A 576,716-nucleotide genomic window follows, 5' to 3' on the forward strand; every position below is an offset into this window, starting at 1 on the left:
TGGCAGACAGTGACCAGACTTAGTGTGGCGATCATTTTGCAGTACACACAAATACAGATTCACTGTGCTTATACTTGAAACTGATATAATATTATATGTCAATTATACCTCCATAAAGAACATTTTTAATTAGAACAAATAAAAATTAAAGCTAGACCACAAAAAAAAGAACTGAAGAAAAGTGATGCCCCTCAGAAAATGGTGTGAGACTGTCTACAAACTACATCAAAAAGACCATTTGTAAGAAGCTAATTTGAGAACTGTTTTATTAAGAAATATGTAGTGTCAATTACAAAGTAATATGTACATTTTAAAAAGTGCTTACAAATAAGTTAAAAATATATTCCATAAATTTAAAAATATATATATTTTAGCTTTAACAAAGGCACTTCTTCAGGATCTACTTGCATATCACTCTTGTCAGATAATTTTTAGAACTTGATTTACAATATGCCCACAATATTTTGCTTGGAAATTCTTACAAATTGCTTCATTATAACATACAACTTTTTTGTGCACCCCTTTTGCTTTTATTTTCTTCTTTTGTATACTTTTGGAATGAGAACACGAGAAGCATCAGTACATGTAGAAGCAGCACCTGCCTTTATAAACAGAGGTCTACAAGCTTTTCCTTCCTTGACCTTCTCCTTTCCCCTCCTACTACACATTTAGGTTCTTCCCTTGAAGTAAAGGCTTTTGCAGTTGCAGCCGAAAATTACTACACACAGTGCCCCAGGCATCACCCCTATAAGAGTCTCCCCCTCCATTTGAGGGATAGTATTTCCCCTGCCTTATATGTGTACATCAAACAATAAAAGCTTACAAAAATAAGTTAAGAAACCCTACCGCAATGAAAAAATAAACATCGGTGGTCTTTTAGGTGTCACAGTTAGAGTTAACATTACATCTACCTAATAAAAGATGATTTATTCTGTTGCTGTGAAATATAGCCTTAAGGAAGGTGTATTTTGTTTCTATGAAATGCGACTGAAACGACGCCACAGCCCTATTAAGTGTGCGACTTGTTCCCGGCATTTATTTGTTGTGACTCCTCTTTTTTTTCTTTTCTTCTTTGCCTGGGTATTATTTATCTGTGGAATAGGAGAATCAATCATCAGGACTGTAACTACCTTTAACAAGCCCTTGAATGGCAGGGTCTTCTTTATGCAAATCAATCTCTCAGCATGTCCCCTGAACACCTGCTCCCCCGCTGCTCCAGTGTGCTTTCTCCAGAGGAAGCCCTGCCATCTCTCCACCCATCTACCTCATTTCAGGGCCAAGTTCCACCTCTGTTACAAGGCCTCTGCTAATTGCTCAGAATTTTCTTTTGGAAACTCTTCTGGTGCTTCAGAGTGTGTTTCACTTAACGGGGCTCTCACTTACGTGCTGTTTTTAACTATTGCATCATGGATATTCCCTGTTAGTGCTGAGCATGTCTTTTACATGGGAAGCATTGAATATTTACTGATTGGCTAAATAAATGACTCAGTTAATGGTTTCATGATCTCCCTGACAAGATCGTAAGTTCTTGCCGAACAGGGTGTATACACCTCTTCATGGATATAATTCAGTAGACTATAATTTGGATCCCAAGTGCTCCTGCTTTCTGTCCCTCCCATCGCCTACCACCCACATGTGCCCAAGACTAAGGTGGAGTCTAAACTTAAAAAAAAGAGAAAAGATTGTGATAATCTTCCTACCTATTCCTTCAGCTGAATTACTCTTGGGTAGCAACAGAGTAGGCCTTCTAGAAACACAGTGTTCAGAGCAATCAAATTCATCAGGTTACTAAACAAAAATCTTATACTCTAAAATGTGCCGAGTCCTAAGTATTATTGGTCTTAGGCTCTCCCTTTGCGCTCAGGAGAGGGCTGAAATAAATTACTGAGACTTTCTCTTTATCACATGCTGTCCAGAACCTGATCTAGACTGTCTTCTATACTCTTCTTTCATAGACTAATGCTACTATGGCCATTTGTAGATTTGTCAGGATCTCTGATAGAAGGCATTGATCCAAACAGGCTTTTTTATATGGCTGTCGGGTATTGAGTGCTTAACTCAAGCCCTATCCAGATGGGCCATATGGCTCAATCTTCAATCCCTAAAATAGTGACTGAGAAAAGTCACCCGTTAATAGGCAGTAATCATGCATATCCTCACGTCTCTCTTTTGTCTTTTTAAAATTTGTCATCAGAGAGATAAATGACCTATTTTACTTGCCTATGGAAATATTTACCGAATACTTGTTATGTTGCCAGGCACTACCTTAGGTACTTTTACGTCTATTGACTCATTGAATCCACATAAACACTATATGGGACTTGCTAATATGACCCTAGTAAAATGGGGTTAATGGACTTAAACTGCCATCTGTTTCCCCACCTTGTACTTTGGAAATTAATGAGTACCAACCAGCCTTCACTAGACCCAGAGGAGTTTCTCTTGTGGCATTTAGGGCCTCCTGCTCGGTCTTGCAGATGAAATTGAACATGTCAATGTTCAATTGACATTGAATTGAACATCTTCTAAATTGAAGATGTCAAGTTAGAAGTTTGGGGGCCAGGGATGCCTGGGTGTGGCTCAGCGGTTGAGTGTCTGCCTTTGGCTCGGAGTGGGATCCGGGATGGAGACCCTAGGGAGCCTGCTTCTCCCTCTGCCTGTGTCTCTGCCTCTCTCCGTGTCTCTCATGAATAAATCAAATCTTAAAAAAAAAAAAAAAAAGTTTTGGGGCTAGGATTCAAAGTCAGGCCAGACCTTCTGCAGACTTCCTGCTCCTAACTCCGCACTACTATTTCTAGTTAAAGCTACACATCCATTCAGAGGCAGGTAACTGCGTGTGCAAAAATCCATTGTGCAAAGAGCCAGCCGTACCAGCAAGTAAGCAGGTGTGGGTAGAGACTTGATGTATCATCTAGCATTGTAAGAAAGCAGCACGCATTATCGGTGATAAACCCAAGCAATGCCGCTCGAGGTGTGTAGCGGATAAGGATGGCATTAGGGGCCCGTGCAAGGTTGGGTCCTTGGGAGGCAGCATTTTGGACGATCAGCCTCTCCGGCTCGGGCGGCCAAGATGTAGGCGGCTCGCTGAGGACAGCCTGAGACGCTGCCCGAGGTTCAGAATTCTAATTCTGCCCAAAGACTCGGAAGCCCCGAAACAAGCGAGGGGCTGGTTGCCAGCTGTCGCCCGCTGGCCTGCTCCTGCAGGGGGCCTTTGGGCTCCTACGGCCCCGGCCCAGGCCCCAGCGTGACCCGCGGCCCGCGGCTTACCGGCGCTGCGGCGTAGCCCGGGCACTCGGCGGCGAGCGCGGCGACCGTCCCCTCGGCGAAGGCCTCCCGGGCGCCCGACGCGCAGCCGCGGATGCGGTGCAGGGTGAGCCGCTCGATCCTGGCCAGGCAGTCGGGCTGCGGGGGGCGGGGCGGGGCGGGGCGGGGCGGGGCGGGGACCGGCGGGGGCAAAGAGCGACGGTCGGCGGGAGACCAGTGGGGGGCCGCGGGGGGCACGGCCGGAGCGGCAGGGAGCCGGTCCTTGGGCGGCGCGGCGGGAGCAGGCGCGGGGCTCGCTCCGCGCCCGTTCCCGGTTCCCGGTTCCCGCTCCCCGCCGCAGCCCACCGGCGGCGCCCAGACCGCGCTCTCGCCGCAGGGGCGCCCCCTGCTCCGCGCCCGCTCCCCCGGCCCCGCCCCTGGGCGCCCCTCCCCGCTCCCTCCCTGCTCCGCGCCTGGCCCCTAGTGCCCGCCCGCTCCCCGCTCCCCTCCTGCTCCGCGCCCCTCCCCGCTCCCCCCTGCTCCTCCCGGCTCCGGGCCTGGCCCCTGGTGCCCGCCCGCTCCCCGCTCCCCTCCTGCTCCGCGCCCCTCCCCGCTCCCCCCTACTCCTCCCGGCTCCGGGCCTGGCCCCTGGTGCCCGCCCGCTCCCCGCTCCCCTCCTGCTCCGCGCCCCTCCCCGCTCCCCCCTGCTCCGCGCCCCTCCCCGCTCCCCGCCCTCGGCGCCCGCTCCGCCCGCCCTCCCCGACCGCGGCAGGTCTCGGGGCCAGGCCGGCACCGCCCCGAGGCCCGCCCGGAGGCCCGCGCCGCCCCGCCCCCCGCGGCCCGCCCCGCCGGTGCCCCCGCGGATGCCCCCGCCCCCGCCGCCGGTGCCGCCCGCCCGCTCACCGGGTCCGCGCAGTACACGGGGTGGCTGAACTCCGTGCTCCTGGTCTGCAGGAAGGAGAAGCGTGTGCGACACGCGGGTCAGGCGCCGGGTCCCTGGCGAGGCCGCCGCCCGCGCCCGCCCGCGGCTCCCGGCGTCGCGGGTGCCTCGGTGCGTGGCCGTGGGAAGGGCCCGGGACGCCCGGCCCCACAGCGCCCTCCCCAGCGCCCCGGGCACGCTGGCCGCCGTCCGACTGCAGCAGGGAGCCGGGAGGCCGCGCTCCCAGGGCCCCGCCTTCTGCCTCGTGGCCACCTGTGCATTCACACATGCGTGCCCCATCCAGAACCAGTAATCAGGGGAAATGATCGCTGCTGTCTATTAAAACTCTGAAACGCACCCCATCCCATAACGGCATTCCGAGGCTTCTGGAACACTAGAAACCCAGGGCTGCGATCCCTGGCCAGGGCTTGGCTCACAAGAATTCCCTCTCTTTTTACCCTTCCTTTTCTCTCTGGCCCTCACCCACGGTCTTCTCTCTCCTGCACCTGGGGGAGCAGCGCTGGGGCAGAGAAAACACACCTGGATATGTGTTATCTGTCACTATTGCTCCTCATCAATATCTGCACACCTCATGTGCACCGATTTCTAGGTCGTCCTTTGAGAGGCCAATATATTTAAGTGTCACTTGTAAAAAAATTTTTGACAAAATGCCGGGCCGCGATCTTTTTCCAGATTATTTTTCTTTCCTTAAAAATTAAATTGTAGTTTATATTTGTGTACACCCGTTCTTTTGATGAAAACACATTTGTTTTTTAAAAAATGTTTATTCAGGGATCCCTGGGTGGCTCAGCAGTTTAGAGCCTGCCTTTGGCCCAGGGCATGATCCTGGAGTCCCAGGATGAGTCCCGCATCAGACTCCCAGTGTGGAGCCTGCCTCTCCCTCGGCCTGTGTCTCTGCCTCTCTCTCTCTCTCTCTCTCCCTCCGTCTATCATGAATAAATATAATCTTTAAAAAATGTTTATTCACTTACCCCATCCATGTATTTCTCCAGGGCTTGGTAAATGACTTCCTGATACTTCCATCTAATCTTCTCAAAGTCACAGTCAATGAAATTGTAGGTTAGCACCAGCCCTACCAGCTGCAAGACGAAGATCTTCCTGAAAAACACTGACAGAACAGATAATAAGGCATCAGGCAATACACTCGGAAACCCAGTTCAACCCCAGTTTCACATGAAACTTTCCAACCGCCCTGCATCACCCCTAGATGTGCGAGGCCTGCCTTAGGGGTGTGTGCCCAGACACCACTCTTTGCCTCCTGAAGCCCATATTTACCCATGCTGTTGCCTTAAGTTGGAGTCTCCCTGATGCTCCAGAGCTTTCTGGCTCCACATATATAACACCTAAACGCCTACGGGCTCTTTTCTTCTAGGCCAATGATTTTCCTTGATGTCATTCCCTTTCTTTATAGAATTCTCAATTGATTACATGAAAGAAAAGATAGAACTAGCCAAATCTGTGGCATTTTCACATTGGTAAAATCATCAGGAATTTCCCTCACCTTCCTCTTTTTATCTTGGCCCTAAACCATTGATATGTACCTGGAGGTGCTTTAGGAAACAGATACCCATATCTTTCTCCTCTGGGGCCACTTCATGGCTAAGCCCCTGTCTTGTACCTGAAGCTGCTTTAGGAATCAGGCACCTATCCTTTTTCCTACAGGGCCAGTTCCATGGCTAAGCCCCTTTCTTATTACTGAAGCTACTTTAGGAAACAGGTACCTGTCCTTTCTCCTCCGGGGCCAGTTCCATGGCTAAGCCCCTCTCTTGTACCTGAAGCTGCTTTAGGAAACAGGTACCTGTCCTTTCTCCTCCGGGGCCACTTCCATGGCTAAGCCCCTGTCTTGTACCTGAAGCTGCTTTAGGAATCAGGCACCTATCCCTTTTCCTCCGGGGCCAGTTCCATGGCTAAGCCCCTCTCTTGTACCTGAAGCTGCTTTAGGAAACAGGTACCTGTCCTTTCTCCTCCGGGGCCACTTCCATGGCTAAGCCCCTTTGTCGTGGTTAGAAAACACCCCAAGGGGCCAGGTAGGGATGCTCGCGCCTGCTGTACCTCCTGAGCACTTCTCTGGGCCAAGTCCAGCTGGTTCTCTCCGCCCTTACCAATCTCGGGGCGAGGCGCGCCTGCTCTTGGGTGACTGGGGGTCCCTTGGGGGCTGCGGTATCTCCTAGCACGTGCTACAGGGGTCAAGAGACTCCTGGGCGCTCCAGGCGGGGCGCGCGGGGGAGGGTGCTGTCCAGCGCGCGGGCCGCGGGGCGGCGGGTCTACGCGGACCTAGGGAGCTGCAGCCCAGCGGAGGGAGTCGGGGGGCGCCCGGAGAAGCCCGCCAGCGGGGTCGGAACGACGGGCCTGTGCAGCGGCTCCGGGATGTCCACCCTCCCCCCTCCCCCCCCCCCGCGGAGCCCGGGTCCTGGGGAAGTTCCTAGGAATCGGCCGGCCGCCGAGGCAGGGCCCCCACGAGAGTCCCGGCAAAGGTCACGGGCCACGGGGTGCTTGGGGACAGCGGCGGGGGTGGGGGTGGGGGGACTCGGGCCAGAAGGGCGCTTTCCCCGCAGCAGGCGCCCAGCAGCTGCACCGGTGCAGCTGGCCCCAGTCGCTGGTTAGGCCCCCGGGAGAAAGCCCGGGGCTCTAACCCGGGTCCTAGTAAGCCACTCATTCACCCATGACTGACAAAGGGGCTTTTCTGGAATCTTCCAAGTCCAAGGTTGTATTTTTGGGGGGTCATGGCAGCATCTTTTGGGAAAGAAATCTGGCTGCCCCTCGCCCCCGTCAACACCCAGGGTGTTGTGGGACGATGCCAAAGCTTGATTCATCTGCTGTGACATCAGAGGTGCAAGCAAGAGGTCAGCAAGCAGGAGCTGCAGACGGATTTCTTCACTAGGCTGGGCTATGCGGATGGGAGTAGGGGCAGAAGAAAGCAGCCTTCCTGGAGGTTCCACTTGCATTCCTCCAGGGTGTGAATGAGTGGCCTCCCTGCCTTTGCTGCTTCTTTTACAACCTTGCATCCATGGGGGTCTTTGTAGAGATGATGCAGAGTGCCTCCTCCTCAGGCATCCTGGAAGTCATCTCTTTGCCTGTTACACACACTGCTAAACCCTTATGCCCAGGACCCCCAATCTCCTTGTCTGTAATTATGTGAGCTCTCAGATCACTTTGATCAGATCACTTTTCTGCTTACAAACTCTTGATAGATAGTTGCCTTGACATCTCCAATTGCTGGACTCCAAGCTGTCTTTCCAGCCTTAGCTCCTTCCTTCTCTTAGGCTTCTGCCAAATAGTATCCGACTTCAATAGGCTCCACATAAACCCTCAGCTTTCTTCTTCCCAGCCTCACACCCTCAGGTGTTGATATTCTCCTGTCATTCGACGCTGGTTTCACTGGACATCTCCAAAAGTGGTCTCCCACCTGGATGTGGTGTCACTCCCCTTTAAGACATACTTTTTTTTTTAAAGATTTTATTTATTTATTCATGGGAGACACACACACACATACAGAGGCAGAAACACAGGCAGAGGGAGAAGCAGGTTCCATGCAGGGAGCCAGTCGTGGGACTCAATCCCGGGTCTCCAGGACCATGCCCTGGGCCGAAGGCAGGCGCTAAACCACTAAGCCACCCAGGGATCCCCAACATATTTATTTTGGGCTTCTCTTTTATGATCTCCATTCATGATGTAATATTTCAATAATATTTTTGATGTAATTTTTTATTAGACTTTGAGTTCTTTAGAAGCAAGAAATGTTTTATGATAAATGATTTGTTCTCAACATCCATTTACCTTTAACAAAACCATCTGAAGTGACTTGGAGTACATGTACTGGTATCAGAAGGTAAGAAACCATCAAGATAAGGCAAAAGAAAGAAACCAAAGAACTAAAGGAAGTGTGGATTGGGTACAAGAAGCCATAGAAAAACATTATTATGAACTAGAGAATTAAAGGTGAAGGGGAGTGGGAGATACAGGAGTCCAGTTATGGATGAATAAGTCATGAGAATAAAAGGTACAACACAGGGAATATAGTCAAAGGTTCAAATAACTATGTTGCACTCCTGAAACCAACGTAACACCACGTGTCAGCTATACTCGAATTAAAACAAACAAAAAAAACTGGAGAATTAAGACAAGCTCAAAAATGGTTCCAATTTTCCAAGCAACTACTGCAAAGGAGACAATGGGAAGGAAGGGCCTACAAGTTTGTTGGGGAAGCCAATTGATCTTATGCCTGTGGTTGTCATCATAGCCACCAAAGGGGTTGGTCTTCTGCACTGCATGTAGTAGATACTCAATAAATCCTCAATTAAAGTACATTACCCTTCTGTGAAGGTCATTGTTAGGAAGCAAATTATTTCATATTAAAGAATCTCTCTAGAGAGATCTTTCTAGCATTTTGCTGTCTTCCTGCTAGTATCCATTGATGGCTTGCTAGGACTACCATTCGGATAAGGGAATCTTTGAAAATTCCTGGTGGGCTGAATAAATTTCTGTTTTTTTTTTTTCTCTTTCCATTTGTTCACATGCTGAAGGTGTGAGCAGTATCTATATGTGTAGTTAGGGAAATACTAGCTTAGGTCAAGAATGATGACTTTCTTATATTAGGAAACAGAAGCAAGTTCATTTGCAGCACTCTGATTACTCAGATTACCCAAGAACTGGGCCAGAAAATGACCAGTTACACAGCTCTTTTCTCTTACCTTCATTAGAAACATCTGTCATTCATTTCTTTTCTTAATATTTTTGTTATTGTTTTTAATAATAGTTCTCTTTCTTTTTCATTCTCTTATTCTTATTCTTTCCCTGCCTCCTTTTAAACTTACTTTCTTCCTCCTCTTCTTATAACAATCCTGAATATTTAAAGTAATCTAGTCCTCATGCAAAATTCAGTCTGTGTTTGAAGACATAGATCCAAGCTGTCAGGAAAGAGAGGTGCTTTTTTTTTTTTTAAATTAAAACTTTTTACTTTATTAATGCCTGTTGTCATTGGACTTAAAAAATGAAAAGGATGTCACATAGGTTACTGATGAAAGGGGAGAGATCTTCTGTGGAGTAAGAAAAGTGGATGACACCAACCTTTGCTTGGTAGTATTTTAGGAAGTGTGAAAATGCACTTTCTCCAGTAGTTGAGTCTGGAAGTAAAGTGATTTCAATGGATTTTCCAGGGTGCTGGTCATATAATCACTCCAACTCTTGGTTCTCACACACTTATGCAGAAAGGACCACACTTTGCAGAAGTAAACATTCTTTCTTTATATTCTCCCTTCATTGGTCACAGTCAGGTGCAGTGTTTATGTGATGTGAAGTGTATGATTTGTGATGACTCTGGCACATGTCCATTCACCCATTAATTTTGCATTAAGCATTTGTACAACAGTGTTGCTATTGGTTGGAACTGTTGATTGGTTTTAGCAAACTCCATAACTCCATACTTCCTCTAAGATCTTTTGGAGACGCTTCTAGACCAGAACGTGGAGTGAGGGAGTTTCTTATGACAAATGCAAACAGATCTACTCTATTCTATTCTATTCTATTCTATTCTATTCTATTCTATTCTATTCTATTCTATTCTATTCTATCCTATCCTATTCTATTCTAAGGCTGATGATATCTACATAATCAGCTTATGGCTAAGAAATGTTCCCAGATATTTTTGAGTTAGGGAATGAAAGAGGCCAAATAGATGCATGAAAACCTAGGGTTTGCACTCATTTCTGTGTGAAGAAACCATCTTACCCTAAGCCAATTGGAGGTAAAAGATCTTGCCTACTTTTACCCTTCTGCAATCTAACAGGCAATGAACAGGGAGAAGATTGTTCAGGGAAAAGGTAGCAGTTGAGCTTCCTTAGAATGCTTCCAAAGAGCTGTAGAAGAGGTCAGAGCTGAAGGTTAGCTCCAATTTCAATACCTTTGCAAAGATATTCACTCTACCGAATACCTTGTTTTCTTCTCCAGATATACCGTCCACCCTTCCCTACCTTGCTTTGTACTCTAGGGAACCTGGCCCACAAGGACTGCATGAATGGGCTCCCTTGACCTACAGCTTCAAGTGACGTTCAGCCAGTGGGAGATTTTGGCGGCACCCAGGGAGACCAATGAAGTTGGGATCTTAACTGACCCACTCCCTCATGTTGGCTCCTCATAGACTGATGCTTCCCTCTTCTGAGGGCCCTATCTCCTGTTGGTTGATCTGTTCATCCTGCTACCTTCCAGAGTTTGATAACCATTCCCTTTCTTTGTATTTTTAGGCCTGAGGGTGATAATGGCCCCTTACTCTTTCTAGCCTAGGGGTACACTTCTATGCTGAGTGTTGCAGTTTGGCTGAACATAATGTATGTCCTGGCATAATTTATTAATAAAGCTTTTTACCCTTAAAAGTTGCACAATTTAAACAATAAATTACATGATTATTGTTGACTTCTCTACTTACGCCCTTTGTAAATAATTCTTTTGTTAGACTCTTCTGCAATTACCCAGCTTGAGTGCACCATTGGTTTCCTGTGGGCCCCCTTACTGATACAGTTGCCTACAATGGTCACCAGTATATTACTCACTTGAAATTATCAGCTTCATCACCTTTTGTGTCTGCCTTGTGGCAGCATACTAGTTCTACAACTTTTACACAGGAAATGTGGTTCTTATATAATTAAATTCTAATTTACTACTCATTTTAAGCGTGAAAGATGAGTTATAAGAAATTCTGCAATTTTCCTTCCTTTTTTTTTTCCCCCAAATGACATCTCTTCCTAGTAATATCGTCAGCTGGGATTTGTAAGTAAGCTACACACACACCTACTTGCTCTATTGTGTAACTTGCTTCATAGTTGAGCTCTCATTGTTTATGTATAAAATGCTTTTAAGAAAAGTGATCCTTATGTGAGTCAGGTGGTAGCCACTAGCATATTTCTCATCTGGTATGTCCGAGGCCCTCCAAGTAATTCCCCTATCTTGAATCCCACTATTTTCAATGATGTATCTGGGCTAAACAATCACCCTAAGTATTTCCTCTCTAAAATGTAATAAGTCTTTAATAACCATTTTATGGCACTGCCTCATTAAAGCCCATACAGCCAGTCAGAGTTTCTGAGAAAGGGCTGCCTGGGAATTCCAGATGCAGGGTGATGGTGAAGAGAGGAAGAAATAGAAAAGAAGGAGGAGACTGTGCAAGATTGAGAAAGATAAGTGGACAGCAAAGAAATTTGGGATCTAAGAGTTTGACCTGGCGCCTGTCCTCAGGTGGGACTATCATCTAGAACAGATGCTGGGAATTTAGAGCAGGAGGTAAGCAAACTACAGCTTGTAGGCTGAATTCTGTTCACCTGCCTGTTTGGTAAATAAAGCTTTTTGGAATACAGACATGCCCTTTCTTTCTTTCTTTCTTTCTTTTTTTTTTTTTAACAGCATTGTCTCTGGCTCCCTTTGCACTACAAGGACGGAGTCGCATGTTGAGACAGAAACCATCTGGCCTGCAAAGCTTAAAATATTTGGTGTCTAGCCTTTTACAGAAAATGTTTACAGGCCTCTTTTCAAAAATGCATTTGAAAAGAGGAGATAGAATTTGAAAACAAAGACCTACGGCAAGTACTTCATACTTTGTTAGTTTATAAAATATAAAACCAGAAATGAACCTCAATAACTCTATATCTTAGAGATATAGGCTTCTCTCACCTATTTGAAAGAAGAAATTTATAAAATTAGTGTCAGCATTATTCCTATTACAAGAATGTGCCAATATGTAAGTTTATTGTAATTTAATTAAATGAAGAAAACTTGCATTCTCTCTAAACCCCCAAACTTCCCTGATACAATGAGCTGAGTTACTTTTCCCATGTATACTTGAATTTTTGCAAAGTCAGAGCTTTTCAATTGGTGACTTAATTTTTTAAAGGATTTCTTCTAGAGGACAATAGTTTTTGAATAATCTTGATAATTTTAAGCCTATGTATTTGAATTCAGATATGATGCTTATATCCATATTCTGTTTAGGGTCTAGAACATGGCCTCATTATATATTAATGTAATTCAGTTCTAGTTAATGTTTTTTAAGCAACTATTAGTTTCACAAAAGTAAATTCAAAGATTCAGATAATGTGGCATTTTATTTTGTAAATGCATGATTTTTTAAAATGTGAGAGTTAATAATTAAAATTATTATTTAATTATTAATAATTAAAATTTAAATGTGGTGAGTTAATGAATAGTCAACTAGTATAGGAGTCAGGAGATGAAGGTATACAGTTCTGTCTTTGGCCCAGGGAAGTTTGCTTACACATTGTTTTTTCTCTCTCTCCTTTTAAAAGATTTTATGTATTCATTTGAAAGAGAGAGAGCGAGCATAAGCAGGAGCAGGGGGTGGGGAAAGGGAGAGGGAGAAGCAGACTCCATGCTGAGCGGGGAGCCTGATGCAGGGCTCCATCCCAGGACCCTGGGATCATGACCTGAGCCTGAGGCAGATGCTTGACCATCTGAGCCACCCAGGCAGCCGTCTGTTTTCTCTTTATGCCTCACTGGGGTGATGTAAAGAGAAATTAATATATCAAAAGCCTTTGAGTATTTGGGGAAAGCCCCAACTGTGCATTTTATGAGTAAAAATGTAAAACACTGAGCATACAGGTCTCCTCTTGTCTTCAGATAAAACTGCCCACCACTAGGTGTCTCAGTGGGAGTGTGTAGCATCACATGCACCTGAGAAACAGTTCTGGAGCTGTTATGTAATGAACAGCCGTGGGCATTTTTATCTCCTTTTGCAAAGGTCTCGGAGTAACAGTCTTCATGAGTCATTATTTTTCAATTGCAGAGTGAGGCTAAGTGTGTTTTCCTCTGCTTGAGCTGCTACCAAAGAAAATACTGTTAACATTTGTTGCTCACAATTCTAAAGGCTGGGGAGTCAATGACTAAGATGCTGGCTGCTTTGGGTTTTGGTTAGAGCTCTCTTCCTGGCTTGCACACAACTCTATTCTTACATGGTGGAGAGAGAGGTGATCTCTCTGGTGTCTCTTTTTAGGACATTTACTGGGACACTAATTAGGATTCAACAGGCCACTAATGCCATCATGAGAGCTCCACACTCATGACCTGATGATTTCCAACATACTCCATCTCCAAATACCTTCACATTTTGGATTAGGGCTTCAACATTTGAATTTGGGGGGACACAGCCATTCATTACATACCATATATATCTATCTGACAAGTTGCAGGAACAGAACATTTCCTGCAGGGAAAATTATATGCATGCATATAATTATATTATTATTTAAAAATTTTTTGTTTCCTTTGTTTTTTTCTTTTTCTCTGCCTTCTTTTGAATTAATTCAGTATTTTTAATTCCATTTTATTGCCTTATTTGCTTAGTTCTTTTGTGTGTGGCTGCCTTCGAATTTATAGTACATATCTTTATATTATCATAGTGTACTTTCAAGTAATATAATATACCATTTCATGTGTAGTAATGTGTTATTAATGTATATTTCTGTTTCCCCCTTCCATCCAATCACTCATATTTTTTCTACATATTTTTTAAATTTCACATTAATCATGTTTAAAAAGCAATTATCTTTCAAAGAGTTTTTAAAATAAGAAAGATTTACCTTATATATTTACTCATGTAGTTATTATTTCCTGTGTCCTTCTTTATATTGTATATTCATATTTCTCTCTTTGGTAAGGGACTTTCTTTTTTATTTATTTCACAGAGAGAGAGAGAGCACCCAGGCAGTGGGAGTGGGAGAGGGAGAAGCAGGCTCCCCAATGAACAGAGAGACCAATGTGGGGCTCGATCCCAGGAACCTAGGATCATGACCTGAGCTGAAGGCAGATGCCCAACTGACTGAGCCATCCAGGAGCCCCAGTAAGGGACTCTCTTTAGCATTTATTTTTATTTTTATTATTTTTTAAAAAGATTTTTATTTAGTTCTTCATGAGAGACACAGAGAGAGAGAGAGGCAGACAGAGAAGCAGGCTCCATGCAGGGAGCCTTCAGTGGGACTAGATCCCGGGACTCCAGGATCACACCCTGGGCTGAAGGCGGCGCTAAATCGCTGAGCCACCCGGGGCTGCCCAAGCATTTTTTTTTTTTTAAGGTCAGATATGCAGGTAATTAATTATTTCAGACTTTGTATATCTGAATCTCTCTGCTTTCTTTGCCTTCAATTTTCAAAGATATTTTCCTGAAAATAGATAGTTTTCCCTTTCATTGTTTTGAAGATTTCCTCTAAGGTCTAATGGTTTGCATTATCTTTAAAAGGAAATCTGTGGTCATTCTTATGATACAAGAATGAACATAAGATGTCTTTTTCATCTGGCCGCTTTTAAGATTTTCTTTTTTTTTTAAGATTTTATTTTTATTTATTTATTTATGAGAGCCAGAGAGAGAGAGAGAGAGGCAGAGACAAGGCAGAGGGAGAGGCAGGCTCCATGCTGAGAGCCTGATGTGGGACTGGATCCGCAGTCTCCAGGATCACGCCCTGGGCCGAAGGCGGGCGCCAAACTGCTGCACCACCCAGGGACCCCAGGAGAGAGAATCTTAAGCAGAGTCCATGCCTGGCCTGGGGCCTGATGCGAAGCTCAATCCCACGACCCTGAGATCATGACCTGAACTGAAATAAAGAGTTGGAGTCTTAACAACTGAGCCATCCAGGTGCCCCAGGAAATATTGTATTTAAATGACACATTAGACCAGATGGACTTAGATATTTTCAGAATATACCATCCAACAGTAGCAGAATACACATTCTTGTCAAGTACATATGAAACATTCTTCAGGTTACATCATGAAGATCAAGAATATGAAAACCTGTCAAGGATCCTTTTTGACTATAATAGTATGAAACTAGAAATCAATTATGACAATTAAACTATAAATTCATAAATATATGCACTAAACAGCATGCCTTTGAAAAACCAGTGAATCAAAGACAAAATTAAAACAGAGAAGTTGGAGATCCCTGGGTGGCTCAGCGGTTTAATGCCTGCCTTCGGCCCAGGGCGTGATCCTGGAATCCTGGGATCAAGTCCCACATTGGGCTCCCTGCGTGGAGCCTGCTTCTCCCTCTGCCTATGTCTCTGCCTCTCTCTCTGTCTCTCATGAATAAATAAATAAAGTCTTTAAAAAAAAACAGAGAAGCTGAAAAACTCTTGAGAAAAATAAAAATCTTGAGAAGAATGAAAAAGGAAACACAACATACCAAAACTTATAGGATGCAGCGGTCCAATAGTCTAAGTAGTCTAAGAGGGAAGTTTATAGTGATAAATGCCTACATTAACATAAAAGAAAGATCTCAGGTAAAAGACCTTACTATGCACATTAAAGAATAAGAAAAAGAACAAACTAAGTGCAAAGTTAACAGGAGGAAGGATATAACAAAGATCAAAGTGGACACAATTAAGTAAATATTATCTTATCAATAGATAAGATCAATAAAAGTAAGAGCTAGTTTAATGAAAATATAAACAAAATAGATAGATCCTTAGCCAGACTGACCAAGAAAAAGGAAGACTCAAAATTCCAAATGAGACAGTAGACATTACAAATGATTCCACACAAATACAAAGGATCATAAGAGACGACCATGAATGATTATACACCAACAAATTGTACAACTGAAAAGAAGTAGATAAATTCCTAGAAATATACAGTCTACCAAGAATGAATCATGGAGAAATGAAAAATCTAAACTGACCAATTACTAGTAAGGAGATTGAGTCAGTAATTAATCTAACAAAGACCAGATGGCATCACTGGTGAATTCTACTAAACACTTAGAGAATAAATAATACCAATCCTTTTCCAAGTCTCCCAAACAAGAGAAAAGAAGGGAGCACTTCCCAAGATCATTTTATGAGGCCAGCATTACCCTGATACCAACACCAGATGAAGGCACAACAAAAAAGGAAAGTTTCAAGCCAGTATCCCTGATGAACATGGGAGTAAAAATCTTCAATAAAATATTAATAAACTGAGTTCATCAGTTACATTAAAAGGATTATACACCATGATCAAGTGGAATTTATTCCAGGGATGCAAGGATGGTTCATCATCTCAAATCAATCAATGTGTCACACCACATTAACAAAAACAAATAGTAAAAATCTTATGGTCATCTCAATATAGATGCAGAAAAAGCATTTGACAAAATGTGATATCCTTTCATGATAAAAACTCTCAACAAAATGGGTATAGAGGGAATGTAACTCAACAAATAAAGCCCATATGTGACAAGTCCATAGCTAACACACTCAGTATTGAAAGCTGAAAATTTTTCCTCAGAGATCAGGAAGGAGACGAGGATGCCCACTCTCACCACTTATATTCATCTTAGTACTGGAAGTCCTATCCAGCTCAGTTAGGCAAGGAAAAGAAATAAAAGGCATCCAAATCAGAAAGGAAGAAGTAAAATTGTCTTATTTGCAGATCACATGATATTATATATAAAAAATTAAAAAAAATCCAAAAGACTCCACAAAAAGAAACTTAAAACTAATAAATTCAGCAAAGTTGCAGGTCATAAAATTAATATGCAAAAATCAGGTACATTTCTGTACTCTAACAATGAAAGAAAAATTTTATTTTATTTTTTTAAATTTATTTTTAATTGAAAGAAAAAATTTAAAAGCAGTCTGATGTATAATGGCATCAAAAGAATAAAATCTTCATTATTGGTTGTAAGATATTTGGTTATGATGTGTCACAACACAAGTTTTTGCTTTTTGGTGGGTTTTTTGTTTGTTTGTTTTCTGGGTGCCACATCTCTTTATTTCTTTGGTTTTCTAACTTGACTCTTGGACAATGTTCCCCATCTTTTATTTTTTCAAAGAAAACGTGCAAGTCTCAATTCCTTGCTGCTTCTCCTGACCCCTGGCTGCTTTAAATCTTCACGCAAAAAGTATTCACGGTTTCAGAAGATAGGCGGAGATAACGAGAAATCTACCTGAGGAGCAAAACAAAGGCATCAGCTCTTACACCAAAGGAGTTAATGCGGTAACCAAAGGTAATTTGGGGTTTTTATTTTAGAAGAACGGACTGGCAAATGAGGAAGTGGACCAAATTTCACATAAATGATTAGAAAAAACTCTGTTTTTTTCATTCATCTTGAGGAAGGCATATTCTCCTCCAGCTCTTCATTCATTGGTGACAAGCCCCAACTGGGACTTTACTAATGAGCTTGTTAAAGAGATGCCAAAGGCCTGCTATTCTTTTCTTTCCTTTTTTTTTTTTTTTTTAAGATTTTATTTTTTTATTTGTGAGAGAGACAGAGACACAGGCAGAGGGAGAAGCAGGCTCCATGCAGGGAGCCGGTCGTCGGACTCGATCCCAGGACCCCAGGATCACGCCCTGAGCCAAAGGTAGACACTCAACTGCTGAGCCACCCAGGTGCCCCTGCTATTCTTTTCTTGAAGTGCTTTGTCTTTTTACAATTTTGTTTCCTTTAAGATTGATTTGACCGCTTTTTACGATTTCATTTCCATGTCTGCTTTCTTCTCTGTTTCTGCTCGCTCTCCTTTTCTTTTTCTTGGAGTTTTTTCTAGGGAGGGAGGGAGGGAGGGAGGGAGGAGGGCAGAGTGGGGATGCCGCTGGAGGCGTAGGCTGGATGCGGGCGGGCGTGCTGGATGAGGGAGTCCCAAAAGACCAAGTGGATCTGGAGTTAGGAGGATGGAGGGGGAGGGGTTCGGAGGTAGGGCTTCTTTCTGCTTTCTTCTTCTTCTTTCTTCTCTTTCTTTCTTTTCTTTCTTTCTCTTTCTTTCTTTCTTTTCTTTCTTGCTTTCTTTCTTTCTTCTTCACCTCCCTCCCTCCTTTCTCTTTCTTTCTATTTCTTTCTTTCTTTCTGTGTCTTTCTTTCTTTCTTTCTTTCTTCTTTCTTTCTTTCTTCTTTCTTTCTTTCTTTCTGACTTTTCCTACTTTCCTAGGAGCAAACTTTTGCTTTGTGGTCCACTTTGCACACTCATTTTACTTTCACTCTTTTCTAGTCACAAGGAATTGTACAGTATTGTTGTCAGTAAATTATTAAGCTGGTATCCATTGGAAACTTAGTAACTATTCCATCTTGTTCATACTAGACAGATTCCAGCCTCAGAAGCCTTTACTTCAAATCATTAAGTATTTATTAAGTACCTTCTAAGTTTTGCATTTTACTGAATACTACTGATATTAAGGAATCTTTAAGAAGGTTGTGGTCTTTTAGAAGTGTGCATTGGGCAGCGATATATAACGAAGCACCGGAGAGACTAGTATGAATAAATATTATAGGAGATGAGGAAAAATGAAGATCAGTGTGGGTTGGAATTTTCACTAAACGACACTTTTGGGGTGACTGGGTGGCTTAGTTGGTTAAGGTAGGACTCTTGGTTTCAGCTGGGGTCATGGTCTCAGGGTCATGAGATTGAGCCCTGCATTGGGCTCATGCTCAGTGTGGAAACTGCTTGGGGTTCTCTCTTCCATTCTCTCCCCTTCTGCCCCTCCCTGCTTGTTCATTCTCTCTCAAATAAATAAAATCTTTAAAAGAAAAGACACTTTTGATAGTGGTGGAATAGTAGGACTGCAGGTTTAGTTTTACTGGATATAAAGTGCTTATACCGGAATCTGACATAAACTAGTTCACAAAAACTTCAAAAACTTAGAAGATAGAGATCTTCACAGAGACCTGTCTTTCAGATGATTTTAAAATTCTCACTATGATTCATTAAGGTCTTGTTTTATTAAATCGTGTTTATGAATGTCGTGGAGACTTCTAGCTGTTCAAAACTTGTTCTTTTTTCCTTGGCATTAATAAAATAGTGACTGACAAGTGATTGCCCAGCGAGAGACTCTTTCCAAGCTCTCCTTGCAGCTAGGCATGTTTTACTTTGTTATATGAGAAATAAATTCTTTACTCCTTTTTTTAAAAAATTTTATTCATTTATGATAGTCACACAGAGAGAGAGAGAGAGAGAGAGGAGGAGGGAGAAGCAGGCTCCATGCCGGGAGCCCAAAGTGGGACTCGATCCCGGGACTCCAGGATCACGCCCTGGGCCAAAGGCAGGTGCTAAACCGCTGAGCCACCCAGGGATCCAATTCTTTGCTCCTTAAGTGACTGAACTCTGTTCCCATAGATGATCTGCCCCAATTAGCATAGTGGTATTTTATCAAGACAAGTTTAGAATAAATGACCTAGCTTCAAGATGAGTAAGACTTGCCATATGTTTTGATATGTTTTTGTGGGATGTGTTCTGCTTGGAGAATTGTTAAACCTAATTTTGCCTGTTTCTTTAAAGTCTTATGGACTTGAATCATGGGTGGTACCATATACAACTCAGTCAAGTCCAGATATCCAAGGGGGGCCAGGTATAATTTTCCTCCTCGGCTTTAGCTATCGCTTATCGGTTTTGTTTCTATTGCTTTTCTACGAGCCACAATGTCCATTATGAAATATGTAAGAAGGGGTAATAGTTCTTTTTTTTAAGATTTTATTTATTTTTTAGAGAGAGAGTGAGGGAGCAGGGGCAGGGGCAGAGGGAGAAACAGACTCCCTGCTGAGCAGAGAGCCCACTGTGGAGCTTGGGGCTCGATCCCAGGACCACAGGATCATGGCCTGAACCAAAGGCAGACACTTAACCAACTGAGCCACCCAGGTGCCCCAGAAGGGGTAGGAGTTCTGATTAATATCTGAAACTGTGCTTGTACTGAACAATTGAGACTCTTTCTTGTATTTTCAACGTAGGCTCCAGTCTAGGCTGTTTTGTTGTTTTGTTTTGTTTTTGGAGCCGCTGCAGACAACAACAAAGAAGTATATTTTTTAAATCTGTATGAGCCCTGAGGTCCTGAGGCAGTCCCATCTAAGAACCACTCCTGAGGCCATGAGTACAGATTGTATGGCCAACTGAAATATGAGTTTGGGAGATTTATTCCAAAGGCTACAGCTGGTAATTCTGCTATTTCCACAGAGTGATTAATAAAAGTAGAGGAAAAAGTAAGAATGAGACCAAGAAATTCTGTAGCTTGATAGTTCCTGGTAAAAGATCTGCTGGGGAGGAAATTGGTGGCAGTAGCTAAGGAGAGACAAGAAGCTTTAGGGTGACTTCATGGACAACTCCCATCCCTAAGTCAGTTAGGTACATATTTAGGGATTTCATTTTCCTATGTGATATGAATAAATGTAATAGATTGCCTCTAAGATATCTTCCAGATTTCAGATTCCGCAGCTCTAGTTTTTTTCAACACTAGTGTTCAAATAGAACAAGGGAAAGGGAAAAACATTAAACTTTTATTGGCTTGTTTTTAGTGGTTACTGACCAATTGTTTTATTCGTTAACAGTAATTGTTTTATTGGAATTAACCAACTATCAACAGGTACTGTTGAGAAGAGTAGTGAGATAGAGGTAAAGTATTATGTATGACTCTATCTATCTATCTATCTATCTATCTATCTATCTATCTTTATCTATCTCTATCTCTCTATCTCTCTATATATCTACCTATCTCTATCTATCTATCTCTATCTCTGTCTCTCTATCTCTCTCTCTTTATCTCTACCTATCTCTATGTATCTATCTTTATCTCTCTATCTCTCTACCTATCTCTATCTATCTATCTATCTATCTATCTATATCTATCTATCTATCTATCTATCTATCTATGTACGTACGTAATATTTAGGGTGTGGCAGACACTGCTGTAATCAATTTATAAATATTAGCTCATGTAGTATCACAACAATCCTAATGAAGTACATACTATTATTTCTCCATTTTACAGGTGAGAACACTGAGGCATAGGAAGGTAAAGTAAATTTCTAAAACTCATACAGCTTATACCTGGTGTATTGGTATTCAATTAATCAGGCTCCAGAGTTAGTGATTTTAAACACAATATTATATTGATAGAAAAAAAAAGGAAAGAAAAAAATCCAAGAAGACTCCAGGTGATAAAGGAGAAGGAACTAAAATATTTCTTCCCATCTTCATGCTTCAAAGTGTGCATGTGGACACTAAAGTAATACGTACTAGAATTTATTGTGCTCTTATTCTATGGTTCCTGGAACTGTGGTATGATCATCGCATATACGATCCGTTTAAATATTCACAACTGCTCTAGGAAGTGATGCCATTAGATTGAACCATGTGAAAGTATCCACATTTGGCCATTTCTGACTTAGAAAAATGATAATATCATACAATTCTACCTATTATCGTCCTCCTCAACTACTAAGAGAGCAGAGACTTAGCATGGTTAAATTCCTTTTCCAAGATTGTGAGTGGAGATGTGAATGATGACACTGGTAGCTTGAAATAAAGCTTGTCAGACTCCGGTCCCATGCTTTTAACAAAATGCTCTTCTGCGTCTGCATAAGCTGCTCCATGGAACTTTTCATGATAGGGCTAAGCATCCCCCTGTTCTAGTCCTTATGGCCACAGACACCTTTGCACATACTCAGAACGGCACTGCTCGCTGTGGCTCCTTAGCATTAAGGTGTCTCCGGGGCCTTCCTACTTGAGGTGTGTTCTCTGGGTCAGCAGCGTTGGCACCACCCAGTAGAAACGTGGAATCTCATCTCCCCTCCCGCAAGCCTACTGAATTAGAAACTGCATTTTTAACAGAATCTCCATGAATGTACAAAACAGTTTGATAAGCACTGCAAAGGAACTCTAAAAGCACGAAATGCTGGCAGCTTTCACGCGGTGAGGAAAGGCCATGTAACTTTCCTTAAATGGACAAGAAGGGGGAAGGAATGTGTCCTCTCACATATAGGTGATTCTCATGCATCCGGAGAGGTGACACTGAAAAGAGGAATTTTGCCACATGTTCAGGAAGTTCAGATGCTGGGATCTTTACTGAAAGAGAGAAGTGAGGTAAAAGGTCTTATCCAATTGGACAGACAACCTTATGAGGCTTCTTAATTTTTTTGGCCCTCGTGTTGACCTTCTGTTTGCTTTATCCCCACCTTATGAAACCTAAGCTCCATTCCTGAAAATGCTGTTAAAAGTTTCATTTTCTCTATTTTCTGTGAGGTTTAAAAAATAACATGTAAATAAATAACAAATTTAAAACAAATTCAAAATAAATGTGTAAATAAAAAGCTACCTCTAATCCAAGGGGATTTACGCAGCTCTGATTCACATCCTACTAACTTCAGGGAAAGCCTCTACCCATGCTGATAGAGAACTCACAGGAAGAAGTTTTTTGAATTAGGTAGAACATGAATCAGGCCTTGGGAAATCCCAGGAGCTAGAATTGAGAGTTTTGAGAGGATCCAGCTAGTATTTCGGTCTGAGCTAGCACGTAGCAAGGATGACAAAGATGGCCAAGGCGATGAGAAATATGTTGAGGCAATAGACCAGACCTCCGTAATGTGCTGACGTAATCAGAGCCCAGTGACAGAACTGTGATTTGCTGCTTCACAGGTAATGGGAGGGAAGAGATGGTAATGCATAGCAGTTGATCCTCTCTACTTCTAGCTGGATTAGGCAAGGGAAGTTTATGAGTTAGAAAAGATTAAATGGATGCATATATAATTGTCATCATTTCCATCACCTTTGTATATTCTTGCACATTAGTGAAAATCATAATTGTTTCAAATAGCAATTAACTACCACCTATTACTTCAAAATTCCAGTAGCACAACATGATATTCAGAGGAAGTTTCCCAGTAGATTTTCAGTGTCTCTCTCTCTCTTTTTTTAAAATATTTTATTTATTTATTCTTGAGAGACAGAGAGAGAGAGAGAGAGAGGCAGAGGGAGAAGCAGGCTCCCTTTGGGGAGCCTGACGTGGGACTCGATCCCGGGACCCCAGGGTGACGCCCTGAGCTGAAGGCAGACGCTCAACCGCTGAGCCACTCAGGCATCTTCAGTGTCTCTCTTAAGGGCCTATCAATATTTCTCTCTTTCCTTGAGAATTTTTCCCCAAAGAAATTCATTTCAAAATTTTTTATACAATTATATCTTACCAAATGCATTGTTTTCCACTATAATCTTTTTTTTTTCTAAATAGTAGTAAATTCTGTAGATTGTTTCACACCAGTGGCTCATTACTTTTAATAGCTTTGTAGTGATCTGTTATCATAATTTACTTAATCAGTCTCCTATTAATGAATGTTTAGGTGGTTTTCAGTCTTTGCTTTGACACGTCTGTGTGTGCATGGGAGGGATAGTGGTTAAGAGCAGAGACTGGAGATGAACTGCGTGGGTTCAAACCCCAACTTTGTCAGTTATTAGTAGGGACATGGTAAGCAGTACGCAAGGGTGAACTCCTTTTACTTGAGGTCATGTATCTTCAGGATAAATGTTTAGACGTGGAGGTTGCTATGTCAATGAGTTATGTGCCTGCGAAATTTTTACAGACATCGCCAAGGTGCCCTTCACAGGTGTTTACAACTTACACAGTCATTGTACCTTTTTCTCCATATTCTTTCCAACGTTGAATATGTGGAGTATGTTGGGAAACAAACTTTAAATTTTTTTTCTGTTTATCAAAGCAGTTAAAAATGTTTACCGCTAGTAAAGTTCACAGAAGATCAGAAGAGAACTCAAAGCTGAAGAATAGGATTAAAATAAACCCTTCTCCATTTTTTTCCTTGGGTACATTTTATCTTTGCAAGTATTAAATATAATTCAATTTTCATCAATTGTGAGACCCTTGTAAAGCCTCAAAATCTCTGTCTTATGAGGCAAAGATTAACTTTTTCCACTCCAGTATTTCTATTCTATTTTTCCTTGCACAGGGCTAGACTATATTCCCCAGTTGTCTTGCATTTGATAGAGACTATGTTACTAGCTTGTGGCAATATAAAGTCGGAGAAAATTGTACACCTCCTGCCACGCCTAGCCCCTAAAATACCCTGTTATTATCTTCCGCTTGCTCTTTCTTTCCACATTGGGCTGCCAGATGAAGAGGATTCTGGAAGATTCTCAAGGGTTCTGGGGAATAGTAGAGTCACCAGATGGAAGGAGACTGAGTTCCTGTATGACTGTGTGGAAGAAAGTACACTCCAGGCCCCTATTGTCAAAGAAAGTGTTTGGTAAAGCCACTGAGATTGGGGGGGGGAGGGGGAGGGGGGGTTTGTCCTAGCAGTTTAGCATACTCTTATCACTTCTCAAGGTAGACTGACTAGGCTTTTTTTCATAATTGCCCCCTTCATGAAATTTTAATACCACAGGCATACTTTTGTTCTGTTTAGGAACTATGTGCCTATCTGTGCTTAATTAAAGAGAATAAGCTATCTTTGCTCCCTACCTCCATACCAAGAACCAGTTTTTTTCTCCCCAGGGATGCTCTTGACCTCATTGGTAAATGTGTGGCCTATCCTGACTAATACACTTTGAAAAACACCTTTAAATTTTTCCTGGGGTGGTTCAAGGCAGTACTCCTGGGAAGTAAAAGAGGAAAAAGATTGGCCGAGCCTCCAGGAGTTCATTTCACTCTGAGTTTCTGTATGGCATTTGAAATCTTCATTAATGCCCTGATCTGCGTGATCCTCACTGTCAGGAATTCTAACAGAGCATATGCCTTTATTTAGTTATTTTTAAAGATTTGTGTATTTATTAGAGAGAGAGAATGGGCAGGAGAGGCTGAGGGGGAGGGAGAGAATCTCCAGCAGACTCACTTTTTATTGGGGTTAATTTGGGTTTTTCTTGTTGAGTTGTAGTTCACGATATATTTTGGATAATCACCTCTTATTAGATATATGATTTGCAAATATTTTCACAAAAGTCCTTTTGTTGCCTTTTCACTCTGTTCTTTGTGACCTTTGATACACTGCTACTTCACTTTTAAATTCCAATTTTTCTAATTGTAAGTGAGGTCTTCATGTGTATATTGGCTATTTCTCTCTATATTTTTTGTGAACTGCCTATTTATATTTTTCCCCTACTTTTTGATTTGGAAATTTGGATTTTCTTATTGAACTGAATTAGTCTTTTCTCCTACTGACAGGTTGAAAAAAATTTTTATTTGCCATGTATCTTTTTAATTTGTTAATTGAATTTATAGACGTTTTTTCTTTTTAAAACATTTTATTTATTTATTCATGAGAAACAGAGAGAGAGAGAGAGCCAGAGACATAGGCAGAGGGAGAAGCAGGCTCTCCTGCAAGGAGCCGGATGTGGGACTTGACCTGGGGAATCACGCCCTGAGCTGAAGGCAGACTCTCAACCACTGAGTCACCCAGGTGCCCCTATAGAGATTGTTTTTAAAAAAAATTTTATACTCAAATTGAGCAACCTATTATTCTATGACTTAGAAAAGCTGGAGGGCTTCCTTAGCTAAGATTGTATGTATATGCCAAACATATGTACATGCATATACACATTATTTTCTAGCACTTTAGTTTCACTTTGAAATTTTTTAGGGTTGGTATTTGCTTATTTTCCTAGTTTGCTGTGTAACTGACTTCATAGTCTCTACATAAATAATCCCACCTACTCCCACAACTTGAAATACTACCTCTGTTATACATGAATCATATTATTTTCTATATTTTCTTATGCATAACATTAAATAATTTTTTTAATTATGAAAAATTTCTGGATTCTAGTAGCTAGCTACCTCCCCATCTATCTCATTTTCATTTACTAAAATATCCTTTCAGAGAGACTCTGATACACAACGTGAAAGCATACACAACGAAGTAGTAATGGAGGTGACTCTTGCAAGCAGGACAGGAAATAGGGTTACTTTAGGAAATGGGAAAGGAAGAGTCCTACCTTCCACTCCATACTCTCATGTATATTTTGAGTCTATTACTATTTGCAGGTATAAACAGATTCAAAAATGAATAAATATGTTTAAATAGCACGTACACATCAAACACCACCTCTCCTCTCCCCTCATCACCCCTGCCTCCTCATAAATATGTTCTCTTTAGTGCCTGGCATTCCCCAGAATGTTCTTCCCTAGATCTTGGGGCCTGAAGCAATATTCAGTTCCCTGAGATGAAAACTACAGGACGACCTTGGGCCTCCACTTTCCTGTCTCTCCACATTGAGAAAATGTGGAGTTTACCCTGGGAGGTGGATGGAGCTCCCGAGAGGGGAGGGGAATGAACTTCACAGGCAGTTTCCTCTGCTTCCAGGATGTCAAATCGCAGAAATGCAGGGTTCTGGGATGGGAGAGTCCGGGAGAGCTCTTAGACTCACGATTATTGCCCTTGTCATCACCAATTGTAAAGCTCTCAACAACATTTGCTAAGTGTATTCTGTGCAATGTTAGTTTCTCAGGATAACCCTTTACTTTTTTTCCCTTGTGGTCAATGAAGTTTGCAAAACGGGTAACGTATCTACACTTTGGAGAATGATGATACGCACTAATGTTTTAAATGTATGAGTAATTTTGTAAAACAAACAACCTCTTTAATTTGTGCTTGAACTAGATTTCCTAGCTCGTTTGACCACAGAATCAGTCTTGCCCACACGTGTCTTCAACAGTGGCCGTGACTTACCTCCTGCGACAGTGTGAAGTGGGAGCTGTAGAAGTTGTAGTGACCCAAAGAAAGAGACAAATGCTGAAGCAGTAGATAGGAAACATCAATCTGATTTTGTGTAAAGCTAAATTTTTAGAAGACTATTTTGATATTTTAATAAACAGGGCAGAACTATAAATAATTTAGCAAGTGAAAATACTGCTAATAAATGGGTGCCTTTGAAACTCGAAAACAACCCTCTTCCGGAGGCTGAGCAACCCTAATGATCATGATGTGACTCTTCACCTGTTTGGCGAATCCTGTCACGGTCAAACTGGTTATGAGTTTAGACCCTTCCTGATTTAGCACAAATCTGACATAGACAAGTCTAAATCCTGCCATCTACTTAAGTGCATGGCTCTGGAATAGGGATAACAAGGTTTATTTTCTGATAAGGTCTAAAGCGGTTGAATATGATGAGCTAAAAGGTAGGCTGGGAGCTGAGAAAACCAGGGAGGAGAAAAGAAGGAATGGAGACATGGCTAGAAAATAGAAAATAAAAAGATGGGGAAATACTTGCCTGTGGCAGAGATTGCCACTGACTGTGCCTCAAGTGGCACTCAGTGGCCTCAGTGTTAAGGTCCTCAGTCCCGAGAACGTAGGCCTTTAATGTTCTCAGACCTGGCACTCTGGGATCTAGGTGCTGTAGTGAGTTTATTCAGTCTGATGAGGGTTTGTGTGTCTGCTCTGACATCAAGACCTGGTGAGAACGTTCATGATTCTCATCTTATGTCATGTCAAAGGGATACTGCATATGGTTCTCAATTCAGGCAGCACAGTGGAATCACCAGTGCCCACTCCTGCCCACCCCTCCCTCCACAAGGCCATTTAAATTGGAATCTCAAACATTAGGTTCTAGATTTGGGTATTTTTTAAAAGATTTTATTTATTCATTTGAGAGGGAGAGGGAGCACGAGCTGGGGGAGGGGCGGAGAGAGGGAGAAGCAGACCCCTCACTGAGTGGGGAGTCCAACAGGGACTCGATCCCAGGGTCATGACCTGAGCTGAAGGCAGGTGCTTAATGGACTGAGCCGCCCAGGCACCCAGGATGTGGGTGCGTTTAGAAAGCCTTCTAGATGAGCTTCCTGTACCTCCTAGTTTGAGCTACTGTGGCCCCAATACAGGAGGTGCCTGTGGAGGAGCCACCAGCTCACCAACAAGGGCACAAAGGACAATAAGCAAATTGGGTAAGTTTTATGCCTGTGACATTGAGACTGGTTCTGGCTGCTTGTGATTAGACCTTTAGTTCTGTAAGATCTCTGATTTCTGGATCACGGGATTTTAATATAAAAAACTATTTGTCAAGTGGTCAGTACTGATTCCAGATCTGGCTCTCGCGTTGGCCTGGTGGCGATACAATTACTTAGGACTCAGGAGAGGCAGTGCGACCCGCCGAGGCACGGCTGGGTCTGGCCGTCCCTGCTGCCTTCGTGGAGGGGCCCCCCAAGTTGTCCTGGGCCGTCAAGATTCGGCACCTCGGTCAGCACAGTAGCTCCAGCTGAGTGGGGTCATCGGGACTCCTGGTGGGAGGACTCCCACCTCTGTACTTAAGTCGTCCAGGCCAGCAAAGCATAGGGTTATAGCAACAGGAGGAAAACCATTATCTAGTGGGTCTCTAGGGATAATAGTGGGAGATGCCACTACTCACGTCTCCATCCCTTAGTTCCAGGACCACGAATCCTGGATATGGGAGGAACAGCATCAATACTGGATGCACCTAAGTAGCTCCATCAGTCAAGCAGGTGCCTTCGGCTCAGGTCACGATCCTAGGGTTCTGGGATCGAGCCCTGTGTGGTCAGGTCAGGCTCCATGCAGGCTCTATGCTCGGGAAGGAATCCACTCCTCCCTCTCCCTCTGCTGTTCCCCTGCGTGGGCTCTCTTGCTCTCGCTCTCTGTCAAATCATTCAATCAATCAATCTATCTTTTAAAAAAATACTGAATGTTATCCCTGATGAACATAGATGCAAACATCCTCAACAAAATGCTAGCAAACCGAATCCAACACATTAAACAAATCATTAACTATGATCAAGTGGGATTTATTCCTGGATTGCAAGGGTGGTTCAATATTTACTAATCAGTCAATATGATACACCACATTTATAGAAGAAAGAATAAGAACCATATGATCATTTCAATACATGCAGAAAAAGCACTTTACAAAGTATAAAGTCCATTCATGCTAAAAACTCTCAACACAGTAAGCTTGGGGTAAGTTTACCTCAACATAGTAAAAGTCATGTATGAAAAATTCACAGCTAATATCATCCTCAACGGGGAAAAACTGAGTGCCTTTCCTCTATGGTCAGGAACAAGACAGGGATGTCCACTCTCACCACTGCTATTTAACATAGTACTAGAAGTCCCAGCATCAGCAGTCAGACAACAGAAAGAAAGAAAAGGCAAATCACTTGCAAGTGATATATCTGATAAGGAGTTAGTACCCAAATTATTATGAAGAACTCATACAACTCAGCACTCCAAAGTCAAACAATCCAATTAAAAAATGGGCAGATGACATGAATAGCTGTTTCTTCAAAGAAGACATACAGATGCCTGATGGGCACATGGAAAGTTGCTCAGCATCACTGATTATCAGGGAAATGCAGAGCAAAGTCATAATGAGATATTGCCTCGCAGCGGTCAGAATGGCTAAACCCAAGGACACAAGAAACAAGTGTTGGCGAGGACGTGGAGAAGGGGGAGCCCTCTTGCACTGTTGGTGGGAGTACAAACTGGTGCAGCCACTGTGGAAAAGGTATGGAGGGTCCTCAAAAAATTAAACATAGAATTGCCAAATAATACAGTAATTCCACTACTGGGTAGCTACCCAAGAAATAGGAGAACGCTATTTTGGAAAGATGTACGCACCCCTATGTTCATTGCAGCATTATGTGCAGCAGCCAAGCTGTGGGAGCAGCCCAGGCGCCCCTGAATGGATAGAGAAGGCGTGGCCCACACGGACACAGTGGGCTACGACTCAGCCATAAGAAGAACGAGGCCTTGTGCGTCTTCATGAATTCTCTCCATGTGCAGTGGAAGGGTAATATGCAGGCTAATCGTGATCGGGACATTTCCTTTGATTTCTCCTTTATATTTAAATATTTTGGGAAGCTCTCATTCCCAGACCAGGACATATTCAAGGTTTGAGGCTTCTGCCTCCGTTTAGACAAAGACTAGTTTTATATTGTTCCTGGCTGTCAGGTGTCTCTGCTTTCCTCTATTTCCCTCATTAAAAAGCAGTGTATGAGCAACAGGGGCAGGTGGGGGGCCCAGCGGGTTAAGCACCTGCCTTCGGCTCGGGTCATGATCCCGGGGTCCTGGTGTCCGGCTCCCCACCCAGGAGGGAGTCTGTCCCTTTCTCTGCACCCCCAATCACGTTCTCCCTCCCTCCATCACTCTCTCAAACAAATAAATAAAATCCTAAAAAAAAAAAAAAAAAGACAACATGGTGTAATGATATCTTTTAGGTTTTTGTTTTTCTTAGTCTGTCTTTGCACTCAGGAGGGATCTAACCTTTCCTAGTCACCGTGCCATGAGCCTAATGCTGTCCCTTAGCTTACCAACTAGGTGGGCCACTTTGAGTTTTCATTTCCCATAGATGGTCAAATCAACTGTCTCCTCCTGCTGCCAGGCTAACTGCTTATTTTGTTCTGTTTCTGGACTACAGTGATAGCTTACCTTTTAAAAAAATTAGTAAGGCTATGTCTTTTTAAAAATTATACTTAAAAATTATTTTATCAATTATTGCTGCATGTTTAGAGCAGGAAGAGAGTGTGTGTCTGTGTCTGTGTCTGTAAAAAGTGCCCCACAACTTCATTTGACCTGGGAAAATCTTAATAATTTCATAGGTATTCTTATGTGAAGGATAGTAGGGCCTCTTGCTATCAATTTGCTACAAACTGAGGAAGCTCAGTTTCTCATTTTCTTTTGTATATTGTGCTTTTTATTACAAATGTTTTAAACTTTATAATTTCTTTCTTTGGTATAATACTTAGAAAATAGCAATTTATATTTTATTCTAGTGCTTTTATGGTTTCTAATATCCTGAAGTGTTGGTATGCTCAATTTTCCTAGAACGTGTTTAGATTTTAGATAGTCATAGTGTTTTTCCTAAATAATGAGTATATTGTTATAGTGGAGACCCTGATAGGCAGATCTCACTGTCTCACTCACTAGCCCTTGCGACCTCTGTGATCTTCTTTCCTCATCTGTAAAATAGGGATGATGTGTTCACTGTATGAAGATTCTAAGAAAATTTTTCATAATAGATGGAAGCATCAATTATATCTCACACCCTATGAAATAAATAATTAATAGATGATAATTACTATATACTTAAAACCAGTGATAAAATGGGGCAGTCAGAACTCCTGGTGAATATTCGTCTGGATTGATGGCTCATGCCAAAACCACCACTGCAAACAATAACTAAAACTAACTAGTAAGATCATGAGAGATTTACAGAGGATGGGGCCCATTGAGGATTTTTCCCAGCCGTGGCTAATTGTCATTTCAAAGTAATTTATTTTCCTTTAATTTTTAATTAATTTATTTTCTTAAAAAAAGGTTTTATTCATTTATTTGAAGGAGAGATTGAGAGAAAGAGAGAGAGAGAGAGAGAGCATGTGAGCAGGGGGTGGGACAATGAGAGGGAGAAGCAGACTACCTGCCTGCAGGGAGCCTGACTCCAGGACCCGGGATCATGACCTGAGCCGAAGGCAGCTGCTTAACTGACTGAGCCACCCAGGTGTTCCAGTTAATTTATTTTCTAAATGAGTTCTATAGGTCATGTGATTGCTAAGACATGTGTCATTTGGGTTGTCATCCAGGAAAAAAAAAAAGAATGACCCAATAGGGGAATTTTTAATCCTAAATCTGAGATTTTTCTGAGTCTTAATTTCTGAAACATAAAGCTAAAAGATAAAAAGCTTTAAACCAATGGGTTGGTGAAAGATATTCACATCAAACTAACAAGACAAATTGTAAGAGACATTTCATAAACTTATTTCCATAAATTTCTTCCATAGCTTGAGCTGTAATTTCTTTTCTTTAAAAGATTTATTTATTTATTTTATTTGAGAGAGAGTGAGAGAGAGAGAGAGAGAGAGAAAAGAAAGAGAGCATGTGTGTAGGGGGAGGGACACAAGGCGAGGGAGAAGGAATCTTAAGCAGACTCCCTACTGAGTGCAGAGCCAACTCCAGGCTTGACCATAGGTCTGGATCCCAAGACCCTGAGATCCTGACCTTGCTGAAATCAAGAGTTAGACCTCAACCACCTGAGACACCCAGGTGGGCCTGTAATTTCTTTTAAAAGCATGATTCCACCCTTTTTTGCTGTATTGAGAAAGTAAAGGTTTATCTCAGATCATAGAAAAGCATTAGGCACTAGGATAGGGACTTTTCTTATTTATTTACAGTAACATTATCAGAGTATTAAAATATAATCTCAAAGGTAATATATGTTAATCTCAAGAAAATTTAAAGATAAATAAAAACATCAGGAAAAACATCACTCATAAACCCAGACTATATATAACATTTTCAGCCATTTTTCTGAGGATAAGAATAAGTGAACATAGAATCATACTAGCCAAACTATTTTGTAATAATATAGCAGTGTTTTCCAGTTTTTCAGTGTTATTTTGTATTTTCTTATAACATGATTTTATTGGTTGCATAATAATCCATACATAGACTATAGATTTTTAATTTTTAAATATTCCCCTATTATAGAACATTTTGGTTGCTTCCAGTATCTCACTGTGGTGCACAATATATTAGAGTCACTTATTACACAAAACTTAGTCTCTAGTCAATATGTAAGGTAAAAATCTCAGACAAAATTGTATCTGAAATTCTCTTAAAGCAGTTTCCACTTGAAATATCGCATTGAGTGACACTGATGTTGTGTTTCTCCATTGGTCCATCTTGGCTAGTTTTTCCTCTGGAGTATCAGCATCTTCTGGTTTTAGGCAACAAAAACTGCCTCTGGCATTTTTAAGCAAGAGTTATTTATTAGAAGATTATGGAGAATTATTCTTCATTGGGAATCAATTGGTAACTAGGTTTTGCAAATGGGCAAAAATCAAGAGCTCTTTAAAAAAGGCTAGATTGCAGGGACAGTCTGGTCCATGCTTCAGTGGCTTACTACAATTAATTAGGCCTTCAAATCATTATTCCATCTCTGCACCTTTTTCTTATGATTAAAAGTTCTGACTGGTCAAGCTTAAGTTATGTGCTGTACCGAGTGTCAGACAATGAAAAAATTCTAGGTCTCTTGGATTTTGTAATGGGATGTACCATGAGAGACAGGGGTTAGAAATTGTCCTCCCCTGGGAACCTTAATCATGGGGAAATTCCACCTAAAAGGGAAATCAAGATACTAAGAAGGGGTCAGAGAGCTATTGGATACCAGGAAGTCAAGAAACAACAAATATAATATACCAGTTCAGCAGAAAAAAAATCAGTTTTTTTCCAGCTAAGTGCCAGCTAAGTGGCTAGAGTTCAGGGGCTATATTATGTGAACTAGAATGATGTTCAGCAAAACATGAATTCTATGCTGTCAGCAACATGTTGGGACCCACAGAGGGAAACGGATTCATGGCTCTCATGTAGTGCTCACTCTCTAGCTTAGGCTCAGCTGGGCCAAAGGCAGACGCTCAACCACTGAGCCACTCAGGCGTCCCTAAATTATTATTATAATAACTACTTTTGCAGAAGATTTAATGGTTGAATTTATGTAAATTAGCTATGCCACGTGCTGGAATTCCAATGCACAACTAAAATTCCTTTTGAAATAAGCAGTTTTAGAATATACATTTTGGGAGGATATCTGGTCTTACAAGTCTTACTGGATAGACAGTGTTTCTTCATTTAATTTCTAGACAGTGTTTAGGGAATCCTTGACCTCAATGAGATTGCATTCATATTTTGTGTGCATTTTTCTTGGGAGTCATTCTAACGCTTTCATCAAATGTTCATTGGGGACCACAGCCCAAATAAGATTAGGAACCATCTTTGCATCGCTCTCCTAATTCCAAAATAAGAAATGAATGATGTACTATATGTAGGCTAATTGAATTTAAATTTTAAAAAATGATTGAAACATTCAAAGAGAAACTTCAAAGAGAAGTGAAGCTGTGGGAGATAAGAGACTTAGAACATTTCTGTTACACTAGGGAATCCTAGATAAAGAGTAGTCTGTAAGAAAGATTCAGATCCCTTGGCAGCCTCCTTTCCATTAGCCAATCCTGGAGACTGTCCTTATGTCATTTCAGTGGGTCAGCTGAAAATAACATAATAGGTATCTAGGGACGTGCAAGCATTACTGTGAGAATAAAGAAAGTTCATCCTTCTAGAAGTCAAGCCTCCTTTTCCTGTGATTCACACATTATGCAGAAAACCCTGACTCCCTGGAGTTCCTATTAGATACAAAATTCCTGATATAAAATTTTATTTTCTATTCATCCTCCTCTCCTCCTGCTTGTCCTCCTCCTTCTTCAAGATTTATTTATTTTATTTTAGAGAGAGAGAGAGAGAGAATGGGAAGGAGGAGCAGAGGGAGAGAATCCTCAAGCAGACTCCCCACTGAATGCAGAACCTGTCACAGGGCTTGATCCCAGGACCCTGAGATCATGACTTGAGCTGAAGTGAGTTGGCCACTCAACCAACTGAGCCACACAGGCGCCCCCTTATTTTCCATCTTGATGATTCATAACATCAAAGAAATGTATGGGGTGTTGGACATTCTCTTTTCTTTCCTTCTACTGCAGGAATCTGCTACATGATATCTCTTATCCATTCTGAGCCCTTCCATTTCTCTCCTCATAAATTAGGCTTTTGGTTATGAACACTCAGCCTAACAGGCTATTTAAAATAAGTTTTTATCTTATGCTTTCATCTTATAGGGATAGTTTTTCTATAATTTCCCTATTGAAATTTCTTGAGATTGTAGAGTCTCAATGAGATGTACAAAGATTTGTCATAATATCTCTCCATAACCTCATCATCTTCACTTCATTTGGTCTTTCCTCCTTTCCTGATAAGGTCATGCCCAGTGGCCCTGAATTTCATCATAGAACTTATGATTTCATCATAGAACTTACTGAATTTCATCATAGAACTTACTTTCTACTTCACTGTATCATTTTCTCTCTTAGTATGCTTATCTTTCTTCTAGATTGGAGGAAGGATTCACTTTCCTAAGATGAATTGCTCTGTGTCCTTTTCACTGAGTCCTTTTGACTCCAGTGAAAATCTTTTAGGCCTAGACTCATCTCATTCTCTTCCTTGCTTCTTCCTCCTTGTGGATCCTTCTCCCCTGACTTCAAAGTGTTGTGGTATGTGTCTTCTAGGGTGCTCGGGTGGGTCAGTTGGTTAAGTGACTGATTGACCCTTGGCTTTGGCTCAGGTCATGATCTCAGGGCCCTGAGATTGAGCCCCAGATCAGGCTCCTCATTCAGTGAGGAGTCTGCTTAAAGATTCTCTCCCTCTGTCCCTTCCCCACTCATACATGCACACACTCTCTCTAAAAAAATACGTCTTAAAAAATATTTTCTGTCACTTTCATTTCATTACCAAATTATTTATTTTTTAAAAATATTTTATTTATTTATTCATGAGAAACAGAGAAAGAGAGAGGGAGAGAGAGGCAGAGACACAGGCAGAGGCAGAAGCAGGCTCCATGCAGGGAGCCCGATGTGGGACTCGACCCTGGGTCTCCAGGATCACCCCCTGGGCTGAAGGCGGTGTTAAACCGCTGAGCCCGGGGCTGCCCTACCAAGTTGTTTAATAAAAAGCTCACATCTTCCATGTTTTCACCATTTATTTTCTCTTTAAATTGTTGTGATCTCACTTTTATCTTAGAATTGTTTTCTTGATAGTCAACCATGAACTAAAACTAAATTTGGTGGCATTTGTTCTTGGTTTGAATTTCTTGGAGACTTGAGTTAGAGAGCACACTGCTCTTGAAACTTGGATTTGTATCATTTATTAATCTAGTCCAACTATGTTTTAAGTGTTTTACATATATAACTCATCATCACCACACTCTATGGGGTGGTATCATGATTATCCCTATTCTGAGGATGAGGAACTGAGGACCGGGGAAGTTCAGGATGTGCCTTAAACTCCAGTTCAAATGTCCTTTGTTCATTGTTCTCTCATTTCTACTTTTTTTTTTTTTTTTTTTTTGGCTTCTTTTTTTCTGGCTTCCCCTACTACCACCTTCCTGTGTGAATTCCATGGCTCACAACAGCTGTTTGTCCTCATTCTTTCTATTCACTTGCCTTCAAAAAAGTGGCCTGGTTTTTAATAAGGTTATCATCTTTTTGGAGATCAATTTTTACTACTCTTATGGTACACTTTGTTCATTCTGGATTCAAAGTTTTGGTTTATTTGATTGCCCCCATCTAAGCGGTCATTTCCTTTCCTTCCTGCTATTGCATGTATACCCATCTTTTAAGACCTAACCTTTTCTGATTTCATTTTTTCTTCTCTTGATTCCTACAACTCTTATTGTTTGGAACAACTAATTTGGTAATATGTGACCTATTGCATTATGCATTTGTTTCTTATATGCATGTCTTGCCTTTTCAGCTATACAGGAAATTGTTGGAGGAATGGGGCTCTGCCTTTTAATTAATTTATATTCTTTTTCTATCAGTATTTAGAATCAAAAATAGTGGTGAATACATGAGAGATAGTTTGCCCTGCTTTGGTTTCAAACAAGATAAAAACAACTATGGCTTATGTAAGTAAAAGCAAAATTGTGGCAAGAGTTTGGGAAGTTCTTGGAGCTGTTGGAAGCTAGACCACCAGTGGTCCTCTGTCAATGATCAGAATGCTGCTGCTGCTGATCAGGATGGGACTCCAACTGCTTTCAATCTCTTAGACTTGATGCTGAAGATACAAATGAGGGAAAAGAACATCTGAATGGACTACCTGAGGTCTCATGCTCCTCCACCCAGGGAGGAAAGTTTGCTAACTAAAATCTAACCAAGGTTGCATTAAATAAGAAAGAGGTCATTCCTCAAAAAATTTTACATTGTTGTTAGGAAAGGAAAAAGGATATTGGGAAACAAACTCTGAAAAAGTTGGGGAGTAAACATTTGTTGAATGAATGAATTAACCTTGTGATATTAGTCACTATGTTTAGGTTTGGTTTTTCAAGAGTAGGGTCAAAAATTCAGGGGCAGAGAGCTGTGCAGGTCAAGTACATTGTAAGGATGGATCTAGAAACTCCAAAGAAAGCAGGCCTTCATTTGGATGTTTAGATTCTCGACTGCTAAGAGAGAAGTCAGATCATTTGATCCTATGTCATTTGAACTACACCTCAGCATGCATTTAAAATTTAGGAAGAAAGGTTGAATGTTATAGACATTGGTTTCAAGGTCAGCATGGTAAATTGAAGAGTGCTAACTCTGCTCTCCTACCAATTCTCTTTGCTGTTAGGGAGGCCACTTTATCCTTTGTTTTTCTGATTCCTTATAAGTAAAAGAAGGGATTAAAATAGATGAAATTTAAAACCCCCCTCAGGGGGATCCCTGGGTGGCGCAGCAGTTTAGCGCCTGCCTTTGGCCCAGGGTGCGATCCTGGAGACCCGGGACTGAATCCCACATCGGGCTCCCGGTACATGGAGCCTGCTTCTCCCTCTGCCTGTGTCTCTGCCTTTCTCTCTCTCTGTGACTATCATTAAAAAAAAAAAAAAAAAAAAAAAAAAAAAATTTAGAGCCCCCTCAGTTAAAAACCCTACTTTTTCACAGAGAATCTCTCATTTATATTTGACATGGTTTTTTAAGGTGGTTCATGATTAATTATTACTTGCAGGAACCATGAAAGAATACTTTTATTAGTTGCTTATCTAGAAACGCCACATGACTCTTCAGTAAACTCCTCGTTCATCCAGATCAGTCCTGAGATGTTCATATGAGATTATGCCCCTGTCTGCATTTGGCCAGACTATCTTTTAGCCCCAGTCATGTTGCTCCTTTTTTGAACAGGGTTAAGTTCAATTTTTTTGGTATGTCTACTAGGGTTATCAGCAGTGACAAACTCAGAGCTGTGGCTGCCACTTTAGTTCTCTCCAGATTTGTGCTAAAGCCTTATGGCTTCATCTAGGATAGATTTTTGCCCCTTCTCTGCCCTTTTCATTTAAATGGATATTTTCTATCTCATGGGATACATATCTTTAGTCTTGGTTTTTAGGTACCTTTGTCTTAATTTAGAGAGTTATGACTGACAGTTACATGATTTTGTAAATATATATGGTGCCAGAATTACTACCTACCTGTACACTGTCTATATGAGACTTACTCTTAGGGAGTAACCTTCGGGAAGTTGGCCCTGACTAAGCAAGCATTTACATCAAGGTTTTTATTATTATTATTATTATTTTTTTTTTATTTAGTTATGATAGTCACACACACAGAGAGAGAGAGAGGTAGAGACACAGGCAGAGGGAGAAGCAGGCTCTATGCGGGGAGCCCAACGTGGGATTCGATCCCGGGTCTCCAGGATCGCGCCCTGGGCCAACGGCAGGCGCCAAACTGCTGCGCCACCCAGAGATCCCCTCAAGGGTTTTTTAAAGTTCAAAAGTTCTCCCATAGTTTGCAGCCTCACCCAGATTAGGTGATGATATATAATCAACATCATGTGCTTGTGTATGGATATGATTATTGTCCTGTGAACAAAGCAGTGAAATGTAGGCAAAATTTCATTAAGGTGCATAATGTTACAAAGAATGAACTGTTATTTTTTTTATAATAAATTTATTTTTTATTGGTGTTTAACACCCGGTGCTCATCCCATCAAGTGCCCCCCTCAGTGCCCGTCACCCATTCACCACCCCCTCTCCTCCCCTTCCACCACCCCTAGTTCGTTTCCCAGAGTCAGGAGTCTTTATGTTCTGTCTCCCTTTCTGATATTTCCCACACATTTCTTCTCCCTTCCCTTATATTCCCTTTCACTATTATTTATATTCCCCAAATGAATGAGAACATATAATGTTTGTCCTTCTCTGATTGACTTACTTCACTCAGCATAATACCCTCCAGTAGGATGAACTGTTATAATGAAGTTGATTTTAGTGTCCTTACAGTGGGTAACAAGGCTTTATGGATGTCATATTTCCTTCCATGCCCATCCCCAACCTCTTATCATTATATATAGTTATGCAAGTTTTTAGACACCCTTGGGACACCTTTCACATTGCAACCTAAGTAAATGGTATTACCTGGATTTACACAATGCACAACCTGTGCAGCTTCACATGGTGCTCCTGTTCCCCACACCTACACAAACACAAGAGTTTCCAGCCATATAAAACCCTGATTATACCAAATAGTCTTTTAGCGCCATGTCTTTTTACTTGTGGTTTCTTTTGCTTCAACTGTCCTTCTATACTTCATCTTCAGGCATGCTTTACTTCTTTCTTTAAGATACATTTTAAGTTTTATAATTTACCAAACTAAAACATGACAATTGTAATATAAATATTTGTGTTATATATCACTAGATAAATGTCACTTTAAAAATTCTGTTATTAGTGTTACACTTACTATGCTCTATTGAACTCATCTGCTTTTCCTAATGAAGATTGAGTTTCTTGGGTATTAAGGACCATGAGTTGTACATCTTGCAAGCTCAACAATGATCATGGCACCTAACACATAGTAAGCATATCATGAAAGTTTCTGAATCAATAGTTGAACAAATACACGATAAATGCTTTTTTAGGTCTCTGTTTTTATAACAGCCACCTTAGTGCAAGGTTAGAGAGGACAGTGGAGCAAGTGGTGCAGTAGTTTAGCTGTTTGCTTACATTTTGTCCTATGGTGTGATTTGCTTTGTTTTGTTTATTATCCCTTTCTTTTTAAAAAGATTTTATTTATTTATTCATGAGAGACACAGAGAAAGAGAGAGAGAGAGGCAAAGACACAGGCAGAGGGAGAGGCAGGCTCCATGCAGGGAACCCGAGGTGGGACTCGATTCTGGGTCTCCAGGATCAGGCCCTGGGCTGAAGGCAGCGCTAAACCACTGAGCCCCCTGGGCTGCCCTGTTTTATTATCCTTTTGGTGTTATATTATCCTTTTCTCCTAAAAGCATAAAGGTGACACACACACACACACACACACATATATATATACACATAAATTATAGTAGGATAAAAAACGCTGGTGAATGAGTATGAGTGAAAGTAAAAGCAGGATAAGAAATCATGATGTACCAGGGATACAGTTAATTTAAAAATTGGTACTACAAAGATGCTACATCTTTGGTAGGAAGTGAGATACAAAAGTGGTTCTGAGCTTCCTTCCAACAAAACAGAAAGAGAAACAAGCCCACTACCAATGCTCATAGTGATCACGGGAGAACCATAAGCTGAGGAGAAGGCACATCTTTATTTGATCCTTAATTAAGCTTTTGGACAATGTCATACTTGAAGGCCTTTCTACCATGAGTCATCCTCAATTAGGTGCTAAGTGATGTAGTGGGCAAACTCTTAACTAAATAATACGGTAAATAGAGAGAATTTTGTTGCTTTTCATTATTCCACAAAATAATTAGATATCATGATATGAACTTACAACACAGAAAATTATTTTTAAGAAGCCAAAGCAATGTGTTATATGTATACCTCTTTGATGCTATGGCCAGATGCAAGACAAAATCTAGTATACCTGGAAGAGGGTATAAATTGCACATTATTTTAGGCAGCTATCCAAGAATATTATGTCTCGCAACCAAGCAGATAGTAAATATTTACATTAAGGTTTTTCTTACAGATTATATGATCAAGTGGAAGAGAATGTAAAGTTGATATGCTTTTATCAAAAACCAGCGGTGTATTAACTGATTCTTTTTTTTTTTAATTTTTTTTAAATTTTTATTTATTTATGATAGTCACACAGAGAGAGAGAGAGAGAGAGAGGCGCAGAGACACAGGCAGAGGGAGAAGCAGGCTCCATGCACCGGGAGCCCGACGTGGGATTCGATCCCGGGTCTCCAGGATCGCGCCCTGGGCCAAAGGCAGGCGCCAAACCGCTGTGCCACCCAGGGATCCCATGATTCTAAGATACATATCTGAGTGGATGATCATTCCAAGGCCACATAGAGATTGGCTAATGCTTAAACTGGGTTTTTTTGGTCTACTCTAGTATGTTAGAGAGTAGCTGCCAATAGTTTCCTGATTTTTATCACAGACACAGTTAAATTTTCAAAAGAGAACTTAGAAAACACTTTCTATGGTCATTATTAATTGATAGCAAAGTAGCTAACTTTAGTTATTATAATTTCCTGGTGATTCCTTCAAGTTGATTTAGATTTAAAAGGACATGAAGCCTGAACTTACTTATTTGACTACCTAAAGGTAATCATTGCACATCCTAAAAGGCTTGGTGTAAGGTGTAATCTGGTGATTGATGCTTTCCAGTAGTCGGCAGCAGTAAAGTCATTTCTTATGAGGATTGGCTATCCTCTGTTCCAATATGTATAGCGAAAAAATATGAGAGCAGAAGACATCAATGAATAAGAAATTTCAACAAATATAAAAGGAAGTGTTTGGAGACAAATCGATGGATGAAACATAGCAAAGAGCTCCACAGCACAGAATATATCCTGGAAGTTGCATTGGGAAGATAGGAGCTGATGGTACTGGTGGTAGTCACACAACACCCATGCTGAGAATTAGTGACTATTAAGGGTGCAATGGGTGGGAGGTAGGGCAGAAGCTAAACGAATTAATTCCAAGTCTTTCTTAGAAAGACTCGGAAAGTCTTTCTTCCTTTCCTTAAGCAAAGGAAAACCACATCAGCTACACAGAATAATATCTGTATTCTTCACTAAAAATATGTTTAATTGTGATAAAATAAACATAACATAAAACTTATCATCTTAAACATTTTTAAGTGTATAGTTCAGTGGTATTAAGTACATTCACATTGGTTTGCAACCATCACCATCGTCCACCTCGGGAACTCCTCAGACTGCAAAACTGTAAAGCCCATTAAAAAGTATCTCCCCATTCTCTGCTCCTTCCCAGCCCCTGGCAACTGCCACTCTACATTCTGCTTCTATGAATTTGATCACTCTAAGTACCTCATGTAAGTGGAATCAGGCAGTATTTGTCTTTTTGTGACTGACTTATTTTACTTAGGCACAATGTCCTCAAAGTTCACCCATATTGTAGCATGTGTCATGATTTCTTTCCTCTTTAAGGCTGAAATATATTCCCTTTCATGTATATACCACATTTTGTTTATTCATCTGTCCATGGACACTTTGGTTGCTTTTACATTTTGTCTATATTGAGTAATGCTACTCTGAACACAGATATACAGATATCTGCTTGAGATCTTGCTTTCAGTTCTTTGGGTATATACTCTGAAGTGGAATTGATGAGTAATATGTATCTTTATTTTAAATTTTTTTAGGAGCCACCACCACCATACTGTTTTCCACAATAGCTGCACCATTTTATATGCACACCAACAGTTCACAAGGGTTCCAGTTTCTCCACATCCTTGCTAACAACCTGGTGTTTTCTAATTTTTTGATGGTAGCCATCTAAATGGATTTGAGGTAGTATCTCATTGTGGTTTTGATTTGTATTCTTCTTCTTTTTTTTTTTTTTTTAATTTTTTTTAAATTTTTATTTATTTATGATAGTCACACACAGAGACAGAGAGAGAGGCAGAGACACAGGCAGAGGGAGAAGCAGGCTCCATGCACCGGGAGCCTGACGTGGGATTCGATCCCGGGTCTCCGGGATCGCGCCCTGGGCCAAAGGCAGGCGCCAAACCGCTGCGCCACCCAGGGATCCCGATTTGTATTCTTCTAATGATCAGGGATGTTGAGAATCTTTTAATATGCTTATTGGCCATTTATGTATTTTCTTTAGAAAATTCAAGTCTTTTTCTCATTTTTAAATCAGCTTGTTTTTAATTATTGTTGTTGAATTATAGGAGTTATTTTCATGTTCTGGATATTAAACCTTTATCAGATTTGCAAATGTTTTCTCTTATTCTGTGGGTTTCTGTTTTACTCCCTTAATTATGTCCTTTGAAGCAAAGAAGTTTTTAATTTTGATATAGTCCAGTTTATCCATTTTTTCTTTTATTGCCTGTGCTTTTAGGAGCATATCCAACAAATCTTTTCCAAATTGTGTTCTTATTTTTTTTTTAAAGATTTTATTTATTTATTCATGAGAGACAGAGAGAGAGAGGCAGAGACACAGGCAGAGGGAGAAGCAGGCTCCATGCCGGGAGCCCGATGTGGGACTCGATCCTGGGACCCCAGGATCACGCCCTGGGCTGAAGGCAGACGCTCAACCGCTGAGCTACCCGGGTGTCCCAGTGTTCTTCATTATTAATATGAGTAAACAAAGAACAGATGATCCCAATTTCACCAATTTCATGTAAACTCTTCCAGAAAATAACAAAGAGAAACTACTTCCAAACTACTTTTATGAGGCTTAAACAGTCCTGATACCAAAATAAGATAAAGACATGGCAAAAATGTCTTTTTCACTTATTACTATATATATGAAGAAATTTAAAAAATACTTGCAAATAAAATCCAATTGCGTTTAAAACAGATATTACACTACTGCCAATTTGGTTTTATTCCAGACTATAAGGAAGTTTTAATATTAGAAAAATCCATGAATATAACTAACCCATAATAGATTAAAAAGGGAAAAATTCATATAACCGCTCAAAAACAAAAACAAAAATCCAGAAGAAACATTGGATAATATTACGCATTAGTATATAAAAGTCATTGTAGGTTAGAAGTAGAAGAGAATTTCTTTATTAATTTTAAAAGGAAAGCCCATGAACGATTAACGTAGGATTAAGGAGGAAGACACCTCAAAAAGGGGAAGGCAGAAGGAAAAAATAAAAGAAAAGGAAGATGGGAAGATGGAATGAGAAGGCTGCATGCTTGTTTGAAGGACCTACCTTTTGTCGGGGATGGTACTTCCATAGCAGCTTACTATGGAGTTAAAAGTAAGGAATCAATCAAACGTAGGGCACCAGGCTTGGAGTGATGACTACTAATCATGATGAATCATCAATTATGATTAATCTAGTTTCATGAACCTGAGGTCAAATGGAAGAAAAATATTTGACCATAATGTGGGGAAGAAAACAGTAGGGTAGTACTTGGAGGGGACATGCTGGAGAAACTTATTCTATTATTATTATTATTTTTAAGAATGGCAAGACTTAAAAAGTCTTGCAAAAAAAAAAAATGTCCAATGCTCTTGGAAAAGAGGCTGGGGACATAGTAGAGAAGAAAAATACCCAAAGGAGCAGGATGTGCTGACCAGGGGGGCTGGGACAAGAGGACTAGGAACATCAATCTTTGAAGAGCACATGCTCTTTTGTGCTTTCAAGAGAGAGAGAGGAAGGGGGGATGTGTGATGTGAAAACGTACAGTTGTGATGGCAGGAATTTGAGGGATTGCCCCTCTTGAGACTTATATGGTCTCTTTAAAGTGGGAATGAAGGTGATCCTCTGAGTGGGAAGGGTGATGGGTGCGAGTGTGGGCAGAGCTGCGAGTGCTCAGAGGGCAGTCTTTCCAGCATACGTCCCCCGGCCCAGCGTAGGTCCAGCCCATCTCCTCACATCTTTTTTGCTGAGGGACACTTCTCTGTCCCGGCTATTGTAAACAAGGCTGCAGTAAAGAAGGGGTTGCACATGTCTTTTCAAATTGGTGCTTTTGTGTTCTTCAGGTAAATGCCCAGTCGTGGAGTTCCTGGATCACAGGGTAGCTCTATTTTTAACTTTCTGAGGACCCTCCACCCTGTTCCCCACACCGGCTGCACTAGCTCGCCTTCCACCAGCCGGGTGGCAGGGCGCCTTTTTCTCTGCATCCTTGCCAACGCTTGTTATTTTTTTTTAAATTTTGTTCCTAGCCGTTCTGACAGGTGTGAGGTGATACAGAATTGTTGAATCAGGATGTTGCATACCTGAAACGACTATAACTTGTATGTTAGTTCTACTTCAGTGAAAAACACACACACAAGAAAGCCTCTGGCTCAGCTCTATTCACATTGAGAATTCCACCCTGACTCCTGGAGGGAGGGTAACTCTGGGGGTTAATGTTTATTTGCCTTTTTTTAAATTTATTTTTTATTGGTGTTCAATTTACCAACATACAGAATAACCCCCAGTGCCCGTCACCCAGTCACTCCCACCCCCCACTCTCCTCCCCTTCCACCACCCCTAGTTCGTTTCCCAGAGTTAGCAATCTTTACGTTCTGTCTCCCTTTCTGATATTTCCCACACATTTCTTCTCCCTTCCCTTATATTCCCTTTCACTATTATTTATATTCCCCAAATGAATGAGAACATATAATGTTTGTCCTTCTCCGATTGACTCATTTCACTCAGCATATAATACCCTCCAGTTCCATCCACGTTGAAGCAAATGGTGGGTATTTGTCATTTCTAATAGCTGAGGAATATTCCATTGTATACATAAACCACATCTTCTTTATCCATTCATCTTTCGATGGACACCGAGGCTCCTCCCACAGTTCGGCTATCGTGGCCATTGCTGCTATAAACATCGGGGTGCAGGTGTCCCGGCGTTTCATTGCATTTGTATCTTTGGGGTAAATCCCCAGCAGTGCAATTGCTGGGTCGTAGGGCAGGTCTATTTTTAACTCTTTGAGGAACCTCCACACAGTTTTCCAGAGTGGCTGCACCAGTTCACATTCCCACCAACAGTGTAAGAGGGTTCCCTTTTCTCCGCATCCTCTCCAACATTTGTGGTTTCCTGCCTTGTTAATTTTCCCCATTCTCACTGGTGTGAGGTGGTATCTCATTGTGGTTTTGATTTGTATTTCCCTGATGGCAAGTGATGCAGAGCATTTTCTCATGTGCGTGTTGGCCATGTCTATGTCTTCCTCTGTGAGATTTCTCTTCATGTCTTTTGCCCATTTCATGATTGGATTGTTTGTTTCTTTGGTGTTGAGTTTAATAAGTTTTTTATAGATCTTGGAAACTAGCCCTTTATCTGATAGGTCATTTGCAAATATCTTCTCCCATTCTGTAGGTTGTCTTTGAGTTTTGTTTACTGTATCCTTTGCTGTGCAAAAGCTTCTTATCTTGATGAAGTCCCAACAGTTCATTTTTGCTTTTGTTTCTTTTGCCTTCGTGGATGTATCTTGCAAGAAGTTACTGTGGCTGAGTTAAAAAAGGGTGTTGCCTGTATTCTTCTCTAGGATTTTTTTTTTTTCTTCTCTAGGATTTTGATGGAATCTTGTCTCACATTTAGATCTTTCATCCATTTTCAGATTATCTTTGTGTATGGTGAAAGAGAGTGGTCTAGTTTCATTCTTCTGCATGTGGATGTCCAATGTTCCCAGCACCATGTATTGAAGAAACTGTCTTTCTTCCAATGGATAGTCTTTCCTCCTTTATCGAATATTAGTTGACCATAAAGTTCAGGGTCCACTTCTGGATTCTCTATTCTGTTCCATTGATCTATGTGTCTGTTTTTGTGCCAGGACCACACTGTCTTGATGACCACAGCTTTGTTGTACAACCTGAAATCTGGCATTATGTTGCCTCCAGGTATGGTTTTCTTTTTTAAAATTCCCCTGGCTATTCGGGGTCTTTTCTGATTCCACACAAATCTTAAAATAATTTGTTCTAACTCTCTGAAGAAAGTCCATGGTATTTTGATAGGGATTGCATTAAATGTGTATATTGCCCTGGGTAACATTGACATTTTCACAATATTAATTCTTCCAATCCATGAGCATGGAATATTTTCCCATCTCTTTGTGTCTTCCTCAATTTCTTTCAGAAGTGTTCTATAGTTTTGAGGGTATAGATCCTTTACCTCTTTGGTTAGGTTTATTCCTAGGTATCTTATGCTTTTGGGTGCAATTGTAAATGGGATTGACTCCTTAATTTCTCTTCCTTCAGCCTCATTGTTAGTGTATAGAAATGCCACTGACTTCTGGGCATTGATTTTGTATCCTGCCACGCTACCGAATTGCTGTATGAGTTCTAGCAATCTTGGGGTGGAGACTTTTGGGTTTTCTATGTAGAGTATCATGTCATCGGCGTAGAGGGAGAGTTTAACTTCTTCTTTGCCAATTTGAATGCCTTTAATGTCTTTTTGTTGTCTGATTGCTGAGGCTAGGACTTCCAGTACTATGTTGAATAGCAGTGGTGAGAGTGGACACCCCTGTCTTGTTCCTGATCTTCAGGGAAAGGCTCCCAGTGCTTCCCCATTGAGAATGAGATTTGCTGTGGGCTTTTCGTAGATGGCTTTTTAGATGTTGAGGAATGTTCCCTCTATCCCTACACTCTGAAGAGTTTTGATCAGGAATGGATGCTGTATTTTGTCAAATGCTTTCTCTGCATCTAATGAGAGGATCATATGGTTCTTGGTTTTTCTCTTGCTGATATGATGAATCACATTGATTGTTTTACAGGTGTTGAACCAGCCTTGTGTCCCTGGGATAAATCCTACTTGGTCATGGTAAATAATTTTCTTAATGTACTGTTGGATCCTATTGGCCAGGATCTTGTTGAGAATTTTTGCATCCATGTTCATCAGGGATATTGGTCTGTAATTCTCCTTTTTGATTGGGTCTTTGTCTGGTTTTGGAATTAAGGTGATGCTGGCCTCATAGAACGAATTTGGAAGTACTCCATCTCTTTCTATCTTTCCAAACAGCTTTAGCAGAATAGGTATGGTTTCTTCTTTAAACGTTTGATAGAATTCCCCTGGGAAGCCATCTGGCCCTGGACTCTTGTGTCTTCGGAGGTTTTTGATGACTGCTTCAATTTCATCCCTGGTTATTGGCCTGTTCAGGTTTTCTATTTCTTCCTGTTCCAGTTTTGGTAGTTTGTGGCTTTCCAGGAATGCGTCCATTTCTCCTAGATTGCCTAATTTATTGGCGTATAGCTGTTCATAATATGTTTTTAAAATCGTTTGTATTTCCTTGGTGTTGGTAGTGATCTCTCCTTTCTCATTCATGATTTTATTAATTTGAGTGTTTATTTGCTTTAATTGTAATTGTGGTTCTCCTCCATTTTTCCTCCTCCTCTTTCCTTCTTACTCATCTCCTTCCCCAGTTTGTGTTAAAAGTATCTTCAGGAAGACTATATTAATATTGTTCTGTATGAATCAAGGATGGCTGGCGAGTGGGGAGTTAGGTCAGCTCAGGCCGGGCCTGGCGCCCACCCCGACCACCCGGCACACAGCGGTTGTACCTGTGCACAGGTGCAGTCTCTGGTTCGAGGGAGAATTTCTCAGATGAAGACAAGATATGATTCTGGAAAAGCAAAATAACAGAAACCCAGCACATTGTAATAATTGCTGCTGTGGAGATTCAGCGGTAAAACGAAATAGAGAATTTTTGGTCACTGTAGGGACCCGACTAAAATCAAAGAACACGAATTTCTAGTTCTGTGGTCATCTATAGTACAATTCTATGGGGTTTTTCAACAGCAATGCTCAGCAGCTCTGATGCAGAAGGACTTTTGCATTGGTCCAGATTTATTTTTTTCCCAGAGAGATGTGACAGAAAGAAAAATGGGCCAAGACAGCCAATAATATTGGCAAGATAGAGGATGAAGAGACAGGTGGGTGATTTAACTAAAGGTCTATATAAAAGGAGGTGAGGAGAGGAGTGAGGACTGGGAGAAAACAGAGAATTGAAAAATTTTTATTAGGAAAATAGATGTGACAGACCAGACACGGTCTGAGGTCATGGTCAGAGAATTGGAAGTTTCCAGAGTGGGCAATTATGTGGGATAATAATTTTTAGTACCTGGCCGTGGAAGTAGTTTACAAATGTATAATAAATAGAGTGGAAAATGAGAGGTTAAAAAAAGTTACTAAGCTTGGGATGGGTCATTCATGTAGACACTGGTGCCTGCCAGGTTACTGGAAAATCTGAGGTCAGAGGAGGACATTAAGCCAGATGCTAAATGCATCAGTGAATGAAGGGGCATTTACTTCCTTGCATTTGCTAAATAATTACAGTGATGATTAGCAACTATTTTATCCCCAGGGTCTTCTGACTGGGAATGTACTTTCTTGCCACATATTTATCTTCACATCATATCATAACACTTTGGAGATGAAGTCTGTTAAAAAGGAATTTTACCAGAGGGAAGAATAGATTAATAAATCATGAAGTATATTTAATATAAATGCTTATTGTGCAGGTAGTAGTAGGTTTTGTGAGAATTCTCAAAGTTACATTCCTGAGTGGAAAGAGCTTGTGATTTTTTGTGAAAGTTAGGTTTATATAAACAGAACAGTGAGAGAATAGGAGACTAGTAAAAGTTGAAAATAGAGTAAATGTGTAGGACAGGTGCGTGGAGAAAGGATAGGTCACTTTGATTAGGCTCTTATATGAACTTTGAAGAAGAGCGGTGGTGTAGACGACTTTAGGAGCTCCTCCATGTGTACGGCTTGGAAATACACATATGTGATTTTTTCATCTAAGATAAAAAGATGTTGTCCAAAGAGAGAATACTCTTCTATTCTTTACTCTATTGAAGTGGTGGTCATACATTGTTTATAATGACTTAAGTTTTCTGATTTAGGGAGAATTCCTAAGATCATTATTTTTATCCTTTTCTTTCTCTGAAATATATACCCTCTAGTTTGGGAATTTCAAAAAGGCATTACTCATTTTAAAAAATAACTTATAGGAAAAAAGGTTGAATTTAATGGAATTAAATTAAATTAAATTCCTTTGGTTTCTTCTCCAAATTTTCATAATTTCCACTGATACATGTATCAGATTTTCCCACAATCTGATTGGAAAGCTAGAGTCTCTATTTCGCATGAAGAAAACCAAAAGATTTTTCAAAGGAGTTAGTAAAATTTAAACTGTGTTATTCATCAAAATCATGCCCCTTTGGCTATTTGGGAGTGTCAATGGTGTGCCTTAGCCAAAATGCCTTTTCAGCCAGTCACTGTATTATTCAGGTTGCATTGCTAGGAGCCATAGCCTACCTCTAGCCCTGGCATACTCAGCAGTGCCACAGCCAATAGTAGCTTTGCCAATTAGAAAATTCCTTTCCATTCAGAAAAATAGGCAAGGGATCTTTCTTATTGCAATGAGGCCGCAGTAGTAAAAAAGGGTATTTGTCATCATAATTACCTCATTTGCAGCAAGTCTTGTAGGGGAAAGTTAAGAAAACTTGCAGGCTAATAACTTCCTTAAATCTTCCAGGAAAGAAAGCCAAAGAAAAAAGTGATAATTTTTACTATTCCTTTTATAGTTCTATCTCATTAGTGTGGCCCAAAATTCTTGCCCTAAAGTTGAGGGTGGATGGAAGATTAGGGAAAAAAAATCATAAGAAGTTACCATCTTAAGTGAAATAATAGTCTAAAAAGTTAAGTGATCTGAGAACAGATAATAGTGGCTCTGTCAATAGTTTTACCTTTCTTTTTTAAAAGATTTTATTTATTTATTCACGAGAGACAGAGAGAGGCAGAGACACAGGCAGAGGGAGAAGCAGGCTCCATGCCGGGAGCCCGATGTGGGACTCGATCCTGGAACCCCGGGGTCAAGCCCTGAGCCAAAGGCCGATGCTCAACCATTGAACCACCCAGGTGTCTCACGGCCTGTGTAATTTTATTTTATCTTTTTTTAAAGATTTATTCATTTATTTATTTATGATAGACACACAGAAAGAGAGAGAGAGAGGCAGAGACACAGGCAGAGGGAGAAGCAGGCTCCATGCAGGGAGCCCAATGCAGGGCTCGATCCCAGGACCCCAGGATTATGTCCTGAGCTTCAGCTCAGACGCTCAACCACTGAGCCATCCAGGTGCTCAAGTTTTACCTTTGAATATAAATTTTGTTTATATGCTCTTAGGAAAATCCCTGCAATTTAGAATTGTGTTTCAATGTTTTTTCCCTCTTTTCACCTTCTCATTGACTGGAAAACATTAAAAAAGCATGCTTGATCTACATTTAGCACCTCCATAGAAGAGCCAGCTGTTCAGTAGTCCTGCTTTGAGATGAAGTACGACAGTGGAGGGAATATGGGAGAGGAGAGGAAACCTCTTTCTCCCTCAAGCTGGAGAAGTGGTGGCGTGAAGGGGCATGTGCTCCCCAGATGCCGTTTCCTGTAATCACAAGAGAAGAAAGCAAAGGTTAGAGAACCTTGAAGTCGGAGGAATTCTCTGCTCCCCGTAGTCAGAAATACCCAAGTAACGGCCCTTAGCCTTGCTGGCTGTTTCGTGGGGGCACCTGGGTTGGGGATTTTGGTGAATGGAGAGGAGAGGGGTGCACTTCTTCCAGTTACACATGGGTTTTGGTGCTTCCCAGCAGTAGGTGCTCACCGAGAGCTGAGGTCAAGGGCCCGCCCCTGCTCCCAGGAGCAGAAGGAGAGGTGAAGGGGAAGGGGGTTGTAGGAATGCCCACAACAGGTGTCTCTCCTCGTATCTCTGCTTCAGAGCCCTCCCTGAACTGAGTTTGCCTCAGGCAGATGGTGTGGGTCCCTTGGCCAGAAGCCTAGGTTCAGAGCTCTGATGCAGGGATTGATGACCAGTGTTGTGGATTTACTTTCATTGAGTCACTGTGTCAACCAAGCACTCAATTTCCATGCCAACCAGTGTCCAGTGATGAGCTGTGGTCATTGGTGGAGGTTGGACTTAGATGAAATACCTAGTCTTCCCAGGGGGGCTGGTTATCTCGCACCCCACCAAACAGATAATACTAAGCTACTCCTTCAATATTTACTTAGTAAGCTGAGGGCCAACTAAGGAAAAAGGGAAAACGGAAGATTATGAGTGGCAGCCCTAGACTTTTAGAGTTCAACTGTCTCTTGCAATCTAGGCTAAAAGCTCAAACCCCATTCACTGAAACAAAGTTAACTGAAGTTAACAGGAATCATCCTTTTTTTGGAAAGCAAATTAGCAATTACCTATTATTTCTCAGTTGAAGTCCTTAATGAAGATTGTGATGGATTTTCCTGCCTACCTACAGAGGTTCACAAAGGGGTGACCAGCAAACAATTTCAGTGCAGTCCCATAAAAATTATAGGATCTGGAAACTCTTCTTTGGATCTGGAAATACCTTGACTGGTCCCAATCTGATGGGAGGCAATGTCGCTATATCATGGTTTTGGGACCAAACTGTCTGGGATGGAATACGGGCTCAGCTACTTACTAGCTGTGTGAACTTGGACAAACTAGTTAACCTCTCAGTTCCTCAGGACTGTAATAATAGTCCTATGAGGGTATAGCTTTCTGAATCTTACCTACCACATAGTAAATACTAATAGCTTTAGCTATCACACTTTTTCCTTTAATACTTTAGTAAGATTTTAGAGTGGCTGCATCAGGGGCAGGTAGTATAATGACCCTTTAAATCTTTGTGGTACAATGTAAAAAGATTCTAACCTCATATAATTCTCCCACCAGGCTGCCAGAAATCTCAGCTATAGATTTCCTCCTTAAAATCCCCACCTGCGGAGACACGAACTTTACAAATAGAAACTACTGTCCTTTGGATATTTCCATCTTTATTTTAATTTTATTTTAAAATTTATTTCTTGAAATTCAATTTGCCGACCTATAGGATGACACCCAGTGCTCATCCCATCATGTGCCCTCCTCAGTGCCCATCACCCTGTTACCCCATGCCTCCACCCTCTCTTTCTGCAACCCTTTGTTGCCCAAAGTTAGGAGTCTCATGGTTGTTTTCCTCTCTATTTTTTCTCCACTCAGTTCCCCTCCTTTCCCTTATAATCTCTTTCATTATTTCTTATGTTCCCTGTATGAGTGAGACCATATGATGATTGTCCTTCTCTGACTGACTGACTTCACTCAGCATCATACCCTCCAGGTCCAACCACGTCGATGTAAATGGTGGGTGTTCATCCTTTCTGATGGCTGAGGAATATTCCATTGTAGCTATAGACCAGATCTCCTTATCCATCATCTGTCGAAGGACATCGTGGCTTCTTTCCATCTTTAAACAACTATCCTATTCATTCTTCTCTAGGTAGAATAAGAACTCTCTATTTATTCTCCAATTTATACTTCAAATGTATTTTCATCTTGGCACCGAATTGTATGTTTATTTCTCCTACTGGACTATAAATCCCTTGGGCGTCCGTACTTTTTCCCCAGTGCTTAGCAGTGCAAGCTCAGTGTATTAGGCGAATAATAAATACGTTTTAAATAAAAACTGATTGAACTCTTCAGTTCTTAGAACCTCCAGGCCTCCTGATCCAATTTTCCTTTAAGACTTGACATCATTTCCATTTCAAGCTAAACATCTGCCAGTCATGATGAATAACTAGTTTCTCTTAAATATCCTTGTCCATTTCATTCTTCCTTGGGAATTTCAAAACTACTGAAATATAATATAAAAGATAAAAGAAATCATCCTTCCAGTCTCAGCTCAAGTATTTTCTGCATGAAACCTTTAAAATCCCTCCTAAAATGGCATAGCCATTCCGTTTTCTCATAAATCTATATTAATAATTATCTTTTAATTGTACTTTAATTACAATGTAATTATGTTTGCCTGCCAAGTTCTTTCAACTCTGTGTCTTCAATTCTAAACATGGAAAGTAGGTGGGATTTGAACACTGGTTGAATGTATGAAAATGTTAAGAGTTCAAGAATTCCCCTCATTCACCACAGATGTGAGTTTATTTTTACCTTTGGATGTCACTAAGTAAAGAAAAAGACCCTGAGGGAACTGACTCATAAAACAACTAATGCTTGCTGGAGGTGATAGGGATGAAGAATTGAGTTTGGGAAGATCCCAAACTAGGGAATTTTTCTGGGCCAACAGATTAAGAACATCCAGTGCAGAGGAAGACCCTGGGCTCTAAGGATACATGTGGTCGGTGGGCTGTGGGGTCAGACAAAGAGGGACCAAGGTGAAAAAGTACCCTCAAGGAAGCTGTGGAGGACACCTACAAGAAACGTTGCCAACTGCTCCGTTCTGCCTAGGACTGGCCTGAGGCTCACAGATTGGTTCTGAATAGGTTCATCTTCTGGAATAAATCCCAAGGAAATGGCATTCGTCCTCGGCACTGGGAAAATCACCGTGTGTTATGTTTACTGGAAGGGTATCTAATCACTTATAAGTAATGCTTTGTCCCTTCTCCACCAGAAATGTTGGTGCTCTTCAAGAAATTAAATTTGGAAGAAATAAGAGCAGAGAGTCCAGTTAATCATATAAGAATATCTAACTATTTCTCTCCTTTTAAAATTTTTATATTTAAATGATTATATTTTTAACTCTTGTTTCTTTTGTTACTTCTTTTCTCTATTTCTCTTGAAGTATATTGAAGATGTGTCACTGCTTAAAGTTTTCTGTGTTGCTTGAAGCTCTGTGCCCTGTGGGGGATATTTGTCATGCAGATCATTCATTGAGAAGAGCTGGCTTATTTTTAAGGGGTTAAAGGTTAAGCAGAAGATCCACATTAAAAATGAAGAAGAACTCTGAACCCACCTTTCAGAGACTTGCTAAGCACGTTAGTGGTTAGCGAAAGCTTTTACCTCCTTCTTCATGTACAAAACGTCTTTTTCTGAGAAAGAATGTCTCCTCAGTGCTCCACCAGAGCACAAATGATTATTTGTGTATTGCTTCTAAATCATACAGTAGTGTACGTTTGCTGAAATTACTGAAAGACTACAGAACAACTAAAATAAATGGATTTGCCACTTGACTCATTTATCCACATTAAAAGATTGCTAATACTTTGGTGCATAACCTTGAGATTATGTTTGGTTTACTTTCACATTTATATATATGTCTATAAACATATCAAGTGATTAACACATATATACGTTTTATAACGTTTGTACTCATAATATATAAAGATTTTTTTAAAAGGTCGGTAAATATACATCATGTAGATGTTTTAAAGCACATTTTTGAATTTGTCAATATTCCCATCCCATCTTATCCAGAGTTGGAGTTTACTTCTTCTTCCTTTTGAATATGACTGACCGCCTTAGTGACTTGTTGGCAGAAGGATACTATGATTATTCTGGGAATAGATTGTAAAAGATGACTACGGCTTCTACTTGGCTCTTTCTGGTTTGGAAAATATACCTCCTTTGGGAGCCCTAAAATGTTAAAAAGTCTGGCTATCCTGAAAAATTCATACTAGAGAGACCATGTGGAATAACAGAGGGGCAGGATCTGAGACAGATAGACATGAGGGGGAGAGAGACGGAGGGAGAGACGTCCCAGTGTGAGTCACCAGATACTTGATCATTCAGGCCCCAGCCTTAGAGCTGCCCCAGCTGACGTTGAGTAGCAGAGACACAAGAAGTCCTACCAAACCCTGCACAAATTACAGATTTATGAGGAAAGTAGATGTTTTGTTCTCTTGAGCCATAAAATTTGGGAATTTTTTTTTTTTCCACAGCAGCAGAAGGTAACTGGAACACATCTACTAAACCTCTCTTAATGTTATGGGTATGATTATATTTAAACATTTTTCTATTATTGGATATTAAGGCTTTTTTATAGTTTTTGATTGATATATAGTAGTCAAGCAACTTTGATCATATGTGTCTGTGCACTTGTCCAGTAACTATTTTAAGTTGAATTCTTAGGGATTCGAGACATTACACAGAAGTATGTCATGGTGGTTGTTTTGTCGTATTTCAAATTGTATGTGTTTATCCTTTATGGTCCTTGCCCGTGTAAGGCAGGAGATAGTAGTAAGCCATATACAAAATCACAATAAATTAGTTATTTAATCTTGCGAATGAAAATGATATGATGGTGATGGCAGTTATTACTATAATATTTCTAACTTTAGAGGGTTCTTTCCTCTCAGTTTGAGGGCAGAGGACATTTTAGAATACTCTGTGGCATTTTTCTCAAAGTACGAATAGTTACAATTTTCGACCTTTCTACACAGCCTTCTTCCTCTTCTAGTCACTTAGTTGAGAACCATCTCATCCGTGAGGCTCCACAATGTTTGCACAAAGTACACTGGAAGGAGTTTAGCATTGCCTATATGGAATACGGAGAAAATAATCTTTGTATTTTCCTTATTTTATGAGAAAAATAAAATATAACATAATGGGGAAGATATTAATAATTGAATTTGAATAAAGCTTCCAACCTACAAATAAATACTTTCTAAATTTCTTTTTTTTTTAATAATTTATTTATTTATTTTTTAAATTTATTTATGATAGTCACACAGAGAGAGAGAGAGAGGCAGAGACACAGGCAAAGGGAGAAGCAGGCTCCATGCACCGGGAGCCTGATGTGGGACTCGATCCCGGGTCTCCAGGATCGCGCCCTGGGCCAAAGGCAGGCGCCAAACCGCTGCACCACCCAGGGATCCCAATACTTTCTAAATTTCTAATGAGAAAGTTTTTGTTGTTCCCATGGGCATAGCTTTTGTTAAAAGTTTTTTTTTTTGTAGATATGTGTAAGGATTTATGCTTGAAATAGTTACTACACACAATTCCCTGGTGAAGGCTTGGTGATGTTCTTTTTTAATTTTTTTTGGTTTTAAAAAAAGAATAGCCATGGTTTATTAGCCACGTCTTTTTAAATTCAAATTCTAAATGCTTTAAACACTTTTAAAATCAAATCTTCAGGAATGTTTGTTATTTTCAGATCAAGAAACTGAAACAAACTTAAATAACATGTTTCAGCTTTCTCAACTAGTAAAAGGGAAGTTAGAATTTGAACTTATTTGTGATTTAAAAACTCCATGACTTTAACCATGATGTTACACTGCCTGTTCTCGAATAATTCCTTAGTTATGACAAGTAATAAGTCTAAGTGAAGTACAGTGCTCCTTTAATGTACTATGGTACTCTTCTGTTACATACCCCATCCAAATTCATATGTTGAAGTCCTAATTCTCTGAAGCTTAGAATATAACCATATTTGGAGATAAGATCTTTATTTTTTATTCATTTATTTTTATTGAAGTTCTATTTGCCAACATATAGTATAACACCCAGTGCTCATCCCGTCAAGTACCACCCTCAGTGCCCATCACCCAGTCACCCCATCCCCCTGCCTGCCTCCCCTTACACTACCCCTTGTTCGTTTCCCAGAGGTAGGAGTCTCTAATGGTTTGTCTCCCTCTCTAATTTTTTCCACTCATTTTCTCTCCTATCCTTTATAATCCCTTTCACTATTTCTTATATTCCCCTTATGAGTGAAATCATATAATGTTTGTCCTTCTCCGATTGACTTACTTCACTCAGCATCATACCCTCCAGTTCCATCCACGTCGAAGCAAATGGTGGGTGTTCGTCCTTTCTAATGGCTGAGGAATATCCCATTGAATACATAGACCACAGCTTCTTTATCCATCGTCTGTCGATGGACACCGAGGCTCCTTCCACAGTGTGGCTGTTGTGGCCATTGCTGCTGCAAACATCGGGGTGCAGGTGTCCCGGCGTTTCATTGCATCTGTATCTTTGGGGTAAATCCCCAACAGTGCAATTACTGGGTCGTAGGGCAGGTCTATTTTTAACTCTTTGAGGAACCTCCACACAGTTTCCCATAGTGGCTGCACCAGTTCACATTCCCACCAACAGTGTAAGAGGGTTCCCCTTTCTCCGCATCCTCTCCAACATTTGTGGTTTCCTGCCTTGTTAATTTTCCCCATTCTCACTGGTGTGAGGTGGTATCTCATTGTGGTTTTGATTTGTATTTCCCTGATGGCAAGTGATGCAGAGCATTTTCTCATGTGCGTGTTGGCCATGTCTATGTCTTCCTCTGTGAGATTTCTCTTCATGTCTTTTGCCCATTTCATGATTGGATTGTTTGTTTCTTTGGTGTTGAGTTTAATAAGTTTTTTATAGATCTTGGGAACTAGCCCTTTATCTGATAGGTCATTTGCAAATATCTTCTCCCATTCTGTAGGTTGTCTTTGAGTTTTGTTTACTGTATCCTTTGCTGTGCAAAAGCTTCTTATCTTGATGAAGTCCCAACAGTTCATTTTTGCTTTTGTTTCTTTTGCCTTCGTGGATGTATCTTGCAAGAAGTTTACTGTGGCCGAGTTAAAAAAGGGTGTTGCCTGTATTCTTCTCTAGGATTTTGATGGAATCTTGTCTCACATTTAGATCTTTCATCCATTTTGAGTTTATCTTTGTGTATGGTGAAAGAGAGTGGTCTAGTTTCATTCTTCTGCATGTGGATGTCCAATGTTCCCAGCACCATGTATTGAAGAAACTGTCTTTCTTCCAATGGATAGTCTTTCCTCCTTTATCGAATATTAGTTGACCATAAAGTTCAGGGTCCACTTCTGGATTCTCTATTCTGTTCCATTGATCTATGTATCTGTTTTTGTGCCAGGACCACACTGTCTTGATGACCACAGCTTTGTTGTACAACCTGAAATCTGGCATTATGATGCCTCCAGGTATGGTTTTCTTTTTTAAAATTCCCCTGGCTATTCGGGGTCTTTTCTGATTCCACACAAATCTTAAAATAATTTGTTCTAACTCTCTGAAGAAAGTCCATGGTATTTTGATAGGGATTGCATTAAATGTGTATATTGCCCTGGGTAACATTGACATTTTCACAATATTAATTCTTCCAATCCATGAGCATGGAATATTTTCCCATCTCTTTGTGTCTTCCTCAATTTCTTTCAGAAGTGTTCTATAGTTTTGAGGGTATAGATCCTTTACCTCTTTGGTTAGGTTTATTCCTAGGTATCTTATGCTTTTGGGTGCAATTGTAAATGGGATTGACTCCTTAATTTCTCTTCCTTCAGCCTCATTGTTAGTGTATAGAAATGCCACTGACTTCTGGGCATTGATTTTGTATCCTGCCACGCTACCGAATTGCTGTATGAGTTCTAGCAATCTTGGGGTGGAGACTTTTGGGTTTTCTATGTAGAGTATCATGTCATCGGCGTAGAGGGAGAGTTTAACTTCTTCTTTGCCAATTTGAATGCCTTTAATGTCTTTTTGTTGTCTGATTGCTGAGGCTAGGACTTCCAGTACTATGTTGAATAGCAGTGGTGAGAGTGGACACCCCTGTCTTGTTCCTGATCTTCAGGGAAAGGCTCCCAGTGCTTCCCCATTGAGAATGAGATTTGCTGTGGGCTTTTCGTAGATGGCTTTTTAGATGTTGAGGAATGTTCCCTCTATCCCTACACTCTGAAGAGTTTTGATCAGGCTGCACCAGTTCACATTCCCACCAACAATGCAAGAGGGTTCCCTTTTCTCCGCATCCTCTCCAACATTTGTGGTTTCCTGCCTTGTTAATTTTCCCCATTCTCACTGGTATGAAGTGGGATCTCATTGTGGTTTTGATGTGTATTTCCCTGATGGCAAGTGATGCAGAGCATTTTCTCATGTGCTTCTTGGCCACGTGTATGTCTTCCTCTGTGAGATTTCTGTTCCCGTCTTTTGCCCATTTCATGATTGGATTGTTTGTTTCTTTGCTGTTGAGATTAATAAGTTCTTTATAGATCTTGGAAACTAGCCCTTTATCTGATAGGTCATTTGCAAATATCTTCTCCCATCTGTAGATTGTCTTTTAGTTTTGTTGACTGTTTCCTGTGCTGTGCAGAAGCTTTTTATCCTGATTTGGTCCGAATAGTTCATTTTTGCTTTTGTTTCCCTTGCCTTCATAGCTGGATCTTGCAAGAAGTTGCTGTGGCCGAGTTCAAACAGGGTGTTGCCTGTGTTCTCCTCTAGGAGTTTGATGGCTTCTTGTCTCACATTTAGATCTTTCATCCATTTTGAGTTTATCTTTGTGTCTGGTATAAGAGAATGGTCCAGTTTCATTCTTCTGCATGTGGCTGTCCAATGTTCCCAGCACCATTTATTGAAGAGATTTTCCTTTCCAGTGGATGGTCTTTCCTGCTTTGTCGAATATTAGTTGACCATAGAGTTGAGGAGTCATTTCTGGGTTCTCTATTCTGTTCCATTGATCTTTGTGTCTGTTTTTGTGCCAGTACCACACTCTCTTGATGATCATAGCTTTGAAATACAGTTTGAAATCTGGCATTGTGAGGCCCCTGGCTCTGGTTTTCTTTTTCAATATTCCCCTGGCTATTCAGGGTCTTTTCTGATTCCACACAAATCTTTTTTTTTTTTAAGATTTTATTTATTTATTCAGAGAGAGAGAGAGAGAGACAGAGGCAGAGACACAGGCAGAGGGAGTAAAAGGCTCCATACAGGGAGCCCAACGTGGGACTTGATCCCGAGTCTCTGGGATCATGCCCTGGACTGAAGGCGGCGCTAAACCACTGAGCCACCTGGGCTGCCCTGATTCTATACAAATCTTAAGATAATTTGTTCCAACTCTCTGAAGAGAGGCCATGGTATTTTGATAGGGATTGCATTAAACATGTATATTGCCCTGGGTAACATAGACATTTTCACAATATTAATTCTGCCAATTCATGAGCATGGAATATTTTTCCATCTCTGTGTCTTCTTCCATTTCTTTCAGAAATGTTCTGTAGTTTTTAGGGTATAGATCCTTTACCTCTTTGGTTAGGTTTATTCCTAAGTATCTTATGCTTTTGGGTGCAATTGTAAATGGGATTGACTCCTTAATTTCTCTTTCTTCAGTCTCATTGTTAGTGTATAGAAATGCCACTGATTTCTGGGCATTGATTTTGTATCCTGCCATGCTGCCAAATTGCTGTATGAGTTCTAGCAATCTTGGGGTGGAGGCTTTTGGGTTTTCTGTGTACATTCTCATGTCATCTGCAAAGAGGGAGAGTTTGACTTCTTCTTTGCCAATTTAAATGCCTTTTATTTCTCTTTGTTGCCTGATTGCTGAGGCCAGGATCTAGTACTATGTTGAATAGCAGTGGTGGGAGTGGGCATCCCTGTCTTGTTCCTGATTTTAGGGGAAAGGCTCTCAGTGCTTCCCCATTGAGAATGATATTTGCTGTGGGCTTTTTGTAGATGGCTTTTAAGATATTGAGGGATGTTCTCTCTCTCCCTACACTCCAAAGAGTTTTGATTGGGAATGGATGCTGTATTTTGTTAAATGCTTTCTCTGATCATATGGTTCTTGTTTTTTCTCTTGTTGATATGATCAATCACATTGATTGCTTTATGAGTGTTGAACCAACCTTGCATCCCGGGGATAAATCCCACTTGGTCGTGGTGAAAAATCTTCTTAATGTATTGTTGGATCCTACTGGCTAGTATCTTGTTGAGAATTTTTGCATCTGTGTTCATCAGGAATATTGGTCTATAATTCTCCTTTTTGGTGGGGTCTTTGTCTGGTTTTGGAATCAAGGTGATGCTGGCCTCATAAAATGAGTTTGGAAGTATTCCCTCCATTTCTATCAGCTTTATTAGAATAGGTATGGTTTCTTCTTTAAATGTTTGATAGAATTCCCCTGGGAAGCCATCTGGCCCTGGACTTCTGTGTCATGGGAGGTTTTTGATGACTGCTTCAATTTCATCCCTGGTTATTGGCCTGTTCAGTTCTTCTATTTCTTCCTGTTCCAATTTTGGTAATTTGTGGTTTTCCAGAAATGCATCAATTTCTTCTAGATTGCCTAACTTGTTGGTATATAGCTGCTCATAATAAGTTTTTAAAATCATTTGTATTTCCTTGGTTATGGTTGTGATCTCTCCTCCTTCATTCATGACTTTATTAATTTGAGTATTTTCCCTTTTTATTAAGGCTGGCTAGTGGTTTATCTATCTTATTAATTCTTTCAAAGAACCAGCTTTGGTTCTGGTTTTGTTGATCTGTTCCACAATTCTTCTGGTCTCTATTTCATTGAGTTCTGCTCAAATCTTTATTATCCCCCTTCTGCCTGGTGTAGGTTTTATTTGCTATTCTTTCTCTGGTTCCTTTAGGTGTGAGGTTAGCTTGTGTATTTGAGTTTTTTCAATTTTTTGAGGGAGGCTTGTATTGTGATGTGTTTCCCTCTTAGGACCTTTTTTGCTGTATCTCTAAGATTTTGAATGGTTGTATCTTCATTTTCATTAGTTTCTGTGAATCTTTTTAATTATTCTCTAATTTCCTGGTTGACCCATTCATCTTTTATTTTATTTTTATTTTTTTAAAGATTTTATTTATTTATTCATGAGAGACACACACAGAGAGAGGCAGAGACACAGGCAGAGTGAGAAGCAGGCTTCACGCAGGGAGCCCAAGGTGGGACTCAATCCTGGGTCTCCAGGATCACACCCTGGGCTGAATGCAGCGCTAAACCGCTGAGCCACCCGGGCTGCCCCCATTCATCTTTTAGTTGGGTGCTCTTTAACCTCCATGTGTTTGAGTTTCTTCCAAATTTCTTCTAGTGATTGAGTTCTAGTTTCAAATCATTGTGGTCTGAAAATATGCAGGGGACATTCCAGTCTTTTGGTATTGGTTGAGACCTGATTTGTGACCGAGTATGTGGTCTATTCTGGAGAAAGTTCCATGTGCGCTTGAGAAGAATGTGTATTCAGTTGCGTTTAGATGTAAAATTCTGTAAATATCTGTGAAATCTATCTGGTCCAGTGTATCATTTAAAGCTCTTGTTTCTTTGGAGATGTTGTGCTTAGAAAATCTGTCATTCGCAGAAAGTGCCACGTTGAAGTCTCCTAATATTACCGTATTATTATCTAAGTATCTCTTTACTTTGGTTTTTAATTAATCGATATACTTGGCAGCTCCCACATTAGGGGCATAAATATTCATGATTATTAGGTCTTCTTGTTGGATAGATCCTTTAAGTATGATACAGTGTCCCTCTTCATCTCTTACTACAGTCTTTGGGATAAACTTTAATTTATCTGATATGAGGATTGTTACCCCTGCTTTCTTTTGAGGACCATTTGAATGGTAAATGGTTCTCCAACCTTTCATTTTCAGGCAGAGGTGTTCTTAGGTCTAAAACGAGTCTCTTGTAGACAGCAAATAGATGGGTCTTGCTTTTTATCTAGTCCAATACCCTGTGTCTTTTCATGGGATCATTTAGCTCATTCACGTTCAGAGTAACTATTGAAAGATATGAATTTAGTGTCATCATGATATCTATTCAGTCCCTGTTTTTGTGGATTCTTGGACTTTCTCTTATAGGGGGCCCCCTTAATATTTCTTGCAGAGCTGGTTTGGAGGTCACATATTCTTTCAGTTTCTGCCTATCTTGGAAGCTCTTCATCTCTCCTTCTATTCTGAATGAGAGCCTTGCTGGATAAAGTATTCTTGGTTGCATGTTCTTCTCATTTAGGACCCTGAATACATCCTGCCAGCCCTTTCTGGCCTGCCATGTCTCTGTGGAGAGGTCTGGTATTAATCTGATATTTCTCCCGGTAAGTTAAGAATCTCTTGTCTCCTGTTGCTTTAAGGATTTTCTCTTTAACTTTGGAATTTGCAAGTTTCACTATTAAATGTCGAGGTGTTGAATGGTTTTTATTGATTTTAGGGGGAGGACCTCTCTATCTCCTGGATCTGAATGCCTGTTTCACTCCCCAAATTAGCTATGATTTGTTCAAATATGCTGTCTGGTCCTCTGTCCCTCTCAGTACCCTCTGGAACCCCAATTATACATAGATTTTTCTTTCTGAGGCTGTCATTATTTCCTCATGGTATCTTAATTGTTCTTTTTCCTCAGCTTCCTTCCTTACCACCAACTTGTCTTCTATGTCACTCACTCTTTTTTCTACCTCATTAACCCTCGTCGTTAGGACATCCAGTTTGGATTGTACCTCATTTAATTGATTGTTAATTTTGTCCTGATTAGATCTCAATTCTGCAGTCATGAAGTCTCTTGAATCCTTTATGCTTTATTCCAGAGCCACCAGTAGCTTTATAATTGTGCTTCTGAATTGGCTTTCTGACATCGAATTGCAATCCATATTCTGTAACTCTGTGGCAGAGAATAGTTTCCAGTTCTTTCTTTTGTGGTGAATTCCTCCTTCTAGTCATTTTTGCTCAGTGCAGAGTGGCTGTATGAGTGGGCTGAGTCAAAAATATCAGCCATGACCTAAGTAAAATCTGCCCTAGATGATTCCAAAGAGGTCAGAGGCCAGAAAATGAAAAAGAAGATCAGAACAAAATAAAAAAAAAAGGACCACTAAAGTGAAAAAGAAATCTTAAAGCAAAGTAGTAAAAAATAAAAGCCAAAAATCCCAAAGAAGAAGAAAAACAAAAAAGAAAAAAAAATAAAGAGGAAAAAGAGAAAAAATTTTAAAAAGGCAGGAACTGGGAGATGGTGGTGGTGACCAAGTTGTAGTGGAGGGAGAATGTAGTCTACCTGAGGGGTCCTAGAGGGTGATCCTCTTGCTTCTGAGTATATTAAGTTCTGTATGTTAGAAGATGCTCAGTCCCAAATTTATATAAATGAGAAATACTTGTAGAGAGCCCCAACACTGCCCACCATAACATAAAGGAGATAAAAGAGGGGGGCAGAATGGGAATGAGGAGAGAATATAATCTCACAGAATGAACCAGCACAGTATACCACTTGGTTCTGGGTGTATGGTGGTCATATTTTAGAAGGTATTAACTTCTGCCATTTTAGGATGACTGGGTGATGGGCACTGAGGGGGGCACTTGATGGGATGAACACTGGGTGTTATGCTATATATTGGCAAATTGAACTCCAATTAAAAAATATTCAACCCCCCCATCCCCCCGAGACACCTGCGTCCCAACGTTTATGGCAGCAATGTCCACAATAGCCACCCTGTGCAAGGAGCCTCGGTGTCCATCGACAGATGATGGATAAAGAAGCTGTGGTCTATGTATACAATGGGATATTCTTCAGCCATTAGAAAGGACGAACACCCCCCCAGGGATCGGGGCTCAGCCCTCTCCGCCTGGAGCCCCTCCCAGGGATCGGGGCTCAGCCCCCTCCGCCCAGAGTCCCCCCAGGGATCGGGGCTCAGCCCTCTCCGCCAGGAGCCCTCCCCCAGGGATCAGGGCTCAGCCCTCTCCTCCTGGAGCCCTCCCAGGGATCGGGGCTCAGCCCCCTCCATCTGGTGCCCCACCCCCCGGGATCAGGGCTCAGCCCCCTCTGCCCGGTGCACCCCTCCCCCAGGGATCAGGGCTCAGCCCCCTCTGCCCGGTGCCCCCCCCAGGGATCGGGGCTCAGCCCCCTCCGCCCGGTGCCCCCCCAGGGATCAGGGCTCAGCCCCCTCCGCCCGGTGCCCCCCCAGGGATCGGGGCTCAGCCCCCTCCGCCCGGTGCCCCCCCAGGGATCAGGGCTCAGCCCCCTCCGCCCGGTGCCCCCCCAGGGATCAGGGCTCAGCCCCCTCCGCCCGGTGCCCCCCCCCAGAGATTGGGGCTCAGCCCCCTCCACCCGGTGCCCCCCCAGGGACCGGGGCTCAGCCCCCTCCACCCGGTGCCCCCCCAGGGATCGGGGCTCAGCCCCCTCCGCCCGGTGCCCCCCCAGGGATCGGGGCTCAGCCCCCTCCGCCCGGTGCCCCCCCAGGGATCAGGGCTCAGCCCCCTCCGCCCGGTGCCCCCCCAGGGATCGGGGCTCAGCCCCCTCCGCCCGGTGCCCCCCCAGAGATTGGGGCTCAGCCCCCTCCACCCGGTGCCCCCCCAGGGACCGGGGCTCAGCCCCCTCTGCCCGGTGCCCCCCCAGGGATCGGGGCTCAGCCCCCTCCACCCGGTGCCCCCCCCAGGGATCGGGGCTCCCCCCGCCCCTCCCCCCTGGTTCTTCCTTCCGTCCGCCTTCCTCCCCGGTCCCCGTTTACATCCGGCGGATCCGGGGGTGCAGGGCTGGGAAGCTGCCGGGGTGGGCTGCCCGGGGTGCCCCCTCCTCCGCCCGCCGCCTGCCTCCGGCTCTTGAATTCTTGTAAACGCTCATCGACCGAGACCCTTCGCACAGGTGGAGAATCAAACCCTAAAGCACACTTCACAGCCGCTGCACCTGTAAACATTTCGATGGTTGAAATGACATTTCAAGCCAAAAATGCATTCTCCGCCCCGCGGACAAACCAAGGGTGGCGTTTCCTGCGCTGACGCGACCGGGGTGGGGCCTGAGCGCGGATCCCGCTCGTCCGCGCCCAGTTTCCCAGGTGCCGTGAGGCGTTCACCTGCAGAGCACGCACCTGCGGGAGCGGCCCTCGAGCTCCTTAAAGCCCCGCCCAGGGGCGCACCTGGCGGGGGCGGGGCAGCTCCCCCAGGTGCACGCACCTGAGCATCAGCACTGATCCTAGTGACCGGGTCGTCAGGGAGGCAGAGGGTTGGGTACCAGGTGCACTAGCGTCGTCCTGCTGTCTCAGCGGTAGATGCGCCGGAAGATTCCATTTCTAAAGTTTTATTTGTAGATTTTTCTATAGACAAATCTATAGATTTGTGAATTTTCTATTCATAGGTAAGTTACTTTATTTTCCTTTACGTGCTGCTCATCTTTGGTCTGCCACATCAGCTCCTGATTTGGCCTCATACAGATTGAGCAGTTTTTCATCTTTTTCTGTCTTCTGGAAAATAAGTAGGGTAGGTATGATCCACCAGTATTCTGGAACTTACTTTTAAAAATACATGGATGCAGAGCTTTTGGGATAGAGATTTTTATATTGATTCAGATGAATTCTCCGTGGGGAATTTTTCCTACAGATGATTTACATTTTCTTAGAAATGGATCCTGTTCATTAAAGACTTTAGTTTTTCACTAGAGTGGCACCTAGTATCTCTCATAATTTACAATTTTTTTTTTCCTCTGGTTTGGTGTTTGTCTTCCAGATTGAGATTGCAGACTACCGACTCGCATTATCGCTTCCTTGTTTTGTGGTTTGGACAAGACTCTTAATGCTCCGTGACTCATTTACTCACCTGAAAGTTAGAATACAAATGATATTTATGTGGTAAGTTGATATCATTGATTGTGAATCATTCAATATAGTTTGTGGCACATTGTCGTAAGTTTCTACCATTATTTTATTTCTTATTCTAATCGTTAAATATTTTGTTCCTTTTTCCCTGCTTTTTTTGGATCACTCTTGCCATTTCATGTTGTTGTTGTTTTTTCAGAGACTGGTTCTTGAACTTACATATTTATCCTGTTTTAAAATTTACTATTAATTCTAAATTTAGTTCTTATTTATTTTCTTTTTGTAGGCACATATTGTTTTTATTTATCTAGTTCCTATTATTCTAAAAGTTTACTTTGTTCATTTTCTTTTTACTGTGTCTAAGAAATACTCATAATGTTCTAAATTTTCTTAGTACAGTTTTAGCATTTTCATTGTTTTTTCTTTAAGATTTTATTTATTTATTTGAGAGAGAGAAGTAGAGAGAGCATGAGTATGGGGAGCGGCAGAGGGAGAGGGAGAAGCAGGCTCCTCACTGAGAGGGGCCTGATGTGGGCTCCGCCCTAGGACCCTGGGGTCATGACCTGAGCCCATGGCAGACACATTAACCAACCACCTGAGCCATCCAGGTGCCCCATTTTCATTATTTTTAGCATCCAGATAATCTCTAAGTCAGTTTGCTGTAGGAGTTATTGAGTAGAATAACCTAGTATTTTAGTTTATTGTTTTAATTTCCTTTCATTTTTCTTCTGTATTCTTAGCACGTTCCTCATGTTCAGTGATTCAGTTGTTTGAGACTTTAATTATACTCTTAACTGCCTCTAATGTGGGTCAGTTGCTGTTTTACAGTTTAGATTTTCTGAAATCTTCTTCATCACACCCATCTTCTTCACTCATTCTGTTGTCTTTCATTTCATTATTCTATTTTTATTTTTATTTTTCTGTTATCTTCTCATTTCAGTATTTCCCCCTTTATATGTTTTCTTCCAATTTATAGAAGCAGATTTTTTACTCTTTGTAGGTTACCAGTGAAGTTCCTAAAATTTCTCCTAGATTCTTCAATAACTTGTGAAGCCCTCAGGATGTATTTCCTTTTACTTTGTACCACTCCCCTCACCCCCCGACCCAGGTCTCTTTTTAATTTTTTTTGTCTTCCTTTTTTGCATCCTTCAAAAAAGGTGAAATATAGCCAGGCTCTGATTTTACTACTCTGTCCATTGGGTTGGTTTTTTTTTTTTTAGTGGTATAATTACTAGATATTTTATTTTTTTTTATATATATATATATATATATATAGGATATAGGATCCTTGGCTTAAATCTACAACTGGAAATTGTGCTAATTGGCATAGCTCCAAATATATGGTGCCTCTTCTCTATTTTTTATTGGATGTTCTTTCCACTCCTGCATAGTAATCTAAACTGATTTTTGTGTAATGCTTAATTTTAGAATTTGCTGTTATAAGGATTTCTCTTTTCCGCTTTCCCCACATAGTGCTTAAATTGTGGGTGCCACAACCCTTAAAACTCATTGTTACACTATCAGTTTCTTATTCTTTTTTTAAAAAAGATTTTATTTATTTATTCCTGAGAGACACAGAGAGAGAGGCAGAGACACAGGCAGAGGGAGAAGCAGGCTCCATGCAGGGAGCCCGATGTGGGACTCAATCCCAGGACCCCGGGATCATGCCCTGAGCCGTAGGCAGATGCTCAACCACTGAGCCACCCAGGAGTCCCTACACTGTCAGTTTCAATTTCTCTTCCATTCCACTTATATATTCTCTGAAATCCGATGGTACCACTCTGAAACTTGGGCAAGAGGCTGTATACTGTAGAGTACCCAACTCTGAGTCATTTCCAGCCATGCCTAAGCCCACAGGGGTAGTTGTCTATGAGTCCAGTGAGAAGCGTGCACCTGTAGCCCTCTCATCCTCTTGTTACACACATAAAGGGCCTCTGAATCTCCAGACTTTTCCATCCAAATGGCCCCAAACTCACTTTTTGGACTTCCACAGTGCTCTTCTCTGGTCCATCTTGTTGAATGCTGTACTTTGCACTGGGGTGTCCATTTGTTGGCTTTAGTAGTGCCTAGAGATGCTTCTTAGAGGTGGTAAGTAGAATGACCAGTCTTAGGTATGAAGACTAGGGTGACCACCTGCTGAGCAAATGGCTCTTTGTGGGCAGGCTGGTCCAGGGTGTGGGAAAAGAAGAGGGGGTGCTATGGGCTGAGAGCCAGAAGCTGACTTCTTGGGTAGGCACATCTCAATACAGAACCCTGAGGAAATCTGGAATTCCAAAACACAACCTAAACTTATACATTATTATGGAGATATATTTTCAAATATAGGAAGATATGACATTTTATTTGGGTTTTTAAGCTTAATTTATAAATTTTAAATAGACATATGATATATAGGCTTTCATTTTTTCTTTCTTTGTGCTTCACAGTTGTTAAGAGTGAGAGTGCTTCCTGGTTGTAGGAAAGTGATGGGAGAAAAAGGGTAAAAGAAGAACAGAGAGCTCTGCTCTACAGAGCTGAAGGTCCAGAATGGTAGGAGGAAGTCAGCGCCCTAATTTTCTGGGTTGTAAGTCCTCTGTTCTCCAAGTCTGTGTAGTGATGATGAATTAGTGATACTAGTCTAAGAGTAAGTGGAATATAATATTGTACATTAGTTGTAATATTAATATTCAGAAACAGTGGTTGCCACAATGTTAGTGCAGAAGAGCTGATTTTAGGAGCCAGTCCCATCAACCTTTATAGTTGAAAGTAATATTTTTCAATGAATGATACTAGGTAAACCTTTATGCTAAAGCAGAAAATAATTTTTTTATCTTCCAATTTGGTGACTTCAAGGGAAGTAACATAGTAAAATAAATAAAATCAGAAGTATAGTTAGGGATACTAAAAGGTAGTTCTTACTGAAATCATGTAATTTCAATAGTCTTTTACTGATTTCTAAGATTTTAAAATAATGCTATTGGAGTCAGTTTGTAACAGTTGTATTTGATCTTAAGGAAAAACTAAAGTTTTTGTGTAATTTTTAATAGCATTCATTTATTCACTTAAGACATATATATGTTGCATTTCCATTGTGTGCCATGTACTCCTTTGAATTCTAGAATATAGTGGGAAATAGTAATACTGGGGGTGGGCTAGGTTTAATCTTTATGGGATAACCTTACGAATTTGGGTTAGTAATGAGTATTAAGATGAGTTTTATTTTAATGGTTTTAATCACAACCCTCTTCATTGTTCTTTGCTGAATTACAATTAACAGAAGATGTGTTCCTGCTTTGGAGACTTAAAATATGAACACTAGCTCTGGTCACACGGTTCTTTTCCAGAAATTTTCAATTTCACATTGCTGACTCAATTAATTATAAATTTCTCACTCTAGCATTGAAGATTTTCATAATATGTTACCTACTTCCTTAGCCTTATTGGTTACTCCTGTCTTGATGCATCTTCTGTTCTGGCAATCTTGGCTTACTTGCTGTTTCCCGACTGTGTCTACACTTTCTTCATTTTGAGCCTTTCCTTATGCAATTCCTTTTCACTATAATCTGTCCCTCTAAATCCTGAAATCCTCCCTCCTGTTACCTCAAGACCTCCTTAAGCATGACTTTCTCCACGAAGCATTTTCTGAATCCCCTTTACTGAGTTTTCATTCTACTGAGCCCTCGTAAAACACTGTCTCTACTTCTCTTAAGGAAAAAGAAAATTGTCTTTTATTATAGTTATTGTTTCCTGTTCTGATCTCTCCTTGATGGTGGAATCTTAGTCTCTTTTGTGTGTTTAATACCTAGCAAGTACTGACTATAGGCCAGTATGACATGAACAAAGAGGAGACATTGATTTGGGATCCTCTTTTGAAAGACCTGCACATGCCTGCCATTATGGACTGAATATTTGTGTCCTTCCTCCCCCTGCCCCCAAATTCATATGTTGAAGCTCTGACCTGCAATATAAATGTATTTGGAATAAGGAAGCAATTATGGTTAAATGAGGTCATAAGGGAAGGGCCCTGATTTGATGGGATTAGTGTCCTTATAAGAAGAGACACCACAGTACCTTCTCTTCATCTTTTTTGTTTTTGATTTTTTTTTTTCCCATCAAGTGAGGACAAAGTGAAAAGGTGACTGTCTACAAGCCAGGAGGAGAGCTCTCACCAGGAATGGAATCAGCTGGCACCTTCATCTTGGACTTCCAACCTCCAGAATTGTGAGAAAATTAATTTGTTGTTTAAGCTACCCAGACTATGGTATTTTGTTATGGCAGCCCTAGCTGACTAAAACAGGTTTTGGCAGTAGGTGTGGGGTGCTGCTGTAACAAATACCTAAAAATGTGACTGTGGCCTTGGAACTGGGTGATATATTATGGCTAGAAGAGTTTTGAGTCAAGTGTTAGAAAAATCTGAGATTGCTAAAAAGGGATTGTTTGTAGAAGTACTGGATTTTATTTTATTTATTTTTTTAAAGATTTATTCATTTATTTTAGAGAGAGAAAGAGAGCGGTGGAAAGGGCAGAGGCAGGAGAGAAAAACCCAAGCAGACTCTACCCTGAATGCAGGGCAGGACATGGGGCTGGGGCTTAAGACCCTGAAATCACTATGCTGAAATCACGACCTGAGCTGAAACCTAGGGTCAGATGCTTAACTGACTGTGCCACCCAGGCACTCCTAGAAATACTGGATTTTAAAGACCATTCTGGTGAGGTCTCACAAAGAAATGATGACCAGGTTATTGGAAACTAGAGGAAACGTGATCATTGTGAGTGGCAGATAAGTTGGCTGAATTATATTCTACTGTTTTGCAGAAGATAGACCTTGTGAGTGATGAAAGGGGTATTTGGCAGGGGAGATTTCTAAGCGAAGTCCTCCTTACTGCTTTATAGTAAAATTTGGAAGGAGAGATATGAATTGAAAAAGGAACCAGTACTTGGAGATTTGGATAATTCTCATCCTTTCCATATTATAAAAAATGAGAAAGCATGTTCTGAAGAGAACACTAACCACAGGATAAAGAGATATTGAGTACAACTCATGGACTTAATTAGACATCTCAACAGAAGCCAGGAATAGAGATGGGATTATATCAGCAGAGATACTGTCATTTTGAATGAAAAGGGGCAGAAAAAGTAGGACAAGGTAAAGGAAGGCTGTCAGACTTCTTGGGTCCATAGAGCTCTTTGGCTGTAGATGTGTACTATTCTTCAAGCAAGGGAAGAATGACCTTTAAAGCAATTCAGAGATCACAGGGCTGTCACTCCCATTACAAGTCCGGGGCAAGGCTGCTTCCCCATTGGTTTCAGAAGGCTGGCTCCTGCAGAGAACCACACGGTGGGGTCCTTCACAGAGAACCAGAGGGGTCAGCTCACAACTTCTCCCCAAGCTGAAGGATTGTGGGTACCCCCCACAGAACCAAAGGAGCAGGGCTGTCCCCTAACTACAGATCTGTGGGAGGGATGCTGCTACTCCAGTGGGCCTAGATGGTTGGATAGTAAGCTAAAAGGCATTGTTCTTGAGCAACACAACTTTGGAGGAAGATCTTACAGGCTCTTGGTCTAAAAATATAAACATGATAATTCATAGTCTTACCTTTTCATTTTAAAATTAAAGAATCAAGCTCAGAGTGGTAGAAAAAAATTGTCCATTAGATTTGAAGCACTTTTATGTACCATGTGTTATTTATCTTTGTATTCCTACCTGTATAACATAGTTCTTGGTGCATAAAAATCACTTGGGAAATAAATTTCACCAGTAAACATGATTGGTGAATGTTTGCTAAATAATAGCTTGTAGACAAAGCATAAATATTAGTTCTCTTCATTTTGAAAAACATTAAAATTAATCTAAAGAAGAAGTGCTGAGAATTATAGTAAAGGCATCAGTCAAAGAGATTGGTACTTTTCAGGAAAATGAAAAGTAGATGCTTTTATAGCAGTGGTTACCCTATAGAACAAGGAGCTGAAGTCCAGGCCTATATGAGAAATGGCTGAAGCAGAAGTAAGAACCAGATTTTTCTTCCAGAGCAAAACTACCACAAACTAACATGTACTGAGAATAGGAATGACATTTGGGAACAGATATGAAATGAGAGAATTGATTAATTCTTTGTGTGTTACTGATCCCTCAACCCAACACTGGGACAAATTGTTCACAGTGCAATTAAATCAGGCAAAGAATCTTAATGCAATTGAGTGATCTTCCTAGAAGGCCAAGGCCTTCAGAGTGGGGGTTGAGTTCCAGAGCAGGCCTCCAGATTTTGGCCCTTAACTCTTCCCTACCTGTATACCTAGTGATGCTTGCGTGTCAAAAGGTCCACCTAGGATCACAGAGCTTGTGGTTACATCACCTATTTAAAGGAAAGGTCAATGATTTAAGAGAAAACCTATATATGCTAACTAAATCAAGGAGCTTGTCTTTATAAACAATTTTAAACAATCATGCTTCTCTAGGCGTTTGGGAAAAAATAGCCGCACAAATAAGCCATATCAAGAAGAACAAACAGAACATCTAACTTAGAGGAAATAGGTAATCAAAAAACATAAAAGTACTTTATAAAGGATGCTAACACTTCCCAGTTTGCATGAAAACCTTGGTTTCTGATTTCTTAGGTTTTAATTGATAACACACCTCTTTTACTGTCAGACGTGTCAGGTAGACAATGTATGAGATGGACTTCTTAAATTTATAAGAATTGTATTTATTTTCTTCAAAAAGATTTATGAAGATAGTATATCTATTACAAAGCAAAAATAATGAACCAAACCTTTGAACCCCAAAACAAACCAAGTGTAAGCAACCCTTCTAAACTCAAGAAGATCTTGAAAATTAAAAAATATTATTAAGTAAATATTTATTTGATAGTGAGGCCCTAAGAAAAAGTTGAGAAAAATCTCAAGAAGATATAGCAAAAAGATAGAAGATAAGAGAAAATGTTGAGCTTTAGAAGATTAATCCAGAAGACATAAAGTCAAAATAATATATTTGAAATAACATGCAACTTTAGTACGCAAGGATATTAGACATTTTTTTCAGGCTGTGGACACACATCTTTTGGATACTTGAAGACAGTAAAATTCCATCAAAGTTATGACAAGGAATGATTTTGTATCCAAAATCTATAATCAGTACAATTATCAATCAAGTGTGAAAGCAGAATAGTTTTCAGACATGCGCATTCAAAATTTGTTCCCATGCTTCTTATCTCAAAAAAATCCTTGTGAAAATACTCTAGCAAAACAAAGAATCAGAAACAAATGAATATGGAATATAAAATTCAGTAGGATTGCAATGAAAAAAATCTCATATTAACAGTTCTTGCATTTAAATTGTTAAATATTAAAGCCTTCCACAAACAGCATGTATGATATTTTGGAATATCTTAGTGATTAGATGAGAAGTGTTTTTTTCAGCCGAGAAAAATGAAAGTCAAGCAAAATTCATAAAAAAAAAAATCAAGAACCAAATATAAGGGAAATGACAAGAAGGCATGGTTAATGTGGTATAACTAGAGATAATCCTTTTGACATTATTATGTGAAACATTCCTCTTCAAGGGGAACAGATTTTGTGACATAAGATATAGGCGTTCTTCTCTTAGCTCCATTTATATGGTTTGGAGTTGCAGTGAATACGCATAGTTACTATCATAATATTCTTAATGATATATTTGCTTTTGATTTCCCAAATCAACCTATGATCAAAGATTGGAAAAAGAAAAGTCATGGGTATAGCACAGAATCCAAGTATTAGAAAATCTAACAACATTAGAAAACATTATACTTGACAGAGTTTGGGAAATGTTAGGAGGAAGATGTCCGTGGAAAGAGGTATAAATATACTATGTACTTTTCTCATCTTATGTAACAGAGTGAGAAGTTACTCTTTGAAGTTAAAACAATACAAAATGAGGTTTTTATATATTATGTAAAGTCATGAAGATGATCAATAGAAAAAATAATACAATATAACAAAGACAAATGGCCAGAACAAGGATATATTATAGGAAATTTCTAATCTTTTATAAGAGTCAATAAATAAGATCGTGTTTAGGGGCATGTGTGTGTGTTTGAAAACTGAAAAAGGAGTTCATTTTCATACTCATGTCAATATTATTGGTATCAGAACAACAATGTGAGGACATGGAAGCCAAGACACCTGTAAGAAAATAAAAGCCCCAGCAAAGAAAAAAGGACCATAGTATAGTGCTGTTTAAGCTTACTTGATCCAGATTTTTAGGGTTGAGGTATAGCCAGGCCTAAAGTCATATTATGGGATCATAAGATCAGAGACACTCCATTCTAACTTCCTTTTTAGTTTTATTTGAACTAGAATTGTAGGCATTCTAAAAATGTCATAGCAAAACAAAACCAGAATATTTCATCATATTTCAGCTGTCAGGTTATCTATATTTGTCTTTACTAATAGAAGAATAGGTTCGTTGAAACTCACAGAAATAGAGAAGAGATGGGTGTTTTCCAGAGATGGGTGGTGAGGAATAGGGGAAATGAAGGGAAGTGGTCAAAAGATACAAACTTCCAGTTATAAGATAAATAAATTCTGGGGATGTAATGAACTGCCTGGTGATGATAGTTAACAACACTATGTTGTATGTTTGGAAGTTGCTGACAGTAGATTTTAGAAGTTCTCATCACAAGAAAAAAATTTGTAACTCCATGAGGTGATAGATGTTGATTAATTGTGATAATCATTTCATAATACATACATATCTCATATTATTAGGTTGTACAATTTGTCAGTTTTATCTCAGTAAAAATGAAATATAAAGAAGGAGAAGTTTCTGACAGCACAGCCAAGTGAACACCTGCTAATAATTGAAAAATTTCACCTACTTCCCACACCAGCCTTAAGACGCATGCCTGGCAAGGGCTTACTTTCTTTTCTCTTTAACAAATGAAAGTATGACTAACAAAATTCCTGCCTCCAAGCATTTACTCCATTCTTTCTTCTTACCCTGCTACTCAGAGTGTTTTGAAATACCCAACTATCGCTTTCCTGAGGTGAGAGCAATGACAACCATAGCAAAATAAATTATACCATATCTGGAAAAAAAAAATCCAAAACCAAAAGACACCACTAGCAAGAATTTTGCCTTGATTTGGCAATGGCCACTTTTTACAAACTTTCTCTGAAGCTGCCAACATCCAGTAGAATTGGGCTCTGGAGTCATTGTCCTCCTCTTAGGTTGCATCTCAAACTACTAGGACCTTCCACTTTCTAAACTCCTTGACTTTGACACTCTACTTTCTTCTTTTATGGGAAGATGGGTTAGTGCCACACATCTCACATTTCTGCAGAAGGGAGAGATTTCCCACCCCACTGCCCAAGAGGAATCAGGATTGGTGAAATGCTTCTGAACTCTCTCCCCACTTTCTTTGCTACTTCTCTCCATCAAAGGGAGCATGCAGTTTGGACAAGAACCTGATTCTCATTGGGTGGAGTTAGCATGTTGAAAGCTGCAGCCCAAACTTACAGATTTCTCTCTTTGTTCCTAGGTTCAGACAGGATAGGCTGGCTGTCTTCCTTGAATCTCAAGGAAGCACTGAATGTGCTCTGTAGTTTCATTTCATCCCACATGTAGATCCCAAGATCTATGCTTGAGAGAAGTAGTGGGAGGACCACATGTTGACTATGGATCCAAGCTCCCGCCTCCAAACTCCACTTTGCAAACAACAAAAGTGGGAATAAATTTAAACTCAGACTTGGCTCTTGTTCCACTTATTACTTGGTTCAGATTTTGTATTGGAGAAATAGGCTCCCAGTAACCTGGGTGACCTTATAGCCCTGCCTTGGCGAGCCAAGGAGATTTTCTTGGCCATCTGGCATATGATACTTCTTCCTTCAACTCTAAGCACAGAGACCTAGTAAACTATTAAGAAATAGTTGAGAAAGATGGATTCTATTTTCTCAAGATAGGGATTACTTAAGATATAACTAGATGGGATAAGTACATGCAATTATTTTTTGTCTTAACATTCTGTGCTTTATTGTGATGATTTTACATACTTGTTATCTTTGTATATCTCTGATAGGGAATAATGGATGCCTACCTCTTGATGCCTTAATGAGAAGGAAAAGTTGTCATTAGACACAATTACTGTCGATCATCTAGACTATAAATGAGATAAGCAAATCCCTTAAAGGGGATAAAAGCAGCAGGCAGGTCTATACATGTAGATTTGTTTGCTTGGTTTAAACCAGAGACTCTGTAAACCATAACTATCAAGGACTAGTTTTATGCACAGCCAGATTTCTGAAGAGTTTATTAGTAGGGTCCTAGGGAATCTCCTAAATATGGCTCTGTAAGAGTTTAATTCACAGGAGGAAATTAGTACTTTATATATACAGAGAGTAAGTAAATGGAGATGATGATGGCCCCAATTTGGGACACTTAAGGCAAGGAAATCTATAAAAGGAGCCAAGGGAGTCAGAGAAGAGGACTCTACTCTGCTATCTGGATAAGCAGAACAGATTTCCTCAGTCACCCACATAATTTGATTCTCATTGAAATGCAAAGAAATTGGCTTCTTTGCTCTTCCCAAAGATTTCCGTTATCTTCTTCATATAGCTTTTGATTGAGAAGGGCTACTCTAAAGAATGATAATGAGGAAGATTTGAAGTCATTAGCCCCTTGCTGTTTACATGTCAGTTACCTGGTCTTGAATAGAGAGAACGGGATTGAATATGGCAAATTGGTTTTATAACATCACCACTTCAAATCCTCAGCAAGCCTAGCTTTGAGTGAGTAAGATTACATCAGGATAAGGACAAAAATCTTACGGGTGAAATTCTTTCTGTACTGAAACATTAAGCAATGATATTTAAAATTTTTATTTTTAAAATATCACTATTTAACCGAGAGTATTTCCAAAGACTGTCCTCCTATTTCAAGTTGGAACTTAGTGAACTACAATGGACAAGACAAATGTTAGCCTAATGGCGGGGGGGCACTTATACTGGTGACTGTATGCAGGTACATGGACAAGATGTGGCATCTGTTTAGGGACCTGTTTTGTATGACTCCCCAACCCTGTACGTACGTTCCCTCCCTCCCTCCCTCCCTCCCTCCCTCCCTCCCTCCCTCCCTCCCTCCCTCCCTCCCTTCCTTCCTTCCTTCCTTCTTCCTGAATGTACTTTTTTTTTTTTTAACTAAGGTTGTAGAATTACAAAATTCCTTCAAACTTGGGACCTTAGGTAGGATACCCTCAAATGGACTGGTTTAGTCCTTAGGGAGTCAATGTGTGTTGCTGCTTATTTAAAGAGAGTTCCTTTGGAGCCCCAAGAGTGCCCGTGTACTCCTATGCTTTCCAGATGCCTCCTTCCTGAGCCACCAGGAGGGCAAGGCACCTGAGCAGGGACCCTCAGGTGACTTAATTTGGTTCGCCATGGCCTACTTGATCAAAGACCTGGGTTTTCCTTCTTGAAGAAACTCACAGAAAGGACATGTTTCTTACAGTTTCACATACTATTTTGTACAAAAAAATGTCCTTGGGGCAGCTTATGCCAAGTTAGTATGAAGATTGTTCTTGAGTGTTGCATGAAGGCTACGATATTTGAATGGGCAAGTCATGGGTGTGAAAGCTTTATCTACCTCATTTATTTTTTATTTTTGTAGCTAAAGTGTCTATTTTCTTATTTTATGACTGCCGAAGTGTTCTGATGCCTGTCTTAAACCTGAGTAGATGTGTGGTAGGAACAGCTGGACGTTGAAGATATCTTCATGATTCTTTTTTTTAAAGCTCCCCCCTTTTTTGTATATGTAATGATGAAACATGCTCTGATGGTTGAACAAGGAAGGAGAAAGAAAGACCTTAATTTCCGAGTGGAGAATCTCCTTTATAGAAAGGTAGATCAAGACTCTTCTCAAAAGCTGGTCTGTGTTATGGCACCTGACTTTAGGATCCAAAAAGAATTTTTTTGCCATGTTGTGGCATCCCTAAATACTTCAGTGAGTGTTTCCTATGACTAGAAATATTATCCTACATAATCACAGTACAGTTACCAACTTCGATATATTTATCGTTGTTACAGTAATTTAATTTCACTTACTTTCACATTCTAGTGTTGTCAGTTTACCCCAAACTCTCCTTTATAGCCATATTATTCACCTTTGGATTTTCCTTCTCCTAGGATTTCTAAGTTTTCAGATCCTTCCTCAATCCCTTGGGTCTTGTTTTCTGAATGATATATATCCCTTCCCAACATTTAAGAATGTTTTTAAAGAGAGAAAAATTTAATTTTATTACTTTATTATAAGACAAATAGTAGTATGAAATATAAAGCCAGAGAAACTATGTTTAAAGGAAGATCTGATAAGAATGATATTCTATACATTTTTTCTTTGTATGACGATACTCAAACCTTTAATCCTTCAACAAAATAAACTGTCTAATCCCAAATTTCTTTACACTAAACAGCCCTTTCTTTTCACAGATTAATGGTTCTTAAATTTATGTCACAGAATCTCTTGGGAAGCCTACAAAAATAATCAAATTTTTGAGTGCCTAATCGTGTGTCAGACACTGTTGTGTAAAAAAGAAAATCATTAAGTAGCTTTGGGCAAAGAAATAACATGCTCTTTATTTAAAAGGATTTCTCTGGCTGCTGTGTTGAACATACACGATATGGGGGTGGAAAGCAGGGAGACCAGTCCCAAAGTTTTTCCACACAAGCCAGGCAAGAGATGGTGGTGACTTGTGTGAAGGTGGAAATAATTGATGGGATGAGAAGTAGACAGATTCTAGATGTATTTTGGTGATAGAATCAATAAGATTTGCTGTTTTATTGGTATGAGATTAAAAAGGAGACTAGAGAGTGACTAAAAGAGTTCAGCCCGAGTAACTTTTCTTCATATTTTAGCAATTAGGATGGGCAAATATCAGGTAAATATGATGTCTTCATGATCTCACAGCAAGTTTATCATGATATGGTTAAATGCATACAAATATTTTCCACTAATATATACTTAAAAAAAAAACCTACAAATAAAAATAGCAACCTGATTAAAGAGCTTAATATGCAATGCACCAAAGAAGATGTACAAGCACACAAGCATATGGAAAGATGTTCCACATCACATGTCATCAGGAAGATACAAATTAAAACAATGAGGTACCACTATAAACTTGTTAGAATGGCCCAAAGCTGGAATACTGACAACACTCAACTGGGAAAGTTATAGTGTGACGGGAACTCTCATTTATTGCTGGTATACAAAGGAATACGAAATGGTGCAGCCACTTTGGAAGACATCTTGGCAGTTTCTTGCAAAACTAAACATACTCTTCCTGTACAGTCTAGTGGTCATGTTCCTTGGTATTTACCCAAAGGAGTAAAAAAATTTTGTCCAGGAGAAAACCTGCACGTTGATGTTTATAGCAGCTTTGTTTATAATTACTCAGACTTGGAAGCAACCAAGATGTCCTTCAGTAGGTGAATGGGTAAATAAACTGTGGTGCATCCAGACAATGGAATATTATTAATTAGCTCTAAAAGAAAATGAGCTGCCAAGCCACACAGAAAGACATGATGAGCCTTAAATGCATACAACTAAGTGATGGCAGCCAATCTGAGAAGGCTGCATACTGTGTGATTTCAACTAAATGACACTCTGGAAAAGCCAAAACTATGGAACAGTAAAAAGATCAGTGGTTGCGAAGAGTTGGGGTGGGCTGGGCAGGACCAATAGGCTGAACACCGGTGAAGATCCTGCGTATGATGCCGTGATGATAGACATGTGTTATTATACATCTGTTCAAACCCATAGAATATACAACACCCAGAGTGAACCCTAAGGTAAATTACATACTCTGGGGGAGTGAAGACGTGTCAGTGAAGAATCATCCATTATAATAAAGCACCACTCTAGTGGGCGACCTAGATAATGAGGACAGGTATGCATGTGTGGGGGTAGGGTACCTCCCTCACAATTTTGCTGTGAACCTAAAACTTCTCTTAATAATCATAGTCCTAAATAAACACAACTCTTGAAACCTGCAAACCTGAGTAGATAGCTCTGAGATTCTCAGATTTTTGGTAGCGGGATGGAGGGTGGTGTATATGTGATTTTCATAGGCTTCCATGTAGTATCAGGATCTTTGTCACCTGGTTCTTCATATCAAGGCTCTTTTTCACTCTTCCAGCAATGGATGGTTCCGTATTGGCAGGTCATCAACTCTATTTTGAATAAGTGAAGTAGTGACATTTCTGCACTCTGCTTCTGTGGCAGTAACATTCACTGCATTAAACTTGTTCGTTGTTCTGTCTCTGCAGCTATATTGTCCATGTTTTCTGCCACATAGCATTAAATATTTGAAAAGACTTATAACTCCTCTTAAGTTTCTCTAACTCCTTTAGGAAAATCCCGCCCCCCTTTTTAAATCTATGATAAAGCAAGAAATTAGATTTTATTGAATAGATATCTATTTTCATTTTTCAGTTTTCGATCTTTGGGCAATTTTCAAGTTTCATTTTCAGACTTCTGTACCAACTGACTGGACTGTAGTCAGAGTAAATATCAGCTCCAGAAACTATATCTTATAAAACTTTACTCATTTCCCGTCTACAGGTATTCCTGTATACAATCTGGATCAACAACACTTGTTTTGAGTCTTCATAAAAAAGGCATTCTATTGTTTTGCACATTTGTTTTCCTTTTGTGTCTTTTTACTTTTCTTCTTATTGAACATCTTCCTTTTCTTTTTAAAATCAATTACTTATTTTAGAGAGCACACACATGTGCATGTACATGCACCTGAGCAGGGAAGGGGTAGAGGGAGAGAGAGAATCTTTATTTTTTTTATTTTTTATTTTTTGAGAGAGAGAATCCTATACAGGCTCTACTCAGTGCAGAGTTTGTCCTGGGACTTGATCTCATGATACTGAGATCATGACTGGAGCCGAAATTAAGCACTGGACACTGAACTGACTGAGCCATCCAGGCACCCCTCTTTTCTTCTTTCTAAAATATAACAGAATTATGTAAAGCCTCAATCCTGTATTCCACAAATACATATATCTCTAGGATGAAGAACTAACTATTCCAACAGCAGTGCTTGTTGAACTTTGAGAATTTGGTTGGATGGAAGGAAACTCAATATGAATTTACAGTTTGACATAAAGGTAATGAAATCTTAAATTGCATGAACAGAGGCAGAGCGACTTGAAATGGAGAAGCAACTACATTCCTAGCTGCTGTCAGACACATCTGAAGTGTATTCAGTTTGGCTATGAGGACCATTCTGCTGGGAAGACAGTGTGGACAGGAGGCAGCTCAGCTGTGTTTGTGCCCTCTTTCATCATCACTGGTGCCAACTCATAAGTAAGAGTGAGTCAGAGGAAGTCTGGCAACCTCTGTACTTTCTCCACTTGCCAGGGAAAGCATCCTAAGAATATGGGGAGTCAGGACAATTGCTGTGGTCCCTCTGAGCTACTTGGCCCAGGCCTGTTCTCTGAGCTTGCTGTCCTATTCTTTCCTGCTCTAGTTTTGGCATCGTCTTAGTCTAGACATTGGAACCTATTGTCAGTGTATTATCTTTACATAGGGCAGAGTACATGTGTTTTTCAAAGACAAAATTTTTCAGATTTGATACACAGAAAATTTCAGATGTTATGATGGGAATCATCTAAAGACAACACCATTGCCCTTGGTAGGAATTTGGTTGAAGGTTTTGGGGGCAAAGACGGTACATGAGAACTGAGATGAGAATGGAAAAGGGAGGACAGGCCCGGGGGTGCTCTCCAGTTCAGACAGCTCTTTACCATGCTCTGCCTAGAGGAAGTTCTCATTTGGCCCTTGGGTAGTAACCCTCAACTTTGAGTCTGGTTCAAGACTGTGATTTGCTGATTTTTTTCCTAGGGCACCGATAACCAGTTTTTTGTTCATGGATAAAAGAATACCATTGGCCATGATAAAAGGACATGGACTTAGGTCGATAACTGTATTAGTCCTACAAAATGACATAGGGTCAGCAAAATAGGTGTTTATGTGTCATTGCAGTTCAGAAAACTCTGACTTGATTTGGGAAATACTGTCTGAGCAAAATAAGATAATAAAGATTGTCATATAAGTGAAAATTTTAGTTTTCCAACTTACTTCATGACATTACGCTGGACGTCTTCTCTTGGGAATATTCACCTACGCGTCCCTCCTTATCAAAATACACACTTATTTGAAATCCCATTTTGTTCGAATCTGCTTTTCTGCTGGATCTCTATGTAGTGAATTAGTTGATTATGTCTTCATTAAATGTCATTTAGTGACTTGTTTCTTTTAACATTATTACATTGTAGTTAAAAAGACCTTAAAGAGGGAATAAAGAGGGAAGGAATGCCAGCTATGCAGCAGGCTGGTGGGGGAGATTTTTAGTGCCATTGGATTTATACCATGTGTCAACTGCTTACATAATCTGAAACATTCTTTGGGGCTAGAAACTTTTCTCTCTATGTATCCCTGTCCACACCGTTCCTTCTTTTTCCCTTAAAAGGGCAGCGGTCTTCCACAGAGGAGAGAGTAATGAAAGAGAGCAAAAGTGCTGTCCTTTGCCACTGGCACAGTTTCACAGAGAATAGAATAAATCAATACCTCAAATTCTTCTCCTTTAACCCATCGTCTTTCTGTTTTGATGAGAGGTTTCTACAGACAGAGTAGAAGGGACCTATGTTCATTTAGGAAACATTTGGGGTTCCAAAGAAGTGTGATAAATAGGAAGTACCTAGCTGCTGAATTAGATAAACTGAAAATGGAACATAAAACCAAGGAGGACAGGAAAAGGGAGTCCAACAGTCAGCTCCAAGGCAAGAAATAAGAACAATTGAAAAACGACTAAAAGTTGGGCATAGATCTGGATTGAACCCTAGCTCTGTTACTAATTACATGGCATCTGGCCGACCACTTAACTCTTATCAATATCCAGCTTTCTGTTCTGTTTGGTGGGGGAAATTCTGCAAAGTTACTGAGATATAGCACTTGCCATGTGGTAATTGCTCTAATAAATGATAGCTTCTATTGCTTTTTTATTATTTTTATTTTTTTTACATTTTTTAATTTAAATTCAATTTGCCAACATATAGTATAACACCCAGTACTCATCCCATCTATTATTGTACAGCATGTCCTATAGCATATTCTTCAGGCTATCAATATAATCTCCTATCTCTTTTTTCCCAGCAATACACTTTGTACTTTTATTTTTTGGTAGCTGACATGTTCTTGTCTTGTCTCCTCTGTTGTCCTTAAGTGTTTTGAGGTTGGGACTCTGTCTTTTAAAGTAGTTCTGGAAGCTCTCAGCAAATTTATAAACTAGTAATGTCTAACTCTTAGCTCTGCATTCTGTAAAGCACATGTGTTTGCTATGCTATTAATATTTATCTTTTGGGAAATCAAAATGCCTTTGGTGATGAGGCAAGAAGCCAAGTACTGGATACAGGCCTTTGAAATGAGGAAAGAATAAAGGTCAGATGCTGAGGATGTTGATCTGGAGTTAAATCCTTTTCATAAATGGCCTCTGTAAACACGTTTTGGCCAGTGGTCATTGACCTCTTCAGGATTTGATCTTGTGAGACTATTCCCCGGTCATGAGTTCATCAGACTGTATATTCCCAGTTAGAGAAGTCATACAACAGACAATTTTATTTACCACACATCCTAAGTCTTTAAATAAGACCTAAATGTCTGTGCTCAAATTAGTCAAGGCATCTTAACATCAACCAGTTTTAGTCAGAAAGAAAGAAAAAGTTTATACTAATCAAGTAATACCTTAGGAGCTTTTTATTTACAAGACTATGATTTGATATTGTAAGTTGTATTTAGTGAGGTCTCGTTATATAACTAGGGCCAGGACTGTGCCTAAAAATTTACTTGTGCAGAATGAATTGGGGGACACACTATTTTCCTCCTGATCAAAAGTATCTGCTCCCTCCACGTCTGAACCAATCTGCTTTGCGGCCTCAAATGATTAGAGTCATTCCGTTTAGTGAAAACCAACAAGCATATTTTTAAAAAGCAGTCACAACATGCTTGGTACTTCATTGAGTGAGCATAGTGATAAGAATATAGCACATTCAGCTCATACCTTCAAGGAAGTTGCAACTATGATTTAAGGCATTTTCTTGGTAGTAGTTTACATTGTTTTGGCTGCAAGTGAATGAACCCATCCTTAACTTAGACCAAAAAAACCCTGCAACTTACTGATTAATTTACATGGGCAATGGGAAGGGCACAGTTGTCATGGGGCTCAAAAGTTTCTCTCATCTATCTTTGGTTTCTTGAGTTGAAATCACTCCTGAATAGTTCTTCCTCAGATCTGGAACTGTGGCCATCAGCCACATACAGATTTATTACCAAAAAGGACAAGACACTTTTTATTGGCTCTAATTTTTAGAAGTCATAGGACTCTGATGGACCTGGCTTAGCTCACATTGTTGGTGGGGAGGTGGGGTCAAAGCCTCTTACTGGAATGACTGAGTTGGAATATAAGAGCACTTTCTTAAAACAAAGGGAGTGATGCTATCATCTAGGAACTGAAACAATATATACCCATCAACCTTTTCTAAATCTAAATTATTGCTCTTTATCAGATGTTTAGAGAATGATAAGGCAGATGATGACTCTAAAGGAGAAAATTTGGAAAATAATATGAATTAGCCCTTAGCTCATTTTACTAGCTTTTTCGTCAAAAGCCAGTGTCTGAAAATAAAGTTGTTTTCTCTATTAAGTTCCTTTAATAATTGAATTATACATGGATGAGGTTGAGATCTTAAGATCTGTTTCAATTTTAAATATAAAACGTCCTATCTGATAACAACAATGCATACAGTATCCCAGAGTGCCTGCCTACCTACAGCCTTTGTTAAAACAGACAAAAAACATGAACCCACACCATCATTCATTTCTAATAAGGAATATTTAAGGTAGTTGGTTTGAAATGATCTGAATATTATTCTTAATAAACTCTGAAGTTTTATAATTTTAAGTAGCAATATGAAATGCCTATTGAATGTGTCCCCTTTTTAAAAATTAACTTTTTGAATCCAACTAATGTGTTGCTTGTATGCCATCTCCCCATCTGACCAAGGACACTAAGGGGGTATATGAAGAAGACCAAATAGGTAGCAAGTGTCACTTGGCCCTGCCTCCTCCTCACTGGGTGACATTTGACAAGCTTCTGACTTCTCTGTGCCTTAGTTTCCTCAGGTGTAAACCAACCATTTCTATGGGATGGTTTTAGTAAGGTCATGTTAAGGGTCTGAGGTAAAGAAGAGGCTGCTTTCTGGTTCCTTGGGAAGCTGCATATTCTTGTCTGTTTTTATTTTTTTCTAAAAAATCTTGGCACTTGCTTTTCCTACCCTCCAAAAGATCTAAGATAAAGAATAGAAGTGAGAAATTGTTCTTCCCATCAACTAGCTTAAGGCCTGGCAAAGCACTGCTTCAGACAAAGGGCAGGAGCCTGCTTGTTCTTGGGAAGGATCTGCCTGGCAAAAAGCCAGCTGTGCTCATACAGGAGTGAATCATCCAAAGGTGATTAGAACACCAATACTAGTGCCTGATTCATTTTCTTTCAGGATGCCTTGAGATGGCTCTTGCTCAAAAGAGAAGTGGATTTCTTTACTTTCTCTCTCTCTCTTTTTTAAAGATCTTATTTATTTATTCATGAGAGACACACAGAGAGAGGCAGAGACACAGGCAGAGGGAGAAGCAGGCTCCCTTCAGGGAGCCTGATGGGAGACTTGATCCCAGGACCCTGGGCTCATGACCTGAGCCAAAGGCAGATGCTCAACCACTAAGCCACCCAGGTGTCCTGTGAAGAGGGTATTTTGTGGCAATATACAAAAAAGCTTGGAGAAAGAATATCATTCTTCCTGATACACCCATTCCATAATACTTGTGGCATGAAATGCTGAGCTAGGTGCAATAGTGTATAAGATTTTGCCCTCAAGCTGACCGGCTATTTAATTGAGAAGATGAAAGATAAATTTGTAAAAACAAGTAAGAGTAAATTAAGAATACAAGAAATGTATCAAGAGTGAATATGACTGTGTAAGATTTGAGTGGTTCAGATATTTAGTAAGAGGGAGAAATCACCATGAGTTGGTCAAATAATCACTCATATTTTGACAATGAAAAAAAAGTTGGCCTTCTTCGTTTGCAAGTGAAATATGACATTGATTAGGAAATAAATAATAAATGTTGCTATTTATTGAGAATCAATTAGATGCTATGCATTTTTCATATACTAACTCTATGTGGATAATTTCATCTTTCATTGGTGGGCCAGAGGGGTGATAGCTAACATTACCTGCCAACCAAAGCCCTAAATACAATCATTATCATCATTATGAATTAATATTAATAATATCCATAAAATGAGATGTTATTACAAAGACATAGACAAGTTAGAAAGATGTTCAAAAACATAAATATGCTAAGTGTCAACAGTGTGATAAAATGTGAAAAAAATCACTGTAGTCTGCAGGAGGTATGGAAGGTGTTAAAAAGGAAGGGAGAAGTAATCTGGGCCTGGTGAGCTTTAGATAAGCAGACAGGGAAAAAGAAGCCTGCTAAGCAAATCTGTAAAAGCCGGAATGGTTACGTACATGTGGGAAACGGAGGTGGTGGCCAGTTTGGTTGGAGGACAAGATCCTTCATATTGGCCTACAAGGCTCTCTCTGATCTGGCTTCCATCACCTCTCTGACCTCATTTCCTCTGAGTCTCCATCTCATTCATTCCCATGCCAGCCACACTTGCCTTTTTGCTATTTCTTGAACTTGCCAGACATTGATCAGCTTCAGGCCTTTGCAGTTGCTCTTTCTAATGTTACAAATACCTTCCTTCTAGATATTCCTGTGACTTATGCCAGTATGCCCATTGAGTCTTTATTCAGATGTTATCTACTTCATGAGGTCTGCCTTGATCACTCTATTTATAATTAGAGACCCTCCTGACACTCATCTTTTTTTCTTTAGCACTTATTATCTTCTAATATACTATATAATTTACTTATTTTTGTGTATTTGGTTATTGTCGCTTTTTTCCAACTAACAGAAAGATGCGTGAAAGTAAGATGTTTTAAAATTTTGTGTATTGCAGACTTCCAATATCTAGAATAGTGCTTGGGACATCGTGATTAACTAATATGTGTTGTTGTTGATGTAGGTCATCAGTGGGAATTTAAACTAGAAGAGTATTTTGATGTGACATTATGAATTCCAGGGAGACCCAGGTAGAGGACACCAGTAAAATTATTTGAGAGAATGAGTGACATGCATAAAGAGATGTTTTAAGGGAATTAATCTGGTAGTGGAAAATAGTTGGCCAAAATGTAAACATCTAAGAGGAATGCTTAACTGTCCAGATATGAGGACTAGAGGGACCAGAATAAAAGTTGAAATTCATTCAATAATCAATTCAATGATCAATTATTGTTCCCTAAAGTAAGATTAAGATTTGGGTTTCATGGAAGCCTAACTGATATCTTTGAGCTAGGAATGGCAGTTTGTGTATGAAAGCAAGTATAGATTGGGAAACACAGAGGGCTCAGGACTGAACTGTTAATATCTCATTTAGGAAATGGAAGGACAAAGTAGAGATAGGCAAGAGGCCAGAGAAGGAACTGAGGGAACTGGACAAGTAGAACATGAACAGTATCGAAGATAAAGTAGAAACTCAAATATTATTAGGCAGCATGGCTATGTGCCATGAAAAGAATGCAAATAATAATATTTATTATTATACATAGATTATATAAATTGATTTATAATGTAAATTTTAAGTGTCTTTGGCAAAATCCATCACTTGGTTTATATATGAGGACAAAAAGGTTTATCTGTGAAGACAAAAAGCATGGACTTAGTGGAAAGGGGTTTAGGTAGATACATCTACTGGAGTCAGACAAAAGTAACCTGACACATTTATCTTATATAAGCATAGGAGATATATTACATATTGTAATTAATTTCTCTCTTATCAAGGCTTGAGCAGAAACTGCCAATATCTCCCTGTGACTGTCCTCTCTAATTTCCATGGTTTTAAATCTTTTAACTGCCAATCAACAATTACATATTTGACAATTTTAAGGTCTGCTAAAGAGTAAGATGGTATGCTTTTATGTTGCATATGTTATAGTTGGGGATGCATATAATAGATCACTAAGCAGAGCATAAAACAGGCTTTCATTTCATGATAAGGACAATGAAGGAACTGCAACAGGGGTATACAACTGAGAGGGAAAGTGCTAGAAGGCAGTGGTAGATGTGTTAGAAAAGGCCTCTTGGGAGGTTAACACTTGAGCTGTGTCTGAATAGTAAGCCAAGTTGTAATCTTGGGGAGGACTATTTAAGTAGATATACCTGCCCTGAGGCAGGAATGAGTTTGGAATGTTGGACAAGTAGGGAGAAGGACTGAGGGCCTGAGCAGTGTTCATGAGAAGAGTGGTGGAAGATGATATAGACAGGACAGATCATATAAGATCTTGTAGGCAACGTAAAGCAGTTTGGATTTTATTGTAAGTGCAGGGAGAAATTGCTGTAGGGATGCAAATGTGGATGGTTACTTTTTGTACTAAGGGCTGGGTTATAGGATTTAAGTATGGAACAGAAGGGAGCAGTTAGGCTATTGCAACAGTCCATGTGAATGATGGCTTTGACTTGGACTGGAATGTAATTAATGAGATGGAGAGAAACACATAGATTTAGGATATACTTCGGGGCTGAAACAGTGAGAACTTGGTGATGGATTAGATGAGTGGGATAAGAAGAAAGTACAATTCAAAAATGATTGCTAGATTCTTGGCTTGAGTGTGCAGATGTGATGGCAGTTCCTAATACAGGAAAAGCGGAAGAGGGACAAGTTTCAGGGGAGTGTTGGGGGCTCCCAAGACCAACCTCAGGTTCCATGATTCACTACAAGGACTCACAAAACTCAGAAAAGCTATTATATTCATAGCTATAATTATGCAAAAATGTATAGATTAAAAGCAGCAAAGGAAAAAGTCACCCTATGTGGGTGAAGTTTAGAAGAAACCAGGCACAAGCTTCTTCTAATTCTATCTCAGTGGAGTCATACAGGCAGTGTTTAATTCTCCCAGCAGCAATGTAGGATAACAGGCATGGAAGTATTGCCGACCAAGGAAGCTCATCTGCGACTGAGTGTCCAGGGCTTTTCCTGGGGATCATTCACATAGGCCTGGGATACCCACATGGCCGACTTCAGGTAATCAATGTCCAATCCCCAGGTCCCCAAGTTTAAACTGATAGAGCATAACTCGGTGCTCCAGGAATACAAAGGCTCTTTATTAGGCAGAATATTTTAAGGGCTCAAAGGTTATCTCCTAGAAGCCAATAAAGAGCCAGGCTAGACCTTTGGGATGTGCAGAATTTGGGCAGTTTGAGTCTGCTGAATTAACTTTTTAATTGCATAAGGGAGAAGCCAAACACAATTTGAAGTTTAAGGTGCTTCTTTGACTTCCAAATGGAAAGGTCAGGAGTTAGAGATATGATGATGGGAGTTTTCAGTGTACACAGCATATACATGGTATTTATTTATTTATTTATTTATTTATTTATTTATTTATTTATTTATTTATTTTTTAATTTATTTTTTATTGGTGTTCAATTTACTAACATACAGAATAACCCCCAGTGCCCGTCACCCAGTCACTCCCACCCCCCACTCTCCTCCCCTTCCACCACCCCTAGTTCGTTTCCCAGAGTTAGCAATCTTTACGTTCTGTCTCCCTTTCTGATATTTCCCACACATTTCTTCTCCCTTCCCTTATATTCCCTTTCACTATTATTTATATTCCCCAAATGAATGAGAACATATAATGTTTGTCCTTCTCCGATTGACTCATTTCACTCAGCATATAATACCCTCCAGTTCCATCCACGTTGAAGCAAATGGTGGGTATTTGTTTAAAATCATGAGACTGGACAAGATTACCCAGAGAATCTGTGTAAAAAAAGAAGGCAGCCTAGGACTGAGATAAAAGGCTCTCCAATACTTAGAGCTTAGAGTAGGACAATATGCCAGCACAGAAGATAGAAGGGAAACTGGGAGATTACACAGTCACCCAAGCCAAAAGAAGAAAGTATTCTAAGGCAGAGGAAGTCAGGAGCATTGAATGTTAATGAGATGCTTAAAGGCGAAAGATGGAAGATCACGGGTAATCAGGATCGAACTGTGAAGAGGCTGACAGTGATGATGCACAAGTGAAAAGAGATAATTCCTGGCATTGAGTCCTTGCAAAGGCAAGTTGTAATCTCCAGAGCACAACTCAAGATGTACAATACCTACATTGTATAAGAGAAGAAGCAGCAAACTGAGTTCAGGCCCATGTTTTTGGACATTTAATGGGGAGAAAATGAGGAATTGCTGTCAGATTGCTTGTAATCTCACAGTGTATTAGGCCCCATTTAAAATTTTCATTTTTTCTTTACCTCTGGTCAACATATTTCTCCAACTAAAGAGAAGGGTATGGAGGTTCCTCAAAAAGTTAAAAATAGAACTATGACCTATGACTCAGCAATTGTACTACTAGGTATTTACCCAAAGGATACAAAAATACCAATTCAAAGGGGCACATGCACCGTGATGTTTATAGCAGCATTATCAACAACTGCCAAATTATGGAAAGAGCCTAAAAGTCCACTGATGATGAATAGATAAAGAAGATGTGGTATATATAATGGAATATTACTCAGTCACCAAAGAGAATGAAATGTTACCATTTCCAAAGACGTGGATAGAGCTAGAGTGTATTAGGCTAAGTGAAATAAGTTAGAGAAAGACAAAAACCATATGATGTCACTCATATGTGGAATTTAAGAAACAAAACAGATGAACATAGGAGGGGGGGTTTAAAAAAAAAAGGAGATGGAGACAAACCAAAAGAGATTCTTAACTATAGAGAACAAACTGAGGGTTGCTGGATGGGAGGTGGGCAGGGATAATGTGTTTTAAGGAGAGCATTGTGATGAGCACCAGGTATTGAATGTAAGCGTTGTTTCACTAAATTCTACTCCTGAAACTAATATTGCACTATATTTTAGCTAATTAGAATTTAAATAAAAAGTTGAAACTGAAAAAAAATTAAAGAGAAGAATGGTTGCTAGACAATAATAGAGGAATTCATGGCCTGATGATCTTGATGATGGGCAAGATCTGTGGGACTGAGCATAATAAACAAAGTAAGCAGGAAGGATAGGAAGGTATGGTTTTAGAGGAGTCACATGCATTATTTTAGTGGTGAAGTAGCTGCATATAAAGACAAGGCTCAAGATGTGGCCATTGAAGTAAGTGCCTGAAATAGAGCTAAGGAGAGGTCCTTAGGAATAAGGAGGTGATGAAACCTAAGGAGCTATGATTTGGGATGGATCAGCTATGTGTCCCTGAGGGGATGACAGGATTTGGGGATGAAGGAAAGGACAAAGACGTCAATGTGTAAAGAGAAGGGGGAATGATTTTGTTATGTGGCAGTGAGATGAAAGAGTAGAAGGTAGGCTTAAAAGGAGAGGAGTAATTGTCCAGAAGTGAGTGGAGAGTAAGGAGGATCCTGGAAATCCTCTTGCAGTCTTGCACTTAAAATGCAGGAAAGTGATTGAGTAAATTCAGGGAGTCCCTCTGGAGACAATCACATTTTAGTAAATGATAAACATTGAAAAAAATATGAATGAAGAATGTGAAGATATATGGGTTTGTTAATCTTGGAATGGGAGTGCCCAAGGGAGGAGTGAAGAATGAGATCACACAGTGGGAGTTTGGACCATAGAAAATAAATCTTAAAAAGAGGAAAGTAAGGAGAATACAGGAGTTCAAGAATTTCATTGGCAGTGACAGAGAAAACAGAATGAATATCTCTGGACATTTCTGACTCTCAGGTCAGAATAAGAGCAGTTGAAGAAAAGAGCTAATGTTACCCTGGCGAACATGAAGCTCAAGCATTCAGAGTTCAGTTGCATTCAGGATGAGCCTCGAGAGGAATGTTTATCTAATGTTTTATTTGTGGTCACTGTTCAAATGACTGTATTCAGAAAAATTTTGCCAAAATGCCAATTTGGTTATAGTTATCTCTTTTGCTTAAATCTTTTCAATGCCTCTTAACCAAGCCACTTAACCTTACGCAGAGTAAGGAAGAAGAAAGGAGGAATAATTTTTGGAGAAAGATGTTAAGAAACGTGTAGGAAAAATATAGACACTTGGTGACTTTTAGGAAGATAGGGAATAGATGAGGAAAAAGAAGAAAGATTGGATAAATAGATAAACATATTTCAAAGAAGGAATTGTATGACATTTCTTTTTTTTTTTTTTTTTGTATGACATTTCTATTCCTAGAATATCAACAAGGAATCAAAGGAGCTAAACAAGTCTTGTCTTTTTTTTTTTTTTAAAGCAAATCTACCCCTTCTTATAGCTTTAAAAATCATAACACAGCTGAGTGGAAGAGAGAGACAGCTAGAGTGAAGATGACAGGCATTTGAATCAGATAGGTTAATCTGAGTTTGAATGTGGAATAATGCCATGTGTTGCCATCTTTCCCATTACTTTCCTGTATAAAAAATCAAGCTAACTAACCCTTTAATTTTACTCTTCTTGCCACTACCCCAAATATCTGGAAACAGATTGGAAGTATGGTCTTTGGGTTACTTATATGGAATAAAGGCCTCCAGGGATTCAAGTTACGAGGGAAGGTGGGTGAGAAAAATAAATGACAAGAAAAGATAGGTAAACAAAGGAGTTCAGTCATCTTCTTTGGAAAAGCAGGAGAGGTCATCCAGCATCAAGCTTGGAGCTCCAAGAAACTCACCATTAACAAACTAAGATGTTGAAACCAAGCCTTTCGGTAGTATTGGTTGTCGTATCTCCTGTTTATTCCATACGTATTACATAGGTCATAGATGAGTGAAAGTTTGTATTTTTAAAATGGGGAGTTTTGCTGCTTTGGGGGCGTGCTGTGAAGACAGACTTGGAATGCTTTCAAGAAGCCCTATGTTTGTGTTAACCATCTTCAACATGAAAAATGGGTAAGAAAGAGCCCTTGGGAAATCCCAGGGAAGGCAGGATAGGGGAAGGCAGTAGCAGATGACTGTTAACTCCTGCAAAACTGCTACTATAGTCGATCCTTCAGGATGGTAGATGGTGAAGACAACTGGGAAAGTAGAGAAATAAAAAGCAGTCAGCAATTACTACTTACAGCTTTGTGTTTTAAACCAACTATTATTTGGTTCTTTATCTTCTTTTTCTGGCAAGTTGTAATCTTTCATGCGTAAACCCTAAGGTCTCTCTTGGCTTGAGTAAGGTTTTAGTTCCACAGAGAAGTGTTGTAATCTTGGGCTTTTCTTTGGGCTCTGGCTTTCGTTGGTGCCGGTTCTACACAGTTACTGACGGTTCACATAGGGATATCCCCGGTTGGTTCTTTTCATTCCCCATTGATCAGGAGCAAATGCTCCCTTCATGCTTCCATCTCATACGGGATGGTCAAATGTTTATTCTCCTCCTAAGGGGCTAGTAGGCTTGCAGAGCTGTTGAACCGTGGCTTGTCCTTGTGGATGACATGGACTGGTGCTGACTCTTTAGGGCATTTGCTCGTTGTTGTCCATTCTATTCTGTTTGCTGCTATTGAGACAAAGATATTCCTTCTTCTTCCCTCTTCAAAGACTATGGGTTTTTCTCTCTCATCTAACTTTGCTCCAGCTTATACGTATTCTTTGCCTTTTGTCCAATGCCGCCGCCTCCAAATCCCGTAGTCTATTGAGAAAGCTGGCTCTGTAAGCACAGATCTGAGAATCCTCCTCTCAGATTTAATTTTGCTTCTGCTTTGTTGTAGGCTGGAGGAGGAGACCTAGCTCTTGAATAAGAGTGAAAGGGGGAGTGAAATGCACAGAAAGCATGCTACTAATATTTTGAGTCAACACTGTACAACAATTATGCAAATGATGAAGTCTGGAGTAAACGTCTGCCTTTTGTCAAACAGGACCAGGTGGTCTGAGACAAGGAAGCATTTTTTTTTTTTGTTATTAGTTTGGTTTACTAGTGAGATTTCTTTTGCTTATAAGTGACATAAAGCACGTTTGGATTAGCCTTCTTAGTTAGGAAATTGATTGGAGAGACACGATGATATACAGTGAAATGAAAAGAGAACAATCTAGCTGTAAGAAGGGCAGGAATTCACCTGGGCCTTAGAAGCCGCAACCCCAGGCTCTGCAATACTCTCAGGGCTCTTTCCTTTTCCTATTGACCCTTTCCCTATGTGTATAGACTGGCTTTCTACATGTGGTCGAAAACCTGACCTCTTACTAACATCTAAATGTAGCTTTCTAATTGGAAGAAAGAAACTATGTCCCCCTTTTCTCTAAGAAAAAGAAGGAGGAGAAAGAAGAAGAGATGGAGAAAGGAGGGGAAGAAGAGGTGGAGGGGAAAGATGATCTGAATAGGATATTTCTTGGCCAAAAATTTATTTTGTGCAAAATAGGGATGAAAGATAGGAATTAGCACTGATCTGCAAAATAAGAATATTAAATATTTAATTGTGAGATTTCTGGTCTTAACAGCTGGTAAGAAAAGTATTTATCTTCTGCTTTATGAATTAGTATTATGCTGTTTTATAACAATTGATATTTATACTTTGAGGTGTGTGTGTGTGTGTGTGTGTGTGTGTGTGTGTGTGTACTTGCCAGAAATAGGAAGAATAATAAGACAAGTTCTGTGACTACTACTGGTGCAGAGAATTTTAGAACCCGTGAGCAATTATTTCGGACTGAATAACTCTGACCTGTAAAAATCTGCTGCAGAGAGAAGTCAGATGCATCTTAAAGCAAAATAGACTCCTGTCATCATGGCCATACTTTCCCAAAAGGCATATGAAACATTAAAGAAAGGGACAGGGCAGAAGAGAAAGGCATGAGATCAGGGATCAGGGACATCCATGAGAAGCTAGTCTGTACATTTTTAACTTCTTGGTTCCCCCCCTTTTTTTTTAGATTATTTATTTACTTATATATTCATGATAGACACAGAAAGAGAGAGAGAGGCAGAGACACAGGCAGAGGGAGAAGCAGGCTCCATGCTGGGAGCCCAACGCGGGACTCAATCCCGGGACTCCAGGATCACACCCTGGGCCAAAGGCAGGTGCTAAACCACTGCGCCACCCAGGGATCCCCCTGGTTCCCTTTTTTTAGGGTAGTGTATACAGCAGATGATAGTCAACAAATATATCATTATAGAAAGCTACTTAGTTTCAAGAATATCTGTCTAGAAAAGAAACGAGATAATGTGGCATCATCGTGGGTACAGGGCACAGGGAAGATCCCCATGCACCCCTTGGTCCCACAGAAATTCACAGGCCAGCAGACCCATATTTCATGAGATATATGGAGTGACTTGCCCAAAGCAGATTTCCACAAGTCTGAGGAAGTACTCATCACCTTCCTTTGCCATTGTCTGTGTTCCTTGTGTGTGATTCAGAGGCACGTTAGTACTGGTGATGTCCAATTTAGCAAGACATATTTAAACACACTTAATACATTTGGCCAAAAAGAAGTCATCTGTAACATTATCAGGTTATTCATACTTTTGGATGGTCGCCTTTGTATGGTTCATGGTCTGAACATCTTCTCCACATGAAGTTACAAAACACTGTGGTAGATGTTATGCTAATTATTTAGTTTAATTTTCTCCGTTTTATGTCATAATTTCTTTTAGTTAACATAAATCTTTCTGTAAAGACTGATGCAGTTGTTCAATCTCATTTAATGATACTCCGTGGAACTGAAGAACAGACAATACAGGAAATGTATCCTACTAATATTTGTTGGTACCAGTACCAACTTTTATTGGCACAGAAAGCACTATATTATTGAGGTGACTGCATCCCAGCAGATAGGGGGTGACCAGTTGTGACGTAATGTTTTCTTACGGAGAAGCTAGAAATACAGTGGTAGAGCACAGTGAGGACCGTGACATCAAGTCTGCGTGGACAATACAGGAAGAGACATGAGAAAATCCACTTATACATAGGCTTGAGACAGTTAAACAATAAAATGGGAGGAAATCAACAATCACCTTCTAAGTCCCATTTGCAAAACCCCAGGGTAGAGTCTCACTGGCTCAGCTTGGAGGAGATGCTAAGATCCAGTCCAACTCCCAATACCCAGATAATGCAAGGGCTAAGCATTAATGTAGCTACTCCTGCAGACTGTGGATGGGGAAGACGGAGCAGTTTTAAAAAGGAGAGAGGAGTTGGATGGTCAATCCCACAGTAATGCACTGGTGACTACATCATCTACTAGTTGGTCTTCGTGACCGAAGATATTACTAGTTTTGGGAAGCTGACTTTATAATAAACTCCTGTTTGTAGAAGTCATAGATATAAAAGTCATAGACAAAATGTTATAGATTATATAAGACTTAGATTGTAAAAGTCATAATAAAAGGTAGTTAATTTATTACATGGTGTATAGTCTCTGTTTCATGCCTTTTCGTGTTTAGGTGTGAGGTCAGACTCAGAATCCTCATCTCTTTAATATGACAAATAAATAAACACTTTCTGACAATCCTAGAAAAATCAGAAAGAAGACAGAAATGGGAAATTGGCTTTATTAATTCTAAGAAAACTGAAGATTTTTATGTTATCTCATATACCTGATAGAAGAAAATTGAGAAAACAATGAAATTGAAACGGGAGTCACCAACTAAAAACTTTGTCCACTGAAAATTAATAAACAACAACATGACTTCCTTTGCCTCCAGCTTTGTTGAGGTGTAACGATAAATAAAAATTGTATATGTTTAAGACATACATGTGACAGTTTGGTACATGCACACATCATGAAAGGATGAGCACTGTCAAGCTAATTGACACATCCAGTACCTCACATGGGTACCATTTTGGAGGGTGTGGTGAGAACATTTAAGATCTACTTTCTTAGCCAATTTCAAGTACAGAATAGAGTATTAGTAACTATATTCACTGTACTGTACATTAGATTCCTAGAATTTATTCATCCTATAACTGAAACTTTGTACCCTTTGACCACTATCCCCATTTCCCCCACCCCCTAGCCCCAGGCAGCTGCTATTCTATCCTCCGGTTCTGGGTTGAAGATCTTAAATTCCACATATAAGCGAGACCACACAGTATGTATCTTACTCTGTCTGGCTTATTTCGCTTGGCATAGCTTCTTAAAGATTTATTCATGTTGTCACAAATGAAAGGATTTATTTCTCTCTCTCTCTTTTTAAATATTTACTTATTTGAGAGAGAGTGAGCACAAGTGGGAGGAGGGGCAGAGGGAGAGAGACAAGCAGGCTCCCCACTGAGTGGAGAGCCCAATGTGGGGCCCAGTCCCAGGATCTTGAGATCAAGACCTGAACCAAAGTCACCTGGGTGCCACAGGATTGCTTTTTTCTCAATGGCTTAGTAATTTCCCCGTGTTTGTGTGTATGCGTGTGTGCATGTATATATTTAAATACATTTACAAATTTATATACACATATAAATATGCCACATTTTCTTTATCCATCTTCTGATGGGCACTTGGGTCATTTCTGTATCTTGGCTATTGTGAATAATACTGCAGTGGACATGGCACTGCAGACATCTCTGAGATCCTGATTTCATTTTCTTTGGATATATATCCACTAGTGGGACAGCTGGATCATAGGGTAATTCCATTTTTAACTTTTTGAGTAAGTTCCATACTGTTTTCCATACTGGCTGTACCAATTTGTATTCTCACCAACAGTATACAGGGGCTTGCTTTTCTCCACATCCTTGCCAAAACTTATTGCTTATCTTTTTGATAATAGCTATCCTAACAGTTGTGAGGTGATATCTCATTGTTATTTTGGTTAGCATTTCCCTGATGATTAATGATAATGAGCACCTTTTCATGGACCTGTTGGCCCTTCATATGTCTTCTTTGAAAAAATGTCTATTCAGGCCCTTTGTCCATGTTTTGATCAGGTTATAGTCTTTTCCTATAAAGTTTTAAGAATTCCTTATATATTTTGAATATTAACCCCTTATCAGATATATTCTTTGTAAATATTTTCTCTTATTCCATTGGTTGCCTTTTCATTTTGTTGATCATTTACTTGGCTGTACATATTTGTTTATTTATTGCTTTATTTATTTTTAAGTAGGCTCCATGCCCAAGGTGAGGCTCAAACTCACAACTGTGAGATGAAGACCTGAGCTGAGATTAAGAGTCTGATGCTTAACTGACTGAGCCACCCAGGCACATGTGTATGAAAATACCCATGGAATTTTAATAAGGATTGCACTGAATTTTTAGATAAGTTTGGTAGTATGGACACTTTCACAATATTAATTCTTCTAATCCAAGAGTTTTTTTAAATTTATTTGTGTCTTTAGTTTTTTTCTCACTGTATTATAATTTTCACTGTACGGATTTTCACCAACTTGGTTAAGTTTATTCTTTTGTTTGTTGGTTGTTTTTTTAAAAATATTTATTTATTTATTTGAGAGAGAGAGAGAAATAGAGGGAGAGCAGTGGGGAGGGGCAGAGGGCGAGGGAGAGAAAGTCCCAGGCAGATTCAGTGCTAAGCACAGAGCCTGACACGGGGCTCCATCTTACGACCCTAAGATCACAACCTGAGCTGAAACCAAGAGTTGGTTGCTTAACTGACTGAGCCACCAGGTGCCTTTTGGTTAAACAGATTCTTAAGTTATTTAATTCTTTTCGATGCTATTATTGTTAACGTATAGAAATGCAAATGACTTCTGTACTTTGATTTTGTATCCTACAACTTCACTGAATTCATTTATTAGTTTGAACAGTTTCTTGGTGGAATCTTTAGGGCTTCCTATATATAAGGTTATGTCAGCTTGAAACAGAGAAAATTTAACTTCTTTCTTTTCCACTTTTTTTCTTTTACGTTTTATTTACATTTTTTACTTAATTGCTCTGGCCAGGACTGCCTGCACTATGTTGAATAAAAGTGTTGTGAGCAGTCACTTTTGTCTTATTCCTGACCTTAGAAGTAAAACTCACATTTTCACCATTCAGGATGATAATAGCTGTGAACTTATCATATATGGCCTTTATTATGTTGGGATACATTCCTTCTACTTATGATTTATTAGAATTTTTATCATGAATTATGTTGAATTTTGTCAAATGCATTTTCTGCATTTATTGAACTGATCATATAATTTTTTTAAAAAAAGTTTTTATTTATTCATGAGAGACACAGAGAGAGAGGCAGAGACACAAGCAGAGGGAGAATCAGGCTCCCTGTGGGGAGCCCAATGTGGGACTCGATCTCAGGACGCTGGGATCACGACGTGAGCTGAAGGCACACTCAACCACTGAGCCGCCCAGGCATCCTTGATCATGTAATTTTTATCCTTCATTTTGTTAAAGTGTTGTGTTGTATTTATTGATTTGCATATGTCAAATCATCTTTACATCCCGGGAATAAATCCCAATTAGTCATGATTTATACACCTTTCAACATGTTTTTGAATGTGTCTTATTAGTATTTTCTTGTGGATTTTGCACCAAAGATAGTGGCCTGTAATTTTTTTTCTTGTAGGACCCTTATCTGGCTTTGGTGTAAGGCCTTGGCTGGCCTTGTAAAATAAGTTTAGAAATATTCCTTCCTCTTCAATTTTTTGGAAGAGTTTGAAAGGAAGCAGGATTAATTCTTTAAATGTTTGGTAGCTTTTACTTATGAACCCATTTGGTCTGAGGCTTTTTGTTGTTGTTGGGAGGTTTTGATTACTGCTTTAATTTTTTTACTCATTATTTGTTCAGATTTTCTATTTCCTTGTGATTCAGTCTTTGTAGGCTCTATGTTTCTAGGAATTTATTCGTTGCTTCTAGATTATCCAATTTGTTGGCTTATATTTGTTCATAGTAGACTCTAATAATCTTTTGTTCGTCTTTGCCAAAATGCTAGTTATTCAAATAGACAAGTCATACATATTCAACTACTCATTTGAAAAAAAAAAAGATCACTGTGTTGTCCACAGGAGTTAACACTGGCATGCATGCAGAGTGATTTGGGTTCAAATCCCACTTCTGCTCTCTACTAGTTATAAGCCTAGATAAATTATTTTACCTCTCTGAGCCTCGTTTTATTGAGAAAAGTAGTAAGAATTCTCTTTAAAGCGTATGCAGACAAATACCAAAAAGGTAATTGTTACTTAAAAAGCCTTGGAGTTAGATCCTACATAAACTCATTATTTAATTTGGTCACTGTGGAAATTTCAAATGGAGAAAAGTGGGCAAAGGAGGAGGAATGCCATTGTTGAGAAGCAAGAATTCCTGTCTCCTTCAAGGTCCTTCCAGCTGGACTGAGAATTAAATGAACATGACACAGATTAACAGGAGAAAATTAAATTTAATGGTATTTATGTACAAGGAATCCACAAAGACTTGGAAATTTCAAAGACGGTCAGGAAAATGAAGTGTGTAAGTCATGCTGAACGAAGGGGAAGTGTGCAGCGGTCTGAGAAATTGAAGAGAAGGAATGCAATTCACAGGGCAGGAAGAAGAAGAGCAGATGTTTGGTAATTAGATTGTTGCCTCGCCAAACATGCATGATTCAGGTGAAATTAATCTCTGGTAATAATCTTTATTCTGGAAAGACCCCTAATTAGATTCTTCTGTGTGGTGACGGGAGAGGCAGAAGTTTCTCTTGACCCCTCTGGGTCTCAATTACCTTCAGCTCAACATCATCTTCAAGCCAAATGGCCCATCTTGGGGCAGCCTGCTCTTGGCCCCCACACCATCACTTCCACAGAGGCATGCCAGAGGGTGACCAGGAGACTTGTGAGAATGTTGTAGTTTTACCCTGGAGCTCTCTCTCCTCCAGGACTTTAGGGCTTTTAGGCACAGACAGTGAACTTTATAGGAGCATCCCATGAAGAACAGGCTAAAGCAGCTCACAGGAGACTGATCCTTTACAATATTTAAAAAGGATTTATACTTGGTAATGCATATTCTTTTCCAGAGTCTGGAATGCTTACATTAACTTATAAGGTATTTCTCTTAAAAGGTTCAAAGTTTTAATCTTGGCATCCATCTCTTAAAGGCAAGTACAGTGTTACATGATTCCTTCAAGGAATTTATTGAATATCTCCAGGAACTCCACGGGGAAAGCAACTCATGCAGCAGCATATGCCTGTACCTGCCTCCTCAGACCCACTTTAAACAGTTGCTCTTTCCTCTATAATTTATACATGGCTTGGGTAAACCCGCGTAGTCATGTATGACTTTGTCCAAACTGAGATAAGTCTAAATTCCTTAGAATCTTCTTTCACAGGGCCTAGAGCACTGCAGCTACTCATGGCATAGAACAGAGGTGGGTAGACTTATTAAGGGGGAGGGGGCAGTGTTCACATACCTTCGTTTATTTAGAGCAGATGAGCTCCCTCCAAGGTCAGTATAGGAGAAAACCAATTTCAGAGGCATTTGCATGGTTGCATCACTACAAAACACTTTTCAAGCAGAGTCTCTTGATTCAGTCTGAATGTAGGAACTTTTCAGTATTTGTACTTCATATATTAAGTATTCCTGAGTCGGATCCATACATTACCCAAATATCTTAACTATATGTTTCTGATGGACAAGTACTATTATGGGAAGTCTAAGCCTCGTAGATATAATAGTTTAAAATGTTTTTTCTCTTGTACGTATCATTTTATGTAAAAATGATAATGGATAGCTAATCTCTCCAAGAACAAGTCTTTTTCAGATATTTACAGACTGTTATTCAAAAGTTAAGAATTCTTAATTCAAGTGGAGTCACATACATTAATAGTCTTCATGTTTGACAACAGCATAGGTAAGGTGAGTGGTGGAGAGAGGAGAAAAGCCAAGGGAAAATCAGATCTGAGACTCTAGTTTGAGAACAGCTGCTCCTGGGAAACAGTTAGTTTCAAAAATTAAAAATTTATCTAATATGTAAATTCATCTGACGATCCAGGATAAATGAACAGACGCCCTATCTCTCTAATTTTGAGGTCCATTCAGAGCTTCCTTAAGTAGATTTTTGACTCTACTCAGCTTGAGTAGACTGACCCACAGGATCCCATATGGTAAGAAGATTAGGAAAGAAGGCAGATACTGTGTGTATTAAGGGGCTAATGATGTTAGCTCTTTTGCTCTTATTTGTCTCAGCTCATACATAGAGGGGGAAAACTGAATGCACACAATGTATGAGACCTGGAGACAATTACTAAATAAAACCACTGGGTCTTATTAATTAATTAACTGGCTCATTCCTAAATGAAGTCTTTCCTAAAGTGGCCCATTCTAAGAGATGATTTAATATGTGGCTGATGATATGAGGGTGTCTCTTGCCTTTGATCTAAAATACAAACTATTGCCAAAAGGCTTAAAAAAATGATCACAGCTACTTCAGTAGTAAACAATTACAGCAGAGCCCCAGAATTATGCAGGAGACAACATCTCTGAGTAATGTTAATTTTTTATGCCTCTTGTCAGACATATTTTTGTGATGGAGCTGACTTTATGCCTTGTTATTCTATCCCATGATCACCCAGTTCTCACTTTTCCAATTTAACAAGCAACCTAGGAAAGAAAATAAACGAATAGGCCAGCAAAAGCCTTTCAGGATTCTACCTTTTTTTTTTTTTTTTTTTGGTGTGACTGTCTAGATTCACATTCTAGTCTATCAATCATTCACTCACACCACAAATATCTACCAAAGGCTATCTAATAAATAAGCCAGGCACTTTCTAGGTCTTAAAGATGGTACCAAAGGTGAAAGACAGTATCTTTCCTTTAGGAAGCTCAAACTTCATCCAAAATAGTACTACACAAAACAATATGCTGTGAAGGGCCATGGGAACACAAAAAGCAAGGAAAAAAAGTGAATTCACTTTGAAAAGTGCTGAAAGATTCCATAGGAGGTGAAACCTAATTGGGTTTTGAAGGATAAATATTTGCAAAGAGAGAAGAATGGGGGAGAAAGCCATAGAGGAGAAGCCAGGTTGTCTGTGTGGGTGATGGGTATGAGTTTTGTGTGGTCAATTAGGTGTGTTTGTGAAGTACATGGGTTTGGCTGGAAGTGTCAGTAAGTCATATGTGTGCCATGTTAAGGAGTTTGGGGATCTTCCTGATGGCAAACTAGCATGAATTTTTAATTGAGAAAGAAATATAATCAGATTTAGATTTTTTTTCTTAAAAGATTTTACTTATTTATTCATGAGAGACACAGAGAGAGGGGCAGAGTCACAGGCAGAGGAAGAAGTAGGCTCCCTGCGGGGAGCCTGATGTGGGACTCAATCCCAGGACTCTGGGATCACACCCTGAGCCAAAGGCAGACGCTCAATCTGTGAGCCACCCGGGCGTCCCAGATTTGGATTTTAAAAAGATTAAGTTTGGAGAATACATAGATAGGTTTCCAGTTAGGAGACACTTGCCTGAGGGAAACCAGCTAGGAAATTATTTTAATAGTTTAGTTGAGAGGTAAAGAGTTGAATCAAAGGAATAAGAATAAGGAAACAAAGGAGAATTAAGGAGTTTGGATTTATGAATCACTTCCTTAGAGCTCAGTCAGACAGAATTTGTAAAGTTGATAGCAATCAAAATTGTTGTTTATGGTGATTCCCTTAGTATATACATACGAATAATGTCCTGTTTGGCGTTTGTATTCTCCACTGTGCAGATAAATAAGAACAAACCTAAAACAATCTTTTAAATTGAATCTTAGTTTATTTTCAAGCAAATTTGGCCATTATTCCTAAAAAGTGTTTTGTTTGTTTGATGTTTTTTCATTTAAATTCAACTAATTAACATGTATTATTGGTTTCAGAGGTAGAGGTTGGTGATTTATCATTTTTTTAAAGATTTTTATTTGTTTATTCATGAGAGACAGAGAGAGAGAGGCAGAGACACAGGTAGAGGGAGATGCAGGCTCCCTGTGGGGAGCCCAATGTGGGACTCGATCCCAGGCCCCTGGGATCACGTCCTGGGTGGAAGGGAGATGCTCAACCCCTGAGCCACCCAGGCATCCCTCATCAGTCTTATATAACACCCAGTGCTCATCACATCACATGCCCTCCATAATGTCCATCCCCCAGTTACCCCATCCCTCCCACCCCTCCAGTGACCCTCAGTTTGTTTCCTAGAGTTAAGAATCTCTTATAGTTTGTCTCCCTCTCTGATTTTCTCTTCATTTATTTTTTCCTCTCTTCCCTTAGGATTTTCTGTTTTGTTTCTTAATATCCACATATAAGTGAAATCATATGATAACTGCTTTTCTCTGATTGACTCATTTGGCTTAGCACGTGAAGTGTTTTTGTTTCCTTGTTTTTCTGTTTACTCTTGTAAGCATGCTTGCTACTCTAGATCTCTGTGAGGTTTAAGCTACTGGTAAAACTGTGTCCAAGAAAAAGGCTGGAGCTATTAGAATATATGTTTTTTAAATGGTTAGCTGTACACAAAAGAAAATTTTTAGTATGCTGGCACTGATCTATATGGTACTCTAAGCATTTGTCATATAGGGAAGGAAACATTTTCCCTTTTTTTTGTGTAGGTTCTTTGGCTGGTCTGATAATTAAATTGACATAAGACAGATTAACAGGAGAAAAATCATTTAATTCTGTACATATGGGAGCCCATAACAATGTGAGACTTGAAAAAGTTTAACCAACACAAACAAAGCAGGCAGCTTTTAAATCTTTTAGACAAAGAAACAACAAATTTGTGAAGAATTGATAAGACAAAGAGATTTGGGCTTGGGGTAGTAATTTAGTGAAGTATCAAGTTTTGTTTATATAGCCTTTTTGACCCTAAATATACCCTGTCTCTGGTGGTAAGGATGTCTTCAACCATCTTGGAACAGAGAGGGTACATTTCATGTGGGAGATTTATTTCCTACTTTCAGAGAACAAAGGAAGTCAGAGTATTTCTTGCATAGGCTGTTTCTTAAGAAACGTTAACTCAAAATAATCAGTATGCCTAAGTGGCATATTTTGGGGAGGTGTATTCTGTTCCCCTTTAGTACCACTTTTGAAATTTTAAGAAGTTTCACAATTTAGAAGCTGAACTGGTAGTGGTGCCTGGCTGAATCTGTGGAGCTTGTAGCTCTTGAACTCTTGAGTTCTGTGTTCGAGCTCCACATCGGGTGTAGAGATTATCTAAATAGATAAATTCATTAAAACAAACAAAACTAATTGTTTTCTTTTAAAAGAAGATGAGTTGGTAGATTGATCCATTATTTCACAGATTTAATCTCTTAGTCATGAAAATGAAGTTTGATTAAACAGCTGTATCTCATTTTTGGAGGTGGTGATGCACCTGGGATCCCAAAGTTAGATCTATATTGTATAAGAAGTCAGGTACCCTAAAAAAAAAAAAAAAAAAAAGAAGTCAGGTACCCAAAAGAAAAACAATGGTTAACGATTGAAGCAAATTACAAACCAGTTTCTGAGCCCAGGTGGAAACCAATCAAGAAGATTTCTAGATGTTAGGGTCAAAGCATCTTTTGCAGTCCGAACATCTCTAATGATGCCGCTGAGTGTTCAGGTAAACTTTCTGAGTAGCAACAGGCACAAACATCATCTAAACACAAGTTATTGTGGTGATTTCCCTAAAAGTTATATAAAGTCATTCACACTCAGTTTGCAGGGCTTCTGAGAAAAGGGCAGTTTTTGTTCTTAGTGATTTCAAGTCAAAGCGGCAGAAAATTGGAAATGTTAGTTTGGAAAGTTGTAGCGAAATATTGGAGGAAGTTACAAGAATTCAGGATCCGTTAGTTTTCAGGTAGGAAATAAAAACTCAAAGACAATTAACAGCACTAGAATCTGATAACCAAAAGAGTATGCTATAGGTTTCTATTGAAACAAAATTTCTCTCTACGTTTACCTCCATTTCTATCAGAAATAATCAAAGCAAGACTAATTTGTTTGCAAAATAACTCTAGTCTTGTTCAGCTTGGCCTGGTTATTTACATAGGTTATATTTACATATGCTATACAATGGTTATTTACATTGCACTTACAATTGCAAGAATAGCAATTGGCAATGTAGGCTCTTTTATATTTGCTTTGCTGGAATTTTTCATAACGAATCTCAGGCTGAACTTTTAAAAGACACTTGAGGCTAGGAAACCAAGCCAAGGACTTACCATCAGACTTTGCCTGCAATACTTATAGATTTGGGTAAATTGCTCTCCTCTTGAGATTCCCCAAATAGCTTGGGGGTTTTTGAGTTTGTCAGGAAGTGATCTTCCTTGCTCACCTGGTAAGGTTGTCTGGAACCCTGTAAACTAGGGGCTTTATCTGTTCCATAAAGTCAACCTTAGTTCTTCTTCTTTTTTTTTAATCTTAGTTCTTTAAAGCTGTCTATTTATATCTGATTCCTGCACATCATTCTCAAATATGACATTACAGTCAAAGCCTTAGTAATATAACTAATGTTTCAATTGTGTCCTGTTAAAAGGAGAACAGGTTCTTATTGAGTTCATGCAAATAACTACAGTGTCATGAAGATAAGAATATTCACTAAGAGTTTCTGAATTCTGAAAGGATCAGGCAAGGTCAAAAAGATAAATGTTTCTTTTTTGTTCACAAAAGTTTATTTTACCAAATTTCTGATAGCTTAAGAGAACTTGGAAAAACAAAGCATGAAAGAACCAGTTATGTTTCAAATAAAAATACCATAAAAATTACTATTATCCTAGTCAGTTCCTTTAGTACCAGGTAATTAATTTTTGTTATTTTTATTTTATGAGACGTTTTATGAAACCATCAGTTTCTCCATTAGAGTTCTGTAAATTCTTACTCAGTTAAGATCATGGTATGATCTGGAAGTTACTAGAAACTTGTGCTTGTTAGGGTCCTTTCCTTGAATCTCTCGTGATGAAATACTTTTGCAAAAGCATCAGAATAAAATAATAACTTCCATAAATTGCAAAAAGGCTTAAAACTGGTCATGGTTAAAGATCTGACTAGAGTTCATTATTAACAAAGAAATTTAGTTGTTTCTATGACACTGTAATTACAACTGATAACATTTTACCAGGATATTTCAGAATTTTTTGTAATTATTACAACATATATTAATAACATGTATCCACACAAATATAATCTAAGAAGGTTTAGTATTACTTCTTTGACAATACTTCCTTGTAATTTAACATATCAAATAAGCCAAATTAATTTACAATCTTTTTTTATAAGGAGAGAACTAATCTTTTGAGATGCTCCAGGGATGCTCTGAAAAGTCCCAAATTTCTTCCAGGTCAAAAAACTTCATTCAGAATTCGATTTTGGAAAATTTGTCAAAAATACCAAAAAGTTTGGACACTAGAATATAGAAGGATTAAAGATCATTACAAACAATCCTTAACTATCTATTTAACCAAAGTAAAAAGGGATTTTAAAAACAAATACAGAAGGTTACATAATTTTAAGCAAAGCTTTACTCATGCTGTTATGACAATTAAGTAATCAACAACCTGATGAAGACAACACAAAGCACAGGAAATTATTATAGTTAAATATAAGGTCTTTGGTTTCTAGGCAGATTACTTAAAATGTGAGGGAAAACTTTTCATAATATTTCATCAAGAGCAGATCAATAGTCCAAGAAATCTTTTTCTTTTTTAACAGATTTAGCAGAAAATTACATTATCAAACTATTAATATTAAAGCTTATTTTTTAGGACTTTATTTATTTATTTATTTGAGAGAGAGTGAATGAGAGAGAGAACACGAATGGGAGAAGGGGCAGGGGGAGAGGGAGAAGCAGACTTCCTGCCGAGCAAGGAACCTGATATGGGGCTCAATCCCAGGACCCCGGGTCATGACCTGAGCTGAAGGCAGATGCTCAACTGACTGAGCCACCCAGGGACCCCTATAGCTTATTTTTAAAAACTCTTATAACTATTCAGTGTTTAGCCAACTTGACTGCACAAGGTAAAATTCTCTGTCTTCAGCTTTCTATATACATTTAGTTTGTCCTTCATTTTCTTCCTTCCCATTCTGAAATAATTGCTTTTACTCTAGGACAAATTTATTTTCTTTTCCTTAGCAAAAGTGCATCTCCATACCTTTTCTTTTCTTTTTGAACTCAAAAACTCCCATCTTATTGCTAGTAGTTTTAAATACATGTATTAATTAGAATTTTTAAACTTCAGAAACCTTAATTTCTAGTAAAACTAAGAAGTATTTGTGAAATGTTACATTGGCAAATTTATGAATGCAGCTCATAATTTCTAGAAATATAAGCTTCCTCATAGTGCAGTCTTTCAGTATAGCACAGGACATGTTTACTGACAGACCCAAATATATTAGGTTCTTGGTAATAAGCCAAAAGCCTATGTTCAATAATTAATGTTTCAGTATTTTGTCTTATCAGGAAATGATCTAGATATTTAATAAATATCCACCATTTAACTTAACTTAGTAAAACTCTAAGGCCTCAAGTTACAAAAAATATTTGGGAAACATAATTATTGTTGAAAAGTTTATAAACTTTTATTCCACTTACTGTATTTGTATGCTTGCTTTAAATACATTTACATTATACATGAAAGCTTCATGAGACATTGGAAAATGTCAGCCACCATCCCAGGCTATTTTTGTTGCTGACAAAGAGAGAACATAAGTTTATTTGATTAGTAACCCCAGGTATTATATTTAATGAATCATATTTAATGCTGATAACTCTGAAGACATGCCTATTTTAATTAAACCAACAAACTTATTATCATTATTTTTTAAATATGTTATTTATTTATGAGAGCCAGAGAGAGAGAGAGAGAGGCAGAGACACAGGCAGAGGGAGAAGCAGGCTCCATGCAGGGAGCCCGATGTAGGACTCAATCTCGGAACCCCGGGGTCATGCCCTGGGCTGAAGGCAGATGTTAAACCTATGAGCCACCCAGGGATCCCAAACCAATAAACTTAAATCAGCTTTTATTTATCACAGATTATCCCAGATCATGTGAACTTGAAAACATCTGAGTTAGTTTGTGTATTTCTGAGTTTTAGAAATACTTCATTCATAAGCACTTACTTTTAAGCCAGTTGTATAGAGTTCTTTATTAAATTAATTTTGCCAATACCATCTGGAAAATGAAAATGAAAAATATCATATCTGTAATCTATATATATAGACATACAGAAACACACAGACACAGCCAGAATTGTATAGCTCTCGTTCTAAAATTTTAGCTCTGAAGCAGTTACAATCATATAAAACTCACTAGTTTATAAATAGCTGTTGAATTCAAATTGTATCTCTGTGAGATAGAACAAGTTAAATAAGGTTCCGCCCTCAAATGGCTAAAGATTTTTAGTAATGTTTGTGGAGTAGACTTTTAAGATTTGTATTTGTCCTTGACAAGGAATTTTGTGGAGGGTGTAGCCTTGAGTATGGGCAAGGGAAATTTATAGATGTTAGGATTTTACAGTGTCTTTCCTCTTTCTATTTTCTTCAGTCTCAGGTGACTGTGGGCTATGGTTTAGTTATCTTCTGGATGTTTACATTTTAAAGACATGGTAAGATTTTCATCCTCAAGAGACAGAGAAAGAATGTAAGTTTTCTCCTAGAAGTTTTGGAATATATTTGTCTGTTATTAGAAGTCTAGGATGATGACTATTTACATTTTTCCTTCTTTTTCTTAAGTGCAGGACAATTATACTTCCAATGTTCTGATTTTTTAAAAATAATGATATCTGCAAATGTCTGAAAGGCAAATAGGAAAGGGTCTGAGTGGACTTTGAGTTGCTTTCATTGTCATGCTTTTATTTCTCTAAAGATTCAAATTGCAAATCAAGAAATGCTGATTTTTAATGCCCTTTTCTTGCATTTCTGCAGTCTATCTTCAAAGAATTGTGTAACTGCTTCTATTATCATGCTTAGAGTTTCACTATCCAAACATGCTATTTTGAATTTGCCTTTTTATATCAGGGAGAAAATTTCCCAGCAGGGCAGAAATTAAAAGATTCCTATGTCCTAGATCTCCAGGGTTTAGGGTAATAAGCCTCTGAAAGGTCTGTAAAAGCGTTCAGTAAAGGCCTTCCGATGTTCTCCTTTCTGAGTGCACAGATCAACCTTAGACCAGTTCACCTTAGGGCGGGAAGCCAATATATAGTCTTGCTTCTATTAGCTCCGAAACATCAGCGTCCAAGCTGATTCATTTCCTGACTATTTGGAGGAGGGCCTGCAAGAAATTCTGGTCATCTGTTTCATCTGAGCCATCCAGCTTGTGTGTTAACTACGTCATAACCATTGGTGGGGAGAACATCCCTCAGCAGCCAATCAATATCCCCGTGAGTGGAGTTGTGAAGAGCCTCTAAGATTTTTAATTCCTTTCTCAGTTTGGTAGGATCTTCTGAAAGTGGAGATAAAAGAACTTCATAATTTAAAAGACCTGTTGCTGTCCAAGGGACATGAATTCTTTGCCGGCGGGAGTAGGTGAGTAGAGAAGGCAGGACACGTTCACAAAAGACATGGCACAGGAAGGCCTGACACTGGCACAGCCTGATTGTAGGGCCTGCGAAGTGAGCCTGGTCGTCCATCCTGGGCGCTTCTGCTACATTCACTTGCTGGCTTTCAGCATTTACATGAATAACTTGTACACCCTGGCCTTAGGGAGCACCCTGGAGTGCTGTCTATGAATCATGTAGGGAAAGGGAGGTTAAAATAGGCAATTGGGTGTTTAAGGCATTTTCTGAAGAAGGTGGAGGAGTTTTTGAAGTTAAAGGAATTTGTTGAGGAGATTGGGCCAGATTTTAAGGAGGGGGATTTATGTTGAACATAGACTTTATTTTTTCTAAGTCTAATTTCTTTCCTTTCATCTTGTGAAGGGAGTCCCTAGGGCTAGCCATTATACTCCTTCGTATCCACTTTTTAATTTTCTCCTTCCATGGGTAGCAATAAGATCATTATTAATTATTTAAGAAGAGAGCTCCATTTTTCCCCCTAAGTATAGAAGATTTTCTGATTCAGAGGATCCTTCTTCTGGTCATTAATAAATAGGATTTTCTGTTCATTTCAGTAGTTACTCAAACTAGTAAGCTCTTCTATGGCTTAACCAAGGATGCAAGGAGTGTCCCCAAAGAGGATGCAAAAGGTAAATCCATTACAAGATCCGGAGAGTTAGCCCAAGAAAACAAAGACCTATAAAGACCTTGAGTGTCACAGGTGGTTAGAATGAAAATGGGTTCTCTGTTTCCCATGGGACCACGAGATGCCTCCAGTCACAGGTGTCTATTTGTGACACAGGCAGGTGCTATTGGAATGGAACTTTCTCGGTACTAACAAGGCAATGAATGTTGAGACATTGAAGGCTCATTAGGGACTGGGAACCCCATGACAAATTTCCCTGAGAGCAGGACGCCTGGGTGGCTCAGCTGTTGGGCACCTGCCTTCGGCTCAGGTTGTGATCCTGGATTCCAGGGATCGAGTCCCACATCGGGCTCCCCACAGGGAGCCTGCTTCTCCCTCTGCCTCTTCTCTCTCTGCCTCTCTCTCTTAGTCTGTGTCTCTCATGAGTAAACACATAAATCTTTAAAAAAATTTTTCCCTGAGAACTGCATGGTCAAGCACTGAGAATGCTGTTTGCAGCCTCGTGTCTTAGAATGCCAGTCTATTCACCTAGACACCACACGCAAGCTGGTACTTGCATCTTCTGTCTCTGGACCGGAGAGAATATTTCCATTGGCTACAAAGCTGAGCAAGCTGAGAGGAAAACTTCATCCAGTCTTTACACAGGTGACCCACCACAAAATTTGTCTAAATAGATGCTGCTCTGTGAGAACTGTGAACTCACCAGTTTGCGAGGCTGGCTTGACTAACAGGCTTATAGGACCCATGCCTATGTTCTACCCTATGGTTTTCCTCTTTATGACAAATGACACAAGAAATAGAGACAAAGGAAAACAATGACCATCTCTGGGAAGAAAGAAATCAATAGAAAACAGGACGTAATTTTTTTTTTCTGTGCAGTACAAGCTACATTCTCTGGTCTAGAGATCATGTAAAACTTCTCCCATGGGACACTTTCATGGACTTTTCCAGAATTCACAGCTAAGCTCATTAAATTGCAGTTCCCTTGACCAGGGCAGACAAATTTCATTCTGGGTAGACACGTTCAACTCCTTCCAGATCCCCGAGCTGTTTGGTGTTCACCTCCACCTTCCTAATGCTTGGGTCCACCAGCATCTCTAGGAAGGCATTTTAAACAGGACTCAACTCTAGGCATAAACCTAACCCAAATGCTAACACTGTGCTGCAGCTTTCTTCTGGAAGGCCCCCATGTACCGTGAGAAACATTCCTTTGCTGCCATTCCATTATCTATTGCTGTGTAACAAATTATGCCAAAATTCAGGGGCTTAAAACAACAACTATTTTATTATACCTCATGATACCAGGAGTTTGAGAGAGGCTCAACTGGCCATTTCATGGGCTCCATGTGGCCTTGGTGAAAGTCACTTAGTGGTATTTAGCTAGAGGATGAACTGATCCAAGACCTAAGTGTTTGGTGCTTTCGTTGGGATTGGTTGGGAAGTTGGTGGTTGTCCAGAGTGGATACCCAGGGCTTCTCTAGCATGGTGGTCTCAGGGTATTTGAACCTATTACGTGGTACTTCAGGGATCCCAGAGAGAATTTTCTAAAAGAGAGAAAGTGGACCAGAAATTGGCATTGAGAGTCATTTCCACTGTATTTTTTTGTCAAAGAGTCACAGCTTATCAAAACTCAAGGGGGAAGGAATAGACCCCCTATAAAAAGTCTATTTAAAGAAATTATGATCCTCTTTGGCTGCCATAGCCCCTGACAAATTCTGGGAGTACAGGGCTAAACTCCAGGCTATTAGTTCCATTTTGCCACCAGAGTCCTTTTTAGTTTTCTCTTTCAAGAGTCAGGCACCTGTATGCTACATCTTCCAGCTACACAAGACATATTTCAAAACTCTCTACAGGATCCTACAGAAGCCCCCACCATAGAACTTCAGGTAGGAGTGGGGGCCCAGATAGTAGCTGGCACTAAAAAGAATCTCCTTACCAGTTTTCTTTTTCCACACTCTGGTGTCTCCTGATAGTCTTGATCTGGTCAAGGGTTACGGGAGTTGTGCAATGATTCTGATACATTTCCGTTGCACAGTTTGCATGTGGGGATCTGTCTCATACTGACTTTGAAGTATGACAGATAATGTGTCAGCACCTTGGTTGAAACTAGGCAGGTAGAGTTCCATTCTAACATTTTGTCATACCATATAAAGTTAGAGCAGACTAGGAGGAGTTCAGTGGCCAGAAGAGTTTCTGTTTTGGACAGTCACCTAGACAGAAAGGGATGTTGGCCCAGTTTGCTGCAAGAATGCCAAGAGAGAGAAGCCCTACGGTCCCCAGGACATGGAGGAGGAAGGGACTTGAACCTTCCTCTCTTGTGTCATCTGTGGCTTGAAAGTAGGGTGGAGGAGAGATCCTACAGCCCATAGGATAGGGCGGCAGTGGGAGCTTGATCACTGCCTTGACCCGAGAGGTAGATTGAGGCTGGAAAAGCAGCGGTTCTGTGAGTTGTTTGGAATGAAGGTGAGTTGCTGGGGTAGGAATGGGCAGGCTGCTAGGAAGAATGCACACGGGAGCCTCAGCCAAGTGAACTTGGACCTGTTTTAGAAGGGTGTTTGACCATCACTGGAACCACAGCATAACTGGAAAGGTGAGAAAGGATGGAGAGAAAACGGATCTATCTGAAGTCCTTATGGAGAACAGTGTTTATGGTGGAAAGTGATATTTCATACATTGTTTAGGAGTTAGACCTGCTCAAGTCACAGATGTTTGCTTAGGTGACTTCTAAGTCTTGTGGGCTTAACCTACTGCAGGGTTTTTATATTAGTGAATGAAGTATCCAAATAGGCATTAGAGCTGAATCAAGGAAAGGGTTTCTTCTCTAGCAAATGTTTATGTTCACATAGTGACTCCCTTCCAAAAGGCAAAATATGAAAAGAAGGAGAAAGAGTAATTTTACAGTGAAGAAATCTGACAAATACTATCTCAGCCAGGTGATCATTGATAATGTCACCTAGACAGCATGTATCTTTGATATAATGTGATGAGAATGGCATTTCATTCTGCCATTCTGTGGTCTTCCTTCCAAGAACCCATACTCCTGTCTAATCATGAGAAAAACATAAGAAAAATCCCCAAAGGAGGGACATTTTACAAAATAATTGGCCAAATTGTTAAGGTCATTAAAAATAAGTAGTCTGAGAAAATGTCACAGCCTAAGGAGACGTGATGACTAAATGTAATAATGGTATCCTGGACCCTAGAACAGAAAAAAGATCTTAGGTAAAAATAAGGAAATATGAATATAGTAAGGACTACAACTAATAATAATATATCAACATAGTTTATTAGTTATAACAAATGTACCTTCCTGATATTAGATATTAGTAGGAGAAACTGGGTGCAGGGTATATGGGAACCCTCTGTACTATTTTTGAAATGTTTCTATAAATTTCAAAGTGTTAAAAAAATAGTCTATTAAAAATGTGTGCGGGTGTAGCACTTGCAAATATAAATATTAAACAGATATTAAAAGAGTCCTAGATTATCAGTCTGCTTCTCACTTGCTTGCACGGATGTCCATGACAATTCTTTTTTTTTTTTCCTTCTCTCTATCCCCTCTTGCAGGCCCTGAATATTTTTCCTGAACTGCTGATCTCCCCTTCTGATTAAATTCTTTGCCTCATTTTCTTCTCCTTCCTGATCTTAAACCCAAGAGTCACTTCATAATTTAGTCTTTCTTTAGTAGTCAGTATTCTTGTTTCTATTACTGTTCTCTGTATAAATGACATTCTTCTGGGCACTTAATGACTCTCAGGATCTGGCCTGAAAGTTCTTCCGAGCACATTTCTGTCATTCCGTACATGAACCAATGTGCTAGTTCAATGATTTTCAGGCTTTAAAATACTTTTAGTGAATAATGCCTTGTTTTCTCCAAATAAAATTGTATGTAGAAACTCAAGTTACAAAAGGGATAAAGATAATGCCATGGGAGGGCTTAGGTTGAGAGATAACCTATACAGCCCACCTGTCTCAAGATGTCTTGGCGATCATCTGCTTACCCCATTTCTGGGTCAGTGGACTCTCCCTGGTCCTAGGGCACTGAGCACCCCCAGCTTCTTGACTGATTTTATGTCCTTGTTTCTGCTGGTGGCACAGCCTCAAAGGCCTTCCCCTTGTCTGATCTTCCATGGTTTGGTCCTGTTAAGATGATTCTCTTTATTCAAATACCACCTCTTCCATAATGACTTCTTGGTTTGCCCAGCCAGAAGTTCTGGCGTGTAATGCGTACTGGTCTGTGTCCGATGTACTTGACTATACTGTCTTCCTCATTAGTTTGTAAGCGCCCTGAGGGCAGGACCTGTGGTTTTCTTACCTGTGTATTCCTCACAGCAGGTGGGGAGATGCCTGTGCTTAGTAGACTTGGCTAGTGGTCACTGAGATAGATGAGTGGATAGAATGGATGCCTTTGACTTTGGCTCGGACTCATAGTTCTGCTTTTGAACTTAGCCTGTCCCCCAACTTTGATATGTGTTTGCTCGTTTTCCACTCATGCATCAGACAAGTCAATTTTCCAGCCCCTTATGACTTAGACCTATGGAGAAATGTGTATTGAGAATCTTTAGACTGTGTCCCCCCTACTCCTTGTCCCACACTCTTCAACCAAAGCCTTGTCCAGTGCCTGGGACATCATTCAACACATGCTTGTTGAATCATTGAATACCTGTGAATGATTTTAGAAAAAGAACAGTTATTTTTTAAAATCAAAGCTGACTCTATTCTTTGCCTCTTTTGCTGTAGAGACTCAGCTGCAGCGACTTCACAGCAATCTGTGGAATGAGATGTCATGGATTCCGAAAGTGATCTATGACACACCCCAGATTCAGATCTGGGGCTGCCTGCTTGGATTTACAACTCAGCATTCCTGTCTGTGCAAACCTCTGTTTACACTGTGTTATTTAGCTTGGTTTTCCCCTTGAATACTATTCTTGAAAATGATTTACAAATATTTATTCTCAATAAAAATATTGGAGAGGAGTACAGAGTGTGACTTTTCCCAGACCCTGCAATCCTCTACAGATGGCCCTAAATATAACCAAAGTGCAGATAATAGCAGGTGGCTGAGTGAGTAGTAGATTTTTTAATGGTGATGGCTTGAGGGTAAGGAAGGTTAAGGTAACATTTTTGGCTTGAGCAGCTACCTTACAATCAAATAAAGGTTACAGCCTGAATTTCCAAACTTTTTTGACCAGTTTTTCCTGTTACAACTTGAAGAACAAAACACACTATCACACACACCCACATCCCACACACAAAAACATTGGAAATACTAATTTCTTGGTTTAAAGTTATAAATACATTAACTATAAAATATTCAAATATTGAACAGTATGCAAAATATACTGAAAAAAATGAGAGCATTTGCCTTCTTTTCCCTACCTTTATTTGTGCTCTCATGCTTAATTTTTCTCTCAGGAGGTAGCCACACTTTCAAGTTTGTAGTCACTTTTCAATCAATTTCTAGTAAGTCCCTGAGCTGTTGACTGAGCTTTAGAGTATAGAAATTTGGAGACCATTATTCCAAACCATAAGGTCATTTTAATCAAGTTGAGCTGCCATAACAAAATTCCATAGACTGGGTGGTTTAAACAACAGAACTTTGTGTCCTAACAGTTCTGGAGGCTGGAAGTCTGAGATTAGGGTGCCAGCATGGTCAGGTTCTAATAGGAACTCTCTGCGGAGGGCTCTCTTTTTGGTTTGTAGATGACTTTTATTTTGAGCAGGACAATTTTCTCATAGTACTGAATGTCTTCTCCCTCATTCCACCCATTTGTCTTTTTTTTTTTTTTTTTTTTTTTTTTTACTGTCTCTAAGCCACAGTTTTATATTTGTTAAATAGGAAAAACAATATATACTTTTCAACAAAATGTAATTTAAAAGTGAAATGAGAAAATGGATATAAGGTCACTTTATTAACTGCAAAGTATTCCACATTAAGTAACTTAAAGTAACCATAATGGGGGTGCCTGGCAGGCTCAGTTGAGAGAGCACATGACCCTTGATCTCGAGGTTATGAGTTTGAGCCCCATTCTGGGTGTGGAGATTACTTGAAAAAATAAACAAAGTCTTTAAAAAAGTATACTGGAGGGGTGCCTGGGTGACTCAGTTGATTAAGTGTCTGCATTCGACTCAAGTCATGATCCTGGGGTCCTGGGATCAAGTCTAATTTTCCCTCCCCCTCTGCCTTTCACTGTCCCTATTAACCCCCCCCCCCCCCAACCACCATGTGCTCTCTGTCTCTGTCTCTCTCTCAAATAAATAAATAAGATCTTTAAAAAATACTCCAGGTGCCTGTGTGGCTCAGTTGGTTAAGCATCCGACTTTGATCTCAGCTCAGGCCTTGATCTCAGGGTCATGAGTTCAAGCTCCATGTTGGGCTCCACACAGGGCATGGAGCCTACTTCAAACAAACAAACAAAGTAACCACAATAAAGCAACTATTATAGTCTATACCTATTGGCTATAATAACAAGTATAATGCAGAAAAGCTAACCAACTATCTTATTTTGAGATCTTCCTAAGTAAACCACATTTCCTTCATTCATTGTGTGTGTTTTAAACATCTTGCCAAAGTTTAAGTAGAAAGATTTCCTGATGTTGGAGACATGTTTATCTTGGAAAGTTTGTGCCCACAGAAAAAGTGACACAATATGCCTGGCATCATTTTGCCTTCTGCACACTGTGAGCCCAACATGGGGATTAATCGCAGTAAGAAATTGTGAGTCTCACAAGAAACACGGGAAAAAAATCAATAAGGAAAGCAAAATCTGCTACACATTGTGCACATACATTGTTGATGCCAAATTCCTGCTTTTGATACTATAATTATGAACAATGGAAATAGTGGGAGAATTGGGTAAAGGTTACATTGCAAATAATTGTGGATCTATAATTATATCAAAACAAAAGGGTAAAATAAAGTACAATTACCTAAGAAAGGAAAGAGGCTAGAGGAAAAAAAAATAAGAGCTGGGAAACACATCATTGATAAGTAGCGTAAAAGTAGAGGCAAGGAGGTAATCGGCTGTTGCATTTATAAAGGACTTGCACCACCATCAGGGTAAACAGGTGGCATCAGTGAGAGGTGTGGAGAGATGAGCTGTAGTTTGCAAAGCCATTTGGCTCTCACTCACATGTGGGATTCAAGGGGACACTACCAAACAGACTCTTTTTTCTTTTAATAATAAATTTATTTTTTATTGGTGTTCAATTTGCCAACATACAGAATAACACCCAGTGCTCATTAAGGAAGATTAGGCAAATATCACCGACGGGCTAGGCGGGATCACAAGGTGAAGGTTTGGGTGGAGAACTGATGTCAATACCATTCTCCCTGGAAAGGGCAAAAAGGTTGATTCTCTTGGGTTGTGCTTTTTCTTGTTTCCATCTGACTGTTCCTCTCTGTTCCTCTAATCATGCTGAAGCCAATGAAGAAGCAAAGAGGGAGCAATTAAACTAGCTAGAGGGAAAGTCCTCTCCACAGATCATTACTATTGATTTAGGAAGGGCAAGTTCATGTTGATGAAATTCTCAACATCACAGGCTGGAGGCAGTTTTTCCTTTATATTCCCATTGTACCAACTGTCTCTCTGTTTTATGGCCTGAAGAATATTTTGTCTTCTATTCTGGTTATTTTCTATTCTCTCCCCAAGTAAAATATAAACTCTTTAAAGGACTTTTTTTTTTTCCAAGACATTTAGAATGCTTTCATCTTTCTGGTTAATACCACTTGTATTAGTAACCACAACAGTGTTATTTTTGGCATCTCACATTAAACTAGTCTGTGAAAATTCATTTCTTAAAGGATCGAAGTGAGACGAGAAGGACAGGAGACACAAGAATATTAGGTTTTAAATATGTTTTATATATAAATATATATATAAATATATATGTATATAAATATATTTAAATATATCTAAAAGCTCAAAAATCAAAACTGAACTCTCTGCCTGTTTGCAGCAAAAGTAGCACAAACTTCAATATTTTGGCTTTGATCCCATGTCTCATCAGCATACTGGGTTGGGAATTGGTGAAGAAAAAGATTTTGTATGTCCAAAGTGCTCTTGCCTTGATAATTCATTTGAGTATTAAGTGATGTGCACATGTCCTCTCATACTGTCATTGAATCCAGGACATATGTGCTAAAGGCATTTCTCCCAACTACGCAGGAGCATTCAGCTTGAGCATCAAACCGTACTCTTGCAGTGACTCAGCTGAGGGTTGCCCGATTGAGCAAAAAAAGGGAAGCTCCTCTGCCAGTGCTCCTGCGTGACCAGTACACCAGACTCACTGGACACTTTCACTAATAGTGGAAGGAATGTACCAGTTGATAACATTAGCGTTTTCAATATCCAGCTCTCTGGCAGTTACTGAAGTATTTAAGAGGACTGGACACTTTCCCAATGAAAATCCCCAAGAGGTTTCTCTTTCTCTTTCTCTTTCTCTTTCTCTCTCTCTCTATCCCAGATCATCATCAGTAGCAGAAGTTTCTATTTTTTTTCTTGAAAAAAAAAAGTTGCAATAAACTCTGCTTTCTTCTTAGCTTCAGCAAAGACAATAGTTCTTTCATCACCTATGTTTTACAGAATTTCTGCAAGTTTGCCTCTGTTTCGGTACTAGCTAAGTTGGAGAACGGTCTGCTGATCATCTCTGTGTGCTCCGCCCCAACCTGTGCAGCAGCCACGGATAATTCAACTTTCAAAACTCCCCAGCCAGACTTTGAATTTCCTCTGGAAAAAAATTTCACAGAGCATAAATAAGGGTTTGATGTTCTTTTAATGGCATTCCAAGGCAGAAGATAAACTTCTTCATTTCTGGTCCAAAATCCATAACTAGCATGCAGACAGCTTCATCTAAAATCAAATATTTCAGTTATCTGAGGCCAAGTTTTTCTTTGTCTGTGTTATCCATTAGTCTCTCAGGAGTAGCAAATAATACATCATAGCCTTGTACTATCTGAAAGAAAGGAAGAGGATATCATTCTTGTTTGGGTACTGTAAGGAAACTGATACAGCTCTTTATTTTATTTTATTTTATTTATTTGTTTATTTATTTATTTATTTATTTATTTATTTATTTATTTATTTATTTATTTATTTATTTATTATTTGAGAGAGAGAGAGAGAGAGAGGAAGAGACCCATGGAAGAAACCCATGGAAGAGACCATGGGTGGAGGAAGGAGCAGAGGGAGGGGATAAACAGACTCTCCACTGGGCAGGGAGGCCAATGTGGGGCTCGATCCCAGGACTACGAGATCATTACCTGAGCCAAAGGCAGACACTTAACCAACTGAGCCACCCAGGCGCCCTGATATAATTCTTGGTTTTATCTTTATACATTCGTAGAGATAGGGATTATTACTTTCACTTATATACAGTGAGACAGAGGCTCAGAGAGGTTAGAAAACTTATAAGTGGGAGAGGCAGGGTTCCAACTGAGCTCTGTTTGATTTAAAAGTTCACATATCTTCCGTTAACGCTGAGTCCTCTATATTCTAGAGTTATCTGGGACTTCATTAGCTTGCCACAAAAATTTCTTGACTTGATGGAGAGATGAATGAATCGATCATTAAAAGAAACCATCTGAAATTTTATGAACAATGTTAATCTGAGAAATAGAAATGCCACGGCACTGCATTTCTAAGTGGCCCCATCTCTTTGCATTTGCTCCAATCTTCCTATGAAGTGAAAAGAGAACCAGTGTGCTCTGGTATATCTACAATTAGGACAGACTTCAGCCAAAATTGGAAGGCAAGTGAAGTGAGACTTAGATGCTCTTCTTTCTCTCCACTTGGTGGCTCCTGCTTAGTACTGTCGATGTAATCACTCACAGACCTGAGTCTGGGCCAACCTCCAGAATCATCTCTCATTCACTTGGTTCTCCAGTCCTAGCTGCTGATGGAGCTAAGAGGAGTTAGCTTACTGGAGAATTCACATGAGGGAGTTTAGTTCATGGAATTTGGAACCAAATAGACTAGTTTCAAAAATAACATATGTCCTCCACTTATTAGTTCTGTCACTTTGGGTAAGCGACTTAACCAATCAGTCTAAAACTTTTTTAAAAATTGATTTTATTTATTTATTTGAGAGAGAGAGGAAAAAAAAAAAAGAGAGCATGAGCAGGGGGGAGAGGGAGAAAGCAGGATCGTGACCTGAGCCAAAGATAGACACTTAACCTCCTGAGCCACCTACACACCCCAGTCCAAAAGTTTGGAATATAGAAATTTCCTCATGAGGCTGCTATGAGGATTAATGATGTAGATAAAAGGTGAGGCTCAGATATCTATCAAGATATAGCTACTTTTCATAGTTTGTAGATGGATTTTTGGAAACTATCAGGCCTTCTCAACCACCACCTTGGAAATAAAGGGCAAGCTCCCATGAACGTGATGAAGTTTTGGAATATAGGTGAGGTCTGGAGCTGACGACCAAGAAAGAATTCTTGAGACATCTTTGGTGCAAAATGGTGGTTTTATTAAAGCACCAGGACAGGACCTGTGGGCAGGGAGAGTGGCTGCCCTGGGCCTTTATGAGGTGGCTGATTATATACCCAAGAGTTGGGGGAAGTAAGCAAAAGGGAGATTTCAAAAGGATTTTCACATGCTAAGGAGGAAGATACTGGAGGCCTTGCCATTGTCAAGTTAAAGATTGTTTTTCCCTCTAGCTTTTGACAGGATGAGCACTGGATGTCTTACTACATGTTGGCAAATCGAACTTCAATCTAAAAAAAAAAAAGGCAACTGGAGGCTTCCTGAAGAATTTCACACGCATCCCACCCTGGGTGGGGTCCTTTGTGGGATATCAGCTGTGCTTTGTCCTCAGCTAGCCCTGCTCCCTCATCAAAAGTGTTGGGACACAGTTCTCCGTGAGACTCTCATGTTTCTGCAAAATTTGCAAGTAGAACTAATTGCTCTTTCATTCCAGATTAACCTTTTACAGATATTTGTAGAGTGAGAGCCTTAGAAGATGGAATTAGCCTTTCCTTGTAGAGCCAAGTAAAGGTTTGCTTGTTTGTTGTCCAGCATAATAAAAATGTTTCCCTCTGGGGCAAACATTGGCAGGTTTGTTCCCGGCTCATGAACAGATTCAGGTTCTCTGGGCTCAGAGTTCTACTCCATGCTCTGCATGCACCCGGGCCCTCTCAGCCTCAACACCATGGGACTCGGGAAGCAAGGAAAACCAACTCGCAGTGCTTGCGGTGCTATGATTAGCGAAGTCTCTTGTCTCTAGTGCAGGATTCTCTCGTCTTCTGCCAACATGAGTATGTGACAGACTAACTTGTCAGGTGAGAGTAGATAAAAATTCACATCCTTTACAGTTCTTGACAAAAAGCATGTGAAAACATAGAAATGTGCTATTGTCAGCCTAGATGGGCTCAGAAATCTCTTCTGACTGGGGGGGTGGGGGGTAGGGGGAGGAGGCTGAAAGAAACTACCCTGGAGATGTGATACCTGATGTTAAGTCTTGAAACACGAGTACAAGCTGGATGAGTGAAGAAGGCTAAGAGACGTGACGAATTCCGGGCAAAAGAAATAGGATACAGATGTGCATGTTTGTGGGAAATTGGAATGTTAGAGCTTGGATTGCAAGGGGCTGGACTTGGCCGGAGGATCTACAAAGCAGTTTGGGAATATGCTGAGAAAAGAAGGAAGAAAAACTGATTTCTAGATTTTCTGCTCTACTAACAGTCTCATGTGAATAGTCTTATTTTACTAATACCACTACTTTCTTGGGTAGGTGTTACCAGCTCTAATAAAGAAATTAAGGCTCTGAGAATTTGAATAATTTCTATAAGATTGAAAAGCTAATAAACACGAGAACAATGGTATAAAACCAATGTTCTTTCCGTACCATCTTCAGTCACTTGGTGAGGATTTTTAAATTTTTATTCTGGAGGTAACATCAGGAACCATCAGTCTTTTTACTTTTTGTTGTTGTTGTTGTTATTTTCTTTTTCCCTTGGATAAGGATCATCTGGCAAGTATAAGAGTGGTTATGAGATCATTGTGGTGATCCACTTGAGCATTTTTAAGGGGCCTGAATTGGGTAATGAAAATCATGATGGAGAAGAGAGAATAATTCATGGAGTTTGGAAGTATAGTGTATTATAAAGGTGAAATGATTAAAGAGAAGAGCAGAAGTTTATAGCTTGGATGACTAGATGATTTCAATAAACTGGACTAGGTGATTTGGTGGAGGAACTTTGAGGGACAACATTATGAATTAAATTTATAAAATATATAATATGGCAAAGAGTAATATGGCAGTTTTTGCTTTGTGGAAGTTAAATTTTGAAATTAAAGATGTTCAGTTTTTCATGGAGTTGACGAATTATTTTTTCATTGGCAATTACAACATAATAATTAAAAAATTTAAATTCTACAGATATGAGACAGCATATTGCAGAAATAGTTTCTAGTAAGAAACATGAACACACACAAAAGAATGTTTACGGGAATGTTAATTTGCGCATTCTACTTTTTACTGTACTTCATTAAGAGTCTTTTTTTCTTTTTAGACTTCTTGTTTATTCATTTGAGGGGGCGGGGAGAGCGAGCACAAGAGCACAAGCAGTGGGAAAGGGAGAAGGAGAGGGAGGAGTAGACTCCCCAGTGAGCTGGAAGCCCTACCTGAGGCTCGATCCCAGGACCTAGAGATCACGACCTGAGCCAAAGGCAGACACTCAACCATCTGAGCCACCCGGGTGCCTGTAAAAGTCATATTAGTAATGTGGGGCACATGGAATGGTCAGTTGGTTAAGCACCTGACTCTACTTTTGCTTTCTTAAAAAAAAGTCATATTAGTAATATTATTTCAGATTTTTACTGAAATAACAGTCTCTCTTCCTGACTAAACAATTTTGGCTCAAAACAGTTGGCAGAGTCCTCCTTTTCTATACTTTCTGATCAGCTCTTTCTGAGACCCCCTCCAAAAACTGATTCCTTAAAAATATTTGAAGGGTGGTGCATGTCCAGGAAAAAAGACTAAAATTTCTCTAACTTTGGTGGTTGACTTTACTTATTCTTTTCACTAATTTGTAAGAAGAAAGCCTGAATGATTCATACCATCTATGGATTTAAATGGGTTTCTCCTATTACTCAAAAAAGATGTAGCTTTCTTTTGAAAATGAAAAAAAAAGAATATTTCCTTTGCAAAACTTTTTGTTGAGCAAAAAGATTGTGTATATGCACACAGCAAGTTTCAGATCATTGTTTAGTCAGAGCTCCAGTTAACTGGCTGATTCACCACCAGCACCAATGCCAGGATCATTTTTCTCTCTTAATGATGAGGACAACCAGCTAAATGTAAACCTGTGTTCATTCATCCAGGTATGAACCTAGTAACCGATTCATTCTTAAGTTTTTCATGCAGAAGCACACGCACGCACAGAAACCAAAGAGGAGAAGGGTAATAGTAGTGAAAAGGGAGCAGTTATAGGATGGAAATAAACACTTGAAGGGGTGATTCTTCATTATCCTGCCAGTGTAGTTTGTCTCTCAAATTCCTACACAGAAATAGTCTCAACAGCAGACAGTTTGAATGCTTGAATATGAAAGTCAGAAGTAAGGCTTCTGCAGCCCTAGCCCTGCTGCTTTCCAAAGAACATGGCTGACAAATGTATTATGGTCTGGTTCCGGTCAAACAAAATTCACTTTTCGCACCAATTGCTCATACCATGCTCTTGCATCACCCAGCTCACACCCTATTGTAAGGGCATTGCCATTGTCAACAGAGAGTTCAAAGACCTAAGCCTTGATGATTTTAAAATCACCAAATATTTGGTGCTTTTCTTCTGTCATTTGGACTTCATCTTTGTGTGTCCTAACAAAAAATTGTTGTTTTACTGACAAAGCCCAATGAATTTCATGACATGAACTGTGAAGTTGTTGCAATTTCAGTGCATCCCCTCTCCATCCATCTTGCCTAGATCAACACACCAAGGAAGAATGGTGGTTTGGGCCGCATGAACATTGTATTCTTGTCAGATTTGACTAAACAGATTTCCTGAGACTACAGTGGGCTGTTAGAAGGCCCAGGTAGTTGCTCTCAGAGGACTTTTCATCATTGACCCCAGTGGAGGCATCAAGCACTTGAGTGTCAATGATCTCTCTCTCCTGGGCCACGGTGTGGAAGAAACCCTCTGCTTGGTGAAGGTGTTCCAGTTTGTGGAAATCCACGGAGAAGTCTGCCCAGCAACCTGGATTCTCCTACAATCATGCCACATCCAACTGCTTCCACAGAATACTTTGAGGCGGTTAATCAGCAGATCATCCCATGTGCACCCACAGCTTATCGCACCATGAAAGAGTCACAGTTGGAATTCATTTTTAGTATTTTAAAGATGATTATTTACAGAAGACAAAACACCAATTATGCCTGTATTCATAAATAATATTCTAAATGTTTTCTTTTTGTCATATTGGGTAAGGCTCTTGAATGTACTCACACACACAAAGTGTCCTTTATTGGTAACTTCTTGATGGCTAGCTAGTTCATAGAGCACTAGTTGATGTATTTCTTGGATTGTGTCTTCAATGGGAAGAGGAAACATTCTTCTTTCTTGGCCTTATCTGAAATTTTATGTACACCAGAGTAGTACAACAAATACTGAAGCTTCTGATCCAGGGTCCTGAAATTTTCTTCTTGAATTTCTTTGTACTAAACTGAATTTTCTTTTAAGGTAACGAAGACCATAATCATACGTAGTTTTAAGGTAACATTAGTGGTCTATTTTAACTCTTGCAATGCATGTATATCTACTTGAAACAAATGTGAATCACGTTCTTAAAAAAACCATGGTGGCAAAATGACTTAAGTCATCATGCATGTTTCTCATCCTTGAGATTAACATAGTTATTTTACTTATTTGTTAGCTAACATAGGGTCTATCTATAATTCTAGGTATTGATTGGGGGTAATTATAAAGGATATTTATTGAATCCAGAGTTGGCATCCAAGCCTCAGTTTTCCAGTGCTTAGCACAATGCTTAAAAGGGACAGAATTAAGTTTCATTGAATGAATAAATGAATTATTAAAATAGAGTGATAGAATAAATGTGCGAATTCATTCACAAATTCAATGTGTACACATTTAGTTTCAGATACAGGACACAATTCTAGACTCTGGAGATACAAAAATTTAACCCCTGCCCTTAAAGACATTACACTCTCAAGAGACAGCAAGCAATACTTGAGATAAATAATATGTGGTATATTAAATGGAAATAGTAGGTAAGTAAGAAGGCATAGGGGATAGGGCTTGTCAGGAGCATTGGCCATTTTAGATTAGTCAGCCAAGGAAGGCTTTATATAAAGTTTACATATGAGTAAAAACCAGAAGAAAGTGGGAGCAACATGTTCAAGGTATAAGGAACAGCAAATGCAAAGGACCTTAAAGAGGTGTATTAGTATTTTAAAAGCATCGATTCCTTTTAATATTTTCTTTATATTCTCAACAAAGTACTCTTTCAAATAAGATATCATTTGCATATAATAAAATGCACCCATTTTAAACGTGGTGAATGTAGTTTATGATGTCATATGTTCCATAAGTTCTTGAATGTTTGACCCCCCCCCCCCCCAGATATAGATATTATCTTAAAATAGCCAAACAAACTATTCAGGAAAAAAGCATCATCCAAATAAATGAAAGGAGTCTCTCTTACACATATTATGCTGGGTATATAGTAAGAACATCAATTTAATACAAAAGGTCAACAACTAAGTAAAAACATTACGTGTCCAGTTCCCATTTTTTAGATCATCTAGTGTTTGTTTTTATAATTGCCATAATATGCTTAATCTTTGATTTCTTGAGGTAATCTTTCAGATAGTTGTTTTGTTATGTATACAGTAAGCAGGCACTAGCCACAGAGAGCTGGGGAGCACTTGAAATGTGGCTTGTGATGTGCTCTACGTGCAAAATTCACATTCAATTTCAGAGACTTTCAGGAAAAAAATGTGAAATAACTCATTCATAGTTTTTATAATGATCATATGGTCTGCAATGATAATATTTTGGGTATGTTGGGCTAAACAAAAAATATCACTAAAATTAATTTTGCCAGTTTCTTTTTAATGTGGCCACCAGAAAATTAAAAATTACACAAGTAGCTCACATATTTATGGTGACGTTACTACTTTAGACACAAGAGTTGACTCCTCTCCCTGACTTCTCGGTAACATACTTTTTACATTTTCATGTTTTAAAACATTCATGTTTCTTCAGTTTCTTCCTGCATTTGATTTTTGAGATCTATCAGGTCATTTAAATTTTTTTCTCTACTTTGTATTTTATGTTTAAATATTTGCACATGTATATTGGTGACCTACGTCAGCCAACAGGTTACAGGAGTCTAAGACACTAACATCCCTAGAAATCAGGCATTTTCTGAAACTGTGACACCCTGCCAGGACTGCAGGCTCCTTGGGGAGATTTACTTCGCTGTGGCTTTCAGATTTGCAGAGCTCACCCACAGAGAGAGTGTTCTCATCCATTTAGCCTTTTTCTTTTTTTTTCTTTTTAAAGATTATTTATTTATTTATTCATGAGAGACACAGAGAGGCAGAGACACAGGCAGAGGGAGAAGCAGGCTCCTTGCGGGGAGCCCAATGTGGGACTCGATCCTAGGACCCCAGGATTACACCCTGGGCCGAAGGCAGGTGCTAAACCACTGAGCCCCCCCAGGGATCCCCTTCTTTTTTTTCTTTTCGTGAAATGTACTTGTGGCAAGCATAGCATCATTTATAGAGAAGCCGAATCCCTGTCGCACACCTGAAAGTAATGGTACGTTGTGTGTCAACAACGTTGTTGTTTTGTTTCATTTTCTGTTTTGTATTAGAGAGGGAGAGAAAGAGAGAGGAGTGAGGATGGGCAGAGAGAGGGAGAGAATCTTAAGCAGGCTGACATGAGGCTTAATCTCATGAGCCTGAGGTCATGACCTGAGCTGAAATCAAAAGTTGGCTGCTTAACCAACTGAGTCCTACCCAGGCATCCCATGGCTTGCTTTTTTGTTTTATTTATGGTATTGTTTGTCATATAGAAATCTCATATTTTATTGATCTTTTTTTATGATTTGGAGATTTTTAAAAAATGGATATATAATTGACATAACTGTGTGAGTTTAAGGTGTACAATATGTTGATTTGCTACATTTACATATTACAATATGATTCCCCCCATCATGTTAGCTAACACCTCCATGACCTCACATAGTTATTATTTCTTTTTCGTGGTGAACACATTTAAAATCTAGCCTTTTAGCAACTTCAAACTATAACCACAATGCTGTACATCAGGTCTCCGAACTTATTCAGCTTCTACTACAACATTCCCGCAATTCCTCCACACTTCAGCCCCTGCTAACTACCATCATACTCTCTGTTTCTATGAATTCAGCCTTTTTTAGATTTCACACATAAATGAGATCATTCAGTATTTTTCTTTCTTTGACTTATTTCACTTAGCATAATGCCCTTAAGGTTTATCCTTGTTGTTGCAAATGGCAGGATTTCTTTTTTCCTCATGGCTGAATAACATTCTCTCTCTCTCTCTCTCTCTCCCTCCCTCTCTCTCTCTCTCTCTCTCTCTCTCTCTCTCACACACACACACACACACGTATAATAGTTTATCCATTCATCCATTGATGGGCACTTAGGTTGTTTCCATACCTCGGCTATTGTGAATAATGCTGCAGTGAATATGGGGGTGCATATATCTTTCTAATAGCCTGTTTTCACTTCCTTTGGGTATATAGCTAGAAGTGGGATTGTTGAATCATATGATCATTCTATTTTTAGTTTTTTAAGAAGCCCCCATACTGTTTTGTATAGTGGCTGTTTTCTGTAGTGGTTCAGTTTACATTCCCCAAATTCAACAGCACATACACCATGACCAAGTGGGATTTATCTCTGCAATGCAAAGATAGTTCAACATATGCAAATCAATAAATGTAATACACTACATTAATTGAAAGACAAAAATTATATGACCATCTCAATAGATGCAGAAAAGACAAAATATGACATCCTTTCATTATAAAACCTTCAAAAAATTGGGTATAAAAGAATGTGCTTCAACACAGTAAAAGCCTTATATGACAAACCCACAGCTATATCATACTAATGGTGAAAGGTTGAAAGCTTTTCCTCTGAGATCAGGACAAGACAGGGGAACCTACTATCACCCCTCATATTCGATATAGTATTGGAAGTCCTAGCTAGATCAATTGGGCAAGATAGGGAAATAAAAGGGATCCAAATCATAAAGAAAGAAGTAAAATTGTCTTTATTTGCAGATGATATGATCTTCTATGTAGGAAATCCTGAAGGTCAACCAAAAACTGTTGGGACTAATCAACGAATTCAGTAAAGTTTGAGTCTTACTTTAAAAATTCCTACTTATAGTTCCTAAAAATAATCTGATATATTTCCCTTTTTGGTTTTCTTTTTTCTTTTGTTTTTCCCAATGTGAGGCTTGAACTCATGACCCTGAGACCAAGACCTGTTCTGAGAACAAGTGTCAGACACTCAACCAACTAAGCCACCAAGGCGCTCCTTTCTTTTTGGTTTTGAATATTCTATTCTTTTAACTTAATCTATTTTTGTGAATGGTGTAAAGTGGGAATCTAATTAATTTCCATAAATTCATGTTATATCTCATTGAACTCCAGTGCTATTTCATTTACAAAATTCTTATATCTATTATAAGAATATTCTTATATACATAATATATATCTTTCTATTGGCTATTTTGATCTATTTGTCTACCTTGCATCAAAACTATTTAAATTAATATGACTTTATAATATAACTTGATATCCAATAGGATACATTATTTTCTTATACTCTTTTTACTCAGAATTGTTCTGATTATTCATGATGCTTAAACCATCCCATATCAAATTTAGAATTATTTTATGTTCTACAAAAGTAATATTTGATTAAAATGAAAGATAAATTTAGTGAAAGTTTCTATCATTATGATATTGAGTCTTCTCATTTTTTTTTAAGTCTTCTCATTTATAAACATATCTCTCATTTGTTTATTTTATTCTTTTTTTATATTCCAATACATTTTCAGATGCCATATCTACATTTAAATGATTTGCTTCAGTTATTTTCAGTTAGATTTCTCTCATAAGTGTGCTATATATGATTAAGAAGACTATATTATTTAATTGCTGGTTTAGAGGAACCTATTTTTGTACATTGACGTGGTATATAAGAATGTTACTGAGTACATCCTTTAAGTGAAATAGTTTGACTTAGATTCTTTTCTGAGCCATTTTTTAATGCTTTTAATAATCTTACTATGTCTTCACAGAGCTTCTATAGTTCTTATTTTAGCAGTTTACAGAGAGAATGTTGACTTTTTAAGGAAGTATTTGCATTTTTCACCTACTATGTGTGTATATTTTTATGATTCATACACTTCATTGTCCTTTCCTTTGACATGTGCCTTCTTCCCTTTTCCTTGCTGGTTCCTTTCTTGTTCATAGTCATGTTAAGATGTCATCCATTCTTAATAGATCAATGATCTGTTGAAGGATAGTGTGAAGGAGGTGCTAAAGGATTGAGTAAGTCAACATACTTGAATTTTTTTGAATACTTTTATGGACAGTACTATCTTATGGGTATATCTACACTCTCAAAGATCAGGTATTCTTTCTGGCTGATAGTGAATTCTTATATCTTAAGAGTTCTTTCTATGGAGTTTTGCATTTGTTTCTAAAATAATCAGCTGAAGAATGGAATGCATTTTGGTTGCATTCTCAACATTTCCACATTGAAAGTCTACTTTTTGCAAAGATGGCACACCTTTATGTATATCTTGCTTCTGCCCTTCTTTGGAGTCAAATGGGACTCAACAATGCACTTTCAGGCTTCCTACCCTCCCAAATCTTGACTTTCCAAATAAGAGATAATTAGTCCAGTCCCTCAGAATGTAAAACTTATTTTCAGAGAACTGTGTGCCTGCCCGAGGCCTACAGAGATTAAATTCTCCTTGTTGCTTTCTCTCCAATTTTTACTGCTATCAGCAGCTCTCTGCATAGTTTGATTTCACTAATTTCTCTTGTTTAAGTTAGTTTTGCTTTCTGATTTTTCGTTATAGCTGTTTTTATTAGCATTTAGTGAGGATACTGAGGTGTTAATTTCATTAATAGATAGCTTTTAACTGGAAGTCAAGAATGTTTCCTTTAAGAAATTATGAAGTCGTTATGGAGTTAATATTGTATATATGTCCTTTCTAAGTTGTTACTTTAAGAGGAATATCTTTATATTAGTACAATTAAATACTAAAATTTGCTTCATTTTTCACAAGTAATGAGCCTCTATTTTGATGGTGAAATATTTTGGGGGGTTCAGTGTAACTACGTGGTCATTTCCACTATCTATAAATGTATAATACTCTTGCCTCCACATGTATAACTTACTTTTTATAAATTTGAAATATATAAATATTAAGAAAATTGAAGGTGAGGTATAAATCTACTAATGAGAAAAAAATCCTTAGATTGCATTGTGGTAAGCATTTTTAGAAATTTCTATTTGCTCTCTTCTATTTTTTTCTAAGCAAATGGCTCTTTTTATAGATTGAATGATTTTATGTATTTATTTGATACATAGAGAGAGAGAAAGAGAGCATGAGCGGGGGGAGGGGAAGGGAGAGGGAGAAGCAGATTTCCCACTGAGCAGGGAGCCCAACATGGAGCTCGATCCTAGGACCCTGAGATGACCTGAGCCAAAGGCAGATGCTTAGGTGACTGAGCCACCCAGGTGCCCCATATACTTCCTTTTTAAAAAATTTTTCATTTCAAGCCCAGTTAATCTACGATGTAATATCAGTTTCAGGTGTACAATTTAGTGATGCAACACTTGCATACAACTCCTGTTGCTCATCACAGTAAGTGCCCTCTTAATACCCATAACCTATTTAACCTACTTACCCGCTCCACCACCACCACCACCCCCCATCCGTAACTATCAGTTTGTTCTCTATGGTTAAGAGTCTCTTTCCTTGGTTTGCCTCTATTTTCCCCCCATGATTGTTTTGTTTTGTTTTGTTTTTTGTTTTGTTTTATGTGGAAGCTCAAGTATTGTGCAGCCCTGAATGAAACTGTTGGGTTGGGGAACAGATTCAGGTGTGGTATGAGGTAGGTCTAGGTCTTCTTGTAACCCTGAGCATGTGACATTGTTAGATATTCAGGGACTTCATAACATTTGTAACCTTGGAGATCCTTGTGCTCCCTAATCTCCTTTACCGTGAATAAAATTCAGTTTTTCCTTTCATATAGGTGTATCCTTACGTGGAAGCAATCACCGCAGGAGATTATAGTGATAGCTTATAATTTTTGCGACATTTACTAGGTGCCGAGGACTCTTGCTAAGTGTTTTATGTGCATTTTCTCATTAGGGGAATACAATGAAATATATAACGTAAGTGAACATTTTATTTTCATTTTGCCAGTTAAGAAGCTAGTGCTTAAAGAGGTGAAATAATATGGATAGTAAACAATAGATTTTAAACACCTACCCATTTCAGTCAGTCTAAAAAGTACATTTAACCACTTTATTATTTTGCTTTATTTTTATTTTATTTTATATATTTTTTAATTTTGCTTTAATATGAGGGGAAAATGCTGAAGGCAACGTGAGGAAGAAAGCTCTTTTTTTCTTGGTGCTCATGAAGACATGCCTCAAGCACGTTACCAATTTTTAATGTGAAGTATCTGATATAGTAATTTAAGAAAACACATTCTTGCATCATTATTATCTGTTGAAAGTGTTTATATCATGATACACTATGTTCAGTGTGCTATCACCCGCTTACTCCTATTGTTGAAGGTAGCAGTAAATTGTTGATGATTCAAATAAGCACGTGGCAGGAAATGAGGAATGCACGACATAAACCATCACAGATACTGTAATTGTGAGTAAAATTTTAAAAACAAAACACTCATTGTAATATTTTTTCTGACTTGATTACGTTGAACAGTTATGTAAAATCTATATCACTCACTATATACTAAGATAAAATTGCTGTGTTTTCAGTTATTCTTTCCTGATCTTTTTTTTTGTTTTACTGCCCTACTCATATTAATGAGTAAAGTATTTACTCAAAGTGAACAAAGTTACTAAAAAATGAGCCATATTTCAAATTACTGCTTCCTTTTTTTCCATTTCTGATTTGTTTGGCTTTTCTTCACATACTTATGTGTATGAGTAAGCTGACACTGCTGTTTTTTAAGCTGCTGCCTCTTTGTCCTTGTCTACTTTTCAGTTAAAATTCACAGAAATATAGAGGAAAGCAATAATAACTTGGAAGATATTGTGAAACATGGAAATGTGGAGAATTATGTAGTTTATTTCACTTTGTTCCATAATAGATTTAAGAGGACTTTCGGAAATACATGAGGAATACGAACATTAGCAATCAACAACAGAATCAAGAAGACACTATGAAAAATGCTATAATGAGAGAAAAAAAAGATAGGAAATAGGAGAGGGAGAGCAAAAAACATAGAAGATAAAATATAAAGATCTCATATATATTTAATTGAAGTCCAAGAGGTATAGAAGAAAAGGTATGGGGAAGAGGCACTATTTAAAGAGATAATGATTGTTGAATTCCTAATAATGATAGAAGATATCAATATGCAAATTCAGAGGCCAAAAATACAAAGCAAAGCAAATAAAAAGAAATCACACCTAGAAATATAATGTGCAATTGCTGAAAGCAAAAAATAGAAAAATCTCATAAACAGCCAGAGAAGTAAGATGGGCTACTTCAAATGAGTAAATGTAACATTAAAGATGGGTTTCACTGTTGACTCAGGTCATCTGCTTTAGAGTGACAAAGAACATGATAAGACAAATAAGTTCCCTCAGCATGGGCTCATTGCCATATTTCAGTTGCTGAATGCTTTCTAGAGTAAATATCCATTCCAATGAGAGCAAGGTACTGTCCCCCCCTCCTTTTTTTATGATGACAATGATCTGATGTAATTAATCTACTTTGAGTTAGAGTTGGCTACCTGAGAATTTTACACAAAATTTGGAAGACAAAAGTGAAGCAGCAGCCATTACTTTCTGAGGGTCATCAGATCTGGCAGCTAGACGTGCCTGATTCCCTAAATTCTCTTGCCAGACCCAAATTATCTAATTAAGACAGTTCTTCAGGAGGGTTGACTCAGCTCCTTAATGAGCTTTCTCTGACCCACTAATAGACCTTTCTCCAATCTCTTACGATTGCCTTGGGGAATAAATAATTTATTCTATGATATTCATAGTGGTTTTGTTTTGTGGTTAAAACTTTACTAACACAGAGAAAAGGTACAAATTAGAAATATCATGGGATGCCTGGGTGGCTCAGCAGTTGAGCATCTGCCTTTGGCTCAGGGTGTGATCTCGGAATCCCAGGGTCAAGTTCTACATGGGGCTCCCTGCATGGAGCCTGCTTCTCTCTCTGCCTGTGTCTCTGCCTCTCTCTCTCTCTTTCTCTCTCTCAATCTTTCTCTCTCTCTCTCTATGTCTCTCATGAATAAATAAATAAAATCTTAAAAAAAACAAATTAGAAATATCATGAATAAATAAAGGGATATCACTGCAGAAATTTAAAAAAGGTAATAAATTATATAAACAACTTTCAGCCAAAATATTTGAAAACTAAGATGAATTGGGCATAGTTCTTGAGAAACAACTATGAAAACTGATACAATATGAAATATACAATCTAAATAGCTCTATACCTATTTTTGAAAAATTGAATTCAATGGAGAAGAAAGAAAGGAATTGAATTCAAAACCAATAATCGTACTCAGTAGTAACTTCCAGGTTCAGATAGTTTTACTGGTGAATTCTATCACATAATAACAATTTTATGTAAATATTGTAGGTAGTAGTTTATGTAACAATTTTATGTAAATATTAAGGAAAATATTAACAATTTTATGTAAATATTAACAAGCTTACACAAATATAGAGGGAGAAATAACAATTTAAACTCTCAAAAGATAAACAAGGCTTCAAGACATGTATATTTGATTTTAATATCAATTATTAATAGTTAATATTAATACATATACACACATATATGTACATGTGTGTAACTATCAATCTAACTATAGATATATGAAACAATCACAACTTTACAGAATAGAAAAGAGAAAAAAGAAGAATTTTTTCCCCTGAATTATTTCAGAGTAAGATGCAGACCCAATGCCTCATTGACACTTCAGGCTGCTGACCAAGAAAGTTGGCAATTAAAGGAGACACCATGCAAGCAGAGGCAATTGACATTGAAATATTGACCCTGAAATAGAAGTACTTTTACACAGTGAGAATGAGGAAGAATATGTTTTGTGGCTACATAATCTGCTTGAATTCCTCTTCATACTGTCTTGCCCAATTTTGATGGTAAATGGACTGGTGCCGTAGCCATAGCCTGAGAAGGGTATTAAGACCAGAAACTTTGACACCTCAATTAAGATAGATAAGATGAACAGAAACTTTTTCGGATGACTCAAAGAAAGAGCATTTGAAAGGTAAATGAGATAAAATTTGACTAATAGAAGTAAGTGCTATTTGTCTCATATAATAAGCAAATGGAATTAATTGATCCAAAAATTACTATAGATAGGAAATACCCATCAACTAAAATGTCTTGGTAAATTTAGAAACAGAAGACGTGGCTTCTTAAAAGAATCAAGGATACACCTCTTTAAAAATCGTCATTGAGAAAGACATCCTTGCCTTGGGGATTACTGTTGACCACAGATCATTTGATTTGAATGTCCATTGGATCCGAATCATACTTTAGTTTTTATATTCTTAAGCACTTACATAAAGTCAGATTAAATGTTCTAATCAGACAATTTTTACAGTAGTGATGTAATGACTTGGTGCTTAAACCTTTAATTCCAGATATATTTGTATAATCATCACTCCCTTAATGCCAGTAATTGAAGAGATTTGCCAAGTTTTTCCTTATATGGCATTCTACTCCTTGTACACTGTGAAATTTATGCCAGCTCAACCAAACAATTTATGATATCTTAATTGTGTAGACAGAATTGTTGGGGAGTTTTTCTCACATGCAGCAACAGGTTGTAGGTAGTAGTTTATGTTTTTTGCATGGCAATAATTTGTATTCTTTGGCACTACAAAGCTAAGTGCCAATAAGAAGGTCAAAGGACTTAGGTGCTACAAAGAAGTTTCGGTTACTAGTTAATGATATCATCATGCTGGCAAGATGATAGGATGCTTCCAAGAAACGTTTTTCTGAAGGAAACTTTAGAGTTCTAATGCTATATTTTGTCTGATAGTCTGACATCATTGGAACCTCTTTACGGTACAATTTCTAGCTCATCTGAAGTTTGTTATGAGACATAATTATTAAAAATCATGTCCTAATATGTATTATAGGGAAATAAACTAGAATCTAAGACTGATACTGCATGTCACCGCAACAATTCTGCTTCTAGACCCCCAACACTTGAATATCAATTAAATTTAAAAGATATCCAAATTTCTAAAACTTTATTAATATACTAAACATTTAGAACTGTAACATTTAGTGAGATTGATATCATAATCATCCTCATCCTCATCATAATTAGCTGTTATTTATTGTGTACTCATCATATTCCAGGCATTGCTTTAAGTAATTACTTTTATTACCTCCTACAATCATCTCAATAGATTTATGACTTAGGTATCATCATTATCATCATCCCCATTTTAAAGATGAGGGTGCTGAGGTCGGAGCTGTTAAGTAATTTGCCTAAGGATACACAGCTAGTAATAGCAAAGCTGGAATTCAAAATCAGACATTTTATATATTTGCAAATGACATATCTGATAAAGGGCTTGTATCCAAAATATGTAAAGAACTCATAAAACTCAACACCCCAAAGACAACCCAATTTAAAAATGGGCAGAAGACATGACCTGACGTTTCTCCAAAGAAGACATACAGATGGTCAATAGACACTTGAAAAGATGCTCATTGCCACTTATCATCAGGGAAATACAGATCAAAACTACAATGAGGGATCACCTCACACCTGTCCGAATGGCTAACATCAAAAACAACAATAGGTGCTGGCAAAGATGTGGAGAAAAAGGAACACTCCTATACTGTTGGTGGGAATACAAACTGGTGTAGCCACTATGGAAAACAGTATGGAGGGTCTTCAAAAAGATAAAAATAGGACTACCCTATGACTCAGCAATAGTACTACTGGGTATTTACCCAAGGAATACAAAGATATTAATATATGCACCCCTATGTTTATAGCAGGATTATTTACAATAGCAAGATATAGAAGCAATACAAGTGTCCATTGATTGATGAACAGATAAATAGGGTGTGTGTGTGTGTGTGTGTGTGTGTGTGTGTGTGTGTATGGAATGTTATTGGCCATAAAAGAGAATGAAACCTTTCCATTTGCAACAACATGGATGGAGCCAGAGGGTATAATGCTAAGTGAAATAAGCCCCTCAGAGAAACACAAATACCATATGATTTCACTCACATGTGGAGTTTAAGAAACAAAACAAATGAACAAAGGGGAAAAGAGAGAGAGAGACAAACCAAGAAAGAGACTTTTTTTTTTTTTTTTTTTTTAGATTTGTTTATTTGAGAGAGAAGTGGGGAGGGGCAAAGGGAGAGAGTAAGCAGACTCCCTGCCGATGCTGGCTCAATCTCAGGACCCTGAAATCTTGACCTGAGCTGAACCCAAAAGTCAGTTGCTTAACTGACTGAGCCACCCAGGAGCCCCAACAGACTCTTAACTATAGAGAAAACACTGATGGTTACCAGAAGAAGGTGGGTGGGGCTATGGGTTAGTTAGTGCTCATCACAAGTGCACCAGCTGATGTATGGAAGTGTAGAATCACTATATTGTACACCTGAAACTAATTACACTGTAGTTAACTAACTGGAATTTAAATTAAACGTAAAGAAAACAAAGTTAGAAAAACACATCAAAAATCAGACATTTTAGTATATGGATTCAGGAGCTTTAATAACTCTCAGCAACACAGTAAAATCTTCATTTTTTAAATTATATTCAGTATTCTATTCTATTATCACTATTTTTCCATTATATTCATTATTACATGTCATAGTGTTTGACTCTCAATATTAGTTTTTACCTTTGTCTTTACTGTGGAAAAGTTGGAGTCAGGCACTTGTCTTCTTACACGACAAATTGAATTGTCCAATTGCTTAAAGATATTATATTTTTGTTGGGGTATACAGCTGTAATTTATGTTTAAAATTAAGTTGTTTAAGGAAGAAGGACAGTAAGGATCATTTATAGAACTTTTATGTTATCTTAAGCAAATAAGAGTTGAAATTTCTGAGACTAGGGAGATGTGGCCTGAATTTCATAACTTAGATCAAAATTTATCTAATCAAGTTACTTCATTCCCATATTACTCTTACAGATCAATTTTAAGTCCCTTACAGCTCTTTGAAAGGGCCCAAATAACTGAAAGATCAATAATTTTAACAAATTTCAGTCAGATTTACTTGGCTGGTATTAAAAAAAAAAGTCCAAATGACTTCTTTTCCATAATCAGGTAAAAGAATGCATTTTATACTGTATCCTATTAAGCAATCATATGTTCAATTTTGGTTAAAATCTACACTCCTACTGGTTTCATGCAGAGGACAGTGAAGATCTCTGGGATGATATAGCCATAAAACTGAAGGCCCCTACCATGAATGGAGGGAAATCACCTCACATCTGAATGGTATAAGCAAAAAAATTAACTTCTAATTTACTATGCCACTGAATAAAATAATAATTAAAATATAGAAGTAGGGAAAATTAAGTGAAAAACAGTATAAATGAGCTAAAGTATTCCAACATTCCCAAGAGAAAGTCAATAGATATTGGTTCTTTTTTGAAAGATTTAATTTATTTATTTGACAGAGAGCACAAGCAGGGGGAGCAGGAGACAGAGAAGCAGATGCCCCACTGAGCAGGGAGCCTGTCTGGAGGCTTCATCCCAGGACCCTGGGATCATGACTTGAGCTGAAAGCAGATGCTTAACCAACTGAGCCAATATCTAGCACCCCTAGATATTGTTAAAAATTGAATAAATGAAGTAATGGAGGCATAACTATCTAAGGTATAAATTTGATGACAATCACCAGGAAAACAAACTAGAAACAAATGTCCCTGAGACAACAGCACTATCTATCTCCCTGTTCTGAATTTCAGTGCCTTACTCTCTAACTACCACATTCTAATTCTGTAGTTCACTTCCTTCCAGTAGCTTCACTCTAGTGATTCTTTGACAATCCCTATCTCTAATCAGATGTAAGAAAATGGAGAGTTTTGTAACTATCCAATGCACATGATGTATTCAGCCATTAGAATGAGTCATTCAGGAGTGGTGTTATTTTCTCTATGTCAAGTTTGTTTGAAATTTCTGGAAATTGCCACAGTGTTTTTTTACCTTCCTCTCTCCACATATGTCTTAGTCTAACTTAAAAAAAAAGTAGAGTTGTTAAGCTCCTGTTGGTAAAGTGTTATAAAGCAGATAAAAAAATCTATTAATAAACTTGGTTCAACCTAGGGATAAAGGTATTAAACACATACATACACAGACACACAGTTTACTGCTGGATTTTTGTTTTCATCAGGCCTTATATGGTTTCATCTATGTTCTTTCAAAATATAGATATTTCAGATATTTATCATGTTCTTATTTTATAAAAATATCTGAAGCCATATCATTCTATTCCTAAAATGATTAAAAGTAGATATGTCTTGAAAGCAGGACTAAAGACTGATAATGTGGTAGGAGTTGAAAGAGGGCTTTTTAAAAAATAAGTTTTGTGTCCAATTATACTTCTGACATTTACTACAGGTGTGATTTTAGACAAATTATTTAATATCTCTTAACTGTAGTTTATTGAAAATATAATAACTACCTCATAGCTCTCTAAAATATGTTCTAGGCACATGGGGAATAAAATAAACCCCCATTGAGTTTAGAAAAATATGTATTTCAAGCAGTCTAAGCAGAACAGTAATGTCCCATTTGATGAATCACATTTTAAAAAAGACTTTTACTTATTTAATTGAGACAGAAAGAGAGCGCAAGCGAGCAAGCAAGCAAACATGGGGGGCAGCAAAGGGAGAGGGAGAAGCAGACTCCCCACTGAGCAGGGAGCCTCAGGGACTTGAACTCAGGACCCCAGAATCATGACTTGAGTTGAAGGCAGATGCTTAACCCAATGAGCCAATATACATGTGCACAAAATCATTGGTATATATGGACAAATTTATATATAATCATAAAATATCATCTATATTCATACTCTTCTATCTACTTTTCACTACTCTTTAATAATCTTACTCTATTTCAAAACCACTTTGTCTTTAAGTAGAGGAAATCTTTTAATTACTGTTTTTTAAAAATAGAATCTTTAAAGGGGAAACTTACTACTACTTTCCTAAAGACCTGTTTTAATTATGAATAGTAGAAACAAGATTGGAATCATGATTTCCTGACTTCTAACTCAGCACTTTTTATAAAGTTTGTGCATTATTATAAGTATTAGTAATCATGATTTTAGTTTGGCTTTTGCCCAAAAGGTAAATATCACTATGGTGTTGTAATTGAAAACATGATAATGTATGGAAGTACATTTTCAGGGAGAATGTATTAAATGCACTAAAACGAAGACTTGAATCATGATCCTCAGAAAGACCAGCACTTAAAGGAAAGACAGAACAGGATTCAAATAGAGAAGAAATGGCCAAAGAGAGAGGAAGCAAACCAAGGGAGCAAATGTAATGTCATAGAGGGCAAAGGATAGGAATCTTTTTTATTTTATTTTATTTTATTTTATTTTATTTTATTTTATTTTATTTTATTTTATTTTATTTTATTTTATTTATTTTATTATTTTATTTTATTTTATTTATTTTATTTTATTTTATTTTATGTTATGTTATGTTGTTATTTATTTATTTTATTTTTTTATTTATTTTATTTTATTTTATTTTATTTTATTTTATTTTATTTTATTTTATTTTATTTTATTTTATTATTATTTTTTTGACAGACAGCAGGGGTGGGAGGGAGTGGACTATAGGGAGAGGCAGACAAGGGAATCTTAAGCAGGCTCCACACCCAGTGCAGAGCCTATCACATGGCTCAGTCTCACAACCCTGAGATCATGACTGCCAAAATTAAGAGTCAGACACTTGACTGAGCCACCCATGTGCCCCAGGAATCTTTCATCTAAACAAACAACCAAAAAAAAGAAAAACAAACAAACGAATAAATAAAGTAATCTAAAGGGTTCGATTACATTAAAAGAAAATGTGCATTGGGTTTAGGAACAAAGAAAAATCACTGGTGTTTCAGGCATGAGAAATTTCTATGGGGTGGCAGGACCAGAAGGTAAACTGTCGTGGACTGAAAAGTGATTTGAAGTGGAGGTGGAATCATTGTTGCTAAGACTTTGATTTGCAAAGAAAGGAGAATGGCGGGGAAGTAGCTGCGGAGGGTGTAGGGCCATGGGGAAATTTGTTTTTTAGCTTTTGTTTTAAGATCATAGAAACTTAAAAATATTTTTAATATCAATGAGAACAAACCATTGAAGTGGAAAAATTTGAAGATACAGGAAAAAAAATAACAGTGTAGACGAAGGAGGTCTCTAAGTGAGGGGGCGTCCAGAATGTCGTTATCAGTGCACCTTATATAGATGGATGATATTTCCCCAAGCAGGAGAGAAGGGAGAAAGGATGGTATGGATGTAAATGTGTAGATTTTGTGGGGGAGGGAGTTTGTATAAGATGGATTTTATTAATTTTGAGAAATATTTGGGAAGTTTAGAGGGATTAAAGATTTGACTCAAATGGAGACCACAGAAAATAGAAACAATAGCAGTAATAACTAATAACTGATAAACCTAGGAGAATTCTCAGATAGCATTAAGAATTGAACTATAATTGGAGAATATTAATTTATAGTGCCATTTAAAACTACATAGTTTTGTAATTTTTTACAGTAGTAATAAACAAATGAGTAGTTGGTATAGAATCAAAATCTTAAAAAAAAAAAAAGAAAAAGTACAAACTGCCTATTGACATGTGCAAACAGGTATGCAATTCAGATAAATTGGGAGGCTTTCAAAAATACCTCTATACCACCTGGTACTGAAAGTTCACTTAAGCAGCAGGTTTACTCATGTTAGACGTGCTCCAAGCTATCAGAATTTCATTTATATAACCATTCTGAACAACTGAACTGGAAACTTAAATCTGTCGTTACCAAATTGGTTCCAAAATCACATGAAAACCTGTGAAAAGAAAACCTGTCTTTTCTTCAAATAAGATACGAATTCTGTAAGTGTCCCAATAAAATTCCAATAGCACACTTTGCTTTGCAAACAGAGGTTCCTAAGGCCATGAACCACACAGATTACTGAGGTTTGCTCCTTAATGCTTTGACATATACTACAATGTTCTGAAAGTTTGGCTTAAACACAAATGCTGTTTTCAAAATTTAACACAGCATTTGACACCATTTTAGCATTTTCACGTTTTAACACAATTGATCACTTTCTTATTGCACCTTGTTCTTTCACTTGCCTTCTCAGGTGACAACCTGTCCTGGATTTCCAGTTTAGTTCTTGCCCTTTTCCCTTCCTGTTTGATTCTGCTTATCTTCCTGTCTTCTAAATTCTGAGATTCTTCTCTATATTCAATCCCTAGATGAACTCACCCAATCTTATGTCTATAAATATTGTCTATTTGATTACTCCCCAATTTATGCCATTAGCCTAGACTTCTCTTTTGAACTCCAGACTTATATACCCAGTTATCTACTTGACTCTTTGTATATAAATCTAATAGGCACCTAAAACTTCACTAAAAACTAGCTCTTGATTCCTTCATCTACCACTACCACTCAAAGTAGCTTTAACCACAGATTTCCTCATCTTAGTAAATAGGAATTTTATTCTTCCAGGTTTCTTGGGACCGAGGTCTTTGAGACTTCCAAGGCTGTGTGCTTTGTCTCCCACTCTCATCTCATCAGTCAACACATCCTGTTAACTAGGCCTGTGTCATATTCATTCACTTCTTTTTTTTAAATAATAAATTTATTTTTTATTGGTGTTCAATTTGCCAACATATAGTCTAAAACCCAGTGCTCATCCTGTCAAGTGCCCCCCTCAGTGCCCGCCACCCAGTCACCCCAACCCCCCGCCCTCCTCCCCTTCCACCACCCCTAGTTCATTTCCCAGAGTTAGGAGTCTCTCATGTTCTGTCTCCCTCTCTGATATTTCCCACTTATTTTTTTCTCCTTTCCCCTTTATTCCCTTTCACTATTATTTATATTCCCCAAACGAATGAGACCATATAATGTTTGTCCTTCTCTGATTGACTTATTTCACTCAGCATAATACCCTCCAGTTCCATCCACATTGAAGCAAATGGTGGGTATTTGTCATTTCTAATGGCTGAGGAATATTCCATTGTATACATAAACCACATCTTCTTTATCCATTCATCTTTCGATGGACACCGAGGCTCCTTCCGCAGTTTGGCTATTGTGGACATTGCTGCTGGAAACATCGGGGTGCAGGTGTCCCGGCGTGTCACTGCATCTGTATCTTTGGGGTAAATCCCCAGCAGTGCAATTGCTGGGTCGTAGGGCAGGTCTATTTTTAACTGTTTGAGGAACCTCCACACAGTTTTCCAGAGTGGCTGCACCAGATCACATTCCCACCAACAGTGTAAGAGGGTTCCCTTTTCTCAGCGTCCTCTCCAACATTTGTGATTTCCTGCCTTGTTAATTTTCCCCATTCTCACTGGGGTGAGGTGGGATCTCATTGTGGTTTTGATTTGTATTTCCCTGATGGCAAGTGATGCAGAGCATTTTCTCATGTGCTTGTTGGCCATGTGTATATCTTCCTCTGTGAGATTTCTGTTCGTGTCTTTTGCCCATTTCATGATTGGATTGTTTGTTTCTTTGCTGTTGAGTTTAATAAGTTCTTTATAGATCTTGGAAACTTGCCCTTTATCTGATAGGTCATTTGCAAATATCTTCTCCCATCTGTAGGTTGTCTTTGAGTTTTGTTGACTGTATCCTTTGCTGTGCAAAAGCTGTTTATCTTGATGAAGTCCTAGTATTCATTCACTTCTCACTACCTCCACTGATACCATTCAAGCTCAGATCTAAGAGGTTCTTTCCAATTTTTGTTGTTACGCATAAAGCTATAATCAGATATTCTTGGACAAATATCTTTGTCTATATTATGATGGTGTTTCTCTAGGGTGGATAGCTAGTAAGGCAAATACTTTATGCTTAGTCATATGGAATGGGTGTTTTATTTAATAGATGTGGTATGATTGCCCTTTAGAGGATTTGTAGCAATTTACATATTTTCCAAGGGAATGTTGAAATCACTACCTTGTCTTTTGGGATGGGTGAAAACAGAATAGGTGTTGGGAGGGATTTTTGGAGTGGAACAGAAGACCATTGTTCTTCAGCAAGTAAAAATTACTGGTTATAAAAAATAAAATTATTGTTGTCAGAAGTGGAGAAAGAATCTATTTTCAGGTTGTTTAAACCAGAGGTATTTCTAAGATCAATTTAAATTTTAGAAGTATTTGGATATACATTGTTTATTTTTTCAACCTATATCTGATATTGTGGGTTAAAAAAATACCCCAGAAATCATTGGCTCCTTCACTTATGTTTCATTATATAGGCAAGTTTTGTGGCTAAATTGAATGTGTAATTTTTTTTCTGTATATAAATTTAAAATCATTGACAGTACATTGCCAACTTATCTATCAGTAAGGGAAAAAGAGGATGTTAGAAGTTAATTTAGTGTAGGCATAATCATCAGTCATCCTCCTAACCATAAATGTATAACTTACTTATTTTAATTGTTTCCTTACAAAGGTGATATTACCAATGGTCATCTCAACCCCCAGGGAATGTATTTAGTATTATAAGGGACTTAATATTGTAGGTAATTATATGCAGGAGTATACTCTGAAAAGTTCTGGCTTAGAAGTAAGGATGTGTTTGTGAAGTGAATGTGTTTTTTCTAGTGAGGGAAAATGTTTAGTATGAACATAGAATACCTCAGTCCTCTCAGGAAAATATTATTAATCAGGGAGTAAGCCTTTCAGAAGTGGGGAAACTGAGTATCAAAGGCTTCCATCAGATTTAAATAAAGATGACTACGGGGTCAGGCCCATGTACTAAGCTGAGAGTCAACCCAGGCCATCACATCAATAACACAATATATTCTTCTCCTCCTTCAGATTCAATGAGTAGAAATTTACTGAATAGGTTGCAAAATGTGTAGAGGGGAGCAAATGAGGGATGGCTAAGAAGTGGGTGAGGGGTGTGGGTGGGAATAAAAAGAACAGTTTGGATTTTTCCAAGTTTCATACATTCCAAATATTTATTATATTGTATTATTTCATATCATACTATATTATATGCAGTGGGTGTAGATTTCCATTTGGATCAAATATGAAGACTGCAAAAAACAGACTTTAGGTTGCCCAAGGAGAAGTAACTAGACCACCTCAATTAGCTCTGCACTGGGCAGGGACTTAGCTATGATAAAACAACTTAGAGACTACTGCAAGTTTGAACCAGACTGAAACCAAATGGCAAAAAGGGAACCATGAACCCTTCTATACCACTGTCTCCAGGTACATGAGTTCCAAACCATTCATGGGGCATTTTATGAAGTGTGATGTCCCAGATAAAGCAAAGCAAAACTCACCTGAATGTAAGCAAATGTAGGTGATTCTGCAGCAGTCTTGTGGTCCTGAAGTTAGGGAGTCCTCCTTGCTTCATAAACCTCTTCTCAGAGCCAAACAGATCCCTAGCCATGATTCGTTGGATTAATCCAGGGAAATTGCAAACAGGATAGTGCCAAAGGTCTCTGAGAAGAGAAAAAGTAAATGCGTAGAATATAAAGAATGGATTGCTTCTGGTAGCAAAATGGGCACCACTTCGGAGCATCTGGAATACTACACTTAATGAAACTGCCGTTTGCCTGTTCATATCATTGCCAGTATCCTCTCATCTATCCTTTCTACAGCGCAGCTTTCACTTTAGTTTCTAGTTTTTCACTTTAGCTTCACCATGGAGACTAGTTTTCTTTCCTTTCACCAGCAGGAATCACTAAGCAGAGAACCCTGGAAGAGATATGAATCAATCTGTTGGCACTGACTTGAAAAACTAGATGGCTAAAGTAGTATTAATAGTAGGTGATTTTTCTGGACAAGTGGACTTCATTCAGAGATATCATATTCCAGACCTTTGACAGGGATGATGAATCTCACCCACCTCTGTGCGTCCACAGGAACTATTTACTGTTGGTGTGCCATTTTTTTTATAATCCACTTTATTTCCTCCTTTAATTTTTTTATCTGATTCTTTCTGTCTATAAATTATAAGCCATGTCTGATTCATCTTTGTATCCAGGATGGAACTGATAGAGTCTTCCTCAGAGATAAGTTGTGCAGCAACCACACAACTAGGCATTCAGATATCCTGGGTTTTTGTACTAATCCTTTATCTAACAAGCCAGTCAGTGTTGGGAAGATATCTCCACTTCTTCATACTATATATATTTTTTTACCTGTAAGATGAAGAGGTTGGACTACATGATTTAAAATTTTTCTTTCAATTCTGCATTCTAAGATTCAATTCCTGAAAAATAAATGTTTTTGGACCAATTGGTGCTTTACCATGCATTAGGCGACAGTAATTTGTCTGCATTCATATGTGATATTATTCTTTATTCTCCTTCAATATAATAGAAAATGCTAGTCAAAAATAGAAAGAGATATCATTCAAATAAGTATGAATCATAAAACATTTCTTTAGAAAAAAGGATCTGAGACTTTGAAGAAGACACAGAGAAAATCTCATCTAATATCTTCATGCTACAGATGTGAAAACTGAGTCAAGAGGAAGAAGGTAAAATGTCTGAGATTATGCCACTAGAGGATTGTAGAGCCCTGAGAGAACCCAGCAGAACCTACTCTCCACCCATTACTTATTTCATCATCCAATATTTGTGGCGTATTTTTGTAGGCAGCAAGGTTTCTAAAGGATTTTGGAAACAAAGACTAGCTTATCAGGAATTGCTCTTTTTTTCCCCCTGTCTTATTAAATATGACTCCTCCTGCTAAGTAAACCCTAAACTGTTCATTTCTCTTATTTTGTTTCTCACTGGTTCCCTGGCATACACTTGGCTAGAGATGTGGTTAGTTTAGCAGCAGCCTGGATGTCAATAATTTGACTGCCAGCAGAGCATTTGTAACAATCTCTTTGAAAAGAGTCTAGTTCTTTCTTCTCTGGAATCAGGAAGGAGCATGACTTCTTGGCAGGAGAATTAATTCAGGTGTGGTGCTGCAAGCTGAAGCCTGGTTTGCTCTGGGCCCATTTGGAACTGTCATGATAAGAAAAGTCTTCAACACAGCATTGGGGAGTGCTCAGGGTCAGATGCATCACCTTGCTCTCCACTCCACTCCCTACCTGCCGGAGAATGCCATGATTAGAGCATTGGCAGAATGGAAAGAACCTGGAGGAAAATAATGGAGGAGCTGCTGTGATCCCCTCTTGGCAAGACTGGATATGTAATGATGTGTGGCTCTGATCTTTGTTTCCAAGTGGATTTGGAAGGCATATTTGGATGAAGTGAACCCCAAAAGTCTTTGTGGCCCTTGGGCCTTCTGCTGAGAGCTAAGCTGTGCATGCACACAAGACTCCATAAAGTCTAGCAGAGTGGCTAATGTTTAGGCAGAGAGCTTAAAGTCATACAATGCTGATAAAGTCTGAGTATTCAATCAGTCAGAGCAGAGAGACCTCACTAAGTTCATTGAGCATTCAACTGAGACCTTATTAGTCTGCTTGGGCTGTTATAACAAAATAGTACATGCTAGAGGCTTAACCAAAATAAATTGACTTTCTTACAGTTCTAGAAGCTGGAAGTATAAGCTCAGTGTGCCTGCAGCATTGGTTTCTGGTGAAAACTCTCTTCCTAACTTGTAGATGACTGACTTTTTTTGCTGTATATTCACAAGATCTTTCTTCTGCATGGATGCAACCCTGTGTTTCTCCTTCTTCTTATAATAACACTATACCTATTAGATTAGGGCCTCACCATTATGACCTCATCTAACCTTAATTACCTCCTTAAAGTCTATCTCTCCAAGCCATATTAGGGGCTAGGGCTTTAACATGTAAATTTTGAGGAGGACATAATTCAGTCCACAACAAGATCCCAAAATAGTTGTGCTCTAAGAACTACATGCCAAAAGCTGAGATTAATAGAAACAGGATGACTTGCCAATACTTTTACCACTTGCCACATCTAAACCAACACTGTTTATGGAAGAAATCAATCCATACTTCCTATGATGTATTCTCACATTATCTGTAGTACAATAAAAATTACTGTACATGGCAAGTACCAGGAAAATGGATCCTGTAACCAAGATTAAAAGCAGGAAGTAGATGCAATTAAGATGTCTTTAATGTTGAAATTAGCACACAAAAATTTCAAAAAAGTAATAATGCTTTTAAGAATCTAATATATGAAGTTATGGAATCCTAGCAGAAAAATTATAACAATAAAAAATAAATGGAAAATTTAAAAACAAGAATTATAATATCTAAATGAAACTATCATATCACCCATCTTACTGGGTGGACTTAAAAGAAGTTTACGTATTATAGATAAGGATCAGTGAACTTTAAGATAAGTCAGTAGAAATTATCTAACCCAAATAGCAAAGAAAAAAAAATTAAGAGCCTCAAAATTGACCTTTTGAAACAATATTAAACTATTTATCTAGGTGTAATTTGAATTACATAAAAAGAAGAGATAGAAAAATAAGGCAAAAAATATTGAAGAAATAGTGGCCCCAAAGTTATCAAATATGCTCACAAACACTAACTTAACAATCCAAGAAACTCAGCAAATACCAACCAGAATAAATGCACCACACTAAAAAACTACAAAACATTATGGAGATAAATCAAAGAGGTTCCAAATAAATGGAAAGATATACCATGTTCATGGAAAGTTCAAGTTTGTGAAGAGGTCAATTCTTCAAAACTTATCAACCAATTGAACATAACAACACTAGAAATCTTATCAATCAGGTTTTTGTGGAAGTTGGCAAGCTGTTTTTAAAATGTGTATGGAAATGCATAGGAACTAGAATAGTCAAATTGATCTTGTGAAAGAATAAGAAATTTTGATGATTTACAATATCTGCAATCAAGAGTTACTATGAAGGTTCAGTAATCAAGACACTGTGATTTTGGCAAAAGAAAAGGTAAAGAGCTCAATGGAATAGAATCCAGAGTCCAGATAAATAGAGTTAATTGAATTTTGGCAGAGATGCCAATGACATTTCATATGGAAAGGAAATCTTTTCAGCACATCATGCTGGAATAACTAGATGACTCTATAAAATTTTTTTTAGAAGTTAATATTGACTTCTATTTTATAGCATATTTAAATATTTATTTTGGAAGTATCATGGACCTAAATGTAAAGCCAAAAATGTAGAACTTGTAGCAAAAATAAAGAGTATTTTCACAACTTTAGAGTGGTCAAAAGCAGGAGATATAAAAGAAAAATAGGGGTGCCTAGGTGGCTCAGTTGGTTGAGCACCTGACTCTTGGTTTCAACTCAGGTCATGATCTTGTGGATCATGGGATGGAGCCCTGTGTCAGGCTCCATTCTCAGCAGGGAGTCTACTTGAGGATTCTCTCCCCCTGCTCCTCCAACTCTCTTTCTCTCTCTCAAATAAATAAATAAATCTTTAAAAAAAGAAAAGAAAAATAGATAAAATTTGGCTTTTTCACATTAAAAAAGTATCTCTCATCAAAAGACACTCTTAAGCAAGTGAGAAGTCCTAGGAGAAAGTATTCATAATAAATATATTTGATGAGGGTCTTTTTTTTTTTTTTTTTTTTTTTTTTTTTTTTTTTTTTTTTTGATGAGGGTCTTTTATTCAAACTGCATAAGGTACTGTTACAACTTGTAAAAATAAGACAAACAGCTCAATTTAAAGAATCAGCACAATTCTTTTTTTAAAAAAAGAATTTATTTATTTGTTCATGAGAGACACAGAGGCAGAGACATATGTAGAGGGAGAAGCAGGCTCCCTGCAGGGAGCCCGATGTGAGATTCTATCCCAGGACCCCAGGATCATTCATGATCTGAGCCAAAGGCAGACACTCAACCCTGAGCCACCCAGGCGTTCCCCAAATCAGGAAAATTCTTGAACAGATACTTCATAAAATTGATATTTAAAAAACCAGTAAGTACTTTAAAAAGTTCTTAATAGTCGTCAAGGATATGAAAATTAAAGCCACAGTGAGATGCCATTGTATACCCACTAGAATGGCTATAGTTAAAAATGAAAAACAACAAAAGACTTGGCCAAAGAAAAAATTTACCAAATATTGGCAAGAATATAGATCCCTGAAATCCTTATATTATTAGAACCAAGCAATTCTTCCTAGGTATCAACTCAAAATAAATATAGGTTTTAAAATATTTGTACAAAAATATTCATAGCAACTTTATTCAAATAGTCCTCACTTGGAGAATGGATAAACTAATTGCACTATAATCATTGTAATAGAATATTCTCCAGCAATAAAAAGAATAAACTAATACATGCAACATGGAAAAATAATGAAAATGCTAATGTAATGCTATGTTCCCTTAAGGGAAGCACAGAGACACAAAAGAGGACAGAATGAGTGTTTCAATCTATATGCTTGCAAACCTATGGTGATAAAAGATTACACTGGTTGCCTCTGTAAGTTGGAGAATTTGCCTAGAAGAGGGCATGAGAAAACTGTCTGGAATGAAGGAAATGTCTTATACCTTTACTAGGATGTTGGTTACTCAGGTGTATATATTTGTTAAAATTCACTGAATTGTAAAATTATGATTATTCCACTACATGAATTTTATCTTAATGAAAATAAAATCATAGGGGGTGCTGCTCATCTCAGTTTTGAAAGTATGATATGCAGGAAAATTTCTTAGTAATATTATTTTGATATCATCAATCCTCAAGGAATAATGTCCTATGACACCTGTCTTTCCCAGTCATGTTTTTCTAGTCACTATAGCATTTATCTCACTGTTTCTGCTTTGTTGAGTCAAATCATGGGTCATGGGTGATTCCAAGTGATTCATATATTTGTATTTTTGTAACGACTAGATTTTTCATGATGTACAGCTTGATTGAGATAAGACAACTAGTTTTGATCTGTGTTTTGATCCTACAACTAGTTTTGCAATGAACATTATATTTGGTTTTATTAATTTATACTTTTGTTTCTATAAAATAGATTCCAGACTACTTGCAATATTTTACTTACTTTCCATATTCTTAATACTCATTCAAACTCCTTGAAGGTGGGGGCGCTTGGGTGGTTCGGTCAGTTAAACATCTGACTTCAGCTTAGGTCCTGATCTCAGGGTCCTGGGATAGAGGCCTGTGTTGGGCTCCCCACCAAGCAGGGAGTCTGCTTGCCTCTCCTTCTGCCCCTTCCCCTGCTTGTGCTCTATATCTTAAACAAAATCTTAAAAAGAAAACCAAAAATCTCCTCATGAAGGTTGACCCATGTCTGTTAGTAAACTGTTGAAACCATAAAGATTTGCACAATACATAGTGCAAAGTAGATTCTCATTGTTTCCTGAATGACTGAATAAATGAATAGATTATGTATTTGTGTATTTATTTGGCCGCAAGGTTTAAAGCTGATGGGCAGCCCCGGTGACTCAGTGGCTTAGCACCGCCTTCAGCCCAGGACGTGATCCTACAGACCCAGGATTGAGTCCCATGTCAGGCTCCCTGCATGGAGCCTGCTTCTCCCTCTGCCTGTCTCTCTCATGAATAAATAAATAAATAAAATCTTTAAAAAAAATAAATAAATAGCAGCTTATTAGCTAGCTAGTCCAGTCCATTTAATTTTTTTTACTCAGAAACCTGAGTAAAAGCTGTAGTTTAATCAGTTTAGAAACAGAAGCTAAGCTTTGACTGTGTGATTTAAGGGAATTACAATCACCTTAAAATCAGGATTTTGGAGCCTCAGTGTCCATTGAAAGATGAATGGATAAAGAAGATGTGGTTTATGTATACAATGGAATATTCCTCGGCCATTAGAAATGACAAATACCCACCATTTGCTTCAACGTGGATGGAACTGGAGGGTATTATGCTGAGTGAAATGAGTCAATCAGAGAAGGACAAACATTATATGTTCTCATTCTTTTGGGGGATATAAATAATAGTGAAAGGGAATATAAGGGAAGGGAAAAGAAATGGGTAGGAAATATCAGAAAGGGAGACAGAATATGAAGACTCCTAACTCTGGGAAACGAACTAGGGGTGGTGGAAGGGGAGGAGGGTGGGGGGTGGGGGTGAATGGGTGACGGGCACTGAGGGGGGCACTTGAGGGGATGAGCACTGGGTGTTATTCTGTATGTTGGCAAGTTGAACACCAATGAAAAATAAATTCATTATTAAAAAAATCAGGATTTTTTTTCAGTTTAATTCAGTTTTAAAAGGAAGCATCTGAATTCTTGAACAAGGTAGCTTGAACAAACAGGAGAGTGTTTCTTTTTTGTGTGTATAGCTCAACCAGAAATGACAAGGAAGAGATGACTCCTGAAATGTGACAAAGGCGTAACCTCAGGGAAAGTTTAATTCAAGGTACCTTTGGTAGAACTCGCAATATTCTTGTGAATGTATTTGATTTTCCCTGAAATTTTGTAATCATGAAGTGTGTGTGCATATGCACACACGTACACATGCCTTCTCCTACTCTGTCAGTAACACCAAGAAAGTAGTGCACACAATTAATATTTTGTTAAATTAAACAATAAGCTGGAGATGGGAGTAGTGGGAAAATCACAAATGCTGGCATGGAAGCTCCTGAAGAGAGAGACAGTGGAGACTCTATGCTCCTCTCTATTAAGGGAATCTTGAACAACTAAAATAAATAACCAGGGACAACCAGCCTATTGGTAAAGATTTAAGATTCAGAATCCACATCTAGGGGGCGCCTGGGTGGCTCCATTGGTTAAGCGTCTGCCTTCACCTCAGGTCATGATGCCAGGGTCCTGGGGTCAAGCCTGGTGTTGGGGAGTCTGCTTTTTCCTTTCCCTTTTCCTCTTGCCCCTTCCCCCTGCTGTGCTCTCGCTTGCTATGTCTCTCTCAAATGAATAAATACTTAAAAAAAAAAAAAAAAAGAATCCACATCTGTTGAATGCCAATCAAGGATATGAGCTTTCAAATTTTAAATGATTGAGCCTGATTAATCAAGACTGCAAGTTTGAATATTATGCTATTCCCCAACATATGTCTTTGTATTCAGTACATTTATTTATTTATTTTTAAAGATTTTATTTATTTACTCATAAGAGGCACACACAGAGAGGCAGAGACACAGGCAGAGAGAGAAGCAGGCTCCCTATGGGGAGCCTGATATGGGACTTGATCCCAGGACCCTGGAGTCACGACCTGAGCCCAAGGCAGACGCTCAACCACTGAGTCATCCCAGTGTCCCGTATTCAGTACATTTTAAGACAATAAAGGGCAACAAAGACTAATTCTATGAGTTAAGAATAGAAGGATGAATATTGATTTGCTTTTCTATTCTCTCCTCTTCCTTAGGAAAAAGAATTCATACTTGCCCTTTAGCACATGACTAATCTGCTTGAGTCATAAAATATGGGCTCAAGGCCATTTAGGTAACTTTTCCTGAGGATTTTACCTCACTAGAATGTTGCTGGCTTTCGAGTTATTTTGTTCAATGTTTTTCTTCTGAATATTGGAGATTACTTTTTTTTTTTTTTTTTGGAGATTACTTTTTAATTAAATTCGACTTCTCAACTATAATATAGCATTGGCTTTCTTCATGCCCACCCCAGTGTGTTAGTTTGCAAGGACCACCATATCAAAGTACCACAGACTGGATGATTTAAACAACAAATATATTTTCTTGCAATTCTGGTTGACTAGAAGTCTGAGATCAAGGAGAAACAGTGTTGGTTTCCTTTAAGGCCTCCCTCCTTGGCTTAGAGGCAACAGTCCTCTCCCTGTGTCTTCACATGGTCTAACCTCTATGTGTGTCTGTGTCTTAATCTCCTCGTTTCATGAGGACATTGGTCAGGCTAGAGTAGAGCCCACCTATATGACCTCTTTTTAACTTAGTTACACCTTTAAGCACACTGTCTTCAAACACAATCACATTCTGAGGTACTGGGAACTTTATTTTTTTTTTTAAAGATTTTATTTATTTATTCATGAGAGAGAGAGAGAGAGAGAGAGAGAGAGAGAGAGAGAGAGGCAGAGACATAAGCAGAGGGAGAAGCAGGCTCCATGCAGGGAGCCTGATGTGGGACTCGATCCCGGGTCTCCAGGATCACACCCTGGGCTGAAGGCGGCGCTAAACCGCTGGGCCACCGGGGCTGCCCTACTGGGAACTTTAACACAAGAATTTTGGGACAATGTGGGACACCTGGGTGGCTCAGCAGTTAAGTGTCTGCCTTTGGCTCAGGGTGTGACCCTGGGGTCTCAGGATCGAGTCCCACACCGGACTCCCTGCAAGAAGCCTGCTTCTCCCTGTGCCTGTGTCTCTGCCTCTCTCTGTCTCTCTCATGAATAAATAAATAAAATCTTAAAAAAATAAAAGAATTTTGGGACAATGCATTTCAACCCATAACAACTAGTACGTTGTACCACCACCAGCACTGATACGGTGCAGGTCTTTACTATAGTCTTGATGAAGACTGGCTCACTGTGGACCATGTTGACAGTCTTCTTAGTGTAAGTATAGAAAAACCAGCCAAATCCAGATTCAGAGTTTATATTTTTGTTCCTTTTACTGTATCTTGGGATGGCGAAGGGCAAGGAGAGGAGACGATACTAAAGCTGGAGTCAGCTAATGAGTGTTTCAGTCTATACTTTTGTGCTATGATACAACTTCTTCTTATCATTGATCTTATAATTTTTGGTGTTTTTTTTAAAAAGATGTTTGAAAACATGTTTGATGTTGGGTGTTCATTGGAATAAAATACAGATACATTTTTTTCTTTAAAAATATTCACCTAACAAACAGACCTCTTACTTGCTCCACCTTTCTGCATTTTGCCCATCTTTTATTTTTTAAAGAATTATTTATTTATTTGAGAGAGAGAGCATGAGTGGGGGCGGGCAGAGGGAAAGGGAGAGAGAGAAGCTCAAGCAGACTCTCCACTGAGCATGGAGCCCAAGCTGGGGCTTGATCCCACCACCCTGAGATCATGACCTGAGCCAAAATCAGGAGTCAGATGCCTAACTGGCTGAGCCACCCACGCACCCCTTTTAAAACTTCCTTAATGAATGAAGGAATGCAGGTGTGACTTGAGTCATTTTCTTGACCAGAGCAAGTATAAAGCCAGGTTCCGAGATAAGCTTCAAAAGATACAGTATGTCTGCTTATCATCAGGACAGAAAGAAACCTAAAATACTTATAAACTTTGTTTAATTTTGTCTCCTCTTCTTGAAACCATCAAGGGAGCAATCTAAAACATTCTTATCTAAATGGAATTCCTTCTTGTATGAAGTTACTCTCCTTAATCAGCCATCCAACTCTGCCAGACTATCCCTGAAGATAATGTTCATTCTTCATAGAAATGCAAGTGGAGTTTTTCTTAGAAGATTGCTCTGAAAGCCAAATTCTAGATCACTTCAAGAGCAATAACACGGTGCCCATAGGTGTTACAGAACATTTGGAAAGGGAGAGATTCACCCATGAATATCAATTAAGGCAAGATTTTGTAGAAGATGTTTGGCTTAAATATACTTTAAAGGATTTGGGTAAATTAATCCCAAAATTTGGAATCCCCCCAAAGTCTGGTTACAACAAAGAATGAGATATGCATGTGTTATGTCTCCTCAATTTTATTTAGTTAATGTTTGAAATTTGTGGCTTCTTATCTTTAGAGTACTCTGCCCCTTTCAGAGCATGGTCTATGGAGCCAGCTCCTAGTTTTAGTCCTCCCTCTGGCACCCTAAAGTGGAACTGACAGCAACACATGCCTGGTGTGGTTGTTATGAAAGTTAAATGAGTTAATGTGTGGTGATTAGATAGTTGCCTGGCAATATAATAATTATATTATTAATATTATTATTACTTGATAACTCACAAGAATTAGGGTTTTTTTTAGTCCTCTGTTCATCTAGTTAACCACTTCTTCCATAATCTAAATCCAATATGACAAAAAGATATGACTTGGTTACTTTCCTTCACTCTACATTTTTTTGGTTTTACTCTGGTGAGGTTACCTTGTTATGTATTTTGTTCATCTTGTCTTCAAGTCTAGTAGCTTCTAGATGACGCTTGTTCCTACTATCATATATGCCTGCATTGCAAGTGGCTGAAAGATATTTATTCTCAGGATTGGGCTGGCAAATTTAGTCTTATTTCAACTTTAGTAGAGACGATTTTAAATTTCTAATAATTTCTGTGTGCATATGTGTGTGTACATATCTGTGTGTTTGTTTCGTATCTGAACAAGACTAAACCAAAATCTGTTTATCACTAATAATTTCCTACCTGAGATTATAAAAAAGATACTCAAAAGAGTAATTGTCTCTCCTGGACCTTGTTTGAAATCATAAGCTCAGTGATTTTTTAATAATAATTTGATGTGACTAATTGATCTTCCACATAGATATTTATAGTCTCAAAACTTAATTTATGACAATAAATAGATATTATAATGCTTTTAGTAACTAAACTCTCATGTCATCATTAGCACAGTAACATCATTTCCAAAGTGTAATGAGTCACAAATGAGCTTTATGTAAAAAGAGAAATTTAAATTTTATATATCCATCTTTAACTTAAAGCACTTTGGAATGAAAGTGTTCAAGACCTCCATGCAGAAAGTTTCAAAATGTTGCTGAGAGAAGTTCAAGAACACCTAAATAACTGGAGAACTCTGTCATGATCATGAATTAGATGATTAATATTAAAATGTCAGTTTTTCTTAAAATAATCTACAAATACTGTGCAATTTCAATGAATAATCTCAGGAGCTTTTTTTCTTTGTGGAAATTGATGAACTAATTCTAAATTCATTGTGGAAATACAAAGGACCTAGAATTCAAAAATATTAAAAAAATAAGAGCAAATTTGAGGACTTAACTGGCAGATGTCAAGTTTTACTATAAATCACAGCAATTAAGACATTGATATAGGAATAAACACAATAACAAAGAAAGCAAAGGGTCTTAAAACAGATCCACACATATAACAGTGATCTGATTTATAGCAAAGATGCTACTCCTATTCAGGGGGGAAAGAGTTTTTTGTATTTATTAATTTTTTAAAATTTTATTTATTTATTTGAGAGAGAATAAGAGAGATCACAGAGGGAGAGGGAGAGGGAGAAGCTGACTATCCACTGAATGGAGCACCTAATGCAGGGCTCAGTCCCAGAACCTGAGCTGAAGGCAGATGCTTAACTGACTGAACCACCCAGGCACCCTGAAAAGACAGTTTTTAAAATAATGGTGCTGGATCAATCAGATATCATACAGAAAAAGTTTAACCTTATTTTTATTTCATACCATACATGAAAATTAATAATTGTTTTAATCAGCTTAGGCTGTCATAATGAAAAAATACAAACTGGGTGATTTAAACAACATTAATTTATTTTCTCACAGTTCTGGAGGCTGGGTAAGATCAGTGAACATGAGCCCTTTGCTGAACTTCTTTTGTAGTGAAGTGAGTTCTTGATCAGAAACAATGCTGTGTGAAATACCATGATGGTGAGTAAGACATTTTTTTTTTTAAATTTTTATTTATTTATGATAGTCACACACAGAGAGAGAGAGGCAGAGACACAGGCAGAGGGAGAAGCAGGCTCCATGCACCGGGAGCCCGACGTGGGATTCGATCCCGGGTCTCCAGGATCGCGCCCTGGGCCAAAGGCAGGCGCCAAACCGCTGCGCCACCCAGGGATCCCAGTAAGACATTTTATAAGATTATGGATAGTAGTTTTGGCAGAGGCATTGCATGTGGGGAAAGTAAATCCATGTGCGAATGGAAGTGGTCTGGAATAATAACCCTGCCACCAGGTAGCTGGCTCGTCCCCTGGAGAAATGATGTCATATCAGGAACTCAGAGTTGGTTTCTGCTGCTGGCCGATTGGGCACTCCGAGGTGGCCATAGCCAAGTCTTCCTTGGGGAATGGAAGTCCGTGCTGCTGAACCCTGCATAACCTTCCTCCCTGCCACCATGGTCACTTTATTTATCAGCCAATTGAAAGATGACAGGAGTGGTTGGGGAGAGAGGCTGTCTGGCATCTACAGAATGAGTCATTCTATCTACTTGATTATTATTAACTTCCTCTGCTGAGGCCACCTTTTGGTGAACATTCACATGGGACACAGATATCCTCACATTTTCTGTCCATTCAGAGAGGTCTGTAAACATCTATCTTCTCCAAATAGATTAGAAACCAATTTTCCAATCATGCTCCTTCCAAGTTTCTGAACATCCAGCTATGAATCAGTATTTAATTGCACATCTGGCCATTTTATGCAAGAAACCCACTTTATATATAAAGACTCAAATAGACTAAAAGTAAAGCTATGGAGAAAAGATGTAACACGCTAATGTTAATCAAAAGAAAGCTGGAGTAGCTAACTTAATTTCAGCGTTCATAGCAGACTTCAGAGCAAGGAAAATTGTCAGTGACCAACAGGTGTGTTACATGATGATATAGGATTTGCTTCTCTAGAAAACACAACAATCTTTAATGTGTATGTGTTTAACAATAGAGCATCAAAATATGTGATCCAACAGCTAATAAAACAACAGGAATGAATAGATCAATGTACTTGCGTAGTTAGAGACTTCAACATCTCTTTATTAACAGTTACAGAACCAAGGTTGCCTGGGGGGCTCAGCAGTTGAACAAGTGCCTTCAGCTCAGGTCGTGATCCCGGGGTCCTGGGATCGAGTCCCGTATCGGGCTCCTTGCAAGGAGCCTGCTTCTCCCTCTGCCTGTGTCTCTGCCTCTCTCTCTCTCTCTCTGTGTCTCTCATGAAAAAATAAAGTCTAAAAAAAATTACAGAACTAGTAGGCAGAAAATCAGTAAGGACATTGTTGAACTAAACAACACCATCAACCGGATCTAATTGATATTTATAGAATACTTCATAGAACACCAGAAAGATATACAGTTTTCTCAAGCTCAGATGGAATACTCACTGAGGTAGTTCACATTCTGTGCCATAAAACACGTTTTAACAAATTAAAAAGAGTAGCAATCATGCAAAAGGGAGCATTTATTAAACATATAAGGACGTTATTGGGAATTTCAAAATAATCTGGGAATGATCTCTGCCCTTGGAAATCTTAAAAGTTTAGCATATTTATGCATTATATGTTTGTATTAGAGATACCTGTTTAATGCCTATTATGTGTTAGGCATTCTTCTAGACCCTGATGATATAATGGTGAACAAGAAAGAAATAGTCTTTCTTGCATAGAACTTCCATACCGGTAGGAAATAAAGGCAAGTAAACGGGCAATAGAATGATACATTTTATAAGGTGAACAGTGATACAAAGGAGAGGCATTTAACTCAAACTAGGGATTCAGAGAAGGCTTCCTGAAAGCAGTGATATTTAACTTAATATCAGAAGCATGGATATGAGTTTATCTAGGTAAAAAGTAGGAAGAGATGCCAACAATAACCCTGGAAAAGACATATATCAAAGCTAAGTGGCACATGGTATGTTTGAGGAACTGAAAAAATTTTAAACAGTTGGATCATAGAATTGAAAGTTGATCAGAGATAAGAATGGAGGCAAGCTGGGATGGAACTTGGAAAGTTTTGTAAACTCTGATAAGACTAAACTTTTTCTTAAGTGCAATGAGAAGCCACTGAAGAATCTGAAGCAGGAGAGAGATATGATCATATTTGTATCCTAGGAAAGATATTCTGGGTGGAATATGAAAGATGGATTAGAGGAAAGTATAATCATGAGCAGGGAGGACATCAGTATTTATGCTTTGGCAATATCTAGTCTTAATGAGAAATGGTCATGGTCTAATCAAGGGAAGTGGGAAAGATAGAAAGCAGCGAACAGATTATGTATAGGAATCCTTGAGTATATAATTTCTGGATTAATAAGGATAATTTGGTTTCTAGCAAATGACTGAATTTCTGTTGGAAGTGTCTGGGGGAAAAAAAGAAGTCACTGGGAAAGAGTGATTTTGTATAAGATGGCAAGAATCTTATTTTTTTCCTATGTTGAGTTTTACGTGCTTATAGGAAATCCATAAATATTGAGTGGACCATTGAATGAAACCTCGTACTCTTGAATGAAGCTCAGGAAAGAAAAAAGAGGGAGATAAGCCAATTTGGAATCATTAGTCTATTTGGTAGAATAGAAATCATAGAAGTGGATGAGATTATTGAATATAAATGTATAGAAGAAGAAGAGAAGAGGGTCTAGTATAGAATCCTTAGGAACACCAACATTTTGCAGAAAGTCAGAAGACCTCACAAAAATGATTGAATACAAAATGCCAGAATGGCAGCTAGAAACCAGAAAGAGTTGTATCTTCAGAAGCAAGAGGAGGAAGTCTTCCAAAAGGGAATATGAGGTTAACAGAATCAAATGTAGCAAAGGTCAATATTGAAAAATTACTTGGATTTACTATCAATTTGCTTTATCTGTTCATAGCATTTTGGTGGCATTGCAGGGGTTGAAGCCAGACTGTTACAGGTTTATAAATGGATTCTAGGGGGAAAATAAGTACCTACAGGAAATGTAGGAAGTTTGCTTCTAAAGAGGTAAATGGATGGAGAGAGATAGGCTAGTAGCTGAAGGATGACAGGGAAGCTAGGGAAGTTTTCTGTTTAATACTTTTAAGATAAGTAACACAGAGTAAGTAGCCTGTTGATTTGGTGTTGTCGCCTCTAGACACCCCAACCTCGATGATCATGATCAGGAACAGCACCTTCCTGTTAGAAGGTGTCTGTAGAGGGAAACAGTGAATTTTAAGAGTGAGAAGTGATCCTCAAGTAGCTGGAAGAGGATGATATCTATAAAACAAATAAACAAGTTAGGTTTAAGCAAGATTAAATAATTCTTTCATTTGAAATGTTTTAAATGAGCATGAAAATATTTTTTGCAGGTTTCAAAACAGAAATTGTTATATTTTTATTTTATAAATTAAATAAGCAGGGTTGTTGGCCCAGGACCTATGAAGATGATAAAGTCAAAGATTGAGTAGGATAGAGATTTTAAATAGTAACTGTGAAGAATGAGAGGAAAAAATGAATCGTAAAAACTGAAGGATTGTCGTTTATGTTAAAGATATGGGTGGGACACCTGGGTGGCTCAGCAGTTGAGCATCTGCCTTCAGCCCAGGGCGTGATCCCAGGATCTGGGATCGAGTCCTACATCGGGCTCCAAGTGAGGAGCCTGCTTCTCTTTCTGCCTGTGTTTCTGCCTCTCATGAATAAATAAATAAAGTCTTAATTAAAAAAAGGTATGGGCAAAGTATATCACATGAATTTATAGTTTTACCTACCTGTATGGTTGTATGGTCATGTGTTATGGACTGAATATCTGAGTTTCCCCCCAAGTCCATGTGTTGGAGCCCTATGGGAGATCAGGCCACTAAAGAAGTGATTAAGGTTAAATCATGTCCTCCAAAAAGAGGAAGGGACTCAGAGATCACCCTGTTTGCCATGTGAGAGCACATGAGAAGGTGGCTATCTGCAAGCTAGAAAGAGAGCCCTCATCAGAAATTAGTCCCGCTAGACCTTGATCCAGGACATCCAGCCTCCTGAACTGTGAGAAAATTAGTGTTGTTTAAGATACCCAGTCCACAATATTTTGTTAGGTCAGCCTGAATAGACGAGTGCATCTTATGACAATTCTATAAAATTCTGTCCCTTAGATGTAGGAGTGGACAAAGGAGATTCTTACCTCGATCCTGAGCTGTGATACAGCCTGACTGCTGCAACAAAAAGATATCATAGAGGTATTTGAGATTGTTAGCAAAAAATATACATACCATCGAATGTTTAGATTCTCAGCTCTCTGTACTGGCATGAAGATTTTTTTAACCTAAACAATTATAAATGAATCTTACCTAAATTTTTTTGGCTGACAGTATATACCTCTCAAAAACACAGTTGTCATAAATGTCCTAGAGAGGAACCTAGTTATTAGTACCAGGATGAGAGACTGCATACATAAACATTTTCACAAGTGGTGATACCTTTCATTTATTCTCCCAAAGCCCAGTTGTCTTTCCTAAATGTCCCTTTTTTTGATTTCCTCTATTAAGCTGGTAAATAAACCCCTAGTTCTAGATGTTCAGAAAACCACTTCTTTTATGCTCTTCTATATGCACATGAATAAATGTTGTCTTTTCGTCTGTTAATCTGTCTCTTGTTAGTTAATTCCCAGGCACCCATCCATTACAACCTAAGGTAGTAAAGGAAAAATTTTCATCTAACAAAAATTATCCTGAAAAGGAAATGAAAGAAAAATGGAAGAAGCAGTTTGTAGATAGTGAAAAAGTCAGTATATAACATCTAACTCACAAGATTGCTTTGAAAATTAAATTAATTTATGAATTAATTTAAAAATATGTTTTAAAAACATGTAAAGTAGTGCCTGACACGTACTATGTATTCAAGAAATGTTATTAATGTATGGGTCACAGATCTCTAATTCTCTGTGAGTGAGATGCTACTTTTTCCATTCTGTATGTAGATGAGGGAATTAAGGGCCCTAAACACTAACCAGCTTTCACAAAGTTATATGTATTGTAAGTGATAGGGATGGGATTTAGACCCAGGAAATCTGGCTCTGGAGACTATGCCATTAACTACTGTGGTATGCAATCACCCACTCTATGGAGAAATAAAAAAGTAAAAAAGCTGGAGGAATAGGGATTCTCAATAAGAGGGGGATGTCTGAATTAATGATTTCAAAAATGGAGCAGTTGTCAATAAGTACAAGGGACTCGGCTAGACCTTGGGATGAGTTCAGCCTCCACCTCTTACCAGTTCTCATGCAGCCTTGGGGAACCCCTTTCCTCTCTGAGCCTCCCCTTCCTCATTTGTAAAGTGGGTACAATAACCCATCCTGTCCTCCTCACAGGGATCTTGCGAGGTTCCCATGAGGTGAAGGATGTCCAAATGCTTTGGGACCAGGTTGCGCGGGGTATGAGTTGCTGTGGGAAAGACACTGGGCCTGCGGTCTTCCAGGATGTATGGAGCTCATCCCACTGGTGACAGACAATAGCAGAGGTGAGGGGCCTGCTCAGGTGGGGTATGCCGACCTTGTCCAGGTGGCCTGTGGCCAGGCAGCCTGTGTAGGTGCCCCTTTGCAGCAAGAGCTTCTCCCCACCCCATACAGAAATCAGCATAGCGATTCCAAATGGAGAAAGAGATCATAAAGAATACAGAACATGGACAAGTTAAGGAACTTGGACAGAGAAATACTGGGGAGAAGTTCAAGGTTAATAATTGAAAAATATAAAATATTGAAAGATGGGCCAGGGAAATATTGGATTGAACAAGGGAATACTGTGGAGAACTACCAAAGATGTAGGGTGGCCCTTGTGGTCTGTACAGAACGAATATGTAACAAATTTTATTGTCTTTAGAAGAATTAAACTAACACATGCAAACAAGGAATTATATCCACAGGTAAAGTGTAGTAAGTGTCTCTAAAGGAGATTCATAGAATTTGGTAGATTAAATCAGGAAAAAGTGGGACAGCACCCCGTTTTATGTTTTTATTAGGGTATCTCGAAAAGCTGTTCGATTATATTTGACAAATCATTATTTTTCCATTTCCACGAAGTCGAAGGTAAATAAGTGCTCCTAAGTACCTGAAGTGAAGGTGCTGTTCCTGATCATGATCGTCGAGGTTGGGGTGTTTAGAGGCGACAACACCAAATGAACAGGCTACTTACGGGGTTTTATTTGACTAGAGCTTCCGTCTGTCTGGGTAAGCCATGACTTCAGAATATCCCTGAAGAACACAAATTAAAAATTTCTTCACTTGCTGGTAGGAAACCTAAATTCCTTAAACAGAAATAAAAATTTTTTATTTCGCCATCAGAAAAAAGAACCAATCAACATATAAATCCTGTCTGAAGGAACATGTTGACTCAAGTGTTTTCATATTAATATGTAACTCATCAAAGCTCATCATATGTAAATGTCTCATATCATCATCATTTCCTGTTTGTCCATAAAATGAAGGGAATTTTCAGAAAAAGGACTCTGGGCAACCGAAAAGCAAAAGGTGGTAGAAATACCATGTTGTGAAAAGCTGGAGGCTGTTCCACGTTACGTTGGCTCAGTTCCATCTTTCAGTAGCAGGATGTGACACTGGAGGTCGAAGGGCCCTGGGGGCTTAGAGTGGAGAGAATAATGCCCCCAGTATGGAGCAGGAAGGAGAAGGACAGAGGGAGAAGCTCCTGATGCAGAAGATGGACTTTGTGGACGGCCCTCTTGTACAGAGCTACACTTGAAAGGCAGAAGTAAAAGCTATTTTAGAGGAATTTTTCCCCTTATACTGTGCAAACTCCATTTCCTGTAAGCATTACCATTGATCAACACTGCTTTTTAGATGCATCCACATTTTGTAAGCATGGCTACCTTTAATAAAAGAAGTTTTATCTAAGAGCATATATTGCTTTGATTGCATTTCCATTCGGGTTATCACTTTACCAAGGTGGCATAGAAAATCCTTACATTCTCTTCCTGCCCTCATTGCTCTATTTCTGTAGGTACAATGCGAAGCTCCAACTTGTGTTGATGTCTCTCCTGTTTACACGTTTATTTTTGATTTAAAATTCTGTGCATTTAAATGAGCTCTTTCTTGATTACTAGAAAAATTGCTGACTGAAGTAATGGAAATATTTTTGAGTTCAAAGAATTAATTATTGAATAATCATTTACTGAGGGCTTACATCACTTTTGGCAACGTGGTATGTATTATAAGCAATCAGAGGCAGTCCAAGACATCATTCCACCCATATGAGATGTACAACCTGAGGCGAAGAGATTGATTTGAAAAATGAGTGAATAAGAATGTAACTCAGCTAATAAAATGCTCAGAAGCACTGTACAAAAATGAAGAGAAACCCTCGCGTACAACATGTATTTACCTTTCCCTATATGATAGGGACTCTTTGCTCCCTTAAAAATGGTTATAGTTCTCAAAACGTCATACTATGTACCTCCCTAAAGGTTTGTACAAGAGATTGTTCTTGCCTAAAGTACCTTCTCTAGTCTGTCACCTGGCTTATATTCACCCTTCAAAACCCAGCTGCGTCACTTCTTCCTGAAGCCCTCCTCAGGGTGCTGAGTTGGCTTAGGAACTGCCAACTTTCCTCTGCACATGTTATGTGTACTTTACTTTGTAGTAGTGCACATTTTCCTCTGAAATAGAGAAGATGGAAAGAAATATGAACACAGATATGAACATTCGTGGAGAGTGTGTGATAAAATAATGGAGTTAGCAATGAGAAAGCTTTGATTTTCTCTGAGTAGAAGGGAGCTAGTTCATTTATTTAAGGAAAGGGGTCATAACACTTTCTAGGTACAAGAAACTCTTCTAGAAGCTTTCGTTCCATTAATATATTTAATCAGTACAATACTTCTATGACTCATACAGTCCCTGTAATGATATTAGTAACTATCACCAACCCTATTCTTAGATGAGGGATTTTATTTTATTTTTTAATTTAATTTAATTTTTTTAGATGAGGGATTTTAGACCGAGTTTATGCAGGATACTCATGGTCAGGGTCACTGAGTTAGTAAGTTCTAGAACCCGGATGCAAATTCAGGCAATAAACCTCCAGAGACCCATACTTTATGACCTGAAAAGCATAGTGAAGACTTAGAACTGTTGTAAAAAAGAAAGAGATGAAAGCCTCAGAAGATTGTTGAATGGCTTTAATGTGTGGCTAAGGCCATAAGCAAATAGTGACAGGCTTCATGTCGTCTTCTGAAGACCTTGATTCCCTACGTGTAGTATCAAAGGATGTATATGTCTGGAGATTGGCATGTGCAGTGGAAAAAATAGAGTAAGAGAATGAAGGTGGTAAAAGTGTGGTTAGGAGGGTCGTAAGCCAAGCTAAGCAGGCCAGTGCTGAGGACTGAGGGTATCTTGGAAGTGCAAAGTGGCAGACGGAATACATTTGTTTATCTCTGCTCCCTCCCACGAACTGCTAAAAGAAATAAGAAGATATGACCCTACAGAGATTAAAAGAAGGAGATACAGCTGAAAAGGAGATGCCAAGAATTTTGGAAGATGAAAAATGAGAGTGGAACTGAGCAGAACCAGATAAAACCATACTTGAACCCTAGGATGGGGAGGAAGCCAACGAGGAGTAAACCCATTCTCACTGCTGGATTCCCTAATTGAGAAGATGGAGGAGGCACTAGTGAACTCTCACATGGTTCTAGATAATAGGATTGTCAATGATTTTTTTTTTCAAAATTTCTATAATTATCGAGCGTCCAGGCGGCTCAGTCAGTTAAGCATCTGCCTTTTGCTAAGGTCGTGATCTCAGAGTCAGGGAATCGGGCCCCACGTCAGCCTTCTTGCTCAATGGGGAGTCTGCTTCTCCCTCTACCCCTACCCCTGCTCATGCTCTCTCTCTCACTCAAATAAATAAATAAATAAATGAATAAATAAATAAATAAATAAATAACATCTTTAATAAAATCTCTATAACTATCAATATTTATTGAAGGGAAAAAATTTTCTAAAACAAGATTTCAGGTACAGGACAGTTCTAGAAGGTGGCAAAGTCCAGGTAGTACTGATGAGAGCAGAGTATGGAATAGAGACAAAGCCCCTTATTATTTGACTATATCAGGGAATTTTGACCCCAGGTTATATGATGGATTGTCAACACGCGTATTGAAATCGACCAAGATGGTGCTAGAAGTGCAAACTTGGGAGAAAGCAAGCCTGGCGGGCAGAGGAGGGAAAGGCAACTGAGATTTAGGGGAGGGCTGTGGAAAAACAAACACACGAGCCATCACTTGCATTATTTCTGTACTATCTTTACATTTTGCATAATGAAAAATTCACTATTTAACAAAAGGAGCAACCGGCATTCCTAAACCCTGTGAAGACCTAGCCTGCAAACTGACTCCTTGGCATTTTCTGCAAACACCTAGCAAATTTTTTTGAGCATTCAAAATTTTGAGTATTTTTAAGCAAAGAGCCTGAAATGCAGCATTCGACGCCCTATGTGCACCTCAGACTTTGTCTCTCGCTGGCCTTTCCAGGGCAGAAACTCTGATATGGTGGTTTCATTCCTTTGTTTTGTGATGTTTCATCTTTATCAGGAAAAGTAAAAGTGGGCGGGAAGGTGAAACAGTCAGTTTCTAAGTGTGCAAGCCAACCATACCCACTCATACATGGAGCTGCAGGACTCTTGACTGAGAATAAACATGTTTGTTTCCACTTGATCACGCATCGTTGAGCTTTCGTGGTCTCTGAGCAACTCAAGGAGAAACGCACACCTCCCAAACCTGAGATTCAAGGAACTTGCTTCACCCTGATTGCCTCAGGTTTTACACGTTTTCATCCTTCCACACTCTTACGCCTTCCACTTTCACTAGGGGCACCTCCTCGTTGGGCCCATCGTGACTTACCCCCCTCTCCACTTAGGGGCTTTTAGTGTGAGCCATCTTCTGTGTGTGTCACTGATGCTTTAAGCTATAGTTCAGCTAAAAAGAATGTATTAACAATATGCTGTTTTCAGCACCATGCTAGGCACTGAGAGGATTGTCAGAGTTTTAATAATTCAGATAATGCAAAACAAGAGGATGGAGAGGTAAAGAGAAATAGAAATATTTAGAGGTAAAAGCGAATGTCATGCTGCTCATTCTATTAGGGATTAACTGAAATGTTTGGTCTTTCTGCAAGCTACTAAATCAGTAGGGTATTAAAACAAATGATGTTAAGTCTATGCACTTAGTCAATATGTATAGCTTCCTCAACTTGATCTGTTCTCATTCATACATCTATATCTACTTTCGTCACAGAATGTAACTTTATTTACAATATGAAATATGTGTGGTTGGATTGGCTCTCATTGAATTAGGAGAGAATTTTAGCTTAAAAAAGTGGCTAAGGCAAAACTCCTCTTTTCCCTTTTTATTTTCTTAAATAAGCTAGTTTGTAATTCTGTTACCTTATCTATTGAATAGAGCCATCTGTTAATATTTTTAATTTATTTTGACAGATTGTTTTTGCCTTTTTCCTCAGGTTAGTAATGATGATTACTAATCATTATTAATGATGATTAGTAATTTTGGCATCTACTTGATCAATTGACCCTGAATATGAGGAAGCCTCAAGCCAAACTTTTAGGGTCAATGTTTAAGTTTCAGAAATACTAGTAATTCTGAATGGCAGTTTTTTGAAATGTATGAAAACCTTGTTAAGAGATGTTATGGGGATGTTTGCACAACTATATAAAGTTACTAAAATGGTTGAAGTCTTAAAAACAAATGTTTCTCTTTAAGCTAGATGGGGCAAGATTCACAGCTTAGGTCCTGTGGGTCAGTGAGCATCACGGTATTTATAAAATCGCTGAAGATTAGGGATCCCTGGGTGGCTTAGTGGTTAAGTGCCTACCTTCGGCCCAGAGCATGACCCCGGGGTCCTGGGATCGAGTCCCATGACGAGCTCCCTGCATGGAGCCTGCTTCTCCCTCTGCCTGTGTCTCTGCCTCTCTGTGTGTGTCTCTCATGAATAAATACATAAAATCTTAAAAAAAAATTGCTGAAGATTCCATGAGCTTAATCAAAGTGTGCTTTCCCAGTTATACTTTAGCTTTGTTTCATATCTTTGTCTCATTTCCCTTAGTGTGTAACTGCAAGACATCTCAAGAACTAGAATCTTATACAAAACACTTGATAAAAACTCTTTTTGCATTAATCCTGAGTGTAAAAATAAAGAATAAAGCAAAACACCTTGAAAGGAAAATAAGAAAAAAAAATAAAGAAGATGTGTATCCATTAAGAAAGCAAAGGGACAATTCCACTCAAGGAAGTATTAACGGGCAGAAGTTAATGAGCACACAGCCTGAACAGGACTGGGTTGAGAAGGGTCTGGAAGTGAAAAGCAATAATTCAACTTCGGTTGTTGGCTTTTGCAATGAAGTGACATCACTTAAGGGACACGTGAAAATCAGAATGGTCAGTTTTTCCTGGGAACTGCATTTTAGCCGACTGGGTAAGTCAGAAATGTGCACCTATATTCACAGCTGTAATCACTCAGCTGCTCTCCAACGTCACATAAAAGAAAAAACCTCACTTGTTATATCTAGGCTTGTTTTGAGGGTGGGTGATCCCTTGCCGTCTTTGGACAAGATGCCATTATTTGCCCTTTCATTCCGCATTATGAATGTCAGAAGCTCAAATACTTCATAGGAGCTTTAGGGAGACCTATCCGAGGCCCTTAGAATACTCTTGTAGGGCTAGCGGGCAAGAAGGTCATGTCCTTTTAATTTTTCCTTGAAGTTACTCTTGAGCGATTTCTAAGTTTAACAGAATCAGAAATGGAACTTAAATCCTACCTCCTGAATTAGATTCACCCCTCAGCTTATACTCTGGTTTTTTATATACTTTACATATTCTGTGGGTTCATCACATTCATCACATTCATCACATTCATCACATAGTAGAGTCTTGTGCATCCTTCCCCCAGCTTCCCCAATCCTCTTACACAAGTGTGGTACAATATCAAAACTAGGAAGGTAACATTGGTATATCTCTGCTAAATGGACAATAGACCTTACCAATTTTTATCATTTTCTATAACTCCAGTCATTGTGTGTGTTTATGATTATAGTTCTATGCAGTTTTCTTATGCCTCTCTATGCATGTAACTACAGCAATCAAGGTACAGACTGTTCCATTACCACAAAAAGACTCCCTCATGTTGTGCTCTCATCCACCTCCCACCCCTCCAAGTCCCAGTTCCTTGGCAACTACTAAAATGTTTCCCACATCTATGGTTTGCCTAAAGATATTGATCATTTTTCGTGTGCTTACTTGCCATCCATATTATCCCTTTGATGACATATTCATTCATGTATTTTGTCCACTTCATAATAGGTTATTTGTAGTTCTTTTTTTTCTGTTGAGTTTTGAGAGTATTTTACATAGTCTAGGCATATAAAAATATATTTGGGTATATAGTTTGCATATATTTCTTCCTGGATCTATCGTTTGTCTTTTCATCCTCTTAATAGTCTTCCACAGTGCAGAGGTGTGAGAAAGTGGTTTTGAGAAAATCCAACTTATTATTTTCTATTGGGGATCATGCATTTAATTCATGTCTGACAAATCTCAATCCTCAATCCCAAAGATGTTCTATGTTTTCATCTAAAAGCTTCGTAGTTTTACATTTATTTTTATTTTTTCCTAACTTTTTAAAATTTGTTCATTTGAGAGAGAGAGTGTGAAGGTAAAAGCACAAGCAAGGGGGAGGGTCAGAGGGAAAGGGAGAAGCAGACTCCCTGATGAATGGGAAGCCTGATGTGGGGCTCTGATCCCAGGATGCCAGGATCATGACCTGAGCCAAAGGCAGATGCTTAACCAACTGAGCCACCTAGGTGCCTCTTCTATTTTTTTTAAAAGGTTCTATCTATCTATCTATCTATCTATCTATCTATCTATCTATCTATCTATCATCATCATCTATCTATCATCTATCTATCTATTTATTATTTAGAGAGTAAGAGCGGGGGGAGAGGCAGAGGAAGAGAGGGAGAGAGAACCTTAAGCAGACTGTGCTGTGTGGGGAGCCCTATGCAGAGGAGTTTAATACAATTTTTCTATCCTAAGGTTTTTCAGTATCACAATATTAGTATCTAAATAGACTATGATAAGTTAATAGTGAATACTGTAATCCATACAGAAATTATCTTTAATAATTTATACAAAGATGTATAATTAACTTGTCACTAGAGAAAACAAAATGGTCTGTAAATAGCAGAAAAGTAACAAAAACCAGATAGTAACAATAGGAAAAAATAGCAATATGGTAAAGTCAAATATATCAATATATGTATTAAATGTAAATATAATTATATTTTACATTTATAAATATTAATGTATTTTATAAATAAAAAGCAGAGATTGACACCAATAAAAAGGCAGAGATTGATAGGTTACATTAAAAAATATCAACAACCAAGTGTATGTTTTCTATAATGTACGTACTTTAAATATAATGACACAGAAATGAAAAGCAAAAGTTAAAAAACCATACCACGTAAACGGTAATCATAAGTCAGCTGGTACGGCTGTGTCTATATCAGTCAAAGAAGACTTCAAAATAAAGGGAATTACTAGAGATAAAAAAAAAATTGTAGTGATAAGTGGGTCTCTTAGGAAGACATAAAAATCCTAAGTTAGTAGGAACCTAATAAAAAGCTCCAAAACTAAAAATAGAAGAAAGTTTTTTCAATATGATTGTTGATTTTTTATGAATGTTTAAAAGTAATTCAGTGGAGGAAGGATAGTCTTTTTAATAAATGGTGCTGGAACAATTGGACATCCATAGACAAAAATACCTTCACTTACATTTAATACATAAACATGAATTCCAAATGGATCATGGATTTAAATTTAAAACATAAGGGCACCTGAGTAGCTCAGGAGGTTAAATGACTGACTCTTGATTTTGGTTCAGGTCATGATCTCAGGGTGGTGAGATCCAGCCCCATCCCAATTTTCTATATTATTTAAAAGACAAATGCATAAAATAGTCATTATAGACCGATGCTAAAGGTTTTACAAACCTATGTTAATGGACACACAACGTATAAATATAATTTGTTAACAGTTGAACGGGGGTGGGAGAGGGAGCTGTCTTATTTCTTGATTCTTTCCTGAAAACTAGTCAGCTTACAGTTTATCCTGTATCTTGAGTTTCTTCCCATTACCTTTCACCACAACATCTACTGTTGGGCCTTTAGTCAGAACCTCTCTAAATTCTCTTGCAAATGAAGTTATTTCCTTTTGGAAGAGATTAGGAATTAACTATTTTATAACCTGCTTCTCCACCCAGAGAACTTTCTTGTATTTCATTTATTTATTTATTTTTTACATTTTTTAATTTGAATTCAATTTGTCAACATATAGTCTAACACTCATCCCGTCAAGTGTCCCCCTCAGTGCCCATCACCCAGTCACCCCATCCCCCTGCCTCCCCTTCCACTACCCTTTGTGTGTTTCCCAGTTAGCAGTCTCTCATGGTTTGTCTCCCTCTCTAATTTTCCCCACTCTCTTCCCCTGCTTTGCCCTATAATCCCTTTCACTATTTCTTATATTCCACGTATGTGTGAGACCACATGTCCTTCTGCAATTGACCTAAACTTCACTCAGCATCATACCTGCCAGAGAAATTTCTGAGCCAGAGATCTGGAACTGGGTGTGAGGACAATGGCAGCTTCTTTCTGAGTGACACCCTCACTCTAAGAGCTAAGTGCGTGGTGTTAGGAGAGAAAGCAGCCTCGTGTCATTTTGGTTTGCCTCTCCTGGTGTGGAACCAACACTGCATGAGCTGAAGCAAGGCTAATTGGAGCCCAATTCTCAGGATGCTGTGTCATTGGTAGAGCTTCCTTGCCGCAGGTGGAGGCAGATGGAAGAAGGGAGCTCCCACCACTCAACTGCCCTCCCCAAGGACTTAGCCTCAGCAACTGGCTGTTCTTGAAAGACAAGTTATTATTTAAATAAAATATAAGACTATATTATGGGATTTATATATGAAAAGTAAAAGAAACAAAAACAGCACATAGGGGCACCTGAGTGGCTCAGCAGTTGAGCGTCTGCCTCTGGCTCAGGGCCTGATCCTGGGGTCCTGGGATCGAATCCCACATCAGGCTCCCCGCAGGAAGCCTGCTTCTCCCTCTGCCTGTGTCTCTGCCTCTCTCTCTTAATGAATGAATAAATAAATAAAATCTTAAACAAAATAATATGGAAAATAAAAACAGGTGTTATAAACTGAAGAATATATTAGTACTGGCTTTAAATTGATCTGTGTAGTTGCCTTTATCAATGTTCTTTATGTCCTCATGTGGCTTTAAGTTATTGTCTAGTGATCTTTCATTTCAGATTGAGGGATTTTCTTTAGCATTTCTTGTAGGTCAGGTCTACAAGCAAAGAACTCTCTTAACTTTTGTTTCTGGAGATGTCTTAATTTGTCCTTCATTTTTGAAGGGTAGTTTTTCCAGATATGGAATTCTTCCTTCATGTTTTTTTTTTTTATGACTTTAAATAAATCATCTCACTGTCTTTAGCCTTCATGGTTTCTGATGAGAGGTTTGTTGGTAATCTCATTAAGAGTAACTTATACATGACCAGTCACTTCTCTCTTGATATTTTTGATATTTTCTGTTTTTCTTTCTATTTTTATTTTTATTTTTTATTTGTATTTATTTTTATTTTTATGTGTCTGAGTGTTGCTCTCCACTTGGGAGTTTGTTGAGTTTTTTTGTTTGTGTAGATTTACGTCTTTTATCAAACGTGGGAAGTTTTCAGCCATTATTTTTCCAAACATTCTTTCTTCACTTTTCTCTCTCTCTTTCCTTTCTTGGACTCCCATATAGTATATGTTGATTTACTTAATGGTTCTTGACAGCCCCTCAGGCTCTGTTTACTTTTCTTCATTCTTTTTTCTTCCTGGTCCTAAGATTGGATAATTTCACTTGTCTTATCTTCAAATTCACAGATTCTTTTTGCCTGCTCAAGCCTGCTGTTGAATCCTTCTAGGAAACTTTTAATTTCAGTTCTTGTAATTTTTATTTCCAGTGTTTCTTTTTGGTTCTTTTTGTAACATTTCTATCTCTTTATTGAGGTTCTCATTTTGCACATATATCACTTTTCATGTTTTCTCTAGTTCTTTGTCCATGGTCTTCTTTAGCATTTTGAGTATACTGAATGCAGTTGATTTAACATTTATCCAAGAAGTCTAATGTTTGGACTTCTTCAGGGCCAGTTTCTGTCAACTTACTGTTTTCCTTTGAATGGGCCATACTTCACAGTTTCTTTGTATGCCGTGTGATTTTTATTACTGTTATTTTGTTGAAAATTGGAGATGTTGAATATTATCATGCAGTAATGCAGGAAATCAAATTCTCTCTCTACTCCAGTGTTCTTTGTTAACCATTGAGGGCTTCAGTCATCCAACTGTTTGATGACTTTTCCAAACTATTTTTTGCAAAGACTGTATTCCTTATCATGCATTAACACTAAAGTCTGTCTGTTATCTCAGGTGTCAGTCAGTGACCTGACAGTGATTTCTTTAAATGGTCAGAACCAAGAAGATGAGAATAAATACCACTCTCTCAGTTTTTAAAGAATTTATTTATTTTATTTGGGAGAGAGAGACCATGAACAGGAGGAGGGGCAGAGAGCGAGGGAGAAGCAGACTCCCTGATAAGCGGGAAGCCTGATGTGGGGCTCTGACCCCAGTATCCCAGGATCACAACCTGAGCCGAAGGCAGATGCTTAACCAACTGAATAACCCAGGCACCCCACTCTCAGTTTTTTGCAGCTTGACTCTGAGCTTGATCACTCCTTTATCACTAAGGTAGCTTAAAACAGCCTTAGCTGTCATCTCCTGGTTGAACAGAATCTACATGTCTGCCAGAGATGCAAGCCTAGGGTTCTCTCCTGTCTTTTCTGATCATGTGTCTGGTTCTGGATACTACATCTACCCCAGGGAATGAGATGACCATTCTGAACCAGTATTCCTTAAGCAACTTTATTCTGAGCCTTCCCCCTTCCGCCCCCCACATTTTGGATCTGTCTGCTACTAGTCCTATGCACTGAGTTCCTATTTCTAGATAGGTCTTTAATGACCTTTCCAATCTTTTCTTTCTTTCTTTCTTTCTTTCTTTCTTTCTTTCTTTCTTTCTTTCTTTCTTTCTTTCTTTCTTCTTTCTTTCTTTCTTTCTTTCTTTCTTTCTTTCTTTCTTCTTTCTCTCTCTTTCTTTCTCTTTCTTTTTTCTTTCTTTCTTTTCTTTCTTTCTTTCTTCTTTCTTTCTTTCTTTCTTTCTTTCTTTCTTTCTTTCTTTCTTTCTTTCTCTCTCTCTCTCTCTCTCTCTTTCTTTCTTTCTTTCTTTCTTTCTTTCTTTTTTGTTTTGTTTTTGTTTTTTTCAGAGAGAGAGAGAGAGCATGTGCAGGAGGAGAGACAGAGGGAGAGAGAGAATCTTAAACAGGCTCCACACCCAGCACATAGCCCAATGTGGGGCTCAATCTCACGACCCTGAGACCATAATCTAAATTGAAATTAAGAGGTGGATGCTTAACCAACTGAGCGACCCAGGTTGCCCCTCTAGTCTTTTCTATGAAAATTGGTCTACTCATGTTTTCCACAACTAGAGTTAATTTTTTTTTATATTTTACCTGGAAAATATATATTTCTTCTTAGGTTTTCAAATTTGTTTCAGTACAGTTGCATGTAGTATTCTCTTAGAATTATTATCTTTCCTGTATCCATAGTTATATCTTCTGATCTCCAATATTGCTTATTTTTGTGCTTTTGTTTGCTCTCTACTTCTATCCTCTTTCACCTTCTTTCATTCCCCCTCTTTCCCTCTCTCTTATTTACATGAAAGTTTAGGAGAGGATTTATTTATCTCTTTTTCTCTTTTTTAAAATTTTTATATTTAATACATTTCAGCTTTGTTCTTTTCCTTTATTCCAAGTTTTTAATTATTTTTATTTTCATATGTTTCTGATTTTTACTGGTATTTCTTAATAAAAGCATTTAAAGACATGTTTTAAACTTTCTTTGGCACAATTTTCATTGTGTCCAAAGATTCTACTATGAAATTTTTTTATTGCTTTCTAGATAGTTTATGATTTTTCTTTTAAAATCCTTTAAGAGTTATCTGAGAATGTGTTTCCAAATTCAGAGGTATTGTTTTTAATATTAGTTTCTAATTTTTAGATTACAGTCAGAGAATGTGAATTTTAAGAATATGTTAAAGTTTCTTTTTGGCCTGTAAAGTACATGTGCAATTTATGTAAATATTCAATGAATTAAAAATCTATAATATCCCTTAAATCTTATGCATCTGCATATGCATGTATTGTGTATTACATGAGGTTATATAGCTCTCCTGAGACAAGGTTATTGACTGTATGTATTATGCTGTTCCCGTAGTTTGTTTTTTCTTTAAACCAGGAATAAGGGGATTTACATATTCTAATACACTACATCTATAGTTCAAAGTCTTCCTCTAAAATTTCATTTTTAACATCTCACTTTAAAAGATTTTATATATTCATATGCTATGTTTTTGAGCCATAGAAGTTATAACTGCTTATCTTTATAAATTGTATGTTATCATATGATACTCATTTGTATTTTGTTTCATTCTTTTAATATAAATTTTAAATAGTGATTTTTCACTATTGATATTTTCATTCTGGATTTTTTTTTGTTTTGCTTGGATTCAACTGGCATTTCTTTGCCTATCCCCTTAATTTCTAACCCATCCTTACCACTGTATTTTATGGGTGTGTGTGTTTTATAAAAAACATATAGCTTTTATCTTAGTAGCCAATTTGACTATCTTTTTTTCTCCTGTTTTGGGAAAATGGCCTATTTACCCTCAGTATAAGGAGTCATGCTTATTCATTCCATCTAATGGATGATATTTTGAATTTATTTCATATTAGTCTTTTCTCTGTTTTCAAGTTCCATTTTTTTGCTAGTTTGATCAAATTGTTTTTTTTTTTCATTTATTCCTCATGCTTTTGAAAGTTCTACTTCACTCCTTTGTTCTGCTAATGTCTACTTTCCTTCTCCCCACTCTCATGATCATATTCATTTCTTTAATAGCGTTTGGATATAAAATACAGGTACATTCTCCCACAACACAAACTATCCTCCTTCTTTCTTTCTCCTTTTTTTTTTTTTTTTAAGATTTTTATCTATTTATGAGAGACACAGAGAGAAAGAGGCAGAGAACATAAGCAGAGGGCAGAAGCAGGCTCCATGCAGGGAGCCCAATGTGGGACCCGATCCCTGGACTCCAGGACCAGGCCCTGAGCTGAAGGCAGATGCTCAACCACTGAGCCACTCAGCCATCCTCCCCTTATTTCTTTACAACCTAAATAGGATGAGAGATCTGTAAAATATTTTTACTCTCCACCACTCCTTTACCTTCCCATCCCCACCTCAGTCCACTGAATGTCTTTCTTCTCCCTCCACCCTCATCCTCAATTTCTACATTTTGCCAAAGTAGTTTAGAATTTTTTATTCTAGGCTGTTTGGAGCTACACCAGGATTTTCCTTACATAATTTTCCTTCCAACTCAAGATTCCAAAGCATTTATACCTAACAGTTTATTCTTGTTAGGGTCCTTTTTTGGACCAAAATACCTGTAGTCCACACTAGTCTTTTCACTTAGACTTCAAAGTAGAGGGGAAGTGAGTTTCATTTAAGCCACATATTCTCGGTACCATTATTTGTAAAATGTATTGTTTCATAGTATATATCCTTTCTATTTTTCTCAGTTCTTACCACTATTTAACATGTTTATATTGCAGTGATTTATTTTACTTATTCACCTTCTCACACTGCTGGAAGGGCTTCATATAAGACCCATTAGGGCAGAGATTTTTGCCTAAATTGTTCACTGCTGTATCCCTAATACCTGCCACCATACCTGGCACATAGTGGGAACTCAATAACTACTGTTTGAATAAATGAATGAAGTAATTGGATGTGTTTCAAAGTGTAGATATAATTTTTTTCTTTTGCTTTTACATGTTAAGTGTTTTTAAAATAAACATATATTAATCTAATTTTGAGAAATAAAAGTAAACTTTTTTCTTCGCTCATCCCCCCTCCTACAGAGAGGAAGGGGGAGGGAGGGAGGGGGAAGAAGGAGGAAGGAAGGAAGGAAGGAGAAGGAAGGAAGAAGGAACGAAGAAGGAAGAAAGACAGAAAGAAAGAAAGAAAGAAAACAGAAAAATCAACCAAGATAGTATCTTCATCATCATTCTTCCTTCCTTCCTTCCTTCCTTCCTTCCTTCCTTCCTTCCTTCCTTCCTTCCTTCCTTCCTTCTTTCCTTCTCCTTTAATGGAATATACCAGGCTTCCAACATCAGATCTAGATCTGTGGCTAGGATTTATTGTTTATTATCTGAATGGTTTTAGGGAAATCACTTAACTTCCCTAAAACTTAATTTTATCTTAAAAAGTAGGGATGATAAAAAGTGCTTTCCCGGTACTACAAGGTGGGAATGCATACCAAATACAACAATACACATAAAAGACCTTTATAATTAGACAGTGGTCATGCATGCTGCTAAATATCTCATACTGATTGGAAATTTCTTTTGTCACATGTTGGTGAGAATCATAGGGACAGTCTAAGTATATACTACTTAAGGGATAAAGAAGAGATGTTGGGTTTATGGAGTGATTGGCATTTGCTTTTCCTTCTGCCCAGATTGTTCTTTCCCGGATATTCATAAGGCTCACTCTCTTACTTCAAACTGGACCCTGTTCAAATGTCTCTTCTGAGAGGACTTTCTTGTTTCTTTGTTTGTTTTTGTTTGTTTTTAAGTAGGCTCCCCACACAGCATGGAACCCAACATGGGGTCTGAACTCACAACCCTGAGATTGAGACCTGAGCTGAGATCGAGTTAGATGCTTAACAGACAGTCACCGAGGTGCCCCCAGGAGACTCTTAACACAGACTTTCTTAACACAAAAGTATCTTCTGGTCAATTTCTATCACTTTGCCCTGCTTTCTGATAATACTTACTAAAAATATGTAACCATTTTTTATTGCCTTCTTCATTCACTTTAACATAAACTCCATGACAGCAAATATTTTACTTTTTACTCACTTGTATTCCCAATGCCTACTGCCCAACCTGTGGGGACCCCTTAATAATTACTAATCAAATGAGTAAGTTTACCAACTTTCATTTTTGAAAAAACGATCACTAGATAATTAATAAGTTTAATTTCTCTAAGTTATCCAAATAACTTATTTATTTTTGCCAAGATATGTAGGAAAAAGAGAACCAATAATTTTTAAGAAAACAGAATTCCTGGAAAATTGAACTTCCGTGTTAGGAAATTAAAAAAAAAAGTAAATGTTTACTGAATGCATATATGCTGCTTTATACATTCATGCACTTTTATTGTTTTCAATAGAATCAATTGTTCAAATGAAAATTATTTCAAATTTGCATCTTTGTAAGATAGTACATATCTGTATATATTTTGTCATACCACATGTCATGAAGATTAATTGTTTTTCTGATTTTAGCCATTCTCAGATCATGTTTATCATTTTTGGCCATAGCCACATACCTGTCACATTGTAATTTTAATTTTCATTAATCCTACTTAAACCACCTCTCTCTACTATTTTTAACTTATTCTCATCTTTTGTACTAATACTTGTGAAATTTCAAGTTTATTATAATTTTTAAACGTATAGTAAGCTAAATATATGATTATTAAAATAAAAAGCTCATCTATGTATGCCCAAATTATGCCCAGTGCAGTAGAATTGGTGACAGAGTGACAGAGCATTGGGCAATGGATTATAGCAGCAGGTGAACATCGTGCATCAGTGATACTCTCTAAGGCTTGATTTATTCATGTGAAAAGGGAGAGGATTAAATGGATGAGCTCTCAGTTCTTGGTGTTCCTCTCATAGTCTTTGTACTGACTGATGACTGGATCCAGGATGACTTCCCAGGAAAGACTGAAGCTTGTTTCCTGGCACCCCAACTCATACATGAGTAAGGAAATGACTCCATGAGCCATTTCTGAACCCTTACATCCTTTATAATGAAAAAGTAGGGGCTTTATTATGGAATTCCAACCGGATCACCCAAGTATGAGGGACATCTGGACATGTAAAATGAAACACAAATACAAAGCAATGAACTGTTATTCCTACAACATACCTCATTTTTCTAGAAATTTTCTTATACTTTTTGGGAAGGTTGAATGATCTGGTTGAGCATTTTCCTTTTTTTTCCCCTCCATATTGGAACCACCTGATTTTAATAAAGTGTTCTCAACAAGAATTTTTCTGAGGACCATATCCATATCCAGCGGCCAACAAAGGGCATTTCACATGCAACAAAAGCTGTGCTAAATGCTGTCGGGATGCAGACACTGTTTCTAAGACTTTTAAAAAAATTTTTTAAATTTATTTATGATAGTCACAGAGAGAGAGAGAGAGAGGCAGAGACACAGGCAGAGGGAGAAGCAGGCTCCATGCACTGGGAGCCCGACATGGGATTCGATCTCCAGGATGGCGCCCTGGGCCAAAGGCAGGCGCTGAACCGCTGCGCCACCCAGGGATCCCTGTCTCTAAGACTTTTGATGTACTAGGGGAGACATGGCCACCCACAAGCACCTCGCAATCATTTCAAAGACCTTGATAGGAATAATAGTATTGAAGCCACAGATTTGCATACCCTTTTTATTTGATATATTATGTAAACTGATATATTACTATTTGATATATATATCTTTCTATTTTTACAAATGCTAATTAATTTTTTGCAACAATTCTGCGTGGAAATGCAGCTATCATTGACCTCTTTTGTAATTTAAGATTTTACAAAGGAATAATGAAAGGCCCAAAGAAACTATGGAGCAATTTGGTTCTCATTGCTGCCCTTATGTCCAGTAGGCATAATTACCTTTTATTTCTACAAAAATAATAAAATATAAAATATGAAAATAGAACTATATTGATAGGGAAAATAGTAGGGAAGTATTTGAAATAAAACTGTGCTAGGAATCCTAGTTACCTGGTTGTATGGTTGCTACTCAGAGGATGGGCAAGTGGGATTTGTGCTTCCAACAGTCTCTTAGTTTCCTAATCAATTAGTTGAGCCATTTTGTTTATAAGTTTCAGAACTCTAATTCAAACTAGTTTATGCAAATAATAAGAATGAAAATAAAATAATTTATTAAGTTACATAACAGAGAAGCCCATGGGTAGAGCTGGTCAGGCAGGTTATGTCCTGGCATTCAAATATTATTTTCAGCAGTCTGTGTGTGTGTGTGTGTGTGTGTGTGTGTGTGTGTGTCTTTCTGTCTATTTATTTATCCCTCCCTCTCACACGCACACACACATTCTCATAAATGGGCCATTCCATGTACTGCCACCAGCAGCTAAAGATTACATAGTCCTTTATCTTTAACAAGGCCATCAGAGAGACAGTTAATCTTTTTTAGCACCTAGATACATATCCAGATAAAATTCCTGGAATTCCGTTACTTGGATCAACATAGAATCTGTGCAACATAGAACATAGTGTAACTCCTTGAACAAAAGAGTCGGTAGGTGTCATCTGTCTTCACCTCAGCCACGTGCACTGAAACTAGGGTGAGGGAAGTGTCTCCAAAAGAGGGCTTTCACCAGAAAAAAGGGGAGATGTGTGCTGTCAGGTAAGACCACAAAACATCCTTCTGTCAGTCACGGAGGGTTGGTAGCCTGTCCTCAAGCAGTTCCAACTCCGAAGGGAGATCCCAAACCTCAGGAAGTGCTGAGTAGACCATAGAAAATGACAGAGGCTACACAGCACCATATCCTATAACTTAGAATTCTTATCTTCCTATCTTTGAGCTTAGTTCCACTCTATGAGTGCCCAAGGGGCACGCTCTGTGCAGATCCTGCTCCAGCCACCCCTGGAAGTGGGGCAGAGAGAGCAGGAAACAGGCACCAAAGGGAACAAGGACAACAAGTGTCCTTCAAGGTAGAATAAGTTGATGCTGCCCAGAGTTTAGTGATGGAGCTCTCTGGCAGCGGGGACCCTTTCAGGGAGGAGCCCTTGCAGATGGGAGCAGCTGTTGGGAGCCGGTGCCAGGAGCCACTGCCAAGAGTGACTGCCAGAAGGGGCTGCTGGGAAGCCGCTGTGGGAGCAGAGAGGATTGGCTCTGGTCTCAGCCACTGGAAGGAACCACAGAGGTCTAGCAGGAGAGTGTCTCTTTGTCTAATGACCACGTGTGCATAGCCCTATCTGTACTGACGTGTAGGTACAGACCTCAATAGACTGCGTGTTTCTATGTGTTCCATTCCACGTAGGTCAGCTGGGTTCCTTTCATTGCTTACGTAGCTAATGCTTATGTATGTACCTTTCTGCAACAGAAGAAATAAAAAGAAAAAAAATGAACTTTGTACCTCTGTGGTGGTTGCCATCTAGTGGAGCAAAGCAGTGTGTAAATAACTGGAATACCATGGAACAGAAGTAGTTATGCAATAGTGTCTGGGGAGGCCCAGGGGGAAAAGCTGCCTGTGCCTGAAGGACTTAGGTAAGGCCCTACCGAAGAGGAGGCATCTCATCTGGGTCTGGAAACCAGACTTCCCATTTCAAGGTGTCAACTAAGGAAAGATGGTTGTGTATATCACAACTTAAATGAAGAAGTGAAGTAACTAGCTCTCAAAGGTGTATAGGTTAAGTGCCAGGTGGATATTTTGGAGCATATATTTCATGGAGTAAGAGAATATTTCTAATGTCTGACATGTACTTCATATCACACAGTTTCCTTCCAAAGTTTATGCTATTTCCTTCCAAAGAATATGATCTATTCTTAGATAATATGAATTAAAATTGATAAACATAACTGATTTAATCTTTTACTTTTCTAGACCCTATTCCTTCTCACTCATGATCATTTTTCTAGATTTCTTCTCCAGAAGCAGGAAAAACATGGTCTTATAGAAAAAGAGATCAGATTTGTGGTTACCAGTGGCAGGGGGTGGTGGGAAGGGGGAGTCAGATGAAAATGGTCAAAAAGTCCAACCTCTCAGTCATGAGATAAATAAGTACCAGGGATGTCTAGTACAGCATGATGATGATAGTTAACACCATTGTATTGCTTTTTTTTTTTATTGGAGTTCAATTTGCCAACATATAGCATAACACCCGGTGCTCATCCCATCAAGTGCCCCCCTCAGTGCCCGTCACCCAATCATCCCCCACCCCCTGCCCACCTCCCTTTTTGAAAGTTGTGAAGAGAGTAGATCCTAAGAGTTTTCATCACAAGGACAAAGTCTTTTTCTTCTTTTTCTTTTCTTTTTTTTGTATCTATATGAGATGATGGGTGTTAACTAAACTTACTATGGTATAATCATTTCACAATATATGTAAGTCATCATGATTCTGTATACTTTAACTTACAGAGTGCTGTCTGTCGATTATATCTCAATAAAACCAGAAAAAGAGAACCAGTTTTACCAAGTAGCTGATATATGAAGACCTGACAGGACGCCTGCCTATAAGGTTATGGTCTCCACATATTATGATGGTTTATCTGGTTTAATAAAGTATCTCATAAAATAATGGCACAAATGATGTAACTGCGGGTAGCTCTTATTCCAACTCCCACTCTTAAACTGGGTATTAGAGTTTAGAGTTAAAGTCTTGAATGCTTCCCAGCTTCCTTATTTAATCAACCCTCAACCAACTGTTGGATAGGAATGGTAAGCTGAGGCAGAGTAGTCTAGCAACAAGGATCGTGGGAGGAGAACTCTGGAAGGTGGAGGTCCTCTCCAGATTTGGCTGACTTGCTGTATGGTATTGCTCAGAGAGTCTCTCTGAAACTATCAGATTCCTAGATTACCCCCTGTACCCAAACGAGTGTGAGACTAAAGTAAGATGATTAAAGTAAAAAGACATTGCAGTTATAAGGTGTTCATTTTTTCTTTTTTCTGAATGACCATAAATAACTGCAATTTTCCCTTCTTTCTTGATCTGCGTAGGGTTCTCTAAAAAAGTATTGTAAAATCACTAATGGTATTAATGATCAGTTGCTGTGTAACACATCACCATAACCACAACCACCTATTATCTCACATCTTTCTCCAGTTATGTTATTAGCAATGTCCTCGGGTACTGTGTATCTTGATATAGACTAAAGCCAGAGTTATCACAAGTGACTAAGTAGGCCATTATGAACCACAGAAGCCCAAATTAAATGTATCCCCTTGTTTGCCAACCACTGATAAGATAAACAGCAAGGCAGTTAGTACACTCTATTATCGTTAATTAGGTCTATCCAAGCTCTGCTGCTTATTGGCACCACCTCCAGCCTTTTGCACTTCAGGCTGGTGCACTTGGAGTTGGGAGAGTGTTGGTAGAGAGAAGAATAAACACCTGTAAAACAAACCCACATCTACCTGAAGGATGCCCAAGAGGTGATTTGCTTTTAAGTAAATTATGTTCTTGAACTATATAGAGTTTATCAGTCCAAATCCTAAATTAGAGCTCCAATGAACTCTGACCTCCTGGTGCTCCTAAGGTTGGGTTTCAGAGAAGCCAATTGTACAGTTCTGGCTTCTGAAGCTATTTAAGGAGCTCCTTGTGTCCATACAGCCAAACAGACATATCTACTGAGACTGGATACGTGAATGCTTTGTAGGAGTCCTTTCTGGCAATTGACCTTTTGATAGTTTGGGAACTTTGTCAGCACATAATAATAAAATTTCCTTCCTTGACTAAACTGCAAATATAGGATAGAGCAGATAATGGAGATAAAAAAGATAGTGTTCCTATGTACATTTGGAAATTCGTGCTTCATTTCCTGTGTGTCAGTCTCTGATAGCAAAGTTCTGTGAGGTTTCATAGTATCTAATAAGTGGAAAATCCTCCAAGATTCTCACAATAAGTTGACTGACAGTGCTAGTTTTGCTGCTTTGAGTTTTCTTTTCCTTTTATTTTTTTCTAGAAGGTATTTCAATAGGAAATTGGGAGAGGCTGCCTTATGTCTTCTTCAATCAGCAAAGCATATTTAAAATAAGTACCCCTCGAATGACCCCTCTGACCACAGAAACAAAGGTAACTATGAAAGCCTCTGCCTGAGGAGAGAGACCAAAGAAACAAAACCAGACACTTGGAGAAACTAGCAGAGAGAAAATGGCTGTGGGGTGATTTTGCACCTACGACAAGTCCTAGCTCATGAGATAATATACCCGAATCAGATTTTACTGCAACAGTGCGATGAAGACATGGCTGTAATTGGAGAAGAAAATAAAAAAGGAAACAAGAGACAGGAAGAAGAGAAAAGTCATAATTTTTAGGACCGACAGCCACATCAGCAGGACACAAGCTGTAATGAAAACAAAAGGAAATGGACTCATTGACAGCAGAAGGAGGTCATCGAACATTTACAGGTACCCGATGGAGCAAAGAAATGGGCTAAGATGTGGAGGGGTCCAAAACCATCAAGATCTACTTTCTTCTGGCAGCTACATTTCAATGAGCACTTCCTGTGCGCCACAACCTACACACTCTTCATAAACATTTTCAGCATTTTTGTTTATTTGGTATTATTATTTTCACTTGATCAAAGAGGAAACTGAAGCTCAAAGTGTTTAATATTGTCAAGGACATAACGGTGTTAAAGGATATAGTTAGAATTCAATGAGTAGGTTTAATTCTAAAATCCATTTCGTTTCCAATATACCATGCAAATCCTCAAAGTCAGGAATCGGACAAGTTACCAATATTACAAGAGGTGATCATGGGAATAGCTGGAAGGAAAGAGGGGAAAAAACTAACATGAATAGGGTACCTTATCACGGGCAACACCAGTGTTAGCATATATGGCTTTCGGTATTATCGTCTCCTTACTGAGGCATCGTCAACAATTGATAGTTGTAATGATTATGCCAAACCATCAGAAACTCAGTTTTGCTTTATCTACTTGAATTCCTTAGAATAAAGTATAAGATACATTAGAACTTCCTATAGAATCTCACTTTCCCACCATCCCACCTACAAACATATCTAAGTTTGTGGCCTTCCCTACTTCTTTTCTCACATATCCAAGGAAAAGTTTCCTTCCACATTAATTAGCTAATTCAGTAAATATTTACTGAGTCCATGCTATGGTCTATGCTGGGTTCCAGGGAGAAAATGAAGAGAAAGGAAGACAAGATTTCTGTCCATATGGACTCCCATTCCAGGAGGGATTGTTAACAAACAGATTATATATATTATATAATATAAATGATAGAATGTAAATGGTAGTCATATCTATTTTGTGTATATTTTATATATATTTATATTTAGATTATTATTTATATCACCTGATATTTGTGATACTTACATATTTAAATTCTTTAAGTTTAAGTGGAAACAATACATTAAATTTAGACTAAGCATTCACTCCTGGGTGAACCAAAGAACCAGGCCTAGAGGACGTGCGGTGGGAGCTAACACACCAGCCACAGGCACTGAGGCTTTAGCAGTGGTCCTAATGTGCCACCAATGGACACAGACACCGTAGTTTACAGCAGTGCTACTCTTTTGTCATCACTGCTCCTGAAAAGCAGAATGTTTTGGTTATATCCTCACCCAAAGATGGATTTCATGGTAATCTTTCATTTTCTGATCTGACATTTCTCATGGGCACATTGACTACAAAGTCTAGGTCACACGTATCTGCCTTGGACACAAGAGATCCTAGAAAGGTGAGTTCTGGTTTCTATCTTGGAGAGATGGGATTCAGAATGTGGGACATTCCACAAATACAAGAAGGCTGTCAGAAGCCAAGAGCACTGTGTAGAAAAATATGCCCAGTTGTGGCAGGCACTCTGAGTGGCCTCCCTAGTTTCCAGTCTCCTCCTTTTCCTTAGTAACAGAACTCTTACTAACTAGACTCAGAGTGTCCGTGTGCCCAACCAACAGTACTTCCTGCTTCCCCAAATTCCTTACAATACGGAGTCACCATTTGACACATTTGGAACTGATGAGTAATAGGGAAAGTCTTTGGGGGATTTTAGGAAAAACATTTCCTTTTTTTTTTTTTTTTTTTTAATACAGATGACGCCTCTGTTCGTTTTTCTCTTCTTTTTGAAGCCATGGCCCCAGCTAGACTTGGGATCGCTGAGTTACATAGGAAACGCTTATCTGTTTTTTGTTAGGTACTGACAAATTCTATTCGGAAAGGGTTGTGCCAGTTGGAATATCTACCAGAAATGCACCAGACTGTTTCCTCATTATGCAGCACAAGATGCCACACCTTTTACATTTTCTTTATCTTAAAAAGTTAAGTGAAAAACAGTATCTGTGTAGTTTTATATATCTGTAACTATGAGTGAAGATGAAAATTTTATCCCATACTTAAAGGCCATTCTTATGTCTTTTTTTGGAAAGATTTTATTTATTTATTTATTTATTTATTTATTTATTTATTTATTTATTTTTCACTCATTCATTCATTCATTCATTCATTTGAGAGATTGAGAGAGAAGGAGCCTGTGAGCAGAAGAGTAGAGGGGGAGGAGATAATCTCCAGCAGACTCACCACTGAGCCCAGAGCCCGACTTGGGGCTAGATGGATCTCACAAGCCGCAGACCACAACCTGAACCCAAACCAAGAGTTGGATGCTTAACCGACTGAACCACCCAGGTGCCCCATTCTTACATCTTTTTAATGCATTTTCTGCACTATATCTTTTGCCATGTTTCTATTAGGTGTTTTTGTTTTTTACTTTATTCTATCCATATTTAAAAAATATTTTATTTTTATTTTATTTTATTGATTTAGAGAGAGAAAGAGAAAGAGCAGGAGCATGGGGAAGGGCAGAGGAGAGGGAGAGAATCTCAAGCAGGCTGCACTGTGTGCACAGGCTGCTGTGGGGCTTAATCTCACCACCTTGAGATAAATGACCTGAGATAAAATCAAGAGTTGGTCACTTAACTGGCTGAGCCACCCAGACACCCCATTTCATCCATTTTTAAGAGTCTTTCATATATTTGAGATAGCAGCTTTCTGTTGCAAATACTTTCTTCTGGTGTCAGTTGTCTTTTGAATGTGTTTATGGTTTTTTTTTTGTTTGTTTGCTATGTAGGTTTAAACTTTTTAATTTAGTCACATTTATTAACCTTAAATTGTATGGTCTGGATTTTCAGTCATAGTTAGAAAGCCTTTCACACACCCAAGTTATAAAGAAATTCACGAATTTTTTTTTTTTTTTAGTGCTTGTACTATTTGATTTTTCCTTTTTTCCTTTTTTATATTTTGATTTTTGATTCACTTAGAATTTATTCTTGAGAAGCTTTGAGTTATGTATTTAACTTTGTCTTTTTCCAAGCAGCAAAACTATTGTTCAGCACATTTTATTTAGAGTATTTTCCCCTCCCCCTCGCCATCCCCACCCCAGAGTGATTTGTGATGCCGCTTTTATCATGTGCCAATTTTTCATATGCACTTGGATCTATTTCTGGGCTTTATATATTCTGTTTGTCTATTACTTCTCTGGTCCTACGTTATTTTAATTACAGAGATATTACAATATATTATAATGTTTAGTAAGACAACGTGTCCCTCAGAGTTTTCCAAGTCAGTTTTGTCTTGGCCTGCAAATTTGTTTTTTTCACATGAACTCTCGTATTAACTGTCTAGCTCCATAAAATCTTATAGGTATTTTTATTGGGACTGCATCAGCTTTAGAAATCATTTAGGAAGAATTGACATCTTTGCAATGTTGAGTCATCCTATCCAAGAATAGAAGGCTTTCCATTTCTTCAAATATACCTTTGTATCTTTCAGGAGTGGTTTAAAATTTTTCCTTAACCTATATGGATATTGCATATTTTTTGTTAATTTTGTTCTTAAATATTTAATCTTCTTTGTTGCTATTGAAAGAGGGATTTTTCTCCCTGCCACTGTATCCTATTATTTGAATATATAAAGGTAATTACTTTCTGTATATTAATTTTTATTGAACTGAATACCTAACTAAAATTTTTAAGTTTTATTATTGATATGTTAGGGTTTTCTAGGCAAACAAAAATTTCATCTGCAAATAAGGATAGCTTTAGATCTTTAAAATCAGTTTTTATGTCTCCAATTGATTTCTCTTGGCTATTTGTACTGGCTAATAACAGCAAGCAGTACAAGGTAAAATGGGGTCAAGATTGTGGACATTTGTGCTTTGTTCTTAATTTGAGTGGAAATATGCCTATGGTTTATTTATTAAGTTTAACTTGGGTTTATATATTTATGTTAGAGAGTATCTAGCAAGCCCTTTTTTCTTGATTTTTTTTTTTTTGTTAGAAATGGCTGTTGGATTTTTGTCAAAGGATTTTTCAACATGTATGGAGATAATCGCGTGTTTTATTCCTTAGACCTATTAATATGGTGTATTATGTTAATAGTTTTTAATACTGAACAATCCTGCATTCATGTAATAAATTCCACTTCATCATGGCATGTTACTTCTTTCATGTGATATTGTAGCCTCTGCTAATATTTTATTAAATATTGTGTCAATATTCATAAGTGATATTGGTTTGTAATTTTCATTGTACTGTAAGATTCGGTTATATCTGCTACATAAAAAAACTTAGGGAGTTTTCCTTCACTTTTAGTGCTCTGGAACAATTTATGGGGCATTGTGACTACCTCTGGTCTTTAAGCATTTCTTAGAATTGTCCTGTGAAACCATCTGGCCTGTGCGTCTGTGGGATAGCTCCTTGATAACCTTTTCAATATCTTCTACTAAAATTAGTCTAAGTTTCCATTTTCAAACTGTGCTGCTTTTGTTAATCTGTATTTTGCTAGTTATTCAGTTTAGGTAGGTTTTCAAATACATTTGCATAAAGCTCTGCAAAGTGGCCTCCTCTTCTTTCTAAAATTTTCTCCATATCCACTGTTTTCCTCTTCTTATTTTGTAAATTTGTGCTTCACCTATTGTTTTTTGATCAAATTTTCTTGTGCTTTGTCTATTTTGTTAATCTTTTCAGAATTCTATGTAATCTATTTCTTTTCTCTACCTCATTAATTCTGCTTTATCTAATTTATTATTTCCCTTTAATGCTTTCATTTTGTTTACTTTTTTTAAAACTTAGGATTTAATTTTAATTCTTTGATTTAATTGATAAAAGTATATGGTACTATAAATTTTCCTCTGATCACTGTTTTAAGTATATCCCATAGATTTTGATATTTAGTATTTTGTTATTATGATTTCAGATTTTATTTCCTCTTTTACCCGGAGCTAGTAAGTAAATAATTTTATTAAGTTTAAGAGAAATAGTCTTAAAATTTTTTAAAATAATTTCTAGTTTTATTGCACGATGTTTAGAAAATGTTATTAATAATATTTCTACATTATAGAATTTATTGATGTTGACTTTGTAACCTAAATATGATCAATATTTTGTAAACATCCAGTCAATATATTTTGTTCCAATAGTATACGTAGAAGATCTATTCTGTAGTGTTAGGATATAACATTTGATATATATCCATAAAATCTACATAATTGCTTATGTTGTTTAGATCTTTAATATCAGTATTTATTTTTGTCCACTTTATTTGTAGTACACCGAGAATGACGTGTTAAAATTCGATATCATTAGCTTATATCTTCTTTTTTTTGCATTTTGACTACACTTTTGATTATTTTTTGTTTTTATAAAGGTGATCTCTGTTATTTGTTGCATAAATATTTATAAATATTTGTTGCATAAATATTTATAAATGCCATATATTTTTTTGTGATTTTGACTCAAAAATTCAATGTGCCCTTCTATGCATGAGTTTATTCTGGTATAAACAGATAAGAAGAAAAAATTACTCTTATAACTTTACAGTTAATAAATTTAAAAGGAAATATAGGGCAGCCTGGGTGGCTTGGCGGTTTAGTGCTGCTTTCAGCCCAGGGTGTGGTCCTGGGGTCCCAGGATTGAGTCCCATGTCGAGGTCCCCGCAGGGAGCCTGCGTCTCCCTCTGCCTGTGTCTCTGCCTCTCTCTCTGTGTTTCTCATGAATAAATAAATAGAATCCTTAAAAAAAATAAATAAAAGGAAATATAGAAACAGAGAATCGCACTGGGTACATATCACAGTACAAATTTTTGCAGGCAGGATACACCAATGAATATTAAAATTAGTGGGTAAAAATTTCAGAGTAAATAGAATTTGCATAGTTTAAAGCTATCACTTTCAAGATATTTATATTAAATACAAAAGAAATATAGTGACTTTACAGAGGAGAGACTCAGCAGACCCCATCTTGATCGAGTAATTAAGGTTAACATCACCAGTAATAAGACGTGGTGACATAAATCCCTTGATAAGAAGAAAGGCACAGTACCATTTTTATGGGATTCTTGCCAAAAACTCACAACCTCATTTCAATTATGAGAAAACATAAGGCCAGTCCAAATTAATGGACAAGTTATAAAATAACTGACCAGTACTTTTCAAAAGTGTTAAGATCATGAAAGAAAAAAAAAACAGAATTTTTTACAACTAAATGCATTATGAGACCCTGGATAGTATCCTGGAACAGTGAAAGGACACTAGTGGAAAAAATGGTAGGATTCAAATACAGTCTGTAGTTTAATGAATATCTTTCCAATATTAATTATCTTTGTTAATTTTACCATGGTCATATAAAATTTTATTATTAAGACAAAGCATTTTGAGGGATAAAAGGCAACTATTTGTATTTTTTTTAATTAAGAGATTTTTAAACAATAGTTTTAGATTTACGAAAAATATGCGCACGTGGTACAAAGTTTCCCCTGCTAACTTGCACTAGTGTGGTACATATGTTATAATTAATGAACTGAAATGGATGCATTGCTATTAACTAAAGTCCATCCTTTACATTAACGTTGGTTCTTCGTGTCACACAGCCTGCGGGTGTCGACGAATACGTGCTGTAATACACTCCCCATGACGGTGTCATACAGAATAACTCCACGGCCCTAAAGTCCCCTGTTCTCACCTATTCATCCCTCCCTCTCTTCTTCATTCCCCATCCCCTGGAAGCCACTGATCCTTCTAGGGTCTCTGCAGTTTTGCCTTTTGAGTACGTCATCGAGTGGCAGTCAGAGTACGTGGCCTGTCGGACTGGTCTCTTCCACTTATCAATAAACGTTTAAGTCTCCTCCTGTCTTTCTGTGTCTCAGTGGCTCCCTTCCCTTTTTATCACTGAATCATATCCCGCTCTATGGATGCATCTCAGTCTGTTTATCCATTCACTTATCGAACGACCTTTCCGTTGCTTCCAATTTTTGGCAATTGTAAGTGAAGCCACTATAAACGTTCGTGTGCAGGTATTTGCGCGGGCGTGAGTTTTCACCTCAGTTGGATAAACACCTAGCAGCTTGATTCCTCGACTGCATGGCATAAGTGTGCTCAGTTGTGTAAGAAACCTGCCAAACCTTCTTCCGAGTGGCTGTGCCATTTCGCATCCCCACCAGCAATGAATGAGAGTTCCTGTTGCTTTCTATCCTCACCAGCATTTGGTACCGTCAGTGACTAGGATGTTAGCTCTTCTAGAAGTTGCGCAGTACTATCTTTCTGGTTCAGTCTGCAATCTCTAATGGCATGTGGTGTTCTGCATCTTTTTATATGCTTTTTTGCCATCCGCATATTTTTTTCTGGTGAGACGTCTATGGATCGGTCCAGATCTTTTGCCCAATTATTAGTTGCTTTTACTGTTTTACTTTTAATTACTTTTAATGGAGTTATTTTCTTTATTATTGAGTTGCCATTGGTGTGCCAATGTTCTTTGTGTATCTTAGAGATACGAGTCATAATCAGATACATGTTTAACACATTTTCTTCTAGTCTGTGGCTTTTTTATCATGTCTTTTGAAAGTGAATATTGAAATAAAGAGCATAAATGAGTAGAATTATGAAATGCTGCCTTCTTTGGCTGTACCGTGTACATAGATACGTGTCACTGTAAATATTCCAATTTTATTTTAAGTGGGATTCGATATTTTTACAGAGCCATCATCGAGAGTATTTTGGTTACCTTTGGAAGGAACTTCATTTAGCTTCAGGGTGTAATTCAAGAAAAGGCTACATCCAAAGTTATATACAGGCAATTTTTCTATTTAATTTCCCCCTTGGTTATAAAAGACTGGGAATGATGTCAATGTTACGGACTTTTCAGTAGCAATTATGGCAAATGTTGTAACTGAGAATGAACCTCTTCTATTATCCAAAGCTTGATGATGCCAAGTTTCTCTTTCCCACAAACTCCAGGCCATGTTTTCTCTCTGGCTCAGAATGACCTCAGCTAGCCCAAAGAAGTCACCTGCTCACTAGTTGCAGCACATCACAGGTCTATTTTTAAATAAATAAAATGTACTTGGGCCATACATTTCCATTGTTGGATGCAGGAGTCTTGTGACTACATCAGTAATTTAGAGTAGTTGACCTGGGACACATGGGGGGTTTAGTGGTTGAACATCTGCCTTCGTCTCAGGGCGTGACCTGAGATCCTGGGATGGAGTCCCGAGTCGGGCTCCCCGCAGGGAGCCTGCTTATCCCTCGGTCTGTGTCTCTGCCTCTCTCTGGGTCTCTCATGAATAAATAAATACAATCTTTAAAATAAAAAATAAAGCAGTTGACCTATCAAACACGTATTTTCCTTGGGCACTGGGTGCTACAGGGAGGGGTGGGAAGTTTCCCCTCGTCAGTACATCAGATCAGATGAACAAGTTTCATAACAGCCCAATACAGGTTTTGTTCAGCACTCTTTATACTTTTGTTTAAAGACACTTGCAGTTGGGTTCCAGTAAATCTGATTTGGGGGTAAAGAAATTCTCTAAGTAGCCTTAAAAGTCAAGGTTTGTTTGAGGCTCTGAGCCATTCCTCAAGAGAGATCTGTAGATAGGCTCTAGTCTCAGAGTTTGGACTTCGGGTTGGCAGTTCTCGGAGTCCTGAGCTCATTTCCTAGATAAGGAGAATTTGAGATTATTGAAAGGGCGTCTTCTACACTGTAAATTATGAGCTTAATAAGCTACTTGTTTATAGTAAATATAGCTTATATATTTTAATACCTAGGTGTGCCAAGAAATGTTCTAGGTGCTGGCGTGGAATGGAGTGGTGAATTTATTTCAAATCTTAAGAAGGCCGTTTAGGAGGTAGTATGAGTAAAAGTCTATAATTAGGCTGCTGGAGGATCTGCTACGTCAGGTGCTTGCTACGTATGTGACTTTCACCCTCATAAATTTTTCTAAGCTTCTGTTTTCTTTATTTAAAATGGGATAACAGGGGTGCTAGGCTTGCTCAGTGCTTACAGCATGTGTGACTCTTGATCCCAGGATCATGAGTTTGTGCCCAACACTGGGTGTAGAGATTACATTTTAAAAACGAGATAATAATATATAGTAATATTAATTATATTATTAATATGATATTAATATAATTATAGAATGTTGATGATTAAAAGTATAATATTAAAATTATGGGTAATGTTTATATAATATATAAAATAAAATGAAGGCAATAACCTCATGAGGTCTCAGTAGATATTAACTAATGTCTCTAAAATTTATAAATAATAAATATTTGTCAAGCATTTAGTATAGTGTGTGGCACACATCTGAAGAGGAGCACAATATGTCCTCTAAAATATACCACATTGGCATATTGATTATTTTGAATTATTTAATTTATTTATTTGCTTGTTTATTTATTTATTTTTGGTTATTTTGAATTACAATTACTTAATAAACAGCCAGTGCAGAAAGGACACTCTGGCCCTCCTTTGTGCCCTGTGGGCAGGAAATAGATCTCCCATGTGAAAGCACCCACCAGGAGGGTAGAAGGCATCCTTATCACCAGAGATAGGGCATTTAGGGCCAAGAGATGTATATAAACAAACCTTGATACTTCTTCACTAATTTACTAGCCCAAGCACAAATGTCTTTGTCTTGTCAATTCTTCACAAATTTATTGTTTTCTTGTCTGAAAGGTACAAAAGATGCCTGCTTTGGTCATTTTTTTGAGTCTTGTATTTGTATGGGCTCCTATACATACAAAGTTAAATTTGTTTTCTTCCTGTTAATCTGTCTCGTGTCAATTGAATTGTTAGACCAGCCAAAGAATCTAGAAGGAAAGAGGGGAAAGCTCTTCTCCCCCTACATATCCAACACTCAACAAAATTGAGCCTTTATTATGATGGAGGTTACAGTCTTGTTGAAACAGTTCCTGGTGCATGTGATGGTGCCTCATTCACCGCGTCTCTCCTGCTGCCTCAGGGCCCTTAGCATGTACTACGTCCTCAAGGAACATCTGCTCTTGGGGTGCTTTAGGATTTGAGTCAGGAATCCCAGAGACAGTTAGGATTTGTGCAGGTAAGATGAAAGGATACAATCTTGGTGGAGCAGAAAGCAAGCAAAGATGCAAAGACAGGAATGAGAGCAGCCCAAGTGCCGAGGTAACTGTGGTTCAAGTAGCTGCTGCTCCTGCAGAGGCAGGGAGAGGTTAGAGAAAGCCCGGGAAGACATGGCAAGGCCCTGGAAGGGCATAGGCACCTGGATGGGTGGTTAACGAAAGCAACTGAGCGAGAAGCAATGTCAAAAAGAGGATAATTATAAAGAGTAAAGCCACAGGGAAAATCTACTACTCATTAGCGAGATAATGAGGACTTTAACTCCAGAGGCCGAAAGGAGATGGGAAAGGGGAACACTTTCAGTACTGCAGGTTATTTACAGACACTATTTCATTTAAACTTCAGTGAGACAGGCCTTATTTTCATTTCACAGGGGAGGAAACTGAGGCTCGGAGAGATTATTAGTATGCCACAGATACAGAATTCAAAGCCAAGTGATCCAGGCTCCAAGGCATGCTCTTGTTGATAGACTTTGATAATTGATTGACTGTGAAATATCTGGGGAGAAATTGAAGATGATTTCAACTGGTTGCTTATGTTTGAGAAGATGCTGACATTATTAGAGAGGAGGGAACCAGTTTGCAAAAGATAATGAATTTAGTTCTTATTATATTGAACGTGGGTGGGGAACACAAGTGCCGAAGTGCATGAAATAATTAGAGATGTGGGTTTACAGTTTAGAAGACAAATCGAGGCTGAAGATGAATGTTGAGAAGTCAATTGAAACAATGGTAGCACATTATGTCCTGTCACAAAAAAGTAAAGCCTTAGAACAGAGTCAGAAAAATTCTAAGGTGAGGATTAGAAAAATTGGAGCCAGGGACAGGGACAAAAATGGAAGGAAAAAGGTAACAAATGAGATAAGGAATGTGCAAGTCATATATATATTTTTTTGAAAGTAGAATCTATCAAGGGCCACGGAGTTCAGAGTTTCAGGTGTATGTTTGCATAGGTAACGTGTAGCTAGAACGGAGGGAGATGATGAGTGGAAGAGGCAGGTGACATAGGAGAAAAAGACTAGTATGGGATTGGGAAGATCTGGGTTATGGCACCAGCTCCGTTATTCTGTGACATTAGTAAACTCACTGAACACTTCAAGGACTCAATTTATACATTTGTAAAATGAGAGCTTGAGTCAAGATGATTCCCAAAGGTCACTCTTAGCATCGAAATTCTAACTAAAAAGGAGTGTTTCAGAATATATAGACAAGGCTTGGTGCACCATTTTATAGGTTCATTTGTTCATTCAACATCTCCTACATCTGTGTAATTCCCTATGTCTATGTCTATGTCTGTGTAGTGAGAGTGGGGAGAAAACATGGTGTCTAGGATAAAGTCAAAGAGTTTAAGAGATGCTCACATACAACTACAAGGTAGAGAGTCTCTATGTCACAGAGTTAAGAGGCTATGGAAGCTCAGAGAGAAAGGGAGATGTTTTTAACCTAAGAGGGGCAGGGCATGGGAGGACTTGGGGGGATCTCCCAAGACCTCTTCCATTTTAGAGCCAGGACAGATTAAGCTGAGAAGCAGTTCATCAATTAGTGAGAACAGTGGTGTCCCCTGGTCCTTCAGTTGGAGGTCACCATTCAAAGCAAGGCGAACTTTGGCCTGGGAACCCGCCGAGGATGGCAAGAATTGAGCAAGTCCTGGGCCAAATCCTCGCTCTTCTAACTACGCATGATGTCGGTTGGACAAAGCTCTTAACCTCCCAGCCACAGTTCCTGCGTCTGTAAAATGAGGATACTGTTTAGACCTACTTTATAAGGTTGCTGTAGGGAATTTGCAAGAGAACACATGTGAGTTATTAATGATCTGGCCGTTATAGTAAGTTCTCGAATATGTTAGCTATTGTTCTTTCCCTGAAGAGCAGATATCGTGCCCCTGAGAGGTCTTGTTCTGGTGGGCCTCAACTAGATACAAGGCGAGGTTGGACTTCTGGCTTCAGCTGGCTGCTGGGCTTTGGGGGCGGCTGTGTGCTGGGCACCCCTTTAACACGCGGCCAGCCATTCACAGCTGCGCCTCCCCCTCCCTTCCTGCTGGCACTTGCCCTACAGATGAGCCAGTGGTGAAAGCTGAAGGTCGCCTCAGTTCTTTTTCCGCGCGTGTGTCCCGGCCCGAGCATGTGTGCGGCTCTCTAAATCCCCTAGTCCACGTGATGACTTTCCAGTGCCCGGATCCCCCAAAGCACCTCCCTCTGGCTTCGGACAACCTCTTGTACGCTCAGCTCAGCCGTAATTCCTTGCCCTAAGGCGGCTGAGGCTTTTCTGGTCACCTTACAATGTTTTCAAGCCACGCCTCCCGTCTTCTCTGGCCTGGACAGAGCTCCGGGTCGGGAAAACAGATGCGCACCTTGCATTCGTCCCGCAGGAGCCCCCTCCGGAGGTTAGTTCACACAAAGACTGTGACTAGCAAGTAACTTCTCCGTTTCTTCCAGAACTAAGATCGTGTCCCACAGTGGTCCATGGGCTCCGCGAATGCCAGGAGCGCAGCGAGGATGATAACACCGTGGAGGTGGCCTACAGTAAGGTGTTGCCTTTTTCTCTATTCTGCATTCACTTGGTTCCCTAAACTTGTTTTTCTGGAGTTCTGACAAAGTTGGTTCTCACTGCCTGGTTTTTTTTCTAAGTTTCTATGGAGGGAAGGAAGTTTAGAACTGCTTACTTGCCATCTTGCGGTCATCACTCCTCTAGTTATGTAACACTGGACAAGTCACAACTTCCCTGTATCTTTTTTCCCTAAACAAAATTCAGAAAATGCCTGAGGGCTGTTGTAAGGATCAAATATGGGAACGTGGAGGACTTTCACAAAACGCAACGCATATGAAACCTTATTTTAGAAAACCAGAGGACTGGTTTTGTGAACCACATCACAGTTACATCACGAGGACATTTTTAAATGGTGGAGAAAAAAAAAGTTTTACTTATTTTTCGTGATCTTCATTTCTGATGTTCTTTTTTCAGAAGCCTGAGTTATCCTCTAGCATCAGTAAGAGAAAAATACTGTTTTTATTTCAACATTTTATTGAACCTTTTCATAATACACAATTTGCTGAAAACATTTAAAATACTGGACAAAAACAACTTAAACACACACAGACAAACACCTCTTCTAGCTGAGGTAATATTGTGTAAGACTCACTGTATCACAAGTTTTTTTTTTTTACTCTGCTACACAACTTGATATTAATGATACTCAATGACTCAAAGGAAAGACATTACGCATCCAGTTTATATCAGAGCAAGAGAAATGTGCAATTATTTGAAAGAGAAGAGAAAGCAGAAATGCCAAAGCCTCACTCAAATTCTAATGTGATGTCAATTGCTACCAAGAGGATTTTACTTATTATTATTGAAAATAATTAATTCAAATATGTCTTTTTAAGGGCGGGCCGAATAGTCTTTCATGTGCCAAAAGATCAAGGAAGCAAACTGAGGGCGATCCACAAAAACTAGGGCAGTGTGTTTTATTCTGTGAGCAGATATATGGATACAGATTCAAATATTGAAGCACTGGGGCCCAGTAGGTAAAGTGAATGCTTTGTGCACTTGTAACAAAGCCAGTGCTCAAAGGACAGCTGTAAGTAGTCAGGCGTGTTGGCAAAAGTGAGATTTCTTCACTCTCCAGTTGTTTCTGAAAACACTGGCTCGGTTATCAAATCCACCAAACCTCAGCCATTTGGGAAATCAGTTTGTTTTCACTGTTTCATATTTGTAAATCTAGTGCTGGGAGTTTGGAGGCTTCAAAAAATTTAAAAACCTAGGGGTTATTTTTCGATGGCCCTTCAAATAGAGAAGGGGAAGAGACTTATATGCAAATGTACTCAATTAATAAATTCACTTAAGATACTAAGTATTTTCCAGGTTTTTCAGTTTTTAACTCAATTGCTTTCATACCATTTGACTCAGATGACAGAAATCCTATATGGAAAGCAAGCATCATCACACTTCAGGTACACGGCCAAATCTGGCTTAAGAGGACCACTGGGCCTGTGGGCACATTTTAATAGAATTTTATTCATATTACTATTTATTATACTGAGCTAAAAATTATTCTGAGCTATTATCATCTTTAAAAATGTAGCCAATGGATATTTGACTTTGGCACGTGTATGCTAAGGAAACAGAACAATTTTTAAGTGGGAGTGTGTGCCTAATGTGTATTATATTTATTCCTTTCTAAATTCATTTAAGTGTATTTGGCCAGCATTTAAGTTCTTGAATTTAAATGACTTTTATATTTCAACTAATTTGAAATGGCAATAAAGAATAATTAGTATTTTACTTGCCACATTCCATATTTAATATTAATTTGTATTGTTTACAAAGAGAGAAGATCAACTTCACTTGTGTGTGGTTCAGTCTATCTTGTAATGATTGAGAAAGATTTATATAACTGAATGTTTAGACTAATTTTTGCCAAATAATCTTGAAATAATCTCATTTTTAACTACATGATGGATTTCATGGGTCTTTATTAGTAAATACTTAATTCCAGATTGTTCTTCTAGAAATTTTCTGAAACTTGAAATTTTCTGAAGTTTACTATTATTTGAAACCATCGTTGATTATAATAAAAATGATTGGAAGTTGGACAGATTACACACATCTAAAAATTTACTTAGCAGTTCAACAGTATTGAAAACAATTTAAGTGTCATAGGCAGGGCAAAGTAAACCGTAACCGAAAAATTAACTATAAAATACAACATGTGATCAGTGACGTTTATTTTCCCCTCTTGGAGGAATTTAAAAATGGAAAATACGTATTTTGAGTGATTTTTAGAAAACCACACACATAGCACACAAGATCTTAGACAGAGTCGCTACTTACATACTGTTCGACACTTTTTAAGGTATCGTTATCTGGTCCTAAAACTACTAATCATAAAAAACTGCTTCACTGACGTTTAGCAAGTAAATCTCAGTTCTGGGTTGGACACCAGTGCAAAATCCCTGCACATCTGCATTAAGATGCATTAAGTGGTTTGCAGTAAAACTGTGGCCACTCACGTGAGGAAAGGCAACTCTAAAATGTTTAATGATGATCAGTCAAATGCTTATTATTTTATTATACAAAGAACTGCACCCACCAGCTTCAGTTCAGGAACAGGCAGCACTTTTTTTTTTTTTTAAAAACTGATAATATTTTTGCTTATTATTTGTTGAGCTTTACTTCTTTTCCTCATCCACAAAAAGCAGGGACAAGCTTCCTTTAAGGTTTTCATTTTTTCTTCATTATTCATTCAAATGAGTTTAAATAAAAGTGGTAAGGATAAACTTGCTTTTCCCTTTGTGTGCATCTAGTTTGGAGAATGAAACTGCAAAACAAAAACTAGAAGGAAGTGGAAACTGAAACCATTATTTAATGGGGACCACACAGAAGGCAAAGAGGCACACTTTCCCACGTGAATTTTAATTGTGTCTTCTCTAAGATAGTCATTCAGAAACATAAGGCAAGTGACATCCTTTCAGTACACAATGTGTAAATGTGCAAACAGTAATAGTTGTCATGATTATTTTCTATTCTCTCTTGGGAGTGGCTCTAAAACAGCCTGATGATCCTGATCTCTAGGTAAGCAAATCAAACTTTATAAACCTATGATGAATTTTCAGTTGCTGGCATTGAAACGCTGGGTTTGGATATGGATAAGTACACAGTTTGCCTTGAACCTCTCGGCTACCTTGTCTTTTAATGTTTTATTCTGATATTCAAGCAGAAAGTACATGAGTTCATTCTATGAAATAAGCTAATCTAAGAGTGGGGTATTTGCAGACATGAAGGAAGTTCCAAGTTACATGTGTGTGCATAAATGGCGTTATGTAATAAATATAACAGCCATTGAAAAGTTATACAGGAACAATGAAATTTAAAATTCTTCAAGTCCTGCATACATGTGGCCCAATCTAACCTCCTCATCTTTATCACCGAGGACGTGGCTTACTTAAAGTGTACTGATACTGTACACTATATTAAGGATGACATCGCAATACCAATCTAGAAGGTGAAATAAACTTCTAATAAGTATTAAAGCCAGATGGAATAAATTCAGGCTCTGTGAAATTTTGTTTTATATTTGCTGACAAATTTTTCCTTCTGCCCAGGATCACTCTTAGTTTAGCATGAGTGCTACACTAGCTAGAATTCAATTCATGAGTGTTACTTTCATTGAGTTTCCAAATTTGGAATACTTTTCATCCAAAATATATACCTATGCCTTTTAAAAAATGAAGAGTCAGTATAATCAGCATGGGCTTTTTCTACCAGTTTTGCTTTCTAATCCACTTTTCCCCCAGTATTTCAACTTTTATCCCTCATAATTTCATAACAAATTATCCAGATTATGTCTTTTAGACTAACCAGGAACTTACACCTCAAACGCTATTTTGAAGAAGGGTGGAGTAAATAATTTTGGTAATCTGTAGAACAGCTGCATGCAGTGTGTACTGTATTATAACAGCACCAAACCCCTTATAAAAACCAAGCACTCCTTCTTCCTGCCTTATAGTATTGATACAGTCTCTCATCCCCTCGTACTGTGTGTTAATTGGAAGCACTTCATAGCCAAGGTCTGTATTGTCAATGATTGTGCGTGTTCCTTGAATGTGAAGGCGGTGCAAAACTGTTTCCAATGGGTAAAGTATAACATCAGAGCAAAGACTGGCAGCAAAGTTAGCAATCAGTTCTGGAAAATAAGCATCCAACATACTCTGCACCGGGCTAGTGGTCTCAGCTAGATGGCTACTATAAGTCTTTCTCTTTAGAATCAGTAGGACAAACTTCTGAATGACTGAGCTGATGATGTAATGAAGAACCCCATGCAGCACCGTAGGGAAGATCAAGGAAAGAAGTGGGAGCAGTCGTTTGCTATGAGGCACTCCAAGGCCAATCACTCTTCCAATTCCTTCTCTTATACATTCCAAAATTCCAGTGTTATCTCGAATTATCTCACTCTGAAATAAAAAATGATGAAACGAGTAAAAGTTAACACTTGCTTACTGCGCCATGAGAAAGAACTCTGTTGGTCCATTTTAAATCCTAATTTATGACCACAGAGGGAAAATATCAATGGCTGACAAACCTCACGTATTATATAGGCATTAGATTCTTTTTTCAAGTGAAATTTCCTAACAGCAGTGAAGCTGGGAGCTATTCTTATTGGGAAGGAAAACAAGGGAGGAGAGCTCCTCAGAACTCATTTTTGAAAAGCAACAGCTACTGGACACCCGAAGAAGCCGTGGAGTGCTTTGAGTTCTTAGGTACAGGTTTAAACTCTCCCTCCGCTACTTAATCTAGGGAAGTTACTTCTCCTAAGAACCAGTTTATTGGTCTATAAAAAGAGGATTTGTCTGACCTACTTTTTAGGCATAGGATTGCTGGGAGTATTACATGAAAACAGGCCTGGCTTCCTGAGGCATTCGCTCAGTGCTAGTCATCATTAGGTACAACGTCTCTGTCTTTTTACAACTGACATTAGGAAATACGAGTCAACACATATTCTTTTTTTTTTTTTAAATCTTTCTTTTTTAAAATTTTTGTTTATTTATGATAGTCACACAGAGAGAGAGAGGCAGAGACACAGGCAGAGGGAGAAGCAGGCTCCATGCACCGGGAGCCCGACGTGGGATTCGATCCCAGGTCTCCAGGATCGCGCCCTGGGCCAAAGGCAGGCGCCAAACCGCTGCGCACCCAGGGATCCCTCAACACATATTCTTGATCAGCAAAAGGATATAAGCACTGTAACTTGAGAACAATGGTGTGAGTGTACAGAATGATTTTAAAATGCAGGAACTAGATCACAGATTTTTAATGAAGACACAGACTAGTAACCTCATATTTAAGAGCTTCAGGAGATGTTCAACAGGAGATGTCTCTATATATGTGTGTGTATTTTTCAAGAGAAAAAGTGTTCTTGGCAATCTGAGCTTCCCAGAAGAGGGAAAAATACCAATGAACATGAATGAAGTAGGAAGCAAGCAGCTAATGTAAGCTGAGCGTACGCTAAAGGAAGGATGAGAATGACTGCCTGTCAGTGGGGAGAAGCAGACAGATCTCGTGTACTTGCTGCAGTTACAACTAAGAAAGCATAGTTTTGAGTCTCTGGGTGCAGACATCAATAGTACCATGAACAGGAAAGGAGAAGAGGCTTAAAAGGAAGTTAATTTTCAGGGTAATAAGATGAGAGTGTTTACAGCAGTTGAGTTTAAGGGGAAGAGGATTTAATTCCTGTAGAGACTAGAATTAAAATGATTCACAAGAGGAATGAGTTGTCCAGGATGGTGAATATAGGATACAAAGCAGAGCAGGCCAAGGATTACACCTTGAAGGAAAGCAGAAAAGATGGCAAAAACCTTATTAAAAGGAGAGGAAGATGCTCAAAAGATAAAAACTCTAAGAAGTAAAAGAAAAACTTCCAGAAAGTAGACAAAAGGAGTCAAAAGGAGACAGCAAGTGGAACCTGGACAAGGAAAAACAGGGACTGGACACTGGGTAAAAAACTTCCAAACTAACCAACAGTGAGCTGGGCACTTTAAATAAGTAAGTGAACAGTCAACGTTAAGGCCAGAAAATTAACTAAGTGGAAAAGAGTAATTAGAAAAGCAAAGGCGGATCCAGGAAGGTTTTTACAGAGAGGAAACGTATCCATACTGAAGACAAGAAAGAAGCTAGAGGACCTAGTGTTAGAGACAAAAGATAGGGAGTGTACAGTTAATTGGACTTTGTGTATATGTGAAGTTCAAGTACTTTCATCTTACAGTTTGGAGGGTAGGGATCTACAGGAAGAAGTAGATCAATACAATATGCTGGAAGTGCCATCAAGTGGCTGGAAATGGTAAGACACTGTACAATGCTGAAAAGAGCACTTTAGCCTTGTAGTTGAGTACTCAACACACCATGGCATCAAATTCTCCTTAAAAGGCACATTTAAAAAGCATGGGGTTAGTAGGCTACCATGGGACTACCTGCTCACCATCAGGATGATTATCCAGCATGTTTTATGCTCTGGTAACTAGTAATCCACTGTCTGGGGACAAGCCATACACATTTGCATTGAAGTTGTACATACTGGTCTTAAAAAGTTGAAAAAAAAAAAAAACTCTATAGATTCTTTGTATTCAGTACAAGCTCTCAGCTGTGTTCTCAGCTCAATGAAGAGTACATCTGCCTATGGAAGGGATCAAAAGAATTAGAACTAGAAGTATGAAGTCAGTTTGCAACGGAAAGACACAGCAGTTTGTCTACTATATGATCGTTGGGATATGTGTGGTATCTGGAAGAGAAATATTTTATAAGTATACTGTCTTACATTTTTTTGGTATACAATCAGATCTTGTATAAATAATATATTGACTATTCCAAAAAATATTTATTAACTAAAAAATGGCAATAAAAAGTAGCTCACCTGTACTGTTTCAATTAGACTTGCCGAATAAAAAGGCATTGCCACCATGTAAGTCAGGCTGCAGAAATTAAAACACAATTATCAGTATACTGAAACATGCTTACACTAAATATTTATTTATTTATTTATTTATTGCTTACACTAAATTTTTAACATCGACTTCAATATATCAACATAATTCATATTCAAGCCTGAATAAGTTTTAAGTTTTCAACTATTAATATTTATAGCCTAGAGATAACTAAAGAGACCTGTATCATTAAGATGCCTTATTCATCAGTTAGTGTAAAAATGTAAGTATTAACAATAACACAGGGAAAGGCTTCAAAGAAAACAGATTTTATTTCAGAGCAGTAAAATGTGGGGTTGGTTATGATTCATTATCCAACCTGCACGTAGCTAATGTAGCCTTGTTGTCTACCTACACAGAGCTAACATAGCCTATCAATCTGATACTTAAAAGTTAGGATGAGGGATCCATTCCATTATTTGCCTTTTTAGTGACATGTGAACAAGTATACTGTTCTGCTATTATCCTATGGACTCTCATTATCCATTCCCAGATTTCCCACTCAGCAGGACTAAGCCAGTCTTCAATGGTGAGTGAAGTCCCCTTTTATTATTAAGAAACAATATTGTACAGCTTTGCAAAGTTGTTTCCTAACGCCACTATTTAGACATAAATGTAATATTACAACTTTGCAAGCCTGCAAAATATAGTTATTTAAAATAATATCAAGGTGGGACTTACCTAACCCTATGGGCCAGGTCCTGGCAAGTAGTAGTTTTCAAGGTGAATGGAACATCACTAAGTAATAATGTGCTGGAATGTCTCCCAGAGGGAGCCAGCAAGCTTGGGGGATTTCCAATTCACAATCTTCAAAAAAAATTAAGAAGTAAAGAGTAAAATTCTAATCTATAAAAATGTCAGCGTTGTAAAATCATGAAGTGACTACATTTTAAGGACACTAAGGTTTGAGTTTGCTCATCACTATACAAATTAATTTTTGTCTATTTTTCTGAGAGTTTGGGTTAAATAAGTTGAAGACCTTTGCTAACTTCCTAAGAAGACAGAAAAATTAGGTTGTGATTTCAGCCTTTCAAACTAGAAAGATTGATTTTAAAGGTAATATAGATTTTAGGATTTTATTCCTCAATTCAATGTTACTTGTCTTTTGAAGTTCTAGTCCCACAAATATTTTATTGCCCTAATTTTCTTCATTGTATTAAGATTTTTTCCAGTTCTAATGCTATAGAAATTAATGCAAATTTTCAATGTATGTGCCACTTTTGATACTTACGATTTCAGCAGAAGGTGTTCTCCTATTTGTTTAGGATTCCATTTATGTGAAATCTCCCTAAAAAAGAAATTTCGAGGAAACAAAAACCATGTTATTTACAACATCTTGAATTAGCCCAACTTTCAAAAAGGTAATCAATCGATGGTAATTTAAAATATATATATATATGGAGGAGAGAGATACTCTAATGATGAACATTTTCCTTTCTGGGTCACGCTTCAGACAATTACGGTGGTTTAAAAAGTAAAAAACATACTAAGTGTTTTTCTATGTGCCAAAAGGAGGGGCTGACAGAGGAGGAAGAGCTACCACTGATTATAAAAAACTTAAAGGAGGAACACGAAAACTTCAAGAAGATATAAAAATGACAGGTTGAGAAAGAAAGAATAGTTGCGGGGCGGGGGGAGGGAAACAAGCAATTGGATAAAGGAAGAAAAAGCTTTAAAAAATAAGAAAGAATTTAAAGACAAAACAAAATGAACTATAATGCAGACTGAATGACACATGACATTTGTGTAGCACCAAATTTGTCAAGCGCCTTTCCTTATTATGATGACATTAATCTTGGGACTTTTATTATATCATCTTTTTGTCCACCTACTATAATGCCAGGCATGGTGCAAAGTGCTTTGCATGACTTACTTCTAACCCTCACAATGACCTTGTTATCCCCGTTTCACAGGTGAGGAAATAGGCTCAGAGAGGGTTCATAACTCAGCCAAAGCCATACAAATAGTTAATGGTGGAACTGAGTTCTAAACCCTGGTCTCAGGAAGCCTGGGTGGCTAGTGATGGAGTATCTGCCTTTGGCTCAGGTTGTGATCTTGGGGTCCTGGGGTTGAGTCCCACAAAGTCCTCCCCGCCGGAAGCCTGCTTATCCCTCTGCCTGTGTCTCTGCTTCTGTGTGTCTCTCATGAATAAATAAACAAAATCTTTAAATAAAATAAAATAAATAAAATAAAATAAATTAAAAAAATAGAATAAAATAAAATAAACCCTGGTCTCTAGGACTTGGAAGTCCGCACACTCTCTGCCTGCACTGCCTCTCATCCCATTTGATACAGGAAGATATCCCGTGAGGTCAGCAAAGCAGGTATCGTCCAATTTGTTTTACTTATGAGAGAAAGGAAGGTTGGAAGACCCACAGGGAGATGTTCAAGGTGACAGGCAGGGTGCCAGGTCTGGAGCCAAGGTCTCCCACTGTGTGCTCCTGGCTATTTAGGTCACCCTCAGAAACCAGAAAAGAGAGAAGAAAAAGAAGAGAGGCAAGCTGCAAAAAAACACAAGAGGAGAAAGCTGTACCAAGAGGAAAGTGAAAAAGGAGAAAAGAGTATGGAGAGAGAGCAAAAGTAAATGATAAAGCAGAATAAACTGGGAAGGCAGAGAGAGGGCGGGGGGGGGGGGGGGGAGAACAGCAGAGAGGCAAGTGTGAAATAAATGAAGTGTGAAATAAAGAGAACTGCCAAGCTCCCGTCATGAAACTGGCACCCACGGCACCACGGCCACAGCAGAGAGCTGAGGAAACCGCTTCTACCTGGAATGAGAGAATATGACCAACCGAAGGATGTAGGGAATACTTTTATATTCAAAAGGTATAGGAAATAATCACTAATAAGCCCTTTAAAAAACTCCATACAATTACAATGGGTGGTGTGCAGACTTTCTGAGAATGAAAGATCTGCAGAGAAACTTTTAGAAAACAGACTGACCACCTCTGATCAATAAAACATAGAGAGCCTTCTGGATTGCGTTCTGATTAAGTTAATACTAAAGTGACCAGTATTTAAGCCTGAACAACCCCAGAAAAATATAGCTGAAATGACCACCAAGGATTTGGATGAAAAATATTAAAAAGGTTAGGCTTTCCTTATTTTTTTAAATAAGATTTTATTTATTTATTCATGGGAGACACAGAGAGAGAGAAAGGGAGAGACACAGGCAGAGGGAGAAGCAGGCTCCATGCAGGGAGCCCGACGTGGGACTTGATCCCAGGATCCCAGGGTCACATCCTGAGCCGAAGGCAGAAGCTCAGCCGTTGAGCCACCTGGACGTCCCATCGCTTTCCATTTTTTTTCTACTGATTCTAAAACAGTAGATACTACATGGTTTATAAATCATCTGGCACTGCTCCTATCTTACCTGGCCTCAGAGAGTATTATCACAGGGTATTAGGACACTGCTTCTAAGGATGAAACCAGCATTAACATTAGAGATAGATGGGTCTGCGATCAGTATTCCTGTAAGGACAGGGCTACTTCACCTTGGAATACAATACTAATTACTACTGCCAACTCTTAATAAGATTTTTAAAAGTGGGAAAAATGAACTTTAGAATCAAGTATAAAATCATGAGAACTCTCCTCCTTGTATCTCTATCTGTGGATAAAACGTATTGTCATAACTCTAGAAATTTAAATCGGCGCACTGAAATGCTTTAGGAAAGACAGTAGTATAAAATTCTGCTTGTGAATAAACCTCTTCATATTTCGTTATCAAATACCAAAAGATGGGTAAATAAACTCAAGGCACTATTTTCACAAGTGAAACCTGCCCTTGAAGAAGAGCAACAAAGTTAAGAGACATGACTTGCTTTTTCTTAAAATAGTTCTCTATTTGACAGATTGATATACATGCTTCCATGCATAATCAATACACAAAGGCAATGGAGTTTTAGAGAACTCTATTTTTAAAGGCCTTACTTATCATTCTCTCTCATTTTCACTTGCTCGGGTAGCTGCTCTCCTCAAAAAAATCTTCCCTCGACCAAACCCATCCTCGGGCCGCATCTCTTCATCTTTGCTCTGCACAGCCAACTTGCCAACTTACTCTTTCCATGTCCTGACGTCCCATTCACCTTGAGGCCACTCCAAATTGGCTTTTACCCACCTCGTTATTCTACAAAGACAGCTCTTGTCAAGGTCCCCATCATCTCTGTGCCACTGAATCTAACAGACATTTTTAAGTCTGAGGGTCACAGGAGGGGACGTGGACAGGGCGATGGCTTAGTAGGTGCTGGGTACTAAGGAGGGCGCTTGTGAGGAGCACTGGGTGCTGGATATACTTGTGCTGGATATACCTTATTTGCCCCTTCGACAGCCATCAGGCCCTTGGGGCTTTTTTTTTTTTTTTTTAATATATTAGATATTTATTAGAAGATGCTATTTTTGGAACATAAGGCAACTACTTTCTGTTTAATGACATTTGACTTCACCCCCCCATCACTCTTGCATTGTTCCAATATTTGTCCACTTGATATTTTGTAAGATGCTCATATCATCACTCACTGTTTCAATTCGTCTGAAATTTGGGTCAGGCTTGGCTGCACAGCTTTGGCTCAGGACCCTCGTGAGTGATTTCAGAAGGAAGATCTTGAAAGCATCTTCATCACTTGTCTGGCACCTGAATTGGGAAGCCTTGAACAGCTGGGACTCCTTGGATATATCCTTACTTTACGTAGTTTCTCCATGTGGTGACTCTACGATGGCACCTTTAGGATAGCCGAGCTTCTTACATGCCAATTCAGGGCTCCCACAGGTATGTCTCCAGAGAAAGCAGATGGAAGCCATTCCATCTGCTCCTTGAAGCCGTCTCTGCCCCTGTATTCCCCTATTCTGTACGTTCTGGGTTTTGCTCCTCCCCTCTAGTCTCTACACTTGACTCCTTTGCAGCAGGATTTTCTTGACCCAGCCATCTATTCTAGGGTTCCTAAAGGCTCAGGCCCTCTCTTTACATGTTATGGTCCTTCCTGAGGCAATGTTAACCAAGATGGTGCTTCCAACACCTCCGAAACAAATCCACTAGCTCCAGTTTAGATTTCTCTGTATGTCAACCATGTGGATCATTTGTCTCCTGACAACTCCACCTGGATATGGCAAAGCATCTAAAAATGAACTTGTCCAAAATCAAGCTAATGATCTTCTTCCCTACTCTTAGACTCTTCATGTTCCCTACTCAGTAACTGTTAATCAGAAAGAAAACCTACTAAATTGGAGAAAGATTTCATTGTGCTTAAAACAGAGTATGTTCAAAGTCAGAGAATTCAGGGAGTGGTGAGGAGAAACTCTACGTGTTTATATTGGTACAACCACAAATGTGAGATGTGTCAAATGAAGTTGGAGGTCAACCATACTGGTTTTGTGAGAGACTGAAATACATAGGGTAGCCTTGGGTACAGGTGCGCCTTACACTGTTATGAGAAATGACCCGTAAAGTAAAGGGTACACAGAGTCTCACTCACTCCACCTGGGAGATCTGAGGAAGGACTGGAGGGACCTGGGCACTAGATAAAGAAAGATGATCCTGGGTTACCTACTTTTTTTTTTTTTTTTTTTAAGTGGTAATAGCATAAAACTCTAAACTTAGTGACTTCATGAGCACTACAAACTTGCTCTTTTTTCTCTCAAATGTGATCAAAATGAATATAAAAATCTAAATCATGGGGAATCCATACTGTCTCACCTGCTTTACTTAGTGATCACTGTGCAATTTAGGAGCCTCAGCCTAGGACAACCCCAAGCTCATTTTCCTCTGTGAATCACTTTGGGTGGCTGCTTTGCTGCCTTGTGTGCTATGTCTTTGCTTTCCCCCAAGAAAGGTCAATCCTGACCAAAACAGAATTAAAAAACAAAAAAGTTTACACTATACTTCAGACAATGGCTTTACTCAACATCAATTACATAAGCCAAATCCTAGACGTCTTCCAGGACAGCTCGTCCTATCACCTACCATCCCTAGCCCATCACTGAGGACCATCAGTTTTACTTAAATACATTTCAAGAGTATCCTCTCGGGTCCATCGGATGCCACCCTGGTCCTAGCTACCATTGCTGGTCACCTAGAACACTGTGGTAGCATTCGAGCACGTGTCCTCCTATCCACTGTGGTCCCCCAGCAATCTTCTCACCTCCATTTATAATGACCCCTGAAAAACATGAACCCGATCATATCACTGATCTCTTCTTAGAACTCCTCAGTATCTTTAAAGTGGCCCACAAGGCCGTACAGAAACCCGGCTCTCACCTGTCTCTTAGCATTGTCACATGCTCTCCTCCTTGCTCTCTGAGCTTCAGCCCTATGAGCTTTCTCTCAGCAACACCGTCTTCACACAGGCTGGTCTGAGCCTCCTAATCACCACTCAGGTGTCAGCTCAAGTATTATCTCATTAGGGACACGGTTCCTCACCCTTTAATAATCTCACAAAACCTTTTCTTTTCCCTCTGGGGACAAATCCCAATTTGTAATTATTTATTCATTAATAGGATTATTTCACTGAATGTATGTCCCTTACACTGGATTCTAAGCTTCATGGTCACAGGTGTCTTTTGTTTCTTCTCTTCACTGTATACCTGATTTCTAGAACAGGACCTAGCACATAGTAGGTATTCACGAAATATCAGCTAAGTAAATAAATCCATTAATGAGTGGGATTTATCTGAAATACTATCCAAGTAGAATGCAACAAAGATAGCCTTTTGTTTCTTCTTTAATAAGATCCAAAACGACCAAGAGAAAATACATCCCCACACAACTGCCATATCTCTAAGTCTATAGAGTAAGAAAGTCAGATAATAAAATTTAATGTAATGCTCACTCTTCTTTCATCTAACGACGTTATATTCTATTTCAGAGAGAAAACAGACTCACAAGCAAGTTTCCCTAATTTCTCTTCTGTCTCCCTCCAGACGTATGTACAATTCTAATTCTCTTCTCTTGGCTTCTAGGACACTGTCATCCTAGGTTACTGCAATGCTTGATGGGTTTTGTGAGTATCTCTTACAACTGCCCCCAACTACCCCTCCTACCACACACACATCCACGTATACACATGGCACTCACATGTGTCTTCACACGTTACTAACTGTCCTTGGTCCGCTTCCTGTCATTTAGGGTACACTTTCTCCTGAGGAAAATTCATCCATCCTAATGCTTCAATAGCTACTTTTATGCCACAACATTCAAAGCTATGCTTCCAGCTTCAAGTTTTTTCTAAGACCCCAATCCATGGTGCCAACTACATATTACACATGTCCTCCTAGGAGTCCTGAAGGAACCGCAAACTTCATCTATCAAGTTAAATTCCGTATCTTCTTTCCCACTCCAACTTCTTCATGTATTCTCCAACTTGATTCCAGTCTAGAAATCTATCACCGCTGAAAATTCTCTCCCATCCCCTGATCCCTAATCTATCACCAATTATCTATTAGACTTTCTGTTCTATCCCACACTTCAGACCCCTCTCAGTCTGGCTTAGATTATTATAACAGTTCTCCACAAGTCTCTAGCTACACCAATCCACTTTTTTACTTAATACTGCCACTTGAGTAAATCCTTGATCAAAGAACCCATATATTGAAACTAACACCTTGGATTCCAAACTCATAGAAAATAAAGCCAGAGTCCCTTACAAAGGCATAGCCAGGCTTCCATCTAGCATCTCAGACTCTTTTCCTATTATTCCACTCCATCAATGCCCACTATTCTAAGCACAGGACATTTATTACCCAGACTTTCCAACTTCCGTAAGATTGGGCATGCTGTCACTTCTACTTGGAATGCTCTCCTTCTCTGCCACGTTAATTTCTACTCATAATTCAAGATACAGCTCAGGTTTCAGTTTTTTCTTGAAACCCTTGCCAATAACTTAATGCAAAGTGTCCTCTGGGCACTGAAAAGGGTTTAATTATAGCACTAATCACGATATACTATAACTTGTTTACATGTGTCTCCTTCACCCAAGTGGCTACTTAAACAGTAAGAACTGCTCACATACTCATGTTTGCTCCTTCGCAGACAGTTGCTGAAACTTAGCAGCAGGAGCTCAAAGACCTATCTCAATAGATACTAGGTGAGGATTCATCTTCTTTATCACATACTGATTTAATAAGATATAACTAATTTTAGGGATGCCGGGGTGGCTCAGTGGTGGAGCGTCTGCCTTCGGCTCAGGGCGTGATCCTGGGATCTGGGATCGAGTCCCAGGTCAGGCTCTCTGCATGGAGCCTGCTTCTCCCTCTGCCTGTGTCTCTGCCTCTCTCATGAATAGATAAATTTAAAAAATTAAAAAAAAAAAGATATGACTAATTTTAGTTTCTGTTTTTTCTCTTTAGCTACTTCAGGCAAGTTTTCCAATTCAAGGTTTTTTTTTAGAAACTATCATATTTTGTCAAAATTTAATATGAAGCTAATATTGAAAAGATGACAAAAAGATACCTTGGTAAAGGTGTGAATTCACTTATTATTCCCTCTGCTCCAAGTGTGACTCCCTGGACAATAAACGTACTTCCCATTCCTTTCCAAAGGGCCCTCGGTCCCTAAAATGAACAAAATATATTGTTATTTCTGTTAATGCCTAAATAAGAAACATAAAATGTCTTAATAAAATTTGATATTGAATATTTACTGATATTTTCCAATAAGGCATTATTCTAAGACATTTTAGTAGAGAAATACAACTATATTAATTCCTATCATTTTAATATTTGTTGAGTGGTCTACGTTTAGGCCAATACGAATATTATAATTAACTACACCTCTAATATTCATTAAATAGCCCTAATATTTAATTAATTTTGGCAAACATATGAATTCACTGATCATTCGGTGACATCGAAAGATTTCATTACCATCTTACATTAGTTTTAGAACAAGAGTTAAAATATTTTTATTAACTAAATTAAAAGGAATTACTCTTGCTTTAATTATTACTAAGACCAAATGGTACTCACATTACAAATAATTTTAATAGAACCTAGAGACTAATTCTCACCTGAGTTTTATTGAAGCTGTACATAATATTGATCACTGTAAATGGAGTGAGATGGTAATGCCGGGCATGATAATTAACCTATAAAAATGATATTATATCATAATTATTTTTGCTATTGTTTTGTCAAGAAATAACAAGGCCATCAAAGATATACAATGGAGTCACAGCATAAACAAAAGTTCAATTCTAAATTCACCAGAAATTACTCATAAACAAAATTACTACTATTAAAAGTACATTTAAATAACATTAAAAGTATGATACATGTGGTTATACGTATATGCAACACAGAAAATCAATGCATAATATATACAGTAATTTAGAATATATAATAAAGAAGGCAATGCCATTTGATATTTGTTTCCATAAACACTGGAATTACCTTCAGTGTAGCAAAACATTCATGCCATTTAACACACAGGAACCACTGAAGAACTCAGGGAACAGTAGATTCATGTCTTCCAATATTAAGCATTTTTCACATAAGCCATAAACAATTGGTAAATTATGAAATCAGTAAAGGGGTAAGGACCAATACTTATTAAGTAAAATAACAAGAAAGAAAGTATCAGAATGCATCACACATTCTAATGCCATTATTTCATAAAACATTTAAGTTACTCATATAGATATATACAGTGGATTACAATGTGATCTTGTCGGATTGTAAAATATATGTCTGAAATCCACTGTGCTAGGGTCTATACACTGTCCATGCTGTTAAAAGGACTTTTTTTTTTTTTTTTGGTGCTAAGCATGAACAGCTTAATTTGTAATTATTTACATATTTTCTGACTCAGTTTTCAAAGAAGATTAAGTTAGATTATGGGAGCTTCCACCGCAGTGTTGTCCACTTAACCCCTGGGGGCTTTCATGGGATCTACAAGTTTAAAATTATTTCCTTAGTGATACTAAGTCATCATATAAAAGTCTTTTTTATTGTGTTGACTTTTTCAATAATAGCGCAAAACAACGGCAGCTAACGTTGCTAACTCCTTAGCACGAATCAAGGTAGTTGGCAGCAAACTGTATTTTTGTACATACTTATTCTTCATCCCACTCACTTGGAAGGAGGAAAAAGCCACTTTCACTTAAGAATGTCCTTGGTAAAACAGTAATACATAATTTTATCAAATCTTGATTCTTAAAAAAAAATCTCGATTCTTAAGTATACATCTTTCTGATTAATATTCTATGTGTTGCATAATGAAGTAAGATGGCTGTTATGAGTAAAAGCACTTGTCTGATGGAGCTGCAAGCTGAACTAGCCACTTTTTTTATGGAATACCATTTCTTCTGCAAAAACTGACTGCCAGACTATAGTTATTAACACCTGAGCCTGGGTGGCTCAGTTGGCTAAATGTCTGAGTCCAGGTTTTGGCTCAGGTCATGATCTCATGGGTCACGGGATCGGGCTGTACATTGGACTCTACACTCAGCAGGGAGTCCATTTGAGATTCTCTGTCTGCCTCTCCCCTTACTCTATGTCGAAAAGAAATAAATCTTTAAAAAAAAGTAAAAATGAAAATGAATAAATAAAGTGAGCCTGTTGATTAAAAAAAACTGGCACTATATGCTGCCAATGATAAATCTGACTTTATAAGCAAAAATTAGAATTCTGTTTTTTTTTTTTTTTTTTTAAGATTTTATTTATTTATTCATAGAAACACAGAGAGAGAGAGAGAGGCAGAGACACAGGCAGAGGGAGAAGCAGGCTCCATGCAGAGAGCCTGACGTGGGACTCGATCCAGGGTCTCCAGGATCACACCCTGGGCTGCAGGCGGCGCTAAACCGCTGCGCCACCAGGGCTCCCCAAAAATTAGAATTCTGAAAAAACTGCATCTACCATCAAGAACTTACCAATACTAAAACACTTTTCTGGTGGGATTGGTAGTAAATTAATGACATTTAAAAAAAATATTGTATAACCAAATGTCTTAACATTTAAAAGATCTACAGAACTCAGTAAATCCATATTTTTCAAATAATCAACACATGATATTATAGAATCATACATGGATAAAAAAATCCATTCAACATACAGTATAGGTCAACAGATTTAATGTAACAGAGTACAAAAAATTAGCTTACATGGCTTGAATGTCTCATTGCAAGTAACTTTTAATATATGATTACTTAATAAGTTTTGGTGTAGTAACAAAGAAGAAAATCTGCCAATTTTCTGAAAAAGATAGAAAATACTCTATTTTCAAATACAAATGTGTATAAGGTTAGACCTTCTTCTTTCAAAACCAATTTTTACAACTTAAAAGAGTTTTCAAAACCAAAAAGTTTGAGACTGACATATTGTAGATTCTGGTAAATTTCACAAGGACTAATGGTTACATAGTTTTAGCCATTTATCTGAGTTGTCTTTTTTTATTTATTTATTTATTTATTTATTTATTTATTTATTTATTTATTTTAAATTTTTTATTTATTTATGATAGTCACAGAGAGAGAGAGAGAGAGGCAGAGACACAGGCAGAGAGAGAAGCAGGCTCCATGCACCGGGAGCCCGACGTGGGATTCGATCCCGGGTCCCCAGGATGGCGCCCTGGGCCAAAGGCAGGTGCCAAACCGCTGCGCCACCCAGGGATCCCCCTGAGTTGTCTTTTAAATCAGAGTCAGGGTCATGGTTTAGAAGATCACAGAAAAGTACATTTACCTGACATTGGCGGCGTAGAACAATGCAAGGATGGGCCAGTACATTTTCGGTAAAGAGACTGTAAAAGAATAATTTGTATATATGTAAAAGACACGTATGAAATAATTTTTACAGTTTTTTTGTGTGTATATATAAAAAATAACCAAACCTTAAATTACAATTATATATATATATCTAAAATTACTCTTGAAGAATCACGCATTGTTTCCTATTCTAAAAGTAAAAAAAAAAAAAAAAAAGTCTAGATGTGTTTGCAAATCATTCTACCAATAACAAAATTCAATATGAAAAGAATGCCAGAAATGCAAATATAGTAAGCAGGGGAAATAAAATAAAACAGTAGAATATATAGTCTAAAGATGAAATTACATCTCCATCTGTCTGATATGGGAAACTCCTTTCCTAGACAACTTAAACGCTCCTTTCCATTTATTTTAGAAGATGTCCTATGAACAAAGTTCCCATCAGAAAAGTCATCTATTTTTCATAAACCCCCTTCTATAAGTTTTAGTTTTGGTGTACACTGCATTTAAGTTATAGGGATTTTAATGACTGCTAATTGGCTACTACTTTGGGTACCAGATACTTCTAAAAGCATTCCCTACAAAATAATTACAACTGTGGGCTTACATACTGACAGTGACAGATGCATAGCCATGCGCACATGTGCGTGCGCACATCCATGTACATAAATAATACATCAAGTGAACAACAGTTTTATGTATAAACAATGAGGCTAAAGAAAAATTAATTCTAGGAGAAGGAAAACTTTAATACACAATTTTGTTCTTATTTACATTAATACTTTCAGGTTTAATTATGCAAATAAGATAATTTTTTCTTGATTATAATTTTAAAACAATGAGTTACCCTGGCATGCACCCTTTTGTGCAATTCTGATGCATTCGAAATAATATTCACTAGAGATCACATAATCAAGATAGGAGGTTTTTCTTCCACAGAATGATCATTAAAAATAATTTTAAAAAATAACTTCATTAGATGCTGATCGTAAGCAAAACCTAGACTCTATGTTGCTAAATATAATATTTAGAATGTTTAGGAAAAGATTCGATGCACAACTACTTTCTCTTGGAAGAGAAGATTAGATCAGATTTTTTGGATAGACACATGAAAGTCGTATAATATGACTTAACAAAATTATTTTGTGATCATAAAATTGAATGACTATTCTCTATCTGTACTTGAAAAAAATTGTTATAAATTTTAAATAAGTGTTTCTGCAAAATATTATTTGACATTTAATCTACTGCTCCAAAGACTCAAATCTAAAGGAAGCAATATTAATCATTTAATATTTTACTTTAAAACATTTTGAATAAAACACATTAAATTAAAAATCTTTAGGAAAAAAACGTTACCTTGCAAGGCCAATACCAAATCCAGCAAATCTATTCAACTGCTCTAAAACAGAAAAAATAAGATTACTCATAACCAATATTTAGGTTCACTGTAAAACATTTTTTTCCTTTAATTAACACCATATTTATTTAAGTTCCAGGTCCTGAAGTTAAATTCTCATACAGGCCAGGGAAGTTGTGGGAAGTTGCAAGGCAGAGCTGCTCTCCAGCTCCAATTCACGGTCGACATGTGGGACTGCAGGCCCAAGATTTCTAAACTGTTATTTTTCTAAAAAGATAAGTCATTTTTACATAATATCTTCCAATTTTAAAATGCTGGAACTATTTTAAAAAGTATTCAAACACTGTGTGAGCCAAATCAAACATGTCTGCAAGTAGAACCTAAGGATTACCAGTTTTCAACTTCTAACTACAATTTATATTTCTTTCTATAGAAGGCTCTGACTGTCCTATACTAACAACTTGACTTCCCATCTTGTAAAATTAGTCATTTGCTGTTTTGGTGGAAAGCATCTATGTTAAGTGATGGTCGCAAGCAAGACACCTCAAAATTATTAAATGGAAGGAGTACTTAGGGTAATCAAAATGGTTGAATAAGGCTCTCTTCCTCTGTCTCAAACTTTTTAAATATTTTGAGAATAATTGCTTAGTTGGATCTCTGTGAGAGACCAGGTGTTAGTGCCGATGGCATTTCTACTGTCTGATTAGGGGAGTTTATAGCTGGAAACATTTCTATCATCTGTCAAAACACACAAAATTTCTCCTTGGCTAAAAATCTCAAAATCGTGATCGTGAAATACCGCAACCTTGGGGGACCAGACATTATAAATTTCTACTATAATACAGTATTTATATCATAATACCATACGCTATTTCCTTACGGTCAGAATATGGCCATGTAAACAGGTGTCTGGGGAAACTATTTTGTTAACTCTTGCTTTGGAAAATGCACAGGCCAGATAGAAGCTTCTTCTGTCAATTAACATGCTTTCCTCCTTTCAGCTTTTCCCTTTTTGAGTATACAGATCATAGTATTAACAGAAAATGCCTCATTTTAACCGTGTAAATCATAAAAAGATAAAAATCAGCTTTGCTGCCTAAGAAAGTAACTGTGTGCACGAGCATTTTGAATTATTTAATAACCTTCCAGGACTCCTTTTGGAACCTTACAGAAAGAAAAGCAGACAGGGTGGAAAAGCAAAGTGTCTGACACTAAGTTACGCATCCTCTTCCACATCCTCGTTTGCTCCTATGTGATATTTAAAGTCTACGCCTCCCAGTTGACTCAAATCAAATAAAAATCACTGTACTTCCAAGTTAAAATGAAGAACGAACATGTCGAGAATATACTTAATATTGAATGGTCGAGTCTAATGACTTCAAAATGGGAAGAGGCAGTGATTATTCCCATTTTATGAATTTTAAAAAGTTGAGAGTGTTTAGACGACAGCGTTGCAATGAAAACCCAGGCTTCCTGACGTCCCAGGGCGAATAACTACGCCTTGATTCCAAAGTCTTGAAATTGTTTACTCTTTGGTGGTGTTTCTAGGTGAGAAATAGGAAAGCAGGGGATGGGAACACGGAGGGGGCGTGTGAGAGTCTAGGAAACAGATACAATTGCTAAGACTAAGAGAAAAGGAAGGAACCGGGTAGGTCCGGCTTACTAAGCCTCCACCACAGCTCATGAGCACCTGGCGCTGTGAATGACTCTTCTCTCCACCTTAAGGGCTCCAGACGCCAAGAAAAGGCCTCCGCTTCCCAGGGAGGCAGAGCCGGGCTCGCAGCAGGGCTGCCGAGGCTGACTCTCCAGCACAGATGCACAGATGCAGAGCTCGGCAGCAGGTCAAGGCAGGGAGCGCAGGGAACCAGGTATCGCTCACGTTCCCCAGGAAGCAGCAGGTAGTAGCCCGATCTCCTCCCTCCGGATGGAGGCCCGGGGACCTCCCACCACCAGCCTCCCTGACAGCACCCGGGAGGAGAGGGCTGTGGGTGGGGCGGGGAGGAAGCGGCGCTGCAGGGAAGGGACGACGGAGCGGCGGACGGAGGGGGGGCGGAGGAGGGTAGACGGGAGGGGGGACAGAGGGACGCAGGGGTGGAGGAGGGGGAGGGGGCACAGGAGATGGGAGGGGAGACGGGGGAAGGACAGGAGGGGGAACGCGAGGGGATGAGAGAGGGAGAGGGGACAGGGAACGGGATGGGAGGGGGACGAGAAGGGGGCGGAGGGGGAAAAGGGAGGGTCGGGAGACCGACTGGGGGGTGGGTGGGAGAGGGACGGACGGGGGGGGGCGATGGAGGGGGACGGGGCAGGGGAGGAGGCGGAGGAGGGGGACCGGGGGCGACAGGAGATGGGAGGGGGAACAGGAGGGGATGAGAGACGGAGGAGAGAACAGGGAACGGGAGGGGAGAAAGCACGGGGGAAGGGGACGGAGGGGGAAAGGGGAGGGTCGGGAGAGGGAACGGGAGAGGGATGAGGGGTGGGACAGGGGACGGGGGAGGGGATGGAGGAGGATGGGAGAGGGGATGGCAGGGGACGGGGGGCGGAGGAGGGGGGACAGAGAATGGGAGGGGGGAAGGGGGAGGGACGGGAGGTGGGGACAGGGAACAGGATGGGGGAAGGGACGGAGAACAGGGGGGACTGGGAGGGGACAGAGGGGGAAAGGGAAGGGTCGGGAGAGGTGAAGAGGGGGTGGGATAGGAGACGGGAGGAGGGGATGGAGGGGGACGGGAGGGGTGTCAGGAGATGGAATAGGGACGGGGGGAGGGACGGGAGGGGATGGGGGGACAGGGAACGGGATGGGGGAAGGGACGGAGAGGGGACTGGGAGAGAACGGAGGGAGAAAGGGGAGGGTCGGGAAAGGGGACTGGAGAGGGACGGGGGGATGGAGGGGAATGGGGGACAGGAGGGGGGACAGGGGACGGGAGGGGACGGGGCGAAGGGACCGGAGGGGATGAGGGCGAACTGGAGGGGGAGGGGACGAGAGGGAATGGGCGGGGACAGGAGGGGACACAGGAGGGGACGGACGGACGGACGGGGGCAGAGGGCGTGGGAGGCGGGACCGACCGTCGGCGCCCCGCGCGGTGTGCAGGCTGCGAGCCGGGCTCCCCCCAGCCCCCTCCCCACCCCCCCGCGGCCCTCACCGCTGCTTCCCCTCCCCTCCCCTCCCCCTCCCTCCCCCGCCCCCCGCGGCCCTCACCGCTGCTCCGCCCTGGCGCCCCGCCGCCGCCGCCTCCGGGACACGGCTGTTCGGGGCCGTCGAGCGGCGTGGAGGGCCCGGGCGCGCCGTAGGGCGGGCTCCGGTCGGCCCAGTGCAGGTTGCGGCTCCCGGGGATGTCCGGGGGGCTGGTCACCCAGTGGGTCGGGTCGGACGCCGAGCCGAAGGGCCGCGCGGGGAAGGCGCCGCCCACAGCCTGCTCGTCCCGGGCCCCGCCCCGGTAGCCCAAGCCGTCGAAGCCATCCGGGCGCCGCGGGTGCATCGCGAGCCGGCAGGGTGACGCCCCCCCGAGCCGCCGCTGGGGCCGCCGCGACCTCGGGCCACACCGCGCCGCCGCCGCGTCCGGGGAAATCTGACAACCGGAAGTCACGGCGCCCACCCGGAAGTGCGCCGGCCACGTGACCGCAGCGTCTTCCGGCGCTCGCGGGACGGGGTTGCCAGGGAGACGCGGCGGCAGCTTAGGGCGGAGCCGCCAGGCCGGGGCTGCTCGCGGGGGGCGGCGGAGGGGCCGCGGGCCTGGGGGGCGGGTGCCGACGAGCTGCCGGAGGCCCGGGCCGCCTGGAAGCTGGCTGCGCACGGTCCGCGGAGGCACGGGACGCGCCGGTGCCGCTGACTCCGGGCCGGCCCGGCCGCCGAGGCCCACACGGGGAGCGCGCAGGGGTCGCGCGGGGGAGCGCGCAGGGAGCTCTCGGAGCTCTCGGAATGTGCAGGGGGCGCGCGGGGAGGGCGCAGGAGGTGCGCGGGTAGCTCTCGGGGCGCGCAGGGAGTTCGCAGGGGGCGTGCAGGGAGCGCGCAGGGAGCGCGCAGGGCCGCAGGGGGCGCGCGGGGAGTTCGCAGGGGGCGTGCAGGGGACGCGCAGGGGGCGCGCGAGGGGCGTGCAGGGAGCTCTCAGGGAGCGCGCAGGGGGCGTGCGGGGGGCGCGCGAGGGGCGTGCAGGGAGCTCTCAGGGGGCGTGCAGGGAGCGCGCAGGGGGCTCTCAGGGAGCGCGCAGGGGGCGTGCGGGGGGCGCGCGGGGAGTTCGCAGGGGGCGTGCAGGGGGCGCGCGAGGGGCGTGCATGGAGCTCTCAGGGGGCGTGCAGGGGGCGGGCGGGGAGTTCGCTGGGAGCTCAGGGAGCGCCCAGGGGGTGCGCAGCTGGCTCGCTGGGAGCTTGCAGGGGGCGTGCAGGAGCGCGCAGGCGTTAGCGTTGCGGGCTGTTGGCCTCGGTGCAGCCCCGCCCCGCGTCCTGCCCGTAGGGGGGCCGTCGAGGCCTAGGTGGAGGGAACCCCTTCCCCGTCGGCTCTCCCGGCACAAACTGCTCGCCGGACGGGGGGAGTCGAGCATGTTGCTTCCCGAAGGCCACAATACAGTTGCAAACGGGTTTCTTTCTTTTTTTCCGGGTGCATCTAAATCAGTCCGTGTATGTAAAGCCCAATGATCCTGTTGAAAATTGAGGCTCGCGGGGGACAACTGGGAGGCCCTGTGAGCGGAGCCCCCCACTACCCCGACGCCACCCTTTCCTGCAGGTGGTGCCTCCACCGCCTGGGCTGCTAGGCGGCCTGGCTCTTGGGCGAGGCCCTAGGGCTGCCCAGGAGCGCAGGAGCCCAGACCGATCTACTGGGCGACTAACTTCTAACCAGTTGTGCCCCCTGGTGAGGCAAAGTATATCTCTGTTCCTTACAAACGATTGAATTAAAGATGCCACAGGCCCAGGTCCAAAACTTTTAAAAGGAGAAGGAGGAAAAGGCAGCTGTGTGTGTGTGTGCGCGCGCACTTCTAATAAAAATAACATTTCACAATTTCACATCCCATATCAATGAAGAAAGGATACAGTAGTAGAAGGAGAGCTGGGCAGCCTGTTGAGGGGAGGGAGCAAGAACAGCCCCCTTCACAGCTCACCCCGCAGAAATTCCAGCTGCGATATATATTTTTTTTCCTTTATTTTTGGAAAGATTTAATATTGGGAGAAAATAGTAGGTGATTATTTTTCAGTCAATTGACAAACTTTCTAAGAATGACAGCAAGGTCCAAAACCACATAGGGAAGGACTAATCAAGTTGAGCATATAAAATTCTCTCTGCAAATTAAAAAAGGAAAAACATTGTAACCACCGTTGAAAGAAAAACCACAAACTGGGGAAGATTACGTTTAACACGATAAAAACAATAAGTCACATTATTGAAGAAAAGCTCTTAGTCACGAGTAAGGGTGTATCGGTAGAAATACAAGCAAAGAACATGAAGAGGCAAGTCATAAAGAAAGAAACACAAGTGCATAATAGTTCTATGAAGAAATGTCTGCCCTCCAGTGATTGAGGAAAGGAAAGGTTAATGACTATCTTTCCCCCATTTAAAGGACAATGTGTAAAAGGGAAAATACACCTTTTCATGCAATGTGAGAAGAAAGTAGCTGTGACTCATGGAGTGGCATAAAATATAACAACTCTTTCTTGGAGGGCTGTTTGGCAATAGTCTAAAAAGCCATGAAAATGATGCTCTTTTGACTCTTCAATCTTAGGAAACAAAAATAGGGTTTACTATATGTTTACTTGTGCACATGTTCATGATATAACTGCTCATAGCAAGAAAAATTGTCAGGATACTAAATATTAGTCATCCATTAATTATTAAAATGATTCATCCATCTGTTTTTTTTAAGCAAAGTGTATTTATTGGGCACCTATTCTGTGTACAGTTACCGTTCTGAGCAATGAGGTTTAGAATAATAAGCCAAAGCCTTTGCATCGTTGGAACTCACGTTCCAGTTGGGAGATAACAGATAACGATATCATGTCAAATGATGAAACAAACATATAAGGCAACGTCAAATAATGACACGTATATATTTAATAAAATTGGGCGAGACACAGCAAAACAGTGTTGTTTTTCTTTCCCAGGTTTTCGGTTTCCTGGGCTTTTCAGTCTCCCACAGCAAACTGCAGGCAGGAAGCAGGTGGCCCTCCCAAAGTGCAGTCAAAAGAGCAGCAGGAGCCTGACGCTGTCACAAGGCCTGTGTCCCTTGTCTCACTGGATGGCAGCATCAGGGCATTTTCTCATCTCGCATCTTCACAACAAGAAGGGTGGGTACCGGACAGTAGGATATTTTGAGAGAGTCCACATTCACAAAGCTTTTATTATGGCCTGTTGTCATAATTGTTTGATTTTATTATTAATTATTGCTGCTAATCTCTTGCTGCACCTAACTTATATATGAAACTTCATCCTAAGAATACGGCATATGTGGGGTGTGCTACCCTCGCAGGATCAGGCATCCCTGAAGGGCCCAGGGCTCAGGAAGCTGCTGTCCAGACTTGGAGGTGCAGCTATTTCAGGCCTAACTGGGTTTGACTGGGCCGGAGGATTCACTTCCAAGATATCTCCCTCAGCTAACGGTGGAGAGAGTGCCTCCCTTTATTGCTGGTTTGCTGTCAGGAAGTCTTAGTTCCTTGCCACGTGGAGCTCCCCATAGGACTGTGGTTTGTTTGTTTGTTTGTTTGTTTGTTTGTTTGTTTGTTTTTAGCTTAGGAGGGGAGGTTGTGGGGAGGCGGGCAGAGGAGCAGGGGGTGGATCTTAAGCGGGCTCCACGCCCAGCGCAGAGCCTGACTCCAGGGCTTGCTCTCAAAGCCCTGCCTATCGACCTGGGCCCAAATCCGGAGACCCAGGCCCCTCTCTCCACAGATCTCTGGCTCATCCTCCCTGGGCACATGGTGTGAGACACAGCAAAGAGGATTCTACATTGTCTTTGTGATGTAAGTCCACCTCCTTACTCCCCTTACATTCAGGTCTCTAGAAGTGAGTTACTAAACCCAGCTCCATACTCCAGTGGAAAGAATCTGGCTCCATCTTCTGCAGGATGGATGATCGAACAACTCATGTTCATGTTTTCAAAGAACTACAGTTATTAAACTACTACACAGCAATGAATGGTTAGAGGATGTTGAAAGCATCAAAAATTAAAGATCAGGAAAAACTTCGCAAAATTTATATTATTCATAGAAAGACATGGATTTTTTTTTTTTTTTTTTTTACTTTTTCCCTTAGTAAATAGGTTTGAAGGATTGATTAGATTGCATTGGAAAGAATCATATGATGGAAATATTTATAATCACGAAATAGTTTAGTATTTTTAAAAGTCCAGTTGCTATTCAGTTAGATTTAAGTTGAAATACAAATGAAGAATAGCAGATTATTTTGATGGACTTCAAGAATCGGCACAAAATGATTCGACCTGCTAAACAAAAGTACAAAAGAAGCAGATCATTCATTCATACTGATATTTTACTCAGAAATTCATACATGGAATGAATTTAGCTCACCAGGCCAAACAAAATCATCTGCATTTTTATGTAGGAATTCACCTGGCAATATTCTTAAGCGCTACTATGGACAAGTCCCTTTGTTAGGTACTATGATGCAGCTGTATATTTTCTCAAGGATGGAATTTGAAGATAATGAAAATATTTATTTCAAATATTTATGTGGACCAAGAAAAAGTTTTCACTATAAGTTATAATATGTAGTAAGCCATACCCTTGTATCCTTGCTTCTCTTTTCATAATTTTCTTGACTAATTCCCATTATTCTTCCAAATGAACTTTAAAAACACATTTCATTCTTTACTCCCATTCTTTTAAATTTTTTTTTTTTTATGATAGTCACAGAGAGAGAGAGAGAGAGGCAGAGACACAGGCAGAGGGAGAAGCAGGCTCCATGCACCGTACTCCCATTCTTTTAAAACACAAAAACGCATGCTTTGGATTTGAGGCGTACTCACATAAATTTATATGGTAACTCTAAGAGGTTAGACTCTTTTTTAAATATTCTATGAAATATTTCCTTTTGTGATGCATGCTTTTCTATTTGCTGAGGTCTATATTTATGCCACCAAGTGTTCGCTTCCAAAAACATGTTAAATACTTGTATTTTTTGAGATCCATCTTTTAGTGTATGGTATGAATTGAAAATCTAACTGAATTCCTCCTCCTAACAATAGTGTAATATCTTTGTTTTATAATTCTTTATGAAAATTGAGAACTGTCCCCACTTTTTTCTCACACTTCTGTATTTTTATTTGGATTACAAAAGCTATAAACATATCTCTTTAAAATTTTTTTGTCGTTTCATTTTGTGACCAAAGGAACATTAATCATTTAGTATATCTGGTCTCAGAGCTCAATGTCAGTTCTTTCTGGTCACAACTTTTGCATTTTTGGTTAATGTCTAAGTGATGTCTTCTTTGAGTGTTTTAGTAGTTTCACCTTAAAGTGTAGGAGGAGTAGGAGAAGAATTTGTGGATTCTCCCTTATATAAACATGCCCTTTAGCTGTCTTCCCTGTAGAATTCATGACTAACTATGCATGCTCTGCAGAATCAACTGATTTTTAAATTTGAAGAGTTTTTAATTCAAAATTTTATCGTGAATAATCCATTTAACAGTTTGTATTTTTAATGCTTCTCGTATTTTTCCTAGATCTCAGGAAATAGAAAAAAAAAATCCACCAAGCTATGTTTGAGTACGCAGTCTTTCCATATTAATTTTATTAGGAATATGGTAAGCACTCCTTTTTTTTTCTTATTGCACCCATCCCCCCATCCACCTCCCCTCTGGTAACCATCAGTTTATTCTCTATTATTTAAGAGTCTACTATTTTTTTTTGTCTCTTTTCTCCTTTGTTTATTTGTTTTGTTTCTTAAATGCCATGTATGAGTAAAATCACTTGGTATTTGTCTTTCTCTGACTGGCAAATTTCACTACATTATGGGCTCTAGATCCATCTATATTGTTGCATCTGGCAAGATGTCATTCTTTTTTATGGCTGAGTAATATTCCATTATATAAAAATAATGATATACGTATCACACCTTCTTTGTCCATCCATTTATTGATGGACACTTGGTCTACTTCCATATTTGGGCTGTTGTAAATACTGCTGCAATAAACAGGAGTACATATATACATATATCTTTTCAAATTGGTGTTTGTATATTCTTTGGGTAAATATAACCAGTAGTGGAATTACTGGATCATAGGGTAATGTAATGCTTGATAGTTTGAGGAAACTCCATACTGTTTCCCACATTGGCTGTACCAATTTGTGTTCCCACTGATAGTGCACAAGGGTTGCTTTTTCTCCCCATCCTTGCCAACGCTACTTATTTCTTATGTTCTTGATTTTAGCCACTCTGACAGGTGTTGAGGTGATATCTCACGGTGGTTTTGATTTGCATTTCCTTGATGATGAATGATGTTGAGCATCTTTTCATGTGTCTGTTGGTCATCCAGATGTCTGTCTTTGGAGAAATGCCTGTTCATATCTTTTGTCATTTTTAATTGGATTGTTTGTTTTTTGAATGTTTTGATACTAACCCTTTATTGGATATGTCATTTGGATATATCTTATCCCATTCAGCAGGTTGTCTTTTAGTTTTATTGATTGTTTCCTTTGCTGTGCAGATTTTTATTTTGATGAAGTCCCAACAGTTTATGTTGCTTTTGTTTCCTTGTCACATATCTACAAAAATGTTGCTATGGCTGGAATAGGGTAAGCACTCTTGATTTTCTGTCTCAAATATATGTATTTTTTTGATCAAAGAGGTTTTCCCCCAGCTATTCTTTATTATTATTTATATCTTTGTTCTCTCTTTTTGGAACTCATTCTAAGTGGGTTGGCACTCTAAGATTTGCTTTCTAAGATATATCTTTTATAGTGTTCATCACTTTCACTTTTATTCTTACTCTCAACTTACTGATCTAGGAAGAATGTGTTTCAGAAAAACCTGGGATCTGATATTGTAATTTCTGCTTTTTTAAATTTTATCAATTTTTAGAATTAGCTATTTTTTTTAAAGAGTATTATTATTTTTAGAACAGTTTTAGGTTCATAGCAAAATTAAAAGGAAGGTACAGAGATCTCCCATACACTCCCTAGCCCCACACATGCATAGCCTCATTATCAACATCCTCAACCAGAATTTGTTACAGTTGATGGACTTCCACTAACACATCATAATCACCCAGAGTCTGTAGTTTATATTAAAGTTCACTCTTGGGCAGCCCGGGTGGCTCAGCAGTTTAGCACTGCCTTTGGCCCCTGGCATGATCCTAAAGACCAAGGATAGAGTCCCAGGTCAGGTTCCCTGCATGGAGCCTACTTCTCCCTCTGCCTGTGTCTCTGCCTCTCTCTCTCTCTCTCTCTCTCTCTGTGTGTGTCTCATTAATAAATAAATAAAATCTTTAAAAATAAATAAATAAAGTTCACTCTTGGTGTTATACGTTCTGTGGCTTTGGGCCAATAATTTCTGTTTTAAATATCAAAATGTACTGAAAAAAATGGGAAGACTTATTTGGTGCTTATTATGAACAGAAATAATTCAAGATGGATGTATTTCACATTTCCATTAGTTAAATTCTCTTTTGAAGTTCTCAAATTTTTAAAGCAGTTATTTCACCAGGATAATACCTGCACATTAGCTTTGAATTTAATCAGAATTGCTCTTCCATATTGTTTCTATTTTTCCATGTGTTTCCATTGAAATATTTGCGAACATTCATAGACTATTTGAAGTTCCTCGCCCAATGGTAGATAGGAATATTATAAGGATTTAAATTAATTTTATTGGATCCTATTTTTTTAAAGGAGGCATTCTTTTGTGTTTAAATTTGCCCTCTTGTGCTTAGAACATACAGAACATCTTTGTTTACCCACTCTCCTAAATGCAGAGGACATTGGCAGGTGTAGATGGCCTATGTCAAAGGAGCTTAGAGACAGCAATTTGATGAGAAGACATAACTCCCCTATATAGCAATCGTGTAAAATCATGTTGTCTTTATTTTTAAACTTTAGATGGAGGTGGGGGCAGGCAAGGTTTTGGAGGAAGCCTTTAGAGGTTGAGGAGCCACTAACGCACCCCCAGGCCTCTTCTTGCTGGAGCTCCTGGCTGCATAGCAAAGCAAGGGCAGTGTTTACAGTGAATCCTAACTGCACGCTTTGTGATTGCATTTTAAAGCTAATAAAGGCCTTTCACACATCATCGCATCTATTCCTCAGAAGCTGAACACAAACGTAATGAAGGAGGGGAGAGAACGTGGACTTGGATTCAAGGGTCCTGATTGGCCAAGCCCTGGGGCTCACGGAGCAACCTTCCGACTCTGAGAGTGACTCACACAGCGTCCTTAGCAACCAGCCTCCAGGCTGCACCCTTGAGAACCTGGGTGAGTCCCCTTGGATCTGAGGCCCCGGGCAGCCACATCCCCACCAAGGCCGCATTTGGGAGCCTCCTGGAGGACTGCATAGCTCGGCTGTTGGCAGGATCCTCTGCTACCCCGGCCCCCACCTCCAGGGAGTCTGGCTGGGAGCCCCCGGGGGCAGGAATCAGCCCCAAGGCAGTGGAAAGGGCCGTGGCCTCCTGGCTGGGGAGACCAGAGGGGGTGTGATGACTTAATTTTTGCCATTAGTGAGGGAGACGCTTGTTATTTTCTCTGGGCTGGATTCGCTTGTCCTCCTCGCAACCTTTAATTCAGAGCCCTCCTTGCCTTGCTGGATGGCCTTCCAAGTCTTTCTGTTCTTGGTGAAATTATCCCCACCTCTGGCCTCGCCTCTCCCCTCCCCACCCCCTGCCTTTTTTGGTATGCAGACTCTTGTACTTCAAAAGAGAAATTTCAAAAGTTTGGGGAAGTGTGTGACTCTGTGTGTATGGGGGGGGGGGGGGTGAGATGGGGTGTACCTTGAGGATGTGGAATAAAAAGATTTTTTAAAGGTAATCTTGAGAAAAAAGTGTAAGCTACTGATTAGGAAAAATCTACATGTATGTGTGGGGTAAAGTGATGGTGGTAGGATCACCTTATTTACCTTATCTCAACAATATGTCTTAATGGACTCTATCTTTTTGGTGGTCTTTGATCAAATTATTATTTTTAAGAAAGATTTATTGATTTATTTGAGAGAGAGAGAGAGAGAAGGGGGATGTGTGAGTGAGGGGAGGGGCAGAGGAGGAGAATCTCGGAATGGGTTCCCCAGTGAGCACAGGAGGCCAATGGCCCCTCTGGCCACCACCCCTGCTGGCAATCGCCAGACCTCACGGCCCTAGATCATGACCTGAGCGGAAACCAAGAGTCAGAAGCTCAAGTGACTGAGCCACCCAGGTGCCCCCAATCAAATTCTCTTTTGACCTTTAAGATTATAGCCTAAATCTTGCATTCTGTACTCATGTTACCTACCCAAAGGCTTAATATAATTTTAATATTATCTGGTTCTCAGAAACTGTCTTTTAAAGTATACCTTTCCAACACCATTTTAATCAGAGCTTAAAAAAATACCACTAGCGCTGAGTGTTAAAAACTCTTTTTTTTCTTTTAAATTTTGGGTTTATGCCAGGTTGCAGATGAACTGCCAAGCACTCAGCTAGCTTGCTGGAGACATTTTAAGAGCTGAAACGTATCTCTCCAACGTGTAAATATTTTTGTTTTGCCTCCTCACATAAATATTTAGATTTAAGGTACCAGATTTTTATTTCAGTAAGAACTATTCTGTATGAACCTTTATGATCTTAGTGACTAATGCTCTTTTCTTATTGAACATCTGATTCATTATCAGAAGCATTCGCTACCATGGTTATTTTGTTAAGTGTTACTCTCTTGAAGTTCATTGTCCATCCAGAGCTTCTAGTAAAGGGCATGGTCACAAGTGCTTAGTAAATAGTTTAGTGCTGTCCGTTAGAATTTCACAAAATGTGTCACGCACATGACTCTAGGAGATAGTGTTCTAAAGGTTTCTCCTGGTCAAGTGTAGGAAAAATTATACATTATACTGCTTGCTCAGAGAGATTTGCAGTGCACAGGGACATAATAACCACTCCTAGAGAGGGTGTGCAAACCTAATTTAATTTTGTTTAGTGCAGTATTTCCCAAACTTCTTTCGCAACAAAAAGCTTTTAGGAGGTAATTGCATCCCAAGAACCTGTGTTCCACAAAATGTATTTGGGAATTATTATTCTAAACTAAAAACTGTACTCTTTATTTTTGCTTGTATTTCCATTAAAACAACTAGATTATTTTTTTAATGTAAAACTATATTTGTAGACATCATGATGGTGTATATAGAAGTGTTAATTCATTAACAAATGATTAAGTCTAATAAAAAGTTCAGCAAGGTTGCAGCATAAAGACTACTATACAAAAATCACATGCAAGAGAATGAAGTTGGAACTCTTATCTTACCTACATACAGAAATTAACTCAAATAGATCAAAGATGTAAATATAAGAGTTAAGAAAAACCTTTAGAAGAAAACAAAGGTATAAATCTTTGTGACCCTGATTTAGGAAATGATCTTTTGGCTATAACAAAAGCACATACAATCAAAGCAAAAATAGCTGATGTGTCATCAAAATTATAAGCCCTAGTGCTTCAAAGGACACCATCAACAAAGTGAAAAGGCAACCTACAGAATGGGAGATAATTTTGGGGAATCATACATTTGATAAAGGATTTGTATCTAGAAGATATAAGAAACAATTGCAATTTTATAAATTAATAAAAATGTTAAAAAGAGACAACCCAATTAAAAATGGGCGAAGGATCTGAATAGACATTTCTTTAAAGGAGACATACAAATGGCTAGTCAGCACATGAGAAAATGTTCAATATCATTAGCCATCAGGAAAATTCAAATAAAACATTTTCATAAGTGGATATTTGAAAAAAAAACTGGATATTTGTAATTAAAAAGACAAGTTTGAGGGTACCTCGCTGGCTCAGTCAGAGGAGCATGTGACTGTTGATCTTGGGATTATGAGTTTGAGCCGACACTGGTTGTTATAGAGATAATGTAAATAATTGAACTTAAAAAGTAATAATAAAAACACAAGTGTTGGTGAGTATGTGGAGAAATTAGACTCCTGACACACTCCTGGTGAGAATGTAAAATAGTGCAGCACTTTGGAAAACAATCTGGTAGTTCCTCAAATGGTTAAACCATGTGGAGTTACCACATGGTCCAGTATTTTTATTCCTTGCATTTACTCAAGAGAATTGGAAATATATGTACACAGATAAACTGGTAAATAATATTAATGGAATCACTAAGACTGAACTCATTCAGATCCTCTTGAATTCTTGGATCTCTGTATCAGCAAGTCCACAGTTAAGACAAGTTTATACTTATATTTACAGGATATAAAATTTTATGGCAACGTGTGTTTATCACTAATGTTACATTGTATCAGGAGTGGAAAGAAATATTGAACAAACACTGAAAACATTACTTTTTACAAGAAGTCCAGGAGAGGATACAGAAAGCAGTTGTTGAGAAGAATGAACTTGACAGTTTTCCTCCAGTACAGGTTGCTATAATGGCTTCAGCGAGCACCTGGTACAGTGGTCATTTAGCTCCTAGGTCACTCAACTACTTCTCTGGCTATTCAGACTTCTTTGCTTGCTTAGTGATGCATAGACAAATCATGTATATCCTTCAAATACTGTGGACATTGAGGCTTTCTAATTACTGCCAAGTTCATCCTATGTTAGTACCCTAAGAACTGCCAACCCCAGTGCTTAGCGTCCTTAACACCTGCCACCTTCCTTTCCCCAGCAATGGTTAATTTCTTCCAGAACATAGCAGCAGTACAGAACTCTTTCATCAGGTTCAGAACTAAGGTTTTCAGCAGATATCACCTTAGAAAATTCAACAATGTAATTTTCAGCAGAAATGTTTGCATGCAAGGGTGCCTGGGTGGTTCAGCTGGTTGAGCACCCAGCTCTTGGCTCAGATCATGATCTCAGGGTTGTAAGATGGAGTCCTGCATCAGGCTCCAAGCACAGCAGGGAGTCTACTGGAGATTCTCTCTCTCCCTCTCTTTTACCCCTCCTCTTGCCCATGCTCTCTCTCTCTCAAATAAATAAATCTTAAAAAAATTTTTTTTCATGCAGATATTTTTATACCATGAAGCTTTTTACATTTCTGTAGTCTGTCTTCTGGATATTGATATGTTCAGTGTTTGTTTTCTAATGGTCAAGTCTATCTTATTGAGCCACAAATCAGTCATTTCCCCTATTTGGAAAGCTTAACATCATTTTATATGTTTTATATGTTTATTAGTCATTTGCTTTTACTCTTCATAGTCTTGTTTATATTATTATTATTATTTTTTTCTCTCTCAATCCAAAATTTGTCATCCTTCAGGGACATTGTTCCATTATTTTTTTTAAAAAGATTTTATTTATTTGAAAGAGAGAATGTGCACAAGCAGGGGGAGTGGTAGAGGGACAAGCAGACTCCCCACTGAGAGGGAGCAGAGATCATGACCTGAGCTGAAGTTAGACACTTAACCGACTGAGTCACCCAGGCCCCTTTCCGTTATTCCTTTGATTCCTGTTTCTTCTCTCAGGATTCTTTTGCTCCTTCAGGAATGGAGATTTTGATTTATGCTTATTTTACATTCCTAAAAGAACAATTAAAGACCACCATATTAATTCATAGTTTGTTAGTTAAGTACTTTCAATTTTTAAGTACTGCACATTAAGTAAATATATTTACATTCTTTTTACTCAGGGCTAAAATAGGGAATCCTGTTAAGAGACAGACAGGTGGGGCAGCCTGGGTGGCTCAGCTTACTGCTGCCTTCAGCCCAGGGTGTGATCCTGGAGACCCGGGATCGAGTCCCACATCGGGCTCCCTGCATGGAGCCTGCTTCTCCCTCTGCCTTTGTCTCTGCCTCTCTCCCTGTGTGTGTCTCTCATGAATAAATAAGATATTTTTGAAAAGAGACAAGACAGGTGGAAAGCATATCTTATTCATATTTAAATAGAAATTGAACTATTTTCTAGATCTTGGCATGTATTTATAGAATATCATATTGACCCCATATTTTTCTTGGGCAGTTTTTCCCTCCTAAAATTACCTGGAGTCCTATCATGGAATTCAGCATCTTGGAATGTGTTAATGTTGGTTTATAGGCCCATATTTTTTCCCCTCGATTATAATTTCTTGAGGAAGAGACCATATTTTAATTATCTTCCAAACACAGGAAGCTTAGACATCATTACCGCTTTTATTTTCGTAAAAACTGAACCAAATTGAATTCCCTAAATGGCAACCACTTACAATGAATAATGTGAGTATTGTTTGACAGTGCTAAATATAAAATGGTCTAAAATATTCTCTTATCTCTTGCTTATATGTAAGTCCGTGTGTGTGTGTGTGTGTGTGTGTGTGTGTGTGTGTAGTTTTCTTTATTTCATCTTGTATGTTGAATGTTGCAAATGAATAAAAAGTACTGGCATAGAACATAAACCCAATAAAAGAATCCATGGACAATTGCATCCATTTTTACAATTCCTTCACAGACCATTGATCACATTAGTAGTTTGTATCAAAGCCAAATGGTTTTCCCTGTGGTGAATATCAACCTAAATAAAGAGGTAAACTGAGGCAAGCTTGAATTGCCAGAAATTGAGTTTATTTAAGAATAGCAGAGGAATTGCAATTTGGGAAACACAAACTATAATAAACTAGAGATGAATTGGTTGAAGGTTTTGGGCAGGCTAGATTAAAGGGAAAGGAGTGCAGAGAAGAGGGAAGTCTAGCCAGAGGCCAAGCGGTCAGTTCATTGGCTTGAGGATGGGGAAGGATTCTTGGCGGATGTTTATTGGTTGGAAAATAATTTCACATATTCTGAAAGCCAGGCATTCACAGGGGAATCGGTCTCTCATTTCTTGCATTTCATTTTCCTGAGGGCCTATGTGTCTCCATTCCATATCCTCTGGTTCCATTTTAGATTGAAATCCTTTCACAGTGAGTAAAAGAGATTTAAGACAGGTCAGTCAGAACAAGACTTTATTATGTAAGTGCCAGGGCATTTTAATTTTCCTGAATCAATGAGTAAATAAGTGATTGATGAGTGATGCATGAGTGTAGTAGCTCCTGTTTAAACTTCACTGGTACTTTTTAGTTCATTTTCCTCATTGTCCAAGGCTTTGTAAATCATCTGCAAATACTTTAACCACTTCAGTTTCCAGTATTTTGAATATTCCTATTCATACTAATTGTGAATACTTATTTTGCTTGCTACTACAAAGTTAAAATACATGTGCTAGTGATGAATCATAGTCAATGGACTTATGTATTGCATGGAATATTTCTGTAATTTTTAGGATTGACTATGTACACTCCAAGCCTCTGTTCTGCTTGACTGGTTAGATATTCAGTCTTAGTTTTGCTCAGTGTTGCCCCTGCCCTGGGGTTATACAAAGATCCTAGGTACTTATGTATCATGAGAGCATTGGAGAGTCACCGTGGGGCACTGGAGCAATTGTCACATCTATGTGGTCCTCTATTTGGGCCACAATGAGGCTAGGAGAAGATTTTTATGCTTCTTGTTATGCTGTGGGGTCTAATTTCTCAAGATGTGGTACCCAGACATTTCTTCCATGGTACCGTCACCTCCAGGGGATGCTGCTACAAGATGGGAGATGGCTCTCTGAATGCCCTCTGTCACCTTCCAGGAAACATCTCTCTCCACAATCCCCAAAGCTTTTTTCCCTTTTTACAGGGCACCCAGTGTCATCTCTTCAGTGAGGTTAATTTTTTGTTTTTGCTTTTTAAAGATGGTATGGAGCCAGAGAGTGAAGGCAGTTTTAGCTTTCCGCTTTGGAGAAATTCGGCAGTAAAGAAAGAATATATCTATATATCTATATCTATATCTATATCTATATCTATATCTATATCCTTAGAATAGAGAAGTACAAACCAAAAGGGAGAGTTCCTAAAATATATAAAGCCATCGTACTTAAGAGGCACCCATGATACTCCATCACTCCTACTTCTCTTTTACAAACTGAACATTTTTAATCTTTTCACCATTTCCAAAAGGGACATGGTTTTACATCTCCTCACTTTTCCCCTCATGCCATTTGTTAAAATAGATCAATTGTTTGTTTCTGATATAAGTGAAAGGACCCCAGAATGGAGGAGATAATCCAATTCCCATCATATTTTACACAAAATGTCTGTAATTAAGATTTGTAACTGATACATATAATTTAATTTTGCAATTGCAAATGAATGATTAGCTATTTAAAAAACATAGTCAATGTCAATATGATCCATATACTCAAACTTTATGCTCCAGCAATCTAAACATTCCTTAGTCTGAGTTTGGATTCTTATAGCTGGCGGTAGGGCTATACTAAAGAGTTTTAAACAGAAGAGGAGATCTGGGGAAAGAGGGAAACGATCAGGAGATTTATATTTTGAGAAGTTACTCTGGCGACCTTGTAAAAGATGAGGCTAGAGGAAGATAAGAAGTTATTGTATTAGTCTAGGACAAGGTAATGGCGTCCTGATTTAGGAGAATGGCAGAAAGGATTAGAAGGAGCCTTGATTAACAGAGCTCTTTAGAAAATGGGAATCAATACAACACAGCGACACATAGTGCCTCCCCATTGGTTTGATGCTACACAAGCCAGTGAAAAACCCAAGCAAGGTGAGGTCTGACAATGACCTTGAAAGGAAGATTCAGATGTAGCCTTGGTTTCTTGTGAGTGTGAAGCTGCCAAATGGATCCCAAATTGTCTAGCTCTGGGGTTAAAAGAATGTTTAACATCAGAGACGTACCCTCTATCTTGTCTGAGCCATTGTCATTTTTACTTCTGTTTTATGTCAGTAAATTTAATCCTAATACAGTATATTCTCTTTCAATCTTATTTTTATGGAGGTAGAATTTGCATATGGTGAAATGCGTGAATCTTCCTTGTATGATGAGTATTCTGGGGATCTATTTCTGGTCACAACCACTCTAAAACTTAGTGGCTCAAATATTTTTTTAAAAAAACCATCTCCCATGGTCCTGGAGTTGATCGTATACAACTGGGTAACTCATTTGGGAGCTGTCCTGTGATTTCAGGTGGAAGTCAGCCGGGTCTCTAGTAATCCAAGAGATTACTAGATTTGCTGGGTTAGACACGCAAAATGACTCACTCACATGCCAGTTGCTACTTGCTGTCGCCCAGGAGCTAGGCTGGGGACTCAGCTGGAGCTGTCGACCAGAGAGCTCCTGTGCATGCCTTCCATCGGCCGTGGGCCTCTCAGCGTGGTGGCTCGACTCTGAGAGAACATGCATGGGAGACCTTGAAGGAAGCAGCAAGGCTTTTTTATGGCCTGGCTTCATTGTGCCAACGTGTCACTTTGGCCACATCCTGTCCGTCCAGCAAGTCATTAAGTCAGGCCCAGATCCACAGGGAGAGTAAATTAGACTCCTCTCTTGTGAGGGAGTGACAGGCCCACACTGCACGACAACCTGTGGGATGGGAGATACTGCTGTGTCATTTTGAAAACAATGTGATCTGCGACCTTGAGTCCTGATACCTATTTCCACTCACATCAGCCCCTCCAAGATCTCCCCTTCCTGTCCGTACCTTCCTTTCAATCTCCAGCCCCGAGTCTCTGCGCCCCCCACACCATCACCACCCAGCAGTTTGGCCTGTTGTTAAACTTCATGTGTGTGGAACCACGCGGCGTGTACGCTTTTGTGTTTGGCTTCGCTCACTCTGTGTATTTTTGGTGCCTGTAGCAGTAGTTGGTTTTGTAGAACCGAGAAGAATAGTACTGTGTATGTTTTTCTATGCAATGTTTTTATTATCATTTAGTTCTAAGTATTTTGAAGTTCCATTGTTATTTCCTCTTTGATCTGGAGGTAACTTCGATTTTCGTTTTCTGTGTCTCACTATATAGAGGGTTAATTGATCTTTTTATTCTAATATGCTAACTTGTTCATGTTTTGATGCCAGGAAATATAATCTACTTACATACATCACTTACTTTTTGTACTACAGTAAGACTTGCTCTCTAGGCTAGAATGTGATCAAGTTTTAGAAATTATACTTGTGTGCTTGGGAAGAATGCATATTCTTTGATTAAATGCAGAATTCGATTTGGTGTGTATGGCATATTATATTAATTATGTTGTTTAAATCTTTTGTACTTTGGCTGATTTTCTTTTTTTGTCGCCTACTTGACTTATTAGTAGGTAGGAAAGTGTGACTCAAACTACTTGTTACTAATTTATTTTCTCAGAGCCACGTTGTCTATGTCTTTCTCCACCGATGTACATACCAGTTCTCAATGGACTTTCAGCACCCCAGCACTTAGCTCAGGGCCTTTCCCCTATAATTTCTTGGATTTCAAATTTCTTATTCCTATAAGGTTGTTTTTAAAGACAGGAGCCAAAAGCTTGTGTTAATTAGTCATCTTTACTGGCATTGAATCCCATACCACTACTTTTTTTATACTGTTTATTCACAAATCTTTTTTAAATTGTATGTAATCTATTTTTGTTTGTATTTGCAGATTCTTCTGAGATTCTTATGTATTTTTCAAATCAATATACTATCCCTCTTTTCCCACATTTTTATCTTTTTTTTTCTTTTTCTTATATATATATTTTTTGGCTAGAGCTGCCTATAAAATATTGACTTAAGTAGTAAGAATATGAATATCCTTTGTATTGTTCTTGGCTTTTCAGATAGAGCTTCTAAAACTTTGTTGTTAATTATCATGTTTTTCTTAGATACCTTTAATAAAATTAATTTAATCAAATTAAGGAAAACTGATATCCCTAGATTGCAGTTTTGTTTGTTTTGTTTTTTAATAATCATGAATGAAAACTGAATTTAATTGAATTAATCTTTGGTGTATATAAAAATATCTCCTACTTTTGTAAGTCCATTAATGTTATGGTCCAGGATAATAGATTTTTATAATATTAAATCATCTATGCTCTTCTAGACTAATTCTTCTCACTTATAATGAATTAGTTTTTACTGACATTACTGGATTTGTTTTCCTTGTGCTTTAGAATTTTTGCAGCTATGTTAATAGGCAAGATTTTTCTATAAATTAATTTTCCCATACTGATCCAAATCCTGTAACTTTAAGTGATTTAAAATTTATCTTTTTTGCGTAGGGTCTGCTAAGATTGTTGAAACTCTAAAAAGGCATAAAAATAATAAAATTATGGAAAACTTTAGGAAGGTGTTCTGGGAAGAAAGAATGAGCATAAGAATAAAAGGAAATGACAAACTAATTTAAATAATTATATTAGCAGTTTTAAAAGCAGTTTTTGTTTAAGTGTTCTGTTTATTCTTTTGGCTATAATATTAGGTATTTTGTCTGTTTTGGAGTTGATTAAATGATTAGAGAGAAGGATACATATCATGTCATATTTATTTGTCTGTATGATATATATGGTGGCCTTAATTAATTAAATGCCAAGAAGAAATTAAGTCTATGTAAGTGTGAATCTTAAAATTTTTTTTTAAATTTTTATTTATTTATGATAGTCACAGAGAGAGAGAGAGAGGCAGAGACATAGGCAGAGGGAGAAGCAGGCTCCATGCACTGGGAGCCCGATGTGGGATTCGATCCCGGGTCTCCAGGATCGCACCCTGGGCCAAAGGCAGGCGCCAAACTGCTGTGCCACCCAGGGATCCCCTTAAAAATTTTTTTTATAGAAAGCTTCAATCATACAGGAAAGTTGGGAGATTAGTAAATGAGTCCCCTTTTACTTTTAGCTCAACTGATAATTTAATAATTATCAGTTAAGTTCATACATTGTGGTGTATTAATTATATAATATTTTTATGTCTAAAGTATTTATTAATGCACTTATACGATTAATTAGAAGAGTATTATACAAAGAACAAATAGTGAGTAATGAGTATTACTCTTCACTTGGAAAGTAATGACCCATTCACAAGAGACACTATTATTATTATTTTGGACAACTAAGGTTTTTATTTTAATTTTCCATTTCAGCTAATCATGAATATTTAAAAGAATACATTTGCTGTCTTTATGAAGGCATCAGTGAATAGTATATTAGTCTCCCGTGGTTGCTGTAACAAATCACCACAAACTTGGCGTAAAACTCATTTTCTCGCAATTCTGGAAGCCAGAAGTCCTAAGTCAGTGTCAGGAGGCATAAGGCCAGGTGTTAGCAGAGCTGCGCTTCTCCCTGGGACTCTGCCCCGTGGCTGCCAGCACTCCTTCACTTGTGGCCACATCACCTTAAACTGCTAGAAGCCCTATTTGTAGATGAGGAACCCGGGGTAGCTGACAGTGAAGTGGTTTGCACAGGTATAACCTGCGCTGGAGCCAGAATTTAAAGCGAGCCGTTGACTCCTACACTTGCACGGTTCCCTGGTTCCCGCTGCCCACACAGGAGGGTGAGGAGGGTCCCTCACAGAATATGGAGACAAGCCACGGGGAAAGTGTCATGACACATGAAAACAGGGGACATTTATTTCTAGGAGGGATACTACAGCAGGACCAGGTGAGATCAGGACTGAAGAGCTCTTACTGATATTATTTACCTGGAAATCATCGTCAGCCTTGGGACAGCAGAGACTAGATTCCAGATACTGGATGTTCTGCACTGGAATAAATTTAAGGGTAGATATAATTTAATTTAAAAATCGTATCTGATGTAAGTTAAAGGTAAAATTACACCGTCTTCTTGCCCACTTCACATAGATATGCAAGGTAAATCTGTGGAATTTGTTTAAATTATTGAAAAGTATCCCTGGAAAGTGATAGAAAAGATGTGAGTTACTGTAGACCATCCTTAGTGGAGTGTTGTATAAATCAAGAAAATTAGAATGAAGAGGTAGTTGCTGGCAATAAGAATGATTTTTTTTTTTTTTACCTTGCACTTCAGTATTTGAGATAAGACTTTGTTTAAAGAGGAGAATAATCCAATCTGTAAGATCATTTTTATTCACTTAAGATTTTGTTTTCATTTCAATCCACAAATTCCGTCATCACCATGTGTTTTGGGCACTATGGAGAATTCAAGGGTACTTAAATCCTAAAGATCTATTTAACTTATAAAAAAGCTTATTTTAGATTTACATAGAAGAAAGATGATATGACTCCCCAGTGTATTTTATTAGTTAAAAATTTTTTTTCTTGCTGAGACTAAAGGAAACAGCAACGAAATAATCTCAATTTTCTCAAAAGAAAAGATGAAAAAAATTTAAAAAATTAAAAAAAAAGAAAAGATGAATGTCTTCAAAAATGTTTCCCAATAAGATGTTAGAATTAAATCCTCAGTGGGGTAAATAAAGAAAACAAGGTTTAAAATGACTCTCTCCCCACCCCATCCCCCAAAGATACCTCAAAATAGAGAATCTAAAAATGTTATCAACTTTAACAAAAACAATTTTAACTAATAAAATATACTGGGTAGTCATACTGTCTTTCTTCTATATCACAGTGATATTCAAATAGTATTTAAATTACAAAGTATTGTTGGTTAAACACTGGCGCTGTTACTTTCAAGATTGGTTCTCCCAAGATAAAGCAGAATAGAGAGCGAGCCTGTAGAAACTTCTACAGCAATTTGACATTTTCTACCCATCGTAGTCTCATCAACAGGGTTTTGTGGAACTTCATGTTGAGCAGATGGTGCAAATACTTACCACCAGTACCAGCAGATGTGCAGGGTCTTTGGAAAATAGCTTCAATGATTAGTTCAAACAATTTGTCTCTAACCATGAAATTTCAAAAAATATGACTGACTGTAGTCGATCCTATACGATATTATCACCAAGTGGCTGGGAGCTCTAGGTCAGTACATCTAACACATGCACACAAAGACCAGTTTGCTTTCCACTCCATTTCCCTTCAACTATTTTTCTTCCTAGATGGCCTCTATTTTTTCTTTTTTATTCTTTTGGAATTAAATTTTTAAAAGTAATTTACTTCAAGGTATGCCTTAAAATTAGGGCCACTCTAAATGACATCCTTATATATAGCCCAGTATATAGCTGCCGACTTAAAAATAGCTTTGCTTTATATTCTAATGGATATAGATTATTAGAAGCAGACCTTGCTATAACCAATAGCAATAGATAATAATGTTTTATGTTCATAATCCATTTTGTGCTGGATATTTTACAATCGCCCTTCCAGATCCATTTTCCATCCTTCTCCGCTCAGCCTTACATCTTCTCTGGCTTCTAGTTGGCTCAGCTAATGGGAAGCACAGGCAGGTGATTGGAGTGGGGGGCAGGAGAGTGAGATCAAAGTTCCTGCTCTCCAGGCTCCCTCTCAGCAGGCGACCTCAGGTGGGCTGCAGGTCAGACCAAATGCCAAAGTGTTTTTTTTTTTTGTTTTTTTGTTTTGTTTTTTAATTAAGCACCACTCTCCTACAGCTATTCTTTCTGAGTGCCTCTTTCCTGTGGTTCTGAGAGTGGCAAGCTCACCCCCTTCTTCCAGACCCTAAGAACGGCACCATCTCCGGGTTTTATTTTATTGAATTAAAAAAAAAATAACTCTGCCCATCTCTTTGGAGTCTCTTTATTCAGTTACTTCATTTGACTGTACTGTCGACTCCCTGCCAGAACCTTGACTAATGATCAGTTTTAAAAAATTACCTAGCTTAAAAACGAAGTGAAAAAATAATTCAATGTAAATCTGACTACCTATTTCATTACTTCACTCTGCTACTTAAATACTGCATTAAACAAAAATAGCGTCTTCTAGTTTTGGTCTTACACTCATAAAATGTATTCAAGTGTACTCGCAAAGGAAAATAAATCTGGATGTGAGAACAAGCTGAGAAAGCATAATCTAACTGGTAAAAAGAAGACAAAAAAAATTGACAAGTAATTTTAAAAAAGAGAAAGCAAAAATAAAAATAAAAAAGAGTAAGCATAGTAATCTAATAATGATCACGAGCTCCTACATGCATACAAGCTTTAGCTTCATATGTGCCATGCCCTATTCTAAGCAATCTACATATATTGACCTATTTATTTCTTATAGTAAAGAGGTACTATTCCCATAGTACAAGTGGGGAAACTGAGGCACAGAACAGTTAAGTAAATCAGTTTGATTGTATCCTCTTAACTACTATGCCATGATGTTTTTCCAATGGTTTTGCAATGAAACAGCTAAAGTATAATAAATGCTAAATATTATATGAAAGTATAAGTTTTTAATAGTAACATAATAGAAAGAGCATGGATTTTCAGTTCAAAGTGGGGTTAGACTCCTGCATCTAACATTTTAAATTTAAATTTAAATTCTTCCTTACTATAATTTCTTCCTTAAGCCTGATTTTCCTTCTTGCCACCTCTTTCCCCATGAATCAGGAATTTGCATGTAATGTATTATTTGGTACTGTAAGTACATTTATATTCTAACATAAAATTTAATATTTTTCTTTAGGTTTATGATCTGTGAATATGCCTGTTAACAAATCACCTACGACCAATAAATTAGGAGTGATATCTTCCTCTTATCATGAAAAACTCTTGAGGCTTAATTTTCAAAATTTAAGGAAAAGAAGGAATAAGAAATCAAAGTAAGTTTGAAAAATTTTTTTGAATTATTAAACCAGCAGACCCATATGCATTATAGAATTTAGAAAGTACAGAATATTATGAACAATTTCTTTAAAATCACAAATAGTTCTATAAGGTTTACTATTTTCAAATAAATAAATTCATAATTTACAATGATCATATATTTCTAAAATTTTGAATTCTATGCTTTTCGTTTGAAATATGCATTTTTCTTATAATCAGATATGTCTATTAAGTTGCTATAATAATCTGTGAAATGCATAAGAGAAAGTATTTCACAACTACTGTATTGTGGATCACTTTAGTTATTTTTGTGTCCTTTGCTATTTCAAATTAAGCCAAAATAGAATGTCTTTCTGCATTTCAAATTATTTTCTTGGGATAAAGTTTCTAAATGAAGTTACTAGATCAAAGTTTTGATAATTTAAAAATTGTGTGTGACTTTAAGAAATTTTTAAGAACTTAAAAATGAGAATTATAGAATATGTAATGGTGACATTTGGTTACATTTGTTTCAAATATTTTTCTTTGATAAAGATTAGATCAACATATAAGCTTGAAGCTCTTTGAGGACCTGCCCTCCCAACTAAAATAATTGTGGTATATAACATTTCAGTTTATTTTTCCACTTTGATATGCATGAATATGAAATTGCCTTTTCCATATAAATATCAGTGTAATTATACTAACTCATTTATCTGTGATTTTATTTTTTAAAAAAGAAGTCAGTGTTAGATTTTTAATTCAGTCCATGCCGATAATTATGTTTTATTATTGATAATTATGTCTTCACTCATTTTAATGGCTGTGCATCTTTTGTTAGGTTTATTTCCAGGTATTTGGTATTTTTTATACTAGTATGTGTTTTATGCATATATTTTTTAGTAGATTTTTTTTCTAGCTGTTTCCAGAAGAGAGAAATACAGTTGATTTTAAACATTGATTTTACATGCAGTTATACTGCTATCAATTGTAAACATGCTTATCTCCATCCGGATTTATTTATTTATTTTATTTTATTTTTTTAAGTAATTTGGCTTTATTACTGTATTCAATTTTTTTATAATAAATTTATTTTTTATTGGTGTTCACTTTGCCAACATACAGAATAAAACCCAGTGCTCATCCCTTCAAGTGCCCCCGTCAGTGCCTGTCACCCATTCACCCCCACCCCCCGCCCTCCTCCCCTTCCACCACCCCTAGTTCGTTTACCAGAGTTAGGAGTCTCTATGTTCTGTCTCCCTTTCTGATATTTCCCACACATTTCTTCTCCCTTCCCTTATATTCCCTTTCACTATTATTTATATTCCCCAAATGAATGAGAACATATAATGTTTGTCCTTCTCCGATTGACTTACTTCACTCAGCATCATACCCTCCCGGTCCATCCACGTCGAAGCAGATGGTGGGTATTTGTCGTTTCTAATGGCTGAGGAATATTCCATTGTATACATAAACCACATCTTCTTTATCCATTCATCTTTCGATGGACACCGAGGTTCCTTCCACAGTTTGGCTATCGTGGCCATTGCTGCTATAAACATCGGGGTGCAGGTGTCCTGGCGTTTCATTGCATCTGAATCTTTGGGGTAAATCCCCAACAGTGCAATTGCTGGGTCGTAGGGCAGGTCTATTTTTAACTCTTTGAGGAACCTCCACACAGTTTTCCAGAGTGGCTGCACCAGTTCACATTCCCACCAACAGTGTAAGAGGGTTCCCTTTTCTCCGCATCCTCTCCAACATTTGTGGTTTCCTGCCTTGTTAATGTTCCCCATTCTGACTGGTGTGAGGTGGTATCTCATTGTGGTTTTGATTTGTATTTCCCTGATGGCAAGTATGAACCCTGAACTTCATGGTCAACTAATATTCGATAAAGGAGGAAAGACTATCCATTGGAAGAAAGACAGTCTCTTCAATAAATGGTGCTGGGAAAATTGGACATCCACATGCAGAAGAGTGAAACTAGACCACTCTCTTGCACCATACACAAAGATAAACTCAAAACGGATGAAAGATCTAAATGTGAGACAAGATTCCATCAAAATCCTAGAGGAGAACACAGGCAACACCCTTTTTGAACTCGGCCACAGTAACTTCTTGCAAGATACATTCACGAAGGCAAAAGAAACAAAAGCAAAAATGAACTATTGGGACTTCATCAAGATAAGCTTTTGCACAGCAAAGGATACAGTAAACAAAACTCAAAGACAACCTACAGAATGGGAGAAGATGTTTGCAAATGACCTATCAGATAAAGGGCTAGTTTCCAAGATCTATAAAGAACTTCTTAAACTCAACACCCAAGAAACAAACAATCCAATCATGAAATGGGCAAAAGACATGAACAGAAATCTCACAGAGGAAGACATAGACATGGCCAACATGCACATGAGAAAATGCTCTGCATCACTTGCCATCAGGGAAATACAAATCCATCCGGATTTAAAAAGAATATTCTGAACATTTTATGATTAAATATAATTACTGTCCTAAACCTTATAATAGTAATTTAATTCTAATTTGTGGTTTTTTAAAAATTCCACTAGACTTCATTACTAATTCAAGCAATTAATTTTCCTTTACATTTTACTTACTGTATCATTTCTCTTGCTTTCCATTCCTTTTTGCTTCTTACACCTTGTTTTTCTTTTGCTAGATAAACAACTTCTAAAATTTTCCTTTGTGAGATTTTGTTGCTGAGAAAATCTGGTTTTGTTATTCTGAATATTTTTTATTTTATTTTTATTCTTGAAAGAAATTTAAAACTGAATATGGAATTATCTTTGGTCTGTTATCACTTTTATTCCTTTCTTTCTCCTCAGCAAATAGCTGTTATTCTACTCATGGCTTCCATTATTGCTGTGGAGAAGCTAGGTGAAATTTTGATGCCATTTCTGTAATATTAATCTGTGTTCCTCCACCTTGGGTGCTTTCAAAAATTTCTCATTGTCTTGCATTTTCTGCAGTTTTACTATGATATGTCAGAATGTACTTTTAAGAAATTATTCTGCTTGGGTCTTTCAAACCTTTTAAATCTGTGGACTATATGATTCCTGAAAAGTCATTCGATATTGTTTCTTCAGAAACTACTTTGACAACTCATTTTCTCTTTTCACTCCTTCTGGGAATCTTGAATAAATGTGTATTAAATCATCTCATTGTATATTTGACCTTTTACTCTTTCGTCTCCATTTTCCTTTTTTTTTGGTCTGTACTTTGATTAATTTATTCTGATTTGTGATATTTTCCGTGTGACTACTTCTCTTGTTACCAAATTTACACACTGAGTTTTAAAATCTGCCTGACATGTACATCGGCCTGGAGACTGATCTTGACAACACGCGCGCGCACACACACACACACACACACACACACACACACTTTTTTCCTTTTCTTTCTCCTTTTCTGCTGAGCACCACGGCAGCCTTCTCTACAGCTCCATGGGGTTGGGGAGAAGGAATTGGGATTATTTCTGATTGCTTTTACCTCAGGCATCTAGGCAGACAACATGGAGGGAACCCAAGTTTCCCACACCTTGAAAATCCTGGCTTTTGCTTACTGCACGGTCAACATACCTGGTCTTGTCTCCATGGCCCCTGGTACCAGGGGAAACCAGATTCTGTTTCTGTCACCAGCTGTTTGAGATGAAGTAGAGACCCATCTCGAATGAAGGGACATAACCTTTGTTTTACTTCTTAGGTGTCACATGAATTGTCATACGCCTCATATTGTGTTTGCTTCACTTATTCTTCCTTAGAAACATGGGTTTTTGTAAGCCTCGTGTGGATTCTTTTAGAGATACAGTTAGAGCTCCCTGTAAATCCCTCAAGTGAGGTATTGAAGTCTATTCTGAACCAAAGAGAAAATCACACAATCTTTCAGTGGATTACTGGTTCAGAGTATACTATTTTGTCACAATTTTCTTTTATGATGAAGATTATTTTATTGTGCATAGTCTGTTTTTCTTTTTCTTTTTTATTTTTTTAATAATAAAAAAATTTTTTTAATTGGTGTTCAATTTGCCAACATAGAGAATAACACTCAGTGCTCATCCTGTCAAGTGCCCCCCCTCAGTGCCCGTCACCCATTCACCCCCACCCCCCGCCCTCCTCCCCTTCCACCACCCCTAGTTTATTTCCCAGAGTTAGGAGTCTTTATGTTCTGTCTCCCTTTCTGATATTTCCCACACATTTCTTCTCCCTTCCCTTATATTCCCTTTCACTATTATTTATATTCCCCAAATGAATGACAACATATAATGTTTGTCCTTCTCCGATTGACTTATTTCTACCTCATCTCAGAGATGGAGAAGACCAGAAGATTTTGAAGACTTACATCAAATATATACATTTATTTGAGCTGACTGGAAAGAATGAAAGGGAATGTAAGGCTTGCATTAGGAAGATTTAGTCAAGATATTAGATTATTTTTCATCATTCTCACAGAAGCTGCTTATTTTTTTACATCTGGGAGACTGTAGTCTTTAAAGTTTCCTAAAATGTTAATAAACCTGAAATTTTTCCTTTTTATTAATGTTTTTGACACTTTTATGGTTTGTAAAATATACTCCACAAATATATGCTCTAAATATTTTGAAATGCTATATGTGTACATATCTGTATAATATTACTGATTTTTGACAAACATACGTTTATAATACAATATAGCTTTGTAGTATGCACTGTAAATATGTGCTATCAGCAGCAAGGAGACACTTTTCTAGATGTACAGTTACATTCTTATCATTTGCTCATTTTATCTATAATGTGTTTTTCATTTGTTTGAATTATTATAAGGCTTTAGAAAGTAAAATTCTAAATGGTTAAGACCTTGTAATCAGATCTGTTAATTTTAGCTAAGACATCTATATTGTGGCATTTGAAGATGACAGTGGGTGATTTAGCCAAAAATATGGTGACTTAGGATCTGGATGGCCATAAAGAGCATGAACACATGCAGTTATGTATTAAATGTAGCTTCCTTTAGAATGTAGTACCCCAAATGAGAGATCAGTAGCTCCTGATGAGAACATCTGTACAAAGTATGTAGAGTCTTAACAAAATCATAGAAACCACAGTCCTCTTTTTTTTTTTTTTTTAAATTTTTATTTATTTATGATAGTCATACAGAGAGAGAGAAAGAGGCGGAGACATAGGCAGAGGGAGAAGCAGGCTCCATGCACCGGGAGCCCGACGTGGGATTCGATCCCGGGTCTCCAGGATCGCGCCCTGGGCCAAAGGCAGGCGCCAAACCGCTACGCCACCCAGGGATCCCCCACAGTCCTCTTATACTTGGGCTTATACCACTGTCTTAGCCCAAGTATCTAGAAGGTGGAATATTAGAAGAGGATTAAAATTCTAATATTTTATTTGGGGTATGCAAAGTCAATGCACTAAAGGTGAAAAAAAAAAAAGGAAAATGAGGTGGGAAACCTTGATAATTACTACCTAGAGCACTAAATCACAACTTGCCACAGTGAAATATAGCAGACATGTCCATACTTGGCATAATGGGACTTATTAAGACAATTTTCAAGAAGCCACATCTCACAGTAGTCCATGGAATGGAAAAAAGAAGAGGACTATTCATCTCATCTGTTCCTTTCTGTCTAGTATTTTCCTTGGTCAGGATACACCTCATACATGCTAACTCATCCATACTTCTAGTTTGTGTCATCCAGCATGTGGCTCCCCACCCCCCCACCCCAGTGTAGAAGGGGAGTGGAATCTCACTGTTTGGGCCATGAAGATCAAGTGAATCTGAGACTCTGCACAATATTTATGGACAATACAGGCACGAATCAAGGAGACCTTACGAGCTTTGTATTTTGCAGAATGTTTTCAGATATCAGATTTTTCCTATCCCTAAACTCAACTCAGTATCAGTAATTCACTAGTGAAACTACTCTCTCTCTAAAAAAATATTTATTTATGGGAGAGAGAGAGAGAGAGAGAGAGAGAGAGAGAACGAGTGGCGGGAGGGGCAGAGGGAAAGATAATCCAAATCAGACTGCGCTGAGTGTGGAGCCCCACATGGGGCTGAGATCTGAACTTGAGCCAAAACCAAGAGTCAGTCACTTAGCCAATTGAGCCACCCAGGCACCCTGTGATTTCCACTTTCTGAACATTAACTCTACTGACCTCTTTGTCCACAGTCTTGGTATTCCTGTAGATACGTGTTTTTGGTCATGCTCTTTATATATTCATTCTGTTCTTTGTTATCTCAGTCTTAGAATTGCTTGTTTGCATGGAACAGACACATGTTCAAATTAAGTCAAGTGAAAGAAAAATATAATGGAAGGATACGAGGCTGTCTTGTGGAACCTGAGAGCAGAAGGCATAGCCAGGCCTTGTTTATTCATTCAGGACTCATTATGTTCTCTGATTGATATCGGAGATGAAATGGTCAACCGGACAGATGTAGTCCACATTTACTAGACCTTAAACATGAAAAGGGTCGGGGCTTTGGCTATACATTAGTAAGTTATCCAACAAATGTTGATTGGATGCTACGATGGTGAGCAAGTAGCCTTCTGCAATGGGGTGCTTTGTTGTCTTGAATGACCTCTCAGCAAAAGCCACCTCTTGGTTTTACATGACCATTCAGCTCTAACATCAATTAATTAAAATATCAGCTAATTATTCAGAATCCCTGAGAGAGGACTAGATTGCTAGCTTGATTTAGATGTCTGCCTCATCTATAGTCAGGGAGGTAGAGTCATCTAGTCCTAGTATAGAAGTTGGACCCTTTGGTTCAGTAGGGAATATGAGTGATGAACAATTCTCAGAGAAGGAATTTACAACCCAAATTATACACATATTTGAAATCCAAATATGCTTCCCCAAATCTCCTCCTATTATTTTTATTGTTTCTTCCCTCCCTCTTGCCTCTATTTGTGCAATATGTCCCAAGATCTCCCTTGACCATTTTTTTTTCTCCGTACCCTTCCTCTTGAAATTTTGTGGCTGTGACTATCACTGATAGTAAGCAAATATGAAATCTTTATTTCGAAATCCTATCCACTTCCTAATGCCTGCCTCACAAGTCTGTTGGATTACAGACCTTTCCACTTGGATGCCTCACAGGTAAATGATAGTCAGTTGTCCAGAACAGCATGGATCATCTGCCCCATTTCTCTATCTTATTGTCTTGATGTCAACTCTCTACCTCTAATCTCGCAGGCTCAAAACCTCCAGATTATTTTATGTCCACCCTCACAATTTTTCTCATATCCTATTAGTCTTCAAGCCTTATTGATTTAGCTTCCACCAATCTCTTGTATTCATTTCCTCTTCCTTATTTGTACCGTGCAAACTGCAGTTCAGACATTTATTACTTCTTACCTAAATAGTTGAAATAATTGCCTAGTGGTTTACTAACAGTCATTCCTCACTTAAAACCATTCAATAGAGGCACCTGGGGGTGTTCAGTTGATTGAGCGTCTGCCTTCAGCTCAGGTCATGATCCTGGGGTCTTGAGATTGAGTCCCACATCGGGCTCCCTGCTCAGCAGGAGCCTGCTTCTTCCTCTCCCTCTGCTCTTTCCTCTTGTGTGTGCTCATGCTATTTCCCTCTCCCTCTCAAATAAATAAAAAATCTAAAAAAAAAAAACCCATTCAATATATGACTTTCAGTTTAATCATCCTGCAGTACAGTGTACTCTTAACTCTTCTGCACGATAATTCCTCATTTTTCAAATAAAATTCAGAAGTCTTTGCATAATATAGAATTGGTGACCACTGCAACTAAGAATATCTAAAATAGCAATGCCACTTAAATAAAATAAAGGTTCTTTCTCTGAATGTAGTCAGTCCAGAGCTGGTGATGTGATCTGGGACCTAAGTTCCATTTAACTAGCTGCTCTGCTGCACATGGCTCACACGTAAGGCTACCTCATGTGTGTAGCGGGGCTGCTGAAGCTCCAGCTCTCACAGTCATGCTTCATGCAGCAGAATAGAGGAAGGGTAGATGGGCTTCTGCTCTTTTTTTAGTAAACTTCCCAGAACTACTATCTGAATTTTACTTACATTTCCTGGCTGAGACATAGACAGGCATTCCTAACTACAAGAAAGAATATTTTCATGAGAAAAGGAGAAGAATAGACACTGATGTAGGCAGCCATAAATCTCTGCCACAGACCACTATTCAATGCCATTTATGTTTGTTCTCAACCCAGAAGTTCTGTCTTCATTTCCTATCTTGATTTTAAGCATTTTGTCTGTCTCTGGATGCCGAGTCCAAATAATTTGTTTTCTCTTTGTTCCTGCTTGTATTAGGGTAAATTTGAAATGACTATAGAAAGACGCTTCTAATTTCAGTGGCTTATATATGATAGAAATGTATTTATGTGACATAAGAAGTCAATGGGTCCAGGTTGACAAGACAGCTCTGCTTTTGGGGTCAGTGAAAAACCCAGGCTCGTCATTATCTCACAGGGTGTTGTGCTCATCTGCCTAATCGAAGCTGATTCGGCACCACATGTGTGCTCCAGTCCACAGGAAGGAGGAAAAAGTATGATCCTAGGGAAGATGGTGTGTCTTGAAGTTAGAGGTGGCCTGAGATTCGCTTATATCACATTTGCTCCCATCCCACTAGCTTGGCCATGTGCCCCCATCTAGCTGCCAGAAGGACTGGGAGATCTAGAGTAGCGAGGTGACCGTGTGCCAAAGAAAAGGCAGAGAAAGAATTTTGAAAGGACAGCTGCCAGTCCGTCGCCTTCCAGTTCCTCACTATTCAGGTTACAGCTCAAGTGCCATTTCTGCCAAGAAGCTTTTCCTGAATCTTTAACCCCAAACAGTAATGCTTATAACTAACAGTTACCCAGCACTGGATGTGTACTGGGAATCAGACTTTGTGTTCTGGTTCGATACTTCTCGGAATTCTACAGGATTTTATCCTCATTTCCACAGACGAAAAATGATGGTTCACACAGATTATAAGTGATTAAGCAAAGACTGTATGACTAGGAACCATTGGAATTATGATTTCTACTTCTAAACTCCCACAGGAGTTCATAACCTTTTTTTTTTTTAAGATTTAATTTATTTATTCACGAGAGACACACACAGAAGCAGAGACCCAGGCAGAGGGAGAAGCAGGCCCCCTGTGGGGAGCCCCATGCGGGACTCGATCCTGGGACCCTAAGGCAGACGCTCAACCGCTGAGCCCCCCAGGCGTCCCTCATTTCTTTTTTTAATATACCTCTTTGTTGCATCTCACTTCCCTTCCAGATTGGGAACCTTCTGAGGCTGAGGCTGACATTGTATATAGCAAAATATCTGTGTGTAAGAGTCTTCCCTTAAATATTAACTGAACCAAATGAGTTCTCAGCTAAAAATAAAAATAAAAATAATAAATAATAAATAAATAAATAAATAAACAAACAAACAAACAAATAAATAAAAATTCTATTAAATAGTTTAGGTCGGGTATTCATGCAAAGTATATTTTCTTTATATGTAAAATTAGAATGATGCTCTTTATGTACCACGTGTTCCACAGGCCTGCACTTATATACTTATAACACATTACATTTATCTTTGAGGAAAGTAGAATGTGTGAAGAAATTGGAATGTGGGAAGCTAAACCATATTTTCTTTTCAAATGCCTATATTAATCTTTCAAGTGTCTTTTTTGCTGTCTAGGTGTTTTTGTATATCATTATATAATAATTGGTGTGACAACCTCAGTTTATTTGTGATGGGCTATACATGGTTTAAATAGCTATATTTATTTCCCACTAAGTATTTACTGACATGAGCTATGGGAGACCAATTAAGGGACTCAATATCTACACAGAAAGCTGAAAGACATTCACTTCCCATATTTTCAAGGATTCATTATAGGCTACAAACCATACCGAAAAATAATTGACAAAACTAAAATTATTTATAAAATCTACCCTAAGCATAATATAGAAGTCAAATCCTATATTATCTCTACCCCAAGACTTTATTTCACTTTGGCAATAAAATGATGTAAATGCTTTCTATAAGCCCACAAGTAGCTCATGAAAGTTCCTGTTACCCTACATCCTTTCAAATTCCTGGCCTTGCCGTTATTTTCGATGTTAGTCATTCCAGTCAAGGTACAGGAACCTCTCACTGTAGTTTAAGTTTTGATTTCCCTACTTATGATGTCAATCATCCATCACAGATGCGCTGGCCATGTGGATGTCTTCTTTTGTGAACTGCCTGTTTGAGTTTCTTCTCCATGTTTCCATTGTTTGAGAGTTCTTTATATATTCTGGATACGAGCCCTTAGTTAGTGATACGTGTGGAAAATATGTTCTATCACTTGAAGTTTTGCTTTTTCATTCTCTCATGATTTTTAAATATAAATATATTTATAAGCAGAGGTGCTAATTAAAATATTTAAATGTCAATATAGTATGGGAATTGCTAAATCTGAATCATGTGTACCTGTTGAATAGGCCATGTCCAAGGGTCTTTAAAAATTACAGCCTCGGTTAGGGTGGGCAAAATTATACAAGAAGTCATGGGAAATGTCAATCCATAAAGGACTTGCTACATTTGCTGTCACATCGTATTACCACATGTTAGCATCAGTTGAATTTGAGGAATGTCTGATAAATTTAATGAAGAAAGAATGCTACAGTGTTGTATACGTGTTCCCACTTATTTAAAGGTAAGCATTTATAGGCCAGCTTATGTTTGTGAGCGCTCGGAAGAGCACACGAGGATGCACACTAAACCATTAATCGTGGCTATTTCTGGCGAGTAGAACTGGAGGCAGTCTGTTGGGAGGCAGTCTGTTGACGTTTCCTTATGCATCCCCTACATGCTCGGTTTGTTATAAACAACACTGTAATGTTAATAGTTTAAAAAATATAATTTCTAATGAAATTTATTAAAAAAGTAAATGGATAAAGGGGCACCTTCTTGTAATTCCCATAGTCCTTTGAACAGATGCGAAGATCAAAACTCTTTGGGACTCTTCATGAGGATCCAAGGTACATCATCCCGGATGATGGTTGAAAAAGTTTTCTGTCAACCTTCCCCTTATCTATCTAAGCAGGTACCTCCCAGAGCGAGCGTGGGACAGAGAACGAAATCAAGAATGAAATTACTCATTTCAGAATGTCCAGTTCCAGCAGCGTTTGTGCGTGCTGACACCTCAACGCTCCCTCTATTCTACTACAAGCTCCTTGAGGGCAGAGCTTTCTATTTCATCCAAATATCCCCACTTCCAGGCCTATTAGGAGATGATCAATAAATGGTTACTGAATGGTGACTGACTAAATGCCCATTCTGGGATGGCAGTTAAAGAGTTGGTTATTTCATGATTGTTCTTTCCTGGGTTCTAGTTTACAGGACACTGTGCCACTGCCTCTGCTTATTCTGTGATCTGGAGGCACCGTCATTACTTTAACATACATCTGTCTCAATAGGACTGTGACTTATGCAGGGGCAAAAGTCTGATTTTTGTTCATGTATTTTTTCCTTGTTTCTCACATAAATTCTGAATGTATAGTAAGTTGTTAAAAAATGTGTTTTATTCCTCCAGACCACTCCTACCAATAGCATGAGGCCAACAGTTATTTGACCACACAAATAAACAACTTATTGCTTCTACTACCCATTCACTATCCCTCTGATGTCACTTTTTATTCTACATCCCTCTTAAATCCTGTAGAATATTATTATAATCACTCTGCTCATTCTCTTGCATACACCGTCAACTTACTTTTCTCACTTCTCTTTGAAGTGCTTGTCTACTCTCTCTGCACTTTCCCCAGGAGTTCCTTCCCATTTGTAAGGCTTTAAATACAACATGTTTATCTAATGACTCAAAAATGAATCCAAAATTGATGCATCTAGCCTGAACTTTCCCCCCTGAAATTCAAACTCATATATCTGACTGCCTATCCTATGTCTCCACTGGGATGGCTATGGCTGTCTCAACCATAATATGTCCAATAGTGACCTCATTCTCTACCCTTATCCCAAATCTGCTTCTCTTAACAATCTTCCCCATCTCAGAAAATCCCAATTCCATCCTTCCAGTTACTCAGTTAAATCATGACTCCTTTTTTTCCCTTTCCTCTCATGCCTAATTTCTAATTTTTTGGGCAGTCTTGTTGGAGCTAACATCAAAATATACCCATTATCCAAACTCTTCTTTTTACTGACGTTGCTATCATCTTGATCTCAGCCACTGTTAGACTCACCTAAGTGTACATGTGTCTCCTGCCTTGCTACCTCCCACCTTTCCACACTCCAACTCTCAATAGACATTGGAATGATCCTATTAAAACTTAAATTTAAATCATGCCACTCCTTTTATCAAAACCCTGCAATAATTTCCCATCTTGTCCAGAGTTAATCTGGCTTCTTGTCACCTCTCTGGCCTTCCCACATACACCTTTCCTCCTTTGTTTATTTTACTGCAGCCATAGTTGGACTGATTTCACTTGCATGGAGGGAACAAAACTTTAGCTAAATTGAACCAACACTGATATACGTGAGGAGATAAATCAGCCTGCAACATAATGGAGCTGTGCTGGTTTTTACCTTTGAAGAAGGCATATACCAACAAGACTTCTGGCAACCATTTCAGAAACTTTTTTTTCAGAGACTACAAAATTCTTTGACATCATGAGAACTATGTTTCTCAATTCAAGAGTATGATTAGATCAATCTAGGAAGCCTATATATGTATTCTTATATAAATACATACATATATAAGAATAATTTTACTGATTACTCTGTGTGTATATGAAACATTTTTATTAAGGTAAAGTACTTTTTAGAAAGAAAAGAGGGTAGCCCGGGTGGCTCAGCGGTTTAGCACCTGCCTTCAGCCAGGGGCGTGATCCTGGAGACCCAGGATTGGGTCCCACGTCGGGCTCCCTGCATGGAGCCTGCTTCTCCCTCTGCCTGTGTCTCTCCCTCTTTCTCTGTGTGTCTCTCGTGAATAAATAAATAAATAATTTAAAAAAATAAAAAGAAAACAGTTGCACTTAGTCGCTGGAAGTTAATTAAAATTTGGGAACTGTTAACTATAATTATTGATTTGTTTTTGGTTTAGTCCATCATTTTCAATCACAAAAGAATTCATCGTGAGATTCAACCAAACCGAAAATCCAAAAGAGAAAGAAGAGTTGTTGGACCTAGCTAGAAAAAACATTCTCAGGTGTAAGGTAAATAGTACACTATTTGATTATTCAGTATATGGACTTTCTAGGCTAGTCAGGTGGGTGGTTACATGTTCTGAAATATCAAAAATAAAAAGAAATACCCTTTTTAGATTATTAAGTATCATTAAAGATATTAATGCAAAGTAAAAACTAAAGTTAAAGCTTATAAGCAAATAATTCAACATCAAATGGCTTTTTTGGTGAAGATTCTCCATAAATTATTGAGGGATACAGCTGTTGACACTAGTCCAAGAACTCACCATAAAATGTGAAAGGCTGGCAAATAAACTTGTGATTATGATAACTCCACTTTTTCCTAAAAAAGGGTTGATTGATATACCATAATGTCCCAAAGAAGAAAGGAAGCTTCCCTAAACCTTCATGATACATGCACAGTATACTCTATTCTTTCTCCATAAGAAACTATTCCCCTAACTTAGAAAATACATTCTTTAAGAGAATGCTATTAGTTTCCAAACTTTCAAACACATATCAAAACAGAACAGGAAGTGAAATAAGTAAGTCCTTGTTTTGCTTTTCTTACATTAGATCCAGTTTATGTTAGGCAGAGAAATAATATACTAATGTACTATATATACTAATATACTTATATGTGGTACAAATACATGTATATATATAGTATATTTATATATACCTATGGTACAAATATACCATATTACCAAAATATATACCAAAATATTCATGAAATAAAAGTCATACAAAAATGGAGCATAAATTAAGCCATTTTATTTGTTGTGCTGGGATTATTTCCCAGTGTTTTAGTTTACTTTTGCTCATATATTTTAAATTTTTGAAAATAAATTAATTAAAAAAAGAATATTCTCTGGCAAGTATGCATGCTGGGAGGTGCTAGCAGGTACATTCATCAGTGAGCTTCTGTCCAAATGGCCAACTGCTCCCTGGGGAAGCCCCAGGAGTGGGCCCATTAAGGGAAGAGTGGCAATCTTTGGCACCAATAATGCATGCTCATTAATTTCACACCATTCACAGTGAAGTAGCCAGAGTTTTCCAGCAAGTTGGCATTAAGCTAATTTCAGTTGAATCACATTCAATATACTTTTCCTTCTAGAATCAGAGATGCATTCTCTAGGTAGGGAAATGAAATAGAAATAATCCCTTGAAAGTGAAGAGTAAAAATTATTTGTAGCAAATAATGATATAATTCAGAATATTAACATTCTTTATACTTTAGCACTAATACATTGACATAAAATGTCAAAAAATAAAGTAATAAAAGCAAAAATATAAAGTTTTCTATAACCCTGGCTATAGAGCACAGCCTCATAGGGTGACTTTCAGAATATAAGTAAGGGATAATCAAAATAAATAAGCAAATAAATTTGTAAGAAACTATACATTTTGATTTGCCTTTTTCATGTTTCCCCATAACAGAGAAAACTGGGTCTCAAAACGTTAGGCTCTGGAAAGCATGTGCATCTTCCTACTGCGTGGATGGAAGTAATGTATCTCGCTCAGTGCAAAGGAGAAATCCAAGATGGTATGTACTCTTCCTAAGCTCTTCTCAGTTTCCCTGAGTGTTCTCTAGATTAGCAGAAAAGGTATAACTTGTGACCTTTATATTTAGAAATTGTGCAGGAGCCAAGGAAAATTTGCCTTTCTCTATAGAAATATCTTGTAATATTTCACTGTGAAAGCTCCTTTTGTAATTTTGAATTTATGAATTTGACTGCTCAACTTTTTAATTACAAAATTGTTTTAAACTTTTGTTCAGCACAGTCTTCATTGCTTTTTTCTAAAATTAGTAACTAATTAAAAAGTAATATAAAGTGTCATTGAAGTGATTTTTAATTACAATAGGCACTATATACATTTGGAGAAACTTGTTTTGGCATTTTATAAGTCTTACTCATAAAACGTTAACCAAACGGTCCTTTGTTTTTCACTTATTTCAAACAGCCATTTTACTCATTACCTTTCCATTTATCACTTCTCGTTTATATGTCTCCTTCCAAAGCATCATCCTACCACTCTCAAAAAGAAATTAAAAAACATTATTTTTAAGGAGGTAAAATTTCTCCTATCATTATCCTGATTTTTATGTGTATGCGTTTTAAAATGAGATTTAGAATGTTAACCATATGAGGTCAGAGAGTATTGCCCCATGTAAATTGAGTTTTATAGGGCTTTCTGGGAGATTTCAAGCAACAGGAAGAGTTAAGAACAATTTTGTATTTGACTTGAGTTTATGGCACTTTTATCCCAGTGCTATCCACAGCTTGACCTCTATTAAATGTTTAAATGATATTGAAGTAAACATCCCTGGCTTATCAACAACCAGCATCTACTTGCTTTTTTTTGTCCATTAAACCTGTTTTGTTCAGGTGTCTGGAGGTGGTCATGTGGTTCAGAAGGGAACTGAGCCTCCCAGCCTGGGTGCAGCGTGGGGGGGGATGGGAGGGGCAATGAGGCTGGTTGATCTAAACTAATCATGGGAATTCCCTCTTTCTTGCAAGTGATTGGATTAGGAGTGGTCACAAGACCTGGTTCTACCCAGAGATGTAAAAATAGATCTATTTGGAGTACTTTTTGTTGAATTGCTTTTGGAAAGAAAGTACCTCTTCCCACCTCTGGGAAGAAAGCACCTCTTCCCTCCCTATACCTTTTGATTCCTCTCTAAATGGCTTGGTAAGAAAAAGATGCCTGGAGCTTGTGTGGTCATCACAGTCACCATGTACATCAGAACTAGAAGATGAAAAAAAAAAATGCATACAGAGGGCAGTTAGGTGAGTGCCAGCCCTACGGTCTTTCCACCTATGATCTTGTGAAATAATAAACATACTCACTTTGAAGATATTTCTTTGCATTTCCTGTTACACATAGCCAAAGGCTTTTCGCTTACCAAGATATTGAACTCCAAATAAAACCCCTAAATATGAATTCTTCTTACCAGCTCCCCAACTGAAAACCCTCCACATCTGTGTCTTGCGCCTCTCTCCCCCGCCCCCCTCCCTCTCTCATCTGCTGCTCATTCTGTAGTCCTCCCTCCATGCAGCAGTGATCATACTAAAGCTTAAATCATTTCCAGTGTCTTCTGATTACACTTAAAATAAGCCCCGACTATGTCTGACTTGATTCCTGCCCGCCTTCCCTACTTATTCATTATGCTCAGCCATACTGGTCTGCTTCCTATTCCTTGGATGTGTCAGGGCTTTTCCTTCCTCAAGTCCCTGCATTTGCTGTTCTTTTCAGATATTTCATGACAGCTCTTTTCAAAATCTTTGCAATAACTTGAGGTGTAATTTTCTCTAGGGCCTTAGCTCTATTTTCTTCCTCTTTCATCTCCCCTGGGGCCTAGATCGTCTGTCTTGATTTTCTAGTTTTCCACTCTGCTCTTTATAGCACTTGTCTTTAGTGCTTTCTTTTGTCATCTAGTTCTGCCCCTTTGCCCCTTCATTATTTGTGTGGTCTGGTGATCTATTTTGTGTTGGCTGGAACATCTGGAGCTCCTTGTGCATTTTTCTCTCACTTCTATCTCTAGCTCTGTAGTCTCTCCAGTTTAGTGACTTCTGAGTAATTAGATTTCTTACATGGAGCTAAGTGTCTTTCTTATACTAGCCAGAGCTTTCCTACATTAGCCAGAGCTGTTGTCTTGAGAAAGAGATCCAAGTGGCAGGTGTATTGACTTTTCTGATCTAGTGTTTTATTGATTAAAACAGTCACAAGACCTACTCAAGTTCAAGGGGAAAGGGGTGTAGGCTTCACTTTTTGATGGGAGGAGTGTCAAAGAATTTGTAAATATTTAACCTTTTAAATTTTTAATATTTTAAAACCATAATCTGGTTTTGGTGACAGCAAATAGTTAATTGTAAGGCTTAATTATAGCATGTAGACAAAAGCATGATCTATAAATTGTGAAGTTTCTACCTTTTTAATATTTCAGAAGCTTTAAATATGCTTTATGCTTCCCTGGACTATGCTTCCTTTGATTATGAGCATCTGCCTACCTTATTTTTTGTTGCGGAATCAGTTTTATATAGACTCTGTTGTGATGCATTCCAAAAGACATACTTATATTCAGTTGAAATAAAGCTGACAAAGGTATGTTGTAAAATATTTTTAATGTGTTTTAATTACTACACATAGTACATGTAGTCATATGACCCCTGTTTTAAGATCTAAACAGGACATTTGGTTTTATTATGGAATATTCTCGTTTGGTAGTTTATGTTAATCTTCTTTAAATGTGGATAATACATTATTACCTAATATCCAAATGAAGATAGTTTGAGAAAATATAACTTCACCATCTAAGAAAATAATATTTAATTGAAATCAAGTTAGTATTTATGTATGCATGTGTTTAACTTTTGTCCTATTTTAAGGATTTTTAAATGCCATTTTCCATTTAAAAATGCTGACAATAACCTTAGCTAGTTGCCCAATTTGAGAAGAGTTATTCTCTCAATATTCTGTGGCATTTAAAGCCATAAGATGGGAAACTATCTTCATGAGGTTCATGTTTTACAAGGTCTTGGATGTTATTTGTTTCTGTTCCCTGTGATGATTATGGTTGCCTGTGGCAAAATTTATTATGAGTCAAAAAAATTAGGTTATGTAGTAGTTTTATTTCAAAGAAAATATAAAGCTAGAAGAAAAATTTAAAAACATAGATATTTTTAGGATATGCATATTTTAATAATTATTTGCAAAAATTATTAAGTATTATTTGCAAAAAGAATTTCTTACTCAATTTCACTATGTAGTGTTAGAAAGTTACCATGGAAATGTCCATAAGTCAACCAGGGCGTTTTTGGAAGATACTATATTTTAGTCCTTAGAAATCAAGCCTGGATCCTCTCTGACATGTTTGGGGGTAAAAGATTTCTGGTGACCAGGAGAGGTTCAGAGAGCACATAATAGAAATGGAGCGTGCAAAGAACTGAGGCTTTGCATAGGAGGATGGGAGTAGAAAGACAAGATGTTACCATGATGACTTTTTCTTCTGTCTTTTTCCTCTGTTTCCCAAACTATTCATTATGAAGATATAGAAAAGATTATACAATTATTATAGAGATTTAAAAAGTATCTACATCTCTATATATTTTCTAATGAATAAAGAATGAAAGGAGAAACAAAGCAAAGCTGGCTTTTCTCCCCTTTTCTTTTCATTTTCTTTAGTGGCCATTTTCCATTCATTGCCTTTTATATTTTTGCTACCAATAAATGCTATAAAATACAGCTTTAGCCATTGTACAAATCACTTATAATTTATATATACTACATCATTTATTTATTTATTTTTAAAGATTTATTCGTTTATTTTAGAGAGAGAGAGCACAAAAGTGGAGAGGAGGAGCAGAGGAAGAGGGAGAGAGAATCTCAATCAGCTTCCCCACTAAACATGGAGCCTGACATGGGTCTTGATGCCACAACCCTGAAATCATGACCTAAGCCAAAACCAAGAGTCAGATGCTTAAAACTGACCGGACCACCCAGGCACCCGATTACTATGTCACTTATTTTTTAAAAGATTCCTATATCTTCTTATCTGACAGTTTAAACAATTTGCACATATAACACCTGTGAATACTTACACATAACTTAACTTGCACAACACCTTGCACAGTGATCAGTGCTTTAGATGTATCAGACATAATTAACTTATTCAATCCTTATAACAAACCTAAAAAGTAGGTGCTGTTATTGGACATTATTTTACAGACCAAGGCATATAAGTGAATTATTCAAGGTTTCTCAGCAGAGAAGATTTTGAAACTGAGTCCAGTGGACTCTCAGCCATAATACTACACATTTATTTTGGCTCTCAGATTTACTACTTTTAAAGTCTACTTCTTATTGTTCTAGAAAATATAAATTAGCTAGGGGAAGTAAGCATGCTCTATAAGTACCTTTGATTTCAGGCAAGAAGCCATTTCAGTTATCCTCCTTGACTTTGTAGAATTTTCATTATGTATCTGATAGTCAGTTGGAAGCTTTGGTTTTGATCTTTTCTTCAGTATGCTACACTGAAAGGTATTGCCAGGGAAGCATCACCCACCTTCATGGGCGCCATTTTGTTGATAAAGCTCAGCATTAGGAAGAGCCAGAAATACTGAATTCCCTACTATTATTTACTTTCACATTTTGTGTGCATTCTTTCCTCATTATTTACCTGAGCGTAGAATCATCTTAAGTATTAAAGTCTACTTACTGAAGTGTAGAGAATAATACATAAGCAACAATAGTTCAATATATTTTAGATATAAATATAAAGTGTTCTTCAAGCTTCTATAAAAAAAATGGAGCACATAACCAACTATTAAATATAACACATAATAAATATTATTCAGCATTTTTATTTCACAATTAGATAATAGAAACAGAGAAATGAAGAGAATAAGCCATAGAAAGAGAAGGAAAGAAGGGAGAGTAAGAATAAAGGAAGGAAAGATAGAGTGAAGAGACATCTAAAAGCAGAGATTCTGTTTAGGAGGCACAGCTCAAGCTGTCAAGCTGCAGAAAGAATATGTGCAAAAATGAGACATGAGGAAAGATGCACAGAAGGTCCCAGAATATTTTAGAGATACAGAAAGGCAGATTTTGAAATAAAAATTTAGCTTTTCAGAATGTTATAAATGAAAAGTGCTTTCCAAGCATGGTTATAACTAAGGATAGCCTCTGGGTCAGGTCAAACAACCAAATTGGGGTAAATACAGTGATCATTCAAACATCTGTTTTTCATATATTTTTCTATTTTGTATGATATTACAAATTTTTGAATGTGAATTTTCCTTTCAGTATCCATCTAATTCCTTGCAAATTATTTCCCTTTGGTTAATTTTTCATTCATTGTCTTTAACAATGAGTATTTCTTATTTTAATATTCTCACTTAGAATATTGCAGTATTCTTTTAAGTGATCTGACAATTTCCTCTTTCCATCTAACTTCAGTCTCTTAGAGAAGCACGATACTATATCAAAGTGGTCTGTATGAAGAGATCCCTTGGATATACTTTATAAATGTTTTTAAATTTTATTTAAGTCTGTAAATGGTGCATATTTATAATTTATGGATATATTTATAAATATTGATGGTGCATTCTTAGAATTTATTTTGCCAACAGAATTTTATGATAAAAGTACTTGGGAAACACTGCTGTAATAGAGAGTTCATGCCTTTTGGTGCAACACAGTCTTGGGTTCAAAGTCCAATCATGCCACTTATTTGTTAAATTATCTTGGTTGAATCAGAGACTTGGTAGAATGATCTTTTTAATTTTATTATTATTTTTTACGTATGGATCTGACAATAGCCTGCATTGTTGTTAAGAGGATTTGACTACATGTATCTTGATAGTGATATTGTTTTGTTTTGTTTCCACAATCTTATGATTGAGCAACCTAAGAATTTCTGTTCCATTTATTTCTATGGTTTGTGGGGTTTTGTCCCATTTTCTGTGAAAACTTGCATATCATAAATTTGCAGATATTCCACTTTCTGTATTCTATGTAAAATAAATTTGCTATACATGGAACTTCACGGAGATAAGATACTAGTGTTTATTTATTTATTTAGTAGTGTTCATAAGGGAATTGGGATCTTAGTGTAGCCTAGTATACCCAGGAAGAATGTTTCTCAAAACCATCTAAATCAATGTTTTTAAAAATGTTTTGACTGAGACGTTTGCATTGCAAACCAAAACATGCATAATACACACTGATTTGTATACTAAAACAAGGAACTGTGCAATGCACTATGAAATTTTCTTTTCTCTTTCATTTTGTTTAAAAATCCACTCTCAATTGATTTCATGACTCACTTAAGGGGCATGACTTGCAATTTGAAAAATACTGTTCTATAGGACACAGAACAGAATAGCATTCAGTATTGGTCATTATATATAATGTAGAGATGATTTATAAAAGTCTCTTGGCTGAACCAGTATTTCAACCTTGATATAAATGTTTTAAAGTTATTTCAAAAGCGCATGAACTCAAGAGAGTTTGAAATTGCTTCATCAAAAGGAAATGTAATAATAAAATGGTTTAGTTTCCTTATAGTTTCTAAACATTTATTGATGCAACACAAATATACTTTTTTCTTTTTCTTTTGACAGATTGGCTATTTGGTCTTCTTACGACTTTTTATATATTACCTGCATGGTCACCTAGAAAGTTTTAAACAGCATTTACTTAGGCTTCAACCATATTTATACGGTAGACTCTCTTTTATTTTCTGCACTTATAAATGTTTTATGTTATAGTTCGAGAAGCTCAGACTATCACTATAAAGAACATAAGCTGTATTTTATTTTTCATGAAAAGTAAAAGGTACAGTATTGTTGAACACAGTTTCTGGGCCAGACTACATGGGTTTTACTTTTAACTTTCCTACTTAACTAAGTGCATGACCTTGTCTGTGACTCAGTTTCCTCATCTGTAATAGAATCTACCTTTCTAGATTTCAAGAAAGTTAATTTTATATTTTAGTAAGGTAACACTAGTGACAGGCTTAGAGATGCTGAACTGGAGTAAGGAGAAGGTGAAGCAGGGTGTCAGTTAGCTATGACAGTAGTTGGGCAGGAGGTGTTAAAGGTTATGAACTTTTAAAATGAGAAGGAGATAGAGTAAAATAGTTTTGAAAAATGTTTAAAAGAAAAAAGACACTGAATTTGGTGATCAATTGGATCTAGTCTATATATAAGGGGAAATGAAGAATTCAGGAGGAATCTTTAAATTTAACATAGTGACAAATAGGATCAAGATAATGGTACTTTAAATTGAAAAAATTTTGGAGAAACATTGGACATATTGGATTTTGAAGATCATATATATATATATATATATATATATATATATATATATACACACACACACATATATATATACACCCAGTGAACAGTTGGAAATACAGATTTGGAAGTAGGGAAATAAACGAAGGCTGGGATTCACTTATATCACAGATATTAATGCAGATGATTTGCCAGTCATCCACGTTAATATGGCTGAAATAACCTCAGAGTGAAAGATGTTTCAGGGGAGAAATTAATTCTAGGAAAAGGCTTAGAGAACATAAACATTTAATAGATAATTGGAGTGCCATATATCAGGAAAGGGAAGTAAGAGAGAATAGTGACACAGAAATCAAAAGAGGGGAGGTTCAAGAAGGTCAGCATTATCAAGAGCTATAAAAATATGAAATAGTAGAAGGTCTAAAAGTTTATGGGTTTCTGTAAGCAGAAAGTCATTGTTGATCTTGGGAGCATTCCCAGGGGAGATGGGGAAGCAAAACTCAGACTGGAGGTAAACAAAGGGTGAAGGGAAGGTTTAAGCATAAGACAGAGATGGTGAACTATTACAAAGAACTAAGCTATAAAGGAAAAAAAAAAACTAAGCTATAAAGAGAAGGAGAAATATGCCAGTAGTTTGAATGAAAAAACAAAATAAAAAAAGAGTTTCACATCTCCCTTTCCAATTCAGATGCCTTTTATTTATTTATTTATTTTCTTGCCTAATTATCCTGGTTAGGACTTGCAGTACTTTGTTGAATAAGGTAGGTGAGAGTGGGCATCCTCGTCTTGTTCCTCATTTTGGAGGAAAAGCTGTCCGCTCCTCACCTTTGACCATGATGTTAGCGGTGGACTAGTAGTACACGGCCTTTATTATGTTGAGTTACACTCCCTCTATGCCTGCTTCATTGTGAGTTCTTTTCACCATAAATGGATGTTGAATTTTATCACATACGTTTTCTACATTGATTAAGATCATTGTATGATTTTTAATTTTCATTTTGGTAATGTGGTGTATCACATTGGCTGATTTGGGGATATTAAACCCTCCTTGAGTCTCTGGAATAAATCCCACTTAGTCATGGTATATGATCCTTTTAATATGTTGCTGAATTTGGTTTGCTAGTATTTTGTTGAGGATTTTGAATCTATATTCATCAGGGATATTGGCCTATAATTTTCTTTTCTTGTGGCATCCTTGTATGATTTTGATAGGGTAATGCTGGCCTTGTAAAATAAGTTTAAAAGTTCCCTCCTCCTATATTTTGTACGAGTTTGAGAAGGATTGGTACTCTCTTCGAATATTTGGTAGAATTCATCAGTGAGGCTCTGTGGTTCTGGACTTTTGTTTGTTGAGAGGTTTTTCATTACTGATTCAGTCTACTTACTAATAATCACTCTGTTCATATTTTTTATTTCATCTTGATTCAGTCTTGGTAGGTTGTATATTCCTAGTATTTTGTCCATTTCTTAATTTATTTGAGTCCTCTATTTTCTGTTGGTGAGTCTAGCTAGACTAGGCTTATCAATTTATCTTTTCAAAAACTTTTTTTTTTAGTTTTAAATAAACTTTTTAGTTTAATTGATTGAATTAAAAAAATATCAGAGGATCCCTGGGTTGCTCAGTGGTTTAACGCCTGCCTTTGGCCCAGGGCGTGATCCTGGAGACCCGGGATCCAGTCCCACATCGGGCTTCCTGCAGGGAGCTTGCTTCTCCCTCTGCCTGTGTCTCTGCCTCTTTCTGTGTCTTTCATGAATAAATAAATAAAATCTTTAAAAAAAGGTCAAAGAGGAAAAGATTAGTATGTTGTAGGATAAGAGATAAAAGGACTCAAGATATAAGAAAGGGAATATTTGGTGGAAAAATCATGGAGGAGGGAATAGGCATAACAGTGGAAGTGTTTTGGAGACTGACCAATAAATTTCACCACTACTACAAATTCTGACAGGTATGAAACCCAGACAGGCCTGGAGACTTAGCAGAATAAGAATTTATATCTATCGTATCACTTGTTTTGATTTCTTCATACATTATAATCCTCTTTTTTACTCTTTACTGTGTTCAGCATGACTCATCAAATAATCAAATGATAGTGGCAAATAAATTTTGAAAAATGATTTGAATAAAACCTCAAGATCTCACTTTAGCTTGCTATTGTAGATCTATCCCAAGAAAACCGATAAGCTTGTTTCATATAAGGATAAAATCCCCAGATTTTGCCCCTTCAATCAAATATTGTTAAACACAGCCTTACTTACGCTACATTTCTGTCTTTAGCAACAGAGTGATTTTTACCTGCAATAGCAGGAAGCAATTGCTACCTATCCATATAGCCATCCAGTAGAAGGGTAGTTACTACTAATTTTTCCAATGTCAGAATATTGAAACTCAGAAATTATCTAAAGGTGTACAAAAAGAACAGAATACAGATAGTTCTGTTAGGTATGATATAGTGTTATGTTGAATGACATAATTGTTGCTATACTTAAAATATATTTAAAAAAACAACAGCAATAACATCCTGAAAAGGAATAAAACTGGAGAATGTAGGGTTAAAAATGATGATTTGTTTGTAGGATTGCAGTTTCAAAGTATCCGTTTATGAATAGAGTATGTTATAAATTGATTTATTCTCGCCTGAAAGTTTCCAAGCATTGTTGTACAGTAACTATACTTAATTGGGCATTCGATCATTATGCAATTGCTGTTCTGAATTATATAAACTCTTAACTATCTACCTTGTAGTTTTTTATTATGCCACCAGGGGTCACACATAACATTATAAATCTTGAATAGATGGGGACACGGATAGCAGTTTCAGCATCTAAGAACTGAATTTAATTATATTTTAGTAACTAAAAGACAAATGAAACACAATGCAAGATATTAATGAGATGTTTATCATAAATTATTTTTCTTACAATAGCACTTTCTTCCTCTGGAGAGTCATATTACAAGTATCCAAACATCTTTTCAAATGTGCAATTCATTTTGAAAACCATGGAGATTATATGCAAAAGAGGGCTCCTTTCTGGGTCAGTTTTTAGCCCTGTGGAAAACAAGAAAAGCTATAAGAACATAGATGCTGAGATGGTGAGTATATCCTAGTCCATAATGAGTCAGGTAATATTACTATGATGAAATAATTGTGCTTGCCAATACATGTAACATCGTTGAAGTTGAGTTTAGGTGGTGCGGGGGAGGGCGAGAGGAGTGAACAGCAAAAACACTAAACCATATGTACATTTCCTGGACAGTAGTTAATAGGATTAGGAGTGGAGCATCAATATGTACCACTACTACTTTAAATAGAGCAACGCCATACTACCTTTTTCCTTATAGATTCCATCTCAGCTATTTAATTAATTGGAAATTGCAACGCAATTTAGATTAACTCACAAATGAGGATTTTAAGATAATTACATTTGTATTAAAAGAAAGTACATAAAATAGAGGCAATTAATGAGAGCAATTTTAATACTGGAAGCTTCCATAATTCATATATAATAACATTTAAAATGCTATTAAAATCAACTAAAATGTTTTTAAATGGTTCAGAATTGAGAAAATAAAATAATCATTAGTATATGAAAAATTTTCTTTTAGTTTCTAACTTGGACATTAGTGATCAACATTAGAGAAAACTGTCCAGTTATGTAATTCCTTGCTATGTAATAAAATATGTCTCATGGGAACAGAGCTACAATGAGCCATAAAACACTGAAACCTTGATTCTTTTGTTACTTTATTTTTCATTATATATACTTATTATTTCATAGTTTATGGACAGAAAATTTGTTTTTCTAATAATTTCTTAAAAAGGAAAACATAATGGGGTGCCTGTGTGGCTTAGTTGGTTAAGCATCCAACTCTAGGTTTTGGCTCAGGTAACAATTTCAGGGTTGTGGGATCAAGCCCTGTGCTGGGCTCCACACACAGCTTAAAGTCTGCTTGAGATTCTCTATCTCCCTCTCCCTCTCCCAATCTCCCCGATCACGTGTTCTCTCTCTAAAATATATAAACACATAAACAAATCTTTAGGAAAAAAAGGAAAACATATGTCTAACATAAGGGAGGTTGAAACAAAAAAATTTAAGATTCCTTTTTCAAATAGTTGTATTATGAGTTGCCTCACAGTTTTCCATGCTTCTCTTGGGAAACCAACTAAACCAACTAAAATATAAGTACTTAAGGAAACACATTTAACCACATCTATTTGTGATCATTAAAGGCTTTTGTGTTTTCTCTTTGTCTCATTATTTGGTGAATCACTGACATAAAGTGACATATGCTAAATAATTTGAATCTTTCAGTTATAATTACTAACGAGCACCAATCACTTCATGCACAAAGGGATCTTGTTTTTAAGTTTAAAGACTACTTTAACAATAAATTTATAATCTAAGATGTTGAACAATGGTAAGGACATTGATCAGCGAGGAAGAAAGACCTGCTTAGCAACTGACTATATGATTTAGAGGTCCGTTGAACTCTCTACATCCCCATTTGCTTATCTTTAAAAAAGACATCATCACCACCACCACCATCGTCATCATCATAATCATCATATTCACCCTAACTAGTCTATAAGATAGTGGTGAAGATTACAAAAAAAGCATGTACCTTGTAAATTAAGTGCCATGAAAATTTAAACAATGATTATTGAATATTATATTTAGGAACTCACTTTAACTTAGGCAGTTAAAATATGATTTTCATCTAAGGACATGATTATGCTGACTAAATAATTATGTTTTACTATGTAGTTAATTGTGCTTAATGTAGTGACTTGAGTGTTTTTGCTTAAAAAAATAAGATATTGTGAAATCTTGACAATACGAGTGTTTTGGTTATGAAGCAGGCAACCTTCAATGTTGATTCTGCTTATATTTAAGAATCTAAATGTTCGACAAATCAGGAAAGAATATCCACTGGAAAAAAAAAAGTATCTTCAACAAGTGGTATTGTGAAAATGAACAATGAAGCTGGACCACTTTCTTATACCATACACAAAAATAAACTCAAAATGGATGAAAGACCTAAATGTGAGACAGGGATCCATCAAAATCCTGGAGGAAAACACAGGCAGCTAACTCTTGGACGTCGGCCACAATAACTTGTTGCTAGACATTTGTCTGTAGGGAAAGGAAACAAAAGCAAAAATGAACTATTGGGACTTTATCAAGATAAAAAACTTTTGCACAGCAAAGGAAACAGTCAATAAAACTAAAAGACAACCTACAGAATGGGAGAAGATATTTGCAAATGATTTATCAGATGAAGGGCTAGTATCCAAAATCTAAAGAACTTATCAAACTCAACACCCGAAAAACAAAAACAAAAACTTCTGCCCAGTCAAGAAATGAGCAGAAGACATGAACAGACATTTCTCCAAAGACATACAAATGGTCAACAGACACATGAAAAAATGCTCAACGTCACTCAGCATCAGGGAAATGCAAATCAAAGCCACAATGTGATACCATCTCCCACCAGTCAGAATGGCTAAAATGAACAAGTCAAGAAACAACATGTTGGAGAGGATGTGGAGAAAGGGGAACCCTTTTACACTATTGGTGGGAATGTGAACTGGTGCTGCCACTCTGTAAAACACTATGGCGGTTCCTCAGGAAGTTAAAAAGAGAACTACCTATGACCTAGCAATTGCACTACTAATTGAAGGAGTACGTGCACCCCAATGCCTACAGCAGCAATGTCCACAATAGCCAAACTATGGAAAGAGCCCACATATCCATCAACAGATGAATGGATAAAGAAGATGTGGCATATATGGATAATGAAATATTACTCAGTCATCAAAAAGAATGAAATCTTGCCATTTGTAATGACATGGATGGAACTAGAGAGTTTTATGCTAGGAGAAATAAGTCAGAGAAAGAAAAATACCATATGATCTCACTCATATGTGGAATTTAAGAAACAAAACAGATGAACAGATGGGAAGAGAAGACAAAATAAGATGAAAACAGAGAGGGAGACAAACCATATGAGACTCTGAACTATAGGAAACAAACTGAGGGCTCCTGAAGGGGTGGTGGTGAGGGGGGATAGAGCAAAGGGGCAGTGGGCATTAAGGAGGGTACTTGAAGTAATGAACACAGGATGTTGTATGCAACTGATGAACCTCTGAAACTAATAATACAACATATGCTAATTAAATTAAATTTAAATAACAAATTTAAAAAAAGAAAGATGCTATCTAGAAAATGTATGTATCTGCTTAGGGGCACCTGGGTGGCTCAGTTGTTTAAGTGTCCGCCTCTTGGTTTCAGCTCAGATCATGATCTTAGAGGCTTGAGACTGGGTTCCAAGTTGGGCTCTGCACTCAGCATGGAGTCTGCTTGTCCCTTTTCCCTCTGCACCTCCCCTCACTTTGCACTCTCTCAAATAAATGAATTTTTAAAAATTAAAAAAAAAAAGAATGTTTCTGCCTAGAGTGGAACAAGTCATTAGTCTCTGTGCCTTTTTCTTCAAAGAACAAAGAGCATAATTTCAATGTTTTCTAAGTTCTATTTCAGCTCTATACCTGCAATTCTGTGAAGGTATTAGAACAGATTGTAGCTTATTAGATTTATTGCTTTCCTTTTTCTCCCTCTCATTCCCACACAATATAAAGAATTTGAAAGGTAGTGTAGCTACTAAAATTTCTGGTTCAGCTAACTAATTTAGTGCTTGTTACATATTTGAGCATTGTTCTCCATTTTCAGCCCAACTTCTTCAGGGTAGCGTGGTCTGAGCCAGCCTCTCCAAGTGAGTACTTACCATTCAATACCCATCTCTCTCACCTACTAGGAGAAGACAGGAGGAATCCGAGAGGAAAATGGGAATATAAATAATACATCTGTATTCATCCCCCTCCTTTCTTTGTTATTGACATGCCATAGTAGAGGATTTGTGGGTTAGTTCCTACAGCCCATCATTCTCCAATAATGCTAAAAGGTCCATGACAGCATTTTTTGGCCACTGCAAAATGTTTTGTTTTTAATGTATTAATCGGCATTAGAGTAAAAGCCTAAGCATTTTGTTTTCCAAGTGCTGCCATAATATTGCTGAAAAAATAATTCTGTGGGATTTACGTATTAGGATACACACAATATGGGTGTTGGTTCTCTTTAAGAATAGGAAATTTCCTTTCCCTGCCGCTAGAACCCATTTCTTCTTCTAATATCCTTTCAAGCTGATCCAGACGCGAGGTTTCCATTGGCTTTGACAAATGGTGCACTTTAATTAGCTCTGTGGCTTTCAGAGCCAGAACACTGGATTGAGTTTTCCACTCTGTCTGTTGCTCACTAGCAGAGCTGAATTTGCTGAGTACAGTTGTCACCTGATAATAACAACATAGTTTTTTTGGAGATAGTAGATTAAAACTCAAGTGAAATCCAGTAGACCCTTTACTAAATAGCTGCATCTGTCCTAAAGGACAAATAGTTTTCTGAAAACTAGGAAATAAACAGAGTTTACATTCAAATGTGGTTAGCAATCTCATCCTCTAATGCTTTAAGTACTTGGGAAGCCAAAGGCATTATCCAAATTTGGGACATTTTACGCTATACTGCAATTGTACATGGTTACTAGGAATTGGCTTAGACTGAGACACAGGTCCTTTAAAATTAAGAGTATTATCTGATGATTCATGTCCTATTATCTAAGTAGCACATTTGTGTTGAGAGCTCCTATCCTGGCAATCTCAACCATCCCCACTATGATGGGGGGATCAAAAGCTATCTCTGAACAGCAAAAATACAGCTCATCCTTCAGAACTCATTTCTGCTATAGAAGAGAGCCCGGTCTGACATTCAGAGCTTGTGCACTCAAATTTGCATAAAATCCAAGCTGATGTGATGTGGTTATGTGAAATTTCAGCCAACACTAGATGAACAGCACTTCTGTAGGTGGACTTCTCAAAGTAGGTGTTGTATAAGCTGCAACTGATAGCTTGTTGGAGGATGTAAGCGAGAGGATATGGCCACTGGTTGATCCATGAGCTGGACCTGGGCAATCTGAGCCTCCTCCTTGGGATGCACATTCTGCTCACGTTTCCCACAGCTGGAGCCATTTTTAAGGATGCAGCCTTGAGAGAACAATGTGTTCTTGAGACCATCTGGGTGGTATAAGTGATGGAACCCCATTAAGGCCTCCTTATAAATTTTAAGCTACAGGTGGGTCCAGAGATTTGCTTGTCTTGCAACCTCCTAACACAAGCTTCCTAAGTAAGTTCCCTGGCTTATTAGACCTATCACCTACCAATCTGGAATGGCCTGTCTCTGTCTTGGCCTCTGTGTGGACAGCAAGACAGGGAGATGAAAGACCTATAAGAAGTGGTCATAAAGCCAAGAAAAAAAGGAAAAAGGGAAGAGAGAAAGGGAAGGAAGGAGGGAGGGAGGGGAGGTGGTAAGGGGGTAAAAAGAAAAGGTTCTCGGGAGTCATTTAATGCTCCGCTCAGTATTTTTCAATCTGTGTTATAAGGGCCCTTTCAACTTTTTTTTTTTTTTTAAGATTTTATTTACTTATTTGAGAGAGAGAGAATGCACAAATAAGGGGAGGGAGAGGGACAAGTAGACTCCTCCCTGAGCATGGAGCCTGACTGGGCTTGATCTCATGACGGTGATACCATGACTTGAGCCAAAATCAAGAGTTGGAGCTTAAGTGACTGAGCCACTCAGTGCCCTCATCCTACATTATTTTATTTTATTTTTTAGATTTTATTTATTTGACAGAGCCTGAGCACAAGTAGGTGGATTGGCAGGCAGAGGGAGACGGAGAAGCAGGCTTCCCGCTGAACAGAAAGCCTGCCATGGGGCTCATTCCCAGGACCCTGGGATCATGACCCCAGCCAAAGACAGACAATCTACTAAGTCATGCAGGCACCCTGTACACTATTTTAAATATAAAGCTTTTCTATGGAATATTCTAACATTCTAAACATCGGCTTGTTTTCATTTGCCTTTCTGAGTGAGTGTTCCCCACAATCAGTAGCCTTGTGCACAGACTTTATCTTCCTCATGACTTTTTATCTCCAGCATCTGAGTTCCCAACATAATCAATACACATCTGTGGGACTTAACTAAATAGTTTACTTAGAAACTTTAAGATTTATGTATGAATTTCTGGCCTTTCAACTTAAGAATACTTACCATGAAAATTATCTTTAAATTGTAGATATGATGTTGTTTATACAATAAATGAGAATTATAAAGCCTTTTGGAGTCTCTTTAAGTGTTTCTTTTGAGCATAAAAGAATGAAATATCATCTGATATGAAGTACCTATCACAAGATATGTGTTTGAATCTGTATTGTTGGCAAAAATTCAATGAGAGTGCTATGCTATCAGTATCTAACAATAAAATCAGGTTTCTTTATACCAGTTACTTTACTAGACCAATTAAATCTAAGAAACTATTAGAAAGCACGCCAAGAAAAAACAGATAACAGCCTATTTTTTCCCTGAGTTTGTAGACTTTTAAAACAGTTACTTAGCACACATTGACCTTGTCCAGCTAGGCATGTATATTTAGCCCTTAAAGTGGAAATATACATTTTAAAACGCGATTTACTGTTTGATCATTGTTCAAACTTTTCCCGCTACCCTCCTCTTTGGATGTCAGGAAGAACTAAGTCGTATAGGGTCTAAGAAGCACAATTATTCGAATGATTGTCCTGTAGAGGATAGAGGATTTTATCTTACTGTGGAACTGATGTCATTGAACAGAAGGGACCCATGTGAAAATCAATGAAGACCTTAGGTTCAAGTTAACAAATGAAGCAAAATTTGCTGCCCCGAAATAGGCCTCTTTGGCATAGGGATATTTTAGGCTGGTTATTTTTTAAGAAATCACAAACACAGGAGAAGCTGTGAAAACTGAATAAAAGTTACCCTTTTTGTAAGAGATATTTACATTTTAAGAGAAGTCTGCATTTGTGTGGGTGTCTCCCCCTCTGGACCAGGAAGAGAAGGATGACTCTGAGTCTCTAGAAACTCTTAATCAGTGGAGAAGGCGATGATAAATCTGCATATCAACCTTACCCTTGTTTACTGTAGGCTTTTCCTGTTAACCATCCATAACTGCCCAAATCCCCTTTTTGTCTTTAGCTAGACATGTTACAGACGATGGTGGCCTGGGCCATTTTTAAAAGTATTCCTGGGTCTCCCCCATGGGTACAGGAGGTATACCTGTTATTAATCTTCTCTTTGGTTTTCTCCCGTTAATCTATGTTTTTATTACAGGGGATGCAGACGTTTCAACCAAGAACCTGGAAGGGTAGATGGAAAATTATCTTTTCCTCCTCCACACTATATATACTTACAAAATATATACTTGAGTAAATTGCTCTGTTTGGTGTAACATGAAGTTTAAGAAAATAATGCATTTTCATTTGAACATTTAAAATTTATTTTCATGTTTATTCAAGTCAAATAACTCTTTCCCAGATATATTCTTATGTTGTTGTTTATTTATTTATTTTTTATTTTTATGTTTTAATTCCAGGAACACTTGCAGGTTAATCAGGGAGGATATGAAGTTAACCACCTGCTCTGGCACTGTGTGGCTGCCTGGTCATGTGTTCAGAAGAATAGTCCTCAGTTGAATAAGGTGCTGGAACATCTCATCTTTCATAAAATGCAGCTTCAAAAGAAATGCTGGTAAGAGGGATTCTATAAATCCAAAGTAATTCATGGAGAAATCTTTGTGCTTAAATGTTAAATAACCTTTGTATTTAAATGTTAATCACACCTTAGTTGACTAGGAAAATAATTTATAATCTCAGTTCCAAATGCAAGTGCAATTTATATATTTTGTATTAGTTCATTTCATCAATAAATTGTTCCTATCTCATTTTTTTTTTGCTAGCTTGCATGCATGTATTGCATAATTTATCTTTGGCAAATGAAATTTGTTATTGATAAGAAGTGCATCCCCCCCCCCCCCCGTTAAAAATATCATTTATTTTTTTAAGTTGCTAAACAACAACAGTGAGGTACTAGTTTGTTATCCTTGGAGGAAGTATACTGAGAGTCTGTTTCTTTATGCCTTACTTGTAAAGTATAACAAAAATAAATCTTGACTGGTAAGTGTTCATTTCCTCCTGTATACATATTAATTTGAGAAGGAAAAAGAAATCTTAAATTACTATGAAAGAGGACATGGGTTCAATGGAGGAGAGAATAATTTTAAAGGAGTATTTCTGAGGAAAGTGATCAGAGGAGATAGCCCTTTTCAATATTTGGGGACATTCAGAGTTTTGAATTCCTCCTCCAATGCCAATGGTAATAATAATAACAACAACAATAACAGTGATGTGTCATGCTATAGCCAAGTTGCAAATTTAATCCTCATATAGTTTTCTTAAAACTAGTTCCTGTTTTTAAGCCTCTGGCTGCCCACTCTATACCAAAGGTCTTCATGTATGTAAATTCTAAGAGTCTGGAGAGTTCCTTAAAAGGAAAGTTATTTTTCTACTTTCGTTTGGAAGTTTTTGGAATTCTAGATCAAGTAAAGATTTCTGGAAGGTGGCTTAGAGTTTGCTTAATTTCCTAGAAATAGACTAGTTCAGATGATGTTTCATCAAGAACTTAAATCTGTCTTGTCCTGTGATGAGAGACATCTACTCAATATTGCAGCTAACAAAGATTGTGATTCTTTTATGTTTTAAAACTAAGGATAATATCTTTAAATAAGAAAATTACAATGCAATTAGAATAAGATTTTAATAAATAATAATATAGAGCTGATAAATATAACAAAAATTAGGGATCCTCACTGGTACAAAGTAGGTTATTCTGAAAGCCATGGTGGTTCTTTCAGACCACTCGTACCTTAGAAAATAAGTTGTAGAGGATTCACATATACAATTTAGTTTTCAAAAGGGTCTAGAACTATTTTAGCTCTTGGAAGACTCTAACTTGATTTAAAAAAATAAGAGAAATTACATTTTAACATAAAAATATGTATTTCACGACCGTAAAGTTTATTTTCAAAGCACTCTAATAATTACCAAATAAACAAGTTTAAGGAACTACCAAGATAGTAAAAGTGGATAAGAATAGCTAATTCCAAAAGTCAAGGAATTGTTTCTTTAACCAACTTTCAGTTTGACTGGACTCCATCAACATTGATTCAATTTGTTAACGATTTGTCTTGTTAAACCAACTAACCACAGGCCCCAGTTGGTGTTCACTTAGACCAAGTTCCCAAACTGGTGCATAATACAGACTTGAATTGCAGTTTCAACCTCCCCCTGAAATTTAGTCTTAAAAAAAGGTTAGCTAGGAATTTTTCAGTCTGCACCAATGAGCCTGCTACTTGGGCCCTCTCTGTCTCCCTAGATGCAGCCTTGCCTGGAACAATGCTTTTCTTTTGCAAATAACTTTCTTGCCCCAGTGACCCTCCCTCTATCAAAAGCTTCCAACTCCTTGGAGCTCCTCTCTACTTGCTCTGGGTGCTGCTTGGTTGATGAATCACTTAATAAATCCATGGAACTACAAACTTAGTTGCTTGACTTTTGCTACTTAACGATCTTTAAGGTAGTTGTTTTTTATACTTCGTGTTTTACATATTTGGGGCCACTGGAGATCATGCATAACTATTCTGACTTTGCAAATGGAGAAACGGGGGCCATGTTTATTATGCTTACTAGTGAGCAGAATGAGATTTTTAGGGTCGCAGTATAGCCTGCTTCAGTACGTCATCCCTCTATCATTCTGGCTGCACGAGTAAGGAGATGACCATTTTGAGGCATCTTGTCACTAAATCCGGACTTCTTCTGTTCTGGGAAGACATGGTGGAAATTAAGTGAGGGAGGGGATAGCAGTGTTTGGACAATGCTGAATGAACAGAGGGGTAAGCTGAAAAAATTGTGAAACACAGTGACTGTTTAAAATCAAAAGAGAAGACGATTGTTTAAAAAAAAACGTGCCAAATAATTTTGATTCTGTTTCTTATACTGTTTTTTTTTTAAATGATGGCCGTTTTATTTTTAAAAAGTGATGACTCTAGTAAACAAAAATAATCCATTGGCATTAAAAGATTAACGTTCAAGTTAGCAATTTGCCTAACTTCTGCTAGTCAATTTTTCTGTTGTAATGCTAATATTATACCAAATTCTAAAGAATTAAGTTTCTTCTTACAAAGTATTTATTTATGTAATAGCCTATACAGCCATCAAGAAGTCATTATTCCAGATAAAGCAAAACAAACTGTGATGTAATTATGAAAATCAAACCAGAAATGCTTTCCATTTCTGGGGAAACTTGAATATTGATCTTACATACTCCTAAGATTGGGTACGTGTAAAGAATTAAGAAAATGAACAATGTATTTAGAATGAGATAGAAATATTGGGGCACAGGCCTTGATCGTAAATTGAGACTTTGCCAGGATTTGCTGGACCTAATAGCCCTGGAGTCATGACACTTGGAAGATAAATTTGGTGTAGTACTTGAAATTCAATGCCAAAGACCATTAAGAGGAGTAACCTGAACAATTTTGTTTTCTGTGCGTATCAGTAAAGTTACAATGATGATAAATCAATGTTCAGAGATTTAAAATGCAGAGGGGAGACCATTCAACTGATGGATCAGAAGATCTTTGATTCATAGTGGCGAAAGTTGCGTGTGCCCAGACGAGTGAGTGGTTTTCATCTGCCCATTTCTGATGTTCTCCATCAGTAAATAATTCATCACATAGGTCCCTGCCTTGCTTTTCAAAACTCCCTTTATGAAGATTTTACCATAGCAAAGGATCCATGAAAGGACCCAGGAGAGGCATCACAGTTAGAGCGACCTCTGCTCACCAGCGGATGGCGCAGAAACCCTGCAGAGGAAAGAGGAAATGCACTAAAGACAATAGATTCTAAAACAGGGTGAAGAAGTGGGGGGGGGGGGGGGGGGGGGGGAGAAGGGCCTACATGAGCCCCCCCCCCCCCCCCCCCCCCCCCCCCCCCCCCCCCCGGCCCCAGCTATCCTGCACCAGCCTTTATCTGGGAAGGTTAGCTGCCCTGAGCTGCAGATCAGCCGCTTGCTGTAAGGCAGATTTCCATTTAATATGGTTAAATTTTCTATGAGGCGTTCTCCTCTCAATGCTCCACCCTGCGGTTTGGCCTTTTATAAACTGCCCCATTTGCTCGGGGAAGATATCTCGAGCCAGTGCAAAAGGCTTTCTAATCTAACAGGAAAATAATGAATTGTGTTTGTAATTGAATTATTAGCCAGTGAAGACTGCTGAGAAATGCAGCATGGCATTTCAGGAGAGCCGTATAACATATAAAATTATATCTCCCAAAGCAAAATAGCTGATTTAATGCACCCCGTGAATGTATTCCCAAAAAAAATGCTTGACAATTTGAAATTATGTAGACGTGCAAGTGGTTTCCGGAGGTATAGTATTTGGGTTTGCATTGAAATGAATCGGGCCAAGCGTCACCTGCTTTGTGTGGCAGTAGGGCCCTCGGTTGTGCCTCAGTCACCGATGGCCACGTGGCCGGCCCGGTGGGCGCCGAGCACAGCGACAGGCTCAGTCAGGCCGGCCCCGCCCGGCGTGCAGATGCAGGTGGCAGCCCGGTCCTCACTCTGCACATCCCTTTACTGCATTTTTAAGCACACCTCCGATCCCCTGGCTAAGTTGCCCACGTTGGCTACCCAGGGGTGAACGTGTGGCCAGGCCTTGGTCCGCAGGTCAAGGTGCCGCCGCAGGAACCATTCGACCTCAGGTCACAAGGCCTGGGTTCCAGTACTCTCACCTGCGGCGTGTGTCATTTTGGTTAAGTCCCTCATCCCCTGTGAGCAGATCGGCTGGCAGACAGGCAGAGGCAGCTGCCGTTTCGGAGAGCCTTAGGGAGGTGGAGGGGACGAGCTCTGAGGGCCCCTTGCGCCCTCGGGGGCTCTCCTAGCGCCCCATGTCCTACTGAGTCACAGCTGATTTGTCTTTTCTTCTGCCTACTGACACATGGCCTCTTCCCCGAGCTGCTGCCCTTCAGGCTGTCCCTCAGCTCTCCACCGGCCCTGTCGCACCCTGGTGTAGGCCTCTGCTGTCCCGGGCGGGACTCCTGGAGCTCTTGAACTGGCCTCCTTGCCCATGTCCTACCCTCAATGATCTGGCCTCCTCTGCTCCCAGGGTTACAACCTCCACGTGATTACACCACTCTCCAGCCAAAAATCATTTTGTATGCACTATTTTGACAGGACATCGGGGCCTCATAAGTTGCCATGATCCAAAAAACAAAACAAAACAAGAGGAGCAAAAACATCCTGAAAGGTCCTATCACTGCAATTAATTACCCCCCAGGAGCCAAGCGGATGAAGTACCTGCGAGGACTGCGGTGTGGGGGGGTGACCATCGGTGGCCCACCTGAGCCTCCCTGGCTTGTCCCACGTGCCAGCCCTGAGGCTCCAAGAATGATGCTGGGCCAGCCGGAGGAGCCCGCCTGCAGACCACCAGGCCCACGAGGCCGTCGTCTCTGAGTGCCAGCACCCGGGCCACGCAGGCGAGAGGCATCCTGCTCATCAGGCTCCCTAAATGGTCAACATCAGGAAGCAAGTTCCGCGGGGCCTTGGTCAGGGGCAATGCGGACCGAGATTCATTCACTTGGCTCAACCTTTCCTTCCGAGACTGTTAATACAACCTGGAGTTTCTGATAAACATAAAGGTCAGATCACTAGGGAACGTGTTCCGTCCCCTCCGGAAAGGAGGAGTTCATGGATCTATATTTAACTTGTAAGGGTCATATCTTCTGGGTCATATTTATGAAATTCTTTTGACTTATTAAACTTTACCTTGTCTTCCCCCCTCACTGTCCTCCTGTTACCACCGGGATTTCCCACTCAGAAACTGTGAAGTACTGTTCGTTTCTTGGTTGGTTTGGGTGCACTCGACCAGGCAGGGACACGTGGGCCAGGACAGCCCCGCATGGGGCCGGCCTTGCTGACACACAGCTGTGGCCCGAGCGTAGCATTCATCACTGTTCTTCCCCCCGAAAAGCCGAATGTTCCTTCTGTCTGGAAACAGACTCCCGCGCTCACAGTTTTATTTTTTCTAATCCCCACTTTAAATCTCCAAATGTTGCTGTGTCATTTCCTAACTTACAGTTATGATTAGGTGTTCAAAGCCAGTTGACTTCTTTTTTTTTTTCTATTTTATTCTCAATTCAGATTTTTTAATTTAATTTTTAAGGAGCGTCTTTGTGATTTGGCAGCCAGGATGTGAAAGGCATCACCTTGGCTCACTGGCCGCCTCAGGACGTTGCTGGGCCCGATCCTCCCTGAGCCCAGCAGGGCCTGCCCCGGGAGGCTGTGCACAGGCCTGGCTCCGTGGGCCCCGTGGGCGCCGTGGGTCCTGGAGACCTCCCCGCCGAATGCCCATCATGCCTGTGCTCAGTGGGCAGCTCCTCTGCCTGCTGGGATCATACATTACCCCGCAGTGGACCAGCCGTATACGCCCGCGCTAAAGTTTATATTTAATTTTTGGCTTCTCATCGTTCATTGGAAAGGTTTTCTTTTTCCATTTTCTTCAGAACTTTAAAATCTTTAAAGTGCCTTTTTTTTTTTTTTTTTTTTTTTGATGGTACTACAGATTTTTTCCCCCCTTGGTTCTATGTTTCCTTGGTTGTTTCTTTAAAAAAAAAAAAAAAAAAAAAAAAAAAGATTTTATTTACTTATTGAGAGAGAGCGAGAGAGAGAGCCAGAGCACTCCAGCAGGGGGAGGGCAGAGGGCTCCCTTCCAGGCAACTTTTGCAGTAACTTCCTCCTCGTGCATTTGAATTATATGTTTTAATTTTAATCTCTTCGCAATCTCTTGGTTTCTGACCACACTTCCTTTCATGTCGGGATCAAGGCTCTTGATGGTCTTTTCCCCTTCCTTGGCTTTATGGAAAGGTGCTTAAGAGTCTTCTAAAAATAAAAAATGTCTTCTGGTGCCTGTAAAGGATCATTTTCAGATCCTCACGATCCTCCTCCCTGAGCATTCAGACTGCTAGTCCCCTTCGCCCTTGCTTTAATATCCCCCATTTTCTATTTTACTTACCTCATTACCTAGGAGAAATCTGTAAAAACTTGGTATTTTAAAACAAGAGGTTTGTATTCACAGCCTCCATCACAGAGTTGCTAAATGCAGCAACACTCAACACGCAGGTCCTCAGGGACCTTCCCGCATTCTTCCTACATTTTGGTATTTTGCTTTCGAGGAGAAGGTGCCCTGCAGAGTTCCCATCACGGTGTTCCCCTTCTCCCACCTCCTGCACACACATTGCCACCGCCTGGTTTTCTACCCTTTTCGTCATCTGGAAGTTGCCAGATGAGAGAGACAAGGATGAAGCACAGAAACAATTCTCTGGCTCCTTAAAAAACCAGCCCTCCAAAGTAAGGGACTGGCTTTCCTTTTCTGGATCTGGGAAAAACCCCGTAGATGGTAGGGATCTCTTTTTTTCCTTTTAACCTTCCTTGGGGCAAACCAGGCTGCTGTGGCGGCCCGTGTGTGCTCCTTGTTGCTGTTCTTAATCCAGCTCCATTCTGGAAATTCCCATTTTCCATTCTGGAAATTCTTCTGGAAATTCCCTAGGAGGTGCTGCTCTTAGTGACATCTCTCTCGTTTTTAGGGTTATGTGGATTTTTGACGTTCTCAGTGTTTTCCGAGGTATCTACTGAAAGGTTGAGAGAACCCTTGTAAGGATTGTGACTTGGAGACATTTTCATTCCATCTTTCAAAACTGGAATTTGGTCATTGAAGAAGCGATAGAGAGGAGTAAAGAGAACCTAGGAAAATGTCTTAAATGCTGATGCTCCTAACCTTTTTATAAGGGTGTGTGTGGACGGATAGATAGATCGGTAGCTTTTTATAAAGCCTCCTGTTTTAGCCGATCTATCTACATATTTATTTATTTGAAATATTTTAGCTGGCTCATATTAGTGCAGAAGGAACACTGGGCTGGAGTAAGGCTAGCTGAGGTATTTACCAGTGTGCGGTGAGTCATATTAGTTTTAAAAGTGAGAAAAAAATTAAAGGTAGAATGAATCAAGTAACTATGCTATTTTGGGTGAGCCAGTAAACCTCTGCCTTAGTTTCTTTATTTATAAAATTAGGGGAAATTTTATAATATTTATCTATCATAAATATGAATTTATCATATTTTTAATTACTTTATGCATATTTAATTCACAGCACTGTCAAACCAGGTTAGTCTACTAATAATTGAGACTTGGTGCACTGCAGTGAGTTCACAGAGAAGCTAGTGCAAAATTCCTAAACCTCATCAACATGTGCATTGATTTTAAGTTTTGAATTTTAACCAACTCCAATTTGTAAGTATCGGTGTTTCTATGCTATTTTTGGCAAAGGTATTTACACTTACAGAAAACTTTGCATTCAATAGCATTGACTGAAAATAGTGTGTTTGTGTTGAAACACTTTTCTACTATAGGTGGCTGACACTCATGGATCTTTTCTCATCCTTATTTTAGTGCGAGTGCCTGCCCTACATTAGTTAATATTTTCTTGACTTAAAAGAGAACAAAAGAACCTAAATCGTAGGACAGTGAGGTATATTCAGGGGCAAGGAATTTTTGTAAACTCCGAGGCTATCCTCTCCTTTGCTTGACCTTCTTGTGAAGTGGGGTGAGGAGTACTCAGAGAATGACTCACCGGCTGTTCACCTTGGAGGGTATCTGGACCTCAGTCACTCTTGGAATTCACAGAGAAAAGTTACCAAATTCATAGCCTTTGACTTTGAAGGAACAGTCTTTCTGCAATTCGATTCAGGTCAATGTTTTGAACCTAGCCATTTCACATAGAGTATTTTATTTAAATCTTATAATCGTCTCTGAGAAGTAGGTTTTGCTGTATTTACTAGATGACTAGATTAAGACTGAGGTAGACTACGCAAATTGCCCTAGGTCCTATACCTAATCAATGGCAGAGCTATGGTTCCATCTGTAATTTTTGACTCCAAGATCATGCTGGTAAGCATCATGTCGAATCTATCAGTCAGGATTCAGTTCTGCACGTAACAGTAACCTAACTACAACTGCATTACCAGGTAGGGCTTTAATTACTGCACATAACAAGCAGTGCACTACTGATATGCAGATTCTTAAGAAACTCAAGACCCAAGCTCCTTCTAGCTTCCTTTTTTTCCACTGGTAGTGTTGGACATGCACCTGCTTTGTTGCAAGACATCTGGTCTACCATCTGGCACCATGTATGTTTTCCAAGGGGCAGGGAAAGGATGAGCAAAGGGGGAAAAAATCACCTGTTATCTAAATTTAATCTTTTTCTTAATCAGAAAAATGATAGTTTACCCAGAAGCCTTTCATAATAGGCTTCCGTTTGTATCTCTCATTGACTAAATCTACAGTTTGTGGCTATTCCAAGCTTCAAGGGAATGTGAGGATTCATTTTTTAAGTCAAATCGATTAAGATGTAATTTACATATAATAAAATTCATATATTTTATGTATACAGATCTATGAATTTTGACAAATGCATACACTTGTGTAATCACAATCAAGATACAGAGTATTTCCATTTTGAGGAGCAATGTTAACCGAGCATTTTGCCATCTTGAACAAAACTGAGGTTTAGTTCTGAGAGGAAGGAACAGACAATATTAGGTAGGCAATAGGCAGCATTGTCAGATTAAGGTTAATTTTTTTTTGAGGTGAAATTAACATAAAACATCGTGTTCGTTTCAGGTGTACAACATAATGATTTGATGTTTGTATATATTGTGAAATGATCACCACGATAGGTTTAGTTTCTATGTATGTAAATAATGGCTTGGAAAAAGGAGTACAGGAAATACCCATAGGTGAGAGAAGGCTTTAGTTATCATTAACCTCGTTTAAAACAGGAACCTGGATAAATCTCCCAGATCTGTTTATGTCTCAGTTTTCTAATATTAAAAAAAAAAAAGATTTCAAAGAGGTCTTGAATATGTCAAAAAATTGGTTCAATGAGTGAGATAATTCATGTGAAAGCACATTGAGATCTTTAAAGCTCTATTCAAATATAAAGAATTGTCTTTTTTCCCCAGGATTAGAGGTGGTTCCTTTTGAAAATGATAATGAACTTGACTTACTGGCCTGAAATATCACAGTTGTGAAATTCAAATATAGTTGTAAAATATGCTAACTCTTTATCAATGGCTGATAAATCAAGGCAATATGCAGTTGTAGGTAGAGGCAATTTTACGTTTGCATTCTTACCAAGTCTCTTTCAAACTGTATCTCTTTCACTTGGGTCAAAATAACACTAAATGTGTAATTTCCTGAAACTATCAAATATATGTACATTTATGACTAATAAATTCTTGTGTGATTTCCCAGTTATACAATATTCTGAGTGATAAATCTTGACAGTCTTCTTTTCAAACTGAAATATGGGTTTTGAGAAATTACACTTTTTATAAAATGAATCTGAACTTTTGGAGTGTTTAGGAAGACCATTTTACAATTTGTTGTTGTTGTTGTTGTTGTTGTTGTTTTAAAGGAAAACACTCTTGAAATTCACCTCTTAGGTGCACTGGGGAACACTGTAGAACCAGAGCCCTTGATTGCTCGTTATACAGGATCTATGAAGAAATGTGATCTTTTGTAGTATTTATTGTTCTCAAAGTTTTGACAGGACACGTATCTGAATGCAAGTATCTTGTCAAACTGTGGCTCTTTCTTGTAGACTTAAATCACAACCAGTGTCGACCAATACTGGTCTTTATTAAAAGTAAATGTATCTGGTAATCTGAGATATTCATTAACTCTGGCCATCTTTTTCATTAAAAATTATTTATTGTTATTTTAATTAAGGTCTTTGTTGTTTTATTCACAAATTCCTAGGTTGGATTCAATACTGGCTTTTTTGGTCCTTGGGGAGGCTGCCAAATTAAACATGGCCTGCTTGAAAGCTTTAATGGAACTAATGAGAGATTTTCTTTTAAGCATTACGTCTGTTCAAAATCAGGTAACAATATATCGTTAATTTAGGTGTTTTAAAAGACTTGAAGAGAAATTTTATTTTTGCCACTACTTAAACTGTATATCATATCAAGGCTTATAATGAGAATAACCTTGTAATAAAAATTTTAATTAAATATAAAAGGAAATGCACATTTGCCGTATATCCCAGTATGGATAGATAGATAGATGTTAGATAGAGATGTAGAGATATGAAGGTAGATAATAGACACACACACACACATATACATGAGAGGGACTTTGAATTTTATTCACAAACTTGAGATCATAGAGTCATATATGGTTTAGCTCCCTATAATTTAAAACATATCATGAAAACATTTTTCATTATAATTATATATTATTAAAATTTATATTTTGGTGTACATGAGATAATTTAACTGTTTCTTCATTGTTGAACATTGAGTTTGTTTCTAATTATTCATAGCTAATTGCAAATAATGTTGAACTGGCATTCTCAAACATAAAATTTTTATCTGTGTTTATGACTGTTACTTCAGAATAGATGCATAAAATTAAATTGCATAGTCTATTAAATAATAGACTTTTGTAGATAGATCTCCAGATTTCTATGCAGAAGATATAACTGTCTTGCTTTCCTATGAAAAATATATTCAGTGCCACACACAATTGAATTTTATATAAAAAAGATTATTTTGTAATATAATAATTATAATAATAATTATATTATTTATATTATATAATATAATAATATTATATAATATAATACCATTTTGGTATCTCATTGTATTAATTTTTATTCTATTGATTACTAAGGAAATTGAAAAGTTATTCTTTATACTCCTTTTAGCTATTTGTATTTTTTATCCTTTGAGCTAGATTTTATGCAATCTACCCCCAGAAAATCTGTTTTTTAATGAGTACATTTTAGAAATATTCATTGATTATGGTCCTTTAACAACTCTATAGAATTTGAAGGTATTTATTATCACAAGTACAATATACGGTTTTAATTATGACAGAATGTACTTTGATTATCTAATAACCGTTTTCTCCTTTTAGGAAGAAAGCTGCAAGGTAGATAATTTTTCCTGGGCCTGGAATGTAGTCTACATATATACGACAATTCTTGCAGAAATCTGCTTGTATGCGACCACTTCTAATTTGCGAAAAACTGCTTTTATTGGTTTCTGTGTCTGTAAAAGTTCACAAAAAAATATTTTGCTCATTGATAAATCAGAAGAACCACCAGAATTGAAGGAAACAAGTATTTTAGGTCTTTTGGAATATTTCTCTTCAAGAATGTCAGATAATTGTAAGTAAATTATTTCTCAATGTCTCTGTCTACATATGGCAATAAGACTTTTATTATATTTTATATTTTGTTTTTATTTACTTTTATTTATTTTTTAACATACAATGTTGTATTAGTTTCAGGTATATAATATAGTGACTCAACAACGCCATACATCACCCAGCACTTATCACAAGTGCCCTCCTAAGTCCCACCACTTACTTAACCCATCCCCCTACCCATCTCCCCTCTGGTTACCATCAGTTTGTTCACTTTAGCTAAGAGTCTGTTTTGTGGTTTGTCTCTCTCTCTGTTTCCTTTGCTCATTTTTTCATTTTTTTTTCTTAAATTCCACATATAAATGAAATCACATGGTATTTGTCTTTCTCAGACTTATTTCGGTTAGCATTATACTCTCTAGTTCCATCCATGTTATTGCAAATGGCAAGATTTCATTCTTTTTGTGGCTGAATAATATTTCATTGTGTATATTTACTGCATCATCTTTGAATAGGAAAGTTCATCTATTGATGGACACTTGGGCTGCTTCCATAATTTAGCTATTGTAAATAATGCTGCTAGAAACACATGGGTGCATGTGTCCACTTGAATTAATGTTTTTGTATTTTGGGGGTAAGTACCCAGTGCAATTGCTGGATTGTGGGGTAGTTTTATTTTTAACTTTTTGAGGAACCTCCATACTGTCTTCCACACTGACTACATCAGTTTGCATTCCCACCAATGGTGCACAAAAGTTCATTTTTCTCACCAACACCTGTTTCTTGTGTTGTTGATTTTAGCCATCCCAACAGATGTGAGGTGATATCTCATTGTGGTTTTGATTTGCATTTCCCTGATGATGGGTGATGTTGAGCATCTTTTCATGTATCTGTTGGCCATCTGGATGTCTTCTTTGGAGACATGTCTGTTCATGTCATCTGCCCACTTTTTTCATTGGATTATTTGGTTTTTTGAGTGTTGAGTTGTATAAATTCTTTATATATTTTGGATACTAGCTCTTTATCAGATATGTCATTTGCAAATACCTTCTCCCATTTTGTAGATGGCCTTTTGGTTTTGTTTGTTATTTTCTTTGCTGTGCAAATGTTTATATATATATATATATATATATATATATATATATATATATATATATATATATATTCCCAATAGTTTACTTTTGCTTTTATTTCCCCTTGGTCAGGAGACATATCTAGAAAAATATTGCCATGGCCAATGTCAGAGACAGTACTGCCTTTGTTTTCTTTTTGGATTTTTATGGGTATAGGTCTTCTTTAGGTCTTTTATCAATTTTGAATTCATTTTTGTGTATGGTGTAAGGAAGTGGTCCAGTTTCATTCTCCTGCATGGAGCTGCCCAGTTTTCCCAGCACCATTTGTTGAAGAGACTTTTTTTCATTGGATATTCTTTCCTGCTTTGTTGAAGATTAGTTGTGGACTTATTTCTGGTTTTCTGTTCCATTGATCTATGTGTCTATTTTTGTGCCAGTACCATAGTGTTTGTGATTATTACAGCTTTGTAAAATAACTTGAAGTCTGGAACCGTGATGCCTCCAGCTTTGCTTTGCTTTTTCAAGATGGTTTTAGCTACTTGAGGTCTTTTGTGGTTCTATATAAATTTTAGGATTTTTGTTATTGTTGTTCTAGTTCTGTGAAAAATGCTGCTGGTATTTTGACAGGGATTGCGTTAAATGTGTAGATTGCTTTGGGTAGTATAGACATTTTAACAATATTTGTTTTTCCAGCCCTTGGGCATGGAATGTCTTTCCATTTCTTTGTGTCTTCCTCAATTTGTTTCATCAGTGTTTTATAGTTTTCAGAGTACAGGTCTTTTATCTCTTTGCTTAGCTTTGTTCCTAAGTATCTTATCAGTTTTGGTGCAATTATAAATAGGATCATTTTCTTAATTTCTCTTTTTCTGCTTCATTATTAGTGTATTGAAATACAACAGATTTCCTCACAGGAAATCCTCATAGGATTTTAGTATCCTAAGACTACTGAATTCATTTACCAGTTCTAATAGTTTTTTGATGTAGTTTTTAGGGTTTTCTATATACAGTATCATGTCATCTGTAAATAGTGAAAGTTTTACTTCTTCCTTACCATTTGGGATGCCTTTTATTTCTTCTTCTTGTCTGATTGCTGTGCCTGAGACTTCCAGTACTATGCAGAATAAAAGTGCTGAGACTGGACATCCTTGTCTTGTTCCTGACTTCAGGGGGAAAGCTCTCAGGGGGAAACCATTGAATATGATATTCATTGTGGGCTTTTCATATGTGGCTTTTATTATGTTATAGCAATAAGCCTTTCACAGAAAGTGAAGTGGGCAACAATCTTCAATTTATTTGGACTTTTTACAAATGCAGAAAGAATATTCCATAACATGGAAATTTTTAATTGACAATATTAAAACAACTTAAATATAAAGTAGATTCAGTTTGTTTATGATTCACATTATATTCCTGGAAAACAAAGATAACCGTAGGAAAATTTAGGAAATGTGTATAAAGTTTTTTTATTCTTTTCCCCATAAGGACTTCTCTATCAATCTTCTCTATTTTCTCTAGGTATCTACTGTTTGTCTTGTTCTCTTCCCATTCAGAGGATTTCTCTTCAATTACTCAAATATTGTAGTACATTCTTCACATCTGACATTTTATACTCCATCAAAGTATACCTGTCTTAAGTCTCAAGATTAAAGGTCATTTTGATATTATTTAAGGCAACTATTAGGATAAAATACTTCTATTTTTAAAAGAGTACTATATATTGGGACAACTGGGTGGCTCAATGGTTGAGTGTCTGCCTTTGGCTCAGGTTGTGATCCCAGGGTCTTAGGCTCTAGTCCCGCATCAAGCTCCCCTCAGGGAGTCTGCTTCTCTCTCTGCCTGTGTCTCTGCCTCTCTCTGTGTTTCTCATGAATAAGTAAATAAAATCTTTAAAAAAATAAAATAAAAATAAAAGAGTACTATAGGGACAATATTAATTCAAAAGTTTCCTTTTAGGATTACTAGACCTTTTCTTTATGAATATTATTGCAATCTATATATTATTATAGTATATTGTATAGATGACTCTAACTTCCATTAAATTATGAGACAATTGAGACTGAATCATGTCTGAAGTATATTTGTATTAATCCAGCATCTAGAACATAGCAGTATCTAGCACATAATAGTTAACTATATGGGTAGTTAATAATAGTGGATTCATTATGTAATTAAATCACCGAATTTCAAATATAATTGTAAGATTTTAAAAGTATGGAAGGAGGCAGCATATAGTTTCTTTCTTCAGAACCATAATTCAGGGGATATAGCTCAGTGGTAGAGCATTTGACTGCAGAACCTTAAATCACTGGTTTGGCATAAATTATGTGTAAATATAACTTTAAATAGTAAGAACTTAGTAGGAGATACTAATCTCAGTTTTTAAAAAACTTGCTTGATATTTTGAAATAACTTTTAATACACTTTTGGTTTATACAATAACTTGGAACCTGTCATTTCTGAGTGTAATTTGCTTGTCCTTCCTTTTCCCACTTTATAGGAAGATTATTTTTCATTTGTTTCAATTTTTTTAAGATTGTTAATTTTGAATAGATTCTTAGTCTTTAGTATACAAATCAGTATATATATTTCTTCCATTTTTATAGTATTGATAAAGTGAAAAGGCATTCACCTCTTTTGCTGTTCACACTGTTAAGGATTCAAAATGACCAGAAATCTTCCTCAATATATGATTTTAAAACTGCCACTGAACAGATTTGTCTACAAATTTTAGGTTTTCAATTTTTTTTTCTCTAGCTGTGTAGAATTATTTATTTCTGTTTTCTTTAACTGTTCTCTTCAGTGATGAGTCCAGTAGACATTTCTCCATGGGGAGGATATCTATTCCCATCAGCCTCTTGGCTTCCTGCTGGCCATGACCCCTGACCACTGGCATAATCTCACGATGACGGGTTGTGTTTTTTTGTGGATACTCAAAATTTTTTTCCTCCTTAGTCTGATTTTTTTTTTCTCTAGCCAGTTGATGATTTCATTGCATTCACTGCTAATTGCTGATCTTCTTTGAAGTTTCTCATCTTCTCCTGAATAATTTATTTTAATGGTACAGATACAGAATTTGGGTGAGTTCTTGGAAGAGATTTTTGTCTTTCTGCTTATCACCTATAGGTTTATATTGTTTGGCTTCCTAGACAACACACCCCAAATTGTCCTAGCTCAAATGTTATACTCTTTCCCTATAATTGTTTCTCTGTCAACAGCAGACCTATTGAGAATTTCACTGACATTTATGTGAGTTTTCTTCCTTGCAAGAAATGCACACATTATAGAAATCTATCTGTGAGCTTGAACTTGTCAAACATATATTCATCCTTGGTCATTGTTTTCTCATCTTTGTAAATCTGAATGAGCATACTTCTTTCTGCTTGATGTGAAATCAGTACCAAAGAAAAAGCAGGGCATCTAAAAAACAGCAAATTCTGAATATTTTCATATGTGACCATAGGTGAGATAGCCATCTGGATTCATAAATGATATTTCATTCAGGTTGATACTTTTGTTTAATTTCTGGTAATTGATTAAATCTTATAGGAGTTTCTGAATCTCATTGAACCAACCAACAATTTATAGATCACAGAGTGTTTCCTACAGATCACATGGTATCATTATTTTGTTCTTTAACTGGTATTATAATAGAGCAGTAGAGAGCTCTAATAAACTGAATTCTGGTTGGAGTTGACCTTTGTATATTCACAAATGATGCTGACGCAATGGATGGTTCTTTTGCTTTCATTTTTGTCCTTTTTATGCTTATACTTAAAGTCAGCAATGAGATAAATAACCAGTATTTTGTCAATATTTTCTCAATCCAAGTGGACAAATAGATGTTTCTGGTTGTACAATTTATTTAAAGATTTGATCTGCAATAAAGAGGATACACGTATCAAAATTGCCTCCCCTACAATCAAAAGTCTATGACATCAAACTTATTGTACAAGCCAAAGATAGTATAAGTAAGATTTGTCTCATTAATGATTCTGAATAATTTGAAGTCCTCAATACTTACAGCATCTTTGTGGTTTCTTGTGGGAAATGTTTGAAGTACGTTGATTATCTGATGACTGTTTTGTTAAAGACATGTTGTCAAGAATGAGAAAATTTTCTCCATCTTTGTCAGAATCAAAGAACGTATAACCTCTGGACATAAATTTTTAGTCTCCTCTTCATGTTCATACTGGATTTTTGGCTTTCCTGTATCAGTCATTACCATGGAAAAACATTACTTAACATGACTGTACAAATGCCTAGTTGAATATTTTAACTGTCAAATAATAGGTTTTAAAAACTGTTGATGTGATTCATTATAACTTGATTCTTGTAGCATCCCTGATTGATTTTTCCACATGGGGAAAATGATTTTGTCTTGGTTGCCCTGTGTGCATGATCATTGATAATGATCACCAGTTTTTCAAGATCACGGAAAAGAGCTCCAAAAGTAGTATCATCTGTGCTGGTGTTGTCAACATGATTATGGGGGAAGATAAGTTTGTCTTTTTGGAAGATGATTTAAAGAACTTGGAGCTGTTGCTGTATTTAATTGAAAATGATTTTTTCTCATAATTTTATCCTTCAAGTAAGTGAATTTTTAGTTTAGAGTGAGAGAACCAGTCTGAAGTCACACAGATTTGTATTTCAATTCTACAACTTATATCTTGGAATCCTAGGTCAAATTATTTAATTTTCCTGACTTATTTCTTTACCTGATAATTATTAAAAGACTGCCATTCAAATCATAGGACTTTTTGTGAGAAAAAGCCATGGAAGCATATAAACACCTGGCATAGCACCTCACGCATAGTAAAGGTCTAATAAATGTTAATAGATGTTATGGTTGTTAATGTGGTTGTTAATGTTGTTATAATGAGAAAATGTCAGTGAGGAAGGATTTTTTTTTTCCTAACATTTGTTACTATGTACACCTTATATCCTGGGGATCCTATTTTATTTATATATAAAGATATAAATGATAGTGAAAAATATTTTCTAAATGGTATATAAATATATAAATAGTCTTTTTATGAATGAGTCAAATAGTGTTCTTATGGACTATTTTTATATAAAGGCCTTAATATGAAAAAACACTTAAAATCATACTTTTGTGATGGCAGTGTTATGGAAAGCTAAAGTAATAATTTTCGTGAAGATAATTTCCTGGTGATTTGATCTGATATGGGAGCAGAACTTAAAGAATCTAGAAAAATGGATGACTACTCAGCATGTTCCGTTTTCATTTTGAGATTTTGTATCAAACAAGCTTTTCACAGAGTCAGACATCTATTAATTCTAGAGTGAGGTCTCTGGCCAGTCACTAAAGTGCTGCCTTTTAGTGTTTTTTGATTGAACAGAAATTTCTATGTATGCTTATAAATACCAATTTTGTATTTAACATTTGCTTCTATGGACTTAATTGTGTCCCCCAAAATTCATTTGTTAAAACTATAACCTTCCATGTAACTGTATTTGGAGATGAGGTAATGATGGTAGGACTTGACATGTCTGAATTAGTAGTGTCCTTATACGAAAAGACACTAGAGATCTCACTGTCTCCTACGTGAGGACACAGTGAGACAGCAGCCATCTAAAAGCCAGGAAAAGAGCCCACACCATAAATAGAATCCACTGGCAACTTGATCTTGGAAATCCTAGCCTCAGAACTGTGAGAAAATACATAAGTTTCTTATGTTTAAGACTCTTAGTCCATGGTATTTTGTTAATGCAGCCCAAGAAGACTAATATGCCTCCCCATGGGTATTGTGGTATAGGAAGGTCTGCATGTGCTCAAATGCCAAAACAAAAAGTTTTGTAGCATGGTCTCTATTTTTTACTTATTTTAATTTCTTAAAAATATTTAATTTATTTATTCATGGGAGACACAGAGAGAGGCAGAGACACAGGCAGAGGGAGAAGCAGGCTCCCTGCGGGGAGCCCGATTCAGGACTTGATCCCGGGACCTTGGGGTCACACCCTGAGCTGAAGGCAGATGGTCAAGTGCTGAGCCACCCAGGCACCCATTATTTTCATTTGTTTATTTACTTAACTCTCTTTCTACTTATTTATAAATTTTTAATTCCAATTAGTTAACATACTGTTATATTAGTTTCAGGTGTGAGATACATTGGTAGCATAGTCTCTAGATGAGACAATTTTGAGCTGGAAAAACATGATGGGGGGACGCCTGAGTGGCTCAGCAGTTGAGAGTCTGCCTTCGGCTCAGGGTGTGATCCCAGAGTCCTGGAATCGAGTCCCACATTGGGCTCCCCACAGGGAGCCTGCTTCTCCCTCTGCCTGTGTGTCTCTGCCTCTCTCTGTGTCTCCCATGAATAAATAAATAAAATCTTAAAAAAAAAAAAGAAAAACATGAGGGAAGATGATAAAAATGTATTTAAATGCACAGAATTTTTGCTTGATCTCTTGAAATTCCAATTTTGAGAAACATTTTGCTTGATGGGTCATAAAGGATGATAATAGTTAACATTTATTGAGTTCTTACTATATGTCAGGCACTAGTCTAGGCTAATTCATTAACCATTACAACAAGAGTATGCCTAGATACTGATATTATCCTCTTTCAAAGACAAGAAAACTGATGTACTAGGAGTTTATTTGTCCAGGAAAATATAGTTAGTAAACAGTACATCTGAGACAACCTAGGCAGCTGACGTCAGAGTCTATACCAACTATCTCCCTATGCTGAACTAACTAGATTAGTTGACCTACTGAATGAAAATAAAAAAAAATTACCTATTTGCATTTTGAAGAATGCAAAAAAGATGACTTTGAGAAATTCTGACCGTCATTATCCTATAGCACTGTTTGTAAAAGCATTTTCATACACTTTGTATCACATGCAATCCTTATTTGTAATGTAAATTCTTGGGCCTTGTTCTAGAATTTTGGTTCAAAAATCCTAAAAGTGGAGTGTAGGAATCTGTGTTATTAAGCCTAGAAAAGACCTAGCCTATAAATTTAGCTGTTAAGCAAGCTGGTAAAATGCTGTTCTAATCCTAGAGGAAAATACCTTTCTCACTTGTTCTTGCAGACCTTTACGCATCCAATCAGAGAGCATTTATCTATAGCTTTACAAAGAGGGAAACATAGTTTGTGTTGTACACCATATTTGAAATGCCATCTTCTATGCTCCTACATTGTTTTTCAGAATGTTAGAATGATGGGCTTTTAAGCAAGTCTTGATTATCTGGAATCTGTGTTATGAAATTAACTCCTGAAAATGGGATTTTCTGTGAGCAAGCTCCAGCGGCTGATTTAGTGTGCCTTGTACAGGAAATGTGTAGAGAGTGATAGAATCAGTTATATCATAGAATAGTAAAAATCTTGTTGATCATATTGTCTTCATCCAAAGCACAAATCCCTCCTAGACCCACTGGTGAATAGTCCACAGTCACATTCTGCTTAAAAGCCAACAGGGGTATGAAACTCCCTCTCTCCTAATTAGGTCATTCTACTTTTAAACACTATGAAAGATTCTTCCTTATATTAAAATGAAATCTATTTTTCTAACTTTGTTTTAAGTTTTCTCTTCTAGAGACAATAAGAAAAGAAAAACTTCTTCTGTTTCCCACATGCAAGCCCTTCAAATATTCGATGACAATTGCATTGGTTCTCTCTCTCCACCTCTGTACTTTGCCGTCATCTCCCGTCTCTGCTTAGTGACCAGCTCCTGTGCTAACTTCTCCTAATACATGAAAAACATATTTTCAGTGTGGTTTATAATTAGCTTCTTAAGATTGCTGGAAGGCTGTAATGTTGTTAAACTTTGAATTGGTAATAATTTGATCCCGCGTTATAATATGACGTGAAGACACATGAGACCTAAGTATTTTTTCGTTCATTGTGGTCTCTGAATGAGAAGAGTAAATAGGACATTCTTCCTTTTTCTTTCTTTTGTTGAGAATTACTTTCTTAACCTGGTTCTGCAATGATTTAGTGAATGAAATATACACCACAGTTGTAAAATAATGAATGCTACATTTTCATTCATTTTATCTTAGGAAAAAAACATTAGCACAGAGCAATAACTCCTTTTTAAAAAGCAAATGCAAGTCAATTGAAATCTTAGAACCAATTTAAACATTTAATGGGACCCTATTAAATCTTCAATATACCTTTTATCTTGGTGAAGGTTATTCAGAAAAATATTCAGTAACGAGATTGTGTTTAGTATACATGGGGAATATTTAACTCCTTTAAAAATCCACATTCATGTTAGTGATAAAATTCAAGCAATCCTCATAATTCACAATTCTTTGTTGGCAAATCTAGAAGTATAGTATCCCTGAGTGTTTTATATATATATATATATATTTTTCTATTTATATAAATCATGTATATTATTTATAAATTATATATTATTATTTTATATAATTTATTATTTTATATAATATATATATATATAAATGTGGAAGTTAACCAAATGTATCTATTTGTCATTTTCTTTTTTAAAAAAGTTATTTTATTGTGGGAGGAGCACATTACATGAAATCTACCTTCTTAAAAGCCTAAGTGTATAATACATCACTGTTGACAGTGGGTACAGTTGTGCAATAGATTTCTAAAGCTTATTCATCTTACTTGATTGAAACTTTGTGTTCATTGGTTGGTGACTCAACTTTCTCCTCTCCTTCATTTTCTGGAAACCACACTCTGATTATACTCTTTGATTTTATGAATATGACTACGTTAGCTACCTCATATGGGTGAGGCTGTGCAGCATCTGTCTTTCTGTGGCTGTCCTATTTCTCTCAGCATGATGTCTTCAAGGTTCATCCGTGGTGCTGCATATGACCAAATCAGCTTCATTTTTAAGGCTTAGCAGTATTCTGTTGTGGATGCACACTGCATTTTCTTCATCCACTGGCTCTATTGTAATTTTAGTTATAAGATTACAAAAGTGATTTAAAAACTTTTTGCAATAATCCTCTTTTAGCTATTCCAGGACAGATTCTATTACTTCTTACTACCCAATGTAGGATGTGTATTTGGAGATTTATTGTTGGCCTATTCTCAGGTATGCTATCTCTAGGTTTAGTCTGTATCTTTTAGAAAACACAGTTGTATTTTTAAAATGAAGAAGAATTCAGAAATCATCAATCTATAAAATCTACATGCCCTGCCTTCTTTTGGATGTACTTGTAGGTCTATAACTCACCTTGCTTGGTATATCATTCTTTATTTCTTTCTGTTGTCTTTTTAAATCAAATATAATTTTCAAAAGAGATATCACCTCACAATTTCTCTAAAAGCCCTATGCAGCTGAAATAATCTGTCAGCTTGTTCATATAGGTGGCATGTGCCACTTAATGCAGCCAAATATCACTCACTGAAAATTAATTAAACCCTACCCTGAAAAAATTATCAATTCTGTCAACCTTCTGAGACCAAAAAAAAAAAAAAAAAGAAAGAAAAAAAAAAGCAGAATATTTGGTTGATGCCATGATGCTGAAAACATAAAATGTTACCTGTTTGGTTTTTATTTGTATAGAATACAGAGAATAAATGGATAATCAGTTGTTCTTAAGGAACAAATAGATAGCCCAGTCCAACTGAATAAGGATTTTAGATATTTTTTCTCTCTGCCCCTCATATTTCTATGTGCTACCTGCTGTGAACATATGAGATAAACATGTGGAAACAGAAAAGCCAATTTACTCACTTTTACAAGCTTTAACATGAAACCTTTAATCTTCTGTAATACCTCAACTCCTTGCTTAAATGCAACCTCATATTTCTCTGAACTTGTTTTGTGTCTATGCGATGGACTTAACCAAATTGTAGCTTGTGCTTTTAATAATTGTTTTATATCTCTTTGTTAATTAGGAGTAGAGTTTGGCTACGTGTAGTAAAAAAAGTACATTAGGTTAAACAAAATGAAAATTCATTTCTCTCCCACATAAAATATACCCAGAAATAGGCTGTCTAAGGTTGGTTTTGGGGGCTTAAGAGGTTCTCAGGGAAGCAGGTCCATTTTCTTTTACTATTCTGAAGGTGCAGAAGGAAAGAATAATCATTTTCTGCTGAATCTTCTTAATAGAAAGTACACATAGCATTATTGCTGTAAATCCATTGGCTTAAATGTAATCATATGGCCACATCTAAGGTGAATTTGTTTTGTTTTTTAAGTATCAATCAGCCAAGCCTAAAGTAGTGTTTCATATTACTAAAAGGAAGAAAGGGAGAATGGATATTGTGAAGTAACTTACAATCTGTACAAAGCTTATTTTACCAAATTTTGTTCTCTCTTGGTCAGGGAATATGTTTTAGCTTTTATTGCTCCACCCTACATTACCTAATGCATTGCCTTGTTCAGAGTAACCTCTCAATAAACAAGCGTCAAATACATGAATGGATGAAGGAAAGGAAATGGATGCTGTACTGAGATTTGATGAGATGATATTTCCAATTTAAAATGGTCATTAAATATCATCTTTATACATTGCATGTATAAGTACTCTATTTATTCTCATTTTTTTTCCAAAAATGTTTAGCATAAGTTCTGTTCAATTCACAAGAGAAGAGTTGTCCATTTGTTTGCTCATTACAATGTGAATGTGCATTATGTGTATCATTCTATATTAATGACTCATGGAGCATCAAAGTCACTTAAGAACAACTTTGGATAAACATGGCTATGATGTGGTTATGGAAAGTGGGCTCAAACTGTAGCTTGAAGGGTCTATTTTGTTTAAATCTGAATTTGTTGAAAGGAAGAAGATGCTGGTGGGGGAAGTAAGGATGGTGAGTGCTAAATAAACATGAAAAGTTAAGAAGCCATTATGGAAATGAGCTGATCAGAAATGGATCCTTGGGGAAAAAAGAAAAAAGAAATGGATCCTTCGTCCTGGAACCTAAGTTTGATATATACAATACTAAATGCATTGGGTTTCAGGATGAGTCTATATTTCTCTTTAAATATTGGACGTTTTTGGTAGCACTTGACAAAACTTGAATGTTAGGAAAATTCATTTGGACATCAGAATATCTAGACTTGCTAAGTAAATACATTCTACTCCTATCTTGAACATTGGACTTCTATCAGTTCTTTGGAGGCAGGGCTTGTTGTGATGATTATGGATTGCTACTTCAAAAATGTCATCAATTTATCTGCATAAAAGTCTTCAATTTCCTGATGAGCACAGGTTTATTTGCAGAGAAACTAATGACATTTAATTTTCAGGGCTTTTCACCACATAGGACTCTTCTAATATCCTACGAAGAACAGTAAGAATATCTCTTCTTAGAAAAATGTCTTTTTTAGAATTGGCAAAAATAAAAAGTTTTTATAGTTTTTGAAAAAGAAGGCTTCAAGATTATATGCATTTTACCTCTTATAAAATCTAAATCTGCCTCGTAGGTTGAAGTAACTTAAATACTAGCAACTCATAACCACCCTGCATATTAATATTAACATTTACATCCAGTAAATATTCTATCAAGTTTATGTCTATTGAATTAAATTTAGTATCTGCCAGCCTCTTAGGTAACTGAGAAAAACTATTCAATGTGTTGAGGATAATTATAGTTAGCAAAAACAATTGTAAATAGAGTTGAAGAATAATTAAAGTTATTATTAAATTATTTTTGAATGATAATGAATATATCTTTTCCTCTTGAATGCATCAGTGTGGTTGCTAGTCCCAAATCTTGTCATTACAAAATGATTTGTTCTGGGTATCCTCACAACTAGCTTTTAGGGAAAAGTAATAAAAAGTATATTAATACAGAAGAATATACTGAGCAGCTTTTTTTTTTAAATTTTTATACAACTTTTATTTTCAATTATAATTTGGAAGAGCTCTTGACTTGTTGCCACAGGCCAGTGTTATCTTTATATAACTGCATGCATGTACATATCTAGCGTTGCATGTATGATTAGAATGTGCTGGGCAAATTAAACTCATAATATAATTTAGGAAAAATTTTGGGAATAATTTCGATAAATCAAAATGCGTTCTCTCCCAATTCCTAAACTTGGCGATGAGAGTATTAAAAATAGACCACTCTCTCTTATGAATGCATGGACATGTACAAATCTTAAGTAAAATGCTAACAGGCCAAATCCAGCAGTGTGTTAAAGGAATAATATACTATATTTATACTGTTCATTCTAAGAACCAAAAGAGAGATCAATATTACAAAATTTAAATCTCTTCTTACTAAGTGGAAACAGCATGAAATCTCTTTTAACAAGCAGACCAGGGCACAGCTAGTTAAAACTCACCACACTCTGGCTGAGGTCCAAATGCTCCCCACTGCAGGCAAGGAGAAACTCTGCAAAGGACTGACCAAAACAGAGCAGCAGAGTACACACAGCACACACCAGAGACACTTCCTGAAGCACCAGACCCTGGACAGTGTATGACCTCTTCTCCATAAAGCCATTAATCAGGAGCAGGAAACATAACAGGCTTTCCTAACACACAGAAGAAGACACAGACCTAGACAAAATGCAGTATATGTTGACTAACTGGAATTTAAATAAAAACTTAAAAAAATAAAAAGAATGTTTTGGATGTAAACAAAATCTTGGTATACATTTAAATGTGTGTGTGTGAAAGAAAGAAAGAGGATAGTGAAATTGGATGTGAGGACGTATATGGGAATATGATGTCTATCCTGGCATTTGATAAAGTGGGAAAGAATGGATTATCAATGATTTTTGTCTTGACAATTAGTTATATATTTGATTTTTTAACAGTTAAGTACCATGCATTATAACCACACAGTAAATTTTTAAAAATAATTTCCATATGAATTAAAACCTTTAAAATAACTAGAAGAAAATATGGCATAGTACCTTTACAAGTTATGCAGGAAAGGGTTTCATGAACAAAAGAGAAAAATAAAAAATCATGAAAGACATGATTGGAAGATAACTACAGAAAAATGTAAGATCCATGCAGGAAAAAATGAGAGTTAAAATACATGTGAAAGTTGAAAACTATTGTACGCACACATATATGAAATGGTATAATAATGATAAACGGCCGTATCACTGGCATTACTATCTCCAGCCTCAGCTCTCGGTGTGGCTTCAGAACTTGTCAGGTGGCCCCAGGTGGACCAGGACTAAACCTGCATCTGACCTGCCTTTCTTTCTCTCCACTGGCCCCTCGGCCCTTACGTGTCACAGGTTCGGCTCCAAGTCTATAGCGTGGAACTCCAGATAGTTTCCCAAAGCTACAACCTTTCTCTGAGAAGAGTCCAGTGTGAAAAGAGGTGTTCAAATCTCTAGGATGCAGCAGGATCCTTTGCTCTTTCTTCTTTATATTAGAACTTCATCGGGGGAGGGGGCGGGAGAGAGTTAGGACAGTTGCCAGGCAGCTGGCCCTGGACTGGGTGTCAGAGACCGTGGGGACGGGGTGAGGAAGGGCTACAGGCACTAGTCTTTCCCTTTGGCTGAGCTGCCATCGGCGCCCTTGGGGGCAGAAGACAGTAGTTTCAGTTGAGAATGTGTCAGGAGAGCTGAAAACTGTTAAGTATGAGGTGAAGGAAGAAGAGTCTCTGTGGTCAAACACTTCTTGGATAGGATCTGTGTTTTGGGATCTAAGATTACCTTAGACCCAATAAATATGGAAAAGTGAACCATTTTCTTCTCTGTCACTCCTGCCTGAGCAATTAAAACTTAATCTGTATTGATTGTAGACAATAGTCATTGATTATAGAAGCAAGACCTCATTTTCTAAGTTTACATGAGGATCATCATAAAGCACAAATAACCAGGATAAAGGGTTGCCATTATTTTGGAAAGTTAAGTGTTGCTACGCTTTTCCGGAAGTTTTGCTCTCATCCTACAAGTGAATCTTAATCTAGCTCTGTACACGTTTAGAGGATTCCTAACATCTCATTCTGTTTATTCTCTATTTTGATTGCTACTATTCCTCTGTTTGGGGGGCAGGCTAAAACAACACACTGGACTTTCCACTCAAAAGTCTTTGACCACGTAAAAGCCTTTACTTATTCAAATAAAGGAGCTGAAAATCCCATAGGAACATTCCTCACATTTTTGAGGCATAAATACAAAGATATATCACATTTGAGCCAAAGGTCTCAAATCTGTCTGTGGCTGAACCTAGTGAAAAAAGGACTAGAAATCATGTGAGATTTTAAGAAAGCATTAGTCATATTAAGGTCTATTACAATATGCCATTTTAGAAATCAATTTTTATAATACCTTTTTATAATATCTTAGCAGAGAAGAAAAAGAATAAGATACATGTTGGCTTTCTATTCAAATTAATTTAGAGGCTAATGTATATATGCTAATGAAAATAACTCAATTAGATACTTGTGACTTCCTTTGTTATACCAGCCAGAATTATATTAAGATCCTCCAGAGCACTTCTGATTTTCTTTTTCTTTTTTTTTTTTTTTGTATTTAACTTGGTCCAGAGATGCTCTTTACCCTTCACATCTATCAAAAGTAACCTGATAATATGTTCAGGGGTACAGAAGTCTCTCATCTAATACAGTATTCCTCTGTTTGACCCAGATGTTTCCTACTGTTTTGAGTGAACAGTTACTTCAAATTTTTTAAAGATTTTGTTTATTTATTTGAGAGACAGGAAGAGAGAGAGAGAGCAAGAGAGAGAGAGCAAGTACACGGGCTGGGGGAGAGGCAGAGGCAGAGGGAGAAGCAGATTCCCCCCCTCCCCAGTGGGAGCCCTGCATGGAGGAGCCTGACAAAGCTTGATCCCCAGACCCTGCGATCATGACCTGATGGAAAGTCAGACATTTTGGGGCACCTGGGGGGCTCAGTGGTTGAATATCTGCCTTAGGCTTAGGGTGTGACCCCAGAGTCCCAGGATAGAATCCCACATCGGGGGTCCCCGCAGGGGGTCTGCTTCTCCCTCTGCCTGTGTCTCTGCCTCTCTCTCTCTGTGTCTCTCACAATAACTAAACTTAAAAATCTTAAAAACAGAAAACACAGTCCCAGACGTTTAACCAACTGAGCCACCCAGGCACCCCAACAGTTGTTTTAATTTCTAAAGGCTTTCTTAGTAGTACTTACAGGAAGGAAAAATAGAAGTCCCCCAAATAGGGTGAAGGTTGAGAAATTTAGTAAGAAGAGGAGGGAAAACAGCACCAAACTGGCTCGGTTGTAGATGAATACATGTGCTATACGTGCACTGGACTAGACTTGGTGTCAGAAATTTGGAGTGTCGGAAGTTTAGGATGAGTCTCAGCTCAGCTGTCATGTTCTGCATAATGTTAGGCAGCTTGTTATATCTTTCAGAATCTTAGTTTCTTCAAGATTATGGATCTCAAAAGAAATGTTGCATGTACCGTGCTTGTAAAAGTAATTATTCCTTTTTCCTAATTTCCAAAAGAATCTTTGTTATTTTGTTTTCCTTTTTCTTTGTTACCCCTTGGATACAAAAACCTGTGAGGATTAATTATTTCCCTAGAGACAGTCCAAAAATCTTGGTGGCATTATTTAGTTTAATGAAATTTAAAAGAAGTCCAAAAATCAGACGTCTGATATTTATTTTTATTTTTTAATTATTTTTTTATTGGAGTTCAATTTGCCAATATATAGTATATCACTCAGTGCCCATCCCATTACCCAGTCACCCCTACCCCCCGCCCACCTCCCCTCCCATGACCCCTTGTTTGTTTCCCAGAGTTAGGAGTCTCTCATGTTCTGTCTCCCTCTCAGATATTTCCCACTCATTTTCTCTCCTTTCCCCTTTATTCCCTTTCACTATTTTTTATATTCCCCAAATGAATGAGACCATATGTTTGTCCTACTCTGATTGACTTAACTTCACTCAGCATAATACCCTCCAGTTCCATCCACGTCGAAGCAAATGGTGGGTATTTGTCATTTCTAATGGCTGAGGAATATTCCATTGTATACATAAACCATATCTTTATCCATTCATCTTTCGATGGACACCGAGGCTCCTTCCACAGCTTGGCTATTGTGGCCATTGCTGCTAGAAACATCGGGGTGCAGGTGTCCCGGTGTTTCATTGCATCTGTATCTTTGGGGTAAATCCCCAACAGTGCAATTGCTGGGTCGTAGGGCAGGTCTATTTTTAACTCTTTGAGGAACCTCCACACAGTTTTCCAGAGTGGCTGCACCAGTTCACTTTCCCACCAACAGTGTAAGAGGATTCCCCTTTCTCCGCATCCTCTCCAACACTTGTTTCCTGTCGTGTTAATTTTCCCCATTCTCACTGGGGTGAGGTGGGATCTCATTGTGGTTTTGATGTGTATTTCCCTGACGGCCAGTGATGCGGAGCATTTTCTCATGTGCTTGTTGGCCATGTCTATGTCTTCCTCAGTGAGATTTCTCTTCATGTCTTTTGCCCATTTCATGATTGCATTGTACAAACAATGCTGTTGAGTTTAATAAGTTCTTTATAGATCTTGGATACTAGCTCTTTATCTGATAGGTCATTTGCAAATATCTTCTCCCATTCTGTAGGTTGTCCCTTACTTTTGTTGACTGTTTCTTTTGCTGTGTAGAAGCTTTTATCTTGATTAAGTCCCAATAGTTCATTTTTGCTTTTGTTTCCCTTGCCTTCATTGGTGGATCTTGCAAGAAGTTGCTGTGGCCAAGTTCAAAAAGGGTGTTGCCTGTGTTCTCCTCTAGGAGTTTGATGGCTTCTTATCTCACATTTAGATCTTTCATCCATTTTGAGTTGATCTTTGTGTCTGGGGTAAGAGAGTGGTCAGTTTCATTCTTCTGCATGTGGCTGTCCGATGTTCCCAGCACCATTTATTGAAGAGACTGTCCTTTTTCAAGTGGATGGTCTTTCTGGCTTTGTTGAATCTTAGTTGACCATAGAGTTGAGGGCTCATTTCTGGGTTCTTTATTCTGTTCCATTGATCTCTGTGTCTGTTTTTGTGCCAGTACCACACTGTCTTGATGACCACAGCTTTGTAGTACAACCTGAAATCTGGCATTGTGATGCCCCCAGCTCTGGTTTTCTTTTTTAATATTCCCCTGGCTATTCGGGGTCTTTTCTGATTCCACACAAATCTTAAGATGATTTGTTCCAACTCTCTGAAGAAAGTTCATGGTGTTTTGATAGGGATTGCATTAAATGTGTAAGTTGCCCTGGGTAGTGATATTTCTTTAATTTATTTATAAGATTCACAGTTGTTCTTGAGAAGCAATGAACTGCTTTCTTCTTTGGTTCCCAGTTATAGCTCTAGAAGATAATTATTTTTAATACACAGATGTCCATACCTGACTATGGCAAAAAAAATCATAAAAGTTAAGCAAGGCAAGTTCTATGCATTTCCTTAAATTTTTGTATTCACTGTGGCATCTGACTTGCCATCATGTTTCAGTTAACTGCTCCATGCCAATATAGGAATCAGTTGACTTTTGCTTTTTTGTTTTTTGTTTTCCATATTACCTCAACAAACACTGACTAAATTAGTAATACTTTGATTCTCTTCAGTAATTCTTTGATTCTCTTTGATTCTGTTGGGTATTTGCTTAATATGTGTAAGGATCAAATATGATGATATATACAAAATAACTCTATCAATATTTAATATGTATATAGACATAGATAATTATTACTATAGTAGAATTCTGAAAATAAAGAGTACCCTAGAATTCCTGTTTATTCTACTAGTCATCCAAAATATACCCCCCTCTAATGTCTGTCATTATTTCTTATGAAATTCAAGAGTCTGTAAGACAACTCTCACTGAAATCACCTATGAGCTTGAGTATCCCCAAGATAACCCTCAGGTTTGCTGATTTGTTAGAAGAGCTACCTGAACTCAACAAAGCCGTTTTACTCATGGTTATAGTTTATTACACTAAAAGGATAAAGATCAAAGTTAGCCAAGGAAAAGGTGAATAAAGCAGAGTCGAGGACAGGTGCACAGTCTATTGTCCTTTCCCAGTGGAATGGGGCAGAGATCATTTACTTCTCCCTGCAAAGACATATGACAGTTTGCAGAGAGTATTGCCAACTATGCAAGGTCATCAAGTTTTAGTATTGAGAATTTTTATTGGGGTTCATTCACGTTACACATGGTAGACCCCAGTCTCTGGTCCTTCCAGAGGCCAAATTGATGCCATGGACTAAGGATACCAGGCAAACAAAGACATTCTTGTCAGACAGGACATTCTGATGCCTCCGCATCACCTCCCAGAAAGCAAGGGCGAAGGCCAGTGCCCCCCTTGGACATTGTTGACTCTTTACTGTACGACTCTTGAGTCTTGTGGTCATCACTTTGCTTCTAGGCTGCTGCAAAAACTGAAAGTCTCTCCCTGTTTCCCTTGTACTCCCTAAAATCCATTTTCCATAAAGAAGCCAGAAAGATTGTTAACATAAAGCAGGTCAGTTCCCTTCCTTGTTTAAAATGCTGTGTTAACTTTTCATTGCACGAAGCATAAATTCCAAACTCCTTTTCATGCCTACAAATTGGCTGTAATAATTCAGCATGTGCCTCTGTGCTCACAGATGCTGCAATTCCCCCAGCTTCTTGGATGATTAACTTTTTAAAAATCCATCATATCTTACCTTGGATACTATGTCTTCAGGTGGCCTTTCTCTCATTGTGTCTGTAGTGGCTTTCTTCTCTAGTTGTTGTCGCACACATTACCACCTTCTATTATTTCCCTAACACTCATTATGAATTGATACTACACTATTTACTTTTTTAGTATCTGTCATTTTCTACTAGAATAAAGTGTCCTGGGAGCAGTAACGTCATCTTTTTTTTCGGCACAGTGGAACAGCTGTTGGCGCATAGCATTGACTCAGTAAATATTTGTTAAATGGCTGGCTTGCTGACTGGTTCTTGTCCATTGGTTTCTTGGCATGGATCTAGTTCCTTTCCTTTATGTAACATTTCACAAAGACTATGTTTTAAACAACATCTTACACTCAGGTTACCTTTTAGTGGTACATTTGATTCTGCCAAATTATATTTGTCAAAATTGTAAAGGCCATATTCATTTATACTCATTCATGTTACACATTCACTGAATTTTTGGAACCTAAATATCTAGACTGGCAATTAAAGGCTTCTATGGAGTTCAAATACTAAAATAAAGCATTGCTGCAAAGAAAGGATCATGATATGGGTTTTCAAACAGCATAGTTTCTTGTTTCTTTTTTCTTTTATTATTTTTTAAGATTTTATTTATTTATTTATGAGAGACCCAGGCAGAGGGAGAAGCAGGCTTCCTGTGGGGAGCCCGACGTGGGACTCGATCCCAGGACCTCGGGGTCACACCCTGAGCTGAAGGCGGATGCTCAACCGCTGAGTCCCCTAGGGGTCCCCCAAACAGCAGACTTTCTTAATAAGTTTTCAAGATTTATTAAGAATTTTGTTTTGGTTCAGCTTTGCTATTTCCTAGGGTGCTGTCTGCTTAGCTGCAGGCAGACACATTTTCTCTCAGGATATTTAAAGTAACATCTTTGATAGCTGCCACAGGGTCACTCAAAGCAGAACAGAAGAGGGCCTTATTCTTTAGCTGGGTCCCCGGATGAGGAGTTTCAGAGCAGGAATGCTTCTTAGCAAGCGTCTAATATGCATGTCTTCTTAGCATGCATATTAGACTGCAGTCTGCCTTTTATGACAGTTGTAACACATTCCATATGTCTTTTTTTTTTTTTTTGAAATTTTACTTATTTATTTGACAGAGCGGGAGAGAGAGAGAAAGCACAGGCACGGGGAGCGGGAGGTAGAGGGGAGGGGAGAAGCAGGCTCCTGAACAGAGAGCCCGACCTGGAGCTGCATCTCATGACCTTGGGATCATGACCTGAGCAGAAGGCTTAACGGACTGAGCCACCCAGGCCCCCCTTCATCTGTCTTAACAAGTTTTTTTTTTTCACTGTCAGTCAAGTGGATGCAGTAGATTTTCCCTACAAATATTATTTGTAAGCAGTAATTCACTGTAATCAACAGGTGAACAGCTCACTTTAAAAATCATCAATGGCATTTTAAGAGTTTAGTGAGTTTTGAGAACTCAGGTTACCAGAATATACCTTATGCATTAATCACCGGTCTTGTGGATTCTAAAAAAACCCCCAAATTTAGTTCAATTAGCCAACTATTACAGGCTTATAAAATATATTTGCCTATATATAACCAATAATAACCAATAATTTAAAATAACCAATAATTTAAAATAAATAAAGGTGGTTTATATGTACTTTGGTCAACCCTTCTTATTAATGTAGAGTTTGGGAGTCTATAAACAAATACATAGACAGGTTAAAATTCACAGTATGTTTTATTTATCATATTGTTATTCAAAGCTGCTTTTTTTATTCTTGAGGTTCACAACTCCAGAATTATTAATTTAAAAACTCAAAATTGCTTTGTTATATTGGTTTCAAGACTTACTTTTCTGATAGACTCACAAATTCATAATTTCACTTAAATTTTAGCTATGTTTTTACAATAAGCTATAGGCCTCTGAAAATTAGATCCTGCTCACACTCAATCATGCCACATTTTCCAAATATTATTTTTCTCCTTTCTCCCCAAACTGGCTTCTCTACAGTAGTGTCTTTTCTACAGCTGATTTCGTTATTATTTCAAGTTCCTTAGCTTAAAAAACGTTCTTTTCCTTTCCACTTCATGCTTTTCTCCTCCTCCATAGCTAAGAAATATTAGATCTTTTTCGCACTGTCTTGTTTTTGTCCTTTACTTTCCAAGCTCCTGTTGCTCATCACAGTAAAGACCTAAAGTACCTGATAAAATTCCCTCATTGGTTTCCCAGTTTATTGCTTGAATACTATTTTGCTCAAATATCTATCACTCAACCTGACCCCCCTTTTATCTTTAGTTATTTTACCTTATCCATTTTTTAAAAGTCATTCTGTGCCCAACTGGGGGTTCTAACTCACAACCTTGTTATCAAGAGTTGCATGTCCTACCGACTGAGCCAGCCAGGAGCTCCAACAAGTCCTTTTTCTTTTTTAAGTGAACTCTATGCCCAACTTGGGGCTTGAACTCACAACCCAAGAATTGCATACTCCGCTGACTGAGCCAGCCAGGTGCCCCTTATCCACCTCAATTTGAGATCCTCACTGTCATCCTCTACCTCCTCTCTCCTTATCGCTACCTCTCTATTGGGAGTCAGTGGCCCTTTGCCAAAGAAATGAGTAGGGCACAGTTCCTGTGATGCCCCAAAGCAGATAGGACTACTTCCAGGCCATGGTTGAGCAGGGCAGAAACCTGCTTATGGAATCACGTCTGCATCTGCAGATCTTAGGCCTGATACCCGGGGTGCAAGTGGGTATGGCCCCCACCACTCCCCTGAGCACGCTCCTGCCAGGTCCAGGGGTGGGTTCCTGGGTGAGAAGAGCTGCCTCTGGACCACAGTAGAGTGAGGCTGGAGTCAGGTCCCCAACGGGCAAGGGTCCTCCTGGCTCATACCTGCCAACAGGTATGCCCCCGGGGTCTGGGACTGCCTTCTCAGTCTCGGGTTCCACTGGGGTTTCCCAACCTCTTACTTGGATGCCAAGGTCCCGAGAAGGCACTTTTAGTTTTGGATGGCTGCCCAATGGTTGTTTCCACAAGGGGACGAGGGCTGGGGACTTCCCTTTCTATCATGTTGCTGACATCAGTTCATGCGTATGACTTCGAATACTGCAGCATGCCTGCTGTAATTTGTAGTTTTTATGGGGGAAAATTACATTTTCAAAAGAATGGGCCTCTCACCCGTAGCCTTGTATTTGCAGTTTATACCATCTCTTTCAAAGTGTCATAGAAAGGATGAAAGATGCCGGAATTTAGGAAGCTGGACACTTGCCTTCCTCCTCCCACTTTTAAATGTGTACTTTCCCATGAGGGGGTAGAAGGGAAGAAAGGCACTTGTCCGAATGGGAAAGGCTGCACTGCGTGGGATAGGATTAGGCCCGCCGCCACCTGGCTCGTCCCTCTTGGGCTGTGTGATGCTCGGGCCCTTCCCACCCAGGGGAAGGTCATCTGTCCCTTCCACTCTAATAGGATCTTCATGGCAGGACTGTGGTGAGGACGAGAATGAGGGCACGCAGCAGGAAGGCCCTCGTTGTCTGGTTATAATTCTAATAATAATCATTATTACTGGGTCATAAAAATCTATATGGAATTAGGAAAAGTTAAAGATTTTGATTTTTTCATGTTGTACTTATATGTTTATTCAAGAAGAGCACTGACGAGCTCCAGCGTCATATAGGCTATCAGCAGGATTTAGGGGACAATACAAGACAGAATTTAATGGACTCTGAAACCCTTCCATCTTCCCTCCTGAACCTTCTCTTCCTCTTGTTTTTCTCACACGTACTTGGTACTCTCATGTTGCTCTTTGGCTAACTTCAGTTCATATCCCCTTTGAGACCTGCCGTATTTTTTTATTCTCCACTTTTATCCCATTAGTACGTAAGTTAGAATTCTCTTTTCCCGAAGACTGTTGCCTGGTGATGTACCTCCTAGGTAAGAAGTAAGAAATAGTTAAGGTAAAGAGTAAAGAGGAACTTCTTCCTCCTTTCTGTATGGGAGAAGTGTATTTCAAGAGTGGACCTTTCTTAAATTTCTTAAGATTTTATTTATTTGAGATAAAGAGAGAGAGAGAGAGCAAGCCCTGGCACTTGAGCAAGTGGGCAGAGGGGCAAGAGGCAGAGAGAGAAGCAGGGAGCCCCACAGCTGGACAGGCCCTTGATCCCAGGACCCTGAGATCCTGACCTGAGCTGAGCGCAGACACTTAACTGTCTGAGCCAATGAGGTGCCCTATGAAGGATCCGAAGGAAGAGGAACAGCAAGACGAGATCGGAGAGGGAGCCAAGCCCTCAGAGACTCAATCACAGGAAACAAACTGAGGGCGGCTGGAGGGGAGGCGGGGGGGGGGGGTCATGGGGGACGGGGTCACTGGGGGTGGCATGTGATGTGCTGAGCACCGGCTCTTATAGAAGACTGATGAATCACCCACCTCTGCCTCTGAAACCAGTAATACGTTGTATGTTAATAATTAAATTTAAATAAAAATTTTAAAAACTGGACCTTGATAATTTATATAAATTACTAATTGGTGTATAAGTCTTAGAAGGAGGAGTGTCTTAGACTTTTAAAAATCTCCTCTGGATTCATTGTTCCCTTTTCCTCTATTTCAGTTGATTTATGTCTCTATTACCAAAAAAAATTCTTCCAGCGTATAATTATATCGGCAGTTTTTGTCTGCTTTTCACATTATTTTCAAGGCTTTCTTCTTGGTTCAAATGCCATAGTTTCATAGAGCTTGATCATTTTTATAAAAGGCAGTGATTTTTCTCCTGTTCTCTAATTCATTATAAAAATTCACCATGGTGGTCTAAGTGTTCATATTGCCTTGAAAAAATGCCTCTTTCCTTGAATCTCAAAGTTGTTTTTTTTTTTTTAAATACATAGTTCCTAATCTACCTGTCCAACTTTTAAATTTATGAGGTGCAGTATTAGTTAGTTGCAGATCTTTTCTCATGGCTGGAAATTTTAAGATAATCTGTGAATCTTTTAAAATGAAAGGAGTAAGAGCTGTGAAGAGTAAAACAAATTCCAAAGCTCAGAATTTCAGACTTTAAAATATCAGCAAAATCAAGTGTGTTTTTTTTTTTCCTCTTTCACAAAACTGTGCTTTTTCTAAGGTGAATAAAGTGATGTTTTTCCTAAAGGATGTATCTTTTCCAAACAGGTGATCAAGTGATATGGATTGGATACTACGGCTTAATGTATAACCTGGTGAAAATGTCATGGGAACTTCGGGGAGATGATGATCAGGATGGATTTAGAAACAAAATATGGCAAACAGTACGGAGAACAAAGGATCAGGAGAAAGATGGGCGAATCCGCAATGCCATAAACATAGCTCAGGTGAGCTCAAAGCCCAGGCATCACGTGGTACTTGTGTGGTTGGAAGCGCTTGTCCTCTCTCTCTGGGGGCCAGGGAAGGCCTGTGCTCGGGGAGGGTCAGCGACTCACAGCTGAGAGCAGCGTGTTTAAAATTTAATACTGAAAAAAAAATAAGATAAAATTTAATACTGATCTCCATTTAGCTAAAGATAGGAGGGTCGGCAGTCATCTGAGAAGCTTGAAGAGAGGGGGTGCTTTGGGGGAAGAGTAACGGTCCTGCTTTGGGTTTGTGCCGAGAGACATATTAGGTATGCAAAGTTCCAGTTCGGGTCTACGCCGAAATTTTCCAGCTTGCTTTTTAGTGGTGAATTAATCCACTCTCCAAGTGTCTCAATTTGGATGATAAATTATTTGGTTATCTTGCTTGTAGGGTTTTCCTTCCAGCATTAGATAATATAAATCGCCATTCTAGATTCACTTACCACGACTCTTTTTCTCTACAGTTAAATATGTATCTTACAAGTTCTTGGTTTTTCTAGTTCTAGCTGAATGACTCCATATATCGTTTTTCCTCACATTCAAAGAAAACCATTGTGAAATTAGCTATCCATTCTTCATGAAATGCAAATGTGATTTTTTCCAGAATGCTTTATCCATATGGTATCCTATGATATTTTAAAACTCTCACCAGCTTTTTTATTTTCTAAAATTTTTTCTATGTCTTATTTGGAGCTAGGTTAATTTGTTTGTTATCCTAAAGAAGACTTTTTTTTCCCTGTCACTGAAGTTTCTGGCTCTTTCTAGCTTTCACAGGTGCAATTATCCCAACACTCTTAATATCCTGCTTTCTAATAATAATTAGAGATGTGAATTAATGTTAGCAAGTAAGAAGAGTAAATAATGAATTCAGTCTACCTAATGGATTGGCAATGCATATGGGCGGGCCATTATTGCGACAGAGTGTCGACACTCTAGATTCTTAGTAGAACCTTAAACTCCTTGATTTTTAATCATAAATCTGACTTGGAGTAATAATCTTTATGGAGGACTCTCTAAAAACATGCATTCCTTTTCTCTAGACATCTAATATTTTTTTATAGAGAAAGACAATCAAGAGCCCTCTACTTCAACTACATTGGTTTAGATGCCACGGGCTTGAGTTTATGCAAACATGCCTCAGTTTTATTCTTGGTTGTGGACAGAACATGGAAAGAAAAAGAAAAAAATAATTACTATTGTATCTATTACGGTGATGACCACTATATCACCCAGTATCCCTTTTGTTGCGATGTAAGAAATAAATCTTCCTTATTTTCATGTGATCTCTGAACCTTACTTTGTATAAGCTGCTCAATAATGTCTTAAAAATATGAGAGTCAGATCTTAGCTAGTTTCTAAATAGACATAGAGGACAAATGTATTCATCTCAGCGAGTCATTTTATTCTCTCCTTTTCTCCCTTTTCTGTGAATTTTCAATCATTCATATTATTTTCTGGTTTTGCATCTATCTTTGTAGATCGCCACTTCACATCTCAGGCAGATTGTATACTGTGACCAAATAAATAAGCCAAATCAAATTTGCCATTTCTATAATTAGAATTCTATTCATGGGCCTGTTTTCAGGGCCAAACATTTGGTATAGGATAGTTTCTTTCTTCAAAATTTTAGGAAGTACCTATAGATAGTTACATTTGAAATACGTAAATCAGTTAATCAGACATAGAAAATATTTTTTAGTTACTAGGTCCAAGGAAAAACCCATTAATCAAGCAGTCAGGTCTGAGGAGACCTAGATGTGCTAGCACTAGATGTGCTAATTAGTTTTTAATGCTTAGTGGGAAGACTTCTAAGGATGCTTTCATTCATTTTAAATAGTAAATGTGTGGGAAGGCAAGTTTTCCTCAGGAAAAAGAAACTAAACTGTAAATTTCTTTTTTGTTTTGAAAGATTTTTTTTTTATTGATTTATTTGAGAGAAAGAGCACACTGGAGAGGAAGGAAGGGCAGAGGGAGAGTAAGAAGCAGACTCCCGCCTGAGCAGGGAGCCCAATCCCAGGACCCCAGGATCATGACCTGCGCCAAAGCAGACATTTAACTGACCAACTGAGCCACCCAGGGGCCCTTAAACTAGAAATTTCTAGAGGCAGCTGAATTAGTTTAAATATAGTACATATTTAACATAAGAAATACACTTATTTGCATTAGATAGATTAATTAAAAGATAAAATTCACTCTGGATCTGTATTAACTAAAAGAGACATTGAGATTATTAAGTAACAAAATATGTAATTTATGAGTATAAATGATAGAGTGCCTAGCCACTGACTTTGAAATATCACTTAATTTAGTTTGAATTCCCTTATTTAATATTATACTACTACAGTCTATACACTATGAAATTATGTAAAAATTTCCACCAAATTCAGTAGAAAATATGAAATAAATACGTACATATTGTGTCCTAGATCTATTTTGCTATGCTAAATTCCATGGAAAACACAAGGGAGTCCAAAAAATGACCTTTATACAATAATTTTTACTGTCTCATTCAGACGACAGAAGATTCAGAAGATGGAATATTATAGGGGCACCTGGGGGGCTCAGTCGGTTAAGTGTCTGCCTTCAGCTCTGGGATCGAGCCCGTGTGGGCAGCCTCCCTCTCCTCGGCCCCTCCCTCTCCTAGTGCTCTCTCTCTCTTCTCTCAAATTAATACATAAAATCTTTTTTTAAAAAAAGAAGATGGGATATTATGTATATGGCCAGTCCCCTCAAAGTTCATGGCACACAGTGGGAGTTCAGGTAAATGTTTGGTCTCCGACTTTTTCCTTATATGAATGAGGAATATGCTGTTGTCATCTTTAAGTAGTACTTGAGCCGGAAACCTAAATGATGAGTCCACGTTAAGTGACTCAAGGGAGCGGGGTCAGGGAGCGCGTCCCTTAGATAAGGAAAAGTTGTGAGTGGAGCAGAAATAAAAACACTGTAAGAAAAAGCCATTGGTTTTCTTCCTAGTTGAAGAAAAAGCTTTGGGTTGGGCAGTAGTAGGCATTACATTTGAAAGTTAGGTCTGGGTTACTAAGTTCGTGTCTTAGGAACTTAGAGATGGATTCATAAAAATAGAGATGCTAAGTAAAACAATTAGTTTTGGGAGAAAATTTTTCTGATTGAATTTTAATAGGTGGGTACTTTGTATATAGGTGAATCATGTATACACTTTCTTATATCTTTTTAAAATGATTAGCTCCCACTTTGGAACTTTTGATTCATTGTCAGAGTAATTGTCCCCAGTTTATTCATGACTCCCTATATTCATATCCTTGACGTGATATACCCAAAACCTTGGCTTGACCACTTGACTTGATTGGAGTAATAAGGCAATACCAATGTTACCCAAGCAGAGACTTTACCTTTTTTACTTACAATATATTTGTTTATCTATGTTTAAGATTTTATTTGAGAGAAAGAAAGTGAGAGAGAGAGAGAGCATCAGCCAGGGGATGCAGCAGGGGGAGGGGGAGAAGCAGACTCCCCACTGAGCTGAAGGCGGGGCTGGATGCCAGGACCCCGGGGTCACGACCTGAGCCCAAGGCAAACACTCAGCGAGCTGAGCCACCCAGGTGCCCCCAAATGGAGATTTGGAAAACGCTTATGTATTAGGGCCTGCGCTCCCTTATTCTCTTGGAACAGTGACTGCCCTGCAAACAAACCCAAGTTACCCAGTTGGAAGATGAGAGACAACACGGCACAGAGACAAGCTGTCATGGTTGACCCATGGCCCCCGCCCAAGATTCACCAGCTCCTCATGGATCAAACAGCTGACTACGGGCACATGAATGAGCCCCCCTAAGGCCAGAGGAACCGTTCAGCTGTGCCCCCCTTGAATTGTTGACCTGTGCAACTGTGGGCTAAATCAATAGTTGTGCTAAACCACTTAAGTTTTAGGGTGACTTTTTGTTTTTGTTTTTGGCATAGTAAGAGAGTTGCAAAAGTGAGATTTTAGTCTGCTGAATTATTCAATATAAATGTTTTGTTTTTTTCACCTTTGTCATTTTTTAAAAGGCATTGGCAGTAATAGATTTGTTGAGCATTTACTGTGCGCCATGTGCTAAGTACTTTACATGCATGAATTATTTAATTCTCATAAAAACCATATGTTATTTGTATTTTCATACTCTTGATTTTACAGATAAGGAATTTGAAACTTTAAATAAGGACATTTAAACTTTTTGAAAGGTGAAGCAACTTGTCCAGGAATACTCTTGGAAATTACATTAACATTTGATGAGGATGTAATAACATTTTTAATATTGTCCTATTTGCTATGATAATATTTTGCTTAAAAATTTGCATCCATATTGCGGCGCCTGGGTGGCTCAGTCAGTTAAGTGTCTGTCTGCCGTTGGCTCAGGTCATGATCTTGGGATCCTGGGATCAAGCCCCACATCAGGCTCTCTGTTCAGTGGGGAGTCAGCTTCTCCCTCTCCCTCTCTCTCCTTCAAATAAATAAATAATAAAATATTTTTTTTTAAAAGAAGATTCTGCATCCATGCTAATGAACACAATTGTTTCATAATTTTTTTTCTTACAATATTTTCTATAAGGTTTGCATCAAAGTTATGCTGGATTTATGGAATGAATTGGGAAGTGATTCTCTATTTTTTCCTAATTCCCTGGAAGAATTTTGTAGTATGGTCACAATTTCTTCCTTAAAAATTCTGTAGTATTGACACAAGAAGCCATTTGTCATGGATACTTATGGAAAGGTTGACATCCTTTCCATAAGTTCACTGATCAATCCTTTGATTATCCTTTTTTTTTTTTTTTAGAGAGAGAGAGCAGCAGGGGAGAGGCAGAGGGAAAGGGAGAGAGAATCTTAAGCAGGCTGCACACACCCACAGCCCTGGAGCCCAGTGCAAGGCTTGATCTCAGGGACCTGAGCTCAAGAGTCCACTTAACTAACTGAACCACCCAGGTACCCTGTGGAGTATTTTTACAGATGTATACCTTCCTAGACTTTAATTTTCCTTCCCTTGTTATTTTTTACCCTAGGAATTTCATCTGCAATATTTTATGAAGTTGCTCACAATATCTTTCTATGATACCTCAGTGTCTTTAGGATCCGACACCATGGGATCCCTGGGTGGCGCAGTGGTTTGGCGCCTGCCTTTGGCCCAGGGCGCGATCCCGGAGACCGGGGATCGAATCCCACATCGGGCTCTCAGTGCATGGAGCCTGCTTCTCCCTCTGCCTGTGTCTCTGCCTCTCTCTCTCTCTCTCTCTCTCTCTGTGACTATCATAAATAAATAAAAAATTAAAAAAAAAAAAAAAGGATCTGACACGGTATTCTCTCCTTCATTCCTGACTCTTATTATTTTTGCTTTTGTTCTCCTTTTTAATCTATCATGCTAAGGGTTTAATCAACTTCTTTGTCTTTTAAAAGACAGCTCAATCAGTTAGGTATCTGACTCTTGATTTTGGCTTGGGTCATGATCTCAGGGTCCTGAGATGGAGCCCCGTCCAGCTCTGCGCTGAGCATGGAGTCTGCTCCAGAGTCTCTCTTCTTCCTCTGCCCCTCCCTCTACTCGTGCACGTGCGCACTCACTAAAATAAAGAAATCTTTAAAAAAAAATAATTTGATTCTCTTGATATTGATATTCTCTGTTGTTTTTCTAATCTCTTTAATATCTAATATTAGATTTATATTTCTTTCTACTAATTTCCTTGCATTCAATTTGTTGTTCCTTTTCCAAAATTACTGAACTGTATTCCTTGTCACTGACTTGTAGCATTTTTCTAATATATGATTTTAATACTATTAATTTCTCTCTACACGTTAACTTAGATGTATCCTGAAAGTTATGAAAAGTAATATTTTAATTATCATCCAATTCAAAAGAGTTTCTAACTTCTATTATTTCTATTTAAGCCACAGGTTACCCAAGTTCATAACTTAATATCCACACATATGGAAGTTTTGCTGTTATGTTTACAATTTTGATTTCTAGTTCAATTCTACTGTGTTCAGTGACGATGCTCTCATTATTATAAAATGTTCTTCTTTATAACAAGTCTACCTTTTGGTTATGAGTATAATCATGTTAGCTTTCTTTCATGAGGAGTCTTTTGATCAGTGTTTGCATATTTATTTCCATCTTTTTATTTCAAGCTCTCTGAATCCTTATATGTTTAGCTCTTTGGAGAAGCAGTATTTTTTTTATTTTTATAATATTTATGATAGAGAGAGAGAGAGGCAGAGACACAGGCAGAGGGAGAAGCAGGCTCCATGCACCAGGAGCCGGACGTGGGATTCGATCCCTGGTCTCTAGGATCGCGCCCTGGGCCAAAGGCAGGCGCTAAACCGCTGCGCCACCCAGGGATCCCGGAGAAGCAGTATTTTTTAACCCAAAGATTATGGTCTTTAAATTTCGACCCTTATTGTATTTACATTTAAAATCATTATAGTATATTTGTGTTTATTTCTGTAGACTGTCATTTACCATTCTATTTGTACATCCTTTCCTTTTTCAAGTCTCATTTTGTGCCTCTTTTGGGAAGATTTTTTTATTATACAATTTCATCCCACCCCTTCTATCTATCTGTGATTACACCTTTTTCTCGTTACCCAAGATGTTACAAAGTGAATTCTTGTGTTATTGAAGTCTAATATAAATAAATTTAATATTTTCCTAGGCCTTAGACTCTTAAAATATTTTAACTCCATTTATTATTTTTTTTACTTAGATAATCTTCCTGTTGAAATTTTAATTGTGTGTGTATATGGATGTTGTTTGTGTGTGTGTGTAGGTTTATAGATATCAATATATTATTATTTTAAACTCAATATTCTTTAAATTTACCCACATATTTACATGTTTCTTTCCTTACTCTTTCTTCTTAAATCTCAGACCTTCTGCATGGAATTATTTTTCTTCTGCTCAAAGAAAACCCTTTCATATTCTTTTAGTAAGTATCTCCTGGTGGCTAACTCTGTCAATTTTCATTTACTTGTAAAGGTTTTTATTCAGTTTTATTGGCTAAGAATTCGGTGTTGGTATAGATATGACAAAAAGCTAAGTGTCTAATCAGTTGCTCTGTTTATTCTTCTTCCAGGCAATGGGGTTCCTTGCATCATTTTTAGGACTTTAGTCATAAAGCTTTTTTTTTTTTTTCAGTTTATTATTAGTTCGTACCATTCTAATGTTTAAATTGCATATTAACATATTCACAGTCGTTTAGGGAATAATAGTGGCTAAACTAACTCCTTTAAATTCCCCACACCTAATTATTCAAAGGACCAAGGTGATTAGCATCTATGCAGGTCTCAGTTTCTCTCTGTGTGGTCTCTGTGCTCTGTTCTTGTGTTACTCTGATGTGTGATCTTCTTTCCTAAATTCCACACCTGATCTTTATTTCCCTTCATGCTTAATTTCTCTGACGAAAATAATATTGTCAGAGATTATTTATTTCAGATTTTATTTATTTCAGATTTTAAAAGCTGCCTTTTTAAGGAAGTTAATTGTGATACTGTAGAATAAGTTAAATAACTAAACAGATACCTAAATAAGACGAGAGCAAAATGATTTCAATAGAATGAGCACATTCGGTCTATAGATGTAATGCGTTACAGCAAATATGTTGATTGTATTAAAATCGTGCTTTCTTACCTGGAATAGTCTGAACACTTTCTATATAACTGATCTTTGAAGTATATTTAATTTTATAGTACAACATGAGCATGATAAAATCAAGGCTTCCTTTTTTTTTTCCTTCTTTGACACTACATCGGCAACACGTATTTACAGTAATAAAACTACAAAGGTTATTTATACCTAAACATTTTTAGTTTTCCTTAATAATTTACTAATTCCCAAATTCCACTGAACCACTTATATTACTAGCGTGTGATACTTCTTTAGGCAACGGGTTCTATGGTATAAAATGGGCAGAAGCTTTCTTTTATTTCTTTTACAAGTGGTTAAAACTCCAAGAGTTTTTTTTTTTTTTAACTCCAAGAGTTTTAGCTTTAATAATAATTTAATAACTTTATATAATAACTTAATAACTTTAATAACTCATGAGGTGCTCCCTCTCTGCTCAGTGTGAATAGAGGATACCCAAAAGAACAAAAACCGATGAAGGCTTGTGTCTCACATGCTTCCATCTAAAATCAAATATGTAGTCTACTCTTATTTCAGTTAATGCAAATGACTGTGTTTATAGGATAACCTTTGTTTATTCTTTTCTTCCTAACACCTTGTTGCCAGAACCTTCACTCACATGAGGTAATCATCACATCACCGACACAGAGTGAAACATAGCCTTAATTATAAATCATCATACATTACAATGGGAAGGATTTGTTTCAGAAGGACTGAATATGCCTCCATGTTGATGGAATTAAGCAGAAATTTTCTCTTATTATACTTTAAACATAAATATGCAATTCATATGATAAACTATTGAATTTAATGAATAAAATTTTGTACTTAATACCTCAATTTATCTAATCCCTGGCAAATCTTTTACTGACTCTATTATGGAATCTCTCATGTCTTGCGTGCTTTTTTAAATCCATGATAGCATTCTATCACCTATAATTCGGATTTTATCTGTTCATGAAATTTGATGCTTAATGGAGGTTACAGGAGAGGTGAAATATTTAATAGCATGTTTGAAATGAAAAACAATTCTAAATAGATCCCTAAACATGAGCCCTTCATCTGACAAAATCAATATAAACCCAACTGTTGCCTGAGTACTTGGGAAAGAAATAAAAAACCGTCATATACTCATAGTGGCATAATAAACAAATGTTAATTGATGTGCTTTGTTTGAAATACTTCCAGGGAGACTTGCAATGAGCAAGGCTCTTCTGTACAGGCAATTCAGCAGCATATGTTGGCACATCTAGGAAAAGTCATCATGTATAAATGCTTTCTTCCATCTGGTATATGACCTAAAATATCAAAAAGAAAGATGTACAGCTAAAATGAATATGTGACTTTACTCGGAGTACCTTTGACTCCTCAAGTTAACGCACTTCGTGGTTCACATTTCATGGTGGGATCTTTAAACTAAAATTTATTTTTATTCTTAATGATATTCCCATACTCCTAAGGCACTCTATAAAGCAGCAAAATAGAACAAACAACACTATTAGCCTCTATTCTCTCAGTATCTACCTCTCTCCTCCTCCACATATGGCTCTTTTTTTGACATAAATGGAAACTCTGAGTGTAGAAAGGGAGATGTATTTTTGGAAGAGTACAGTCTCTTAAACACTTACCGATAGAAGTGTAATGTAACAGATACACTGTTTTAAGAGAACAAAACTATTTGTAGAACTTACAGTGCACCAGGCTCACTATGCTAAGTGTCTTACGTATTTTAACTCATCTATACCCTGTAAGTCTCCCACTGCCACCATCACCCACACAGATGGGAATGTCTGAGCCTAAACACATTAAATAAGTGGCTAGTGGTGGATACCTCAATGAGTGAGCTTAACCCAAAGGCTCTGCTATTTCCATTCTGCTGTGTCCTCGCTCCAAGATTAAATATGAACAAGGCACTAATATTTATTGAAGAGTTTTTGTCTATCAGATACCGTGCTAGAAAATATATTCAGTTTTTGTGTTTAACCTTTTTAATAAGACTATAAAGGAGAATATTTTGATCATCCCGTTTTAGGAATAAGGAAGCATGCTCAGAGACGTTAAATAACTTGTGCAAAAATCACACAAGTGGAGAGACACTTAGCCCCTCTTAGCCCTTTTCTTAATCTACTACATCAGTTCTTCTTAGACTTTAAGACATATAGGACTGGGACCTAAAATTGGATTTCTTCTTCTTCTTCTTTTTTTTTTAGAAGGAAAGAAACTTTTTTTTTTTTTAAGATTTTATTTATTTGTGAAAGGCACACAGAGAGAGGCAGAGACACAGAGGAAGAAGCAGGTTCCCAGCAGGGGGGCCCAAGCAGGACTCCATCCCGGGACCCCGGGGACACAACCTGCGCCCAAGGCAGACGCTCAACCACTGAGCCACCCAGGTGCCCCTGAAATTCTGTATTTCTAACATGCTCCCAAGTAGTGATGGTGATGATGATCTAAGGATCACTATTTTAATAGGAGTTTCTCATGCTGTCCTCGGTTGTGAGATTTTGTAGCTCTTGTAGGAAATGATCTTTTGAGTCTACCAGTGACTCACTTCTATTTAAATTTTGAAATTTAAAGAATAAAACTGTCATTTTTTTCCTGCAAACAAGTTGAATCTTCCCAGCTCTAGGATCACTTGAGGAGATGTAGAGACACAACAGAGAGAGATGAGAGAAACAGAATTTGCTGTAAACTCTGCTGCAATGGCTACCACCCTGTTCCTTTCTTTTTTATTCTTTCATATCAAACAGAGTGTGAACTAGCTTACATGTTGATGTGTTTGTTACATTTCCTGAATTATTGATAGAAAATTAAAAACTCTGGAGAGGCTCTTATTTATTTATTTGCCATTTGCTACTACAACATAATGCCTTGGAGAATTTCCCTTTGTGCTGATTTGTTCATCTTCTTGCTAACCTACATGAATGTTGGTTTTTTGTTTGTTTTCTGTTTTTTGTTTTTTACCACCATTATGCCCAATGCAAAAACAGCAGGGTGGGCATCTCTCCTCAACACGGCTAGAATATGTGTGTGAGAGAAATATTCTTTAACACCACTTTCCCAGTTTTAATACTAGATTAGTAAAGTTAACATAAAAATTTAGCAATAGTCTTTTCTTAGTAAAAAATGTCAAGTTTCAATAATACCATAAGGAAAATTCTGAATTTTAAAGCCTACATGGGCATTGCTAAAAGATAGGGACAAAAATGATAAAAATGTAAGTAATGAATAATGTCAAAAAATGGAGTTTGAGGTCATGTTTTACTGGTAGGCTAAGCAGTAGTAAATTCATGAATTTGGAATTTAATGTAAGGAATGGTCATTAATATGTTGTCTACTTCCAAGAAGTATAGATATATATTTATGTGTAGTTGGCCTTTGAGTCTCTGGATTATAACATTAGAATAATGGCTTTAAGAGAAGGAAGACTCTTTAAAAAAGAGATGACTATGGTAGTCTAATCATGATTCTGTTTCACAAATTTGCTAATAATGTAAAAGGGACAATCTAACAAAACCGTTTTCAGCCTTGCAGAGAGGCTGTAGTGAGTCTTCTCTGGGGCGACCCGCAAAGGCCGCAGCATTGGTGCTCTTAGTCTCAAGGAATTCCTGACAGGAACGGGTACTTGAGCTTCCCTCCGCCTGTTAAGTTGACCCTCACAGAACTCTGAGAGTGGTTATTATTGTCTCCATATCACGATTGGAAAACGTGACGGAACTGAACTAAACACAACACAGGCCTAGAGAGGTACCGTCTCCCGAAGTTTGCGTTCTCAACTAATCAAGGGAAAAGCCACAGCTGGTTTCATTTTTTTTTTATTTTTTAAAAATTTTTATTTATGATAGTCACACACACACACACACAGAGAGAGAGAGAGGCAGAGACACAGGCAGAGGGAGAAGCAGGCTCCATGCAGGGAGCCTGATGTGGGATTTGATCCCGGGTCTCCAGGATCACACCCTGGGCCAAAGGCAGGCACCAAACCGCTGCGCCACCCAGGGATCCCCCACAGCTGGTTTCAGATCCATTTGCAAAGTTCATATGATTTGCTGGTTCTTCCTCCAGGAAAGCAAACAAAATCTTTTCTAGATACGGCAAATATGCATTTGACTGATATTTGAGACTATTTCTGTTAGGGGGAAGGAAGAAAGCAACGAGTTGCCAAAGGGATCATGATGACAACACCATCAGCGTCCTGTAATGTCCTGTGATGCAGGGTAACGTTGCATCTGGAAACACTGTATTTTACCAGAAATTTACCAAAAATTATTTTTGTTGGTTTATTCATTTACTCTCACATTTATTGATCCATCACTCTTTTTTAAAAAAGATTTTTTTTATTTCAGAGAGAGCTAGAGAACTTGAGAAAGAGTGAGCACGAACAGGAGTGGGGGTGGTGGGGGAAGGGGCAGAGGGAGAAAGAGAAGCTGACTCTCCCACAGACCAGGGAGCTGGAGGCGGGGCTCTGTCCTGGGACCCTGAGATCATGACCCGAGCCAAAGGCAAGTCTTTAACCGGCTGAGCCACCCAGGTGCCCCTCATCCATCACTCTTACAGTGGAAGAAGAGCTCATAGCAATGTATTTGTATAATACTACACATTATTATTGGTTTCGAAGTACATCTTCTTATAAAAAAATTGAGCCAGGGAAGGTAAGCAGGATAAACTGTATGGGTCCTGACCACCTTGGCTGCGCCGACCCGGCCTGGAGGTTGTCCATGCACCTGGCATCTGATGAGACTGCCCCATGGGTGCAAGTAGGAGGGGAGCCTGGGCATAGCTTTGGGGGCCAGATGCAGCCCGGGGCTGCTGCTTCTCGTGAGGCTCCTGCTCAAGCAGATTTATTCAAATCAAGCAACTGTTGTGATCTCTAGTCTTAGGAGGCTCAAGCCAAGACCCATTTATAGGGTAGGCCTCCTTTATCAGCAGCTTCTCCGTCAGGGGTTTTAGTTACCTGTGGCCACCTGGGGTCTGGAAGCAGCTGATGCTCCCAACCAATCATGTAAATGCTGTCACCACACCTGCGTCCTTCACCTCCCAGCTCATCACGTAGGCGTTTTAACATCTCACATCATCGCATGAAGAACGGTGACTAGGAGAGAGAGATTCTGAGAGACAAAGAGAGGCCACATTCACTTATCTTTTATTGTGGAATATTGTTATAATTGTTCCATTTTGTTATTGTTAACTTTTTATCTTTACTGTGCCTAATTTGTAATTTAAACCCGATTATAGGGAAAAACATAATACATATTGGGTTCCATACTATCATGGTTTTAGGCATCCACTGAGGGTCTTGGAACGCATCCCTATGGATGAGGGGGGTTCTCTTTTCTAAATCCAATCCAGGGCACCTGGCTCAGCAGTTGAGCACCTGCCTTGGGCTCAGGGCATGACCCCCAGGGCCCTGGGATCGAGTTCCACATCGGATTCCCTGCATGGAGCCTGCTTCTCCCTCAGCCTGTGTCTCTACCTCTGTCTCTGTGTCTCTCATGAATAAATAACAATCTTTAAAAAAGATTTAAAAAATAAATTCTATCCAGATGGTGTGTAGACCTCCAGTGCAAGGAGGAAGAAACAGGTGTTCATTGAATCTGCTAATTCCATACCTTATTTTATTGACACAGAAAATGTGGAGGATCCCAAAATTGAATGGTTTGGAGAGCAGGTGAAGCGTTTGACTAAATGGTGAATCCCAATATTAAATCTGCTGGAGTTGCAAGTACAAGATGAAGGGAAACAACATCCAAAATTAGTGAAGATAATTTTCTTAAATGTGGTTTAAGAAGTACAAGGCACCTAGAATCCTACCTTGAAAACGAGAGTAGATTTTGTCTTCTCTAGAGAGAAAGGATGAGATGGGGAAGAGAATCAGGTTTCATTTGGTTTGGCAGGGCCGTAAGAGAACACACAAAGCTTGTAAGCTTCTATAGATGGTACGTTGGCAGGTGCTCCCAGGTGTGGCCGTGATGCCCTGATGCTTCAGCCGGGCGCATTTAAGGCCAAGATGCTCTGGATGCAGCTTTACGTTGTTAGGCTCTCACTGTTTCTCGAGAACTGAACTCTTGGCTTTTAGGCTCTGGATTGAACATCGCATTGGCCTTTTTTCTGTAGTAACTGCCGTGTACCAGGCAATAGGGATGGACTAAGTCTACCTCAAATCCAAGCATAATGGGTAAACTTTGCTTTAATCTTTATCACCTCTTTCTTTTCTTTCTTTCTTTGTTTCTTTTTGGTTTTTTTTTTGGTGCCAAGACCCGGGATCGATACCACCACTTCCTGGGCAACAAAAGCGTCCAGTTCACGTAGATAAAATGGTTCCAAAAAAGTGCACTGACCTCCACTAATTTCAAAATGCTCTTTATTTCTGCATATGCTGAATACTTTTTACAATTTAGAAGATGATCTGTTTTGAAGGTAAAATCGACTCGCCTTGAAATTAAAAAGGCAAATATGGGATCCCTGGGTGGCGCAGCGGTTTGGCGCCTGCCTTTGGCCCAGGGCGCGATCCTGGAGACCCGGGATCGAATCCCACGTCGGGCTCCCGGTGCATGGAGCCTGCTTCTCCCTCTGCCTGTGTCTCTGCCTCTCTCTCTCTCTCTCTCACTGTGTGCCTATCATAAATAAATAAAAAATTTAAAAAAAAAAAGGCAAATATGTGAATCAAACGGTAAGTCAACTATTTGGGGAGTGAAGCGTGGAATAATTTTTGTGCTTTTTTTGTAAATACTTTTTGAAGAAACTCTATGAATCAGAATAGCCTCATTTGGAACGCTTTCTGTTATCAGTCAATATTTTTAGATAGAGCCTGGCCCGAAGCCTAACACGGGCTGAATTCTGGAAAGAAGTCTTTCACAGCTGCCTCGAGGCACAGAAACCTTTTAAAAATAGATATTCCTTAAAGTCTTTTGTTCCCATGGTCGCACACTGATGCTTACGTGTTCCAGTGTCTACTATCTCCGTGGTAGTCTTGATAACTAAGGTCATTTTTTTTTCATCGTTAGCCATCTCCCCAGGAACCCACATTCAGCAGATCTCCAGCTACTGAGTGTGTGATTGAACCTGACCTTTTGTTTCCTACCTGAATGTCGTGCATCTATTTTGGGTTATGTATTGTGTTTGGGTATTTATGCCTTTATTCACAGTAACTTCTCATGTTCTGGAATGGATTTGTATTGAACACAAACTGTAAATAAAACGAAATGGCTAAAAACCTACAGGGACTGTAATTACCTTTTAACAGCTAAACCTGCAGCTTTGAGGCATTAATTTCCTCAAAGTCACAGCAGCTACGAAGTGTCCTATACAGTTTAATTTCTTCACATTGAATGCTCTGTGATTTCAACCTAGTAAATAATCAAGATATGCAATAACTGGGAATAGTTTAAAATAATTGTTCTTTTGACTATATACTATAAACCTACATGTTTTTTGCATTTTACTCTTTCCCACCCCCAGAGCTTTCACAGTCCTCCCCACTTACTTACCTGCCTTTTGCTATTTTTTTCATTGCTTTAACCCTTCATATTTTTTCAGTTTTTATCATGAGATTGCTCTCATTCCCCCCCCCACTATAATTTTGTCTAAATAATGCAATAGTCAGTCGTCAAACAGTAATTTGATTGAGCCACACCTGTTCTTGGAATCTTAAAAAGTTTAAGTTGGATGTTCATATGTAGAAAAACATTTTCTGTTCCTTAATTTTCTAACCATATGATCAAGAGGCACAAAAAAAAGTGAATCTTGAGTGATTGGTATAAACTGCCTAAAGATGGGTAATATTGAATAGAAAAACATAAAGATCTTAATGGAAGGAGACAGCATCCAATTTATTTACAAGAAAGAGTTCCTAACATGAACATATGGTGAACATTAAAAAAAAAAAAAGTGACACGTGAGCTTTTGGAACTTACATCTTCATTTATCACTACCAATTCTAGCAGGAAAAAACATGCCTGTAGCCATTTCAAGAGAAGATGTAATGAAAAATAAGTCCTGATGGGGTGCCTGGGTGGCTCTGTTCTTTAAGCATCTGCCTTCGGGTCACGTCATGATCTCAGGGTCCTGGGGTCGAGTTCTGCATCGGGCTCCCTGCTCAGGGGGGAACCTCTCCCCCTTCCTCTGCTCCTCTCCCCCACTTGAACCACCATTCTCTCTCTCTCTCACTCACCCTCTTCTCTCAAATAATTTAAAAAATCAGTCATGGACATTATTGAACATAAAAAGGAAATTTCAGAAAATAGCTCTTTCCTAACAAAATTACTTAAATATTGAGGAATTTTTTTGTTAGTTTTTTTTTTTAAGATTAGAACATATTAAAGTCTGAGTCTTAGAACATCTTCAATGTGAGCCAAATACAAAGCCCCCCCCTTTGTTTTTTTGTTTTTTTTTTTTTTTTTTTTTTGCTTAGCACAAGTTGTGTTCAATAGACATATAGACATTTTTTGGCTTCAAAGTTTAGATGATGCACAGAGAAATTTTGATTTAATGAAACCTGTACATTACTTCAACCAATTGCTTAATTTCCTAATAAATACTCTAAGTATGAAATTCATATGAGAACCATACAAATTTAAAATAGAAATTATATAATTAAGGGGTGCCTGGGTGGCACAGTCCAACCAGGTACAGTCTGACTCTTGGTTTCGGCTCAGGTGTGAGATGAAGCCTGGCAGTGGGCCTTGTGCTTAGTGCAAAGTCTGCTTGGGATTCTCTTTCCCTCTCTTCCCCCCGCCCCTTTTTTTTCTCCCCCTACTAGTGCTTTCTCTCTCCCTCAATAAATTTCCTTTTTAAAAAGGATTTTAAAGTTTTTGAAATTCAAGATGAGTTTTGTTCAGGCTTAATTGTTTATTTCATTAAAAATTTATAATTTTGGGGAATCTGCTTTTTTCCTTATAAAGATTATTTTTATTTAGCAAGAAGGATGCAACATTAGAGGGGATCCCTGGGTGGCCCAGCGGTTTAGTGCCTGCCTTCAGCCCAGGGCCTGATTCTGGAGTCCTGGGATCGAGTCCTGCATTGGGCTCCCTGCATGGGGCCTGCTTATGTCTCTTCTCTCTCTCTCTCTCTCCTTCTCTGTGTCTCTCATGAATAAATAAATAAAATCTTTAAAAAATGCAACATTAGAGAAGATGAATATACATTTATCTTTTATTTAAAAATCTATCATTTTCCCTCTCATCTATTTATTTCAACTGATTCCTTTCTTTTCTTTCAATAGGCTGAGTTAAATGATCCAACAGACCCCTTCACTAATCATAGTACAAAAGTCTCATCAGATGTCGGGGATGAAATTTTCTCTAAATATATAGGCTGGAGAATTGCCAGTGCTCTTTCCAAACTGTTCTTCTCTTCTGCCGATGCCCACCTTCTTCCTTTGAAAGGACCATCGAAAAAACAGGATTCGGTGAAATATCTGAAAAAGAAGGATTCCGTGAAGAAGAGAGTTCTACGTGTTACTGTAAGGTAAAGTGAAGCATTATTCAAAATAGTCCTGTTATTCTAATACCCTGCATTTCAAAGTCACACAAATTATAAATAACCCTATGCCACGTTATTTAACTCAGTTTCTCTTTTCCAATTCGAATCTTGGCTTCAACAACTTGTAGCTCTTGTAGCATAGGCAAGCACTCTCTTCTAAGCAGCTATTTCCTTGTGTTTAAGAAAAAAGAAATATATATATATATATATATATATATAATACATATCATCAATGTTCTAATATGGTGAAAGCCTCCCTCCGGTTACCAACCTTCATTTGCCCAGTCTACCCCTATCTGTCCCTACCATTAATTGCTTGTATATTAGCAAGGGTCTATAAAGTAAAAACAAAATAAATTATAAGAATATTTTACATTTTCTCTCCATTTTTACATGAAAGTTAGCATACTAAATATACCATGTGGCATCTTACATTTTTTTATTTAACTTCATTTCTTAGATTTTTTTTTCATGCCAATATATAGAGAATTTTCTCATCATTTTTTTAAATCTGTTACAATGTTTTTCTTAGTATGGATGTACCATAGTTTATTTAATCAGTAACTGATTAAATCGGCTTCCTATTAGCCTGCATCTGGGTTGTTTTAGATTGTCTACTACTATGTACTATCACAGAATTTAACCTTCAGTCATCTGTCTTTTTATACATGTGGAAGAGTGCCTGTGGGATAAATTCTTGGAAGTGTGATTTCTGAATATGCCTTTATAATTTTGGTAGATATTTCCAAATTGTCTTTCAGAGGAATTGTGCACATTTATATCCCCACCAGCGATATCTGGGAGTACTTGTTTCTCTAGTCTTTCCAATAGCAGCTGTTGACAAACTTTTGGGCTTTGATAATCTGAAAAGTGAAATGTGGTTTCTAAATATAGTTTTCTTAAAGTGAGTGGTTTAAATAACTTTCATTTGTTAAGAGCCTTTGTTTATATGGGAATCAATTCTTTATTCCTTTTGCCCATTTTTCTATTGAATTTGTATCTTTTTTACTTAGCTTTGCAAGTATTTACTAATCTAAAAGAATTAAAAGAATTTCAGTAATCTGGAATATCTACTCATTCAAGGTTTGGTACCTAATGCCTCTTCTTAGGGTAACTCTTTGTTAAATTTTTCTATTTTTAAATGGCTATTGGCAAGGCCGATTCAGCCAGAATGCACAGTAGAGCTAAATTCGGTTATTGCTGTTTGAGATCCATGCCATTCCTGAACGTCATTCTCTTTAGATATTTCTCTATCTTCTTTAGTCAATTTTAGCAGATTATGCTCTTTGAATATTACCTCGTTTGTCAGAATTTATTTGGCCACAAGACCAAAGTAGTTTATTAAGATTCTTCTGTTTCTGTTTATTTTCTTCCTCAACCAATTCTCATTTTGTGTATTTGCATTTTGTCCCTTTTATTCTTCTTAATTAGTGTTTTATTCATTTTATATTATTTTCCCAATGAACCAGCTTTTAGATTCGAACTCAGCATTGTCTAATTCATTACTTGTGCTCCAAAATTATGAGACTTTTGCTACCCAAAGGCAGACTCTATTGGAGGTAAAATAATTGGATGAAATAAGGCCAGTGGGCAGGCTTGGCTTTTGTATACATAAACGGTCCACAGAAAAATAGACAAATGCTTGAGAGGAGTTCTGACATAGTCTTGAACATTTTTTCCAGAATTCTAAAATCAGTGAGGAGGACATATACATTTGAATTGAAGGATCTCACAGCCTGGACTTTGGGAGTCTCGTTGAAAGAAATAAATATCATAAAAATATTCTTCAGCATATACTATAAATATTTGTTAGGTTGCAGTATATCAAAGTACAATGAAAATGCCAGCTTCAAATATCAGGGGTATTGAGATTTACTTTAGGATCCCCGAATGTATTCCGTACATTCTCAAGGACCAAAGACATGGGAGAAAATCAATCTGGGACCAGAGAGGGGACCTTGAACAAGTGACTTTGGCTTCTCATTATGGCCAGTTAAAGGAAAAGATAGAAAACTAGAAAAACAGAAGAAACTGGATATTGATAAGAGAAGATGAAGGAAATAGGGGAAAGGGTCAATAAAATAGTAAAAGAATAAAAGGCAGATGGAGATGAATGGTTCCTGCTGGGACACAAAGGAAAAGCAGAGAGAGAGAGAGAAGAGGAGCCGTGTTGGCAAGTAGCTCAGCGGGTCAAGCCTCTGATTCTTGGTTTTGGCTCAGGGCACGGCCTCCAGGGTGTGGGATCCAGCCCAGTGTGAATGACTGCTCCAGATCCTCTCTCTCATGCGTGCACATCCTCTCTCCCTCTCTCAAATCAATCAACCAATCTTAAACCCCAGAAGAGAGAAATAGGTGTTATGAGCAGCAGGAAAGATGAGAGACCAACTGAGAAGAGGTCTGCTAGAGCCAGTTACCAATGGGGCGATGTGGGCGAGGGTTGCGGGGGGGGGGGGGGGGGGGGGGGTGTGAGGCGAATATGCAAAGGCAGAGGAAAATGAGACAAAAGAGTAGTGGGGTGAGGTTATGACTCCCAGTCCTGTAGGTTTTGAAATAGGTTTGAACCTATTTTTGTAGGTTTTTATTGGTGACTTAAGCTTCCCATCAGAGCCTACAGTCCACTGATGACCATCATTCATCATTAATCTTGAAAAAATGATTTTTCACTTTTTGAGATCCATGCCATTAAAATACCTGGAGTGTCGGGGGGCAAGGAGCCCCCCCACAAGTAGCCCCCCCCGCAGGCTGGGTAGGGGGACAGGGAACTTGGGAGAATAGGGTTCATTATTGCCCTGGAGCCCTAAAGTGTACTTATTTCGGTGTGAAAATTTGAAAATTTACTATTAAGGAGAAAATGGAGCTTCCTTACTGATGAAGCATCAGCTGCATCTCATGACCTATAATTTTTTTCCAGAAATATTTTTCTTCACTTGTGTTTTCAGCCTGTTTCTTTGAAACCAAGAATTCAGCCTTTTGTATGTTGATAAACAGATATTTTACTCTGAGTGATTTGCAGATCTGACTTCTTTCTTTTTTGAAAAATTTCAAAAGGAAATTCATTGTTTTTCTACTTTATATTGTCTTTTTTTAGGGCAGGGGTTTGCTTTAAGTTAGTGGGGCATGCTATTGGATGCATGTTTTTTTGTCCCTCAGCATTAAAAAAAACAATCATTATGGTTCTCTTACTATATCCTAAAACGACAGCCAAAAAACCAGGCATATAATTCTTCTACTTCAAAGCATAGTATTTTCCTTTTCTCTGTTATTAAAAATACCATAAATTTACCTTAAGGCTAAGGATTGAGAACTCTGAAGGCCAAATTTTCAAAAACCAGTTCCCACATCTACTGTTTGCTTCTGAAGTTTCTCATAAACATATTTTCTAAGCTTAGGCCTTGAATCCCTGTAAACTGACAAATAACTGATTTTTGCACATCTGCAAAGACTGGGAAAGTTCTGACCTGAAACTTTGTCTCTGATGCTGCTTAGTTGGCTCACAAGTTTTGCATCAGGAGACTCGGACCCCGGCTGGCAGGAGAGCCCAGGTGCTCCTGGCAAAAGCACGCTGAGAGCCCCTGTGGCCGTTCAGGCGGGAAGTGCCAGCTGCCCAGGCCCCGGGGGTGGAGGGGGACTCCACCAGCTGAAGCACTCGTAGGCCCCCTACTTCTAGCTAGCTGGTTGCCAGGCAAGTTAAGATGAATCTCTGAGGTCATAGTTGAACAATCCTGTTTATTTTGTCCTTTTTGTAGATTTTACAGACCTATAAAAATCTCCACTTTTATATACGTGAAATCTGAGAGGCTAAGTAATTTGCCCAAGGACCCAACGACCTTCAAGTGTAGGGGTTGGAACTTGGGTACCTCCTGACTTCTGAGTCTACAGTGCTGCTTTCTTTCCCCTTGTGGGAAATTTATCTGATGGCAAAGCCTTGAGCAGTTAAAAAAAAAAAATTAAGAAAAAGATTTTTATGTTTATTTTTTTCAATTTCTGTCTCTTGATTTTCAGAACTTCATTTTGATTAAGGAACTTTTTTTTTTTTTTTTTCTGCGCTCTGCATCTCTCTAGTTATTATTAGGAAATCTATGTGAAGGTGGAGGCACTTTTAGAAAGTGGTATGATTTTTTTTTTTTTTCCCTCCACTGGCTTTAGTGAAAATCATAGTGACTTACTAGATAGTGCCTCCTCCTTGATGTGGAGTGCATATATATGAAGAGAGGGAGATTAAAATAATAAAAAAAAAAGATCTGCAAAAAATTCCTAAATGTCTTAAATCTTCCTGCTTCTAGTTCACGAAAGGAAAAAAGGAATCTGTATCTCCTTCACAAAACATCAAATATGTTTGTTTATAGTTGCTTTCTGATTAATTTAGATTAAGTAATTTAACTTCTCTGAGCCTTCAGCTTCTAATCTTTGAATTGTAAAAACTGTACATCTTCTCAGGTTTGTCTTGAAGTTACAAGGAAAACCTCTAGATAAAGAGCCTGGATACATTAGTTCCTTTTCCCTCTGTTCTATAATTTAGTAGATTTTCTAAAAAGGTTTTTTTTTTCTTTATAATATAATATTTAATTCTTAGGAAAATTATGATTAATAACTGGAAGATTTACATGGTGGTGCCTATATATGAAGCTATGAATTGATGCTAGCAACTTTTCAAAGAACGCTTACAGTTTCATGATGATTCCCTTTTTGGTTCTGTTTTGTTTCCCTTCTCGTTTCTAGTTTTAGAATGAAAACACAGTTGACAGTGGTTCTGTGTCATACATGCATTTTGAAGGTATGGTGTCAAGATCCATTATGGAGAGTAAAGTTTGGAAATGTTGATAGTTAGCATGGCTTAACCATAATTTTCAGCTTAAGAGAGGAAAAAGAGCCTGAACGGGTCTTCAGAGATGAGCTCCTGATCCTTGAGGCTTTGTGATTTAATTATTAAAAAATTGGTTAGATCATCAGCTCCCATCAGTCATTTAAAGGGCTAAGACTTCTAGAGACCTAAGGGGTGTGAGAAGTGAACTCCAGCCCCCAGTGACAGAAACGTGCTTCGCCCCCCTCCCCACCCCGTCCCCAGCACGCGACTACAGTTGACCTGCAGTCTTGCCTGAGAGATCAGTCAGTCCTCACCTAGCTGTACTGTTCTCTGTCCTCTCCTGCCTTTCCACTGGAGCCTTGGTCTGCACAGGGATGGCGTCATTGGGGTTATAGCTTGAGCTGCCACTTCACTGTAGTGTCTTTATATGCAGATGACAGGTGTCTGGCTTCAATACATCATCAACCCCAAGAGTTTTCCATTCATAGTATCATGATGGGAAGGTAGGATCTTAAAAATGGCACAGGTGAGGTGTAAAAAAGATCCTGTTTCAAATGCAGGTCAAGTAGAGTCAAAAGGATAGCCTTATGCGAAGACAAAGTTGTGCGACAGAAAACAAAAATAAAATCTGTTTTTGTTTTCTTTTGTGTTTTGTTTGGCTTATCATGTGAATTGTGTTCTTTTTTTATTTTTTTTAAAGATTTTATTATTTATTGATTTATTTTTATTTATATTTATTTTTATATATTTTTATTTATTTTTATTTTTATTTATTTTTATTTATTTATTTATTTATTTATTTATTTATTTATTTATTTATTTATTATTTATTTATTTATGACACAGAGACAGAGGCAGAGACCCAGGCAGAGAGAGAAGCAGGCTCCATGTAGGGAGCCTGACATGGGACTCGATCCCAGGTCTCCAGGATCACGCCCTGGACCAAGGGCAGGTGCTAAACCACTGAACCACCCAGGGATCCCCTGTGTTCTTTTTTAAAAAATAAACTTGGCATGTAACATTGGATAAGTTTAAGATGTACAGATATTACTTTGATACACTTTATAAATTGTAATATTGCCAACAGAGTGATATTTGGCACATAATTATAGTAGGATATTATTGTCTCTATTCATTATACCGGGTGTTATAGCTGATGGCTTACTTGCTTCTCATTCCAAGTGTGGACCCAGAAGATCATCACTCTTCCTGTTCTATCATCTGTTAACTACCATTTTACTCTGCTTCGTACAGGTTTGACTTTTTAGATTTCACTTACAAGGAATATATAGTATGTCTTTCTCTGACTTACCTTGCTTAGTATAATGTGCTTGTGGTCTGTCCATGTTGTCACAAATGGGAGGATATTCTCCTGAATAATGTTCTATTGTGTACTGATACCACGTCTTTTTTATATATTCATCCATTGGTAGACATTTGGGGTGTTTCCATATCTGGGCTATTGTGAGTAATGCTTCAGTAAACACAGGAGTGCATGTATTTCTTTGAAATCCTATTTACATTCCCTTTGGATACATTACCAGAGTTGCTGGATTGATTGTATGGTAGACCTATTTTCGATTTTTTGAGAAATCTCCATATTGTTTTCTATAATGGTTGGACCTGTTTATATCCCCACCAACAATGTATAATGGTTTCTTTTTCACCACATCCTTCTCAACACCTGTTGTCTTGATGATAGGCATTCTAACAGGGTGAAGTGATATCTCATTGTGGTTTGGGTTTGCATTTTCCTATTTAGTCATGCTGAGCCCTTTTTCATGTGTCTGTTGATCATTTTGATGTCCTCTTTGGAGAAATGTCTCTTTAGTTCTTTTGCCCATTTTAAAAATTGATTTTTATTTTATTTTATTTTTTTTGCTACTAAGTTGACTGAGCTCTTCATATATTTTGGGAATTAACTCCTTATTCAATATATGCTTTGCAGAAAATTTCTCCCATTCTGTACCTTGTCTCTTTTCATTAAGTTAATTTTTTTGCTGTTGAGAAGTGTTTAAGTCTAATGTCATCCAGGTTGTTGAATTTTTCTTTTTTTTTTTTTTTTTTTTTTTTTTTTTTGAATTTTTCTTTTGTTGTGTGGGCTTTTCGTGTCATTCCCCCCAAAGTATTGCCAAGACCAGTATCAGTGAGCTTCTTCCCTGTGTTTTCTTCTAGGAGTTTATGGTATCAAGTCTTATGTTTTAAGTTTCTGATCGATTTTGAGTTAAATTTTTGTGTGAATCGTGTGAGATAAGGGTCCAGTTTCATTATTCTGCCTGCATTTCTCCAGTTTCCCAGCACCATGTATTAAGACTTTCCTTTCCCCACTGGATATTCGTGGCTCCCTTGGGGAACACTACTTGACCACATATGCTGAGGTTTAATTCTGGGCTCTCTATTCTGTTCTGTTGGTCGATGTCTCATTTTTGTGCCAGTACCAACCTGTTGTATTACTATGGGTTTGTAGTACATTGGAAATATAGAAACATGGTACCTCTTTCTTTTTTCTCAGGTTTGCTTTGGCTATTAGGGGACTTAAGTGGTTCCACTTAAATTTTAGAATTGTGTCTCGTATTTTTGTGTGTAGTATACCTTGGGTATTTTCATGGGAATTGCATTGAATCTGTAGTTGACTTTGAGCAGTATGGGCATTTTAACAGTATTAATTCTTATCCATGAACATGGATATCTTTCCATTTGTTTGTGTCTTCAATTTCAGCAAAGTTTCATAGTTTTCATCGTATGGCCCTCTCACTTCTTTGGCTCGGTTTATTCCTAAGTATTTTGTTGTTTTTGATGCTGTTGTGAGTGGTATTTTGTTTCTTTTTCAGAGACTTTATTAGTGTAAAAGAATACAGTTGATTTCTGTATTTTAATTTCTGTATCTTACTACTGTATTGAAATTATTAATTCCAGCATTTTTTTGACTGACTCTTTGGGATTTCCTACATATAGGATCATATATAGGAACAACAATTCTGCTTTTCCCCTTCTAGTTTGGATCCTTTGTATCTCTTTACCTTGCCTAATTGCTTTAGCTAGGAATTCTAGTTCTTTAATGAATAGTGGGAGTGAACATCTTTGCCTTTTTTCTCCTCTCAGGGAAAATGTTTTCAATTTTTATCCATTGACTATAATGTTAGCTGTGGGTTCGTCTTATATGGCTTTAGTTATGTTGAGGTATATTCATTCTATACCCACTCTCTTAAGGGTTTTTATCATGAAAAGATGTTGTGTTTTGTCAAATGCGTTTCCTTGGTCTATTGAGATGATTGTGTAATTTTTATCTTTCATTTTTTTAATGTGATGAATTGCATTTATTGATTGGCATCTGTTGAACAATCCTTGCTTCCAGGGATAACTCTCTTTTGGTCATGGTGTATAATCCTTTCAGTGTGTTCTTGAATTTGGTTTGCTAATATTTTGTTGAGAATTCTTGTATCTATATTCATCATGGATATTGGTCTGTAGCTTTCCTTTCTTATAGTATCCAGTCTGGTTTTGTTAAAGTAGTGCTGGCCATGTAGAAGTAGTTTGGAGGTGTTCCTTCTCCTTGATATTTTAGAAGAGTTGGGGAGGATTGGTATTTCTTAAGTGTTTGGTAGAATTATGTAGTGAAGCCATCTGGTCCTGGAGTTCTCTGTGTTGGGAGTGTTTTGATTACTCAGATGTCTTTGCTTATTACTGGTCTGCTCAGATTTTCTATTCCTGATTCAGTCTTGGTACATTTTGTGTTTCTAGAAATGTACTCATTTCTTCTAGGTTATATAATTTGTTGGCATGTAATTGTTCATGGTGCAGTCTCATGATTCCATGTATTTCTGTAATGTCAGTTGTAATGTCTTCTTTCATTTCTAATTTTGAGCCCTCTCCTCCCCCTCCCACCCCCGACCCTTTAAAGTTAGTCTGGATAAGGTTTGTTAATTTTGTCAATCTTTTTAAAGAACCAGCCCTTAGCTTTATTGATCTTTTCTACTGTTTGGGTTTGGTTTGGTTTGGTTTGGTTTCAGTTCTCCCATTTATTTCTGCACTGATCCTTGATATTTCCTTTCCTATGTTTGGGCTTCCTTTGTTCTTTTTTTTCTTTTTTTTTTTTTTCTAGTTTCCTGAAGTATAAAGTTTGGTTGTGTATTTAAGATTCTTCTAAGTTCTTAGTATGTGCATTTATTACCATAAACTTTCCTTTTAGAACCTTTTGCAGTATTTGATATGTTGCGTTTTCATTTATTTTGATATAATTTGTTTTATTTTGCTTTTGATTTACTCATTGACCCAACGGTTGTTTAGAAGTATGTTGTTTAGTTTTCACATATTTGTAGATCTCACTTTTCTCTTACTGTTGATGTCTTGTTTCATACCATTGTAGTCAGAGAAGATGATAGGACTTCAATCTTCTTAAATTTGCTAAGATTTGTTTAGTGGCCTATTTCATGTCCAATTGAGAAGAATGTGTATTCTGCTGTTGGATGGAATGTTCTGTAGATGTCTACTGAGTTCATTTGTTCTAAAGTATGATTCAATTCTAACATTTTGGTTTTTTTTTTTTTGTCTGTATAATCTATTGATTGCTGATAGTAATGTATTCAAGTCCTCTACGATTATTGTATTGTCCATTTCACCCTTAAAGTCTGTTATTAGTTGCTTAATATATTTTGGTGCTTGGGTGTTGGGAGTGTATATGTCTATGACATATCTTCTTGATATATTGATCCCTTTATCATTATACTATGACCTTTTTTGTTGTTACCCTTTTTGGCTTCAAGGCTATTTTTTTAAAAGATTTTATTTATATATTCATGAGAGAGAGAGAGAGAGAAAGAGAGAGAGAGAAGCAGGCTCCATGCAGGGAGCCCAATGTGGGACTAGATCCCGGGACTCCAGAATCACCCCCTGGGCCAAAGGCAGGCGCTAAACTGCTGGGCCACCTAGGCTGCCTTGCTATTTTGACTTTATCAGCCTTTGTTTTGTTTCTGTTTGCTTGGAATATTGTCTACCATGCTTTCAGTCTGAGCCTATGTGTGTCTTTAGAGTTGAAATAAATCTCTTGCAGGCAGCTTATAGTTGGCTTTTGTTTTGTTTTGTTTTTAACCTAGCCAGCCACTCTGTGCCTTTCGATTGGTGAGTTCAGTCTATTTACATTTAGGGTGATATTGATATGGAAGTATTTACTGCTGCCATTTTGTCTTTTGCCTTCTGGTTATTTTGCTTCCCCATGGTTTCTTTTTCCTTCTCTGCCTGCCTTTGTAAATTGGTGGTTTTCCATGGTGATTTGCTCAGTATGTACCCACCCCCCCCCTTTTTACGTTTCATGTGTCTGCCATAGATTTTTGCTTTGTGGTTACCATGAAGTTTACATAAAGCATCTCAGACAAAACAGTCTTTTTCAGAGCACCTGGGTGGTTCAGTCAATTAGGCATCTGACTCTTGATCTCAGATCAGGTCTTGATCTCAGTATCCTGAGTTCAGGACCTGCATTGGAGGCACAGCATGGAGCCTACTTAAAAAAAAAAAGTCCTTTTTCTGCTGATAGCAACTTGTCTTTATTCACATATAAAAGTTACATCTTTTTCTCTTCCCATTCAGTATTTTTGATGTCACAAATTATCTCTTTTTATGCTGTGATTTCATTACCAAGTTGTAGTAGTAGCTAAAGTTATTTTTAATGCCCTTTTCCTTTAACCTGCATGCAATAGTTGAGTTTAATATACTATTCTTAAAAAGTTATAATATTCTGATTCTTTTTATCACCTTAATCAGAGTTTTTCATACTTCTGTCTATTTGTATCCATTTGAAGAACTCCTTGCAATGTTTAAGGCAGGTCTAGTTGTGGTAAGCTTTTCTTGTCAGGAAAAAGCTTCCTTCTTTCCATCTGAAGGATAACTACCGGAGAGAATTTTCTTTGCTGGTGGTTTTTATCTTCAATATTTTGGATATGTCGTTCTACTCTCTCTTGGCCTGTAGAGTTTCTGCTGAGAAATCTGGTAATAGCTTAATGGGGGTGTCTCTGTATGTTACTGTCTTTTCTCTTCATTGTCTCTGAAATTCTTTTTTGAATCATTGACTTTTGATGGTTTTAATAAAGTGTTTCTTGGAGAAGGTCTTTCTATGTTGAGAAGATGTTCTTTTAGCTCTATGAACTTGTGTATGTCAAGTTGCTTTCTCTGATATGGGAAGTTCTCAGCTATTATTTCTTTAAATATTCTCTCTGCTTCCCCTCTCTCTCCTTCTGGTATACCCATTATTCTTAAGTTGGCGTTTGTAATGGAGTCATATAGTTCTTAGAGGGTTCACTTTAAAAAAATCTTAGTTCTTTTTCTTCTTCCACCTGAATCATTTCTGTATTTCTATCCTCAAGCTTGCTAATTCTCTCTTCCATATGATCTGCTCTATTTCCAGTGCATTCTAATGCATTCTTCATTTCATTTATTAGGTTTTTTAGTTCTAGAATTTCTGCTTGGTTCATTTTTAGAATTTTAATTTCTTTGGTAAAGTGTTCCTTCTGTTTGTTAATTTTATTCTGAGATCATTGTATTGCCTTTCTGAGTTTTCTTATAGCTTATTGAATTTCTTTATAATGGCTTGTTTAAATTCTTTATCAGTCAGATTGCAATATTCCATGCATTTTTGGGTTCAGTTGCTGGAAAATTGTTATTTTCTTCTTGTGATACTATATCACTGTGACTTTTTCATTGTGTTTGATGAGAAATGCTTCTGTCCCTGCATTTGAAGTAGTGAGCACCTTTCTTGTTTAAGTAAGGTTTTGTTTACTTTGGTTTTAATAGTTCAACAGGTTGATAGTTAAGAGCCTTCCTTTGTTTTCCAGAAGATGGTGCTATAGTACAATTTTTTGGTCTCTCTTGCCAACTAAGATTGGGAGTGGTACACATGGGAGGAAAAAAAAAAGAGGGTTGGTGGCAGGAGTCAGAAGGAGGATGTACCCTCAGTACTTGGGCCTTTGAGTTTGCCCAGAGTCTGGTAGGGGGATTCTCAGTTGAGGGGGTGCAAGAGGTGTGTGAATGCTCCTTTTGCCTCCCAGGGATGACAGCAGAAGATGCTTTCCCTCCATAGTCTTTGTCTGCCTACTTCCCTTTCCTTTCTTTCCCTCTGTCACTGAGGTCTCCCTTAGAGACAGCAACTGGTTTCTTCAACTGCAGTGCCTATGGCTGGGCAGTCTCCCACTTGCCACTTCCATCCATTACCTCCTCTGTTAGACAAGTTGAGGTGGCTTACTCTACACCCTCCGCTGTTTTCTCTGTTGTCACTGCCTCTGCTGTTGTGCACAACACTGCCACTTCCCTCTGCCACCTCCTCCACAGTCCAATCCACACACTTTTGAGTTCACAGATGGATAGATTCCTTGGGTGTCCTGGTATGCTGTGTACATCCTCCTGGTTATTGATGCCTAATTAGTTGTAAATCAAAGGGAAGAGAAAAAAAAAAGGAATAACTCACAGACCCATGGTGCTGATGTCAGCACTTAACTCTTTCAGAAAAAAAGGACACTGTGCAGCTTGTGATGAAATGCATTTGCAGTGGTTGACAACTGAGTATTACCCACTTAATTAGAATGTAAACTTTGGTATGGCATTAATCAGATCAGGATAGTCTCTCCACTTTGTATTTGGGAATTGCACCCACAAAATTTTTTTAATGTACTCATTTATTCAATATTTATTGAATGACTAATATAGGTCAAATACTATGAAAGAATATATCTCAGACAAAATCATGGGTAAAAATAGTTATACTCTTTCCCGGTGGAACTTAAAAGCAAGTGTAGCAGTTAGATGTTAATTAAAATCACACATATGTGTTAAGGCTTTATAATGGTTAAGTGCTATGAAGAATTACCTGTGCTATAAATAAGTGCCTTGAGGGAGAGGTACATGGTATTATGAAGACTTGGAGCTGGGACAGGAGATAGGGAAGGAAGGTGAATGTACAAAGTCCCCTTGTTGAAAGGGATTATCAAGCATCTAAAGAGCTAAAAGAACACTGGTGTGGCTGGGTCACTGAGACCATGGGTGGCTGATGCTGGAGAGATGGTCAGAGTTTTCAGCTTTCTCTTAGAGCCAAAGAAGGCATTAAATGTTTTCTTAAAGTGGAGTGAGGAGTGGATGGCTTAAGGGTGTGTGTGTGTGTGTGTGTGTGTGTGTTTGAGCTGTGGCATGATCATAGGTGTGAAATACTGTAGCTAAGTGATATTGGGCAAATCATTTAACTTCTCTAAACCTAAATGTCTTTCTCTATAAAATTGGGTAATAATAGCAGCTTTCTTATTGGGTAACTATGAAAAGGTCAATTAAAAGTACTTATTACAGTGTCTGGCACAAGGAAAGCACAAAAATGATCATTATTATATGAAATATATGGTAGTATAATTATACTAAATAAACATAAAATATATGATACACTATTGATCAATATTGCTCAATATGATTACGTCATAACCATTTTCACTATTGCTGTTGGTGGCTTTGTTATACAGGGAAAGAGCATAGGATGCTGTTGTGTATAACCTGCACTATGTTGGTAGCAATAGAAATGGATAGGAGGTAGATGGGTCTGCATGATATTTGGAAGAAAAAGCAACAAAATTTGAGGATGATTAGAGTTGAAAAAGTGACACGAGTGAGGAGACGGAAATGTCTCTTTCAGGTTGAGGAACTAATCCAATAATGGTGCCATTCACTGAGATGAGGAATGGTGGGGGAGATCAAGGTGTAGCTGGGGATAGGGGAAGACTGTATTTGGTTTAGCCATGTTGAATTTGAAGTACTGCTTTTGAGTTATTCAAGTGGAGATGTCCTGTAGGCAGTGAATTTCATTTCTGTAATTCAGAGAAGCTGAGCTGAGTCATAGAATGAAGGTGTTGACTGAGTCATGGGCATAAGCAACACTGCCTTGGTAAAGAACAAATGAGAGGAGAGGCAAGGCTCGGGTGGAATTTTGAGGATTACCACCGTTAATGTCTGAAAAAATAATGAAAGCAAAATAAACAAACCAAACCTTAAGTACAGTTGAAGAGGAAGGAGAAAATCCAGGAGGACTTATAACAACTTAAAAAAAAAAAATTTGTGGATGGTTGTGATAACTGTAAAGCATGGTACAGTAATGCTTTTTAAAAATTTTAAGCATATGGAGATGTTGATATCAAGGACATATAATGAAACTTTCTTAAAGAATCTACCCAAATAGTGCTAGAACTTCCTTGAGTATCTTTGAGCAGCACTTTGTGCTCGCTGCACAAAAAATGTAAGTACAAGTGAAAAAAAACATTGCAAAGAATTGTACGTGAAGCATACTATCAAAGAACCTGCAGTATCTACCTAATGAAAACCATTAAGTGCCCAACCAATGCATGAAGCTTTCCAAGTTTGTAGAAAAGATCCATTAGTCAGGAAGGGCAGTAGTATGGTAGATGGCTCATAATATACGTGTATCTATGTACTCATAGCAGTAATGAATTTCTATCCTCTAATCAAACATTTGTACACATCAAGAAACCCTAAGATCAGTACCAAAACACCAAAAAATTATAGAGATAGATTGTCACATAGAAGCAAAATGCAACTGGCCCTTCTGGTTACTTCACAGGCGTACAGGCTTTTTAAAAGTGTTCCAATAAATAAATAAATAAATAAATAAATATCCTAGTCCTTCCAATTATTTTTAAGGTAAGACTTGTTAATGAGATATTTATATCATTAGCGAGGGCACAGTACATCTCCTCTATCATTTTATCCAATAAGCAAGGCGCAGAGATGCATATTTAGGGGATTAATTCCTCTCCACAAGCACTTTTAGAACCAGTACTTCAGAGCCTCCACTTTCACTTGAGAAAGTAAAGGTTTCTCCGCCCTAACAAGTTAACTGAATTTTGTGAAAATGTTCATGGTGAGAGCTGCAGTGAAATCAGGGGTCGTTCCCCAACAGGCTTCAGGTGTTGTGCACTATGGAGCCCGGTGGAGAAGAGCAAGGCAGAAAGGGAGCATATGCTGGAAGAAGCCAATCAGGAAAGTAGGAGACGGTACCATGAATGTATGAAAGTTGTGGGACACTTGTTTCTGCATGTCTTCATTATCCCCAAACTATTTTGCTGCCCCATTTCTAGGATTTGTGCATTCTTTATAAGTTTGGTATGTGCTGCCAATATATTTTCCCTAAATCTTAATTCTCACACTCTATGCCTTTTTATTTTTTCTTTCATCTTCTACCTCCCTCTTAAAAGGGTACATCTACACCCAACACTAATCATGCCTCTATCTTTAATAAATTGTCACATCCATTTATCATTCTGAACAGCTTCCACTTTCAGCGCCAACACTGTCACCGCAATATAAGATCAGTAATTACTAAGCATCCATCATATCTGAAGTGATATGTCACTAAATTCTTGGCTGTTCCCAAAAGTTCACTAACCTGAGTCTTGTCAAGCTGGAACTAAGGTCGAGTGGTCCCCTTTCTGGTTCCCCCCCCCCCCCCCCCCCCCCCCCCCCCCCCGCTACATAAAGCTATTCAAAGGAAAGAGCCTCTCTTTAGCATTGTAATCTTACTAAATCATTTACATGAGCAAACGAATATTGTCACACAGAAGTCTAAGCACAGCTGGCTGACAAATCAACCACCTATTAGCATACTAATATCAAGCAAGGAGAGCTGTGATAAGTGAATTGTACCAAAAAAAAAAAAAAGTCACATCGAATAATTTCGGCAGCTTTTCTTGCTGAGCTATAAATAGCACGTATTACAGTGATTTTTTTTTTTCCAGGAGTCTGTCTCCAAAGGGCAAGCATTAAAAAAAGAATGTAACATACTCCTCCTCCCTAATTCCCAAATGCCCATGCATCTTTTTCCTATAATGGTCCCTTTCTATCCATAGATAAGATAGAGGAGGAAGGATAATCCATGGTGAATTCCATTTGGCTCTCGGGACACCTTCCCTGATGGAAGCAGCGTATCTGATGGGTAGGGGGGGCCTGGAGGGGACCCAGGCCGTGGGCAGAGGCCGGGCAGGCAGCCCCACTCTGGGAGCCCGGGCCAGTGCGTCTCTGCCGCTAGTCTGTGTAGCAGCTTCCCAGGAAGTTCCATCAGGGGTGAACTGGATTGGCCCAGGCTGAAGGTTCCAGTCTGTCCAGCATCCCAGCAGGTAGTGGCGGCAGGTAGAGGTGCAGGAGAGGATGGAGCAGGGCAGATGCGGGCAGGAGTGGGCGAGACAACTGGACCACCTGCAAGACCCTCTGCTTCACTGGGGAAAGGCTTCCAGCATCTGTCTTCATCCTAATTGTCCTCAGTCCTCACAGAGCACCTGCTGTCACGCAGTCTTAAGCACAGCTGGCCAAAGAATCAGTGGCACGCCGGGCCTACGGATAACAGGTGGGGAGAGTTTATGGCAAATGCATTTATATAAAAATCATATAAAATTTTATATAAATGTTTATATAAACTTTACATAAAAATTTATATAAAATTATTTTTATATAAATAACAATTCTCAAGCTCCCTTTCCCCCCTCTCTTGTTAAATTCCTTATTCTACTCTATGAATAAGCTCAATGTTATGAAAGTCTCTAAATTTTGGATGCTACAACATCCAGAAAGCTGCTGACCCTGCACATGAGTCCAGATCGGAGCAGTGAGTAGTAGGACTCTACGTTCTTCGCCCCCTGGCTGAGGAAGCAGTCACTTTAGCGCGGTATTTTAGAGTATTATTGCCACTAGGTCAGATTCTGTCCAGGAGTGAGACAAAGCGATAGGCCCGAAGTAGTGGTAATTGGGCTGCAAGATATGAGAAAGAAAAATATAATTGCATATATATAAAAAATATATATAATGGCAAATATATAAAATAATTGCATATATAAAAATTGCATATATTTATATAAATATATATAAAAATTGCATATATAAATGTATATTTAAATATAAATATAACCCTATATATTTAGTACTTAAGAATGTACTTAAATTGGAGCACTGAAGTTTGCAAGAAGGCATTTTCTCCCTTTTCTTCCCATGTTCAGGGATGCATCTAATCCAACGGTGACTCAATGGGGTTTCCAGTCATCAGAGATGGCAATTATTCAGTCAGTGTTCATATGCTGTGTTGCCGAGCTCACCTCCCTGTCAGAGAGCCATTCCGTATCGTTCACCTTTAATTGTGGCTATATATTATCGCATGACTGAGAACAGGAGAAGAGGGCAGTTAATTTGATTGATGTAGACAGCCCAAGTGGGCACTTCAGGCCCCTGAAATTCCCTTTAGGACTTCAATGATCCTTTTTGACTGTCTCAGTGCATCACAGCAGTGAGATAATTGCCATATTTTCCCTCTCTTTTGTGGACAAACCACCTTCAATACTGTTTTCTCAGCCTACTTGCATTTATATTATTGGGGACTCAAAAGATGAGGGGTAAAACGGACCATAAAATACATTAATATGTTCAAGTTTCAGTAGATTTAAAACATAACTAGACTTAATCTGAAGGAAAATAGGCTTGCACCAAACAATCAAAAATAGAAAAAACCCCAGACAAAAAAGTAAACAAAACACCACCACCACCACAATGTAAGGTTGGTGGAAAGAAGTTAGGTCAATTTAATACCCACTGGCATTTTTAAGGTGTGATTGAAAATAAGCTTCTAGTCTTTTCATATTGCGGGGACTGCAAAAGATTACTGTGTTGGCACTGCCTTGGGAAAAAACCAGGTTGCTATTAGTAATAGAAAACTATGTTAATTATATTAGAGTTTAAAAACCAAATAAAAACCCCAGGTTACTATTAGGGAATCACTGGGGGTGAAAGTATTTCAGAACAATAAATATCTTCTGTGTTTTAGTGATGGGGAAATTCAAGGAATTAGATGTGCAGGTCTGATTCAGGCTTGCAAGTAGGCAGCATGATGGCACCAATCAGGCCCCTCCACCTCTCATTCTTTTTCCCCTCATTACCACTCCCCTCTCCCTGGTCAACACATTTAAGTGGAATAACCATAAAAGCAAAAACTGAAACAAAAAAACCCCAGGAAATCAAGAAAGAAGAATAGGTTAATTCTAATTCTCTGAGGCCAGGCATCCTGTTTGAGAACATCCAAAGGTCCCGCAGACCTACTTCGGCCAACCACGACCAGTGTAAACAATTTGGGGTAACAGGCTGTGTTGCTTTGCCTCTTCTGCTCGGCTAACCTCATGCCCACTGCAAAGACTTTTCAGCTAGGAACTAGGAAGTTCACGTCGACCTATGAGGAGGCCAAGCAGGCAAAGCTCTCATCAGTTTCAAGAGCCATTCCCATGGAAGAGCCACAGGGGTTATTTGGACCAGTGCTCTTCCTGTATTTGAGGAACCTAAGATTTCACAAGGTTAACTGACTTTCCCAAGATCACTCAGAAGATAAGGAATAAGGCAGCAAATCTGGGATAAGAACTCAAGATTTCCTCATTCCCAGGATGGTTTTGGAAAACTCCTGTAATTTTCAGAGATGTAGCAACACTCTAATAGTTGAGATAGACCTTTTTCAAAAGGACAGTTATCAATTAAAATTTTCCTGACTTTCTTGAACTAAAATCTTTAGGAATTCTTGTATGAAAATAAATGCCTAGTCATCGTTACTGTGGCAATTTTTTTTATATTATCTTTGAGCTCCAGCTATGCTCTCCTGTAGCCCAGCCTCAGCATCTCTTATGGAAAGCCCAACATTTTAAACTTACAGGGAACCACTTTCCTATGCTCAAGCAGATTTATTAAAATATATCTTGCATGTGTTTTTTTTTTATTGTATTCTTTAGCTCTAAATCTCAAAGGAGAGTTTTAATAGAGGATAGTAAAATATTCACATTATAAGATGATGACTAGTACCAGAACTTACAGTAATTAGAATGACACTCTCTAAAGTGACCGTTATAACTAAAGATAGACAAATAGCTATTTTCATCTATAGCTGCACATATACAACTTGTTTAAGGTTTATAGACTGCATGATTGATTCAGGCTTGTAAGCTGTCAGATCTTCCAAGGGATACATGGTATGACTTGCAAGCAACAAACAGGGAGAAGAAAGGAAAAAAGATGAAGGATCAATTATCCAATGCTCTTATACAATTTTAAGGGTCAGTTTCTTAGGTATAGAAGTCAAGGTCATCCATCATTTTCCTTTAAAAAAAAAAAAAAAGGTCACACAGCTCCCTTTAATGCTCAGGCATTTGACAACCACATGGATAAGTGTTTTGGAACTAGAAGATAAGGTGAAGGGAAAACATTTGCTATGAATTCAGCAAAATTTAAGGCTTGCTCTGTATTTTTGTTCAGGGCTAGAAAAACGAGCTAATAGCTAAGAACAAAGAAGAGAGGAACAAAGATAGAGAAGAACAAAGATCTTGGCCAAATTTATCCCATAGAATTTCAATCTATGCAAACCTGAGTAAACTCGGATCTGGGTGCATATAGTAGACACTTCTGGATAAAAAGTGAAATAAATCAAGTTAGTGACATTCAGACTGAGGAGTATTTTTATGTTCGCCTCTTGGTCTTGTACTCAGGTGTACAATCACCGACACATTGCTTTCACTTAGACTGTCTTGTAAGCATCTCAAATTTAACGTACCAAATTTTTTCCCTTTCCCTTCTGTCCCAACCTGCCTATTCCATCAATTCTCAATAAATGGAAAACTAATCCTTTTGTTAATTCAGACTTTGAAACCATCCTTGGCTCTAAATTCACTTGTGTTGTACACTCTGTCAGATAACCCTGTAGTCTTTAAGATATTTCCAAGGTCTTTCATTCACTACTTCTGCTGTTTCCACTTGATTCAAAAAAAAAAAAAAAAAAAAAAAAAACCAAAAACAAACAAAAAAAACCCAAATTGATGTTTGGGACCGGATAGTCTATCTTGGACTTCTTTTAAGCCTTGCAATATGAGTAAAAGTGGTAGGAAGCCGAACAGAGCTGAAATCTCTTCTGTAGACCAGACGCAGTGTTAAGTACTGGAGGTAGAGTGGTGACCTAGACAAATGTGCTGCTTACCTTCAGGAAGTTCATGATCTAAGATAGCAGACTGATAAAATAATCTGTGATTATCTCAGTTTGTTTATTGATTTAAGAACCATCAGCTACGGGATAAGATTGGAAGTAATTGGAGGAATAGGAGAGATCTCTGTGAGTGGAGATTTTTATTTTTATTTTTATTTTTTGGGCAGAGACCTGCTGGAGGAGAAGGAGCATGCCTTGTGGGAGAGAATATAAGACCGAGGGAACAGTGAGTGTGAAGCCCAGGGAAAGGAAAGCACTCACCCACCACTTAATGAAAATGGTGTTCAGTGTGGTAGCAGGGTAATGAGTGAGGTGAGGGGGGAGCAGGTGACGTTGTCCCTGAAGCCAGACCTTAGAGGCTGTCAATCCAGATAAGGAATCCTGGTTTAGTTCTCTTGCAAAAGCAAGTCACTGGAAGGTTTTAACCAGAGGTGTAACAGAGCTAATTTACCTTTTAAAGAGAACAGATTATGGTCTGAAGGTGAAGGCTGAATTAAGTTGGCATTGCTCTTATTCCTTTTATCCCCTTTTTAAGATTTAAACTCGACTTGAAAATGACCTAGGTTTATGATAAATGCCTGTTGAAAATTCGTTTGGTAGGACTCATCCTTCCCAATCATTGAAATTCCCATTTTCATCTACAGCTCTATTAACTGGCCATAGTTTCAACACCTAAAACTGCAAAAATTTGCTGGTAAACCATTTTTGGCCTGATGAGGGCAATATTTATTTGATCAACTCACTCAATGGGATTGGCATAATAAGAATAGAATAGCATTTATGAAATGATACTGATATTTTTAAATTATGATCTTAAAGATCAGACTTTTAAGGTTGGTCTTTAATTTTAGATGTTTTGCTTTAATGGAGATGTTTGCATGTATTTAACTTGCCTAAAAATCATACACATACATAACATAAATACACACAGTCCATAGGGAGTTTATAGCAAAAACAAAATAAAACGTACACACTCACAAATTTAGAAGTTCTGTTTTAGTGACCATTTCTGTTATTTTATGCTTAAGAAATTTGCTATCCCAACAAGGGCAATAATAACATGCATTTCTCTGGTAGTCATCTCTTTTCCTGTTAGCATAAAATTTCAAGCAATAAGCAAGGAAAATTCCAGTTTTGATAGTGATTTCAATTATAACACTTATCATCTATTGCATGCACTTTCTATACTTTAGCTTCTGAGATTTTCTCCTAGGTATAGCTCCTGGCTATAATTCAACACCGATCTATTAGACCCTAAACAAAACTTTACTTCCCTACAATATATTTTCAATACAGATGAGACCTACACAAATTAGCTAAATATGCTAGAGCCCTTTCCCACTTCTGATGGTTCTTGTTTTCTACAACCACCTCTTGTGTTAGCATTTGTTAGTGTCAACCAATGATTTTTGAGATGTTAATTTACAATGTCTTAAGGGGTTTTTCTTCCAACAGTTAATGAAAATTTCATAGAGGTCACATGAAGGCCTGAAAGCCATTGACCCTACAGAATGAATTTTTAATGGGGGACATTCCAGGAACCTAGCCAAGTCATGTGGGGGCTATTTGGGATCTGGAATGCCTTTCTTTCCTTAAATTACATCTACTGCTGCGTTCATCCTAAGGCCACACCTGCCTGAGATAAATTTGTCTCATGGAAAGTTATCCTGTAACTTTGTAAGGTAGGCACTCAAAAGTTTTTGTCCTTGGTTATACTTAAAATGTCATCATAATTTCCTCTTAAGGGTTATGTAACATTATCATAAGGATAAAGAAGTATAATGATTAATTATAGTAAGATTAATTAGTATTTACATTCTACTTTTCTCTTGCAATTCCTTTAGAAACATAAGCTAATTAATAGATTAGATGCTGATATTTTGTCTTCAAAGAGTTTAGTGCTTTAGATTATGATTCATGTCAAGCTCAAGTGCTTCTTCAGCATTTTTATTTAGTGCAGTGTACAGTATAACAGAAGGCAGGTGGTTTTCTTTCTTCTTCCACGGTAAGCTGGTAAAAGGTATTTGGACCGCTTATCACACCCATTTGTGCTTGCAGGTGTTCTAGAAACAGTGGGGAGAAAGTCGCTTTCTTTGGAGAAAATTTTAGTGGGATATTAACATGTACAGGTATTACAGAAATAAAATGCATATTCCTATAAAACAGGTGAAGGACTTTTTGCTTTCAAACTGCACCTTGTATTGTGACCAGTTTATGAGAATTTAGAAGAGTGTTCAGAATTCTTTGCAGAGTGAAACAACCACTTAAATGCCTAGAAAGCCCTGTACTTCCACAGCACCATGAGTTTGCATATCTCACCCGGAGTTGGCTGTCCTCGGCTCTCCGTGCCGGGTGTTCCCTTGCCTTTAATCCTGCCTTAGCTTTGTGGCTGTTTGGTGTCATTATCCCACAGTATTTTGGTTTTTGTTTTTCTTAGATTATTGTCTCATTACTTTCTTTCTATTTACCTTGGGTATACTCGGTCTCCTTTTTTAGCTTTATAAGTTAGAAACTTAGGTCATTCATTTAAAAACTTGTATTTTTTATAAGATATCTTCAGAGCTACAAATTTCCCTCTAATCTCTGCTTTGAGATGTTATATTTTCATTTTAACTCAGTGCAAAATATTTTCTCGTTATTCTTGTGATTTCTTCTTCAAGTCATGGTTATTTAGAATTATGCCTTTTAATTTCAAAATATGTGGAGGCTTATAGATAACATTTATTCATATAAAATTTTATTCCACTGTTATTAGAGTGAAATTCAATTTTTAAAAGTTTGATGAAATTCTTTTTACACTCAAACATTTGATCTATATTGGTAAATGCACTCCATGTGTTCTTGAAAATAGCATGCATTTTGCAGTTGTATGTAATATGTAAAATGTCAAATTAGCTCAAAGTGATTGGTAGTATAAATAAAATCTTCTCTACCATTACTACTTTTTTTTACAATTTTTTTATAGCTGTATCTGTTAGAGTATGGTGTAAAAACTCCAATTTTGATGATAAATTTTGATTATATCACCTTTTTATCCTGTAGAGTTTGTTTTGTGTTTATTGAATTTCTTCTATTAAGTACACATACATTTATTATTTTAATGTTTCCTGAGGAATTTATCCAATATCCCTCTTTACTTCTGGTTAATCTGCCTCATCTACAAATCTACATGGTCTGTTATTAATATTTACACCATTTTTTTAAATGCTTACTTTTTTATGATATATTTTTCTATATTTTTCTCCACTCATTTTTCTTTCACTTTACCTAATTTTTTTTTTATTTAAAATATGTTGTAGATAGCATATGGTTAGGTCTTTTTTTAAAAATCTAGTTTGACATTTAATTGGAATCTTTCACTTAAATTTTTAATTTTTAAAAAATTTTCCAATTCAATATTTTTTCTTTCATAATAAAAGGTTTCTAAAAAATTTTATTTTAATTCCAGTGAAGTTGACACAGTGTTATATTAGCTTCAGGTGTATGCTATAGTGATTCACCGATGCCATACATGCCCCCGTGCTCATCACAAGAGGACCCCTTGACCTCCCATGGCCTATTTCACCCATCTCTCTTCCACTCCACCCCGTAACCATCAATTTGTTCTCTAGGTTAGAGTCTGTTTCTTAGTTTCTCTCTCTCGGTCTCTTTCTTCTTCATTGCTCCTGTAAACTTTTTAAAAAGATTATTTATTTATTCAATAGAGAAAGAAAGCACAAGTGGGGGTGAGGGGCAGAAGGAGAGGGAAAGCAGGAAGCAGACCTGCTGCTGAGCACCGAGCCTGACTTGGCCCTGGATCCCAGGACCTTGAGATCATGACACACTGAGATCAGACACTTAACTGACTGAGCCACCCAGGTGCCCCTTTGCTTCTGTAAATTTAATGTAAATATTGCTGTGGTTGAATTTTCTGTTACTAGTTTTTCTATTTGTTTCCCATATGTTGCGTCTCTTCCTCCCTTTCTGTTCCTCCTTTCCTGCTTTTATTTTGGGTTACTTGAATATGTTTTACTATTCCATTTTATATTACCCAATGGCCTTTTTTTGTCATATTTTTATATTATTTGATGGTGTTTAAGGTATTATAATATCCATCTTTAACATATCTTTAGTATTGTATCACTTCATATAAAATGTAAGAACATTGTTGAAACTCTGGATTCTGGTAATTTCCTGTGCAGAGTTTTGATTTTTGTTAGTGCTCGCAATTTGCCGGCTGATCACATTACACTTGTGGAGCTTTGGTTTTCCTTTTATTAGCAGGGTCTTTTACATTGTAGCCTTTAATCCTAAGAAACATTCCTTAGTCTTGAAACTTCTTTACTCCTGAGGTGTGTGGGCTTTTTGAAGTTTAATGGCCAGCTAACAGTTTTTGCCAACTTCTTTAGATTTAGCAATGTGCAAATTCCAAATTCTCTCTTGCAGTGGTCAGCCTAAATTTCTGCTTAGCTCTTCAGCCTTAAGCTCTTAACTTTCCACTCTGCTCTTCAGAATCTCTTCCAAATGAGTACAGTTCATGGGCTGTCCAAGAATTAAAGGGAGTTTGTATACAGATTTTCAGGCTTCCATCCTTTATGGAATCCTGCTTTCTGGAATTTCCCCTGTTAATTTCCAACCACAATGACAGCCTCAGACTCCATCCTCTGACACCTGAAGATTTTGCTCAAGTATTAGCTATTCTGGATCTGGGAAGACTGGTGTCCTTCAAGAAACGGGCAGTTGTGTTCTCATTCTTTTGAGAGTTCAACTCCCTTCAGTTGGCCTACTTTTGATTGCTCTCCGGTGCTTTTAAGTAGTTGGTTTTCATATTTTATCTAGAGTTAATGACTATCATCTCTGGGAGGGTAACTAAAATTACACCACTTTGTAATGCCAAGAAGAGGAATTGGAAAATGACTTTTGAAAAATTATATCAAGGCTCCCTTAAGAAAACAGCTGAGGAAGATTCTGAGCCACACAGGGCTTAGCAAGTCATATGATCTAAATATATACAATATATATCTGTGCAGTGACATGATCAACCTGCATTCATTCATTCACTCATTCATTCATTTTCAACCTGCTTATTTTTTAAAGTCAGTTCTATCATTGGTTTCTTCATGCTTAGGTTGAATCCAGTGATGCAGTTACAGGGACACGGTTTATTGATGAAAACAGACAGTATTGTTTTCTTCTTGCTTTAATATAAAATTCATTTTATAAGATCAGGGAGTATAAAAGCTTCCAAATTTTGGTGATTCCTTACTTTATATATACTCTATATAATTTCCCATGTGTATTTCAAAGGCCCTTAACTTAGGTTTTATAAAATAGATGCATTTAAGCTGTTATCAGACACTGAAAGTACCCACTCTCTTCACTTGTTTTCTAACTGTCCTCCGTTCTCATGCCCTCTACCTTGGGTGATATGACTTTGTATCTAGGGGTTCCATACTCAACAAACTAATGCCTGCAGGCCTAGGCAAACAACATAAATGCGTAAAGCAGGCCAGCATGGGGGAACATGAGAGAGTTCTGGGAAATGAGGTAAAGAAAACATGCATTATATAAAAGGTCAACCTTATCAGCTTTTGGCATATAGGGATCTATGGGCCTTGTTACCAGATATTCCACTTCTAAGAGAAGCTGAAGATAAGGATTTCTTTGTGAGATATCCTTATTAATAAAATACCTTTCAGGTCAAATCAAACATATTTGATTAATGTCTTAATCAAGCTGCTACAACAGAATACCGTGGACTTGGTGGCTTAAACAACAAACATTTCTTTCTCATAGTTCTGGAGGCCGGGAGGTTCAGGATCAGGGTGTTGGCAGATTCAGTGTCTAGTGAGTCCAGATTCCTGGTTTATAGCCAGACAGGTTCTGGCTGTGTTCTCATGTGGCACCAAGGGCAAGGTTGCTCTGTAGGACCTTTTTTGTTTGTTTGTTTGTTTGTTTTTTTAATAAAGGTATGGATCTCATTCATGAGGGCTCTGTTCTTACTACTTACCTACGTCCCAAAGGCACCATCTCTGAAGACCATCACACTGAGGACACAGTTTCAACGTAAGACTTTGTGTTTGTAGCATTCAGCGTACAGAAGTCTTGTCTCTTTAATTGCCTACATGTTTCCGCTGTTGGCTTGTCTTCCATTTGCTTATTCTCCCTCATTCATTTGGAATGTTCCCCCATGCAAATCTACCAAGTCCTATTTTCTATGCATGCAATTTAAGTTTTGCATCCTCATAAAGCTACTGAGAGTCTTCCAGTCTTCATTGTTCATCTTCTCCTTCTGTGAAATCTACAATATTTATAGTCTTAGAAAACATTTTATGGCTTAATTTTACTGCCTTTGTACACTGTGAATTGTGTTTCAGTTCCCAGTGTCTTTATTTCTCCCGTAGGTTTTCAATTTTCTTTTATTAATTTATAGTTGGTGTTGATACATAAGGCTTTTTTGAAATGGGAGGGAAGGGGAAATTATAGGATTATTGATTTGGAGATCATAGATACATCCAGGCAAGCCCTTTATTTGGTAAATGAGGAAACTAAGGCCCAGTAAGTTAAATGATTTACCAATGAGCAACCAGAAAGGTGATGGCCAGATCCCAGTACTCCAAACCTCTTGTTTCTCTTTCCATCAAAGACCTAGCACTGAGTAGATTTAGGATGAGGTATCTTACATTTAGTATCAAAAGATGGACTTATCCTGTTTCTTCCTGCATGTTCTTTTTCCTTAAGATATCTGAGTGACAGAGTCAGATTCTTTAGAGCCAAAGAGATAATGTAAAATATCTTTCCCCTTGAATTGAGAATATCTGATGGCCTCATCCAATCACTTAAGTTTGGTAATGGAGAAGATTATAAATCAGCCTAACTCTGTTGTTCATAAGATTTTGATTTTTATAGTGTCTATTTCCCTTTATGAGCCTTACAGACAAGGAAGTATGCTGATTGTGAAAGAACAGAATTTGTCCTCTAATCTGAACTACCTATTTTCTCATAAATTCTTAAAGAGAATTAAATTTTATTAAGAACACTGTAGCATTGCTATAATGAATCTATATTCTACTCTGGTATGCATTTGCCTTCTGAACACAGTCATTATACCACACGATGGCATCCTAAATCAATTTCTATAACGCAACACTGAAGTAAAAAACATAAGGCTTTACATTTCTGAAACCTATGCTTTTTTAATCCAAAAATCTAGATGAGTAACATTATTTATGAGCTTCAATTCATTAAAATTATTTGCAGCTTCTTTGTTCAGAACTTGATATGAAGAAAGTAGCAATTGTTTTTATGAAATAAAACTGCATTCACTATCATTTTAAATTGCTAAAGAGCTTAACGATTCTATACTATAAGTAAATTTAATATAATCACATAATTTTTAGCATGCAGGGACTGAAAATCTTATTATAATGGACTACAGAATAGAACTACCAAAGTGATTACAGAAGTTTTAAATAAAACCTCTAAATTTCCAATAATTTGTGAGTAGAATTCTTTTTGTCCTAATTTTGTGCTTTGAATGCAATTTAACTAAGAAATCACAGCCTTAAATTACAAAAACCATATCTAACTTGAAAAATAATATAAACAGGGTGTCTCCTCTTCATGAAATATTTAAATTGTTACACCTTGTCGGTATTGTATTTATAGCTCAGTGGTTCTTTACCAGCAAAAGGAGCATGAGTTTGTTCTCATTTTTATTTAACAAATATTTATTCCCTTTAATTGATACTTAATAATTGATTCATTACTCTTCCAAAAAGACCAGATCACTTTCATTTTGGTTCTAGCAAATATAAAAATTACAAATGTGGCATTAAGTTAATGACATTAATTCTGTTTATTCTCATAGTTCAGCAATGTCTATATTTATTTCCTGGAGTTAAATAGAAAATTTATTCAATTTTATTTTACATTTGTTACTAAAATGGTTATACTAGTATATAGTATGATTGATATATATATATATATATACCTCTTGCCTCTGTCTAGATTTTTGGATAAGAAAATTATGATTTTTCACATCTTGCACTTTTATTATTTACTCTATTTTAATTTCAACATTTCTTCATACAAGTAAGGCATTTGGGCTAAATGGAGTTTGTTTTTATTTAGTCAACATGTTTATTTTTATTTTGTTTTTTCAACCAAGTGAGATAGTTTCTGTGACATAATTATTTGATGTGTATACTTTGTTACATATAGAATTATCTGGAATCTTTAAAATCCTATGTCAAAGCCCTATCTCAGTCCAATTAAATAAAACTCTCTAAAGGTTGAATCCAGATATCATTATTTTAAAAAATCCTTTAGAGGATTCCAATATGAATCCAAGTTTGAGAACCACTGGAAAGGTAGGAGAATGTTGACATTGTGTAAGGATAAGACTAATCTAGTTGAAACCATAGGTCTTTTGCTTTTCAATGAACTTCTGATTTCTCTACCTTTTCTAAGCTTCAATTCACAATATGTAATATTTGATATATGAGAAATATATGCAATGTAAATATGTTATAAAGTTCAATTAAAATAATAAATACCAATCAGCCTACCATATTACTTCAGTATTAAAAATTGTAATGTGTGCTAAGTTCTTATTCACAGTCTCATTTACCTGCTTGAGTTCATAGGTAATCACTATCCTGAATTTTGTGTTTATCTTTCATTTGTTTTTTGTGAAAATGTTTATAACACGCATATTCTAGGACTAGCTTATTATCTAGTTTAGCTTTGTTTTAGGCTTTATTAAAAAGTTTCTTATTGGAAGGAGGAGTTCAGATGGCAGTGTAGGAGGACCCTATGTTTGCCTCTTCCCTTGAACATAGGTAATGATCAAGTCATTCTGAGCACCCAGGAAATCGATCTGAGGACTGAGAGAACAAACTGCACAACTAGGGGGAGAAAAGAGGCCACACTGTGGAAGGTATGAGGTGTGGAGACCTAATTTTGGGTAAAAAGAATTATGGGTGCTGCAGAGAGGAGGGAGCCCTGATCATTGAGAGAGGAGAGAGAGAAATAGAAAGAGAGATAAAGCAGCACACTGGGGATTTCACAAGAAAAACACTTGCCGAAAACCATGGACTGGGAAAGAGTGGCTGATTATCCCACGTTTTTATAATCAGTGGAGCTGAAAGTCTAAAGTTTTAGAAGTCTGTGCCAATGCCAGGGTTGAGACTGGTAGATGTAGTAGTGCTCTTCTGGAAAAGTTGGGCAGAGGCCCAGAAGCAAACTGTAAGCTTTGAGTATCCCCTGGGTTGTGCTGGGACAGTTCCCCTTCTTGGAGTGCATTTGGGAGGAGAACTGCTTCTCTGGGGGCAAAAGAGCCAGTGGGCATCATTGAGCTGCCTTACTCGTTAGTATAGGAGCAGAGGCAGCTGCTGAGGGTGGCTAACCTGGGGGCCAGCTTTTTGCTACACCTTAACATAAGCTCCAAGCCCCTGTACATCCATAGGACTACCCTTCTGGGATAAACCAACACCAGTGACAGCCCAGAGAGAGCCTCCCCCAGAGGATCAGGGTGGGTCCATGCTGGGTCCCTAAAATTTGGAGTTTTGAAACCGAGTCAACATGCATGAGATTAAAAGAAAAAATAGGAGCACTGTGCTTCCAGGTGGGCAGATGGGTCAGACACAGGCAGGATGAAGCAGAAATCCGAGGGATGTCTGGGACAAATGAGGAGACATTATTCCCTTCCCTCTTCTGTGAAGACTCCCTGAATAGCAGCAGGCCCAAATTCCCCCCTCTGGGGACAACACACAGAGACCAGAGAGAGTGGTGTGGTATGTTCCACCTGTAGAATGGGAAAAATATGCAGCCAGGAATTCTTTCTTCAGCAAGGCCATCCTTCAGAGTAGAAGGAGAGATAGAGTTTCCCAGACAAACAAAATCTAAAGGAGTTCCTGGCAGCTACCCAGCCCTGCAAAGAATATTAAAGGGGACTCTGAGTGGGAAAGAAAGACCAAGAGCAACAAAGACTCGAAAGGAACAGAGAACATCTCCAGAAACATCGACTTTGCAGATAATACAATGGCACTAAATTCACTTCTATCAGTAATCACTCTGAATGTAAATGCTCCAATCAAAAGAGGGCATCAGAATGGATAAAAAAATAAGATCCGTCTATATGCTGTTTGCAAGAGACTCATTTTAGACCTAAAGACACCTGCAGGTTGAAAGTGAAAGGATGGAGAAGCATTTAACCTGCCATTGGACATCAAAAGAAAGCTGGAGGTGCCATCCTTCTACCAGAAAAACTAGATTTTAAACCAAAGACTGTCACAGAGATGAGGAAGGGCACTGGATCATAGTAAAGGGGTCTATCCAACAAGAAGATCTAACAATGTAAATATGTGTGCCCCAATGTGGGAGCACCCAAATTTATAAATCAATTAATAGCAAACTCATTGATAACAATATGATAATAGCAGGGGAGCTTAACACCCCACTTCCTGCAATGGACAGATCATCTATGCAGAAAATCTACAAGGGAACCATGGCTTTGAATGATACGTGGGACCAGATGGACTTCACAGATAGATTCAGAACATCCCCCCAAAAGCAGCAGAGTACACATTCTTCTCTAGTGCACATGGGCCATTCTCCACAATAGATCACAGACTGGGTCACAAATCTGGCCTCCACAAGTACAAAGTGATTGAGATCATACTGTGCATATTTTCAGACCACAATGCCATGTACTTGAAGTCCACAAGAAAACATTTGGGAAGACCACAAATACATGGAGGTTAAAGAACATCCTATTAAAGAAATGAGTGGGTCAACCAGGAAATTGAAGAAGAACTAAAAAAATGCACAGAAACAAATGAAAATGAAAACACGATGGTCCAGAACCTTTGGGATGCAGCAAAAGTGGTCACAGCAGAGAAGCACACGGCAATACAGGCTGCCCCAAGAAGCAAGAAACGACTCAGAATACAACCTAACCTCACACCTAGAGGAGCTAGAAATGTACTACCTTATATCCAAAGGCCCAGAACTACTATCATCCTCAATGTGGAGAAACAGAGCTTTTGCTCTGCAGTCAGAAATGAGACAGGGAGTCCACTCTCACCACTGTTAACATCGTACTGGAAGTCTTGGCCTCAGCAATCAGACAACAAAAAGAAATAAAAGCCATCCAAAATCAGCAAGGGAGAAGTCAAACTTAACAGTATTCACAGACAACCTGACACTGTAGAAAATCTGAGAGACTCCGTTAGAAAATTGCTAGAATGATACACAAATTCGGCAAAATCACAGGATATAAGATCAGTGCACAGAAATCTGGTTCATTTCTTTACACCAATAATGAAGCAGCAGAAAGAGAAAGGAAGGAATCAATCCCATTTACAACTGAACCAAAAGCCATGAGATACCTAGGAAGAAACCTAACCAAAGAGATCCATAAACCAAAGATCTATAGTCTACGAACTATGGAACACTGAAGAAAGCATTTGAAGATGACACAAAGAAATGGCAAACATCCCATGCCCATGGACTGGAAGAACAAGTATTGTTAAAATGTCTCTACCACCCAAAGCAATCTACACACTTCATGCAATTCCAGTCAAAATATGACCAGCACTGTTCACAGAGCTAGAACACCCAATCCTGAAACTGGTATGGAACGACAAAAGACCCCAAATAGCCAAAGCCATCTTGAAAAAGAAAACCAAAGCCAGAGCATCATGATGCCGTGTTTCAAGCTGTGTTACAGAGCTGTAGTGATCAAGGCAGGGTGGTCTTGGCACAAAAACAGACCCGTAGATCAATGGGAGAAAATACAAAACCTAGAAGGGGATCCACAAATATATGCTCAATTAGTCTTTGTCAAAGCAGGGAGGAATATGCAATGGAAAAAAGACAGTGTCTTCAATGCATGATGTTGGGAAAGCTGGACAGCAGCATATGCAGAACGAAGAATGAGCCTGGACTGCTCCCTTACGTCATACACAAAGATAAATTGAAAATGGGTGAAGGATCTACATGTGAGACAGGAAACCATCAAAATCCTAGTGAGGAATAGAGGCAGCAGCCTCTTTGACCTTAGCCATAGCATCTTCTTACTCTTGGGATTTCATCAAGATAAAAAGCTCCACAGGGAAGGAAACAACAAAACTAAAAGGCAGCCTATGGAACGAGAGAAGATATTTGCAAGTGACACATTTGAAAACAGGTTAGTATCCAAAATCTATAAAGAAGTCATCAAACTGAACTCTCCAAAAATAAATGCTCCAATTAAAAAATGGTCAGAAGATATGAATAGATGTTTTTCCAAAAGACATCCAGATGGCCCTCAGACACATGAAAAGATGCTCAACATCTCTCATCAGGGAAATACAAAAACAAATACAAAACTACAGTGAGATATCACCTCCCTCCAGTCAGAAGGGTGGCTCCTTCAGCCCCAGTGGCTCATGCTAGTGAAAGGGTGCCCCTACACTGGAGACAACTATCAGACGCAGCTGATTCCTGTCCAGAAAGTCCTGGATCCTCCATTTCCATCTTACTACCAGTGCTTCAGCATTTTACCTTCGCTTTGTAGACTCGGTGACAAAGTGGGCACTCAGGGGACCGGTGTATCTGCACTGTAGTGCATCCGTCTGCCAGCCTGCTGGAACACCGTCCTGTATGATAACCTGTCCTGTTGCCAGGCGAAGAAGAAACTCTAACATCCATTTTCACAACCATACTGCTAGCATTTCTAGCAAGGGTCCCATGATTCTACTCCGAGCCACTAAAGACTCAGAAAAGCTCCATAAATACTCAAGTTTTCCTGTGGACTCTCAAATTCTGTGGATGGCAGGCCTTTCTGGAATCTTAATCGTTGGAGCCTTGTTAGTGTCCTACTTAGCTATCAGGAAATGGAGATGAATTATTGTTGTGTTAATAAAACCAGACTGTACTAATAAAAAAAATTTTTTGTTGTTGCTAATTATTAGCAACAGAGGAAACCATAGATGTTGGGAGGACATGGAGAAAGAGGAGCCCTCCTACCACTGTTGTTGGGGATGGAAACCGGTGCAGCCTCTATGGAAAATGGTATGGAGGGTCCTCAAAAGTTAAAAGTAGAGGGACGCCTGGGTGGCTCAGCAGTGGAGTGCCTGTCTTCAGCCCAGGCCATGACCCCGGGGTCCCGGGATCAAGTTCCACATTGAGCTCCCCTCAGGGAGCCTGCTTCTCCTTCTGCCTGTGTCTCTGCCTCTCTTTGTGACTCTCATGAATAAATAAATAAAATCTTAAAAAAAAAAAACCTACCCTACAACCCAGCAATTGCAGTGCTGGTATTTATCCAAAGGATACAAAAATATTTCAAAGGGGCAGATCCACCCCGATGTTTATAGTAGCATTATCAACCATAGCAAAATCATGGAAAGAACCCAAATGTCCTTCAAGTGATGAATGGATAAAGAAGATGAATGGAAAAAGTTATAGAAAATGGAATATTATTCAGCCACGAAAAAGTATGAAATCTTGCCACGAAAAAGTATGAAATCTTGCCGTTTCCAGTGACATTAATGGAGCTAGAGTATATTTTGCTAAGTGAAATAAGTCAGATAATGACAAATTCCATATGATTTCATTTACATATGGAATTTAGAAGCAAACAGATGACCATAAGAGGGAAACTGAGACAGAAACAAACTATAAGAGATGCTTACCTATAGATTTTATAGGTTGTTGGACAGGATGTGGGGAGGGGATGGGCTAAATGGGGGATAGGGATTCAGGAGGGCATTGGGTTGAGCACCGGGTGTTACATATAAGCGAGGAATCACTAAATTCTACTTCTGAAATCACTTTTACACTATATGTTAACTGACTAGAATTTAAATAAATATTTGAAAAAAGAATCCTTGATATATGTAGTATTTGGGATTCCTTACCCTTTTTATTCAGTTAGTATTATGTAAGAGACCTCGTAAGAGACCTCTCATGCTATGGCTCCTCTCATGGAGCCATAGTAATTCAATTATTTTCAGAGGTAAAATTTTTCATTGTGGCAATATGCAATAATCTATTTTTCAGCGCTTCTGAATGGATCTTCAGGACTTCCTTTAAATTTTTGTTATTGCAAACGGAATTGCTATGAACATTTTCATGCAGATCCTGGTGTATGTATGATACCATTTTCCTAGGCTACAGCTAGGGGTGGGATTTCTGGATCATAGGATATGTCTATGCAGACCATTAAAGAACATGCTGGTTCCCTCCCTGTCCCTTAGACGGTTGTGTTGATTGAACACTCACCAGCAGTTGTAAGACTTTCCACTGCTTCACAGTCTCCCCAACACTTACTGCTCTCAGAGTTCTTTATTTTGGGAAATCCAGTGGGTAAAAACAATAGTTCACTGTAGTGATTTCTAGTCAGTTGAATACATTTTTATATATTTATTTCCCTATTGGATAGCTTCTTCTGAAATGGCTGTTCTTGTCATTTGCCCATTTATCTTTTGGTTTATTCATTTTGCTGATTTCAGTTTGCCTTTCCACACTCGTTAGACTATTTTATGATGAGTGAAAGTTATTAACTTCAATGAGGTTGAATTTACTCCTTATTCAAATAGTTTGTCCAGTTCTAAAAATCATTCCCCACATCTATATCATAAAAAATATGTTTTTGTATATCTAGTCCCAAAGTTGTGAAATTGCCTCTCATATTAAGGTCATTAAAGAATTTGTGATTACGGTTTAGGATAGGAATCTAGGGGTTTCCCCCAAATAGTTAGCCAATAGTCCTATACTGTTTATTGAAAACTGTTTTGTTCACACTATCAGATATGTTCTATATGTTCTATATTTCCCATATATACAATGGACTTAATATGGGCTTTCAGTTATGTCCCATTTGTGAATTTATTCATCCTTTTGTTAAAATCATGCCACTTTAGTTATTTGCTACAAATTGATAGTGAGTCTTCACATTTTATAAGACAGTTTCTTTCACTTCTTTGCTTTTTTTTTTTTTTTTTTTTTTTTACTATTGAACCTGTATAAATTTCGGAATTAGATTGATTTTTGAACAATTTTTTTTAATGGATTTTGTCTAAAATTGCACTGAGCTTATCGAACAATTTTAGGAATTTACTCCTTTATGACACTAAGTTTCTACTCTATGAACATAGCATAGCTTTTCATTTAGTGATTTTCAAATAAGTTCAATAAAGTTTTTTAAATTTCGTAATAAACATGTTTTGTTGGATTTATTTCCAGTTTTTTTTGCTCTTATCTTTTTCAAACTTTCATTACAAAACATTTAAAATATGTAGAAATAAAGGTCCATGCATCAAATGTCTTTATCAAATACTTAGGAGTTATTTATTGGTAACAGATATCTGCTAAAAGATAACAGATATCAAGTGCATATTATTTATATAAGAAAAAATGATATGTAGTAATCTTCTAACTTAAAGTATAAAACAAGTATAAATCAGAGAAGCAGGCATTTGGATTCAAAACAAGCCATTCGCTTACTTGCCAGCACTGATCAGTCTTTAATACTACAGAGAGCACAATTATTAATTATATGTTATTGTGAAATGAATTGATATTTATTTTACAAATACAAGTAGAAAATGGAATATTTTATTTCAGTAGATGCCTTTATAGATGATGATGGGGAGTTGACTTTTAACCTTACTCTCTACATCTCTTTCTTATACAGAATAGGACCTCCTTTCATTTTTTATTTTATTTTTTAATTTTTTTAAAAAGATTTTATTTTTTTATTCATGAGACACACAGAGAGAGGCAGAGACCCAGACAGAGGGAGAAGCAGGCTACCTGTGGGGAGCCGGATGTGAGACTCGATCCCAGGACCCCGTGGTCACGCCCTGAGCCAAAGGCAGACACTCAACCGCTGAGCTGCCCAGGCACCCCAAGAACTCCTCTTAAAGCTCTCTGCCAAAAAAATAAAAAATAAAAAAAAAATAAAGGTCTCTGCCAGTTTTCAAAATCTTGGATCATGCTCCAGAGAACCAGCTGAAGTAGAGTCCCCATCATTATCAAAGGAAATGAGGGAAAAATAAATCCCATTGTAATAAAAGTATTATAAGTTTTGGGTAGGAAAATGGGCATCTGGAAGAATTTCTTCCCCTTCATTCTTTTAGAAAACAGGTAGACAACAACAAAAAGTCCTCAAATCTTTTACTTAGCTGTGGTCAGTGGCTTAATACAAACTCTAACTGTTCATCCTTTTCATGATCTCTAACTACTTTGGAGGAAAATTATCTTTTAATTCTTCATACTGGTGTGGTGAATTGCTCAGAGGCTTGAAGATGGATATAAACAAAAGATGATGAAAATTACTGTTAGACTAATCTAGTAAGAGCTGAGTATTAAAAAAAGAAATAGTAATTCATTCCTTAATCTCTGGAGATGATTTCTTTCATGTAGAATGTAGATGTTTCCCTTTTCTTCCATTGCTATTTATTTAAGGAACACCGAAGTAGACTGTGCTTACTTAACTTTAAGTTCCAATTTTTATTTCTATAGGATGTAAAACAAGTTGTAAATGTCACTGAGAACTAAAAGAAAAAGAATGCAGAAATAAGACTAGCCATTTTAAGGATGAATGTTTAAGATGTGAAAAGGAACTAGTATATTAATTGCACAGGTTTAAAGGAAAACTAAGAATTATCTATTCTTCCTCTCAGTTGAAAAAATCATACATTTTAAATATTATATTGAATTTGATATATGTATAATACATGCTTAATACAAATTGGTATGAAGTTAAGTCCTTTACTAAAAAAAATTGGATTTTAGGATATAGCCCTTGACTATACACAGAAAGTCAGTTGTATTCGCTAGTGCCTTGGCAGATACTGACACAATCGTATTTTGAAAATAATGCATTTAATGAATAACTACTACACAACAGAGATTATTAAGTAAAAGCTAGTGGACAACTGGAAAAATCCCAAATCTGCATGGACAGTAGACCAAACCATAGTATAGTCATCAGATGTTACATAATGAACATGAATGGATTATATTTACATATAAATTATGCACTATAATAAATTATTACATATAAATTATGTACTATAAACTATAATACAAACTTATTATTAAATAAGTTTGAGCTAAAGAATCAAGATGCAAAAAAAATGGTATACCTTATAATGCCACTTACATAAAGTTTAAAAAGAATCATAACTGGTATGAAGTATTGTAATGTAGAAAGGACCAGTGACTGGAAAGAGGGCACAAAGGGCCTTTTGTTACTTTGGCAATATTTTATTTCTTGATAAGGGTGTTGTTTAATATAATGCAGAGCGCATTCACCTAGTGGTAATATATCAAGTTGTACACTTATGCAATATTTTCTGTATAATAATTTAATTGGGTCTACATGGAGAAAAATATCTAGGATATATGGCTAAAAGAAATCTTCCTACCTCCACTATGACTTACATCTAAATATATCTTGACAGGAACAGCTGGACTTTAAAAAAAATTAGTGAAATAAATACCTCAGATTATTTAAGACATTAATTGCTGTAACTCGTGAGTTCTTCTTGGATATTTTAGAAGAAAAGGGAAGTCATAAAATTATATAGACTGGCCATGGTATATTGGAACTAGCCAACCATTTTTTAAAAATTTCTATCATGGCCATGTAGACCTAACCGTAAATTCACGGACACTTGAAGTCTCAAACAAGGATACCAATCCATGGGTTTTTACTACCTTATTCTTAAACCACAAAGAAGTAGTCAAAAAAAAACCAAAAAATCAATGTCTCCATTTGCTCTTAAAACAGTTCTACTTCTTCTGTAACAATAGAAGTTCTACTTCTTCAGACAAAACTCTGCTTAGCATTTCATGAGCTAGCTGAATTGTAATTGCAGCAGTGGTCTAACACAAACAAGGCAACTTTGGCAAGTAAAAGCTCCATAAACTAAAAACGTCGCCTTAGGATATCAGCATCTTGAAAATTGTGTTAACTCCCTTTGCTGTGCATCAACTTTCAATATCGATGTCCACAAATGAATTTTCATAGTTTCTTATTCTATCTCCCACTTTTCATTTTAACACTCCGAATCTTATTTTGTATAATTTACCCTGTATCTGTTTCTATATATACACACGCAAAATGTGGTAGAAAACTGAAGTCAGTTTCTGGATAATCCAAGCCAAAAAATGGCCCCAGTTGCCTAGATATTTCAGATGAAGTTGTGTTTCTCTTAGTTGGAGTTATAAGGATAATTATTGCAATTCTGTATTTTACATGCATAGGCAAATCCTTAGAATTCAGAGTGTAGAAAAGTGCTGAGGGCAGTGATTTCAAAATGAAAGGAAGGGATCTATTTAAAGTAGAGTAAGAATTTGAATTTATGGTTATTATTTTGGCTTAAAGTTAGAAAACATGCTCTTCTTAATATTTCATTAACATTTTAGTGATCAGATTGATTTTCATAGTATGTAAATTAAAGTGGGCACCATATAGCAGCAAAACTGGATCAGTGTTGATGATTAACATGGGGAAAAAATCATAGCATGGGATATAGTCAGCTTTGCTGTGAATATATAATAAAAAATGCAGTTCTTGCCGGGAGATTCGATGGCTGAGACATGTCACATGATAATGCTATTCAGAATGTAATAATGAATGCCTTTCCACTATAATAACACCTATTCTAATCCTCTCATTCTAAACTGAACATAAATATAAAGGATATTAAGAATATTTGAGACGTCAATGAAATAAAATGTTGTCACAGGATAATGGTCTCCTGCTGCTTCATAAAATACCAAGCCAAAGGCAAGACTTACATTTTCAGAGTAGAAGACATTAATCCCGTGACAGTGTTTTATTGCAGTGATTGTATTTCTATTATACAAAATGAGCATGTAGATTTAATCAATGCATTTGATATATGTTGATGTAGTAAATTGACAGTGGCTTATCATCATTATGAAATTGTTGTATTCTTGTAGGCAGTTTATTAGTGAAAATACAGATGTTTTAGGATATTCAACTTTCAAGTTGAGGGGCAACAGAGGTTTCTGACTAGCTGGAGGTTGGTTTTCCTTAAGAAGTAATAGTTAACAACTGAAGGACAGTATGATTGACATACTCGAAGAAGTTTATGTAATAGTCTTGTTAATATTATTCCATATTTTAATGTGCTGACAGGCAAAACATAATAAATATCATTATTTGAGCAGAAAACCACAACACAAAGTTGAACTCATTCTCAAAGTGCTTTACTTCACTAGACTAAACTAGTTTTGTCACTTTGAGTGATTGGTGAGTAACAGTGATACCATTAAGGCTATAGCATCAGTCCATATTTCTAAATACTCCTATAATACAAAAAATTAAAAACAAAACAAAAAAATAATACAAAGACCCATTGTGTAAGATAGCTTTTGACTTCTTGTGGAAGCTCGACCATCTAAGCCAAACCAACCATAATTTCAAGAGGAAAATGGAAACCCATTGCTTGCTTTCTATTGTAGAAATACTTTAATGCCAAGGTAGTTGGATGTTTTCTATTGAATGTATTTAGAATATTGTGTTTCATTTATATTTACTCTTTAACATCTGAAATAGGCCTTGGGTTTGCTTTTCAAGCTTTTCAATTTTTTAAATGGACTAGTACAAAGGCAGGTCTGATTTCCCATACCTTCTTGTCCTATTTGTTGATTATCTTAAAATAAGTGAATTTTGTATTTCTGAGACCATCTGTGTTATCATCCTTTGTTTCTTGGTGCTGTATACAAGGCCAAAAATCTGAAAATTAAAAGTTCAGTCTTCACTAAACAAGAAATAAGGTAACTGAAAAAGCTATTTTTCTAAAAATGCAAATCATCAAGCATATATATCCTACAGGCCATTCAGGAAAAATCAGAAGGAATAACATCTGGAAAATGCTGGCCGAGTTGAGCTAGTCTCCCATAACGCTTGTCATACTCTTGTCAAGTTGTTCATTATAACATGGGCCATCCACTGTCTGATTACTTCTTTTTATGAAAAGAAGACCTAGAGTCATTATGACAATATTTCTTCTTTATTAATCACAAATCTTTAGGGTAATTTTGTTAGGATTCCATTTTTTATCATCACATACTATATTAGTTTGCTATGTCTTCGATTAAAAAAAAAAAAAGTACCACAGACTGGGGCAGTTCTAGAGGCTAAAAGTCCAAGACCAAGTGTCAGCAAGGTATGGTTGCTCCTGAAATATCCGTTTTTGGGTTGCAGATGGCTGCCTTCTCTTTGGGACTCACATACACGTGGACTTCTCTCTGTGCAAGGGCGTTCCTGACGCCTTGTTGTATTTCGCAGTTTCCTCTTTTTATAAAGATACCAGTCAGATGGGACCAGGATTTATCTATATGACCTCTTTTAACCTTATCCTTTTAAAGGCCCTTTGTCCAATTATACTCACATTCTGAGAAACTGCAAGTTAGAACTTTAACACAGGAGTTTTAGGAGACATAGTTCAGCTTATAACACATACTAATAAGATATCCTTTGAATTTAATATCATGCATTAAAAAACCTGAAGCATTAAGTGAAAATAGGTTCCCAACACCAACTATAAAGTTAGCGATAAAGCCATAACAATATATGATCTTCAAAAAACATAAAAAAGAATTCTTTATTGAAAGGATTGTCACATTTATTCTTCTAGATCTTTGACCAGAACCCCAAATATATCATTGTACTGTAATTTTACACTGATAAAGATTTATCTGTGTATTGAATTCCCCTTCTACTCTACGTCTTATTTTTCCTATGAGGAGTAAGTTCTTTGAGATGAGAGACTATGATTTATATAAGTATATATTGCACTTCACACCTAGCACAGGACCTGGGCACTCTATAAATATCAGGGAAGTAAATAGACAATTGGATGGATGCACAGATGGGTGGATGGATGGATGATATTTTTTGTATGTCACTTATTAATTTAAGGCTGGTATTTAGGTATTTTGTACCCGGGCTTATGGCTGATGAGGAAAAAACTCTCAATCATGGCAGAAGGTACGTCAGGAATATTATCCTTTAGTGTATGCATAAAACTAGCTCTTAAAATATGACCACCAAACAGATTTAAGAAAGATTTTATTGCATGGCCACCAGCCAAAGACACTGAGCAGAAAATAGAAAGGAAATGAAATTATACTGTCTTGAAATCCAGGTGGGGTTTTGCACATACTTCCTTGTTAAACATCCATCTAGTTGCCAGTCTGCCTCTGAATTAGAGGCAGAGGTAGAGCTGTGAACACTTAACATATGTGTAGCTCCAACCAGACGGTAAATCCTCAGTAGTCTGGGGGGCAAGCTGGGAGAGGTGTTTCCATTAATTCATTTTCTCCACCATTGTTCCTTGAGCACAAATTTATATGCCGTCTTTAGGGACTTTCCCCCCCATCACCAGGAAATACCTGTATCTTAAGCTTAACAAGAGAATTAAAAAAATATGTATATTATGGAAAAATGAGGAAACATAGGTAAACAAAAAGACACAAGGAAAGCTACAGTCATTGTAATTCTACTTCCTGGTGGCAACTACTGATAACATTCATTGAATAGACATCCTAACCTGGACATATCCTCAGGTGTGTGTGTGTGTGTGTGTGTGTTAAATCCACATCGACACAAATGAGCCTGTTCCTGCCTCAGTCGGCTTGGGGCACCAGGAGGATGTGCAGGGCCGCAGGGACGCAGGTGCTCGGTAAGCCGTGTGTCCCCTCTCCGGGCCGTCTCAGGTGTGATCGCAGGTGGCCTCCGGGCACCGCTGACTACGTGTCCTCTAGCCCAAGGGGGCCTCTTCTGGTGCAGGCTGCTCTCTGTGCCGTGTCGCCTTGCAGCTGAGCGAGGTGCCCCGTGCACGTTGGGCTGTCCGGGGGACAGGTGCCTCTTGTGGAACACCCTGTACATTGCCAGGCCAGAGGAAACGCCCGAGGGCTTCTCACAGTGGGGATGTGACCATGCCACCTGCAGCAGATGGAGTGGGTGGGCCGTGGGGGGCAGTCAGTGTGGCCACAGGAGCCCTGACTCCCAGGAACCTCCTGGAGGTGGTCAGCAGGTGGGAGGCAGGCCCAGGTGAGCCTGGGTGTCGGTGCCATGGTGCTTGTCGTGCTGCTGCTGCACCCCGGGGAGACCAGAAGTCCGGGCGGCCGGGAACGGAGCTCTCGGAGCAGGAGATGTGGCTCATGTCCTCTGTCCTCAGCATGGGTTCCAAGCCGGAAGGAGGACGGAGACGTTACTGTGACCTCAAGTCGGTCCCCAGCGCGCGAGTGCATGTTCCAAGTACTGAAACTAGAGAGTGACCGCAGTCACTGAACAGTTGCTCTAAATGATCATTCAACAACACCGCAGGAAGCAGGGCTGCACGTACCCACTTGAATGAGCTGGTTTTACATTCTTTGGAAAGAAAGATACACAGTAGCGCCATTACCGCTACCGAGGGCTGCTCTATTTTTAGTTTGAGGAACCACCCAACTGTCTTCCACAGTGACCACACCAGTTTGCGTTTCTACTACATGAGGGTTCTCATTTATTCACATCGTCCCCAACACTTTGCTTTTTGTGTTTTTGATTTGAGCCATTTTGAAGGTGTGAGGTCATAGCTCATTCTGGTTTTGATTTATATTTCTCTGATGATGAGTGATGTTGAGCATGCTTCCATGAGCCTATTGACATTTGTAGGTGTTCTTTGGAGAAACATCTCTGCGTATCTTCTGCCTATTTTTAAAAAAATTTATTATTATTATATATATATATTATTGGAGTTCAATTTGCCAACATATAGCATAACACCCAGTGCTCATTCTGCCAAGTGCCCCCCTCAGTGCCTGTCACTCAGTCACCCCAACCTCCCACCCACCTCCCTTTCCACCACCCCTTGTTCATTTCCCAGAGTTAGGAGTCTCTCATGTTTTGTCACCCTCATTGATATTTTTTAAGTGGATTATTTGACTTGGGGGTGTTAAGTCGTATAAGCTCTTTAAATATTTTGAATACTAACCCTTTATTGGTTATATTGTTTACAGGTATCTTCTCCCATTTAGTGGGTTGTCTTTAGCTTTGTTTCCTTTGCTGTGCAAAAGCTTTTTGTTGTGATGTAGTCCCAATAGTTTGTTTTTGCTTTTGTTTCCCTAGCTTTAGGAGATAAATCTTAAAAAATGTTGCTATGGCAAATGTCAGAGAAATTGCTGCCTGTGCTTTCTTTTAGGATTTTTATGGTTTATGTCTCACATTTAGGTCCTTAATCCGTTTTATTTTTGTGCGTGATGTAAAAGTGGTCCAGTTTCTTCTTTTGCATGAAGCTGTCCAGTTCTCCCGGCACCATTTCTTGAAGAGACATTTTTCTCCTCGCCTATTCTGGCCTTCATTGTCAAAGATGAATTGACCAAATACTTATGGGTTTATTTCTGGGCTCTCTATTCTATTGATCTATGTATCTATGTTGTGCCAGTACCATACTGTTGTGAGTACTCCAGCTTTGTAATATAACTTAAAGTCTGGAATTCCAATACCACCAGTTTTGTTTTTTTCTTTTTCAAGATGGCTTTGGCTATTCAGGGTCTTTTGTGGTTCCATATAAATTTTCTTTTTAACTTTTAATGTGTTACTAACTCTTGAGGATATTTTCCAATTTTAAAGTGAAAAGTACTACATAATGTTGGTTGTAATTATACATTTTTAAAAATTACAGGTCTCTGGTTATTACTGATTTGCAGGTGCAGTGTTTTGCTGATTTACCTGCCATAATATTTTTATTTACTAATTTTATTGGCCCACAGCTTCCTTCTATTGCCCATTGTTTAAAAAAGATAGTCTAAATTTATTTCTAATTGAGTTTCAACTCTTTTGATTTACTAAGAATTTTTAAAACTTTAAAATGTTGGTATTATGTTCTCCTGGTTATCATTTATATTTAAATTTCTTTTTTGTTGTCTTAGCCATACACACATTTTGTCTAATTTTCAGTTTTTCTCTAGTCCAATGAGTCAGTATTATCACATATGTTTTTCTGTCTTTGGTGTCAAACTTAGAATGGCCTTCTTACCTTCATATGGCCTATATTTTATACTTAAGTCTTACATTTAAATATAACTGAAAATATAAAAATTGTCAAATAGTAAAAATAATAGAACACACAAGGGTGGGTATTTAAAAGAGGTGGGCTCTTTCCACATTTTCTTCACTTTGCTCATATTCATTTTTTTCTTTGTTTTTTTATTGATAAAAGAAATTATAGTTGCAAGGACATTTTCTTACTTCCATCCATGTATCTTCCCTCTCTTTTCAGAAGAAATCACTATCCTAAGATTTCCAGGTGTCATTTGTGTCCAGGTGTCTATACATGTTCTAGATATATCAATAAGCAATTTACTTGCTTTGTTCCAATGTTTTAAATTTTTATTAACATTCTAATATTGCAACAAATCATTTTACTCAAAATTGTAGTTCTGAAATTAACTTTTTACTCAAAATTGTAGATCTGAAATTATCTAATGTGCCAGTTATTTTTTCCCCAACATTATGTATTTTAGAACTACCTATGCTAATGGTTATAGATCTAGTTTGCTGCTATATACAGTGTATACAAACCTCAGATCATCTGTTGTGCTACCAATGGACAATTAGGTAATTCCAATTTTTTAAATATCTCATTTCTAGTGTTAGAATGAATATTCTAGGTCATGTTTCTTTGGGAACATGAGTAAGAGTTTCCAAGAGAGACACACCCAGAAGAAAACTGTTGAGTCATACAGGTGTGGGTATTAAACTTTGCTTGTTATTGCCAATTGTTCTCTGAAGTGATTGTTTAATTTACAGAGCATGTGTAAGAATTCCTGATAATTCAAATTCTTGACAAAACTTAAAGAGATTTAAATTTCTTCACTAGTATGTGAAAGAGCATCCCATTGTTGCTTTGATTTGCATTATCTTCTCTGGTTGTACATTTCTTAATATGTTGATGGGCCATTTTGAATCCTCTTTCATGAAATATCTGACCATATCCTGTGCTACATTTTCTACTGTTGTTTGAATTTTTCTCATTAATTTGATTTCTTAAATTTAAATTTAAGTGTTGCCCAGATTTTTCCCAAAATAGAAGCTTTCTTTTAATTTTCTTTAAATGTGTTTTGAGGTATAAAAGTTGCATACTGTTTTCAATTTACAGTTTTAAGTATTCTGCATTTGTGTATCTTGCTTAAGAAATTCTTCCCTTTCTTGTTATCCTAAACTATTCTCCCTTATTTTCTTGAGAAATCTTCACAGTTTTGTTCTTCACATTTTGGTCTTTAGCCCACCTGGTTAAAACACTTTATTTTTGTGTATAGTAAAAAATAAGAATCTGTTACCATTTCCCATTCTGGATCACAAATTGTCTTGGTATACTTTTATTGAATAGCCTACTCTTTGCAACAAATTTGTAATGTTATGTCATCTACCATACACATCTCGTGTTTCTCTACTTGGTCCTTTGTCTTTATGTTTCTGTCCCAATTACTCAGTGCTTTAATGATTATAGCTTTCTAATGAGTCTTTGATGGTGACAGGGCAAATCTTCCTTTCTCGTTTCTCAAGTATAACATGGTCTTATCTATTCTCAATCCTTTATTTTTTATAGATTTTGGGTTGAATTTGTCCAATTCTATACAGTCTTGTTAAAACTTTTATTTGAATTGTAATGAGTTTATAGATCATTTGGGAATGTTGTAATCTCCATGATAGGTCTCCATTTACTTAGATCTTTTGTTCCTTCATCAAATTATATAAATTTCTTGAAAAACCTCTAATTGGATACTGCATAAACTACTGAGCACTCTACATCTTACTACAGTTGATAGTTTTTGGATTCCTTTGTATTTCTATGTATAGATTTTATCACATGCAAATAATATTATTTATATGCTATTCCTTCTTTTAATATCTTGACTAGGATGTCTGTAATCTTGAAAAGAAGTGATAATGAGCATCTTTGACATTTTTCTCTGAATCAAAAGAGATTTCTCTAAAGTCACACTATTAAGTGTATTTTTCTTTTCTTTTCTTTTCTTTTCTTTTCTTTTCTTTTCTTTCTTTTTTTTTTTTTTTTTTGCTGCAGTTTTGGAGAGGTATATTTTTTTAAGTTAAAGAAGTCCCCCTTGGAGCACCTGCTTTCAGCTTGAGTTATGATCCCGGGGTCCTGGGATTGAGTCCTGCATCAGGTTCCCTGCTCAGTGGGGAGTCTGCTTCTGCCTTTGCCCTTGCCTCTCCCCCCTGTTCATGCTGTTCCCCCCCTCCCTCAAATGAATAAATCTTGTAAAAAAAAATAAGTCCCCCTTTAATTCACAGAGTTTTAAGATGCATTTATCTTGGGACTGAATCATTTTTTTTCATCTATTGAGATAAAATAATAATTTTTCCCTCTAACCTTATAAATGTTAAATTAAATAGAAAAATCTTAAATGTTGAGCTCTCCTTGCATTATTGATCTATTCTACCTCATTTTTATCAATATTGCCAACACTGCTTTTTATGATTTATTGGAATTTTTAGCATCTTTTTTGCATTCTGTTTTCTCAGTATCTCTATATTTTCTTTTTTTCAGTATGCTTTAACAAAGTAGTATTTTGGGATTTTATTTTATATTTTTCCAATCTCAGCATCTATTTCTTTTTAGGGTTAAGTGAATAAGTTTCCTTTCTCATTGCTTACTTTTTGAAAGCCATATTGTTTAAGTGTGATTGTTAAGTGATTTTTTTTTTAATGGGGGGAGGTAGAGGGGCAGAGAGAGAGAGTGGGAGAGAAAGAATCCCAGGCAGGCTTCATGCCCAGTGTGGAGGCAAACGTGAAGCTGAGATCACGACCTGAGCCAAAAACGAGGGTCTAATGCTCAACTGACTGAGCCACCCAGGTGCCCCTTTTTAGTTTTTAATATTTAAATTTTTTTTTCTGGGCAGCCCTGGTGGCTTAGAGGTTTAGTGCCACCTTCGGCCCGGGGTGTGATCCTGGAGACCCAGGATCGAGTCCCACATTGGGTTCCCTGCATGGAGCCTGCTTCTTCCTCTGCCTGTGTCTCTGCCCACCCTCCCCTCTGTGTCTCTCATGAGTAAATAAATAAAATCTTAAAAAAATATTTTTCTTTTTTAAAACATAATTAAAAGTACAGGTTTTTATTGCCAAGAGGATTAAATATTTAAAATAATTCCTGCTAAATAGTAAGTGTTCGAAAAATGGCAGCTATTTTAGGTAGGTATCTGTTACCTCTTCAATTTGCCCTTTATTCTATTAAAAAAATTTCAATTGTTTTGGGGCAGCTGGGTGGCTCAGTGAGTTAGGAATCTGCCTTAGCTCAGGTCATGATCTCCGTGTCCTGGGATTGAGCCCCACATCAAACTCAGCAGGGAGTCTGCTTTTCTCTCTCTCTCTCTCTCTGCCCCTCCCCACTGCTCATTCTCTCTCTCTTTCTCTCAAACAAATAAATGAAATCTTTAAAAAATAAAAATTCAATTGTTTTAAAAATTTTCCTCCAGAAATATTCTTTTTTTTTTTTTTTTTTTTTAGAATAACCTGGCTGTTTAGATTCAGGGTCATATTATTCATTTTTTTTATTTTGAATGCAATTTTTTAAGAGCAGTTTTAAATTCACAGCAAACCTGAGTAGAAATGTTATTGATTTTTAAGTCTTAATTTTCAGGGTGTCTGGGTGGCACACTTGGTTGAACATGTGACTCATGGTTTTCGCTTAGGTCATGATATCAGGATTTAAATGGAGCCCTGTGTAAGGGCTTGAGTTTCTGTCTACCTCTCCCTCTGCGCTGCCCCCTCCCGCCCCCCCCCCCCCCCCCGACCACACACTCTCTCTCTCAAACAAGTCTTTAAATAATCTTCTTTTTCTTTTCTTTTCTTTTCTTTTCTTTTCTTTTCTTTTCTTTTCTTTTCTTTTCTTTTCTTTTCTTTTCTTTTCTTTTTTCTTTTCTTTTCTTTTCTTCTTTTCTTTTCTTTTCTTTTTTCTTTTCTTTTCTTTTTTCTTTCTTTTCTTTTCTTTTCTTTTTTTTAAAGATTTAATTTATTTTTTCATGAGAGACACACAGAGAGAGAGGTGCAGAGACACAGGCAGAGGGAGAAGCAGGCTCCACGCAGGGAACCTGAGGCAGGACTCGACCCCGGGACTCCAGGATCATGCTCTGGGCGGAAGGCAGACGCTCAACCACTGAGCCACCCATGGATCCCCATGAATTTTATTTTTCACATAATTTCAGTCTGAAGATGGATGTTGATCCTGGCTAAGTCTTTTCTCTTTTTTATTCTCCACTTTTTAAGTATGACCCAAATCTTGACTTTTCAGTACTGGAGCTTCCTTAGCTACAAGAGATTTAAAACTTTGTCTTTGGTCTTAACTACTAATAGCATCAGCTGTGTTCTTCAGCTGTAAACCAAATGGAAGGAGAACAATGAATAGAAAAACAAAGGGAAGGTCTTTACCATCTGAAGCTAAGAAACTTATATTTCTCAAATAAACAGTAGAAGTCAATAAGATGTGCATTTTCCTCTGCAGATCTTCTCTTTGACACTACATTCAGTTCAGTGGCACTCTTGAGAGTTCTGACAAAATATATTTGAATACACAGATGTTTCTCCTCTCCACTGTTAATCTCTAAGTCCAAGCCACCATCATCTTTCCTTGATTATTATAGTGACTTCTCCACTTCCAGTTTTGACCCTCTTGAAACCAATCTGTGCTTTACTATTGGACTAATAGTTTACCTCCCTGAGTGAATGATTTTACCTAGGAGGTATCTCTTTATTCTAAGAAGAGAAGTAGAGGGAATCTTGACGTATGATTGATCTCTACAAGGGTAATAAGAACCACTGCATCCAATGACAAAATTGCCCTCATTTACCTTGTGTCCTGAGTAATGTCTATTTCAGTAGTAATTCTTGGAGTTCACGAAGTGTTCTTGGATATCCCACCCTACATTATTTTCCCAACTCAGAAATGTTATAGCACTTAGCGTTTGCCCCAAAGTTTAGACCTAAAATTATGTTATTTTACATGGTTTGTATGCTGATAATTTTATTACCTCATATTTATTATTACTTCCCTCTTTTTAAAAAAAGATTTATTTATTTATTCATGAGAGACAGAGAGAGGCAAGGACACAGGAAGAGGGTGAAGCAGGCCCCATGCAGGGAGCCCAAAGTAGGACTCGATCCCAGATTCTAGGATCATGTCCTGAGCCAAAGGCAAACGCTCAACCACTGAGCCACCCAGGGATCCCTACTTCCCTTAGTTTAAAATTAGTTTTCCTTCATTATCTCCTTATTCTTTTATTTAACTTAGTGTTTACCTTTATGTTCTAATGCTAGATTGTAAACCTATTGAGAATTAGGATAATATATTTTATTCCTGTGTTTTCTGTATTGATCTGATAATAAATGTTCAACGAGCATTCTAATTGATTTATTGATAGGGCTAAAATGGAACTCCTGGGTCAAATAATTCCTTTAAGGATATAAGTAATCATAATTTGAGGTACCTTATATTATTTTGAAAAAGTAGGGGACATAACACATTGGAGCAAATATGTTTGAAAGAGTGAGCCACTGAATCATGATTTGAGTCTTTACAGGAATGAAAAATGTTTTTCCCAATGCCTTTGATTAAATTTAATGGATGGTCCTAGAGCAACTCAATTAGGTTAACATGTCTGGAAAAATAAAATAGTCAATTTGATAGTTAAATATAGACCCTGGTTCTGACATTAAAATCAATACTGAATAAGCCTACATTTTTCTCATTACTCTCCTTCAAATTTAAAGAGATTATAGTTTAAAAAATAATTTTCACTTTAAGGGTCAATTGTTCAGGTTAAATTCATTAGCAACATACGTTATGAGGCAGCTGTGATATAGCATTAATGACACTTCAATTGTTATTGAAAAACTTTAGCTCCAGTTTTTGTTCACAACTAGCTATGTGAATTTAAGCAATGGACTCACCAGAGGCTCTGTTTCTGAATATGAAATTGGAATAATTTTGTCTGCCTCCTGAATTTCATGAGATTATAAGGATTAAAGGAAATAGTGCCTATGAAAGCATTTCTACACTTAACAGCATTTCTAGAGAAAAATAATTCTTTATCTCAAGAGCTAATTTCATTTTAATAATATCAAATTATTATTTTAGACTATAAAAAAGTCATGTCCTGAAATGTATTTTATAAATAAAAACACCTTTATTCTAACTAAGAAACTCGCTTTCATGCATCCCTTGATCTGCTAACTAGGCCTTCTGACAACAAGATAAAATAAATAATTTAATTACAACAAAAACTATGACAATGTCTCTCTTTGCTCCAGGTAAGGCTGTGAAAGAGCTCATGTTAGATTTTCTACATAGATTATAACCTCATGAAAGGTCAGTATCCTATTGTATTTGGATAATAGTTTTGCATAGAGGGGACTGAATGCAGCCAGATGAGATGTGGCTATGGAGACAGTGGCCTCTTGAACTTCTGTTCTGAGTACCCTGTCCCTCGTGGTGAATAGTCTTTATAAACAAGAGCCCAAATACAATGTTTGTTACAACAAAAGAAACTCAATAATTGCTTGCTGTAGTTCCAGTGAGGAAGGTGAAATAATGACAGAGAGAATGTAGTTGATGGGCTCACATCTGTCACCTTGGCTCGCACTGACCTCTGTCTACACTTTAGGATCACTCGTGATCATTGGGGCAGGCTACAAACAGCCTTTCTGTGTTTTCTCCCTCAAATGGCCATTTTTATAGTCACTCCAGCATTCTTTTGATTAATGTTAACATGTTGTATGATTAGTGTTAGCATGGAATATGGTTTTCTGTTCTACTTTCAACCAACTTGTAGGTAGGCGTGTGTGTCTTTTGGCAGATTTTACTTTAGTCTTTCTTTAGCCAATCTGTCAATCCTTTACCATTGAATTGGGATGTTCAGACTATATACATCAAACATAATTATTAATATGATTTGGTTTAATTTTACTCTCTTTCTCTTTTTTTCTATGTATCCAGTTCTATGCTTTTGTCCTTATTTTTGAATTAGTTTGGAATTAATTGAGCATTTTATGATGCATTTTATCTCCTTTGTTGGTGTATTAGGTATAGCTCTTTGCTGTGTTAATTTAGGTGGTTGCTAGATGGGTCACGGTATACATCTGTAGCTCATCATAGTCAACTTCCCAGTGCTATTGTAATACTTGACCTATCGTATAAGAACACTATACTTTTATCTCTCCCCTCCTGGCCTCTGTGTTATTCTTGTCATGAATTTTACTTCTGCCTAGATTGCAAATCATACAATAGATGTTATAATTTTTACTGTAAATAGTAAATACAACAAAAGATAGAAATATAATCACTGCTTTCTGCATTTTTAGCCACTAAGGTGGGATAATGAAAGGAAGGAAAAATATAATTAGAAATGGACTGTTTCTGCTCCTGTATGAGCACCAAGGATTGTTTTCTCTTTTTTTTCCTCCCAAAGGTTCTTTTTCCAGTCTCTGGTAGTTCTCTCAAATGCATATGTTGATCACTACTCAGCTGAGTGGGGCCTTCTAGAGATCTCCAGGGCTCCCTCTCTATTAAGCTCTCCAGCAACTTGCCCTGCAAACTAGCTGCTTTGGCCTCCTTTTATAGCCACCTCCATTTCTTCAATGCAGGCAACTGATGAGTCCTGGCTGGATTCTCCCTCCCTACACCCTAGTTTGATGACTTTGCCTGGGTGGCAGGTTAGGATAATGGGGCCTTTTCTGTTTCCTGTCTCTGAGGATTGCTGTCTATCATTTTCTGATGTTTAATGTGTTGACAATAGGTTTTTAAAAATCTATATAAATTTTCCTGTTTTAAAAAATCAGTTTTTCAAACAGGAACATACATTAAGTTCAGTTACTTCATCCTGCCTAGAAACTGTCATCCATATTAAAACTACGATCTATAATGGATAGAATTTTGTAAAAGGTGCCATAGATATCAAAATGTTTCTTTCCTATGGATATCCAATGGATCCAGCATAGTTTTCAAAAAGAAAAAGAGATAGCCTTTCCTCATTGCACTGCAGGGTCATCTCGATCATAAATCAGGTGACTGTATGTGAGTGGTCTTTTCTTGGACGGTGTTTTGTGCCATTGATTTACTTCTATATCTTGAACTAATATATCTTGAACTAATATCTTGAACTATATCTTGAACTAATATCATCGTCTGAATTTCTGTGATTGTATCAAAAATATTTTTGTATGTATAATAAATCTTGTTTAAAATATTTGTTCTTCTACTTCAGTATTACCTTAAGGCTCTTCAGGCCCTTTTAATTTTCACACAGATTTTACCATTGCCTAATGAATGTTGCATACAGAAGTTAATTTTGGGAAAAATACTATCTTGAGTATTGAGACTTTCAGTTCATAATCATAGTATATTCCTAAATTTACTAAGATGTTCTTTAATTTCTGATAATATTCAGTATAGAGCTCTTAAATATTTTTTGTTACTATTCTTCTGGATATTTGTTTTTTTTTATATATATAAATAGTATCTTTAAAATTGTATTTGCTATTTATTGTCATAAAGAACTGGCAATGTTTTTGTGCATTTTGTATACAGCAGCCTTATTAAATATAGATAATAAGTCTAAAAATATATCTTTGGATATATTTATCTGCTATATACAAAAGTTACTGAGGATAATAATACTGTTTCCCTTTTCTTTCTCCATCCTAGTACTTACGTGTTTTGTGTACTTGTCTTGCCTCATTATAGTGGCCAGGACCTTCAAGTTATAGTTGAATAGAATTGATGATAGAGTACATTTCCTGAATAATTCCCATTATCATGGATAAAGATTTCTTTGTTCTTTATTAGTAACTATCTTTTTATTTTTCTTTATTTGCCATAGACTTTTGTTTCAAATTTTTATTTAAATTCTAGTTAACATGTAGTAACTAAATTCTATGTAAGTGATTCATCACTTACATGTAACACCCAGGGCTCAATACAAATGCCCTCAATACCCATCACCCTTTAGCCCACCCCTACCCACCTCCCCTCCATAGTTCTCTAGAGCTAAGAGACTCCATGGTTTGCTACCCTCTTTTATTTCCCTTCCCCCACATTCATCTATTTTGTTTCTTAAATTCCACATATGAGTGAAGTCATATGGCATTAGTCTTTATCTGACTTTTTTTGCTTAGCATAATACATTCTAGCTCATCTACATTGTTACAAATGGCAAGACTTCATTATTTTTTTTATGGCCGAATAATATTCCATTTGTGTGTGTGTGTGTGTGTGTGTGTGTGTATATATACACCACATCTTCTTTATCTATTCATCAGTTGATGGACATTTGGGCTCTTTCCATAATTGGCTATTGTTGATGATGCTGGTGTAAACATCAGGGTGCATGTATTCCTTTGAATCAGTATTTTTATATCCTCTGTGTAAATACCTAGTAGTGCAATTGGTGGGTCATAGGGTAGCTTTCTATGGCAAGGAAGAAGTCAAACTTACAGTATTCACAGACAACATGATACTCTGTGTAGAAAATCTAAAAGACTCTACCAAAAAAATTACTAGAACTGATACACAAATTCAACAAAGTTGCAGGATAAAAAAATCAACATTTATAAGTTGGTTACATTTCTTTACACCAATAATGAAGTAGCAGAAAGAGATGAAATCAAGCAATGAATACCATTTACAATTATACTGAAACCTGTAAGATATCTAGGAATAAACCTAACCAAATAGGTAAAAGATCTGTACTCTGAAAACTATCGAGCACATGTGAAAGAATCTGATGACACAAAGAAATGGCAAACATCCCATGCTCATGGACTGGAAGATTAAATATTGCTAAAATGTCTATACCACCCAAAGCAATCTACACACTTCATGCAATCCCTGTCAAAATACCACCAGCACTGTTCACAGAACTAGAACAAACAATCCTGAAATTTGTATGGAACCACAAAAGACCTCAAACAGCCAAAGCCATCTTGAAAAAGAAAACCAAAGCTGGAGCATCATGATGCCATACTTCAAGCTGTGTTACAGAGCTGTAGTGATCAAGGCAGGATGGTCTTGGCACAAAAAGAGACACGTAGATCAATGGGAGAAAATACAAAACCTAGAAAGGGACCCACAACTGTATGCTCAATTAGTCTTTGACAAAGCAGAGAGGAATATGCAATGAAAAAGGCAGTGTCTTCAACACATGATGTTGGGAAAGCTGGAGAGCAACGTGCAGAATGAAGAATGAAACTGGACCGCTCTCTTATGTCATACACAAAAATAAATTGAAAATGGGTGAAGGATCTACATGTGAGACAGGAAACCACCAAAATCCTAGGGAGGAACACAGGCAGCAGCCTCTTTGACACTGGCTGTACCAACTTCTTTCTAGACATGTCTCTGGAGGCAAGGGACACAAAAGCAAAAATTAACTCTTGGGACATCATCAAGATAAAAAGCTTCTGCACAGCAAAAGAAATAGTCAACAAAACTGAAAGACAACCTACAGAATGGGAGAAGAAGATATCTTCTTCTCCAACTAATAAAGGATTAGTATCCAAAATCAATAAAGAACTTACGAAACTCAGTGCTCAAAGAAGATGTAATCCTGTTGAAAAAGAGGAAGATGACATGAATGACATATTTCCAAAGAAGACTTCCAGATGGCCAACAGACATGTGAACAGATGCTGAACATCACTCATCATCAAGGAAATACAAATCAAAACCACAATGAGATACCAACTCACAACCAGTCAGAGTGGCTAAAATTAACAACACAGGAAACAACAGATGTTGGGGAAGATGTGGAGAGAGGAGAGCCCTCTTACACTGTTGGTGGGAATGCAAGCTGGTGCAGCCACTCTGGAAAACAGTATGGAGGGTCCTCAAAAAATTAAGATGGATAAAGTTTTCAATAAATCACCATTATTTTTTTTATTAGCTGTGTGTTTTAGAAATCATCTTTAATCAAGTTAAGTAATTTATATTCCTCATTTACTAAGATTTTTTAAATTATGAAATGATCTTGGATTTTATCAAATATATTCATGCATCTCTTAAAATGATGATTTTTTAAAAAGAATTCTGTTAAACTGACAAATTACATTGTTTGATTTTAGATTTGATAAACTGAACTTGTATTCATGATCATGATATAGTTTTTATATACCACTCAAAAGGATTTGCTTAGGTTTCATTTACAATTATTACATCCCTACTCATAAGGAATATCATTAATTATTACTCTTTCTTTTCTACATTCATATTTAAAGCTATAAATTTATTTAAGGCAATAATTTGTTATGAGCTCAAACTATCTCCCCCAAATTAATATGTTGAAGTCCTAGCCCTCAGTACCTCAAAATGTGACCTTATTTAAAAACAGAAGTATTGCATATAGAATTAGTTATGAGGTCATGCTGAGTGAAGTGGACCCCTAAATCAATAGGACTAATGTTTGTAGAGAAAGGGAGAATCTGGATGCAGATACACAGGGAGAATGCGCGGTGAAGATAAAGGCATATAGGAGGGTGATGCAGCCAAAGCCAAGGAATGCCAAGATTGTCAGAAAACCATTAGAAGCTTAGATATAAACATGGAACATATTTCTCCCTCACAGCTCTCACGAGAGAACAACCTTGCCAACACATTGATCTTGTCTAATAGCCTCCAAAAGTATGAGACTATAAAATTCTATTGTTGATGCTCCTTAGTTTGTGACATTTCTTCTTTACAGGAGTTCAAGTGAGCTAAACAGATCTCACTGAAAGATTTTTATCTTTTGTGTTCAGTAGTTTTAAATATGATATGCCTGTTATTTTCTTTGTTTTTGTCTTATTTTTTGTTTGCAAGCTTTTTGGAAATATTTCGTGAGTTTTAGAACGGATGGCTCTTATCGTTTTGCAACTACGCTGCAAATGCTCCTTTGATTTTCAGAGGTGTTCTGCTAGTGTTAGCTTCCCACGCTGCATACTTCGGGAATTTGGCAATACTTCTAAAGGAAAACTGGCTGGATTCTGAACTCATTAATTATTTAATTTTATCTCTCCAGCCTGAGCAGACCACCAAAAGTTCTCATCATATTTCTGTCCCTCCATGCAAGCAAAGCCCAGATTTTTAGCCTCTTATTCTGCATTGACAAGCTACATGGAGAAATAGTATGCAGGAAGGATTAGCACATCTGTTTGGTTTTCTTCCCTTGAAGACCTTTCTTATCTGGTCTTCGTTGTTTTAGCAGCACTATGCCTTTAGCAAGGTGAATGATCTAAACTTGTGTCCCCCATTTTCTTGGTGGGAATATAGGTCTGATACCATCTTAATTGCTTTTCTGGTTATAAACATAATATGTATTTTTCATTCAAATTGAGAAAAAGAAATAAGCCCTCACTTACCCTTTTCCTATCAACCTTAGATAATCCTTTCCAGATCTATTTTTTGGAGGTGGTTTACCCAGTACACAAACACACACCCACATACTTTGGCCAACCACTAAGGGATCACTGTGGCCCCACGAACTTCAAAACCTAGAAATAAATATACATTAATGGATAAGGGGTAAGATTATAATATCAAAAAGTCCTCATTCAATCAAGGTACTTTACTCTTCTGAGTGAAAAAAAAAAACTCATCTATCTAAAGAAAGAATGGGTCAACTTAGGGGTCTAGTCAGCAGTGGAAGCAGAGAAAAGTGAGTGTTGCGGAAATCAGCTCTAATTTCCTTTGCTCTGATCTTTTGCTCGATATGCAAACTTGAAAACAAAACAAAATTGCTTTCCTGTGTGGAACTGCCTATAGGGAGAGATTATGCTGCTAAATTAGTTCTTTTTGTAAATCAATATCTGGCATTCTGTTCTTGTGCATCTATTTTTAAAAATTAGTTTATACAAATCTACATTAGAGACTGATCTACCTTCCTGCATTGATGTAACATGCATCTGTCTCTGAGGTACGGAGGGAATAAAATGGTGGGGCTCTGTCTGGGTAGTTGCTGTTCTATTACAAAGGGACATAGCTGAGATAATAGGAATCCATAGCATTTGGAAAGACCTGAGAGCTAAACTTACGTATAGCATGAAACTAGTATATATTCTGTATCATGAAATGACTGTTAAAGTTCCATGCTTCCAGCCCACTAACTACAAACACCCAATCTGTCCACAGATGCCTTTTTACTCAAATAGCAGTATTTACTTAGTTAGTAAGTAGCTTATTTATTTTACTTAGTTGAGATTATTTTGTATATACAATTTTGTAATCTGCTATTTTCAGTTATTCTTAGAATGTGAAGGTTTTTCCGGCTCATTAAGTCTCTCTAGAATGAAAATGTCATGAGAGTAGGGTTTTTTTTTATGTCTTGTTCATTGCTAACATGGTACATGCTCAGCAAATATTGGGAGAATAAATCAATAAGTGAACTATTATTTAACTATTGACTACTAGTCAATTAGTAGTATTGAGTACCATATATTGCCAGCAGGAGTCCTAGCTCGTTTAACCAATTCTCTGTCCTTGGTCATTTAGTTAATATCCAAATGTCTAACTTTTTTTAAGTTAAAAGAAAGTATAATTTATTGTTGCATTTTGTTCATAATACATATACCTAATATCCTATTAGGAGAAAATACATAATTTTGATAACGTTGAATGTGTCCTTTCAGAAACTTGCTATGAGTCATTAGAAATAGAATTTTCCTAACATTTCTGCAGCTGTTTCAGATTGGAAGTGGTGCTGTTACACCAAAGTCTGCTCTGAAAAGCCTATTTCATTTTTCCTCCCAGTTTTATTGATAAATAATTGACATACATCACTGTATAAGTTTTAAGACCTACAAAGTGATAGTTTGATTTACATATTTTGTGGGATGATTACCACAGTCAGTTCAGTTAACGTCCATCTTCTCATATAAGTAGAAAGAAAGAAGAAAATTTCTCCTTTGATGAGAACTTTTAGGATTTGCTCTCCCAGTGCCTTTTCTATATATCATACAGCAGTGTTAGCTACAGTCATCATGTTGGACATTATATCCTGTTTTATTTTTACCAAAAATGCACTGACGACTGAATTTGTAGACACATGGTTGGGCACATTTTATTATTTAGTTCAAGTTCCTAAATTAGCAGTTTTGTACACGTGTTAAATTTTTGGAATTGCCAAATTGTTAAAGCAACCTTTATAATGTTTATTTATATACCAAAACACTGATAGGGGCGGTTCTATTTAAACAGCAAATTGAAATAGAAATGTTCTTTCAACGAGAGGTATTTCTAAGGAAAGAAAGTGGTATTCAGATCCCTTTACTGAAAATTGGATCCAGCTAAAATAGTAGGCAGCCTAACTTCAAGGCTGGTAAAGGGTCTGGGCTCCAGACTACCCTTTCGTGGGCCCTGCCTTGTCATAGGATGTTAACTACCAATCACAGATGACACTGAGGAATGTCTTAAGAAGTTGAACGTGACAGCTTTGTCAGGTAGAGGTCCCAGTGACGAACAGAAAACTAGACACAACCACAGCGCTGAGGAGCTTCCAGTTTGATGCCTCACTGATATATTATTTTATCAAGACAGCTTCCCAACCAGGCTGCTCTTCTTGACCTGGTTTTCCTTGTCTTTGTCTATCAGCGTATTCATTTGACAGCGTGCTAACGCAGGGGCAGAGAGTGAAGACAGATTTTTCCCTCTGCATCTACACTGAAGATCTCTGCCCTTTGGGAGTGCTTCTCTTGGCGTGGTTTGTTAGATGGCCTCAGGTTTCTTCGGGAACGTGGCCTGCTCATAAGGATCTTACTGACCTGGGGAGCCTGGTTTCCCGTGTTTTACCAGGACAGACATTAGCATGCTTTGCTTTTAATTTCCTGCCTCAAAGTCCTTGGAAAACCTTTGTAGTTAGTGCGCTGGAAGCATGGAGCTTTAATAGTCGTTTCATGATACAGAATATACACTGGTTTCATGCTATATGTAAGTTTAGCTCTCAGGTCTTTCCAAATGCTATGGATTCCTATTATCTCAGCTATGTCCCTTTGTAAAAAATTGTTTTTAATTTAAATTGAATTAACATAGGTGTATTATTAGTTTCGGGATAGAATGTAGTGATTCATCAGTCTTATAAAACACCTACTGCTCATTACATCAAGTCCTCTCCTTAATGCCCATCACCCAGTGACCCCATGCCCCCCGCCCACCTCCCCTGCAGCAACCCTCAGTTCATTTCCTATAATTAAGAGTCTCTTAAAGTTTGTCTCCCTCTCTGATTTTGTCCTCAGCTATGTCTCTTGTTCAAAATGTAAAGTTCTTCTTCATTTATATTTCATATGGAATGATTTCTCTTGTTCTATAAAGATGTTTTTGAATATGAGAACTGTATATCCTCTGACTGATGGCTGTGTTATACCTGAATAAATTTGAGCTTAAAGGTCATACCATATGCTAGCAGGGCTGGCCGCCTGGGTGTCATTTACATTTATCCCATTCTTCCAGGTGCAACCGCCTACTAATTAATGGCATTTTGAGCAAACTGGCAGCATAAGTTTAGATCCCAGACTCAGTCTGGCCCCCTAATGTCTTGTCTAGCCTTGCAGCTTTTTTTCCTTCTCTTCTCCCCAGCTTTTCTACTTTTCAGCCCCCATCAACACAGTCCCAAGTTGCTGACTCAAGCATTGAGTAGTGAGATATTATTGTCCAGTAGCAACATTACAAGTCTGTATTTCTTGTGCAGCTCTTGTCCATTTTCACTCATTTGATATTTATTGAGCGTCTACAATCTGTCAGGTACTGTACTCTTCTGATTAAAAAAAAAAACACTGAAGTGGCAATTCCCTCCTCTGGCTCTTTTAGTGTAGGAATAAAAATAACTATATTTTAAAAAACTGTATTATCATAAGTTCACTGTGTGGGAAGTGCTATGAAAAAGTTCAAGTAGTGGGAAGAAACATTAGGTGGAATATGGCTTTCTTGAACAGGGTGGTCAGGAAAGGCCTCTCAGATGAGGTGACATTTGAGTGAAGACCTGGTTGATGAATAGATATAGCTTTGTGAATCCCTAGAGGATGAGTATCTCATATAGCAAGCACAAAGGCCTTCAGATAAGAATTGTCAGCCTGCCCTGTGGAATGGGCAGAAAGAAAGCCCCTGGGATGGAGAACACAGAGGCCAAAGGAGATACAGGAGCTTCGGTGGGAGGGTGGGTACCCTAGGACAGGTGAGACGCAATGGAGGGTCTGGAGTAAGGATGGAAAGGTGGGGTTGGAGAAGTGTTTGAAGGTAGAACAGTAAATACTTACCAACTGAAGATGGAGAAAAGGAAGAGAAAAGAGGTCTTGGGAATAAGTCCCACGTGTTTGAACTCAGCAAAGGGAGAATTATGCTGTTTAACTAAAATAAGAATGGTTTGGAATGAGATCAAGGGAAAAGACAGGACTAAATGGGCAAAAACAGTATGCTTGGACATGTCACATTTAAGATATCTACTAAACATCCAGCTGTGATATGTATAGCAGCATTTGTGCGCATGAGACAGAGGGAGACGGAGAGAAGGGGCAAAGTATCTTTAAGGATAATTTTTTTAAGTACTTCAAAAATGATTTGAGCAAAAATAAGATTTGCAATAGTTTTAGAATAAATGTTTAGCATCCTAATGCAAGTATTTTGGGGGGATGGCTTTTAGTTCTGATGCAATTTCAAGCAAAAGAAAATTTGCCAGAGGAATACAGAGGATATCCATACACCCTTTTTCCAGAATCACAGATTGTTAGCGTTTTGCTGCTTTTACTTTATTATGCATTGCCTGTTATCTGTCCGTGTGTCTCTTCACACAAACACATACACACACATATGATGTATGTATGTCAGGCACAACATACATTTTTACCAAACCATTTGAAAGTAAATTGTAGACACCCTTTATCCCTAAATACTATAGGGTATTTTCCAAGAACAGGAATATTCTCTTATATAAACACAAAAAAATTACTGAAATTAGGAAATTAAAATTGATATAATATTGTCCTGTAATTCACAATCCATATTCAAAATTTCCCAATTTTTCTGAAAATTCCTTTATAGCTATTTTCTCCCCCTAGGTCCAGGATCTAGTCCAGAATCATACCTGCACTTGATTGTCCTAGCTCTCTTGTCTCATTTATTATGCAACCGTTCTCCAGCCTTTCTTTGTTTCTTTACCTTGCCCATTTTTACAGACTACAGGCAACTGCATTGTAGAATGAAACACAGTGTGAGTTTAAATTTTCCTCATAATTAGATGCAGGTTATTTCATCTTCAGCAACAGAAACACAGAGAAGATGTGTCCTTCTCAGTGTATCATATCAAGGATGATATTAGTTCCATTACTGGTGATTTTTTGTTTCTTGGGTAAGATTGTGTCTAATAGATTTTTCCACCACAGAGTTACTCTATATTCTAACTCTACCTACTAGTTTTAGTGTTCATGGATATCTTCTGTATGATATTTCTTGCATAGCGATCACAGTTGCAAAATTGTGATTTTTCTGCCTCTAGTGTTTCTTACGAGTCCACTGTTTTCCAAAAAGAGCTTTCTCCTTCTTCCTTCTTTGCTTATCTATTCATTTACTTATTATATCACTATTTTCTTCAATGAGTTTTAATCTATTATTCTCATCATGTACTTGGTTCTATCTATTGCCAATCAGAGCCCTTCGGTCAAGTTCCTGTGTCATTTTGACTCAGTCTTTTTTTAAAGTGCTTCCAGACCTTGTGGGACAAGATACTTTTCACTTTATATCATTCCTTCCTCAGTTTTGAAGTCAGCCATTTCTTCAATGAGCCCCGGCTCCTTTTAGTGAGGAATAGTATTTAGAAACCATTAAGAAACCAAGGCTCTTCATAGCTCACCAAATACTTTGAAGAATATTTGGAAGTCCTACTTCACAGCAACTTATTTTTAATACCAATGGCCAGTAGGCATGAGCTGGTAATATTTTTTAATTCAGTCGTATGAGGTAAAAGGCAGGACTTATTCCTAAGATTAAAAAAAAAAAAAAACCTTTGATTTTGTATTTTTAAGATCAAACTCAGTGCTATGTGTCTTTGAAGCTTTGTGTACCTTTTGACATTAGGAGACATCAATTCTGCTAATGGATCAAAGAAGAAAAGCTTTAGTGCAAATAAGAGTTGGTGCACGTAGTCTAAAAAGAGTCCTACTCTGTCTAGCATCGGGGGCAAGGATTGCTACAGATATCATTGAAAATAGCAGAAGGTTGATGTTTCCAAGGCAATAGCATAAAGTAGGATCTCTAATATCTGTATTTGTTACAGGGAAGTATGTAAGCAAAATAATAAAGCTGGAAAAGAAATGTGCCCGGGTCAGTCGCTACCATGCCATCCAGTGGCCCTACCTCCTCAAAGATGTTTGATGACCATCCCCAGGGATAAGTTCCTATTAGCCTCACAGAGACATTCATTTCGATTTGATGCAATACACAATGCAGGATGGGAAAAAAGGAATTCAGTGAAACATAACTGTAATGTTTCACATGGGATGAAATTTTATACAAGTTAGCTTAGCAAATACTTGGAGTCTTTTACATACAGGACTTCTAACCAAGCTGGCACAGTAGGTACGTACTTTAAGCCCTAGACTATTTCATCCCTTCTAACTGCTCCAAACACATAGAAGGTGTATAAAAATGGCTTTTAAAAGTAAGTAATTCATAGTCATGCAAAAAATGAGGAAAACCTATCCATAAATAAAAACCATAAAATAGTTGGAGTAGTGAGTGGGGCTTAGCATGGTGGCCAAAAGCGGGTGTAGACTTCCTTGGGTTCAGTTGCTGTGGGGTGTCAGGGAATAAGAGCACCCCAACATGAGTGGGGGGCTGTGACCAACTGCCATAATTTCAGTCAGCTCCCCTGCTGTCCTGAAAGGCGCTGACCATAGATGCTATTAATCATGCCTGGGCTCATGGCTTATATCAGGCTGCATTCCCAGAAAATCAGGATGACACAGCTCAAACCTCTAAGCTAGGAACTGAGCTAAGACTCTGCTGGCTCATTGATTTGCAGTATCTCCAGGTACCTAAAGCAGGAGAGCTCCACAAAACCAACAGGTGACCTTGTTTTGTATTAGAAACCAGATCACAGGGACGACCTGAAGACCCAGGAGAGGCTGAGCAAAGAGAGTGAGGAGGAAAACAAGTGAAGAGTGAAGGATGAGAGAGACAGAGAGAGAGACAGAGAGAGAGAGAGAGAGAGAGAGAAATTAAGACCTTAACTTAAAATTAGCTTGCAACCAAAATTCCCACAAATGAATACTATAAGAGAATTAAGAAAATGAGCAGTTGAAAGATGGATTAAGAAACTACAATAACAGAAAGAAAATTAAAAATAATAAGCACACACAGATCTTCAAGATATAACTGATGAGAGAACTTCCTTTATTTATAAGAAGTTATGATAGGGGAGCCTGGGTGACTCAGTTGGTTGAGTCTGCCTTGGCTCCGGTCATGATCCCAGGTCCTGGGAATGCCCCGCATCGGACTCCCTGCTCAGGGGGTAGGTCTGTTTCTTCCTCTTACTCTGCCCCTCCCCTGCTTGTGCTCTCTCTCTCTCTCAAATAAATAAATAAATAAATAAATAAATAAATAAATAAATAAATAAATACAATCTTAAAGAAGTTATGATAAAGAATGGCAGAAAAACACAATTCCCATCCTCAAGGAGTCTATGATGATAAAGATTCTCTCTCTGTCTTTGGGTAGATGATAGATATGGATATAGTGCCTTTATCACCATAAGCAAAGAGTGAATATATATGTATATTATATATGATATATAACATCTGACTTTATTGACTATTATATACATGTATTTCATTACTTTGCTGCCTTGTCCAGTCAAAATACATGCAAATTTTAGAATGCATTATTATTATCTAATTGTGGCATTTGCAGTGATTTTTACAAAAAAGATGAGATGTTCCCTCTAACATATAGCATTATTTCTATTGGAAGATATTTGAATTCTTTTAGCCTATGGCCCCTAAGTTGTCTTCAGTGACTTCTTTCTCTAAATGAGGTGTTTGAGATTGGTCCGCATTGTTGCATATATTTGTATATTCCTTTACGTAGCAGACTAGATTTCACCACATGAATAGAGCAAGTTTTTATCTATACCTCAGTCTAGGACCATCTGGTTTCCAGTTTTTTGGTGACTATGAATATAGCCACTCTAAATGTACCCATAAACATTTTTGGATAAATGTGTTATTATTTTACCTGGATAAATACCTAATGGTGAGATATCTGGACTGTATGTAAAGTTTTATAAAACTTATGTTTATAGTATGTTTAGTTTTATAAAAAACAGCCACACTGTTACCCAAAGTGGCTCCACTCTTTTGCCTTCCCCTCTGGAACATAACAAAGCTCTAGTTGTGAGTTGTCAGGGTTTTTTTTTTTTCCTAATCTTTGTTTTTTATTTGTAGACATTCTTAAATCTCCTTTGCCTAATGATTACTAATGCAGAGCAAATGTTCATGTACTTATTTAGCATCTATCTTGTTTTGTAAAATATTCGGTAGTTTAAAAAATCATGGATATAAGTTGTTAGATACCTGTTTTGCAGATATTTTCTATCTGTGGTGTGTCTTTACACCTTCTAAGGCAGTATGTTTCATAAAGAAAATGTTTTAATTTTGATGAAGTCCAATTAATGACTTTTAAAAATTATGTATTGTTAAAATACAGTGTTATATCAGTTTCAGGTGTACCAGATAGTGACTCAGCAATTCTATACATTACTCAGTGCTCATCATGAGTCCACTCTAAATCTTCATCACCTATTTCACCCATTCCCCTTCCCACCTCCCCTCAGGTAACCATCAGTTATGATGCTTGAGTGTCTGTTTTCTCCTTTGTCCCTTTTTTCTTTGTTCATTTGTTGATTTCCACTTATGAGTGAAATCATAGGGTATTTGTCTTTCTATGACTGACTTATTTCACTTAAGATTATGCTTTGTAGATCCATCCATGTTGCAGCAAATGGCAAGATCTCAAACTTTATAGAAAAAAAAAGTTTTATTTATTTTAGTGAGAGAGCAAGTGTATGCAAGGGGGAGAGGAGCAGAGGAAGAGAGAAACTTAAGCAGACTGCGCTGAGCGTGGAGCCTGAGGTGGGGCCTGATCTCATGACCCTGAGATCATGATCTGAGCCAAACCCAAGAGTTGGATGCCCAAATGACTGTGTCACCCAGGTGCTCCAAGCAATATTCTTTTGCATGTGTGTGTGTATATATAGATATATATATATACACACACACGTACATATATAATTATTATATAATTATATATACATGTTATATGTATTATATGTATATATTGTATATTAATATACATTAATATATAAATATACGTTAATATATATTAATGTATATATACATGTATATATGTGTATTATATATTAATAATACACATATATATATTATACACACACACACACACCATCTCCAGTATCCATTCATCTACAGACAGACACTTGGGTTGCTTCTCTAATTTGGCTCTTGTAAACAGAGATGAAGTCAATATCCAAGTACATGTATCTTTTTGAATTATTGTTTTCATATTCTTTCGGTAATACCTAGTAGTAGAATTACTCACATATATGGTAATTCTGTATTTAAGTTTTTGAGGATCCTCCATACTGTCTTCCACAGTGGCTGCACCAGTTTGCATTCCCACCAACAGCGTAAGAGAGTTCCTTTTTCTTTTTTTTTTTTTTTAAAGATTTTATTTATTTATTCATGATAGAGAGAGAGAGGCAGAGACACAGGCAGAGGAAGAAGCAGGCTCCATGCAAGGATCCTGACATGGGACTTGATCCTGGGACTCCGGGATCACACCCCAGGCCGAAGGCAGGCGCCAAACCGCTGAGCCACCCAGGGATCCCCCGAGGGTTCCTTTTCCTACACATCCTTACCAATGCTTGTTATTTCTTGTTTTTGATTTTAGCCTTTCCAATAAGTGTGAAGTGATATCTCATTGTGATTTTGGTTGGCCTTTCACTGATGGTGAGTGATGTTGAGCACCTTTTCATGGATCTGCTGGCCATCTGTATGTCTTCTAAATGTCTGTTCATGTCTTCTGCCATTTTTAAATTGGATTATTTGGGGGGTTTTATGTTGACTTTTATAAGTTCTTTACATATTTTGGATAATAACACTTTATCAGATATGTCATTTGCAAATATCTTCTCCCATTGTGTAGGTGGCCTTTTAGTTTTGTTGTTTTCTTTGCTGTGCAGAAGCTTTTTATTTTGATATAGTCCTAATAGTTTACTTTTGCTTTTATTTCCCTTGCCTCAAGAGACTTATCTAGAAAAATGTTGCCATGGCCAATGTCAGAGAAATTACTGCTTGTGCTCTCTTATGGGATTATTGTGGTTTCAGGTCTCACATTGAGGTTTTAATCCATTTTGAGTTTATTTTTGTATATGGTGTAAGAAAGTGGTCCAGTTTCATTTTTTTTACATTTTTTAATTCAAATTCAATTTCCCAATATACAGTATGACACCCAGTGCTCATCCCATCAAGTGCCCTCTTCAGTGCCCATCACCCAGTCCCCCCATCCCCCCACTCACCTCCCCTTCCACAACCCTTTGTTTCCCAGAGTTAGGATTCTTTTGCATTTAGCTGTACAGTTTTCCCAACACCATAGTTTGAAGAGACTGTTTTTTCTCCCACTGCATATTCTTGACTCCTTTGTCAAATATTAACTGACCATATATTTGGGGGTTAATTTCTGGACTTCTTCTATTCTGTTCCATGGTCTATGGGTCTACTTTTCTGCCAGTATCGAACTGTTTTGATTACTATAGGTTTGTAGTATATCTTGAAGTCCAGGATTATGAGACCTCCAGTTTTGTTCTTCTTTTTCAAGATTGTTGGCTATTCAGGGTCTTTCATGATTCCATACAAATTTTCAGATTATTCTAGTTCTGTAAAAAAAAAATGCTATTAGTATTTTAGGAGAGAGTGCCTTGAGTCTGTAGGTTGCTTTGGGTAGTATGGGCATTTTAACAATATTTGTTCTTCTAATTCATGATCATGAAATATCTATTTGTCTCATCTTCAATATCTTTTCTCTCTGTTTTATAGTTTTTAGAGTATATAGTTCTTTCACCTTCTTGGTTAAGTTTAGTCCTAGATATTTTATTATTTTTGGTGCCATTGTAAATGGGATTGCTTTTTTAATTTCTCTTTTTGCTGCTTCATTATTAATGTATAGAAATGCAAGAGATTTTCGTATGTTGATTTTGTATCTTAAGACCTTACTGAATTCATTTATCAGTTCTAGTAGATTTTTAGTGGAGTTTTTAGGGTTTTCTATATATAGTATCATGTCATCTGCAAGCAGTGAAAGTTTTACTTCTTTCTTGCCAATTTGTATGCCTTTTGTTTTTCTTGTCTGGTTGCTGTGGCTAGGACTGACTAGCCAGTGCTGTGTTGAATAAAAGTGGTGAGAGTGGACATCTGTCTTGTTCCTGATGTTAGGGGAAATGCTCTGTTTTTCCTCATTGAGTGATGTTCACTGTTGGTTTTTTCATATATGGCCTTTATTACGTTGAGACCTGTTTCCTCTCACTACTTTGTTGAGGGTTTCTTTTTTCTTTTTTTGGTTGAGGGTTTCTACCATGAATCTATGTTGTACTCTGTCAAATGCTTTCTCTGCATCTATTGAAATGAGCATATGGGATTTATCCTTAGTTTTGCTCATGTGATGTATCACATTGACTAATCCTGCATAAGAGAAATCTCTTGTGATTATAGTGAATGATGTTTTTAATGTATTGTTGGATTTGGCTTGCTAATATTTTGTTGAGGATTATTGCCTCTATGTTCATCAGAGATACTGGCCTCTAGATCTCTTTTTTGCAGTGTCTCTATCTCAGTTTAATATCAAGGTAATGCCGGTCCCATAGAATGAATTTGGAAGCTTATCTTTGTCTTCTATTTTTTAGAATAGTTTGTGAAGAATATATGTGAACTTTAACCTTCTGGGACTAGACTTTAGTTTTTGTTGTTTGTTTTGTTTTTATAAGCACACGACAATATTTAATCTTATTTATTCAAGGGCCCCCAGTGCAAGCATTAAATAGAGCATGAGCTTTGATTCTGTGAGCCCTGATTAATATATTTAGGAAGAAAGAAGCAAACTGTGATCCATGTATATGGATGAAAAACTAAAGACTCATGGTTAATCACATTATAGTTTTAAATTTCTACAGCCTAGAAGCCTGAAGTCACAGATCTTTTAGGTCTTTCTGGATGTCCCACAGGTATGCACTTTTCTTGAGCTGAGGAACCTTATCATCCTTCAGCTTCTGGTTGATAACACTGATTAATCCCTGAGCATTCAGGATACATGGGAGACTCTGAAACGCTTTGTTCTCAAGGCCAAACATTCCCTTCACCATTCTTGCCACTGAGTGTATCTTGCATAGATTTTTAAACATGGATTCAGTGAGATCAGCCACACTTAATCCAGTAGCCCAGCTGGTATATCCTTTTAACTAGATCTTATGCATTTCCTTCCAGTTTTCACTGTCATTGTCTGTTCTCATTTCTGGATTTAGTTCCTGGAGAGAAACGCCTGCCATGTTCACTCCACACAGCCACATGTGAATTGCCATGTTTCCCCCAAATCCATCAGTGGCAGCTGCTGGGATGGATGCCACATTTTTCAGCCATAAGATAGTGAAATCCAGATCATACCCATTTCTATTCACTGTGCTTGGATAGTCCATTTAGTTTCTGGGTAACATATGTGAGAATATCCACTGGGTTGGAAACCACAATTATGATACAAATAGGACTGTACTTGACTATCTGAAGAATAATGAATTTGAAAACATGAACATTCATCTGCACCAGACAAGATGTCTTTCTCCCTTCTGCTGGTGGGCTCCTACTGTTACCACCAAAGTCTTAGAATTGGCAGTCACAGAGGCATCTTTATCTGCCATAATTTTAGGAGTCTGAAGAAATAAGCTCCCATATTGCAGACTCATCATTTCTCCTTTATTTTTCAAAACATCCAAAAGGGCAAGTTCATCTGCCAGAGACTTTCTCAGAATTCTGATGGCACATACCATACCGATTTGCCCAACATCCACTATAGTGATATTATTTTGGGGGACAGTTGCCTATTCTGCAATTGGTGCTATCAGTTTTTCTTTGAGAGTTGCCACTGTGGGAGGGACACCTGAGTGGCTCAGTGGTTGAGCAACTGTCTTCAGCTCTGGTCGTGATTGTAGGGTCCTAGGACCAAGTCCCGCATCAGGATCCCCGCAGGGAGCCTGTGTCTCCCTCTGCCTGTGTCTCTGCCTCTCTCTGTGTCGCTCATGAATAAATAAATAAAATCTTAAGAAAAAAGAAAGGGTTGTCATTGTGCCCAAGAGAGAAATGGCTGTAAGAGTCATGGTAAGAAGACATGTCAGTTGTGTGTCTCCTCCAATCTGCTTATCGGGAGTTTTTTATTACAGATTCAAATTTTCTGTTTCTTCCTGCTTCAGTTTTGACAGGTAATACGTTTCTAGGAATTTATCCATTTCTTCTAGGTTTTCCACTTTGTTGCTTTATAATTTTTTTTATAATATCCTCTTATAAACTTCTGTATTTTTGTGGTGTCTGTTGTTATCTCTTTCATTTCTAATTTTGTTTGAGTCCTCTTTCTCTTTTTTTAAATGAGTCTGGCTAAAGGTTTATCAATTTTGTTGATCTTTTCGAAGAACCGGTCCTGGTTTCACTGATTTGTTCTACTGGGTTTTTTTAGTTTCTATTTTATTTTTGCTCTATTTTTTACTTCCTTCCTTTTACTGGTTTTGGGTTTTGTTTGTTCTTTTTTTCTGTTTAGATGTTAGGTTAGGTTTTTTTTGAGTTTTTTTTCTTATTTTTGAGATAGGCCCATATAGCTATAAACTTCCTTTTAGTATAGCTTTTATTGTATCCCAAATACTTTGGATTGTCATGTTGTCATTTTCACTTGTCTCCAGTATTTTTTATTTCCTTTTTGATTTCTTTGTTGACCCACATTGTGCAATAGCATGTTATTATTTTTTAAAATAAAAGTAACGACCAGTTTTTCCAATAAAATAAAATTGCAATGCTTTAACTACATTAGCTAAGAAAAAAAGAAAGTAGGCTCAAAAATCAAAATGAGAACTAGAAGAGAAAAATACAGCAGATAAACACAGAAATGCCTAGTGTAGTAACAGATTACTATAACCAAATATTTACTAACAAATCAGATAACTTATTTAACATCCATGTATTTATGCTCTTTCCAGATTTATTCTGTGGTTAATGTCTAGTTTCATAGCATTGTGGTTGTGAAAGATGCATGGTAGGACTTCAATCTTTTTTAATTTGAGACTGTGTTGTGGCTTAGTATGTGATCTATTCTGGTTCCATATGCACTTGAAAAGAAAGTATATTGTTTTAGGATGAATTATTCTGAACCTATCTAGATCCATCCTTCCAATATGTCATTCAAAGCCATCGTTTCCTGTGTAATTTTTCTGTTTGAATGCTCTATTTATTGATGTAAGTGGTATGTTAAAGTCACCTATTATTATTGTGTAACTATTAATTCATGTTTGTTATGTGTTTTATGTATTTGGGTACTCCCATGTTGGATGCATAAATATTTACAATGTTTGTATCTTGTTAGATTATTCCCTTTATGATGTGTTCTTTTTTCTCTTGTTACTGTCTTTGTTTTAAAGTCTATTTAAAAAAAAATAAAATAAAGTCTATTTAGTCTGATATAAATATTGCTACCCTGGCTTTCTTTTTACGTCCATTTGCAAACCAACTGCTTTCCATCCTTTCACTTTCAATCTGTATGTGTCTTTAGGTCTGAAATGTGTCTCTTGTAGGCAGAATATAAATGAATCTTTTTAATTTAATCCGTTCCATCACCCTATGTATTTGATTGGAGCAGTCAGTCCATTTACATTTGGAGTAATTATTATGGGTATATACTTACCATTTTGTTTTATGATTGTTATTGCAGTTCTTTTCTGTTCCTTTCTTGCTCTCTTATGCTTTGCTGGCTTTCTTTAGTGATATACTTGGAGTCCTTTCTCTTTATTTTTTTGCATATCTGTAGTGGTTTTTGATTTGTGGTTACCATTAGGTTTGGAAATAATGTCTTCTACATATGGCAGTCTATGTTAAGTTGATGGCCACCTAAGTTTAAACCCATTCTTTACTCTTCTCACCTCTTGTCTTTACATCCTTCTATTTTGTGAATCCCCTGATTTTTATAGATATACTTAATTTTACTGCTTTTGTGCTTCTAATTTTCTTTCTCCTTATGGTCTTTCCTTTCCTTTCAGAGTCCCCCTTTTAAAATTTCTTGTAGGGCTGGTTTACTGGTCATGAATTACCTTAGCTTTTGTTTGTCTGGGAAACTTCACCTCCTCTTTATTCTGAAAGATAGCTGTGCTAGATAGAGTGTTCTTGGCTGCAGATTTTTTTCCTTCAGCACTTTGAATATGTCATGCCACTCTCTTCTGGCCTGCAAAGTTTCTTCTGAAAAAATCAGCTGGGGTTTCCCTTGTATGTAACTGTTTTCTCTTGCTACTTTTAAAATTCTTTTTATTACTACTTTTTACCATTTTAATTACTGTGTGTCTTGATTGGACTGCCTTGTGTTGATTTTGTTGAGGGTTCTCTCTCTCTTTGCCTCCTGGATCTGGGTATCAGTTTTCTTCTCCAGATTAGGGAAATTTTTAGCTCTTATTTCTTGAAGTACAATCCATCCCTTAATCTCATTTTTCCTTCTAGGATCCCTGTAATGTGAATGTTATTATGCTTAAGGGTGTCACTATATTCCTTTAGTCTATTTTCATATATTATTGTCTTTCCTGTTTAGTTTGCTTTTGATTACTCTGTTTTTCAAGGTAACTGATGTGTTCTTCTGTTTCCTCTAGTCTACTATATATTGCAGCTAGTGTCTACTGATTAATAAATGCATCTAGTGTATTTTAAATTCTATTTATTGAGTTCTTCATTTCTGTTTCCTTTTCATGTTTCCTATCTCTTTGTTAAGGGTCTTACTGAGATACTTCACTCTTCTCAAATCCAGTGAGTATCTTTTTGATGACTACTTTATATTCTCTTTCAGGCATGTTACTTATCTCCATTTCATTTAGGTCTCTTGCTGTGATTTTTGTCCTGTTTTTTCATTTGGGACATACTGCCTTGACTCTTCATTTTATCTCACTCTGTTTCTTGTGTTATGAAAGTAATGTATGTATCCTAAACTTGAAGGTAGTGGCCTTATGAAGAAGAGTTCCTGTAGTGCCCCGTAGTGCAATGTCCTCTGTTCACCAAAACCTGGCACTTCAGGGGTGTTTTTCGCATGTGTTGCTTGCACTCTGCGGTTGTGGCTGAGCTACTTTTACCTTTGGTCTAGTCACCTGTGATGGCTCTCTTTGCCTGTGATGAGCAAGGTTTGGTCCCCTGTTAGTGCACAGTCTTGGGTCACCTGGGCTTAAGTTGAGTCAGACCAGGCGTTTGCCAGTGATGCAATAGTATCAACAGCAGGAAATTGCAGGGGTGGGGCATGCAGTGCCAGTTGTTTTGCACTGGCAGGAGGGAATCTGTAGCTGCCAGGAAACTAAGCAGGCCAGATCAGAGGGGGCAGATCTAAAGAATCCCACAGTGTTGGGAGGCTAGGTTTAGCCTTGTTTTGTACAGTGTGCTGTGGGAGGTAACCTGGAGCTGAGGCCTGGCTGGAAGGGCCATGTCTGCAGAACAAGGTGGTGTGATTTGCACAGTTGGCAAGTTAGGCAGTGAGTACTGTGCTGTGGAGGTTCCCACAAGTTTCCTTGTTCTAGGCTGGGAAGTAGGGGCGGGACATGACAGCTGCCAACCCCTTGTTGCTGGGTCTTCCAGTGACCCCTGCCCCTCCAGCCCCCCCTCTGACATCAGTAGACAAATCTCCCTCCCACATACTCCAGGTGATTCTCAAATTGCCACTTCTGTGCTGTGTCTCTGTGGGGCTGTTTGTTGTGTTGTCTCTTTAAGGGTGGAGAGTCAGCTTCCCTTCCCTTCCCAGATCTCCTAGGAACCTATTGATCTTTTAAATTCCAGCTTTTAAGCTCTACTGATCCTAAGAACTCACAAAATTTGGCCCCTCTGGTTTTCAAAGCCAAATGTTATAGGGACTCATCCATCCCATTCTAGTTCCCTGTACCTGGAGTTTCAAGTCTGAGGGTCTGTTTCTGTCCCTTCTGTGCCTCCCTCCTGAGGATGTTTCTGCTGGTCTGTTTAGCTCCTGACCCTGTCTCTGCTCTTCCTATCCTCTTTGATGTAGACTCTTGTCTACAGTTAGCTGTGAAGAGTATGTTCCTCTAGTCTTTGGGCCATTTTCTAGGTTATTAACACTGATGTGTCTATTATCTAGTTCTATTCATGGGACAGTGTGAGATTAGTATCCTCCAACTCCACCATCTTCACTGGAACACCTCTATATTTCTAAAAAGTGCCTAAATTAGGAGATTAAGAATGGACTTAAAGCTTCAGAATACTTTCAACCAAAATAGAGAACAAGAAAGTAATGCCATTGAAAGAAAGCCATTAGACTCTATGTTCTTTGAAGACAATGATCTGTTATGTAGTCCTAGAAACTATCATCCAGTGAATAATTCTACGAACACTAGCAGTGAACGCTGAATCAAATTAAACATAGGTTTCAGTCTAATTGTTTTAAATTTGTTATAAAATTGAATAAAAATAGTATTGAATAGAGATCAAATTATAATTTAATAAGTTTCAATAGTGTGGCTCTTAAAATATACATTATAGTTTTAATGAGAAAACTGAGAAAATGGAGAAGTAAAAATATGTTACATTCCCCCCTCTTATATAGAATGGGGAAAGAATCAAAAGGAGGATATGATTCAAAATATATTTTTTACCCTAATAACTTTTGATATATAGAGTTTTTTTAGAAATGTGGATGTAATGAATTAAAAACAGAATATATATGCCTTCCTAATCATGGGGGTAAATTAGAATAACAAAATTCTAAATAGAAAATATACACAGTAAAAACAAGAGATCATACAAGACATCAGATAAAACAAAAAGACAAAAATAGAAATTGTAATAAGAAAAGTAAATGCCATTAATTCCATAGTAGACAAAGGAAAAAATCAATCTAAGTGTAACTGAGAAGAAACTGTTAAAAATGAGATTAAATTTAAAAGAGAAAAGGAATGCAAATGATTTGTTGGGAAACATCAAACATTAAAATATGGTGAGTTGCAACACTATTTTCATACAAAGTTCAATTTTAGCCAGAAATCCTTAAATAGCTCAAAGACCATAGTGTTATATTGACAAATGGCACATTTGACAACTAATGCATTCTCCATTGACTATTTCCACATAAACTGAAAATGCCTGGAAGAAGATATGCCAAATTAAACCACAATTATCTCAAGGAGGTATGATCATAGACAATTTGCCCTTTCATGGCACATACTGTTAATGGATTCATGCCCATAAACATTTAGAAAGGAAAGAAGTGAAAGAAAGAATAAAACCTTCTACCAAATAAACGTAACTGGTTTCTAAACTTTTTTCTTTGTTTTTAACATATATATCCATGGCTGTGGACTGAGATCTGTTGCCTAACTACCCCTTTTTAAAATTGCTTCTCTCTTTTCTAAGACATTTTTTTCTTTCTAGTTTTCCTCTTCCACCTGTGGTTGTGTCTTCTCTGGATTTTCTTCCCCTCCAACTACAGGGATTCTTCCAACATTTTCTTTCCTTGCTGTTACCTCCCTTCTCGTAATCATGTGGATTTAACTACTGCCTTGCCCCACGAAGTTTTTATTACTTCTCTACTGTGCTTCTATCTTTGCAACTACATGGTGAGCACCTCTACCTGAACATCTTGGTGACACGAAAACTTAGTACACTATGTCTAAAACTGAAGTAATTAGTGTTATTCATCAGTAATTAAATGAGTATCTACATTAGCCTTCAAAAAGCTAAACATTTAATGTGTCCTTAAAAATTTTGGCCCTCTTTCTTGTTCTCTCTTTTGGTAAAAGCACTATCAACCTCTGACCTATCTATCTAGGCTCAACATCTCTGGCTTGCTTTAGTTAGTAGGTAGTTAGTCAGTTGGTTAGTTTACTCCTCTCCCTCTCTTGCTTTTCGAAGCCGAATAGTGGCCTGATGTTACGTTTTTATTTTTCTACTTGGTCTTCATCTCTACTGGCTACTCTCTATTCATGTTTCACAAACCTCATCTGTACTTTTGAAATAGCCTCCTAAATTATCTTATTACCTATAAATCCCTGCACTTTTGACTCATTCTATAATCTATTGCTTATTCAATCTTGCTAAAGTATACAACTCTTGGATTCACTCTCACTCTTCCTGGCTTCGCACAAGTGCAGGTAAATTGTGGAAGTGACTTATTATCAGTTAAACATTTCTTAATTCCTTCTGGAAAGAAGTTTTCTTTCCCGTCTAGGAAGTCCTATAGCCCTACCTTCCTTACAGTATTTATTATTTATGTTTAATATTATAGGCATTTATGAACAGCATTTATTGTACCTCTGATATTTTTAAAGCTCAACAGTGTGATGTATTTCCAGTATGGGATCTTTTTCTAAACACAACAGGAATTATAATTGTTATCTCCTTATAGTTTAGCAGCTTAGGAGAAAATTTGTTTATAAGCAAGCGCTAAAATACTGAGAAGTTTCAACTATTATTTTTGTTGACTCTGGCTAAATAGCACAACATGTTCGAGCAAAGTGAACTACCAATGACCCTTATTTAGTTTAGATTTTTTTTTTTTTTTTTTTTTTTTTTTTTAGCATCTCACTTCTAAAGTAGAGTTGGCTACAGAATTTGACTTAAGAAATAGCCTAGTACAATCCTAACAACTGTAGGAGAATAACATTTGTCCCTCTTGCCACAAAAATATTAAGTATACTTAAATATAATAACATGACATTAGATTTGATTTTATAGCAACGGCATCAGATGATATTAGAAGGAACAAAATGTATTTTGGATCACAGACAGCTGATACAAATTTTGACTAGCTGGTTGATTAAACTCTTCTAACTTCTTAGTTTCACCTCAGTGCCCTTCAGAATTCTGAACAGTACAACACAGTACACTTTTATTTGAAGAGCTTGTCCAGAGTGCTTAAATTTCCCTGGGATTGATTTTGCAGCCTCTAAGTACAGGTAGTAGTTGGTTCTGTGTGCACACACAAAAAAACTTGAATTGATTTAAAATGAAGTAGGTCAGTGTAGATCAATTTAGGCCAGGACAACCCAAGAGGAGATGCAAATTAGGATTCTCCTACTGAGACTGAAAATAGATTCCATCAAGTCTTCTCCAAGCAAATTCTGAAAATGTATCTTAAAAGGGACAGCTATAAAAATTCCAAGAATACTGTAGCAATTTGAATAAGAGAACATGGAAGAAAGGACAGGAAATAAAAAAGATATTTTGATAAAAGAATTTCCCAATATACAGCCTGATGTTTTAATTTTCTGTTTAATCGGTTTAGAAGGATGACACCATTGAAAGAAAAAGTCAGAGAGCAATCTACTAATGACTTTATGCCAACAGCACTTGTCAATCATAATTTCTCCTTCAAAAGTGATAAAGGGCAGTGTTCAGTTCCAAATATAATGGAAAACACTGTATTTGAATGCATGCACATAATCTCTTCAGTGTGTGAGGTGCTTAACAGACAGCTTTTTTGTAAAGCACAGCACTTGGAAAACCAAAAAGTAAGAGCTAATTCATAAAGCCACTGCACCAAAACCTGGAGCTGTTTGAGGGTCACATTGCTATCTCATACTTATTATTTCACTGGTGTCATGAGACCAGAATATAGAAAATGGAAATGACTTTACAGTTTCTTTTGGTGCATTTACCTGCAGCACAATGAGCTGTTCCCTGTAGTTTTTTTTTTTTTTTTTTGGGGGGGGGGGGTGGTCGGAATCCCCATCCTTAAAATCCCAGGCATAAGATACTTGACTTTAAATGTCTACTGTTTACCTTTAGAACTATTAGATAATAAGATGCTTGTTAAGAGCGAATTCATTGGCAGACACATTTTTAGTTTGGGGGAAGCTCGAGATGTCCCAGTGTAAGGATATTGGCTCTGGTTCTGCTACTAACTAGCTGGTTATGACACAGCCTCCAACCTCTCAGCACTTTAATTTCTGCATCTCAAACTCTCATTTGAGCCTCTATTACCTTGTCTGAACTCTCTGAGCCTTGGTTTCCTCATCTGAGTTGTTCAACTTAGTCAACCTGTTTAGTTCTTTTACATTTTCAATTTATAAAAACCAAGACTCAGTTTTAATTCTGTAAGGCAAGAAATAAAGGCCAATATTAGAAAAGGTAAACACCTTAAAGAGTGTGACATAGACTTCAGAACAAAAAACATTACCAGGGCTAAACTAACAAAGGACATTACTAACTGATAGGGGTGGAAATTGATTCACTAAGAATAAAAAAAAAAAATCCAAAAAATGCAGGGGCCTAAAACTTGTGCTTTCAAATACATGAAACAAATAACAGGATTGAAAAGAGAAACAGAAAAATCCATACTTTGGATTTGAAGTATCCATAATACTTGTACACTTCAACAATTCTCTCTGGGCAATTAATGTAACAAGTGGACAGAAAATCAGTAAGGAAATCAAAGCCTGAAACAACACTATAAACTAACTTTATGTAATTAACATTATAGAATATTCCAACTAACAACAGCAGAATAAAAGTTATTGTCATATATACATGAAAAATTCACTAAGATGTCAATATTCTGACATTTAATAAAAATTATAAAAGGTTTATTTTAAGACTGTAAAAAAAAAAACCCTTAAATTATAGAAAACACAGGTGTCTGGAAAATACATGGTAACCCAAATATGTGGGTTATCTAGAAGTGTGTACTTTAATTTTATGAGAAAGGAAGTCCTATGAAAAGGAGAAAATGCTTTAATTCAAAAGAAAACAAAAATTTTTAATGTAAAATGCAGTTAATATAAAAATGTAAACTGCAGTTAAAGCAATGTTTAAAGGGAAATGTATAACATTACATTTTTATATTAGAAAACAAAACATCTTAAATTGGTGATCTAAGCTTCCACTTTAAGAAAATGGGAGAATAAAAGCAAATTAAATAGAAGTATGAATAATAAATAAAATTGAAATAATAAAACTGAAAGTAGTACAAACAATAGAGTAAGTGGAAATCAAATGCTTGTTCTTTGCAAATATCAATAAAAGTGATAAACCTCAGGGTGCCTGGGTGGCTCAATTGGTAAGCAACTACCTCAGATCTCCCAGTCATGAGATGAAGCTCCGCATCAGTTCTATGCTCAACGAGAAGCCTGCTTCTCCTTCTCCCTCTGTGTGCTCTCTCAAATAAATAAGTAAAATATTTTTAAAGAATGATAAACCCCTAGCCAGGATTACCGTAAAAAACAAAATGAAAATGGAAGTTACAAATTATCAATATCAAATTTAAAAAAGGAAACATCATTACAGATCTTACAGACATTAAAAGGATAATAATGTAATATTAAAAACTAATGCTCATAAATCGAACGGCTTAGATGCAATAGGCAAATTACTTGAAAGCCAAAAAACTATCAAAGTTCATTCAAGAAGAAATGGGTTTAATGTGACGAATATAAAGGAACTGAATCATAGTTAAAATCCTCCAAGAAAGAAAATACTGAGCCCAATGGATTCATTAATTCTCCTAAACTTTTAAGGAAGAAATCATATCTACTCTACAAAAGCTCTTCATCTAAGTAACATTTCCTCATTCATGTTATGAGGCTAGCAAATGTCCTGATATTAAAACTAGAAAAAAGTGTTACAAGAAAAAAAAATCAGTGATGACTCTCTTTCACAAACATAGATGTAAAATTTTTAACAAAATGATAGCAAATCAAATTCAGCAATACATAAAAAAAATTATGAGTCAGTGGGTTTTATTCCAGGAATGACATTTGAACAGTGAAAATTATCAATCTTTATAAAAACTGTTATTTCTAGACTGAAGAAGGAAAAAAATAAATGAAGAAAAACATTTAACAAAAATATTTCTTCAAAATAAAAGCTCTTTTAAAACAAGAAGTAGAACTTCCTCAATCTAATAAAGGAACTCTATGAAAACCTATAGTTACATTCTATATAATGGAGAAAGGAAAAGGCACACTTAAAACTACTCACAGCTGATAAAATTATCTGCTGAAATCCTATGAAATCTACAAGAGTCACCAGGATACTGGGTTTAGCAACATTACACAATAAAAGGCCAATATACAAAATCTATAATTTTATACACTAGTCATTAATAATTAGAAACCACAATAAAAATGTTTTACAATAGCAGCAAAACCAAACCATGCAATAATTAGATATAACATGCAGAAAGTTACAAAAAAGATCTACAGAGGAGAGAGAGATGGCATTCATGAATTGGTGAAATCAATATTGTGAAGATGTGGATATTCTTGAAACTGATCCAGAGCTTCAGTGAAATCCCAATCATATCTCAAAAGTGTTTTTGTAGCCATGGCTCATAAAATTGATCATGAAACTTACATGGTGAAAAAAGAAAACAACTAGAATTTAAAAAGACATTTTGAAAAAATAAGAATATTATACTTGTTATAAAACTACAGCAAGAGAGTGTGATATGGGCATCAAGACAGACACACAGATCAACAGAAGAAGAATCTAGAAATAGACGTGCACAAAGAGACATACACATTTGCACGTTTGTATTTTGACCAAGGTGCAAATGTAGTGACCATGGATAAGGGACAGTCTCTAAATGGTGCTGGGATGACTGGAGCTCCATGTCCAAAAACAAAACAAAAAAAGGACAAATACCCTTGTATGATATAGAAAATTAACTCAAAATGGATCTAATTTGTTTGTTAAACAAATTAACACATTTAAAATCATAAAATTTCTGCCAGAAAAAATGAAGAAAACCTTTTGTGGTTTGTGCAAGATTTCTTAATTACTCTACTGAAAACAAGCCACTCAATTTTTAGAAATCTCAACGTTGGATTCCTGGAAAAAGATGGAAGAGTAGCAGGACCTCCCGAAGTTCATCTCCTTCCACGGATACAGTGAGATGAAGGCCCCCGCCAGCAGTGTGCACCCCCGGGGCACGGCCCCAGCTGCGAACAGACTCTGGACAGCTCAGTGGAGACGAGCCCGCAGGGGCCAGAGGGCAGCGGAACGGACAGGATGCAGAAGGGCTGGGTCGCAGAGGGCGGGTCGCAGAAGGGACAGGATGCAGAGAGATGGGCCGCAGAAGGGATGGGCCACAGAAGGGATGAGCCGCAGAGAGACGGGTCGCAGAAGGGCCAGGATGCAGAGGGAGGGGTCGCAGAGGGACAGGCTGCAGAAGGGACAGGATGCAGAGGGCCAGGCCACAGCAAGGACAGGCCACAGAATGGATGGGTCGCAGAGGGACGGGACACAGAAGGGCCAGGACGCAGAGGGACGGGCCGCAGAAGGGACAGGCCGCTGAAGGCACAGGATGCAGAGGGCCAGGCCGCAGAAGGGCTGGGCCACAGAAGGGACAGGACGCAGAGGGACGGGATGCAGAGGGCCAGGCCGCAGAAGGGCCGGGCCACGGAAGGGACAGGACGCAGAGGGCCAGGCCGCAGAAGGGCCGGGCCACAGAAGGGATGGGATGCAGAAGGGCCAGGCCTCAGGAGGGCCGAGGCCTGCACGGGAAGCCAGGCCTCACCACATGCAGCTGTGAAAACCATGGGGGCCCAGTTCCAAGACTTCTGACGGCCAGCAAGGCCTTAAAACCTAACATCCTAAAGTCAGCAGCCTTGGTGGGGAGCTCCGAGGGTGAGAGGACGGCCCAACAGCCTGAGGGACACACAGCGCAGCGCAGAAGTGGCACTTTGAGCCTCACCAGGTATGTGGCAAGGGGGTCTGTTCACTGATGTCCGCAGGGGGCTGGCGGGGCAGGACCACTGGGAGACCCTTCCAGCTGCAAGGGGTTGGCAGCTGCCACGCTCTCCTGCATCCCCGCCGAGGACAGAGACACCTGGGGGGCCTGCTCAGGCCACACCTCTCGGTTCAGACGGGGCCCTTCCAGCCAGGCTGCAGCTCCAGGTCGCCTGCCACACCAGACCTCACCAAACGTTGCCGACACCCCGGGCCCCGCGAGCACCGTACTGCCATCCGCAGCCTCCGAGCTGTCCTGCCTTGGGCCCGATGGCAGGTGCCCTCCTCCCGCACAGAGCTCCTGGCCCTGCGCGCCCCACGCCCCCTACTCCCACCCTCCCCTGCAGCTCAGTGGGGCTGTACCTCTGGCAGACCCCCAGAGCCCAGATCAAGGCCAAGGCGGCATCCCCCCACCCCGACACCCCAGGGAATGAACCCTGCCCAGCACCCGCAAAGCGAGCCATCATAGACAAGAGGACCGGAGGCACGACAGCAGGGTGCAAGCAGCACACACAGACACTCTGAAGTGCCAGGTCCTGGCGAGCAGGGGATACTGCACTGCAGGGCGCAAGAGAAACTAGAAATCACCCACAAGAAAAAAAATCTAGGAAGAGCACAAATACATGGAGATCAGATAATATGCTACTAACATGATGAATGAAATAACCAGGAAGTCAAAGAAGTCCCAAAATACATGGAGACAAATGAACATGAAAACACTCCAGGTCCAAAATCTTTGGGACGCAGCAACAGCTGTGCTAACGTAAATTCCATAGCATTACAGGCCTACCTCAAGAAGCAAGGCAAATGTGAAATAGCCTAACCTGATACCTCCAGGAGCCAGAGAAAGAACAAACAAAACTCAAAACCAGTAGAAGATAGGAAATAATAAAGAGTAAAGCAGAGGGGCACTCAGCTGGTTTTGCATCCAACTCTTGATCTCGGGGTTGTAAGTTCAAGCCCTGCATTGAGTCCAGCGTGGAGCCTACTTACCTTTTTTTTTTTTTTTTTTGTAAGTCAGAAATAAACAAAATGAAACTAAGAATACAATAGATCAATTAACCCAGGAGCTGGTTCTTTGAAAAAAAAAAAAATCAGCAAAATTGATAAACCTTTAGCCAGACTCAAAAGTTCATTAAAACAGAGAGAGAGGGACATTCAAACAAAATCAGAAATAAAAAAGGAGAGGGACACCCGGGTGGCCCAGTGGTTTAGCACCGCCTTCAGCCCAGGGTGCGACCCTGGAGACCTGGGATCTAATCCCACGTTGGGCTCCCTGCATGGAGCCTGCTTCTCCCTCGGCCTGTGTCTCTGCCTCTCTGTGTCTTATAAATAAATAAAATCTAAAAAAAAAAAAAAAAAGAAAGAAAGAAAAAAAGAAAGAAAAAGAAATACCAACGGACACCACAGAATTACAAAGGATTATAAGAGACTATCCTGAAAAACTATTATCCAACAAACTGGACAACCTAGAAGAAGTGGATAAACTCCTAGAAGCATGTAAACTCTCAAAACTGAATTAAGAAGAAATAGAAAATTTAAAGAGACTGATTACCAGCAATGAACTGAAATCAGCCACCAAAACACTCCCCATACCCCAAAGTCCAGGACCAGACGGCTCCACAGGTAAATTCTGCCAAACGTTTACAGAAGAGTTAATACATACTCTTCTCATATTATTCTAAAAAAAAAAAAAAAATAGATGAGAGAAACTTCCAAATTCGTTCTGTGAGGCCCGCATTATCCTCAGATCGGTGGGGGATGGACGGAACAGGTCGAGAGGATTAAGAGTGGACTTTCATAACAAGAATCCTTGAACCACTGTACTGAGCACCTGAAACTACCTTGACTCCATATGTTAAGTATACCGGAATTAACATTTAAAAATGCAATTAGAAAAAAAATAAAATAAAAATGCAATTAGAGAACATTTTAGAATAAATTAAAAACAATATAACATTTTTTTGTGGAGAACTTAAGTACTTGGAAACCTAAAAATTCTTGGGAACAAAAATCATCATTTGATCATTTTATCTTGTAGCGTGAATGCTCTTCGTATTTGTAGGATTTTGCTTTTATCCTTATAGTTAGTGTTTTTCTTGGGTCCCTATTCACTGGTTTTGGGACTGGCTTAGAAAATCATTTAAATACACATACGTGGGTCTGCTTTAGCTCGTAAGTTTTCTGTGGCCATATCTTTGAATACTTCTTTTTTTTTTTTTTTTGAATACTGCTTCTATTTCAAATTTTCCAGGTTTTAAAAACTTGATAATTCTTGGGAAGTTATGTAACAGTTATTCCATTTTAGTTCTCTCTTTACTTGAACTTTATATTTTCGCTATCTCTGGAAATCTTGAATTGGTGATCCTTAACACTGGTTTATTTTTCATAATGTCTTTTCTGTTTTCTTAAAATGCTTTCTTATGTCTTGGTCTTTTACCATGGCATTTTTATCTTTTCATATCATCCTTTGTTTTCTATTCTTATGACTTTTAGTTCCTATTTCATAGATATAGTTTATATCCTATTGAGTGCCAAGTTGTTTTCTGTACCTACTTTCAGATTCCTGCTGTCGATAATTTTTTAAAAGTTTATTTTCTTGTAGATACATGTGACGAGGTCCATCCTTCTTGGCTTTCTCTAAGTTAGAGGTTGCTTTGGAAGTTTTCTTCTACTTGCCATTTAATGAGGAGAGGTCTGTATGGGACTGGTGTTTGCCAACAGACAGGATTTACCATATGTTTGCATGCTAGTGGATACCCCAAGGTAGATCAGTAGCTGGATAGCATGGTTCCCAGTTTCAGTCGGCTTTTATCTAATGTGGCTACGCTGGAATGTGAGAGGTTTTTGTTTTTTGTTTTTTTTTTTATCCATTCTACCTGTATTTCATACTATTATTCTCTTTTTGGAAAACAGGGCCCTTCCTATCTCTGCAAGATTCTTCTAACCCTCAGTAGAATTTCAGTTAAACTAGCCTTTCTAGGATATCTGCCCATCAACTTTCTTCTACTTGGGGCACCTGGGTGGCTCAGTAGTTAATGTCCAACTCTTGATTTCGGCTCAGGTCATGAGCTCAGGGTTGTGAGATCCAGCCCTGCATCAGGCTCTGCGCTGGGCATGGAACCTGCTTGGGGGATTCTTTTTCTCCATTCCCCTCCATCTCTCCCTGCTTCTCTTTCCTACCTTCTCAAAAGAGAAACAGAAGAAAAATTTTAAATTTTGTTAAATATTTAACTTTTATGGCCTGCAGAAGCTAACTGTATATATCGGGGATATGGGAAGGAGAAAAGTAACCCTTTAGGTGCTGTAAAAATTGGTACCTATATTATTGGTTGGTAAAGATATTGTGAGCAAACAGTTATAGAGCAAGGACTACCTGCTTTCCTGTAAGCATTTCTCCCTATTTCTGTATGAAGGCTGCTAGTGGGTTCTCACTTCCATTTTGAAATACAGTTCCCATGATTCCTCTATTACTAAAGATTGCCACACAGTAAGTAAAGATTCTGGGTTATACCCTATTGTTTTAGCCTACTCCATTGATCAATTCCCAAAGATACAATACAAAGGACAAGAGTAAGAGTATCACTATGGGGATGCTGCAAACCTAGCATAGTGTATTTTTAAAATAGGAATAATTTCCAGAATTTTTTCCTTAGCTATTATTAATAACAAAATAGTTGTAGTATATCTCATAGTTATGGAAACATGGTAGTGTGTCAAATAATAGTTGAGAACTTGTAGAATAAAATGCTGGTGGATTATTAATATTTAGGCATTCTCAGTTGTTTAGCTTCAAGCCTAGAGTCCTATATTATTATGTTCTCTAGCAACAGTTGAGTCCTTCAGAAGCAGGAAAGAGGAAAAAAAACACGGTCTCTTACAGGTCCCCATCTGCCCACCCCAAATGTATAGAGTTGCTATGGCAATTAATTGCTCCTCAGGTAAGACAATTCTTCCAATCTTTCATACTCTGCCTCCATTCTGTTTTAATAACCCCTGAAGTGGTCCCACATCTTTAAGTATTTCTTGTTCAATCTGCACAACTGTCAGAGTAATCATTTTGAAACACAATTTTGATCAGACTGTTTTACTGCTCAGAAGCCTTCAAAGACTACAAGGATGTTGTGCCAAATGAAGGCAAAATCTTCATACAGAAGAGTCAGGTTCAGAGCCCCTAGTTTCCATCTCTATCACTTCCACTTTCTTCCCTTCTCTCTTCTTCTTGGGGACCAGAATGATATGCCCCACATAGCAGACAGTCTCATGTTTCTGTCTCACATGCAAGAAAAGGCCTAAAAATCCTATTTCTGGGTTCTTCAAGAAAATGGCTTTGCTCCTGTGCTAGGCAGCCCCTATAATGTCCTCCATCGATCCATGCTTCTTGATATTCGTGCCCCAGTGTAATCCTTCCCCCTGAGTATGGGCTGGATTTAGGTTTCCGCTTCCAATGACTAGACTGTGGCTGAATGGAGAAGCCACTTCTAAGACTAGGATACAAAAAGTCAGAGGTTTCTGTCTGAGGGACTCCCACCCACTCACTCTGAGAGAAATCAACTGCCACGTTGCCCCAAAGAGAGGCATAAGTGGTAAGAAACTGATGTCTCTTATCAATAACCAGCAAGGGATAAGACTTGCCAAGAGTCATATGAAGAAGTTTGAAAAGTGAAGTCTCCTCCAAGGAACTGTGAGATGCCTGCAACCTCTGCTAGTACTTGATTTCAGCCCCGTGAGAGACACTGAACCTAAGGCCATATCCAAATTACTGACCCAGAGAAACTATGAGATGATTAACTTCCTGCTTCTAAAGATGTATGAAAACTGCTAATTTAGGGGTAATTTTTATGCAGTAATATGTAACTAATATACTCCCTAATCACACCATGATGAGAGCCATTATTCAACAAGCTCCAACAACCCACCCAGAGCTTCCCATTGCCTTCTAACTATTTTGCTTTCAAACATAAATAATTGAGAAATGGAGCATGAGGAAAACTTGCAAAATAATGGTTATGTTTATTTTCCTGAACATGATGACGTTTCCATGGGTATATATGTAGTATCAAAATGTATGAAATTATACATATTATCTTAAGCATGCACAACTTATTGTGTGCTAGTTATACCTCAATAAAGCTGTTAAAATGTGAATAGAGATATAAAATTCACCAATTATTTGTAAAAATACTCCCAATATAAGAGGCAGGGTCCCAAATAAAACGTAAAAGTCATTCAGAAAACTGAAACCATGCATAAGGACAGAAGAAAATTTAAAAATCTCTAATTATCTTCTGAGAAATAAATGAAAATTTTCTCATCCATGAAAAAAAAAGGAGGCGATAAAAAGAATAGTATAAGAGAAAGAATTCTTAGAAATTAAAAACATAATAGTGGAAGCTAAAAATTCAGACGGTTTGGATGATAAAGTTGAAGAGATCTCTCAGAAAGTAAAAGAGGAGGAAAAGAGGAACACAAAAGATAAGAAATGAGAGCACAGTTCCAGAGGTCTAACATTAGAATAAAATGAATTCCAGAGGAAAAAGAAAACAAACAGCATCGGAAATTATTTATCAATGACGTGTCCATAGTGACATTTAAGGTGTCCAAATAGTGCTCAAAAATTTTTTTAAAGACCTATTGTAAGGCACTTTGTATTATCCATTGTATGTAATAAATGACTACAATATGTAGCAACTAAAAACTCACATTTATTATCTCACAGTTTGAGTCAGGAATCAGACATAATTTATCTGGGTTCACTTTTTGGAAGGTCTCTCACAAGGCTGTAATCAAGGTGTTGGCCAAGATTAGGGTCTCCTCCGAAGGCAAACCTGGGAAGACTCCACTTTCAAGATCACTCACAAATTATTGGCAGGATTTAGTTCCTCGTGGGTTGTTAGACTGAGAATCTAAACAGCTTGCTCTTAGCCATAGACCATCTTTGTTACTTGCCTTGTAGGACTCTTCAGTATGGCAACTTGATTTACCAATTCATAAATGCCAAAAAGGCAAAAGAAAGAGTTTGCTAATAAGACTGAAGTCACACCTAATCATGGAAGTGAAATCCCATCACATTCTTTATATTGTATTGACTAGAAGCAAGTCATTGGGCTAGCCCATATATACTCTAGGAGAATTACCCAGGGCATGAGTAGAATAAGATGGGGATTACTGAGGTCATTTTGGAGATCTGCCTATTGCACACTTCATTGTGAAAACTGAAAAACTGTGGAAAAAAAGAAGCTTAAAACTTCCTGTGACAGAAAGTATTAGCAATCATAAGATGTTTTATGTGTTTTTGTTTTTCTAGAAGACTTCCTTGCAGTTAGAGTAGTAGTTCTCAGTCAAGAGTAATTTTGCCTCCCAGGGAACCCTGCCAACATTAATAACTGGAGGGTGTTATTGTCATTCATGTGGAAACCAGAGATGTTGCCACATATCCTACAATGCACAGGACAGCCCCCATAACAAAGCAATATCTAAATGTTAATAGGTCAAAATTTAGGGACACATGGGTGGCTTAGCAGTTAAGCATCTGCCTTTGGCTCAGTTCATGATCCCAGGGTCCTGGGGTCGAGTCCCACATTGAGCTCCCTGGGTGGAGCCTGCTTCTCTCTCTGCCTGTTTCTCTGCCTCTCTCTGTGTGTCTCTCATGAGTAAATAAATAAAAATATTTTTTAAAAAATAGGTCAAGCTTTAGAAACTGGTTTAGAATCATGTATATTTTACCAAAATACTATGAGCTGAAATTATATGGCATTTCTGTGCCAAAGCAATTAGGACCTAGTATCTTTCCTTCAAGTCTTTCTTCCTTTGTCAAAGAGAACTTCAAAGCCACATGTTGATATGGTGGCATTACTAGATGGAAAGAACTTGGATTTATGGGTCACTAGATGGAGAAGAGCTTCTAATGAAACATATCAGACTTTATATAAACAAGAAAAAAAGCTTTGTTTCTTAATTGAAATTTTAGTGTTCATCTTGACAGAGTTAGCAGTAAGTATATAATATAGCCCCAAAGAGACTAAACAAGCTACTACCAATGCCCGGGAATCAAGATGGCATCAGATGCCACAAAATCAGCATCAGAAACAAGAAGACAATGGAGTAATCCAATGTAGAATCATAAACATCCCTTGGTACTGGATATATTTGGCTCATAATGTTTGGAAAATAGGTAACAATAATTCATATAAAAATTTAGCTGAATCTATTCTGTTATTCAATTTGGATAAAGTCCAGATAACAAATGACACCTGAATATTTTCCTGCCTCAGCTTATTAAATGTGAGGGTAAAATATTTTCAAATAGTTTACTTTCTATTCACCATGTCTTTGGAAGCTTCTTGAGAATATCCCCCAAATGAGGCAAAAAAAAAAAAAAATCAAGGAAAAGGAACACAGTGGGTTTAGGAAACAATGACCCTAACAGAGAACAGTGGCAAGGGTGTTTCCGGGATGACAGTGATACAGCAGGTCTAGAGAGCAACCTGCTCCAAATGGTGTAAAAAAGACACTTAAACTCAACACATTCAAACCTGAAGTTATCCCTTGTTCTCCATGCAATCTGTTCCCTCAGGGACTAACATGTACTCAGTTAAATTATATGCACCCTTATTTTCACTAACACTATACTAACTCCTACTCATCTTTCTAGATTTGTTTCAGGGGTATTCCTAGAGCCATATCTCTGCCCAGGAGCTGATTATAGTTTTTCCCCTGCTTTGTGAAACCATTGACATAAGTTTCTATAAAGTGCCCTTTAAAAAATTAACATCTTTAAACATTAACATCATTTTACCACATATTTTGGCATCTTTCAGTTAATCACATCACAATCCTGTTGTGATGATCACACATGTCTGACATGAACATAATGAGATGACCCCAGACTTTAATGGCTAAATTGATTTAGGGGATTGTAGAGAAACTAAAGTAGAAAATGAAGCTGCAATGCTAAGGGGGCAGAGGACCATCCCTGGCTCCACACTGAATTTTGGATCTGGAAATGCAAGAATTATTTCAGTGGAACATATTTATTGGAAATTTTGACTTACTAGACTTAAAAGATATTAAAATTCAAAGAGCCTTGACTTTGAGTTCCATAGTTGCTCTATAAGCTCTAGTTAATGTGAAAATGACACCTGAAACTTTCCAGCAGACACTGTATATGGAAACCAACAGATCAATAGTCTGACTGGCAAAGGAAAGTGAGACTGAAACTTTAGAAGCTGATGTCTGAGACAGAGCCCCTCGGATGGGATCTTTGGGAGTGGCAAAAGCCCAATGACCCTGGAGCTTCTCCTCACTGGCAATTCTTCATGCCCAGCAGAAATGGAATCACTGCCCAGGCTGAAGGGGGAGAGTAGAACAATTTTTTAACTCTCACTGAGAAGACAGTATTTATAGAATGGTCTAAAATGCAGGAACTACAAAACAGTAGCAACTAAATAGATTTCAGATTTTTTTTAAATGGAGGATTAAGTAATGATAATAGTAATGGTTAAGTTGAGAACAATTTTTTTTCTTTACTAGTCTGCTTTTACTACCTATTTTGGATAATTTTCTTGTAAATATGCTTTAAATCTTGCCCTTTGTAGGAAGCTGTAATCTTGAGGCTCTGTGATTTGGGCAAGCTAATTGTGGTGAAAGAAAATAAAAATAATGTTCAAAGAATACCTAGTTGTGATTTACTACTTGAACCAATCACCTTTCCCAAATGGAAAACCAACCTTATTTATTTGAGATAAAAATCTTCCGTTCATGTGCCCAGAAAATCATTTTTTAAAAATTTCTTTTTAAAAAGGTATATGAAAAATTAAATCTGAATAGGTTCTTTTTTTTTTTTTTTTTTTTTTTTTTTTTTTTTTTTTAAATCTGAATAGGTTCTGAGTGTGAAAGTTATACCTGAATGTATCTCTAAAGACTTGAAACTTTTCATTTCTTGACTGTGCCAGGGATCCTAAGGTTACTGAATTGAAATGGAATTGAGAAAAATGCTGCTGAACTATTAAAGGACAGTTCTACTTAAGATCTAATTTTGTATGTGATCAGAGTTGTTAGTAGCTTAAAATAGACTATTATATCAATAAGATGTATTTTTTTTATTTTTATTTTTTTATTTTTTTTATTTTTTATTTTTTTTTAAGATGTATTTTTTAATAAGATGTTTTATATAAGCCTCATGGTAACTACAAAGCAAACATACACAAAAGGTAAAGAAAAGTGAAATTAAAGCTTATCAAAATGGAAGAATGTCAGTTCACAAAGGAAGACAGCAAAAGTGGAAGAAAGAAACAATAAGATGGCATTATTAATTCATCCTTACCTATCAATAATTGCTTTAAATGTAAATGTACTAAATTTTCCAATAAAAAGCTATTGAGTGATGAATGGATTAAAAAACAAAAACAAAAACAAGACCTACTATATGCTGCCTACAAGAGACTCACTTCAATTCTAAAGACACACACAGAGTTAAAGGGATGGAAAAGATAGACCATGCAAATGAAGTTAGAAAAAGAAGCTCAGCTATACTTACATTGGACAAAATAGAGTAGGTCAAAAACTATAACAAGAGACAAAAAAGGTCATAACGTAATGAAAAATGGGTCAAATCATCAAGAGGATATAGCAGTTGTAAATTTATATGCACCCAACATCGGAGTACCAAAATATATTAAGCAAATACTAACAGATCTGAAGGGAGAAATGGACAGTACAAAAATAGTAGGAGACTTTAATACTCCACTTTAAACAATGTATAGAACAGACAGAAAAAATAAAAAGGAACATTGTACTTAAATTATACTTTAGACCAAATGGACCTAACAGACATTTACATAATATTCCACTTAACAGCAGAATACACATTCTTCTCAAGTGCACATGGAACATTCTCCAGGAGAGATCCTATGTTAGGCTACAAACATGTCTTTAGGAAATTTAAGAGGACTGGAATCATACCAAGTAGTTTTTCCAATCACAATGATATATAAAACTAAAAACCAGTAACAAGAAAAACTGGAAATTCAGAAATATGTGGAAATTAAACAACATACTTCTGAACAATCAGTGGAGCATAGAAGAAATCAAATGTGAAGTCAAAAAAATATCTTGAAACAAATGAAAATGGAAACAGAACATAACAAAATTTATGGTATGCAGCAAAAGCAGTTCTGAGGGAAGTTTATAGTGATAAACATCTAAAGAAAAAAGGATCTCGACCTAACTTTTGGCTTATTTTGTTGTTTATCTAATTCCTTGAAGTATAAAGTTAGCAGAAATAAAGAAATAAGAGATCAAAGTAGAAACAAATGAAATAACAGAGACCCGAAAACACTAGGAAAAGGTTAATGAAACTAAGATCTTTTGCTCTGAAAATATAAAAATATGACAAAACTTCATCTAGACCTCCCCCCTAAAAAAGAGAAAACTCAAGAACATGGTACTATAACAGATACCACAGAAATACAAAGGATCATAAAAAATACTATGAATAGTATTCCAACAAACTGGATAAACTAGAAGAAATGGGTAAGTTCTTTGAACTGTAAAATCTACCAAGAATGAGTCATGAAGAAATAGAAAATCTGAATAGACAATAACAAGTAAGATGACTGAATCAGGAATCAAAAAATAAAGAAAAATCTCTCAACAAAGAAAATCTCAGACCAAATAACTTCACTGGTTAATTATACCAAACATTTAAAGAAGAATTAACATTACTCCTTCTTAAAGTCTTCTAAAAAACTAAAAAGAAGGGAACACTCCTAAACTGATTTTATGATGCCAGCATTACCTTAATACCAAAGCCAGATAAGGCTACTACAAGAAAACAAAAGTACAGGCCATTTACTCTGATAACTATAGATGCAAAAATTTTCAACAACATACCAGCAAACCAAATTCAATAGCACATCATCAAAAGGATCAAATATCATGAAGTGGGAGGGATACAAGGATATTTTAACGTATGTAAGTCAATAAATGTGATACAGCATATTAATAGATTAAAAGATAAAAATCATGATCATCTCAATAGATGCAGAGAAGGCATTTGACAAAATTCAGATTTTTCATCTTTCATGATAAAAATGCTCAACCAATTGGGTATAGAAGAAACATACTACAACAGGATAAAGCCATAACTGACAAGCCCACAGCTAACGTTGTACTCAATGGTGAAAGCATACTACCAGTAGTCCTAGTTAGAGCATTTAAGCAAGAAAATGAAATTAAAGTCAGAAAGGAAGTACTTAAAACTGTCTCTGTTTTGCAGAGGACTTGATTTTATATATAGGAAAACAAAAAAGATCCATGAAAAACTATTAGAATTAATAAATGAATTCAGTAAAGTTGCAGGATAGAAAATCAACATACAAAATCACACTGACAGTGAACTAACTGTAAAAAATAACCTTTTACAAAAGCATCTAAACCAATAAAATACTTAGGAATAAATTTAATCAAAGAGGTTCAAGTTCTGTACACTGACAACTTTAAGGCAATGATGAAAGAAACTGAGAAAGACCAAGTAAATGGGAAATATCCTGTGCCTCTATATTGGAAGATTTTAACATTTGTTAAAATGTCCATACTGCCCAAAGCAATCTACAGATTGAATGTAATCCCTATCAAAATTTCAAAGAAATTTTTCACAGAAATAGGGAAAATCCTAAAATTTGTATGAAATTTGCAGAAGACCATTAGGCAAAGCAATCCTGAGGGCAAAATTGGAGGCATTATGCTTCCCAATTTCAAACTATATTACAAAGGTATAATGATCAAAGTGGTATAGTGCTGGCATAAAAACAGAAATACAGACTAATGGAACAGCATCAAGAGCCCAGAAATAAACCTATGCATATACAGTTAACTAATATTTGACAAGGCAGCCGAGAATACTCAATGGAAAAAAAGCTAGGCTCTTCCATAATTGGTGCTGGGAAAATTGGGTATTCACATGCAAAATAATGAAATCATAAGATTTCAAAATCATAAGATTCCCCTCTTATACCACTTGGAAAAATTAACCTGAAATGGATTAAAGACTTAAATATAAGAATTGAAATTAAAATTTCTAGGGGAAAACAAAAAAAGCACCTCGATATTGGTCTTGGCAACATTTTTTTTTTTTTTTTTTTGCATCTGATGTGAAAAACACGAGAAGAAAAACAAAAATAAGCAGGTGGGAGTACATCAAGCAAAAAAGCTTCTCCACAGAAAAAGAAACTATCAAAACATGAAAAGGTAACCTACAAAATGGGAGGAAATATTTCCAAACCATCGATGTGTAATAAGGAGTTAATATACAAAAAGTATAAGGAGCTTAATATAACTCAGTAGCAAAAAAAGAAAAAATCCAACTGTAAAATGGTCAAAAAAACTTGAATAGACCTTTTTTCCCAAAGAAAACATACAAATGGCCGTTAGGTACAAAAACAGGTACTCGGCATCACTAATCATCAGGGACATGCAGAGCAAAACCACAATAAGAGATTCCTTCACATTTATAGAATGTCTGTTATGAAAAAGACGAAGGATAGGTGTTGGCAAGAATGCGGAGAAAAGGGAATCCTTGTGCACTCTCGATGGGAATGTAAATTGAGTACAGCTGCTTTGGAAAATAATGTGGAGGTTCCCTCAAGAATTAAAAGCAGAACTGCAGTGTGATCCGGCAATTCTACTTTGGGGTATATATCCAAAGGAAACAGAAATCGTTATCTTCCAAAGATATTGCACCCCCATATTGACTGCAGCACCGTTTATAGTAGCCAAGGTGTGGAAGTGTGTCCATGTCTCGGCCACTAAGTGTCCACTGACGGATGAATAAGGAAAGGTGGTACAGACGCGCAGTGGGATATTAGCAGCCGTAAAGGTGGGGGGGGGCAGGTGCCATTTGTGACAGCATAGGCTGACCTGGAGGGCGTGATGCTCAGTGAAATATGAAATAAGCCCAACAGAGAACGACACATACTATATCCTCCCACTTATACGTGGAGTCTAAAAAAAGCAGAACTCATAAAAACAGAGAGTAGGTTGGTATTTGCCAGGGGTGGGAGGGAGGGAGAAATGGGAAAATGTTGATCATAGGGTACAAACTTGCAATTATGAGATGACTTAAGTTCTGAAGATTGAATATATATCCTGGTCATGCTGTTAACATAGTCAGCAATGCTGTGCATATATACGAGCAGAGAGTAAGTGTTCCCATCACATACAAAAAGTGCTGGTTATTAACTAATTTTGTGGTAGCCATTTTGTGACACATACCTGCATGAAATCATCATGTTGTGTGCCCTGAATTTACATGGTGTTACATGGCGATTCTGTCTCAATATTGCAGTAGAACTGAGGGAGTCTTTGAGGAAAGAAGTTAAACAGAGGGCTCCAGTAGACAAATAAGGAAAATTTAAGCTTCCCAAAGAGGGGGGAAAAAAGTATACAATTTATTGGAACAAGTTTGGAATCAGTGAAAAGTGGTGTCCACAGTGTTTTTTGAGGATCATCAATCTATGATGAACATCAATAAGGAAAATAGAATATACTAGAAAAAAGAAAGCCAGCCAATGAGTAGGGGTGCCCACTTCCTCTGCAATAAATAAATAAAGTAAGTAAGTAAGTAAATAAGGAAGTAAAATGTGAGATAAAGGCACAAGTCATTCAGTTTCCAAACAAGGATGTAATTCTGGGGGTACGTTTTGCTCGTTGGGTGACTCCACAGGTTATTTTAGTTTACCTGAGATAAAAGCATATTTCACAGGTTCAGTAGATGCTTCAACACTGACTCATGCAGGACTTGAGGGGCCCGAGGCAGGGGCACGCCCTGCGTTCCTGGAGTAAACCTCCTGTGTGGTGGGAGGCTCGCTCCACACTTGCATGTCCTTAGACGACCTTGGGAACCTGCAAAACCGTAACCCTGTCCAAGGAACTGTGTCATGGCTCGTTGTTTCTCTTGGGTAAATATTACCGCGCATCTTTCATCCTTGACATGTTAAACTGAACAGGTTCTAAATGTGTCTTAAGAAATCTGTGATCATCCTGCGAAAAGGAGAGGGGCTGATTATCCCAAGTTTTTATAAGAAGTAGCGCTCAAAGACTTAAGTTTTAGAAGTCTCTGCTGGTGTTGGGGTGGAGCCTGATGGGGGGAGGGGTGCTCCCCTGGAGAAGGAGAGCAGAGGCTCTGGGGCAAACAGTGTGGTCTGATCCCCTGGGTCGCATGGGGACAGAGTTCCCCTGCTTGGAGCGCATCTGGAGAAGTGGCACTGCCTCTCTGGGGACAACAGTTAACAGGCAACATTGAGCTGCCCCCACTTATCAGCGTAAGGGCAGAGGCAGCCCCTAGGAGCAGCTAAACTGGACGCCAGCTTTTTTTTTTTTTTTTTTTTAATTTATTTTTTATTGGTGTTCAATTTACTAACATACAGTTTTTTGCATTTTAACATAAACTCCAAACCCCTGCACATCCATAGGACTGCCCTTTGGGGACAAACCAGCACCAGTGACAGCCCAGAGAGACCCTTCCCCAGGGGATCCGTGTGGATTCATGCCATGCTGGGTCCCTAAAATTTGGAGTTTTGAGACTCAGCCAAATTGCCTGGATAAAACACAGGAGCACTGTGCTGCCAGGTGGGCAGATGGGTCAGACGCAGACGGGGTGAAGCAGAGATCTGAGGGATGCCTGGGACAAATGAGCGGAGACTGTTCACTCCTCTGTGAGAGCTCCCTGAATACCAGCAGGCCCAAACTCCCCTCTCTGGGGACAAATGATCTATTTTTGCCCTGCCCATCAGCACAGGGCGACCTCAGTGAAGTACAACATCCAGAGTGGAGGTTTGAGCCACTTAAACCAAGCTCCCCCTCCTGTACTCCACAGGTGCTTTTCCACTAGGGCAAGAGCTTTTCCACTAGGGCAAGAGTGCCTGGAGACAGAGCAGCAGTGGGCCACTCCCACAGAAGAGCAGCACATACCCTTCCCCTCCCTCCCGCTCCCCCACCTTGGAGGCCTGCCCCAAGTCTACTGACCACAGGCTGCTGAAAAGCTCCAGCTTCAGGGGAATAGGATCTAGCCTCTTTCAACAAGCAGACCAAAACACACCTAGTTAAAAACTCCTCACACAGTGGAAAAGGTCCAAGCACTCACCCCCACAGGCAAGGAGAAACCGTAGGGGACTGACCTGAGGGGAAGGGCAGCCAAAACAGCAGCAGAGCGAACAGCATACCAGAGACACTTCCTGAAGCCCCAAGCCCTGGACAGCATATGACCTCTTCTTACTGTAGCCATTACTCTTAGGAGCAAGAACCATAATAGGCTTTCCTGACACACAGGAGACAGAGACCAAGACAAAATGCCAAGATGGAGGAATTTCATCCCAAAAGAAGAGGTCACAGCCAGGAATGTAATCAAAACAGATGTAAGTGATATGCCTGAACCAGGATTTAAAACAACAATCATAAGGAAGAGTAATGGGGCTTGAACAAAGAAGACACCAGGGAGCCTCTTACCACAGAGATACAAGTCCTCAAAACTAGTCAGGCTGAAATATAAAAATGCTATAACCAAGAGGAAAAACTGACTGGATATAAAGATCACAAGGATGGAAGGGGCACAAGGACAAATACATGATATAGAAGATAAAATTCTGGAAAACAATGAAGCTGAAAAGAAAAGGGAAAGACAATTATTGGATCACGAACGTAGACTTAGGGAACTCAGTGACTCCAGAAGCCATAATAACATTCATATCATAGGCGTGCCAGCAGAAGAGAGGGGGGAAAGGGAGCAGGGTTATTTGAGCAGTTTATAGCTGCCAGCTTCCCTAATCTGGGGAAGGAAATGGACATCCAAATCCAGGAGGCACAGAGAACTCCCCTCAAGATCAACAAAAGCAAGCCAACACCAAGACCTTTTGTCCTAGTAAAATTGGCAAAAAATGGAGATAAGGAAATGTTCCTGAAAGCAGCCAGAAAAGAAATCCCTAATCTACAAGGGAAGACAAATAAGGTTAGTAGCAGATCTCTCCACAGGGACCTGGCAGGCCAGAGAGAGTGGCGTGGTATCTTCCGCCTGTGGAATGGGAAAACTATGCAGCCAGGAATTCTTTCTCCATCAAGGCCGTCCTTCAGAATAGAAGAAGAGATAGAGTTTCCCAGACAAACAAAAACTAAAGGAGTTCATGGCAACTACCCAGCCCTGCAAAGAATATTAAAGGGGACTTGGAGTGGGAAAGACAGACCAAGAGTAACAAAGACTCAAAAGGACACCGACTTCACAGATAATACAATGGCACTAAATTCATTTCTATCAGTAATCACTCTGAGTGTAAATGCTCCAATCAAAAGACAGAGGGCATCAGAGCGGATAAAAAATAAGATCCGTCTATATGCTGCTTGCAAGAGGCTCATTTTAGACCTAAAGACACCTGCAGGTTGAAAGTGAAAGGATGGAGAAGCATTTAACTGGCTATTGGACATCAAAAGAAAGCTGAAGGTGCCATCCTTCTATCAGAAAAACTAGATTTTAAACCAAAGACTGTCACAAAGATGAGGAAGGGCATGGATCATAGTAAAGGGGTCTACCCAACAAGAAGATCTAACAATTGTAAATATGTGTGCCCCAATGTGGGAGCACCCAAATATATAAATCGATAGCAAACTCGATAACAATACGATAATAGCAGGGGAGCTTAACATCCCACTTCCTGCAATGGACAGATCATCTATGCAGAAAATCTACAAGGGAACCATGGCTTTGAATGACACGTGGGACCAGATGGACTTCACAGATAGATACAGAACATCCCCCTCCCAAAAAAAGCAGCAGAGTACACATTCTTCTCTAGTGCACATGGGACATTCTCCACAATAGATCACAAACTGGGTCACAAATCTGGCCTCCACAAGTACAAAGTGATTGAGATCATACTGTGCATATTTTCAGACCGCAATGCCATGTACTTGTCAGCCACAAGAAAACATTTGGGAAGACCACAAATACATGGAGGTTAAAGAACCTATTAAAGAAATGAGTGGGTCAACCAGGAAATTAAAGAAGAACTAAAAAAATGCACAGAAACAAATGAAAATGAAAACACGATGGTCCAGAACCTTTGGGATGCAGCAAAAGTGGTCACAGGAGAGAAGCACAGGCTGCCCCAAGAAGCAGGCAGGATCCCAGGAGGGGCGGGGATGCCCTCAGGCTCCCAGGGGCACTAATGGAGGAACTGGGCCCGGGGAGAGTACGCCACACCCCGCGGGCCGAGCTCCCTAAAGGGCTGGAGTGCGCGCCGCCCAGGGAGCAGCTCAGATGGCTCAGGTGGGCTCCACGGTGAGGGAGCAAGAAATGACTCAACACAACCTAACCTCACACCTAGAGGAGCTAGAAAAGCAAAAGCAAATAAAGCCTAAAGCCAGTAGAGGAAGAGAAATAATAAAGATTAGAGCAGAAATAAATGATACAGAACAAACAAGAGCAGCAGAAAAGATCAATGATACTAGGAGCTGGTTCTTTAAAAGAATTAACAAAATTGATAACCTCCTAGCCAGGCTTATCAAAAAGAAAAGAGAAAGGACCCAAATAAATTAAATCACTACTGTAAGAGAAGAGATCACAACCACCACCACAGAAATACAAACAATTATAAGAGAGTATTATGAAAAATTTATGCCAATTAATTGGGTAATCCAAAAGAAATGGATAAATTCCTAGAAACATATGAACTACCAAAGCTGAAACAGGAAGAAATAGAAAATATGAAGAGACCCATAACCAGCAAAAAAAAAAATGATTTAGTGGAAAAAAAACAAACCTCTGAACAAACAAGCCCAGGACCAGATGGCTTCCCAGGGAAATTCTACTAAACATTTAAAGAAGAGGTAATACCTATTCTTCCCAAACTGTTCCAAAAAATAGAAGTGATGGGTGTTTAGGAGGGCACTTGTGTTGGACATGGGTATTACATGTAAGTGATGGATCACTGAATTCTCCTCAAATCAATATTTCACTGTGTTAACTAATTAGAATTTAACTAAAAATTTGAAGAAAAAAATTAAAACAAAATTTAAAAATAGAAATAGAACAACTTTCAAACTCATTCTCTGAGGCCAGCATTACCTTGATTTCAAAACCAGAAAAAGACCCCACTATAAAGGAGAATTACAGGCCAATATCCCTGATGAATATGGAAGCAAAAATTCTTAACAAAATACTGGCGAATGTACTAGCAGTACATTTATTCACCACAATCAAGTGATATTTATTCCTGGGCTGAAAGGGTGGTTAAGTATTTGCAAATTAATCAATGTGATACACTAAATCAATAAAAGAAAGGATAGGAACTATATGATCCTCTGAATAGATGCAGAAAAAGCATTTCATAAAGTAAAGAATCCATTCTTGATAAAAACCTTCAAGAAAGTAGGGATAAAGGAAACATACCTCAACATCATAAAGGCCATGTATGAAAGACCCAGAGCTAATATCATCTTCAATGGGGAAAAACACAATCTTTCCTTTATGGTCAGGAACAAGATAGGGATGTCCTCTCACACCACTGTTACTCAACACAATAATAGAAGTCTGGGCCTCAGCAATCAGACAACAAAAAGAAATAAAGGGCGTTCAAATTTGTAAAGAAGAAGTCAAACTTTGACTATTTACAGATGATATATTTTAAGTAAAAACTGTGAAAGACTCCACCAAAAAATTGCTAGAACTGATACATGAATTCAGCAAAGTTGTAGGATACAAAATCAATTGCACAGAAATCTGTTGCATTTCTTTACACCAATAATGAAGCAGCAGAAAAAGATGAAATACTATTACTATTTACAATTATACTGAAACCCGTAAGATACCTAGGAATAAACCTAACCAAATAGGTAAAAGATCTGTACTCTGAAAACTATCGAGCACATGTGAAAGAATCTGATGACACAAAGAAATGGCAAACATCCCATGCTCATGGACTGGAAGATTAAATATTGCTAAAATGTCTCTACCACCCAAAGCAATCTACACACTTCATGCAATCCCTGTCAAAACACCACCAGCACTGTTCACAGAGCTAGAACAAACAGTCCTGAAATTTGTATGGAACCACAAAAGACCCCAAATAGCCAAAGTAATGTTGAAAAAGAAAACCAAGGGTGGAGGTATCATGATTCCCAACTTCAAGTTCTATTACAAAGCTGTGATCATCAAGACAGAATGGTACTGGCACAAACACAGACACGTAGATCAAGGGAACTAAAGAGAACATTTCAGAAATGAACCCACAACTATATGCTCAATTCATTTTTGACAAAGCAGGAAAGAATATCCAATGGGGGGAAAAACAGTCCCTTCAACAAATGATGTTGGGAAAGCTGAACAGCAATATGCAAAACAATGCAACTGGACTGCTTTCTTACACCACGCACAAACATAAATTCAAAGTGTATGAAAGACCTAAATGTGAGACAGGAATCCATCAAAATCCTAGGGAGGAACACAGGCAGCCTCCTTGACACTGGCTGTGCCAACTTCTTTCTAGACATGTCTCTGGAGGCAAGGACACAGAAGCAAAAATGAACTATTGGGATGTCATCAAGATAAAAAGCTTCTGCACAGCAAAGGAAATAATCAACAAAACTAAAAGACAACCTAAACAATGGGAAAGGATATCTACAAATGACATATCTGATAAAGGATTAGTATCCAAAATCTATAAAGAACTTATCAAACTCAATGCTCAAAGAAGATGTAATCCTGTTGAAAAAAAGGGGCAGACAACATGAATAGACATTTTTCCAAAGAAGACATCCAGATGGCCAGCAGACATGTGAATAGATGCTCAACATCACTCATCATCAGGGAAATACAAATCAAAACCACAATGAGATATCACCTCACACCTGTCAGAATGGAGAAAGGGGGGAAGCCTCCTATAATGTTGGTGGGAATCCAAACTGGTGCAACCACTCTAGAAAACAGTATGGAGGGTCCTCAGAAAGTTAAAAATAGGCCTACCCTATGACCTAGCAATTGTACTATTAGGTATTTATAAAGAATACAAAAATACTGTGTCAAAAGGGGCACCTGCACCCCAGTGTTTACAGCAGCATTATCAACAATAGCCAAATTATAGAAAGAGGCCAGGTGTTCATCAACTGATGAATGGCTAAAGGAGATGTGGTGTGTATACACACTGGAATAGGACTCAGCCATCCTAAAGAATGAAATCTTGCCATTTGCAGCAATGTGGATGGAGCTAGAGAGACACTAATCATCGCTGGGTGGGAGGCGAGCGGAGTTGAGCTAAATGCATGAAGGGAATGAAGGAGGGCACTTGTGATGAGCGATGGGTGTTGTGTCTTAGTGCTGTATCTCTAAGTTCTGTTCCTGAAACCAATAGTAGACTATTGTTAACTAACTAGAATAAAAACTTAAAAATAATAATAATAAAGATCATCTTGAAATAGTCTGTGAAAGAAAAATTGCCCCAGAGATTAAACGAAGACGACTTTATTCAAGTCTTGGATAGAGGACAGAGACTGAATTCAAATCCTCTGAGACAGAAGACAGGAGGATTTTTAAGTGCTGAGGGGAGGTAGCCGAAAAGCTGTAGTGGATGTTAGAGGAGGGGTGGTCAATGTGATAAGGTCGTCGGTGCTTGCTGTCACTTTCAAACTTAGGCTCCTACTCTACCGCAGAGACTAGAAGGTAGAGGCACTGTCTTTATTGATTGCATGGGATGGCCAAGGGCCTAGGGTGAGGAAGAGGTTTGTCGAAGGTTTATTAGTCAACCTGAGGGGCAAGTTAAGGCTTTCTTGCTCAGTTGGGCCTTGTGTTCTACAAGAGAAAGACAGAAAAGACACAGGAGAAGGTCACGTGAAGACAGAGACACATGGGACTGTTGTGTCTGTAAACCAAGAATGTTAGCCATAGAGGCCAAGAGAGGCATGGAATGTGTCCCTCCACCACCCCACCCTGCGGCTCCAGGGGAACCAACCCTGCCAACATTTTGATTTAGGTCTTTTGGATTCAAGAACTGTAAGAAAATGGATTTCTTTAAAAAGTCTATCAATTTGGGGTCATTTGTCATGGCAGACCTTGGACTGTTACACGAGGCTTTCTAACAGGTTTCTCTCCAGTTCCCATTTAACTGCAAACATCAAAACTGTACATCTCATTAATGACTTCATTGTTTTGTCCTCTATTTTCTTTTATTTTTTCCTTTTTTTTTTTTTTTTTTAGCACCAGCTAAAAGCCATGGCTGCTTCCTCTGCATTCTTTTTTTTTTTTCTCTGCATTCTTTGGATAATGCTGATGATAAGGATAATACAGCTGAAATGTGGCTAGTGTTTGCCCCATCAAACATACTTTATGCTTTATTGTTTATTTTCCTCATAAAAACATAAGGCAGGTACTATTATTTTTAATATTTAAAATGAAAATACTGAGGAACAGAAGGATTAAATAGTACTAAGTAGCAGAATGAAAATCTGCTTTGAGATCTGACTGCAGGGCTCACGTGCTTAACCCATTTCCTTTATTTTTGTTTATATTACTGAATGTTTATGTCTCATGTTGCCTCTATTATAAATATCTACACATTTTTAGTACAAACTATTCAACTGAGATAACTAAAAATCACAGATGCACAAGGATATCCATTTAATCTTCCTATTTTAAAGGTTTTCTAATATTATTTATATTGTAATACATTTCTTTCAACTTTTATAATTCAAGAAGGAATTGAGGCAACTTGCATGAATACTTTTAACCTTTAAATAATTTGAAAGTTCTGTCTTATTTATCTTTTCACAGCATTTAACACAATTCTTTGAATGTCAGAAGTGCCCACATTTTATTGAATGAATATAGTTAAGCCAAGTACCAGCCCCCAGTGGTCTCCCAATTTCCAGCATTCTAGTGCCATATTTTCCTTCAATCTTTCAATAGAATGACTCAGGCCTCTGTTGAATGTACCGTGGGAAGCCCATTGCTCTTCTTCCCCACAATACTTCTGAATCTTATGAATTAGGAGAGGGGACCAGCTATGTTGACCTACCACTTGAGTTGTTTTCCTCTGAACTCCTCCTATTGGCTTCATTCTGTGACTTGTCCCCTGAGATTGTCACCCTCTTGCCGCCCTGGATGCTGTTCACTGTTCCGCTGACAGAAAAGTGCCATCTGGTAGACTCCTACTCATGGCCTGGAATGTAAGGGGGATGAAAGCATATCACAGTTTTCATTTATTCATTCAAAAATCCACCAAACACACAGGCACTCACTGAGTAGACACTCAGTGTCTGGTGGCACTGCGCTGGATGCCGAGGGGACCAGGGGACCAGGGGTAACCAAATGAGAGTCCTCACCTTCAAGCACTTCATGCTCTAGTCAGGAAAACAGAAGTCCCACAGGTGCACAGACCAATATGAAGTTACAACTGAGTAAGGACAAGGAAGGAAAAGCCAAGGGTAGTGGGCTTGAGTGGTGGGTGAGAAGAGCCCTGGAGAATGGAGGAGAGCACGTGCAGACAAACCGTAGTGGCGTGGAGCAAGGAACACTGCAGCAACTGCGAAAAGCCCATGTGCTAGGAATGCATAGGCCTCGGCCAAGAAGGGAGAGAAATGAGTCTGGGGAAAACATGCCAAGGCCCCTTTACCAGCTGCACAGTCTACTTCAGGCCTCTTCAATGACAAATGGGATCTCAATCATAAAATTAATTGGGAGTTATGAACACTTCCAAGTGCAGGATTGACATGATACCCTTTGTATTTTGGGGAAAAAAAATTCTGGCTACTGTATACAGACAAGAATTAAAAGGGTGAGGCCTGGTGGATGCAGGGATTCCCAAAAGGAGGTGTGGGTGCAGGTGAAAGATGATGGTTTAGAGCAGGGAAATGTCAGTGGAGATGAAGATAAATAGATTTGAGAAGCATTTGTTGCAGCATAAAGCAAGAGGACCTGGTGATATGAGGGAAGCATAGGATATCAAACATATAAAGCTAGCTAAAATGGTAGAGGCAGCAAATTGAAAAAAAAAAATTTAGACTCTGCAGTCTTAAAAAGTGATCAGACTTTTGACCATGGAAAATTTTCATGAGCTATGTCTCTTCTTGGTCTCCTAAGAGCTTTTACTTTAAACCCACTCTCTTTCCTTTAAAACCACATTGTCTGCCACCATTTTGTTGCTTTATGTATTTCTGGACTCACAATCATTTCTTCATAATAACTTTAATATAATACAACTATTACATGGACAGTTTAACACTAAATCCCCACTACTTTGGGGCCTAGATTTGCATTGCCAACACTTCTATTGAACTGTCACTAAACTCTCTGCCATAGTTTCACCCTTAGCACTACAAAGGCCTTGGAGAAGTACTGAAATCAAAGTTTTGTTTTTTTTAGTATATCTTAGAGCAAATTCTTAGGCTTAGACTTCCACCGGAACTTCCAGGGTCATGGAGTTGTATATGGCTGTGGGCACTTTCATCTCCCTATTGAGCAAAATTATTTCAGGCTTCCTTAAATCTTCATATCCCAACATCTCCTGTGTTACTGACCCACTGTAGTATTTATACAGGAAAAGATGACCTTTTTATTATTTTCTAGTCCTTGTACTATGTATCATTCTGTACCCATAATAATGTTAGTTTAGGGTGCCTGGGTGGCTCATTCAGTTAAGCGTTTGCCTTCAGCTCAGGTCATGATCCTGGGGTCTAGGGATGGAGTCCCATATCGGGCTCCCTGCTTAGTGGGGAGTCTGCTTCTCTTTCTGCCCCCCGCCCCCTGCCCCACTCGAGCTCGCTCTCCCTCTTACCCTCATGCTCTCACTCAAATAAATAAATCTTTTAAAAAAATGTCAGTTAAGGTATCCCAAAATGACTTACAGAAATTAAAAGCTATATATAATAGTCTACAAAGAATAAAGATAGTACTTTATGTTAACAATTTAGCATCAAAATGCTTAGTAACGAAATGACTTGCAAATCCATATATCCCTTGGAGGAGGAATATCTAGACCTAATATTGGCTCTGTTCTTGTGCTATTTTGAAGGGAACGTCCTTTTCTATCAGAACATCCCCTGTTTTCTTATCCGGATTTCTTCACCAAGGCTGATGAAGAGTTGACGAGAATTGTTGACCATCATGTAAGACTTACTTCCTTAAATTAGCAGCAAAAGCTTTGTTCTTTAAAGGCACTTTGAATTAGAAAGTGTGGTTGTGAGATTGAAACATTAAGATGTGGAACATACACATAAAACCATGATTGGGCTTTGCCAAACTTAATTATATCTGACTGTGCTATCTATTTAGTTCAGTGCCTTTATTGGTTTCCATAAAATTTGGTTTTCTATCATTTGTGAGATACTAGCCTTATCCTGTTTCCTGAATTCGTTACTGATTTCTTGTGACAAGGATCTGATATTGAACATTGATTTCTTTTATAGTGTAGTTTTAATAACAGAACAAAAATCTTTTGACTCAATTTTTGGTGATCATTCTTTACCCTTGAAATGTTAGAGGGACTTTAATTACTTTTTCTTGGTATGAGTTAAACAAACAGTGGCAATACAAGGCCATTCACTTAATTAAGACACTTTAATCCATTGAGCTATATTGAGTCAATTATTTCTTATAAAATCATTTCATAACTGCTTCTTTTTAGGAGTTGAGTTGGAATATGAGAGAAAGTATTTATTTTCTGTTTTTCTTTGAATACAGAATGGTCTAAATAGCATACAACATGTGTTTTAAATTAATTTTATCACCAGCATTTCAGTATTATGTATCATAATACTATTTATATTTCCATGATTAATCACTATTGAATTAGTGATCTTTTGAGAAAGAAAAATGATTATTTCAGTTACAGATTCCACTGAATAGTTATCATGTAGCTAACATTGAAGTGACTCTAGCAAAAGTATTGGGATTTGGAGACTGGAATCACAAAACGGGAGCTGTGGTATTGTTCTTTTATTCACTAATGAAGTTTCTGCTAAACCAGTATATTATATATTCAGGGCATTATCAAGAATCGGTAAGGGTTCGTAAATTACAGCATCTGTATTTTACTATTCACCTCAACTAAATGATCTAGGATAGATTACAAGGGATAGGAAATTGCCAATGTGTATATATAAATATATGTAGTGTAGTTTTAAAAACAGAACAGGGGCACCTGGGGGGCTCAGTGCTTGAGTGTCTGCCTTCAACTCAGGTTGTGGTCCCGGGATCAAGTCCCGGATCGGGCTCCCCGCGGAAGCCTGCTTCTCCCTCTGCCTGTGTCTCTGCCTCTCTGTGTCTCTCATGAATAAATAAAATCTTAAAAAAAAAAAAAAAAACTCCACAGAACAAAAGTCTTTGACTCAATTTACAGTGACCAGTCTTTACTCTTGAAAGATTAATAAGACTTTGATCACTTTGTAATTAAACACATCTTCCTAGGGCTAAAGAGACAGAGGACATTCTTTTGAATGGTAGAGAGGAGGCCAGGAAATAAAAAACATTACCTTTTTTGCTTTCCAAGGATAGGTAATTGCTGCCTTGGATCTGTTGATAGTGTATCCAAATTGTTTGATATGTGGCTAGCCTCAGCAAATAGTTTGTAGTATTGATTTGGGAAGGTTTATGGAATTCTTTCCAAATACTACATTTTTAAAAAATAATTCATGTATGTCTCATTTCCCTTCAGAGAGCTTCAGCAGTAGTGCTCTGTACATGTATTTGCTTTTGTATTAATGTGATCCTCCCAACCTGTAAAACATATCAGTAAAAATGGTAGTATACAGTGCAGTTACTTGCCCAAGGTTTTGAGGTTAGTAAGTGACTGAGTCGGCACGCAAAACCAGATTTCCAGACTCCAAACCCACCTTTCTATTCAGGTTTTCATAGTTGCTTAATTTTTTGGTTTAAAATTCCTAATCCAACAGGGGTGGAAAGGTGGAATCTGTGGTATTGATAAGAAGCAAAAACACGCATAGACTCCAAGTTTAACTGTCCCATGAAGTCAATTGAATTTTATCAAGTGGCGACAATAGGCAAACAGTCAGGCACATACCTCTAATTATTACATCAGCATATATTAAGGTGCCTGATGCACTGCTGGTATTCCACAGCCTGGTGATCAAAACCTGATGGAATGGGCTAAATAAAGCAGTAAATGGTGCTTCTGTTTCCCATCAGCATCAAGCATACCTATGTCCTGCTTGCTGCATTCACAACTGATGATAATAATGGCAGATAAAAGTAAAGACAAGACAATGGTTTAACCAGATTGAATTTGTCATGGTCAACAGAGACATAAAGGGGGAAGAAAAGTTTACTTTTTTCCCGGGGATAACCGAAAGAAGGATCATAATGTGATGGTGAATTTCAGCTATGCCACCTTCTCATACCAGCGTTACAGAAGCCACCTCCCAGGCATTAGCAATATACACCCCATTACTGCTTTTGTACATGCTGTTTGGGAAACCAAAGAATTCTATTTTACTGAGAGTTCTTAAGAATTAGTCCTCTGTTGATTTTTCACAATGTAAAGATCAAGGTCACGAAGTACAGTGAAATCTCTCCTATAAGGTAGATTAGTTGTCTTTGTTTATAGATATTGTCATTATTACACCAACTACCACTCTCATGCTACAACATAAAATTGGTCATTTTGCCAAACAGTATTATTTAGTTTGTTCTATGACAAAAATTATATGTCACAGATGGGTATTATAGTTATCAAGGTAACTTTGTATTTCTTATGTCTTTAAAATTTAACTGGGGGTAAGAACAATGAAGAATATAGTTTTATTAAAATCTCTTGTTCAATATTTACTCTGAGTATGTTTCCAAAGGAAGGCTACTAAGAGATTTGATGTGAATTCTGTGGTTTAGTCCTGCTTATTAATATCTATATACCTTAAATAACAGTTATAATCCATAGCACTAGTTTATAGTAATTTATAAGTTAATTGATAGGTCATCAAGGATAGTTTGGTTGTCTGTGAGTACTGGTGGGCTTAGGGTAACAAAACAAGAAATAAGCAAGGGTAGGAAGTGTCTTTAGAAATTTCCAACATTTCATGCTGAGGTCATTCTCCTCTGGACGTTTTTATCCAGCTTGAAGACAGATTATCATCTCTTTCACCACTTTGTTCATTAAAGATAGAGGGAAGAAGGGTCCTCCTGATGATGTTTGGTTGATTTATGGTTCTTACTTCCAACTACTGAGTTTTAGAACTTTTGCCTCCAGATAATGTTATTTTGTCATTAATTAACATGTTCAATTGAGGTGAATCCCTTAGAAGTCTCCACATTTGTCTGTTACAGAATCAGCATTTGTCTTCCCTTTAATTTCATTTTCCACTTCATCTACAATAATATCAAAATTGTCCTTCTGCCTTAATCTGGTTTTTCTTTTTACTTTGGCTTGATTTTTCACTTTACAATTCCATGATGTCATGTAAATACCAATATTGATGAAGAAATGAAATTCCTTTGTAATATAAAAAGTAAATCCTATTATTTCTTCCTTTGAATTACTATTATTAAAAATGTTAAGAGGGAACACCAGCTTCTTTTTCTCTTTTTTGAGGGGAGGGAGTGAGATAGCCTCCCTGAGTGTGGCCAGTGTTTTTCCAGTTATGGTTGGGTTCAAAGTCCAAGAATCTCTGAGAAAAACTGAGGAGATAATTGGATAATAGGATCTGCATTTTGAGAAGCTAAAGTAATTTTTTTCATTTTTTTCATGGAAAATTATATGACACTTTCTCTCTGTGACAGTGGCAGAAAGAGCTTGAGATTCGACAGAAAGAAGATGCAGCATGTGAGGCCCAAGAACGTAAAGACAAAGAGTTACAGGAAGAAAAACACTTCAGAGAAATTATGAAGAGAAGAGAAGAAAAACTCCATAAGCAAACCAAACCCTATGAACTTCCTCCTAGGACTGAAGTAGTTTCATTAGAAATAAAATGACAAACCCCACAATGAACTGAAGTTCATATGACAGAAATTGCATGAAAGAGACCAAGATAGCTAGATGTTAGCAAACATTTCTTCTAATTAACTGGAAGCCATTTCTTAGGAATTGTTATCCTAGTGCAGACTTTTGAATAGTTATACCTTAGTCCTAAATTAGCAGTTCTTACTTGCATTTGAGTGAAGTGATTCTACTAAACATTTTCAAAAAAATGGCTAGAGCTTTTCATAATTGACTTTTTTTCTTGTGATCATACAGCCTATGTAATCAATGATTCTCAGAGCATTGGTTTTCAGTGGACAGTTAGATGGAAACGAATTGCAAATTATTAATGAGCCACATTAAGAATTGTTTCTTGAAAATAGAATGCGCACCAATGGATACTCCTATATTAACTATTATACAAATTAAAGAAGTAAGGCACCTGCTTGGATTTGTATTTCCTTCTCAACACCACATCAAACTATATGTCAGAAACTTGAATTTGAAAAGATGCAGTAGAGAAACAACTTTGGACAGATCAGTCATCTCAAGATGATTTGGTCTTTGGTGGATACCAAAGGAGCTCACTGAGAGGCACAGGTTTTACCTTTTGTCAGAAGAGTTTATGAGGATGGGTGTGGATGGTCTTGGAAGGTACAGGAACACCTACCGAGGGATTCAGCCAATTAGGAGTCATTTTTAAAATCGCATTTCAATTCTTCTGTAACTCCCATTCAATGGATAAGAATATTGGGTTGGTGTTCCCATGATGGCTCACGCTCCTTTTCTGAAAAATATAGATAATGATCACACCTCAATTTCTCTGATACTCAAAAAACAGTTACTTTGTAGGGGGTGTTAAACTCAAATGCCTACCAGCTTAGGAAGGTAGCATAAGTCAAAGGGGCCATGGACTACCTACCCCACCCAAGTAGAGTTCCCAACTACACTAGTCTTTCAAGAAGGAGATCTTAAATAGGGTTACTTTTTAAAATAAAAGTTGTTAAGTCTTAAAAACGTTGGCAACTGACTTCTTAAAATCACATAATTTTGGGATAAATTTGTGACCCATATTATGTGAATTGACAGTATCATTCTTTAAGACAACAATAACACCATAGAAATATGGAAGGGAGGAAGGGTATCTTCATTATATGGATTCCCAATAGGGATGTTTCAAATATATGTTGCTCTCCCCAAACCTTTTATGTCATCCTTGTCTCCTCTTACGGAGATTAAGTCAGTTCTCAGAGACAGTACCTCCCAGTGCACCTTTCCAATGAAGGTATCTTCATTAGTCTGTGCTTTCTTCACATATGAAAGGAAATCTCTCCTACAGCAGGCCAGTCAGTCTCCTTTCCCTGAATTTCATCCTGTGGAAAATCTTGCTCCATCAACTATTCAGTATCCCCCTTGAAGGAACGAATCCCTTATCCCTCACTTCCACCCACAGTTTTCTACCGTCCTTCCATTCCAACTGCTCTCTCCTCGGCCCTGCAGTGGTAGCAGCCTCACCAGCCCGCCCTTTTAGGTCATAACCTTTCTGATAGGTTGTGAGAGAGGAAACCCCTGGGCTGGGAGTTGTGGGCAGGGAGCTCTGGAAACTTCACTACCACTTAGAAGAATGTCAGCAAATCCTGCTGTTTCAGAACCACTTTCACACAAACCTGGTGCTTCCAATTCCTGCACCATTCAGGTGCTCTGGGGCATGGATTAGCCTGCCTTAAGGCTCCCCCACTGCAGGCAGGTTTTTTTTATTATTTTTCTACCCTGCTTAGTCTGTTCCCACTTGTTCATCTGCTTCCTGACTTCCACAGTTTTCTTAGTATTTCCCAGTGTACTATCGTATTTTCTCCTTATGGATTTATGCCTTTAAAAAAAGTAATTCTTTTTCTATCATAGTAGTGGAGATTTGTAAGGAAGCAAAAAAAGAATAGTGTGTGTGTGTGTGTGTGTACATACGCACTCATATGGAGAGGGAGAGAGATGATTAGTCAGAATGTTTATACCTTTATTCTTAAATTATTCTCTAAAATTATTCTTATTCTTTAAAAGTCTTTGAATCTGGCAACACACATCTCTCCTCATTTTCCTCCTATACCCTGGAATGTTAGAAAAGGCTGGGGCTTGTGGATCTGGGTTCCCATTCTAACTATGCCTCCTGCTAGCTGTGAAACATTGGGTATGTCACCGAACCCTCTGGAGCTGCAGGTTGCTCATTTATAAGATGGGTACAATTTGTGTAAAGAGTGGCCTCAGTCAGAACTTAATGAGGAAAATGTCATTTTAGGAGAGAATTCAATGTAAGGAATTGTTTGAAAGGTGTTAGAGAATTGAGAACATGAAAAAGAAACATAAAAACAACACTAAGTGCAAGAAACTGCTTCCACCTCTATGGCCCGAGCATCAGAAAGAAAGAGGGCTGGATTATTAGAGTCCAGAAGCATGAAAGACAAGCTGCAGACAGTGAGGCCCAGCCCTCTGACAGGAAGGTGCTGCCCTACTGCTGCGGGGACCTGACAGGGCACAATAAAGCAGTTTGGGGGACGTGGAAAGAAAAGGGAACAAGAACAAATCGTCTATGGCTCAAATCACGCTGCAGAAGAGCAAGAAAATGGGAAGAGTCAGAGTCTTCCTTTGCCATCCTGAGCTCTTCCTCCAGTGCCCCTGTCCCCAGTATCACAAAGCAGATGGAAGGGGGGGTTTGGGGCTGAAAGACATTAGTTAAATAACTGGAAAAAGAAAAACACGTAGTATGATATATATATGTAGAACATACTAGTCCATGCACTACAAGTTAATCCAACCCCTTTTTTCTTCTGCATTTTTGGCCCTCTTTTCTGTAAGCTTTCTGCAGACCATAAATAAATAATAAATAAATAAATAAATAAATAAATAAATAAATAAATAAATAAATAATAAACAAACAAACTTGGAAGAAAGGATCACTTTCTTTTAAGTTAATGTAAATGTAAAGCAAGTTTATTATAACTTATCTTTATTACTAACCCTTATCCTTCCAGTAAGCACTTAATCTAACACGAACTGAACTCTTTGTCATTTACTTTTCGTATTGATTTTGCCTCACGATTCCTCAAGTGTTGTCTGAGTCTCAGGCTGGGTTGGGCACCAGGTGGAGTCTCTCAGTGACTCCAGTATGTTCGGCTGATGGTTTCTGAGCCCTAGTTACTTATTTTCCCAGTCTTCTCACTTCAAGTTGGTAGGAGGAAGAAAGAGAAGAAGGAGAAACATATTCCGTGTATATTGACTCATCTTTAAGTGCCTCCATTGCTTGGAAGTGTTACCTTCCCTGGGTCTAAATCCCTTTCTACCTAAAACTCATTTCCATGACTCGTTTCTATGCTACTTTCACTCTATGTTTACACTTATTTTGAAAGAAGAAAACCAGGTCTTCCTACATTAATTTACTATGAATTCTCTATAGATCTCTCTTAACAACTAACAGAGCAGCTTCTTTTCCACATAAACTACCTAATAAATGTTTTACCTTACTGAGAATGAAATATTTATAGGAATTTTAGCCAGTTTTACTAGGGTATTAGAAATTAAAAGACATACATTAGGGGACAAAGAGAGAAAAGACAAATAGTAAATAAATTCTGAGTAGCAGCAACAAGAAAATTAGCATTTCCCCTAGTGCTATTTAGTAAAGGTAAATCAAAAGATTTGGAAAGGTTTGTGGGGCATGCCAAAGACAAGTTTAGGGAAGAAAACACCCAAAATAAATATCTGTACTCTGACATTACTAAGTGGGTGTTTGGGGGCATGAAGAGGTAGTAGAAAAACAAACTCAGAGCAACAATTTTAGAAACTCTATCATAATGTTTAGCAATTATAATACAAGTAATTGATTCTTCTGTTCTTACCAGTAAAAATCCTCTCTGGGACATACGATGGCAACTGTCTACTAGTTGATTATGATGATCTTTCTCACTTTTTTGGAATCTTTTATATCAGTAAATCCAAAGAAAGTTACAGTGTATGAGTAGTAAATGCAGTTCCTTCTTTCCATGTACCACCACAACCATCCTGCTATGTCCATACCACATAGTCCGATAGCAAGGATTTACAGTAGTGACACTTTTGACATTTTAAGTTGGGAAATTATTTTAATGAGCGTTGGGCCTTCTGTGTATTTTCAGCTACTTAAGCAGCATCCTTGGTCTCTACCCACAATATATAAGTAGCAGCCCTGCCTCCCCTCCCCCCACGCCCCCTCTTGCCAGTTCAGACCATCAAAAGTACCCTGGGGAATAGAATTTCTCCTGGTTGAGAATGACTGGCCTGTAGTTTCACGGACCTTGACTTCCAAAGTTAATTTCTTGGTGATTGCTTTCAAATTTTGTCCAACTGCTTATACAGGAAGCTCTCGCTTTTGATGAGCTGGTGACTCCCACTTAAAATCACCATAGGTCTCATGAAGTCACGTCATTCCTCCTCTTGTCTCCATTTGCTGAAGTGGAAATACGAACAAGAAGACCCCTATTTATTTTATATGTGATTGGTGATATTTATCACCTTTCCTGTGGGCTGAACACAAAGACAGAAGTCCTGAAAACCTGCTCTGCCAATGACTGTATAGGAAGACATGTCTAGGGGGACCTGGGTGGCTCAGTGGTTGAGCATCTACCTTCAGCTCAGTTCATGATCCCAGGGTCCTGGGATCGAGTCCGGCATTGGGCTCCCCACAGGGAGCCTGCTTCTCCTCTGCCTGTGTCTCTGCCTCTCTCTGTGTCTCTCATGAATAAATAAAAAAAAATTTTTTTAAGACACGTCTAGTAATAAACTCAGCCCACACTGTACTTCACAGTCTTAGGCTGGCCACTTAAGACAAAGTATTTCTAAGTCTCCTTGTACTAATTCTAGGTATCTTCTCTGACATGTAGGATGTGTTTGGAAATTTAGAGAAAAACTCATTTTAAATTATCATCTTCTATAGCATAAATTCACATATTTATATAGTTTTGCAAATTTTGTTGATGATTTGGTTACTTTTGAGCTACATGCACTTTTCATAGTGACATAGATTTCAAGGATAATTTGGCTCTAATGTTATTCAAGCTCACTTTTTCCTCCAATCATTCTAGCTAAGGGACCTATTTACATAATATAATACCTAGTGCCTTGTTATTTTTTTATTCCTGCTTCATTGGAAAGTCAAAAGTAAACAAAAAGAAATGCATTTCCAGAGCACTTTTTAGTTGGAAGATCTTTGTGGTATCCAACTTTCTAGTGAAATTTCCCAAGCCTACTCTACATTGGAAAAGGCAAGTTCTTTTTTATGAATTAATGAACATGGTAGGGGTTAAACACAGACTACTAGAATTCCTGTGATGCCTTGATTATTTACTCTCAAGTTTCCTATTAAAGACATTTCTTTCATTTCATTGGAAAACTGAGTTTGACTAAATGCTAAATTCTCAGGAGGACTGACCACTGGTAGCTTCCTGGTGGGCCCACACAACCAAAAGCCAAAGAGAAATATATTGCCGAGAAATCATCTTTCTTTTAAGTTAGCCATCAATCATTCCCCATACCCGGGTTAAGGAGAAGGGTGAAAATAAGTCTAACACCTAGTTATTCTTTAATTACCTTGAAGAAAAACCCTAGAACCAATGACGACCCTTGGGGCCAACACGGATGAAACCAATACTCATGAAAATAGGGAGATGATAAGGAGGAATGAAATAGCTCATAAGATGTTAGTGCTAGTGCTTAGAATCAACAATCCAGCACTTTCATTTTACAGATGAGAAAACTGAGCCCTTACAGTTCACCAAGCTAAACATGAGATATTTATTAGTTCACTGAATACAGCAAAACTAGATGGCTGGTACAACCATGTCTACTGAAACCCAAGAAAACAGAGACTTTTAGAAGTAATGTGCAACGATGTCACTTAGGTCTGTGAGCTCTTAGCGACCACACTGCACTTCCTTACAGATCTGGAAAAAATAATAGCAATCAAGAGTCTTACCCAAAGGACAGTTCTGCTTATGATACCATTCTGAGGTTCTCATATCATGCCACTTATGAATTAGAGAATATAGAAGAAAAAATACAAGTATATAAAGTTGAATTGATAATAAAGTTTTAATGAGTCTCAAAAGAATTAAAAAGTTAAAATTCTTAAAAAGCTTGACAATTCATGAAATGCCAAGTGAGGTCATGTCTGTTTTCAGTGATCATTCAGAGACACTACTCTGTATTGATCCCATTGTATAGTTATTATTATGATGGTTTGGAAACAACAAATTGTATCTGGGAAGCAGAGGTATAGCCAATAGGAAAAAGTTTTGATTGTGCCATTTCTGTGTTCTTTGTAGAGTCACTCAATTCAGGCAAATGGAGATTTTCTTGCCTGTTCCTTGACTCTATTTTACTGACATGTTGCATTTGTGAACTAGGTATTGTTTGAACCTTGAAGAAAATCAGTTTTTAAAAAGGATTTTTGTATCACATCTTCCTTATCCATTCGTCTATCAGTGGACACTTGGGTTGCTTCTGTATGTCGGCTACTGTAAATAGTGCTGCAACAAACACAGGGGTGCACATTTCCTTTTGAAATAGTGTTTTCATTTTCTTTGGGTAAATGCCCAGAGAATTACTGGATTATATGGTTATTTCTTTTAATTTTTTGAATAACTTCCAGAGGGAAGATGAGTGGAGGGATGGGCAAAATAGGTGAAAGTGAGTGGGAGGCAGAAACCTCCAGTTATGGAATGAATAAGTCATGGGAATAAAAGGCACACCATAGGGAATATAGTTAATATCTTGTAATACTGCTGTGTAGTGACAGATGGCACTAGACTTGTGGTGAGCACAGCATAAAATACAGAGAAGTTGAGTCACTATGTTGTATACCTGAAAATTAATGTGCCATTGTGTGTCAATTATACACATAAAGACAATTTAAAGAAAGGGATTTTGGTAATAGTTGCAACTAGATATAAGGCATAAATAATTCAAAAGGCAAACCTTGGATTTTAACTCAGATTTCCTAACTCTTTTTCTTATGTCTTGTACCACTTCTACATCAATATAATGCAGGTAATTTTAAGCACCACCATACCTCACAAGAACACAGATGGCTATATTTTAAATGTGCCTGTGAAAAGCGAAATGGAGTATTAATCCAAGCCTGTAGACGTAGCACTGTCTGTTTCCCCGGGGACAGTGAAATAGGTTTTGGAAACTAAAGTAGGTATTAAAATCTGGATTTACAAAGGTGGTCTTGTTATTTCTTTACCTTTTGCTATAATTCTAAAGCTTGCATTTCCTGTTCACTTGCCTCCTTAAATCGCCCTGGATAACCAAATAGCACGGCACAAATTATAAAGAAGGATAATAAGCAGGCAAGTGAATGTGGGGATGGTGATGAGGAGGAGGAAGATGAAAAGGAGGAGGAGGATGATAAAGCCAATGTGTACTGAATCCTTATGTTTTACTGTAGGCCATACCATGTTAATGCTTCACATTTAATTATTAGTTTTGCACAACTCTGGACATATGTACTATTATCTCTTCTTACATATGAGGAATCCAGGCTTTGAGAGGTGAGTCAACATGTTCAAGGTTGCAGAGCTAAGAAGTGGGACTTTTGAATCAGACTTACGTGACTCCCAGGCCTGTGTTCTTAAGCAATGTGCTACAGTGACTCTGCAATGATATAGCAATGTTAGGATTAAAAATAGTGACAGTCACAAGGATGATGAAAGAAAGAGGATAAACTTCTTGAGAGCCAAGATTTTGTATTTTTACTCAATGATGTTATTGCTCAGAACTTATAACAGTTTCTAGTCCACAGCAAGTTTTCAGTACAGGTTTCTGGAATTATTGAATGGATGGATAAATGAATGAATGACATGAGAGAGGGTTTAAAATATTTTTATAAAACTAAAAAGCTCATTTAGAGAAGCATGCTCATTAAACAGCAGTGAATGGGTACCCCTTTACACCATGGCCTGTTGTGCTGTGGGTGTCATGGTGGGCCTACTCTCATGGAGCTTACCATCTACTTGCTGGCTCCATGTCCATTATAAGTGCAAAAGGCTTGCACATCACACATAACACACAAAACGGGATGTAGTTTAACCCCATTGTAACTGACATCAAAGCCAGGATTTATAATATTGGAGTCAGGACACAGTGGGGAAGATTCTGTGAGAAAGGAGAATCATCCGGGTTGTGTAGAAAAGGTAGTACCCTTCCCAGGTTATCTGACTCCAAGTTCATTAACAGAGTCTGTTACATTTCTTCCTCACATTCACGTTACTTTTGTGAGCACATTAAAGCCTTTAGAAAATTAATTTTGTACAGGTATTATAAATACTGGCATGCTTCTGATACTGTACAAATATATCAACTCCTGTCCATCTTTAGCTCTAATGTCTCATTTGGCTTCTCCATCGAAAGTTTCTCAACCAAAACCAAAGGTCATAGTATACCTGTAGTAGAATTCCTTTGGCCACATTCACCTCCTAACATGATTCCCAGGTCACAGGACTTGTGGTCTGTGAGAAGAGAGGAAAGATGGGTCTTGAGGAAGAGAGGGCCCAACCCTACACTGGGCAGGGAGACTGTGGAGAGTAAGGACTAGAAGCAGTAGACTTAAGAGTGATTAACGCCCTCCCACCTCAAGGTTAGGGGTGCTTGTAAATATCCAGATAGATAAGGAGCCTGAGCACCTGAGGCTAGTGCATGACCTGCTGCACCACCGAGGAACTGTTAAGTAGGGGGAGGTATTACATACAGCCATTTGCAGAGACAGTGTGATGTCTGGGTGAGATGAGAAGCCAGAGCTCTGGTGTTAGCACAAGAAACCCAAATAGAGAGGGTTAGATACACGTCGGGACACATTGGTACAGCACGTGTACTGGCCTGTCCACTCTGCAGTAGGGGTCAGGGAAAACCCAGCAGACCCTGGAGAGATTTCAGAACTCAATTGCTCCCCCACTACCTTACATGAGCCATATCTCTCCTCCGTGTGTTCAACTGCTATCTTAGAAAAGAGAATGGGAGGGAGAGGGTCTAAAAGGCAAAGCAGTTATCCCCAAAGAAACAAGCCAATATTTACATAATCTCTCTAGGAACATGGCAAAGTAGAAGGACCCTCATCCTGCAGATGCAACGAGATAACACCTACATCAGTGTAAATAACCTGAGGCTAGTAGAACCGACTCCACAGCTAACTGTAGAGAAGAGAGTAGGAAGGGTGGAGACCTTGTGGGAAGCAAAACAGACCCCAGGACTGTCTTCAGGAGGGAGGGATCCATGGGTGATTGGGAGGAAGAGGAACAGACGATCTCACCGTGGGGGGGGGGGGGGGGGGAGGGGGCGGTGTCTGCACAGGGAGGACAGATCCCTGTAACTTCTGGCTTTGGAAACCAGAGGGGCCAAATTTTGTGAGTTCTTAAAACCAGCAGGACTCAAAACCTGGAATTTTAAGAAACAGTGGGCTGGACTCTGGGAGAGCCTGGATGGTGACAGGAAACTGAATCCTTGCCCTTAAGGAGACCGCGTAACAGCCCACAGAGATCATACATAGAAGCAGCAGTTGGAAACTGCCTGACACACACAGAAGGGAGAGGTATTTACTAATCTCAAAGCATGTTCCAGAGGAACAAGAAACCTTGGAAGACTCCTGTAGGAACAAAGGACCTGGCAGGCACCATTTTCCTCCCTTGCCCCTCAGCATAAACAGCTAGAACCAGCTGTGGTCACCTGCAGGAACCAGCGCGGTGCCAGCATTCCCTACCTAAATTTTGTACCACAACCTGCCCAACAGCACTTCAGTGGATCAGGCCTCTCTCAACAGGCCGGCCTCAGTCCAGATGCTGCAGGCCCCTACCACAGAAGACCAGTTCAAATATTGCAAACACTGGGCACCTTGCCCTTATGCACTCTGTGGATCTGCCCAATCCAATCCAGTCAGATGTGGTCCCAGCAGCAGCAGCAGCAGCAGACCCTCTCTCACAGAGGGCCATCATGTGAACCTTGCTAAAACTGCATGCCCACCCCCAAGCATGTTGTGGATCCACCCCCTCCAATACACTGTTGGTGGGAGCCCATCCTAATCAGGGCCACAAGCCTCGCAGTGTACAAAGAGCTCTAATGGACATTCACCCCTCCAAAGTAACTCCTGCCCTGGGGAGAGGGAAACAAAACCACACACGTGGGTTAGACTGTGGCCCCAGTAGCCAGTTGGGAGGAAGAAAGCTGGTCTGGCTGCAAACTCTGCCAAGCAATGAAATTTCTCAGGAACAACACAGGGAAAGCACCCTGTAGTTTGGTGCTACTGCATCTCTGACAAATGCCTCAGACGAGTCCACTAATATCACAGGGAACAAACACTGACCACAACAAGCAAAGAGCCATTGCAGATGATTGGACCAAAAGCCAAAGTGCCTCAGCCATAACAGCAGACTGCATGCAACACACATAGGAGACACCCCTGAAGTGCCAGGTTCTGGTACAAAGATGACTCTGCAAGGCATTACAGGATCTCTTCCTCATAAAGCTACTACTTTCAAGAGCAGAAGATGTAGCTGACTTTCCTAACACAGAAAAAGAGAGAGTGAGACAAAAATGAAGAATCAGAAGAATAAGTCCCAAAAGAAAGAACAGGACAAAACCACAGTATAATACCTAAGTGAAATGAAGATAGGTAAAATGCCTGATCCAGAAGGCAAAGTAATAATCATAAAGACATTCAATGGACTTTAAAAAATAGTGGAGGACATCAGTGAGAGCCTTAACAAAGAGATAAAAAGAACCAATCAGAGATGAAGAACACAATGCATGAAATTAAAAATACACAACCACAAAATGAGTAACAAAATGGCAACAATACATACCTATCAATAATTACTTTGAATGCAAATGGACTAAATGCTTCAATCAAATGACAAAGGGTGATGAAATGAATAAAAATTCAAGACCCATCTATATGCTGCCTCATAGTCAAGAGACTCATTTCAGACTTAAAGATATATGCAGACTGAAAGTGAGGGGATGGAGAAACACTTATTATGTAAAGCGATGTGAAAAAAAGCCAGAGCAGAAATATTAATACTGGACAAAATAGACTTTAAAACAAAAATGATAACAAGAGAAAAAGAAGATATATCACGTGTGAATATTTACACATCTAACATGGGAGCTTCCAAATACCTAAAATAGTTCATAACGAACATAAAGGAAGTAATCTATAGTAATACAATAATAGTAGGGGACTTGAACACCCCACTTACATCAATGGAAAGATCATCCAAACAGAAAATCAACAAGGAAACAATGGCTTTGAATGACACATTGCACCAGATGGATTTAACAGATATATCGAGAGCGTTACAACCTAAAAAAGCAGAATACATACTGTATTCAAGTGAAGACAGAACATTCTCCAGAACAGATTACATAGCAGGCCACAAAACAAGTCTCAACAAATTGAAAGAGATTGAAGTCATACCATATATCTTTTCCAACCAGAATAGTATGAAGCTAGAAACAAACCACAGGAAAAAAAACCTGGAAAAAGCACAAATACATGTAGGTTAAATAACATGCTACTAAACAATGAATGGGTCAACCAAGAAATCAAAGGAAAATTTTAAAAAGTGCATGGAGACAAATGAATGAAAACACAACATTCCAAAATCTTTGGGATGTCACAAAAGTGGTTATAAGAAGGAAGTTTATAGCAATACAGACCTACCTCAGGAAGCAAGAAAAATCTCAAACAACCTAACCATGTTCCTAAAGGAGCTAGAAAAAGAACAAAAACCCAAAACAGTAGAAGGAAGGAAATAATAAAGAGTAGAACACAAATAAATGGTATAGAAGCTAAAAAAAATAGATCAATGAAACCAGGAGCTGGTTCTTTGAAATGATCAATAAAATTTAGCCAGATTCATAGGAGAAATTCAGAGGGAGGGAGGGAGAGAAGGAGAGAGAAAAGACTCAAAATCAGAAATGAAAGAGTGGAAATAACAATTGATACTAAAGAAATACAAAGGATTATAAAATAATGAAAAATTATATACCAAATTGGACAACTTAGAAGAAATGGATAAATTCATAGAAACATATCACCACCCAAAACTGAATCAAGAAGAAATAGAAAATGTGAACAATCTGACTACCGGCAATGAAGTTGAGTCAGTAATCCACAACTCCCAACAAACAAAACTCCAGGACCAGATGGCTTCACAGGAAAATTCTATCAAACATTTAAAGAAGAGTTCATAGCTATTCTTCTCAAACTATTCCAAAAACAGAAGACAAAGGAAAGCTTCTAAATTCATTCTACGAGGCCAGCATTTCCCTGATAACAGAATCAGATAAAAATACTAACCAAAAAAAGAGAAGTACAGGCCAATATGTCTGATGAACACGGATGAAAAAATCCTCAATAAAATATTAGCAAACTGAATCCAACAATACATTTAAAAATCATTCACCATGATCAAGTGTGATTTATTTTTAGATGCAAGGGTGGTTCAATATTCACAAATGAATCAACATGATACATCACATCAATGGAGACAAAAGGTAAAAACCCTATGATCCTCTCAATAGATGCAGGAAAAGCGTTTAACAAAGTACTACATGAATTCTTCATAAAAACCTTCCACAAAATAAGGTTTAGAGGGAACATGTCTCACTATAATAAAGGCCGTGTATGAAAAACCCATAGCATTAGAACATCATTCTCACGGTGAAAAACTGAGAGCTTCTCATCCAAGGTTGGGAACAAGACAACGATGTCCACTGTCACCACTTTTATTCAACATAGTATTGGAAGCTATAGCTATAGCAATCAGAAAGTAAAAGGGGAAGGTATTCCAACTGGTAAGGAAGAAGTAAAACTTTCATTCTTTGCAGGTGAAATGATACTCTACATAGAAAACCTTAAAGATTCCACTGATAAACAATTAGACCTGATAAATGAATTCAGTAAGGTTGCAGGATACAAAATCAATGTACGCATATCAGCTGCATTTCTATACACTAATAAAGAAGCAGCAGAAAGAAAAGAGAACAATCCCATTTATGGTTGCACCAAAAATAAAATACACCTCGGTCTAAATTTAACCAAGGAGATGAAAGCACTTAACTCTGAAAACTGTAAAACATTGATGAAAGAAATTGAAGATGACACAAACAAATGGAAAGACATTCCATCCCTATGGATTGCAAGAACAAATATTGTAAAAATGTCCATACTTCCTAAAATAATCTACAGATTTAATTAAATCCCTATCAAAATGCCAACAGCACTTTTCACAGAACTGTTGCTAACACTCCTAAAATTTGTATGAACCACAGAAGACCCTGAATAGCCAAAGCAATCTTGAAAAAGAGGTATCAAAATTCTAGATTTTAAGTTATATTACAAAGCTGTAGTAATCAAGAGAGTATGGTACTAGCACAAAAATAGACACATAGGTTAAGAGAAAAAGAGTAGAGAGCCCAGAAATGAATTTAGGATTATATGGTCAATTACTCTTTGATAAAGGAAGCAAGAATATGCAGTGGGAAAAGTGCCTTCAACAATGGAGTTAGGAAAAGTGGACAGCAACATGCAAAGGAATGAAAGCGGACCACTTTCTTACACCACACACAAAAGTAGACTCAAAATGAATTAAGGACTTAAATGCAAACCTGGAACCATAAAACTCCTCAATGAGAGGATAGGTGGTAATTTCTCTGTCATCAGCCACAACAACATCATCCTAGATATGTTTTCCCGAGGCAAGGAAAATAAAATTAAAAATAAACTATTAATATGACATCAAAATAAACAGCTTCCACATAGCAAAGGAAATACCCAACAAAACTAAAAGACACCTACCCTAATAGGAGAAGATATCTGCAAATGACGTATCTGATCATTAGTATCCAAAATATATAAAGAACTCACACAACTTGACACAAAGAAAACAATCCATTTAAAAATGGACAGAAGAAAAAAAATAAATAAAAATGGGCAGAGGACATGAACAGACATTACTCCAAAGAAGACATACAGATGGTCAAGACATATGAAAAGATGCTCAACATCACTCATCATCAGGGAAACACAAATCAAAACCACAAGGACATAGCATTTCACATCTGGCTAAATGGCTAAAATAAAAAGCACAAGTAACAACAAGTATTGGTGAAGATAATGGAGAAAAATGAAGCCTCATGCACTGTTGGTGGGAATTCAAACGGGTATAGCCGCTGTGGAAGACAGTATAGAGGTTCCTCAAAAAATTAAAAATATAACTACCAAATGATCCAGTAATTGCATTACTGCATATTTACCCAAAGAACAGAAAAACACTGATTCAAGAAGACACAGGGACCCCTGTTTACTGGAGCATGGATAATAGCCCAATTATAGGAGCAGCCCCAGTGCCCACTGACAGATGGATAAAGAGGGAGCAACATATCCATACAATGGAATAATATTCCGCCATACAAAGGAATGGAATCTTGCCGTCAGCAGCACGGGTGGAAATAGGGAGTATGATGCTAAGTGAAATAAGCCAGTCAGAGAAAGACAAATATCGTAGGATTTTACTCATAAGTAGAATTTCAGAAACAATACATGAACCAAGGGGGAAAAAAAGACCATCCAAAAAACACAATCTTAACTATAGAGAACAGTTACCAGAGGGCAGGTGGATGGAGCGGGAGGTGAGGGGTGGGGTGGGGGTGGTGGTGCTTGAAATAAGGGGGTTGAGAATACTCTTGTCTTGGTGAGCACTGTGTAATATAAGGAATTGTTCAATCACTATATTGTACTAACTACCCCAAATTAAAATTTTAAAAAAGAATGTCTCGATTTCCTAGATTTTCTTTGATTTCCTTGATTTTCCTACAATTTTAAAATAGACGGAGCTTCAGTTTTGCCCTGCCCCAGGATAACCAGCAGAGGGAGTCTCTTGAGGAAGATCCAAGTAGTTTTATAAAACTTCAGGAACTAAACAACAACAAAAACCCTTCAGAAACTAAATTTTCTCTCTATATTTAAAATGTATTATTAAACTAAATTTACATTCCTGCAACATATAAATGAAAGCTACTCTCAAAAAACTATAAACAACAAAAAACCCTCAGAATCTATTTTCTTTATATTTAAAATGTATTATTAAACTAAATTTGCAACATATAAATGAAACCTACTCTTAAATATATAGATGGATAGAGAATCTAAATACTACATAACAATCTGATACATGCATTCATTTATTAACTCATTTAGCTAATATTTGCTGTCTGCTGAGTTCCTGAGACTCTTTTAGGAACTGAGTATATCAATGAATCAATGAACATGAAAGAAAATATAGTACTTTATGTATTAAAATATATATAGGTGTGTATATATATGTCTAGGTGTATAAAACAAGTAACAAAATAGGATATAATGTCAGATAGGGATATGTGAGGATAACAATAAAGCAGGTAGGGAGAGAGTAATGAGGGAAAGTTGTTTTAGATGGGGTTATTAGGGATGAACTTTCTAAGGATTTTGGCAAAATTGGAAGAAAGAGAATGTGTCATCTGATTTCCTGAGGGAAGAGCATCCCCATCAGTTTTAAAAACAAGTTTAAAAAAATGCCTGAAGTAGTAATTCATGTTTTTTATTTTTGCTTAATATTTCTTCTTTTCCTCCCTTCCAGGCACATGGAATGTAGTTTCTGGCCCTTTTGTGTTGTGATGGGTCTTACGGCAAATTCTGTCCAACAAATCGTGGAAAGAAATAATGTGTGTCACTTCTGGATTGAAGCATTTACTTGTCAGCTGGAAAACGTACGTTTCTTCTTTTCTCCTTTCAGAGCAATAATTAACGGTGGTCAAGGTATTGAGCGTTTTCTCACCTGTATACCCTTTAATAAAAAAGGTAGACCCAACAAGACAAAACCTTTGGTTTTAAGAGTTTTTTATTTTGGAGTTAATACATTACTGCAGAATAACCCAGCCTGTCCTGATGCGATAGGAGCGCATGAGTCTGTTCGAAGAGAAGCGAGGAATCCACAGGGGCTGGAGAAGAGCAGGCCCCAGAGGCACGGAAAGGAGGTGAAGTTAGAAGTAAATTTGGACCATATCACGCAGAACTATGAAAGCCACGGTTCACGGTTTGGAATCTTTACTGAGTGGTGGGAAATTATCACAGGGGGATGTTGAAACAAACCCAGAACGTTAGCCTAATCTGTGAAATTTATGTTAAAAAATATGATTTCTCATTTGAAGTTGTTATTTAACTCACCAAAGGCTTAATATGCTGTGCTGAGAACTTAAATCATAAAATGGTGATTTAGGAGCTGAAAAGATTTCAAGTTAAATCCAACACTTTGGGTAAGTTATAACATAAAGATGAATCTACATATTTTTCCTACTGGAAACGTTTAGAGATTTACAAAATGTAGGAAACAAAACTTGACGAAAGTAAAACCAAACAACAAAACTTAAAACTGACTCAACCACCTTAAAGTTGTATTGGAAAAAAAGTACATTATAAATTAAAATATAGGGGATCCCTGGGTGGCTCAGCGGTTTAGCGCCCGCCTTCGGCCCAGGGCGTGATCCTGGAGTCCCGGGATCGAGTCCCACGTCTCCCTCTGTCTCCCATGAATAAATAAATATTTTTTAAAATAAATAAATTAATTAAAATATACATAATTTATGCTGCAAAAGAATGCTCTTTGTGTTATTGGTGCTCTATTCAAAAAAGAGAAAGAGTTTGGCTATTTTTCTCATTTCTTCTCAATAAGAAAGGAATGTATCGATCACATCAACGGCTAGGATTGCTCCGACCTTAAGCAGAGTCACAATTCGCAGTGGGGGCTCAGAATGGGTGCATGTGGGTGTTTCGGTGGCCCTCAGGTGGCCCTCATTCACCTACAGCTGCCATATCAATGGCACAAAAAACAGGTTTGACTCGATTTGGCAGTGGCTTTTCCTCTAACGGTATTTTCAAGAGATGGGACGGCTTGGGGTTGAGTTCCCAATCCTCTTCTGCTGTAAGAAGTGGGATAAAACAGTGTCGCCAGCATCAAATGCAATTAGTTCTTCTATTGACTTGCATTTGTAATGTTAAGATCATACTCCTCTGTGAGGAGAACTGATAACAGATTCATTCTCACGTACACACTAATATCCTTGAAAACCGAGTGGATTTGTTTGACGACTTATCTCTGTGTCTCTGAGATCACAGCATTAAGGAGATGTTCCCGGATGACAGCGGGAACAATACTTCTGAAATATTTGGCTAATACGGATTGTAGATCCTGTTCTCCCCTCCTCCTCCTCCCATATGCGTCCCCTCACCATTATTTGAGTATTCGGTAGTGGAAGGGGTGGGCACCCCGGGTGGCAGCAGGGCCATTCCCACTAGCCCAAAGCTGGAAGTAACCCGTGTGGCCACTGATGGGGGAGCACGTAGTGCTCTGTACAGACCACGGGAGGCTATGCAGCAGCAAAGGAAGGAAATTCTGGAACATGCTGAATTTTAGAAAGAAAGAGAAAGAATATACAGCGGGAGCCAAAAGGTACTCAGCAGACAGAGGCGTAGGAGAGACACAGGAAGTCCTCTCTAAGGCCTTTCTTGAAATCAGGCCGTTTTGAAGAGAATGGACATCCCTGGGAAAGGTGAGTCCAGCTCCAGAAACAGCAGCTCTGGCTGCAAATATAGTGACTGGGGATGTGGCATTTTCCAGCGATTCTAAGAAGCACATTTAACCCACATGTTAGCATCTTAGAATTGGAGTGTCTCCTACAGCGGAGGGTCCCTAACAACTGCTGTGAGCCGAGCAAGAGCCGTGGCCCGCCACCTGGCCCGCCTGCAGGAAGGCCGCACCGGGCCTTGGCGCCCGGGCAACCGTGGGCTCCCCTGAAGGAGAGGTAGACACAGGAGACGGGGGTCCGGTGCTGGTGGCACACGCGCCCCTTCCCGGGAGCTCACCTACAACGCCACGTTTGTCTGCGAAACAAACAACAGGGTGCACTGTGGGCCTCGGAAGCAAGACGCACGTGAGTGGAAGCGGTGGGTTGGCCTCTTGAGTTGGCTGGTTGCCCGTTGCTGCGATGACCTTCACAACACCGTCGCCCAACGCTGGCCAAACACAGCAGCTGTGTCACCGTCATGCCTGTGCCTGAGGTCGGCGGAGGGTCCGCCGGCTTCCACGACAGCCCCTTGCAGGGCTCGGCTTCTCAGGTGTCTGCCGCACCCGTCATGTGCTCACCCAGCCCTGCTCCCCAGCGCTTCCCGCTTCAGCAGCACACGTGCCCATCCGACACCTTTCTCCAGGGCCGTGGCTAAGGGTACGACGCTTAGGTCATAGATAGTAAATGTTGACCTCCATAGCAACAACTCATCTTACACAGTTGGTGTATTTTACAGCCACCCCAGCCGTGCGTGAAAGTTCTGTTTGCTCCACATCTTCCGCAGTATCTGGAAGAATCAGTCATCCTGCCATCTACTGGCTTGCGAGGGTTCTGGTGAGAAGCCAGCTATCATCCTGACAGTGATTCCTTTGGGAGATAATATGTCTTTTTCTCCTCTGGCTGCTTTAAAAATATTTTCTTTCCTTTTGACTTTCAGCAACTTGACTATGTATCCCAAGGTGTGGTTTTCTTTATCCTACTTGAGGTTTTTTTTTTTTTCTTTTAAAGATTTTATTTATTCATGAGAGAGAGAGAGAGAGGCAGAGACACAGGCAGAGGGAGAAGCACCACTGGGCCACCCAGGGATCCCCTACTTGAGGTTTTTATTTGGAGTTTGTTAAGCTTTGTGATCTACAGATTGATATTTTTTGTTAAATTTGGAGAAATTCTGGCCATTATTTGTAAAACATGCTTTCTGCCTCATTCTTTTTCCCCCCTCCTTCTGTGTATTCTCCAAATACACACATTTTAGATGGTTTATTAATTCCCAGAAGTTACAGTTGCCCTATTTATTTTTCTCCTACCTTTTTCCTTACTACGCTCTTTGGTTAGAAATTTTCTACTGAAGATCTTTAAGTAATGCTCTCCAATTTGTTTTGAGATGGTATAAATTTCAATTTTAGAAATTGAATTCATTTTTCTTTTATTTTAGAATTTGCACATTTCCCAGAATACTTCATCTCTTGAACCATTCTATTGATCTTTTCTCATGAATTCCTTCTTTTTCATAATTATGCTAAATTCTGTAGCTGCTAATTTTAGTATCTGAGGCACTTCTAATTTTTTTACATTGACTTTTTCCCCTTGGTAATGAAACCAATTTTCGTGCTTCATCATATATCATGATATTTTACTATATTGTGAATATTGTATATAAAAAGCAGTATGAAATTTTTAATTCATTTTGCTTCATTGCCAGAGAGTGCAAGCCACTGCCCCTCTTCGCCAGTTAGGGTAAAGGTGCTGGCATTAAAAATCTTTACAGAGTCAACGTGACCTGAAACTACTCACAGCGTTAGTTCCTGAGTTCACCTGGGATCAGCCCTGTCTCTGTTTTCCTGTATCATCACTGCCTTTTTAATCTTGCCCATATTTCAGGTGCAAGAAGGTTGGGATTTAGTGTAAGGCATTTTGTTTTATCTTTGAGTTCAGCTTTGGCAGTGCTCCGAGATCCAAGGAACAACATGTGATTTCTCTCTGCTTCTCAGCCCCTCCTCCATGGCTGATTTCTTAGTAATATTCAGATTAGGGAAACTTACTTGGCTAAGTAATTTGTTCTTTGTTTGGACTCTTCCAGATGTAAACATCTCCTGCCATCTCAGTATCATGAAAAACTCAGCTGTTTCTGCCCCCGCAGAGTCTTCGCCGACAGCAGACCTACATCTCTATCCACCCATATCCAGAGGAACAACCATCCCTCAGGTACAGAAGTTGCTATGTTACTCTGTTCAACGAGGCAGCACTTGCTCTTCTCTGGAAATCAGTTTATCAAGCCTTTATTCTATCTACTCTCTTCCATTATCCTGCTAGGAAAAGATGTTCACTTAATCCGTTTTGTTGATGTTGCTCTTAGTATGATTCATAAAGGTTCCTTGGTTATTCCCCATATAAACTAGAATCGGAAGCCAGAGACCATTCATGTTTGACCTTAAATTTGTATTCATAGTTTTATATTATTTTTCACAAAATTTCCCCCAAATTAAATAAGCTGTAGGGCTCTAATAACTACGTCTCTCTTGAAAGAGTTAAAACACTTCATTCACAGTGCAATTAAAAAACAAAAATTAGGAGCTCTTGGATGGCTCACTCACTAACAGCATCCAACCCTTGATCTCAACTCAGGTCTTGATCTCTGGGTTCTGAGTTTAAGTTAAAACATTTAAACATTTTAAAAAAATGTTTAAGTAATCTCTACCTCCAGCATAGGGTTCAAACTCACAACCCCAAGATCAAGAGTTACATGCTCTACTGACCGAGGTAGCCAGGTGCCCCCACAGTGCAATTTTTTAAATCAAGGAGACGTTAAGACAGACGCAAGGTAAGTCCTACGTGGGATCTGCATCAAACGCTTTTTTCTCCCACTCCATCGTCTTTCACCTTCTCTTCTGCCACTTTCTATCCCTCTCTTTCTACTCAAGAAACAGAAATGAAGATAAGGGTAAGACGTCATAACAAGACAGGGGAGGGTCAGAAAGCAAGAGAGATGCCATGTTGGAGGCAAAGAATTAGGGCGGATATCAGAGAAAGAAAAACAATTTTGAGGTACACTACGATTCTAAGTTAAGCCTCCAGCAAATTTAGATGTTGAAACTGCATTCATATATTCAACGTTACTGCATTTCAGTTTTGAAACATGAAGAAGGCACGACGGCAGAGGGCTGGAGGTGGGCCGGCAGTCCACGGGGAGTGTGGCGGAAAAGAGGGGTGGAAAGGGAGAGGCCAGGCCGTGGTCGGGGGGCAAAACAGGAGGAAATTTCATGCATGGAAAAGGCCTACACCCAACCCACACCCACACCACTGTTTTGATCTTGTAACTAATTCTTCTTTGCTTCCCCTGTCTCCCAGCTCAGAGGATTTGCTTAAAGTTATAGCCAAGCCCTGCTCAACACATTCCCCTCTCCCACACCTTCCCTCCTCACTCCCAGCCCACACCACACGCAGCAGAAAAGCAGTTTAGAGATCTCCCGTTGCTCCCTCACAGGCCCACGCTGCAGCTGAATATTCCCAGCCCACTACAGGATCCGTTCGCTGTAATCTAGAGACGACTTCTAATGTCTTTAAATTCTGTGACGTTTCGATACAAAGAAAAATAAGATGACTCACTTCATGTTTTTGACACATCCTCTACTGATTGTCCTTCATGATTATACAATCATATACTGTCAGCCTGACTCCTTATAGGAAGGGTCCAAGTCCCTCGTACACACAGACAAGCCTCAATCTTGGTATTTCAATTCCAGGGAAAATTTTAAGTGATAAATCTCTTCTACTGTGCATGGAATTAGAAAGTCTACTTAAACTACCATAAGGCAGATGAATAGAAGATGAATAGACCTAAGTGTCAAAATGTATTTGGGAGTTTTCTCCCAATGTGTAGGGCCCTCTTTGCCATCACTTTCAGCTAGATAAAACCCACTAATCTACGCTGATGCTTCAGGACAGAACACTCGTTTCCCTCAGGATTTGCTGGGATAACTGAGGATGTCCCATATTCTTACTTTGATCCATGTGGCTTCAGCTATCCATAGATTGTCAGAAGCTAAAACAATTCCTTGGCAGAGAGCTGTCAGGGACCATTCATGGCTCAGGAAATTTAAAAAAAAAATGGTATCAGAGAATATCTAAAGCTTATGAGCTGCAGACTGGCCGCACAGACTTATTAAAAGCAGAGGAATTATTTATGCTGGAGGGAAGAATTACAATAGAAACACAATGGGATTTGGGCTGATGAACTGGTAACTGAGTTTAGCATATACTATGAGCCCCTATTTTTTAATATAATTCAAAAATCTTTAAAAAGCAGTAAGCTGGAAGTGATCAGTGTGCAGCGTGGGCCTGTGAGGGAGCAACGGGAGATCTCTAAACTGCTTTTCTGCTGCGTGTGGTGTGGGCTGGGAGTGAGGAGGGAAGGTGTGGGAGAGGGGAATGTGTTGAGCAGGGCTTGGCTATAACTTTAAGCAAATCCTCTGAGCTGGGAGACAGGGGAAGCAAAGAAGAATTAGTTACAAGATCAAAACAGTGGTGTGGGTGTGGGCTGGGTGTAGGCCTTTTCCATGCATGAAATTTCCTCCTATTTTGCCCCCCGACCACGGCCTGGCCTCTCCCTTTCCACCCCTCTTTTCCGCCACACTCCCCGTGGACTGCCGGCCCACCTCCAGCCCTCTGCCGTCGTGCCTTCTTCATGTTTCAAAACTGAAATGCAGTAACGTTGAATATATGAATGCAGTTTCAACATCTAAATTTGCTGGAGGCTTAACTTAGAATCGTAGTGTACCTCAAAATTGTTTTTCTTTCTCTGATATCCGCCCTAATTCTTTGCCTCCAACATGGCATCTCTCTTGCTTTCTGACCCTCCCCTGTCTTGTTATGACGTCTTACCCTTATCTTCATTTCTGTTTCTTGAGTAGAAAGAGAGGGATAGAAAGTGGCAGAAGAGAAGGTGAAAGACGATGGAGTGGGAGAAAAAAGCGTTTGATGCAGATCCCACGTAGGACTTACCTTGCGTCTGTCTTAACGTCTCCTTGATTTAAAAAATTGCATTGTGAATGCTGTGTTTAATTCTTTCAGGAGAGATGTAGGTATTTGAACCCTAAAGCTTATTTAACTTGGGGGAGTTTTCTGAAAAAGAATATAAAACTGAGTACAAATATAAGCAGAGGACGTGTCAAAAGAACAAAGCAAGTCACCTTATTTTTGTATGGAAACACTGCACAATTTAAAGACATTAGAAGTCATCTGCTAGATTACGTTTAACGGATCCTGTAGTGGGATTTAGCTGTATTCTGGCAACTATTCTCTATTTTTTCTCATCAAAGGCATCTGGATTTTTTTTAAAGATTTTATTTATTTATTCATGAGAGACACAGAGAGAGGCAGAGACACAGGCAGAGGGAGAAGCAGGCTCCAGGCAGGGAGCCCAATGTGGGACTCAATCCCAGGACCCCGGGATCACGACCTGAGCTGAAGACAGATGCTCAACCACTGAGCCACCTGGCTGCCCCAACATCTGGATTTTCTAATATGAAATTACCTCTCCTTCACTCTTTGTAGTTTCGTTGAGACTGTCATTCAAGGTATATAGACTTCCCCCGCTTAGAGACAAGGGTCATTCACCCCAGGCCATCTGCACATCTGAACTTTGAGTCTTGAGTTAATAGAAGAATAAAAACCAAAAACCTTTTGGAGATGTTACTTGTCATCAGCAGCATGTTGATAAAACTGTCATTTGCTCCATCCGCCCAACTTCTCTGAGCTGTATCTGTTCCTATCAAGTGAGGCCTGGTTTTCTTCAGTTCTCTCACTGTCCATGGTGCCATCCCATGTCCTTCTAATAAATTCCCTTTTAATTAAATCACCTAGTTTGTTTGTGTTGTTTACACCAAAGAAAACCAACTCATACAAATGTGCTAAGTTAATGAGATGCTAGATGATTTTAAGAGTAATTAGCTACTTTATAATATGTCTCTGCTTTCCTAAGAATACAAATATTTGTTTTAATATTTAAATAAAAGTTCTGAAAGAGCTGTTTAAATACTCTGTGGGACTGCAACAAGGTGTGAAAGATTTAGTCAGGAAACAATCTCAAGCAGAAGCAGCAATCTTCTATGTGGAGAAAATGATGGATTGGTAAAGGCAGTTTTGGTGTTCCTAATCGAGAAGGGTTTAGAGCTAGGATTGCAAACTGAAGTATCTGTAGGGAGTGAGCAAGGATGCAAATGGGTGAGTCATCTGTGATACTTTCACTTCCACAGAGAAATAACAGCCCATTTTTATTCTTTGATTTCTTTACCTCTTCATTTTCTACCTCTGATGGAGATATGTGCCTAAAGACAGTGCTTAAATCTGAGGAAAATACCAATGCCAGTGCAATAATAAAAGTCAACTGAAACTCACCCTCATTTTCAGAGAAATAATAGGATCATAAGGACTCAGACACTGGAGAACATATGCCCTTCAGATGGGGCAACACTCTTTGGCTCTGGCCAATTGCTGCTTTGCAGGAAGGCTAACCCAGTAATGTTAGCTCTTCTGATTTCTTTTAAAAAGTAGCCAAAAATATTGATGCTTGATGCTTTCCCAAAATATACAAATAATCTGCTTATTATATTTAAAAATATGGGTGAGCCCAGGAAAACAGTGTGCATTCTACTCCTGACCTATACTAAAAGTTGGGATGTGGTAATCCATATAGACTTGAGGCATATAAAACACTTACTAAGAGACTTTAGGGGAAAATGGCATAACAGGAGAACCCTAGGCTTACCTCATCCCACACATACAACCTGATAACACCCATATCAGTGTAAATAACGTATAGTTTTGTAGAGAAGGTCACACTGAAGAGGGCTTGAAGGGCAGAGACATAATGGGGAACCAACGAGACCCACAGGACTGTCCATGGGAGGGGGTGATACCTCAGGCACAGAACAACAAGCCCTCACACCAGCAGCCTGGGCATGGGGAACCCACAAGGGAACCTTATGACATTTGGCCTTAAAACAAGAAGGCCATAATTCTGTGAGTTCTTTCAATCAACAGAGCTTAAAACCTGGATCTTTAAAGCTCAGCAGGCTCTGGGAGAGCCAGGAGGGGGAGAGGAAACTGAGTTCCATTCCTTCAAGAGACAGCACAACAAACAGCCTCACTGAATTACAGCATAGAAGCAGCAGTTGAAAAATGCGTGGGGAACATTTGTTTGCTAATCTCGGAGTGTGTGCTGGAGGGCCAAGGGTGTTTGGGAGACTTGTCCAGGAACAAGGGAGCTGGCAGGCACCAATGCTCTGCCCTGTTCCCAGCTGGAACCAATGCAGCAGCAACACTCTCTGCCTAATTTGCTTAACAGTGCACCATACTGCCATGTTCTCCTGTGGACATACCCTTCCAGGCCTTCTGTTCCAGGTCTTCTCCCATAGCAGGCCCACTCAAACTTTGCAAACATTGTGTGCCTTGCCCACAAGCCCTTATACATATATACCCCCTCCAGCCTGGCCAGCGCCAGCAGGAGTTTTGAGGGGGTGCAGGTCCCCTCCACCATTGGCCCCCACAAGGACCATGCTGTATCACATGCTTACCCCCATGTTCTCCTCTGGACACACCCTCTCCAACCCTGCAGCGGTAATTTCATAAAGCAGCTCCAGGTCTCCTCCCACAGCAGACCACTTAAACTTTACTAACATTGCATGCTCTGGCCCTGTGTTCTTCTGCTGATCTACCCTCTCCATTATGCTCTTGGTCAGAGCCCACCCAAAGAGGTGCCACAAGCCTGGCAGGATGGAAGCAGCTCTAATAAAGACCAGTACTCCCAAAATGACTCTTTCCACAGAAAGAGGGGGTGGAAACTACAAAATCAGTCTGTGATCTCAGGAATGGGTTGTGGGCAGATATTGGGTCTGACTGCAGGTCCAACCCAACAAGAAAAGCTTCTCTAGGGCTAACAGAGGGAAAGCAGCCTGCACTTTGATACCAATCTCTGGTAAGCACATGGTCTGACTCAACTCAAGCCCAAAGCAGCCCCAGATTGGCCCACTAACAACAAAGGGCCCAAATCATGCTCACAACATGCAAAGAGAGCCAACACAGATGATTAGACTGAAGGCAAAAGTTGCTTAGCCACAATAGTAGAGTGTGTGAAACACACATAGGAGACACTTCCGATGTGCCAGGTTCAGTGAACAGGGGACATTGCATTGCAGGGCAATACAGGAACTTTTCTTCATAAACTACTATTTTCAAGAAGAGATGCAAATGATTTTCCTAACACAGAGTAAAAGACACAGAGACTGAACATGATAGAGGAATATGTCTCAAATAAAAGGATAGAATAAAATCATGGCAAAAGATTTAAACAAAACAGACATAAGCAACACACCTGATAGAGAATTTAAAGTAATGGCCATAAAGATACTCACTGGACTTAAAAGAAAGAGTGGAAGATCTCAGTGAGACCTTTGACAAAGACAGAAAATATTAAAAAGAACCATTCGGAGATGAAGAACTCAATAACTGAATTAAACATACATTATATGAAATAAACAAATTGGGATCCCTGGGTGGCGCAGTGGTTTAGCGCCTGCCTTTGGCCCAGGGCGTGATCCTGGAGACCCGAGATCGAGTCCCACGTCGGGCTCCCGGTGCATGGAGCCTGCTTCTCCCTCTGCCTGTGTCTCTGCCTCTCTCTCTCTGTGTCTCTCATGAATAAATAAATCTTTAAAAAAAAAAAAAAAGAAATAAACAAATAGTAGACTAGAGGAAGCAGAAGAATGAATCAGCAACCTGGAGGACAGAGTAATGGAAAGCAATCAAGCTGAACAGGAGAGAGAAAAAATAGTAATAACATACGAAAATAGACCTAGGGAACTGAGCAACATCAGCAAGAGTAATAACATATGCATTATAGGGATCCCAGAAGGAGAAGAGAGAGAAAAGCGAGCAGAAAATGTATTTGAAGAAATAATAGCTATAAATGTCCTGAATCTGGGGAAGGAAACAAAAATCTAGACACAGGAGGTAGAGATTTCCCCCAACAAAGTCAACTATGTGTCTGCACCAAGACACATAGTAATTAAAATGGTAAAAGGTAGTGATGAAGAGAAAAATTTAAAAGAAGTAAGAGAAAAGAAAACAGCTACATATGAGGGAAATCCCATTAGGCTATCAGCTGATTTTTTAACAGAAACTTTGTAGGCCAGAGAGGAGTGGCATGATATATTCACTGTGCTGAAAGGGAAAAATCTGTAGTCAAAAATACTCTATCCAGGAAGGCTCTCATTCAGAATAGAAGGGGAGATAAAGTTTCCCAGACACACAAAAGTTAAAGGAATTCATCACTACTCAGCCAGGCCTACAAGATATGTTAAAGGAAACTCTTTGAGTGGAAAGGAAAGAATATAAGAAGTAAGAAAAAGTAGGAAGCACTAAAGCAGTAAAATTAAGGGTATCCATAAAAACCAGTCAAGGGACTCACAAAATAAAAGGATGTAAAGTATGGCACCATATACCTAAAATGTGGGAGAAGAGGTAGTGGGACTAAGAAGGGGTTCAGACTTAAGCGACTATCCACTTAATACAAACTGCTCTATGCAGATGTTACATACCAACCTAATGCTACCCACAAATCACAAACCAGTAATAGATATGCAAAAAATAAAGAGAAAGGGATCCAACTATATAGCTAAAGAAACCCAACTTAACATGAAAGAAGAGAGCAAGGGAAGAAAAGAAAGAGAAAAAAAATAAAAACAACCATAAAACAAGTAACAATATGGCAACAATACATACCTATCAATAATTACTTTGAATGCAAATGGACTAAATGCTCCAATCAAATGACAAAGGGTGATGGAATGAATAAAAAAGCAAGACCCATCTATATGCTCTGCCTACAAGAGACTCATTTCAAACCTAAAGACACGTGCAGGTTGAGAGTGAGTAGATGATGGGACAGCCTTCAGCTCAGGATGTGAGCCTGGAGTCTGGGATCAAGTCCTGCAGCAGGCTCCCTGAATGGAGTCTGCTTCTCCCTCTGCCTCTGTGTGTCTGTGTGTGTCTCATGAATAAGTAAATAAAGTCTTTAGAGAAAAAAAAAAGTGAGTGGATGGAGAAACATTTATCATGAAAATGGATACGAAAAGATAGCCAGGGTAGCAATATTTATATTGGACAAAACAGGTTTTAAAAGAAAGACTATAACAAGAGAAAAAGAAGGAAATTATATAATTATAAAGGGGACAATTAGCAACACAAGAAACAACAGGTGTTGGTGTCTATGTGAAGAGAAACGAACCCTCATACACTGTTGGTGGGAATGCAAACTGGTGCAGCCACTGTGGAAAACAGTATGGAATTCGTCTATCTACATACCAGGCACTTCATTTGGAGTTATGAATAGAAAAAAGGTGGGGGAAAGGCCTTGATACTTTTTGAAGAAAAATTTGGTAGAGGAGACAAGTATACATATAATTACAGTGCAGTGATATACCCAATATGAGGATGAATAGGATACAGAGGAAGGGCTATATGGAGGAGAAAGCTTGGTGCTATTTACCATATAACCTCTCTTTCAACTGTACCTCATTTTATGCACTCTCCGGCACAAGGAGGTTATGCTGTATGTCTAAACTGGAACTAAGACTCCAATCCAGAGAGACTCTTAAACATACTCTTAACCACTAAGTTAAGATGCCTTTAAATGCCAAATACTGGTCAGAGTTCAAGTGGTTCTTGATTAGCAAAATCTATTTTTACTAATAGTGCAAAAGAAATACCACAGCCCATATATTAGAAAATATGAATTCAATAAATGGAGTCTTAACTAAAAAAAAAAAAAAGTATGGAGGGTCCTCAAAAAGTTAAAAATAGAACTACCTTATGATCCAGCAATTGTGCTACTGGGTATTAACCCAAAGAATTCAAAATACTAATTCAAAAGGATATGTGCACCCCAATATAGCAGCATTATTTACAATAGCCAAATTATGGAAACAGCCCAAGTGTACATTGATTGATGAATGAATATACTTACATACATACACACACATATTGACATACAACAGAATATTACTCAGCCATAAACAAGAATGAAATCTTATCATTTGCAACAACGTGGATAGAGCTGGAGAGTATTATGCTAAACTAAATAAGTTAATCAGAGAAAGACAAATACCATATGATTTCACTCATGTGTGGAGTTTAAGAAACAGAACAAATGAACAAAGGGGAAAAAAAGGATGGGGGGGCAACCAAGAAACAGATTCTTAACTATAGTGAACAAACTGATATTTAGCAGAGGGAATGGGTTAAATCAGTGATGCGGATTAAGGAGAGCACTAGTGATGAGCACTGGGTATTCCATAGAAGGGCTGAATCACTATATTATATACCTGAAACTAATATTACACTGTATGTTAACAACTAGAATTTATTTATTTATTTATTTATTTTTTTAACAACTAGAATTTAAATAAAAACTTAAATACATGGAGACAAATGAAAATGAAAATACAATGGTCCAAAATCTTTGGGATGCAGCAAAAGTGGTTTTAAGAAGGAAGTTTAGAGTAATACAGGTTTACCTCAAGAAGCATGAAAATTCCCAAAAAAAGCAACCTAGCCTTACATCTAAAGAAGCTAGAAAAAGAGCAAACAAAACCCAAAACCAGTAGAAGGAAGGGAATAATAAAGAATAAAGCAGAAATAAACAATGTAGAAACTGAAAAACAAAATAAAACAATAGAAAAGATCAATGAACCAGGAGCTGGTTATTTAAAAAAGAAATCAACAAAACTTGTAAACTTTTAGCCAAACTCATCAAAAAAATTTTTTTTAAAAAGGAGACGGAGGGAGGGGGAGAGGGAGAGGGAGAGAGAGAGAGAGAAACAGAATTAGAAATGAAAGAGGAGAAATGACAATTGACACCACAGAAATATAAAGGATGAGAGAATGTCATGAAAAATTATATGCCAACAAAGTCAACAATCTGAAAGAAATAAACTCCTAGAAATATATCACCTTGCAAAACTGAATGAAGAAGAAATAGAAAATGTGAACTGACTGATTACTAGCAATGAAATTGAACTAATAACCAAAATACTCCAAACAGGGGCGCCTGGGGGGCTCAGTCGGTTGAGCATCTGCCTGTGGCTCAAGTCATGACCCTGGGGTCCTGGGATGGAGCCTGGTGTCAGGCTCCTTGCTCAGTGGGAAGTCTGCTTCTCCTTCTCCCTCTGACCCCCCCCCACTCCCGCCTCCTGCTTGCTCTTCCTGTCTCTCACGCTCTCAAATAAATAAAATCTTAAAAAACCAAAAAAACCAAAAACTTCTCAAACTGTTTCAAAAAAATAAGAAAGGGAAATCTTCTAAATTCATTCTATGAGGCTAGCATCACACTGATACCAAAACCAAAGACAGTACAATAAAGGAGAAGTGCAGGCCAATATCTGATGAACCTAGACGCATACATTTTCAACGACAAAATATTAGCAAACTGAATCCACCAATACATTAAAAAAATCATTCACTATGATCATGTGGGATTTATTTCTGGGATGCAAGGTGGTTCAATATTCACAAATCAATCAGTGTGACACATCACATCAAGACAGAGGATAAAGTCCATATGATTGTGTCAACAGATGCAGAAAAAGTGTTTGCCAAAGTACAACATCCAACACAGTCGGTTTAGAGGGAACATATCTCAACATAATAAGAGCCATATATGAAAAATCCACAGCTAACATCATACTCAATGGTGAAAAACTGAGGTCTCTTCCCTTAAACACAGTGAGATTCATCTCACCCCTGTCAGTATGACTAAAAGAAAAACACAAGAAACAACAAGTGTTGGTGAGGATTTGGAAAAATGCAAACTGTTGGCGGGAATGCACACTGGTGTGTCATTGCAGAACACTGTAGAGGTTACTCAAAAGATCATAAATAAAATCATCACACGATCCAGTAATTCCACTACAGGGTATTTACCCAAAGAATACAAAAACACCAATTTGAAAGGATATACACCTCTATGTTTAGCGCAGCATTAGTCGGGATGTATATGCACAAACATGCACACACACAAACACACACACACACACAGGAATATTACTCCACCATAAAAAAGGATGAAATCTTGCCACTTGCAACAACATGGATGGACCTAGAGGGTAAAGTGCTAAGTAAGAGAAGTCAGAGAAAGACAAAAACCATATGATTTCACTCATATGTGGAATTTAAGAAATAAAACAAAGAAAAAGAAAAGAGACCAAAAATACAGATTCTTAACCAAAGAGAACAAACTGAGGGTTAGCAGAGGGGAGGAGGGTGAGGGGTAGATGAGCTGGGTGAAGGGAACTAGGAGTGCAGCCATCATGACGAACACCGAGCAATGTACAGAATTAAGTCATTATATTGTACATGAGAAATTAATATACACCGTATGTCAACGATACTAAACTTTAAAAGTAGTAAGATACGATTTCAAAAATACTTATTAAGCACAACATTTAAGCGAACAAAATGATTTTTCAAGTCAAACTTGTAAGCTAGCTTAAGCCAATCCCCAAGGGTTGCCTGATGGGATTTTTCAGGGCCCAGCCAATGAGGGAGGATAAGCAGAGGAAGGGAAAAAGAATCTGTTGCGGGGAGCTTGGCAGGACGTGCTAGGCCATGATTTATGCCTGGCCTGTAAGCGGTTTGGTCATCCAGCTATAGACACAGAAATAAATTAGAGAAACCTAAATATTCTTACTTGAATTGTAGGAAGCCTGTTCATCTCAGATCCTGGAGTGTCCTAAGCTGAAAGAAGAATGTTGCATTCACGTCAAGCTCCTTTTAGACTCTGCGTTTTACCTCGTGGGCTTCCTGGGAAAACGAATCACCGTTTTGCCGCTGAGCATCTTCAAACAAAGAAGGGAGTAAGGTTGACGTGGCTGTTCAGATCCGTTAGTGAAGCCGCGGCGGCTGTGGACAGGTGGTCTCCAGAACGCCCCAGCCTCATCCGTACCCAACAGAAGCCTCGGAGAGTGGGCGTCTTTCTACTGCGGCACGAGGCTCCCAGATACTGAGACAAAAAGTTGTTTTTGACACATGTTGCTTTTAGGAAAAAGACTGGAAGTAGGAGGTAAAATGACACATAAGCGTCTGCATCCTAATGATTATAGAGAAGAAAGAAAAAAACCTGACTTCACTTAGGGGCTAGATTAAAATCATCGAGGAATGGGGAATATAAATAATAGTGAAAGGGAATAGAAGGGAAGGGAGAAGAAATGTGTGGGAAATACCAGAAAGGGAGACAGAATATGAAGACCCCTAACTCTGGGAAACGAACTAGGGGTGGTGGAAGGGGAGGAGGGCGGGGGGTGGGGGTGACTGGGTGACGGACACTGAGGGGGGCACTTGACGGGATGCGCTCTGGGTGTTATTCTGTATGTTGGCAGACTGAACACCAATAAAAATAAATTTGTTATTAAAAAAATCATCGAGGAAACAAAAGAATCCAGCAGGAAATCAACGCGCGTGATAAAACAGTGACCTCAAAAGATACGCCACTTGGGCCCAAATGTGTCTAAGGAAGTAGAAGATTTTGCTTATTCCTGACAATTTTTTTCCCCAATGAATGTCATCACACTATTTATTAGTTTTAAATAGTTCATTCCCTTGTAGTTCAGGCATCCTGCACACCATAACATAATTAATTTGGATTCTGGAAATATACTATGCAAAAATGGAAGAATTGGCAATTTGACTTCTCCTGGTCACTGAGGCACTGAGCAGGGTGTGTGTCTCACCTGTTTTAATCTGGATTAATCCAGGCTTCTACGAAGGGGGCTCTCTGAGAGTAAATATGACTTCTTACTAATACAGAAAAATAATATGTTATTTATTTGCACATATAATGGTAATGTGGCCGGTCACACGTTCATGATCTCATTTTAGGTTCTAATTCTCATGTCGAAATGGCAGCTAAACCATGACATATGATTTCTGCTTTCACGTCTAAGAAAACCAAGATACATAGAAGGTAAATAATTAGTTCAAGATCGTACCTTTCATGAGTGTAACATCCGGAATATGCTTCTCAGCCTCTCCGGCTCCAAGCTGTGCATTTTCCCCTCCTCTGTCCCGACCTGAGGAAGAGTGAGTGAGAGCGGACGATGAGCGGGGACCTGTTCTCAATATGACGGTCAACATGCAACCTTCGTGACAGCACAGCGCCAAGGAAGGCAGGCCACGGGCCACATTAAAAAAATTCCTTTTGTAGAATGCATGCCAGGGACTCAGGGCCAAGGATTATTTTGTGTGTGTTCCTACGTCCACCCCACAAAGTACACAATTTAGTGGTCTTTTACCAAAGGCAATCTGATGAATGTGCGCTGATCAAACATCAGTGTCAGGAAATGTGGGGAGTCTGGGGAGAACAGACTAACCCTTGGATTGGGAGTGTGCTCAAAATTCAGCAGTGGCTTTAGAATATCTAGAGAGAAAGGTCCTGGGGATAGGCATGTGAGCAAGGAAGAAAAAAGAACAACTAGGGAATTTGTCTTGAATTGGCCACATATGTGAAAAGAATACTGTTTGTGTTTAATGTGTGTTATTTTGGAGTCACTTAGGGGCCAATGGGTATCACAGAGAGCTAGAATGCTTCAGAGCCCACATCCTACTCCAGTGACCTACAAGGAAGAACACTGGGGAGAATCGCAGGGTGTGAGGGGTGGGGAGGACAGGTGCAGGAGGACAGGTGGGGAGGACAGGTGCAGGTGGGGAGGACAGTGCAGGAGGACAGGTGGGGAGGACAGGTGTGGGGGACAGGGTGGGGGGACAGATGGGGAGGACACGTGCAGGTGGGGAGGACAGGTGCAGGAGTTTGCAAAGCCTCAGGGTACCGACGTGGCTGGGCGCTGAGTTGGGCACAGCCAGACTGCACACAGGGTCTGGACTTGCCTCCCGCTCTCACCTGGACCCTTCTCCTGCATTACAAGCCATGGACCATTTTCCATTCAGTGTTCTATCTCTAGAGATATTCATAGCAGAAAAAACAGGAAGAAGGTGCAGGTTGGCCCCAGTGTGTATCAAAGGGCACACTCTTCAGGTATCTGAACATACCCCATAACCTTCGGCCTCCTCGAAGGACTTTAGAGCATCCCACAGCCAGACAGGTTCAGACTGAGTTATTACTTAAAAGATGAAGAATGAACAAAAGTTTTAAAAAGTTGGCATATTTCAAATTCATTTTACTTGTTAAAAAAAAAAATACTGGCCCCACAGGTACTCAAGTCAGTGGGGAGGACAGGTGCAGGGGTGGGGAGGACAGGCAGGGAGGACAGTGCAGGGTAACCTTGAGATGGCTTTCAGACTAGCAGGAACGAGTTCAGGTTGACTGTGGAAGAAGGATAAAGCGGGTACGGGGGAGCCAGGGGCCAGGCCTGCATGTGCCCCCCGGGGGCGGGGTAAGGGGGGCCGCAGCAATGGGGCCATGGCTGGCTGGCGGTGAGAGACACCTCCGAGTGGGGTGCAAGGCCCTGAGCCCGACGGCCCCCGCCTGTGCGGAGCAGAGCAGTTGGGGTGGCACCGAGGTGAGGGAGCCAGCAAAGGGAACCCCGGCAAAGAGTGGGTCAGTGACGAGGGGCAGAGCAGGACCTGCGGGAAATCGTGGTTTCCGTGCTCGACACGGAGTCACAGCACAGGGGACTCGAACCCATTTCTTTCTCTTTTTATGCCTCATTTTCTTTACGAAATCTGTCCTCTTCCCCCACAAGCATTCTTTAAAAATTAATCAATGAAAAAATACCTTGGATTTTCTGTGGCCTCAGTGTCTCTCTAAGATTAAGTCTGTTTTCCGTAAGTTTAAAAGAAAAAAACAGAGATTTTATCAAAGTTTTGAAGCAGAGCTAACAGGAGGTCTCGGCCCGACGGCTCCCTGTCATCTGGTGCCACCGCTGCTCCTGTTACAGGAATGCGGCTTCGCACTTCCTCCAGGAAGCACCTGGACGCCTGCTGACGGCAGGATTACGGCCGGCCCAGAACACAGGCAACTGTCACCAAAAGCTCACTTCCTACAGTTGTCTGCCCTTTGTGCCGTGTAAGCTTTTTTTTTTTTTTTTTAATCTTTTCTGGATTCAATGGTGTGTTGTTGAGGCTTCTTCCCGGCACACCCCAGAACCCCTAGGTTAAGCAGACTGGGGTGAACCAAAGGGTGCAGGTAGTCCACACAATCTTTGGAAGACTGAGGAAAAGGCTAGCCTCCACGCCCACACTGTGTTGGGGCCAGGGACGCTGCTGCGACTGCCACACCAGAGGTCACTACTGTAGCTGCCAATACTAGACCTCGTGGCTTCTGCTCTGATTTTTATTACTGGTTTGTTAATTTATAATGATTAGTCTCGGCGTTGTGTGGCTTATAGTCTTGCTAAACAACCACTGTAGTGACTGTAGTCATTGTCCATTGGAGAATTTCTATGAGGTGGGAAGAAATCTCGTATCTAGAGGTCTGGAGAGAGATTAAGAAATCATTTTGAATCTCTTAGCTTAATGGAACCGTGTGGATACACAGATCTGGCATTTTTAGCACATGGACAGGGTCTGTGGCCATCACATCCTATGTGCTCTACAAACTCACTTAGCACACGGCTCCCAAACAAACTCAATAAAAGTAACCGGTATGTGGCATGAAAGTCCATGGATTATGAAACGGCCTGTACAATCTGTCTGGGGCAAGAAGCAAGGGAGGCCGTAGGCTCTGTGGCACCAGCCATGGATCCTGCTAATACTCTCAAACCTGCAGCTGCCTTGGGCATCTCAGAACCGGTGAGCAACACCTTCACAGACCGCCTGGAGTCCATGACTCAGGGTCAGAAGCTATTGTCTTAGAAAGGTGTTAAAAGTCAACATGCCCTAAAAATGCCATAAAAAAATATTGAAACAAGGATTAAGAAGATCCTAAGAAAAAAGATTAACATTCTTTCCTTTTCAAGGGAGAACAAGGCCTATTTTTAGAATCAGTTATCGTTTACTACAGTGAAGTTCCTTTTTTGAGACAGAAAAGTCAAAAGAGTTCATAAAAATTCAGAAGAAAAAAGCAACTGTGTGAAACTTAATCCTGAAGATGTTGTTTCAGAGACACTTAACCTCAGTATCATTAAGCTAAAAGAACAATTAATGACCTGTTCCAGACAAAAGCACTGATAAAACTTTGGTTAAAATGAAATAGTCTAGGGGTACCTGGAAGCTCTGTCACATAAGCATCCAGCTCTTGGTTTCAGCTTGGGTCATGACCTTGTGGGTCACGAGACTGAGCCCTGCATTAGGCTCCACACTCACGGAGACTCTGCTTGAGATTCTCTCTTTCTCTCTTTCTCTCTCTCTCTCTCTCTCCTTCTGCCCCTCCCCCCACCGAATGAGTGCATGCTCTCTCTTTAAAATAAATAAATAAATATTTTAAATAATAAAATAGAGTCTATTTTTAACCAATCATAAATTTACAGAGAACTTCTTTAGGACTCGGAACACTCGGTCTATATCTTTAAGAAACTCTACTTCTAGATGGAAATAAGATTAACACGCATGGAACTACCAGCAAAAAAAAAAAGATGATGAATCCATTGTAGTTCATACAATGAGAGCCAGAGTGATTAGCAACAGGCAAAACTTGATATTACAAGACCTATTCAAGTTGTAAATTCGATTATAATTTATTGCACTCAGTATCTTAAAGACTAGCATTTTATGCTCTTCCCAAAGCAGAATCATTCAGAGATGACTTCTTGAATATTAAGGCATTGCCTTCATGGTAAAAATGACTTTCTAAGGTTGAAGAACAAGAGGTAGAAGAGAAAAGAATTCAATCACATATCATTCTCAAAATGACTGTCATCTTTATAATGACAGCATCAATTTCTAGAAACATCAAATGTGTTCTTCAAGCAGGGCCTTTGATCCCAACTATCTCTTGTTACCCCTCCATAACTCTCTATCTGATACACTGGCATCATAGAGATATTTTATATGTCTGAACAACGATACATGGTTCTTGTTCAAAGGTATAAAAGAGGAATGCAGTAGGAATATGGTTGCTTTAATAGCTTCTAGAAATCACTCGCATTCCTTGGCTCATGATCCTACATCCCTCCCACCTCTCCTTCTATTACTGTATCTCTATTTTTCTAATGCTGACCTTCTGCTTTCTTCTCATAAGAATCCTTGCGATTACACTGATAACCCAGGATAGTCTCCCCACCTCAAGGGCCTTAATTTAATTACATCTGCCAATTTCTTTTGCCATATAAGGTAAGATACTCATGGGCTCCTGGGATTAAATAGACATTTTAAGGTGGGGCTTTATTCAGTTTACCACAATGAGCACCACTAACCATTTATGACATCTTACTGAAGTTTGTTTCACACATTAGCAACCATTCTGACTTCAATTTTTCTTTGTGAATGTAAGATTGTGTACCCATTTTTTTTCCTTTGTAAGTGACTATGTAATGGCAGCATTTTCTAGGATATACACAGGTGACAGCCATCATATCCTTGCAACAGTGGGATAATAAAAATGGGAGAGGTGACAATGTTGGCTAAAGCTTGGGAATAGGGTAACTTGAAAATGGCTTATTAATTAAATGGTGTTTAATTAATAAAATGCTTGGAGATAATTTTTGAATTTCATTTACTAGACTGCACCTGTCCCTCTTTCTATGAATCATTAAGAGGTGACAGTCCATAGGAATACACAGCCTCTCTTACGGTGAACTGTGTTCATCTGAGGTGACAATTTACTGAGAGAAGAAAAGATTATCAATAATGGTTTTATATTTTTAAAACAATAATTTCCCCTTAGTCCAGACAGAAGCAACATGCTGTGCAAAATTACACATCATGCAGCAACAGCTGAGAAGTCAACATATATCGCTATCAATGCTGCCTCTATAAAAGCCCCCCAAATTACCATATCTAACAATAATTTCTACTTTAATAGAGAGAAAAGGGGACACAGGAAGAAACCAACTTATTCTTACAAATGGTTGGTTTAACACATAGTGAACAAATTGATGTGTAAATTGGCTTTGATGAATGCTTGTGTTAAATGTGGTTATTTATTATGAGTTCCATTACATAAATTGGTTGCAAAATTATAACAAATGTTCTTTATTAATCTTACCTTCTCTGTGGCTAGAGAATGACTCAAGGCAATTATCTTTCATGGACCTCAGCATCATTAGTGCTGATGTGCTGAGGAGGGCAGACAAGTTCTAATAATACACAGAAAAGAGAAACATGCCTTTTCTTTGCTTCTTACATGGAGAGATGTTATTTCTCAATACAGTTTCCTTCATCTCCAATTAAATCCTTCAAGTTGTTAGCTTCTGGTATTTTTGCAGTAACAGCAGCTGTAGGTGTAAGAAATATCTTCCATATTATGTTCTTTATGGTGTGACATTTGAAATTTAAACAGATGGCATAGATTCTGGTCTTAAGGAATTTAGAGTTTGCCTAAGATGGCACAGGTGCTCTCAGGCCACATTTGGCTACTTGGTAGGAGCTTCAAGCATTTGCTCTATGGTCCAGTGACAGATTGCAGAACTGTCTTACTGTTTTCCTCTTCAGCATGGGATATAAATAACTTGAAGATAGTATTTTTCTGGGAAAGGAAAGAAAGCATTTCTTCCAAGAACATTTTTACAGCCTGACACTCCACCAGAATCAAAGAGTTAAAGAGTTATCCCAGTAGATGACCCAGAGCTACCTTTTAGTTACAAGGAACCATTTTTTTTTCTGGTATGAGTTTTTCAGTTCCTTGCTTCTCATCTTCCTCTTCCGTATAAGACTGTTGTTGCCTTTTCAGCTCACCTTACATCCCTAAGAGGGGGAAAAAAACCAAAAGGAAAGAAAAAGAATTCATTCTGTTAATTATGTATCTCTAACTGAAGATTGAGGGTGGAGTTAAATGGTGCAGGTGGGAAGGTGCTTATAAATCATGATTACATAAAATAACAAAAATATCAGTGCAAATTTGTCATCTGGAGAAGTCACAGTCAGATGGTATGCCTGTGTTTTTCATTAATGAATATTTATCCAGCACCAGTGATGTGTGAGCTCCTTAGCTAGGTGCTGGGTGCTCAAGGTTGGGGGCAGGAGGGAGGCAAGAGAGCAAGTCTACTGCTTCAGAAATGCTCACCAGAAAACTGGTACTTGAACATTGTCTCCTTTTGATGCCAATTGTTAATTGCTGATATGAATGCTTATAAAATAAGTTAGAATTAGCAGTAAAAGAATATCCAGCAAATTAAACAGGAAAGATGTTATTTATTTTTTCTCTTGCTGAGGTGAATATCTGCATAGGTAAAGTGCTGTATGAGGCTCCTTTTGTCTTGCTATACTACCAGGTATGGCCTCTTTTCCTAAATTCACTTCGTGGTGCAAGATAGTCACAGTTTCAGATCTCATGTCTGCATTTGAGTCAGCAGAACAAGGAAAAGCAAGGAGAAGTGCATGCTCCCTCCTTTAAGATTATTTGCTGGAAGTTGCGCAACTTCCATGTACATAGAATTGGCCAGATCTAGGCATAAGAGAGGCCAGGAAACAGTCTTGATTCCAACTGGTCACATGCCCAGCTAAATATTGTGTGTTCTGGGACTTTCAGTTTCTGCTCAGGATGTAGAACGCTGTAAGGAGCATTGCTTTTGCACTTACAACAATAACAACAGCAGGAGCAGCAAAAACACCACACAATTTGAAAATTCATAACTTTTCTTGAACTCAGCAGAGAAGTGATGATTACCAACTAATGTGAAATCTAAGGAAAACACATCTAACAAGAGTTAAAGATGTGAGTACTTGCTTACCTGGGATAGATGTTATCTGCCACAAGAATTCAACTTAATTCTTTTGTGGATTGCTAAAGGCCAACTGTAGTCTGGCAAAGGTACAGAGAGCCCCTGGATGATACAAGCACAAGAAGAACTTGCATTCATCACAGGATTTTCTGCAAAGGACCTGGTATAATCACACAAGAGGACTAAAAGTATGCCCCTTATGATGGACATAGGGTACTGGGAAGCACAGGTCATTCTCCCCTATATATTCTATGAAAGAAAGGGCTTAAGCTATTAGAGGGAGAGAGAGAAAACCTGATGCCCTGAGGCACTGATGAAAGCCCACTGTTGCTAGGAGAAGAAAATAAAACAAAACCTTATACACTTGAAAGAGGTATGAAAACACCTGCTGGGACCAGACCTGCAGTTGAGAGTTGGAGAAGATAATGGAGAAAGACATACCCCCAAGATTCAGAAACACAGTGTCTGCCTAGGACACTTAAACAAAACAACAGTGGTCTACTGCTTGAAGAGGGGCGAGAGCATGCAGAGAGACACTCTTGCAGGTAGAGTGCAAAGGGAAGACCCAAAATGGAGGATGGAGCAGGTCATGAACAAAAACCATCTGGAGAGCCAGTCCACATGTTAAATAGAAAGTAGTTCCGAGGGACGCCTGGGTGTCTCAGTGGTTGAGCATCTGCCTTTGTCTCAGGTTGTGACCCTGGGGTCCCAGGATTGAGTCCCCCATCGGGCTCCCCACAGGGTGCCTGCTTCTCCCTCTGCCTCGGTCTCTTCCTCTCTCTGTGCCTCTCATGAATAAATAAACAATAAAAATATTTTAAAACGGGAAAAGAAAGTAGTCCTGAATGATTTGAAGCCTGTGTTGCACTGAGAATAATCCTAGTGACAACGCCAAAATCCATTTAAACTCATAACAATAATGACCCAACCACTCCCACCATACACACACCTACACACACAGACAGACACAGACAAAACAAAGCCTAGCAACGGGAGAGCTGTGTCCATTTCCAGGCATCAGAAGTTCTTACCTCAGGCTCTTCTGTCCTACACAAGATGGCCAGCTTCATCTTTAGCAAAAAACTATGAGGCATGTAAAGCAAATAAAGCAACCTCTGTCAAGAAACAAAGCAATCAAAGAACCAGACTCAGATATGATGCTGATGTTAGAAATACCTATTAGAGAATTTAAAATAAATATCACCAAAATGGCAAAAGCTCTAGAGGAAAAGATGAACAACGCGATGGATCAAATACATAATTCAGCAGAGAGAGAAAAATATAAGAAATACACATAAATTCTAGATATGAAAAGCAGAGTAACAAAGAATGCATTCAATGAGCTTATCAGAGACAATATAGCTGAGTAGAAAAAACAGTGAACTTGAAGATGAGTCAGAATAAATGGCTTAATCTAAAACACAAGGAAAAGGAAAGAGAGCGAGAGAACACAGAACACAGGAAATATTTGAAGATGTATTTGTTGAAGAATTTCCAAAATGAATGACACACACAAAATGACAGATCCAAGAGTTCAGATGAGAGAATACCAAGCGGAATAAATACAAAAACAAACTAACAAATAAACAAGCAGGCAAACAAACCAAGGCACCTCGGATATTATATTCAAAATGCTGAAAATCAAAGACAATGAAAAAAATCTTGAAGGTGACAAGAACTAAAGAATATATTACATATAGGGGGAAAATATGTATGAGAATTATAGGTTTCTCATGAGAAAATATTCAAACAGGAAGGAAATGAAGTTACATTTTTTAAGCGACGAAAGTAAAAAAATCTTATCAACTCAGAATTCAATATTTAGTTAAAACCTCTTTTTCAAAAGCAAAACAATAAAGATTCCTGAAGCAAAAAAAATGAACAAATTAATGGCATGAAGATTGACACTTGAAAGTAGAAGGAATAGGCTACCCAAAAGAACTGAGGTCTCTACAAACAAATGAAATGGACTTGATATACATTAAAATGTAGTTAAAGATCATTTTGTCTTTTTTTTTTTTTTTTTTTTAGATTTTGTATTTATTCATAGAGACAGAGAGAGAGAGAGGCAGAGACACAGGCAGAGGGAGAGCAGGCATCATACAGAAAGCCCCATGCGGGACTCGATCCAGGGTCTCCAGGATCACACCCTGGGCTGCAGGCGGCGCTAAACCGCTGTGCCACCGGGGCTGCCCTTGTATTATTTTTTAATTGGTCAAAAAAGAGAAACAACTGTCTAAAGCAAACATAATAACAAAGTATTGGGTGTTTATAGCATATATAAAAGTAAAATACATGACAAAATAGCAGATAAAATGAAAGGAAGGAATTGGGAATATACTGTAAGGATGTTTCACTATCGGGAAGTGGGTGATAAATTATCTGATGTATGTTATAAATTCTAGGGCAACCGCTAAAATATTAAAAAGAGGTATAAACAATAAGCAGATAGTGGTGATAAAATGGAATAACAATTTTTTTTAAAAAGGCAGAAAAAGAGAAAAGAACACAAAGAACAGATGGAACAAATAGGAAACAGCTAGATAGATGATAGTCTTTAATCCACATATAATAATACATTAAAGGTAAACTGTATAAAGACATCAACTAAAAGATAAAAAATGTTACATCAGATTTAAAAAGCAAGTTCTACTTATACACTATCTATGGTAAATCCTTTTTAGTTATAAAAACATAGACTGGTTAAAAGTAAAATTTAAAAAAGGAAAAAAGATGTTCCATGTAAATACTAATCAAAAGAAAGCTGGAGTAGGTATATTAATCTCAGCAGTATTGATAATAGCAGCAGAAAGCAGTAATACTCAGAATAAAGAGGTATATTACATGGTGATAAAGGCGTCCATTCTTCAAGAATAGGATATTTACGTACCTGATAGCAAAGCTACAAAATAATGAGGCAAAATGTGATGAAACTGAAAGGCAAAAAAGACAAATCCAGAATTATATGTGAATACTTCAACACTTCTCTTTCAGCAGTTGATAGAACAAGGAGACAGAAAATCAGTGAAAATGTAAAAGATCTGAAGAATGCTGTCAACAAACTTCACCTGGCATTTCTAGAACATTCTACTCAATTATAACAGAATATATATTCTCCTCAGTGCATGTGGAACGTTCCTCAAAATGGGCCATATTCTGCATCATAAAAAAACCCCCAACAAACTCAAAGAAGTGAAATAAATTGTTCAAGGTATGTTCTCAGACCCTCAAAGAACTAACTGGAAACCAGTAAGAGAAACCTATCTGGGAAATCACAAGATAAATGGAAATTCAACAACTCACTTCTAAACGTGAGATAGTCCATTGTTATTGATAGAGGGAAAATGAGATATTGAGGGACAACAAGCAATCTCTTCCAGGTACAGACATGCAAGTACATTGACTGTGGTTGACAAAGTGACCCCACGTTAAGCCATTGGGACAAAAGATTTTAACACAGTTCTTATAAACTGAATGTTCTGTCCTCCAAAATTCGTATGTTGAAGCCACCGGATTTGGAGGTTGGCCCTTTGGGAGGTAATTAGGTTTAGATGAGGTCATGAGTGTGGGGCCCCCAGGATGGGATTCATGTCTTTATATAAAGAGAGAGAGAGAGAGAGAGAGAGACCCTAGAGCAAACCCCATCCCTCTTCTCTTTCTTTCTCTATTATGTGAGGACACAGTGAGAGGACACCTGTCTGCAAGCAGGAAGTGGGCCATCACCAGGACCCTCAGCCGGAGTCTTGATCTTGGATTTATCAACCTCCAGGAGTATGAGAGACAAATGTCCCTTAGAGAAGCCACCCAGTCCACGGTATTGCTCTAGCAGCCTGAAATGCGAAGACGGCAGTTCACATTCCTGAGTCGGGGGGAGTCACCTCCCCAATTTCATTCAATCCACCAATCGTATTTCTTTTTACCAAGACGCTGAACTTCCCAACCTTTCTTGTGCCTTCTGCTCAACCGACTCATTTTGCCAAGATTCTGTTTCCCTCATCTACGTATCCATCTACCCCTCTCCCGCCCCTTCGTGCTGCCTTAGTGCTCTTTGGGGAGGCGAGGGGGTAAGGGGCTAGGGGAACAAATGAAGCAATAGGCTGCCACCCAACTCAACGGTACCAGCTGGAGAATGCTGCAGCCACCTCTCAGGAATTCCTCTTCTGACAAAGGAACCCTAAAGACTGAGCAGGAGAGCAGCCAAGGCAATGTGAGCCCTTCCCGGTTCCCTCCCTGCTGGGCGAGTGATGCGTGTGCCACCGGGAGCCTATGTGGCAGGCACGGGGCTGCACACAGGCCTCAGTGTACCCTTAGGCATGCGACCTCTGCATGCTTCTTTCATCCACCACAAGCCCTTCTCCACCTAGTTTACTCCTCTTCACCCCCCAAACTCCTGCAAACCCCCCTCAGTAACTCCTATCCTTTTGTGACTACAGGGCAGCGCCGTCTGTACGCTTTGATCTTGACTTAATCCCTCAATAAGCAATATAATATCACAATAAATCCCCACGTGAATAATCCCTAAATTTACGTAACATCTTGATGATCAACACACGTTCTTCTGAAAAAAACAATCTCACTAGAATTAGATTAGTAGAATTAATCAATAGATCATATATTTTATCGAGAAACTATCATATTTGCGATATCCCTTCAATATGCTTGAGCATATTTATTTATTCCTTTATTTGGAAGGAGAGGTTATAATTACATTCTATAATTCCCCTATGATTATCTTGCTGCATGAAGAGTCCTACGTCACACAAGAGCTCGGCCAGATATTTGGCCAAAAAAGACGTCCTGTCTGCCCTGCGGTGAGGCCGGCGTGGAGCACGGGCCCTAGTGTGCCGACCCGCACGCTTCGCAGAGTGGTCCGTCACTGGGGCTCTTGGCGACGATGGGTCCCGATCGGCCCAGGGTCGCGGCTCAGCCCCAAGTCAGGTCCCCCACATGGGAAAATCGGAACTGAGGCTGACGTATCGTGTGCTGGGAGTCCTTCTTGCACCCCCTTTCCACCCCAAAGTGTCTCGTTCCAGGCCTCAAGGGGAATCCTGAAGTGGACGGGACCCCGCGGTTAGCAGCGAGCAGTGGCGGGGTGGGCGGACCTGCTGGGCTAGCAGCACCCACAGCACCCGCTCACCTGCAGCTTGCCTGTCGGCCTCGGGGCGCTGGCTTCGCTTCAGTGTGGACTGATGCTGGATTTTCACGCCCGCTGCACTTCGTTTCAGAATTGAATGCATTTGTTAAAACAAACTTTACTTTTATTTCAGCACAAACTTTGCTTTCAGAGCTCTCTAGCGTCCGAGGTTTGTTTCAAAGGAAAATGTTTTCAAACTCACCGTCCCGTGGCCCAGGTGTATAGGTTCTTTGCTCAGACACATGCCGATTCAGTCTTCACTGATGTTAGGAAACACAGAGGCCTGGTCTAAATATATCACAACTTCATAGATGCCCTGAAGGTCTCTTTTTGATATTCCTGACAATGACCACTCTCTCCTGTTGAGACTTCTTCCATCATCCCTCCCTTACTCTTCTCGCTTCCATCATGACTGAGCTCCCATGACCGTCCGTCTCTTTTGATGATGCGATACCGAGCACCCTATATCACTGCCACCCTTAAGATGCCTTGCTTACTCTTGTCCTATCATCCCTCCTTTGCCTCTGCATGCCCACCCACATTCTGCGTGCACCGCCTCAACTACCACGGCTTGGAAGTCTTAGCTTCTATTTATTTTTATTTTCCTTTAAGAAAACTGTTACTTGCATGGTCTCCAACCCTTTGTACAAGATCTTCCTTCTTCGGGGTAAGGGCCAAGTAGGGAATTGAAGAAGGGTGTTTGCGTTTGAACCTTTGACTGAAAGACACAGCGACTTTCGCCCATAGGTGCAGTGCATGAAGCTGGAAAACAATTGTTAAAGCCTACCTCAAAGAAGGTTCTGGGTGTCCAGTTGGTGATGGATCACCAGGCGTTAATCAGGCCAAGGGAGTCTGACCTGTGGGGACAAGAAGACATTGAACAGTCAGAGTGTGAAAGGAACAAGATACAAAACTCAAAACCTCATCAGAGGAGCTGGGCCACAGTGTGCTGTTGGGTTTTTATGAACATATAGAAGAGTATGGGGCAGCCCTGGTGGCCCAGTGGGTTAGCGCCGCCTTCAGCCCAGGGCGGGATCCTGGAGACCCAGGATCGAGTCCCATGTGGGCTCCCTGTGTGGAGCCTGCTTCCCCCTCTGCCTCTATCTCTCTCTCTCTCTGTCTCTCATGAATCAATAAATAAAATCTTAAAAAAAAAGAAGAGTATGATCCTGGATTGATTTTTTTATGGATTTTCATTGATTAATGGAATCTCTCTGTAAAATGAGTGGCAGTAAAATTTAATCTGTCCTTCCGACTTCGATGGAAGGTTAGATGAATGGAATCACCTCGGATCTGTAACCGGGATCTGTAAACATTTAAAAAGAGGGAGGAGAAGGAAGAAAAAGGCCATGACTTTCCCCATTCCACCACCAGCAGCTTTAAAAAGGAAGCTTGTGGGGATATGGCAATCAGACACATAACTAAGAGAAATTTGCCCTTTGCTATTGAGCCCCTCTTTCACAATTCTTTTTTCTGTCCTGTCTTGCTTTCTGTTCTTAATTTTCTTTTTTTTAAGGTTTTATTTATTTATTTAAGAAATAGAGAGGATGAGCAGAGAAGGGCAGAAGGAGAGGGAGAGAAGCTGAAGCTGACTGCACACTGAGCGCAGAGCCTGATGCAGGGCTCGACTGCACGAGGGCGAGATGGTGACCTGAGCCCAGACCAGGAGTCAGATGCTTAACCTACTGAGCCACCCAGGCGCCCCTTTTTAATTTTCTTTTGAATATGCCTGTGAATTGATGTCCGGACGATTGTGTCCATGTTCTCATGGCCTGGGAATCTGAGAGAAAAGAAGAAAGCAGTGGATAACGGAGAGGAGAGAGAAAATGATATAATAAAGCAGAAGGTAAGAGGCAACTACTGGAAAGTTTGGAGGCGGCTGACGTTGTGTAGTCTGACCGTGCTTCGCAGACTCTTCCCGCAGGAATCTTCGCCCGCCCTTACTGGGCGGCGCGGGGCGTGCTCGTGATGAGTGTGCATGAGGGACACTGAGGTCTGTCTGGGCTGAAGACTGCATCTTTTCAGCTGACACCTTTTCAAGAAATGTTGAGGATATGTCTAATGATTCATCCGGTGCTTTGCCCCAATCCAGACCACTCTCGTTTTGAGTCAGGGAGAGAAACACTGCCCTTCAGAAGAGCAGAACCAGACTGGTTTGTCCTCTGGCAGCTGTTGAGACCTACAGGGACCCACCCGGTGACTCTGAAAGGGGTTTCCTCCCACCTGCTGCAGCCCAGGGAGGTAGCGGGATCCTAGAAGGCCTCCAGCGGAGCGGGCGCTTGATCTTCAGCCCTGAAGAGGGGCTGCACCAGATGCTGTTTCCTTCTGTACAGGGACCTACTCATTTAAGCAGCAGCCGCCAAATCTAAAGGTTAAAAAAAAAAAAAAAAGCAGCCATTTTCATATCCAATATTCAATATCTACTTTAATTAAAATGGATATCTACTTAAATTATTTAAAGAAGGTAGCTCTTTGATCATGAGTGCTCATTTCCAAAGACTGTAGACAGCATAACTCAGCCTCCCCAAGTCCTAATTAAAGGTGATAGCCTGAATTAGCATGCGACTACTTGCTATGTTTGTCACATCACTAGCAAAAGTAGTTCCAGCATTCTTATTTTTTCTTACTTAGATAGACCGCTCCTTCACAGCGGAGAGCCCAAGCTCTCCCTCCCCAAGAAGGGTGGCGGGTCCCTTGGCAGTCTGCAGGATTCCAGAAGGATATGAATGGTGATAATTATTTGGAAGCAATGAAGTAACCACCGCGGTTTCCCAAGCTTTTTAAAACCCTTTCCTATTCTAATGTTTGCTCAAAAACTGATTATTTGATATTTGTTGTCACTTATTTCTAACACAGCTGAATGGTTCTCAGGTAGCTAGGCAGCATTGAAATTTGCAACGTCTTTCCGAATGAACCAATATTTGGGCAATTAAAGGAGGAGCAAAATCAATGAGATTGGTCCCGATTTTTCATTGCCTCCTTGCAATCACACCAACCAGGAAATCAGCTGGCCCTCAGTGATGCTGTGATGTCAAAGGGTAGGTCTGCGGGGAGAGAGGAATTGCAAGAGGCTAAGTATTTCTCTATAAGGCCTTGAAGCAGCATCCCAGGGTGAGCAGAGGTTCCTGAGATATTCGCTGTGCACACAAGACTCAGAGGACAGGAAGACCTTTTTTTTTTTTTTCTCTGTTTTTATGTGGCCCGTGATTTCCAGTCCCCCACCCGGAAATCAAAGGTTCTTTGTTTCAACTGCCCAGCTCTATGGTTCTTCTGGTAACAAGCCCTGCCCTCTGGCCACAGGGGTGTCACTATGAACCAAGTCAGAGCAACATCTTTCTGGACAGAATGGTTAGCATGAGGATATGCTATCAAAGCAAGCCAAATTGGGGAATGTTTTAAATTGTAGTTGCCAGAGAAGTGCCCATTTTTTTCTAATTGGGTGGCTAAAAGGGAGAGAGCCAGGAGTCGCAGAAAGCCAGGTTTCTTCTGCTAAAAGGGTTGAAGATTTTAAAAACCTGCAATACGGGGACAGAATCACAATGATGTCCGAGGCCCTAGTTCTAGAAGTCCCAAAGGCCAGCTGCTCCCTGCTGTTTCTGTAGTTTGATTACACAAGCCAATACAGTTCTCTTTTGCTTAAGTAAATTTTAAGTAAATTTCATTTTTGTCACCTGCAACCAGACTGACCGAAACCATATATATATGTATATATACACACACATATATAAACATATATATACACACACATACAGTTTATATATATTTGACTTCAAATATAAAAGTGTCTCACCCTCCTGCTATATTAAATTTTATTTAAGTTCTCTTTTCTGTAGCACATCAGCTCAGAATGGTATCTTGCTGCAAGTATATCTTGATATTTTTCCCTTGCTTTGTGTTCCTTCTAGCTAACTCTGGAGTTGATGCAAGGGGTAAAGACTGTGCCCGATTAGGTAGAGCCTGAGTTTGAAGCACCTACTGAGGAAGAGAACCTCTTCTTTGTTCGTGTAGCAGACACTACCAATGCCTTTCCCATATCCCTCTGACCTTACCGTTTGGTATGCTCAAGTCTTTTCTAAATACAAATATCTGCAGGACTGAGCTCCGGCTGCCCATTCTGGGGGATCACTTAATAATACACTCTTTATTGTCTTCCATCCCTCGCATGTGCCCTGTTTCCACTCTCAACCAGTACTTTCTGTACCTTTTAAAAGTAAGCCACTTGCACTTAGATTCTGGTTTTAGTATCTGCTCCTGGGAAAATCCAAACAAAAACAAAATTTAAGAACTAGAAGTAAAGAATTTCTTGTCCAGAGAATGTGGCTTGAGATTCTTAGGTTTGGGATCTGGAGCTTGTATCTCCAAAAATCAAGAACTTTTCAGAAGATAAGGAAATAAGAGGTAGTTTTGCACCATAGATAAGCCCCCGCTTAAATAGTGAAATGATTTTTGATGAGGGTATCAAGACAACTCAACAGAGAAAGAATAGTCTTTCCAAAAACTGATGCTGAGTCAACTAGATAGATACATGCAAAAAGAAAAAAAAAAAAAAAAAAGAAGCCACACTCCTACTTTTACCATATACGAAAATTGATTCAAAATGGAAGAGTTAAAATTATAAAAGTCTTAGAAGAAAACCTAAGCTTAAAGCTATGTGATTCTGGACTAAGCAATGATTTCTTAGATATGACACTAAAATCACAGACGGCAAATGAAAAATAAATTGGACTTTATCTAAAAATTTTAAAAAGCCTCATGTTTCAAAGGACATCGTCAAGAAAATGAAAAGACAACCCACAGAATGGGAGAAAATATATCCAAACCATACCTTAATATAAGCAACTTTTACTCAGAGTTTAAAATAATTCTTACAACTCAAATATAAAAGACCCCAACTAACCCAGTTTGAAAATGAACAAAGGATTTAATAGATATTTCTCCAAAGATAAATAAATGGTTAATTACTACATGAAAAAATGCTCAAAGTCATTAGGGAAATACAAATCAAAACCATAAAGAGACACCTCGTCATACCCACTAGGATGGCTAGTATCAAGAAGACAAACAATAAATGTATTGGTGGAGATGTGGAGAAATTGAAACCCTCACACACTGGTTGGTGGGAATATAAAATGGTGGAGTCACTTTAGAAAATGGTTTGTTATTTTCCTAAAACGATAAACACAGAGTTACTGTACGACCCAACAATTCCATTTCCAGGTATATATCTAAGAAAATTATATACACGTGTCCACACAGAAACTTGTGCACCAATGTTCTTAGTACTATTATTTACAATTATCCAACTGATAAATACATACAGATGATGTAGGAGAGGGAACATCCGGTCATATGAAAGGACTGAAATATTGATGCACGCTACAACATGGATAAACCTTGGATATATATAACATGAAAGAAGCCAGACACAAAAGACCCACGTTGTGTGATTCTGTTTATAGTAAATATCCAGAAAAGACTCAGAAAGCAGATTAGTGGTTGCCAGGAGCCGGGGTTGGGGGAAGGCAAATGCCAAGAGACTGCTCATGGGGTTAGATGAAAGCATCAAGTAGTCACAGGAGGAAAAAATAATGTTTAGATGGAGCTCTGAGAATTTAGAATGAAATTATCTTGAAAAATGATTAGCTGCTGATTAGACTTTTTTGGCAGAGAAGCTACATGAATGAATTACATTTCTGGAGAAATTACAAGGCAATTCTGAGGGAAAAGATGTTTATAGCTCTGCAGTCATCTTGTACAACTAGAACTAATCTGAGCAAACCTGGGTTCCAATCCTATTACTGCCATTTAGCAGTTATAGGCAAGTTAGTTGGCTTCTCTAAAATCCAATTTACTAACTTACTCAATGGCAGTCATCATCTGGACTTGTAGATTTGTTTTGCCATGAATGTTGGGTGAACAGATACTAGGTGCCGTCACGTTTGTGTCAGCTGTGCCAAAGTGCTGTTGAATACAGCTAAACTCTCTCTCCCTACAGAGCTCACATTCTGGGGAAGAAGATGGACAAGTAAAGTAAAGAAACAAGACAATTCTACTCTGAGGAAAGTGCCCTAAGGGAAAGTAACAGGATAGGTAGTAATGAGTGAGGATGAGGTGAGGGATGATTTTAGATCAAGTGGTCCAGAAAGGTCTCTCTGAAAAGACGATATTTGAGAAAAGAACAGAAAAAGCAGCAGCCAGCTAGGCAAAGATGTCCGGAAAACTTTAAAAAGGATTTTAAAGACCAATATTATGAGAGAAAAGAGGCAAAGTCATGGAAAAGGAGGGAAAGAAGCATATTTAGGAAAGATCAACCTTCCAGATTACACTGTGCGGGGAAGTCATTGGCATTAATGTTGGAAGTAGGCACAGGTTATATGGGTCCATGGCCACAGTTCACTATGAGGAGCAAATGGGACTCTACATGCTTAGCCCCCATAGCTAGCAAATGGTGCTCATTATTAATAAGGTACAATAGAGCCACTGCCCACAAACTGGATTTCTCTTCAGGGATGCAGCAGAGAGTGTGGTATGGCTATGACATTCTGCTTCATGTAGGCAACCAGAAATGACCTGATTGCTCTGGCCAGCAGGCTAGTGACCCCTTTCCTCCTTCTGTATTCTCTGTGTACTCCTCCAAGAATACAGACTCCATCAAAAGGGGACAGGCTTCTTAGGAGAGGAGCATGTAGGAAATGCTCTGGCCTCCCTCCTAGCAACTCCATTAGTGGATGTACCTTGTGCCATACTGTGCAAAATGTGTGCTTTCCCTTTTTCAATTAAAATTGATCAGCATGACTAATACTAAAGGGCCCGGTGCTTTAAATCCACTAAGGATTAGCATTTGGGCTGTGTGGGAGGCTGAAACACAGCCATAGAAGCTCTCACACAGAATTGCCCTAGTTACTACAGAAAAAGCCCTAGGAAATGGGATGCAGGGAGCTCAGACAGGAGGCCAATCCACTCCTGTATCATCTCATGTTTCTTGCTGCTACTTGTGATGATGGGCTGCTCTCACCTAGAGGACCAATTATTCTCTATGAATCTTAAACTGACATGCCAGCAATCCAAAAAGGAAGTACAATCCATTATGGCTCAGATGGTAGGGGAGGGGACGGTGACCCATGTTCATAAATATAAAATGAAAAGTTCCCTTTTCTTTTCTTATGTCCAACATGTTGGAAGAAACTTTGGGGGTCCCAATTCTTTCTAGCTTCTAGCCAAAACTCTCCAAAGGAAGGTTAATTCACTCATTTCTTGCTTTTGCTGAGGCTGTAAGTCAGGATTGGGAACGACTATGCTTGGTTTTATCATCTTTTTTCATTTAACTCTCTGAACTGCGGGACAACAGAAACAAATGTACCTATTAGTGTGTGTCTGGGGAGACTGGAGATGAAGAATGACGAAAGAGCCGACAAGGAAGAGGATGTGCTAGTTTAACCCATAAATGCATAAAGAAGTGCAGGTACAAAGCTTGAAAAATCCTTATTCCTTTAAAAAAAATGAACCTGAAATAACTCTTCTAGGCTGTATACTGAGTCTAGAACCGAGGCTAGCCAACAGTCTCAGTGGATATTTTACAGGGTGATATCTGAATCATATTAATTAACACCCAAAAATGTCTACATGGCCATAGTTCCTGAGAAATATAGTCTTCTTATAGTCTTGGTTTTGTGCAGCAACATCACAGCATATCAGAGTGAATTTTACAGATTGAATTTCTAATGTGACTTCAACACGCAACTGTGGTGGTCATATTTTATTATGTTATTAGACGTATATATGAGCGTTGTTGGTATAAAGAATATTCAAAAATGTACACATGGATGAAAGTGTTTGATCAAAGGGCTATTTGCAGGCAACAGGTTTAGGTAAATGAAGCTAGAGACAGTCTTCAAAAGTGTTTCTGAAGCTGCTTTTGGCCTCCCTTTCAAAAGAAGCAACCCCAGGACAACGAGAACAAGCTCTGCAGTCACTACCGATGAATGGGTTCCATTTTTCCTTAACTGAACGTGGGCCATGGCACGCCCCGTGAGCACACAGAGGTAAGTCAGCTCAGGGCTCTATTCAAATTATTAGAAGTATCTCAGCTGATCTGCTGTCATAGCCTCAAAGTGACATTTCTGGTGACTCACATTTGAAACGACTTATGAAAACCATTCCATATGTCAAACTTCATTTCATTCAATTTTCTTCTGGTTGAAAATTGACACTAAAGATGTTTTGTCTTTCAGAGCATCTTCCTGTGGGAGCCAAAGGCCTGATGATGTATAATCCTTCCTGAAGGCTTTATGGCAGGGCTTCACAAAGCAAACATTTTTTCCCCTTATTTTATATCACCCTGACAAACAGAAATGCTGAGCCATTTAATTACAGAGCCAGCCTGACACATCCAGAGAGTCAAATATTCTGGTGGTGTCTAGCTGAAGGGGAAAAATGCGCTGAATTCCCAGAGTTACTTGTCAAGACAATGACACCAAGGAAACCAGTAAATAAGCTGGCAGCCCAACAGCGGTGCTACTGCGCGCCTGAGTGGTCTCTGCGGCCCTGAGTCAGCTCCGTAAACCCTGCAGGCCGCAGCTCATGATGGGGACACTCTGCTTCAGCTTCAGGCTGAGAAGCCAGGACGCAAGGGGCATAAGTCAGAAAGAACAAAGGTCAAGCCACAGGCCCAGAAGTCATGAACTGGTCTGCTTTGGAGAAACTTCCAGACCTAGAGCTTGCACTCCTAATCCCAAGCTAACAGAAAGAATCTGCACGGACCCAACCGACTGTTTCTTCCTCAGACTCCAAGTATGACCCCCAATCCCCATGACTGTGCATGAGTACTCTAAGATAGCATGTCCGGTAGCATTTCAAAGCTTGAATACATAACCAAAATGGATCAGGTTACCTTTATTTAAGGTCCTTTCCTCCCCTTTACAACAGTTAATCCCTGTGATAATTTCCAGTCCATTTGATGGTAATAACTAAAGCATGAAAGTTACTCTCTTGAATAGTTTCTGTTTGCATGCTTTAAAGTTTTCTCTCTTTTCCCTTCTTCCATCAATCGTAGGACAAAAAGAAAAAGAAAAAAAAAAAGTGTGCCTTCCGTGAGACAAGCAGTATTCTAAGCCCCGGAATCAAGGGGTAGAAATTGTAGACAAGGTGACTATCTTTCAGGAAATTACATTCAAGATGAGGATTGGGGGACAGAAAACAAATACGTAAAAAGAAAAGATTTTAAAGGGGTTGTAAGTGCTTGGAATAACTACAGAATGATATAGGATGGTTGTAATGTTGGAGACTTTCTTACGTTGGCCAGGGAAGTTCTCTGACGTGACAACGTTTGGACTTGAGACAAGAATGACAAGAATGACAGGAGGCTGCCTGAATTATTTGGGTGAAGAGCATTGCAAGAAAAAGCGTAACTCATGCAAATGCCCTGAGACAGAAATGATGACCGATGAGCTTCAGAGCATAGAAAGGTCAGTGGGCCGGCCAGAGAGTAATGAATGAAGAATGGAGTAGACAAAAGGAGGGTTTTCAAAGGTCAAATCCTAAAAGGTGTTCTAGGCGTATATTTTGAAAAGGAAGATGTAAAAGGGTTTTTATTCACAAACAATATGATCTTGTAGGTGGTATAGTCTATAGAAATTCACACAAAATCTGCTAGAGTCCATGACCAAACTTAAGAAAATATCAAGATATAAGATCAAGGCATATTGCATTTCTACATACTAGGAAAGAAAAATCCAAAGCTGCAATCAAGAAAATTACATTCAAAATAATGCCAAAAGAATTAAAATAATAAGGAAACTTTTAACAAAAAAGAACAAAACCTGCACATTTGAAAACTATAAAACATTGCTGCGAGAAATTTTTAAAAATATATATAAATTGAGAAATATATCCTATTTGGAAAAGGAAGAGCAAATATTTGTAAGATGACATTTCTTCCCAAATGAACCTGTATCATTCAATTAAATCCTTGTCAAAACCCCATAAGTCATTCTTATAGAAATTGACAAACTATTTCTAAAATTTATATGGAAATGCAAAACACCTATACTAGCGAAAATAATCTCGAAAAATAACAAAAACTGAAGGACATGCTACATGATTTCTGGTAGTTGCAGTATCAGAACAGACATTTATATCAATGAAACAGAATCAAGTGTCCAGATATATATCTTTATATTTATGAATAATCTATTTTTGACAAAGGTGGTGAGGAAATTCAATGGGAAAAGTCTTTTCAAAAAATTTCTGGAGCAATAGGATAGCCATTTTTTTTTTAAAGAACTTTAATCCTGACCTCATATAACACATGAAAATAACTCAAAAATAATCTTAGACTTAAGTGAAAAATTAAAACTCTGCATCTTTTAAAATAAAATACTGAAGAAAATCCTTGTGATTTTAGGTTAGACAAATATTTCTTCATTGTAACAGTAAAAGTTCAATCATAAAAGAAAATACTGATAATTAGACATTTAAAAACAGGCTCTCTGCAAAAGACACCAACAATAAAATGAAAAGACAAGACACAGAGTGTGGGAAATATTTTCAAATCACTTACCTAAAAATGTTGTATATCTTGTATGAATGTATTAAAAAGTGTTAAATGCAATGATATAGAAAAAATTACTTTTAAAATGGGGAAAAGTAGGACATCTAGGTGGCTCAGTGCTTGAGCGTCTGCCTTTGGGCCAGGGCGTGACCCCGGAGGTCCTGGGATCAAGTTGCACATCGGGCTCCCCATAGGGAGCCTGCTTCTCCCTCTGCCTGTGTCTCTGCCTCTCTGAATCTCACATTCGTGAGATTTTTTTTTAAAAAAAATTAAAAATGGGGAAAAGTTTACATACAAATAGACAATAATCACATGGAGTTTTTCAACACTATTAGACATTAGGAAAATGAAAACTAAGGCCACAAAATAAGACAACATTCTATCACAAACAGCCATAGACAAAATGGCCATAAACAAAAGAATGGCCGTAACAAAAAGCAAATCACAAGTATTGGACAACACGTAGAGAAACTGGAAGATTCACCCACTGCTTGTGGAAATGCAAATTGGTAGGGCCACTTTGGAAAAGAGGCAGTTTTTTAAATTGTTGAGCATGTATATATTTACCATGTGATTCAGTAATTTCACTCCTTGGTATTTGTCTTAGAAAAATGAAAACGTATGTCTACGCAAAGATTTGTTCACTAATGTTTAAAGCAACCTTTTTCATTATAGTTCATAAAAGGAAACAATCCAAATATCTATGAAATGGTGAATGAACAAACAAAATGTAGCATGTCCAAACAATGGGTTACTACTGAGCAAAAGGTCAAATTACTTATTCATGCAACCATATGAATATGTGTCAGAAACACTATGCTAAATGAAAGAAGTCATTCATGAAAGATTGCATATGACTCCACATAATGGAAATTTCTAGAAAAGGCCAATTTATAAATAGAGAAAGCTGATTAATGAGTATAGCTGGAGGCAGGAGTGGAAATTGACTAGAAAACATGCATGTGGGAAACTTTTCAGGTGATAGAAATATTCTAAAACAGGATTGGGTGATAATTCATAACTGGACAAATCTACTAAAAACTAACTATACACTCACCATGGGTAAATTTTGTGACATGTCAGTTATACATCTATAAAGGTGCTAAACAAATCACAACAGTATCACTGCCTGTAGTTAAATGTTAGGTACTCATTAAATAGACCAACATCTATCTTTATGGTGTGATGACACAGCTGAATATTTGCTAAAGATATATGTGCTCAAAACTGTGGTTACAACTAGAGGAGTAGAAAAAAGTCAGGAAAAAAGTCATTCCCTTGCAGTCTGGTAGTGAAGACAAGATAAAAACAATCAATAGATAAACAGAGAACAGAGCTATTGCGGTGTGACAGTGAAAGAACCAAAGTGTGATTCGTGCTACCTGGGTGGGCCTTCATGCTCTGCTCTATCACCAAAACTTAATGAGATAAGAGAGAAATGAGGTTGGCAGGGTAGGGATGACAAACCAGCATTTCAGTGTCAAGACAGACACTGAAATACTGCCTGTCAAATGATGTTCCTTATCTTCGTTTCAGAACTCAAACATCCACATTGCTCTCAGTGAACTACTTCTTTGTAGCCATAAGGTCATATGAGTTTCATGAGATAATTACTCAAACCTCAGAAGAGATGAAAGCACTTTGATTGATCTAAGTTCTGAACCACTGGAGAGGCATCAATACCCCATACTATACTATTTCTATGAGGCCTCAGTAAACTGTAATTACATCATATCATTGATATCACTACTAAAAATGTCATGTCCACACCAAAGATAAAAATACACAGAACGATTAGGCTTATAGAAGCAGAAGACAAATTGGTACCTCAAAATAACACTCTACGTTTCTATGCGAATATTAAGCAAATCACCACAATCTTTGATTGTACTGAGGAAATTATATATCAAATATATCTCCACTAGCTGAGCTCCTTTTCAAAGGAGCACCAGACCTAAACAAACAAACAAAAGAATATGTAGAGATAACACAAACCATTTTCGAAGGCCAAGACTTGAGGTGTTTTAATTGGGCGGTAACTGAATATTTCCTGAACTCCGTACTTTCTATGTTTTATACGTAATTACTGAGAGAATGGGTAAGAGTCATCAGTTAAGAGATGAAGCACGGAATCCCAACAGGCACTTTTAGGCCTTAACAATATACTAAAAAGCCACTGTCTTGTTTTTTTCCTTGGCTTAGAGAATTATTCCAGGACTCATTGATTACCTCCCGTTGAGCACTTCTGGGTTAGCCCAGGGGTCCTTAATGATAGCACTGCACACTCCAGCTGTTTCTTCTTGAACCACTATTCCCCTTCTTGTCTTGATCCCTGTAGACACAGAAAGCCAGAATTATACTGTCTACTCTGTGTATTATTCGCAAGATTTATTAGATAATGTTACCAGGGTAACATTTTCCATGCTCTTTAAACTCAAGACATCTATTGTCTTGTTTGCTGCGGCCATGTTGGGCCTTCCAATCACAGTATCTCTCTTCTCTGAAACAAGAGCATCACAGGGTAATGCGTGGCACACTGATAGAATGATTTCTTTATTTTTCATTTTTTATTTTTTTAAGAATGATTTCTTAATACAGTATCCCCCCCTCTCATCGGCAGAGAGTGAAGCCATGGTTTCAGTTACCCATGGTCAACCGTGGTCTGCAAGCAAATGATCCTCCTTCTGACGCCCTTTTGTACTCTCAGAAGGTCAATAGGAGCTTACAGCTCTGTCACAATACTCCTGTCACTCACCTCATTTTATTTTAACCCCTTGTATCATCACAAGGAGAAGAAAGGCAGAGGGAAAGACAACATTTATTTAAACTTTATTGTAGTATCTTGTTATAATTGTTCTATTTTATTATTGTTGTTGTTAATCACTTATTGTGATTAATTTATAAATTAAACGTTATGCTAGGTATGTATATTAGGAAAACGCATAGGATATATAGGGTTTGGTTCTTGGTTTAGGCACCCACTGGAGGTCTTCGAACACATTCTCCACAGACAAGGTGGGGCAATATATTTTATATTATATTATATTATATTATATTATATTATATTATATTATATTATTTTATTTTATTTTTTATTTTATTTTATATTATTTTATATAAGATATTAGAAAGGAGATGTTCTCTCATGAACTGTAAATATATGTTACCAGAGCTGTGAAAGACTATGTCAGTTTTTGACTTTATCAAAAGTTGGGGATGATATGGAGCAACTGGGACTTTTATGCACCGCTGGTGGTCAAAATGTACAAATGCTTTGGAAAATACTTTTCAGTTTCTTAAAAAGTCAAACAACACTTACAATGCGACTCAGACTTTCCACTGCTGGATATTTTCTCAAGAGAAATAAAAGCACAGGTCTACACGGAAACTTGTACAAAATATTAATAGATATTATTTGTAATAGCCAGAACCTTTAGAAATAACCGAAATGTCCAAAAAATGGTGAGTGGACAAAGAAGTTGTGATACCCGCACATACATGCAATGGAATACTATGGAGCAAGAACTATTAAAACACAACAAGGGGGAACCTGAAATAATTAGAGTGAAAGAAGTAAAAAAAAAAATACAGTATGGTAACATTTTCATATGATTTTAGAAAATTCAAATCGACCTATAGTTGCTTTGAAGGAGTCAGGGAAAAGCAGAATACTTTTCAAAGTGACAGATGTGTCCATGCTCTCGATTGCGGTGATGATTTCACAGGTAAATATATATTTCAAAACATGTCAAATTCTACACCTCGAACGCATGCAGTTTGTTAGGTCAATTAGAAACCAAACTGGAAAAAAGAGAGAAAGAGACACTTAAGGTTCTCTTCCATTCAGTAAGTTCCTCCCAACAGACTTTTTACCAAAGACAGTATTTCTCCCACAATAACTGGAGACCGAAATGAGAGACCCAAAGGGGAGCACCACCCACCAGCTGGGCAGGGCACATCCCTAACCCGGTTTCCTTCAAGGCTGCCTCATGGGCCTCCCAGCCTGGAAGTAGCTGCACAGAGCTAGAAGGGTCCAGAGCCCCATGTGATGGTGCAGAGGCAGCAGAGAGGGAAGCAGGGCCATCTGGAATGCATGATTGCCCTGCCCAGGGCCACCGGGCACCAAGGCCGGCAGGTGGCCCACTCAGGGCCAGGCAGCTCCTGCCACACGGTTCCCGTGGCCACCTCCCCTCCGCGAAGTCCCGCAGTCCTTCCTTCCCCTTCAAGACCCACCTGCTACCCTTCCAGCAAATGTCCCTTCCGCTTACACTAGAGAAGAAATGTTAGGAATGTAGAGAGTCAACACGAAGGTCCAAGCGATCCGCGTACCGCCGGGCCAGGCGATTACGTCTCATATTCTGTGCTTTCCGAATGAACAGCCAGATTTTGCCCACGAGGAAGGTCCAGTTATGCTGGAAAATGCGTCTGCCACTCGAGGTGAAGGTGACCAGATAAGAGAGGGCCATACCCGCAGGGCGGATCACTCCTGGGGGCTGGTGGCCAGCAGCCCTCCCCTGGCCTGGGAGGGGCCTCGCAGAGCACATGTGCAGGCATCCTACACCTGCCCCAACACATGCCTGCAGCTTTGCTAGGCCCCAATTAAGTCCAAAGACTTAATAAACAAGGGAGTGACGGTAGCAGGGACAAAGGTGCTGCGACGGGGACGCTGGGATGACGGTCGGTGGGAGAAGTTAGCTGCTGCAGCCGGCCTGTCACCCCAGGGCTTGGCCGGAAGGGGGGAACAAGGGCCGCACCCAGGTGCTGGGGGCCACCCCGCTGCTTGCTTGGGGGCCCTGCGCTGAAGATCCTAACGGGGGAGGATCTTAAGGGCATTTAGTCGTTTGCCGTGAAGTTTCAGTAATGCATTTCAATCAATCAATCAACTGATCCATGACACGAAAGCCACAGAGCCACCTCCAGTTACTTTGACCGGGCCTGTTGATTCAGGTTCTTGGTGTGGGAGTTGCAGGGGAGCAAGATAAACACTCAGATAAATACTCTGAAAAGGGGTATCCATGCACTCAGGCTTCCGTAACACCAAGGGGGACACTTACAGGCTAATGAAAACACCCAAGGAAACGGCAGGTTCGTGGCCCTTCAGGAAGTGCTCACATCTGAGACCCACGTCACATTAAACATTAAGCACTTCTGGAAGCAAATCTTGAGACCTCTGCCTCTGAGACGTACCCCAAACCTGCCTATTCCCTTCACCTTCCAGGCCCTCTCTGGCGTAGCGGCCCCTGGTTACCCTGATTTCACTTTTATTTGCAAAAATCCGTTTGTCACAAAGTAACCGGGATGACGTTTTTAAAAACGCCATCAGATTGGGCCACTTTCCCTGCTTTTAACAGTTAGATGGCTCCTTAATACATTTGGAATAAAATCTCAGCTCTCATCCTGATGAGATCATGGCCCAAACCATTGGGTCCCTATGGCACTCCCCGGCGGTGCCTGGGCCTCGTTCCTTGCTGCCACCAGGCCCCTGCAGGGAGCCTGCTTCTTCCTCTGCCTATGTCTCTGCTTCTCTCTGTGTCTCTCCTGAATAAATAAATAAAATCTTTTAAAAAATTAAAAAATAAGAGTTAAAATACACAAAACACTTTAATAATGCCTTTTACATAGTGTTTAATGAGTGTAGATGTTATTGTTATTATGGGTTCATATTAGTTTTCTTTATTAAATTTTGAGGTTAAAAAGGGGACTTTTCTTTTGTTTCCTTTGCCTCAGGATACATATTTAGAAAAATGTTGTTATGGCCAATGTCAGAGAAATTACTGCGTGTGCTCTCTTCTGGGATTTTTATGGTTTCAAATCTCATATTTAAGTCTTTAATACATTTTGGGTTCATTTTTGTGTGTGGTGTTAGAAAATGGTCCAATTTCATTCTTTTGCATTTAGCTGTCCAGTTTATTCAATGCCATTTGTTGAAGAAACTTTTTCCCATTGCATAGACTTGCCTCCTTTGTCAAAGATTAATTGGCCATATAATCATGGGTTTATTACTAGGCTCTCTATTCCACTCTATTGACCTATGCATCTCTTTTGTGCCAGTAGCATACTGTTTCAATTACTACAGCTTTGTAGTATATCTTGAAATCTGGGATTGTGAAACCTCCAGGGTTTTGTTGTTGTTGTTGTTGTTGTTGTTGTTGTTGTTGTTCTTTTTCAAAATTGCTTTAGCTGTCTAGGATCTTTTCTGGTTCCATACAAATTTTAGGATTGTTTGTTCTAGTTCTGTGAAGAAGACTGTTGGTATTTTGATAGGGATTGCATTAAATCTGTAGATTGCTTTGGGTAATATGACATTTTAACAATATTTGTCCTCCTAATCCATGGGCATGGAATATCTTTCCATTTGTTGTCATCTTCAGGTTTTTTTCATCAATACACATGCAATGGAATATTACTCAGACATAAAGAATGAAATCTTGTCCTTTGCAACAGCATGGTTGGATCTAGAGGATATAATGCTACATGAATTGAGTCAGTTAGTGAAAGACAAATACCACATGATTTCACTCATATGTGGAATTTAAGAAACAAAACAAAACAAAAAAAAGAGCAAAACAAATAACAGAATCTTAAATATAAAGAACAAGATGGTGGTTGCCAGAGGGGAAGTGGGTAGGCAAATGGGTGAAATAGGTGAAGGAGGCTAAGGGTATACTTATCATGATGAGCACTGAATACGGTATAGAATTGCTAAATTACTATATTGTGCACCTGAAACTAATATAACATATGCTAATTATGGTAAAATTAAAAAATAAAAGAGGTGCTTGGGTGGCTCGGTCAGTTAAGTGTCTGCCTTTGGCTCAGGTCATGATTCTGGGGTCAACCCATGTCGGGCTCCTTGCTCAGCAGGATGTCTGCCTCTCTCTCTGCCCCTCCCCACTGCTTGTGTGCTCTCTCACTCTCTCTCTCTTTCTCTCAAATAAATAAATAAAATCTTTAAAAATAAAATAAGAGATTTTTTAAAAAGGGATTTCAGTATAGTACGGGCCATGTCATATGATTCATAATACTTTTTGAATAAATGAATAAGTGGTTGTGTATAAATAAGTGAATTAATTCATAAATGAGCAGTTGGAGTGAGATGCGTACATCAACGCAGTGAGTTATTAAATTTTTAGAATATTCAGGGTAACTGACTTTTAGCATGTCCATACTATATGTATATAAAACTGTATAATATAATTGTCATATAATTAAATAACTTATTGATAATGTATGTATCATTTAACCAGAGATCCCTTGGTCAATCCTGAACAGATAAAATTTCATCCCACTTTGACAAAGAATCAAAGAATTGAAAAAAATGTTGCTCTTTGATTTCCGCATGCAATAGGCTGATGCATTTACCTAGAAATTTGTAAAAATGGTGTCCTCAGAAAGGATAATCTCTTTAACATCTTGATGGGCTTTTAGTGTTACACTGTGGGTGTCCCTTATGAGATTCCCACCAGTGAACCTCTATTACAAACAATCTCTGGGTGATAGAATGGTAGACAACAGGGCTCCGTCCTAGGAACAACTGTACTTACCTCTCTAGAGTCACCGTAACTTCCCACTCCTTCGCTGGTAATACTGCTACCAGTAAATCCCCTGAGTGCATGGAGTCTGGTGAAGGTAGATCTGGCGAGAACTTGTGGCAGCCAAAGGGGGAAAGCAGTGGCAATATTTTTTTGAGTTTTCCATGGGCAATCCAGGGCCCAGATCTGGGCTAGGATTCATCCATTTGCCAGGCTATGGATGGGTAGGGTGAGATGTGGCCTGGACCATAGCTAATAAATCTGCATTGTCGAGTGAGAATCATTGGCGGTAAGAGGAAGCAGCAGCCTAGGTTAGCAACAAGCTATCCTATCCTCAGCCTGAATATAACAGGGGAGAGTGGAAGCCAACAACAAAGAATTCGTCCTGTGAAGACTCAAAAGGGAGGTTTTCTTGCTCTATTCATTTCTGTATATACAAGGATTAGGGCTGAATGCAGGGGAGGATATTCACATAACTTCTGATCTGGCCTAAAACTCATTCTTGATGCTCAACCTCATTTCTTCCTTGATATTCACTCTATCCTTGAGCCTTACCAAGTCAGTGTCATTTACAGCAGCAATGGACTATCCAAAAGGGAAAGAATATTGGGTGAGATGAAGGAGAGGGTAAGTCTCAGGGATGGTGCGGTAGGGACCTCCATTGTGACTAACACTTCACCATAAAGCCGTGTCAACATTCTGATATAAACGAACACTGCATCAAAATACCCTTGTCTCAATTTTTACTTTTAGCAATGAACTTTTCAATGAGAATCTATGTGTTTCAGTATATAGTCATTAATAGAGATAATGCTTTATGTCACTAATTTTTTTTCATCTAATTTAAGTTCAAAGTTCACCTCGGTTTCGGCCTCCTCTTCTGTTTTTCTTTTTTAAAAAAATTCTTTGATCTGTAGGAGTTAAAATACTAATAATGCTTTCCTTTAAGATGGTGAATGATTTTTATTTTCTTTTGTGTGCTTCTGTGTACTTTCTAAATATTATACAAAGGACCTCCATCGCTGTTGTGATCAGAAAAAAACTATTAAAGTCATAATGGAATTGCAAAAGAAAAGCTCGCAATACTTCCCGTGAGGCCTTCCCCTGGCTTTCTTCCATGAAAACATTTTCTCTCTGCATGTAAGTCACCAGAAATTGCTCAATGCTTTATTCTTATTTCCATCAAGTCTCTCTCTTTTACATGACCCCCATCCCATTTCATCACCCCGGCTTCTATTCTTGTACCAGGATAGCTTGTAGAGGGGAAAACGAAGATGCTATTTGTCAATGGTGCTATGAAGTACTTCCTCCACCTTTATGGCATGGATTGCTACTCTAGACTCTCTGCTATATCTCCTTCCCCACCCCCCATCTCCTCACATCACATTTTGTAACCGAGTGTGAATATAAAAGGGGAAAGCCAGATACCTCCTCCACCTCTGGGGCCATGTCTAGTTAGGCACACGATCATTGAAAGTGATGCTCTAAGTCATGCTCGATTTCTTCCTCTCCTCACCACGATATATGGAAAACCCTTCCCCTTCTTGGTTTCCATGCGTATCTGGCCACTAGCTCATGGCAACTGATTTTCAGTCTTTTACATTTTTTAAAATTTTACATTTTACATTTATTTCTTAATAGTTCAAAAGAGAGCAAAGATGGCTTTTCTATACTTACAGTTTCCATGTTCACTGCTGATTTGAGGTCTGGGTAAGGGTTGCTGCCTTGGTCAGCTACTTCTCTGCTTTTCCTGCCCATAAGTCTTTCTTTTGGGATTTGGGCCTTGGCTTTACTGAACCTGGTACCTCACTCTCTGGAGTGTCTGGACATGAGTGAGGCTTTGCTGGGTCTCAGTTTCTTCTGTCTTTCCCATGCTTTCATTCTCTTTATTTATTAGAAATATAACTTTTCTGGGTCCTTTCTTATTAAGTAGAATTCACTGAGACTCCAAGAACGAGGTTTCACAGTCAGAGCCTATGAAAGAAAGGAAGAAGAGCTACCTTTAGAAAGAAGAAAGCTGCATGTGTCAGAGACCTAAACAATCCATACTGAAGTTCCTAAAAACCAGTCTGAGGGAAGAATGTCCTGACTCTGTTGAAACCTTTTGTTTGACCATGCCCTTAGGTGTGGCATGGTCAATGGAGAGTCACCTGCTGTCCTCTCTGTTGGAACACCTTCCCCTCACATATCAGCCGGACCAATTTCTACGTGTCTTTCAAGGTTCAACCAAGCAGCTGTCATCCTTGGAATTAATTATTTCTTCCGCCCTCAACTCCGACAAATGCCTTTACCCATCACCCACTCCCGTTTACGAGGTGAACCATCCTCCAAACAGCCACAAGCTCTCTCTACCATCATCTTCATCCTCTTGCAATGAAATAGTTTATTTTTGCCACTGCGCTGTGAGAGCGTCCAGGGAAAGCTTTGTGTCTTCATTTCCTCTTTACCCTGGATACCCGGCATGAGCCTAGGGCACAGGAGCATCTCAGTGTTTGTTGAATGGATAGAAGTTTGTGGCTCTCGCCCTTCTTTTGCAGCTTCAAAGACACGGAACCTATGGCAGAGGACAAGGTCACAGAAGTTCTTCCCTGTGATTTAAATGGCTAGTGACATCTCTTTCCCCGTTGGAAATGTGAGATGCTGATGGAGTCAGGTTTTCCTGGAGGTCGAGTCTCCCTTTAGCCTCTGGAGCTCCAGAGCAAGGTTCTCTTCATGGAAAGAGTTAAACTGCACCACCGTGCTCTTGGTTTCCAGTTGTCAGCCTTTAATTTTGATCTACGGGATTCTTTATCTCCAGTGCTGGCAAGAGAAGGGTGAGTTAGAAAAAAGTCTCTAATGCTTCACAGCAGCTTGGCAGTCCCATGCAGCTTTGGAAATCCAGAGACCACCCCAACGTTGGCTGTGCAGCAACATAGCTCCAAGTGCTTTAGCTCTGAAAAATGAGCTCAGTTTCTGTGTGTGAGCTAACACATGCACTTTGCACACACTCTTTTGTTACTCGGTTTAGACAGTACCACAGGATAAAAATGCTAGAACTGAGCCGGCTCCTTGAGATCATAATCTTATTTTTCAAGAGAGGACTGTGACAACCAGAGAATTGAAGTCATTTGCTCAAGGTCACAGAGCATTTAGTAATAAAAAATGGAAGTAGAACTGGAAGTCGGGTTCCTCGTGCCCAGTCCAGTACGTATTCTAAACACAGTGAACTGAACGTTTTAGCCTGGAGAGGAAGGCTTGCGACTGAGCACGGTGCACGGGGACAAAGAGTGACTTTGGGGGTGGTGGTGAATCCTGCAAAGAATAAGATGTGACTTTAGGCAGCTGTGGAATGTCTCTGGGTCTTAGTTTCCTTATCTTTAAAGTGGGAATGAGGAGAGCTACCCTACCAGCTGTTTTGAAGATTAAGTGACATCCTGTCAGCACAGGGCCTGGCACAGAGCCCAGCCTCAGGGGACAGTCCGTAAGCAAGGGTCTTTATGACTAACCAGAATGTTGTCCGTCTTTGCTCCATTCCAGCTCCAGACAGCTTCCCGGGGGACACCCACTGGCTGCGAAGCAGTCACACAGGACAGCTTTGTGAAGGGTTTGAGAGCAAATCTAGTGTGTAAGGAAACAACCAAATTCCCGTAAAGCCTAATTATTTGCACTGTTTATTAATAGCCCTCTCCTCCTCCTCTCCCCCAGCAACAAATTAGGATCTGATTTGAGGTGTCGTTCTGGGAAGGCAGGGCCTCGTGGGCCTTGCTGTGGGGGCATCTCCTGCAGAGTGCGTCCTGGCACCCAGAGGGGGCCTGGATGTCTGCCCGCTTTCAGCTTCCTTCTGTATCTCCCATCATTACCCATAAAAGCCTTCATTAGGATTTGGGTCCCCTTTATTGCACGTATAAATAAAATCTGACAAAATTGTAAGTAAATCCTTTAGTGGTACAAGCTGATAGAAGAGGGCAAAAATTAATTTTATGCATGAAGAATCTCATTAAGTAGCTTCATGGAAATAAAAAGAACCGGCATCAGAGACTGGTGGGGTGCAGGTGGGGTGCCTGTAGGTTCTGCAGCCTCGCCGGTGAGGACGGGGTACACCCCTGCTGATCCTGGTGGCTCTGAGGATCCCTTGTGGCACCAGAGCCAGACCTCCTGGGAAAGGCCTCAGTTCCAAGGCGAAGACTGGCCCCAGGGCCTTTCCATGCCAGCCTTGGAGAGGCTCCATGGAGGCCAGCAGGAGGCCAGCGCGGAGGGATGGCCTTCAGAAGGCCCGCCCCAGCAGGGCAAGGCTGAGGCCTGCTCCGGAGAAAATGGCATCTGAGACACCTGCAGCTGGCTCTAGCTCCCCTCTACGTGCAGGACCCGCCGGTGCTCACTCTTCCACCCTTGGGGCAGCTCTCAGGGTAGGATGAAGGACGGGGTGGAGGCCAGCAAGGGCAAGGGAGAAGGGAAAATGAGGTGCAGTGGAGGCAAGTGGTCCGGACTATAAGGATCCACCTGCCGGGACAGGAACGTGCGGACAGTAGGCCCACGTGCTCCGCAGCGAGGCCCAAGCTCTGGTGACTGATTCCATGTCAGCTCTTGATTGATTGAGACCATGCTTTTTTTCCCTTGCATTTGTTTTTCTGGTTTTCATTCATATCAGACAAGATCAATGGCATGATCTGTGGCCTGTTTAACATGGCCTGTTTATTCCCCACCCCAGAAAAGAAAGTGGTGACATGAAGACGAGTAATCTGGTCCCTTGGTCCCCTCTCATCAGCTTTCTGCCTTCAGCCCCTGCTGGTTCCAGCCTCGGCCGCTCCGCAACATGCAAGGAGGCCGCCCCCACGTAAAATCAATGGTCTCGGTTGTTTATGGCTTTGGTGTACAAGACCACTTTGTAGGCCAGTCGCTTACTGCAGGTAGTTTTAATTGGTTGGTTGTGTGTATAAGTACAATAGATTTTAGACAAATGTGAAAGTCTGTGCAGAAGCGATGTTTTAAGGGAAAATGACCTTCTTCACGCATTTTCCACCAGGCCTGTGCATCTCACAAGGAAGAGATGATGAGGCAACAGGGGGCTGTACTGGATATCAGAAGACACTCGGGCACTAACGAGAATAAGAAACCCAGGAGGGAAAGGACACCTCTTCCATGGCGATTCCTTACTGGCGTTCAGCTATTCCGGGGAAGTTCCATCTGCAGATCCCTGACGCACAATGAGGAGACGCTGAGCCTGAGCCCGAGTACTCGGCCTTTGTAGGGCAGCTACGGTACTAGAATAATGGTCAGCGGGGCATTGAGTTCAGAAGCAGCAGAAGCCTCGAACTGAGTTCGAATCCCAGCTCCAGCTCTCAGCACATCTGAGACCTTGTGTAAAATAGTTCATCTTTCTGGGCAGCAATCGCCCTAGCGTTCCTCGGCCGATTGTGGAAAGCCATGCAGAGCCTGTTCTTTCACAGGCTCTCCATAAATGACAGCTCTTCGGCGTCTTTTGGGAGCTGAGATTGGATGTGCAAGGTGAGCCAGATTGTAATCTCTGGGCCTTTTCCAACCATTTGCATTTGACTACTCCTTCATCTCACTGTATATCTTCTGTTCCATATGTCATGTCTTCGCTTTGATGAAAGTACCAAAGTGATTAGAATAAAGAGCAAATACATTTTTGAAATGTCAGCCCCTGAGCATTGTTTGGATATGGTTTCCAAGTTCCTTTCCAAATTGTTTTCAAAGAATTCAATTTTCTTTCTCAACTGTGCTTGCTGATCAAGGCACCTGCTTCACTGGTTGGGCATGCCTTTGGCTTTGTAAAACTCTGTCTTCATCAGAAGCTGCAGCACAGTTGTTTGTTCTCAGTTGCTGACTTTGCCTTTTGTTTTGTCATCACCAAAATAAGGTAGTATTTTATTAATACCTTATTTAAAATGAAAAAAAAATCTAAGTATCATGCCTGCGATTTACGAGGGAATTATCCATTTGTGATTAAAGGAAGATAGTTTTGTTTGGTAGTAAGATCATCAAGTCTGTGCAAGTTGTTTGCTGCTTTATTAGAAAGCTGTGCTTTAATGCCTTTAATGCAGTCTTAACACTCTGAAAAATGTGAGCTTGGCTATTTCTTCCTTGGTTCTTTCTCATGTTTGTTCACCTCTTTGAACCGTTGTTTGACAAGGACAAAACATGAGGTGAAAGAACCACTATGGTATTCCATACATACCACTTTTGGTGGCGCTTGAAAAAATATAAGCTCTTGAGAATTCCCCCTACATATCCAGGAGTAACAGCTTGGGAACTTCTTTTAAATGACCCATGTATGGCTGCCCGTGTACTTGTATCTGGGTAACATTACTCTAGTCCAAACTCCACATGTCACAATTGAAGAAATTAAGAGAAAGAGGAGGAGTTAAAGCAGCCATCAAGCTCACAGAGCTAGATAAGTAAAATAAAATAAAATAATAAAATAAAATAAATAAAATAAAATAATATATATAATATAATATATAAAATAAAATAAAATAAAAAATAAAATAAAATAAAACAAATAAAATAAAATAAAATAAAATAAAATAAAATAAAATAAAATAAAATAAAATAAAATAAAATATGGGCAGCCCAGGTGGCTCAGTGGTTTAGCACCTGCCTTCGGCCCAGGGTGTAATCCTTGAGACCCGGGATCGAGTCCCACATCGGGCTCCCTGCATGGAGCCTGCTTATCCCTCTGCCTGTGTCTCTGCCTCTCTCTCTTTCTGTTTCTCATGAATAAATAAAATTAAAAAAAAATAAAATAGATTTCTGCCTCTTGGGGCTACTGGGAACCCACCACTTTCTTACTGCTCCTTGGAACAATAGGTTTGATGTTGTCATCTGCATGGAGTTTTAAAAACGATTTCTTTCACATTGTGACTGAACGTGTAGACTCTGTAATTCTTATCCTGAATTGTGGAAAAGAATATTCCGATGTCAGAATGGCAAAGCACTGCAATTGCAGTCAAAGATGCCTCCCAGAGAATCAGAGCATGGAGAGAAAATGGACAAGATTTAGGAAACATCAGTTTTGCTTTCTCAGAAGTTCCTTGAATGCAACCTCCCCCTTATTTGACATATTGGGTCCTGGGATGGCCAACCAGGGCATCTTTGTGTATTTAACAACCACGCGCCACTCCTACATGGATGGCTCAACTGGCGCTGTAATTGGCCAACCAGTGACAATGAAAAGTTGTCAGGCTTAGCTCCGAGCGGGAGCCAGGATATGATCTCAGAGCTTTAAGGAATCACAGCATCTCAGGTGATAGAATTTGACTACCCTTTCTGCCTCTTTTTCCATTTCTGCCTGTCTTCTTCTCTTCAGACTGGTGATGGGTGCAGCAGTTGGGAAAGGTGATAGCACCCCACGTGGTCCAGGGACTGTGGCGTGGCTGGAGTTAGGACCCACAGCAGTCCTTGATCCCTCCTCGGCCTCTTGTTACATCCTCTGAATTGGTCACAGTAAACACGTGTAGTACTTTGTTCCTCTCCTCTGTGTCTCAGGTCTTCTTTTTCATGATGGTGGCAGAAATGAAGTCCTTTCTATGTTTTCAGAGTTTGAGTTCCCCTGAAGAAGCTCAAATTAAAGGCAATTTCTATGTTAAGGACTTATTAAATTTTGAACCTCAATTTCCTCATTGGAAAAATGTGAGAATTTAGCTATTAATGTAGTGTTTGGTCACCAGTACAAGTCAATAATAATAAAACAGTAATTACCCATGTCTCATTATTATTATTAATCATGTTAGGAATTTTGATACAGAAGTGTTTCTTTGGTGAAAGATTCTAAACCTTTCTACCACATTCAAAAGCAAATATGCTCAGCTTGCAGAATTAGTAGCTTTTTAATCTACATTCTCAAAACATCTTGGATTAGAAGAGCATAATTTCTTCAATGCATTTATCCCAATGTATTGTAATGACTTGTTTTTAGGCCCTTCTCTTTTACCAGATTTTGAGCTCCTCCAGGACAAATGGCATGATTTATTCACTCCTGTATCCCCAGGGACCTAACATAGTGCATACGACATAGTAGGTGATCAGAAAATGCTTGATGAATGAGTTAAGAGGAGCTCTCAGGCTTACGAAGGTACTGGGTAGTCGTGACAGCCAACAGAAATCTCCCCTGTTTAAGAACCACAAAAGGTCTGGACTTTGAATTTTAGTTTTCTATGTTAAAAAGAATGATAATCAGCTTTGTCCTCCTCCTCCCTGCCTTGGAACTCATGCTGCTATGGGTTAGAATCCTTGGCAGGAATAAGGCAAAAAGCCATTCTGTCAAGCTTGGCAAATTGCTATATATTTGGATAACGGGTCTACTCAGGGTTTTTTTGTTTTGTTTTTTGTCTTTTTTTTTTTTTTTTTTAAATGAGGCAATCTGGGCTTTCTCTTCTCCTTAATGGAGTCAGCTGTATAATTTTATTTTTCAGGTTTCGTTTTACTCTCTTGTTATAAAAGAATAGAGAAATCAACTTAGGTGGGAACTTGCATTAAGCTGGTGCTCTACAGCAATGTGGCCACTTGCTACAGAGGTAATTGTTCACAAGAAGTGTTTTTAGGATTCAGAGGTTTCTGCATAGACACACAACACTGGCTTTTTTGGTTTAATAGTGATTCCTAAGAAGGCACAACTGACCTGTGAATTCATCCAATAAATATTTGTTATGGTTCCAGTAAATTAGGCCAAGATTTTCCCCTATAGTTACTTTTGAAGATAAAGCACTGGGTAAGCAGGAAAAGCTTCCTGGTCTCTAGAGCTTTCAGAAATTTAATTCTCTTTTGCCAGTAAAGAATCAGCGGATATTACAAGTCAGACTCCCAGAATCCATCAGGGGTCCCATCCTAGGGCCTTGGCAGGTAGGAGCGGGCTACGCTAGATGATATGGCGGGGTGGGGGGGGGGCGGGGGCGTTGGGAAGAAGCATATGTCGCCCTCTATACTGGACTTGCTCCACCCCAAACGCATTTATGCTCATCTTGCTGACTCGGTAGCTGGACGCAAACAGAGCCTGCCCACTTTGATTTGCTCCTTTCTCTTAATGATTTCCAAAGGTAACAGGAGAATTGCAAATAAAGGAACAAATGAGGAAAAGAATGTGCACCCTAAGTAGTTTTTAAACAATTCATCTGGAAAGCTTATGCACAGCTGCCTACGCTTCTGAAGGCCATTACCAGTTCCTGGAAGGATAATATCCCCACTTCCTGTTCACTGCATTTATCTTCTCTGCTTGGCAGGAGAAAACCATTCTGCTTTGCCTTGCAGGAGATCAGGGACCAATTTTCATCTCACCTGCTTTCATCTGAGCTCATACCACCACCTAGTAGGGCGCTGGGCATGTAGTGTTCAGTAAATATTTGTATACTTTACTCAGTGGTGCTGTTTTCCTCTGTACTAATCAAAACAAGACAAAGTCATTTGAGTCTGAGATATCTGCAGCAGGGTCTGTTTAGAAACAGCAGCTCGGAGGATTCTAGGCTCCCTTAGTAGAACAGCACACCACGCGGGTCCCAGCCATCGTCTTCATGTTAGGTGTGACTCTCTCTAACCTCCAAATCAATACGCCCGCTTTGATGTTTACCATCCCCCGATGACTCCTTGTGGTACTTTGTAAAGAGTGGAAGGACTCGTCAGGTTTCAGTCCTGACGCTGCGCGGCCTCAGGAAAGTTACTTGACTTTGCTGGCCACTGAGTCTCTATCTGTACAACAGGAAGGTTGTAGTAGATCATCTCTAAGATTGTAAAGGCTGAGCTTTTCTCTGAGCACCAGTACTATGCTTTTGGCAGGCCCTGCCTGGGACGCTGCTCTTCCACAAGTTGGGAGTCCACATCACCGAGCAAGAAGGGAATATTTGGGTTGAATATGATTTCTGCTGTCCAAATGGGAGGGTGAGTTTGTAAATTGAGTATCACACATATGCGAGTGGTGCTCTGACTCTCATTAGCGGTGTGGCCACGGACGAGCTACTAAATTGGTTTTCCCATTTGTAGAGGAACATACCAGTAGTACCTAACCTGTGGAATTGTGATAAAAATGAAATATGTTAAGACCTACAGAGCACTTAGGACAGTGACGGAGACATGGTATATACTCCAGGAATGTCAGCTATTGTTGTTTTTAACGTTACATTTCAATAATATACTCAAGATCTCTTTTAGCTCTGATATTCAATTTTGATGAGCCAAGACTTGCACTTGATGAAAAATACTAGAGCCTTATGGTGTGCATTACAGTATTTTATTTTGGGGGTCATCTGTTAAGTGTTATTAGTGATTTGCCGCTGGGGGTCAGGAGCAATCAATCGTCACAGGAGGTTGCGGCCAGGTTAGTCCCAGTTCTACATCAAGTGGACTGCCAGGTGGTGGTAACTGGGACTGGACTTTGTTCTTATTTCTGTTTTTATTTGTTAACTCATAAAATGTTTAATTAGTGGAAGTCCAGAATGTGCCAGACACCGTAGACCCTGGAGGTGCAGTGACAAGTGAGACAGACGGGATTCCTATTCTAATGGGACAACAGGTAGCACATAGGTAAGCAAGCAAAGAGAAGAGTCAGCCTCAGGGCCATGGGTACTGTGGTGACGGTAAAACAGTCACATGGCAGGACGCTTTGCACTGGGGCACCAGGAAAGGCTACCATGGCAACGGGTATGGGCACTGAGTCCTGATTCCTTAGTGGGAATCGGCTACCTGAGGGTATGAGCCAGGTCGCTGGGGGCCGTGGGAACATGTGCGTGAGGCCTGAGACCCCAGGATCATGCTCTAAGCCAAAGGCAGACACTCAACCACTGAGCCACACAGGCGACCCTATTTTAACTCTTTTAATTCTCTTAACAAGCCCATAGTGTACAACATTATCACCCTTTCAAAAATGAGAAAGCTGAGACACACAGAAGTTAACTTACCCAAGATCACCCAGATAAAATAGGGAAGACTCTAGAGGCTATGTCCTTGTCAGTATGCAGTGTGAGAGAAATTCCTTGGAGGAATCATTAATATGGAATAATCATTCATTTGTAAATTAACATCATGTTCTGTCTCAAGGATGAAGATAAAAATTCTGTTTGGTAGAGTCTACTACCTCTGGGCAGCAGACTCACATCCTTTATCACTGTAGATTTAATTCTCAAAAACCATGGTGTAGTGCACTCAGCCTGTGTGTGGGAGACAAGAAGGCAGGAGTCCATGCTTGAGATAGGGAACAGATGTGTCCAAAAATGACTCTAACTCAGAATTCTGCTTGCCAAGGAAATGAGTCTGAATTGTTTGGCCAACCAACAGATAATATGCTTAAAAAGAAAGCAAGTTTATTCAAGAAGAAGCTTTCTTCTGAGTCACTGCTGGAGAGTTGAAATCTTTGGCAGAGGGATTCCAAGGAATGAACAAGCCATATAGCCACACTTTATTGAGCTTGCAACCCAAATAGGACATTATCTTGCTTACTGCTCTGAAGTCACAGTAAGCCTTAAGGAATTAAAGAAATTAAAAAAAAAAAAGAGGTTCTTGTGGTACAGAGTTTTCAATCCAGAAGCTTCATTCAGAAATTTCAATGAAAATTCAGATAATTCACGGTTGGGCATTTGAGATATCAAGTAAAATTGATATTTTCTGCATGGAAGGCTGAGTTTTCTTGGTTTTCCAATATATCTGGAGCTATCTTCTGGTATTTCTTCCCCCATTACAGAAAACTTCCTACTGTAGTTTAAGTCTTAATTTTTTCCCTCATTTTTTAAAAAATTTTAGAACCCTAAAAGACCACCAGTCTATTTGTTTTACTTTCAGTAAAATGCAAATAGTATATATATTTGGAATAACTGAGTAAATAATTTATAGCCTGAACAGTAAATTATTTATTTACTCCAGGCATACATATTTAGAATATGAACATAAATATTTTATAGTCTGTGTGCCACTGCTAACGAAAAAATTAAATTAGCTGGCTTGCAGCTCTGGTTTGTACTGTATGTACATACTCTCTACATCATCAATGACTTGTGAGCAGTCACTCATCATCATGCACTTCATAAGTTATTGCACTTGCAGGGTTCTCCAAAATGTTCAGCCTTTGAAGTTTGTTTCCATCTCCCCTTTTCCATAAGCTATCTTCCAAACTCTCACTTACTGCCTTCCTCTTCCTTGACCTTTCTCTAATCCATTGTCTCATTAGTCCTTTACCAATAAACACGTACTTATTGAGCATTGAATATATATAATGCTTGCTAGGAATTGTGGATGAATACTAGGAGAATATTAACTGTGGGCCTTTCTAGGAGTTTGTATTCTAGCTTAACTAGATGATAGATGATAGACAGATAGATGATAGATAGATAGATAGATATAGGTAGAGATAGGTCTATAGATAGAGATATAGGTAGAGATAGGTCTTTATCTATCTATCTATCTATCTATCCATCCATCTTCACCCTGTAAACAAATAAAATATCAGAACTCTCTAAATGCCATAAACAAACCACATGGATACTATCTGGCTACTGTAAGCATTCACTAAAACTGAATTAGAATCTACGTGGGGAAGAATTTGTGACCTCTGAATAAAACGGCTTCTTCTGAACTTTGGAGCCATTCCAGAAACATTAGTGCACTCACCATCCAGAAGCAACTGTCATTATTATGCTTACAAAGTAGAATAAAACTAGAGAAAGTCAAGAGACTCTGTAAAAAAAAAAATACAAATTTAACTTTTGTAAACTACAGCGATGGAAGAACCGGGAGTAGAATCTTTTGGTACTAAATATTTGAAACATTTAGACTATAAAGCACAAGAAAGAAGCAGAAAAAAAATTGAAATTGTACAAAGCCATAAAAAAAGAGAGAAACTGAATATAAGCTTATTTTCTAAATCCTTGAATTATTAGCTCAGCTTTATAAGGAGTGTCTCCTCTCTATACTCAGGTGAGGGTAATGCACAGATACCGTTTCCTCAGCAGCCTTGTACGTTCCAGGTGTTTACTTACATTGCTTAATGCCCTCCTCACAACTGGCAGCTGCTATTAGTTTCATCTTGAAGTTGAGGAGATAGAGACTCAGAGTTTAAAAAAATACCCCAAAGGCCAGAAAGCCAGTTAGGTGTCAGGCCCCAGTATATGGCCAATTTTTATAATTTTCACCTATTTTTGAAAATAGTGATGCCTCTGCCTTTTGAGTAGAAATGTCCTTTTACATGTCTGTTATTGCAATTCTTTGTTATGCTGTTAAAAATTCTATATCTTTACATATTTGTTTTGTCTGATCTTTCAGTTTCTGTGAGAGATGTTAAAAAATCTCTCACAATTGAAGTGTGGACTTGTACATTTCTCTTGAAGTGGCAGCACTTTAGGGTTTAAAAAATATGAAATTGCATTAAGAAGTACATAAAAATTTTAAATTGTTATATATTCTTAGTGAATTAAACCTTTTATCATTATGAAGTGACTCTATCTCTATTAATGATTTTTCATTATATGCTATTTTGCCTGAAATGAATATGACTATCTGAACTATTTTTATTAGTGTTTAATATTAAACTTGGCTATTTTAGATGTTTTTAGTTGGAAATTTATTCCCATTGTTTAGCCCACCATATTACAAATTCAGAACACTGTGATTTTATTTATTCATTTTTATTATAATGTTTCTCTCACTACTTTGTATTAGTGTTTTTCTGATATCTTCTTTCCAATCTTCTTACTTTAATACTGTCCCACTAAAGATGCAGAATATTTTGGGTGATTATCAGCTATAATCTATGACCCTGAGGTTAGTGTGGGAAGGAATGTCTGCAGTGACTATAAATACATATACATCAACACAATTATGTTTTCTTTTTACAATGACTGAAGAATACGTCTCGTCCATATTTTATTTGTGGACATTTTTAGTGTTTTCTCTCTACTAAACTTAGTAGAAACATCTTCAACTACACTCTTAAATTTAGAATAATCTCCTGAAGATCCCTAAGAAGTAAGTCATTGGTGCCAAAATAAAAACAAAATTTTGAGCCAAGCAAAGAGATCTGGCCAAAAGAAAAAAAAAGAATCAAAGAAGTGAATCAAAGTCCCCCGAGAAGAATGTGTCCGCGCTCTACTTTCACATCTTGCCTTCCTGCGCTGGCACCATGAAGACAGGCCCTTGCCAAGTAGGTCCTCGTTCTACCCAGAATTAGAGCTCAGCCTGACTCTGCCAAGACTTTCCAGTGTAGAGATCTTGAGTCTTCGTTTCCCACTCCATTCTCCCCTTTTTTAAAAACATAATTCTATCCCTACAGGATTCCATATTTAGATTGTTTCCTCTATGAGATGGAAAACAACAGCAGCTTCGCCAGGATGTTGAAGGAATTGGGGGAAAAAATGACAAAGTTTCAGAAAAATCTCAGAGAACAACTTACTAGCTCACAAAGTGACTTGGAATCAAATTTGAACTCTCAGTATCATTCCTGATCCCCCTCCTAGGAGTGGGGTTAGTGAGAATCCAAATTTTCAAGACTCTTGGAAAACACCTAGCATGCTTTTCAGTTCAGATTTCAACTTACACTGATGCTTGTCAGGTATGCAAGCATAGACGGGTACGCAGACATATACCTTCAATCCAGTGCGCGCATGCGCGCATGCACACGCGCGCACACACACACACATTCACTCATGCACATTCCACCAACTACAGCAATCACTGTGGTCAGCAATATCATTATGTGTATCATTGAATCGTTAAGAATAAAAAGCTAAATGCTATTGAGTTTTGAATAAAAATATATTAGGCTTCGAATGTGATTAGTTTTCCCTGCAATTGATCTACTTTTACTAGGCAATAAGAATCTGTAAGTAGCTGTATTAATTAAATTAATGCAAATACAGCTGCCTATTTTATCTAGGGAGAATTAAAGTAATTTAGGAGGAAAATAACTGTCTGCTATCCCCCATGGATCTAGATGAAAGAAAACAGATTTTAGACTGACCACCTAAAATGGAACAACTCTCCATTGCATCAAGTTATATAGGGTGGCTCATTTCCAAACCAAGGAATTCAGCATGTTGTCTCTTAATGAATGGGTTCTGTATACCCAATTACAGATAATTATCCCAGTGGGTAGGAATTGAAAACTTTGTTATCCATGGAGAGAAAGGGAGAAAGATGCTCCCATCCTGGGAATTTATAATTATAAAAATTATCCAGATTAAAACAAACTCTGAACCAAAATTCTTTGGGGTCCTACGATGACATAGACAAAACCTTCTGAATAGACGACTTACTAAGGCGCTGGGACTTGGTACTCTTAGTCAAATGCTCATCAAACTTAAACCAGGTTACATATTTAGAATAAAGTACTCTAAGTCAGAATTACATGGAGTTGAAAATTTATTTTCTCATTAAAATAAAGTGGCATAATAAGAGTTAATATTCCTGAACAAATTTTTGCCACCCAGCTTTATAGAAATTACCACGAACATTCTATTTTACCAACTCTATATAGTATATCTAAAAAAGATGAAGTTTTCTAATGTGCGTATAAATCAAAATCACAGGAACACTCAGTAGCCAATTGCATCAAATTTAATTTAATAGAATATAGTACCATGCAAAGTTCTGTTCTTCATTCTTCATAGTTTTTATTTTTACTGCCTCCAATAAAAAGTCACCGGAGTCCTTCTCAGGATCAATGAAGGAACGCACAGTGGGGGATTATCATCGTCAACTTAAGATGTATGGATGTGTTGAGTCACTTTAGAAACTGTTCCAGAATGGACGGTTCGCCTTGTTCTGGCTTATTCATCCCATTGTTCACTTACATATAACAAATATAGGCAGCGAAGATGAAGTTACTGGTCATTTGGCTGCTTTAGAAACAAAATCTTTATGCTTTCTTTAGTTGTCATTACCATTAGCAGCAGTAGTTTATAGTTTTATGAAAGATAAATCTGTCTTTAAGTATATGACCATTATTTCACCTTGTTTTGTTTGAAGAAAAGCCACAAAGGATTCCACTCATGCAGACAAATCATGTTCATCTGCTTTTTTTTTTTCAATCCGACTCTGGCATCTTGCAATAAATGGCTGCAAAATTCGCTAAAGCTCTATTGCATTTTTTAGTCATTTTAAGAGGATATATTGCTATAAAGAAATTAAATTTTCTTATAAGGACTCATGAATATTATATAGCCAAATTATACAGGGTTGTTATTTAAAATCATAGTCCTTTACAAGAGAAAACATCACGTATAAACAAAAACCATTGTTCTAAATCGTGAGGCTTTAATTCAGCCTCCGTGGTTGTATTATGTAAGATTTTGACCTTGCACCTTAATTTTTCCTACCCCTGGTTTCCTCATCTTCCAAGTGAGGAAAAGAACTGGATGATGTCTATGGTCATCTCCAGTTCTATAATGTTGTGATTCCAGTTCCATTTTTTTTTAATGTATAATTCCCCCTATGGGGCTGCATTTGGAGAAATCAGTTTTCCCTTTGCAAAATATGTTCTTCCTTCTTTTGGCACACTTTCTGCTCCTAGACTGCTGAAGTTGTGCTGCCTTCCTTATGGCTTGTACCAACAGTATCTTGTTCTCCATTAGCCACAATGGGAGCCTGTGAGCAGGGAAATCAACAGAAAGAGCGGGGCTGTACAAAGCCTGGGACTGGCTGCAGCAGGGAGCTGGTCTCATGCCTGTGCTTCCCCTACTCCTACTCTAAGCGCTGTGAGGCCACCAGGACTGTGTGGAGTGGAAAGAGCACTGAATCCAGATCCAAAGACTGGAGGTTCAGATGCTGACACTGTCATTTACCAGCTTATGTGAGCTGGGGAAATGCGCTTATAAGTCACAGTTTACTTCTTTGCAAAATGAGGGCTGTAGTGAGGATCAGTGAGATAATGGGAAGGCTCCTGGCACAGTGTCTGCTACACCGTGGGTATTTGTCAAACATGAGTTGAATCTGGACCTGACAATGGCACCACTGACCAAGCATCTGATCCATAAGCGTTGCTCTTAATCAAGGACTGTGTTCATTTATTAAATTTCTTCACTGCAGCTGCAGCCCATGACTGATGTTGGACCTCATGGGGATTTGCAACAAGAGTCCCATAAAACAATAATCTATTTCCCAGTGAGACTCTCAGAGAGACTGATCTCCTCTTTGGGACTGGTTGACAGAGAGGGTGCAATAAACATTGGCTAAACAATTACCTTGTTTAAGGTCATCTGCTGTCCCCAAGTCTGCTGTAAGTATTTTAAAATGTGTAAGGATTTTTCAGTTTGGAATCCGTCAGGGAGAAAGAGCATGCTTCAGAAACAGGTTAAGAAGCTGTGTTAAAAGATGACTCTTGACTCTTGAGAATATGTGATTAGCCTCTATCTAAGGAGGGAGAACTCTGGACAAGAGCCAAAGGAATAGGGCTGGAGCCAAGCTTTGGTGTTTGGCAGCGTCAGTTGCTCTGCCGGGCAGACATCAATGGATATAAATTTCAAACTAGAGTTTTCAGCTTAGACTGACAGCTCCATTCCTCCTTGTTTCGTCTCATAAGGGGCACAAGCATAAAGCAGAAGGTGCAGCAGCATGGACGGCTGGCTGAACATCCGCTTCCAGAATGGGAAAGTGGTATTTTCCAAGATAAAGAGGGCATAGGTGCATTTAGGCAGAGCTGGGTCCATGGAAGCTGAAGAGTGTTGTATTAGCATCCTGTGGCTGCTTTCATAAATTACCACCAATTTGGTGGCTTACACCAACACAAATTTATCTTATAGCTCTAGAAGTTAGGATTCGCTGAAAAAAAAAAAATCCAAGTATGGTCAGAGTTGGCTCCCCATAGAGACTCTAAGGAAGACTTTCCTTCCTTGCTTTTGCCGGCTCCTGGAGGCTGCCTGCATTTTTTGATTCTTGGCCCCTTTCAATCTTCAAAGTCATCAATGGCCATTTGTGTCTTTCTCATGTCCCATCACTCTGACACTAATCCTTCTGCCTTCCTCTTTGGCATTTAAAGAACCTCTATAATTACATAGGCCCCACTTAAATTATCCAGGATAATCTCTGGATATTTCAAATCAGCTGGTTAGTATCCTTAATTCCATCTACAACCTAATTCTCTCTGGGCATGCAGCATAACATAATCACAGATTCCAGAGATTAGGAAATGGGCATTGGACATATGAGGGGTAAGGAGGGATTATCCTGCCTTCAAAGGTATGTCATGGTGGCCGGTATAAAACTGGGGAGGGTCAGAACATAGCACCTTTCAAAAATATGTAGTATTTTTTGAGAAGTCACAAGTTTAAAATGATCCCTGAAAGTGGAGACTGAATAACAAAAGACATAGGAATATAAAATTCCAGATAGTATTTTAAGGCAGATACTCCTTAGAGAGAAGGCAATGCTTCATTTCTAATAGTTCACATCCTTCAATACAATGATCAATTATTTCACTTTAGAAATCCAGCCTGGCTATGGTGGGGGTAAAGCTTTGTGAATGAAGATATTCAGCAGAGTGCTACTGGGAATAAACATGATATCCAGCAATAGGAGATTGTTTCAACATATCATGACACCATCCATAGGATTGTCTATTATACAACCATAAAGTCACATTTTTGAAAAAAAAATTATTCCCAGCTCTTGCTCAATCCACTTTAACTCTCCCCATGTTTTTGATTTCTCCTGCCTTGATCAAGTATGCATTAATTTTTAAAAAACATATTGAGTAATGAATAAATGCTATTTTTGTGTTAGATGATGAAATATAGTACTACATGTTCCAGAGGAATTGTTTATGGGGCTTAGACTTAAACCCTAAAATTAAACATTGCACAGGTAACAATAAGTATGATGAATATTTTGAAAGAGGTAACAGAAAGTGCTTGAGGAGCAAACAGGATGAGAATCAGTCTATGAGACATAGGCCTTAACTTACAGCGATGACCCACTAGCCTATCCTTATTAGAGCTTAAATCACCACTGCCTGAAGGTGGGACACTGGCAGAGTTTGGTGCTTCAGAATCCACAAATGTCCTAGGACACAACTTTTCTCTGTTTAATTCATCATTCACTTTATGATCCCTGACCCTTTTCTTTCTTTCTTTTTTTTAAAAAATTTCCATTTATTTACTCATGAGAGACACACAGAGAGAGGCACATAGGCAGAAGGAGAAGCAGGCTCCCCGTGGAGAGCCCGACATGGGGCTCCATCCCAGGACCCCGGGATCATGATCTGAGCCGAAGGCAGACACTCAACCACTGAGCCACCTAGGTGCCCCACTGACTCTTCTCTTTTTAATTTTTCAGCTGCTTCCAATAAATGTTATCTCTTTGTATTTTATATAGTTTATAGTCTACTTTAAAACCTTTCTAGAACAAGATGGGATAAACCAATTAAAATTTGGAAATAATAAGGATCCATCAGATTAATATGTCAGCAAATAAGATGGCTACAAGACCATCAGTATCTGACTCTCAGTAATGTGTTTTATTCTCACCCTTTTCTTTCGGTTCAATCTGCTTCTAAAGCAAAAGGGCACCCAGTTCTACATCTGAAGCGTGAAAGTTTGCCCTAATAGTCTTCCCTAGTCCCCTGACCTCTCCATGGATTTTTCTCTTTAGAGAAATGACTAAATATGGACCTCTCTCACAGAATGGCTATGATTAGACTAGCCTTTCTTGTATACTTCAGATAATCTCTAAATATTACAGTGCTTGGCATAGTACAAACTCTTAATGCATGGCAGCTTATTTTCCTTTACTTTGTTGAGGCAGGAAGAGGAGACACTTCCATGGGACCAGTGGATTAAATGGTTACCATGGGCCCCACCATCTGCAGCAACTGCAGAATCCTCGAGTTTGTTTTGACAAGATCTACAAATTCCATCATTATTTACGCTCTTATATAAGGCATACCTTGGATCACACCACCTCAAAAGTCTCTCCTCCTCTGCTCTACTTCATGTGAAAGCTTCTAATAACATGAAAAAAACATTCATCACATAATTTTTAGTTAAAAAGTAGAATTACAGACAAAACTAGATGGCTTCACAGGTGAACTCTACCAAACATTTAAATAAGAGGTAATATCTAGTCTTCTCTAACTATTCCAAAAATCAGAAGATGAACAAAATCTTCTAAATTCATTCTGAGACCAGCATTATCCTCATACCAAAATCAGATGAAGACACTGCAAAAAAGGGGAACTACAGGCCACACTCATGAACATAGATGCAAAAATTCTCATCAAAATAATAGCAAACTGAATTCAACAATAATTGGATCATTCACCAAAATATAACACAAAATCATTCACGACAATCAAGTGGGCTTTATTCCTGGAATGCAAGGATGGATTGGGAAATCAATCAACATGATACATCACACCAAGAGAAAGGATAAAAACCACATGTTCCTTTCTATATATTCAAAAAAGCTTTTGACAAAGTATAACATCCATTCACGATTTTCCACTAAGATTAGGAACAACACCACTTTTATTCAACATAGTACTAGAAGTGCCAGCCACAGCAATCAGAGAAGAAAAAGAAACAAAAGACATTCAAATTGGTAAGGAAGAAGTAAAGCTTTCACTATTTGTAGATGACATGATTGATTTTATATATATATAGATTTTATTATATATTATTATATATTATATATATATTATATATTATTTATTATAAATAAAAATTATATATACATGTATAAAAACCCTAAAGACTCCACCAAAAATACTACTAGACCTGATGAATGATTTCAGCAAGGTCATAGAACACAAAATCAACGTACAGAAATATATTGCATTTCTATACCCTAATAATAATGAAGCAGCAGAAAGAAAACTTAGGGAAATAGTTCCCTTTAAATTGTACTAAAAATAATAAAATACCTAGGAATAAATGTAATCCAAGAGGTGAAAGACCTGTACTCTGAACATTATAAATAAACAATGGAAGAAACTAAAGATGCAAAGAAATTCCATGGGCATGGATTGGGAGGACAAGTATTGTTTAAATATTCATATTACCCAAAGCAATCTATAGATTTAATACAATCCCTATCAAAATATCAAGAGCATTCTTCACAGAACTAGAACAAACAATCCTAAAATTTATATGGGGCCAGAAAAGATCCCAGATAGCCAAACAATCTTGAGAAAGAAGAACAAAACCGTGAGTATCATAATCCCAGATTTTAAGACATACTACAAAGCTGTTGTTATTGAAACAGTATAGTACTGGCACTAAAACAGACATGTAGGTCAACAGAACAGTATGGAAAGCCCAGAAAGGGAGCCAATATTATATGATTAATAATCTTTGATAAAGGAGGCAAGAATATGCAATGGGAAAAAGTTCTTCAACAAATCATGTTGGGAAAACTGGACAGTTACATGCAAAAGAATAAAACGTGATCACTTTATTATACCACACACAAAAATGAATTCTAAATGGATTAAAGACCTAAATGTAAGACTTGAAACCATAAAGATCCTTTAAAAAGAGCATAGACAGTAATTTCTCTGACATCAGCCACAGCAACTTTTTTCTAGGTATATCTCCTGAGGCAAAGGAAACAGAAGCAAAATAATAATAATAATAATAAACTATTGGGACTACAGCAAAAATAAAAAGCTTCTACATAGTTAAGAAAACAATCAACAAAACTAAAAGATGTTCTACTGAATGGGAGAGGATATTTGCAAGTGACAACTTCAATAAAGAGTTAGTATCCAGAATATATAAATAACTTACACAACTCAAGACAAAAAACAAATAATTCAATTTAAAAATGGACAGAAAACATGAACAGAAATTTCTCCAAAGAAGATATACAGATGGACAACAGACCCCTAAAGAGATATTGAACATCACTCATCAACAGGAAAATGTAAATCAAAACCACAATGAAGTATCATCTCACACCTTTTATAATGGCTAAAATCAAAACCACAAGAAACAGCAAATGTTGCAGGAATGTGGAGAAAAAGGAACTCTCGTGCAGTTGGTGAATGCAAACTGGTGTAGCTCCTGTGGAAAACAGTGTGGAGGTTCCAACCAAAAATAGAATTACTGTATGATCCTGTAATTTCATTACTGGGTATTTACCCAAAGAATACCAAACACTAGTTCAAAAAGATATATGAACTCTTATGTTTTTTGCAGCATTATTTACAATAGCCGACTTATGGAAGCAAGGGTCTATCAATAAATGAATCAATAAAGACTGTTGTGTGTGTGTACACACACACAATGGAATGTTACTTAGCCATAAAAAAGAATAAAATCTTGCCATTTGCAACAACATGGATGGATCTAGAAGGTATAATACTAAGTGGAATTAAGTCTGAGAAAGACAAATACCACATTATTTTGCTCATATGTTGAATTAAAGAAAACAAAGGGGAAAAAAGGGAAAAAAAGGACACTCTTAACGACAAAGAACTAATGATTACCAGAGGAAGGTGGGTGGGGCAAATAGGTGAAACAGCTGATGGGGATTAAAGAGTATACTTATCATGAACACCGAGTAATTGTTGAACCACTATATTATATACCTGAAATGAATATAGCACTCTATGTTAAATACTGGAAGTGATTTTTTTTTTAAGAAGAAATACAAACAATACAGAACTTAATTTTCAGCAGGGGCATCTTTGGTAAAAATCTCAAAATTAATCCATGGGGATGTTTTCTTGCATTGTTTCCTCACTACATAGAGTGATCAAGACACAAATCTTAACACTTCTTTAAATTTTCCCCAAAGCATTCATTCACACAAGAAAACATTGGACAAGCAGGAGGAAGACACATAATATAGGTCATTTTTGGTCAAATTCAGGATATGTTGGTCTGATTCTAAGAGTGATGGAACATCATTGAAATATTTTATCAGGATGATTTTGATATGTATTTTGGAAACATCATTCTGGATACAAGTGAAGATCTGCTTTTGAAAGCAGAGTGAGACAGCATAGAAGGAAAATGATGTAGTCTAGGGAGACTGTGATGGTGGCCTGGACAGAGGTGGTAGTAACAGAGAAACAGAAACAGATTTAACATCTTAAAACAATAACATCGGCAGAGATTGAAGACGGATTGGTGGTGAGGAATGAGGAAGACCATGTCTAGAATGACTACCAAATTTCTAGCTTGGTGACTATATAAACCATATGCAAGTATATTCATAAGTCCATTAAGGGCCTCAGGAACAAAGACTTTACAACAGATTGGATATAGTATTCTTGGAGCAGAAAACAGAATCTAAATAGGTTTTTCTTCTCTTTACATATATGTAATAAAATTTAATTATTCTATTTATGCATGTTTATGTGTATATACGAACACTGATACACATATGTACACATACAAATGTGTATGTGTACATACTTAAGGAAGAGTTTAAATAGGGTTATTACAATATGTTGACAGTAATTGATGAAGAATGTCTAAACTTCTAAGGCGCTATATTTTCTTTTTTATTTATGTTTTTATTCATTTTTAATAATTTCTATTTTGGATAGGAATTATTTCTAGAATCATAAACACAATAAAATATGTATTTTTAAAAAGAAAATGGATTTTCCACAGCCATCTGCCCACATTCTTGTACTTCACCTCTTGATGATTATGACATTTATACAAAGATTTTCGCAATTATAGAAAAATGTATCTAAGTCCTGCATGTTTTTTTATTGTTACTGTAACAGACTGCCGCAATTTCATCAGCATAGACAGCACACATTTATTATTTTACAGTTCTGGAATTTAGCAATCCAACGTAGGTCTCCCTGGGAGCCTACAAGACTATGGTCCTTTCTGGAAGCTCTAGGAGAAAATCTATTTCCTTGCCTTTTCCAGATTCTAGAGGCTGCCTGAATTCCTTGGCTTTTGGCCCATTCCTTTATCTTCAGAGCTAACAAAATCACATCTCTCTGACCCTTCAATCTATCGTCACAATTCTCTCTGACCCAGCCAGAAAGGTTTCTACTTTAAAGACTCATGCGATTAGACTTAACCCACCCACATAATCCTGGATAATCTCTCCATCCCAAAGTCCTCAACTATAATCACATCTGCAATATCCCTTTTGCCATATAAATAAAGTAACATATTCACAGATTCTGGAAAGTGGGATGGGGACATCTTTGGGCAACTGCTATTCTCCCTACCACACCATCAAAGGGAGAAGCCATTTCTAATAATATGTTTCTTGACCTAATTGCTTCTCAGTTGGTCTGTAATTATTTAACACGGGACTTGTAAAATAAATAGAATGCAATGAGGAAAAATTTCTCCTAATTCTAATTACCCTATTCAGTGTTTAGCTGTTTCGCCCTCCCAATGTATGAATTGATTGACGTCTTTATCATCTGAGAATGGTACCTTTTTATTAGCCATCTCAAGTAACTTGAAGGTCTGAGTCTGGCTGCTTTGGAGAATATCCTTTCCAATTTAAATGTTTCTAAATTAGAAAGTATCATCATACAATGTAAGAAACCGCCTAATGTAGGTGCTTTTCAAAATGTCAAAGATATCTGAGACCGAAATCTCTAGTGAATGAAAAATGAGAACTTAAAAAAAAAAAGTCAGTGTATCCCAAATAGAAGCTGAAATTTGCCTGAACATTTGTCTGAAGAAAGGCTGACGGGGGGGCTAGAAGGGCTTCCAGCAAAGGGTCTTTCCTGTATAATCCTTTATAAATGGGTTAAAATGAAGCTGGACCATTAAAAACCACTTTTGCCTGTAGGATCTTATTTTCAGTCCGACTGCAGTCATTTTATCAGCATGCCAATGAACACAGGTGCTGCCAGAGTCAATCTCTTTGCTATATTTTTCTGTGTCACAGGGCAGATTTCCCTGTAATTGGTCCTACAATTGGCCAGTACCCCTCTTTTACAGTTTTGGCATTTTTCAAATATGAATTTAGAAAAATCAAAAACTTCCGCTCACTCCCTCATTTTCCCATTTGTAAAATGATGTGTCCATTTACTGTTCTCTGACATAATATGCTCTGTCTAAAAGCCAAGCTCTTAATGAGGCAGCTGGCTCGGTCTCCTCTATAATCAGAGTGTGAGGAAAGCTTGCTGACAAACTAGCATTCAAATCTCATGGTTAATTCTTTCAGGGAAGCTGTAGAAGTGCAGTAAGGAGAGCTATCTACCCCATTAATGAGTAAAGCAGAGAAGGTCAGGCTTTCTAGCGCCTGAATAATATTAGATCCATTTCCAGTTGAGTATGCTCTTCAGGGACGTGTCTTATCTAATTTCTTTGAATATCCATGATTTATAATGGCAGTGGTGGCACCTTCTTCCTCCATCTCCTTCCTAAAACGACTCTCCATGCAGATGTTAAACCCTGAAAGGAGGCTGCCTCCAGCAACACAAGAAAGAGAGCCATATGGTATAGAGAGAAATGCGAAGCACTGGAAGAGTGCCAATATCTTGACTTGTTCCTTCACCTCATGTTTTACTGTCCCAGATGTTGGTTTGATTCTGACTCAGGCGTTGGTAAGTTCCGATTAAAGGCAGATAACCATTTTTCTAATGTATTAGGGTAACCAGGCAGACCAAAAATAAGCTGCTGAAATATAGCAGGGACATAAGCAAAGTCTTATCTTCAAGTCAAGAAGTAAATCCCACGTATGCAAGTGTCCAAGCGCATCCAATTTCCCTTTCCAGCAAGCCTGCTACTCTTGTTTTTTCCATGTAGCAGTAAACGGGTTCACTGCTTGAACCTAAAATATAGGAGTCATTCACTATACTTCTTTTTTTCTCATTTCCCACATCTGATTTTTCAGCAAGTCCTTTTGGTTAGATCTAAAAGTATATCCTAAATCCAAACTGTTTACTAGAATAAGGGATGAAAATCATGAGAAATTCAGTTTTGCTTTTCTTTTTGTAGGTCAGGGCTAATGATACAAAAAGCTATTACTCTCTGATAGCAATGGGGATGAAGGAATCTCAGAATACTAGAAATTAAGTGATGACACAGAAGTAAGGTAGACACAACTGTCTAAATGAGGGGCATGCCCCGAATGGCACACAGAGATATATGGAATATGGAGTTGCTAGAAGCAAAACAGATGGTAGCCAACAAGTCTAGTACCTAATTTATACATTTGGGAAAAAAAAAAGAAAAAAGAAAGACGAGGAAGTTGAAGGCAGATACCTCAATGAAATGTAATCATCTTTTGCCCAAACTCTGGATATGATCCCATTTTTAGACCCAGAACCCACTGGTTGAAAAAGAGCCCAGGAAGAAAAACTGTGGAACACCGCAGCATGGCTCTGGTTCACTAAGACCTTCCCCAAAGGAATCTATGACCATTTACTTCATTAACCACACATGTTATGATCTGAATATTTATGTTTCCCCCAAATTAAAATGCCGAAACTCTATCCCCCAAGGTGATGGGATTAGGAGGTGGTACCTTTAAGAGATGATTAAAATCGAATGAGGTCACAGAGGCAGAGACCTCATGAAAGGGACTAGACACCTTAGAGTATTCACGAGGGAGCTCTCCCTTTCTCTGCTCTCTGCCATGTTGAGGAAACAAGAGGAAGGTGCCCATGTTTAACTCAGAAGGCTCTCACCAGAACTGGACCGTACTGGCACCCTGATCTTGGATTTGTAGCCTTCAGAACTGTGAGAAATCAATTTCTGTTACTTATAAGCCACCTAGTTGGAGATATTTTGTTATAGTGGCCCAAACTGACTAAGATTAACACATTAGTGAAGGAAGTGTTAAACACGGGTTTAACAGGTATCAAGTTGACATATGACTTGAGGACTCAAAGTGTCATTATAGCCCTCCTGTTATACTGGGATTTTTGAAATAGGGAAATAAATGGACTCTTGAGTTGGTACAGCTCATGGTAGCTACAGGGGATCCATAAACCTTCTCAGAGGTCATTTTACAAGTCCTTGAATATATAATGACATATTTGGTAGTTGACAGTTTGCTGGAGTGTTTTCCTAGTCTGTAGGGTCAAAGCTAGCATGGAAGAGGGCTAATTAGCCTTTAAAACTATCTCCCATCTTTCCTAATGATCATAGTTAAGTATATACTGGGTGGAATGGCATAAATTAATGCCACTCTGAATGGCCTAAAGGATTGTCTGGGGGATGGTCCACATCATATCCATTTACCTCATCAGGGTGACCTATATGAAAACAAAACAAAACAAAACAAAACAAACAAAAAAACCATCCTGGAGGAAATAATGAACTATGTCACATTTACCCAAGTTGTCATCTCACTTGTTGCTGCTATGACAGTTCTGTTATTTTTAGTAGAGCAAATTAACATGAACTCAGGCACCTAGTAGATGACCACTGTCACAGCAAATGAATTTTTTTCCATCTTGTCAGAAGTCAGGACTTAAAGTTTATGTTCAAGTTAAATTTACAACAGTATACATTTATAGTTTTGCCCTGGCACATGTTAATTCTCCTTCCTTCTGCATAATATAGTTCTGAGGGATCTACACTATTTGGACATCCAGCAAAAAATTACATTGGTCCATATGTTTATGAAATCATATTAATTGAGTTATATGAGCAAGGAGTGGCAAAAAATGTTGAAGGCTTTAGAAAGATACACGTGCTGCAGATTGCAGACGATAAACCTGACAAAGGTTCAGGCTCCTGTCCTATCAGTGAACTTTTTAGGGGTTCACTAACCAGGGACATACTAGGACTTCACTACCCAAAGTAAAAGACAAATTATTGCATCTAAAGATTCTCATTACTAAGAAGGAAGCATAACGTCTGATTGGCCTCATTAGGCTCTACAACCAGCATACTTCACTCTTAGGAATGCTGCTCTGACCATTTTTGAGTGACACAGATGACTGCCAATTTGGGGTGCAGGCCAGGAAAGGCTTCTAATGTATTTCCTGGCGGTGGTGCAAACAATCTAGGAGATTCAGTGACAGCAGAAGTATCTATGGTAAAAGGAGATGATAACCTTTGGCATTTACAAAAGCCCCAAGGGCTGAATCACAACACAAAACTCTTGGGTTTAGACAAAAGATATGGCAAGATTTTAGCATTTGAAAAATAGCTTCTGGCATGTCATTCAGTCCTGGAGGCGTGGGGCAACATCAGGAGACACAGGTGGCCATGCAGCCAGACTGTCATGAGCTGGTTTCTTGTGTACCCATCATGTTTTAAGTTGTGTGGGCCCAACAGCTATTATTCATAAGATGGAAGAGCTACATTTGGGAACTAGCATGAACAAGGCCAGAGGGCAGGAGTCAACCACATATACAGGTATGACAATCCCCATGACATCTACCACCGGGACACTGCCTCTGTTCCTCTCCTCGCATCCATGGTGCCACGTGAGTCCTTATGACCAGCTTACAGAGGAGGGGGAAAACCCATCTATGAATGACTCATGGATAGGTTTCCTGCATACATTGGTACAGGCAGAAAATGAATTGCTGAAGCACCACTGGCCTCCCGGTGTATGCTGCTCAAAGGCAGTAGCGAGAGAACTTCTTCCCAATGAGCAAGGCTTTAAGTAATAGTGAGTTGGTCATTTGCTTTATGGTGATAAGAGAAGTAGCCTGATACAATAATACATATTAACTTATTGACTTTGATGAGTGGCTTGGCTTGTTAATCTGGGGACAGGATGGAGAAAGACTGGAAGATTGTGATAAGGAAATCCAAACAGAGGCATGTGCATATACCTATAGAAACAGGCACCAAGGGTGAGGATATTCATCCTGAGTCCTCGTAAGACACCACCCCGTGAAGAGCAAGTTCATGACACCGAACCTCTCTCACCACAGTAGAACTGCTGAAAGAGGCAGGATGTTCTCTTGACTAAAACTGATACTTGTTCTGGGTAAAGATTTGTCTTTTCTGCCCACATGTCTCTTTTCTGCCCACATATTTGAAGATTTACAGTTATGATTCACTGAAACAGGATCTTGTATAACAGGGCATCTGCCTAAGGGTCCTGTTTTACAGTAAAAGAAGTGTGGTATTGGGTATGTAAGTAAGTATGGCAGCTACGAATCCTATCACATCTTTCACCCCAATATGATAAGTCATATGGCCTTTTGGTTAAGATACTCTGGGACACCCACCCACCAGAACAGAGTAGATGCCCTAAGTCATACTGGGAAAGTGCTGTTCCCAATATGTGAAATTCACAGGTTCAAGAATCAACAGCCAGAGCTGCTTAATATTATTTCAAGTGACCCTATCAGAGAATTTTGGTATTTTCTCTCCACAACTCTAGGCTCTGTCTCAGGTCCTAGTTCCAAAGAAGAAATGCTTTTTACCAGAAGACACAGAAAGAGTCGTGTTAAACTTTAAGCTATATCTGCCACCTGATTACTTCAGGTTCCTTGAACTAAAAGACAAATAGGCAAGGAAGAGTTAATACCATGTCAGGGTGAACGGACGCTAAGCATGGGGAGGAGGCAGGCTCGTTGTTGTTTCACAGCGGGAGATGGGGAGAACACCTGGATGTTCGGGGGATCCCCTGGAGCATCTCTTTTTTACCCTCCTGCCCAATTTGATCAGTAAGTGGACAACTGCAGCCAAGTGTGGCCTGAGGGAGCCATGGTGACCAGGGGCTTCAATCTTTCACTGATGCAAGTTTGGGTCATCTCACCACCCAGACGAGCGGAGATGCTAGCTGAGGGTCAGGAGAATCTAACCGAGTAACACAGGAATAAAAATGAGTCTAAAGTGTATCCTGCAGTGAATTTCAATGGCAAAAGGCTGCAGTTGATGCCACTCAACTTCCTCTTTTCAGTTCCCCGGGAAGTGAAACAACCCAGAATCTTGGAAATGCTTTTCCCTGGGGGGTGAGTTTCCGAATGAAGCATGTGGATCTGAGGAGCACAATAAGTGGACCGTAATGACTGCTGCTGGGTGCCACCCAGATCTCCAGGGACACTCCTTCCCCAGCTGCCAGGGTGTTGTCAGCCAAGGGCTCATACACTATTCCTTCCCTGGAAATTAGCCTCAGCTGAAGAGAGGGACATTTATTTCCTCCTCAGGAACAGGCTACATCCAGTAATTGGCTGACATGAGCCTACAAAGGCTCTGATCTCCTGCCTAAATTTAGGCCACCTCCTCAAGGCCATCATGGTTGCAGAGCTCTCTGGGGAGTAGCTGGAAGCCTCTGCTGCGCTTGCACGCACTTCCACGTTTCCTCTGCCTAACTCTGCTTGCCTTGGTTCCTCACTAACTTTGCTCCCCAGAGCACCCATCACTGAACATGATGCAAATGAAACTCTGTGTGAGGGTCTATTTCCCAGGGTCCCTAACTTAAAATAAGTTTTGAGAATTTCCAGGAAAAATGGCAGAGTAGGAGGACCCTGAGCTCATGCTGTCCCACAGACACCTAGATAATACCCACATCAGTGTAAATAACCCAGAAAATGAGCCAAAGACTGGCAGGACAGACTCTCTACAGCTAAGCATAGAAGAGAGGCCACATAACAGGGGATAGCAAAGGTGGAGACCTGGCAGGGAGCCAAACGGGCTGCTAGGACTGTCCATGGGAGGGACAGATGATGAGCAGACCCCGTACCAGGCACCCCAGGTATGGGGCACCCACATGGGAAAGATGAATCCCTGTAACATTTGGCTTTGAAACCAGAGAAGTCTAACTCCAGAAATTCTTGAAATTAGTGGAGCTTAACATCTGGAACTTTAAATCAGCAGGGTGAGGTCTGGAAGTGCCTGGAGGGTGATAGGAAACTGAGTCCCATTCTTTAAGAGACAGCACAACAAACAACCCCACTGAGATACTCATAAAAGCAGCAGTTTGAAAAGCTCTTGGGGGTATAAGGAAAGGAGATTCATTTACCAATCTCAGAGCATTTGCTGCAGGGGCAGGAATCTTTGGGAGACTTCTTCAAAAACAAAAGAGCTGGCAGGTACCATGTCCTCCCTACCCCACAGCTCACTTGCTAACAATTGCCCTGCTCCCTTGCTCTTTTCCAGACGCAGTCCCTCAACCCCAGCAGGCCTTGGCATGACTTCTCCCAGGCAGCTGCAGGGCCCTTCTCCTGCAATGAACCCTCATGGACCTGGTTGGCACTGTACACTGCACCTGTGTATCTTCCTAGGGACCTGTCCCTCCAATACACCCTTGGACAGAATCCATCCAAAGCAGTGCCACAGGTCCAACAGTGTGTAAGCAGCCCTGGGAGGGACCAGCACCACTCCAAACTCACTCCTGGGGACAGCAGAAGACAATACACACCAGTCCAACATCAGGTCTGACTGCAGGCCCCACCCACCAAAGAGCTCTTCAAGGGACAACACCAGGGAAATGCCCTGTAGTTCAGTGCTACTGCATTTCTGGCAAACCCCTGGTCTGACTCATCTCAAGCCCAAGCAGCCCCAGACTGGCTTGTTAACATGTGAACCAAAGCCTGCCCACGACAGGGAAAAAGAACCATTGCAGATGGTTGCAATTAAGACAAAAGTGGCTCAGCCACAACAGTAGAGCAAATGCAACACACATAGGAGACATTCCTAAAGTGGCAGGTTCTAGTGAACAGGAAGCATTGTACAGAGGGTGCTACAGACCCTCCTCTTCATTAGGCTACTACTTCCAATAGTAGAAGATATAGTCAACTTTCTCAACACATAGAACAAACACAGAGAGTCAGACAAAATAAGGTTCCCAAATGAAAGAATAGGACAAAATCACAGTAAGAGACCTAAATGAAATAGATATAAATAGGGATTCCTGGGTAGCTTAGCAGTTGGATGTCTGCCTTTGGCTCAGGGTGTGATCCCAGAGTCCCGGGATCAAGTCCTACATAAGGCTTCCTGCATGGAGCCTGCTTCTTTTTCGGCCTATGTCTCTCTCTCGCTCTCTCTCGCTCTCTCTCGAATAAATAAATAAAATCTCTTAAAAAAAGAAATAGATATAAATAACATGACTAATAGATAATTTAAAGGAATAGTCATGGTGCTGGGTTGAGTGGTACAGTTGATTGAGCATTGGCTTGGATCATGGTCTCATGGTCATCATGAGATCGAGCTCCACATTAGACTCCACTCAGAGTCTGCTTGGAATGTTCTCTTCCTCTCCCTCTGTGCCTTCTGCTCATGTTCTCTCTCCTTCTCTCTCTCTTTCTCTAAAATAAATAAATAAATCTTTAAAAAAATACAGTAATGCTCATAAAGATACTGACTGGACTTGAGAAAAGGAGGACCAGAGTGACACTCAAAGAGATAGGAAACACAAAAGAACCTATCAGAGGTTAAGAACTCAATAACTGAAATTAAAAATATAGGAGATGGAATAAATAGTAGACTAGAGGAAGTAAAAGAAATGATCACCAACATGGAAGACAGAGTAATAGGAAACAATTACACTGAACAAGAGAGAGAAAAAATAATAAGTGAGAATACTCTAAGGGAACTCATTGACATCATTAAGCACAATAACATTTGCCTTATTAGGATTCCAGGAGGAAAAGAGAGGGAGATAGGGAGTAGAAATTTTATTTAGAAAGATAATACCTGAAAACTTCCTGAATCTGGGGAAGGAAACAGAAACCCAGATCAGGAGGCATGGAGGGTCCCCAACAAAATCAACCCAAGACATGTAGTCATTAAAATGGGAAAAGTAGTGATAAACATATTTTTGAAGCAGAAAGAGAAAATAGTCCCATATAAGGGAAATCCCACAAAGCTATCCCACAAGAAAGTTTTTTAGCAGAAACTTTGCAGCCCAGATGGCAGCAGTATGATATATTCCAAGTGCTGAAAGAAAAAAAAAAACCCTACAGCCAAGAATACTCTATTCAGCAAGGCTACCATTCAGAATAGAAGGACAGATAAAAGAATTTCCCAAACAAACAAAACTAAAGGAATTCATTACTGCTGGACCAGCCTCATAAGAAATGTTAAAAGGGACTTCGAGTGGCAAGGAAAGACTATAAGCAGGAGTAAGAAAATTAGGAAGCATGGAAGCAGTGAAATTAAGTATATAAAAAAATAAGTCAAGAGATTCACAAAATAAAAGGATGCAAAGTGTGACACCATATACATAAAATATGGGAGAGGAGAGGAGTAAAGAATGGGTTCAAACTTAAGCCACCATCAACCTAATATAGAATGTTATATGAAAAAGGTATTATATACAAACCTAATGGCAACCACAAATCAAAAAAAAAAAACACTAATAGATACACAAAAAATAAAGAGAAAGGGATCCAAGTATATTGCTAAAGAAAGCCAACAAACTATGAGAAAGGAGAGCAAGAAAGGAACAGGGAAGAACTACAAAAACAGCCATAAAACAAGTAACAAAATGGTGATAAGTACATACCTCTCAATAACTAGAATATAAATGGTCTAAACACTCTAATTAAAGACACAGGGTGACAGAGCAGATGAAAAAGCAAGACCCAGTTACATGCTGCCTATAAGAGGCTCATTTCAGACCTCAAGACACGTGAAGATTAAAAGTACAGGGATGGAAAAACATTAATCATGTAAATGGAAGTGAAAAGAAAGTCAGGGTAGCAATTCTTGTATCAGACAAAATAGACTTTAAAACAAAGACTATAACAAGAAACCAAGAAGGACACCGAACAAATCATACAGGGAGCAATCCAACATAAGATATAATATTTGTAAATATTTACGCACCCAATATGGGAGCACCATAATTCATAAAGCAGCTAATAACAAAAATAAAGAAAATAATTTATAGTAATACAATAATAGTAGGAGACCTTAATGGGCCCCTTATCATCCAAACAGAAAATCAGCAAGGAAACAGTGGATTTGAATGACACTTTGGACCAGTATGTCTAACAGATGTATTAAGGCCATTCCTAAAACATCAGAATGCACATTCGTCTCAAATGAATGCGGAACATTCTCCAGAACTGATCATGTATCAGGCCACAGAACAAGTCTCCACAAATTCTAAAGATCAAAGTCATACATGCATATTTTCTGACCACAATACTATGAAACTAGAAATCAGCTACAAGAAAACAATCTGGAAACACAAATACATGGATGTTAAATAACTACTAAATCAAGAAATCAAAAAGGCAGGCAAAAAGTAGATAGAAACAAATGAAAATGAAAACCCAATGGTTCAAAATCTTTGGGATGTAGCAAAAGTGGTTCAAAGAGGGACATTTAAATCCAACAAAATATAATACCCACTCACAATAAAAATTCTTTTTTTGTCATCAAAATAATAATGGCCTAAGAAAATGAAAAACAAAACAAAACATAAAGAGGGACATTTATAGTAATATAGCCCTACCTTGAGAAGCAAGAAAAATCTCAAACTAAGCCTTACTAACTTAAAGGAGCTAGAAAAAGAACAAACAAAACCCAAAACCAGTAAAGGAGGAAGGAAGCAATAAAGATTGGAGCAGAAATAAACAAAATAGAAACTAATTAAACAACAGAACAAATCAATGATACCAGAACTGGTTCTTTGAAAAAAATCAATAAACTTTTATACCCAGATTACTCAAAAGAGACAGAGGACTCAAACAAAATAAGAAACAAGAGAGGAAAAATAACAACTGATACCACAGAAATACAAAGGATTATAAGAGGCTATTATACAAAAATTACATACCAACAAACTGAACAACCTAGAAGAAAGGGATACATACCTAGAAACATATGACTTCTCAAAATGGAATCAGGAAGAAACAGAAAATGTTAATAGACTGATTACCAGCAATGAAATCAAATCAGTAATCAAAAAACCTCCAACAACCAAAATTCCAGGACCATATGGCTTCACAGGTGAACTCTATCATTTAAAGAAAACTTCAGGGACGCCAGGGTGGCTCAGCGGTTACGCATCTGCCTCCAGCCCAGGGCATGATCCTGGAGTCCTGGGATCGAGTCCCACATCGGGCCCCCTTCATGGAGCCTGCTTCTCCCTCTGCCTGTGTCTCTGCCTCTCTGCCTGTCTCTCTCTCTCATGAATAAATAAAATATTTTTTAAAAAGAAAAAAATAAATTCATACCTATTCCTCTCAAACTATTAAAAAAAAAAAAACAGAAGATGAAGGAAAGCTTCCATATTCATCCTATGAGGATAGCATTACCATGATACCAAAATCAGAGAAAGACACTACAAAAAGAGAAGTACAGACCAATATCTCTGATTAACATGAATGAAAAAATCCTCAATAAAATATTAGCAAACTGGAACTATCAAAACATGAGAAGGAACCGTTTCCCACAGTCAAGTGGGATTTATTCTGTCATGCAAGGGTGGTTCAATATTCACAAGTCAATCAACAGGATACATCACATCAATAAAGGAAAGGATAAAAACTATATGATCATTTCAATAGATGCAGAAAAAGCATCTAACAAAGTACAACATCCACTTATGATAAAAGTCTCACTAATGTATGTAGGGAAATACCTCAACGTAATAAAGGCCATATCTGAAAAGTCAGCAGTTAACATAATTCTCCATTTTAAAAAACTGAGAGCTTTTTCCCTAAGATCAGGAACAAGACAAAAATGTCCACTCTCACCACTTTTATTCAACACAGCACTGGAAGTCCTAACCACAGTAATAAGAAAAAGAAACAAAAGCTATCCAGATTGGTGAAGAAGAAGTAAAATTTACACTATTTGCAGATGACATGATACTATATATATAAAAACCCTAAAGACCTCACCAAAAATACTACTAGAACTGATACACGAATTTAGTAACATCACAAGATACAAAATCAATGCACACATATCTGTTGTATTTCTATACACCAATAATGAAGCAGAAAGAGAAATTAAGGAAACAGTCCTCTTTACAACTGCACTGAAAATAACAAAATTCCTAGGAATAAACTTAACCAAAGAGATGAAAGGCCTGTACTCTGAAAACTATAAAACATTGATGAAAAAAACTGAAGATGACAAACATACTACCCAAAGCAATCTACAGATTTAATGCAATCTCTATCAAAATACCAAGAGCATTCTTCACAGAACAAACAATCCTGAAGTTTGTGTGGACCACAGAAGACCCCAAATAGCCAAGGCAATCTTGAGGAAGAAGAATAAAACTGAGGATCTCACAATTCCAGATTTCAAGACATACCATAAAACTGTAGTAATCAAAACAATATTGTACTAACACAAAAATAGACATGTGGATCAATGGAACAGAATAGGGAGCCCAGAAATAAACCCATAATTATATCATCAATGAATCTTTGACAAAGGAGGCAAGAATACGCAATGGGAAAAACACAGTCTTTTCAACAAATGGTGCTGGGAAAGCTGGACAGTTACATGCAAACAGATGAAACTGGACCATGTTTTCACACCATATACAAAAATAAACTCAAAATGTATTAAAGACATAAATATGAGACTCGAAACCATAAAAATCCTAGAAGAGAGCCCAGGCAGTAATTTCTTTGACATTGGCCATAACAATGTTTTTCTAGATGCCTCCTGAGGCAAGAAAAACAAAATCGAAAATAAACTATTGGGACTACACCAAATTAGAGGCTTCTGCACAGCAAAGGAAACTAAAATAAAAGGCAATCTACTGAATGGGAGAAGATATCTGCAAATGGCATACCTAATATAAAGAATCTATACAACCTAGCACAAAAAAATCCCACACAAAATCCCATTAAACCTGGGTGGAAGACATGAACAGACATTTCTCTACAGAAGACATCCAGCTGGCCAACAGACACATGAAAAGATGAACATCCCTCATCATCAGAGAAACGCAAATCAAGACCACAATGAGGTAATAACTTCATACCTGTCAGAATGGCTGAAATAAAAAAATTAAAGAAACAAGTACTGCGTACCGCCAAAGGTGTTGAAAAAAAGGAACCTCTGTGTACTGTTGGTAGGAATGCAAACTGGACTATGGAAAACAGTAAGATTCCCCCCAAAATTTAAAATACAATTACCCTAAGGGCCAGTAATTCCCCTACTAGAAATATACCCAAAGAATATGAGAACACTAATTTGAAAAGATATATGCATCCCTATATTTATTGCAGCATTATCTGTAATAGCCAAATTTTGGAAGCAACCCAAGTGTCCATTGATGAATGAGTGGATAAAAAAGATGTGATGTGTACACACACACACAGAGGAATATTACTGGGCCATAAAAAGAATGAAATATTGCCATTTGCAACAACACAAATGGATGTAGATGGTATAATACTAAATGAACTAAGTCTGAGAAGGACAAATACTCTATTACTTCACTCATACGTGGAATTTAAGAAACAAAGAAAAAAAATAAACAAGCTGTAAACCAGACTCAACTATAGAGAACAGAACGATGTGTACAGGGCGGGGGGAGGGATGGGTGAAATAGGTAAAGGATTTTGAGAGTACACTTGTCATGATGAGTGCTGCGTAACGTACAGAACGACTGAATCACTATATTGCACACCTGAAACTAATGCGACACTGTATGTTAACGATACTGGAATAACTTAAAAAATTAATTTTGAGCATATTACTAGCTGGTCCATATGCAAATAAGAGAGGTGATGAAAGCACAGGACCATAGTTCAGATAATGTGTTGGGGATCATATTTTAAGAATGTCTGACAAGGACGCTTGGGTGGCTCAGCTGTTGAGCACCTGCCTTCGGCTCAGGTTGTGACCCCGGGGTCCTGGGATCGAGTCCCACATCGGGCTCCCCGCATGGAGCCTGCTTCTCCCTCTGCCTGTGTCTCTGCCTTTCTCTGTGTCTCTCATGAATAAATAAATAAAATCTTAAAAAAAAAAAGAATGTCTGACAAGTCTGAGCGTACAGGTTGACAAAATATCTAGAAAAAAGTACCAAGTCAGGGCGGTTTAAGAATTTAGACCTAAGCTGAATGAGTAACAATCACAGACCAGGTTTCCACTCAACCTGAGAAAGACCGTGATGCCAGATAATCCAAAGCTTTCATGCAACTGAATGAGCTGCTTTGAGAGAGGATGTGTTCCATGAGCTGAAGGTAAAAGAGAAGCTGTATGGTCACCTTTTATGGACACTGTATGGTTTTTACCTCAAAAACGAAATGAACGTTGTGGTATAGATCGGGTTTCTATTGCTCTGCAACAAGTTTCCATACAATTAGCAACATAAAACAATACACCTTTATTATCTCGCAGTTTCCATACGTCAGGAGTCTGGATGTGAATTAGCCAGATTTCTCCAAGTCCGCTAGTTCGAGGGTCTCATCTGATGCCTGGGGTCCTCTTCCAGGCTCATGTAGGCCACTGGCAGAGTCCAGCTCCTTGCGGGCTTCGGACTGAAGTCCTTTTTTTCTTCCCTGGCCCTCGGCCAGGAGTCCCTCTAGGTTATTAGACGCTACTCTTGGGTCCTTCCCCTCAGTTCCCTTTAAGCCCCCTCACACCCCCATATTTCTAATCTCTTTCCAGAAGGCTCTAGAACATTGCAAGGCTGACGTGATTAGGTCAGTACCATCCAGATGATATCCCTTTTGGGGTCACGTGAAGGCAACTGACTGATAACCTCACCATGGGAGTGCTGTCTCCTTATGGTCACAGCTTCTCGACACACACAAGGGGGGAGCCTTACACACCTTGCACGTACACCACGGGGCAGGGATCTTGCATGGGGTACATCTCGGAGTTCTGTCCACCACACTGCGCTTTCCAACCGTAAAGCCCTAAATGCGAGTCACCATGGCCACCTAGAGTTTCTCACCGAGTTAAAGGTCTTTTCTGGGCCAACAAAGTGTGCCTCCGGGGGCTGATTTTATAGTCTGCTATGGGCCTCAGGATGACGGAGACAGTGGGACCATCTCCAGGTCGGTGATGCTTCAAATTCCTGGGGAGGCTGAAGTGGGCTCTAGAATGTGTAGAGCAATGCCCACAGCTCTCCAGGCTCCCAGCTAACTCGGAAACGTCACCCATGTGGAGAGGACTTAGAAACACCAGGATTTCTGAACACCAAAACGAGCAATTGATGAACGCTCAGAATAGTGTCTGGCACTGGTAGGTATATATTTCTGGGGATGGACCAGGAGTTTCAGGGGTGAGATATGAAAAAAATCCAGTTTTCCTCATTCTATTCTTTTTCTTGGTGCTCAGTTTTCCATCTGGACGCTAAGAGGGTTAGGATTTTGTGCAGAATTGTATCAGTAGCTCCACTGAGACCCCTATGAAGAGAGGAGGGACATAATTCCAGGCAGGAGTTTGCAGGTGGAAAGCTCTCCACGCTAAAAATCTGGCTACCAAGGCCTCCAGGCCCTGACGGAGGTGTTGCGCGGACAATGGGCCAGCCTAATCTGCTTTCATGCTGTGTGGCCACAGCCTCCTGTGACGGTGCCCCTCCAAATCTGACTGAAAAGAATTCATTTGGCCTCACCAAGATGAGAAATTGGGAGAAATGCTGGCTTTCCTGACATCTTGGCTTCCAGCTCCTGTATCATTGGCCCTGAGAAAACCGAGCCAAGCAAACAGATCTTTATCTTTGTTCAGTAAACTGCTCATTCCATCCTTTAGCAGAGACTGACCAATCTTTTTAGATAAGGGTGTGCTATTATAAGGCAGCTCTCAACAATGCAACACAATCAGGGGCGCCCGGGGGGCTCTGGGGTTGAACGTCTGCCTTCGGCTCAGGGCGTGATCCCAGGATCCAGGATCAAGTCCCACATCGGGCTCCTTGTGGGGAGCCTGCTTCCCCCTCTGCCTGTGTCTCTGCCTCTCTCTCTGTGCCTCTCATAAATAAATAAAATCCTTTAAAAAAAAAAAAGAATTACAATCAGGTGAACACTGATCTAAACTAATATTCAAAGAAAATCACAGTGTGTTATTTTCTTGGATAAGCAATTACCATATTTGAAGTATGCTTTTTGATCTTGATCCTTGAATTTGAAATATACTCCACCCTCACTTCCTTTTTATTCCTAAGGCATGTATGTGTGTAAAAGTCTGCATACGTATAATTGTACTGATAAAAAAAAAATTCAAGAAAAATAATAGAAGCCACCGATGTTGTTTCCATTCAAAAATAGTCACTATAGATGTTTTGAGTTAAATCCATCACATCTTTGATAGATTTCATATGTATCATGCATACAATTTGGTAGACTGAATTTTTCTATGTAAAATTATATCATGCATGAGATTGAGAGACAACAAGGACCATAAACTCCCAAAGCCTCAAAGCAGCTACTCTTAGTATTAATATTAGGCTTTAATTTTAAGTCTCTTTATAGAAGCCCATCTCCAGGGAATTTAACTCTATCAGATAAGGGACCATGTCAACCCCTCTGGTTTGGGATTAGATTAACAGGTCTTGTTTTTCCCTTCCTCCAAGACCCCTACACTTACCATGGACTTTTACAAGAGAGAATCTAGGAAGACAAGTGTTTTAAGAGCTGAGTGAGGCAATTCAAGAATGGCTTCCATGCAAATACTAGAATTACTGGAGTTTTTTTGCTTGTTTTTGTTTTTTGGCCACACTCAAAAATCTATCCTCTATCAGAATGACCAGTGGCCTTGTCCTTTGTGAAAGCTACTTTCTTCAAGTGCAGAGAATAATCTTTGTACATACACACTCTAACCCAGGGATCAGCACCTGCCATTTTTGGTGAGCATTTTGTCAATTAATGAAATCTTTGAAGCTTGCTTTTTCATAGCTTCACTGTTTGGATGCACTTTAATTTAATCTATTTCAGAGTATTAATTGTGCCCATTTCCCGCCTCTTATATATAAGGCTATGATAAATGTTCACATACATTAGTCTTTAGGAATGTTTCCCCATCATTTCAAAAGACTAACAATTTTGTCGCACTGACAACAACAAATTTTTCTTATGTAAACTGTTAAAAATAGAGCATATTATTCTAAATGACCGAAACAGAATTATTCTGGTCTCAAGAGCAGATAAAATTAAAAATGGAAACACACAGAGAACTAATGTTTGGAAACTTACTGGTACCAATTATATACAAGTTTTTTACAGAGAGGATGTTAATTATTGATTAATCAAAGCTTCTGGAAAAAGAAGTATCTATGCTCTAGGTTTACACATATATATTCATTTTTTAAAAAGATTTATTTATTCATGAGACAGAGAGAGAGAGAGAGGCAGAGAGAGAGAGGTAGAGACATGGCAGAGGGAGAAGCAGGCTCCATGCAGGGAGCCTGACATGGGACTCGATCCCAGGACCCCAGGTTTACACCCTGGGCTGAAGGCAGGCACTAAATCATTGAGCCACCCGGGGATCCGTACACATTATTCAAATCAGTAAAATGGTTGTCAGTTAAATCAAACATAAATAATGAATACAAAGTGAGAATAAGATTAAGACAGTAGCATCACAGTAATAGAGACTTTATTATCCAAACTTTTTGAAATCATTAAAAACTTTAAGTACCTAGTTGTTTTGACTCCCTAAAAATCACCAATGTTTAAAAGAAAGAAGTCTGGGTATTTCCCTTTTCTTTGGTGATATTTCTTTGCTCCTTTCAGAGAACAGCATGATTCTTTGGGTATTGGGTAGAAAGAGTTCAGAAACTCAAAGTCTCTATCACTTTCCAGGAAACAGGGAAACAGGTATTGATCATATCTGGGGGTAAAGGGAACAGGAGTATGTTCCTATTTCATTCCTGTCCTTGCAATGGCAAGACAGGAATGAAAAAGTAAACATATAATCTCAGAAGAAAGTTCCAACCAGTTGAAAGCTGATTTACATACTTAATGATGTAATAAGAAGCCTATGTTTCCTGTCTGCAGTTCACCTGTCTACCTATCATTCATCAATGCATATGTTACCTGCCTGTATCTAAAAGAATTTGAAGTGAAAACATAAATAAATAAATAAAAATAAATAAATAAATAAAAAATAAAATAAAAAAATAAAAGAATTTGAAGTGGTTAACTCACCAGATGTTTCAGAAACTGTCTTTTTGAGAATTCATGACCATTGCTATCCTTACCACAGCACTGATCCTAACCGATAATTTTGAATCAAGTTCTAGATTCTAACAATGGTAGTTTCATTTAATTCTTCTATTTTTTCTTTAAACTTTTTTCAGATACTATTCAGAGAGAGGAAGATGAAAAATAGCGGAGAATACCCACTCCTTCCTCCCACACTATTAACATTTACTTTTGACTCCCACATCTCAGATTTTCTCCTTTTCAGCAGACGAGATGCTGAATATTTCTTTTTAGCTCATCTTAAAGATGGTGCATTAAAAATTATTGAAAGAACAGAGTCTGGGGAAAAGCACTGAGTCATCAGCATTGATGCTGAAATGGTTTGAGTCTTCAGACACATCCTTAACTTCTTGTGCCTGCGTTCCCCAGTCTGCAGAATAAAATGAATGTCTTACCTTCCTTTAGCGCACGCCCATCCTGAGCCACTTGCTAGGTCAGTAAATTGCCTCACAACAAATGGATGTTCAGAAGAGTTATCCTAAATTTTTAAAGGTTAAATGTAAAATGAATTGGCTACGCTAAAGGAAGAGTTTTCTGGCATCAGGGATAGCAAAAGGGCAGCACAGGGAGTTTTGGGAGGAACCTAGAAAGTAGAGACAGCAGAACCTCGTTGAAGAAAGTTCTGGCTCTGAGAGCTCTCTGAAGCAGCCTTTTCTCTGGATGCTTTTCCCCATCACTGCAAGGTGGGCTGCTGTGAACACCCCCTTTTATCTTGTTATTCAGACCTACTTTCTCTGGGAGAATAGTCAAAATAGATTCAAGCGACAGTGTGAATGTCACCCTAGGGAATAACTTCAGAACTAGATTTGCCCGTTTCTTAAATAGGAAGGTAAATCATACTCCCAAGAGCACGGTGTCAATACCAAATAAGCTCTCCAGGCTACTGGGAGTGGGAGAGCAGAAGAATAGATAGTTTCATAAGTAGATATAATCGTAGCCAAACACTGGAAATAGAAAATACATATACAAGTGTTTACTGGTACAGTTTAACCTCATCCTTAACAGACTCCGCAGACATAGAATTTCCTTGAAATAAGCATTCCTTGCTACCTCCTCCCTTCCTGCAGCTTCTCAATCTTACACCCACAGTGCTATTGGGCTCTGTCTAAAAATACTGTAGCATATGTTTATGTAAAAATACTGCACCATGAAGATAATAAAGGAAGGCTCCCTTGAAAAGCACCATGGGATAGTGAAAAGAGAGCTGAGCTGAAAATGGGGAGATTTTGGTTTCTACTTTGGAGTCTACCTCAAGATGGGACTAAGTCAAATGATCTTTCTAAGCCTCAACTTCTTCATCGGCAAATAAGCAGCTTAGCAACATGCATCTAAAGCCCTTCACGCTCCATCGTCGTGTGAGTCTGTGATAGGTGATATTGAAGGTGCTCTTGAACACTATCATCCGTATGTCTTGCTTTTATTTTCTATTTTACGAATTTTGTTTCTTAGCATTCTTAAATTAAAAAGTAACTTACTGGGGGCCCCCGCAAATAGCCCCGGGGTAAAATGCATTAAGAATAAGCAAACATATTCATTTATATTTCTTGAAATGTCAATTCAAAATTTAAATTGAAGAAGTGTTTTATTATTATTTAGATGGAGGATAAAACTAGTTCATGAAGATACCTCCAGTTGTGAAAGGGCAGACAGAAGAACACCTACTGAGACAAAGAGAGTGGCCTCAGAGAAAAAAAAAGTTTTCTCTAATTATGAATTTATTAAAACCCAGTGGTTCTCAAAAAGGAAAATTTTACCCCAGAGAACATTTGGCAACGTCTAGAGATATTTCTGATGTCACAACTGGCATGAATTATTGGCACCGAGTGGCTAGAGGCCAGGGATGTCACTCATCATCCTATAATGCACAGAATAGCTCCCTTTAACATAGAATTACCCAACCTATGATGTCAATAGTCCCAAGGTTGAGAGATCCTAATACCACCCTCTCAATGCTACTGACCATATTATATTAAGCTTAAAATGCCCAAGTTGATACTGAAACCAGTATCAAAAGAAAAAAACCCAAAAAAACAAAAAAAAATTATATAAATTTTGCCTGGAGAGAAACCATCTCTCAGATGGAAGTGTTACAAAGGAGTTAGGTAAAAAATTACTTTTGTGAGATGCAAGTATTTATTCCTCTATTCTGAGTCAAAATCTAGCAAATTCAACTATTTCGTGTTTCACATATTGCTATTTCTTATCTTTATCTTTATTCTTTTTTAATCTCTAGCCAAAAAAAGTACCTAATATTAGTTATGATCATATTGAGAAATATGACAATCCAGAAAGTTAGTCAGATTTCCAGGTAGTCCTGAACTCTATCACGTCAGATGGTTATTAATGGAGAACCATACTGTGGTTTCAAGTGCCTCACCTTCAAACTAGTGTTCTCTGTGTTGATAGACTTTTGTGATGGACACCAGTCTTCCCTATCTTTCAAATAAACACCGGTAACTGACACTTACAAAAAATAAATTATTCAACAATTGAAAAGGCATGACTGAAAGCTCCTGAGATGAATACAGGGGATCATACGGACCCAAGATCAAGTGTCTAATGTTACTCATTCTTGCTTTCAAACCTATTGTCTTCTATTAAACAGTATTGGGGCCTGGATGCAAAGATGGCCACTATCAATTCATTCCTTCCAGGTACATGCATGTCACTCTTGTATCAAATGGGGCCCACTCCTTCACTCTCTTGAAGCTAGGCTGGCCTGGGACTGCTTGACCATTAAAATACAGCAGGAATGTAGTATATGTATACAATGGAATATTCCTCAGCCATTAGAAATGACAAATACCCACCATTTGCTTCAACGTGGATGGACCTGGAGGGTATGATGCTGAGTGAAGTAAGTCAGTCGGAGAAGGACAAACATTATATGGTCTCATTCATTTGGAGAATATAAAAAATAGTGAAAGGTATTAAAGGGGAAAGGAGAGAAAATGAGTGGGAAATATCAGTGAGGGTGACACACATGAGAGACTCCTAACTCTGGGAAATGAACAAGGGGTCGTGGAAGGGGAGATGGGCAGGGGTTGGGGTGACTGGGTGACGGGCACTGAGGGGGGCACTTGATGGGATGAGCACTGAGTGATATGGTATATGTTGGCAAATTGAACTCCAATAAAAAAAATACAGCAGGAACGATGTTGTGTCAGGTTGGGGCCTGGGCTTTAAGAGGACTGGTGGTTTTTCCTTTCTCCCTCTTGAAACCAAACCCAGTGCTATGAGGAAGCCCTAGCAGCTGCATAGCCAGGTCCATGTTAAGAAGCAGCAAGGTCTCTTACCAACAACCTCGTGGAGCTTCCCAGCTTACAGCCGTCAACAATTTGTTTCCCATGGGTGTGAACCAACTTAAAAGTGGATCTATCAGCCACAGTGCACCACCCCAGTTGGTACCAGACAGAAAAGAGGCAAGTTGACCACATACAATTCTGCCCAATTATAATTCATGAGAGAGTAATTGTTTTGTTTTTAATTTTTTCAGCTCTATTGAGGTATAATTGACAAAAATTGCCTATATTTAAGGTGCACAATGTGACCTTTTAATATATGTACACATTTTGAAACGATTACCACAATCAAGATAATCCACACATCCATCACCTCACATAGTTATCTGGTTTTACTTTTCCTTCTGTGAGAATTTTCTATTCTCTTAGAAAATTCTAATTATGTAACACAGTATTGTTAACTATAGGCACTACTCTACATTAGATCCCCAGAATGTATTCATCCTGCATATCTAAAACCTTGTGCCTGTGACCAACAAATTATCCCCATTTCCCTCACTTCCCAGCCCCCCGTAACCACCATTCTACAATCTGCTTCTATGAACTCAACTTTTTTTAGATGCCACATAGATGCCTCACTCATATAAGTGAGGTAATACAATATATGTCCTTTTGTGTCTGGCTTATTCTACTTAACATAATGTCCCCCAAGTTCATACATGTTGTCTCAAATGACAGGATCTCCTTGTTTTTTTTTACGGCTGAATAATATTTCATTATATATATCAATCGTTCTCTCTTTATATATATATATATGTGTGTGTGTGTGTGTGTGTGTGTGTGTGTGTATACACACACACGTACACACATTTCCTTTATCCATTCATTTATCAGTGGACACGTAGGTTGTTTCCTTCCATATCTTGGCTACTGTAATCCTGCAGCAATAAACATGGAGATACAGATATCTCTTCCAGATACAAATTTCCTTTGCATAAGGTAGTTCTGTTTTTAATTTTTTGAGGAGCCTCCATAGCTTTCGACAACGAGAGTATCGATTTACATTCCCACCATTAGTTCACAAGGGTCCTCTTTCCTCCACATTCTCACCAACACTAGTTTGTTACCTTTTGTCCTTTTTATAATGGCCATTCTAACAGGTGTTAGGTGACATCTCACTATGGTTATCTGTATTTCCCTTATGAGTATTAATGTTGGGTACCTTTTCATATACTGGTTGGCCATTTGTAGATCTTCTTTTGAAAACTATCTATTGAGGTCCTCTGCCCATTTTAAAATCAGGTAACTTGTTTTCTTGCTATTGAGTTATTTGAGTTCCTTAAATATTTTAGATATTAACCCTTTATCAAATATATGGTCTGCAAATATTTTCTCCTACTCCACTTGGCTTTGTTTTACATCATTAAATTTTGGAGTAGGTTTTATGCAATACTTGAGTACCACAGCATACATCAAAGTCTAAACTTAAAATAGATCCCTATTCTTGTTATCATGTAAAGAATAATTTTAATTCTATGAATAGCAAATGACCTATGATTTATTGTTTTTCTTATAAACAAGACTCTTTGGGGGTTTTAAGATGGTCAAATATATAAACAAAACCAATTTCATTTCTATTGATAAGTACATGACTTTTGCTGTAAAGTACATGTTGTTTTCACCAGGATTCTAGGACCAAAATGCTCCACACTCACCTTTGGGTCCTCCCTGTGGTGACACTATGTGAATTTGGAATCTTTTATCTTTTTAGAGGCAATTGCTAACATCACCCTGACTCACTGCACTCAACAAAGGAATGAAACTGAATCCATATCCTGTAGAAAGGTACAGTTAGAAAAAAGTTGGGATAGGGCTATAATATGAAACTAGCTGAATTTCTCTTTGTAGAAAGCAGTCGCCATTGGTACTTTCTACTGACTCTTTATTTCATGTTCACCAGCTCTAAGCAGTAAGCATTTAATTAGACATCTTCAAATATCAGTTAACGCCTTATATTTTAAATGCAATTTAAGGAGCCTATGTTAGAGTAAAAGCAACAAGAAACTCAGGATGTGTTTCTTCTTCTTGCTTTGTAAGAATGTTCAGAATACTTGTACAAATTCTAATTGGTTTTCCTGATGTCCTTTAAAGCAGGATTCAAACATAAAGGTTTACTTTATCAGGGACTAATAATCGAATCCGACTGCTCCAGATCTGACTGCTCTAATTTTTATCAAATGCAATAGCAAGTCTAGAGGCCAGAGGTCATAGTCTATAGTCCTATTTATCTGTATCTGAAACTCATGCACTTTTACTCAGTGAGAATATTTGGAGTAGACTTTTAACGTAAACATGCAAACTGCATTTGTGTTTTGACTCATAGCTTCTTGAATTTGGAAGGCACAGGCAAAACTAAAAAGTAGGGAGCTTAGGTCAGGAAAATGCATCCTATTCACTTTCCAACAACAATGGCTAGAACCACTGATGTGTTGTTGAGCAGCGAGTTTTTCTGTTGATTTCTTTGTGGCCTTTATGTGACCTGACAGTTATTCGAAGAGATGAAAACGGAAAAGTTTCTATTCCACCCAGCTGAAGGAAAACATTCACAATGAATGGAACTAGACTTTTATTTCAGGGACAAGAACTAGATGTTTCATAAAGCTTTGTGAAGTGTGGTTACTGTAAGAGTTGGAGTAGTTTGAAGGGAAACTTACAACTTCTAAAGGCAACCGAGAGAGAGGTCAGCAGAATGGATCATTGGCGTAGTTCAGACAAATGAAAATTTCTGTTGAACCAATCAACTGGAAAGAGGGACTAAAATGAAACAGGTCATTTGAATGCACCTCACCTCGCATGAACTAATCTTATTTTCATGGACTGGCTTTACCTCTGCCTTCCATAGATTAGTTACGTGTACATCACGGATATGTATTCAAACCCATGAATGAGTGATCACTTAATGTCCAGTTTAGAAATAAAAACAAAACAAAAAAAGAAATAAAAACAATATACATTAAGTATAATAACCATCGTCTATTCAGTACTTGAAAGAGTCTTTTTACCATGATAATACACGTGTGTATTTGCATATCTGTGACGATTTTGTGAGAGAGCCAATTTCTCGTTTCTCACGTTTATTGTAGTAAGAACATTTAACATGAAATCTACTCTTTTACCAATTTTTTTTAGTGCATAATTACAGTATTATTAACTACCAGCCTATTTCTCTTTTCATTAGTTTTCTCAAATCATTATAACCAGCAGAAAGTAACCGGTTCATTAAATCAAGAAAAACACCTATGATTAAATTTGGTAGACAATCATTTGGGATAAGACCATGAACAGAAATGGCACTAACCAGGGATCCCTGGGTGGCGCAGCGGTTTGGCGCCTGCGCGATCCTGGAGACCCGGGATCGAATCCCACGTCGGGCTCCCAGTGCATGGAGCCTGCTTCTCCTTCTGCCTGTGTCTCTGCCTCTCTCTCTCTCTCTCTCTCTCTCTCTGTGTGTGACTATCATAAATAAATAAAAATTAAAAAAAAAAAAAAAAGAAATGGCACTAACCAGATATGGGAGGATGGTGATGAGTGTGAAAGAGTCCAGTGGCTCATCTGGGGTGGGGGTGGAGGCAATGAGAGCAGGAACCCTAAGAGCCTGGGCTCTGAGTATAAGCCCCAGCTCTCCTGCCTTAGTAGCTGTGGGCCTTTGTGCAACATGACTTCTCTGAGCCATTGTACCCTTGCTTCTAAGGCAGATATAAAAGTAGTGCTTACCTATGGGTTTGTCTGGATGATTAAATGAGAAGACGTATGTATGAAGAATATTAACATATTAATATTTAGAGACTCTCCATCTTCTTTACCCAATGAAGACAGCGTGTGAGTCAAGACAGGTTAGGTTTTCTATGACAGGAAACATCCTTCAACGTTTCCACAGCTCCTCCAGACTAACACCTCGGCAGACAAGTTGTCTGTGGACATGTTTCTGAGGACCTATCCTCCGTGTCTTAGCTCTGCATTTCCGCTCCTTTGATCCTATGGCACCTCTGAGTCAAAATCTGCTTCTGCGATACATTAATAGAACGGAGGGGGAGGGAGTCAAGCCTCAATAGTGACATTAAGATGGAGGCGGAGATTGGAGGGATGCGACTCCAAGCCAAAGAATGCCAAAGGTTGCCCAGAGCCACCAGAAGCTGGAATAGGCAAGGAAGGCTAGTCCTTAAAGCCATCAGCAGGAACATGGCTCTCCTGACACACTGGTTTCAGACTCATGCCCTTCAGAACTGTGAAAGAATAACTTCCTGATATTGCAAGCCATTTGGTTTGTGGTAATTTGTTGCAGAAGCCCTAAAAAACTAATACATATTTGAAGGTCAATGTTTCTGGCTATCTCCCAATCTTTCTCTCCTCTATCAAGATGGCTGTCACAGCTCCAGGTGTCATGTCCATATTCAAGAAAAAAAAAAAATGATAGAGAAAGGATGTCAACAAATACTATTTATACCATGAATTAGGAAAGTTAAAGCTTTCTTTTTTAAATTTTTTTTTATTGGAGTTCAATTTGCCAACATAGAGCATAACACCCAGTGTTCATCCTGCCAAGTTAAAGCTTTCCATTAAGTGACACCCCACCCCCTAGCAGCCTTTTCTTATTTCTTCCTTACCTAGATAGGTAGCATGAAAACTCCTAGTTCAAACAAACCCTGAGAAAGGGAAGGAAACAATCCCTAAGATTGACGTGGATCTATCTGGATTCATTTCTTGGTAACAGCACATTCCTGCCTCAAACAAAATCTGTATTCTACTAAGCAGGAGAGAAGAGGATAATGAATACTGGGTCAGAACAAGTGTCTTTCAAATAAATGTTAGCTGTTCTTACTATCTGAAAGTAATGGGACTCAAGTAAAGTATTAGAGAGAGAATTTGGGGTTCAAGTCCTTTATGTTAGAACCTCTTAAATAGCACATCAGAGTAAATTAGTGTGCCACTCAGAGTCTATAGGCTGTCACTGGGCTGACAGGAGCTGACCAGGGCCGGTCACTTCTAGCAGCAAACATTTAATCTAATTAGTCCAGTAGTCCATTGAAATGGTATTTGTGCATGTGTAGCATTATGCGAACAGGGTTGGGAGCGTTTCTAATTGCTCAAATAGCAGGGCCTTTATCTGAATTCCTGGGAAAACTGTGAAACAGTCTAGAGCATTAAGAAGGAAAAAGGAAGAGTCAGAAGATGAGAAGAAATAAAGTCACATGGCCCCTTCATGCCCAGAATTCACATCCCAGTGAATCATGCCCCCTAGCATCCTAATGCCTGCACATTCTCCTTCCACCTGGACACTCTACTTGGACATGTGATTTGCTTTGGCCTTTGGGACATCAGCAAACATATCAGAAGATGCTTGTTAAGTGCTTGGAAACTGGGGCTTACATTCTTGGAATAACTTTATGACCATGTAGAGAAACTGCCTGGGGACACATGACCCAGCCAAGGGCCAGCAGAAACTATCAGCCAGCAGATATGCGAGACCATCTGAGACCACCAGGCTCAGTCTCATCAGCAGGTGACTATGGCCTGGACATGGTTAGCAGAAGAGCCACTCGGCTAAGCCCAGCTCAAATTGCAGAATTGTGACCATGCAAATGGCTGCTATTTTGGGGAAACTGAGAGCGTACAACAGGTAACAATATATAACTGATACATCCCTCCAACCTTATCTCCCACCAGCTTCCCTTCCCTCATTCCACCTTTGCCCAAGGTCTTCTCGCTCTTCCTTGAACAGGACGGGCTTATTTTTTCCTCAGGTCCTTGAACTGGGAGCCGCCTATACCTGGAAAGTTGGGGGTCCCTTCATGGTTCATGTCCTCACTGCATTCAAGACTGATCAAATGCCACCTCCTCAAGGAGGCCCTAGTCACCGGTGCGTCTAATATGCCACATACCAGTCCCCATACATTCCTTTTCCTGTTTGCTCCCCTGAGATCTCTCTTGAGTTCTTTTGAATCCACGTGATGTATTTCTTGGATTACTAAGTTATTTTCTGTCTCCTTCACTAAAACATAGGCTCCAGGAGGAGGGAGACCATTATCTGCCATGTTCGCTGCTCTATTACCGATGGCTTGAATAGTTCGGGCATATGGTGGACACCTCAGCAACGTGTTCTGAATAAATGAATAAATGAAATGAAATTTATAAATGTGCATTTGGGTACAACTAGAGGGAATGAGAAGGTGATATTCAGAGCAAAGACTCAAAGTGTCCTTAATTGGAATTGCATTCCCAATAATTTTCATATAAGTGCAGATTTTACCCTTTGACTTTTTAAATTGACACCGAGTTTTAACCTCTTGCTCAGTGCAGAGCTTTTACAGGGCATTCATAATAGTTTTATTTCATTCTAATTAAATATTTAGCTTCTTGTTTGCTATAATTTATAAATAAAGTTCTTAGCAAAGGTTACTGTTTTAAATATACTTCTTTCTTCATGTGGTCATAAATACTCTTCCTAATAAAATGCCTAATTATTGTTTTACAGCTTCTTGAATGTAAAATTTCCAAATAATTGTGAAATTATACTTGTATTAGAAAAGCTTTATAATTCTCCACAGTCTTAACTTAGACTTATTCCACAAACATCTTTAATAATAAAATATAATGATTCATTATTTCCTTATATGGTAATTGCATTCCTTAAAGTCTTAACTCCAGTGAAAGAATGTAAAATAAAGACCTCTGAGAACCCATTACACATATCAAACCATCTGTGGGTTAAATCCCACACATGTTCTACTACATATATGATTTCCTCCAAAACTGCTTTATCTTTAATGTGAGGAATAGTCTAACAATTTGTTATCTGAATCTTAAATCCCTGGTGGACTGTAAGCAGAAAACTGTAAGGAAAAAGAATTTAGGAAACTGTACTCTGCTCTGCCCTGGATCCTTTATTTTTTTTAATTCAAATTCAATTAGACAACATGTAGTATATCATTAGTTTCAGATGTAGTTTTCAATAATTCATCAGTTGTCATCACATCACATGCCCTCCTTAATGCCCATCACCCAGTCACCCCATCCCTCCACCGGCCTCCCCTTCCACTACACCTTGTTCCCATTTCACAGAGTTAGGAGTCTCCCATGTTTTGTCACCCTCTCTAATTTTTTCTCACTCATTTTCCCTCCTTTCCCCTATAATCCCTTTCACTGTTTCTTATATTCCCTGTATGAGTGAAACCATATAATGATTGTCCTTCACCAATTGACTTAACTTCACTCGGCATCATACCCACCAGCTCCAACCACGTCGAAGAAAATGGTGGGTATTCATCGTTTCTAATGGCTGAGGAATATCCCACTGTATACATAGACTACATCTTCCTTATCCATTCATCTTTCGATGGACACTGAGGCTCCTTCCACAGTTTGGCTATTGTGGACTTTGCTGCTAGAAACATCGGGGGGCAGGTGTCCCGGCGTTTCACTGCATCTGTATCTTTGGGGTAAATCCCCAGCAGTGCAATTGCTGGGTCGTAGGGCAGGTCTATTTTTAACTCTTTGAGGAACCTCCACACAGTTTTCCAGAGTGGCTGCACCAGCTCCCATTCCCACCAACAGTGCAAGAGAGTTCCCCTTTCTCCTCATCCCCACCAACATTTGTTTCCTGCCCTAGGTCCTTTAAATTGTTCCTGTCCATTAAAACATATGCTTTGTACATAAACGGCCAAAGTCATTGACAGTCACTTATATTGAATGAGACTGCCTTCTGTTGACCATTTCTCATCTACTGGATTTGTATCTTTTTAATTTTTTGAGTACAGCTGACATACATGTTACATTAATTTAAGGCATATAACATAGTGGTTCAAACCTTAGGCTGGGCTTACCACAGGCATAGCTATTGTCTGTCACTGTATGACCCAGCCACTTGGCCATAGAAAAGGAGGAAATCTTGCCATTTGCAACAACGTGGATTGACCTAAGGGGTATAACGCTAAGTGAGATAGATCAGATCGAGAAAGACACATATTAGATGATCTCACTCATATGCGGAATCTAAAAAAAAAAACAAAACAAATGACTGAACAAACAGCAGAATCTGCTTTTGCATCTTTCTGGCTCTGTGTCCTGATACCCATGTCTAGTTGCCCTGATGCTTCTGAGCGTCTTCTGGCTTAACCATTAACTCTGTCTCTTCTCCCCCTCTCTCTTACACACACATATACCCATGCCCGTAGTCACACACATGCATGCACACACACACTTTTGCTGTTTCCTCGTCCTGACTGTAGTTTCACAGGACCTGCAGCAGTCGCAATACCCTTTTCTCCCATCGTTTCCCAGGAGGGGACAATGGATTATAGCAGAGAGAAACGTGCTTCACATACATATGTATTTGTATATTCCCCATGTATGTGTACATACATAGATGCACATATGCTACAAAAACTAGTATGACTTGAGTTTTATGCTACAGGTTTTGTGTCTGCTCTTACCATTGACCTTGCCTTCATGAATCACAGACACCTAGAACAATTCAGTATAAGGACAAACAAATCTGGACAACATTCATGGTGACCAGCATTAGTGCTATGCATGTTGTGCTGTGGCAAGCAAAGTGCCTTTTAAAAAACAAAAAAAACAAAAACCTGAGCAATTGTTACAGGTCAGCTCAAATTAATGTCATCCTCACTGACTTATTTGTTAAAGACAACATACACTGGGTGCTTTGGCCCAGGAGACCTCCTCTGAAGACATGAAATACTATTTTCAAACTCGCCACTGTGCTCGGCATGGGCACTGGCTAACTCGTAGCTGGCATCCCGTTTAACATACAAACACTAGAAAATGTACCAGGAGAACGATCACATGATATGAGCTCAGCCCAATTATTAGTTTGCGAACCTATCCACAAATTGCAGCTTGTCATTCCACACAATTGAGATGGAAATCTCAGCTTGAGCAAGTAACTTCATGCTTCCACAGTACAATTTAGGATGTGATGGAACTGTGACAAGACACGTGCATAAGGGCACAGACTTCACTTCAACAGAAAAGGCAGGGAGTGGTTTCGGGAAGGGACCAGAAGCAACATTTGCCATGTGATCAAGGTGGGAAGTAGTATTTCTCTGTCGAAGCATAAGTCTGTGGAAAGAACAAAAGAAGGTAATGAAATATGTCATCTCCTTCAGAAAGGTGTCTAGCACAAGCAGTTGCATACCTAGAAGTTTTTGATAGTTGGCAATTCAGTTACCTTAAACTGCATAAATTAAACATCTCTGTGACTTGTCGGGATTTTCTAAGTGGACAAAGGACGAGATGCAGCACATGATGTGCACCTCATTATAAGACTGCACATTTTCCTGAAAACCAGTTCAGTTCCTGCTCCCCTAGGTGTGCGCTGCCCTCCCTGTATCACCATCCATTCTCCCCCCAGCCTGCCACATGCACTCGTCTTCCTTGTGTGCTTTACCTTTTCCCTTTTCTTCCCCTTTCACCTTCAAGGCCCCATGACTTTGAAAACTCCCCTTCTCCTTCGGAACTTCCTCTGTGTTATACTATTTACTGAGCACTGACCAGGTGCTGGGCTTTGCCTACCGCGGCCCGTTGATACCGGCAACAACATTAGGAGATAGACGCTTCATTTATGTCCATTTTACGGATGAGGAAACAAAGCCTTCAAAGGAACAAGTAACTTGCTTAAAATGATACAGCTGCTAAGTTGCAGAACTGAGATTTGAACCCATCCCTGTCGAATTCCAGAGCTCTTGGCCCTTGCCCCAGGCTCTGCTGTATTTAGCGATGAATTAAGTCCAGCCGAGGTACATCCCTGAGCACATGTCAAGTGGAAGTCAGGAGACCCCGATCTGGTGGCCAGATCCCGCGGGGAAATGAGCCTCCGGGCCTGGGGTGCAGGGGGTGGGGGAGCCCGGCCTGCAGGTGCTGCTCCCCGGAGAGTGCGGTGCCCCTGGTGCCCGGGAGACCACGAAAAATCCAGAGCTCCCAGCGGATAAGCTGCAGCAGAGAGGTGCTCCTGGGGGACAGAAGCCTTCCTTTCCCCTTCCAACGGCTCACACGGCCTGGTCACCCTGTGCCAGGGCCTAATGCAGAGAGCGGCAGCAGGGCGAAGGGAACTCTCTGCTGCACCTGTCAGGCTGTGCGGCCCATGCTCAGACTCTGGTTCATCCTTTTTTAAAGATTTTATTTATTTGTGAGACAGAGAGAGAGAGAGAGAGAGAGTGAGAGAGAGAGAGAGGCAGAGATCCAGGCAGAGGGAGAAGCAGGCTCCATGCAAGGAGCCCGAAGTGGGACTCAATCCTGAGACCCCAGGGTCACACCCTGGGCCCCCCAGGGCCGAACACAGTGGCTCTTGAATTACTATACCCTTTCAGCTTACAATCTGGCCCAACGATGTAGACAAACTATATACAAAGCATCACATAACTGCCAGGACACATTAAAAAACCCAGGAAGGTATGCATGTCACTCCTGAGCTCTAGTGTATGGGAAATAACAAATAGGTTCTCTTTAAGTACATTTCAATCCAGTTCTGAATTCCACTGCAGTCACTACGGTGGCTTCTCCTTTCTCTAGGGCTCTGCAAGCACCTTTTGCTGTGCTGTAGCACCCAGGGGGTGGCGGGTGTCTGCGCCCCCTCCTCCTGAGAAGCCTGTTCCCACCACCCCCAACCCTGCCTCCCTCCAGACCAGCCTCTCTTGCCTTCAGAGTCCCTGGTGTTACAGAAGACAGACACCACCACTGACTTCACGCAGCGTCTGCTTTTAGCTCTATGAAAACACTTGGAAGAACAGAAAATACTAAGGAGCTGTCTACCCACTTAGAAAAAAAAACTTGGGAAAAGCAAATCAAAATTAACATTTTAATACACTCTCTTGTCACACACATACAATGCTTATGATTTCAGAACAATCTATTATTCAAGAAAAAACAAAGTGTGAAATAGCAAACGCGCCCGTGTAGTAGCAAGCCCCACCATGTGCCTGCTGTGAGCTGCCCTGACTAGCTCATCAGCCCCTGAGGGCTGGGCCCTGAATCCAGAATATTCCTCCCGCTGTGCCATGAAAAAAAAAGGGGGGGCATATGAGAAACTTCATTCGTGGTCTCACCTGTTCATTTGTGACACTTATTGAGAAGAGAAAAACTCTTGTCTATTGTTTTAATCATCATTCCTGTTTTCAGGATGTAGAAATCACTACTTTCTCTAGGGCTCCATGCTCCCAAACCACAGTATTACTGGTGCTCCTGTCAACATTTCCGATTCCCTGCCACTCTCCTCAAAGCAGAACCGAGGCAGCCTGAAACCCAACTTAATTTCCTGTGCTGGTTTCAAGGTCCTTGGAGATAATGAATGTGTTATTTGATTTATATAGTAAATGTTATTTGCCAGCATGATTTGTGCTCTTGAGACCCTGGGTACATTGTCGAGTTTGTGCGGCGTTTAGAGTGTTGCCTTGAGAGCCTCTCGTTAGGAAGCGTCTTGGGAAAGGAGGCTTATGATCTGCAAAACAGAACCAGGGCCACCTCTGAAAGGCAGGTGGGAGGACTTCTCGTGCTGTCTCGTGAGCACTTTCCAAGGAACTGCCTGTGGTTTTGCATCTCTGATATGCCGTCTCAAGTGCTAAATGATATGTTGAAGTGTTCGTGCTGTGGGTTTGGTCTCTACTAGAGATGACTTGCTGTTGCATCCCAAGGACAACTGGGAATAATAATAATAATAATAGATCCCTGGGTGGCTCAGCGGTTTAGCTCCACCTTCAGCCCAGGGCCTAATCCTGGAGACCCAGGATTGAGTCCCACGTCGGGCTCCCTGCATGGGGCCTGCTTCTCCCTCTGCCTATGTCTCTGCCTCTCTCTCTCTCTCTCTGGGACTCTCATGAATAAATAAATAATTTTTAAAAAATAATAACAACTACTGCTGCTGCTCCACCTCAGGGCTGGGAAATGGGACCACAGAGCATTACGGGAAACAAAACCACAGTCCGGATGCTTTGGGCATCTTAGTACACCACAAACAAGGTCAAGATCATAATCCAGAGAGGTTGCTTTTTCTACCTAGTTTTCATATTCTGAAAACTTCTCCCCTCAAATCATGAGAAATACCACTAAGAAAAGGGGGGTAGACGATCTACTTTGTCACTCACCAGATTCTCAAATCCTTTCATCTACCACATACATTACCTTAAGGGATATTCCAAAAAAATAGTTTCTCATAAAAAGAGATACCCATGAAAACAATTTTCTTTAATTTATCCTCATATAACAGAAAATATAACCACTCAAAATACCAGCCTAGTGCCTCGGTGTATGTGTGTGTTTGTGTGTGTGTGTGTATATATATATATGCAGTCCAAAAGAAAATTAATATTGCTGTAAGACTTCTCAAACAATCATGTACAAAGAAATTTTATTTTCTTGATAACAAGCAAACGCATCATGATCAGCAACACTGGAGTCCTCTCTTCACATTCTTTTTTTCCCCTAATAGAACAGTGCCCCTCATAATAAGTTTTGTTCCCTCCTACCATCCCTCAGCGGCACCCAGGAAAAATAGTAAATTAAAGTTTGTGCCCATGAATTACTAAGATCTTTTCAACCTCTCTGAGGCAAAGAGATTTATGTGATGAAACCAATAGCTTTTTGCAACCTGTCTTACTTACAGTGTGCATTGTCTGCACAATAAGCTATGTCTTCCTTTCTTCCTCTATGTTAGCTAGCCTCTAAAGGTCACAAAAGCTAAATCCAAATATAATGACATCCAGTAACATCTCTATTGCCAAGAGACTACTAGCCGGCTCTAATGCAATCCATTCGTTAATGCAGAGTAGCATTTCTCTTAGCATTTATTATGCTCTTGTGCATAGACTCAGATCACTTTATGTTTGCTCTAAAGAATAAGCCATTCTGAACTAAAAGAAAATGAAGGTGTTAATGATGATGATGATGATCATCATCATCATCATCATAAAACTGGGTTTGACTTTGCTGCTGTTTTAGCTGGAGTAAGAAATCTCAGAGAAAAAAAAATTACCCAGCAGATGACTTTGCTTTAATCCGAAGAGCCAAACCTTATATGTAGATAAAAAATATTTATTCCCGTGGAAGTAGATATTACCTTACATAAAACTCTAAATTGAATTCCCAATAGGGCTATTAGTCTAGGTGCTCATTAACCTGTAGAAGCCCAGAAATCCCTAGACCTGAAAGTCCACTGGAGTCATCCCACTGGCACCAGGAATCACTAGAGAACAGCGTTGGAGTTCTCTCCCCAAGCTTAAGAAAAAAGGGAGGGAGTTGTCTTTGGGAGTTGTCTTTCTTGATATAATTTCCCTCCCCCCCCATTATGAAACCAGTAATTCCTTCTATTCTCTGTGCACCCCAACCCCTTGAGAGGACTGTGCCTTGTTGGCTGAGTTCTCCCAAGGACTAAAACTAACTGTAATCACTTTGTACAGTATATTATTGGAAACCCCATAATGGCATAATGCAAATGGAAAACCTTCTTCTTTCCACTCTTCATATAAAAATTTCCTTTCGTCAAACAAAAATTAAAAACAACCCACTTCCCTTTCCAAAGGGGACTCTTTAGTAGTAAAATGGAAAGATTCCGGCCGTCCTTTGCTGCAGCAACTCCCACGCCTACCTAAGTTAATGACACTGTAGAGCTCTAGTAGTTGCCCTCCTCAGATAACACATTAAAGTGTAGCTCTGGGTGAGAAATAACCTGACATCAAAGACTCTCAAGAAAAACACATTCATTAGACATGAAAACAGCAAGAGAGGAGAGCTCAAGTTTGCCCTCGAAAGAAACGTGAAGTGTCAAGATTCTGAGGTCACACTAAATCCTAGAAAGCCACGAAAGACCTTCTATATTTGATAATGCTGCTTTGGTGTGAAGAAGCTGAGTACTTATAAAATTATGTCACATTTAACCCGAATCACAGGCTGTGGTCTTCACTGAACACCTGCGCTTGAGTTCCAACCCATCATGTCCCCTGAGGAGAAATGAAAACTGCGACATCTGCTAATGATGTGACTTTCAATCCTGCCACGGAAGGGAGAACTAATGCAACAAATCTACCTCTATGGAGAAAAAGAAGCCGCTTAAATAATTCCAAGCTTCTGAAGGGTCTAGGAGATAAAGCAGACTGAGATGAATGAATTCGCTGTTTCCTTAACTTAGTGTAGAGGAGGCAGGTGGACTCAGAGCCAAGGATCCTAGTTTTTATTCCCATTTATACTTCTGGCTCATTAAAACATCCAAGAGCAACCAACTCATTGTCGCTTGTCTTGGTTTTCCATTTATTAAATTCTAGAATGCATGATGTTGTGGTGGGTTCCGAGTCACTCAGTCCTTCCAACAGGCCCAGGAGGCCCTATTCTGACCATCATAAGCCTCTAAATAGCACGTAGAAGATCCAAATATGAAACTGGTGTTTTAGCTAAACTGGTACTCTGGCTCATAGGTGCAGGTCAGGGTTGCCACAGTGGAATTTGCATGAGATCTGGGAGTGGGGTGTAGCAGTGGGCATTAAGGTCAGATGAAGCCTCGAAAACTCATGCACTCTGCTGATGACTTGATGGCTCACCTTGTTGAGTTAGGCAGCAGCTACTTGGGCCGGCAGCCCTCCCTCCAAATTTCTCATTTTTTTCTGAGCACATAGGCAGCTCTGCAGCAAGATCCTTCTGCAGATTTTCTCCATGATCCCAGCTAGATATAGGGTGAGACTAATGTGGGTCCCAGCTTTCCATCCAGCTTGCTCTCTCCACTGCCTGCCTGGGGCCTACGGTGGTTTCAGCCTACCCCTGTTGCAGAAGCAAGAGCTCGCCTCAGTGCTCTCGTCAAAATATTTGGGTCCCTCACTAAATCTACAAGTTGAAATCGTAGTCCCCAAAGCTGATGTTTTGAGGACGTGAGGCACTTGGGAGGTGATCAGGTCAGGAAGGCCCTCAGTAGGTCGTTCAGAGCCATTGCAGAAGTCCAGACGGAAGCTCACCGTGGGAGGCACAGTGAGAAGGCAACGGCTCTGAACCAAGGAGAGGGTACTGGTCAGAGCACACCCACGCAGGGGCCTTGGCCTGGGCTTCCCGACCTCCAGAACTCTGACGAATAAACGTCTGGCTTTGTAAGCTACCAGTCTGTTGTATTTCATTCCAGAAATCTAAACAGACTGAGACTCTTAGATTTTTTTTGCCCCTTCGTGATCCTAGTTAGTGACTTCTCTGATCCTCAACCATCCCTTCTAGACTTCATCTCTGGCTTCCCTCACAGTGTTACAAGGCCTCGTTTCCGTGATAAATCACTCATTTCAGGTCTTTCATTCCCCAACCAAACTCATAATTTCGCGAGTCAGGGACTTGGGCAGAGCTCAAGAGGGTGATTCTTCCCCTGCGAGTGTTGGCTGGGTCGCCAGATGGGAGTCAGCAGGCAGGTGGACTAGACTGGAGGGTCCCAGGAGTCCCAGGCCCTGTGCCTCTGCAAGCCGGCTCTTCCTCAGGATGGCTGAGCTTCCCGCACGGGGACCTCGGAACGGCTGCCTTTACGTGAGCTGGCACGGCCTCCCTTCCGGGGCGCTTCGCTGGTTACAGCGGTTTCAGCGAAGGAGTGAGAGAGAGAGAGCCAATGTCCTGATGGGACGGACGCCAAAGAATTTCCGGTCATCTCAAACCCGCCACTCAACCAACTGGCCTTGTTCGTGCTAAAGCCAGTTGGCTGAGAGCTGTGTGCTGCCCTTGCGTTTCCTCCTGACCCCTTCTGCTGCCTTTCCCCACATTTATTTACCAATGTAGTGCTCGCTTCGGCAGCACATATACTAAAATATTTACCAATGTACTCATTTGGTTATTTCATGTGATCCTTAAGATTACCAAATCCTTTCACGCGGCCATCTACCTCCCAAATAAGATCATAAGCTCTTTGAGAACAGGACCGGATTCCCTCCCACTCCTACCTGCTGTCTCCCAGGGCCCTCCAGTCTGCGGCCTCTGGGGAGCTCAGGGGTACAGGCAGCCTGGTCCACGGGAGGCCTGGGGATCGAACATGGGACGGTCCTAATGGCTGAGGGACTGGAGGCAACGCGCACGGTTTGTGTAGTGGATGCCCCGTCGCGGGAACTGGCTCGGAGCCCGTCCATGGCCCCCTGTCGCTCATCAGTCTGAAGTCCCTTTGAGAGCGACCTTGGGGGTGGAACCAGCAGTTCTCTCACTCTCTCTGACAGACACAGGGATGTCCTCAGAAGAACCGCGTGTCCCCACTTCAGGAATGAAGAGTTTCTGGGACCTGGCCTTCTAGGCACAGGCTCCGCCGCTCATACTCCCTGCCACCAGCAGTTCGGCGGCTCTGTGCCTACTTCTGATCATCAAAATAAAAGCAAAAGTGATACACGCCATCTACAGCCAGGGCGTTCAAAGCCTCCCAGCACTGTTTCTGCAAGCTCCTTTCCCTTCTGCCTGGGTGCAGTGAATTCCCCAGGCGACTGTGGGAGCCATGTGTTGAGGATACCAGGGCCCACGGCAGCCCGGGGCCCAGGGAAAGGCATGAAGGAGGGCCTGCCTCCATTCTGCACACCTGCCAAGTACCGTTTTGTGAACAGCCCTCACACCGCTTTGGCGTCTTTGTCATGGTAGCTTGCTCTGCGTGATCTAATGCAACATACCCACACACACAACTAGTTTAAAACATAATTTTTCAAAAGATGCTATTTACAGCAGTCACAGTGATATAAAGTGTTTAGGCAGAAATTTAACAAATCTGCAAGACCTTAATGGGAGAAATTATTAAAGCTTATTGAAAGACATTCAAGAAAGGTGAGAGTGATAAAGGACCACAGAAGAGAGAACAGTTATGTCTACTTAGGGGAAAATATAATAAAGATACCACTTTTCCTAAAATTATACTAAACATTGAGTGCAAGTCCTATCAGTTGTCAATGAGGTATTTCATAAAACTTGACAAGCTTATTTTGAATGGATATAGAATAAAAATGGCCCCAAATAACTAAGACACTCCTGAAGAAGACCAAGAAGGGACAGCTCTCCTTTCTAGATATGATTATTTTTAATTATTAGAACTATGATAACGTGGTATTAGTACAGAGATAGATAAAGAGCAAGATGCTGGAATTTGGGACCCTGAAACAGACTCATGCGGATACTGAAACAGGACCTATGATGGATGAGGGTGAAAGAATAGGGCCAAGGAAAGAATTAGTCATCTAAAATTAGATTAGACTTAAAATAATAAATAAGTAAATAAATAAATAGAGAGATAGATAAATAAAATTAGATTAGACTTGATGGGGAAAAGCAAAGCTTTGAAAACTTTTAAAAGAACTATAAAACAATATCTCTGTAAACTGAGGGCAAAAAAACCCCTCTTAAACAAACCACATGAGCCATAAGATAAATAACTGAATACATTAAAATCACAAACTTGTGGTTATTGAAATATACCACAAAGTGAAAACAGAAGCTTCAAAAACTGTCAAAATAATAAGAAAGACGCTCTGATAAAAAGTGTCAATGCAGGGGATGCAGATCACTAGGAACACACATACCCTGTAGGTAGAAGTAATCATTAATAAAACCAACACAAAAGATATTTTGGTGTTGTCTTGCAGGGTTTAATTTTGGCCTCATGCACATGAAAACTAGGAAAGTCATGCCATAATGTGCGCAATTCTAAGAGTTAAATGTCTTTAATAATGTAAAAGTGGAGAAAATCGACATGTCTGTAGGCAGAGGATGGATAAATCGTGGTGGACTTACGTAGTGGCGTGCTTCTCAGGAGGTGGAATAAGCGTGCTGTGGCGCTGGGCCTCAATGTATCTCAGACACAAAAAGGTCGAGTTAAGAAAAAGTAAGATTTAGAAGAATTCATAGATATCACATAATTTACATAAATTTAAAAACACGGTATTATTTAGAGATACATTTGAATGCATTTCAATTACAACAGAAAGGGAGCCGGTGCCAACCATGAAAGTCAAAAGAGCAGTTGGCCCAGAAGGCAGGCATTGCACCGTGAAGAAGGGAATCCCTCTGGGAGGATCAGGGTAGACCCGACAGCGGTCACCACCTGAGGTGAGCTGGGAAGAGGTAAGACATGCAAGTAAAGGGTAGAGGGAGGAGGAAGGAAGGAGGGGAGAGAACAGCACGAGAGACGAGGGAGACTGGCCATGGTGAGTGTGCGCCGGTAAATGTCTAACACCTGCACACACACAACTAAACGTAGACACAGGACACCCACAGGCGTCTGTTGGCGTGTTGTGGGCTCTGGGGGAAATGTGCGCACACACGCACTCATACCATATGTGTGTATAGACATATGTATGTAGATAAATGTGTAAGTTTACTGTGGTCTCTAGGGGGAAATGTGCACACACATGCACGCACGCGCCATACATAGATACAGCCATACAGCCCTACGTAACATGCAAGTTTTTGTGAATTGTGTTGATATGAACGATGTGCCGCCCACGATCGGGAAATAATAATAAAACCTGACTCATTATTGTAAATTCCATATAGTCAGCTGACTCTCAAAAACTGCTTCCCTGATTTTTTGCGGCACTCCTCTACCCTTGGCCAGTCTACAGTTTCAGCTGACCGCGGTGTGGCGGTTGGGAGTCGCATCCCAGTGCAGTAACTGTACCTGATAAACGTGTTGCGATTGAATTTGATGTGTGACCTATTTTTCACACTATTGCTCACCCGTACACAAATTTGAATCATTAAACTCCAATCTCTTCTGGCTTCTGGACGACGGTGTTTGGGGGAAATGTAGTCTTTCATTGGCGGTGCAAACCACGTCTCTGCTGAATTGGGCAACGATGTTTAACACTGAGGGAATATTTCCTCAAGTTGAACGCGATCTACTACGTAGAGGTTGTAGGCTGGACAGGACTTCTAAATTCAACCGGAAGTACTGACGTTTTCTCAAGCCCAGGCGATCAACAAAACAAGACATCAACCCCTGATGTGCAGCATTTGCCTGCTGCTAAAGTGACATGTTCCCATCTGGGCTGATGTCGGGCCGGCAGCGCAGTCAGTGCATATGAATCCGGGGAGAGACGGGCCCACACCGCACAGACACACCAGATACAACCTGGGGGGGCGGGGGGGGAGGTGGCGGAGAAGCAGCAAAAAGTGGTGAGTTTTCAGTATCTAATTCTAAAATACTTCATTTTTAATTAGTAGGTTTTAAATATTTTTAAATAGTAGGTTTATAAAATTTATTTTTAAATAATGGCTGTGTTCAAGACCTGGCTTTCACAATGCCTGAAAACTTAGCAACTGGCTCTTGTGAACTGGAATTGATCCTAACGCAGCACGTGGAGGATGGGAGGGTGATGGGTGGGCTGGGGCAGGGGGAGCTGCAAGCGCGGAGCCTACGTGGGACTGTTGAGCGCGGTTTCCCACCGGGCCTGGCCTCGCCCCCCGAGTTTGGCCAGTGACCACTCGGCTTCCAGAACTGACGAAGGACACGCTCCCCACCCTGGACCTGAGATCTGATCTCCCTCCCCGCATCTGCCAGCCCAGCCGGAAGGAGAAGACCCAGCAGACTCGGGCTACAGAGGCACAGGAAGCCCGCACCTGGGTCCTTAACGCTGCGGGGCCGAGTCCTGTCCCGCTGGGGCCTCCACCCACCAGGCCTCCATTCACCTGCCGACCCGAACAGGCCTGAGATGAGCAACGACAGCATTTTACTTTGGTAAATCGCTGCGATTTCAGGACTCCTCGGTCCGTCCCAACAATGAGTGCTTCTGGTTTTGTGTCACCTCAATTAATATAAAATCAACGCGGGTTTTCTTTTGTTTGACCGCTTTGCAGTAAGCGTCCTGGCTGTGTTCTGTGTCCAGCTCCATTGCTTCCCTGGCTAATCCCCAAGCCTCGGCTCCAACTTGGAGGCTACTGAAGATCCGGCCTAGAGAAATGGATCTCCGTGGATAGCATCCCGCCCCCCCGACTCCCCGGGCCCAGAGTGGGAATTACATTGAAAAACAAAATCCACCTGCACGCTGACTTTTTATTTTTTTTTTTTAGGAGAAACAGTCTCCAAGTCTGGGGGCCTGAAATTCCTTAGGGTCTTCAGAGAGAGGTGGGGGGCGGGCCGGAATCTAAAATGCCTCAGGAAGGAAAGTGTGTCCTCCAACAATAACAAACCCAGCGTTCATCCTTGCACGGCGATACTAAAGGAAGTAGCAAATAAGACCAGGATAAAGACGTTAATTTTTAGCAAATCAGGCCTCCACGGAAACACCTCGACTGGTCTCCCAGGGGAGAGCCAGCCCCCAGTGCCCACTGAACCAAGTTCAAATACTTCTCCGCCTTCCTTGCTCAGCACCTGCAAGTGGATGCTGCTCAGCCATCTGACCTTTGAGTTATGTGAGCGACATTATTCCTCTCTGCTTGGGGTATCCTTATTTCTTGTTTCTTTTTCTCCTTCCATGGGGAATGCTTCCCCATACCGTCAACAATACTATCTTTCGCAGTCTGGGGTCGCTTCCCTATTTTTTATCTTTTAGTGGGATCCTTTCAAATGCTTCCTGGCTTGAGTTCTTTCTGTGTTTGCTGACCCTCTGCCCCATGGAAAGATAGGCACGTCTCTCCGGAGCCTCCCCTTGTTAGCGATCCCAAACACACAAACACACAGATGTGTCACTCTTTTATCTTCACCTGTGGTGTTAAACCTTCCAGTCTCAAAACGTTTCCTGGGTTCCTTTGTTTTTTCTTTTTTTTTTTTTCCTTTTTTTTTTTTTTTCCCCCAGAGCAAATAAGAGGTAGGGTATTCGAAAGTAATCTGAAATTGAAATTAGCTCAAAGATTATTTTGTGAGATTCAGATCCAAATTAACTGAGAGATAATGAAATATTTAAAGTGCTTCTTTCAAAAGATAAGCCTTTTATAAGATGCATCAGATGCTAAATAGACGCCTCACCTTAAATAAATTACTCACCAAAAATCACAATAATGTTATCTAGTCAGGTCCAGCAGAGAGAGTGTCTTCTCAAAACCTGCTCTGGGTTTCCTACGTTCAACATTTTTCTACCATCAGCGCTACGCATCTGCGCTTCGTCTGTGTTGTTTAGGTCCAATAAAATCAAAGGCCCATTATTCAATATCATAGAAAAATAAAGAGATTCTAATATATAAAACCAGCTGCTATTATTTTTTGGACCCTATTTTTCTATGGACTTAAGGGAAGAGGAACTATGACAACGATCTGTTGCGTATGCCCTCCATTATCCATTCATCATTTTTCTGGTAATTGTACCTCAGTTGCCCTCAGAGCCATCGCCCCCCCCTCCCCCCGTTAGCTCCTGTGCTCTGGAAAGGTTTGGCTGCAGACCCAAGAGTGGAGTGAGTGACCTACGTCACATCCAGAGTATGTCCCTAGGTGAGCGACTGGTACAGAGAAGGGCAAACAGCCTCCTCGGAGGTGGTGAGAAATACGGGGACCATTTCTGGAAGCTGTGCTTACTTCCATGTGGCTATTTCTCTCCCTCGGTCCCTCACTCAGGGTCCCCAGGGTCACCATCCCTCACATACGCTACGCAAACACCCTATGTTCAGGAGCATGGAGGAGCGAGGAAACCAGGATATCACATGCACCAGAGTCCATTTTCCTCAAAGCAGCCAAAGCTACCTTCCGAAGGCTAATTCAAGCCAATTCACCCCTGACTGAAAGCATTACCACGGCTTTCTGGGATGGCCTATAGGAACCCGCACGGCGTGATGCTGCCAACTCCTGGCCGCCTCTCCCTCGGAGCCTCCTCACGTACGGGTCTGGCCACACCAGCCTTCTGCTTACCCTTAAAATATATCAAGATCATCTCCGGAGCAGCCCGGGGGGGCTCAGCAGTTTAGCGCCGCCTTTAACCCAGGTCGTGATCCTGGAGTCCTGGGATCAAGTCCGTGGTCGGGCTCCCTGCATGGAGCCTGCTGCTCCCTCTGCCTGTGTCTCTGCCTCCCTCCCCTGTCTCTAATAAATAAAATATTGAGAAAAAAATCATTTCTGTCTCAGGACATTTGCACCTGTTGCTTATTCTCTAATAAACAGTCTTTCTTAGGATATTTTCATGGCTCTTTCTTCATTTAGGCCTTAAAAAAATAATTCCTTCTAAAAACTTTGTGTCCTACTGTCTATCCCAAGTACTCACCCTCTCACCATGGTGAGAACTCCCTACCATCGTTCTTAACGGGGTCTGTACATGCCCAACTTTGTTTTACTACGACTCTCTTGTTCCCTCTGGACCACCGGTGGAGCCCACAGTGGAGAGCTTTTGTAGTATCTATGGAGGGAAGAGATGACTGGAAGGAGAATGGAATCCACGGGAAGGCAGAGAACTGACTCCAAGGAGAAAACAAATCCTGATGTTTGATTCTTGCCTTACACAGAGCCCAAAGCCACCCTAGCCCTTCTCTTCTCGATTAATTATTTATTAAATCTTTCTTACGTCCATTTGAATTGGGTTTCCTGCCATCTGAGTTTAAGATATTGTAAATTCCATCTTACTACGGAAAAATGAGTAGGGACATTATTTAAAGGCAAAAATAAAATAAAATACCTAAAATAAATAAAACGAAATAAATAAAATAAAATAAATAAAATAATAAAAAAATAAAATAAATAAAATAAAATAAAATAAAAAATAAAATAATAAAATAAAACAAAATAAAATAAAAAATAAAAAAATAAAAAATAAAATAAAATATAAACTAAACTAAAATAAAATAAAAATAGAAATAAAAAAAAACAACCCAGCAGCATAAGAGGCTCCCTAAAGAAATCGTTTTAAGTGTATTTGAAGAAACAAACATACTGGAGCAAAAAATAGTAAAGCTAACAAAACTTGAAAATATTTAAGTTAATCAAAACTTTCCTTCATATTTTAACATAAATTACAAAGAACGATGTGCAGTGCCCTTCTCGGGAGGTACCTGCTTAAAAGGAGTGTCTCATCTACTTGAGGTGACTGAAGTGGCAGACGGAGGACGAAATGACCTCAAGGATTTTTTTTGACCCTGTGAAATAGGTAAATAGGTTTTTTTTTTTTTTAAAGCATGGAAAATAGTTGTGTAAGTTGTCTATTAAAAAAGTGGCCATTTTCAAAGATAACAAAGATAACACAACGTGATTACCAAAAGAGATTAGACTAAGCGAGACCATGTGCTTCAAGAACAAAGCATTAAAAAAAAGAAAGAAAGAAAAGAAAAAGAGTTAGAAAGTGGCCTTCTCTTAGTCGGGAGGGGAAACTAATGCCACGTGGTTGTGACTGGTTGCAGATGCCTGTGGACCGTGGCTGGACGGCCTTGGCATCCACCAAGGTATGTTTTGAGAATCCTACTGTGTCATAAACGATATCAACATTCCGAACATCCGACACTTGGAACCAAATGTCCTTTAAAGGACATGCATCACGCCAATTTCAACCACCTACTTAATAATTATTACAGTAATAATAACTTGCCATTTTGGAGCAGCCTCTATGCGTTCGGTTCTGTTCTAAATACCAAACATGTAGCATGTCTTCTAATCCACTAATCCCATGAAATAGGTATTATTCATGGCTCCATTTTATAAACGAAGTCACTTACGTAGAAAGGGTATTTATTCTTTTGATAGACGAAATCTCAAAGTCTTGGGAAAGGAGAACCGAGATATGATGCCTACGTTACCCAGTACACCCAAGTGAACCATTTAAGAGCCAGCAAATTTTTTTTTTGATTTAAAATTTTTTATTGGTGTTCAATTTGCCAACATACAGAATAACACCCAGTGCTCATCCCGTCGAGTGCCCCCCTCAGTGCCCGCCACCCAGTCACCCCCACCCCCCACCCTCTTCCCCTTCCATCACCCCTAGTTCGTTTCCCAGAGTTAGGAGTCTCTCATGTGCTGTCTCCCTTTCTGATATTTCCCACTCATTTTTTTCTCCTTTCCCCTTTATTCCCCTTCACTATTTTTTATATTCCCCAAATGAATGAGAATTTGATCCTCACCCCAATTTAGATCCGATCAGATCATCTGATCAGCTATTGTGAAGCTCTTCTTGGAGTCTAATGCTACGAGCAAACCAGATAAGATCTGAAACTCTGTAATTTCTCATAGAACTGGAATGGGGTGATTTATATTCAGCATAAGGCAAAAGCTCTCAATGTCACTGAAGAGGCTGATGACGCTGAGCTACTTAAGGGGATCAAATGGCAAAGAATTCAATAAGGCCAGATTGTGTATGACAGAGGAAATGATAATGTGCCAGTTTGGAAATAAAAATAGGGAAGTCCAAAGAACTTAATGCATGCAAAGATTTTTTTTTTTCCCTGTGATAGAAGTCAATTTGAAAAGCTTCAGGGAAAATAAAAGTTCTGTGTTGAGATGAGGTTTTAGATGCATGAAGAGCTTAAAAACACTTTCAACTTGACACGACTTGGCTTCAAGGTCTAGTGGTTTCATTATGAAGTGTAGATGATGTAACTAAAAGCATGACTCTTCCCATGAACCAACAGAGACCTAAAAAGGAAAGGGAAAAGGTCTGATTGCAAACATGAGTGTTCCGCTTGCTGGCTCTCTCTCGATTTTAAAAGGAAACCCTTCCCCCAGCGCACTCTTCCCGCCTCCTCGTGCGCAAGGCGTCCTTCCCAGCAACTGGTTAATTCTTCAATGACAAATCCATGCTCAGGGACCAAGTCATGGGTGAGCGTGTCGCAGCAGCAGCTCCCGAGGACCCAGCACCCATGAGGAGGGGGACCCCACCCTCCACCCAGGGACGTACACCACCGAGGCTCCGGCCAGAGCCACAACCCAGGAGGGCTCACACCACCTACTTCTCTCAGCTCAGAGCCACCCCAGCGCACTACCAGACGCAGTAGGAAGTCAAGGCTTGATATAAAAAAAAATAATAATTTCCAAAATAAAACTGTAAATAACTATCTTTCCAGCAGTTGGCTGCAACGTGGCTCTGGGACAAAGGTGTGAGGCCTCTTGAGGTATCTCCTTACTTCTAGGGTGACCGGGATTGCAAACAGTTTGGATTTCCGGACAACAGTCCATGGAGTCAGCCGCCCGCCGTCCTGGGCCTGGGAGCGCAGGCAGGACCCTCTCGTGCCTTCGGGCAGGAGCATCAGGCCCCGGGATGCAGGAACCTCCCGCGCCCCGTGTCCCGGCTTGCGGGCCCAGGGACGCGGCAGCCATCCTTGCTACTCCCGCTTCATAATTCCTTTTTCCTTATGCTTTCGGTGTGCTGTGGGGAGCAGGGACCGCCGTCCATGGGGCACCGTCGCGCGGGTCCAGCAGATCCGTCCGGGGGAGCGTGACTCGACGGCAAGTGCCTGCGTCCTCCCTCGCGGCTCCCACGGCCCGGGCCCTCGGGTCCTCCGCGGGCACCAGCGCGAGCGGGAGCTCGAAGCGACGTGGCCCCTGCACGGCCTCCAGCCTCTGAGTCTCCCGAGGCTCTTCTGTGAACTCAACGGCCAACTGGCAACGACACACATGGCGTTTCAGCGAGGTCCGGGCGCCCGTCGGAAGAAGGACGGGACCGAAGACGGGCGGCCTGCGACACCGTGGGACCAGCGCCGGGGCCACACGGAGCTCCCGGGCCACCGAGCCCCAGCGCCCAGGCTCTGGCAACAGTGCGGCTAATGAGAGAGGCTGGGCCACCAAGGTCAGGGCACCTCTTGGTTCCCTAGACTGGACTGGGACACTTTCAGAGCCGCCACCTTTTTCTAGAGACACCTCGAAAGTTTCTGGGCCCACCGAAAAGCCAACCTCTCTGAGCAGGGCAGTGGCGCTTCTGGGGACAATGCACATGACTCTCCCTCTTAAAAAATGTACTTGGGGGACACCTGGGGGGCTCAGTGGTTGAGCGCCTGCCTGCGGCCCAGGCCATGACCCCGGGGTCCCAGGATCGAGTCCCACGTCAGGCTCCCTGCAGGGAGCCTGCTTCTCCCTCGGCCTGGGTCTCTCTCCCTCTCTCTCTGTCTCATGAATAAATAAAATTCTTAAAAAAAAAGTACTGGGGGGCAGCCCCGAAACTGCGGCCGCCCGCGCATTCCTCTCCCCAGCACAGCAGCAGCCCCAACTGCCCGACCCCGGTGGGCTCCACAGCCTTCAGGCCCCAGGCGACGAGCGGGACAGGGGCGCGGTGGGGGCACACGGCAGCGCCCCGTAAGCGACCGCAGGACACAGACACGGAGGTGGCAGCCCAAGCACCGCACTGTCCCAGGGCCTGGCCCCCACCGTGTCCCCCGCCAGAACCCGCGGCCCAGGCCCGCCCACGGCTTGCACCGGGAGCCCGAGTGCTGCAGGGCCACCACCAGTAAGGGCTGGCTCACAGGCCCGCTGCGCTGGGGACCCAACGCCCGCGGTGGCCCAGGCCCCCTCCGCCCACGCAGGGCCCATGCCCCACACGCTGTCCTCGCGGGTTCGCGGACTAGACACAGACACGCAGGTACCGAGTTCAGGAACAGCCTGGCACTTGGCCTCTGCAGAATGGGGCGACCCCGCCACCCGCAGTTGTGCCTTAAGGGCCACGTCTGCCAGGCCGACCCCAAGAAATGACGGCCCTTGACCCCCTGATCTCCTGGCTGCAGCTGGGAGACCCCTGACACAGGGAGCTTGCAGCGGGGGGGACCGCACCCCGAGGACAGCCAGTGACGAGGGGCGGACACGTGGTGCTGCATCCACTGGTACTAGATCACTGTTGCTGGGGGGCCACCACATATAGGGCTGCAGCTAGTGGGGCCACCTGCATATAGGGCCGTAGCCAGGGGGGCCACTGCATATATGGTCGTAGCCAGGAGGATGACCGGCATATATGGCTGTAGCCAGAGGGGCCACCAGCATATATGGCCGTAGCAGGTGGGGCCACCAGCATATAGGGCCATAGTTAGCAGGTTTACCGCATATATGGCTGTAGCCAGGGAGGCCACCTGGATATATGGCCGTAGCCAGGGGTCCACCAGCAGGTCTACCACATGTATGGCCATAGCTGGGGGGGCCACCAGCATATATGGCTGTAGCTAGTGGGGCCACCACATATATAGACATAACCAGGGGGGCCACCAGCATGTATGGTCGAAGCTAGTAGGGCCACCCATATATATGGCCATAGCCAGGGGGTCATCCGTATATATGGCTGCAGCTAGTGGGGCCACCAGCATATATGGCCATAGCCAATGGGGCCACCAACATATATGGCCGTAACTAGCGGGGTCACCCATGTATATGGCCGTAACTAGCAGGCCCACTGACATATATGGCTGTAGCTAGCAGGGCCACCCACATACATCGCCATAACTAGTGGGGTCACCTGCATGTATCATAACTGGTGGGGTTACCTGCATATCTCACCTTAACTGGTGGGATCACTGCACATATCCTCATAACTGGTGATTGTAGCTCGAGGTTTCTGAGGGTAAAGATACTTTCCCTGAAGGAACTTAAGCAGGTAGGGGTGGGACCCAAGGGGCGCTGACGGCCGGCGTGGGAGGAGAGCCTGGACCAGGAGGGAACATCGTGCAGAGGCCGCAGGGCAGTGAGAGGCCACCCCTGGCAGAGAGAAGGGCGACACCAAAGCCATCGCTTCTCTTTACCAGCTCGGGAGCATCAGCAGCTGCATCTCTGCCCGCAGGTGATCCAGCAGTAGGGGCTCGCGGCAGGGGGCCTTGAGGAGAGGGCGTCCGTGGGGCAGCGGGGAGGGCGTCCGGCGCACTTGTAGCCATGGTGATGCTCAAGAGGTGGCTCAGGAGGCAGCTGGGGGCAGCCACCCTGGGGCCACCTCCCCTTCCCTCCCGCCCACCCCCGGGCATCCCGCTGGCAGTGGGAGCTGAGACGGCGGCACCCAGAACCTCCTCTCTGCGGCCGCGCGGGGGTGGACAGGGCTCAGAGACCCGGGACGGGTGTCCAGGGAAGTGGCCCCAGGCCAGGGGGCCACCAGGATGGGACCATAGGGCCCTGTCTCCCTGGCCCCAGGCCCCTGGGGAGCCAGCTGGGAGCCCGCCCCAGCTCCACAGTGGGGTTGGCCGCAACCGAGACAGAGACGAACCCCGGATGAGATCCGTGGGGTCGGGAGTGAGCTGGGTGGGACAGACCTCACCGGTGTCCGGAAAGAGGGGCGGGAGCTGGAACGCGAGGCCAGAAGCCAGCAAGGCAACGACCTCCGACAGGAGGTTAGTCCTAGAAAGATGGGAACTGCAATAGTTGGAAGACAAAGCAAAATCTGTGGGGAAATATGTTCATTTAAAGATTATTTATGCTGACTTTAAGGCACACTGACACGTTCGTCATTTTGGAAAGCCCGGGGCATAGTACAGTGGCTCCTGGGGCGCCTGGTGGCTCAGTGTCTGCCTTCGGCTCGGGCCAGGATCCCGGGGTCCTGGGATGGAGCCCTGCACACGTAGGCCCCCGTGCAGCGGGGAGCCTGCCTCTCCCTGTCCCTCTGCAGCTCCCCCTGCTTGTGTATGTGTGCACGCGCTCTCTCTGCCAAATACATAAAGTCTTCTAAAAAATAAAATAAATAAGATAAAACCGGTGCTGTTGATTCCCAACTTGGCAGTGCTCATCTGCACAGTGATACCGCGGACACAAGAACAAACGACCTGAGCAGAAGCTGGCGACAAGAGAGAGAAGCGGAGGCCGTGCTGAGGCAGCGTGACGATCCCAACAAGCAAGTGAGAAGCACAGAGAACAGAGCACAGACAGGAGCAGCCAGAGAAAGCAGAGCGTCCAGAACTCATCAGGTCACAGACGTCCAGGCAGAGGCCGTGCAGAGAAGCCGCCCGCCAAAGGCCCAAGGGCGCAGCTAAGGGGGAGCGGGCTGGGCAGAGGAGGATCCCGGCGACTTTCGAGAGAGACCCTTGAATCAGCGGTGAGAGGGACAATCGGACCACACGGGCTTGAAGTGGCGGAGAGGCACGGGGTCACCGCGAAGTACTAGAAAGAACCAAGACTAGCTGCCAGTTGGAAAAACAACACTCTTTTGTTCCCCACTAAACAGTGCGAAATATGCGGGAACCCGAAGCGACGACCGCGGACCCGATGCATTTACAGAGGCGTCTACGCAGACTGCTAGTGTATGCACGGGAAGCGAGCGCACTTGCGAGAATATTGTTGCTCTACCGCAGTCTGATCAGCCCCATCTGCAGTAGGGGCGTTCACACCTGGGGTGAGTGGGGGTCCCTCAGCCCCGGGAGTTGTGGTCTTTGCTTAGCGCAGACGGGCGGCCTCAGGCTGTGGCCCCGCCAAGGCCTTCAGCTCGCTCCTGCTTCAAGGCCTTCTTGGCCAGGCCCAGACACAGCACTGGCTGGTGCGGGTGGTGGCACGGGGTGGCGGCGCAGGGCAGTGGCACAGGCTGCCCCAGTGTGGCCCGCAGCTCCTCACCGGGTCAGGAGCTCAGAGGTGCAAGGCCCAAGTGCCGGCAGATTTGGCACTTGGGGAGCCCCCTCCTGCTTTGCACAGGCCACCCCGCATCCAGTCCTCACCTGGAGGCAGCTCTCCTGTGTCCCTTCTCTGAAAGCATGAATCCCACTCGTGAGGACTTGACCCTCCACACTTGATGCATCAGCTAAGATCACCACATCGGGGGCCGGGATTCCAGCACGTGAACCTAGGGGAGCGGGTGGTCAGTCCCCATTGCGGGGCGACGGGAGTCCGCGTTTCTGGGGCTCCAAGGGAGCATGCGGATGTTCTTGAAAGTGTTCGTGGATGTGGCATAGCTGTCACCTTGGAAGGTGACGAGTGTTTGCAGAGCATCAAACAGGGAAGCTGAGGCTCTGATACCTGTTTCCAAGGTGGGGTCCTTTGCCAGCTCCTGACAACGCCCCGCTATTTGCTCTGAGGCCACCGGGCACAGATTGGATCAAAGGGCATCGCAGTGTTGCTGACTTCTTGGGCACGAGCGCCTTCCAGCTGGAGCCAGCAAGTGCACCTGGAGGGAGGTAGCAGGTCTTTCTACCCTTGCCTTCCACACCCCGGGAAGCCGTCGGCTCCTGCAAGCCAGGTCCACACCTGATGGGTGGTTGGTGGCTCCGTCCCTCTGCTCCTGTCCCCCTCTTTCACCCCAGGGCCACTTGTCCTCTGCTGTTCCTGAGAGC

General features: G+C 38.9%; 3 protein-coding genes, 2 long non-coding RNA genes and 1 pseudogene across 26 annotated transcripts; 2 read left to right on the forward strand and 4 right to left on the reverse strand.

Moving 5' to 3' along the window:
* Window positions 1-249: 249 nt before the first annotated feature.
* Window positions 250-65,423, reverse strand: TSLP (thymic stromal lymphopoietin). The gene is made up of 6 exons (XM_038532126.1): window positions 65,238-65,423; window positions 9,911-10,038; window positions 5,155-5,326; window positions 4,147-4,191; window positions 3,268-3,402; window positions 250-1,091 (listed from the first exon to the last, which is right to left on the reverse strand). Exons 1-6 carry the CDS (start codon window positions 65,421-65,423, stop codon window positions 975-977), a joined length of 783 nt encoding a protein of 260 aa, XP_038388054.1. The 3' UTR covers window positions 250-974.
* Window positions 65,424-118,040: 52,617 nt separating this feature from the next.
* On the forward strand, window positions 118,041-198,265 carry LOC119876117 (annotated as a pseudogene).
* Window positions 198,266-198,699: 434 nt separating this feature from the next.
* SLC25A46 (solute carrier family 25 member 46) lies at window positions 198,700-221,758 on the reverse strand. Its single transcript, XM_038532154.1, has 8 exons — window positions 221,407-221,758; window positions 218,213-218,255; window positions 216,831-216,888; window positions 214,163-214,240; window positions 213,607-213,707; window positions 206,398-206,454; window positions 205,097-205,154; window positions 198,700-202,646 (listed from the first exon to the last, which is right to left on the reverse strand). Exons 1-8 carry the CDS (start codon window positions 221,684-221,686, stop codon window positions 202,068-202,070), a joined length of 1,254 nt encoding a protein of 417 aa, XP_038388082.1. The 5' UTR covers window positions 221,687-221,758; the 3' UTR covers window positions 198,700-202,067.
* Window positions 221,759-222,564: 806 nt separating this feature from the next.
* TMEM232 (transmembrane protein 232) lies at window positions 222,565-471,651 on the forward strand. Of its 20 annotated transcripts, XR_005356520.1 has the most exons (19): window positions 225,079-225,149; window positions 226,871-226,951; window positions 229,449-229,612; window positions 243,627-243,762; window positions 256,813-256,924; window positions 258,335-258,440; window positions 260,844-261,001; window positions 265,021-265,120; window positions 268,620-268,786; window positions 276,203-276,357; window positions 286,534-286,657; window positions 287,695-287,947; window positions 312,664-312,842; window positions 329,697-329,941; window positions 454,463-454,592; window positions 454,780-454,918; window positions 458,524-458,648; window positions 470,199-470,559; window positions 471,375-471,651. XR_005356520.1 is itself a non-coding variant. In XM_038532155.1 (17 exons), the coding sequence occupies exons 5-17, from the start codon at window positions 243,644-243,646 to the stop codon at window positions 438,779-438,781; spliced, it is 2,004 nt and encodes a 667-aa protein (XP_038388083.1). In that variant the 5' UTR covers window positions 222,565-224,480; window positions 225,079-225,149; window positions 226,871-226,951; window positions 229,449-229,612; window positions 243,627-243,643; the 3' UTR covers window positions 438,782-439,213. The 20 variants fall into 20 exon arrangements, 14 of the variants coding, with proteins under 14 accessions (XP_038388083.1, XP_038388084.1, XP_038388085.1 ...); XR_005356519.1 differs by lacking the exon at window positions 471,375-471,651 and having other exon boundaries at window positions 470,199-470,756; XR_005356523.1 differs by lacking the exons at window positions 454,780-454,918; window positions 471,375-471,651 and adding an exon at window positions 434,871-434,964 and having other exon boundaries at window positions 470,199-470,755.
* Window positions 370,899-457,108, reverse strand: LOC106558507. 3 transcript variants are annotated; one of them, XR_005356526.1, is made up of 4 exons: window positions 456,745-457,107; window positions 439,438-439,554; window positions 432,876-433,019; window positions 370,899-372,493 (listed from the first exon to the last, which is right to left on the reverse strand). It is a non-coding gene; the product is annotated as an uncharacterized LOC106558507 (long non-coding RNA). The 3 variants fall into 3 exon arrangements; XR_005356527.1 differs by lacking the exon at window positions 370,899-372,493 and adding an exon at window positions 431,412-431,653 and having other exon boundaries at window positions 456,745-457,108; XR_005356525.1 differs by lacking the exon at window positions 370,899-372,493 and having other exon boundaries at window positions 432,647-433,019; window positions 456,745-457,102.
* Window positions 471,652-566,642: 94,991 nt separating the features above from the next.
* Window positions 566,643-569,922, reverse strand: LOC111095337. Its single transcript, XR_005356528.1, has 4 exons — window positions 569,769-569,922; window positions 569,568-569,651; window positions 567,583-568,608; window positions 566,643-566,815 (listed from the first exon to the last, which is right to left on the reverse strand). It is a non-coding gene; the product is annotated as an uncharacterized LOC111095337 (long non-coding RNA).
* Window positions 569,923-576,716: the final 6,794 nt, after the last annotated feature.

This window comes from Canis lupus, chromosome 3 (assembly GCF_011100685.1).
Source record: "Canis lupus familiaris isolate Mischka breed German Shepherd chromosome 3, alternate assembly UU_Cfam_GSD_1.0, whole genome shotgun sequence".
Lineage (NCBI taxonomy): Eukaryota > Metazoa > Chordata > Mammalia > Carnivora > Canidae > Canis > Canis lupus.

What these genes read in the sequence shown, in the direction of transcription:
- TSLP (XM_038532126.1), bottom strand. Translation starts at nt 65,423, where the DNA reads ATGTTTACAGGTGCAGCGGCTGTGAAGTGTGCTTTAGGGTTTGATTCT. An exon ending in CACCCCCGGATCCGCCGGAT is followed by an intron (nt 10,039 to 65,237) that starts GTAAACGGGGAC and finishes CCTCTTCTACAG; the next exon opens with CTCTTTGGAAGCATTCTAAG. An exon ending in CGGGCTACGCCGCAGCGCCG is followed by an intron (nt 1,092 to 3,267) that starts GTAAGCCGCGGG and finishes CCTATTCCACAG; the next exon opens with ATAAATAATACCCAGGCAAA.
- SLC25A46 (XM_038532154.1), bottom strand. Translation starts at nt 221,686, where the DNA reads ATGCACCCGCGGCGCCCGGATGGCTTCGACGGCTTGGGCTACCGGGGC. An exon ending in TTTGGTATTGGCCTTGCAAG is followed by an intron (nt 216,889 to 218,212) that starts GTAACGTTTTTT and finishes ATTCTTTTACAG; the next exon opens with TCTCTTTACCGAAAATGTAC. An exon ending in GTCTAATTGAAACAGTACAG is followed by an intron (nt 202,647 to 205,096) that starts GTGAGCTACTTT and finishes TTTTTATTTCAG; the next exon opens with AGTGAGATAATTCGAGATAA.
- TMEM232 (XM_038532155.1), top strand. Translation starts at nt 243,644, where the DNA reads ATGCCTGTTAACAAATCACCTACGACCAATAAATTAGGAGTGATATCT. An exon ending in AGAAGGAATAAGAAATCAAA is followed by an intron (nt 243,763 to 256,812) that starts GTAAGTTTGAAA and finishes TTTTTGGTTTAG; the next exon opens with TCCATCATTTTCAATCACAA. An exon ending in TTCAAGAATGTCAGATAATT is followed by an intron (nt 287,948 to 312,663) that starts GTAAGTAAATTA and finishes TTTTCCAAACAG; the next exon opens with GTGATCAAGTGATATGGATT.